The following is a 551,642-nucleotide window of genomic DNA, read 5'->3' as shown; positions in this document are numbered from 1 at the left end:
AGGTTCAGCCACAATTATCGTGAAGTTAATCTCCCATTAGTAGTTCAGTGAGCTAGAAACCCTTTCCAGGGTAGTTGGGGCAGTGTAGGATTGCCTCATTCCAGTTCCAACAACGCCGTTAAGGCTTTCCAGGCTTCAGCTATGAATAATTTGTCATTTCTTTTTCCTGCCAGGTTGCCTGTAACACTTGGCAGCTCTTTGTCCTGCCAGAGCCAGCAGGAGGTTATTAACATGGCACAAAACTATAAAACTTACTTTGGAGCCTGTGCAGTGGCACATACCTGTAATCCCAGCAAGTCAGGAAATGGCTGAGGCAGAAGGATTGGAAGTTTGAGGCCAAATTCAGCAATATAGTGAGACTCTGTCTCAAAGTAAAAAATAAAAAGAACTGGGGATGTAGGTCACTGTTAAAGCACTCCTAGTTTCAATCGAGGGAGGGAGGGAGGGAGGGAGGGAGGGAAGGAAGGAAGGAAGGAAGGAAGGAAGGAAGGAAGGAAGGAAGGAAGGAGAAAGAAAACTTTATTTGAGATAGGAGTAAGCTTTAAAAGATTTAAATTTGAAGAATCTTCTTAGCAGGAACTCTATCTAGAATTACTTTTATATGTTCAGTTACCTATTCTTGCAAAATATAATGAATAATTAACTTAAGGAATCCCATAAATGAGATGCATATAACAAGTAGCTTTATGAAGTTGCAGACTGAAAAAGGAGATAAAATCCTGTCTTAGGGTTCTGTTTTATTTTGTTTTCAGGGTATAGTAATTAATTACTACAGAAAGGACTAGCTTTTAGAAAAAACAATAATAAGCCAGATATGGTAGCTCATGCCTGTAATCCCAGTGGGAAGCTGAAGCAGGATGATCACTAGTTCAAAGCCAGCCTCAGCAATTTAGCAAGGCACTAAGCAACTTAGCAAAACCCTGTCTCAAATAAAATTTAAAAAAAAAAAAAGGACTGGAGATGTGGCTCAATAGTTAAGCACCCCTGGGTTACTCTCCAGTACCAAGAAGAATAAAGTTAATTTAAACCTAGGTGTGGCAAAGTAACTCAAAGATATAAAGACTTAATTTATACACATGTACTTTTTTGTTGGTACTGAGGATTGACCAAGTCACTAGGATTACAGGCATGTATCACCATACCCAACCCACATTTACTTTTTAAAACTTTTTGTTTATTCTGATTATAAAATTGTAGCTCACTTAAGAAAATTTGGAAGGGTGTATACCTATATTCCCAGGTACATTCAGAAGGCCAAGGCATGAGGATTGTTCCAGGAGTTCCCAGCCAGCCTGGGCAACAGAGATCCTTCCTTTAAAAAAAAAAAAGAAGAAAAGAAGGAGAAGGAGAAGAGAAAAGAGAAAGAAAATATGCAATAAACAAGAGTAAAAAGAAAATTAAAATCATCATGAATTTCACTAGTTGTTACTATACATAAATGAAAGAATAGTTCTTTCTTTGGGTTTTTTTCCCATGCGTATGTTTAGGCAAAATTTAAATATACTCTTCTACCTTTTTTTTAACATTGAAAATTATGTTAATGGGGCCAGGGATGTAGTTCAGTGGTAGAGACTTGTATAGTATGGGTTCAATCCTCAGCAGCGTAAGAAAAATTTAAAAAAGAAAGAATGCTAATAATTCTGTGGTATACTATATTGAGAGTGTTCTAACTATATAAATGTATTTCTACTATTCATCTTTCTTTAAAAGGCTGCATCTTATCCTTAAATCTTTTACCACATCTCCAATTATTTTTTATAGATTTCTCAGAAATGAAATTAAAAACATTTTAAGGCTCTCATTGCACATTGCCAAATTCATCTTCAGATAAGCTATGCCAATTTACTTTCCCAACAGTAATAATAAAAAGAACATTTATCTTGTCTGAAATTAGGATATGAAAGATCTGTCAATTATAAGAGATTTTCATTCATTCAGCAAAGATGTAGGAAGTGGTCCTGTATAACCTTAGAACATAGCAAGGAGCAAGACAGAATGGGACTAGGGAGGTAGCTCAGTGGTAGAATGCTTATCTAGCATGTGCTGAGGCTCTGAGCTCAATCCCCAGCATCATCACCACCAAAAAAGAAAAAAGGTATCATGAAGCTAGCGCTCCAGTAAAAGAACAGGAGAAAATATGATAAACTGTAATAAAGAATTTGACAAAGATATAACAAGGTTCAGATAGTTATAGGATCGGTTGAAGGTGGGTAAGCCTGTTTAAAAAGGATGGTCAGGAAAGCCCTTATTCCAGAGGCAAATGAGAATGAGTATAAATGGAAGAGGTTCCCAGAAAGGAAATCGAGACCTCAACTCAGCCATAGAGGGTTATTGACTTACACCACAGAGAGGAATTTCAGGGTGCCTAAGAAGAGGAACAAGAAATTTTTGTTTTGCTTTGTTTTTTAGGAAAGGGAGGAAATTTATTTAGAAAAACAAACAAAAGCAGGATATATACTCAAAAGGAGAGGGAGTGCAGGCACTCCAGAGCTAGATCTGCTTCAGCAGCCTCCGGCTTCTTTTAAAGAAAACAGAGACCAGGAAATTCATAAGGGGTGGCATCAGCCTAATGAACTGGATTCCTTTGATTGTGGTGCACAAAGTAGGCCTACTGGTCTGGTTCTTTTCAAAATCTTCAGGTTAACATTATCTAGTTAATATATAACACTTAGACAATACCCATATCATGGGTTCTCTAGGCTTCTTTTAATCAGTCTAAAAATACATTCTGGCCTGGCTGTGGTGGCACACACCTGTAATCCTAGTGACTTGGGAGGCTGAGGCAGGCAGATTTCAAGTTCAAGGCCAGTGTGGGCAACTTACTGAGACTCTGTCTCAAAATTAAAAGGGCTGGGGATGAAGCTCAAAGGCAGAGCACCCTTGGATTCCATCTCCAGTACCTCAAAAAATAAAATAAATAAAAATACCTCCTGTAAACTAACAAAGTATACAGGCACTAATTAACTGTACTCTAATATTTACTAGACCTTTTAAGGATTCAGGCCTGGAGGGAAACAGGTCTGGGGATTGAAAGCAAAGGCATTCAGAGATGTTTTTAGATTTAAAGCTATGGTCTGTCTTTCCATTTCTGTCTTCTTTCTACCTATCCTTATTTTTTCTATCCAACCTCAGGAGCAGCCACTGCTAAGAGCAGAGAGAATTCTAGGACAAGGAGAGAGCATGCCCCAAAGCTCTGGGAGGACAGAGTATGACCCAGCAGAAACAGGAACAGCAATGGGAAGCTGGAGAAAATAGGAGGCATTTTATAGGTCTCAAAGAACATGTGATTCAGTTGGATTTCATTAGAAATAAGCAATTGAAGATGATTCATAAAGGCAGGGTCCTGATTACAGTTGATTTGTTAAAATTAATTTGGCTTCTGCATAGGATGGAGGAAGAATGGAGGCAAGGGGTGAGTACATCATCCAGGATAGCCATGATTTCACCTAGGTTGTGGTGAAGAATGTGGAACCACTAGGAAAGGCAGCTGGCTATGTGAGCAAGTGTGTGTGTTTGTGTGTACCTTAAACTGTATAAACAGATTCCTATGGAGTAATTTTGTAAGGAAGATCACCTGTAGATGATTCCAGACATATTCAACTCAATTCTCCAAAAGGCTAAGCACTACCCTGACTGACCACATCATGATCAAGATGGGAAAAAGAAGACATTGAAGAAAATACAGAAGTCCCCCTTATCCATGAGGGATGTGTTCCAGAATCTCCAGTGCATGCCTCTGATAAAAGAAAAATTCTGAAATTCCTAAATTTAATTGCAAGGACCTGATAATGGAGGGGAGGAGAGTTGGAAGAGGTTAACCAGTAACCAAGCTACAAACTAAGAACGAAAGACCTTTTCACCTTCTTGAATGTATGTTAAAATCTTAATTCAAATCCCATCAACTCCCCATCTCATCCTGCTTACAACCCCAACCAATCCAGAAGCAACATTACCTCTACTAATGGAAGGCTCTCCTCCTATCTCAAGGTTTCCTTTCATATAACCAGGCCCCTCTTATATCAATGGAGGATCAATTTATGCCTTCCTTCCCCAAATTTTCATTATTTGAAAAAATGCTAACTTAAGTCTTTGTTGGGAACATCTAGTGTTTCTAGATGTTTAAAAGTGCACAACACATGGGAAAAGTAGAGAGCTAAAGCCCTTTAAGTATGTTTTGTTACTACATAGGAATGGTTGCCATTTAGGGGAATGGAATTGTTGAACTTGATGTCTTGGAGGGTAGGTTGAAGGTTCACTGGGTCAGGGGTGGGAGAAGGAGAAAGTATGCATAGAGAAGCAATTGGTGCCCCTTACATTAGTTCAGATTGTCTAGCCATTGTTATATGTGCATTTTAGTTCATCTTGCTGCGTATTAAAGGTTAAGTCCTAATGTCCAAAGTTTGTTAACAGTAGCAAAATAATCCCCATATAAATATCCTTTTGTTAGTTTTAGGAAGAACTGTCTTTTGAGAATGACCCTTGTTAATCCACCTTTTGGAGCTAGGGGTAGTCCTGAATTTAGTCACTGGAATGGTGAAGAGAGAGAAGAGGAAGGGGGGGTTGAAGTGATCTTTGCTAGTATATCTATATTGGAAGACAAGTTTAGATTATAACCATATATCAATATGTGCATTTTTGGTAAATTGTGTTTTTGTGCACAAAGTTCATACTTCATTTCACAACATCTAAGCTTTCTAGATGCCTGAGGTGACAGTGAATCATAAAAAGTAGTGCTAGTGAATTAGCCAACTTGTAAATATCTTTTTGTTACAATTGATAGAAAAGATGCATCTTGGACATGGAATTGCTTTATCTCTGAGCATTGTGTATCAGGACTTGTTCATTAGGCTGGCAGCAGAGGGGCACAGGGAAAGATGGGAGCAAGTGCTCAAAGATTTACATTTTGATGTGAGCCACTGGTGTGTATGTGCATCTTCTTCTGGCTATACTATAATAATATTTTAATTCACTGGGAACATGCATTCTTGCTAATATTTTAGTAGTAGAAATCTGGCAATGAAACAAGCTTGGTGTATTCAGTTGCTGTTTCATTTTAAACTGAGCATTAAGGGAATAAATTGTTTTAGTTGTAACTCTGCCAATATGTCTATCTAGAGGTCTGTTGCCAATTCTGTCTTCAGTAAAATTTTTGTCCCCAAGAAAGGATAACAGATTGAGTTGGTGTTGTATATTCTTGGTTATCAAAAAATACTCATGTAGCTTCAGGATTTTGAATTGGTTAATATTCATGATATGTGTGGAAAAGCATGATATACACCACAACCTCAATCACACAAAATGGGATATTGGGTATATATGCACACAACCTAGAGGGACACATCCAACTAAGCTTCTTGTAACTGGATGACTTTGTTCTTTGCTTGTGTTTTTATTTTTCCTGTAATATACAATTTACTTTTTAAAAAATAAAAATTATTTTTAAAACCTGAAAAAAAATGCTCAAGGGTGTAGTTCAGTGGTGGATCCCTTGCCTGGCACCCATTAGGCCCTGGTTTCCATCCCTAATACTGGAAGAAAATAAGGACAACAGTGTCAGTAGCTGATAATCTATTAAATTCTTATTAGGTGCTGGCCACTGTAGTAACTTAAAAGCATGATCCCATTAATGCTTACAACCACCCTCTTGACTGGTCAGCTGGCAACAGTGTCAGCTTTGCCCCTGGATAAGGAAAATGAGCCCTAGGAGTCAGTGGGTTACCCAGTTTCAAAGAAAGTCCCTACAACTCTACATTCTGTTTTATAACAGGATATAAAGAACTGATAGCACATTTATTCTCTGTAGATATGAAAATGAATCTAGTTCCATGGAGGCCAATCATCGCTCCCCTGGAAAATCCAGTTCTGCTCTCTTTGCACAATCTCCCCACATTCCTTGATTGCAGATAAACATGTTGCTTCTTGGCTTCTTTGAACTGATCAGAACCACTGCTTTAAATAACAAGCTTAAATAAGTCTATCACTTGTTCACTTTATATCTGTTTGAGAGTCATGACTTTACCTTTTCTTTTTTTAAAAAAAGTATCCTTTTACAATGAAAACAGGAAGAAAGCCATCATTCTATCCTCACTTAGGGGCACTCTGAGTCTCTCCATAGAGCTGCTGCCTACTATGTTACTGGCAGCCTAGCCCAGCGACCCTGACTGGATTCTGGCTGGCTAAATTCAGCCACCAGCCTGCATAACAAATAGGCAAAAGATGGAAAAAGGAAAAATAAGTTTTATGCCATTCAATAAAACTGGGGAGAAGCTGCTTCTCTCCATGAGCCTTACAGAAGCAATTTCAACTTATAGAAACAAAAGCAGGTGATATACATACATAGATTTAGTTGGTCTGAAGAGGGGACAAAAGCCTATAAACACATATGCAGATTTAGTTAAGCAGTGCTAGACAGGCTGGGGCAGTGTGCAATCTCTACCTTCTTTTTTAAAAAATATTTCTTTAGTTGTAGATGGACACAATGTCTTTACTTTATTCATTCATTTTTATGTGGTGCTGAGGACAGAACCCAGTGCCTCACATGTGTGAGGCAAGTGCTCTACCACTGAGCTACAACCCCAGCCCCATCCATCTTCTTTGATGCCCCTCAGGTTGGGGGGGCTTGCAGCCCTTCAGCTTCCATTCTCAGCATGAGGAAGTTATTCTTAATTAATTAAGAGAGCGTCCCCCAAATTCACTCTGTTTCAGCTGGACAAGGCCAAGGGTACCCAGCCAGAACCCAATCCCTGAATTGAGATTGTGGTGTATATCACCCTGCTCTACAGTTTATCTACTGTTTGGTACTTTTGCTTCTTATGCTGTTTCTTCCACATCAGACCAGTTCTCAGCAAGCTCCTTTCTCCCCTGATCAATTATCTCTTCCTGACCCTCCCCTCCAATATAATGGAGCCAATCTAGAGGATTTTATTATCTTCATCCAGAGGTTCTAAAGTAAAAGTTTAATAGAAGTTTAAGGCAAAAAAAAGACTGATTCTTTCAAAGGGATAAAAAGTCAGGCACAGTGGTACATGCCTGTAATCTTAGCAATTTGGGAGACTGAGACAGGAAGATTGCAAATTTGAGGCCAGCCCCAGCAATTTAGTGAGACCCTGTCTCAAAAAATAGAAAGGGAAACTAGATGCCCTTCGAGAGATGAATGGATAAAAAACTGTGGTAAAAAACACAATGGAATATTACTTAGCATTAAAAGAGAATAAAATTATGGCATCTGCAGGTAAATTGATGGAGTTGGAGAATACAATGCTAAGTGAAGTAAGCCAATCCCAAAAAACCAAAGGCAGAATGTTCTCTCTGATAAGCGGATGCTGATTCATATATGGGGTCAGGGAGAAGAATGGAGGAACTCTGATTGGAAAAGGGGGAAGAAGGAGATGGAGAATGGGGGCAGGAAAGATGTTGGAATGAGATGGACATCATTACCCTAGGTACATGTATGACTACAATATATGGTGGGACTCTTCATCATGTACAATCAGAGAAGTGAAAAGTTGTGCTCCATTTGTATACAATGAATCAAAATGCATTCTGCTATCATGTATAACTAATTAGAACAAATATAAGTAAGTAAATAAATAAATAAAAAGGGTTGGGGATGTAGCTCAGTGGTAAAGGGACCTGGGTTCAATCCCCAGTACCAAAAGAAAAAGAAGAAGAAAAAAGAGAATTATTTTGAAGATAAATTCATATGTTGTAGAGAAAAAGCATTTCGGTTCTAGAATTTACTTGGGATTTTTGTTGTGGTGGTAGTGGTTGTTTACATTTTGTATTTTTTTTTAAATCTTATTTATTTTTTGCTGTGCCAGGAATTGAACCCAGGGCCTCACACATCCGAAGCACACCTTCCACTGAGCTACATTCCCAGCCCAATTTTAAATATATATTGTTAAAATCCCAAATGTGTTAAAAGACAGTTTTTAAAATTGACATTTCGATCAGAGAATTTTGAACAAAGCAGATTCCTTCCATGTCAATGGGTTTCATCCCATCAATTGAAAGCCTGAATAGAATAAAAAGACCAGCCTCCCCTAAGCGAGAGTTTTCTAGTCGACTACCTAGGAATGGAACTGTGCCACTAGCTCTCCTAGGTCTCCAGCCAGCTCCCTCATGCTGCACATTTTGGACTTTTCAACCTTAATAATCATGTGTGTCAATCTTATCTTTCTTTATATACATATCCTATTGGTTCTGCCTCTCTGGAAGACCCTAGATATGGAAATGCACTAAGGCTTACCATCCAGTTTTGTTCATACTTTGGCAGAAACCTTCTTGCTTACCAGTCCTTCAGAGTTTGAGGTGCAATGCCAAGGCCTAATGCACCAGCTACATATCAGCCCTGGCCTTGGGCAAACCAGGAACCTTTCCATCATTGATTGGGATATACCCACACACTCATGGGGAAGTAAAGACCCTTGCAAGGGTGGTCTTACATTGTGTACTCTCGGTCTTAGGGTACTCTCTTTCAGTGTACTAAGTGTTCTTTTATTCTCACTTGTTAATTCTATTACCAATTCAATTAATGACAGGGCTTCCGTCTCCTGACTAATATGGTAACTACTGTCATATTTCTATTTTATATTTTAAGTTTTTTCAAAATAGAGTTAAAGAAACTTTTCGATTAAATATTAAAATATTTAATTTTAAGGATCTTACAGAAACAAATGAGTTCATCTGTTTCTTGTACAGAAGAGCACAAGATTTACAGCAATCATTATGTTTTACTAATGCACTGAGATCTACATTAATTATGCATTACAAATATGTATATTGCTTACCATTGTAAAAACTTTTTTTAAAGAGAATACTCATGAGTATGCACAATTGATGTGCTATAGTATTTTCCTGAGCGCATGAAATACTTTAATAACAAACCAACCTAAGCTTTTTTGGAAATAATTTCTAGTAAATATTCATAATCAGCATAGTCCTTCAGTGACTGTATAAGTTCATCCAGTAGATAATCTCCTTGCATAAAAGTCTCAAGACCATGCAGTGATTTGTTTATTCTGTGATCTGTGACCCGGTTCTGTGGAAAATTGTATGTTCTTATTTTCTCTGATCTTTCTTTAGTTCCAACCTGGATCTTCCTAGCACTGTACCTTTTACTTGTTTCTTCCTCGAGATGCATATCGTACAGCTTTGCACGCAACTTTTTCATAGCCATCTATTTTTCAGTTGAGACCTCTCTTGTTGGCATTCAGAAACAACACCTGTTGGAAGAAGAACAATCCTCACAGCACTGTCCGTGGTATTTACATGCTGACCCCCAGCTCCACTAGCTCGCTTAGTATCGATTCTCAAATCTTTAGGATTAATCACCAGATTAATCTCAATGGGCTGGGGTAATATTGCCACTGTCATGGTGCTAGTATGGATGCGGCCTTGCTTCTCTGACTTTGGTACTCGCTGTACTCTATGCACTCCCCCTTCAAATTTCATGTGTTTACAGGCTTCTGAACCGCCAACGCTGGCAGATGCATGTCTAAGGCCACGTATTTCACTTGGAAAGTATTCCAGGGTTTCAAAATGCCATCTTTTAAATGCAGCGTATTGCTGATACATATCAAACATCTCAGAAGTAAACAACATGGCCTCCTGACCCCCAACTCCTGCAGTTACCTGCAGGATCAAATCACTTTCATCAGTTTCTTCTGATGTTTCAACTGAGTTATTTCTTTTTGACACAAAATTATTTCATTCTCTGCAAGTTTCCTTAAATCTTCATTCTCATCGTGCAGCAAGTGCTCGGTCTCCCGCAGCTCCCGCTCCTTCTAGCTCAGGAGTTTGGTGACCGCTACCAACTCTGGCCCCTTGACTGGTAACTGGGCTTCCGACCCTGCCTGGCGCTCGAGGAAGGTCCGTAAAGGCCCGCCGCGGGCGAATGGCTCCTCCAGCGGCGGGCTACTGCAGCTCAGGGGCCGGCGGGCTGCGCAACAGCTCGGCCCGCCCACAGAACACGGGCAGCGCCCTACAGAAGCCCGCCCCGCATGGCCGGCCCAAAGAGCTAGGCCCATCAGAACCGGAAGTTCCGGACAGAGTAGGTCTCCCGACGCTGCACAGAGCTTGGAAATAGGGGCGAGAGCTAGCCACACCCCCGTGGAGCGCACGCGCGGGATTTAAAAGACCTCTCGGAAGCGTTGGCGAGAACTTCCCTACATTTTGAATTTTTTAAGTGGAATTTCTGCTGGGTGCAATGGCACACACCTGTAATCCCAGCAACAGGGAGGCTGAGGAAGGATATAGTTCAATGGTAGAGCATTCCTGGGTTCAATCCCCAGTACCAAAACAGTTAAAAATAAAATTTAATAATAAAATAAAAATGAGGTTTCTTCCTTCTACTTTCATCCTTTTGACTAATTATATACCTGCCATGTACACAACACTATGCTTACCAGTGCTGTGCCAGCCTCAAGAGAAAATAATGAAATGGGGAAGACAAGTTCATCAAGAAACTGTCAATCAAGAGCAGGGCAGAGTGCAGTCAACAAGAGGTACACACTTCTGTGGGTGTTCAGGGATACCTCGCCCAACAGATGACAGCAGAATACATGCCAGGGAGCCAGGCATGAGAAGGTGGGATTTCAACGGAAGGGATAAGGAAGAGGAAGGGCAGAAGGTAGGCAATCCTTGTAAGCCAACTCCCTCCAAGGCAAAGTCACAAGAGGGCAGAAAAACCCATGGCCTAGATCCAGCATGCCACCTTGGGGGTGGAGAAGAGCTACAGTATCTGTTGACTAAACCCAATAAAGTCAGAAATAAATTGTCCACAGCAAAGATGTGCAGAAAGTCACCTCACATAAGGAGATGGTGATGCTCAAGAACATGTCAGTTAGAAGAGGCTGTCAGCAACAGAGACAAAGGAAAGGAATAGACCCCTTTTCAGTGTGTATCCACATAAGCCCTGTGAAAGGGAGGGGCCTGGTCCCACTGAGTCATGAAAATGGCATCTCCAGAAGGCCTCATCTTCATTTGTGGACAGATATGTCAGGCCCACTACTGAGTCACATAGACACATCTGCCTACTCTAATTCCACACATGATAGTCAACATTCTGATATGTTTTGCAACCAAGAGAAGAAGGCCCGGCTGGGGGATGTAAGGAACTTGTATGCTCTTGGCAATAACCTCATATTGTAACTAATTAAGCTGGCCTCTGGTTTGTACACCTGAGCCTCTATGAGCCCAGTGGTGGTGGAATCAGCCTCTGTGAAACCATCAACTCCTCAGAGAAACTGCCCTAAGAGGACCCTGCTCCTTCCCTCAAAGTTCAAGATTTGCAAACTAAGCTGGTTCAGGCTCCCCAGTGCCACTTGTGGGGGTGTGTTGGAAGTATGTAAGGATGACATTCAGGAGGAAATAAAAGCAAGAAGTACCAAGCCCTTGGGACCCATGATGATGAAGCTTGGATATATCAAGTGCCTAGAAGATTCCCAGGACCCTCCTGCAGCTCAGAAGGTGTTTTCTGGCATTGTGGGAACATCTTATGTCATCACATTTTCCCACAAAGGCCCTTCACCATGTAACCTAACCCATTGACACAAGCCTGGAATCTGCTTCTCAGGAGGCTGAAGCAGCCTTCAGCTAAGACTTTGGTGCTTACTGCTGGCTTGCTGGAAATGCTTCTCCCAAATGTCTCTGGGCTTCTTTCTCACTTGCTTTTCTCAGATCTGCCAACCACTACACACACCCAAATACCCTTCACCCCAACATTCCCTTCTCTCTTCCCTTTTGCCTTTCCCCACGGCATTCTCAGAATCTGACATGCTCCATGTTTTGTGTGCTGATCTATCTGATTACCTAGTTTCCATCTATAAACCCTGAACACAAACTTTAGCAGGAACTGGTCTCCTGCTAAAGCTGCACAGTGAAGGAAGAACTAGAGAAAGTGGAACAGACAGCAATGAGAAGATTAGTCAAGAAAAAAAAAACTTAGAATGGTGGAAAAACCTGTGTTCAGGAGGTAGAAGGGAAGGGAATGGGCCAAGTCTGGAATCTGTGATAAAGCTATCCCCAGTGGAAAAGTGTCCTGGGCTTTAGAGTCAGACAGAGCTAAGTTGATATATTTTCTGTTGTTTATTTCTCATGGTTTTCATTATGTTGTTCTTAAAATAGAGATGATACCTACTTCATGAACAGTTGAACCAGCTGTGAAGCATAGTACACCCAAAACCTTTTAGTTCCCACTCCTTTCTTTTTTTTTCACTCTAAATCAGCAAGTGCAGATCTATCCCCCTCCCCAATTTTTTATTAACACTTGTAGACACATATAATAATTTTAATAAATGGGGTCATATTATACTATGTATTTTCACATGCAATCTTTTTTTTTTTTTTTTGTACCAGGGATTGAACCCAGGGGCATTTAACAACTAAGCCACATACCCAGTGGCCCTTTTTTATATTTTATTTATAGACAAGGCCTTGCTGAGTTGCTTAGGGCCTCATGAAGTTGCCAAGGCTAGCTTTGAACTTGTGATCCTCCTGCCTCAGCACTCTGAGCCATTGGGATTACAGGCATGAGCCACTGGGCCCAACTTCACATACAATCTTTTTTTTTTTTTCTCTCTCTCTCTTTCTATCCCACTCGCCCCCAGTACTGGGGATTGAACCTGGGAATGCTTTACCAATGAGCCGCATACTCATCCCTTTTTTCTTTTTCTTTGTATTTTTTTTCTAATTTTGATACAGGGATTCATTAAGTTGCCCAGGCTGGCCTCAAACTTGTGAACCTCCTGAGTTGAGATTATATGAATGTGTAACAGGCCCTAGTTTATTATTATTATTATTATTATTTTTGGATTGCTTCTTCCTACCTCTCCTCCAGCCTGCATCACCCCAACTGTGGGTAACCTATATTAGCAAATTAGCATGTAATCTTCCTCACTTTTCCCCATGTTCCAATAATCACAAAGAAATAAAAATCCCCAGGGCAGTAATAATGCAGTATAATCTGAAAGCACTGAGAATAAAGCAAATGTTACTCATGCAAATATGTAGAAAGTAGTTTGACAAATACATGTGATGCTCTAATGTCTGCATTCACCAGAGTCATTTCAGAAAATCCTACTGTTGATTATTACAGAGGTAGCAGCCTCTACACACTTTTCCTCAAGAGGAAATAGAACACATTTAGTCAATGACCAGACTAACAGGAATAGTATCCTCTGGTTCTTGTATATTCCTCACACAGACTAATATAGTTTTAGGCAAATAATGGATTCTCAATTCAGATGCTCCTGGACTTAAAATAGGAACCCCTGCCAATAAACCCATGGTAAATTGAAAATATTGTAAGTTTAAAATGCATTTAAAGCGCCTGGGATGTGGCTCAGTGGTAGAGCGCTTGCCTAGCATATATGAGGCATTGGGTTCGATTCTCAGAACCACATAAAAAAATATATTGTGTCCACATACAGCTAAAAATATATTTTAAAATGCAATCAAAATCCCAATGATTCAGGAGGGTGAGGCAGAAGCCCACCTGGGTAACTTAGTGAGACCCTGTCTCAAAATGAACAAAGTAGAAAAGGCTGAGGTTACAGCTCAGTATAGCATAGTACCCCTGAGTTCAATCCCCAGTAATACCCCCTGCCAAAAAAATGCATTTAATATACCTAATCAATAGAACATTATGGCTTAGGCTAACCTATCTTAAATGTGCTCAATACATTCCTATTAGCCTGCACATGGGCAAAATTATGTAACACAAAGTCTATTTTATACCACAGTGTTGAATAGCTCATATAATTTATTGAATACTGTACTGAAAATGAAAAATAGAATGTTTTATAGGTACTTACCATTAGCATGCAAAGCAGGAGACACACATGGGTATTTCATAGACATTTTCTGGGATGCAAAAACAAAAAACAGAACATCCAAAAAATTCTGTCAATACTGCCACTGTCCAGCATCATGAGACAGATCGGACCATGTACATATCACTAGCTGGTGAAATATCAAAATTCAAAATATAATGTATGGTTTCCACTGAATGTGTATTGCTTTTGTGTCATTATAAAGTCAAAAAAATAAGCTGAACCCCTGCAAATTGATTTCATATTCATCAAAGGAGTGAACAAATAAGAAAGTAAGCTGAGCCATCTTTGGCTCTATTAATGACCAAAGATACATTAATAAGCAGTCACAATGAAAATTATAGTTTGTAGTTTGAGCACACAGATAAATTATCTCTGTCCTTTGTATTTTCAAACTTCATTGGCAAAGTAGGGCCTCCTTTCCTTCCCCTACTGCCCTGTCCTTCAGATTGACTCAGTTTCCCCCCCCCCCACTGTATCTCCTTTCACCAGTCTGGCCGCCCCTCCTCATCTTTGTCATGCTTGGTCTCTCAACAACCTTTTAGATCATATTCTAGAAATGTCTTTCACCTTGTCTTTCAAAGCCAGCCTCAGCAAAAGCAAGGTGCTAAGCAACTCAGTGAGACCCTGTCTCTATATAAATACAGAATAGGGCTGGGAATGTGGCTCAGTGGTCGAGTGCCCCTTCATTCAATCCCCAGTACCCCGTCCCTGCAAAAGAGAGTCTTTAATCATCCTTGGCAAGAAAGTTGCATTACAGATAAAGTGCAAAACCTGAAGAGAAAAATGCCAAGTTCCTGGTTTCTGTTCTCACGACTAAAAGGCTCAGGGGTCACTCCAGTTAAACTGGGCTAATTGGGCTGCACGAAATAACCACACAAGAGACACAAATACCTTTTTCTTTGCGGTCGCTGTGACAGCTCCTCTGACCTTAAGAATCCACAGAAAGAGAGAGTGAGAGCATGCGTTGACCCCTTTTATTGAGGAGAAGCTATTCAAATGAGGCAAGGGGTCAGGTTTTAGGGGGCTAAGTCTGTCTTCATGATGTCCACTGTCAGCAGGTTGACTGACACCTGGGTAGGCCACACCCAAGGGCACAGTAAGAGAAAGGGACACACACAAGGCACTTCCATGGAAGATTCTATCCTAAACAGGGCAAGGGGTTACATTACAAAGGAATGTATAGCTAGCTTCACCCATGGGGCTGTAGCAAGACACTCCCATGCACGAGACACTGATCATAGAACCCAAGAAGGTTAGGGAAAGCTCTGCCACATTTCTGTGACTGAGTACCTCAGCACCCAGCTGGGGAGTGTGACACAATCATGTGCAAGGTTGGTCTCCCACAGCCAAGGAGGTCTTTCTGACTCTTGAAATCCCCCAAGGATCTTTCCAAGTGCCTGTTTTCCCAACCTAAATACCATTAGTCTGATAAGAAAATTAAACACTAATGAAAATCATGACAGACTGTTAGTTAACCAAAAATATTCTAGAATCTTCTGTATTAGAAGATGACTATACCATTTGAAAATTAAAAAAAAAAAAAGATGCTATTAGTAATTATGCCCAGAGAAGAAACATAAACCAGTGTGTTCTGGGCCAATTAGTATGCAGACCATCCTATGTATTAGGAAGCATGACCTGGCAGGAAAATCTCAGTCCTGCAGGCAGAACTTCCTGTTTAAACTTATTTATGGATAAGTCATTGAATCATTCTGTGCCTCAGTTTCCTCACATGTAAGATAGAACAGACACAAAACAAAGGAAACAAGGCTACTTTCAAATTTATTACTGTTTGATGTTTACCAGGAGATCTGGTTCCACCTCCTGCAGTCTTTACCAATCAGATGTTTAATACCTCCTTCATGTTAGTAGGGGAGTTTTTGACCCTATTTTAATCCTCTCAGGACCTATCACAGTAATCATCCTATTCAGGGTGGCTTCATCTTCAAGTAAATTTATGTTAATGCAAGTTCTGAGGTCAGTCACCAGGCAGACTTCATCTTAGTGCACACGCACTGTCAATGAAATTTTCATTATGAAATACATTGACAAACCTATGGCCATAAATCCTAACTGTACAAGGATCCCAGTTAACCCTGTCACTGGTCTTTCCTTCTTGACATATCTCTTAATCTGCTCCTTTGTTTCTCCCTGTTTATTCTCACAGTTAGTACACCTGATGTTTTTCTATAAGTTATTTGATTATTCATTAGCCTTAAAAGAATTTAAAGAAAACCTGTTATCCTGCCATGGTATTGGTTTGTATTTCACTACTCATTACTAACTACAACCTAACACCAACTACTTGAGAGGCTGGACAATGTAGCAAGATATTATCTCAAAATCAAATTTTAAAATGGGCTAGGGAGATATGCCCAAGGCCCTGGGTTCTAAGCCCAGTATAAGAAGAAAGAAGGAAGGAAGAAAGAAAGAGAAGGAGGGAGGGAGTAAGAAAGAAAGAAGAAAGGAATAAAACAATGGTACATCATCAACACAGGTACAGGTACCATATGCCAAGAACTGTGCTAGGCACTCATAGTATGGTTTTATTTGGTGTTTATTATAAACCCATTGCACACAAATGACATCAGTGGGAGACGGAAGCAAACCTCAGATCAGTAAGATTTCCTTTATTCTGCAGCAAAGTCAATCTATCAGGCATGGGAGGGCTTCATTTTTGGGGTATGGAAATGGCCCCAGGGTTACAGAAAGAGTCTGAGTTTTATAGTTTACAATGAGTGTGAATTAATCATTAGAGACTGTAGACATGCTGTTTGGACAATCAGGGACCTAGTTGTCTAGGTTAAAATTTTAACTCAGGAAGGCAGTTGTAAAATGTTTGAAACTCATTGTCACTGGGAAAAGCTCACAACCCAGTATTCACTGCTTATCTTCCTTCCACTGGTACTCATTTTTACCTAGAGCTTCACTATTTGCTTTTCTCCTTTCAGGACACATCTATAATACTAAAGGGTAGATAGAAGTCCAGGGCCCAACATTTCAGTATTCACCTCCTTCTTTCAGGACCCATTGTGATTGGTTTGCTTTTGGTGGAGATGCTGGGTATGAACCGGGGAAGTGTTGAAAGTTTGCTTTTTCCCTCGGTGCCCACTGTGACTGGGAAAGGAGGTACTGGGGGAGGTTTAACGGTTGGCTAATTTCCCTCCCTCCTCTTGAGCCACACCATTATTCCATATTTCCTGGGGAATTGCCTTATAGGAATATTATTTTCCATAGCCTTTCACTTATTATTTGCCAGGCACAGTTCTAAGTACTCATATATGTTAATTCATTAATCTTTGCAACAATCTCAAGAAATAGAAATATTATTATTGTTATTTTATTATTATTATTCCATTTTTTTAAAAATTTTTTGCAGTACTAGAGATTGAACCCAGGGTTGCTATACTACTGTGATACATATCCAGCCCCCATCTTTTTTGAGATAGGGTCTCACTAAATTCAAATGAATGGTTTTATATAGTTGATTTTTTTTTCCCCCTTGGGGCAGGGTTCCTAGAGGTTAAATCCAAGGAGTCATGTAGGCTATGGCATGTATACTACCAGTGGGGTACAACCCCAGCAGGTCTTTTTTTTAAATATTTTTATTTCTTTTTTAGTTGTAGTTGGACACAATACCTTAATTTGATTTACTTATTTTTATGTTGTGCTGAAGATTGAACCCAGGGCCTCACACATGCTAGACAAGTACTCTTCCAGCCGCCCCCCAGGAGGTTTTACATAAGATTTTTAAATCCCATTTAGTTTTACAAGAATTAAAGGAAAATGGAAATTAAAAGAAAAGGCAGGCTTACCTTCCATTTTGTAGGAAGGAAAGCCAAGACCTGAGAAATTAGCTCCAAAGTTCTGCACCCAGACCTCTTTGAGACCCCTCATGCTTCACACTGATCAACTCCTGTAAGGTAATTCTACATTCCACCAAAAAGCAGAGTTGGTGACACTGTGGCTTGATGGGGAGCTTCATTTCCATGACTCACCTACGTAATGTGAGTGCTGATGCAGTCTGTGAGCAGGCCTAGGAAACAAAGTCCAGGGAGTAGCTGCCTCAGTTGCCATGGCCCTTTTCATCCTGTTCATCTTTGCAAGTGAATGCTGCCCCTGGCCATAGCCCTGAATTCTTTCCACTCATTAACATTTTTTTGAAACATGGAAGGTCAAATGTCAGTTGAGAATAACTCTAAAATTTTATGTTTGTTAACAATGGATGTTCACAAAGCCCTTTCACATTTCAGCTTCATAATAAGATCATGCCCTGAGATATGGTCAGGGCGGTTTACAGATGAAAATGAATCCTGGAAAGATTGATTTGTCTAATGTCACACAGATAATCAGTGACAGAATTATGTTTATCTGCCTATTAAAACAGTCTTTCTTTCGTATGACCCCAGTGAATACCTCCTTCAAAATTCTTTAAAGATGGGGTGACTAGGGCTAGGAATATAGCTCAGTGGTAAAGCGACCATGTACAAAGCCCTGAGTTCAATTCCTCTTACCACCAAAAGAAGACAGGGAAACTAAACCAGAAACGGAGTAGGTTGTGAAGTCAGTGAGCCCTCATCTTTGTTCACATGTCCACTGGATCCTCCATGACTATTTGCTATAGTCTGAGCAGTGGTTCAAGGTAGGACCCCATTTTGCAGATGAGGAACAAAGGCTCAGAGAAGTGTTTCTAACTTGCTCCAAGGTCACATTTGTCAAACCCCAAGGCTTCCTATTATACTGCCCTGTCCTTGTGGCCCTGTATTTCCTTTCCCAATAAGCAATATTCCTGGGAAAGTGAGTCCCCAGGCTATGAGGATAATATCACCTTATCCTGGAGCTAAACAACCCAAAACTGAAGCTCTTCTACTCATTGCTACTAACTGCTTTTTACAGCATAGACAAAAAGTAATTAGATTATGCAGTTTCCCATTTGACAAAATCCAGAATTTTAGCATTTCTACAACACAGAGATGTGCCTTTGACCACATCTCCAGCTTTATGGTTCCTATAAAGCTTTTTCTTACCTACCTGCTTCCACATCTAACCTCCTGAGGGAAAAAGGTCAGTATGATGTTGTAAGGGGAGCAATAGGTTGGAATTATTACTGGCAGCCTAACCCAGCTACCCTGGCTGTATCCAGCTGGCTGAATTTGGCAACCAGCCTACATAAGAAATATGCGAAAGATGGAAAAAGGAAAATGAACTTTATAAAAACTGTGAAGAAGCATTCATTTTTATTTTTCCATCTTTTGCCTACTTATACAGGGCAGCAGAAATCCAGACATCTGGGATCTAGCCAAGGTCCCTAGGCTAGGTGGCAGGTAACAGAATAGACCATGTACTGAGACTAAAATGCCACCTGTGGCTAGCCAATCCTGTAAAATGGAACTTTTGAAACAATAAGCTTATTCTACGTGCCTTCAAAGCTGACTTTGAATAAGACCTATTTTCTACCTATGTGACTTTGAATATTTCTGGAGCAGCAAGCCAAGCCTAGACTCTTCCCCATCCCTACCTCCACCTTGGGCAGTACTGGTACTATCCAGTAACAGTATAATATGATGGTCATCTCTGGGAACATGCAGTCTCAAAAGATACAACTAACCCATGAGAAACAAGGATCAATAAAAGAGAGTTTCACTAAGTGCTGAAAAGAACTTGCAGATAAGGACAGAGATGGCTGTTAGGGACTTGAGGGCATCTAGTAGTTACTGAGTACAGTGGTGAAAGTACATGAAAGACACTACTTTCACTAAAATGAGGCTAGTAAGTGCAGGAATGAGTGTTTTCATGAAATTCTTTTGATTAGGTAAGATGTTGTGGAAGTCAGAAAACATAGGACTCTAACTTGGCCTCACGAAAATCAGAGGGTAGGGATGGAGGTATAGCTCAGTGGCAGAGTGCTTAACCAGCATGTTAGGCCCCAGGAAGACTTAAGAACTTCTAAGAAGGAAAAGAAGTCTAAGAATCCCATTTCCCCAGCTGAGGATATAGCTCAGTGGTAGAAAATGTGCCTAGCATGTGTGAGGCCTGAGGTTTCATCCCCAGCACCAGAAGAAAAAAAAAACATTTTCCTCAAGGGCAGGGTAGTGAGCCTGAACATATTGCCCCTTAGGCCATCCCGCCCCACCTTGTTTCCATAATTCTCAAACCTCTCTTCACCCTAACAGGTTTAAACATTCCTTCTTTCATTTCTTCATGAAGTTATCATCAAAGCTGATGTCATCTCTATCAGAATCATAACCCAGGCTGGTGAACCATGTGTAATGGCCTATCTGACTACATTCAGAGCAAAACATGATCACCACAAAATACCTCAAAGAGAGGAGGATGGACACTCTTTGCACCACAGAGGAGGGTATGTCAGTATTTGGCAAGGAGAGATGATCAGTACCCTGTGTACATCTCCCCACCAGGTGCAAGTATGCAGCTCCAGCGACACCTGTGGGCAGAAATTCCTGGCATCCAAAGATTGAGCCGTCAGGGACAGTATGGAAGAATTCTGGGTCTATCTGAAACAAGAGACCATATTTTTCTATTAAAAGTCTACCTTATAACAAAGCAGGCAGAGGCTGTGCTTGGACTGATGCTGCCCTTCTGAGATTTCATAAGGGTATTAACTTGCCTCACTGCAACAATCTCTGTTTAGGCAGAGTGAATGAAAACCTTGTAATAGAAAGGACTAGAAAAATGGATGTGGGCCACAGAAGAATGAGATGACAAAACTTCTGTTCTATAAGGCAAGTACAGTACAAAGACCAGTGACTTTCAGTAGCAGGACAGCTGTTCCTTGGGATTCTCTCAAAGAATAAATAATGGAAGAGTCAATGAGGACTGGAGCATTGGAGTCCAGAAGGAACATGAATGAGACCATGCATGGATTTCAACACCCTGCTGCCCTCTAGGGAGACTCACATGCATCATGTCCTCGGTCCCTGCTTCAACTATCAGAATTTGGAAGATCTCAAAGTGGGTCTGTTTATCAAGAAAGGACACTGCAGCCTCATTCAGTCCCCTAACTCCTTATAGCAGCAAAGGTAAAGTGATTATTATTACTACAAAAAGCCCCTAAATATCTCTTGAAGCAGAAATGTTATTTCTTTTCTTAGAAATTTCATGTTGATACAGTCCATTTCTGTTGTGATTCCCAAAGTACAGTATTCTACATGTAAACATACAAATTGGTGTGGTAAATTGTGGTCTGTATATGTTGTGGAAGTCAGAATATACAGGACTCTAACTTGGCCTCAAGAGAATCATAGTGGTAGGGCTGGAGGTATAGCTCAGTGGCAGAGTGTTTGACCAGCATGTTAGGCTCCAGGTTAAATCCCTAACACTAAAATTCTTTTGATTTTAGAGGGTGGGGTTGGGGGGGTGGGAGTGGGGTTGGGGCGAGGAAGGAAGGAAGAAAGGGAGGGAGGAGCTATATCCTAAACAAGGAGGACAAACACAGGATAAGGAGTAAGAATGCAGGATATTCCACTGTCCTTTGGATTCTAAGAGGGAAGAAAAGTCAGTCAGCTCTTTAAATAGTTGGGAATCAGGCCTCCTTTGGAATATATATGGAAAACAGCAACTAATAAAGAAACCCAACTCCAAATGTCATATGGGTCTGGCGCCATCTGGTGAATTTTGAGAGCATGGCATGCTGACTGGTGCTGTCGGTGCATTCTCCTTACTGCCAAGACATGGCATGTAGTCAGACAACATGTGAGCATTACTTTAGCACTACATGCTACTGGAAACATGCTGTGTATGCTGCAAATGTTAGATAATAAAATATTTTAATTATTACCAGATACTTTTGAAACACTGAATCTTCCCACTTCCAATATTTTAGGAAGATATAAATGTTGGCTCTGGGAGGTCCTGGCTCCTTTCACAGTGTTAAGAAAGTTCTAGGAACACAAGAGGAAGGAAAATTTGGAATTCTTTTTGGCCATAAAGACTCTGAAATTACTGACTTTTATTCTAATGTTAGGTAGGAGATACTTTATGGAGAAAGGATAGATAGAAAAGGAATGAGTTAATGCCCCTAGGCTTCAGTTCACTTAAGACTCTGCCTGAAGCCCCTTCTTGTGAGAGGAATCTGGGCTAGATTGGCCAAAAGAGAAATTCAAGCTAGATGGCCAAAAGGGAAATTCAAGATCAGGGAAAATCCCTCATCTTGGACATATGCAATAGCCCAAGGGACTGACCTAAAGTTAAGTTGTTGGTAGTTAACATATTATTACCAATGTGGTTTGCTCTCCCTCTGTGCATTTTCATGGAGGTGGGGAAGAAACTTATATATGGACAGTAGAGAAGAAACTATGGTGAATCAAGCTGTCAATCAAGGAGCCATTCAATCCCAGATCCACCCAGAGAATGGGAGGACTAGTACAGCCCAATAAAAGTGAGTTCCACTGTGTATGTTACCAAAAGCTCATCCTTGTCCCTGATACCAATCCAAAAATGGTGACATGGTTTTCAGGAAAAGGAAAAACTATTGCTTTGCTAGCAAAGGAGAAACACACTCCTGTCCCAGAGGCTGCAACTCTGCCCATCAGGATGAACAGAGGGCTTTTTAAAAGGTGATTCAAAGGCTACATTTGAGGCATGCTTTGACTGGAGGGGTGCCAGGTGTTCCCTGACAGGAGTGTGGGGGGTGTGAAATTCAATTACTATTTGAGAGAGGGAGAGGAGGAAAAAACATTCAAAGCATGATGTGGAGCACTGTTACATTTCCCTACTGTTGATTTCTCTCTTGCACTTTGATGGAAAAATGAGCACCAACATCTCTAAGCTGCTTCCTGCTGAGAGAGGGTGAAGTTGCGGGGAAGTGACCTTGTTCTGTATCAAGTGGGGCATGGACATCAAGGACATTTAGCATCAGGCAGTCCAGAGGTCTATGGTGGCAATTGATGGGTGATTAAACAAGGCATACATAGGGCAGGAATCATGCTAGGAAAAAAATAAACAAGACAGCAAAGCATTGGTTTAGGGGGTTTGTTTGTTTGTTTGTAAACAAGTAGCACAAAAGCATTTAGCATTTCAGCTAGTTTCTGAAACTTAAGGTGGAGCTGGGCGAGTGGTGCATGCTATAATCCTAATGCTCAGGAGTCTGAGACATGAGGATCATGAGTTCAAAACCAGCCTCAACAATGGTGAAGTGCTTAGCAACTCAGTGAGATCCTGTTTCTAAATAAAATATAAAATAGGACTGGGGATGTGGCTCAGTGGTTCAGTACCCCTGAGTTCAGTCCCTGGAACAACAACAAAAAAAAATTTAATGTGGGATCCAACATGCAATTGATTTGTGAGTAGGAACCATTTAAGGCTTTAGAAACATTAGCAGAGTTTTTAGAACCATATATACAACATTTAGTTTTTATGATAGCACAGGAGTCCCCTTCAGATGTAGTTAAAATATCTAATGTCTTATTTCTATAAAATAGCTTTCTCATTAGCATTACCTCTGTGTTTAGTAGAGGGATCTCTTTAATTGTGTCATTTAGGGCTCTCTTGGTAAAGTTGCTTAGGGCTTTTGTGTGCCACATTGCATCTTTTAGACCAATCTGAGGGATACATATTGGGGCTAGATAATCATACCAGTGAAAAGCAGATCAATTTTATCTATGTAGGAGGTTAGGAAGATTTATAGATCTATAAGATCAAACTCAGATTAACTCAGTACAAATTTGTGACTCTGGAGTCCTTTGTGATAGTTATTACTAAGCATTCCCATATGAGAATCTTTTCTTTATATCCTCCAGATTTACTTACTTTTGGTAGGGCTGATGTAAGTGTACATCTCAAGTTACATTAAAAGAACCATTGTCTTTTCTTTTAAATGTCCATGTATGACTGTGCTTTGGTTATACTTCTCCTGCCAGGTGTTTAAGATCAAGTTGGTCAAAATTGACTTCTTTTTTTTTTTTTTTTAATTCTTAGGATCAGCTGAGATTACTCAGTGATCACTCTTGGGAACATGTAAGAAGCCTCTTCACTATACTTTAGTCTTCCTCTACCTGTTGCCAGGATGGGTCAGTGTCTTGCTGACCATATAAGGCTTCCTTTGGAAGCATCAGGGACATTTCCCTCTCTAATGACCTTCCTCTTTGCAGAATGTGCACTTGTTGGCTTCCTATTCTCTAGAGTCCTCTCAATCCCCCTGGTTAGGTGGTTGGGTGATTTACTGAAGTTGCTGGGTTCTTAGAGGGGTCCCGTTGTTCCCTGGATCCTGGCTGACCTTAGAGGGAGAAAATCAAAGAATTTGTTGCTTTTTCCTTGGTCCTTTTACTTCTATGACTTTAGTCTCCAATTTTTGGGTTTTTAACATCCAGCAGGCCAGTTTTACCAATCTTAAAGTGGGAGAAATGGGTTATAATTCCATGTCTATAATTTTACAATTATTCCTTTAATTTAATTGGGGTATTAGTGCTGGAAGTCAGCATTGTATCTTATCTGTCCTCTAGGTGATGACTTATTGTCTTAAATTAACTCAGGTTGTTCTGTTATACGTAGTACTTTTGCAAAACACTAACAGGCAACAGTTATAAAATTTTACAAGGGAAAATACAAAATGAACACTAATGTATTTTTGTTATCTATTCAGCCTCTACAAAGACCCACATATTTATCAAGTCAATTACACACAAGTTTTACTTTCTTTTAAAATCTTTTACAAACCTAAATCTACCTTTTAAAACTTATTCAAACCTTTGTTTTATATTTTGGCCCCATTTATTTTGAGATCATAGTAATTTTTATATTTAAAAAAATCTAACTTTTGAACACAACTTTAAATAAGCTTAATTGTAGCCTATTTTGGAGCCATCTTACCATGGAGAAGAACAAGAGGCAGAGCCTTAAGACAGGTGAGCTTAGCCTATTAATAAATCTTAAGTGTTTTATTTCTGAAACTAGTCTTTGCCTCTTTTGTTAAGTACCATTCTACAAAGTTCTTATACACTGTTTCCTGAGTCTATCTGAATATCAGTTAACATAAGACAACATTACTTCTGAAACACAAATCAAACAGAATGGCTAAGAGAGTTCTTAACTTCCTTTTTATGGAAAAAGTGGCAAAATGTCTTCATGTTCCACATTGTAAACCTTTGAACAAATCAGGCTCTCCTTATTTTCTTCAAAAAATACATTTAAATCCTCATCCCAGTATAAAGACTGAGATCAAATTTTATGTATAACCTATTAATAACAGGTTACCTTTATTCAGTTACAAAACACTAAATGGCATAAATAAATATCAACCAAATGTATTATTCTATATAAATCTGAAGGAGATTGTTGATACAATTTTAGTTTGAGAATTCCAATTTAGTTATGTGCTTTCCTAAGTTTTACATTTTAAAAGAATTTACACAGGTATCCTTATATAAACTTTTTTTTTTTGGTTGTTGGTTTTTGTTTTGTTTTTGTTTTTTTGGCTCTAGGGATTGAACCCAGGGGTGCTTAACCACTGAGCCATATTTCCAGACCTTTTAATTTATTTTTTTTTTGAGACATGGCCTTGCTAAGTTTCTTGAGGCCTCAATAAATTGCTGAAGCTGGCCTCAAACTTGCAATCCTCCTGCCTCAGCCTCCTGAGTTGCTGGGATTATAGGCATGTGCCACCATGCCCAGCTTATCTAAGTTTGACTTTTAAAGTAAAATTCAGAATCCAAAGTGAAGGATATGGAAAACAACAACCCCCAGAGGAAAAGGGAAACAATAACCCCCAAAGAGAAAGGAGGACAATGGGTCCCTGTGGAGAGAAAGAAAACAATGGGCTCTAAAATTTCACAAATTCCCATTCTACAATTATTTTCTTGACTGCCCAATCAACACATTCCGCTATAATTAAGTCTCTAATGATTAAGTCACACTAAACATTCTGGTATGATTAATTCTCATTTAAACCCTATAAAAATAAAACCCCCTCTCGTAACCAGTTGCCATTTTCTCTCCTGAAAAATGTGCCATTCTACTGCTTAATAAAGAAAGCTTGCCAGGCATAGCAGTGCACATATGTAATTTTAGCAGCTTGGGAGGCTGAGACAGAAGGATCATGAGTTCAAAACCAGCCTCAGCAAAAATGAGGTGCGAAGCAACTCAGTGAGACCCTGACTCTAAGTAAAATACAAAAAAAGGGCTGGGGATGTGGCTCAGTAGTCAAGTGCCCCTCTGAAGTTCAATCCCAAGAAAGAAAAGAAAGAAAAAGAAAGAAAGAAAGAAAGAAAGAAAGAAAGAAAGAAAGAAAGAAAGAAAGAAAGAAAGAAAGAAAGAAAGAAAGAAAGAAAGATTGCTGATCTATTGAGGTCTGTTGCCCCCTTTTCAGTTATTTTTGCTTTCACACAACAAATATAATTATAGGTCTCCATAGCACTAACAAAAAACAAATGATAGCCTTAACTTTCTTATATATTTAGCAAAGTATTAATGATGAGAAACAGTCAAAACAAACAGATGTAAGCCAGGTTTTTAAAATGGCAATGTGGCCCTTATGTGTCAGATACAATGTATAAAGGCAAGTATTTATTGGTTACCTTGCCTGCAAATCTACATAAACATTTATTTTATAAACTTTTATGTAACATTTAGATAAGACTCAGATAAACATATTTAGTTTCAGATGTACACATATCTGTAGTCACATATACATAGGGTGTCAACTATATTGTAATAACCAAAAATAACAGCTGTTTATGTGAGAAATAGAAAGTTCAGTGGTCCATTTTACAAATATAGTATTTAGCTTTAATTGTAGCCATTTTGAACTTCCCAACTTGTATATATTCATAGCCATTTTAACTAGAGCCCTTTTCTTTGCCCTCTCCAACTTTGAAATTAGCCAATTGTGCATAGATTTTAACCCTGAGACCTCCTATCAGAGCAAGGGGTAGTGCTGCATTTGGATAAAAACAGGCAGATAACCACTGAAGTGTACTTGCTTGCCAGACTTTGTTTGGTAGCACACCATTCTGCAGAAGTAAAGTTTGCCTTAACAAGCTACTTTTGAGGACATGTTTTATTCCTTGCAGCACCCTAGCATTTCCAACAACTAATCAGTTATATAGTAATCATTTTAAAAAAACTTTAAAACATGTATAAACTCTAATTCCTTTAAGACTTAGTTTCCCTAAGTAATAAAACCTAACAGACACATGAAAAATATCTTGATACATAAGAGATCAATGTTTTAGACTTTGCTTCATATTCATGCATTAAAATTGATTGTTAGAAAAACCCTTACATAACTTTGACTGTGCTAAATTATAGCTAACTTAATCATATACACAAACTTTTTGAGATCTACCTTCCACAAACCTTCTGAAACTTAGACATTCTACAACTTTACATCCTTAGTTTTTCCTTTCTTTCATCTTGGACTTTAGCACAAAAATATTACTTGGCCATACAAAGTACTTTCTCATCCAGAAACATTTCTTTTCCTTCTAAATTTCCACATTCAAATATATTTTCAAACCTATAATTTTCTTTACTAGTTTTCAGACCCTTTCTTTAATTCATATTCTGAAACAACCTTTATGAATGCTAATTTACACAACAAATTTTATTCCAGGAGAGGGATTGAACAATCTGACATATACAAAAAATTGTACCTTAATCTTTTTCTTCCCCCAAGTTGCATTCAAAGTGTTGGAGCACAGGATATTATTGAATCTAACCTGTCTCCCTTATCATTATTACAATATCATCAACTTTGAGTTTCCCACTGTCAATTGTATGCAGAAGTTCTTTGGAGACCTTTTTCTTATAATAGGCATACTGATGTACAATAGAAGAGGCTCTTTCCAGTGTTTTTTTTTTTTTGAAGATCCATTTGTAAAGGCTAACAACAAAACACGGGTTGATTTAATTTATGTTCCTCCCAGGCATTACATATTGTAAAGGCATCATCAACTAGCTGTGAAAAGTTCATGTCAATTTGTCCCCTCTGTCCATTGAAGCTTTCTTTTTTTTTTTTTAAATGTCCATGGCACTGTCCAATGAAGGTCACACTGACCATATTGAGACTGTTAGGGATCTCTCTCTGCAGAAACTAACAGGGACAAGACTCCAGGAGAACCTTATACTCCCACTCTGTGTGCAACAGTCAGGCTCCACCCAGAGCCTAGCCAAATGGGGTGTCCTGTTAAATCTTAAAAGAGGAGATCATTCCTGTCCCCAGGACATAATCCAACTGTGCTAGAACCCATTTCTGTGTTCTTTGTGACCAGCAGCTTGTAAGAATGGCCTTAGGCCTTAGCCTAAAAACCTCCATTTTAAAACTCTGTCATGTTGCCCTTGCCCCATAAGGCTAGAGGCAAGAAAATCAGGGTGGGGACCACCAGACCAGATGTGTTAACCCCAGGGCAAATGACATCACTGAGAAATCTGGTGGCAGCTGATAGGGATTGAAAGGGTGGTCAGAGGCCTCAAAATTTAGTATAAATAATGGAGCAAATGAACAGACATTCAGCCAGCCAACACTGATGCCTTCATGCCAGAGAGCCTGATGAGGACTTGGACTGACATCCTAACATTTCTAATCATTTGCCTGATGCTCTGTATCTTCTTAATGGCTCTCAAACTCTACAGCCACATCTTGACCCTGGTGATAACGGCAACTTCTCCCTATGACCCTCTCTTCAACTGGCTGTCAACTCCACCCTAGGAGAAGCCTGCCTCAGTCCCTGACCTGATCACCGAGGTCTAAGTGAGTGTGCATCTGCTGGACCTAGAGCCTAAGGCTTGAGATTTTAGACATGGCACTTGAGCTTAGCATACAGAGGGATGTCTGTCATGGACTGTCATGATTAAGAGTGTTTGCAGTGTTTAGAATTAAGCTAGAATTGTTTGCTGTAAATTGATTATGTCTTTGCAGTGGCTAGCATTAAGGATTGTCATTTTTCTTGATTAAGAAACTATGGAGTGGGGCTGGGGTTGTGGCTCAGTGGTAGAACATTCACCTAGCACATATGAGGCCCTGGGTTCAATCGTTAGCATCACATAAAAATAAATAAGTAAAATAAAGGTATTATGTCCAACTACAACTATAAAAAAAAAAAAAAAAGAACCTGGATGGAAGGCTTGGCGCTCACTTGGCACAGTCAGAAGGCAGCACAGAACACAGAGGCTTTGCTTGCGGGTCACCAGACTGAGCTCTGGACATAGCACAAGGTTACCCCAGCACCTCCACCTCACCAAACACCTTGCAAGGGTAACAGACAGAATCCATCTTGGAAAACCTTACTTGCCATCTATTGGTGGGCGTGGCTACCAGCGCAGTTCTGTAGGCCGATCAGGTACCCGGTTTGCAACTCCCCCACCTCCAGCTGTGATAACTCAAAATTTTTCCCACAAGCTTTTGGGGGGTGTAGCTATCAATGCAGAACAGCAACTATACAGGCACCTGGTTTCCAACTCAGAGACTAAGAGTAGGGAGGCTCCAGTTAGAAGCTCAAGCCCTCTCACACTGGCTACTTCCACCACCCTGAATGCAGAGACTCAAGCCAGGAATAGACAACTTCACCTACTGGAAGAAAAGAAAATGAGTTCTGAGAGACTTTTTTCTTTCTTTCTTTCTTTTCTCGCTCTTCTCATCCATTCTCCTTTACCTTTCCCCCTCTGGTCCTCACAACCTTAACATACATGACTCCAAGAGCTTTGCATAAAATTGAACTTTAAGAACTGAATCACTAGAATAATATAATATAGAGGAATTGCATAGGCCCCACCTCACCCCCTCTTTATTTTTTCTTATTTTCTTTCTTCCCCTCTTTCTTTCTTTCCTTGTTATTTTTTTCATTTTTTTCTATTTTCTTCTCTTTTTCTTCTTTTTTCTTCCTCCCTCTATCCCACTTTCAACCTCCTAACTTTTACTATTTATACATAGGGTAATTTTCTAAATACAGATAAGAAGTTTGAATTTATATATTCTTCTTTAATTACCCCTGTCTATTCATTAGAGTTCTCCTCCAAATTTGCTAAGTTAGATTAATCCCATACCCTCACTCCTTTCCCCCTTAACATTATGTCCTATGCCTGACCCTCAGTTCTCTGTAAACCACTAGAAATGGTATGCCTTTTATGAAACTAAATAATAATTGAAGCCAACATCTGTAGACATAGAGTCTAATTATAAATGTATTAATAATGAAAACTTGCTCATAGATGATTTGTCATTGATATTGGGAACTGTTAACATTGTTTTTCTCCATAAAAGAGAGATTTTTGGAACTATATAAGAGCAATATAAATATATAGGGGGGAAAATAATAACACAACAGTCACACAGAGCTGGAAAGAAACATGAGCATATGAAAAGTCAAGAAAAGAAAGGACCACAAACAATGCAGGACAAGTCAACATTAGAAGAGGTAACATCTGCAGCAGAGGAATGTCAGATAAAGATTTCAGGATATACATGGTTCAGATGATCTAGAGACATAAGAAAGACATTAGACAGCAAATGCAGACAATGAAAGATCACTTTGACAATGAATTACATAAACAAATCCAAGAAGCAAAAGATCAACTCTACAGGGAGATAGAGGTTATACCAAAAAAAAAAAAAAAACAGAAATCCTGGAATGAAGGAATTATAAACCAAATTAAAAACTCAAATGAGAGTATCACCAATAGAGTAGACCAATTAGAAGTCAGAACATCAGACAACAAAGACAAAATATATCATCTCAAAAAGAGCCTAAACAACTCAGAAAAGCTGATAAGAAACCATGAGCAGAACATCCAAGAAATCTGGGATACTATAAAAAGACCAAATTTAAGAGTTATTGGGATAGAGGAAGATATAGAGGTCCAAACCAAAGGAATGAGCAATCTGTTCAATGAAATAATTTTAGAAAACTTTCCAGACATGAAGAATGAAACGGAAATCCAAATCCTAGAAGCCAACAGGACACCGAATATACAAAACAACAATAGACCCACACCAAGACACATTATAATGAAAATGTCCAACATACAGAACAAGGAGAGAATTTTAAGAGCTACAAGAGAAAGGAGGTAGATTATATTTAGGGGTAAACCAATTAGGTTAACAGCTGATTTTTCATCACAGATGCTGAAGAAAGATCCTGGGAACAATGTATATCAAATGCTGAAAAATAATGAGTTCCAACAAAGAATCTTGTATCCAGCAAAATTAAGCTTCAGGTTTGACAATGAAATAAAAACTTTCCACGATAAACAAAAGTTAAAAGAATTTGCAGCTAGAAAACCAGCTCTGCAAATCATCTTGGGCAAAACATTACACGAAGAGGAAATGAAAAACAACAACTAAAATCAACAGTGGGAAGTAGTACAGTAAGGAGAAAAAATTAATCCAAGAGGAAGAACAAATCAAGTTAAATAACAAAAATAAATAAACATGGGTGGAAGTACAAACCATATCTCAATAGTAACCCTAAATGTTAATGGCTTAAACTTACCAATCAAAAGTCATAGGCTAGTAGACTGGGTTAAAAAAAAAGATCCAACAATATGCTGCCTACAGGAGACTCATCTGATAGGAAAGGACATACACAGACTGAAAGTGAAAGGTTGAGAAAAATCATACCACACACATGGACCTCAGAAATAAGCAGGGGTGTCCATACTCATATCAAAAAAAATAGACTTCAAGCCAAAGTTAATCAAAAGGGATAAAGAAGGACACTACATACTGCTAAAGGGAACCATTCACCAAAAAGACATAACAATTATTAATATATATGCCCCAAACAATGGTGCAGCTATGTTCATTAAACAAACTCTTCTCAAGTTCAAGAGACAACAAATAAATGACCTCACACTACACCTTGGAGCCTTAGAAAAAGAAGAACAAATCAGCAGCAAATATAGTAGAAGGCAAGAAATAATTAAAATCAGGGCTGAAATCAATGAAATTGAAACAAAAGAAACAATTGAAAAAACTAAAATGGTTCTTTGAAAAAATAAATATGATTGATAGGCCACATGCTAACAAAGAGAAGAAGAGAGAGAACCCAAATTACTAGCTTATGGGATGAAAAAGGCAACATCACAACAGACAATTCAGAAATATAGAAGATAATTAGAAGTTATTTTGAAACCCTATACTCTAATAAAATAGAAGATAGTGAAGGCATCAATAAATTCCTTAAGACATATGAGCTACCCAGATTGAGTCAAGATGATATAAACAACCTAAACTGACCAGTATCAAGTGAGGAAAATAAAGAAGCCATCAAAAGACTACCAACCATGAAAAATGAAGAATGAAACGGAAGGACCAGACGGATATAGAGCAGAGTTTTACAAGAACTTTAAAGAAGAACTAATACCAATACTCTACAATCTATTTCAGGAGATAGAAAAAGAGGGAGAACTTCCAAATTCATTCTATGAGGCCAACATCACCCTGATTCCCAAACCAGATAAAGACACCTCAAAGAAAGAAAACTACGGACCAATATCCCTAATGAATTTAGATGCAAAAATCCTCAATAAAATTCTGGCAAATCGGATACAAAAACATATCAAAAAGATCGTGCACCATGATCAAGTAGGATTCATCCCTAGGATGCAAGGCTGGTTCAATATACGGAAATCAATAAACGTTATTCACCACATCAATAGACTTAAAGATAAGAACCATATGATCATCTCGATAGACGCAGAAAAAGCATTCAACAAAGTACAGCATCCCTTTATGTTCAAAACACTAGAAAAACTAGAGATAACAGGAACTTACCTCAACATTGTAAAAGCTATCTATGCTAAGCCTCAGGCTAGCATCATTCTCAATGGAGAAAAATGGAAGGCATTCCCTATAAAATCTGGAACAAGACAGGGATGCCCCTCTATCACCACTTCTATTCAATATAGTTCTCGAAATACTGGCCAGAGCAATTAGACAAACAAAAAAAATTAAAGGCATTAAGATAGGAAAAGAAGAACTTAAATTATCACTATTTGCGGATGATATGATCCTATACCTAGAAGACCCAAAAGGGTCTACAAAGAAACTACTAGAGCTAATAAATGAATTCAGCAAAGTGGCAGGATATAAAATCAACATGCATAAATCAAAGGCATTCCTGTATATTAGCGACAAATCTTCTGAAATGGAAATGAGGAAAACCACCCCATTCACAATATCCTCAAAAAAAATAAAATACTTGGGAATCAACCTAACAAAAGAGGTGAAAGATTTATACAATGGAAACTACAGAACCCTAAAGAGAGAAATAGAAGAATATCTTAGAAGATGGAAAAATATACCCTGTTCATGGATAGGCAGAACTAACATCATCAAAATGGCGATATTACCAAAAGTTCTCTATAGGTTCAATGCAATGCCAATCAAAATCCCAATGGCATTTCTTGTAGAAATAGAGAAAGCAATCATGAAATTCATATAGAAAAATAAAAGACCCAGAATAGCAAAAGTAATTCTAAGCAGGAAGTGTGAATCAGGAGGTATAGCGATACCAGATTTCAAATAGTACTTCAGAGCAATAGTAACAAAAACAGCATGGTACTGGTACCAAAACAGGCGGGTGGACCAATGGTACAGAATAGAGGACACAGAGACCAATCCACAAAATTACAACTATCTTATATTCAATAAAGGGGCTAAAAGCATGCAATGGAGGAAGGATAGCATCTTCAACAAATGGTGCTGGGAAAACTGGAAATCCATATGCAACAAAATGAAACTGAATCCCTTTCTCTCACCATGCACAAAAGTTAACTCAAAATGGATCAAGAAGCTTGATATCAAATCAGAAACTCTGCATCTGTTAGAAGAAAAGTTGGCTCCGATCTACATATTGTGGGGTTGGGCTCCAAATTCCTTAATAGGACACCCATAGCACAAGAGTTAAAAATAAGAATCAACAAATGCGACTTACTCAAACTAAAAAGTTTTTTTCTCAGCAAGAGAAACAATAAGAGAGGTAAATAGGGAGCCTACATCCTGGGAACAAATCTTTACTCCTCACACTTCAGATAGAGCCCTAATATCCAGAGTATACAAAGAACTCAAAAAGTTAAACAATAAGATAACAAATAACCCAATCAACAAATGGGCCAAGGACCTGAACAGACACTTCTCAGAGGAGGACATACAATCAATCAACAAGTACATGAAAAACTGCTCACCATATCTAGCAGTCAGAGAAATGCAAATCAAAACCACCCTAAGATATCATCTCACTCCAGTAAGATTGGCAGCCATTATGAAGTCAAACAACAACAAGTGCTGGCGAGGATGTGGGGAAAAGGGTATACTTGTACATTGCTGGTGGGACTGCAAATTGGTGTGGCCAATTTGGAAAGCAGTATGGAGATTTCTTGGAAAGCTGGGAATGGAACCACCATTTGACCCAGCTATTGCCCTCCTTGGACTATTCCCTGAATACCTTAAAAGAGTGTACTATAGGGATACTGCTACATCGATGTTCATAGCAGCACAATTCACAATAGCTAGACTGTGGAACCAACCTAGATGCCCTTCAATAGATGAATGGATTAAAAAATGTGGCATTTATACACAATGGAGTATTACTCAGCACTAAAAAATGACAAAATCATGGAATTTGCAGGGAAATTGATGGCATTGGTGCAGATTATGCTAAGTGAAGCTAGCCAATCCCTAAAAAACAAATGCCAAATGTCTTCTTTGATATAAGGAGAGCAACTAAGAACAGAGCAGGGAGGAAGAACATGAGAAAAAGATTAACATTAAACAGGGACAAGAGGTGGGAGGGAAAGGGAGAGACTAGGGAAATTGCACGGAAATGGAAGCAGACCCTCTTTGTTATACAATATTATATAAAAGAGGATTGAGGGGAAAGGGAAAAAATAAGGGAGAGAAATGAATTATAGTAGATGGAGTAGAGAGAGAAGATGGGAGGGGAGGGGAGTGGGGATAGTAGAGGATAGGAAAAATAGCAGAATACAACAGTCACTAGTATGGCAATATGTAAAAAAATGTGTAACCGTATTTTTACCCCGTATACAGATTCTGCAATCTGTATGCGGGGTAAAAATGGGAGTTCATAACCCACTTGAATCAAATGTATGAAATATGATATGTCAAGAGCTTTTTAATGTTTTGAACAACCAATTAAAAAAGGATAAAAAAAAACAAATGCCAAATGTCTTCTCTGATATAAGGGAGGTGACTCAAAATGGGGTAGGGAGGAAGAGCATGAGAAGAAAATTACCTCTAGATAGGGAAGAAAAGTGGGAGGGAAAAGGAGGGAGAAGGGGAATTGCATGGAAGAGGGAAGGAGACCCCTTTTGCTATACAGAATACAGGTATGACGATGTGAGGGAAAAGAAAAAAAGAAGTGGATCACTTTAGATTGGGTAGAGAGAAGTGATGGGAGGGGAGGGGAGGGGAAGGGGGAATGAAAGGCAGCAGAATAAAATAGACATTATTATTGCTGTGGGAATATATGTAACTGCATGACCAATGTGATTCTGCAACCTGTACACTCAGAAAAATGAGAAATTATATTCCATCTGATTAAAATATATAATCTGTCAAGATCATTGTACTGTCATATGTAACTAATTAAAATAAATTTTAAAAATGGATAAAAAAGAACCTATAGAGTGAAATTACATTGAGTGAGTTGTGTGAATAAAGCATTATAAAGGGCAGAAGGACATGGACATTCTTTATTTCTCCCCCTTGACTTCTCCCCCTCACCTTTGCCCATCACAACAAATCTTCAACCCCTGAATAAGATAGGATTGTTAATAACTAAGCAATCAGGGTAATGGACCCGAGAGAAGTTTTTTTTTTCCCTAGATGTAAAGATTACCCCATAAGGTTAACCTGTAGAAACATTCTAAACATTCCAGACAACTCCTTTGTCTAGGAGCAGTGGTAAAATAAAAGTGGGAGTGGACCCAAATGGAGGCTACAGAAAAGTTCAGTCTCAAGGATGAAAAGGCACAGCCAATTAGAAGGTCATGGGCCAAACTTTACTACAGTGATACATGCATACCCATGTTTATAGCAGCACAATTCACAATAGCCAATATGTGGAACCGGCCTAGGTATTCATTGATGGATGAATGGCTAAAGAAAATGTCATACACACATACACACACACACACACACACACACACACAATAGAGTTTTACTCAACCATAAGGAAAAACGAAATTATGGCATTTGCAGAAAAATCAATAGAACTAGAGATCATAATGTTAAGTGAAATAAGTCACTAGCTTCTGCATATAAAACATAAGTCATATGTTTTATATGCAGAAGCTAGAGAGGAAAAAGGAAAACAAAGGTGGAAGTGGATATCTCCTAAAAATCAAAGGGAGAACAGTAGAGGAAAGGGACCAAAAGATGGGAAGGAGTGGGGAATGCTGGGGAATAATAGTGACCAAACTATACTGTGTGCATGTACAAATATGTAACAACAAATCCCATCAATATGTTCAACTATAATACACGAAAAAAAATGAAAGGAAAAAAGTCATGGACCAAGCCAAGAGTCCCTATATCCTCACAATACCTGTACAACATAGATCCCAAACAGTAACCCCAACACTTTTTCCATACCTGCTCAACATGGATTCTGATTGATGCTTTAACCCAGAAGTCATTTAGTCCCCAGACTAGTACACCCAAGTGGAAAAATTCTCTGCCAGGTTTCCCTTCACATCATGGGCGCTCCATCTTTTCTACTCTTATTAAAACAAATCATATTCCTTTCAATTTCAAGCCTCTGCTACCATCTGTGGATTTCATTACTTGATTTAGCCCATGAGACAAGAACCCAGAAAGAAATCAGGGAGGCCTGCAGCCCACAAAGATCCCATCAGCCAGCAGAAGTGCAAAGAGAGCACCATTCTCAATCCCATGGGCAAAAAGAGGCTGGAATACAGGGCAGAAACCAGGTTCTCTTTGCCCACTTTTTTTTTTTTTTTTAATATTCCAAGTAGTGGTTTCCTGGGACTTTTTCCTCTAGTGCAGGGCTGGTGTCCATGACCCACAGTGGGATAATCTGCAACTGCTTAGGGCCAGGTTAAGAAGTAGAGCCTTTCTGTACCATTGACTTAGTTTTTAGCTGTTTGGAGTCCTTATCATGTAACTGCCAAAAAAACCTGCATATACATAATGTCTTCCACTTACCTTACCTCTGATAGACTAAGTTCAACTGCAAGATTGTACAATAATTCAGTAAAACATAATTTTTTTCTTAGGCTTTTAGGAATAAGGTGGCCCTTTCAGGCAAGATCTTTCCCAAGATGTTACTGGTAGGATCAACATAGTACTGCCTCCTCAGAAAACACTCTAAGGCCTAATTCAAACAAAAGAGAGCTTTATTTACCTGGACAGGGACTGTCTCCCACCTGTAGAGACTTTGTGGGAGAACGGCAATTTCCTGGCCTGTCTCTTGGGAAATTAAGGATGAAAAACAACCACATAGTGCCTTCTGTAATAGCCTCAGCAGCTATTAGTAATGATAATCACTCCTTAGCTTGAAACTATTAATTCAATCTCCCTCAACAATAGCTACTGGTTTCTCCACTACAGCTAATATTAGCCAAGCCCTGGACATGGCTAGTACACAAGTTTAGGGCTTCTAGCCTTGACATAGAGTAAAGAAGGCAGATCATTTCCGTACAAAGCATTGTTTGCTACTTGTGAAGTCACTCATACTGTAAGTTATAATATGCAGAATTTGAGGAGTTGATTAAGCAAGTACTGATGCTTAGGGTAAAGACTTAAAAAGTAAGCAGTCCTTCCCCACCCCGGGCCCTTTCCAGAACACAGGTGCTCCCGCTAAAACTGAAAGCAGCTCAGCCCCATAAAGGCCACACCCACTCAGGCGCAACCTCAGGAGCGTGCTCTGATCTCCTGGCCCACTGATTGGCTATCTGGGGCTGTGGGCCTCCTGTGATTGGTCATTGCCACTAGAGCCTAGGGAACCTGCACGCTGCGCAAGTCCTCGCCTCAAAACGAGGCAGAGATGGCGGCAGAAGCCTCGAGGACGCGATTGGCTTTGTCTTCCTACCGGCAGGTGGGGAGTAAGAGTCAGACTTGGGGCGCCACCGATTTCCAGTGCACTCGGTGTGAAAAAAGAGTGTCTAGAGCTTCTGGTGAGGAATTGTCCTGTGTCCAGGCTGTGGGAAGGCAGCATCTGAAGCGTGGGAGTTAGATGGCGGAGTAAGGACCGTTGGCGGGGCTGCGGGGCCTACTGAATCCACGCACGCGGGGCCTTGGTCAGCAGTATCTAGGTGTCAGAGAAAACCAAACCAGGGAACTAGGGGACACAGCAATGCCCAGGGTCAGGTTGGGGTGGTGTCCCACCTTTCCATGACTTTCTCCCCTTCCCGCACCTGTCAGCACCCACCTTCTACCCAGGGGGCTGGAGGCCGAGATGGCTTTCATCTACCCTTTATAGGGCAGTGCGAAGACTTCCCCTCTCCCCAGGGCTGGAGATCAAATCTAGGGCTTCCTGCGTGCTAGGCAAACACTTTAGCGCCGCGCTGTATCCCTAGCCAACTGCGAAGTCTCCTTGGCCCCAGTTTCTCAAACTTCCCCAAGTTGGCCGTTGATGAAAGAGTAGATATAAGAACGTTTCAGATCCTATTTAGCTGTTTTGAAATGTACAAGGGGTATAGTCACTCTGCTGTTCAGGAGAACACCAGAACTTATCTTCATTTCTGTCAATCAAAAATAAAAATCAAACAGTAGAAATTTAGCATTGTCTTGTGTTCAGGAATAAATGAAACTTGATTTTCTTGGATTGTGTTTTGTTGTAGGAGTAACTAGAAGACCATTGTGAAAAATTTTGTATTGAAAACACCCTAAAACACAAAAACAGCCCTCCATCCCCGTTTGGTTTAAAGTACTGTGGGGGGGAGGGATAAAAAAAATAGTTCTTTTGTGTATCTCTTTTGTTGTTTGGTATTTTTGTGTGGTTGGGGATCAAACCCAGGGCTTGCTGCACATGCTAGGCAACATTTCTTTCCTCTGAACTTCTGTCAACCGGCCTTGGTTTTATGCTTGTTTTTATTTTATACATTGAGTGGAAATTATATGGCACTCCTGTTGATCTGCTAAATTTACGGTTTAATTGAGTGAACACATATGTATTTTAATGTAGCCTAAAATACATGAGTGCTGTGTTGGACAGGAATGATTTGTTCAATCTAAACTGGAGGTACTGAAAATTCTTATACTTGACAGTAACTGTTTAATGTTTATACCTTCAAAGTGAAGGTCATTACAGCTGTTTTGTCAGTTCTTTCATGATGAACTTCATTGGGGGCATAATAAGCCTTTGTAGGGAGTTTGTTGCATTTTCAGTGGAGAGCCAAGTTTCTCCTTTTTGGAATTTTGATCACTGCCACTGTTGTATAGAAAATGTTCAGTTTTAAAATGAAATAATAATTAAGGAATAAAGTTCTTAAAATTAACATTTTAAAACCAGTTGTTTTTTTCCATATACTTGTATTACAGTACTTAAACTATCATTTGGAAAAATTTAAATGACTTGAAAATTGGAAAGTTCTTTGTAAGCTGTGGTGCAACACCAGTTTTGTTTTTTCTTTTTTTAACTTGTATACTATCAGAAATTTTATCAAAACAGTTAAGAATTTTGATTTCTTTGTTAATATCTCTCAAGTTTAAGTAGGATTATAGCATTATTGTAAGCAAGTTTCACATATTTCAGTGGGCTGAAAAAGTTGTAAAACTTAAAAAATAAAATTAAAAGAATTAATTTTTTTGCTAGTAAAAAATGATAGTTATGTAGTTTTATTTTCCCTTTTTGTTTTCTTACCAAAATGTCTTTAAGTGCAGTTTTTTGAAGTTAAACTAAAATATATTATGACAAACTTCAAATTTAGTGCATTTAAATCTTGATACTGGGTTTTCAGCCAAGGTTATGGTATTTCCTTTCATAAATGCTGGGTTAGTGAACATGGTCTTTAGATGGGAAATATATGTGACGATTCGATTTCTGTCATGTTTTAACATCTTAAATTACTATAAGAGAGCAGCCTTGCCAATGTCTCATTTCAGCCATCCTTGACCCTTTCACAGGATACGAATTATAAACTAGTCAAGGGTGGTATAATTGAATAGGAGGAACTTTGAATTTAAGAGTTGGGCGTGGTCACATACACCTGTAATCCCAGTGATTCAGGAAGCTGGGGCAATGGGATTGCAAGTTCCAGGCCAGCCTCAGCAATTTTAGTGAGTTCCTATCTCAAAATTGAAAAATAGAAAGCTCTAGAGAGGTAGTTCACGATCCCCATATGGCAAAAATAAATAAAATTAGAACATTGGACTTGGAAACAGAAGGTTGGAGTCTGGATTGTAGCATTTATTTGTCTGGTTTATTCCTGATTTAGCCAAATCACCAATGTGCGTTTTCATTTCTATGTTGGATATAGTATTTTCATCTTACTTAAAGCCATCATACTTATAGAGATCAAATGAAATTTCTTACAGCTCTTTGTATGATTAAAATATATGGCAAATGGGCTAGGTTGTGTCTCAGAGATAGAGCACTTGCCTAGCATGCATGAGGTCCTGAGTTCAATCCTCAGCACCACATAAAAATAAAGATATTGTGTCCACGTGTAACTAAAAAAATAAGTATTTTTTTAAAAATATATGGCAAATTTGTAAAGTTAGAGGTGTAAAATAACTATTTGAATTAATGCAGACATTACTATATGGCTCTGCCTGATTTTGCTTTTTGCTTTTTCTTCTTTCTTCTGACCTGGCTTAGTTTCTCCTAAATTTTATTGCATAGGTCACCCATTTCTCAGTACACTTGATATCTTCCCTGTATAATAGAATCATTTTTAAATTTAACATCATATTACTATTGTCCATTCAACATTAAAAAACTACAAAGATTAGTTAATGATAGAATTTTATCAATAGGTCACCACCATGAACTTCAATGTGGACATGCATTTTGTGAACTGTGCTTGTCAGTAACTGAAGAATACAACACAATTATATGCCCTGATTGTGAGGTAAGTTTTATGATTTTTTTCATATACATTAAAGTCTAATGTTAAAGGTAAAAATGTCAGTTGGGAACAGTGTGTATGCCTATAATCCCAGCAATTTGGGAGGCGGAGGCAGCGGAATCACAAGTTTGAGGTCAATGTGGGTAATGTAGTGAGACCCTGTCTTTCAAAATAAAAAAAAATTTAAAGGGCTGGGGATGTAGCTTAGTGACAGAGCACCCATGAGTTCAGTCCCCAGTACTGCCCTCCCACCCCCCAAAATGTCAGACAAGCTCTAGCTATAAACTAAAGTCTTTGTAAGCAAGAAGGCCCAACAAAAGAAAATTTTTCCCATCCATTTTATTAATTGTTCAAGCTATAGAGAAAAATTAAAAAGTGAAAGTCATTGCCTACATGTTTTGACTCTTTGGAGACTTCTGGGAAATTATCTCTATTTTTTAGTAGAATGTATTCCTTTCAAAACCCTACCCCTGCCACTGTTTTCCTCATTAATAACCATGCAAGCAAATTTGAAACTCTCTCTACCTCTCAATCTTGTGTGTCATCAGATTTACATTTGTGAAGATGCTATACTATAAAAAGGCAAGGAAGCAAAACAACTGTCTAACTTTGATACTTACTTCAAAAGTAATAAATATAAAACAATTCTACTAGAACTAGAATCTGTTGACCCATAATAATAACAAATTAGGGTTTAAAAATAAAGCTTACTAGACATCTTTTGCATTTACTACAAATCCAAATGTTCAATTTATATATGTTCCTGGAAAACTGACAATCTGTAATTGGGGGTACTGGGAGTTGAACCCAGTGCTTTACCACTGAGCTACATCCCCATTCTACTTTATTTTACTTTTAAAATATTGAGACAGGTTTTTGCTAAGTTGCTGAGGGTCTTGGTAAATTGCCAGGCTCACTTCAAACTTGAAATCCTCCTCCATCAGCCTCCTGAATTACTGGAACTACAGGCATGCACCACTGTTCCTGGCTTTAATCTGTATTTTTGTAACAGGAGAAATTGTTTCTATAAAATGTGGCAGACAATTAATATGGGGGCACAGGACCTAAAATGCAGTTTTTGTTTTGTGAGCCTAGCTCTGTCTTTCTTATTTGTGAGAATGAAATAAAACTTGCTTTGTCTTCCATCTTAGAATTGTAAGAATCAAATCTGAATAATGTGAAAGTCCTGTGCAAGCTTCCAGACCATTAAAATAACCTTTTATTAATTAGGTGTAGATTAACTGGCTTGCAGGTTAAACATAATACAAATACATGTAGTATTAATTTGTAAAAAAGTTTTAATTCTAGAAAAAAACATACACATTAGAAACTTTCTGTTTTGGAATTAAATCTTTAAAAGTTATGACCTTTATTGTGGTAAATTCCTGTCTCTGATTCCCCTCCCTCCTTTTTTTGACATGGGGTTCCTCAAACATGGAGGGCTAAGTAGTTAAGACAAAGGAGATCTCCCCTCTTATGGTTATGATGGTGGATCCTGACAGTTTCAGCCTTGTGGGGGAAGAAGGGAAAAGGAAGGAGCAGGCAGCTAGAACAATCTAACCATGTCTGTTCTCTTTTAACATTCAAAAAACAAAAATTAAGGGTTGGGGGTGGAGCGCTGTGGTAAAGTGCATACCTAGCACACACAAGGCCCTGAATTCGCTCTCCAGCACAGGAATAAAAAAATTTGACCATAAACTTTTGTCTTTTTTACCAAGTGATTTTATGTTTACTAATCTTAAATTATTATTGTATTTATATTATTCTTTGGAATTTGGATAACATCTATAGGAATATTTATAATGTATTTACGAATAATGGATTTGATTTTAGTGTTTTAATAATCTATATCATTTTGACTAGTTTTATTCTAGCTCTTTTTTTTGGAAGATATGTGGCCTGCCTGGTTTACCCTCCTGCCTGCCAGCCTAGGTGATAGGCAAGTGACTACATTCAGATTCGTTTGTGTTTTTATTTTGGTACCAGGGATTAAACCCAGGCACGCTTAACCACTGAGCTACATCCCCAGCACCCCCCCTTTAAAAAAAATATTTTTATTTGTTATTGATGGACCTTTATTTGTCTATTTTTTTATATGTAGTGCTGAGAATCGAACCCAGTGCCTCACACATACTAGGCAAGTGCTCTACCACTGAGCCACAAACCCAGCCCATCCCTAGCCCTTTTAATTTTTATTTTCAGACAGGGCTTCACTAAGTTGCTGAGGCTGGCCTCAAACTTGAGGTTCTCCTGCCTTAGCCTCCTGAGTACTCCACCATGCACTGCTATAGTCAGATTCTTAATTGATACATATTAAAATCACATGTGGTTAGAAATTGGTAAGAGTCACAGTTGTAAACAAAGATAATTATATGATCTTGACTGGGAAGTCTTGTTTTAGTCAGTTTTTTTTTTTGTTTTATTTTGTTTTTTTGCTGCTGTGACTAAAAGACCTGATGAGCAATTTAGAGGAAGAAAAGTTTATTTGAGGGCTCACAGTTTCAGAAGTCTCAGTCCATAAATAATAGCCAGCTCCATTTCTCAGAGCTTGAGGTGAGGTAGAACATCATTGTGGAAGAGAGTGGTGGAAGAAAGCAGCTCAAGACATTATAACAGGAACCAGAGAGAAACTCCACTTACCAGATACAAAATATATACCCCAAAGCCCATCTCTTCCAGCCACCCACCTTCATTTACTAGTTAATCCCTTAGGGAATTACTTCACTAATTGGGTTAAGGCTTATAATCATTTTACCTCTGAATCTTCTGAAATTGTCTCTCACATGGCCTTTTGGAGGATAACTAATATCTCTAAAACTTAACACTTGTTAAGGATATCTTTGAAGTCAGAAATCATAGAAGAAACATTTGATAAATTTGATAACAGTTTTTTATAGGCAACAAAAACATAAGTAAAATTTAAAAGACAAGATATGGGAGCAAAAGAAAACTTTTGTTATATATGTTGCAAATTAAGAATCCTTATACAGTTTTAACTGAAAAAAATTTTATTTTTTTTTTGTACTGAGGATTGAATTCAGGGACTTCACCTAAAGGTCTTGCTAAATTGCCACCATTGCACATGCGTGCGCACGTGTACACACACACACACACACACACACACACACACACACACACACACACCTTTTTATAGTAATGGGGATTGAATCCAGGGATACTTATCACTGACTGACATGCCCAGTTCTTTTTTTTTTTTAATTTTGAGACAAGCTGTCTCTCAGTTCATGAAAATCTTACTGAATTGCTGAGACTAGCCTCAAATTGGTGATGATCCTACCTCATCCTCCCAATTTGCTGGGATTACATATTTATGCCATTGTGCCCAGCTTAATTGAAATTTTTAAATCATTGTGCTTAATATTTTCTTAAACTTTATGGAGGAAATGTCCTGTATCAATCAGATCTGCTAACATTAACCTCTTACTCAAATACCAAGCCAAAAGGTGATCAACTAGGAGGTGAAATTGAGCAACTTTTCATTGACTTAATTTCTCTTCTGTGAGGAGCTTTAACAGATCCTTTGCTTGTTTTCTTTTTAAATTTTTTTCCTCACTCTAGAATACCTTATTCTAAATTATAGGGGTTATTATTCTAAAGATAGGGGTATTAGTAACACTTTGTCCTCTGTAATTAATTTCTTCTAGTCTCTCACTTTTGATGTTATTACATTTAGTCATTCAGAATTGTTTCCTTCTTAAGTTGCTTTTTTTCCCCCTTCATGGCTTCTATGTTTTCTTTGATTAAGCAGACCTTACGTCAAAGTCATATATATACATACATATTTTCAAATATTTGTATCATATTTTTAAAAGGTTTTTATTAACCACTTTACAAAATGTTTTGTATGATAGAAAATGGATATATCACTTTATGCTTCAGAATGATTACCTTGCTCAAAACATTTGTTGAATGATCTTTCTTCCATTTTAATTGAAATACCACCTGTATTTTGCATCAGGTTCCCGTAGATATTTGAATCTGTTTCAAGGCTCTTTTCTGCTCATTAATTGTGCCAGTATCATAGTGTTTTAATTATAATAGCTTCATCATAGACTTATATGGTAGGATAATCTCTACTGAACCATATATTAAATATTTTCTAATAGTAACAATATTTATTTTTCCATATGAAACTCAGAATTATATTAATTTTACATTAGATAGATTCTAGGTGGTTTTTTTTTTTTTTTTGGTCTCTAGGAACCTGGTATGATTCTCTATTTAGTGGTAATAAATTTTTTAGCTTATTTTTTTATTTTTCTTGTTACATTTATTCCTAAATATTTTTTACTTTTGAACATATTTTAAGATATCACTGTAAATTTTTCAAAGCAATTTTTCAAAGTATTGTTGTACATGTTTCCTTTAGAATCATAATAGAATGAGGTGCTTTGGTTATTGTTCTGTTTAATTAATAGTTATCAGATTATAGATTTATTTTCAAAAACTCAGAGTAAAAACATCACATAGTACTCTTTTCTTCTTGATTTAAAGGGAATTTTAGGATCTCTAATGTTATCAGCAGATTTTTCTATGAATGGCATATTTACTAGTTGGATCCTAGTTAAATTGAATTTATTGAATGACTTTGTGCTTTTTCCCCCCCTCTGTTTTATCTTATTTTGTCCTAAGGTTGTTACAACTGTTAATATGAAAGAAGGATACTACCCAATAGATGGATGTATTAAAGAAGATTCTTTTATGGAAAATTTGCATCCTAAAACGTATGTTGTATGTGCACTTATTTTAGCATTTTAAGTTATATGTATTAAAATGAAACAATTTTTAGAATTATTGATAAAATATTCTTAGAACTGTGTTTCTAACCTTTTGTTTATAGAATGATCTTTGAGTTTATAATTTGTCATCACTGTTAGTAGAATGCAGAGTCCAGCTCCTAAAAAGCAGCATTATTTTGTCAAATAAGAAAATAATTCAAGGATTACCACATCAAAGTGAGACACTGAGACAAGCTAAAGTTATTGCTATTGGATGAGAGGAAGTTACAGAGAAAAAAATGTATATAGTCTCTGCTGTTCTTAAAAGTAGCATGAATATAGTATGATAGAGGACATTGGGAAGAAATGGTTTAGAAGTAATTTATAAAAAATAATAATTTGGGGTTTATTCATTTTTCCTTTCTTCCATAAGACTTGGCACATGTGTTCTCTTTGAGTTAGTATTACATAGATTTTTAAAAACAGATTTGAGCTAGAGAGAGGCATTATATACTTTTTATTACATTTATTAAGATTCATGTTATCTGCTAGTCTGTAAGCCCCTCTTAGGGTATCCCATTTTATTTCTCACTATGTCCTTAGTGAAAGACACAGAGTAAACATGTAGTAAATGTTTATTAGATTTTAAAAAACTAATATTTTTACATTTGCTATATTTTCTGAAGTCATATCTCAATCCCAGCTCATCTAGATTGGTTATGTGCTAGATCATGGGAAAAACTTTTTAAGATATAAAGAATTTTTTTTTCAGTTTTCTGGGGTTCTACTTAGATGGTAATTATACTCTTATATGACTTCTTTTTTTTAAAGAGAGAGAGAGGAGAGAGAGAATTTTTTAAATATTTTTCAGTTGTCAGTGGACACAACATCTTTATTTTTATGTGGTGCTGAGGATCGAACCCAGTGCCCCACACATGCCAGGCGAGCACATTACCGCTTGAGCCACATCCCTAGCCCATGACTTCTTAAACATATTTAATATGATAGTAGACTGTGCTAGACATAAAGAGAAATACAGGGTACTGTCAGGGAACAGTCTCATTTTGGAACTTTCTAATCTTGTAAATGGTAACTAGTCAATCATCCCAGTTTCTCATATTGCAATTCATTTTACCTCCTGCAGATTCTAACTTTCACAATATCTCCTATATCCATAACATGTCTTCTGTTGCTACTACCCTATGTAATTCTCTTGTTCTCTTTTGTCTACTTCTTACCTCTTCCAGGCTCTTTCTTGTGCTATCCAGTTAAAATCTCTTTAAAGATTTAAAGATTTTAAAGATTCTTTAAAGTAGTATTCTTAAATTTTCACATTACACCGCAGCATGTCTTTTCAGACTTAAGAGTGCTTCCAAAGGCACCAAAAGAGTGGGTATAGTTATTTTGGGGATAGAAAATCATTTAGCTGCTGGGCTCTGTGGTGCACAACTGTAATCCCAGCAGTTTGGGAGGCTGAATCAAAAATTCAAAGCCAGCCTCAGTGAAAGTGAGGCACTAAGCAACTCCGTGAGACCCTATGTCTAAATAAAATACAAGATAGGGCTGGGGATGTGACTCAGTGGTCAAGTGCCCCAAAGTTCAATCCCAGGTACAAAAAAAAAATTAGCTAAAACCTGGTAGCTGATTTCAACTGAAACATATTGAATGCCAGTACTTTTCCCAGCTCCTACAAATGTAGCTCACCAGTCACTTCCTCCTTGAGCTCTGTGTAGAGTGATTAAAGTAAATATTTAGGAATCCTTCTGGCTTATAGTGACTTAGTGGCCATAAGTCTTACCTCCATGAAGTAGTCATTTTATCAGAGTTAGGGCTTCCAGATTTGAATACCTATGAGAGTTGAACAGAGCCAAGCATACTGGCACATCATAATCCCAGAGACTTGGGAGACTGAAGCAGGAGGATTGCCAGTTGGAGGCCAGCCTGAATAATTTAGCAAGTCTCTGTCTCAATATGAAAAGAACTGGGAGTGCACAGTGTTATAGTATCCCTGGGTTCAAATTCTAGCAACACACACTTACATAGTCAAGCAGGTGACTTAAAAAGTGAGATAGGCTGAGTTTAAACGGTGGGTAGTAATGATTGTGGTACATAAGAGGGCTCACCTCTGACAAAGAAGGCAGACCCTGCAAGACCAACCAAATGTTGCCATATCCTTTCCCCAAAGACAAACTGAAGATCTGTACTTCTCTATAAAATTTTGTGACTTAAAACACCATGCAAGTCAAATCAGATTGTACTCTTGTCTAGATATGTGTAATATCTAGTAGGTTTGCAAAATGAAAAGTTACTTACAGAGGTAGATTAATCCAGAAAGTTCCCAAATTTTTCCAAAATACCATTTTAAGTTGAATTTCCCATATGTATTTACGTCAGAAACTCTTTAATTAAGTTTCTAATTTAAGTACGATATAAAGTAATTGTAAATTTTTAAATTGTAATATTTGTTGACTCATTTTTATGTATATTTTATCTGTTTTATCTATATATTTTGAAGCAAGAATTGAGAAACTTACTCTTTAGGACTATGTACTCATATATTATTTTTAAAACATGAATATTTACATTTCACAATAATAGAATGTTTATAAATTATTTGGTTTTATATTTCTTTCTGTAAAAGTAACATTTGAATACCATAGTTTCTTCCATAAACTATAAGCTTATGGTTAATTTGGCAAACATGTAAATGCTTACTATGTGCTAGCCAATATAGAAAAAAAACTATAAAGATAAAAATTAGTAAAAAAGAAATTCATAGACAAGAGAAAGCAACTAATATTTTTGTTTCAATTACTTAATTAAATTTATTACCTTTCTTTAAATTTTCTAAGCTTATCGATGTAATTTTAAATAGCATTTTTGTGTATATGTGCTTCTAATTTGGGGGTACAAGTACTTATTTTAATTCATGAATTTAAAACATTTCATTATCAACATCTCTACCAAAAACACCAGGTAAGGAGAGGTGACTTAAGAAATGAAAACACAGGGCTGGGGATATAGCTCAGTTGGTACATTGCTTACCTAGCATGTATAAGGCCCTGGGTTCAAACCCCAGCATCACCAAAAAAAAAAAAAAAAAAAGAAAAGAAAAGAAAGAAAATTCAATATATACTTTGAGATATACTTTTCAGGGATGTGTTAAGAAATTGAATTTTATTTATTTATTTATTTATTTTTTATTTTGTTTATTTATTTTGGGGGGTGCCATACTGGGAATTAAACCCAGGGGTATTCTACTACTAAGCTACATCCCCAGTTCCTTTTTAATCTACTTTCTGTTTATTTTTCAGTACCAAGGACTGAACCCAGGAATACTCTACCACTGAATGACTCCCATATCCTTTTTTTATTTTTTATTTTGTGATGGAGTCTCACGAAGTTGCCCAAGCTCACCTCAAATTTGGGATCATCCTACCTGAGATTCCCAAATAGATGTTATTGCAGGTGTGCACAACTTCACTCAGGAAGAAATTGTAATTTTTATTTTTATTTTTTATACCAGGGATTTAATTCAGAGGCATTTCACCACTGAGCTACATTCCTAGGCGTTTTTATTTTTCATTTTAAGACAGGGTATTACTAAGTTTCTGAGGCTGGCCTCCAACTTATGATCCTCCTGCCTCAGCCTCCCAAACTGCTAGGATTACAAGCATGCAGCACTGTACCCAGCAAGCAATTGGATTCTTGATTAAGTTTCTATGAGAGCATATTTACTCATGTTTTTTTCTCTTTTTTTTTTTTTTTTTTTGAGAGAGAGAATTTTTTCATATTTATAGTTTTTGGTGGACACAACATCTTTATTTTTATGTGATGTTGAGGCTCGAACCCAGCACCCCGCGCATGCCAGGCCAGCGCGCTACCTCTTGAGCCACATCCCCAGCCCTTTCTCTTATCTTTTAGAGGTAATTGAGAACCCACTGCACATGTTCTTATGAATCATATAAATGATTTTCAACGAGATAAAAATCAAAATAGAAGTTTAAAACCCTTATATTCATGTTAACATTTAAAATAATGTACTTCATATTTTCTAGGATAAAGAATTGTTCTCCAAACTTTAAAAAGCCAGCTGATCGGCTAACTGTTGGTTTAGAACATTCAACCTCCATTCACAGGACTGTTTCAAGCTCATCAGCTGCTATGTCGGTATGAGAAATACTAGTCATGAAGTAAAATAAAACTAAACATTTGGCTTTTTCTCTGGTAGCTTACCTTTCTTCTCACAAAGTTCCCATAATTTCAGATTCTTTTGGAAACAAAGGTAACAGATAAACCCACTTTCCTTACTTGAATTTCCTATTTACTCTGGGCATGAATAAGTCTAAACTATTCTTGAACAATTCTCTTTTCTTCCTATTTGTACGTAGCTTCTTCCCTTTGAACCTAATTACTGAAACCAGATTCTATGAAATACATACAAAGTACAAGTTTCTAAATTCTGTATGTGGTTTTTCCAGTTACTTTAATGGCAACCAAAATGCCTAACTGAATTTGTGATTGAAGAGAATGATGTTATTGTTGAAGATTGAACTTTTTTTTTTTTTTTTTTTGCAGTACTAGAGATCATTAATGGGCTAGGAGAGGGGAACAAGTACTTAAATCTTCGTTCTTTGCTTCAAGTTGAAATCTTGTTTTTTTGGTTTTGGGGGGGTTTTTGTTTGTTTGTTCGTTTGTTTGTTTTAGTATTTTTTCTAGTTGTAGATGGACACTGTATCTTTATTTATTTATTTTTATGTGGTGCTGAGGACCGAACCCAGTGCTTCATCTGTGCGAGGCAAGCTCTACCACTGAGCTACAGCCCTAGACCTCAAGTTGAAATCTTAATAAATAATCTTATTTTCCTTAAAAACTGTTTATAATTTTTGTGTGCCATGATAAATTATGTATGATAGTTGAAAAATGGTAACAGCATCATCCTGGTTTATAAAAATATATCTATGGGAAAAAACTAGAATGCTTATTGCCAGAAGTCTGAAATGGTGTTTATCTCTGGATAAGCAAGAGTAAAAGTGTTACTTTTGTTTTGTAATCAAAATGATATTTTGAAGTTTTTGCAATTATAATATAATGTATCTAAGCATCTAATTTTATATATGTATGTGGTTCCCCACCCTCCTTAGGAGACTAAAACTACAGAAGAAATTGATGAAGCATTGAAGATAGCAGGCTATAATTTTGAACAATTAAATATTGCTGTAAAAGTAAGCATTTTTATATGATTAAATTCTATCAAGAAGTGAAGCATGTCCTCTTTAAATGTGTACCTTTAGGTGTGTTATCACAGAGCTTTGAGTTTAGCAATGAGTTATTAAGCTGATAATCTAATAATAGAGAATCACAAAAGAAGGGAAAATTTCTCCCATGGCCTGCCAGGATTGGACTTGTAGCAGTCTTGTTATGCTAGGAACTTGCTGTGAGCTATATTTGTCTCATAAGTATCCCTGATCATCTTTTCGACATTTGCATATTGTTTGGCAATATCCCCCAAATGAGAGAAGTTTATTTTCTTTTCTCCCTGCTCTTCTGGCAAAGGAGAGACTTACTCATTTGATGTCCATAAAGAAGTTCTTAAGCACCCAGAAACAACCAAATTACAAGTAGGGAGTTAGATTATGCTGTGGATGCTTCTTTGCATAGAAGATAGGACATTTTTAATTGGCAAACAGCCAAATTTCTCAAAAGTAATGAGAACTATGATAAAAGTAGTGAGATAAAGAATTGTAAAACCATTGAGAAAAGAAAGCAAAAAAGAATGATATCTGAGAAACAGTTATAAAATCAGTATCAGATTAATAAGAAAAGCAAATCTATAATAAACTGGGGCTAGAAGTTCACCATCTGAACTTAGGAGGGGGAACACTTCAACCCCAAACAGGCAACAGGTGGCTTTCTGCTCCCTCTACTGAATATTCCTGTCTTATACAATGCAAAATATATTTGCACCATCTCAACATCCCCAGAATCTTGATACCCATTTCAACATCAATTCTTAAATACAAAATCTCATCTAAATATCCTCTAAGTTATAGGTGAGACTCGTCTTGATACCCATTTCAACATCAATTCTTAAATACAAAATCTCATCTAAATATCTTCTAAGTTATAGGTGAGACTCGATATGATTCATACTGGGGTAAAATTCCTTTCCACCTGTAATCTACACAAGAAAGCACTAAAAGCACTTTGGTGGACAGGCATAAGGATAGACATTCTCATTCCGGAATGTTGAAATTAGAAGAAAAAGAGAGGGTCATGGATCCTATCAACAGTTTTAAAAGCAATTCAAAAATGCAAAGAAGCACCAGGCATAGGGACACATACGTAATCTCGGTGACTTGGGAGGTCGAGATAGGAAGATTTCAAGTTTGAGGCCAAGCCAGCCTCTCAACTAATGAGACCAAGTCTCAGAGTTAAAAAAAAAAAAAAAAAAGAAATGGGGATGCAGCTCAGTGTAAAGCATTTCTGAGTTTAATCCCCAATACCAAAAAACAAAAATAATAAAAATAAATTTATGGAAAAGCTAACTTCAAGTGTGATTTTGGTTTTTTGGTTTTGTTGTTTTTGTTTTTATTTAGGGAATCATGCCATAGAGAAATGCAACTACCTAAAATGACTTGTGTCCTGTAATTATAAAAGAATTAAGGAAAAAAATTAGAAAACTTACCAATAAAATTTTTTTAGGTCTTTTTGCCAGATTATTAGTACAAAATGTCAACAAGGGGTGGTCTTACTCACAAGTACCAGGACTTAAAATTGAACTTTGTTTCAATTTTACTGTTTATTATCATCTAATCACCTCTTGCACTATTTTGAAAAGTTTAGAAAGTACCTGTTACTTTCAAAATTATATTGACAGTTCTACTTGGGCAAAGTAAATATACCAAATTAGATCTTTGAATTGTTTTTCCCAGATGCTTGAACGCATAGAGAATCAAACAAAAGAGGAAACACATAATCTTATAGAAGTTGTGGAGAAACAATTTGATAAACTTGTTGCTTCTCTTGATTCCAGGTAATAAAGTACAAACACAATGAAACCGAAGTTTTTAATACTAACGTCATTTTTTTCTTTTGTTTAGATGAAGTAATGAATAACTTTCAAACAAGTTTGGAATGTGTGGTCTCTGTAGGCTGATTTTTAAAAATATATATAGTTTTAGTTGAAGATGGACACAATAGCTTCATTTTATTTAGTTTTCAGTGGTGCTGAGGATAGAACCCAGTGCCTCACACATTCCTGGCAAGCACTCTACCACTGAGCCACAACCTCAGCCCCTATAGACTGATTTTGAGAACTTAAAAATGAAATTGGTACTTTTTTCTTTTTTGACAGTGTCAGGGATTCAACCAGGAGTTCTGTGCCACCGAGCTATATCTCCAGCCCCATTTTTTAAAACTCTGAGACAGTTTCACTAAATTGCTGAGACTGACCTGTAACTTCTGATCATCCTGCCTCTGCCATTGTGCCTAGCTTGTACTTTTTTTTTTTTAATTTTAGCTATTTACTTCTGGTCCCGAAGCTAATTTAAAATTAACAAGCTTTTTACTTAAAGCATTTTGCACAGAAAAATAAAAGCTTATGCCTGTAATCTCAGCAACTCAGGAAACTGAGGCTAAAGGATAGAAAATTCCAGGCCAGCTTCAGCAATTCAGCAAGACCCTGTGTCAAAATTAAAAGGGTTGGAGATGTAGCTTAGTGCTAGAATGCTAGAGTAGCCTCATGGTAGAATGCTTCTGGGCTCAATCCCCAGTACAAGAAAAAAAAAATCACACCAAAACCCTCACATTATTGACTTACTCAGGCTTTTCTCCAGCTTGTGATCCTTCTGCTTCATTCTCCCAAGTCGTTTGGATTACACACATGCTAGGCAAGTACTTTACCATTGAGCAACATCCCCAGATCTCTGTATTTTGAGATGGTCTCCCTGAGTTAATTAATTTTCACTATCTTGACAGTGTCTATGTATGTATATTTACTGGTGATTGAGTCCAGGGCCTATGCATGCTAGTAGGCAGGTGCTATATCATGAGGTATGTCCCTTGCCCTTGTTAGAGTCTTTTAATTTTGATTAATTTTTTTTTTTTTGGTACCAGGGATTGAACTCAGGGGCACTCAACCACTGAGCCTCATCTCCAGCTCTATTTTGTATTTTATTTAGAGACAGGGTCTCACTGAGTTGCTTAGTGCCTCACTTTTGTTGAGGCTAGTTTTGAACTCATGATCCTCCTGTCTCAGCTTCCCTAAACTCTGGGATTACAGGCATGCACCACCGCACCCAGCAATAAAAGTCCGGTTTATTATTCTTTTTTGCTTGTGCTTTTGGTGTCATATTCAAAAAAAAAACCATTGCCAGGTCCAACATCATGGTGCTATGTTTTCTTCAAGAATTTTGTAGTTGTAATTCTTATATTTTGATCTTTGATGTGTTTTGTAATTTTTGTTTATAGTATAAGGGTCCAACTTCATTCTTTTGAATTGCACATTCAATTTTCCCAGCACCATTTCTTGAACAGACTGTCTTTTCCACATTGAATGGTCTTGGCACCTTTATAAAAAATTAGGTCGAACTATATGTTAAGATTTAGTTTAGTTTCTGTTTTATGCTATTGATCTGTGTCTTTGTGTCAATACCATACTATTTCCATTACTGTATCTTAAATCTGAATGTGCATCTTCTATATTTGTTTGAAATTGTTTTGATTATTCAGGAACTCATTAAGACAACCTTTAGGATGGGATTTTCTATTACTGCAAGAAAGTCATTTGGATTTTATAGGGATTATATTTATTGGTAGATCACTTTGGATAGTATTGACTTGTGTGTGGTGGGGGGTGTGTACTAGGGATTGAATTCAAGGGTGCTCTACCACTGAGCTACATCCCCAGCCCTTTTATTTATTTATTTTAATTAATTAATTTGTCTTTTGTTTTGGGGGGGGTTTTTTTTGAAACTGAATCTCACTAAATTGCCAGTGCTGGCCTCAAACTTGCAATCCTTCTGTCTCTGCCTCCAGAGTCACTGGGATTACAAGTGTGCACCACTGCACATGGCTCTGATTTACTTTTAACTTAACTTTAGCACACATTTATCAGGTTCCTTCTATCTGCCAGGCATGGTGCTAGGAAGTGGAGAATATACAAATATCTTCCAGGAACTTCACAGCTTGATAGTATGAATCTGAAAATGAAATGCCACTAATAATGAGATAAATCTTGGGATTATAGGCATGTCCCATCATACTGCCCATTTAGTTATATTCTTAATTTCTTTAAGCAATTTTGTGTAGTATATGGTATACAAGTCTTTTTCTTCTTGGTTGTTTAGTAAGTAATTTTGATCTTTTTGTTTTATTTCATGTTTGAGACATAATATTTGTACATTCATGAGTGGTGGTCAATTTATGATAATTAGCATATCATCACTTTATCACTTCTTTTGGCAACTATATTAAAATTACTCTCTTCTAGCTATTTTCTAGCTTCTATTCAGATCTTTAGACCAGTTTTTTAAGTGGGTTTTTGTTTTGCTATTGAGGTATTAAAGTTCCTTATTTATTCTGTATATTAACTCTTATCAAATGTATGTTTATAAATACTTTCTCCTGTTCTATAGGCTGTCTCTTTGTTCTGTTGATTGTATCCTTTACCATATTCACTCTACTGTGCCACATATGAATGATAACATTGTACATGTTGATTCATACTTTCTTTTCTCTCCCCTTTTATTTTCACTGGTCACTAGGAACCACTATTCTGCTCTCAACTTCTGTGGGATCTGTTTTTTTTTAATATTCTCATTATGAGTAATTCTTGAGTAAGATCATTTGATATTTGTCTTTATGTAATTGATTTTTTTCACTTAACATAAGGTCCTCCAGGTCCATCCGTATCGCCAGAAATAACAAAATATTTTGCTTTGTATAGTTGAATAGTATTCTATTGTGTGTGTGTGTGTGTGTGTGTATCTATATCGATATATTCTAGTCTCTGGAATTATTTGTGCTAAATTATTTGTGCTCAGCTTCTATTCAGATACATATCACATTTTCTTTAGCCTTTCTTCCATTGATGAACATTTAGGTTGATTCTATATTCTGGCTATTGTGAATAGTGCTATGGTAAACACAGGTGAACAGGTAGTTGATTAGTTGGTGGTTGTTTTCAGTACTGGGGGTTGAGCTCCAGAGCACTCTAACCACTGAAATATATTCCCATCCCTTTTTATTTTTTATTTTGAAACAGGATCTTGTTAAAGTGCCAAGGCTGGCCTTGAACTTGTGATCCTCTTGCCTTAGCTTCCCAGAGTCACTGGGAATGTGATGTGCTACTGTGTCCAGTTTTAGGTGTTTTTGTTTTTGTTTTTGTTTTGAGACAGTGTCTCACTGAGTTATTTAGGCTAGCCTCAAACTTTTGGTCCTCCTCCTTCACCCTCCCAAATTGCTGGGATTACAGGCATGCTCTACTGAGCCTGGTTTACAGGTGGTTTTTGGTTTGGTTTTGGTTTTTTTGGTACCAGGGATTGAACCCAGAGTCTTTTTTATTCCTGAGCCATATCCTCAGCCCTTTTTATTTTTAACTTTGAGGCAGTCTTGCTAGATTGCTGAGGATGGTCTTAAACTTTTGATCCTCCTGCTTCAGCCTCTCAAGTCTCTAGGATTACAGATTTGTGCTACTGTGCCCAGATTCTATTTAGATATTTAGCCCATTTTTTAATAGGGTTATTTGTTTTGTTTTGCTATTGAGTTTGAGTTCCCTATTTATTCTGGATGTTAACCCTTGTCAAGCATGTTTATAAATATGTTCTTCTATTCTGTAGGCTGTTTCTTTGTTGATTATATTCTTTCCTGTACAGAAGCCCTTTAGATTATTAGAGTTGTATTTGTCAATTTTTTGTTTTTGTTGCCTGTACATTTTAAATTATATTTTTAAAAAAATCATTACCCAGGCCACTGTCCTGAAGTATTTCCCTTGTGTTTTTTTCCTAGTAGTTTTATAGTTTGAGGTTTTACATCATCTATTTTCAGTTGATTTTTATTACTGGTGAGAAATGTGGTCTACTTCCATTCTTCTGCTTGTGAATATCCCCATTTATTAAAGAGATCTTTCTTTCCCTACATGTGTTCTTGGCTCCTACAACAAAAATTAGTTGTAAGGTGAGGGAGTGTTTTGGCTCTGTATTCTTACACATTGGTTTGTGCATCTTTTGTTTGTTTTAAATGTCAGTACTATACTGTTTGATTCTGTATGCTTTGAGGTATATTTTGAGGTCTGTACTGTGATAGCTCCAGCTTTTTTTTTTTTTGGCTCAGGATTGCTTTGGCTAGTCAGTCTTCTGCAATTTCATATGAATTTTATGATTTTTTCTAATTCTATGAAAAATGGCATTGATATTTTCATGGGAGTTCAATTGAATTTGTAGATCACTTTCAGTTATATAAGCTTTTTTTAACAATATTGTCAATCCATATGTAGGATATTTTTCTATTTATTTATCCTCTTCAGTTTATTTCATCAGTTTTGTATAATTTTCATTATTGAGATCTTTCACTTCTTTAGTTGAATTTATCCCTGGGGTTTTGTTTGGTTTTTAAAAGTTTGGGGGTTTCTTTCCTCCTTCCTTCTTTCCTTCACTGGGGATTGAACCCAGGGACTAAGGGGCACTTGACATTGAACTATATCCCAGTCCTTTTTATTTTTTATTTTGAGATAGGGTCTCACTAAGTTGCTGAGGCTGGTCTCAAATCCTCTTGCCTCAGACCTCCAAGTCACTGTGATTAAAGGTATGTGCCAATATACCCCGCTTTGGGCTTTTTTTGTTATTGTTGGAATTGAACCCAGAGTCTTTTTATTGCTGAGCCTTATCCTCAGCCCTTTTTATTTTTAATAAAAAGGGTGGTGGTGGTGGTAGTGGGTTTTTGTTTGTTTGGGGTAGCTATTATAAATGGGATTATTCTTTTAATTTTTCAAATAACTGAATGTTAGAGGATAGAAATGTTTGTGATTTTTTTGTGTTGGTTTTGTATCCTACAGCGTTATTGAATTTATTAGTTCCAACAGTTTTTTAGTGGAGTCTTTTAAGTTTTGTCACCTGAAAACAAGGACAGTTTGACTTCCTACTTTTCCATTTGGGATGTCCTCCCTCCCTCCCTCCCTCCCTCTCTCCTTTCTTTCTTGTACTAGGGATCGAACCCAGGTGTACTTTACCACTGAGTGGTATCCCCAATCCTTTTCATTTTTTATTTTGAGTCCTCACTGAGTTGCTGAGGCTGACCTTGAAGTTGAATCTTCTTCCCATAGCCTCCCAAGCTAATGGGATTACAGGCATGACACTGTGCCCAGTGCCCTTTATTTTTCTCTTGCCTAATCAATCTGTCTAGGATTTCCAGTACCATGTTCAATAAAAGTCATGAAAATGGACACCCTTGTCTTGTTCCACATCTTAGGAATAAGTTTTTAATTTTTCTCTATTCAATATGATACCAGCTGTGGGTTGTCATATGTGGCCTTTACTGTGTTGAGGTATATTCCTTCTATACCTGCTATGGTCTTTTGATCTTGAATGCCCCCCAAGGATCCATGTGTTGAAGGCTTGGTCCCCAACCAGTGATTTTTTGTTTTGTTTTTGTACTAGGGATTGAACTTTAAACTGAAGGGCACTTTACCCCTGAACTGCATCCCCAGTCCTATTTGTGTGTCTGTCTGTCTGTATATACTAAGGATTGAACCTAGGAGTACTTTACCAATGAGTTACATCCCCAGACCTTTTTCTTTTTTAATTTTGATAAAGGTCTCACTAGGTTGTTGAGGTTTGCCTCAAATTTGCAATCCTCCTTCCTTGGCCTCCTGAGTTGCTGGGAGTAGAGGTATGCATCCCCACGCCGGCCTCAGCCAGCATTATTGAGAGGTGGTAGAACCTTGAGAAGATGTGGAAGGAAGTTTGGTCACTGAGGTTGTGCCCATGAAAGGGATACTGACGTCTTGGTCCCTTCTATTCCTTTCTCTATGCTTCCCAGTGGCCACCATGAGAACTGTTTCCTCTGCCACACATTCCTGCCATTATGTATTGTCTTGCCACAGGCTCAAAAGCAATGGAACTAATCAAACATGAACTGAAATTTCCAAAACTAAGCCACAGTAAATCTTTCCTCATTTTAAGTGATGATATAGTATTTGTCACCATAATGGAAAGCTAACACAGTATCTAATTTGTTGATACCATAAAGGGATGTTGAATTTTATCAAATGTTTTTCTGTATCTCTTGCTTGATTCTGAAAGTATCACATTTATTCAAACATCCTTGCATCGAGGGGATGAATCCTGGTTGATACTAATAAATAATCTTTTTAATGCAGCTTTGAATTGTTGGTACTTTTTGTTGATGTTTTTGCCTATATGTCCATCAGGGATATTGGCCTGTATTTTTTTTTTTTTTGTCAAGTCCTTATCTGGTTTTGATACCAGGATAACACTGACCTCATAGAAAGAGTTTGGAAGGATTTCTTACTCTTTAATTTTTTTTAATAGAATAATTGATACTAATTCCTCTTTAAATGTTTTATAGAATTCTGAGCTTTTCTTTGCTAGAGATTTTTGTTGTTGTACCAGGGATTTGAAAGGGTGCTTAACCATTGAGCCACATCCACAGATCTCTTTTTTTTTTTTTTTTCCCTTTCCCCTGAGTTGGCTTTGAATTCGCAATCCTACCTTTTTTGAGGACTTAATTTTGGTAGTTTTTAATGTGTTAAGGAATTTATCCATTTCTTACAGGTTTTCCAATTTGTTTATAATAACTTCTATTGATCTTTTATATTGTTGTGGTATCAGTTGTAATGTCTTCATTTTCATATCTGATCCTATTTATTTTGAATCTTCTCTCTATTATTCTTAGTCTAGCTAAAGATTTGTCAACTGTGTTTATTTTTTGAAAAAAATATTTTTGTTTCATTGATTTTTTTGTACTTTTTTGTCTCTATTTTGTTGATTTCTATTCTTATCTTTATTTCTATACTTCTGCTAATTTGGGTTTGGAGTTCTTGTTTTTCTAGTTGCTTAAGATACATTGTTCAGGGGCTGGGGTTGTGGCTCAGTGGTAGAGCACTTGCCTCAAATGCATGAGGCATTAGGTTCGATCCTCAGCACCACATAAAAATAAATAAAGATTGCATCCATATACAACTAAAAAAATTTATAAAAAAATACATTGTTCAGTTGTTAACTTGAAAGATTTTTTCTTTTTTAATTTAAGCATTTGTTACTTATGAACTTCTCTTTTAGAACTGTGTTAGCTATAGTCCAGACATTTTGATGTATTGTGTTTCTATTTTCATTTGTGTCAGGAAATTTATATTTATATTTAATTTATTTTTTTTAAATATATTTTAGTTGTAGATGGACACAATACCTTTATTTATCTATCTTTATGTGGTGCTGAGGATTGAACCCAGGACCTCACACATGCTAGGCTAGCACTCCACTACTGAGCCACAACCCTAATCCCTATATTTAATTTCTTTAATGACTCTTGTTGTTCAGGAGCATGTTGTTTAATCTCCATGTATTTATATTGTTTCCAGAGTCATTGACTTTCAGTTTCATTCTTTTGTGTTCAGAAAAAAAAAAAAAAAAAAAAACTTGCATATTCTTTTTTGTTGTTGTTGTTAAGACTTGTTTAATTGCCTAACACATGAGCTCTCCTGCAGTTGAAAAGAATATGTATTGCATAACTATTGGATACAATGTTCTATAAATATCTATTAAGTCTCTTTGGTCTAACATATAGTTTACTTATTTATTTATTTATTTTATATGGTGGTGAGGATTGAACCCAGGGCCTTGCACATGCTAGATGAGCACTCTATCGCTGAGCCACAACTCCAGCCCCAAACATATAGTTTAAATCCCATGTTTCTTTGTTAATTTTCTTTCTGGATGATCTATTCACTGATGTAAGCAGGGTGTTGAGCCCCCCTACTGTTACTTTGTACTGCAGTCTGTCCCTTAAGATTTGTTAATGTTTGTTTTACATATTTAGGTGCTCCAGTGTTAGGTGCTTATATTTTATAATTGTTTTTATTTTCTTGTTATATTGGCTCTTTTATCATTGTTTGCCTGTTTCTATAGTTTTTTACTTTAAAGTCTATTTTCTCTGAAAGAAATACAACTACTCTTGATCCTTTTTGGTTTCCATTTCCTTGGACTATCTTTTCTCTCCATTCCCTTTTGGTCTGTGTATGTCCTTACTAAAGAAACAAATATCTCTTTTAGGTGGCATAGTTGGATCTTTGTTTTTAAATCTGTTCTGTCACTTTGTGCCATTTAGTTGGAGAATTTTAATCCATTCACATCCAAACTAATTATTGATAGGTAAGGACTTCCTGCTTCCATTTTGTTGCTTATTGCTTGATTTATAGTTGTTTTGTAGACCCTTTGTTCTTTTCCTTTTTTTTATCACTTGATTTTTCGCTTTTTAATTTTAGTGTACTACTTATATGTTTTAGTTTGGAGGTTACAATGGGGCTTATTAGAAACATAGTTATAACACATTATTTGAACAAATGTCTACTTGACATTGATCACAGAAACAAAGGAAAAACTGTATATTATAACTCCTTTTCTCCCCACATTTTGAATTTTTAATATTTTCAGTTTACATCTTTTTATATTGCCTATCCATTGACATTCTGTGATTATTATTTTCATTTTTATTTTTTGTCTTTTTATCTTCCTATGTGGGGTATAAGTGGTTTATTCCTTGGGATTGTGGTATTACACAGTTTTTTAAAAATTTTATGTGAATGTTTACTATTACCTATGAATTTTATATTTTCATAAGCTTTGTGTTACATATTAATGCTCCTTTCAGTTTTAAGTACTTCCTTAAGCATTACTCATAAGACAGGTCTGATGTTAATGAATTTCCTCAGCTTTTGTTTGTCTGGGAATGTCTTTATCTCTCTTATATTTCTAAAGGATAGCTTTGTCAGTATTCTTGGTTGACTTTTTTTCCTCAAGTACTTTGAATATATCATCCATTCTCCTGGCCTACAGGATTTCTGCTGAGAAATCTGTTGTTATTTGTGTTGAGAATCCTTTATAAGTAATGTATGTCTTTCCTCTTGCTGCTCTTAAAATTTTGATAGTTTAATTATTATGTGTCTTGGTGAACTCCTCTCTGGATTGTATTCAGTTAGCAATCTCTGTGCTTCCTGTACCTGGATGTTGGCTTCTTTCCTCAAATTAGGGAAATTGTCATCTAATATTTCCTTAAGTATGCTTTCTGGCCCTATTTTTTCTTCATCTACTTTAATTCCTGTTTTTGTAAGTTTGGTCTCTTGATGGTGTCTCATAATTCCCATAAACTTTTTTCATTATTTATAGTTCTTTTTTCTTTCTTTTTGTTCCTATGATTGAGTAATTTCAAATATTCTGCCTTCAAGCTCACTGATTCTTGAGTTTGATCAAGCTGGCTAGTAAAGTTTTCTTTTCTTTTTCCCTGTACGGGGGATTTAGCCCACGAGTGCTCTACCACTGATCTATATGACCAGTCTTTTTAAAATTTTGAGATGAGTTTTGGTAAGTTGTCTAGACTTCTTCGAAATTGCAATCCTCCTGCCTCAGCCCCCCCCCCACAAGTAGCAGGGGGGTGCTGAGCTATCACATGCTGGCTTGTTGAAGCTCCCTATTGCATTTTTAAGTTTGGCCATTGTATTCATTTTAGGATTTGTATTTGGTTTTTAAAAATTGTTTTTATTTCTTTGCCAAATTTCTCATTCTGTTAATGTATTGTTTTCCAAATTTCATTCAATTTCTTATCTATAAAGTCTTGGAATTCACTCCACTTTTAAAAGAGAATTATTCTGAATTCTTTTTCTGACATTTCATAAGTCTTACCTTCTTTTTTTAAAAAATTTTTTAGTTGTTTATAGACCTTTATTTTATTTATTTATATGGAGTGCTGAGAATGAACCCAGTGCCTCACACACCTCGGGCCAGTGCGCTACTGCTGAGCCACAATCTTACCTCCTATAAAAGGACCACTGTTTGAGCTTTGGAGAGTCTTTTGGTGGTATCATGATTTCCTATGTCTTTGTAATCCTGTGTCCTTACATTGCTTTTTACAGATTTTTCAGAGTTAAACACCTTCTCTAGCTTTTTCTAGCTTTGTAAGTGATAGAATTTTGCTGTTTATACCAACCTCTAATCTGGCTCGGCCAGATAGTAATGTCCCTTGGGCTGTCAGAGCTCTCCTTCAGGTTCTTGATGTATCTGGGCTGCTGCTGTGAATTCAGGTGTAGCAATGGCTTTGTTTGGCTGTTTCACAAGACAGCTGATTGTGATATGCAATTAAGTTGAGCTGCTGAGTGTGTGCTGCAATTGCCACTCATCTGGTGGCTCACAGGGTATATTTCTTAGTACTTTTGTGATCTTCTTCCTCCTTCAGAGTCTTCAGTGGTGCTTGAGGCTTTGGGAGCACAGTTGAAGTTCCTCGGTGGGTAAGAACTAGCACAGTGAACAATGTTGATATTCATAACAGTCTTATTCCACCCAGAGGTATGCAGGTGGACTTTAGGACTGCTTAAATTATCAGCTCAATGAAGACTGGTGCATATTGTTATTCTCAGCTTTGGTCTTACTACACTCTGGTCAGGATCAGGTAGTCTTTTTGTTTTTATTAGTATATTATGATTATACATAATAGTGGGATTCATGATGACATATTTGAACATAATGTAATTTGATCAATTTCATTCCCCTTTCTTTTCCCTCTCCACCCACTTGAACTACTTTTTTTATGTATTTATTTTTTTTTATTGGTTGTTCACAACATTACATAGCTCTTGACATATCATATTACATACATTAGATTGAAGTGGGTTATGAACTCCCAATTTTTACCCCAAATGCAGATTGCAGAATCACATCAGTTACACATCCACATTTTTACATAATGCCCTATTAGTAATTGTTGTATTCTGCTACCTTTCCTATCCTCTACTATCCCCCCTCCCCTCCCCTCCCACCTTCTCTCTCTATCCCATCTACTGTAATTCATTTCTCTCCTTGTTTATTTTCCCATTCCCCTCAAAACCTCTTATATGTAATTTTGTATAGCAATGAGGGTCTCCCTTCATTTCCATGCATTTTCCCTTTTCTCTCCATTTACCTCACATCTCATGTCTCTGTTTAAAGTTAATCTTTTTTTTCCTGCTCTTCCTCCCTACTCTGTTCATAGTTGCTCTCATTATATCAAAGAGGACATTTGGTATTTGTTTTTTAGGGCTTGGCTAGCTTCGCTTAGCATAATCTGCTCTAGTGCCATCCATTTCCCACCAAATTCTATGATTTTGTCATTTTTTAATGCAGAGTAATACTCCATTGTGTATAAATGCCACATTTTTTTTATCCATTCGTCTATTGAAGGGCATCTAGGTTGGTTCCACAGTCTTGCTATTGTGAATTGTGCTGCTATGAACATCGATGTAGCAGTGTCCCTGTAGCATGCTCTTTTTAGGTCTTTAGGGAAGAGACCGAGAAGGGGGATAGCTAGGTCAAATGGTGGTTCCATTCCCAGCTTTCCAAGAAATCTCCATACTGCTTTCCAAATTGGCTGCACCAATTTGCAGTCCCACCAACAATGTACAAGTGTACCCTTTTCCCCACATCCTCGCCAGCACTTATTGTTGTTTGACTTCATAATGGCTGCCAATCTTACTGGAGTGAGATGGTATCTTAGGGTGGTTTTGATTCGCATTTCTCTGACTGCTAGAGATGGTGAGCATTTTTTCATGTACTTGTTGATTGATTGTATATCCTCCTCTGAGAAGTGTCTGTTCAGGTCCTTGGCCCATTTGTTGATTGGGTTATTTGTTATCTTATTGTCTAATTTTTTTGAGTTCTTTGTATATTCTGGATATTAGGGCTCTATCTGAAGTGTGAGGAATAAAAATTTGTTCCCAGGATGTAGGCTCCCTATTTACCTCTCTTATTGTTTCTCTTGCTGAGAAAAAACTTTTTAGTTTAAGTAAAGTCCCATATGTTGATTCTTGTTATTAACTCTTGTGCTATGGGTGTCCTATTAAGGAATTTGGAGCCTGACCCCACAATATGTAGATCAGAGCCAACTTTTTCTTCTATCAGACGCAGAGTCTCTGATTTAATATCTAGCTCCTTGATCCACTTTGAGTTAACTTTTGTGCATGGCGAGAGGAGGGGATTCAGTTTCATTTTGTTGCATATGGATTTCCAGTTTTCCCAACACCATTTGTTGAAGATGCTATCCTTCCTCCATTGCATGCTTTCAGCCCCTTTATCAAATATTGAACTACTTTAATATACAATTAGTACATTATATATTATCAGTTTATTGTGGTATATTCATACATGGATGTAGCATAATTTTGTAGATTTCATTTCTCAGTATATGCATATGTTCTTTCCTCTCTCCCTCTATATCCCCTTCCTCTAATCTATTGGTCTCCCTCTGGTTTTGTGAGATCCTTTTTTTTTTTCCTGGTACCAGGGATTGAACCCAGGGCACTTAGCCACTGAGCTACATCCCCAGCACTTTCCATTTTTTTATTTTGAGACAGGATCTCGCCATGTTGCTTAGGGCATCACTAAGTTACTGAGGCTGGCTTTGAACTTGCAATTCTTCTGCCTCAGCTTCCCAAGGCCCTGGGATTACAAGTGTGCACCAAAAGGCCCTGGGATTACAGGTGTGTACCACTGTTCCCAGCTATGAGATCTTTTTTTAAATTCCTTTTCTTTTTTTTTCTCTCTAGCTTCTACTGGAGATAGTCTTTATAGTCACAAGGGAGTGCTATTTAATCTTCCAAGTGTGACCTATTAGCTTTCAGAATTTGCTAGGGAGTCTTCTCCCTTCCTGAAGGACCCCAGGTTATGAAGTGATGTTAGATTAGAAGGCAGGCTACCTGGAGATTCTAGCCAAGTAGCAATTCCAACCTCTTCTGGAAGTGACCAGATTAGCTTTTCCAGTGGGCTATTGTTAGCTGGTCAAACAAAACTGCTGACAGGCATGCTGTGCTTTCACAAAAAATTGTATGTGTTCTCTGTAGGCTCCATCTTCTTTCTTTCTTCCTATCTGTCCTTGTATGGTCTAGCACATTCAGTTTTTTTTTCCTAGGTTCTGGGTGAGTTGAGAATCAAACAGATTTTCTAAAAAGCTTCTAGAATGCCAAGGAAGTTGCATGTTTGCTATCCCTATTCTCTTTTCCCTGTCATGAGGCTGTGGACCCTGAGGATTTTTCTCTGTGTGACAGTGTGTCACCTTGAAGGAGCAGTGACATAACTAAGTAAGACCCTTTTTCTTATCATATCACTGCAGATTTTTATTCAGTCCCGTGCAGCACACAGGTGGCTCAGTCTTTCATTCACACTTTGTGGGTTTTACCAAGGTATTTTCCTTGGGTAGTTACTCCTCCACAAGGATTTATCCTTATTCCTCCTCAAGGAGTAAGGTGAAGGCTGGGCTCTCCTACTCAGCTATCTTGGTGATGTAAGCTCCAGTATTTTCTTATCAGTAAAAGGAATTATTCTCCTAATTTTTTTCCTATTCATTGTTTCTGCATAGAAACAGAGCTTTATTTGTGTGTGTTGATTTTATAGGCTCCATTTTTGCAAAATACATTTATTTGCCTTTTTGGCTTCTTTAGGGTTTTCTTTAGGTTTAAGATCAGGTTATCTATAAAAAGAATTTTTACTTCCTCCCTTCCAATTTGAATTTCCTGATGTCTTTGACTACTACTTCCAATATGTTGTGGCATAGAAGTGACAAAAATGAATATCCTTGTCTTGTTCCTAGTCTTACAAGAGAAGCTTTCAGTCTTTACTACTGAGTATGGCATTCATTGTAAGTTTTTCATATGTGGTCTTTATAATATTAAGGTAGTTTCTTTTTTCTAGCTTTTTGGGTAATTTTATCATGAAAAGGTGTTGAACATCAATTGATAACAACCAAGTAGGGTTTTCTGTTTATGTCTGTTAATGTGCATATCAATTCAAGCATATATATAGAACCATCCTTGCAGTCCAGGAATAAATCCCACTTGGTCATAGAGTATAATCCTTTCATTGTGTTGCTGAATTTGGTCTGCAAGTTTCTTTTTTATATATTTATTTTTTAGTTATAGGTGGACACAGTATCTTTGTATTTATGGTGCTGAGGATCGAACCCAGTGCCTCACACATGCTAGGTAAGCGCTGTACCTCTGAGCCACAATCCCAGCCCTGCTAGTTTTTTTATGCTTTTTTTTTTTTTTAAGATGGTGCACACCTGTAATCCCAGCAATTCAGGAGGCTGAAGCAGAAGGATTGCAAATTCAAGACCAGCCTTAGCAATTTAGGGAGACTCCAGTAATTTAGCAAATGCTGCCTCAAAAGGACTGGGATATGACTCAGTGTTTTGTTGTTGTTGTTTTTGTACCGGGGATTAAACTCAAGGGCACTAAACCACTGAGCCATATCCCCAGCCCCATTTTGTATATTATTTAGAGACAGGGTCTCACTGAGTTGCTCAGTGTCTCACCATTGCTGAGGCTGGCTTTAAACTCACGATCCTCCTGCCTCAGCCTTCTGAGCCTCTGGGATTATAGGCATGTGCCACTTTGCCTGGCTCCTATGGAATTTTAACAGGTGGGACGTATGAGGAAGTCCTTAAGTCATTGAAGATAAAGGGGATGTGGAAGTCTGGCACACACCTGTGATCCCAGCTACTCAGGAGGCTGAGGCAGGAAGACTACAAGGTCAAGGCCAGCCTCAGCAATTCAGTGAGACTGTGTCTCAAAATAAAAAGGGCTCAGGGTGTAACTCAGCAGTAGAGTATCCTTGAGTTGAATCCCCAGTACTGCCAAAAAAAAAAAAAAAAAGCAAAACCAAAAAAATCAGAGGATTACAGAACCCCAAACCTATTTTCTACCCATCCTCTGCCCGTCCCATTCGAGATATGACTATTCACTCCCACTATGATGTGCAGCCCTCACCAAAGACCCAAATACAGTAGAGCCTCCCAATCTTGGGCTTGAACCTCCATAATTGTTGACCAAAATAAACCCTCTTTATTTCATAAGTAGCCTTTGTCAGGTATTTCATTATAGCATGAAGCTAATATAATAATGATGCCATCTGGCACAAGGCTTTTATTTCTGGGGAAATTTTTGATTACTGATTCTCTCTTTGTTAGTCTGTTCATATTTTGTAATTCTTTATGAGTGAGTCTTGATAGGTTATGTTTCTAGGAATTTGTCAACTTCATTAGTAATAGTCTCATAATCCTTTTTATTTCTGTAAAATTGGTAGTAAGTGCTCATTTTCTTTCTGATTTTAGTAATTTGATACTTCTCTTTTTTTAGAAGAGCTAGATTTGTCACTTTTAATTTTTAGAATCATATTTTTAGTTCATTTTCTCTGTTATTTGCTCTTTTATTTTTCTCTTTCCTTTTTTTTTTGTTTGTTTTATTTTTGTTTTGTGTGGGGCTAGGGATTAAAACGAGGGCTTCACACTTAAGCACTCTACCAGTTGGCTACATCTCCAGCCTTTAAAAAATATATTTATTTTGAAACAGGACCTCACTAAGTTGTCCACACTACCCTCAAACTTGTAATCCTCCTGTGTCAGCCTCATGATTAGTTGGGATTGCAGGTGTGTTCCACCATGACTGGCAGTTCTTCATTTTATCTCTGCTTTGTAATCTTTATTTCCCTCCTCCTACCATCTTTGAGTTTAGTTTGTTCTTTTTGTAGTTCTTTATAGAATATAAAGTTTAGATTGTGCTTTTCAAAGTTTTTTTTTTTTTTTTGCAAGGTACTGGGAGTTGAACAGAGTGGAACTCTATCACTGAATTACATCCTAACCCTTTTTATTTTCTTTTTGAGAATGGATCTCCCTAAATTGCCAACCCTCAAATTTGTGGTTCCTCAGCCTCTTCAGTAGCTGGGATTACAGGCATGTGCCATCAGGACCAATTTGAAAGCTCTTTTTAATTTAATTTTTAATTATTTTTTATGATTCTGGGGATTGAATCCAGGGCCATGCACATGCTAGGTAAGGCAGTGTACTTTGAACTATATCCTTAGACTTTGAAAATATAATTATTTATAGCTATAAATGTCCATCTCAAAACTATGAATATTTTGTGTTTTTACTTCATTTGTTTCAGCATTATTTCCTAATTTCCCGTGGAATTTCTTCTTTTACCCATTGAGGTTTAGAAGCATATTCTGTAATATTTACATATCTGTGGTGGTCTTCCTGTTTAATTGTTTCTAGTTTCATTAGTAATAATCAGAAAAGATTTTTGTATGATTTTAATCTTTTAAGTATAGTAAGACTTGTGATATAGCCTAACAGAATCTATCTTGGAAAATGTTACACGTACACTTAAAAATGTGTTTCTCATCCAGGTGCAATGGCACATCCTTATAATCCCAGCAACACAGTAGGTTGAAGCAAGAGGAGACCAACCTCTGCAACTTAGGCTCCGTCTCAAAATTAAAAATGAACAGGGGGCTTGGGAATAAAGCTCAATTGGTAGAGTGCATGCCTCACGTACACAAGGCCCTGGGTTCAATCCCCAGCAACACAAAATAAATAAATAAATAAATAATGAACAGGACTGGGGATGTAGCTTAGTGGTAGAGTTTGAAAGGAAGGAAGGAAGGAAGGAGTTTCTCCTATTGCTGGATGAAGTGTTCTGAATATCTGTTAGGTCCAATTGGTTTACATCTTTGCTGAAATGATCTATTTCTTTACTGATTCTGTTTGGATTTTTTTATGCATTATTGAAGTTGGGGTATTGAAGTCTCCAATTATTATTATTTGTCTATAATCTGCCAGTTTATGAAAAGAAAATAAGTTTATAATTCTGTAATCTTTCTTTATATATTTAGGGTTCTGATGTTTGGGGTGTGTATGTTTATAATTGTAATATTAAAGTATGTTTTGTCTGATGTTAGTATACATAACCCAGCTCTTTTGGTTACTCTCTGAATGAGATATCTTTCTGTCTTCACTTTCAACCTACGTGTGTCTTTAGATCTAAAATGAGTTTCTAGCTGTGTGGGGGAACACACCTGTAATCCCAGCAATTTGGGAGGCTGAGGCAGGAGGATTGCAAATTTGAAGCCAGCCTGGGCAGTTGTGAGACCCTGTCTAAAAAAGGACCAAGGATATGTAGCTCAGTGGTCAAGTGCCTCCAGGTTCAATCCCCAGTACCAAATAACTAACTGGTTATTTGCAACAGTATACACTTGTGTCATGGTTTTTAAAAAAAAAAAGAGAGAGAGAGAGAGAATTTTTTAATATTTATTTTTTAGTTTTTTGGCGGACACACATCTTTGTTTGTATGTAGTGCTGAGGATTGAACCCGGGCCGCCCGCATGCCAGGCGAGCGCACTACCGCTTGAGCCATATTCCCAGCCCATTGTGTCATGGTTTTTACACTTAAAATCTATAACTTTTGATTGGGAAGTCATTCTAGTTACATTTAAAGTAATAACTAATAACAATTTTTGCTGTTTTACTTGTTTTCTGATTTATAGCTTTTTATTGTCTTTAATTTCCTCCATCACTGCCTGCCTTGTGTTTACTTGATTTTTTTTTTTTTTGGTAGTGATGCATTTTAATTGCCTTCTCACTTCTTTTTGTGCGTATTATATAGTTTCTTGTGGTTACCCATTAGAATATATATAAATACTATTATTAACCATATATTTTGAGTTGATAGCTTCACTTGCATAGAAAAATTCTGCTTTGTATGTTCACTCCCTTTATTTATTCTTTTATGTTGTAAATTATGTATTTATGTATTAGGAACCTATCAACATAGTTCTGTTCACTTTTATTCTTTTTTTTTCTGTTCTTCAGACAGTATTTTTTTAATTGTCCTATCTTCAAGTTTGCTGATTAAATCTATATAGTGAATTTTTTTGTTCTTCAGTAATTGTACTTTTTAGAACAGAATTTTGGTTTGGATTCTTTTTATACTCTATTATCATTTTATTATTGTGTCATTTTCCTCTCTAGTTCTTTGTTTATGGTTTCCTTTAATGCTTCAAGCATATTTAAGACATTTGTTTCAGATTTGAGTCCAGTAACTGTTCTTTTTTTTTTAACCTTTATTTTATTTATTTATTTATTTTTATGTGATGCTGAGGATCAAACCCAGTGCCTCATGCATGCTAGGCAAGCACTCTACCACTGAGCCCATTGTCTCCTCTTCTTTACAAATAGTTTTCACCACTCTGTTTTCTTCCTTTGAATGGGCCTTATTTTTATGGTTGTTCCATTGTATGTCTAGTGATGTTTTTGTTGAAATTTGGGCATTTGAAAAAATAGCTACCTCTCCCAATCTTTGCTCCCACCTAGTCCTTCTCCCCTAAGATCTCAGGCAAAACATACCAGTTCTCCAAGTAACATCGAACAGGCTAGACCTTTACAAAAAGGTCTGCTGTCCTCCCTCCAGTCGGCTTCTATATTGAGATGATGATCAAAGGAAAGTAAAAATGCCACAGAATTTCCTACCATTTTGAATGTGACTTTTTCTTAATTAGGCATTCTCTTGGTTGCTGTAGACCTTTGACTGTTTTCTAGAGTTCCTGTTAGATTATTTTAGCCAGTTTTTGTTTTTTGGGTTGTTTTTGTTGTTGTTTTATATTTTTTTTAGTTGTCAGTGGAACTTGACTTTACTTATTTATATGTGGTGCTGAGAATCAAATCCAGTGCCTCACACATGCTAGGCACAACTCCAGCCCTTTTTGTTGTTTTTATTTTCCATATTTCCTTGGGGTAATGAGGGCTTCCTAGTATACCATTTTGCTGATGTCATTCCATGTGCATGAATTTTTAGAAACATACTGTAATTTAGCTAAATGATCATTTTTCCTCTAAGAAAATTACTTAAAAAGATTAGATATACAATTACCAAAAGGTTTTTGAAATATCTCTTTACCTTCTAAGCCTTTATTAGATAGATTCTGTTTGGTGCTGGCCAACTGTTTTGTTAGGGGCCAGATTTGATTTGGGGGGAAATAATGAGAAGTTATTTTATGTTTAATGAATGAAATGATTGATAGGTTAAGCACTACAATTTTCAATGATCTTTTTAGCCACAATAAGATAATTATACCATAAGTACAGACGTGGGTTTGAGTAATGAGTTATAAGTAATGAAGAATTAACTATATAATCTTCCTGATTATTTTTGGACATTATAGTTGATTGATAACTAAATTCTACTTTGGTGATATCTGTTTTAAAGCTGTATTTTATATTCATGTAATTTGTATCTTTTGTTGGAAATTTTTAAATGTGCGGAATATCCTTGTGAAAAGTGAGTATAGATAATCTTTGTAAGGGCCCAACAGACTACAGGATAGATTCAGTGAGGATTTCTCTTAGTGTTAGGTAGAGGGTCCTAGAGTTTCTTATATCTCTAATTCTGTGACAGATCCATTTGTGACATAATAATTATATTCTTTTAAAAACCCTCCTTTTTTTCTCTACATGTCCATATTGTTCAACTAGAATACATTTCAGTTGATTTAAGTCCCTTATTTGATCATGCTATTATATTGTTTTATCAATAAAATTACCCTTTTAGACACTGTTCAGTTATTATATGCCTCATTTAACCATGTTATTTTATTTAAATTCATCACCTAGTGAAATTACCCTTTCAAATGCTGTTTAGTCTTTATAAAATTCACTTTTAATTTTTATGAAATATTGTGAAATAACTCTGGTGTCTTAAATGAAGGAAAAAGAACTGGTGTGAAGAACTTGTAAGAAGTACAGATGATTATTTATCAAATTTAATAATGGCTAAAAGCTACATTGAAGAGAAAAAAAATGATTTGGATGCAGCTATGAAGATAGCAAAAGAGTTAAAATCAGCACCTTCTCTGAGGACATACTGTGACCTGAATCAGGTAATTTTAATAATTTAGAATCTGAATTAGTTCTGTGCAACTTACTTTACATGCTTTGGAATATGGTGTTTAAGATTTAAATTTGTTTTCCTGATTATCCTAGCCTATACAGATGCTCCTCAATTTATGATGGGATTATTTACAATGGGGTTACATCCTAATAAACTCATCCTAAATTGAAAATATGAATCATAAGTCAAAAATGTTTTTAAATTAACCTGACTGAACAGTGCAGCTAAACAACACAGTACACTATAGAATGTTGATTGTTTATTCTCATCACTGCGGGACTTTCTGTCACTGCCCCACATTGTGAGAGAGAATCTGATCACATATTGTTAGCCTAGGGAAAAGATCCAAATTTTAAAAATCAAAGTATGGTTTTTATTGAATGTATATTGTCTTTCACACTAAAGTTGAAAATTCACAAGTCAAACTGTCCAAAGTCAAGGACCGTCTATATTGTCATGGATTTAGAATTCTTAGATATTTGAACTCTTAAGATAAACAATTAACCTTTTATTTTTTTAGCATTTTATTATTATTTTTTAATCACTTAGGAAAATAGGACAATAAGGTCTTCATAGCAAATGATCTGAGAGCAAGTTAGCATAACACTGAGATGCAAGTCAAGGTTTGTGTTAACTTTCTGTCACTATGATAATAACTGAGTTAATCAAACTTATAAAGAAAAAAGTTGTATTTTGGCTCAGAGTTCTGAAGATTTAAGTCCATGATTGGTTGGTGTCATTGCTTTTGGACCTATGGTGGCAGATCACCATGAGAACACATGGCAAATCAAAACCTTACTCATTGCATGGCCAGGAAGGAAAAGAGAGAAAGCGGTTAAGCTGTTTCCTTTGACTGCACACCCCCAATGACCTAAAATCTCCCTTTAGGTTCTCCTTACTAGTGCTACACTGGGGATCAATCCTTTATCACATGGACCTTTGGGAGACACTTAAGGTCAAAACTGTAGCGAGATTTCTAGGACACCTGAATAAAAAATAAGAATAAATAGGATAAGTAAACTAAATGAAACTCTATTTTCTTTTCATAAACATTATAGGGATGGATGTACTCTTAAATTTTTTTTAGTTGTAGATGGACACAATACTTTTATTTACGCTCTACCACTAAGCTACACCCTCAGCCCAGATTGTAGTCTTATCTTAAAATTTATCTAAAAATCATATTAATTTTTTTCCCTTAATTCTCCCAGAATGTGTAAGTCAGGAGACAAGTTGCATCAGCTATCTTCTGTCATCTAATCTTGTGCCTAGGGGGCAGAATTGGACAAAAATAGAAACATCTTCTTTTAAGATATTTTGACAGAAAAAGATTCACCATATATCCTCTTTGCTGATTTCTGCATCATTCTCTAAGGGTATAGATCCTGCTCTATCAATCTTTGAGTCATCACGTCTCATTTCCCATATATAATCAAATATTTTGACTCAATTGAGGTATAGAATAGAAGCCATTTGTTTACCTGCCTCCAACGTCTCTAACTTTAAAAGAAAGTTGAAGAGTTTGCCACCATCTAATTTGGCCTGGCCCTTCCTCCAGCTATAATTCTGAAAACAACAATAGTAATTTCCTGTGTGTTACACATGAGGCATTAGGTGGTGAAAAAAGTGATAAAATTTGGTCTTTCCTCTTAGTTTAGTTAGGAAGATGAAGGAAAGAAGAGAGAGAGAATGTTTGAAAATAACAACACAAATACAAAACAAGTCTGAGCAGAAATTGTATAGCTGTATCCCATTTATTAGCCAGCATCTGGTATTGTTATCTTTTAGTAAATACTTTCAAAAAAATTTAAATTTCTTTAGGGTAGAAGTGAAAAACATTTTCTTGCATTCTTTCCTTCAAGTGCCCAAAATCAAGCCTTGAATACATTTAAGAAATAACTAAGTTTTCCTTCTAAAATCTTACTCTTTAAGCAGTATTTGTGACAAAAGAAAGTTCACACATAAATAACAACACTTCTTTTTTGATTGTAGATTATCCGGACTTTGAAGTTAACATCTGAGAGTGAATTGTCACAAGTTAGTTCTTTAAAACCAAGGAATCCTCCCAGGTGAATAAGTCATGGTTCAGGAGACTATAATAAGTGTAAAAATGCATTAGAGACTGAATTTACCAAAATAGCAAATAATTATAATTTGAAATTTTGGGTCAGAATATGATTCCCAAGTTAGCAACCAAATTAAAATAATTATAACTTTAAATATTAAAACATTATTTAAATGTTATTTTTTTCCTTTTTTGTGGTACTGGGGATTGAACCCCCTGAGGTATTCTAGGTAAGCACTCTACCACTGAGCTACATCCCTAGCCCATTTTTATTTTATCTTGAGATAGTGCTTCCATAAATTGCAGACTGGCTTCAAACTTGTGATCCTCCTACCTCAGCCTTCTGAGTAGCTGAGATTATAGGCATGTGCCACTACACTTTGGTGTTTTAGTCAGCTTTTTTGTTGCTGTGACTAAAAGATCTAACTAGAACAATTTTAAGGGGAGAAAAGTTTATTTTAGGGCTCACAATTTCTGAGGTCTCAGTCCGTAAGCATAAGTTCCATTCCTCGGGGTTTGGGGTTTGGGGTGAGGCAGGACATCATGGTAGAAGAGTATGGCAGAGGGAAAGAGCTCACATGATGATCAGAAAGCAGAGAGAGAGGGCGACTCCACTAGCCAGCTACAAAATATAGACCCTAAAAGTACGTCCCACAATGCCTACCTCCTCCAGCAACATCCTTAATCTACCACCCAATTAATCCCATCAGGGGATTGATTCACTGATTGGGTTAAGGCTTTCCTAACCCAATCATTTCTCCTCTAAACTTTCTTACTTTGTCTCACACATGGGCTTTTGGGGAACACCTCACATCTAAACCCTAACACTTGACTTGAGTGTTTTCTTTGAAATTAGTTATTTTAATGTCAGCAATGGACTTCTGTTTAGGAAACGTAATAAACTTGGAAGAGATCATTTATTTATATGCTAATGTTTTATTTTAGGTTGAATATGAATTGTAGTGAGATTATGTGCATGTTCAACAATATGGGAAAGTTTGACTTTGAGGACTCAACAAAGTAAGTATTTTTTAAGAATGGCAACATGTCATTACTGTCTAATAGTACCTGTGTTATCTAAGAGGAAAATTGATGTTTAGAGTAGTATGATTTTAAAAAGCTGCAAAATAAAGAGCTAAGATAGTTTCTACAATTAACTTATATGTATAATATTTTTTAAAGACCTAGACCTAGAAAGGATCAGTATTCAATGATATATGTGTTTAAGTTTTATTTGTAAGATTCATTATTAATGTCAGTAAGCATTGAACATTGATTTTTGTGCTAGGTGCTAACATCCCAAATATTGAGATAAATGTTGGATAAATTATAGTGCATAAAGCAGACATGTAAAAGATCAAATTGTGATTTCTTTGACAGTGTATGCAAAAGCTAGTGGGTTGCAAAGGAAGGGGTAACAGAGGACTTAGAGATTTTATTTTCTCTTATCTGTGGAAAAAAAATGAACAGCAAGTAGAAATGACAAAAGGAGGTAAACATAAAAGAAGAAATCCTACTTTGAGACAAGTGCACACAATTTCATTCTATATATCCCCAGATACATAGGAACTGAATTCTAAGGACTTTGTATGCTATATGATAGCATTTGAACTTTATTTTTCAGATCTCTGCATACATAGCGTGATTGCCACTAACCATATGAGCTACTTAAATTTAAGCATAAATTAATTAAAACTATAAACTCAGTTCCTTGGTTGTACAAGCCAGATTCTAAGTGTTTGCTGGCCACATGTACTAATGGTTACCTGTCTTCACCCATTCATGCTGAAATTACAAAATACTTGAGAGTAGGTAATTTATAAAGAATAGAAATTTATTTTCTCATATTTATGGAGGCTAGGAAGTTCAAACTCAAGGCACTGGTCGATTTAGACTCTAGTTCAGAGTCTTGGGGGGCTGGGATTATGGCTCAGCAGTAGAGTGCTTGCCTCACATGTGTGAGGCCCTGGGATTGATCCTCAGCACCACATAAAAATAAATAAATAAATAAATAAAATTAAGGTATTGTGTCCAACTACAACTAAAAAAAATAAATATTAAACAAAAGAGAGAGCGTCTTGGTCTCTGCCTCCAAGATGGTACCTTTTTTTTTTCTTTTTTTTTTTATTGGTTGTTCAAAACATTACAAAGCTCTTGACGTATCGTATTTCATACATTAGATTCAAGTTGGCTATAAACTCCCAATTTTACCCCAAATACAGATTGCAGAATCACGTCAGTTACACATCCACATTTTTACGTAATGCCCTATTAGTAACTATTGTATTCTGCTACCTTTCCTATCCTCTATTATCCCCCCTCCCCTCCCCTCCCATCTTCTCTCTCTACCCCATCTATTGTAATTCATTATCTCCTTGTTTATTTTCCCATTCCCCTCACAACCTCTTATGTGTAATTTTGTATAACAATGAGGGTCTCCCTCCATTACCATGCAATTTCCCTTTTCTCTCCCTTTCCCTCCCACCTAATGTATCTGTTTAATGTTGATCTTGTCTTCCTGCTCTTCCTCCCTGCTCTGTTCTTAGTTGTTATCATTATATCAAAGAAGACATTTGGTATTTGTTTTTTAGGGATTGGCTAGCTTCACTAAGCATAATCTGCTCTAGTGCCATCCATTTCCCTGCAAATTCCATGATTTTGTCATTTTTTAGTGCTGCATAATACTCCATGGTGTATAAATGCCACATTTTTTTATCCATTCATCTATTGAAGGGCATCTGGGTTTGTTCCACAGTCTAGCAATTGTGAATTGTACTGCTATGAACATCGATGTGGCAGTATCCCTGTAGTACGCTCTTTTAAGGTCTTCAAGGAATAGTCCGAGAAGGGCAATAACTGGGTCAAATGGTGGTTCCATTCCCAGCTTTCCCAGGAATCTCCATACTGCTTTCCAAATTGGCTGCACCAATTTGCAGTCCCACCAGCAATGTACAAGAGTACCCTTTTCCCCACATCCTTGCCAGCACTTGTTGTTGTTTGATATCATAGTGGCTGCCAATCTTACTGGAGTGAGATGGTATCTTAGGGTGGTTTTGATTCGCATTTCTCTGACTGCTAGAGATGGTGAGCATTTTTTCATGTACTTGTTGATTGATTGTATATCCTCCTCTGAGAAGTGTCTGTTCAGGTCTTTGGCCCATTTGTTGATTGGGTTATTTATTTTCTTATTATTTAATTTTTTGAGTTCTTTGTATACTCTGGATATTAAGGCTCTATCTGAAGTGTGAGGAGTAAAGATTTGTTCCCAGGATGTAGGCTCCCTATTTACCTCTCTTATTGTTTCTCTTGCTGAGAAAAACTTTTCAGTTTAAGTAAGTCCCATTTGTTGATTCTTGTTATTAACTCTTGTGCTATGGGTGTCCTATTGTGAGCCTGACCCCACAATATGTAGATCAGAGCCAACTTTTTCTTCTATTAGACGCAGAGTCTCTGGTTTGATATCTAGCTCCTTGATCCACTTTGAGTTAACTTTTGTGCATGGCGAGAGGAGGGGATTCAGTTTCATTTTGTTGCATATGGATTTCCAGTTTTCCCAACACCATTTGTTGAAGATGCTATCCTTCCTCCATTGCATGCTTTTAGCTCCTTTATCAAATATAAGATAGTTGTAGCTTTGTGGATTAGTCTCAAGTGTCCTCTATTCTGTACCATTGGTCCACCCGCCTGTTTTGGTACCAGTTACCAAAACAGGCGGGTGGACCATGCTGTTTTTGTTACTATTGCTCTGTAATATAGTTTGGATTCTGGTATCACTATACCGCCTGATTCACACTTCCTGCTTAGAATTGCTTTTGCTATTCTGGGTATTTTATTTTTCCATATGAATTTCATGATTGCTTTCTCTATTTCTACAAGAAATGCCGTTGGGATTTTGATTGGCATTGCATTAAACCTACAGAGAATTTTTGGTAATATTGCCATTTTGATGATGTTTGTTCTGCCTATCCATGAACAGTATATATTTTTCCATCTTCTAAGATCTTCTTCTACTTCTCTTTTTAGGGTTTTGTAGTTTTCATTGTATAAATCTTTCACCTCTTTTGTTAGGTTGATTCCCAAGTATTTTTTTTTTTGAGGATATTGTGAATGGAGTGTTTTTCCTCATTTCTGTTTCAGAAGTTTTGTCGCTGATATACAGAAATGCCTTTGATTTATGCGTGTTGATTTTATATCCTGCCACTTTGCTGAATTCATTTATTAGTTCTAGTAGTTTTTTTTGTAGACCCTTTTGGGTCTTCTAGGTATAGAATCATGTCATCTGCAAATAGTGATAATTTAAGTTCTTCTTTTCCTATTTTTATGCCTTTAATTTGTCTAATTGCTGTGGCCAGTGTTTCGAGAACTATATTGAATAGAAGTGGTGAGAGAGGGCATCCCTGTCTTGTTCCAGGTTTTAGGGGGAATGCCTTCAATTTTTCTCCATTGAGAATGATGCTAGCCTGAGTCTTGGCATAGATAACTTTTAGAATGTCGAGGAAAGTTCCTGTTATCCCTAGTTTTTCTAGTGTTTTGAACATAAAGGGATGCTGCACTTTGTCGAATGCTTTTTCTGTGTCTATTGAGATGATCATATGGTTCTTATCTTTAAGTCTATTGATGTGGTGAATAACATTTATTGATTTCTGTATATTGAACCATCCTTGCATCCCAGGGATGAATCCTACTTGATCATGGTGCACAATTTTTTTGATGTGCCTTTGTATCTGATTCACCAGAATTTTATTGAGGATTTTTGCATCTAGGTTCATCAGCGATATTGGTCTGTAGTTTTCTTTCTTTGAGGTGTCTTTGTCTGGTTTTGGAATCAGGGTGATGTTGGCCTCATAGAATGAATTTGGCAGAGCTCCCTCTTTTTCTATTTCCTGAAATAACTTGAAAAGTATTGGTATTAATTCTTCATTAAAGGTTTTGTAAAACTCCGCTGTATACCCATCCGGTCCTGGGCATTTCTTGGTTGGAAGTTTTTTGATTGCTTCTTCTATTTCATCTATTGATATTGGTCTGTTTAAGTTGTGAGTATCCTCCTGACTCAGTCTGGGAAAATCATATGACTTACGGAATTTATCGATGTCTTCACTATCTTCTGTTTTATTGGAATATAGGTTTTCAAAATAATTTCTAATTGTATTCTTTATTTCTGTAGCATCTGTTGTGATATTGCCTTTTTCATCCCGTATGTTAGTAATTTGAGTTCTCTCTCTCCATCTCTTCATTAGCATGGCTAAGGGTCTGTCGATCTTATTTATTTTTTCAAAGAACCAACTTTTAGTTTTGTTAATTTTTCCAGTAGTTTCTTTTGTTTCAATTTCGTTGATTTCCGCTCTGATTTTAATTATTTCTTGCCTTCTGCTACATTTGCTGTTGTTTTGCTCTTTTCTAGGGCTTTGAGATGAAGTGTGAGCTCATTTATTTGTTGGTTTTTTCCTTTTTTTTGAGGACTGACCTCCAGGCGATGAATTTCCCTCTTAAGACTGCTTTCATTGTGTCCCATAGATTCCGATATGTTGTGTCTGTATTTTCATTTATCTCTAAGAATTTTTTGATTTCCTCCTTTATGTCTTCTGTAACCCATTGATCAGTCAGTAACATATTGTTCATTTTCCATGTGATGTAGGATTTTTCCTTCCTTCTTTTATCATTGATTTCCAGTTTCATTCCATTATGATCAGATAAAATGCATGGTATTATCTCCACCCCTGTATATTTACTGAGGGTTGCCCTATGGCATAATATATGGCCTATTTTTGAGAAGGATCCATGTGCTGCTGAGAAAAAAGTATATCCACTTGATGTTGGTTGATATATTCTATATATGTCGGTTAAGTCTAGGTTGTTGATTGTGATATTGAGTTCTATAGTTTCTTTATTCAACTTTTGTTTGGAGGATCTGTCCAATGGTGACAGAGATGTGTTGAAGTCACCATAATTATTGTGTTGTGGTCTGATTCTTGAACTTGAGGAGAATTTGTTTTGTGAACGCCGCAGCACCATTATTTGGTGCATAAATATTGATAATTGTTATGTCTTGTTGGTGAATGGTTCCTTTTAACAGTATATAATGTCCTTCCTTGTCCCTTTTGATTAATTTAGTCTTGAAGTCGATTTTATTCGATATGAGGATGGCCGCCCCTGCTTGCTTACGAGGACCGTGTGCGTGGTATATTTTTTCCCAACCTTTCACCTTCAGCCTGTGTATGTCTTTTCCAATCAGATGTGTCTCCTGGAGGCAGCATATTGTTGGATTTGTTTTTTTAATCCATGTTACCAGCCTATGTCGCTTTATTGGAGAGTTTAAGCCATTAACGTTTAGAGTTACTATTGATGTATGGTTTGTACTTCCAGCCATGTTTGATTATTTATCTTCTTTTAGTTTGTTTCTCCATGGTTAGCTTTCCCCCCGCCCTCTGTCTTTATAGAGGCACTTCCCACTGATGGTTTTGGTTATTGTTTTTCATTTCTTCCTCGTAGAGTGTTTTGCTCAAAATGCTTTGCAATGCTGGTTTTCTGGCTGCAAATTCTTTTAGCTTTTATTTATCATGAAAGATTATTATTTCGTTGTTGTATCTGAAGCTTAATTTTGCTGGATACAGAATTCTTGGTTGGCATCCATTGTCTTTCAGTGTTTGAAATACATTGTTCCAGGATCTTCTCGCTTTCAGCGTCTGTGATGAAAAATCCATTGTTAACCTTATTGGTTTACCCCTGAATGTGATCTGCCACCTTTCTCTTGTAGCTTTTAATATTTTCTCTTTGTTGTGTATATTGGATATCTTTATAACAATGTGTCTTGGCGTTGGTCTACTGTGATTTTGTGTGCTCAGTGTCCTTTATGCATCTACAATTTGTATATCCATTTCCTTTTTTATTTCTGGAAAGTTTTCTATAATTATTTCATTCAGCAGGTTACTCATTCCCCTGGTTTGAATCTCTGTACCTTCCTCTATCCCGATGACTCGTAGATTTGGTTTTTTTATGTTATCCCATATCTCTTGGATGTTTTTCTCATGATTTTTACCAGCCTATCTGAGTTGGCTAGGCTCTTTTCAAGATGATATATTTTGTCTTCATTATCTGACGTTCTGGCTTCTACTTGCTCCACTCTGTTAGTGATACTCTCAATTGAGTTTTTAATTTGGTTTATTGTTTCCTTCATTTCTAGAATTATTGTTTGTTTTTTTTTTATACTCTCTATCTCCTAATAAAGATGCTTAACTTCTTTTATCTGTTTATGTAATTCATTTTCAATGTGTTCTTTCACTGTTTGGATTTGCTGTCTCATATCCTCTTTAAGGTTCCATTCCATCTGTCTAAGGTTTTCCTTGAGTTCTTTATGTGACCATTTTTCTGCTGACTCTAGGTCCTCCTGAATATTTAGGCTGTCCTTCATTGTTTGTAGTCCTTTTCTTCCTTGCTTTTTTATGCTGCTCATGTTACTTCTTGTTCTGTTTGACTGCTGAGTTACTGTTTACTCTTATAAATTTATTTGATGCTTGGGGGGAAAGATATTAGAAGAGCAGGGAAGAAGTCACTAAAGAGAATGAGAGTAGGCAGGTAGAATTCAAGGAAGGGGGAATAAGAAAATTGAAAAGAAATGAAAAGACAAAAGAAACAAAAACAAACAAACAAATTAGAAATTATAGAAAGAAAAGAAATTTTTTTTACAAAAATAATAATGATAATAAAAAATGAAAATTAAAATTAAAAAAATAATAATAAAATAAAAAATTTAAAAAAAAATTAAAAACATTAAAAAAGTTAAAGAACAACAAAAACAAAATTGAAAATGAAAGAAAAAAGGAAAGAAAAAAAAGAAAAAGGAAAAAAAATGATAATAATAATAAATGTAGTCCTAGAATCCGATTAACTTCTCTTCCAGTAGGTGGAGCTGTGCCCACTGGGTCAATCTTCTCCTCTCAATAGGTGGAGACCAATCACTGTGCAGCAGCTCTTCCTCCCAGACTGGGCGGGTCTCCAATCCTGAGTGCCTAGGGCCTTCTCTTGTGGTTCCTCAAGCCAGGCTGTGCTCACCTGTGATGCTCACCACAATACTGGCTACATGCCAGGTCTGCTGTTCCTGGGAGCCCTGTTTTCATGAATGCCTGGGCTCACTCTCCCTATTTGCCTCCCTCAGACCCTAAGTTTGTAGAGCTTGGGGCTGAGAACCCCCAGTGAATTTGCTTGCCCTCCGGTAGCCACGCCCCCAGTAGCTGGTGCAAGGGACCTCAGCTGTCAGCACTGGTGGGAGTGGTAGCAGGGAGTTCCGTGCCGCGAGTCCCGCACCCCTCCTGATTCCCTCGGTCTGGCTATCATGCTCACAGGAGAGCTGAGAGGGGCCCTTAAGGTTTCCCCCGCTGTGTGGAGAGAGATGGCTAGGGGATTACACACCTGTCTCGCTGGTTTCAATGCAGTTATCTCCTCTACCGGTGACGTCAGTTCTCTGCCAAGGTGGTATCCCATGGAAATTGTAACCATTCGTTCCCTTTGCCGGGTGACCAATGCAACGGGTGGGTCCTGACTGTCTCTCCCAATCCCCGTTTCAAACCTGTGGCCACTGCCTGTGAAGGCTCAGTTGGCTTTTGCCTCTAAGTTCAGAAGGGCCCACCAGTTATTTCAGCGGGATCGTTAGTGCTGAGTCACGAGAAGCAGGCGAACCGGAGCTTGAATGCATCCGATCCGGGCTCAGTGTGTGTTTTCTGATGGGCCCAGACTGCACGCCCCAGATCCACGTCAGCTCAGCATTGCCTAGTGATCCTGAGCAAACAGCCTTTAGATAATTTACGGCTCCCTATGCCCAGCAGTTGAAGAGGTCAGAGACTTGATCTCTCCGTGCCTGCTACCATGTTAGATCTCCTCAATGATATTCATGTTACCCTTGCAGCTTCCTGGCATAAGCAAGATCTTGGGATTATACAAACTGCTGCTTCTGTTTCCAGTCCAGATTTCTAGAAATGAAACCCTGCCGCCATAGCCTCCGCCTCTGGGCCGTGCTCACGGGGGCCGCGCTCACGGGCGCCGCACTCGTCCGCGACCTTAGCAGCGCCACCCTGGCCTCCGCCGCTCCTCGGCAGGTGCCCGGCCCCCAGGGCCCAAGTGGCTGCCACCACGGCTCTCTGGCCCCCTCCTCCGGAGCACGGGGTCCCCTCACAGGGGGATGCAGAACGACCCCAGAGCAGGCTCTGCCCGAAGGTGCAGCGGCAAACAGGCGACCGAGGCGTTCGAGGCCGTGGTCCACCCTTCGGAGGACAGGGCTCTGCACGCAGCCCAGTTCCAACCTCTTGATGCGGCTGCTGGACAATGTAGACAGAGCCATCAAGACAGCAAGCAGAAAGCAAATGGCGGCTCCCTCGTAGTGGATTTTCGGCATCGAAACCACAGTCCAGCCAACAATCCCAATCCACAAACTCTCCCTGTATAGAAAGTATTCAAAAAAAAAAAAAAAAAAAAAGGCGGGGCGCACTGAGCTTTCTTTGCCTCGGGTACGTACTGCTGATTACACATTCAGCTTCTCTACCCGGAGCGTACTGCTGATTACACTTTCAGCTTCTCTGCCCGGAGCGAAGTGAAAGAGGAAGCAGATGGGAGCAAAGCACCCGCGGCTCTGAGCAGCAAAGTGTCCGGGAGCCAAGCGTCTCTTTCTGAATCTCTTTGTTCTTCCTGCTGCTTGGCAAAGTGGTCCACTACAGATTAATGGTGAAAGGAGCTCTAACAAGCTGCGCGAAATTTTGATTAAAGCTGCTGCTCTGAGCACCATGCTCAGCACTTCAGCAACCCCGTACGCAATGGCCATCTTTTTCTCTGATGACCCCAAGATGGTACCTTGAATGTTGTGTCCTCACAAGGCAGAAAGGACAGGAGGCCAAAAAGGGAACAAATGCTGTGTCTGTGCATGGCAAGAAAGGAAAAAGGGGGCAGGGCAGGAGCTAAGCTGGTTCCCTCTAGTCCTTTAATAAGGCACAATTTCATTCAAGAGGGCGGAGATTTAATGATTTAATCACTTCCCCAACCATAGTGAGGATTAAGTTTCAACACAAATTTTGGAGCTGACCTTCACACCATAGCACTACCATATTAAGCACTGCAGCACATTTCCACTATTACCAAAAGTACTGTTGGAAAGTAGAAAACCTTTAGAAGATTTTAAGCATGAAAGTAAAAATAATTAGATTATATTTGTGAAAAATAACTGTGGTAGCCATTTAGGGGATTATTTGGGAGAATATGAAGTGCAGAGAAAGATCGGTTATGCAGTTGCATCAGTAGATTCAGCAGATAATGAGGACCCACACTTAAGTTGTAGCACCGGATCAGGATTGAGAATAGATTATTAAAGTGCTAAATAGAGATTATTTGTAAAACATTAATGTTTGAATGTGAGGAACAAGGGAAAAGGAAGCCTCACCAATAGTTCATAGGTTTGGCCCTGGTGACTAAATTGATGGATTGTAATTTTATTCACCAAGATTAAGAATACAGGAACAAAAGTAAGTAGGAAGGGGATAAACAGTAGATAAACGTTGAGTTTCTATTCACCAAACTTCTAAGGAGAAAAGTTTAGAAGGCATTTGGGTACATGTGCTGAAATCTAAGAAGAGATGTTGGTTTGATTCTGGGTTTAGTAACAGTCAAACTATTAGAAACTCCCTAAAAGAAAATAAATTTAATCATTTGTAGGTGGTTTGTCTTCAAGGAAGATGTTCCCCTAAAAAGCATCATAATAGCCAGGCGTGGTGGTGCACCCCTATAATTTTAGAGGCTCAGGAGGCTAAGGCAGGAGGATCACAAGTTGAAAGCCAGCTTCAGCAAGGGCAAGGTGCTAAGCAACTTGTTAGATCCTGCCTCTAAATAAAATACAAAATAGGGCTGGGGGTGTGGCTCAGTGGTAGAGTGCCCCTGAGTTCAATCCCCTCACCCCGCCAAAAAAAGTATTACATTCACTACTGAGGGAACATAAATATCTGGTCCACAGTCCTGGAGGCTGGGAAAACAAGCATATCTAACACTAAATCTGATGAATTTACATTAGTGAAGTTCACAAAACTGACATATAGTCAGACTGCCAGTTTGTTAATTTAATGAGCAAATGTAATTACCAATACAAACTAGAATATTTATGTTGACTTTTTTTTACAACACCAAGACAGAAGTGAGAAACCAAATTATCAGAAGTTTTATTGTTTGCAATTTCCTTTGAAATAAAAGGAAAAAAAGATTAATGAAGTAGTTCAACAGCATTAGGTTGAGATAGCCTACCACAGTCCTCTACATCAGAGGAGGGTTCTCTATACCTTGGAAGAGGAACTGGAACATCAGTCCTTTGACCAATAGCATCTTCCCCCAAACAGTGCTTGGGTGACCCTGAAACAGACCCCTTTGAAATTAAAAACAACTTCCTGATAACTTTTTCTGCATCCCCTACTTCTTTCTGATGAGAACAGACATCAAGAAAGCTGAGCTGACATATTTGCTGGTTAGTTAAATCTGTGTGTGTGTGTGTGTATGTGTGTATTCCTGCCTTTTGCCCCACTCTGCCTTATAAAATATTTCCATGCCCCTGAGCCCACCAACTCTGCCCTGCAAAATGTAGAATTGAGACAGAAAGGTCTCCTTTATCTCCCTCAAGACTGGCTTTGAGCAAACGTAGCTCCTGGCCTGCCTGTCTTCCAAGATTTTAGTGGAGTGAGGAGCTACAAAGCTGTTCCCTGCCCCTTATTTGCCTCTTTTTCTGCTCCCATGGATAATCATCAACTTTAACATTCAATAGTTCCTTAGATATTTATGTACCTTGAATGTGGTTACTTCAAATATTTTTTTACAACTTAAAAACTAGTTGATGGGGCCGGGTTGTAGCTCAGTAATAGAGCACTTGCCTTGCATGTGTGAGGTACTGGGTTCTATCTTCAGCACCACATAAAAATGAAGGTATTTTTAAAAACTAGGTGATCTTGAATTGATTTTATACCACTGTAAGTTATCTCCTAATTATTGGTGGTAACTCAGCCATGGGTTTGCCCAGTGAGAGCAGGTATTAAAATAAGTTGGGAAATATATTAAAAATTTAAAGCAGTACAAAAAACTAAAGTGAGGTGGCATAGGCACAGGTTGAAAGAGAATAAAACAAAGTGGTGTTCTATAAGCTATAGTTAGTGTTAAAAAATCTCAAGGTCTGAAAAGGGGTGTTGTTTACATATAGGTGTTTCTCAAAAGGTGTACCTTTATTCATTGTATAATAATTATACCTTTCATGTTAAATTCATGCCCTTTTTTGGAAGAGACAGATAAGTGTGTCATAGCTAAATCAGAGTGGATTTTTTGGTCCTTATGTTCTATGAAGAAGTTAGAACCATCATGGATTAACTAAATACAAGTTTTATGAGACTCAGTCTCATCTCATTTTAAAATTTTTATAGTAATAGATTTGATAGCCTTAAATCATCTGAATATGTTGGAGAATATAGAAAAATACTGAATAGTATGGATAATCAGCTGTGGGTTAGTGGCGAGAAATAATTATACCCATAGGATTCAGAGTAATAGTAATTACTAGCCTTGGAGGAAGTTTCTGGTAATTTGCTCAGGTTTGTATCCTGCATGCTTTCTTACACTTTGTTTTTAAGCCCATTAATCTAAAAGAAGAAATCATCTTAACATAATTTATATCAAACATTTGAGCTAAATCAAAACAACTTCTTTTAAAACTGTAAAAAAAACACTGTTCTTGAGGAATCAGATTATTATGACATAACTATATAGTTTTTTTCAGCTTCTCAATAATTATATATATCTCTTCTTGACCTTTTAAAACTCTGGAGCTTGGTTGAGGCTTGGAACAAGCAAAGGTTTCTTTTTGGGTGATGAAGTGTTCTAACATTAGTTTGTGGCAGTGGTTGTATAACTCAATAAATTTACTAAAAATCACTAAATTTTTTTTGTATCTTAGAATCAGTTGTCATGTGGAAAGGAAATGGCTTGAAGGTGAATATTAAAGTAGCCATCCTCTGTATTTTTGTACAGATATTATCCCCAAGAAAATGAAGTTGGACAGAGTGTTCAAAAGAAATATAATAGTAAAAAGGAACTTTCTTATGTTACAAACTCATCACTGGAAAACAAAAAGATTGATGTGTCTGTCCTAACCAGTGAAGCGCCAGCACCTCCTTTACAACTGGAGACCAGTGGTGTCCATTCAGAAGAGATTGTCCAGCCACAGAAAGAGGTCATTGCAGTCACATCCTCTAAAACCATTGCTGTGCTCCCTCAAATGGGATCTAGTCCTGATGTGATAATTGAAGAAATTATTGAAGAAAACCCAGAACGTGAGTTGAGAATATAACAAACCTCGGGGGGCGGGGAGGGATCTTTTCTCTAAAATTAGAAACAATTTAATATACTTAGCAGGAAAGGTATTTGTGTATATGGGGGTAGGGGGTAACTGGGGAATGGACTCAGTGCTTTTGCACATGCCCGGCAAGTGCTCTACCATTGAGTTACACCTCCAGCCCTTTTTGTTTGATTTTGAGATGGGTCTTGGTAAGTTGCCCAGGATATCCTCAAACTTGTGAACCTCTTGCCTAAGCTTCTTCTGTAGCTAGATTGCAGGTGCATGCCACTACGCCCGGCCACCATAATCTTTTTCCTCATATGCTCATTATGAGTTAAACCTATTGATTCCACATTTTCCAAAGTTAGGGTAATTTTTATTTTTAATAAAATAATATAGCTAATCTCTGGGATGCAAATTTAATATTTGATCAGGTTAGGATATTTGACCTTTTCAGTGTTCCACATATAAACTTTATATGAATGATATAAATATAAATGAATAAGAGGGGTAAATTGGGGGCATAGTTTCATTACTTTGTCCTTGAATTAAGATCAGCTCCTCTCAAATCTTGGAATCTAATCTGTTTAGGATGAGCAATGATGAGTGTCATGCCATCTATTTTATATTTTATTCTATTATTTATTTATTAATTTATGCTAGGGATCAAACCCAGGGCCTCTCAAATGCTAGGCAACCAACCACCCTACTACTGAGCTAGATATGCAGCTTATGTCAACTCTTTTATAACTTAAATCTATCACAATTGATTAGATTTCAGTGTTGGTATTCGCCCATTAACATGGAAGCAAAATGCTACTCCATGTACTTCTGTGTAAAACATTTTTTTAAACATTGGTTTTATTGGGTGACTCTCCAGAATGACATTTTCAATGCAAAAATTTTTTAAATAAATAAAACAAGAGGCTGGGGCTGTATCTCATTGGTAGAGCACTTGCCTCATATGTGTGAGGTGCTGGGTTTGATCCTCAGAACCACATGTAAGAAAATAAATAAATAGTGTCCATATACAACTAAAAAAAAAATTTTTGTTTTTAAAACCTCAATAGTACGGTCTGGGGTTGTGGCTCAGGGGTGGAGCACTTGCCTGGCATGTGTGAGGCCCTGGGTTCAATCCTCAGTACCACATAAATATAAAATAAAGGTATTATGTCCACCTACAACTAGGAAAAAATAAATATAAAAAAAAACAGTGCACACATTCTTCTTTCTGCTGTATTATTATCACTGAATTATCAGTGAATTCTAAAAGCGTATCATGGTTTTATTTACTTATACAAGGGATTCAAGTATTTAGCCAATTTAATTACAGCTTTTTAAACACTAGCAGGTCACTGTTAACAAAATTAGTACAATTGTCTTTACCTATTTTGATAAAGCTTGCTTCACAGATGATCTTACAGAGACTCCTAGATATCCCAAAAAAACTCTTCAGAAAGAGTCAACTGTTTCTTTTGGATCAAAAACAGGTATTGTAACAAGTCTGAGCTTAATGGAGTAGTTTGCTCTTTGTGTGGTAACTCTTATTTTACAGCTGTCACCCCAGTTATACATACATACATATATATATATATATATATATATATATATCTTTTATTCTATCCTTAATATGTGTATTGTTCTTGGTAAGCTATGTTACAAAGTTAAAATTTATATATTTTTTAATTTCTGTTATATATATGTTGTAAGTTAAGCATAAAAGTTTAGGAATTACTTAACATAAATTATTTAGGTAAGTTAGCCAAGGATTAAAATGTAGTTACCTCTCTTCAATTCCATGCCTTCTAGTCTGTTTTAAAAAATCATACATTAATTCATTCCAAAAAAATAATCCTTATAAATAAAACTATTTTTGTGACACTTTGCCATACCTTATTCCTATTTTATTCAGTTCCTCTTTTCCTTCTGTCGTTTTTTAATGCATACAAAAGTAGTGCACACAAGACATAGCATACTATACATACTGTTTTGGGTATTGCTCCCTTAACATTACACTTTAGAGATATTTTTTCTTGCTTTTCTTCTCTTTTTTCCAATACTGGTGAGTGAACCCAAGGCCTTAACACATGCTAGACAAATATTTTATTACTGAGAAATATCTCCATCCTTTTTATTTTGAGACAGAGTCTTGCTAAATTGCCTAGGCTGGCTTCTAACTTTCAATCCTCCTCCCTTATACTCTTCCAAATAGCTGGGATTACAGGCATGTGCAACCACACCCAGCTCCTTCAGAGATCTTTTTGTATCAGTAGAAACACTTGATTTAATTGCTTCTATTTATAGAAAAATGTGTTCAGTGTCATTACCTTTATCTGTTTAACCTTTACCAAAGCTCTCCTATAGTTCCCTAAATGCTGCTCAGTACTTTGACCAGACATTATTACATCTCTCTCTAACCTATTTCATATGATTTAGGATTCAGGGTGCTGTGAGCTATATTGGTGTTTTAGGTATGGTATGGATTGATCTGGCTTTTGTAGGCTAGCCTAGTAATCTAATCATTATTAATAAGGTTCTAAGTTTCAGGTAGGTTCATAAATAAACTATGAAGTTTTATAATAAAGTGAATTTACAGAACAGGTTATGATTTTAGAATCAGCCTACCATATGAACTATGATTTCACTTAAAGCACATATTTTGCAAGTTGAATAAAGTATTTGCAGTTCAGGTTGCTAAAGAATTCATTGTTGAAAGTGATCCATTTGTTCTGTGAGGCATTTTGGATTTAGACTCTCTAATGGGGCCCAAGTATTCTAGATTTTCAGTGCCTGTAAACACATCGTCCTTTAGCGGACATGGCAGTTGTTTACATTTTATGAATTCTCTTCCAGCTTCATGTTTTAATAATGTTTTTTAAATATTGATTTGTATTCAGGTTGTCCAGAGCTAGTTTTTGTAAGCCATGTAATACATCCTTGCCACTTCTATATTCGAAAATATTCACAAATAAAAGATGCAACAGTATTGGAGAAGAAGGTGAATCAAATTTGCAATAAGAATTTACATCTTGATCCTTCAGACATTTTGGAGCTAGGTAATCAAATATCACTATAAGTTAAAATATTAAGTTTATGTAAATATTGTCATATTTGCTCAACCCACACTGACCTGCTATAAAAGATTTGAGCTTCAAGTTAAGCATAAAAGTTTGGGAATTGCTTAACATAAATTATTTAGGTAAGTTAGCCAAAGATTTAAATTGGATGTTGGCACATTTGTAGAGTGAGATATATATAAAACCTCTATTGTGTAATTGAATGAATTGCTTTTTAATTTACAAGATGCACAACAGGTTATGTAGGTTGCCCTTTTAGTTTAAGTTGATTCTTTGTTGTTTTAGTTCCTTGCTCTGTATGCATGCATGTTGGAGTTAACATTGAACACTTCAGTAGGATTCAAGAGGCCTGTGTGGCATCCATTCCTAGGGCCCTTCAGAGGGTAATTAGTAAACACAGTTTATTTAATTCTAAGCATAGTTGAATTTGCCATGCTTTAGGCTTCTCTTACAAGTATTTTCCTAGTAACATTGATGATTGAATTTGTTTATTATACTCTTCTGATTTCTTTAATATATTACTGGACCATTTTTTTCAATGCCTATAGGTGACCAATATCAAAAAAAAGTATTTTCTGTGTAGCCTTATAATGGTTCTTTTAAATGGTCACTACTTCTCAGCTTGTTTCTATACCTTTCAGAATATCAGAAATATAGTATCATCATATACTTCTCTGGCAAAAATGAATACTTTTAAAACTTAAAAATCCCTTCATTTTTGGTATCTAAGAGAAAGGAAATATAGTATTAAGCTTAGCTTTCATAATTATATATAATTCTCTAAAATTTCATACATTTCCAAAAGAATGCAGTTTAGATTAAAAAAAAATTCTAAGAAAACCAAAACCTTCATCTTTAAGGTATTAATGATAATTATTTGCAAAATATATATAGTTGACTTGAGTCCTTGTTTATGCTTGGAGAAATTAGTGAAAAGGAAATAAATGTGGTGGGGCTTTAGCAAGTAAGAATATCTTTTGGTCTACATGTGAACCTTATGATGAAGAATAGCAAACATTTTCTTGACGTTTTATCTGTTGCAAAAATAGTTTCATAAAATATATTTTCAAACTAAAAGAATATTGATTGCATAGTATAAAATATATTTTCAAACTAAAAGAATATTGATTGCATCAAAATAAGAGAAGGATCACTAACAATCTGAAGGCCAAAAAAATGTTTTAGGAAAACTTAAATAAAATTACATGGATACCCCAATGTGCTTTTCAACCATCCTGTTTTTATAACATATATAGAGAGGAAAACAGCATTCTTCTGTATATAATGAATGACCAAGGCTTATCAATTTGTAGCTTAGTTGTTAAGAGACTGGGATTCAGGACTACTAGGTTTCTGTTTGCTACCTTGTATAAATAACCAAGTGGTTGCTATGTTTGGATAGCAACCACTCTGCCTCTAGATAGGTAGAAAAGGGGGCAGTTCCTTTCCTGTCTGTCATAAATGATGATGGCCAATACCCTTAAGATGAAAGACAGATTAGCTGGGCATGGTGATACATGCCTGTAATTCCAGCAACTTGGGAGGCTGAGGCTGAAGGCTAGTTTGGGCAACTTCTGAGACCTTTTCTTAAAAAGTGGTAGAGCATCCTGGATTTAATTCCCAACACCTCAAAAAACAAAAGAACCAAAGACAGGTTTACTAGAGAAAAGCATAACAAATTTATTAATATGCATATGTACAAGGTAGCTGTGCAAAACATGAAGCTCAATGAAAGGACCAAATGAGGAACAGTTGCAACAAAGGTTGTTTTATTATGCAAAGTCTCCCAGTTAATCTTTGGGACCTGTCCTCCAAACAATAATGAAAAGCCTGGCTGGGCAAGGTGATGACTTAATCTCCTCTCTTTTCTGCTGATTAATCTTTCCTGATTATCTGACAAGATTACAAAGAGAAATTTTCTCAAATCAGATAAGGGAATTTTAGAGAGAGAGTCCCTTCCAGCACTTGAGGGGAAAATAAGGGAAAGTTAGAGACCTTGATTTATTTTTATTTTTATTTTTTAGGTATTATGGATTTTTAGGTATTAGGGGTGCCTTACCACTGAGCTACATCCCCAGCCTTTGGAGTAGCTGGGATTATATTGGTGCACCACTGCACCTGCCTAAGACACCTTGATTCTGTTTCTTAGCTCAGCTTGTCCGAGTTGAAGATATTTTTGAGCCCCCAAACCACACTGTGGTGGAAGTACTGCCTTCAGAGGGTTATTGTGGGGAATGAGTGGATTCAAACATGAAAGAATGAGAACATTGTCGACCCATACTAAGCATTCATATTCAGACCTTTTTCCTTCTCCATCTTCTGTTTTTTCAGATTATTAATTTGTGACCCATCCTTAGTTCATCCTCCCCTTCTCTAAATGACATTGGGTATTAATTAATTTGAGCATTTTATATGTTGCCTTTTCATTGTTTCCTTTCACTATCCTATACTAAGAAAAGGTAATTGTTTTTTCCTTATTACAAACCTTACTATCTATATATCTATAGGTGTACATATGTGTACGTGCAAGACAGTTTCATTTATTCATATTAATGTAGTTCATGAAACAGTTCCTCATCTGTTGACTACTGACTTGGTATTCTTCTCATTTAGCTTGTAAGTTACATAATAAACTATTTTATATTCTTCTCAGCATTTGACACAATACTATACCATCAGTAAATAAATGAGTTAAGACTTCTTAGTTGTAGAACTAAGCTATATTTCTAAATTAGAGCTCTTTGAGATATGTGTCTTAACACTGGTAATAATTTGTCTCCCACATTACTTAGGTGCAAGAATATTTGTCAACAGTATTGAAAATGGAATGTGGTGTCGAGGAACTATCACTGAATTAATTCCGATAGAAAGTAAAAATATTAGAAAACCCTGTAGTCCAACCAAATTCTCAGTTCGTGAAGTTGCATTAATACAAATATTCATGGTAGATTTTGGAAATTCTGAAGTCCTAACCGTCACAGGGTAAGATATTTTGTGATTATTATGTGTTTCTTGCCGGTTTAGGCATATTTGTTGGGTGCAGATTAAAGAATGAAGGAGATTAGAAAAGGGTAAAGAGAAGTAACTTATCATTCTTCTCTTCCAAATCATATTCTTAATATTTTGCTTATTAAATTTGTTACTAAATGAATAAAATTGTATTGTTTTATCAACATTACTAGATGAGGAGCTTGGGAAAAGAACTCTTTGATGTACTCCCAAGTTTGTGTGTTACAATTTTTAAATGCTTTTATTATTGCATTACAGTTGTAATAGTGGGGTTCATTTTGACAAAATCATACATGCATAGAATTTAATTTGTTCCGTTTCAGTCCTCAGTGCTTCCTCTTCCCTTCCCTCCTCCTATCCTGATTCCCTTTCCTGACTCTACTGGTCTTCCTTCTATTTATTTATTTTTTAAATATTTTTTTTTTAGTTGTAGATGGACACAGTAACTTTATTTACTTATTTTTATGTGGTGCTGAGGGTCAAACCCAGTGCCTCATGCATTCGAGACAAGTGGCTCTACCACTGAGCTACAACCCCAGTGCTTGCTTTATTTTTTAAGTGGTGCTTTATAATATACATAAAAGTGGAATTCACTATGATATATTTACTCACGTGATGTACTCCAAATTTAAGTACTTTTCTAACGTTACTTCACAGCAGAAAATAATGCTCAGAGCTTATCCTTTAAAGTGTTATGGTTTTCCACAGGATGGTTGAGTAAAATTTTAATCATATTTTTGTAATCTGATTAAATGATGTTAAAAAACCATACTGTCTAATGTACTCACATTAGATGTTCAAAAATGTTTTCTAGATCTTCTAGGAAAAGAAAATGAAATGGTTCTGTGTTAAGGACCAGCATGAACTATAATATTTTTACTTTTTTAAATGGTCATAGCTTTAAAAATGAATAGATCTATATGTGGGAATACAGGGTCATTTTCCTTTTTAAACTGAATGAGTATCTGAAAGTTCAAATAAAAGTAACTGGGATTTAATTCTGTAGATAAAAATAGTCTCTGTGCTTAGAAGCTAAATTAATTCTGTATAGTAAGAAAGCACAAATTTGGAATATAACTTTCTATGAGATTTACCTGAAGGAAATTATTCTTAGAAATGCATACCTTAAAAAGGGAGAAAGCAAGTGCAAGATTAAAGCATACTTTCAGTGAATATTACTTGAATTCCTTCTAGAGTTGGTGATACCCACATAAGACCAGAACACATTGCTGAGCAGCATGTTGTACTAAATGATTTATGTCCGGTTCTGAGGAAGTCTGAACCATATATTGAAGGGCTGGTGAAAGATATCCCACCATTAGCATACCCATGTTCCTTAAAAGACATTGTTCCACATAATTCAGTAAGTGAGACTTAAATTATTTCTTCTTCAGAGGCTAAATGTTTGTTTTAGTTATGTATTACCAATGATATTGCTGAGGATGGGCTTAAGGAATCGGTTATCTTGATATTATTTTGCATAATAAGCTATAGTGCAGTGCCAATAAAACAGAAAATGAACTTCAGCTTTCATAATTGGAAGTATTCTTGGGTGAGGATGTAGCTCAGTGGTAGAACACTTGTGTAGCATGCTCTAGGCACACACGCATACACGCACACATACATACACACATATTTATCCACACATGTATATATATTTTTGTACTAGGAATTGAACCCAGGAGTATTTATCTGCTGAGCCACATCCTCAGCCCTTTAAATTTTTTTGCAGTTGTAGATGGGCAGCATACTTTTCTTTTTTCTTTTCTTTTTTTTTTTTTTTTTTTTTTTTGGTACTGGGGATTAAACTCAGTGGCTGTCAACCACTTAGCTACATCCCCAGCCCTATTTTGTATTTTATTTAGAGACAGGGTCTCACTGAATTGCTCATTGCCTTGCCATTGCTGAGGCTGGCTTTGAACTCTCCATTCTCCTGTTTCAGCCTCAAGAGCTGCTGGGATTACAGGCATGTGCCACCATGCCCGGCAGTATGTCTTCATTTTATTTATTTTTACTTTTATGTGGTGCTAAGGATCAAACCCTATACCTCATGTGTGCTAGGCAAGTGTTCTGCTACTGAGCTACAGTCCAGCCCCCTTTTTATTGTTTATTTTGAGACAGGGTCTGGCTAAATTGATTAAGGCCTCATTAAATTGCTGAGATGGGCTTCAAAATTGGAATCTTCCTGCTTCAGCCTGCTGAGCTACTGGGATTTCAGGTGTATATCACCATGGCTGGCAAATAATATTCTTAATGAGAATTTAATTGAATAAGTGTATATGAGTGAATAAATGATAGATGAAGTATCCAAGTACCACTATATTTTGGAGTCAATTATACAGAGATAAATATGTTTAAAATATAGTATGGTGTGTATTTTTATACATTATTTCCTATTTCCACAGCACTTTGTTCATTACTTGCAGCTCATATTGTATTCTGCTTTGAATTACTTATGAATATCTGTTCCCCTAGAAAGATTGAAAACTCCTAGGAGACTGGAATTGTGTTTAACCATATATGTTCAGCAGTTCTATGCTGTAAGGTCTGTGAAAGCAAGAGTGTGTGTCTTTGCTCATTATTATGTTTTCAACACTTAGCAGATCTGCCACAGAATAGACCTTCAACAAATATTTAAAATAATAAAAAATGAATAAAAAAAAGGAAACACAGAAATATTAGCATTGGTGGTTTCCTCAAGATAATGACATTATTAATTTTCTTTTATGCCTTTTACATTTCCTGGGTTTTGTTTTTAAGAAATTTTTGGTCTTGATCCTTGGAAATTTATATTAGGTATGGATAATTAAATGTTTAATATCAACTTAAAACTTTTTTAGAATGGGTGAATATTTCCCTTATCATTTAAATAGCATATACCTCATATGTTGCTGATAATAGAAGCTAAATTAAATTGATAATGATTGTAAATATTTTATCACAATCTTATACATTCAAAATTATACATTATATATCAAAATTATTTTTGAAATTTTCATCACTTTAGTAGAAAATTCACAAGCAGTATTTATTTTATTTTAAAATCATTATAATAATTTTCATATTAATATCCAAAAGCTAAACATATTCTCCAGTGAAACTGCTTATAAACACCATAAGAATACATTCGTAAAATCACAATGCACATATTTTACATACCTCAGCTGTTTTTTCATGTGTATGGTTGGTTCATTGCTTTTCCTCAGAGTTACAGACTCTGATTGATACAAAGTTAATCCAGACATAACATTAGAGCTAATTATAATCACTTTGGAATTTTACTTTTTTTTCATAGAGTGAAGGCTGGGAAGAGGAAGCTAAACTGGAATTTTTGAAAATGGTGAATAACAAGGCTGTTTTAATGAAAGTTTTTAGAGAAGAAAATGGTGTGCTTATTGTAGATCTGCAGAAACCACCAACAAATAAAATAAGCAGTGATATGCCTGTGTCTCTCAGAGATGCATTAGTTTTTATGGAACTAGCACGGTAAGTAGATTGTTAAAACTTAAATATTTTTCATGATTATAGTTGTATATAGAAATAGCATTTTTACCTTTAAAAACATGGGCTCTAATGTGAACCTTAACATACTCTTAGAGGTTAAAAATATTGCTAAAAGCATTTTTTTAAGTATAGTAGTTGTCTGAAAACTGCATTTAATTAATTTGGTTTGAAGAAAAAAGAAAATTAAGGTAGCTCAAAATAGAAAAATATGTATATACCAACGTTTTTTTTTAAACTCTTGATAACTTCGCAAGCAGGCCTTCAAGTATTTCAAGAATTATTGTTTTAACTTTTCCTAACTTAAATTTTCTAGCTTTTGGAATGAGTTCATGATCACTAATCCTGATTTAATTTCTGAATCTAGATTAGATACTTAATTTTCCTTTATCTCTGATGAGCAAAGAGTAAGATGATTTAATAACCATGGAGATAGTAGATATTCTGACTTTCTGTGTTGGGTGATTAAATGACTTCTAGAAATGACCCAAGTGGATTCCATTCTAGAAAAACCAAAGTAAAGGGCTGAGATTGTCAAGGACCACAGAGACCCCTTAGTTGGCCTCACTAAGCACTTCCACAGACCACAGCTATCAAAGCAATTGTAGAAACAGCATTAAATGTGACTACAGCATGCTATCCCAGCTCTGAAATGTCTGACCTGAATTTGAAGGTTAAACCTCTAAGTTCTTATTTAACCTTGTTCAGTAATTGGAGACAATATCAAGAATTATAATAACTCAGAAGAGAGAAATTGGAAATGGAATACTTTGGGTAAATAAATTGCTATATGTAGAAGCCCTTTTTTTCAGATCAGGTCGTTGAGAAAAAAAGAGATTTTAAGAAAATGCTTCTTTATGTTTTTAATTAGGTTTAGGTCACAATCACCAAGAAGTCACACTGAAGAAAATATGACTTTACGCTATCATCCACCTATTTTGCCTAAAGAAATGACAGATGTTTCAGTTATGGTTTGTCATATAAATAGTCCTACTGATTTCTACCTTCAGTTGGTAAGTAAATAATGTATGAGTTTTCTTAAAAATTAAGTAGAAATATGTAACAGGAATGAGTGTCCATGTGCAGTATAAATATTAGAGCAAACAAACCATTGTCAACTTATTATATATTTCTATATTCTTTAAACAAGAAGTCCATAGTAAATTGAAAGAACTCTTAATCCTGTGAGTTAGTGGAAGATGGAGGGAAAAGACAATGAATCAAACCTAATATGTAAGTATTTCTTGTTTCCTTCTGAAATCTGGAGACTAAGAAAGCACATAAAGCTAGCAGATCATTAAAATGATAAACCTTCTAACCATATGTATCTAGGTATTATTACTAGGTAATTTTCTGATTTAAACATCAACATAGATTAAACACCAAAATAGGATTAAGTTCTGGATATGTAACTAATATATTTGTTTGGATAGCTACAGTGTTAGGTCATCCTTATTTACCTCTCATTGCTTTATAAGAATTAACTCATGTTAAGGACCTTAAGAGTTTTATGGAAATTAACTCACTCACTGATTATCACAAAAATTCCATGAGAAAGATGCTACCGTCTCCATTTGGATTACCTGAGGTTACATATCTGTGAAAGAATAGAGCCAGGATTAAACCTAGCTATGTAGCCTGAGAATCTATCATCTCCAATACTGCACCACACTTTCTGGCTTCCTAGATGATTTGTGAAAGCTGTTTATCTGAACTAAGTTAAGATATGCATTTTTTCCCTTTCTTTCCCTTCTTTCCCCTTCCCTTCCTTTCATTTTTAAATGCCTTTTAAAAAATTATGATAAAGTATACTTAACATAAATTTATAATTTTAACCATTTTAAATATTCAGTGCAGTGCCACTAAGTACTTAATTTTATTCAGCCATCACCACCATCCATTTCCAGAAAACTTTCATTATCCCAAACAGAAACTCCATACCCATGAAACACTGACATCCCTTTTTCTTACTTATAGCCCCTGATAACTTCTTTTCTACTTTCTGTCTCTAAGAATAAGGTATTGTCTATTCTAGGTAAATGGAGTTGTATAATATTTTCCTTTTTGTGTCTGGCATACTTCACTTAAGCATGTTTTCAGTGTTCCATCTATCAGAATTTACATTAGAATTGGGTTTTAGGAGTGCTTTATATATTCTAGATATTAAATCCTTATCAGATTTTTATACTTAAAATATTTTCTCCCATCTTGTGGGTTGTCTTTTCACTCTTGATATTTCCTTTGAGCCACAAAAAGTTTTTTTTTTATTTAAGACCTTTATTAATAGGTGCTTGCAGTTTGTTGACTTTTTTTTGAAAAAATCAAGTTGTAAACTTTTATTACAAATTAAAAATGAAGTTCTTAAAAATCTCAACTTTGAGTGCCTGCAAGGTAGGCGAACGGGCGACCCACGGGCAGGTCAGGCCCAACAACCTGCCGAGTGGCAGAGCTGCCACATGCGCCTGCAGGGAACGCGGATCTGTGACCCACCAGCAGGACAGGTCCAGCGGCCTGCTGAGGGGCAGGCCCGTCCCCTCCCCCAGTGCCTGCAAGGTAGGCGGGACTGTGACCACCGGCAGATCAGGCCCAGCGGCCTGCTGAGGGGCGGAGCCGGCCCCTCCCCCAGTGCCTGCAAGGTAGGCGAACCTGCGATCCACGGGATGGTCAGGCCCAGCAACCTGCTGAGTGACAGAGCTGCCACACGCGCCGGCAGGGAACGGGGACCTGCGACCCACCAGCAGGACAGGTCCAGCGGCCTGCTGAGGGGCAGGCCCATCCCCTCCCGCAGTGCCTGCAAGGTAGGCGGGACTGTGACCACCTGCAGATCAAGCCCAGCGGCCTGCTGAGGGGCGGAGCTGCCCCCTCCCCCCGCACCTGCAAGGTAGGCGGACTTGCGACCCATCTAGAGGTTAGGCCCAGCAACCTGCGGAGTGACAGAGGTGCCCCTCGCGCCTGCTGGGTAGGCGGACCTTCGACCGGCCAGCAGAGCAGACCTAGGGCCCGCCAGCGTGGTAGACGGATCACACCAATTGGAGGAGGATCACAGCCACTACCTGCCCTGCAAGGGAGATTTTTCAACTATACAAGAGCAATATAAATAAATAGAGGGAAAATTTCGTGTTTCACCAAGCAGAAAGAAATGCCAGCAGTATGAAAAGACAAGGAAAGAAAGGACCACAGGCAATGCAGGTCAACTCAACTTTAGAAGAGGTAATAGCTGCAACAGATGGAATGTCAGATAGAGAGGTCAGGATATACATGCTTCAGATGATCTGGAGTCTCAAGGAAGACATGAGACAGCAAAATCAGACAATGAAAGATCACATTGAGAAGGAACTACATAAACAAATCCAGGAAGTAAAAGATCAATTTCACAGGGAGATAGAGGAAATAAAAAACAAACAAATAGAAATCCTAGAAATGCAGGAAGCAATAAACCAACTTAAAAACTCAATTGAGAATACTACCAGCAGAGTGGATCACTTAGAAGATAGAACATCAGACAATGAAGACAGAGTATTTCAACTTGAAAAGAACATAGACAGCTCAGCAAGTCTGCTAAGAAACCATGAGCAGAACATCCAAGAAATATGGGATAATATCAAAAGACCAAACTTAAGAGTCATTGGGATACAGGAAGGCACAGAGCTCCAAACCAAAGGAATAAACAATCTATTCAGTGAAATAATACGAGAAAACTTCCCAGACTTGAAGAATGAGACAGAATCCCAAATCCTAGAAGCCTACAGGACGCCGAATGTGCAAAATCATAAGAGATCCACACCTAGACACATTATAATGAAGATGCCCAACATACAGAATAAGGAGAGAATTTTAAAAGCTACAAGAGAAAGGAAGCAGATTACATTTAGGGGTAAACCAATCAGGATAACAGCTGATCTCTCAACACAGACTCTGAAAGCTAGAAGATCCTGGAATAACATATTTCAAACACTAAAAGAAAATGGGTTCCAACCAAGAATCGTGTATCCGGCGAAATTAAGCTTCAGGATGGAAGATGAAATTAAAACATTCCATGATAAACAAAAGTTAAAAGAATTTGCAGCTAGAAAACCATCTCTTCAAAAAATCTTTGGCAAAACACTACAGGAAGAGGAAATGGAAAACAACAATGAAAACCAACAGTGCAAGGTAGGACAGTAAAGGGGGGAAAATAATCAAAGAGGAAAACAAATCAGGTTTAGTAGCATTAATAAACAAATATGGCTGGAAGAACAAACCATATCTCAATAATAACCCTAAATGTTAATGGCTTAAACTCACCAATTAAGAGACACAGGCTAGTTGAATGGATCACAAAACAAGACCCAACAATATGCTGCCTACAGGAGACGCATTTGATAGAAAAAGATATACATAGACTGAAGGTGAAAGGTTGGGAAAAATCATATCACTCATATGGACTGCGGAAACAAGCAGGAGTGTCCATACTCATATCAAATAAAATAGATTTCAAGCCAACGTTAATCAAAAGGGATAAAGAGGGACACTACATACTGCTCAAGGGAACCATACACCAACAAGACATAACAATCATAAATATATATGCCCCAAACAACGGTGCTGCTATGTTCATCAAGCAAACTCTTCTCAAGTTCAAGAGTCTAATAGACCACCATACAATAATCATGGGAGACTTCAACACACCTCTCTCACCACTGGACAGATCTTCCAAACAAAAGTTGAATAAGGAAACTATAGAACTCAATAACACAATTAACAACCTAGACTTAATTGACATATATAGAATATACCACCCAACATCAAGCAGCTACACTTTTTTCTCAGCAGCACATGGATTCTTCTCAAAAATAGATCATATATTATGTCACAGGGCAACTCTTAGACAATATAAAGGAGCAGAGATAATACCATGCATCTTATCTGATCATAATGGAATGAAACTGAAAATCAACGATAAAAGAAGGAAGGAAAAATCATGCATCACTTGGAGAATGAACAATAGGTTACTGAATGATCAATGGGTTTTAGAAGACATCAAGGAGGAAATTAAAAAATTCTTAGAGTTAAATGAAAACACAGACACAACATATCGGAATCTATGGGACACATTGAAAGCAGTTCTAAGAGGAAAATTCATTGCTTGGAGTTCATTCCTTAAAAAAAGAAAAAACAAATAAATGATCTCATACTTCATCTCAAAATCCTAGAAAAAGAAGAGCAAAACAACAGCAAAAGAAGTAGAAGGCAAGAAATAATTAAAATCAGAGCTGAAATTAATGAAATCGAAACAAAAGAAACAATTGAAAAAATTGACAAAACGAAAAGTTGGTTCTTTGAAAAAATAAATAAAATTGACAGACCCTTAGACATGTTAGCGAAGAGAAGGAGAGAGAGAACTCAAATTACTAGCATACGGGATGAAAAAGGCAAGATCACAACAGACACTTCAGAAATACAGAAGATAATCAGAAATTATTTTGAATCCTTATACTCCAATAAAATAGAAGATAGTGAAGGCATCGATAAATTTCTTAAGTCATATAATCTGCCCAGATTGAGTCAGGAGGATATAGACAACCTAAACAGACCAATATCAATTGAGGAAATAGAAGAAACCATCAAAAGTTTACCATCTAAGAAAAGCCCAGGACCGGATGGGTATACAGCAGAGTTTTACAAAACCTTTAAAGAGGAACTAATACCAATACTTTTCAAGCTATTTCAGGAAATAGAAAAAGAGGGAGAACTTCCAAATTCATTCTACGAGGCCAACATCACCCTGATTCCGAAACCAGACAAAGACACTTCAAAGAAAGAAAACTACAGACCAATACCTCTAATGAACCTAGATGCAAAAATCCTCAATAAAATTCTGGCGAATCGGATACAAAAACATATCAAAAAAAGTGTGCACCATGATCAAGTAGGATTCATCCCTGGTATGCAAGGCTGGTTCAATATACAGAAATCAATAAACGTTATTCACCACATCAATAGACTTAAAAATAAGAACCATATGATCATCTCGATAGATGCGGAAAAAGCATTCGACAAAGTACAGCATCCCTTTATGTTCAAAACACTAGAAAAACTAGGGATAACAGGAACATACCTCAACATTGTAAAAGCAATTTATGCTAAGCCTCAGGCTAGCATCATTCTGAATGGAGAAAAATTGAAGGCATTCCCTCTAAAATCTGGAACAAGACAGGGATGCCCTCTCTCATCACTTCTGTTCAACATAGTTCTCGAAACACTGGCCAGAGCAATTAGACAGACGAAAGAAATTAAAGGCATAAAAATAGGAAAAGAAGAACTTAAATTATCACTATTTGCAGATGACATGATTCTATACCTAGCAGACCCAAAAGGGTCTACAAAGAAACTATTAGAGCTAATAAATGAATTCAGCAAAGTGGCAGGTTATAAAATCAACACGCATAAATCAAAGGCATTCCTGTATATCAGTGACAAATCCTCTGAAATGGAAACGAGGACAACCACTCCGTTCACAATATCCTCAAAAAGAATAAAATACTTGGGAATCAACCTAACAAAAGAGGTGAAAGACTTATACAATGAAAACTACAGAACCCTAAAGAGAGAAATTGAAGAAGACCTTAGAAGATGGAAAAATATATACTGTTCATGGATAGGCAGAACTAACATCATCAAAATGGCGATATTACCAAAAGTTCTCTGTAGGTTTAATGCAATGCCAATCAAAATCCCAACGGCATTTCTTGTAGAAATAGAGAAAGCAATCATGAAATTCATATGGAAGAATAAAAGACCCAGAATAGCAAAAACAATACTAAGCAGGAAGTGTGAATCAGGTGGTATAGCGATTCCAGATTTCAAACTATACTACAGAGCAATAGTAACAAAAACAGCATGGTACTGGTACCAAAACAGGCAGGTGGACCAATGGTACAGAACAGAGGACACAGAAGCCAACCCACAAAACTACAACTTTCTTATATTTGATAAAGGGGCTAAAGGCATGCAATGGAGGAAGGATAGCATCTTCAACAAATGGTGCTGGGAAAACTGGAAATCCATATGCAACAAAATGAAACTGAATCCCTTTCTCTCGCCATGCACAAAAGTTAACTCAAAATGGATCAAGGAGCTTGATATCAAATCAGAGACACGGCATCTGATAGAAGAGAAAGTTGGCTACGACCTACATGCTGTGGGGTCGGGCTCCAAATTCCTCAATAGGACACCCATAGCACAAGAGTTAACATCTAGAATCAACAAATGGGACTTACTTAAACTAAAAAGTTTTTTCTCAGCAAAAGAAACAACAAGAGAGGTAAATAGGGAGCCTACATCATGGGAACAAATCTTTACTCCTCACACTTCAGATAGAGCCCTAATATCCAGAGTATATAAAGAACTCAGAAAATTAGACAATAAGATAACAAATAACCCAATCAACAAATGGGCCAAGGACTTGAACAGACACTTCTCAGAGGAGGACATACAATCAATCAACAAGTACATGAAAAACTGCTCACCATATCTAGCAGTCAGAGAAATGCAAATCAAAACCACCCTAAGATACCATCTCACTCCAGTAAGATTGGCAGCCATTATGAAGTCAAACAACAATAAGTGCTGGCGAGGATGTGGGGAAAAGGGTACACTTGTACATTGTTGGTAGGACTGCAAATTGGTGCAGCCAATTTGGAAAGCAGTATGGAGATTTCTTGGAAAGCTGGGAATGGAACCACCATTTGACCTAGCTATCCCCCTTCTCGGTCTCTTCCCTAAAGACCTAAAAAGAGCATGCTACAGGGACACTGCTATATCGATGTTCATAGCAGCACAATTCACAATAGCAAGACTGTGGAACCAACCTAGATGTCCTTCAATAGATGAATGGATAAAAAAAATGTGGCATTTATACACAATGGAGTATTACTCCAAGCCCTAATAAACAAATGCCAAATGTCTTCTTTGGTATAAGGAGAGTAAGAACAGACTAGGGAAGAAGAGCACGAGAAGAAGACCAACATTAAACAAGGAGGAGAGGTGGGAGGGAAAGGGAGAGAGAAGGGAAATTGCATGGAAATGGAAGGAGACCCTCAGGGTTATACAAAATTACATACAAGAGGAAGTGAGGGGAAAGGGAAAAATAATACAAGGGGGAGGAATGAATTACAGTAGTGGGGGTAGAGAGAGAAGAGGGGAGGGGGGATAGTAGAGGATAGGAAAGGCAGTAGAATACAACAGACATGAGTATATCAATATGTAAATCAATGGAAGTGTAACTGATGTGATTCTGCAAGCTGTATACGGGGTAAAATGGGAGTTCATAACCCACTTGAATCAAAATGTGTAATATGATATATCAAGAACTATGTAATGTTTTGAACAACCAACAATAAAAAAAAAAAATCTCAACTTGACCAGATATGAAACAATTTAAAAAACTTTAAAGGTGTATTGAGAAAAACCAGGCTTTTTTAAAAAACACATTTGTCATTACCAAAAAGAGACATCTTTAGGTAAAAATAATAAAAACCCCATGCTGCATAGATAATGCAGCTAGTTCTAGCTATCTGGTCAACGGGCAAAAAGTAAGCACTTAAGGTCTTCAGCTCCAATCTTTTGTTCATTTCTTATTGCTGGAATTTCATATTCATTTCTTCTTGTTGGATGTCTAAACCGGATGATGGTAGAGATGGTAAGCCGGAATTTACTCAGCCCCGCCCTGCAGGCCTCAGGAGTGGATGAATTCTCAGCTGGTGGATTGGCTGCATTTGTCTCTTTACCATCTTGTGGTTTAGGGTTTTCTGGGCGTCTGCGTCTGTGATTGAAGTTGCGGAGGTACCGACGTTGAGATGGCTGCTGATCTTGGGTCTCATCACCTTGATTTTCCTTATCCTCTTTATTGCCGTCCTCTCTAGGCTGTCTTTGGCGAGGAGGGCCCCTGCGGAATCGTGGTCTATAACCCTGATACATATTCTGTCTCACTGGTCTACCTTGTTCTCCTGCACCCTGGTTGTCAGCACCCTCCATTACTTCTCCCTGCACAGGAGGGTTGGAATACTGTGGTCGATGCCCATAGGATCTCTGCATGTAGTAAGGTGGGAACGTTTGCCTGCGGTAGGGCCGGCGTTGTTGGGCCTGGCCTTCGGGAGCACTCTCCGATCCTTCATTCTTTTCCCCCCTCTCACTGTTCTGATAATTCTGCTGGTAATTGCGTGGAGGACCCCTTCGACGTGGATAGTGTCTATAATGGTTATGGTCTGCTGCATATTTACTGCCTTGAACTGGAACTCCACCAGGGCCTGTAACATTTGCTGCCTCCGCACCCTTTTCTCCTTCAACAACATCAAACTCCACAGTCTCTCCATCTCCTACACTGCGAAGGTACTTCCTGGGGTTATTCTTCTTTATGGCAGTCTGGTGTACAAATACATCTTCCTTGGTGTCATTCCTGTTGATGAAACCATATCCGTTTCTTATATTGAACCATTTTACTGTTCCCAAAACCTTCGTTGCGATGACCTTCTTGTCCCCGCAGGCCGGCGCCGCTGATGTAAGGCCGCCTGGGCCGCCGCTCCCTGTGCCGCTGCGTGGTGCCGGGCTGGGCTGGATGTCGGCAGCGCTGAGGGGAAGGGGGGGCCGCTGCTGGGTCTCGGCCTCGCTGCTCATGGTTGCTGTGATGGTGACTGGGGCTGGCTGCGGCAGCTGCGGCTCCTCCTGGTGTGTGATGGTAACTAGGCCGGCAGCGGCGGTGGGGCTGCTCAGGGCTCTCTGGGGTCCACTCCCTGCTCCCCGTACCGATCGAACTCCACAAAAAGGTTTTAATTTTATAAAGTTCAGTTTATTATTTCTTTCATTGCTTGTGCTTTTGGTGTCATATCCAAGAAGTCATTGCCAAATCTAATTATCATGCCTTTTCCCTGGTTTCTTGTGAAGGTTTTGTAGTCACAGTTTTGGGTTTTTGTTAGCATTCCTGGGGGTTGAACCTAGGCTCTCATCAGGCACTCTAGGCAAGCACTGTACCACTGAACCATAGTTGCCTATAGTTGTAGTTCTTACCCTCATCCAAAATAAAACGTTTATTTCTGGGATATTCCATTGATCTGTGTGTCTGTCTTTGACTAGTGCATCTTTGTACTAAGTTTTGAAATCAGAATGTGTGGATCTTCCAGCTTTGTTCTTTTATATGTGCATGTGGTGCTAGGGGTAAAACCAAGGGCCTCATACATTCTATGAAAGTACTTTATCACTGAGCTATAACTCTGGCCCTGGATTTGTTCTTTTTCAAAATGATTTTGCTATTCAATTACTCTTAGATTCTCTATGAATTTTAGGATAAATTTTTCTATTTGTGCAAGAAATGTCATTGGTATTTTGATAGGGATTACATTACATTGTAGATCACTTTGGATAGAATTAACATCTTAACATTTTTAAATCTTCTTATCCATGAACACAGGTTGTGTCTTTGTTCCCATTTATTTAGATCTTACTTAATATACTTTAGTGATTTTGTTTTCAGTGCAAAAGTCTTTCATTTCCTTGGTTAGATCTACTCTTAATTTTATCTTTTAGATGCTATTGTGAATGGAAGCACTTTCTTAATTTTCTCTTCGGAATACTCTTTGCTGACATTTTGAAATATGGGTGATTTTTTTAAAAATATTTTTTAGTTGTCAATTGATCTCTTATTTTATTTATTTATATGCAATGCTGAGGATTGAACTCAGGGCCTCACACATGCCAGGAGTACTCTACCCCTGAGCCACAAGTTCAGCCCCCTGATTTTTGTCTTTGTTTTTGTATGTGGATTTTGTGCCCATCAACTTTGTTAAATTTGTTCTAACGGGTTTGGTGTTTTTTTGTTTTGTTTTTGTGGAGTATATGGGGTTTTCTTATAAGATCACATTATCTGTGAATAGAGATAATTTTACTACTACTTCTCCAATTTGAATGACTTCTGTCATTTTCTTGCCTAATATCTCTGGCTAGAACTTCCGATACCATGTTGAATACAAGATGCAAAGCTGTCATCCTTATCTTATTTCTGTCTTGGGAAAGAAGCTTTTGTCTTTCACCAAGCATGTGATATGCTCTGAGTTTTTCTTATATGACCTTTGTGACGTACATTAAATTTCTTTCTTAGTTTATTCTGAATATCTTTTTCATAAGAGTGTTCAGCTTTTTAAATGCTCTTTTGCAGTATTTGAGATTGTCATATTTTGTTCTTTTTTCCCTTCATTCTGTCAGTGTGGTTTATTTCATTGCTTTTCATATGTTGGGTCATCTTTGTGTTCCAGGAATAAATCCCACTAGATTTTTATGTATAATCCTTTTGTCATAAATTTATGCCTTGGCATTCATATTTAGGCCTGACACAAATTATTTCAAACCTACTTGTTCCATTATCACCTTTGGCCTATTTAAAAGTTTCTGTCCACATGTAATTGTTTCCAGTATGGCTCACCTATTCCTCATCTGACTTTCAATATCTCAAGGTATTTTTTTAGTATTTTTTTAGTTGTAGATGGACACAATATCTTTATTTTATGTATTTATTTTTATGTGGTGCTGAGGATCAAACCCAGTGCATCATGCATGCTCTACCACTGAGCCACAATCCCAGCCCTCGAGGTCTTTTTTAAAAGAGGACTGACTGTGCTAGATTATAAGAGTCATGGAGGGCTAGGGATATAGCTCCTTTGTAGAGCACTCATTTGGTATGCATGAAGCCCTGGTTTCAATCCCCAGTACCACAAAAACAAAGGAGTTACAGAGATAAATAAAAGCAATGTGTAATCTTGAGATTGGATACTGATTTGATCAGTTACAAAATACTGAATATGGTCTAGAAGTACTAATAGGCACACTTAGTGAAACAGAATTGATAGAAAAGTGTAGGTTACTGAATTGTATGTATTGTATGGTCTAGTTTTGGTAGAAACAAAAGTTTGGAGAGAGTGTAAGTGTCCAAAAAACCTAGAATATACATTAAGTTATCGAGCAGAATGTGATTTTATTTTTTGTTATGTTTACTTTGGAGAATTTCATGGTGCATCTACAAAAAACAGTTCCTAAAGTAAATTATATAACACATAATTGATTTATAACTAAAGCCAGTTTTAATGTTTTATAATTTTATAAACAATACCTAAAACATACTTAAAATTTTAAGTTTCTAGCCAACTACAGTGCTTTATCCCTTTATTTCTTAGATAGAAAACCTGGATTTTTTATTTCTTTTAAAAACTATTGAGGAATTCTACAAAAGTGACGATGGAGAAAATCTGGAAATTGTCTGTCCAGTTCAAGATCAAGCATGTGTAGCTAAATTTGAAGATGGAGTTTGGTACCGAGCTAAAGTCACTGGTAGGAAAGTATATACTGTTTCCACAAAGGAAGGTTACACATTAAGACTAGTATTGTTTTGAGTTGATACAAATTAAATCTTGGAGATAGTATTATTTGATTTGACCATTTACTCTTCTATCTATTAAATAATCCAAGAACTCACTTTGACAGCAAAGGCATTCATCTGCAACAAAATTCAGCAGTGTTGAGAAGTGGGGCTAGTGAGAAGTATGGGGTCATGGGGGTGAGCATTCATGAACAGATAAATGCCTTTTTATAGAGCAGTTCTTGCTGTCAGGACTGGATTACTATTTTTAGCAGATTGTTATGAAGTGAGGCTGCCCCCAAGTTTTGTCTCTCACCTTTGCCCACCTGCCTTTCTACTTTCCACCATCAGTTGAAGGAAGTAGCACAAAGTCCTTACCAGAAACTGAAAAGAGGCTGGTGCCAGAATCTAAGGTTTCCAAGTCTCTAGAACTGTGAACCAAAATATACCACTTTCCTCTGTAAATTACCCAGCATCAAGTATTCTGCCATAGCAACTGACAGTGGACTAAGTCCTGTTCCTTTTACATGCTTCCTAATTTGTAGACATGTAGCTTTTTATTTACAAGGTGAAGTTTAGTTTGATACTGTTTAAAATTTTTCCCATTATTAAAGTTCCAGATCTTTTTTCAAAACTATTTAAACTTCCAACCTAAGTTTTCTATCTTAATTATTTGTCATTGATTTTAATTCCTTAGGGGTGAGTGTCAAACTAGCTAAAGTTTTTTTCAAATATAGTTTTCATAAACATCTTAGTCTGTTTGTGCTGATCTACCAAAATACTACAGGCTGGTATATTCTATTTAAAACAGTAGAAAATTATTCTCACAGTTCTGGAAGCTAGGAAGTCCAAGTTAAGGGCACTGGTAAAGGCCTGGTCTTTCTGCTTCCAGAATGCTGCATCATCCAGAAAAACAAATGCCATGCACTCATATGGCATAAGGGCACAAAAGGAGTAAACTTTCCTCTGTTGAGCCTTTTTACATGGGCACTGAATCCTGTGTATGGGTAGGGAGAGCTCTCATAACTTGGTCACCTCTAAGAGGCCACATCTCTTAATAAAATGTTGTATTAAGGATTAAATTTCAATGAATTTTGAAGAGGACAAAAACATTAAAACATAGCAAGATAGTAATATATACCAGTACATCCCCTGTCCATTTTTATTTTTTGAGACAGAGTATTGCTAAGTTGCTGATGAGCTTGCTAGGTTGCCAAGGCTGGCCTCAAACTTGTGATTTTCTGCTTCAGCCTCCCAGTACTGGGATTGCAAGTGTGCACCACTGCAGCAGACAAGCAGTGCATCTTTTGATAAATGTCAATGGAAGAGATAAAGCCATTTTTCATGTCACTTAAGGACTTTGCAACTACTTTTCAAATTAGAATTATTGGCTTTAAAACATGCATTTGATGAACAATAAGGCTTCTGAATTATTTGAGTAGTAACATTTGGTACAGTTTCCAAGGTGTGTAAAGGAAACACATGTGTGACTCAGTTGGCCTATCTTCCTGTATCTTCAGTAGCCCTATAGAACTCCATCATGAAGATCATACTTGGTAGTTTTTTGTTGGTTTGTTTTGTTTTCTAAAGTCAGCCTCATTTAAAAACTAAACAATACTAAAAGATTTAGTCATCTCCATCTCCTCTGTTGCAGTTACTTTTCATATTTTCAGGTATTCTTTTGGTATGTACCTGTACTGTTAATTCTAATAATATGTAATATTCAGTTGATGCTTCAGGTTTAGATATTATCTATTTACTTGTTATTCTGTGAGATAAAAGTTTCAAATCTCTTCATAGCCCTTTTGTTCCTTCTTTCCCTTTCCCTATACTTGTACCACAATTATTAGTTAAATCCATATTGTGTAAATACGTTCACTGCTGAACCATAAAGTATACTTTAACACTATTTAGAGTTAATAATTGTGTTAATTTTTCACTTGTGTTATTGTCTTAATTTGTGGCCACATTTTTCTAATACTTCAAAACAATTTATCACATGATTAGACTTTTCAGATAGTCTTAGTTGGATTTTTTTTTTTTTTGAACCATGGAAGCATACTGTTTCCTTCAAATGGAGTGCTTACTATACATTTGCTATTCTGGAAAATTTTTTTCACTTAGCAATACACAATACACTTCATTGTTCTGTCTTTGTTCCTTGTTTTCTGAATCCCATGTTTACCTCTTCAGTTTATTCATTTATTTTGATGGAGCCACCTTCTATAGTTTCCTCAGAAAGAATAAAAATGTAAATTTGAGACCTTCCATTGTCTATTTGATCTGTTCTCATATGTGACTGATAATTTGGGTAAGAAAAAAAAATAAGTTTCTTTAAATTCTATTCCATATTCATCTGCTTGTTTAAAATCACATCTCCATTGAGGAAAGGTTGGCTTTGGTACAGCTGAGCATATTCTTCTAGCCTGAAGATTGCAATGGAAACAGGGAGAAATTCCTCCACATTTCATTGGCCTTATACTTTTACTAGCCTGTGCTTTCTCAGTTATCACAGATATCCACAACCATAGGTTCCAAGTTGTGTGAAGTGTTATTTTGAGTACCAATACTACTATGCCACCTGCTTCCACTTGTTTGGAGCAGAGAATGCTGGACTAGTTTCCATATTGAAATGACATATACTTGTATTTGTCCTTAAATTTGAAAATGATAAAAAGTTTAATACCACTCTACATAATGTGCTGAGAAAGACTAAAGTCAACCATATATTTTGAATGATTTCACAAAGGTCAGTGTGCAATAGGGCTTTATTTAAACTTCTGTTTGAACCTTCCAAAAATTTCTTTAAAGCTTAGTGACTTAGATTGACATAGAAGTCTGTGAGTTTGCAATTTCTGATTTCATAACTTTTAAAGGATTGCCTGGCCGTCGGGAAGTTGAAGTTAAATATGTGGACTTTGGTAATACTGCAAAAATAACACTTAAGGAAATGCGTAAAATAAAAGATGAGTTTCTGAATCACCCAGAGAAGGTAATCTACTTGTTATGAACTCTAGGGTTGGAATGTTAACACAAATATGAAAGTATTTTTGAAGTCATTTTTAACAGAAATGCTCTGGTAATAACTATTTTGTCTATAAATGGTTTCTGATATAAGAACTATAAATAAGTATTGCTACAATAACTGATTGTAGTAACTGATGTCTAGAAAAGGATAAGAAGGATTATTTCTTATTTGTTTGTTTGGTACCAGGGATTGAACACTGAGCCGCATCCCCAGCCCTATTTTTTGTATTTTATTTAGAGACATGGTCTCACTGAGTTGCTTAGCCCCACGCTGTTGCTGAGGCTGGCTTTGAACTCATGTTCCTTCTGCCTCAGTCTCCCTAGCTGCTGGAATTACAGGCGTGCACCTCCAAAACCAGCTGAATTATTTCTAAATTTATATTCTTCTATGTTAATTAAATTGTTAGCTGTATTTTTCATTTTGAATAATGGGCACTATTATAGAAAAATAAACTTGAAAATACAGATAAGCAAAAGAAGTTAATCACTAAAAAATATTGTTCAACATTTTTGGTATATGTACTAGTAAGATGCATCTTTTTTTTTTTCAGTTGTAGACAGAAAAATACCTTTATTTTTATGTGGTGCTGAGGATTGAACCCAGTGCCTCACATGTGCTACGCAAGTTCTCTACCACTGCCCATCATCTTTTGTTGTTTTAAGAATTATAGAATTAGACTATAAATAGTCTAGAAAGCTTGCTTTTCTCACTTACAAAATGTATCATGACTATTTAACTTTTTAAATAGATGCTTATTATTCAAGTACATGGATAACTAATGTCCAAATTCCAATTATTTCAATTTATGAAGTACTTTATAGAGGGCTAGGATTGCGGTAGAGCACTCACCTAGCACATGCGAGACCATGGGTTTGATCCTCAGCACCATATATAAATAAATTAAATAAAGGTATTGTGTCCAACTACAACTAAAAAATATTTATTTTTTAAAAAGTACTTTTATAGATACCTTTATTTTATTATTTATAAATTCAGACAAAGATTGTTTTTTGTTTTGTGGGGGGGGGTTGTTTTTTTGTTTTTTTGTTTTTTGCAGTGTTGGTATCAAACCCAGGGCCTCAAACATACTTTCATCAACTGCACTGAGCTACATAAACATTAGTTTTCTACATATAAATAAAACTTTATTTTAACTATAAAATAACCAGAAATTAAGTTTATTTTCTTAATGGCGGAATTTTGTTTGGCACAGGCAATTAAATGTAAACTGGCACGTATTGAGCCATGCAAAAGGATGATGCAGTGGTCCAAAAAAGCTAAAGAAAAATTTGAAGAAAAGGCTCAAGATAAATTTATGACATGTTCAGTTATTAGTAAGTTATTTCCATTTTTATTTACTATATAATCATAAATTTTTTTAAATAAGATTAACATTACATAACTTTTGTCATATCTTAGGGTAAATTCAATGTGCCGTGAGGAGGAGGAGGAGTAGTGAGAAGTAGCATTGAGACTGTATAATGAGATTATATTTTCTGCATGCTTTAGAGTCTAAAATTGGCCCTTGAGGTAAAAATTACCACTAAAGACCAAGTCACTTTTCTGATGAGTGTGGTGGTGCATACCTGTAGTCTCAGCTACTTGGAGGGTTGAAGCAGGAGTATCACTTGAGCCTAGTAGTTCAAGGCCTGCCTGGGAAACATAGCAAGACCTCATCTTAAAAAACAAGACACCCTTGACATGACCCCTTCAAAGCCCCAGAGCTATTAGTCTACTATTTTATAACATTAGTTCTGGCAGAATCTGGTCCTGAGTTTATATGAGATATAGTCTTTATCTCTTTTGCAGTAAATATTTGTACATTCTGTTTCAAGGTAGTAATATCAGTGGGCTTCTGCCTCATACTCCATTGGTAGGTATTGACTGAGTATGAAGTTTGTGTACTATGTAGCTTTTCTCAGACTGAGGAACTTTGAATTCTGAAACAATCTAGCCCCAAGAGTTTTGAACGGGAGTATTGGGGATGTGTTTTGATAATTCCAAAACTACAATAAACACTATTTCAGTGAGTCCTTATAGGGGATACACAAGACCATATTTACTTAGGATTGATTATAGCACTTTCAAGGATAGTTTTATTACACCTGCTTTTCATTTTTATCACACTGCCATTAAATGATCCCTCCATTATAAGATGATTAGCCTGTTCTAGTGAGAAAATTGAAGCTCAAAAATGAACTGCTAAAGTTTATATAACTTATAAATGATGGAGTTTCTCTGATAATTTATTCACTGTATTAATTCAAGAAATTGTTTAGAATAAATAGTTGAGTTTAAGAGGAATATGATTATAGAAATTGTATCCTTAGTCTATAGGATTTTTATATCTGGCTTCTCTGAAATGAACAAACTAAAAGGCCTGCTAGTCCTTCAGCAGCCTCCATTCATTTTGAGCCGGATAACTTTCCAACTTTCTTTTGACATTGTGTTCTATTGGTTTTTAGCTCCCTCCTTGAGAATCTTCCCATGGATAATACATCAAAACATAGTATTTGTTCTGGATTCCTCTTGTTTACTTATTTGGTATGCCAATTACATCTAGCACTAGTTGTAACATAATTATTAATCTAGATAATCTGATTTAAGGAGTGTCTTTCCCCATTCACCTGCACAATGATAAGATTGGGACTTTGAATGTATCTAATAAAGTAAATTACCACAGATGAAAATGGGATAGATAGATAGATAGATAGATAGATAGATAGATAGATAGATAGATAGACAGATAGATATATCATCACTTTCTAAGGAAAGGGACATTCAAATTAAATTTGGAGGAAAGCAGGGAAGATGGTAAAGGTACAGAACACAGAGAAAGTTGCCCCTATTGGAACAAAGAACTTCATGAATGAGAAGTATCCCCAAAAAACTAAAGGGACGTAAGAGATAGAAAGTAAAAGGATCAAAGTTTACTTTGCATTGCTTAGCCTTTTGTTTCTAGGTAACTCATCTGGGCCACTGAAGAGTAGCCAGGATTGTTTTTTTCAGTTCTTGAAACAATTTTTCTATTATGCATGTACTCTTATAACTGGGTAATGTAGGATATTATTGCTGATATGGGTTTTTTTAGACTTTGTTTTTATACTAGGGATTGAATGCAGGGGCACTGTACCACTGCACTACATCTCTTTTGTTTTCTATTTTGAGACAAGGTCTTGCTTAGTTGTTAAGGATTTTACTGAGTTGCTGAGAGTGTCCTCAAACTTGCAATCCTCCTGCTTCAGCCTTCCCAGTAACTAAGATTACAGGCATGTGCCCCCATGCCCAGCAATGATTGTCTTTTTTTGGAATCATCATTCTGACCAGCTTCTACTAGCAACTGTTATATAAAAACTGTAGACATACATTGATCTCGGTGCATATTTTAGAGATGTGTGTTTCCTAAATAAATTCCTCTTTATCAAGTTCCCTTTTCTGCGACCATAAATAAAGAAAATAGGCATATAAGATGTAAATTATATCCTCAGTTCCCACTGTAGTTTAAGAATCAGATCGATCAAGTAATAAATTTTAGTTTTCTAAAAGAAAAATTAAATGGTTTGTCCTAATACATGAAGAGATAAGAAAAATATTCCAGTTAATTGAGAGTTCTAGATTGAGTTTTTGTCATTTTAAACTTTGTACCATACTTATAAAAGCTATAAACCTTAGGTGTGGTGGTGCAGGCCTATAATTCCAGGTATTTATCAAGAAGCTGAGGCAGGAAGATCACCTGGTCAACACAATAAGACTCAAAACAAAGAAAGAAAGAAAAGCTGTAAACCTTCACAAATAATGACTCACTGGCCTGAGTTAAATTTCATTCACTTGTGTGCTTTTGGAACTTGATTGAATTACACAAAACAGTATAAATATACTACTGAATATTTCTGTTGAGTAAATATTAATTTGTGTTATTCTGAATCCAAAAGGGTTAAGCTTATTTGGTTTTGTTATAGAATCAGTGGCATACAATAACCTAAAATAGAATTTTTACTAATTTATATATGCTCCAGGTAACATTGACAATTCATTATGACTGCAAAATACTACTACAATTTCTAGACAGAGGCTGTGACATATTCAGCAAGAAATCTCATGTATGCCCAAAAAAGAAAGAAATTGTTTCCAGTTAAAAAAAATTCTCATTTAGTCTATTTTGCAATATATATCTTTCTTTCCCCAAATTAGTTTTTGTGTTTTTACAGAAATTTTAGAAGATAATGTGCTCTTAGTTGAGCTTTTTGATTCTTTTGCTGCTCCTGGAATGACTCCTACTAGTATTAATGACCAGCTTGTGAAAGAAGGCTTAGCATCTTATGAAGTAGGGTAAGTACACAGGTAAACTTTTACTATTAGTTTATATGTAAAATTTCAAACACAAGAAGGGAAACTGGAATTTCCTGTTCCTACATCAGAAAAAAATAGTGGGAAAATAATCGAGTTGTTAGTCTAAGGAAGTAGAATGACTTTTTACCCTCATTCCTAAGGAACTTTAAAACCAAAAGAAAAGCTTCTCAAGATCAAAGTTGTTTCTTAGAAAAAGAGACTGGCATTTTATTTCTAAATGGAATGTCTGCTTAGGCAGCCCCCTTTACCTATTTTAGAAAGGGAATTGGGAAAAGATATGGCAAAATAGAGAAAAAGCATTGTGGTATTCCCACTTGGAGAAACGTGAGTTTTCCTAGGTTTAGGTTTAAAGTAACTAAGCTTAAACCATTTTGTTCATAACCATCAAAGACTAACCAGTGGTATAGGTGACCCAAGAAGCAGAAGAACAGAGTACTGGTAAGGTTGAATATAAAGGTTTGGCAGTCAAGACCAAGAATTCTTCCACAACAGAAACTTTTGCAAAAGGAATGGACTCTGCAGAGTCTTCTAAAGAATTTCCATATGTAGCCCTTAAGAAACCCAATATTTTGATATCACCCACACATAATTTCTATTGGCATAACAAGGACACCTAACAGAGACCTGCTATGACTCCTGTTAGTATTATGATCTGTGGTCTTGCTCTCCCTACCTACCTTAACGCTGGAGGAACTAGAAGCAGAAGAAGAAAGGCCTGTCCTTTTAGCAGTCTAATTGCAAGTGAAGGAGGAAAAGAAAGGAGAGTAAACATTTAAACTGTATTGAACTAAGTTTTTTTTCTTTTTGAAGTCAGAATTATTAAGGCATAGTAGTAAAGGTATGTAGTAAAATGTCACTGTTTAGGTACGCAGTTAAATGATTTTGACCAACATATAGAGTCATATAAATGTTATCCCAGTCAAGATACAGAATGTCACTGGGTGCAGTGGTGCATGCCTATAATCCCAGTGACTTGGGAGTCTAAAGTAGGAGGATTGTCAATTTGAGACTAGCGTTGGCAACTTAATAAGGCCCTAAGCAACTTAGTGATATCCTATCCCCCAAATATAGAAAGTGCTAGGGATGTAGTTGAAGCACCCTGGGTTTAATCCCCAGGACCAAAAAAGAAAAAATTAAAGACACAGAATGTCACATGTTCCCTTATGCCCCCTGTAGTCAGTAACCTTTAGCAACCACCTAATTTCTGTCTCTATAATTCTGACTTTCCGCAACTTCATTAAACAGAATAATATAGTATATTGCCTTTTGTGTTGGCTTCTTTCATTTAGCATAATACTTTTGAGATTCTTCCATGCTGTTGCATGTGCATATATATATATTGCATATACCAGTAGTTTGTTTCTTTTTATTGCTAGCTAGTATTCCATTATACAGATGCACCAGATTTATTCATTTACCAACTAATGAGCTTTTAGATTATTTCTAGTTTGGGGCAGTTCCACAAATGAAGCTAATATAAACATTTGGGCACAGATCTTTGTGTCAACATATGTATTATTTTCTTTTGGACTGCTGGTTGTAAGATAAGTGTAGTTTTAACTTTGTAACACCAGCCAAATGATGGTTTATGATGTTTATGCTCAGAAAATATATATAAAAAATCAGAATAATTGTTACATGCTATTAGTCATATAGTTTGAAACACATAAAAGCTATTGACTGAATTAGATTTTTATGGAAGTCCTATTATCAAGGGACTTGTTTTTAATTCTTTATATTATTTAAGTTATGAAGTTATTAAAGATTGGTAATAACTTCCTAATGAAAAATGGTAGGGGAATTGTTCTTAAATGCTTTCTGTGAGTACAAACACACTCCTGCACACTAGTGGGTCAAAGTAGAAATCAAAAAGGAAATTAAAAAAATATCCTGAGACAAATGAAAATGGAAACACAACATACTAAAACTTATAAAACAAAGCAAAACAGTTCTAAGAGGGAAGTTTCGGAAGATCTCATAACAACTTAACTGTTTACCTCAGTGAACCTGAAAAAGAACAAACTAAGCCCAAAATCAGCAGAAATAATAACAATTAGAGCAGAAATAAATGAAAAGAGACTAGTAAAACAGTAGAAAAAAAAGCAGTTGCTATTATTAGGATGTTTAATGTCTCTAAAAGTCCCATTTGTTAAAGGTTTCGGTCCCCAAGGTGGCACTATTGAGAGATGCTGTGGAAATTTAGAAGGTGGTGCCTTGTGGGAAGTTAAAAGGTCATTGGGGTGTGCCCTTGAAGAGGATTATGAGACTCCAACCCCTTCCTATCTCTTTTTTGCTTCTTGACTATGAAATGAATGGTTTTTCTCTATCATATACTCTTGCCATCATGTACTGCTTTGCCACAGGCCCAAAGCACTATGACGTACTGAAACCTTCAAGAGAGTGAGCCAAAATAAATCTTTACTCTTTATAAGTTAATTTGTTCTCAGACATTCCCATATAGTGATAGAAAGCTGACTAAAACAGCAGTGAAAGTAAGAAGTGATTTTTTTAAAAGACAAGCAAAATGAACAAATTTTTATCCAGACTAACCAGACTCACCAAAAAGAAAACTCAATAAAGGAAAGAACATTATAACTGTATCACAGAAATACAAAGGATCATAAAGCAACTTACATGTTATACTTACTATGCCAACAAATTGGATAATCTAGAAGTAGATAAATTCCTAAAACATATAACCTTCCAAGTTTGAATCATGAGGAAAGAGTCCAAAGAGTTCAATAATGAAGAGATCGGATTAGCTTTTTTAAAAAAGTCTCCCATCAAATGAAAGCCCAGAATATTTTGGCTTCATTACTGAATTCTATCAAATATTTAAAGAAGAATTAATGCCAGTCCTTCTCAAATTCTCCTAAAAAAAAATTAAAGGGAACACTTCCAAAATTGTGAAGCCAGCATTATCCTGACACCAGAGCTGGAAAAGAAGAGAACAAGAAAAGAAAATTACAGGCCAGTATCCCTTATGAACGTAGATTATGAATAATCAAAAAGTTAGGCAAGAAAAAAATGTGGCATCTAATGTGGAAAGGAAGAGATGCAGATGGTATGAGCTTATATTAGAAAACCTAAGAGACTTTACAAACTATTAGAATTAATAAGTGAATTGATCAAAATAGGAGGATACAAAGTCACAAAATTAGTTTAATTTTTACATCCTGACAGTAAGCAGTCTAAAAGGAAAATTAAGAAAAAATTTATATTTATACAATAGCACCTATAAGAATGAAGTACTTTAAGAATTAAGCAAGAAAGTGAAAGATTTATACATTGAAAACTAGAAAACATTTTTGAAAGACATTAAAGTAGACAAATGAATGGAAAGACATTCTATATTTATAGATTAGAAGACTTGATATTGTTAAGATTTCATTCCCACCTAAGTAATCAGAAGATTAGTAGTGTTCCCCATCAGAATTCCAATGACATTTTTTACAGAAATAGAAAAACCCATTCTAAAATTCATATGAAATTTCCAGGGGTCCTAAGTAGCCACAACAATCCTGAAATAAGATAACATGGAGTATTTTACACATTGTGATTTCAAAACTGACTGTAAACTACTATAATCAAAACAATGTCAAACCAATAGAATGATAGACATACAGACCAACAGAGTAGAATCTAGAATCCAGAAACAAACACTATCATATAGGTAAGTTTATCTTTAACCAAAGTGTCAGGATCATTTAGTAAGGGAAGAACAATTTTTAACAAAAGGTGCTGGGGAAACATACACATCCATATGCGAAAGAATGAAGTTGAACCCTCACCTAACACCACATACAAAAACTAACTAAAAATGGATCTGTGGCCTCAATGTAAGACCTAAAACAATAAAAGATAATGTTGGACAAAAAGCTTCATACACTGGATTCGGCAGTGATTTTGTTGATATCAAGTGCCCAACCAGGCAGAGTGGCACACACCTGTAATCCCAGCAACCTGGGAGACTGAGGCAGGGAACTCGCCATGTTCAAGACCAGCCTTAACAATTTAGCAAGGCCCTAAGCAACTTTCAAAGCCCTATTTAAAAAAATAAAAAGTAATAATTTGTAATGCATTCTGCTGTCATATATAACAAAAAAAATTTTAAATACAAAGAAGTACACAAATTAATAGGATCAGGGACATAACTCAGTGGGAAAGTATCCCTGAGCTCAGTCCCTAGTACATAAATTAAAAAAAAAAAGAAAATCAAGTGCATAGGCAGTTTAAAAAACACAAACTAAACTTCGTGAAAATGTAAAACTTGTGTACATCTGAAGGTATTCTCTACAGAATATAAAGGCAACCCACAGAATAAGAGAAAACATTTTCAAAGCATATATTGTTAAAGTATTAATATCTAGAATATGTAGAAGACTACTGAATCTCAAATAACAGAACACTCAATACAAAAAGGGGCAAAGGAGTTGAATAGACATTATCTAAAGAAGATTTACAATAGGCCAATAAGCACATGAAAAAAATATTCAACATCACTATTAGAGAAATGTGTATTAAAACTATTGTAAAATACTACTTCATATCCATTAGGATGGCTACTAGGAAAAAAATGTTAAGGATGTAGAGAAATTGTATCTGTTGGTGATGATGTAAAAAGGTATAGCCACTATGGAAAACAGTATGGCAGTTCCTAAAAAAATTAAAAATAGAATTCCCATTTATCCAGCGTATCTACTTCTGGGTATATACTCAAAAGAATTGAAATCAGAGTGTCAAAGAGATATTTGTACATTCATTTTTATAATCGCACTATTTTCATTAGATAAAACATGGAAGTGACCCAGATGTCCTTGTAAATGAATAGATAAGCAAAATGTACTTTGTAATAAAATAGAATATTATTCAGCAATTAAAAAGAGCCAGGAGCTGGGGCTGTAGCTCAGTGGTAGAGCATTTGCCTGACATGTGTGAGGCATTGGGTTTGATCCTCAGCACCACATAAAAATAAATAAATAAGATACTATATGTATTTACAACTAAATAAATAAATAAATAAAAGAGAACCAGGTGTAATCCCAACAACTCAGGAGGCTGAGGCAGGAGGATCACAAGTTTGAGGCCAGCCTCAGCAATGTAGCAAGACCATGTCTCAAAATAAAAATTAAAACAGATTGGGGATATAGCTCAGTGGTAAAGCTCCCAAGGTTCAATCCTATTACCACAAAAAAGAAAAAAAATTCTGATATATGGTACCATAATGGATGAAACTTTGTTATATTAAAATAAGCCATCACGTAAAAGACAAATACTATATGTTGCCATTTATAAGGAATGATTATAGTAGTTTAAGACGGAAATAATGGTGGTTGACAGTGACTGTGGAGGTAGGAAGAAATGGGAAGTGAGTTAGTGTTTAGTGAGTATAAATAGAGGAGTTTCAGCTTTGCAAGGTAAAAAGAGAGATGGTGGTGATGGATGCAAAACAATACACCTACTTAATGACCTGAAATGTACATTTAAAATGGTTATGATAGTAAATTTTAGATTTTACGCATTTAGAACAGTTTTAAAAATTGGAAAGATAATTAAATTTTTATTCTTTGGTAAATTTTTCAAAAAAAAAAAAATCGTTGCTTTGGCCCGTCCCAGGGCACTCATGGTCCAGAAGCTTAAATTCCATTTGAGTAAATCTACCTCTGGTGCTCCAGCAACCCCAACAAATCCCGGTGCCCTCACAAACCCAGATTTCTGTTATCTGACCCACTGTTTTTACTGTGTCTATTGCCCATGCTCAAATTAAAACATGAGTTTCCCTTGATGAGTGACTTTCCTGATAGCCTGAGGACTGAGAAGAAAAGAAAAAGAATTTCCACAACCTACTACTCTTTCTTCCTTTCAATTGAACTTAGGGGTGCTCAGCCATGGAGCTACATCCCTGGTCCTTTTTATTTTTTGAGAGTCTTGCAAATTGCTGAAGTTGGCCTTGAATTTGGCAATACTCCTGCCTTAGCCTCCCTACACTTAACCATATCATGCCCACCATCCTTTATAAAATAAAAGTAATGTTCCCTAAATAGTCTGACCCCTGCCTACTACAAATCCCATACCATTTTTTTTTTACTTACTATATCAAAACTACATGTTTTCTTTCAGTTCCTGGAATACCTAGCTACCTCCTACTTATTTTAAGTCTCAACTGATATATCAGACAATTAGCCCCAACTTTTACACTACATTAGATTTTGTTGGCCTGTGTTCTTGTTCTTTTCCTTTGTAACTCATTTGTATTATATAAAATTTCTTATTTACTTAATTTTTTAGTAACACCATACAGTAGTCCCCCCATCCATGGTTTTGCTTTCCATGGTTTGTTAACCTGTGGTTAACTGCAGTCTGAAAGTATTAAACAGAAACTTTGAGAAATAATATGTTTTAAATAAATTTATTATATTATATTGTTAAAATTCTATTTTGTTATTTAAATTTATAAATTATAATTCAGTATATATTTGGCTTGGTACCATCCATTGGGGACTTGAAACATTTCCACCTAGGATAAGGCATGACAACTATAATCTTCTGAGGATAAGAACCCTATCTATTTTCTTCACTGCCATACCTAGCACTATGCTTGCTGGCTCACAGTACATATCCAATAAATGTTAGCTGAATGAAGGAAATAAATCTGTCAATCTGGAGTTCAGAAGACAAACCTGGTTATGTAATTTAAGTGGAGGAGTGCAGCATGTAAATAATCACTTATGGGAAAGAAAGGTCCAAAAGAGCTTGAAGCTGAAGTACAACAAGGAACCAAAAGAAAATAATATTTAAAGAAGGGAAAGAGTAGCTAGTGCTGAGAGTTCAAGAAAGAACTGAAAACTGTCCATTGGATTTAACAACAAACATTGTTAGTAACCTTGGTGAGTGTAATCTTAGCTTATGGTGAAAAAAATTCAATGTTTATTCAGGTAAAAATAACATCTAGTCATCTACATTTAGTCTAATCTTTTAAACATTACTTCAAAATCACTTTATTCAGTGATTTTGCTTCTTAGTACTTTGATAATAGTAATTATTTTCCAACTTGTATTCTTCATGGTAAATGGATTGATATATTTTAGTCAAAGATAAATATTCAAATTGTCAAAGTATGAATTCTTCTGTTCCGTTGGAGTGTAGAATATCAGTGCCAAGCATTGAACTTATAAGCAAAGTTGTTATTTATAACTGTGTGTTTAAAAATAGAAAATTTAATTTTTAGTTTTTGTTTTCTTCTTGTACTTACTTTGGTGTTGGTTCAGAACATTTTTTAAATGACTAAATTTAGTTATTATTAATATCAAAACTGGAAGTTGCTAAAACTTATTCATCTCTAAGCCTAAGCAAATGCAAACATGAATGTTTTGCTATATTCTTTTTGCTGACATTTGTTATTTTTCAGATATACCCTCAAAGATAATTCTAAAAAGCATATAGAAGTATGGGATCCTTCTCCAGAAGAAATTATTTCAAATGAAGTAAACAACTTAAGTCCTATGTCTGTAAAATCTCTACCTAATGAGAATTTCCAGTCACTTTATAATAAGGAATTGCCTGTGCATATCTGTAATGTAATATCTCCTGAGAAGATTTATGTTCAGTGGTTGTTAACAGAAAACTTACTTAATAGGTATACTATTATATGGAAAACATTCTTCTTATACTGTTTCAAAGATAACAGAAGTTTTAAATGTAGAATTTTTAAAATAGCAAAATTTTTTATCTACTTAATTTTTTCCACATTTTTTATTGGTGCACTACAGTTGTATTAATGATGGAATTTGTTGTTACATGTTTGTACATGCACACAGTATAACAGTATAATTTGTTTGGTATCATTTTCCAGTACTTGCCTGCCCACTCTACACCCCTTGGTCCTTTTCCTCTATTGAGCTCCCTTTGATTTTAATGAGATCATCCCCACCACCTCCTTTTTCTTTTTCCTCTCTAGCTTCCACATATAAGAGGAAATAATTGAACATTGATCTTCTGAGTTTGACTTATTTCACTTAACATAATGGTCTCTAGTTCTGTCCATTTTTCTGCAAATGACATGGTTTCATTAAAATAGCAAAATTATTTGAACTAAACTAAACTAAAAATTTTAATAGTATATTTGTTAATTATTTTTACTATATTAGGATTTATTTACCCCACAAATTATTGAGCACCTACTCATGGCAGTGTGCATATAGATGTTGGGGATAACAGTGGTAAAGAATATAGGTCTTTGCTGTCATGGAGCTTAAATTATAACAGAGGGAGAGATGATGAACAAATAAAACTTAGTATTGCAAGTATGTTACAGGTGATAGAGAAAATAAAGCATTTGGGGAGCAAGGTAATTTTTAAAAGGAAAACCTCAAAGATGCATGAAATTCACTTTTGAAATGGGCCTTGAAAGAGGTAGGAGGGAATAACCCCCTAAGAATCTAAGGAAAGTTTATCTCAGGCAAAGGGAAGAGCTAGTTACGTGGCCTGAGATGGAAATATGCTTGGTATATTTAGGGAAGAACAGTTTGGCTGAAGTGGAATGACCAAGTGGGACAGTAGAAAACATGTTGTCAGAGAAAAAAAAATGTTTTTAACTTTTGAAAGTCAAACATTTTTAATTCTTACATAGTTTAGAAGAAAAGATGATAACTGCTTATGAAAACAAAGAATGGGAACCTATTAAATGGGAAAATGATATGCACTGTGCTGTTAAGGTCCCAGATAAAAATCAGTGGCGAAGAGGCCAGATCATCAGGATGATCACAGACACACTAGTAGAGGTAAATGCAATTATAAATAAATTGTGAAAATGAATGCATTTTTGGACTTTTACTGCAGTTATTTAATCCAGTTTTTGTTATGCTTTCAATATTTGCAAAAATGTTTTTGAAATGTTGCTTTCCATATTAAAATTGCTGTTTTCATAGGTATTGCTGTATGACGTGGGTGTTGAACTAGTAGTGAATATTAACTGTTTAAGAGAACTTCAAGAAAATCTAAAGACAATGGGAAGATTATCTTTGGAATGCTCTCTTGTCGATATAAGGTAGTTTTTAGCTGAATAAATTCATTTTATCCATTGAATGTTATCATTTTAAATATTTCTTCTCAGTTGGTAGGGTGCTTGTCTTGCATGCATAAGGCCCTGGGACCAATCCCCAGTACCACAAAAATAAATAAATAAATATTTCTCTTTTTTGAATGGGTTCTTATCAGTATTAAATTAGTTAACATGTCCTGAAATTTTTATAAAATCTAGCTAACTCAGATGTCAACAGGAGGAAAGATAACTATTTGGAGCACATAAATTTAGTGACATTAAGGAAATATATTATAGGTGAGTATGAATGGTATCTAGGTAGAAATCAAACTGCAAATATAAAAAGCTTTGAGGAACAACAAAAGCAAATAGAAATAAATATACTTTGTAAATTTAGAATTGCAAGGAAAGCTAAAAATATATTACCAAAAAAGTAGATTATAGAAGATTCTGGAAAAATGTCATAGTATAATTTTTTAATCTAGAATCCTACAGTACAAGTAGTGCAGCTTGGACAGTAAAACTAAATACTGTGCATACTGATTATCTGAAAAAAAAAAAAGTTGGTGACAAATGACTCCTATGACCTCCCAAATATCAGCAGGTGGGAAATTCTATGCACCAAGACCCTCAGTAATCAGTTTGTTTGGGAGGAAATAGAGGAAAGGCAGACTGGGATTCTGAAGGTTCTGAGAATAGAAATCTGCAAGAATATTTAATGGGAGCATGCAAGCTAATCTGAGAAGGGAAGTAATACAGGGTGGAATTCATAACTAAAATCAAGAAGTCTATGATGTGTCATAGTTCCCTTTTTTAACCGTATAACTCTTCAGAGTAAACTGACATTTCTTTCCATACCATACACTGAGGAGAAGCTGCTGGGCATAGAGTTTAATTTGAGCAAGACAGCAGCAAAGGAAAGAAAAGATCCAGATTGAATCACGGAGCAAAGGGACAACATCTCACATTGAACTCCCATTAAGCTTCTGCACTTTATAAAGTTAAAAAAAAAATACAGTGAATCTCAGCTCTTAATGCCATTGAATTTTCAGTTTACTAAAGGATAATTCTTTTTTTATTTTTAGAGAGAGAGGGAGAGAACTTTAATATTTATTTTTCAGTTTTCAGCGGACACAACATCTTTGTTTGTATGTGGTGCTGAGAATCAAACCCGGGCCACATGCATGCCAGGCTAGCACAATACCACTTGAGCCACATCCCCAGCCCTAAAGGATAATTCTTTAAAAGAGCCCAAGCATATCAGTCCACTTGTTGACTGTACTAGAATTATCTTGCCTCATGTACCCCCAGAGAGGAAGGTATTGTCAGGTGAAACAGATTAGCATTTGCAGCCAAAGCTCCAGCCCTGAACTGGAGGAACAATGTAAGCCCAGTGTCCTTCCTAAGCATTTTTACTTAGAAGGGCTTCCACTCAGTGGCGTTTGCTATTTTTCATTTGAACCTATTTTATGTACACAGATAATTGATTTTTTTACCTAAATATAGAATTTATAGTTCTTCTTGTCATGTTTCATCTAATTGGTTTTGAAATTCAAATACTGATATTATTCAACACCTAGGTAGTACTCTAATAATGTAAAAAATTGTATTTGTAAATTTGAAAGCATACTTCTGTGTCATAGGTTATATTCCACTATGTGTAGGCTAAATCCAACCATATATTTGGCTGATAGTATAGTTTTTAAATTTTGAAATATTTACATTTTTTAAACCATAGATGTCACATTAAAACTTGAATTTCTGACTTTTGGCAAAAATCACAGTAACTAATCACTGAAGAAATAGTGCTGCCAAAAACAATTGGCCTTTCCTCTGGAAGTTCAAAATAGTCTACAACCTGTATTAAATAAATCTTAGCTCCTATTCACTTTGGAATACTGGATATCATTTTACATATGAGTAGCAGCTTCATCATTAATGAAACCTACTAATATCAATTCCTGTGATTTTTTTTGTGCTACTCAAAATTAACCAAATCATTTAAAACAGCTTATAATTTTGTACTGTATTGAATTTACTCCCTAATTTGAAGCCACTTGCTTACTATTTGGCTAAAAGATGTGTATATACATATAAGCACATGTATGTGTATAGGTTTTACAGACATTGATATAAATAGGAATAATAAAAATTTGTTCACAAAACTAAAAAAAACTAAAGATCCTTTTAGCATTACTATAAAAACTTCAATGAACTCTGTGATATTTAATTTTTTTATTTTTTATTTTGAAACAAGGTTTCACTATGTTGCTTAGGGTCTCACTAAGTTGCTGAGGCTGGCCTTGAACTTGCAGTCCTCCTGCCTCAGCCTCCCAAGTCACTGGGATCATAGGCATGTCCACTGTACCTATCTGATTTTTTTTAATGAATAAATTATATTGGTTTCCTTTGCCTATGATCTTACCCACAAGGACCTCATGCAAAAACCTCGGATATTAGATAGATAGATACATACATACATACATATATAGATATATTATAGATATATGTGAAGTATAGTTACTATACATCAGCATTGTCTACATTTATAATGTGCTTTACAACAACATACTGGTTCATTTAGTTCTCACAAAACTGACATGGGAACTATTATTATTCCTATATTATAATTGAAGCAACTGATACCAAGAAATTAAATTACTTGTCCAAAGTTAATCTATAAGTCTAAATTGGTTTAGTATGTTTTAAAACCTGATATTTAAAATTGAGATTAGAATAGGGTACCCTAGTGACCCTTTCTGTTCTAATTACTCATGGACCATCATGTTTAATATTCTTGAAGAGTTTATTAGTAGTAGTTTCTCTAGTCCACCTGTTTGCACAGAGTATTTCTTCAATCTTATGAGCACTTCTATTTTATGTATTTACTGGTAGCAGCTATACAATTATATGTCTACAAGTTTTTTCAATATCCTGGATTGGAAAACTCAAGACTACATAGTATATAAATCCTATTACTAGTTTTCACTTCTCCCTTAAATTAGGTTCAATTAGAATATTGTTATTGAACAGAATTCTAGCAATTTCCTGATTGTACCTAATCTTATAGACAGTTCCTGACATACCTTTTAATAATATCTTATGGACTTGGATAGAATAATGTTATCATTGAGAATTCTAATGATTGTTAACCCTAATCTTAATGTTCACAACATACCTTAAACTATAGATAAGGTGTTAGAGATAAGGAAATTGAATCTTCAAGAGGTTAAATATTTTATTATCCAATTAAAACATCAATTCAATTGTTGAGCTAGAATTATAAACAGGATCTGAATTTAGAACTGAAACTCTGGCCCCACTATGTTTTGCTGCTATTCCAAGAAATATTTTTTCTGTAGTTTTTTTTTAATTGTAATAAAATGGCATCACATAAAATTTGCCCTTTTTACCATTTTTAAGTGTACAGTTTTCTGATCTTAAAATTCACATTGCTGTATAACTTTTATCACCATCCATCTCCTGAAAATTTTTGTCTTCCCTAAATAAAATTCCACATCCCTAATTTTTTAAAGTATTATAGTAAATACCTTCAGATGTTCAAAAGCTAATATTTATGTGTATCAATAATAAATAATAGGGCTGGGTTGTGGCTCGGTGGTAGAGTACTTGTGAGACACTGGTTTCAATCCCCAGCACCACATAAAAATAAAGGTGTTGTGGGCTGGGGTTATGACTCAGTGGTAGGGTGCTTGCCTAGCACATGTGAGGCACTGGGCTCAATCCTCAGCACATAAAAATTAATAAATAAATAAAGGTATTGTGTCTATCTACAACTAAAAAATACATTAAAATAATAATAATAATAATAGGGGCTGGGGTTGTGGCTCAGAGGTAGAGCCTAGCATTCGTGAGGCACTGGGTTTGATCCTCAGCACCACATAAATATAAAGATATTGTGTCCGCCTATAACTAAAAAATTAACATTAAAAAAAAATAGGAAAATCTTAATAATACACTGATTTTATATATATATATATATATATATATATATATATATATATATATATATATATATATATATATATATATATATAATCATAATAGAGTTGGCCCTGCATATCTGCAGGTTCTACAACTTCAGATTGAAATGTTATAAAAAAATAGTATCTATACAGAACATGTACAGATTTTTTTCTTTTCATTCCCTAAACAATACAGTCTAACAGCTGCATAACATTTACATTATACATGCTATTTTAAGTCATCTTGAGATGTTTAAAGTAAATATGGGGGTATGTTAGATAATATACCATTTGACATAAGAGGCTTGTGCATACTATTCATCTTGCCACTGCCACTGGAGATAGAATTACTGTCAGATTTACTACAAAACACAGAATTGATTTTTAATTAGGGTTTCTAGAACCAGAGGTTAAAAGATGGCATAAAGAAGTGGAGCTGTGGTCTCTAAGGTTTTGGTTTCTGCAGGAGTCCTGGAATCAACACCCCATGAATAGCAAGGGGCAGTACTTGGGATTGATTGAACCCAGGGGTGCTTTTATCATTGAGCGACATCCCCAGCCCTTATTATTTTTTGAGACAAAATCTTGCTAAATTGCTGAGGCTGGCCACAAACGTGATCCTCCTGCCTAAGCCTACCAATTCACCAGGCTTACAGGCATGCACCACTGTTCCTGGCAGTGCAATTATAAATATTAAAACATAACTAATTCTGGGAGTTACTAATAGTTTAAGCTTCTTAGCTCATAACACTGGTTGGTCTTAATAAATTAAGTGTTGGCATACTTACCAACTCCAATTTGATAAAGCCCCATGTCCAGTTGACGGGTGAGTTCACTTTTATAAACCATTTACCATGATAAAACTGACCATGTTATTTACTCAATTCATTAACTAAGTTCAGTTCATTGAGATTCTGGATTTAGAAACTATGTTTAGGATCCTGCCTGATTTACATATAATCTCTTCCTTATTCTTGGGGGTAGACTTGATGGTTAGAAACTTCTAAAGTCACTCAGTTTTAATTCTGCAAACTAAAATAAATAATGATGTTATATACCCTGCTTTTCATTTATTTGCTAAAACTTTATTGAGCATATTTTAGTATACATTATTTTGCCATTTAGTTTTTGTCCAAAATTATGTTATTTCTAGTCATTCAAAATTGCATGACTATATCAATTTGAGTAATTTTTGTTGAATCAATAAGTCAACAATTAAAAATTGCGATTAAAAGTAAAATTTTATAAACTGTTGAGGCTCATATTTATGGATAGTGATTCAAACTGAATTACAGAATACTTCCCAAAGTGGACAGCATAATCATTATTGCAAAGTAATGTTTTTGTTTTTGTTTTGTTAAATATTTCCAGAGCACTTTCTGTGTGCCAGGCACTGTGCTAGATGTTAGGGAATATGATGATGGAAGAGTACACCATCCCTGATGTCTCATCTAGTTCACACACCTGAATATTTAATGATGAAGAATATTTAAAATGTTATCAACTTTTAGATATCTTCAGTTAAACTGTAGAACCAGGTATACATAAATAAGTTAGCATGTAGCATGGATTCTAAGTAGAGTGATGAACAAAAGACTATGAAAATAGGGAAAAGAATTGTGAAGATAACATGAATCCATGTCCAAATTTATTTCTCACTACATATTCAGTTGGTTCAAACTATGTGCTTATGTATAATATTTCTTGTATATATCAATATTGTATACTATTTGTTATAAAACAAGTTGTCATTAATTTTTGTTTTAGACCAACTGGTGGGAGTGACAAGTGGACAGCAACAGCTTGTGACTGTCTTTCATTGTACCTCACTGGAGCGATAGCAACCATAACTTTACAGGTGGGTAGTAAGGTTAACAGTTACAATGGATATATATTGATTAATCATTTCATTAATGTTTTCATCAATTTTCTTGAGAAAATGCTTTTTTGGATTTTGTAGTGAACTTTGTCTTATTTCAAGGTACAATGCCTATTTGATAGTAGATATACACAAATGATTATATAAATAAATCAAGATATTTCTAAAGTAATATTAAGTTGATAATTTGCATGATAAAATATAACATGTTTTTGCTAGAGCATATTTCTGAAGTCTTCTAATATTTTATTAAAGTGGAAAATCGGGCTTCTAGATAAGTCAAAATTCACTGTAAGTCATAAAATATATATTTTTGAGTATGGAATTGAGAATAAGCACTTATTTTTCAGAATACTTAAAAATATTCTTTGTATTACCTACTTTTTTCTAATTTAAATGTTTTGCTGCATTAATTATCAGAATTTTATCATTTTTCCATGTTAACTTTTTCTGTGTATAATTTTTTGTGGAGTACCAGGGATTGACAGACCACTGAGCCCTATCCCCAGCCCTATTTTGTATTTTATTTAGAGACAGAGTCCGAGTTGCTTAGCACCTTGCTTTTGCTGAGCCTGGCTTTGAACCTGTGATCCTACTGCCTCAGCCTACCAAACTGCTGGAATTACAGAGCTCCTAATTCCCTCATTTTTATAACTTTTTCCATATGAAACAGAATTTATGGCTTGTAGATATTTTGCTTTCTGTAGGAAAAAAGGCACACCTTGGAAAGTATATTTTAATTCTATAATTGACAAAGAATTTAGGGGAATATAAAAACACATTAAGTGGTGGTGTCTTTCCCCCTCGTTTGGGTTGGAAAAATTTTTTTTCATTTTGTTTCTCTTTTTTTTCGTTTCTTTAGTTAAATTTTACCTTGGAAGTAAAATTTATATTCCTCATATATTTCATAAAACAAATATCTGTCCCTATTGATCTTTCCCATGCTATTTTTCCTCGATATATTTAGATATCAACATATCTTTACTCAGTTGGGAAACTTCTTTGGCTTGCTTAGAGAAATATAGAAGAAATGCCTGAGAAAAGTACACTATTTATCAAAATATTTTTCTTTTGTGTCTTTTATTTACTGTACTCTTAAATCACTACAGGAAAGCAACACAACATGGCCATTACCTGTGAAAATTTTCTGCAGAGATGAAAAAGGAGAGCGTGTCGATGTTTCTAAATATCTGATTAAAAAAGGTTTGGCTTTGAGAGAAAGAAGGTACAGACTTTTTCAAATTTTTTATATCAGTTTGTGATAGATACTTCTTATTTACCTGTTTAAGTTTTTATATAGGTGTGCTTTCAAATATGAATTGCAGGGCTGTGGATGTAACTCAGTAGTAGAGCACTAGCCTAGCATGTGCAAGGGCCTGGGTTCAATCCCTAGTTCAGAAAAATAGAAATCTAAATTGTATCTTATTTGCTCTTAAAGATAATTTAAAAATTAATCTCTGAGGAGACAACAATTTCTTCAGAATTATTTATTTCTCTATTCAGGTCAAACAGCTTGCATATGTTCTGGCTTTTGTACTTTCTCTTTTTCTTTGATATTTACATTCTAAACCAAAGGAAAAGGGAACAAAAATATAGTAGGTACCAGATCTGACTGAGCCCCTTGGCATGCTTTAGTTAGACAGAAATCTTTGAGTTTTGTGTTAGAAGTGGTAGTAGGTATATACAATATATATTTATGTAAAATAGAAACAAATAGCAAAAAAGTAATTGAACAACATTTACATTTACATCCTTTGGGGTCTAAGTTTGAGGTTTAAGCAACTTTGGGTCGCAGGGAGAAGGATTGGGATATTACTACAACCCTAGCTTATTCCTTTATCTTCCTTCCAGTTGTGGAAGTAGGTTGAAATTGCAGATATGTTTCAAGCAGCCACTTTTGTGCCATACACAAAATGGCACAAAATGTATGTGGTTACCTGATGAAATAGAAAGAGAAAACAAGAAATCAAAAATAAAATGGGGCCTGCAGTAGCTGGCCAGGTGCAGTAGATTCAACCTAAGTTGCCCGAACCCTGGCGCACAGACTCCACATATTTTTTTGGAGGGGGAGCGGAAGGTGTACCAGGGATTGAACTCACGGACACTCAACCACTGAGCCACATCCTCATCCCTATTTTGTATTTTATTTGGAGACAGGGTCTCACTGAGTTGCTCAGTGCCTCACTTTTTACTGAGGCTGGCTTTGAACTCACAATCCTCCTATCTCAACCGCCCGAGCCGCTGGGATTATAGGCACGTGCCACTGCATCAGGCTCAGGCTCTATATCTTTAATGTGCTTCTCTTGGGGGTTCGTTCATATACTTTAGGTTTAAGTAACTCCTTGGCAAAAGAAATGAACTGAAATGAAAACTTCTAGACAAGTTAATACTATCGGCATTGTCTGTCACCAATTTTGAGGTTTTTTTTTTTTTAATTATTGTTGTTTGATTGTTTTTTACTGCCGTAGCAGCAATGAAACTACTAGCTATCTTAAGACAGAGGGAGAAGTTAGTTAGTTGAGGGCATTAAGTAATAACTTTATGAATACTGTTAAAGGAAAAGTACAGGAAACTAGAAGGAACAAAATTTTGACTGCAATTCTACTAAAACACAACCAATGTTAATACTGCCTCCGTGATTTTAGTTTTTTGTATGGTAGCATGCTTTTCCTTTAAATGGAAGAGATATCATGAAGTAAACAAAATTGAAAATAGCATATTGCTACCAATACCTAGTATCTGAGTCATTATTTTAAGAGATCTGTATTTATATTTTATGTGTGTTCTACTATGTGTGTTCTACTATGGACTAAACTAGAATCAACTTGGAGGTATTATGGATTGATTGATTGATTGATTGGGTACTGGGGATTGAACTTAGGGGCACTCAACCACTGAGCCACATCCCCAACCCTATTTTGTATTTTATTTCGAGACAGGGTCTCACTGAGATGCTTATTTAGCACCTTGTTTCTTTGCTGAGGTTGGCTTTGAACTCCCAATCCACCATTTAGCTCCATTGTACAATACTGAGGATATACTTCTTAGGAGATTTTATGAAAGAATAGTGTATAAGTATCAGATAGTACTTTAAAACATTAAAGTGAAATTATACTGCTTTTTTCCTCATTAGTCTCATTTATAACTTAAAATAATTTTCACTGTAACTTAAATAATGCTCATTTCCATGTAACAAATTAGACTAGTATACCCTAGACAAGAGCAAATATTTTCTTTAAATGTTAAATATATTTGAAAGATTATTTTTATATTGTTTTCCCCAGATTTTTATACTTGCTCCTGTTTAGATATGTTCTTTTTTGGATGTTACAGAATTAATAAATCAAATAACAGCCATTCATCTGAGAAGTCTCTGCAGATCCCCCTGGGACAAGAAGATTTAATAGTTACCACTAAGTGTATTAAAATTAACTTTGACTCTGAGAAAAAAGCTACTGATTCAATCAGTGAACACAAGGTATCTGAATTTAAGGAGCAGATTTCAGAGCCAAGAGCCATTGGGTGTTATAAACCACCAGTTATTCCTAATATGAAAGTATTTGAGGCAGTAGTCAGCTGCATTGGTGATGATGGAACTATATTCGTAGTACCTAAATTATCAGGTAAGCTCTTTTATGTTATAAAGGATTCATCAGTAACAGTGGTCCTAGCAGCTCAAGTTCTCCAGTGAGATAGTGACAACCAGAATACATAGTCAAGTAATTAACCTCTTTTTATAGGGCTGTTAGGAGGATTAAATTATTTCGTAGAAAATATGGCAAAGTGCTTTTTATGCCTAGCACATAAAACTTATTTGAGTTTTTTAATTATTATTTTAAAATAGCAATGTCATGTGTTATAATTAGGGCTATTCTCAGTATAAGAAAGTAATTTAGAATTTCCATTAAGGCAGATTGCACAATGCTTCCAAATACATTAAAATGCATGTATAATTCTTTTTAAATTAACATTTACTGTGTTGATACGAAAATAAAAAATACATCAAGCTCTAATCAGAATTTGAGAAGATACGATGTGCCAACGAAGGTGTTCAAGATGTAAAACCTTGAACTTCTCATCTGATAACAGAGTTCAAGAAAAAGGAAGTAAAGAACAAAGCCCCTTCACTGCAAGTGGGAAATCTAACAGGAAGCTCTCATATAAAGATGGGATCCCAAAGGATTTCTCCCAAGCTTAGTGTTAGGGACAATGTGCTGATCATATTAACAATGACTATAAGTAGATACCCCCAGTTTTTTTGTCCTGGGGATTGAATCCCAGGAGCATTTTACCACTGCCCTTTTTACATCCCTATCCCTTTTTATTTTTTATTTTAAGACAGGGTCTCACTAAGTTACTGAGGTGAGCCTCAGCTGGGCATGGTGGAGCATGCCTGTCACCCCAACAGCTTGAGAGGCTGAGGCAAGAGGATCACAAGTTCATAGCCAGCCTCAGCAACTTCGTGAAGCCCAAAACAACTCAGCAAGACCCTGTCTCCAAGTAAAATATAAAAACGGGCTGGGAATATGGCTCAGTGATTAAGCACCCCTCCCTGGTACCAAAAGAAAAAATTAAAACCTCACAAATATAGGCATTTATACACAAAGGAGTCCAGCCTGGTTATAAGAATAGGAATAATGAAATTTAATAACAATAAAGGAGTTAGGATGTGATTAAATATTTGACAGAAGACCAGTGGGTTTTTAGAATCATGGTATATCAGGACTGTCACTGAATTTTCCCTCCTTCCATGGTGCCAAAATTTTTGTGCATCTGTAAATGTTTTAGTCAACTTTGCATTTCTGTGACCAAAAGACCTGAGATGAACAGTGTAACAAAGTTTATTTTGGCTCATAGTTTCAGAAGGTCAGTTCATAATCAGCCACCCTCCATAGTATGGGCCTTTAAGGTGTGAGGCAGAGCATCATAAGTGGAAGGGTACAGAAGAAAGTAGCTCAGGACCTGGCAATCAGGAGCACCGAGAAAGCTTCATTCACCAGGAACAAAATATAAACCTCAAGGAATGCCCACAGTGACCTACTTCTGCATCCAACCCTATGTACCTACAATTACCACACAGTTAATCCACATCAGTGGATTGATCTGCTGATTAGGTTACATCTCTCATAATCTAATTAGTTCACCTCTGAGCATTCTTGGATTTCTCACACATGAACCACAATGATAAACCACAGGTCAGCAGTGGTACGAGTAATTGGCAGAATTTAAGACTTAGAAACTTGAGTGATTTTCTGAACATCCAAAGTACTGTCCCAGCATGAAAGAAGAACAAGGCCAGATAGCTTCTAAAGGTTTCTGGTAGATCAAAATCAGCATAAAGTGATGTAGCCTACTACATCTCCTTTATTTTCCCATATTGGGACTTAACCAAGTGAGGATGGTTCCAAGTTTAAAAAGACCTGACATTTATATAAGTTTGGAGATTCTATGAAAAAAGAATACTAAAGTTTGTATTTATTTGAAATAAAAAAAGAAACCATAAGGAATAACTGAAAATTGAGGTCCTTTCTGAAATCTTCTTAGTTTAAAAGCAAATAAATGCTTCTTAATTACAACCTGGGCTCATCTGGAATATTCTGTAACTCTTAAGACTCCAGCACTCAACAGGTTTAGACACCATTAATTCAACTCGTGGGCCCACCTGCCAATAGGGTGTGGTAGCTATGAATTTATTGACATTTTCCTCTAGTTTGTTGATCTTTATAAATACTATTTTTAACTGGAAAATAGAATAAATCTGTGCAACTGGCTGTTCTAAAATAAATGAACAGTGTTTGAGACCTGTAGTAAAAATAGTACTTAATCCAGAAGCTTTGCTTGACATGTTAGTCATTGCTAAAACTGGTTGACTATTACTAGATGCTTTACATCTGGTCCTGCTGCAATGCTGATAATGTAGGTAGGTGCTATCATAATTAGTTTACAGAGAATAAACCGAGGTGTATGGAGAGGTAAAGGAACTACTCAAGATCACACAAATAAAATGTAGAACTGGGATAGAACCTGATTCCAGCCCTTGCCTTCTATGGTACCACTTATAAGGATATATAGTCACTGTGGAACTAGTGGGACAATCTGTAGGAAAAATAAAATTAGAATTTTCACTATTATATTGTATCTAAGTAACTTGTGTTATGTTTTATTAGCTGTGCTGTCAAAATGTCATCTTCAGTTGATAGTTCTTTTATATTAGCCTACCTGACATGGGTTTAGAGCTCTTTATGATGTTTGTACTCTCAAAATATTATTTAAAAAATCAGAATAATTATTTATATGGTCTTAGTACATTTTAAAACAAATAGAAGATACTGACCAAGTTAGATTTTATGAAAGTTTTATTATGAGCCTGGTTTTCAATTCCTTATATTACCTAAGTAAGATTCTTGATGACTTTTTTTGAACAGTGTAGGAAATTTTTCCTAAATGCTTTCTATTTTTAATAATTTCTTCAGAATTTGAGCTGGTAAAAATGATGAATGAAATTCAAAGTAATTTAAAATACCTTGGTCTTTTGGAACCTTATTTCTGGAAAAAGGGAGAACCCTGTGCAGTGAGAGGATCAGATACAATGTGGTATCGAGGCAAAGTAATGGAAGTTGTAGGTGGCACTATCAGGGTAAGTTTAATATTCTTTTGTAACTGTTCTGGCTAAATGCTATAGCATTAAGTAGCCTTTTGATATGTGAAAATTTGATTAAAGCACGTTTTGTTGAATTCAGTCATTAGAAACTAATTACACTTGTATTTGTTGAGTACAGTTATTAGATGCATTACACTTTTATTTGTATTATTATGCTTTTATTTGTAATAAGGATTTCTTTTCAAATATATTTAATAACCTGAATAATGGAAGAATAGAAGCAGGTAGGGATTTGACCTCTTGTGCCTTGGACCACTTAGTTGTAATCTGTGGCCCTGTGTTCACACAAGGAATTAAGTAAAACTTGCTTTCCAATATGTTCAGTATCTCCTTGCAAATTTGTTTGTGGCCCAACTAGTCCTTTCAGGATAAGGATTAATTCACCTTTACATAATAGCGAGGTAGCACTCAAGTTTCATTCAAAATCTTCAAAAACAGCTTCATGCATTGAATACTGAATGTATAAAAATATAGATTAAAATACCTTCAAAGGGGCTGGGATTGTGGCTCAGCAGTAGAGCACATGCCTAGCACATTCGAGGCCCTGAGTTCGATCCTCAACACCACATAAAAATTAATAAAGGTATTGGGTCCAACTACAACTAAAAATATCTTTAAAAAAAATACCTTCAAAGACATGCACACCTATAATCCCCAGCAATTTAAGAGGCTGAGATGGGAGGATCACAAGTTTGAGGCCAACTTTGGCAACTTAGCAAGACCTTGTCTCAAAATAAAATTTTAAAAGAGCTGGGAATGTGGCTTAGGGGTAGAGCACCCTTGGGTTCAATTCTCAGTACCACAAAAAAATAAAATGGAGAGAAGGAATATAAGTAAGGAAATAAAATTGATGAAGATACTTCACACTTGAAATGTGTACTTTTAATTCAAGTGAGGGGGAAAAAATAAGTCTTTTGTTTCTACTTGGTCAGATATTTATTTTGTTAGATATTTAATAATTATATAGCATTTTAAGGTTTTTTAGCTTTTTCACATCTGTAATTCATATTTTATAATTTTTTACAACTGTCCTGGACTAAGTTATTACTCCTATTTTAATAAAAAAATTGAAGTTTAAGTTCATTGACTTTCCAAGGTTGCCCTGTCAGTGAGTAGTCATATTGGAGTCTATATTCTAATCTGGACTAATTTCTAAATTTCTGTCTTGTGCTTTTTCTGCTGAACTACAAATTTGTAATGGTTTTGATGGAAATAAAATGGTTTCAAATTTTGGGTGAATACTTAAACAACTGGATACCCACAGTTTCAATGTGTTTATAATCATGTGAGTCACTTTTTACATACTTTTGAGTTATTCAGATAACCCCTACTTTTTCTTCTTTATTACAAAAGTGAATTGAAATTCAGTTTTTATCAAGTTATCACACGTCATGAGCTTTACATATATGGAATCTAAATAAATAAGATGGTGAACTATTTATTTAAATTTCTCATAATGTCATAATACCTTAGTTTTATTTTAAATGTATTCAATAGTATTTTGATAGTTTAATCATTAGGTTTTTTCCCTTGTGGTCATTTTACATTTCAGGTATACACAATGAATTTTTCATTACTTAATCTGATACCTTGCAAGTTTATCCTATGGTCAACATTAAATAAACATTTCATTAAGTCAGTCATGGAAAGATAATGCTATGTGTTCTCTCTCATGTGGAAGTTTTTTTTAAAAGTTGATCTGAATGCAGAATAGTAGAATGTAAAATAGAGGCTGGAAGGGTAAGGAGAAATATGATACCTTCATTTTGCTGAGTTGAGACAGAATAAGGAATGCTTTATTGGCATTCCTTATTTTTAAATCAGAAACTGAATTAACATTTTTAAAAAGAGTTGCTCTTAATTAAGGAAGGCCTAATAAGGCCAGTTTCTTAAAAAGAGTTTTGTTTTATAGGTTATGTGTAAGAAAACCTTTGTACAATGAGATTTGATAGGCTACAGAATAAGGGAATATAATGTTCTTTTTTTCCTACAAATTTTTCAAATCCAAATTTAACTATCTAAACTTAGTCATTTTGTTGTTGTGGTGGTTGTTAATATTAGGAAATCCCTTCTGTCCTCTAGCTTTTAGTAACAAATTTTAACTATAAATTTTATTTGACCTGTTTCAGGTACAATATTTAGATCATGGATTCACTGAGAAAATTCCACAGTGTCATCTTTACCCTATTTTACTATATCCTGATACACCACAGTTTTGTATTCCTTGTCAGCTGTATCATACTATACCAGTGAGTATATAGTAATTTGTAATAAGTAATGCTTAATAATTTTAAATATTTTAAAATATTTTTTAGAAATTAGAATGTATTATTAAATCCCTTTCAGTTGTAACAAAATTAATAAAATACCTACAAATAAGTTTAATAGGACAGCTAAAAGGTCTTTATATATAAAATTATACTTAAGAATATAAAACATCTGAGTAAATGAAAACATAGTATGTTCATAGATGGAAAATTGTAAAATTGTAAAAATGTAGTTATTTCTTTATTGAATAAAATTACAACAAATTAGCTGGAAGTCAGATTTTAAAATAATGTATTAATGATCTCTTGCTTCATAACAAAGTTAAAACTTAATGATCTAAAACCGTAACTTATACATTAGTTTTTGTGGCTTCAGAATTAGGAGTGGTTTAGCTGGGTGGTTTGAACTTCGGGTCCCTCATGATACTGCAGTCAAGATGTTCACTATAACATAGCTGTCAAGAAAATCTGCAGGGGACAGAGGAGCCACGTGTATGTAGATGGCTCATTACTTGCCTCTTGGCAGGAAGTCCTACTGCCTTGCCACATGAATCTCTTAACAAATGAAAATATGACAAATTCTGCTCCCTAATGAATAATGTATTGTAGCCCTATATTAGTATTGCATTGATATATGGGTCTTTTAAGTTTTTTTTAATTGTGATACTTTGTTTTTAATGTAAACTCATTTTAAAAATGTTATGCTTTAAAAGCATAAGTACTGTAGGGAGAATCTCAAACTATTATTTTTTAAAGGTCATTTTATCTCAAACCAATGATATTTTCTGAAAATGGCTTATGTGTTTTATATTGCTATCTAGTATTACCTGTTGATAGCTACTTCTTTTTGTATTTATTTGCTCTATGCTTTGTCTCACTTTGTAAAACTGTGAAAGAATCTGAGTGTATTAATCCCACATAGGTTGGGAATGTCTGGCAGCCAGATGCAATAGAGCTTCTTCAGGAGCTGCTTTCAAAGAGAGAGGTGGATGTTCACATTATGGTAATGTGTCTAAAGCATATATGGTTGGTTTAAATTATCTGCCATAAAATGTTATAATTAGCATCATTTGAGCAATATTTTTATGATAAGCCATCTTATTATGTGTTCAAATGTGCATATTAATCATCCTTTAACATCAGAGAAGTTACTACTTTGGTTCCTAGGCTTGTTTTAAATAAGCTTAATTTTGAGCAAGTACCTGAGACTTTCATAACCAATAAAGTCAGAAATTTGAAAGAGTATTTATTAACATCTCACTTATTTGGATACAGGAAGCAATATCTCATTGTTGAAGATGTTCATAAATATATGCAGCAGTTTTCAGAATACTGCTGTGTTTACAGTGCTGTGTTAGGTAATCTAAGAAAGCCTGTCATTGACAAGCCCTATCCCCAAAGACCTTCTCTAGTTAATGAAACAAGACATAAACCTAAAAATCTCACACCACAGAGCAGTGTACTGAGAGCCAAAAGAAGGGTAAAAAGGGCAAGTACAATAGAAATTCAGAGGTGGTGAGAATGGAGGTATCCCTTAAAAAAAAAAAAAATGGTAGAGTTCTCCTGACCATGAAAGTGAGTGCACGAAGGCACAGTGAGTTGTTTTTCAGAAATATACAACTGACAGGATGGTGGAGGCTTTTGTGAGGAGGAGTAGTGGTGATTTGGATTCAGCAGACTGAGGTAATAGTTGCTGGGCCCCAGTAGAGGTTTCTGAGCCATGAAGTATAAGAAGGTTAACCTGTAGTTGTTTGAGGAAAGTATTTTTGTATTAAAGTGATGAAGACCTAAAAAGAGCCACAGACCCTTAATTAAATAATAAAATGGCTTATGTCAGTACTAAGAGCCCCTCTCTTAGTTGCTCTTAGACCACATGGCAGGTCACTGAAGTAAGGTACAGATTGAAATTTTTAAGTTGGTCAGGGTGACTTTCTTTGCTGTTTAGCTTAACATAATCAGAAGAACCATTGTAGTATAGCAAAGACTGCTGTGTATGAACATGCCTATATGTGCTCCTTGTCCATATATACTAAAGGAGATACAGTCCTACATTTGTAATTACTTCAAGTATAGAGCATTCCAGAAATGCCTGCTTTGTGGGGCTTCCATTTTAGTGGTGGGAACCAGAAATCAAGAAGAAAACAAACTGGGCTGGGGATGTGGCTCAAGCGGTAGTGCGCTCGCCTGGCATGCATGCGGCCCGGGTTCGATCCTCAGCACCACATACAAACAAAGATGTTGGGTCCACCGAAAACTAAAAAATAAATATTAAAAAAAATTTTTTTCTCTCTCTCTCTCTCTCTCTCTCAAAAAAAAAAGAAAAAACAAACTATAAAATCTATTGGGTTATGATAAGCGCTTGGAAGAAAAAGCAGAAAATGCTGATAGAAAGAAGTGTGTTGCTGAGGAGAAGGTTCCTCATTAAAAACAGTGGTCAGGTGACATTTGAGTCTAGATCTTAAAATGGTGAGAAGACAAACCGTCCCGGTTCTTGGAGAAGGTGCCAAGGGCTCTGAGGTTGGAGCAGTAGCCTGTGAAAGGAATAGCAGAGCTGCTGCATTGAGGGCCTGTGTTGCCTATATATACACTGTAGGCTCTGATGTGAAATATATCTAGTATTTCTCTCAGGATATTATGATGATAGGAGACAGGGTCTTAGGAAAAGATCGAAGCAGGGAGATCAGCTGGAAAACAATTTTTGTAACTTAGTGAGAAGATGAATTGAGAAGATGAATTGAATTTAGACAAGGATGAGACCAGTGGAAATTTAAGCTTACCTATTACGGTTACAATCAATACCTAATAATTGTGAATGGACTTTATGCAAAGTTACTTTTTTTTTTCTTTTTTGCTTGGTGGGGGAAGTGGTGGGGGCAGGGTTGGTGATGCTGGGGATTAAACCTCAGATCTCATGCCTAAGGCAAAAGCTGTGCCACTGAGCTATATCCCCAACCTTTAGTCAGAGTTTTAAAAAGTCATTGTAATGAATCCTGCTTTTAAACTGTTTTAATTCTTTCTCAGGTGTGTGTATTTTTGTTTTATTGTTTTATTTGTATATATTTTTTGTATATTGGTAAATATATTTTGTATATTTTGTATTTTGTTTGTTTTACTGGGGATTGAAGCCAGGAGCAATGTGCCACTGAGCTACATTCCCAGCATTTTTCTATTATTTATTTTGAGACAGGTTCTCACTAAGTTGCTGAGGCTTACCTTGGTGATCCTCCTGCTTCAGCCTCCAGAGTTGCTGGGATTATAGGCATGCTTCACCAGGCCCAGCTAGACTTAATGTCTTATGATTCCTGCCATTTTTATATTTTTTCACTGAACTTTATTTCTTCACCTCTACACCTTTTCTCCCCTCTACTAAGTATAAATTATTATTGTTGTCTGAAGTTGACATAAATAGTAAATTATATATGGCTTCTAATAAATAACTAGAAAACATTATACTATTATGGCATGTAAATATATTTTACAGAAATCAAAGTCAAATACCAGGAAGAAAATTCTATGAAATGAGCATTAGTCAGGCTATCTGTTCATACTGTTATTGTTGGAAGCCTGATTTCATATTTGTTGACTATAACACATCAAATAAATCTTTATTTTTTAGAATAATAATCTTCCTTTTTTGAACTTAACATAGGAATTGCCTGAAAATCCATGGGGGAAATTGTCTGTTCATCTCTATTTTGATGGAATGTCACTTTCCTATTTTATGACACACCATAAATACTGCACTTTTGAACACTGTGAAGAGATATTTAAAGAAGTAAGTGACTTTCTATAAGAATCTACACAATAGAAAATATCTGATTAAATTGTTACATTTTATACCTCAGGTCTTAAATATGATTCTACATATCTGACCTAAGAATGAGATTCTACATATCTGACCTAATTTCTTTGTTGAGAAAGCAATATACTGCATCATGCTTGTCCTGAAAAACTCTTTATTTACATTAAGATTTAATTAATGTTTCTGTACCTTCAAAATTAATGAGATGCCATGTTATCCAGTATTGTTTGAACAAGGGAAGCATGTTATAAAAACTCTGTAGAATTCAGTGATAGAAAAAAATGCTCCTCAGACAAAATGGTTTTTTCCTTTGATTTGACAGGAAGGGATAATACAAAACTCTAAAATCTGAAGTGCTCCATAATTCTAAACCTTTGAGTGCCAGCATCATACTCAAAAAGTTTTCAGATTTTGGAGCATTTTGAGTTTTTGGATTAAAGTCTGTGTAAGTAATCCAAAAATCTCCAAGATCTGAATTGTTTTGGTCTAAGTATGGGGGATATTCAAACTTTATGAAGTTTTTGCTGTATATCTTCTTATGGAAAACTTAGAGCCATATTTTCAGCATAACATATTAAAGAAATAGCCTATTCTGTAGCCTACTGCTTCCATTTTTAATATTTTAGATACATTTTCACATTTCAAGCTGCTTAAAATCCTTGAGAGGAGTAGTATATACATAATAATATTTTATATCCAAGATGTTTTTATTTCTAGAAAAACAGTTTGCTTGTTAGGTGTTTAAACATTCATTTTAGTGATAGTATACAACCAAGCAAAATTTACTTTCTTCTCTCAGTCATAAAACTGCAATGTCAATTTGTATCTGTAATCCTCACACCAGCTTTTTTTTTAAGCAAAGACGCATATGTGTGCATGCATGTGCAGACATGTATTATCTAAAAGTTTCTCCATGTATTAAGCTCAGTTGATAAAAATTACTTAGCCTCTTTTCCAGTTGTACTCTTCACTGTGCATATTTTAAAAGGAAAAGTATTAGGTACCACTGTCTCCTAATAAACTAATTATCATTGATACATATTTAGCATAACATAATGCCTCCATATCTGTGGGGATGAAATATGAAAGTGCTTTAAAACAATATTATGTAGATAAAAATTGTTTTATTTATTAATGGTATTATATTGTTTTAGAAACCAGCAGATTACAATAAAAAGTATGAGGAAGAAAGTTGGGAAATAAAATTCGAGGTAAGTTACAATCCAGATACTTTGGAAACTTTGCATGCTTCATAAAGGATCTGATACAGGATGAGGAAGTAAGAACTTTCTTTATAACTGCTTTACTGATATATTATTTATATACTGTATGTCACCTTTTTAAAATGTACAGTTCAGTGGTTCTTAGAATTATTCACTGAGTTATGCAACTATTACCACTAATTCCAAAACTTTGCAAAAAGAAACCCTGTAAAAACAGTACTCATTCCCCATTATTCCCCAGTTTTATGGTAACCACTTAATCTTCTGTCTCTCTGGATATGCCTGTTCTAGACTTTTCATATAAATGGAATCATACAATATGTGATCCTTTTTTCCTTTCTTGTTCCTTAGTATGTTTTTAAGGTCCTTGCGTGTTGTTGTACATAAAAGTATTTCTGTTGACAAATAAAATTCCATTGTATGGATATATTCTGTCTATCCATTCATCTGTCGATGAACACTTTGCTTGTTTCCACATTTTGGTGATTGTAAATAATATTGCTATGGACATTCATGTACAAGCTTTTATGTGAACATGTGTTTTCCTTTTCTTGGGTGTATACCTAGGAGAATTACTGAGTCTCATGGTAACTATGTTTGACATTTTAGGGAACTATAAAACTCTTTCCCAGAGGGGCTGTACCATTTTGCATTCACACTATTTTCTCTATGTCCACACCATTTTTGGTAAATTTTTTTTATCCATCCTGATTTTGATATACATTTCACTGATGATAATATTGAGCATATTTTCATGGGTTTATTGGCCATTTATATTTTTTCTTTGGAGAAATATCTATTCAAATCCACTGCCTATTTTTAGTTGGATTATCTTATTATCTTTTTATTGTTGAGTTATAAGAGTTCTTTATATATTCTGTATACAATCTCTTCTCAGGTACAGATTTGCAGATATTTTCTCCATTCTGTGGGTTATCACTTCACTTTCTTAATAATGTCCTTTAAGCACTATAACTTTTAATTTTGGTTAAGTCAAATTTATGTGGTTTTTTTAGTCACTTGTGTATTTTGGTGTAAGGAGAGTTTTAATAAATTAAGCTTTATTAGTAGAATTTTATTTATTTGATATAAACATAACATGCTTGTAGTAAAAGTAGGTACTTTGTAACAAATCAGTAAAATTCAGCTATAGTCACTTTTGCTGAACTTCCCTAGATATAATATTTGCTTTAGTTTTGTCCAGAATTTGAAAATGTTTAATAGTAATGAACTAACCTACAAATAGGTGATGATTTTATTTGCTTATGTTATTTATCATATTCTTTAAGAATAAAAATTAATTTTTCTATATTTTATGGGTGCATTATAGTTGTACATAATGGTGGGATTTGTTGTTACATATTCATACATACATACAATGTAACAATATAATAGGCTAATATCATTCCCCAGTATTTCCTCCTTCCCTCTTCTCCTGTATCCCCCTGATCCCTTTCCTCTACTTATTCCCCACCACTTTTCATTTTTCCTCTCTAGTTTCCACATATGAGAGAAAACATATAAGAAAACATGAGAGAAAACCCTTGACTTTGAGTTTTGCTTATTTAATTTAATGGTCTCAAGTTCCATCCTTTTCTTGCAAATAACATAATTTCAGTCTTCTTTATGACTTAATAAAATTCCATTGTGTGTGTGTGTGTATATATAATTTTATTTATCTATTTTTATTCTTTTATCCATTGATGGACAAGGAGTAAAAAGTACGTTTTAAAAAGATGTGAGAATGGGGGTGTAGCTCAGTGGTAGATCACTTGCCTAACATGTGCAAGGCCTTGTGTTCAATCCCCAGCACTGCAGAACAGAAGAGGTGGATAAGATACTCACCTTTTTTGATGATTTTAACTAATCTTTTAGCATTTCATATATAATTTTAGTTTTATTAGAAAATAATTATTCTAAAAATAAGTGAAATACTACAGAAGAAAGTAAAGGCAAAAGGAAATTGCTCCTGTTCTGCACCTCAGATACCCAATTCCTATTCATTAGTGCCAATTATTGTTGATGGAGGACAAAAGAAAGCTAAACATCTTACAACATTTTGTTTCTACTACCTCAAAACTATTGTCATTTTTAATATCAAGGATAACTTGCTTTCTGCTAATTGAAAGTAAATTAACACCAGAATGAATTTCTATAGTCAATTTTTGTGATTGTCATTCTGAAATTTGAAATTTTTGTGGTGTTTCAGGAATTGCTTTTGTCTGAAACGGAGACTCCTATTTTACCACCATACTTGTCTTCATCTCTACCTCCCCCAGAAGAACTGTATGCTGTTCAAGTGAAACACGTTGTCTCACCTAACGAAGTATGTCATCTGGGTGATTTGGTAGTGGTTAAAAACATAGCAGCAATCTTCGTTTTAAATATTAGAATTGCTTCTTCACTTCTCCAGCTTCCTGACTGTAAATATTGTAAAACTGGTGATCTCTAATTGGCCTCACCATGTAATATCCTCCTCAGACATTTATTATTTGTCATGAAGCAGATGTTTGGTAACACCTTCTAGGTTCAGTGTCTTGTGCCTTTACTCACTGTTGTGTTTATATTGATTTTTTTAGATATTTAAGGTAGAACTATTTCCTCCTATAAAATCACAAACATCTCACTAGCGGTGGTTTTTCCTATACCAAAATCCCTGATTGCTGTGGGTTAGTAAGTTGTTAGATGATAAGTGATACGGGGAAAAAAAAAAACCTGTTTCTATTTATGATGTTTGTCTACTTTCCTCACTGGAAAGTAACTCCATGAAAATAGGACTCTTAATCCATGTTATTCATTGATATATTCTCCAGAATTTAGAATAGTGAGAGACACACACACACACACACACACACACATATGTGTGTGTGTGTGTGTGTGTGTGTGTGTGTGTGTATTAGTAGCCACTAGGTGAATGTTGACTGACTGAATAATGCAATAAAGAAAATTCACTTATAAAGCCCAGCACAGGTATACCACCTGTAATCCCAGCTACTCAGTAGGCTAAGGCAGGAAGATTGCAATTTTGAGGACAGCTTGAGCAACTGAGGGGAGACCCTGTCTCAAAAATAAAAAAGGGCTGGGGTTGTAGCTCAGTGAAGGAGTTACAGCCTTGAATAAGAGCCTAAACAAGCGCTGCAGAGGTTTAATAAGAATGCAGAGACATTCCAGCCAGGTATGGTGGGGCATGCCTGTAACCCCAGTAGCTCGGGAGGCTGAAGCAGGAAGATCATGAATTCAAAGCCAGCCTCAGCAACTTAGTGAGGCTCTAAGCAATCCTGTGAGACCCTGTCCTAAATACAGTTCAAGAAAAGGCTGGGTATGAAGATGTGAATTTGGTGTCAACATACGTTATATATAATCAGAGATATGATAAATTATTGTATAATATATTAAGAATTGTAATGCAAAATAAATAAATAAATCATTAAAAAAGAAAGTTAAAAAAAAAAAAAGAAAAGGCTGGGAATGTGGCTTAGTGGGTAAGCAGCCCTGAGTTCAATTCCCAGTACCAAAAAAAAAAAAAAAAATGTACAGACATTCCCCTCCTCTATCAGAGTTTAGAACAGGTATACTTATTTTTTGAAGGAAATAGATTTTTTTAATATTTTTTTTTTTTTAGTTTTAGATGAACACAGTATCTTTATTTATTTTTATGTGGTGTCATTGGCGAGGCAAGCACTCTACCACCGATATACAGCCTCAGCCCAGGAAATAGATTCTTAACAAAACTTGAGTTTTGTTATAACAGGCTGGGGAAGCAGGGTTTTGTTTTTGTTTTTGTTTTTTGGTACAGGGGTTGAACTCAGGGGCACCCAATCACTGAACCACATCCCCAGTCCTATTTTGTATTTTATTTAGAGACAGAGTCTCACTGAGTTGCTTAGCACCTCACTTTTGCTGAGACTGGTTTGAACTCAAGATCCTCTTGTTTCAGCCCCCTGAGCCACTGGTATTATAGGCATGCACCACCGCTCCCAGAAAGTTAGCTTATTTCTAATGTTATTTCTTGCCTATCATGTGCAAGGCCCTGGTTTCAATCCCCAGTACCGCAAAAAGAAAAAATAAATTCAAACTTACATGTCCTTAGCCAAAAAGGAGAAAGGAAAGATAAGTAGCAGAAGTAGCTCATTCAACCTTTTACATAGTAAACCATTGTCTCACAGGAAGGAAAGGACTTGTTGTCTACTTTCATCAGAGACCATAGTAGTGTACAACTATTGCTGGGTTTTATAATAATTTTTGTATTATTTATTGCTATATAATGAATTGCCCCAAATTAGCAGCTCACAGCAACACACCTGAGAGTAAGGAATCTAGAAACTGCTTAATTAGGCCAAGCATGGTGGCACACACCTGTAATCTCAGCGGTTCAGGAGGCTGAGACAGGAGGATCACGAGTTCAAAGCCAGCCTCAGCAACTTAGCAAGGCACTAAGCAATTCAATGAGACCCTGTTTGTAAATAAAATACAAAAAAGGGCTCGAGATGTGGGTCAGTGGTTGAGTGCCCCTTAGTTCAATACCCAGTACCCCCCCAAAAAACTGCTTAATTGGGCTGAGGTTGTGGCTCAGTGGTAGAGCACTTGCCTGGCACATGTGAGGTACTGGGTTTGACCATAAGCACCACATAAAAATAAACAAAAAAAGGTTAAAAAACACTGCTTAATTAAGTCTAGGTCAGGATTAGTCTAGGTTGTAATCAAGATGTTGATGAGGACTATAGAATTCACTTTTTAAAAAGATGCGACATTACCTAGAGAGATCAGTTCTGCATCCTTGAGGCCCTTCCAGGGCCCTGCTTAGGCTGTGGCTTCAGACTTCCTGGAGCTTGCATTCCCCAACAAGAGCACCAGAGAACAAAGCCACATGTCTCTTATCCAGCCTCAATAGTCACACCCTACTTCAAATGGTGGTGTTTTGGCTACAAAATCAGGGTAGTAGAATATGGGAGGGAACTACAGTGAGGTAAGCAGCAGGAGGCAAGGATCATTGGGGCTTTGAGACCACTTGCCACAATAATTCATCCACATAAGTGAATACTAGAAATTACAAAACTTGAAAGTTCTTTTCCTTCCCTTCCATCCATTTAGGTGTACATTTGCCTTGATTCTGTAGAAAACCGTAGTCAGTATAACCATCATAGTAACACAGATGACATCAGCTGGGAATCGGAATCCGAGAGTCTTGAAGAAGCACTGCAGAGGTTTAATAAGAATGTAGAGACATTCCCTCCTCTGACAGATTTTAGAACAGGTATACTTTTTTTTTTTTTAAACAAAATAAGGTTTCTAGCAAAACTTGATTTTTGTAATGGACAGGAGTTTGGGTTATTGCTAATGCTAACTGTATTTTCTTATACTCATTTTACATGCATGAAATCTTCAAATTCCAAAGATAACTTGGATATAATCTCTCCTCCATTTTCTAGAGTAGGAAGGTAAACTAAAAGAGGAGTTAAGCAAATCCTCTGGGATATTTCTACTTCCCCAAAAATCTATATGTTGGGAAATTGACAGCATAAAGTATAAAAGATCATTTTCTAAGTATGAAGTTTTACCACTAGCTCAAATAGTGAAAGTTGCCATTTAGACTTTAATTGCAGTGATTCAATTATAAACCACCTACACTGATAATTTTGAGATGGGGGGACTCAAGACTGTCCTGGTTCATCAGGATTGGTTAAATTCCTTTTTTCTGTCCAGTCTGTTCTTTCAGGCTTTATTAAATATGCTTGATTCTCCTGTAAGGGAAATCTATTTAGTTTGTGGTTTGACAGTTCGTGAATACCAAGAGTGCCTATACATTTATATCAATATGTGATAGAGGTATATTTATTCATCAGAAGATACTTTATTTAGCAAAGGAAAAAGTATATCAACCTAATTCATGTCTTACCTTATTTTAATTTTTTTTTTTTAATTTTGAGACAGAGTCTCATTTAAGTTTATAAGGCTGGTCCTCAAACTTGTAATCCTTCTGCCTCAGCCTCTCCAGGGAGATTTTACTTTATTTATTTTATATTTTTTTCAGAGTGCAATGCTTATTTTGTTCTGTGACTACAAAAATATTGTCACAAATATCTATGATTATTAAGTACATAAGGTTATTAAAATACATTCTCTTACTGAAGTAGCACAAAAATATTACATAAACAAAATGAGAACAAGCATATTTCATTTGCTTAAATAACACTGAGAAAGCCACTGGAAAGCAGAGCTTCTGATGGGTTGGCAGGCAGCATGGAGTCCAGGGAGATTTTAATAGGTCATGCTCTACTTTTGGCTGATGAATATTGCTTGCAATTGCCTCCACCTGAAATGTTCTTCCCCAGACTGTAGGTGACAGTTTAAGTCTCTGTTCAAATGTTCCTTTATTGCAAGTCTTTCCTGACTTCTCAATATAAAACAGTCTCTACCTTCAGATGCCCCCAAATCTCCATCCTTCTTCTCACCTCTTTTAAATAGCACTGGAGTAGGTGACTCAGGGTCACCAGCAATTAGAGAAATACCTGACACAAGTAGGTGCTTATAAAATTATAAATATCAAATGAGTAAATAAAACTCATAGGTTTTTTTTTCATATATTCCCTGTTTACAGTCCAGAGGGAACAATTCCTTCTTCATTTTGTTCATATCTCAAGGGAAGTCACATGGAGTTCATGGAATTAAACATACATTATTTGTGCATTTTTGATGAATATTTTATACTTCAATAAAAATTTATTTAAAGTATGAAAGTTAAAGTAATGCATAGGTATGTTCAATAAGGAATTTATATCAAAGGAGGGTTTTTTGTGTTAAAATGACAAATAGGAGTTTCAGGGTTTTTTAAGTTCTATTTTAAAAAGCCATGTTTTTAAGGCTAGCAAGGTAAAGTTGGACTGTTAACAATATTTTCAGTTATTAACTATGCAGGACAGAACAGATAGATGAGATTCTTTATTTATTGATGATTTTATACCTTCAGGAATAACTAATAAAAAATTATTTGAGGGGGTAGGAATATATAGGTCAGTGGTAGAGTACTTGCCTAGCATGTACAAGGTACAGGGTTCAAGGCTCAGCACAGCAAAAATACATAATTGAAAAAATTTTAGATTACTTAAAATAAAGATCTTTGTACTTTAGAGTTGTGTAGTATTTCAATGTCATTTGTTCACAACTCTATTTTTCCTTGTGGAATTATCTAGAGAGCATGATATAGGAAGTAGAATAAGACAGGATATTGAGGCATATTCTACCTACTTTAAAATTTAGAAGAGTGTAAATACTATGCTGATGTTCCCAGTTTTATTCAAGCCTGCCATTCATTAACACACTTTATATTGAGAATTTGCACCAGATACCATATTAGGAATGTAAACTCTAATTCTGAACTCCAAAGAACAGGTAGATAGACATGTAATCTTAGTATAAAGTAACAGCTCATATTAAAGGCTGAGTATAATGCCACAGAATCACAGAGAAGGCTTTGATCAGTTATAGTCAGAACTTTTTAAGTCATGTTGAAAGAAGACTAGATATAAAAAGAAGAGCTCAGGATGGCCAGACATGGTAGCACACTGCTGTTTTTAGAGACTCAGGAGGCTGAGACAGGAGGATCACAAGTTCAAGACCAGCCTCAACAACTTGGCAAGACTCTGTCTCAAATAAAAAGGGGTGGAGATACAGCTCAGTGGCAGAGCACCCCTGAGTTCAGTACCCAATATCCACCCTCAAAAAGGGGGGACCTCAGGAGTGTGTTTGGTTTTTCTTTGTTTTTTTTCAGTCTATAGTTAATTTATTTTACAAATAGATAAAAGAACCAAGACAATACACAGTAGTGGCTTAGGAAAGATTATTGATATATAAACAAATGACATTGAAATACTACACACCTCTAAAGTACAAGGCAGAAAATAAATATCCAATATCTACTCACTAACCAACCAAAGAAATAATCACTTGTTGACACATATATGCTTACTACATGATGAAGACAGTTTTATAAGAAAGGGATTTATAGGGATCCAGCATTAAATGACTATAGCCACCTTGGTGGTAAACATCATCTCACTACCAGGTGACTCTGGCATATATTCCAAACTCTGTACGATAAGCAAATCCATTAACATAGTCAGCTGAGCATTTGTGATAGACACTGACATCTGAACTGTCTCTTAACTGACTTTTGACATGTTAACAGTATTTGAGAAAGCCCAGGTGCATTTTGGTCAGCTGTGGGATACCTTTGTCTAGCTTCCTCCTGCTGTAGGGTGAAGGGATTCTTTTGTCTTGCTGCCACACAAGACACTCCATAGTCTCCACTAAACTGCATTTTATATAATCCTGAATTTATCTGCTGCCTTCTTTGGTTTAAGTTACCTTTTGCCTTTGGCAGCCAGTTCTTGAACACTGTTTTCGGTTGATTTTTGTTTTAACAACTAAAGGTGCTTAAGTTCCTTTTTAATAATTTTTTAAAATAAGAATATGATTTAATGAAGGCATAAAATAAATATCCAATATCTACTCAATAACCAACCAAAGAAATAAAATGTTGATGGTACTTTAAAATTAAAGATACCTAAGGGTTTGGGTTGTGGCTCAGCGGTAGAGCACTTGCCTAGCATCTGCGAGGCCCTGGGTTCAATCCTCAGCACCACATAAAAATAAATAAATAAAACAAAGGTACTGTGTCCAACTAAACTAAAAAATAAATATTTAAAAAAAAAGTTTAAGATACCTGGCAAATCTTAATGACTCCCCAAAAGACTGAGTTAGGTAAGAGTAAAGGCACCTGAGAATTTCTCAGTTCCAGGTGACTAGACAGAAAAATGCAAGCTATCAGCTAAAGCAAATACTTATTTCATTATTCATTAGGCACTATACATAAACACTTTACATATATGAAGTCTCAATGTAACAATTCTTCCATGCTAACCAATAAATGAGCTTCATTCTGCCATTATAAATCATTAGATCATGGGTATTCTTATGTTATGGGTTTAGGCAAATAAATGCAAGACAACAATATAAATATTGATTTTCTAGATTTAGCAACTGCTCTACACAGACTTTTCAGGACTACATACTAATTTTAAAGTGCAGGCCAGGCGCAGTGGCGCACACCTCTGATCCTAGGCTAAGACAGGAAGATTGCAAGTTCAAAGCCAGCCTTATCAACAGCGAGGCGCTAAAGCAACTTCGTGAGACCCTGTCTCTAAATAAAATACAGAATAGGGCTGGGGATGTGACTTAGTGGTCAAGTGCCCCTGAGCTCAATCCCCAGTACCCCAAAAAGAATAAAGTGCATATTAGGCTTTGGCCTTTCTAATATCGTAAACATTAAATTAATATGAAATAACCTATAAACTCTTAAAAGAGATCTAATTTCTTACAGGCTTCTTTGATAAACATCAAGTTCTTCATCTGGTACGAATTGTAAAGAACATCTAAGAGTACCCCACTAAAATCCATTTGAAGCATGTTTTACCTTCTCCTTTTCTTCCTCATGTACCACAATTTGAATTTTGTTCTTAAGTCTCTGAATATTTTAAGTCATTGATTCTGTGGTCTCTTCTTAGTAATGTCAGACCTCCTCCTTCATTAGCTCTATCTCATGCCTTCTCCATTTTCTGTAGATCTGAAACATTAAATATTTCAGCTTTCTGGGAGGAACTTTCATGGTTTCACACAATTATAGCAATCTTATTTTCAGGTAGTTGATACTGAATTTGTTCTTTTTCCTTAATAGTATTACTCAGAATTGCTATTATTATTGATTGTATCATAGTTTGCAAATGCTGTCTGGTACTCTTGAAAGAGACTGCCAGGTTTTTCTCTGTTGGATACTGTCTTTATCTGTTTTATATTAGTATGTTTTACTTGTAAAAAAATTTGAAGAAGATAAGTACTTTGGATGATTTTTTTTTCCTGTTCTTCTAACCTGTTTCTCTGACAACTCCAGTTCCTCATTATTGAATTTTCTTTTTGAATTTCTTTTCAACTGTTAAGACTTTTTCTCAGAAGGATTTGCTTTACCAGGCATTTTGATCACTGATTCTTCTTCAGTCTCTCAGGGACTTGCACTCCTAAAAGAAAATTCTTGATAGAGGAACAGACATGAATATGATGAAGTACAGTCATTAAGATTTTAAATTAAGTAATCATGTTGAGGTGACTAATTGAGTACATGATGTAGGAATTGCTTGCAAGGCTCTGAAGAAGCCCATAAATTGCAGTGTTACGGACTATATGCAGGCAGTTAAGATTCCATTGAAAATTTTAAAATAAGAGCAGTGTAATTGAACTTATAAAATTTAATTAATATGGTTGTTTAACACAGAAGGATTGGATGACAGCATTGAAAACAGGAACTATAGAAACTATTTCTTTTCCCTTGCAAAACATAACCCAAACTATGAGAGGTTTGGAAGAAGTGGACTGGTAGCAAGGTGATCTAAGCCATGAAAATAAAATTAGGAATTCTAAGGATGTGAAAGTGGCTTTGTTCAAAGCTTAATGTTAAGGAATTAGTAAGGCAAGTTTATAAAATATGAACAGTAGAGGCTAACATAAAGCAATTCTCTATTCTGGGTAGTGAGCATATGGTTGTTATATTTACATCTTTGTACTTTTTTAGATTAAAATATTTTTAAGAAAATCAGAGTCAGGGCTGGAGTTGTAGTGCTTACCTAGCATTGTGAGGCCCTGGATTTGATTCTCAGCACCACATATAAATAAATAAGGTCCACTGACAATAAAAAAAAATATTCAGAAAAAAAGAATCATAGACAATTTTATGATTTTCCCCTTTTCCTGCCTTTCCAGAAATGCCTTGCCTTGCAGAATATGCTGATGGCTTATGGTATAGAGCAAAGATTGTATCCATTAAAGAGTTTAATCCTTTATCTGTCCTGGTACAGTTTGTTGATTATGGATCAACTGAAAAGCTGACAGTAAACAGGTAAAAAAAAAAAAAAAGTCAAATAATGATTCCTTTTTGTTTTGGGAGAAGATCTTACCTCTGCTTTTAAAAGAAAAAAAACTAAAGCTGATTATGTATTAATGATTTTTAGTCTAGATTTTTATTGTGATAAGATATACATAAATTTATTAACGGTTTTTAAATATATAATTAATTGGCTTTAAATACTTACACAGTGCTACACAACTAGCACCACTTTTCATTTCCAGAACTTTTTCATCAAACAGAAGCTCTGTTATCAAACAACCCATTTGACACCCCCCGCAAGCCTCTAATAACTCATCTACTTTGAAAGACTCAAAGTACTTTATATAAGTAAAATCATACAGTATTCATCCTTTTGTCTTATTTACTTAGCATTATTCCCAGGATTCATCCATGTTGTAGCATGTGCCAGAATTTCATTTTTTTTCTTTTTGAATTTTTTTTATTGGTTGTTCACAACATTACAAAGCTCTTGACATATCATATTTCATACATTAGATTGAAGTGGGTTATGAACTCCCAATTTTACCCCAAATGCAGATTGCAGAATCACGTCGGTTACACATCCACAATTTTACATAATGCCCAATTAGTAATTGTTGTATTCTGCTACCTTTCCTATCCCCTACTATCCCCCCTCCCCTCCCCTCCCATCTTCTCTCTCTACCCCATCTACTGTAATTCGTTACTCTCCTTGTTTATTTTTCCATTCCCCTCACAACCTTATATGTAATTTTGTATAGCAATGAGGGTCTCCCTTCATTTCCATGCAATTTCCCTTTTCTCTCCCTTTCCCTCCCATCTCATGTCTCTGTTTAATGTTAGTCTTTTTTTCCTGTTCTTCCTCCCTGCTCTGTTCATAGTTGCTCTAGATGAATGGATAAAAAAAATGTGGCATCTATACACAATGGAGTACTATGCAGCAATAAAAAATGACAAAATCATAGAATTTGCAGGGAAATGGATGGCACTAGAGCAGATTATGCTTAGTGAAGCTAGCCAATCCCTAAAAAAACAAATACCAAATGTCAGAATTTCGTTTTTTAAGGCTGAATAATACACACCACATCTTATTTATCCATTTGTCCATCAGTGGATGCTTGTGTTGCTTCCACCTTTTTACCTGTTGTGAATATTGTTCGTATCAACGTGTATACAAATATCTGAAATCCTGTTATCAATTATTTTAGATATATATTCAGAAATGGAATTATTAGATCAAATATTCTAAGTTTATTTTTTGAGGAACTGTCATAAACTGGTTTCTATAACAGGTACACCACTTTATATTCCCATTAGCAGTTCCCCCAGGGATTCTAGTTTTTCACCAACAGTGGTTTCCTATTTGAGGGGTTTGTCTCTCTCCCACCTCTGTTCCTTCCTTTCCTGCCCTCCCACCTTGCCCTCCTTCCCTTCACATCCTAATGGGTGCAAGTTAGGAACACCTTGTGAATTGTATTTGCCTTTCCCTAATCATCAGTGATGTTGAACATCTTTTCATGTGCTTTTTTATCATTTGTATATCTCTTTGGAGAAATGTCCATTTTTATTTATAGTTTCCTCCATTCCATGGGCTGCCTTAACACTATAATTATGTTCTTTAATTCACAGAAGTTTTTACTTTTGAGATCCATTTTATTTGGTTTTTCTTTTCTTGGTTATGCTTTTAGTTTCATAGCAAAATCCAGCATCATGAAGCTTTTCCCTTGTATTTTCTCCTAAGAGTTTTATAGTTTCAACTGTAAAGAGAATTTGAATTGCAACATTCTAAACATTTAAAAAATTTCTTTTGTGACAGACTGCGTCAAATTCCTCTTCATCTTATGCAGTACCCAGCCCGAGCCATAAAAGTTCTCTTGGCTGGTTTTAAACCTCCTATAAGAGACTCAGGAAAGACAAGAATACCATATTGTCCCAAGTGGAGCATGGAGGCATTGTGGGCCATGATAGATTGTCTTCAAGGAAAACAGCTCTATGCTTCCTCCATGGTAAATATCTATCTTTATTAGCCAAAATTCTCTTAAAAACTATTTCCAGCAGTTCCTATTAATTTTGTAGTGTTTTGTTTCTATGTAAATCTACATGCAGAAATGTAATAGTTAAGGCATAAAAAGCTGTGCATACTACAAGAAAAAAAAGATTTGTTAAATGGTATTTTAGCTTATATATAACAAAATTTATTATCTCTATCATGATAGGTAATGAGTAAGATTTAAATAATCAAGCTATATAACTTGTAATTAAAGAACTTGTAAATTAATGAGGGGAAACAAACATGCAAACCACTACTTAATCTGAGTTAGAATGCAATAAGTATTACCACAGAGGTATGGGTTAGGTTAATTTGCAGGGATGAGGATTATCATAGAAACATATCTGTATTATAGAAATCCCCAATCTCCTTCCCAGTAAGGCAGTCAGCTAGACTGGTGCTAGATGGAAAGTTGACCTTCAGAAGTTGTCCTCATCCTTATTACTGGTATTGACCCTGCCTGCCTCCCTCCTTCCTTTATGTTACCTGCCTGGTCCCATCCATGACTTTGGAATTTACACATAAGGTATGATGAGTTCATGAGACAGTAATGTTACTAGAAAGTGCTGTTTAAAAAACCCCTATGCATGTCACAGTGGTGTGTGTGTAGAGTTCATGTAGGATTTCGCTCAAGAAGCCAGGGCAAGTATTTTTACAAATAAGTATTTTTTTCACCTTTGTGAATAACAATCAGATATACTCCGTTTATGCAAACAGGGGACTTTGAGTGTGGAGCGCAGATCAACTTTAACATGGATACTGGTAATTAATTAAAGTCCATCTAGGAAAACATTGAGACTTAATTACAGTTTAGATAGAGCAGAAGAATGGATTTAGCAGGAAACATTGCTGATGCCCTTTGGAAATACAAAGTATAAATTAGAAATAAGTCTAGAGAATGACTTTTCCCTCCTATGTATTGAATGGCCAGAGTAGGAAGGAAAGGGCAGCAAAGACATGGTTTTGTTGAAAGCTGTATCTTTCAATTTTAGGCTCAGGCACCAGAACAAATAGTGACATTATATGAAGATGAACAGTATCCAGTTCATATGTCGTTAGTAGAAATGGGGCTGGCAGACAGAGATGAATGATGTAAGTGTACTTTCTCATCCACTCTTCCAATTGACATGAAGCATGTGACTGCCATAGCATAAATAATGCTGAATTGCTTATAAAAGCACCCTTTGATTTTCCTTGATTCTCAAAGAAATGACAACAAAATTCTACAAGAATCTCTCCTCCAAATTTCTTCTTAGGCCCTTCTTACCTCTTGAGCATCAGCATCAGAGGCCCCATATTTATGAGAACACTGGAATGGCTGTTGTGACTGTCCTAGTACTAGATGGGTATGGGGCAAGCAGGACAGTGAGCACCATAAGTAATTCAGGGCATATGACTGTGGTGTGCATATGGCATGACTGAACAGTTAGCTCCTGATAGCACTGGGTTAACAGATACCTCTTATTTTATTCATTCACATAACTCTTGTGATTCAACAACTATATGTGAACAATTTACATAAAGCAGAGGTTTAAAGTAACACATATTTTGTTTTTTAGGTATAGACAGTGCAGAACATCTACAAGAGACCAGAGGGAAGTTTTCTGTTTTATTTCAGGCTTAGTTTTCTTCATTTGTTCTGCAAGTAGTGCTGTTCTTTTTTTCTCCCCCTTATTCTTACATGTTGAACTGATAAAAATGGCGTGAAAAAGTCAATAAACATATTTGCTTTCAAATGTTTTCATGTTTTGTTTTACTATAAATTTAAATAGTTTAAGAAAAATGAACTTTTTAAACATTTTTAGATGTTGATGAACCTTTATTTTATTCATTTATATGTGGTACTGAGAATTGAACCCAGTGCTTCACACATGATAGGCAAGTAAGTGCTCTGCCACTGAGCCACAACCCCAGCTCATATAAACTTAATGATTGTGCTTAAGACAGACATCATGTGATTTGACATTTAGACTTCTCACATGGGTCTTTATGATTTCACTGTATATGAATGTATTCATAAATCAGACACACTGTTGCTCTGTGTATTTTTTAATGATGTGGAATCACACTGTTAACTTTTATTTTCTATTTTATTTGCACTAGTAGCTATATTGGTGTGTGTAGATTTATTTTACTCACTTTCACTGCTATACCCATTTTGTGCATGATTTATTAGGTATCAGATATCTGATTACCAGTTTTTTCTTAAAGGCCTCATGTGAGAGGTTTTCTAGTATATATACGTATAATAGTGGGATTTGCTGGGTCATAGGGTAATTACTTTCTAAAAAAAATGGTTATCTAAAGTTTACCAGAGTATAGCCAGACCTTTGTATGCCAGAATATGACATGAGTATAAAAAGGTGTATCATTGTTTTAATGTGCATTTAATATGCATTTTCTAGTTTATTAACAGAATTATATTCATAGCCTTGGTTCAATTTTCTGTTGAGTTATAATTTTACTGATTTACTATAGTAATCTTTTGTCAGGCTTATGTATCATCTAGTCTTCTAGCCTATGGCTTTTGGTGGGGTGGGTATGGGTTGCTGGGTATTGAAACTAGAACATCTCTATGTGAGGAAAGGGCTTTACCACTGAGCTGAGCCCTTTTCATTTTAAGACAGGGTCTTGCCACCAAGTTGCCCATGCTGGCCTCAATCATGCATTTCTTTGCCTCTGCCTCCTGAGTAGCTGGGATTATAGATGTGCACCACCACAACCAGCATCCTTTTCCCTTTCTTGTACTAGCTTTTGACATTTTTTCACTCTATTTATAACCTTTAAGATTTGTGTGGGTTTGTGTGTGTGTGTGTGTGTGTGTGTGTCTTATTTAAAAATTCTTCTTTTCATGAAAAAGTTGTGAACTTTTGTTTTCATATTCAGTTTTTAAATCACCTGGAATTGATTTTTTCTTCTTCTTCTTCTTCTTCTTTTTTTTTTTTTTTTGCTACCAAGGATCGAACTCAGGGGTACTCAAGATAGATCTCACCGAGTTGCTGAATCTGGTTTTGAACTCACAATGCTCCTCTCTCAGTCTCCCCTGCAATTGGGATTACAGGAATGCACCACAGCACGGGCTGATACATTCTTTTTTTAAAATGAGTCATTATCAACTTACTTTCCTACCCTGGGGAGGTGGCATACACCAGCTACTCAGAGGCTAAGGCAGGAGGATTGCAAGTTCCAAGCCAGCAATGTAGTGAGACCCTATCCAAAGTAAAATTTTTAAAAGATGAGGAGGATATAGCTTAGTGGTAGAGCACCCCCGAGTGCAAATACAAAAAAAATCTATTTTTTTAAACCAAGGTATGATCAAAATTTATTGTCCTATTTATGATATAGAGTAGGTGACTGACTTGCCCTTCTTCAAGACACCTCGCTTCTGTCAGCCTACAGCATCACTGGTGATAACAAAGGTGCGGTCCATCAGTACCAGGCTAGTTACTTATTCACAGCCACCTCTCTTTCAGGTGTCCTATTTTTTCAGCCTTGTTATAACTAATTAGTATAAGATTATATACCACTACCTGTAATACTGTTGGAAATATATGTAACTTCCCTCTGTTGATCATTGTAACTAATACCAATTGAACACTAATATTCTGGCTAGAGAGAGAGAGACATCCGAGTATGCACTCTGTGCAAGTCCATGTTCTATGGCTGCTGTGCCTGGGAGGCATTTATGTGACATACATCTTGTACTTCCTGGTTTTTACAACCATCTCCAATGCAAAACATTATTTAGAAACTTGTACATAGACTAAGGAAAACATCATAACGTATGAACTAACAGTAGAAAGACAGAATAGGTGACTTATAAATGAAAGCTGTCGTTGTGCATTTCAAATATAAAATGAAGAAACTATGCATTCCTGCAAACAATCTTTTTACATTTATTCACACACATACATACAGAATCTATAATAAATTAAACAGAATTCACAAGAAATATACATTTTTGACAGGAAAATCAGTATTCATGATTATAGTCACACAAGGATCATTACAAGTCTGTGTCCATTAGGACATTACCATCCTTGTCCTTAACTCGTACTCGACCAGATGTATACTTGGTTTCTTGATGACCATTTGTATAGACAGTTTTAACAGTGCCATCTGGATATTCCCTTCTCTTGAACTGGGAGGTATGGAGTTCTCTTTGGCCATTATTAAACTCTATGATTTTGTTGCCGTCACTGTAAAAATTAAAATAGAATTTCTTTAAAAATATGTAATAGGGCTGAGGCGTAACTCGGTGGCAGAGCACTAGCCTAGCATGCCTAGCCTGGGTTCAATCCCAGCACCACTAAAAAAAGAAAAAGAAAAATGTGCACACAAAGGGAAAGAAAACTCCTTAAAAGTAACCTTTTGATTCTGCAGTTATTTTTCTTGTGGACAATACCTTTAGTCCTTATTACAGCTCCATGTTCTTTCTGTAGAATTTCTGCTGCAGGCTAACAGCTTCAGTTATCAGATAAAGTTTGCTTTAATAAACATTTTTAGTACAAAAATGCCTGTTTTTTTTTTAATGTTATATGTGTTCTGCTTCTAAAAAGTTGATCATTATATTAAAATCTAGCTATTTGGGAGTTTTTGTGGTTTTGTTTTGACCCTCCTTTCACTAAGTTAAAAGCATCCAAGTGCTTGTTCTGTATCAGGTAGGGAAGAAAGCTGTACTTGGGAAGGGCATGATTAGACTTAGGACAGCCTATTTTGAAACAATGAAAAAGGCCAATAGGCCATGATAGCACACATTTGTAATCCCAGTTACTTGGGAGACTAAGGCAGCAGGCTCTCCAGTTCAGGCCAGCCTCAACAACTGAAATCCTGCCTCAAAAAAGGGGGGCTGAGGGCTAGGGTTGTGGTTCAGCAGTGGAGCGCTGGCACGAAGCCCTGGGTTTGGTCCTCAGCACCCCATACAGGGGTAAACGGGTGAAGTAGGGGTGTTGTGTCCAACTACAACTAAAAAATACATCTTCAGCCCCCGGGCCCCCTTTTCATTTAATAACTCATGATAGCCTCAGGGCTCAATCCCTACTACCACAATAAAATCCCTAGTACCACAATAAAATTTTTTTAAAGCAGAGAATGAAAAAATTAACACCAAGTTGATTGCCTGATGTGTGGACATTCAAACTGAACTCTGACACAAGTCTAATGAGAAGTATAGGCTGGGGTAGAAGACTAGGAATCACCACTTCTGAACAAAGACTGGTACTAGTACTGTGTGGTTTCTTCTTTTCCTACAAATGTAATGGCTGCATGAGGAGTACATGTATGGGGACTCCAAAGCCATTCTGAGAAGCTACTGCTTACCCAGGAGATTCCTGCCCTCCACAGTGTCAGCAGCATTTAAAAACTGATCAGAAACATAAATTACTGGAGTAGGGGACTCATCAAGATAACCCGAACAATCCAGTTAATTTTAATGTACACTAAATTTTGAGAACCACTGCTATAAATTAGAAATGTCAAAATAATCCTGGGATTTGTCTGTGAAAAAATGGAAAAAGACTGGTTGTGAGTTAGTACTTGGATAAACAGGTATATAAATTTTTTTGTATCATATTCTCTACATTTTATTACACAAAATTTCAAATATAAGAAAAACTTAATTTTCTGATAGCATTTGAAGTATATACTATATATGTTTTTCCTCTAATTTTAAAACAGACTGCTACTTATTTACTTGAATACCAGATGAAGTTTCCAGTCAGGGTAAGGGCCTAAATGACCATAAGAAGTGTCTATGTTATCTATATGAGTGATTTTTTTTTTAATTTTGTAAATACAGGGGTTCAAACTCAGAGCCTCATATATACAAGGCAAGCAAGCAGTCTACCACTGAGCTATAGCCCCAGTTATTAAGTGTTTTTACCTTGTTTTTTGCCAAGTTTACATCAGAGAATTCAGTTAGTTTAAATATAACTAACATTTAAGATAATAGGTACTTTCAATCTCTAAGAAAGGGAGACAAACAGAAAACAGGATTTGGTAGTTTCATTATGGTCGCAATTAAAATGGTGAGGATAATAAACTATTATGGATTGGGCAGGCAAGGCCATGAAACATTATCTTTGAGAAAGGTGACACTCATGGGGTGAGGGGGGGAGGTAACCAGGGACTGAACTCAGGGGCACTTGCCCACTGAGCCACATCCCCAGCCCTATTGTATTTAGAGACAGGGTCTCACTAAGTTGCTTAATGCCTCGCTTTTGCTGAAACTGGCTTTGAACTTGTGATCCTCCTGTCTCAGGCCTCCCCAGCTGCTGTGATTACAGATGAGGTTGTGATTTTTAAAGAACTTAAAAGAACTTGATCAGAGAGGCCACTTAAACAGACTTAAAGGTGCAGAAATTCAGAACACAAGCAAGAGAGAAAAGAGGGTTGAATTTACATACTGCTGCCATAGTTTAGTTTGTGATTCTTAAAATTTTACCGGGTACTGCCTGCCTTCTTTGTGTCTCATTTCAATGTTTTCAAATTTTAACTTACTTTTTTTTAAAATTCATTTTTCACTTCTTAATTTTTTAAAATATTTTTTTTAGTTGTTGTTGGACCTTTATTTACTTATATTGCGGTGCAGAGAATTGAACCCACACGTGCTAGGCAAGTGCTCTCCTACTGGAGCAACAACCCCAGCCCTATTTTGTATTTTATTTAGAGATAGCATCTCTCCAAGTTGCTTAGCACCTCATTTTTGCTGAGGCTGGCTTTGAACTTGCGATCCTCCCTCCCGTTTCAGCCTCCCAAGTCACTGGGATTACAGGTGTGCGCCATGGTTCCCAGCACAAAAACTTACTTTTAAACAACTATTTGTCATTCCCCTTTCCTGAAATATTGTGTAGACTCAACTCTAAACTTGACAACATGTTACCTCACACTATTTCTTGGGTTTTGTTTTTTTGGTATCAGGGACTGAACCAAAGGACACTTAACCACTAAGCCACATCCCCAGCCTTTTTCTTATTTTGAGCCAGGTTGGCTTTCAACTCCCAAACCTCTTGCCTCAGTCTCCCGAACTGCTGGGATACAGAAAGGTATCTATTTATTTCTCACTATTTTTAACTTCAAAATGCTAACACTGTGTTTCACCTGCTCTCTAAGTCTTTAACTTTGTTCTCTGATCTCACTGAAATTTTGCATGACATAAGTAAATGTTTCAGATTTTTAAAAATCCTATGGTAGTAAAAGTTGAACCATGTAAACAGAATCTGGAAACAAATTTAACAGATGCCATACCGTTGTACTCTGACAACTGTACCATCTGGGAAGATGCTTTCTTCTTGTCCATCAGCAAATAAGTTTTTAATAGTCTGGTCGGGAAAAGTGATTTCTTTTCTTCCATCTGGGAAATGTTTTTCTGTTTTAAAAAGGTTACCATGAATCTTTTATTTTATTTTTAAAGAAAGGGAAGAATTTAATAAAGGAGGATAGAGCAAGTTTGTACCTATTTGTCCACTTGAAAAATGTAAGACCTCAAGTCCTTCTGGGTATGTAGTGTGAGTTGTCTGGGCAGCAGCATAGTAGTAGATCTGTGAAGACATAAGGTCAGGAAGCCCTTTCTCCCAAGATGGTTCAAATGGTTGAGCTTAAAGAAAACAACCCTGGGAAAACATACCACTCTTTCATCTGGCATGACCTGCTTCACATCACCATTAAAGAAATTGACAGTAACACTCTTGCCATCAGCGCTTACTTCTTTCCGAGTCCCATTGGGAAATAGTATAAGTCGGCACCCATTCTTATAAACCTTTTCCACCTAAAAGAACACAAGATTATCTGTAGGTAAGATTTCCTCCTGAGACCACATAACCATAATATGCCAAATTCTAAGTGCCTGCTTTGAAATCTTTCATAATAAAAAGTAAAACATTGTCTGAAAAGTATAAAGATTTGGGGCTGGGGTTGTGGCTCAGTGGTAGAGTGCTCGCCTAGCATGCATGAGGCACTGGGTTCAATCCTCATCACCACATAAATGAAAAATAAAGATATTGCGTCCACTTAAAACTAAAAAATATTTTTTTAAAAAGGTAAAGAAGATCCATTATTTCATTAGAGGGTTCAAACTGGTGATTTTTCAATTTGTTTATTCCTTTTCCATTTATTAGCTGGAATTCTCTAATAAAATAGAAAACCTTTCCTTATATCAGTGATTTGTTATTTTCTGGAAAATCAAAATCTTTTGACTGTATTCTTTGTTGTCCTCTTGTTCAAGTTGAACACTGACTAAACTTTGGTCTTATAATTTCAATTCAAATGTATCAGATTTGATTATCTGAAAAAGCAGGTTTTGCATAAAACTAAAGGGGGGGAAAAAGCCCTCACACCTCTCTACAATATGCAGACCTTGTTTATAACCCTTTTTCATTTCCTCATTCAGTGGGCATACCCAGCTGGGTATATCCAGTCAACTTTCCTAAGCACAAGACTCAAACTATGTAGGCTAGAATGAAGAGAGAGACCCCTGTGTCAGGACCAACATAAGAAAGGCTGCAAAAGATGAGGTCTAGAATGAACTACAAAGGCTTAGCTCTGGCACAGGTTATAAAAGGGACTGTGTATTCCCTTCTTTTGCTATATCACTAAACTAGAAATGGCAACTAAATGCATATGACACACTGAGCATTTTTTACAGTCCAAATGTTCAAGCCCCTACAGTCCTGAAGTTAAACCACTAATCCCAGCTACCTAGGAGACTGAGGCAGGAATATCACAAGGTCAAGACCAGTCTAGCAACTTAGTGAAACCCAGTCTCAAAATAAATTTTTTTTTTAAATGGCTAAGTATAACTCAGTGGATCAGCAGCACTCGTCTAGCATGCATAGAGGCCCTGAGTCCAACTCCCACTATTGAGGGGATGGAAAAAAAAAATCAACTACAGTCAAGTACCACATGATAATATTCCCATCAATGATGAGTGACACATAGGACAGTGTTCTCCCATAATGATAATGCAACAGGAAAATCCTATCACCTAGCAATGTAGAGGTGGTAACAGTGCAATGGCATTACATGTTAGTGGTGATGCTGGTGTAAACAAACCTGCACTGATGGTTGTACAGAAAATTAAACATATATGATTATGGAAAATATGTAATACTTGATAACTATTTTACCAGTTTATATACTTTCTCTACATTTTTTACTGTTATTTTAGCATATACTCCTACTTATAAATTTACTGTGAGCAATGTACATGTTCCACCAAGAACAGCCTCATAAATCTGCTTAATGTATCTTTTGATTGCATCATTTTCTCTTGTGCTTCATTTAATCTTGAGTAAACGTTCTGTTCATCACAGCCCTAAAATTATATGCCCCCGGAGGTTTATATAAGTACATTCTAATGTTCACATTATGATACAATCACTTAACAACACAGATGAATGGATCCCTGTTATTATGCAACACATGACCATATTTTATAATCTAAGCATTCCACTCTATTTTAGCCAATGTTTATTTTTTAAATCATTCAGTATCTTTTTTTTAACCTTTCCATCAGGATGATTGATTTCTCCCTGAATTTCTTCTTTTTCTTCCTTCTTTTTATATTCAGAATCTGGCAAGTTTACCAGTTCAAGTGGCTCCCTGGGCAAGGCAGCCTGTAAGACAAGACATTTCAAGCAGCTTAAACATACACTTATTTCCAAAAGACAGATTTCTACCATTATAGGGTTCTAGGACTAGTACTCGGTGCTAAATATACAATGATAAATAAAAGCCTCCCTTATACTAGTTTAGAAACTTAACATCACTATCAAGCCTGAGTAATCTATTTGAATATACAAAAATTAAAAAAGATTTACTTGTCCTTTATCCGAGCTGCCTAAATCACGAACAGGTACAGACTTGGATCTTTGAGATGGATTCCCTGCTAGGATAAAATTGAAGGGTTAGTTTCAAAATTTAAAATGTTAAAACAGAGGCTGGGGCTGTAGCTCAGTGGCATATGTGAGGCACTGGGTTCGATCCTCAGCATCACATAAAAATAAACAAAGGCAATATGTCCATCTACAATTTAAAAAATTTTTTTAATGTTAAAACTTACAAATACAGTCAAACATTTCTTTAATTTGTATCCTTTTGTGAACTATTGTCCTTTATCCTTTAATTAAGGAAATCTTAGTATTTTTCTCTACTGATTTGTAGGAGTTTACCATTATATGAATTCCAATATTTATACAAGTACTTATGGCTTCAGTGACCAACAAAAACAATGACAATATCTGTTTTCAGAGGATACACAGTGCAGAGGAAGAAACAAGGGCTCAAATAACAGACTCATGGTATTCTAAAGACAATCAACAAGGACTGTTAAGAGACTGGTGTGGGGTACAGATAAAAGAGGCATTCAAGAATAAAGAGAATTTGGCTTGACCAGTGTGTTCAAGTGGCAGCAGCCTAAGCTTTTTAGGTCATCGCCAGCACAGTAAATCATGTAACCCATACATTATAAAAATAAGTGCACACACTCTTAACATGACCCAGCATCCTCCTCCTGATACATACCCTGGAAAAGCCATATCAACAGGACCCACTCTGTAGCCCTGTATATCATTCTGCAAACCTGGGGGAACCTAAATGCTCAGCAACAGGGGACACTTAACTGTGGAAATATGCAGTGGGATCTGTAGAGCTCTTATAATCAGTCACCCAGAGTTTTTAAGTATCAATGTACTTAAATCTTAAAATACTAAGAGAAAAAAAGCAAATTGCAGAATATAAAATATGCTATATCAATTTATGAACACAATGTAGCAAAATAATAAAAAGAAAAGTACAGAATATTATCAGGAACTACTACCTGTAGATGATGTACAGGGGCTTCAATTATATCTATAATGTTTTATTTCTTAAAGTGGTTATAAATTCTCCATTCTTTAAATTCTGAAATATTTTATTAAAAAACCATGCATCCTCTTACCTCGGGTTGGCAAATAATTTTTCTTACATTTTTCTACCTGGGTTCCTGAAGAAATGTAGCTCTTTTGAAATCGAATAGATGGGTTCTAAAGTATTAGAGATAATTGAATATAAAAGGAGTGTTAGTCTATACATCAGTAAACTGAGTGAAACTAGCAAAACTCAAGTTAGTGATAAGAACACTATAAGTCTGTTTATTCTTGTTTTCATTTTTTTATTATCACAGTAGGCTGAAGTGACCTACCTATCATCTAGGAATGAACTATACACATACATTCCTTTTATATATATTCATTCTTCAAAATATCATATCAGAGAGCATAATTAGTGAGGTGAGCACAGGCCTCATGATCAGCCTCTTCCAGGAGCTGTCATGCCCTCAAAGGCTAAACCTAGCTCTCCCTGAGAATTCACTCTTGAACTTGGAGCTCCTACCACTAGAATGAGACCTCCCTGCTCTGTCTTGACCTTACTCTCTGAATCTATATTTTGTCCTGCCTTAGCTAGAAATCCCAATGAGCAAACCCTAGAATCTGACATTATCAATATCATCAATACCCACAATTACCAGCTAAGTGCAAAAATCAGAATTTCAAAGCATTCCACTTACAAAGATCCATAAGGTGGGGCATTCCACCTACAAAGATCCACAAGGTGGGGCATTCCACCAACTAATTAGTCTTTAAAAACTCAATGCCATTTAATAAAATGCTATTATATTTAAGGATTAGACGCCTTGATTACTACAATTACCTTCAAATTACCTTAGCAAAACATATACAAAAGTACAACAAAGTGTTCACAGTGGTTAACTCTAAGTGAGTTTTCAGGTGTTTAATGTTATGATTTAGATCTTAAATGTCCCCCCCCAAAATTTATGTGTTGAAGGCCTGGTCCCCAGATAAGAGAAATACTGGGAAGTTGTAGAAACTACTTAAGGATGGGGCCTATTGGGGGAAGTAGGTCCATGAAGGGAATATTGGGACCTGGGACCCATCCTTCTACCCTTTCACTTCTCTGCTACCACGCGGTAAGCAGCTCTGCTCAACTCATACTCTCCACCATAATGTCTGGCTTCACCACAGGCCCAAAACAATGGGGTCAAATGACCATGGAATAAAGCTGTGAGCTAAAATAAACTTTTCTTCCTTTTAATTGTTTATCTCAGGTATTTTGTAACAGCGACAGAAAGCTGACTAACAATCATATTAGTCTTCATTTATTTTCTATTTTGGTGCAGTTCCATAATAAAGTGTTAGTGGAGTAAAGGAGAATGCCACTTCCTTACCACCCATCTATCGTTCTATAAAACTGACACTGACAATGCAGAGCCTAACAGTTCATTAACTCATATATTTTTGTGATGTCCTCAGTACCTTGTAGCCTTATGCCTTCTAATACAGTTTAAATTCATGGTTCACTGTAGTCACTCTTGTCTTGCCAACTTCCACATACCTCTCTCATTTTGGCTTTCACTTGTGTGACCATGTGTTTGCTAAAATATAATTTTCTGCCACCTTACACCCAAAAAACTGAAGGAAAAAAAATTGTCTTTTCACTTATAGTCTCTAACCCAGGTAGGCCCCAGTAAAGCCCTGAATCAGCCTCCCTACCTCCACAATCCACCTGCTTTCCACTCAGACAACTACTTTTCACTTTCTCCACAACCTCCTACAACTCCTCCTCCACCCCCCTCAGCTAATGAGCATGCTTCAGCTTCCCTGAGAAAGTTAAAGCTTTAGAGGGGACCTACTACCAGCTGCCACCAGCATTAGCCTGTCATCAGGTACAGCAGCCTATACCTGGCCAGGACCAACCCTCCATTCATTCCCAGACCTACTCCTCATCTGTCCCAAGATGCCACTCTGGACATTCCCCTACTTTCTCCTGTATCAGCGTCTTCCTCTCCACTGAATCAATACTATAAACATACACATTTGTCCTCATCTGTTCATTTTCCTATCTTAAAAAACACAAAAATCCTTCTCTTCAGCCTCTACACACCTCACCACAGAGCTCTTGGGCTTTGTCAGTAACTGTATTGCATTCTCTCTCGTCAGGCTTTCACCTTCACTACTCCAAGACAACAGATTTATTGCCCACCACAGTTATCTCAGATTGGTAAATCATATGGCTGGTCTCAGTCCTTACTCTGCAACAACAACCTATATAGTAAGGAACTCTCCTCTTCAAGGTACTTTCTTCATTTGCCTCAGGACACCACACTGGCCTCCATTCTACCTGCTGTCAGGCTGTTCACTCTCTTCATCCCTTGTTTCAGAGCTAGCTCTTCCCCATCCATTCACAGCCCCAGTGGTCTCCCCTGGCCTAATGCTTCAGCACACATTCAGAAGACCCCAAGGGCAACCCACAGCATCTGTATAAATGCCACAGCAGCATCTCCACATAATGGCTAGACAGTATTTCCTACTTCCTTGACAACATCTGAGCTCCTAGTAGCCATACTCCCTGAAAATACTTGCTTTTCTTCAGGTTTCTTTTGGGCTCCATTAGGCCAAAAGCAAACTAAACAGTGATGGGAAGTTATTCTTAACTCCTCTTTTGCTGTCACATCCCTGTACCAGTTCATCAACAAATCTAGTCCACTTCAGATCTTCCAGTGCCGCTAACCAACCATCAAAACAATCCCTAACTGTGTTCCTGACAAGGCCCATTTTGCCCTCCCATCTATTCCTTCAGTCTGCAGCAGACAGTGTAAGCTTACTAAAATAAAGGGGCAGGCCACCCTGAGCCCCCAGGGGCTTGTAACTCACTCAAGAAAAGCCCAAGTGCTCATATGAACCTGTTAGGGCCTAGTGAACCCAACATGCTCCATCTCCCTCCAGTTCTGTCCCCAGCAGCTCTCCCACTCAGTTCCAATGCCTTATCCTTGCAGCATGCCCTTGCTTCCTCCTGCAAGCCATTCTTCTTTAGTAAGGAATCCTATCCAGCTATCCTATCCAAATGGTAGTACCCCATGCTCCACACCCCAACAGCTATCTCCTCCAGTCTTGCTTTTTTCCCCTTAGTCCCAACACTATCTCATACCACACATTTACTTATCTATTCTATTTAAAATCTTTCTGCTGCTACTAGAATAAATTCCATGAAGGCAAGGAATTTTGTCTGTTTTGCTCACTGCTGTACCCCCATATGCCTGCCACAGCCTGGTTATTCACATAGATAAATGAAAGACTAGTACCCTGATTAGAAAGAAGCCTATGGGGCTGGGGATGTGGCTCAAGCCGTAGCGCGCTCGCCTGGCATGCATGCGGCCCGAGTTTGATCCTCAGCACCACATACAAAAACAAAGACGTTGTGTCTGCCAAAAACTAAAAAAATAAATATTAAAAAATTCTCTCTCTCTCTTTTAAAAAAAAAAAAGAAAGAAGCCTATGTATGTGACTGCAAAAACTTGACATACATTTGGATCTTTTAAACTTATTGTAGAATACCTCCTTCCTCCTTTGTAAGAAGTATAAAAATAAATATGAAGGGCTGGGGTTATGACTCAGTGATAGAGCACTCGCCTAGCACATGTGAGGCACTGGGTTCAATCCTCAGCACCCCATAAATAAAGGAATTATGCCCATCTACAACTAAAAAATATTTTTTAAAAAATTAAAATAAGTAAATACATAAATTTGAGCTGGGCGCACTGCCTGTAATTTTAGTGACTTGTAATTCTAGTGACTTCAGGCTGAGGCTGAAGGATTACAAGTTCTAGACCAGCCTCAGCAACTTAGTGAGACTCTGTCTCAAAAAATAAAAAGGGCTAGAAATGCAGCTCAATGGTAAAGCACCCTTTGGTTAAATCTCCCGTTCAAAAAATAAAATAAGATAAATTTGTCAAGTAACTGTATAGCAAAGCATATAGGACTGGAACCCAGGGCCTTGCACTGCTAGGCAACTGCTCTACAAACTAAGCTACATCCCCAGCCCCCAAAAGAATTTTAATTATGGTAAAATACACATAACCTAAAAATCCACGAATCTTTTGTTTTTGTACTAGGAATTGAACAAAAGGGTGTTTTACCACTGAGCTAAATTTTTGATTTTGAGAATGTGCCTTACTAAGTTGCTGAGGCTGGCCTCAGGCTCCAAGTGGCTGGTATTACAGGCATGCACCATGTCCATCCAGCTAAAATTCATCATCTTAACCATTGTTAAAGGTACACTTCAGTGTACATTTACACTGTTGTTGTATAACATCACTTGTCCAACCATCTCTATAACCTTGTGATCTTATAAATCTATAATTTTTAACCCACTAAATACTAACTCCTTGTCCCCCAGTCCCTGGCATCTACCATTCCACTTTGTCTTTATGAATTTGAATGCTTGAATATTTACCATCACCCTCTGACCTCACAAAACCAGCTAGACTCCAAAACCTACCACAGACTCATCATTTTTTGTGGCAGTCATATACTGGTAGGCCTTAGGGCTGCTCTCAATTGCTTCTGCTTTCTTCCAGGCATCAATTCGGAATCTTTCCATCACTTTTATCTCTTCCCGGAGATCCGTGTTCTCTTTGACTAACATTTCTATCTGGCTTCTGAGACGACCGTGTGTGCTTGACCATTTTGCTTCCTTTCTTTTCAAATCTTCTTGTAAATCTGCTACTTGCTGTTTCAAAGCCTCTCCCCAGCAAAAAAAAAAAAAAAAATTAGATTTAAAAGTAAAAGGACCAAAGAGACACATCAATGAAACAATAGCCCAAAACCAACATCAGAAAAGGCTTAGTCAATAAATGACTGGATTTTTGGAGAAAGGAATAGGGAATCAGGTGAGACTTTCACTTTATATCATTAACAATTCTAGAAAGCAGAGACCACACCTCTTAGAAGCTGACTGTAATAACACGGCATGAGATAATAAAGGCCTAACCAAAGACAGTAATTGAAAGAAAAAGAAAGGGATCTATGAGCAATACCTGGTAAAGAAAAAATTACAAGAATTCATAAACAGAAGGAAAATTTTTGATAAAGGGTATATTGATTCCAAAGTCAAAACCTGAGCTGAAAATTGATTTTATATGGAATTCATTGGAAGACATGGGTGTTAACAGTGTTTTCAATGGCCTAACTAAATAAGTAAAGAAACTACTGAAATGTGTAGAAGCAATGTGCAAGTAGACAAATAGAAATCAAGACTAATGTCGGGCAGCTGGGGTTGTGGCTCAGTGGTAGAGAGCTTGCCTACTAGCTTGTGTGAGGCACTTGGTTCAATTCTTAGCACTGCTAAGAAAAAATGCTCATCATCTCTAGCAGTCAGAGAAATGCAAATTAAAACTACTCCAAGATACCATCTCACTCCAGTAAGAATGGCAGCCATGATGAAGACAAACAACAACAAGTGCTGGCAAGGATGGGGGGGGGCACACTCATACATTGCTGGTGGGACTGCAAATTGGTGTAGCCAATTTGGAAAGCAGTATGGGGATTCCTTGCAAAGTTGGGAATGGAACCACCATTTGACCCATTCCTCTTCTCAGACTATACCCAAAAGACCTAAAAAGAGCATACTACAGGGACACAGCCACATCAATGTTTATAGCAGCACAATTCACAATGCTAGACTGTGGAGGTGCCCTTCAATGAATGAATGGATAAAAAAAATGTGGCATATATACACAATAGACTATTGCTCAGCACTAAAAAATAATAAGATCATGGAATTTGCAGGGAAATGGATGGCATTAGAGCAGATTATGCTAAGTGAAGTTAGCCAATCCCCCCCAAAAAAAACAAATGCCGAATATCTTCTCTGATATAAGGGGGGTGACTCAAATGGGGAAGAGAGGAAGAGCATGGGAAGATTACCTCTACATAGGGAAGAGGGGTGGGAGGGAAAGGGAGGGAGAAAGGGAATTGCATGGATGGTAGAAGGAGACCCTCATTGTTATACAAAATACATGTATGAAGATGTGAGGGAAAAAAAAGAATAATGTTACCCTAGATTAGGTAGAGAGAAGTGATGGGAGGGGAGGGAAGGGGCTGGGGAGATAGGAAGGATAGTAGAATAAAATAGACATTATTATTACTGTGTGTATGTATGTGAATGCATAACCAATGTGATTCTGCAACCTGTATACTCAGAAAAATGAGATATTATATCCCAGCTGCTTCGAATGTATGTGTCAAGGTCATTGTACTGTCATGTGTAACTAATTAAAACAAATTAAAAAATAAAAATAAAATAAAAGTCCATCAACAACTAAAAAAAAAAATTCCAAAAAAAAAAAAGACTGATGTCAGAACAAGGTAAGATCAGTCACCTATGGAGCACAAGCAATTTGCTGGAAGTGACCAAGCACTGAGAGAAAGGAGCACTGGCAGAAACAAGAGATCCCTCAGCAAGGGAACTGAGTCATCAAAAGCCCTGACCACCTCAGAAACATGTGCACAAACACTCAGAAATTTGGCCCCATCTATTGCCTAGGCCACACAACAGCCAATAAAGAAAGTAGCCTGTAGAAGAGAGAATGACACAAGGGCTCAAAGCTCTCTCCTTCAAGAGTGCTATACCATCAACAGCACAGAATTGGACTTATTAAGGTCAAAGCTTTAATCCCAGTTGAATGCCTCAAAAGCTCCTGAACATCAAATTCCTTATGTAAAAAATTATAGAATATAACCAACAAGTGAGAAATTTCTCAAAAGCATTTTTATTATACAGGAAAATAGACTTTTAATACTAAAATGATAACAAGTCTAAATGGGTTAAGATTTCAAAAGCAATTGATATTTACAAAATATCTACTTTCAGAGACCATTAAAGGTCTTTGGAATATTAAGAGTAACACATCCCAGCCACTTAAGAGGTTGAGGCAGGAGGATCCAAGTTTGAGGCCAACCTCAGCAATTTCATAAGACCATCAGCAAATTAACAAGACAGTCTCAAAATTTAAAAGAAAAAAAAGGACTGAGGATGTAGCTCAGTGGCAAATCACCCTCTGATTCAATTCCCAGTACACACAAACAAACATACACACACACACACACACAAACACACACACACACACACAACAAATGCTTAGGCCCTCATGATAAACTATCTCAAGGGGAATATTAGCATAGGTGAAGGTAATGGGATATGCATGTGCAGAGCAGGAAAGCACAGTTGTGAATATGATGTGTATTCCCAACACAAGCCTGCAATAGATGGAGGATAAGCCTCTCTGCTCCCAGATTATCAAAAGGAGGGTGCCAGGCTAGGTGTGGTGGCACACACCTATAATCCCAGTGGCTCGGGAGGCTAAGGCAGAAGGATCTCAAGTTCAAAACCAGCCTCAGCAAAACCAAGGTGCTAAGCAATTCAGTAGTGAGACCCTATGTCTAAATGCAAAATAGGGCTGGGGATGTGGCTCAGTGTTCAAGTGCCCCTGAGTTCAATCCCCGGTATCGCCCCCAAGAAAAGGAGGATGCCAGGCAAAAGTCACAGGGCAATAAGGGGGATAAATGAACAAGGACAAGAAGGAGGACAAGAAGGAGGACAAGAAGGTTCAGAAGAAGAGAGGCCAGGACATGTAAGAAGTTGAGGCTTTTATAGTAAGAAAGAAGCAGAGGCATCAAAAAGTCTGAGCACAGAGAAGACATGGCCTCCTTCCTTAAGGAAAGAAGCCACATGAACAGGGCAAGAGTTGAGGCCAGGCACTTAGTAAATCTATTAACTCAGAGATAGCAACTTGAATTGGGGTAGACTTTACTGACAGAAGAGTATGGAGTAAAAGAGAACGAGAAGCCTGGAGAAAGATTCTAGGTCTCTGACTTAAGCACAGGGAAGGACAGTTGGGAGGCGACTTGTGAACATGCTGAGCCTGAAGTGTCCGGCAGCCAGTTGGACAAACTTAACCAGTCACAGCAGTTGAGGCCAGGATGCAAGTTGGACCTTCAACAGATAAATGTTAACATAAACCTGGAAAATAAACTGAACACATTAGGAAAGGCCAAGCCTCTGGTTGACACTTCTACTGCCTCTGCTGTTGCCATATGCACCCCTCAATTCAAGAGAGGAAAAAGCAATAGAATCTGAGCCTTGCAGTAATCTATGTTATAAGAAACCCATAGCTTCAGGTATCACAGGAGGCAAACAGTGATGAGGCTTACGGATGAGAAGGCAAAGGATGCTGGTAAGCCACATCTCAGAGGAACTTCACCATGAGGTTTACACTGGAGCAGTCACAGAATCCTCAAAAGGTGCAATTTCAGAGTAGATGGCCAGGAAGCCAGATTTAATTGTATAGGAAGAAAACAGGAGGTTCAGCAGAGACATGGCTATTTATCAGTGGTGACTTATTGACAAAATCTCATACTCCATGAAAATGAGATAAAAGCTACATGGGTCAGTGGGTGAACTGCTGACTTGAGAAAGGCACCTCTCCACTGCCAGTCATCAGACACCCCTAATGTGCAGATGATAGGATGCCAAAGCAGGAGAAGATTTAAAACAAAAAAAAAAGCCAAGACCAGACAGTGTGAAATAACCAGTTGTTACAAAAAGCAGGCAGACTTCTAAAACTTCAGGGGTATATTAAAGGGCAGAGAAGCCATTACAATCAAAAGGGCTCCCACTGGTCAATTTGGGACCACTTGATTATCAGACAAGAAACTTTATAATTGATTAGAGCAACTTGGTTTTGTGAGAGGTTAAGAAACAACAATGATGAATGTAAATTCCAAGAAGACAGAGATATCTTATATTACCAATCCCCAGTGCTTAGAAGTGTTCAGTGAATTGGTACTTACTATAAATAAGCCAAATAGTGTAAGAAAAACAAGGAACCATCCAAAAGCAGAAAAAAATAATGAATATACACAGTCATACATGATTAATCCAGTATGAAAAGGACCCAATGCTTAATTAACACCAGAAGTCAGACATGCTAAAAAAAGCAGAAAAGGGTTCAAGAATGAGTACCAAAATTGTAAATATCTAAAAAGGAAAAATACCCAACCCAACCCCTTGTCTCCAAACACAGCTTTGATGAACAATGCCCATCGCTTCCTGCAGTGATGGCAGGCCCAGTCCTATACTGTCCAATATGGTTTTTAAGTCTTGAAATGTAGCTAAGACACTGAACTTTTAATTTTTCTTTTTTTTTCCTTTTTAAGATGGGAGCCTCACAATGCTGCCCAGGCTGGTCTTAAACTCCTGGGCTCAAGTGATCCTTCTGCCTCAACCTCCCAAATAACTGGGACTACCTGACTAATTTTATTTTTAATTTATTTAAATCTAAATAGCCACACATAGCTAAGTAAAGCAGAACTACAAAAACATGATTTGAATCAACTCAGAAGAGGTGATTAGGTCCTAAGCTGATCTGTCTTGAAACTTTAGTGGTCTGAGAGATGTTTTTTCTTCTTTTTGGGCCTGTTAAGATTTATTTGATATAACAAGTATCAAAATAACTATGGCGGGGGCTGGGGATGTGGCTCAAGCGGTAGCGCGCTCGCCTGGCATGTGTGCGGCCCAGGTTCGATCCTCAGCACCACATACCAACAAAGATGTTGTGTCCGCCGAGAACTAAAATAAATAAATAAATAAATAAATATTAAAAATTCTCTCTCTCTCTCTCTCTCCCCTCTCTTACTCTCTCTTTAAAAAAAAAAAGTTTAAAAAAAATAACTATGGCGGGCTGGGATTGTGGCTCAGTGGTAGAGCGCTTGCTTAGCACCTTTGAGGCACTGAGTTCAATCCTCAGTACCACATAAAAATATAAAGGTATTGTGTCCACCTACACCAAAACATTTTTTTTAATAATAACTATTGCTTTAATCCCAGGAGATTTAGAAACAAGAAAAATGAAATGACAAATTCATTGTGCAAGTATTTTAGAATTGGTTATAGTTTTCAATTTTATAATAGAAGTTTTCTATATTTGATTATGTTTTAACTATTTAAGTATTTTAAATGTTTACAAAAAAAGCCATAATAAATGTGTGACTGTAAGACTGTCTAAAAGAAATTAAGTTTAATATCAATTTTTAATCTTTATTATGCAAAGAGCAAAAACACACCCTTAAGAATTGACAGTGGAATCTAAAATTGGCATATGTATAGAAGAAGAATTAGATAATATATTTTGTGCTCACACCATTTAACATGGATATTGCACTTCTAGGAAACTGCCCACAGTGAGCTACATGGGCACAAGGATAGGGATTGAAGTATTTCATTCACTACTATGTTCCTGATATGTGACTGCTACACAATGGGTACTCAATAACCAAGTGTTGAATGAGCAAATAGAAGAATGATATATGTACAAGGTTACTTAGTATAGTACTTCTTTAAATAGAAAAGGAACAAAAATAACATAAAAGTTCAGTAACATAAGTCATGGCACTTACATTGCAATTCTACACAATGGTAAAATAAAGATGATGCTCTTTTGAATACAGAAAGATGTCAATATTCTACCATTAATATAAAAGAAAAAAAACCAGGGGCAACAGTCATCATTGATATTAAGGCTGTTAGGTATGATAAAGGCATGTAATTATATTTTTTTAAAAGGGTCTTTTCTCAGAGATACATACTTGAGTATTCACAGATGAAATGACTGAATGGGGAATTCACTTTAAATATTACACATTAAAAAACAAAAAAAGAATGGAGAAGGGTGAGAGGGATAAAATATGTACTATTTGAAATTTTCTACAATAAAAAATGTTATAAAGAGGCATATTCAAAAAACAAAACAAATAATCCAATTAATAAGGGCAAAGGAACTGAACAGGTACTTCAAAGAAGAAGAAATACAAATGGTTAATAAATACATGAAGAAAAAAAGTTCAACATCACTAGCAATTAGAGGATTGAAAATTAAAACTACACTGAGATTTCATCTCACTCCAGTCAGAATGGCAATTATCAAGTATATAAGCAACAAAAAATGTTGGCAAGGATGTGGGGGAAAAGGTACACTCACTCACACATTGCTGGGGGGACTGCAAACTAGTACAACCACTCTTGAAAGCACTATGGAGATTTCTCAGAAAAATTGGAATGAAAACACCCTTTGACCCAGTTATCCCACTTCTCAGCATATACCCAAAGGCTTAAAATCAGTATGCTATAGTGACATGGCCACATCAATGTTCATAGCTCAATTCACAATAGCTAAGCTATGGAACCAACCTAGGTTCCCTTCAACAGATGAATGGATAAAGAAAATGTGGTACATATGCACAGTGAATATTACTCAGCCATAAAGAACAAAAAAATATGGCATTTGCCAGTAAATGGATGGAACTGGAGACTATCATGCTAAGTGAAATAAGACAATCCCAAAAAACCAAAGGCTGAATGATGTCTCTAATAGGTGGATGCTGAGTCTCGATGGAGGTGCATGGGTGGGTGGTGGTAGTGGAGATTCTTCAGATTGGACAGAAAGGAATGGGAGGAAGGGAGGGGAGTGGGAATGGGAAAGACGGTAGAATGAAGTGGACATAACTTTCCTATATTCACATATGAATACACAGCCAGTGTAACTCCATATTATGCACAACTACAAGAATGGGAAGTTATATTCTGTGTATATGTCAAAATACATTCTACTTGGGCTGGGGTTATGGCTCAGCAGTAGAGTGTCTGCCTACCATGTGCAAGCCCCTGGATTCAATCCTCAGCACCTCATAACAATAAAATAAATAAAATAAAAGGTATTGTCCAACTACAATTAAAAAATAGATATTTTTAAAAAACACATTCTACTGTTATATATAACTAAAAAGAATAAAAAAGAGGTGTATCAGGTGGCTAAGGCCAAAATAAGAGAGAAAGATTTCACTATACATCTTTTTGTATCTACTGAATGGGATTTGTTTATATTATCTTTTAAAATAAAAAATTTTACTAGCATGTCAAAACCTAATAAACCAAGTATTAATCAAAACATATTAGCAACTGTTTTTCCCTACAAAAATAAACTAATAGAATTAAAGACCCTGAACACCATTGTATGCAGTAACTAAAGCTGTAGGTGTACAGAGATTAATCAAGGATGCCACACAACATTAGAAAGAAAAGAAAGAAAAAAACTCAAAACTACTAGTGTTTAGGAGCTGGAGCTGGGGCTCAGTGGTAGAGTGCTTGCCAGGCACGCATGAGGCACTGGGTTCGATCCTCAGCACTACATAAAAAATAAAGGTATAGTGTCCCCCTACAACTAAAATAAAATATATATATTTATTTTTTTTTTAATAAAATCTACTAGTGTTTAAAATAAGGAGCCAGGGCTGGAGTTGTGGCTCAATGGTAGAACGCTTGCCTAGCATGCATTAGGCACTGGGTTGGACTCCCAGTACTATATAAAAAAACTAATTAGGAGGCAGAGCCCACCTGCCCACCCCACACTCACAGCCGGGGAGGCAGAGCCACCCCTTTACTACATGGAGAGTCAACCCGCGCTGGGGTTCTTTATTCACCAAAGCGTGGCTCCATGGCCCAATATCAGGAAACATACAGGCTTGAGGTTGCCACTGCCACAAAACTAGCATATGGCCACTTCTACCAAGAACCAACAATAAAGACCTCGTAAGATGTCATCAAGGCCCCTGTGGCCGGGCTGCACCAAAGGTTTCTCTACTAGGGGTGCAGACAGTTATCCTGTTGCTGAGGTAACAGAGAGTCTTGCATGGGGTTGCCTATCTCTTGTTTCTCCTACTAACAGCCAACTTCCTTTGATTATCCTCTCACTAGTCATATAATCTATACATCCATATTCTCACATCCTACCTCATAAACATCTCAGCCAGCCCCCCAGACCTCCCCTTCCACCATCAGAAACTGTAAACCATTATACACAAACCTATTAATTATATGGCTGAAGATAACCAAACTCATCATTTCTGTTTATAGTGAAAAATTGTAAATGTAAAAAGAGAAGCTGATATATGGCTGCACATTGGGTATACTGAATGCTAAAATATTGACCTCTCCCTTAAAAGTGAAGTATTGATAACCTGTAGGCACACTATAAGACAATAGGGCAGAAGCTGTAATACCTCAGATCTATACTGCAAGAGAGGAAGGCACACAGAAATAACATGGGAGGAAATAACAAGGGAGGAAAGTGTCCAAAACAAACCAAGATACTACAACAATAGAGTCCATAGATAAGAAGTATCAGAGGAGGAGTTCAGAATATACATAACTAAAATGATTTGGGAATTAAAAAATGACCTAAGTGAGCAGACAACAGGCAAAAATCAGTTACTCTAACAAAGAAATAGGAGAGCAAATACAGGTAACCATTGATCACACCAACAAAGAGATAAGAAAGCAAATAGGTTGCAAGAGATTACTTCAAGAAAAAGAGATACTGAAAAAAAAGAAAAACAGAAATCCTTGAAATGAAAGAAACAATAAGCCAATTTAAAAACTCAATAGATAGCATCACCAACAGACTAGACCACTTGGAAGACAGAACCTTAGACAATGAAGACAAAATACACAATCTTGAAAATAAAGTTGACCTCACAGTGAAGATGGTAAAAAACCACGAACAGAACATCTAAGAATTATAGGATACCATCAAAAGACCAAATTTAAGATTTATTGGGATAGAGGAAAATTCAAAGATTCAAACCAAAGGAATGCACAATATCTTCAATGAAATAATATCAGAAAATTTCCCAAGCATGAAGAATGAATTGGAAAATCAAATAAGAGGACACCAAATGTACAAAATCACAACAGCTCTACAAACAAGACACATTATAATGAAAATGCCTAGCATACAGAATAAGGAAGGGAAACCAATTTGAATCTCAGGTTTTTCAACCCAGACTCTCAAAGCTAGGAGATCCTGGAACAATATATACCAAAGCTCTAAAAGATAATGGATGCCAACCAAGAATCTCATATCCAGCAAAATTAAGTTTCAAATTTGACGATGAAATAAAAACCTTCCATGATAAGCAAAAGCTAAAAGAATTTACAGCAAGAGGGCTGAGGTTCTGGCTCAGTGGTAGAGCACTTGCCTGGCATGTGTGAGGCACTGGGTCCTATCCTCAGCACCACATAAATATAAATAAATAAAATAAATGTCTATCAACAACTTAAAAAAAAAGAATTTACAGTAAGAAAGCCTGCACTACAAAACATTCTTGGCAAAATATTCCACGAGGAGGAAATGAAAAACAACAATAAAAATCTGCAAAGGGAAGAACTACAATAAAAGAAAAGCCAAAGCAGAAACCATGTCAAGCTAAATACCAAAAATAAACAAAAATGACCGTTAATACAAATCATATCTCAATAATAATCCTAAATGTTAATGGCTTAAACTCACCATCAAAAGACACAGGCTGGTAGATTAGATTAAAAAAACCCACAATATGCTGCTTTCAAGAGACTCATAGAAAAAGATGCCCACAGACTGAAGGTGAAAGGTTGGGATAAAATATACCATTCACATGTCCTACATAAGCAAGCAGGGGGTTCCATCCTCAGGTCAAATAAACTAGACTTCAAGCCAAAGTTAATCAAAAGGGATAAAGATAGACATTTCATACTGCTTAAGGAACCATACATCAACAAGCATAACAAACAATGGAGCATCTATGTTCATCAATCAAACTCTTCTCAAGTTCAAGAGTCAAATAGATCACAACACGATAATTCTGGGTAACTTTAACACACCTCTTTCACCACTAGATAGATCTACCAAACAAAAGCTAAACAAAGAAACTATAGAACTCAATAATATAATCAATAACTTATACTTAACCGACATATATAGAGTACATTATCCACCAACGAACAAATACACTTTCTTCTCAGCAGCACAAGGATCCTTCTCTAAAACAGACCACATGTTATGCCACAAAGCAAATCTTAGTAAATACAGAAAAGTAGAGATATCACCCTGCATTCTATCAGACCACAATGGAATAAAATTAGAAATCAACGATAAAATAAAAAATAAAAGCTTTTCCAACACCTGGAGACTAAATAATACACTATTGAATGAACAATGTGTTGCAAAAGATATCAAGGAAGAGATTAAAAAATTCTTAGAAGGGCTGGGGATGTGGCTCAAGAGGTTGCGCGCTCGCCTGGCATGCGTGCGGCCCGGGTTCGATCCTCAGCACCACATACAAAGATGTTGTGTCCACTGAAAACTAAAAAATAAACAATAAAATTTAAAAAAAAATTCTTAGAAGTAAATGAGAACATCGATACAACATCAAAATCTCTGGGATACTATGAAGGCAGTTCTAAAGTTCATTGCATGGAGTTCATTCCATCAAAAAAGAAAAAGTCAATAAATAAATGACCTAACAATACATCTCAAAACCCTAGAAAGAGAAGAACAAATCAACCCCAAAAGCAGTAAAAGACAGGAAACTGCCTAAAATTAGAGCTGATATCAATGAAATTGAACCAAAAGAAACAATTGAAAAATTTGACAAAACAAAAAGTTGGTTCTTTGAAAAAACAAATAAAATTGATAAACCATTAGCCATGCTAATAAAGAGAAAGAGAGAGAAAACTCAAATTACTACCATGAGTGACAAAAATGAAAATATTACAATGGACACTACAGAAATATAAATGATAATTACAAATTATTTTGAAAATTTGTATTCCAATAAAATAAAAAATATCAAAGACATTGACAAATTTCTAGAGGCATATGATATGCCCAAAATAAATCAGGATGATATACACAATTTAAACAGATCAATTTCAAGCAAGGAAATAGAAGACACCATCAGAAATCTACCAACCAAGAAAAGCCCAGGACCAGATGGATATACAACTGAGTTCTACAAGACTTTCAAAGAAGAACTAACACCAATACTTCTCAAACTATTTCATGAAATAGAAAAAGAGGGAACATGTCCAAACACATTCTATGAGGTCAATATCACCCTGACTCCAGAACAAAAGACACTTCAAAGAAAGAAAACTTCAGACCAATATCTCTAATAGATGCAAAAATTCTCAATAAAATTCTAGCAAATCAAATACAAAAAAAAATATCAAAAAGATAGTATATCATGATCAAGTAGGGTTCATTCCAGGAATGCAAGGTTGATTCAACATATAGAAATCAAAAATGTAATTCATCACATCAATAAACTCAGAGATAAAAATTCTATGATCATCTCAATAGGTGCAGAGAAAGCATTTGATAAAATAAGCACCCCTTCACGTTCCAAACACTTGAAAAACTAGGGATAACAGGAACATACCTCAACATGTGAAGGCTCTCTATGCTAAGCCCCAGGCCAACATCATTCTAAAAGCAGAAAAATTGAAAGCATTCCCTCTAAAAACTGGAACAAGATGGATGCCCTCTGTCACCACTTCTATTTAACAGAGTAATCAGACAGATGAAAGAAATTAAAGGGATACAGATAGGAAAAGAAGAACTCAAATTAACACTATTTGCAGACGATATGATTCTATACCTAGAAGACCCAAAACATTCCACCAGAAATCTCCTAGAACTAATAAAGGAATTCAGCAAAGTAGTTGGATATAAAATCAACACCCATAAATCAAAGGCATTTCTGTACATCAGTGATAAATCCACTGAAAGCAAAACTAGAAACCAGGAAAACCACCCCATTTACAATAGCCTCAAAAAAAAAAAAAAACACTTGGGGATAAATTTAACAAAAGAGGTGAAAGACCTCTACAATGAAAACTACAACACGCTAAAGAAAGAAATTAAAGAAGACCTTAGAATATGAAAAGATTTACCTTGTTCTTGGGTAGGCAGAATTAATATTGTCAAAATGACCATACTACCAAAAGCACTATACAGATTCAATGCAATTCCAATCAAAATCTCAGTGTCATTCCTTATACAAATGGAGAAAGCAATCATGAAATTCATCTGGAAAAATAAGAGACCCAGAATAGCCAAAGAAATCCTTAGCAAGAATAATGAAGCTGGCATTATTATTACTATTCCAGACCTAAAATTATACTGGCATTACTATTCCAGACCTAAAACTATACTACAGAGCAACAGTAACTAAAACAGCATGGTACTAGCATCAAAATACACCTGTAGACCATTGGTACCGAATAGAGGAAACAGAGTCTAACCCACATAACTTCAGTTATATTAGACAAAGGCACCAAAAACATACATTGGAGAAAAGATAGCCTCTTCAACAAATGGTGCTGGGAAAACTAGAAATCCATGAAATTAAACCTCTACCTCTCACCATGCACAAAACTCAACTCAAAGTCAATCAAGGACCTAAGAATTAAACCAGAGACCTTGCACCTAATGGAAGAAAAAGTAGGTCCAAATCTCCATCATGTTTCAGGCCCCAACTTTCTTCATAAAACTCCTATAGCACAAGATTAAAACCAATTGGGATGGGGGCTCCTTCTCAACAAAAGAAACAATCAGTGAGGTGAATAGAGAACCTATAGAATGGGAGCAAATCTTTACCACATGCACATCAGATAGAGCACTAATCTCTAAGATATATAAATTACTCAAAAACCTTAACACCAAAAAAAACAAATAATCCAATCAATAAATGGGCCAAGGAAAAATTTCTAAGAGGATATATAATCAATCGACAAACATGAAAAATTGTTCAACATCTCTAGCAATTAGAGAAATACAAATCAAAACTACTCTAAGATTTCATCTCACTCTAGTCAGAATGGCAGCTATTATGCATACAAACAACAGGGCTGGGGTGGTGGCTCAGTGGTAGAGCACTTGCCTATGTGTGAGACACCGGGTTCGATCCTCAGCAACACGTATCAATAAATAAAATAAAGATCCATTGACAACTAAAAAGATTTTTTAAAAAAAGAATACGAACAACAATAAGTGTTGGCGAGGATATGGAGAAAAAAAAGCACACTCATATATTCCTGGAGGAACTGCAAAATTGGTACAGCCAATCTGGAAAGCAGTATGGAGATTCCTTGGAAATCTGGGAATGGAACCACCATTTGACCCAGTTACCCCACTCCTGGGTACATACCCAAAGGACTTAAAAACAGCATACTACAGGGACACAGCCATATCAATGTTTACAGCAGCACAATTCACAATAGCTAAATTATGGAACCAACCTAGACACTCTTCAGTAAATGAATGGACAGGGAAATGAATAGGTACACAATGGAACATTACTCAGCATTAAAAGAGAATAAAATCATGCCATTTGCAGGTAAATGGATGTAGTTGGAGAATGCAATGCTAAGTGAAGCAAGCCAATCCTAAAAAACCAAAAGCTGAATGTTTTCTTTGATATGAGGATACAGACACATAATGGCGATTGGTGGGGAGCATCGGAGGAATGGAGGAACTTTAGATAGGGCAAAGGGGAGGGAGGGGAAAGGAGGGGGCAAAGGGGTAGGAATGATGGGGGAATGAGCTAGACATCATTACCCTAAGAGTACATAAATAAGACACAAATGTTGTGAAAATATTCTGTGTACAATCAGTGTCTTGAAAAATTGTGCTCTATAATATGAAATGATTTGCATTCTGCCAACATGTATAACAAATCAGAAGAAAGAAAGGAAGGAAGGAAGGAAGGAAGGAAGGAAGGAAGGAAGGAAGGAAGGAAGGAAGGAAGGAAGGAAAGAAAGAAGTTTCATTATTTAAAAAAAAATAATAAAATAAGGAGCCAGTTGCAGTGGCACACACCTGTATTCCCAGCAACTTGGAGGCTGAGGTAAGAGAATCACAAGTTTGCGGCCAGCTTCAGTAATTTATTAAGGCCCTATGCAACTTAACAAAAACCTGTCTCAAATAAAAAATAGAAAAAAAAGGGGCTGGAGACTAAAGTGCCCTGGGCTTAATCCCCAGTATCACAAAAGTAGAGTTTCCAGCTTACGTGACATATAATGAATGGTTAGCCATGTCAATTTATTATTATTATTTTTTTTTGGCTAAATTTTAACTTCAAATCCAATATATCAATTTTTGTTCTTTTATAGTTTGTTTGTGTTTTTTCCTAGAAATCTTTGCATATGCCAATGTCAAAAATATATTCACCCATTTGTTTCTAGGTTTATAATTTTTTTTCTTTCTTTCTTTCTTTTTTGATTGAACTCAGGGACACTTGACCATGAGCCACATACTCAGCCCTATTTTATTTATAGACAGGGTCTCACTGAGTTGCTTAGCACCTCAGTTTCACTGAGGTTGGCTATGAACTCAAGATCCTCCTACCTCAGCCTCTCAAGCCACTGGGATTACAGGCATGTGCTACCACACTGGCTAGGTTTATAATTTTAATAAGAAATGCAATCATTCTTTTTAACTGCTACATTCCTCTCATCATATCTATTTCTAACTCTGAAATAAAAGGACTGATAATTTGTCCTATTAGTTTATAAATTTTAGAATTACACACCAAGTCAGTATATAAACATCAAGTCATTATACATATACAAAACTATGCTCTGTAGTGGATTTAAAAAACCTAACACAACATTGTGCTGATCTGTGGTCTTTTTGGAGAAGCCTTATGGTATTATCTTTATTAGTAAGAAAAGAACAAATATACTTTTTAAAAAAAAATTTGTAATTGTAGATGGACAGAAAGCCTTTGTTTATTTTTATATGGTGCTAAGGATCGACTGAACCCAGTGCCTCACAGATGCTAGGCAAGTGCTCTGCCACTGGGCTAAAGCTCCAGCCTTGATATAATGTACTTTTTAAAAGTCAAACTACAAAAGATGTTCCTGATTCGATATCTCAGAAATTATTTACTGAATGAGTAAATAATGAATTGATACTCAATTTCTCTTTCACATATCAAATAACTCTAGAGAGACTCTTACAAGATTTACAAGTCTTTAATTTACAAGTATAAACTAAAGAACTGACACACCTGGATTTCTTCACGTTCCTTTTTATCTGGAAAAGTTCTTGCAGCTGTAGTATACTTTTCAAAAACTTTACGCTCCTTTTGTAGTTTCCTCATTTCCTCCTTTTTAAACTCTTCTATTCGAGCCAATTCTTTTGCTTTCTGTTGCTCAAAGTCTGCAATTTCTTTCCTAAAATGACCAAACCATGTTATCATCTCAGAGGACCATCACAATATAGTAATTCATATCTAGCACCAAATGGAACCTGGTGCCAACCTAGGAAGTGCTGGTTCTAACGAGTCCATCTTCAATGCATAGGCCTGAAATATCAGCCAATTCACTCACTCAACCATTTATCCAACAAGCTTCACTGGGTGCTCACTATGAGTCACATATTCTACTAAGAAGTGGGAAACCAGAGTGAAAACAATAAAAATCCTTAAGTTTCTTGAAGGATTGGAAACACAGAAAATAATAAGATAAATCAACTATTGGAAGAATTAAGGGAAAAAAATAAAGAGGTCAGGAAATATGAGGATGAGAAGTTGATATTTTGGATGGGAGCACATCTTGTTGCAAAAATATATGAAGTAAAACCTAAAGAAGTGAGAGAACAAGCTATGAGGATATCTGAACAGAACAGTACAGGGAGTGGGAGGAAATATCATGGGCTTACTTTTTAATTTTTTTTAGATGTTGATGAACATTTATTTTATTCATTTATTTATATGCAGTGCTGAGGATCAAACCCAGTGTCTCACACATGCTAGGCAATCGCTCTACCTCTGAGTTACAACCCCAGCCCTGGCTTATTTTTTATAAATGATCAATCTGACATACTTCCACCTCTCCCAGTAGAGAGATTTGACTAGACAAGACAATATGAGATATAGGTTACAGATCTCAGTTGAGACATGGTTGGATCAGATGATATTTAAAGCCTGAGGACTAGACGAACACAATAGAAGAGTAGAGAGAAAAGATAAAAAGATATTCACATTTGGCTCGGAGTGAAGCTTAGCAGTATATACTTAGCACCAATTCCCAGCATACACACACACAAAAAAAAAAAATTACATTTGACTGAATGTTCAGAATTTCTACAACATACAGAGGCAAAAATTAAGGGAAGACAAAAAAAACAAAGGACAAATGTTTTCTCTGATATGTGATGCTAAATCACACTGGGGGCAGAGGCTAGAGAGGAATAGTTACTTTAGATTAGGTAGAGGGGAATGAAGGGAGAGGAGGAGATAGGGGGATAGGAAGAATAGTAGAATGAATCAGACATCATTACCCTACAATGTATATGACTGCATGACCAGAGTGATTCTACATCATGTACAACCAGAAAAATAAGAAATTATACTCCAGTTATAATGATGTATCAAAGTGTATAAATGCATTCTACTGTCATGTATAACTAATTAGAACAAATAAAAAATAATAATTTTTTTTTTTTAGAGAGAGAATTTTTTAATATTTATTTTTTAGTTATTGGCGGACACAACATCTTTGTTGGTATGTGGTGCTGAGGATCGAACCCAGGCCGCACGCATGCCAGACGAGCGCGCTACGGCTTGAGCCACATCCCCAGCCCAAAAAAATAATAATAAATTAAAGGAAGAATACTTGCAGCACTTTTGACAAACTTTAACATATTTATTAGATTTATATAAAACTTCCTACAATCAGTGCAACAAAACTCCCACTAGAAAAATAAGCAAAGGTTACAAAGAAATTGACAAAATACAACACAAATGACCATAAATATTAAAATATGCTCAAAATTGTCAATAACCAGAGAAATGCAAATTTCAACAGATGAAAGATGATATAATTATGAGGTTGGAAAGATTTTTAAAAGACTGCTTAATACTCAACTATGGTGATGAGGAAAGAGGCCAAGAAGGAGCCTCAGATATGGATTAGGGAAGAGGAAGTTTTTGAAATTCATCATGAGAAAGAATATTCTTTATTTATTATTAATTTTTATCCAAAGTAGTAGGTAATTTATAACAGTTAAGACTGTAAACAAGCTAATTTCCACACAGATTGGTTGAATAAGTTATAGTGGCACCCATACAACAGTCATTTCAAGGATGCAAAAGATTAAACTAATGTGGTAAGAAGTCTATTATGGCTGGGTGTGGTGGCATACACCTATGATCCCAGCAGCTCAGGAGACTGAGGCAGGAGGATCATAAGTTCAAAGCCAGCCTTAGCAACTCAGCAAGGCCTTAAGCAACTCAGTGAGACCCTGTCTCTAAATAAAACATTTTAAAAAAGGTGAGAGAGCTGGGGTTGTGGCTCAGTGGTAAAGAGCTTACCTAGCATGTGAGAGGCACTGGGTTTGATTCTCCATGCTGCATACAAATAAATGAATAAAATAAAAGTCCATCAACATCTAAAAAATATATATATAATTTTTTAAAAAGCTGGAGGGGCGATGTGGCTCAGTGATTAAGCAGCTCTGGGTTCAATGCCCAGTACCACCCCCCCCCAAAAAAAGTCTATTATACAGTTGAATTTAAAAAATTAAAGAACAAAACATATAAATAGAGCCAGGGGCTCAGTATCAAACTGCCTGGGCTGACATTGTGGCTGTCACTTTCTTTCTTTCTTTTTTTTTTTTTTAAAAGAGAGAGGGAGAGAGAGAGAGAGAATTTTTTTTTTAATATTTATTTTTTAGTTATCGGCGGACACAACATCTTTGTTTTGTATGTGGTGCTGAGGATCGAACCCGGGCCGCACGCATGCCAGGCCAGCGCACTACTGCTTGAGCCATATCCCCAGCCCGTGGCTGTCACTTTCTAAAATGGTAAACTTGGATAAATGTCTTAACTTCTCAGTGCCTCAGCTTCCTCATCTATAAAATAGGAAGACTAACGTAATTCCTAAATTACGAGGGCTGGAGTTGTGGATCAGTGGTAGAGCACTTGCCTGGCATGCGTGAGGCCCTGGGTTCAATCCTCAGCACCGCATATAAATAAATAAAGATCCATTTACAACTAAAAAATATAAAAAAAAAAAAAAAAAAAGAACTGAATGTTGCTTAGAACAGACCTTGGACTGGGGAGATAGCTCAGTTGGTAGAGTGCTCGCTTTGCATGCATAAGGCCCTGGGTTCGATCCCCAGCACCACAAAAAAAAAGAACAGAACAGACTTTGGCATGGTGGAAACTGTGAAAAAAAAAAATAGTCTTTATTTTATGATTTAAATGTTCTTTAAATAGAAAAATACAATTTTAAATAAAGTAAAGGGGGCTGGGGTTGTGGTTCAGCAGTAGAGCACTCCCTAGCATGTTCAAGGCCCTGGGTTCAATCCTCAGCACCACATAAAAATAAAATAAAATAAAGATATTGTGTCCAACTACAGATAAAAATATATATTTAAAATAAATAAATAAATAAATAAAGCATTAAAAAGTTATTTGGGGGCCAGGATGGGGGCACATACCTGTAAATCCCAGATCCTGAGGAAGCTGAGGCAGAAGGATCACAAGTTCAAGGCCAGCCTGTACAACTAGACAAAAGCCTGTCTCAAAATTTAAAAAAAAGTTTGGGAGGCCAGGTGCAGTGGTGTACACCTGTAATCCCAGAGATCCAGGAGACTGAGACAGGAGGATCCCAAATTTAAGGATAGCTTCAGCAACTTAACAAGATCCTATCTCAAAATAAAAAATAAAAAGTTCTGGGGATGCCCCTGGGATCAAGCCCCAGGGCAAAAAAAGTTTTAAAAATAGAGGCAACAAAGTACAGCCAGGTGTGGCAGCATGTACCTATAATACCAGCTACTCAGAAAGCTAAGGCAGATTAATGAGTTCAAGAGCAGCCTAGGTAACATAGCAAGACCATATTTCAAAAACAAGAGGGAAGGGGTGGGGCTATGTGGGTGGGAAGGATGGCAAAATAAGATAGACATTATTACTTTATATACATGTATGATTACATTATTGGTGTGACTCAGCACCATGTATAGCCAGAGGAAGGAGAAGCTGTGCTCTATTTGTGTACAATGTGTCAATGCATTCTACTGTCATGTATAACTAATTAGAACAAATTTTGAAAAATAAATAAACAATTATATATTTAAAAAAGCAATTAAGGGGTTAGAATTGTAGCTCTGTGGAAGAGCACTAGCCTTCCATGTGTTAGGGAGGCACTGGGTTCCATCCTCAGCACCACATAAAAATAAAGGTATGGTGTCCATGTACAACTAAAAATATATTTTTTAAAAAGCAATTAAGGCGCTGGGGTTGTGGCTCAGTGGTAGAGTGCTTGCCTAGCACATATGAAGCCCTGCGGTCAATCCTCAGCACCACATAAAAAATAAATGCATACAATAAACCTATAAGAGGCTAATGTTGTGGCTCAGCAGTAGGGCACTCGCCTAACTCGTGTGAGGCACTGGGTTCAATCCTCAGCATCACATAAAAATAAATACAAAAATAAAGGAATTGTGTCCACCTATGACTAAAAAAATTTTTTAATAAAAATAAAAAAATAAACCTATTAAAAAAGTTATCTCATTAAAAAAATCAATTTAAGTACTAAAACATGGGTGAACCTTGAATATCTTATGCTAAGTGAAAGAAACCAGACACAAAAATTTTTGTTTTCTTTTTCAGTGCTTGGGATTGAACACAGGGCCTCATAACATGCTAGACAAGCGCTCTACCATCAAGTCACATCTGCGGCCCTGTACGACTCATTTTGAATGAAATATCCAGAATATGTAAATGAATACTGACAGAAGGCAAATTAATAGTTGCCAGGAAATGGGAGAAGGAAGAAAATGGGAAGCAATTAGTTAATGGGTATGGAGTGTCTTTCTGGAGTAACATATATTTTGAAAATAGAGACAAATGGTGGTTGCATAAAACTGTCAATGCATTAAATGCCACTGAACCATACACTTTAAAATGCTTAATCGAAGCAGTATGAATTTCACCTCAATTAAACATTAACATATTCAGGCTCTGTGACACATGCATGTAATCCTGCAACACAGGAGGCTAAGGCAAGAGGATCTCAAATTCAAAGACAGCCTCAGCAACTTAGGACCTAAGCAATTTAGCGAGACTTTGTCTCAAAATTGAAAAAAAGCGCGGGGGTGGGGGGCAGTTGGAGAGTAGCTCAATGGTAAAGTACCCTTGGGTTTAATCCCCATAACCCCAACTCAAAACAAGAGATATGTACATGTTCAGTTGAGGTTTTGCTGCCCAATAAAAACAGGTCAAATAATGACCTAGGGTAGAAAACTGCATTTGTCATACCACTGACTACAGTGAATAAAGTTGTGGCCTTCCAATACAGTATGGTGAAGCTCTAACCCTATGAGTATGACTTTATTGGAAATAAGGTCTTTGCAGATATAATTAACATATGTGTTAAAATGAAGTCATACTGGAGTAGGGTGGACCACATTATAATGTCCTTATAAGAAGAGAAGAAACACAGAGAGGAAAATGTCATGGGAAGACACTAACACAAAGTAGGAAGATGGCCATGTAACTGTGGGGTAGAAATTAGAATGATGCTGCTGTAAAAGCCAAAGAACACCAAGGATTGCCAGCCATCCCAGAAGCTAGAAGAAACAATATGGCCTGGCAGATGCTTTGATGTTGGACTCTTTAAAATCTTCAAAAACATAAGAAAATAAGTTTCAGTTGTTTTAAACTACCCAGTTATTTATGGACATACCACCCTGAATGCTCCCAATCTCATCTAAATCTAAACTATGCAGTTTTCGGAATTTGTTTCAGCAACCCTAGGAAACTAATACACTAAGCAAGTTACTACTTGAATTCATGGCCCCAAACTGCTTTTCAAATTTCAATTTATGATCTCACCACCACGAGAATATCCCTTTTAACACATCTGACAATGTTGGGTCACTTTATTTAATAAAATAAATCTTATAAAACACAGACTTCACCTCCTTTCCATTTAGATTTCTTTGTTGTTTTTTTTTTTTTGAGAATTTTAATATTTATTTTTTAGTTATTGGCGGACACAACATCTTTGTTTGTATGTGGTGCTGAGGATCAAACCCAGGCCGCACGCATGCCAGGCGAGCGCGCTAACGCTTGAGCCACATCCCCAGCCCTCCATTTAGATTTCTTGAACTGATTTAAAATGTTTCAAATATTTTAGATACAATTGTAAATATATGATTACATCAATGCACATTTTTTTTTCCTCAACTCATAAAGGCAACTTACCTGAGTTTTTCCAAGGCACTTTCTCGTTCAATGCGAAGTTTAGCTAAAGATGTGTTCTCTGCTTTAAATTTTTCTATTTCTGTTTCCAATTCAATAACTTTCTCTCTCAACATCTGGGATCGAGCATTGTCACCTAAAAAACAGGCCATAAATACTGACTTCTACATAAGGCTTAAAGCAGGAAAAAATCGATATAGCTACTAATACTAAAAAACCAAGAATATATAAACCCATGTGCCATTAAAATGCATTTGAAACAAAGCTTGCCTAACTTTCCAAAGAAAATCAGTCTGAATTTAAGAATTAATCTAACTTAAGAATATTGTCTTTAAAAGTATTTGTCTTAAATTATTCCTGAGATCTAAAAAGCTAATCATTCCATTCTAACCCTAACCCTAACCCCACTACTAAAGAAATGCAAATTAAGACACTTTTCCCCTTATCAAATTTGCAACTTATTAAAAAAAAAAGTACTTCTGTTCTTCATTTGAAACAAGCATTTTAATATTTGGTACTACCCTTTCAGAAAATACTTTTGATCTAAATCATAGACTAGAAGGATGAGCAAATTAAAATATATGTCTTTTCGCATTAAAAATACATAGGAACCACACTGGTGCATGCCTGTAAATCCCAGCAGCTTGGGAGCCTGAGGCAGGAGGATCACAAGTTTTTGAAGCCAGCCTGAGCAACTTAGTGAGACTCTGTTTCAAAATAAAAAATAAAAAGGACTGGGGATGTGCCTAACTGGTTAAGCACCCCTGAGTTCAATCCCTGGTACCAAATAAGAAATTAAAAAAAAAAAATAGGAAAAATGACTAGAAGCAAATATCCCAAAATGGCAGAGTAGTTACTCTTGAGAGTATAGTTATGGATATTTTTATTTCTTTTTAACTTTCAAACTTCCTCCAAAAAGTGTTACATTTAAAATGAGAATAATTTTTACAAATAATTTAGCTATAATTTATATTTAAAGAACCAAATGCTCTGCTAGGTATTCATAGGTTATGTGACAATATAATGGAAAGAAAAGTTTTTCAATGTTAAGTTTGAAAACCCCATCACATTAACACAGCCATTAAACAGAATGAGGCAGATATGCATATGTTAGAATAATCAACATTTATCATAAAAATCCTTGTCCAGAGTACACAGTATACTCTGCCCACCCATTAGTCATGTAGTAGCCATCTAGGTTAGGGGATTTATTTTCCTTAATAATGGCCCCAAAACACTACAGTAATGAGGAAAATTTGGATATGCCAAAGAGAAGCCACAAAGTATTTACTTTAAGTGAAAATTATGTGTTATAAGAAAAAACAGTATATAGAGTTCAACACTATCCAATTTCAGGCATCCACTAGAAGTCTAATGGGGGGGAACTACTATACTTTATTCCTTCCTGGTCATGTTTGACAAGTCAATGCAAGTGGTTAAAAAGAAAACAATTATAAAAGGAGAGTCATGGGAGCCAGGCATGGTGGCACATCTGTTATCCCAACAACTTGGGAGGCTGAGGCAGGAAGACTGCAAGTTCGAGGACTTAGCAAGACCTGGACTCAAAATAAAAATGGACGGGAGGATGTAGCTCAGTAGAGTGCCCCTGGGTTCAATCCCCCATTACCTAAAAAATAAGGGGGGTGGGGGGCAAGGGTGTAGTTCAGTGGGTGGTAGAGTACTTGCATGGCATGGGCAAGGGTCTAGGATCAATCCCCAGATCAAAAAAGAAAGAAAGAAAGAAAAAGAAATCCAAAAGAACAGTTCATCTGAATCTCTTATCCTAGAGATTATGTTAGGTTATTTAGAACCACAAAATTTTTAATTTCATTTTTAAAAATCACCCAGTAATTAAACTTCCCCATTAATGTTAACTTTAACATTCTAATACATATTTTATAAGTTTTGACTCACCAGGTGGCTGATCTTGATTCATGTTTAATTTGGGTTCATTTCCTAAATGTGAATCTGATTTTGTTTTAGGTTTCAAAGACGGGAAGAATTTCATCATCAGATCTGAGGTAGGAGGAGGACTTCTACTCCTACGAGACTTGCTTAAGTCTTCTCCCTTCTTGACTGGTGCAACCTTCCTTTTAATTGTTTTGTCCATAACACATATTTCACTTTTATTAGGGTAGCATGTCTTTGTCATTCCATAAATGGCTTCATCCCCAAGATTAATGGCATGTTTACATGAATTCTCTTCAAGGTCGGTCCAAGATCTTTCATCGTCAAAATCAATTTTATTCATACTTAGAAATGAGGGTCTTCTTGAGGGCTCAGGCACTTTATTCATGTTTTCTATTACAATAGACTCATCACTGCTATAATCTTTGTCAGACAAATCCAAATCAACATCTCTCCTTTTATCTTCTTGAGTCCTGGTATCCCTAATAGGCCCCTTGTCATTACAGACTTGTGGACTATCCTCTCTGTTGTTGAAACTTCTTTCTCCAGCCTCACTAGATGGTTTTATGGCAACATTAAGCTGCTCCTCAGAGTCAATGCTACTGTCACTATTTGTAACACCTTCATCATCACTTGCATCCCATTGCATTTGATTTTCAGAAGTGATCATTTGGAAGGCCTTCCTACTGATTTTACAAGATGGTTCCCTCAATCCATCAGGCAAGGATGCTGAACCAAGAGATTTAGGTGTGACCTCACACTCCCTTTTACTTTCATGGAGAGGGTTATGGCCTGGATCTTCACCATGGTTATTCTGACTACTGGGATCCATCAGGTGTGACTTTTCCTGCTGCACAGCTTTGACAGGGGTTGAAGACATCCGATGACCTTTGCTGATCTGTTGGTCCCTTTCTAAAATTTTCAGTACGAATGAAGAATTACTAGAAAATGATATTTCATCAGCAGCTTGCTCTAAAAATAAAAATTCATCCAATTCCAAATTTTCCTTTTCCTTTTCTCTTTCCCAATTCTCTAATTTTTTCTGAAGAGAAACATCAAGAGAAGATTCTGACTCCTTCACAATCTCATTTACTGGGCTCTTAGAAGCCATGCAGCTGACAGGTCCTGTTAAAAGACGCTGTCTGTCTTTCTCTTGTATCTTATTCCACATTTTGCAACCAGCATCACAGGGTTTTGTATACTCAGGTGCATTTTCTTTGTTATTAGATTGGACCTTTTTTTCTAATTTAATCTGGTCTTTAATTTGCCCATCACATTTCTTCCCCATCTGTATTTTCAATACTGATGAAGAGAGATTTTTCCTATTATTGCTTTTAGGCACTTTTGGTTTTTGAGTGAGTGTAACAGAAACAGTTTTGTTTCTAGCTTTATTTTCCTTTTTAAAAGTAGTATTCTCTGCACATAGTTCTTTATTTATAAGAGCAGTTTTCCGCTGGAATTGTTGTTTGTCTATTTTAAACACAGGGTGGTCCTCTGACATGCTCTGGTTAGGCACTAGTTTACTTTCTTTCCCTTTTTGAATCTTAGATTTAGCATTAGTAAACCTAGCTAAACCTTCTCCTCGTTTTAAGAATGGTTGTTTGGGTTTTGCTTTTATTAGAAAAGGTTCTTCTGCCTCCTAAAATGAGAATATCTGAATTAATAATGATATATCCAAGTAATCTTAAAGTTACTATATAAATAACTATTGCCTTAGAATAACAATCAAAATAGTATAAATGCGAACCCTTAGCTGGTTGTTTTTCAGTTCTTGTTCTTCCAACCGAATTTGTTCTTCTAAATAGTCTTCAAATGTCTGCTTCCTTTCTCTAATGGCAGCTTTAATAGGCCTAATCATAAAAACAAAGTTAACACTCAAATCACAATGTATGGATATTTTACACTCAGTGTGCCTCAACTACACTGAGAACTAATCTTTTTCAAAGTCAAGGACCAAGAGTTAGGAGTAAGCCCAGCAGTACAGCACACACTTAGTTCAAACAAGACCCCTGGTTCCATCCCCAGCACCCAAGCAAACAAACACAAAACCCCCAAATTAGGACCTTCTTGAATTCTCCTTTGAGAATTTAATGAAAGCTACAATGCCTCACAACCCTGAAAAAAAAACAAAAATATACAATATTCTGCACATGATTTGGGAGATTCGAGAACACTTCTAAACTCCATCTACTGATTATAAAGTAACATTTAATGTACTCATTATATAACTTTAAAATGGATTTTTAAAGAGCTCATTAAATATGTATGTTTTGAATTAAGAAAAGTCCTTAACAATGTGAGTAAAGTCAAAGTCATTTTTCCCATATTATATAACATACTAAAATATTTCAAATATAAGAATAAACCTAAACTGCCTTAACATTTTAATTCTATGACTTAAATTGTGCAATTATAATTCATAAGTGACACCAAATGTGAGATTCCAATATCTAATTTTCCTCATCTCTAAAAAAGGATCTAACTATTTCAGAGAAAATTAATTTCTTCCAGCTATTTCTCCTAAGGGAGGATATTTGATCAGTTCTTCCAACACAATGTCAAAGCTACTTGAACTAATGTATCTCCCAATTCCATCTGTTGTTGACAGTATGTGATAAGTTTAGCCATCAACCTTATACTTATAAGCATATTCAAATGAAAACAAGCATAGAATATTTAAAGAAAGTACTCAATAACAAAGGTTGTTATATTAAGCTGCGACATTTATTATTACTTTTCACATGAATAATACCTTTCTTCCATATTAACCACTTCTGAGGAATCATCAATCTTTTTTAAGTTCATATCATTCCCTTCCTGAATCTGTTCTGTTCTTTTCTCCCAGCAAGGTGAAATACCTTCTCCTAGGATAAAAATTAGGAATAATTTAGTTTAAAAAAAAGTAAAGTCTTAAAACATGAGAACTTTATAAGGTACTATGCTAAAAAATATTTATTTGAAAGTAACATATGCTGAAAATGTTATGACACTCTAGGAATTCTTCAATATGATAAAGAGAAACTACAAACCAGACATGTAACCGCACACCTGTTAACTCAGCTACTCAAAAATGTAAAGCAAGAAGATCAGAAGTTCAAGGTCAGCCTAGGCAAGTTAACAAGACTTTCTCAAAATAATAAAAAGGGTGTGGATAGAGCTCAATGGTAGAATATCTGGGTTTAATCCCTAGTACCAGAAGGAAGAAAAAGTGGTGGCAGAATAAAAAAGATTAAAAAAATTCTAATAACCAAATATATTAATTTGATTGGATCCTGGTTTAAAAAATTTTTTTTGAAAGACATTTTTGGGAAAATAGAAGGAATTCAAAAATGAATTTAGATACTAAGGAATTACTGGGGGTTTTGGGGGGGATACCAAGTGATTGAACTCAGGGTGCCTGACCACTGAGCCACATCCCCAGCCCTATTTTGTATTTTATGTAGAAAGAGGGTTTCACTGAGTTGCTAGGCACCTCTCCATTGCTGAGGCTGGCTTTGAACTCGAGATCTTTCTGCCTCAGCCTCCGAGCAGCTGGGATTACAAGCGTGCACCACCACGCCTGGCCTAAGGAATTACTGTTAATTTCCTTAGGTATAATAATGGTATTATGAATGTAGAGAGGAATGTTCTAATTTTTACTTGATACACATTGAAGGAATAAAGTACATATTACTTTCAGTGAAATGGCTCAGTAATTTTCATTTATAGCTACAGATTAAAGATATACACATATCACATATATATTTACAAAGTAAGTATGGCAAAATATTAACCACCTAATCAATGCAATGGTCTTTGAACTTTTCTGGGTGTTTGAGGGGGGGGGGGAAAAGGAAGTATGTTATGTAAAAGAAAAGACAAAGACATTTGAGATTTCCATATTGATAGAGTACTCTAGGAATAAGGCAATATATACAAAGGTAGGTAATCCTAAATGGTAGCCATAGACACCTTTATTGTGTTATTTGTATTTTTCTAATAACTTAATAGTACATTCACAAAAACACATTAAAATTAAAAAGTTTACAGGCTGGGATTGTGGCTCACTGATGGAGTGCTTGCTTAGCATGTGTGAGGCCCTGGGTTCGATCCTCAGCATCGCAAATAAATATATAAAATAAAGGTCCATCTACAACTAAAAATTTTTTTTTAAATATTTAAAAGTTTAGAAATACAGAAAACTTTTGACTTGCCACAAAGAATATTCAATAGATATATTATTTGATGACTAGCATAATGTTGACAATTATTACACTATGTTTATTGAGATTACAGGACATACTATAACACAAGAATAGTATACAATATTCATGATTGTAACAATACAAAAAAGGAGAGGAGAAAGGAGGCAGGAGCAGGGCTTTAAAAAAAAAAAAAAAAGACTATGGCTGGGGTTGTGGCTCAGTGGTAGAGTGCTAGCCTAGCACATGTGAGGCCCTGGGCTCAATCCTTAGCACCACATAAAAATAAACAAATAAAATAAATGTATTGTGACCAACTACAACTAAAAAATAAATATAAAAAAAAAAAAAAAAGACTAGCTTGGGATGTAACTCAGTGATGGAGTTCTTCCATGTACAAGGCACTGGGTTTTATCCCCTGCATTGCTCACACACACACACACACACACACAGAAAAAAAAAAAAAAAATACAGCAAAAATGCCAAGAGATCACCGTGAGTTTACATTATCAAACAATGAGTGCCAGTTTTCTGGCACAAATGTGCTAGGTGCTTCGAATATAGAGGCATAGTGAAAACAACCGCCTAGGTTAGAAGAAACCTCTTTTATAAGTAACTCCCAACACCAGGTACTCCTGTGTGTGTTTCTGTGTATGTGTGCACATGTGTACACGCACAAAGGATTAAACCTAGTGGCAATGTACCACTGATTTATATCCCTACTCCTTTTTGAGCTTCAAGGCCCAAGCTGGCCTTGAACTTTTGATCCTCCTGCCTCAGCCTCCCAAGTAGCTCAAATTATAGACATTACTACCACCTCATTCAGTACCACCAACCTTATTCTCATGTGTCATATATTTCAAGGCAATCAAAAAAAAAAATGGTACATGCAGAACTCACTGCCTCCCTCTGAAAACCCTATGCTACCTACAGAGTCTGAAGTCAGCATGAGTGTCAACAATTACTCTTGGAAAGTCAGATTCCAGCCTGGCTGTTTGTCTCAATGGCTATGTAGCATGTGGAACCTTACAATTAGAGCCACAGAGGATAGAAAAAAATGCAAACAAGCCTGCTCTTAGTTTAAGACAACTTGATAATTCTGTTAAGTTTTTACAAAAGTAATTCACCTGTAGGATGGCTATGGTTTTCTTCCTTCAAATCATTTTTCTTCACAGCTGGTTCTTGATACTGTGACTCATAAAACAAATTTGGAGAAGCACTTTTTGAAGGTAAGACAAAATCTTGATGAGTAGCTCTACAGAAGTTGTTTTGTTCATCAGATAAAATTCTGCAAACATGTGCTTTTTCTTGGGTTTGGTTAGAGTAGATACATGATGGCAAGAAGGATGTGGCTTTCTCTCCAGCAGCTGAATTTACTGGAGATCTGTACTTCTGGTTCTGATCGTCAGGCAGTAAAGTCAAACCTTACAATTAAGAAAATCAACAAAGCTAATGCCTTCCAGCAATATTTTCTTTTCTGCCTAACAGTAACCCCTACTCCAGAAAATGATAAAGCAGCCAGGTATGGTGGCATATGCTTATAATCCCAGCAGCTCAGTGGGGGCTGAGGCAGGAGGATCAAGTTCAAAGCCAGCCTCAGCCAAAGTGAGGCTCTAAGCAACTCAGTGAGATTCTGTCTCTAATCTAAATTCAAAAAAGGTCTGGGGATGTGGCTCAGTGGTTGAATGCCCCTGAGTTCAATCCCCTGTACCCCCATCCTGAAAAAAATGAAAAAAGCATTTTTTTCTCCTTATTAAGAAATAGCGTTTAACAAAAATCACAAAACCTTTCATTCCAACATGATCTTCACATAATTTGATGAGAACACTATGCTTTCTGTGCATATGCATGTACATGTGCACGTCAAAGGTGGGAGCACCAAATAACTCTGGAATGCATCACTGCAGCTGCCAACTCTGCAAACCTGTGACAGACACAGTTCAATACCAGTGCAGAGTTATGATCTGAGTCATTTCCTAATTAACAATAACTGCCTATAGTTTCTCCCCTTAGGCAACCCTTGAAATCTTATATCCTTGGGTGGTGGGTTTAAGATAGGAAAGAAATAAAGATAAAGGAGACAAACAGAGAAGGAACTTTAAAAACTCCAAGAACACTTTCCCCTTCACCCTCAAACCTGTTTTCCTCCAGGCCGGAATTCTTAAAGGGTCCAATAAATCTTAGAGTACTGTAAATCCCATTAATTAATGCCTATATACCTTCTGTGCTTGCAGAATATATTTTTATACTAATTAAAGAGATACTATAGAGAAAGATACTGTAAAAACCATGACATAGGTAGTCTAAGCACTACCAATTAGATAATGTCAATCTAAAGATTCTGAAAACAAGACCATCATGACCCACTCTGAACTCCACAATCAAAAGAAATGAGCTCATGTCATCCTACATTCTTTCAAACTCAGCTTATAGTTTTCTTCCTTCCTCCCTTCCTTCCTTCTCCCTTACTCCCTCCCTCCCTCCCTTCCTTCCTCCCTTCCTTTCTTTCTTTCCCTCCAATACTAGGGATTGAATCTAGGGATGCTCTACCACTGAGCTACACCCTATACCTACACCCTTTGTACATTTTAAGACAGGGCCTTGCTAAGTTGCTTAGGGCCTTCCTAAATTGCTGAGGCTGGCCTTGAACTCGCAATCCTCCTGCCTCAGCCTCCTGAGTCACTAAGATTACACCACACCTTGCTACAAAATTTCCTTTAAAAGAAGTCTGAAATCTCCAAAACACATCTCACTCTCAAGCCTCAGCACTCCCTCTTCCCTTGAACGTGTATTCTCCTGTTACTTGCTTTTTCTGCTGTGTCTCTTTTGACACATCCTAAAATTCCTTTCTGCAGTGTAAGTCAAGAACCTGCCAGGGCAGAGGTGAAGTCCCTTTTCCTTTCTGGAGCACTTCCTTGGACCCTCACATTCAGTGACAGATTCACAGGTGACTTTTTCCTCATTTTCTAAATTTCTTGGACTATTTGTTTTGTTTTGTTTTGTTCTGTAAGTCTCTGCTTTTGAAGTAACCCAATAAACAGAGTCTGCTATATATCTCTAACCTTCACTTCTTAAAGAAGTCATACCAACCATCCTACCTACTGCACCAACCCCTGAAATTCTGCTGCCAGATCTGTGTTCTCCTGGACTGCCTCACCTAAATTTGGGAGTGAAGACATAATGGGAAGTGTTTTATACAACAGTGGATACCATTTATCACTTATCTACCTCAACTTCAGTCCACAAATAAAACTAGAAATCAGGTAGGCCCCACAAAGTATCAGCTTCAACCTTTCTTCCTTGATAGCAAATATTCCTCACCCCATTCTAAATATTTTTGACCAACGAACATCTCACTGCAATCTGAAGAGGTTTTTGGCAAAATACTGCTCTAAAGCAATAAATTCTCTATGTGTGGTCTGTTAACTCCCTAGAGGTCTCTAAGACTATTTCAGGGTACTCGCCAAATCAATATTTTTTTCATAAAATATCCATTGATGGAACAAAAGCAAAATGAAAAATTGCTGGCACATCATTCAAGGCAAGACAGTACCACCCAACTATGCCAGTTGTAGAGTCACTGTTATTTGCTCCCCCCTTGTGTAATCACAATCTTTAAAAAAAAATAAGTTTTTACTTAAGAATGCCCTAAGCAAAGCAGACATGGTGGCACACCCCCATAATCCCAGTAACTCAAGAGGCTGAGGCACGAGGATCATAAGTTTGAGGGCAGCCTCTGCAATTTAGGAAGATTCTGTCTCAAAATACAAAACAAAAAAGGGATGAGGATATAGCTGAGTGGTAGAACTCCATGCTTTATGAACACTGTATGAGACAAAACGGGAAATACATATAAATCAAGTCTGCTGCAAACCATCAAGTGACTTAAATTGAGCTGCAAGCTCAACCAGCCACTTCTTCCAAGGAACACACTTTTACTTGAAAGAATGAATGAGACAATCTATGGTTATTTAAACCTGGATATTTAGCAGATATTTTCTCAAAAAGAAACAAGGTACATATAAATAGCTTACATTATTTATTGCCAATAATAAAATTTGACCTCTCAAATAAAAAACAGAATTCTGGAAAACATATCCACCATCATGAGTTTGAAGGATATTTTATAATACTTCAAGACTTTGAAGATGAAACTGGCAGTGATATAATTTTTTGTATTGTGTACTGAGATGTCAACATTTTGAAAACCAACATAATTCAGTGAATCATTATTTTCCAAAATGATCAATGCCCTAAATCATGCATGATTAAAAAAAACTAATCAAAATGTCAAGATATTCAATTTACTTAACAGTATATTTTAAAATAATAGGATACAACAAATTGATTAATATGGTTTCAGATTCCTACTGGGAATAACCACTAAGAAATGACCATTTTTTAACATGCAATATCAATGAAGAATATCCAGAATTATCTGAAAAGACTATTAAAATACTCCTCTTTTTCCAATTAGTTATCCACATGAAGTTGAAATTTTTTCAAATATTTCAACCAAAACAACATAATTCAACAAACTAAGTTGCAAAATTAGGTAAGAAAATCAGCTGAGTTCTATTAAGCCAGAAGTTAATGATACTTTCTAAAATAGAAAATAATAATAATGCCTTTCTTCTCACATTATTGTCTTAGAAAATAATTTTCATTTTAAAAATGCTATTTTTAGTAAAATGCAACTAGTTTATTATTTCCAAGTTAGTTTAAAATGTCTTAGTATTTCTAATATAACTACTTATTGTTTGAATGGTTAATGTCCCCCTAATGGCTCATAAACTAAAACCTTAGCAGCCTGTGGTTCTGTTGGGAGGTGCTAGAACCTTTAGGAAGTGGGACCTAATGAAAGAAAGTTAGGTCACCGGGTGCATGCATTCAAGAGGATATTGGGTCTAGGGCCCCTTCCCCACTTCCACTCACACTCTCTCTTCCCTCCCTTCCCACTCCTGTCTGGCCACTATTAGATGAGCAACTCTTCCAGTATATAGGCTCAGAGCAATACAATCAAGTCATCATGGCCTTGAAAAATACCAAGAGGAGGAAAGAGGTTTTGGATTGCAAGAGACCTCAGTTTGATCACCACATCTACTATTTATTAGGTATGTGTCCAGGGGCAAGTAATTTAACTTCTCTCAGGCAAAGCTCCTCCTCCAAAACCTCTGAAACAGTAAGCCAAAATTAACATTTTTACCTTTAAGTTGTTTATCTCAGATATTTTGTCATGATAACAGAATACTAACACAGTAACTTATTAATAAATATAGCCCATAAGGCTAGGATTGAGGCGCAGTGGTAAAGCACTGGGTTCAATCCTCAGCACCACATAAAAATAAATAAAGGTATTGTATCCATCTACAACTGAAAATAAAATATAATAAATAAATAAATAAATAAAGCCCATAGAGCAAAAATTCTTTAGGATCTTCAATAATTTAAGAGTATTAAGAGGTTCTGAAACTAGAAAAGTTTGAAAATCACTGCCCTGCGTAGCTCAGTTGTAGAACATGTACTTGACATGCACAAGACCCTGGGTTCAATCCCTAGCACCAAACATACAAAAGAAAACATTGCCTGCCTCAAAGCAAATTGTTCAATAACTGAATGGGGCCAGTTCTGATACCAGTAACTATGACATGTGCTTCCCTATTACTCCATAGCACTAGTCTGCAATAAAAGTACCACAGTCTATTATTTATATGATCCTATTATTTTCTTATATTCCATAAAGCCCCCTAAAACCTTCTTCACTTGTTATAGTTTTTCATCATCACTCACCCCACTCCCACCCAGCCACACTCATTTGCCAATGTCTTTTCTTCTCCATATTCTCAATGTCCAATTCAGTCTCTGTACAGAACAGGCTCTTTCCTGAACCAGTAAAATGTGTACCTTTGAAGACAGCAGCAAGAAGCATACACACTTTTCAAACTGTGGAAGACAATTCATTAACAATTTTATCATCAGACACAATAAGTTACTGCTGACTTATTTTTTTAAATGACACAGAATTAGAATAAACAAAATAGAAAATATAACTCTATATCACCAGGCACACCAAAAAAGATTGATAATATAAAATTTACTTGTCATTATGAGTCCTGACTGAAATGTTTTTGCTACTATAGAATGTGGTCAAAAACTTTTAAAAACACTATTCCAGATCACATTTTAACAGTTATTTTCCCTCATAAGCTCATGATGCTTTCTGTTAACAACAGAATATTATCATCTTTAACCACATAACAAATATTTTGGGTATGGTTCTTCATTTGAACAGAGTGGCTTCTATTGTTTACTGACCATTCTATATGTTTAACTTTACTGGCCTCTAATAGTTTTCATTCATTAGGCAGGGAATGCATACCAGTAGCTCTAGCCAAACTGGGCTCTTTTTTTTTTTTAGTTGTTGGGGTTGGACCTTTATTTATTTATATGTGGTGCTGAGAATTGAACCCAGGGCCCCACACATGCTAGGCAAGTGCTCTACCTCTGAGCTACAGCCCCAGCCCTTTTTTCTTAATAAATTGGCTGATAGGTGTGGTTCAGTAGTAGAGGGCATACTTGACATACACAAGGCGCTGTGTTTAACCCCCAGCACCCAAATAAACAAATATGAAGGCCGTTGAGCAGGCCACATGCACCCCAGAATGCCAGTTCCTACTAATTTCATTCATATACACTACTCCCATATTTCCCTCTGATCTGTCTGACCCCTAAAGAAACTGGAGTTTGTAACATATGATAGGAATGGTAGAAATCACCTGTCAGACTACTAAAAGAAAGAACTGTGTGAAACTGTTTCTCATCCTATTAACTAAAGGCCCTGTGTAAGCAAAACATACCTGGAAGCATGTGCTGCCCAGACACTATAGTAAGCAGCTTTTCTTGTTCTTCCATGAGCCTTTGTAGTTGCTCTAACTGTTGCCTCTTCAGTTGTTCTTGCTTCTTCTGTTGTACTTCCTTCAGCTTTTTAAACATAAAATTAACTATTAAAGAAGCAAAACTTTCTTCGTGGACACTTGCTCCTTACATTTATCTCACTCCTTCCCATTTCCCTTCTCCTGTATTCCCTCATAGGGAATTTCAGAGGGATCCCCTCAGTAAATAAGTCTGCCACCAAAACTCTAAAATCCAATTTCTTCTGAGCAAGTTATGTCAGCTATCTCACCTAAGAAACAAAAAAAGTCACATGAATCCTCCAAGTCTTACAATAGGATGGGTATTCAGGGCATCATCAACTTTTTTCTCCTAGTATTTGAACAACCATTTCTAATTTAGCTCTCATTATAAGATACAACTTAAAGAAATAGAGTTTTATATCTTACATATTAAATAATATTTAATGTTGCACATTAGACAAAAGGCAAAATCTGGTATTTTGAGGATTTCAGAATAAAAGGGAAAAATAAGAGGATCTGGAACAAATAACTCATAATCATATAATACCTGTAATAACACAAACACATATAAGGCCAAATTCTATTATACCTGTTCGAGTTTTTTAAAAAGTGGGTCTTTATAAGCCACTTGTTGTAATTCACTCACAAGATTGGGAATAAAGTCATTTTTATTATCTTCCTGGTGTTCAGAAGCATCCTGGCATGCTACTATTTGTGGTTCCTTTTTAACTAAAGGAAAGATTGTATGGACTTCAGATTTTTCTGACTGTAGTTTAAAAAGGCCATCAGACTCCAATTTCTGTTCTTCATGAAGTGAATCTTCTTCACTAATAAAACTGAAGCTATTTGAAAAATATGCAGCTTTAACAGGAAAGCTGGTAGAAGCATTTGTAGCTGTTTGCTTATCTTCATCTGTTTCCAGAATAGGAAATCCACGATTTAATATGACCCCAGCCCGAGAAGGATTGGTCATCCATTGGGTTAGGAAGTTCTGCCCACTGTTTAACTCTGAAGAGGCTGGCATCAGGAACATTTTAGTCAAATGACACTATTATATTTAAATAATGGAAAAGTCAGAAGAGCTCTTGATTTTCAATACCTATAGACAAAGACAAGCAACAAAAAGTATTAGTTAAACCTACTAGAGTTCTACCCAAAACTAGCCCAAATCTCAACCCACCACAAAAGGCTTAAGTCAACAGAGCAACTGGGCATTAAGTTACATGGGTTTTTTTGTTTGTTTATTTTTGTCTTCAAAATATCCAAATTGTATAAGAAAACCTGAGATCCCTCTGCTCTAAAAATTCAATTACTAATGACATTATTATACAAGTGCTAGATCAGTTGACCTTTGGAAGCTAAGAGACCCTGTTTAAAAAAAAATAAAATAAATAAATATATATATATATATATATATATATATATATATATATATAGTGAAATCATTTTTAAATGATTTCTTATATATATTGCCTTAAAAAAAAACTTTTTTTTTTTTTAATGTGGTGCTGAGGATCAAACCCAGTGCCTCACACATGCTAGGCAAGCACTCTACCCGAGCCACAACCCCAGCCAAGAAGCTAAAACACTTTTAAGTTACTCATTAAAAAAAAAAAGAAAAAAAAATCACTACCACTGTCATGTATTACCCACCCTAAGCATTTTCTTGCTTCTTTGCCCAGCTGTTTTCTCCCTAGTTCCAGAAGGAAAGTTGTCACCACTACTACCATCAACACCACTACTCATAGCTTTACCTGGTACTGTTTCCCCAACTTTTCCTCCCCCATATCTCCCCAAAATCCCTTGCCCACTAGGCTGTCCCTCATTTGTATTCCTTCGTGACTTGACTGTTTCAGCATTTATCTCAGTATTAGTAACATTTTGCTTTCAAGTTCATACTCTACCAAACTGCGGAGCTCCTCCTAAAAAATATCTGTATATTCTCCCTCCGCCTAACACTATGCCTGGCAGACAGAAGGAACCTGATAAAAGTTTGCTAAAAATAAGTTTAAAATAAATCATAACTCAGCACAGTGACACAGGCCTGTAATCCCACCAACTCAGGAGGCTGAGACAAGAGAATCTCAAGTTCAAGTCCAGGCTCAACATTATTACTTTTCTAGTTGGAAAAAAAATAAGCACAATCTTTAATTTCCAAACATGAACACTATTGAAGAACTGGAGATACAGAAGTTAGTACTATGACCAGAATAGTGAAGGAAAAAAGACTAGAAAGTATGTCACAAGTTTCACACCAAATGACAACTGTAATTTTCCATGGTATAACAGATTTAAAAAGCTATCTATTGCCAGGCGTGGTGGCACACACCTGTAATCCCAGCAGCTTAGGAGGCAGAGGCAGGAGGATCGCAAGTTCAAAGCCAGCCTCAACAACAGAGAGGCACTAAGCAACTCAGTGAGACCATTTCTAAATAAAATACAAAATAGGGCTGGGGATGTGGCTCAGTGGCCAAGTGCCCCTGAGTTTAATCCCCAATACCCCCCTTCAAAAAAAAAAAAAAATAGGGCTGAGGGCATAGCTCTTGGTATAGTGAGCTATGGAACCCTAAAAAATAAAAATTGAAAAAATAAAGAAATAATGTTGAGATACTTTCAGCAAAAACAATAACTCCTGATCTGTTTATTCTTAATTATAAAAAATTGATGAAATTAGCTATATGCATCAGAAATAAATATCCAACAAACAATTTAAAATAATTCTGAACAGGATCTAAACTTATAGCTTTGGCCAGGCATTAAAAACAACTGTACCAAAAGAAAGACGGCTGAAAATGTGATTCAGTGGTGGTGGATAGGGCACATGCCTAGTATGTGCCAATGCCCTGGGTTCAATCTCTAGCACTGCCAAAAAACAAAAACAAACTCGCATCAACAGAAAAAAGTAGGAAGAAAACATTTTTAGATGGTGAAAAGATAAATAAATTCATAAATTTATAAAGATAAATGAGTTCATTTGTCTGAAAATTATGAGATTTAAGAAGATATTTTAATTATAAGATTAAAGAAGACATTTTATTTATAGTTAAGTAACCAAAGAATTGTTCACGAACCCTTCTAATATGAACTGATTCAAAACTGAAAAAATTACTTTTCTTTAGTTTTATGAGGGTGGTGCAATAAGAGAAAGTGACCAAGTTAGATACATCTTTTCTCAAAGATCATCTACATTTACAAAGAAATGTTATCTATTCATAGCCTCAAAAATTGAATTTGTGGGACATACATCTTTTCTCAAAGATCATCTACATTTACAAAGAATGTTATCTATTCATAGCCTCAAAAATTGAATTTGTGGGGCTGAGGCTGTAGCTCAGTGGTAGAGCACTTGCCTAGTATGTGTGCAATACTGGGTTTGATTCTCAGCACCACATTAAAATAAATAAAAATATTTATAGGTATTGTGTCCTTCTACAACTAAAAAAAATTGTATTTAAATAAAACAAACTGAACCTGTGAATAGATATTTTAATATTCTAACAAAGAATTCCAGCAAGACATGAAATTGGATTTAACTAGACACAATGGCACACACCTGTAATCCTAGCTACTTAGGAAGCCAAAGCAGAAGAATCATAAATTCGAAGCCAGCCTCCACAATTTAGAGACCCTGCCTCAAAGTAAAAAAATAAAAAGGACTAGTCAGTCATAGAGCACCTCTGGGTTCAACCCTCATTACCACATACACACAAAGAAAAAGAAGGGAAAAAATGCTGGATTTATGGATTTAATGAAATTTTTAAACAAGAGACTGCTTTGTAGCTTCATTCCACTGTATGATACACACTGTGCTGTTTTCTGAAGCAGAATCCATGAACAGTATCGTGGACAGAGATGTTTAAACTTTTCAGTACATTTAAATGCTATGAATCACCAGTTTATAGAACAGTTAAAAGAAATGGAAGACAGTGAATTTAATAATATTGGTTTGGTTTGGTACTGAGGTTTGAACTCAAGGGTGCTTAATCAATAAGTCACATTCTCAGCCTTTATTTTTTGAGGCAGGGTCTCACTAAATTGCTTAGGGACTTGCTAAATTGCTGAGGCTGGCTTTGATCCTCCTGCCTCAGCCTCCCAAATTGCTAGGATTACAGGTATATGCCAATGGGTTGGCCAATGATACTGTTTTGATTTTTTGTTTTGTTTTGGCCACTGCTCCCTGGTTGAGTTGTGAGAGGGCTTTTACAAGATTTAGTGCATTATTAATTCCTACTATCAACTAAAGGTTTTCTTAAAACAAAAGGAATGCTTGCCAATCATTCAATTGTCAAAGACAAAAATGTCTGTGGTTTATGTTTCCTTACATTGATACCACACTTTGATAACCACAGCTATTTAAGCATTGCAATAAATAAAAAAACAACTAGCTAGGCTTTGTGGGGCCAGGCCTGATATAATCACAGTGACTCAGGAGGGCTGAAGTAGGAGAAACTCCAGTGCAAGGTCAGCCTCAGCAACCTAGCAAGGCTCTTAAAAAAGACTGGGGATGCAGCTCAGTGGTAAAGAGCCCCATGGTTCAATGCCCAGCACACACACACCCCAAAAAAAAAAAAAAAAAAAGAAAGAAAAGAAAAAGAAATAAAAACTGCTGAGGGCAACAATATGGATGAGTAATGATGAATAAAAATTAGACACAAATATATAGTGTAAGTTTCCAACTACATGAAGTTCATAAAGAGGCAAAAAAAAAAAAACTTCAGTTATAGAAGTCAGGATGTTGGTTATCCAGAAATATGGAGCTGGTATTGACTGCCAAAGGACTCCTGCCTTCAGGGAATATACACACTGGGCGGTACCCTTACCAATAGCACACTTTCCTGGATATCTATTACTCCTATTTAGTGACTTCTAAAAACCTGTTCTAAGCAAACTAATTTTAATTATTTTTAGGTTGGAAACTAATCTTAAAAAAAGAACTTTTCATCAAAATCAGCCAGATAATCTTGGTTAAACTTCAATGACCTTAGCGGGAAATCTTTTGAAATCCAAATTTAGAAGACAAACTATAATGTCATTTTGTAACGTGGAAAATGTCAAAAATTCCCTACTAGACGACAGGTGGAATACAGATATGGGGCATCTTGACCCCATTTAAAAATACTGATTCACCTGAATATTCTATTACTGATACCTAAAAATCAATAAAGCATACATAGCAAAACATTTTTAAAGGGTTAGAACGTGTACTCAGACTTTCCACACATTAAAGTCTAAGGGACAAACTCATCAAACTGTTGAGCATCAGACATGCTATTTTTACTGTATCAATTACACCTCAGTAAAGCCGTTAAAAAAAAAAAAAACTGACAAATCGACAGCCTTGAAGCCTCCAAAGAGTGCTATGTGAACTTTCTTTAAAACAGTGGGGGATAAAATAAATTCTCTACACTAGTAAGCGGGAAAACTGGTTAGAAACAGCATATTAAAATCCACCCTCAGACCCATGAAAAGCAAGTAGCTGGACTGAGGAGGTGTTTTTGTCCCTATAAAATACAACACTTCCTTGAAGGCCACGAATTCACACAAAGCTTTCAAAGAGACGCCCTGACAAGGCTGAGCGAGACGGACCCGATGGAGTGAAGCCACTCCACAGCCCAGGCCAGAGCGGACGCAACTCCTGCGCGTGTAACAGGAGCCTCAAGTCAGCCCCAGTCCACGACCGAGACCCACCTAACCAAAAGGGAAGGCTCCCCAGGCTCTCGGAAGAACAAAGCAGCGCTAACCGAAGAAGCCTCTGAACTGCCACCGCTTGCCAGCGCCCGGTTCCCTACGCGCCCCAGCGATACAGTGCCAAGGCCCAAGTCCAGCCCTTCGGTGCACCTAGGCCCTCTTAAGGACTCGAGCAGCGAACAAAAGCTCCTCCGCTCCTGTCGCCCACGAATTACCGATCAGCGAAGCTTCTTTGATTCAGTCCACTCGAATTAACGACAGAATTAGCCCGGCATTTACGAAAGAGCCGCCACAATTACCGCGGCGGCCGGAGCCACGCCCCCGGACAGGTCCCGTCCCACCCGACCCGAGGGCTCCTGGGAAGTGTAGTTCCCACCGACCCCTTCGGGCTTTTGTACGGGTATCACTGCACCCACACAAACTACAGCTCCCAGTGACGCCACGCGACAGACGTTGCCTAGGGAATGGACTGCGAGCCGCCTTCCGCTCCGCGGAAGTTTGATTGGGGAGGGGGTCCGGAGCGGAGTGAGAAAGACGTTTCGGAGAAAGACTGCGGAGGTCTGCGCTCTAGCCCAAAGCCTTTGAAAATTAGAGCGAGCACACGCGAGAGCTCCGAATTCCCTGCTGAGCAGGAAAGCCCAGGAGACCAAAGCTTATCTAGAAATCCACGATTTTTTTTTTAACCTTTGCTTTCCGTTTTGGCAGGATTTGACTTAATGAAGACCCGGTTTAGCCGGGCGTCGCGGCGCATGTGTGTAATCCCAGCAGCGTGGGAGGCTGAGGCAAGAAAATCAATAGTTCAAAGCCACCCTAAGCAGTTTAGCGAGACCTGATTTCTAAATTTCTAAAGTATTTAAAGGCGGAGGGGGGGGGTGCTGGAGATGTGCTCGCCTTGGTTGGCCGCCCCTGGGTTCAGTCCCCCGGCATCACGCCCCACACACCAAAAAAATAAAACGTTTAAAAAGGATCTGAGCTGAGTGTGGTTGCGCACCCTTGTAAACCCCACAGCTCCGGAGGCAGAGGCAGGAGAATAGCAAATATGAGACCAGCCTCAGCAATTTAGTGAGTCCCTGTCTCAAAAAAAAAAAAAAAAAAAAAATTAAAAGGGGTTGGGGATATAACTCAGTGGTAAAGCACACCTGGGTTCATCCCCAGTACCACTAAATAAATAAAAAGGGGCAAGGGAGGGCCTTGTGTCTGCCACACTATTTCATTAAAAAAAAAAAAAAAAAATTCCCTGTGAGAATTCACTCCAAAAATAGTCGTTGGCCATCTATCCTTAATGTGGCTAATAGGTAATTTGGCAATGTATGTCAATTAGGTATGAAAACTTTCTTTTGAACGCTAAAAGCACAAAACAAGATTATATATATATATATATTATTTTATTTTAAAGAGAGTGAGAGAGAGAGAATTTTTTATTTGTTTTTTAGTTATTGGTGGTCACAACATCTTTGTTGGTATGTGATGCTGAGGATCCAACCGGCCTGCACGCATGCCAGGCCAGCGCGCCACAGCTTGAGCCACATCCCCAACCCTTATTTATTTATTTTTATTGCCAACAGAGTGCTTCATGGGTGCAGACAAGACACTTTAGGACAGTACAGCAGGTCAGGTTACCACAGTTTACATACCTGGCTTCGTGTGTAACAGTAGGGCTAGGGCTGTAGCTCAATGGTAGAATGCTTACCTAGCATGCATGAGGCGCTGGGTTCTATCCTTAGACTACATAAAAATAAACAAATAAAATAAAGGCATTCTGAATATCTACAACTACAAAAAAATAAATTTTAAAAAATCAAATGAGGTGTTATTTACAAGAATAAATATATGAAACAAAATACCACTGGTTAAAGATAACATTTCACGGAGCCACCCCAATGGCTCATGCCTGTAATCCCAACTACTCCAAAGGCTGAGGCAGGGCTGCAAGTTAGAGAGCAGCAAGGACAATTTACTGAGACCCTGTCTCAAAATAAAAAACTAAGCAGGGTTGGGTTGTAATTCAGTGTTAAGAGTGTCCCTGGTTTCAATACCAGGTATAGTGGAGTGGGAAAAGTCCTTCTTTCCTAAATCAAGATTTCCCTGCTTATCCCTCTGCCCTTCTTCTTCCTCTTATAACCAAAGCCCAAGAATTCCAAGATTACACACTTGTTTCAGATGCTGGATAAGGACCAAAATTATCTTCATCTTCATTTCATTTGAAAGCATACCCCAAAATCATCTTTGTTAAAATATGTATTATTGAGGGCTTGGGTTGTAGCTCAGTGGAGAGTACTTGCCTAGCATGTGTGAGGCACTGGGTTCAATTCTCAGCACCACCTATAAATAAATAAAATAAAGGTCCATTGACAACTAAAATGTATTTTAAAAAAAATAGTATCATTGAGGGAGTCACAACATCCTCTACTTTTTGTGCCTATTTTACTCATATGTTTATCCTAATATAGCAAATAGTACCACATTGCTTGTTAATTTGATAAATAAATGTATTCTTTTATCACACTCAAGTCTTAATTGTTAAGGTTCTAATATATGTTACCATCGTATTTAAAATTACCATATATTTTCAAAACTACTAAGCTTGAAGGGTCCTCCAAATCCATGACAGGATGGAAGGGAAAGAAAGGATTTCATTTTTAGTTGTAGTTGGACACGATATCTTTATTTTCTAAATTGCTGATGCTGGCTCTGAATTTGCAATCTTCATGCATCGGAGCCCTGAGGGCATTATCTCTGAATTGTTGAGAGCCCAGGTTGGCCCAGTTACCAGGTGGCTCACACCTGGTAATCCCAGCTACTTTGAAGGTGGAGGCAGGAGGATTGCGTGTCAGAGGCCAGCCTGGACAATTAATTGAGACCCTTTCTTAGAAAAAAATAGGAGGAGGTGCTGTGTATATAGCTCTGTAATAGAGTATTTGCCTAGAATATGTGAGTCTCTGGGCTCAATCTCTAGTACTACAAAAAAAGGAGGAAAAAAAAAAGATTCCAGACTTCGAAGATAAGCAATCTTGGGATCAAATTCTAGTTTGACAACTTACAAAGAGCTTTGTAGTCTTCAAGACTCAATCTTTCTGAAACTAGTCTTCTCATTTGCAAAACAGGGTTGATAATAAAGTAATCTACTTCATAAAATTGTCATGAAGATTACATTAAAAGTATATATAAAGAGCACACAGTTCTAACTGTTGGCTGTTTGACTCAGCTGTAGAGGAACTGAATTTGAGTGCCAAAGCCCAGCTATACAGTTCATGTTAAATGGTGTACAAGATACAGAACATGCCTTATGATAGTACCAAATTAGTTGGTAATAATTTTAATTTTTAATTGACACATAGTAATGTGTACATTATGTTAATATATACATTTACGCAGAGTAATTGGCATATATGTTATCTGACATTGTCATTTCTCTTTTTTAAAGATTTTTTAAAAATGTGTAGTTGTAGATGCACACAATACCTTTCTTTTATATATTTATGTGGTGCTGAGGATCGAACCCAGTGCCTCATGCATGCAAGGCAAGTGCTTTACCACTGAGCCACAACCCCAGCCCAGACATTGTCATTTCTTTGTATCAGAACATTTGAAATCTTCTCTACAGGTGTTCTGAAATATTCAATTAATTATTGTCAATCATAGTTATCCTACTGTGCTACTGAACATTAACAGTTATCCCTCCTAACCAGATGCACCTCTGTACCTATTAATCAACCTCTCACCACCCATCCCTCCCTCAACTGGACTGGTTGTTAGCACAAAAGGCCCAGGGCCAGATACAAACATCATGGATCAGTCAAAGTCTTTATTCAGGAACAGAATTACACCTCTGATGAACCCATTCTCCTGATAGAAAATGAACCATCAGCCCAAGGGGGAATCTATGCTTATATAGTTTACACTGAGAGATGACTTAATTGATGAGCTTGTCAGTTTGGTTACTTTGGAATTTGAGGTCTATTTCATTGGGCAAAATGAGGCAATCTAGGGTCGGTGGTCAGTTTGGGCACTCAAGAAACAGGGATGTGAGGGCCGGGGTTGTGTCTCAATGGTAGAATACTTGCCTAGCATGCATGAAGCACTGAGTTCGATCCCCAGTACCTCATAAAAATAAACAAATAAAGGTATTGTGTCCATCTACAATTAAAAAAAAATATTAAAGGGGCTGGGAGTGTGGCTCAGTGGTAGAGTGCTTGCCTAGCACATGCGAGACCTTGGGTTGGATTCTCAGCACCACATTAAATAAATAAAATAAAGATATTGTGTCCAACTACAACTAAAAAATAAATATTAAAAAAATAAAAAATATTTAAAAAACAGGGATGTGAGAATTTGAAAATTTGTTTTTATTGGGCAGTATTTTTATTTGGAGAAGAATGGAGGGTCTGGGGTCAGTGTTTAGTGTTTATCTCTTTCCCTTCAGGGTCCATTGTACTGTCACTGGGAAAAGATTTATTTGGGGAAGGATCAATCCTTCAGCTCCCCTTCTAGAGATTGTTCTGTCACTGGGAAAGAATGAACTAGGAAAGGATCAATGCCATCAATGTGCTGCTTTCCTCTTCCCTACATCTTCTTCCCAGGCCACACTATTTGGGGGTTTGTCATTTTCCATACCCAACACTGGTGTTACCAGCAATTGCTCTACCAAAAGATGACAGAAGTGCAGGCCTGCCCTAGAAATGATCTCCAAACCCAGATCACCCAGGATGGAAAGAGTAACTCTAGCAGTTGGGCGGGAAGCACTAAGAGATGCAAGTATCTAGCTCCTAGGCAAAGTCAAGAAAACCCATATGCCACTTCACCTGTGAGATGAGAGAGAAGGAGTTTCTCACCAAGGTCCCAAACCTCAGATTTCCAGAATTTTCCATCAGTAAAAAAGTTTCTAACAATGTTGGATGCTAGAAGATGTCCTTTTTGATATTTTTACATTTAAATGCAGATAAAACTCATGCATTGAACTTGGACCAAAAAACTATGGAAACCTATGAGTCTACACAACAAAGGAATTATCATATTCACCACATTCTAGAATGTCTAACCCATAATTCAATTACAATAAAGGAGAATTCTGGCATGAATCTGCTGTGATAACATAATAACATAATGTTGATATACGTGAATTTTTAGTTTTTCCTTGAAAATAACAATTTAGGGGTTGGTTTATTTCATTTTCTTGGGTTTTTTTTTTATGTTAGAAATCAAATCAAAGGCCCACTGCATGTTAAGCAGGTGTTCTACAACTAAGCTATATCCCACATCCTCAATAATTTAGATCTTTTTGTAATGTCTTATGGTTCCTTATATTTTCTTTATTTTTTTATTTTGTTTTGTTTTTTGTTTTGGGTACTGGAGATAGAACTCAGGGCCTCAGGCATGCTATGCCAGCACTCTACCACTGACCTATATCACCAGCCCTTTTATTATTTTTTTAGATAGGGTCTTGCTAAGTAACCCAAACTGGCCTTGAAATTGAGAACCTCCTTCATCAGCTTCCTGAGTACCTAGGGTTATACTGTACCTCTGCATCTGACTTTGACAGGGTATTACAGTTTTTTAAACAATGTTACTTTCCACAAAAATGAAAATTGTCAGTGATTTTCATATTCTAAAATTACAATAATTGCAAGAGTTGAGATGTCCAAAAAACTTTCAACTTGTTCCATTGCTTATTCTTTAAAATTTCAAGTGAAATTGACAATTTTTATGTGTCAGGTACATTTTTCTTTGAAGATTTGGTAGAATTCACTAGTGAAGCCATCTGATCCTGCGCTTTCCTTTCCTCAGTTGTTTCTTTCTTTCTTTCTTTTTTCAAATCACTGTCTCTACTTGTATATAGTTTTTATACTTTCTGCCCGGTTTCTGTTCCAGACTAAAAGGCTCAAGGTTTACTCCAGTTGAACTGGGCTGACTGGGCTGTGCAAAATAACCACACAAGGGACACAAATACCTTTTTCTTTGGGGTCGCTGTGACCTTAAGGGTCCACAGGAAGAGAGAGCTAGAGCTGTCCTTTTTTTGAGGAGAAGCTATTCAAATGAGGCAAGGGGTCAAGTTTCAGGGGGCTGAGTCTATCTTCATGATGTCCACTATCAGCAGTTTGACTGACTCCTGGGTAGGCCACATCCAAGGGCACAGTAAGAGAAGGGGACACACACAAGGCACTTCCATGGAAGATTCTATCCTAAACAGGAAAAGGGGTTATATTTCAAAGGAACAGGTGAGCATAGCTCCACCCATGGGCTGTAGCAAGACACACCCATGCACAAGACACCGGCCCTGGAACCCAAGAAGGGTGGGGGAAAGCTCTGCCACATTTCTGTGACTGAGTGCCTCAGCACCCAGCCGGGGAGTGTGACTCAGTCACGTATAAGGTTGGTCTCCCACAACTTTCCATTTCTTCCTCAATAAATTGTAGTTATTTGTATGTTTCTAGGAATGTGTTTATTTTAATTAGGTTATCTAAATTTATTGATGTATAGTTTTCACAGAGGACTCTTTTTAAACCCTTATTATTTTTGACAGCTCAGTAGTAATATTCTTACTTTCATTTCTGATTTTAGTATTTGAGTCATCTCTCTCTCTCTCTCTCTCTCTCTCTCTCCTCTCTCTCTTTCTCCATCCCTCTCCCTCTCCCTCTCCCTCTCTCTTTTTCTTGACAATGTAAACTTTTGTGGATCTCTCTCTCTCTCTCTCTCTCTCTCTCTCTCTCTCTCTCTCTCAGATGGAGTCTTGCTAGGTGCCCAAGCTGTCTTCAGTCTCCTGGGCTCAAGCAATTCTCCTGCCTGAGCCCCTTGAGCAACTGTGACTACAGAGGTGTGTGCCACCACTCTACTTTTCACATCCTCTATTTCATTGTCTCTGCTCTAATTGTTATTTCCTTCTTCCCACTGACTCAGAGTTTAGTTTGTTTTTTTTTCCCTTGCGGTTCTGGGGTTTGGCCCCACAGCCTCTAAATTTTTAGCCATGGTGTTCTACCACTGAGCTACATCCCCACCCCTTTTATTTAATTTTGAGACAGTCTTACTAGATTGTTCAGGCTGACCTCAAATTGTGATCCTTTTGCTTGTGCCTCCCAAGTAGCTGAAATTATAAGCATGTGCTCTTTTTATTTTTTATTTTTTTCCTTTTCCTACCTCCTTAAGGTAGATTGTTGATTTGGGTTCTTCCTCCTCCTCCTCCTTCTATACCTTTATTTTATTTGTTTTTATTGTTATGCAGTGCTGGGGATCGAACCCAGTGCCTGCCGCATGCTAGGCAAGCGCTCTACCACTGAACCACAACCCTGGCCCTCTTTCTTCTTTTTTAAAAGTAAGTATTTACATATATAAATTTCCCCTCTGAGCATTTTTTGCTACAATCTATATGTTTTGTTATAATGTTTTCTGTTTTGGGTAGTGGGGATTGAACCCAAGGGCTCTTTATCACTGAATACATCGCCAGACCTTTTATTTTTTACTTTTTACTTTGAAACAGGGTTTCACTAAGTTGCTGAGGGTCTTGGTAAATTGCTGAGGCTGCCCATGAACTTGTGATCCTCCTGCCTCAGCCTCCTGGTTTACTGAGATTACAGATGAATACCACAACACCCGGCTTAGTATGTTGTGTTTTTCTTTTTATTCTCTCAAAATATTTTCTTTTTTTGGAGGGGGGGGCAGGTAACAGGAATTGAACTCAGGGTCACTCGACCACTGAGACACATCCCTAGCACTATTTTGTATTTTATTAGAGACAGGGTCTCGCTGAGTTGCTTAGCACCTCACTAAATTCCTGAGGCTCGCTTTGAACTCTCCATCCTCCTGCCTCAGCCTCCAAAGCCACTGGAATTACTGGCCTGCGCCACTACACCCGGCCTCTCTCAGAATATTTTCTAATTTCTCTTATTATTTCTTCTTTGAAATAAGTTAAGTGTGCTTATTTAATTTCCACATATTTACTATTTCCAACAGTAAATGTCTGTTATTGATTTCTAGCTTCATTCAAGTATGGTCAAAGATAGTACTTTCTATGACTTTAATCATTTTAAATTTTCTGATAATTGTTTTAACAAGGTCTAGCATATGACTATCCATATAAAAGCATACAAAAATTGTGCTCCATTCCTCCCTTTTTATGGGTTATCATCACAAATTACACGTTAATACATTGTATGCCCATTAACATAGCTTTGTAATTATTGTTTTATGTGTTTGAATATGTTTATTAAATTGTATGAAAAAAAAGAGGAGTTACAAATCACAAATATGGTATTGTTGACTTTTATATTTATTTAATTATCTTTTCCAGTGTTCTTTATTTCCTCATTTGGCTGAGAAGAAGAACTTAAGTCACCCTAAAGGAGGGAGCTTCTATGTATTATTATAGCAGTTGGGTCTTCCAGGAAACTCAGGCAGTGCAAAGGCTCCCCTTTAAACCCCAATTCTTGCTATGGAGTCAGAAGGATTTCAGGAATGTTGCTCAGAATAATAGGCATGAGTTTATTAGACGTGATAGGAAAGAGAAAAGGGGAACACTCTCAAAGAAGGAAGTGGGTCCTCTCAAACAAGAGAAGGACAGCACACCTCTGCCTCCAGTTTTATTGGGGGTCCCAAGGAAGTTTCCAGGGAGTCCCACCCAGGTCCACCTCTTGACTTTTGACTGACAACAGGATAATCTCAGACTTTCAAGTTCCCATTGTCATGATAACTCTAGGTCATTTGGCCCATACTGACCACTTCTAATTGGAACCTGTTCTTATAGATTTTATGTAGTGAGGATTATGCTTGTCTCCCTGAGTTCCATGATCTGGTCTTGAGAAACTAATGTGACTCCTTTTTTTGAGAAATCAGCCTGTACCTCAGAGCAAAGCCTGTCCAAGGAAGGGGGAGTGACCCTTGTCCTTGGAAAAACCTACAGAGCACTCCTAAGCACATACCCATCCTGCTGAGTTGTTTGTCTGTAAATAACAGGAGAGGTCTGAGGCGACAGGTGTCCCTGATTCAGTTAGGCTAGGTGAGGACCCATAGCAACCCCCCTAGCAACTTCCAATCAGCATGAGACAGGGAAAATACCTGGAATGCAAGATGACCCCCAAGTAGTTTATGGTGGTTGATAACATGTTGGGAAACCATGTAGTTTAGCATGTACAACCCTCATGGCCTAAACCAATCAGTTCAAAGGAATCCCCCTCTTGACCAATCACCCCTACCCAACTTGTTCCCGCCAGTGAATGTGCTAATCAATGTTAAGACTTGTTGTTTGACTTTCCGGCGGTATGGTATGTGTGATGTTGTGACACAGAGAGTAACCCCCAAATAACCTATAAAATCTCACTGAACAAAGGACCGGGATTCACTCCCTGTGAGTCCAGGCTCGAGCTTGCAATAAAGACTCTTGTGTGATTGCATCGGATTCAGCTCCTGGAAGTCTATTGGGGTCCCACGAATCTGGCATAACAGTCTGTAAGGGTCACAGTATAAAGGTAAAATTTCTAAGCTGACTCTAAGCTGCAAGAGTCTGAGTTAAAGTGTAAGAGAGTGGGCATTGTAAAGTTTCTAAATTGAAAGGCTTGGGCTAAAAAAAGAAAATAATAGACCAGGTATTGTTAAAATTCCTCTGCAACCCCAGGAACCTGTAATCTCTGTAGCTGTTCGGACAATACCTGAACTGCCCAGTAAATATTTCCATTGATTCCCTGGTTGTTTATTAGCTAAGGGCTCCAAATAGCTCAGTAGGAAAGCATCCAGGCTACAAAACCAATCAGTTTAAATGTGTACCCCGCTTAGTAGTGACCAATCACCCCTGCCCAGACTGTTCCCGCCAATGAATGTACTAATCATGGCTCAGAGTTGTTGTTCAATTTTCCCAGACCTCATGATGATTTGTTCTGATGTATGCAAAGCCCCCCACCCTCTCCAAAAAGTGTACTTAAGCTCTGCTTGACCTCTGCTCTGGGCTCTGGGCTGCTCTCCCTTCCTGAGTGAGCCTTGAGCCTCAGCATGCTGGTTCAATAAAACTTCCCCCTGCAATTGCATGAAGCTGGTCTCTTGTGTGGTCTCTCCCTCCCTCCGACGCTCCGCCGGACCCTTACAACAGAAGCCCCCTCCTTCAGGGTGACTTAAGTTCTTCTTCTTTTTTTTTTTTTTTATTGGTTGTTCAAAACATTACAAAGCTCATGACATATCATCTTCCATACATTTGATTCAAGTGGGTTATGAACTCCCATTTTTTACCCCAAATACAAGTTGCAGAATCACATCGGTTACACATCCACATTTTTACATAATACCATATTAATGACTGTTGTATTCTGCTACCTTTCCTATCCCCTACTATCCCCCCTCCCCTTCTTCTTAATCAGCATTTCTCCTGCAGATAACAGGTAGTTTGCTGAGGAATGTAACATGTATTGTCAACTTAAGCCAGACGGGGCTTCAGGTAAATTGCTTTTTAAAAGTGAAAGCATGTGCTGGGGCTGAGGCAGGAGAATTAGAAGTTCAAGGTGAGCCTCAGCAATTTAGCAACTTAGAGAGACCCTCTCTCAAAATAAAAAGTAAAATGGGCTGGGGATGTAGCTCAGTGGTATTGCACCCTGGGTTCAATTCCCAGTACCAAAACAAACAAACTAAAATAAATAAATAAATAGGCCAGGGTTTTGGCTCAGTGGTAAAGTGCTTGCCTTGCATGTATGAAGCACTGAGTTCGATCCTCAGCACCACATAAAAATAAGCAAATAAAATAAAAGTATTATGTCCATCTACAACTAAAAACATATTTAAAAATAAATAAATAAAAAGGCAAAAGCATGTGAGGGTCAGCACAATGGGCCCATTTTATAGAATTATTCATGTTCCTATCACATCTGTCCCCTATCAGTATCCTTTCGTTTCAAGGAAAAGGACTACCTATATTATTTCCCATAGGGCACATCTACTAGCAATGAACTCCTTCAGCTTTTGTTTACCTAGGCATATCTTAATTTCTCATTTTTAGGGGATAGTTTGGTTTTGCTAGGGTTTTTTTTTCCTTTTTTTTTAATATCCAGGGAAGGATTTCTTTCTCTCTCCCTCTCTCCCTCTCTCTCTTTCTTTCTGTACTGGGGATTGAACCAAGGAGCACGCTACCACTGAGCTACATTCCCAGCACTATTTTATTTTGAGACAAGAATCTCACTAACTCACTAAATTGTCCAAGCTGGCCTTTAATTTGCAGTCCTCCTGCCTCAGCCTCCCAGGTAGCTGGGATTATAGATGAGCACCACCATACCCAGCTAAACTTATTCTTACACAACTTTATAAGGTAAGTCATACATGATGAAATTGGAACTCCAGGTAAAGTATTATCCACAACTCCTGGATAATATTCAGTGAAGTCAGAGTTCAACTCCAATCCTTTCCAGCCTATTCTCTATTCTATCCTACCCATTCTCATTTTATTCCACATCTTGGGAATCTGATTCTTTCACATTACTTCCTACTCAGTGAATCTCAGAGTTATCTCCAGCATCCAACACCTACCTCTCTTGAGTGTCTCCAATTACTTTCAAGCCCTACTTTACAAGCATTCCTTCTCCTGTTTCCCTGACCCCAAACTTTCTTGAAACTAGCTTCCCTCTGCACCGCCCCGGCCCCGACCCCATCCCCCACCCCACCCCGGCCCCGACCCCATCCCCCACCCCACCCCACCTTGTTTCTCAGTTAAATGACAGCACCATTCGTTCACCCTCTCCCAAACTTTAACTTTGGATCTATCCTAATTGGCAAAGTCCCGCCTGAAAAATGAAACTGTAACAAAGTGCTGAACGCCTCGAAATGGAAACAGGGACCCAAACAGGGACCCTCTTTGCACGCAGCGGGACCTGATTCCCGGGGTTGCCTGGTGGTTGTCCCCGCTAGGGGCGCTCTGTCGGCCGGGTGCAGGGCGGAAGTACTGGTGGTGCTGTCACTCGCCCTGCCCAGCCTGGCCGCGCCCAAAGTCAGCGCCTGGAACCCCAGGGTGCCGGGAATCCGGAAGCACCCGAAGTGGAGCTCAGGGGAAGCCAGAATTAGGCACCACAGCGAGCGGGAAGCCCCTGAGGGGAGGACCCGAGACCCAAGCGCCCAGAATCCCGGGCACCCGGAGCTGGGCGGGTCTTCTGACAGGTGGGTGGGCGCCGCCGGTCACCAGCTGAGAGTCCCCGCGGGGATCCCCAAAATCCTAGTCCGGAGGTATCGCGTGCGCTTTCGCTGACCGGGTTGCACCACTGCCTTTTGCAGTGGCGAAGGGTTTGACTGTGTCAGGTCGGGGACCTGCGCTGGGCTGCCCGAGGCCTCTGGGTCGTCGCAGAGTTGTCCAGCGGCCCTGCTCCGCGAGGCAGGTGACAGGACACAGCGGACGGAAGCGCTCACCGGGAGCCAGCGCCCGGACCTGGGTCTTCGGACTCCTCCAGTGCTGGGGTGGGGGAAAATCACAGTAGGTCACAGTGTTTCTTGATTCCACTATGCCAAACGGCCCTTCTGGATTTCGGAGGAAACCTGTGCAAAAGCATGGTAGTTTGGTGAATCATCAAGAAATATAATCTGATCTTGTAATCAGGGTGCTGGGATAAAAACAGTGTGCGAGTTAAGGTCCAGCGTTGAAAACCTGCAATCAATAAAATTATTCCCTTGGGGAACGACAAATGATTCTTCCAAAGGGATAAAGTGAGTAAATGTCAGCTTCCTTTTCGATTCTGGACTGCTACATTACATTGCATATGTAGCATGGTATTAGGTATGATCAGGGAGAAAGTCACTCTGAATATGTGCGTGTTGCAGATTCTTTTGTTACATTTGACTCCATCTTTTATTCAATAAACGTTTATCAGGTCCTGTGTGCTTAGAGCTGCTTACTCCATAAAGATTATGTGTGGAACTAAATAGTGCCTTTGCTTTTTAAAGGTTTAAGGGTTTAATAGTCTACTTAGGGAAGTGCATTATTGGTGTCATTTGAGTCCGACTATGCAAATAGTGGCAGGCTTTTCTGTAATTCTGGGCTTTAATTGTTGTGTGAGTTTTTTGATAAGTAAGCATCTATCTATGCCTGCTGCAAATCAAAAGTGATATGCATTCTAGGCACATTAAAGATAAATATAGTATTGGCCCTCCTGGAGAAACTGACATTAAAAGTGGAGAACAGGGAATGATTGTGGTGTGTTGTGTGATTAAAGCTGGGAGGGGTCGCTACTAGGAGGCCCAAAATAGGCAGCCACTCAGAGGAGAAGGGTTACCAGAAGACTTTCTAGATTGGGAGAACCCTGATGCCTTCTAAGAGAAGGAAATGCTCATGGTAAAGACTAAATCTGTGTGGCTGTAAGTCCTTTGCTCCCTGCTGGGCCAAAGGTTTATGGATAGCCAGGAATTTGTGAAAGAGAGTGCTGAGACTGAGCTGAGTGGAGCACAGACTTGGAAGGACCTGTGCACATTTGCCTGTGAGGATAATCAGCAACTTATCCCTATCTGTCGAATCTCATATGCACCTAAGCAGCACTGGTGAGAACATGAATGATTGTGTTTAGAGAAAGCTTTGAAGTAAGGAAGAGGCTAGTGGCACATGTCTTAGGAAATTGTTAAACCAGAAGAGGCCAGATAGAAGTCAAACCCTTCCTTGAGATTTCACTAAACTAGAAGGTTGGTTTCTCTGTTCCTGCTCAGCCTCAGGTGCTAAGCACAGGGCAGATACTTGCCAGAAATGTTAGAATTTGGATTTGCAAAAATGTGAATGTACTTAATGCCACTAAACTATACACCTAAAAATGTCTAAGACAGGGCTGGGGTGGTGGCTTATTGGTAGAGAGCTTGCCAAGTATGTGTGAGACATTTGAGTTCGATTCTCAGCACCGCATATGAATAAATAAAATAAAGATCCATTGACAACTAAAAACAATTTTAAAAATGAATAAGACATAAATTTATGTTAGGTATATTATACCACAGTTTTTTAAAAGATTGAAAAATGTTTATATTTTTGAATTCAGTAATTCCATTTCTGGCCATCTATTCTAAGGAAACAGGTAGCCCAAAATGTATGTATGAACATTTCCCTTAAAGTATATTTATAATAGTGAATAACTTTATTTTATTTATTTTATAGTACTAGGGATTTAAAGCATGGGTGCTCTACCACTGAGCTATATCTCCAGCCCTTTTTATCTTTAAATTTTGAGACAGGATCTCACTAAATTGCCCAGGCTGGCCTCAAACTCACAATCCTCCTACCTTAGCCTCCCAGATCTCTGAGATTACAGGAATGCGCCACCATACCTGGCCAATATCGAACAATTTTAAATAACCAAGTATCAGATGACTTGGAAAAGAATGAAATAAACACAGATCTTATGTAGTCACTACAAATACATTCAAATAATATTTAGTGACATGAAAATTTCTCATTAGAAGTTAAATAGTGGGCTGGGGATGTGGCTCAAGCGGTAGCGTGCTCGCCTGGCATGCGTGCGGCCCGGGTTCAATCCTCAGCACCACATACCAACAAAGATGTTGTGTCCGCCAAGAACTGAAAAATAAATGTTAAAAATTCTCTCTCTCTCACTCTCTCTCTCCTCTCTCACTTTCTCTTTAAAAAAAAAAAAAAAAAAGAAGTTAAATAGTGGGCTGGGGATGTAACTCAGTGGGTAGAGTGCTTGCTTAGCAAGTGTGAGACCCTGGGTTTGATTCCCAGTACCACACACACACACATACACACACAAAAAAAATAAGGGAAACTGGATATAAAATTTAAGTTGTGCATCATCACTACAATGATGTTTGGAACATTTCCTTCACTTTAGGGGCTTTTAAAATTTTCTTTATATTAACTTTTAATATAAATAAAATAATTTGAAACTCTTTTATTCAATAGTTCTACTTATTCTAAGATGATCATCAAAGATACAAAGTTTTAGACATAAAAATGTTCATCACAACTATGTATAGTTTTTGTTTTTTACCCCAGGTACTGGGGATTGAACCCAGGGGTAATGCCACTAAACTATACACCTCTGAGTTGCATTACCAGAACTTTTTATTTTTATTTTTAATTTTTTTAATATTTATTTTTCAGTTGTAGTTGGACATAATACCTTTATATATTTTTATGTGGTGCTGAGGATCGAATGCAGGGCCTTGCATGTGCTAGGTGAGTACTCTACCACTGAGCCACAGCGCCAGCCCCAGAACTTTTTATTTTTTATTTTGAGACAGTCTTGCAAAATTGCCAAGACTGAACTGGAATTGTGATCCTTTTGCCTCAGGCTCCAGAGTAACGGGGGAATACCGGATCATGCCACTGGGTTTAGCTCATCATAGCTTCTTATAATAACAAAAAGTGGAAAAAAATAGTTTATTTATGGTACATATCTAAGATGTGTGAGAACTGGGTTCAATTCTCAGCACTGCATATATATAAATAAAATAAAGGTCCATTGACAACTAAATAAGTTTTTTTAAAAATTATTTTCTAAGAATGTTTAATGACAAAATACTCAAGATGTTGTCTGATAGTAGGATTAGCATTTTGTATTTGCTATAATTTTAATTTTCATAATATTATAGTCCGTAGACATGGGGATGTAGCTGATGGAAGACGTTTGTGGGGAAGGGAATAAAGGCTAGTATTAAGCAGCTTCAGAGGACAGCACAATCACTTGCCAAGAGGGGACAGGGAGGCCCAAGTTGGGGACCTGATGCATCTGGGATGTGAGTGAGCCATAGAGGTGTGTCCAGGAAGCATAACATTGCATCCTCAATCTGGAGCCTCTGGGATTGAATGTCACTGCCCATCACCTATAGGGCAAAGGGACTAGGTAGGGTAGAGACTGGTCTGAGGATGCTGGATGTGCAGATATGCAGGTACAGGCAGAGATAAGGAAAAATCAACATCTCTGAAGTAACTAGACTTCACTCTGTGCTTAGCTCTAAGGGTCTTCAGAGCTATGTCCTCAGGTACCCCAAGATGACTGGTGACAGACAGCTGTGGGGAGCAGAGCATCCAGACCATCCATATCGATCCTGCCCAGTCTCTGTAGCAGCATTCAGTCAGGAATTGCCTTTACAAAGGGTGGCTTACTTTTTTTGTTTATCAGTACGGGGAATTGAACCTAGGGCCTCACATAGCAAGTGTTCTACACTGAGTTACATCCTCAGCTCTAGGGGCAGCTCAGCATCTCACCATTTATTTGTTTATTATTAAATACACATTTCAATTAAAAATGTGGTGTGTGTGTGTGTGTGTGTGTGTGTGTGTTTTGCTGGGAATGTAGCCCAGAGTCTGATGTACTCCATCACTGAGCTACACCCTCAGTCCTACTTATTTTTCTTAGAAGTAATTCTTTCTTATATTGTGAGTGAAAGGACACTTGCAGAGTCCACGCAAAGTCCAAAGACCACACCACACACCAGAATCCTACACAAGAGATTTATTGTCGTTAACAGGAGGCACACCAACAAGGCTGTCCCTCTGAGGAGAGCAACAGCCTGTCGGCACTCACAGAGCAGCTTTATAGCTCACAAGAGGAATCTCATAAGCTGCTGAGGAGTTAAGCTGGGGTGGGGTTGATAGCAGGCATGTGTTCTTATGGGAAGTTAAGCAGCTTTACTTCAGAATTGAAACTTTGGAACCTCTAGATAAAATGGCTCCTGACCTAAAATGGTGAATCTGATGCCAACAGTGAGCAAGTATGGCACAGTGAAAGAATTAAAATAACCTCAAATGCATACTAATATTTATTTATGTATATATACACGTATATTCCATTTATTTAAATAGAATAAACAACTGTATATTTTTTATTAGCAATTGTTCAATTTTTCTGCAGAATGGCTTAATAGAAACCCACATAACTGGGCTGGGGATATAGCTCAGTTGGTAGAGTGCTTGCCTTGCATGCAGAAGGCCCTGGGTTCTCTACCCTACCTAGTCCCTTTGCCCTATAGGTGATGGGCAGTGTCATTCAATCCCAGAGGCTCCAGATTGAGGATGTAATGTTACTGTTTCCTGGACACACCTTAGTATCAACAACAACAACAACAACAAAAAAGAAACCCATATAACTAATAAAAGTTTCTTTGAATTCATAGAGTAATTATCTGTAAAAACCCATGGTTTTACTATTACATAATGTTAATTTTTTAAACATTTATTTTTTTTATCGTAGGTAGACACGATACCTTTATTTTATTTTTATGTGGTGCTGAAGATCTAACCCAGTGCCTCACGCATGCTAGGCGAGTCCTTTTCCTCTAAGCCACAACTCCAACCCCCAAATGTTAATTTTTTAATTGAGAAATAAAGGCTTCTAGACTGGGGATGGAGCTCAGTATTTGAGTGTGTTTTAGTCAGTTTGTTTCATTGCAGTGACCAAAAAATCTGACAAGAACAATTTAGAGGGCTAGGATTCTGTGCTCAAAGGTAGAGCTATTGCTTGCCTCGCACATGTAAGGCACTGAGTTTGATCCTCAGCACCATATTAAAAAAAAAATAAAAAGAACAGCTCTAGAAGAGGAAAAAGTTCCAGAGGTCTCAGTCAATAGATGGCCAACTCCATTTCTCTATGACCAAGGTGAGACAGAACGTCATGAAAGAAAGGTGTGGAAGAGGAAAGCAGTTCAGGACCTGACAATCAGGAAGAAAAGAGAACTAAATTTGGCTCATCGAGTACAAAGGCATGCCCGCAGTGACCTACCTCCTCCAGCCACAACCTACCTGCCTAGAGTTACCACCCAGTTAATCCATTCAAGTGGATTATTGCACTGGTTAGGTTAAGGCTCTCATAAACCAATCATGTTACCTATAAACTTTCTGGCATTGTCTCACACATGAGCCTTTGGAGGATACCTCATATCTAAACCATAACAAAATGTTTTATGCACAATGCCCTAGGTGCAATCCTCAGTACTGCAAAAAGAAAAAAGGTAAGGGAGGAGGGAAAGAGTGGGAGAGAGGGGGATTTCTGTGTTCTGAGCCACATTCCTGATGTGCAACTGAAATCTCATTTTTTAAATTGAGATGCATATTATGAACCTATACAAATATTATTTGTACATAATGTTAGCCATAAAAGCTAGGAATAATTCTTTTTCTTTTCTTTTTTTGGTACTGGGATTGAATCTAAGGATACTATTACCACTGAGCTATGTTCCCATGTTATTTTACTTTTTTTTTTTTTTTTTTAATGCTGAGGTTTGAACCTGGGGCCTTGCACATGCTAGGCAAGCACTCTACCACATCTCCAGCCCAATTTTTATACTTTTGGGACAGGGTCTCTCTAAGTTGCTAAGGGTCTTATTAAGTTACTGAGACTGGCCCCAAACTTCTGAATCCCCCAGTCTCAAACTTCCCAGGTTGCTGGAATTATAGGCATGCACCATCATGCCTGGCACAAAGCTAAAAATGATTCTAAAACCAACCCATATACTGCAAACTAAGATAGTTATGTTAGCCAGTTTTCTGTCATTGTGACAAATATCTGAGATAAATCAATTTGAAGGAAAGGTTTGTGGTTTCAGAGGCTTCAATTCATAGTTGCTTGGCCTGGGGTGGCACAATACATTATGACTAGAGTATGTGACAAAGAAGGCCTATTCATTTTATGGCAAAGGGAGGGAGTGTCCCAATATCTCCTTCAAAAGCAAAGGCACTTCTCTAATAACCTTTCTTCCATTGATCCAATCTTCTAAAGATTCCACCATTTCCCAAGAGCAACACCAGGCTGGTGACCAAGTCTTTAAAGGATCATGTCTCCCATGATCCTTTGGGGGACCACTAAGATCCAAACCATAATAACAATGTTCAGTTTTTGTATTTATAACTTGATTGCAGTGTCTTTTAAAAAATGTCTAGTTTTCTCTCAGTTTACATGTAGAATGATTCTAAATGCATTTTCAGTTATATTCACTAAAAAGAGATTCCTTAAAATATATGTCTTGAAACTTTTTTCTTTCAGGATGACTGTGGGAATCTTTGTAAATTGTACCTTCTGTTTGAAAGTCAAATACTTACCTCATCAGCAGAAGAAAAAGCTACAAACTGACATTAAGGAAAATGGTGGAAAATTTTCCTTGTTGTTAAATCCTCAGGTATTTCCAAATTACTGTATGATTAACATGATACCTTCAGGGAACATGGGTCATGGTTACGAAGACTAAGCAAAGAATATTGGCAGCAGGAGAACATACAGAGAAGGCAGAAGAAACTGTAATATCACCCACTGGGAGTTGGGCCAGGAGGATCAAATGAGGCCAGATGGTCCAGCCTTTTCTTCTCCATGCTCTGGGAGCTACAAAACAATCCCACATGCTCTGTAAATCTGATATTATTGGAGCACAACCTAAGACATAAATAGAAAGAATTTCATACTAGCCAGATCTATTCTTGAAGGAAAAAGTCATAGTGCACAGCATTTGCAAAACACACACCACAGTCACTTATCAGTAAGAAGTAGGGCAACACAAGGGTGACAATATAAGAGTGGTTCCTGATGGCAGAAAGAAAACTTACATTATAAACTGATCCTTTTGGTGTTGTTTGTTTTATGGCTGAAGGAAACTATTTCTGTCTCTGCCTCTCTTTCTCCCTCTCTCTCTCTCTCTCTCTCTCTCTCTCTCTCTCAGAGGGTATTGGGAATTGAACCAGGAATGCTTTATCATTGAGCTACATCCCCAGACCTTTTATTTTGAGACAGGGTATCACTAAGTTGCTTATGCTGGCCTAGAATTTGTCATCCCCTTGCCTCAACCTCCCGATTTGCTGGGGTTATAGGCAGGCGCCACCATGCTCAACTAACTTCTGTTTTTGAAATGAAATTTAGGCTGAAAATTTAGTTGCAGAATTTTATATCTGGAAAATTTTTTAAATAACTAAGGTTAACCTCTTTTAACCACCTCAAAAGTAAGAAGTAAAATCAAAGTCTAGGGCTGGGGTTAAAGCTCAATGGTACAGCACTTGCCTAGTATATGGGAGGCACTGGGGTCGATCCTCAGCACCTCACAAAAATAAATAAATAAAATAAAGCTATTGTGTCCATCCACAACTAATATATATATACATATATATATATGTATATATTTTTATCCATATATGTATATTTATACACACATATGTATATATACATATGTGTGTGTATATTATATATATAATTTTTTATGTATAAAACACACACTAGAGTCACTTATCAATAAGTAGAAGGGCAATGCTATATATATAAAATTTTAAAAATCAGTCTGAAGGGGTTAGGTCTCAGACCTGACTGCCCCTGTCATTTGCTCCCCTATTAATGAGTGGATAGAGCAACCTGTCTTTCCCTGGATACATCCCTGGTATTGGCCACATTGAACCTCTATCTGTTCTGGGAAGCAAGCTAAACTCCAACAGAATACCACAGATGGAATGTCCCCATTTACCTCCAGTTTACACAGAATTGTGTCTGTTTCCCTCATTTACCTGCCTCACCATTTCTGTGGGTAACTGAATAATACATACCTAATTTGTCTTCTGGGTATGGAACTGCCAAAATAGTTTATACTTTTTAGAAACTCAAATACTATGCATGAAACATTTTATAATTTTTTTGCCAATGTATATAAATTTGTAATGTGCATGCCAATTTATAATAAAGGAAGAGACAACCCTTTGTATAATGATGAGGAATGAACTCTAAAATAAATTTGTCACATGGAAAAGCAAGCACAACAGATGGGATAGCATACTGTTATCTGTGCACTTACATGTGTGTTGTCTATACATAGAATTGCTCTAGAAAGATAGATGAGAGACAAGTTATAATAGGTATCTCTGAGGAAAGAAAGTTATATATTATTAGAATTTTTTAGATATGCTGCAAAGTGCACATACTATTGAAAATTAAATAAAATTATCAATTAACAAAATAAATAAATGACAAATATCTTTTGAATCTCCCTTTCCATTCCTAAGGAAATAATTAAACAAATGCACAAAGAGGTATACATGAGGTTGTTCATCTCAGCATTATATACAATAATGAAAATTTGAAAGCAACCTCTAGTGCTGGTTAATCAATTATGGCACATCTATATCCATACTCTTTAATAACTTTTGGTTTTTGGAGTGGGGAATGTAGCTTGGTTGTAGAGTGCTTGCCTAGGTCCTGTGTTTGATCCTCAAAATCACACACACACACACACACACACACACACACACACACACACACACGCCTGCTGACTGTTTTTAAAAATTTTTTTTAGTTGTAGATGGACACAGTATCTTTTTAAAAAATATATATTTATGTTTTAGTTATAGGCGGACATGGTGTCTTTATTTTACTCTACGTGGTGCTGAGGATTGAACCCAGTGCCTCATGCATGCTAGCTCTGAGCCACAATCCCAGCCACACAATATCTTTTTTTTTTTTAAAGAGAGAGAGAATTTTTTAATATTCATTTTTTAGTTTTTGGCAGACACCACATCTTTATTTTATTTTTATGTGGTGCTGAGGATCGAACCCAGGGCCTCACGTGTGTGAGGCAAGCACTTCTACCACTGAGCTACAACCCAGCCCTAAAAACCTGCTGATTTTTCAAACATTTTTATGTAACTATAAATTATATTATTTGCAAAATTTTTCAAGTTCTGAGGAAAAATATTACAGACATCATTAAAACAAGATTTTTGTAAGGGTGAAAACTGCAGAGACAAAAATGTACATAAATTTTGTTTTTACTAATACATAATGGATTAACTCTTTTTTTCTTTAGTGCACACATATAATCTTAGATAATGCTGATGTTCTTAGTCAGTATCAACTGAATGCCATCCGAAAGAACCATGTCCATATTACAAGCCCAGATTTTATATGGGACTCAGTCAAAGAAAGGAGACTCTTGGATGTGAAAAATTATGATCCTAGTAAGTCATGTGACATCAAACCACCTCCTGAGGAAAAGGCAAGCAGTTCTGGTAAGTATTTCATAGTAAGCATTTAATATTTTATATTAATATATTTAATTAATTATTAATATATTAATAAATTATATTTAATATTTTTAGATGCTATTGTAGGTCTTTGGTTTCTCAAAGAGATAGACAAAGGGGCTGGGGATTTAGCTCAATTAGTAGAGTGCTTTTCTTGAACACACAAGGCCATGGGTTCAATCCCCAGGAACACACACACACACACACACACACACACACACAAAAAAAAAAAAAAACAGCAAAGAGATAGAGAATTATCCAGAGAAACTATAAAAACAATTAGGCTTCTTATTACCTCAGAAAACAGTAGTGGAGGATGAAAGACTAATTTAGCAAGATAAATAGATTTCTCAGTATCCAGTCTAGTTTGTTCAGATTCAAAATGACTGCATAATTACTGATAATCTCAGAAAACTTGCAGTGTAATTTTAACTGAGAAGGGGAAAAGGCTTTTTGTTAAAAAGTTATCCCCACACCTTAATGACTGGAAATTTTATGATGAGCATAAAGAACTTTCTTACAAAAGATGATCTCCCCAAAGGAAACATATCTCATTTGTAAAATTAGATTTTATTTTGTAGTCTGGCCAAGAAGAAAGCTTTTGAATATAGAGAAATGCACATCTCATGAGTTACATCAAAAAATCAAGCAGTTCTGCTAAGAATGGTAGCCAGTGCCTGTAATTGCAGCTCCTCAGTGTGCTAAAGCAGGAGGATCACTTAAACCCAGAGACAAGCCTGGAAAGCATAGCAAGATTCTGTCTCAAAAACAAACCAGCCAGGTGAGATGGCACAAGCCTGTATTCCTAGCATCTTGAGGCTGAGGCAAGGAGAATTGAAAGTTCAAGGTCAGCCAAGGCAATTTAGCAAACCCTGTCTCAAAATCAAGAATAAAAAAGGGTGGTATAGCTCAGTGGTAGTGCATTCCTGGGTTCAATTCCCAGTATTGCAAACAAAATAAATAAAACAAAACAAATAAACAAAACCTCAAATCAGTCAGTTCTGATAAATGTTAATTTACAATAAACACATGAGCCAGGCATACTCCTGTCATCCCGGTGGCTCACAAATTCAAAGCCAGCCTCAGCAATTTAGCAGGCCCTAAGCAACTTAGCAAGAACCTGTCTCAAAACAAAAAATAACAAAGGGCTGGGGATGTAGCTCAGTGGTTAAGCATCCCTGGATTCAATCCCCACTACCTAAAAACAAAAAAAGAAAACAGATATATATTAGATATCACAATAAATGTTTTGGGCATTGAGGGTGTAGCTCAGTGGTAGAGTGTGTGCCTAACTTACATAAGACTGTGGGTTTAATCGCAGCAAAAAAACAAAACAAAATAATTTTGGCAGGGAAAAACCTCTTTAGACAAGCATTTTGTCCAGAAATGCTGCTACACTCACCAGTCTTTCTACTGTCTCAGAAAATGATAGCTAAAACAGAAATAGGGTAGGAAACTCCTTTTACAGTAAAAACATATCATTCAATATACATAATTATCTGTTTAGATTCAGAGTTACTATAAATTCACTAATGGATGATCTTTTTCATTCTTTTTCTTTTTTGAGACAGGGTCTTGCTGTGTGATCCTGGGTAACCTTGAACTCAGGGCTCAAGTGATCCTCACCCTCAGTCTCCTGAGTGGTTGAGACTACAGGAATGCATCACCATTCCTGACTGGGATTGGGAGTAGAGCTCAGTGGTAGAGCACTTACTTAGCATTCCTGAGGCCCTGGGTTCAATTCCTAGCAATGGGAAAAAAAATGTTATTCCTATTTATCATAGTTCTAAAGACAATGTTATGATTCCTCTATAAGAAAAATAAGAAGCAAAAATTCACATGAAGACCTTGAATTTCCCTATTGTAAACTAATACATTCCCAACCCCTTCATTTGTGCCATTATGACACTGGAAATCATTTTGATCTTGAAGTATATTAGAAATATATTTTGGGGGGCTCTCAGCAGTAGAGTGCTCATCTAGCACATGAGAGGTGCTAGGTTAATCCTCAGCACCACATAAAAATAAGTAAATAAAATAAAAGTATTGTGTCTAACTACAACTAAAAAAATATTTTAAAAAAAGAAATATATTTTGCCGCAGTCTGGCTGGGCACAATTCAGGAGCCACTTGTCAAAAGAAACTAACTTTATTTTTAGTACTACAAATGCCAAACAAAACAGCTCCTCAGGAAAAAACCCTCAGAGCCCAACTGCCACCACCAGCTTCCACAAGCCTCTCACCCCCACACCAGCCTCTCTACCTCCCACAATCCTCCTGCTCTTGAGGCCGATTGGCTGGGTTGTGTGGGTGGAGCCAAAGAAGTCCCCCAATGAGCAGCTCCGTGGAGAAGCCAATCAGATGTTGCTGGGGCCACTGTGAGCCAATCATCAGCTGGCAGTCTGAAGGGCAGGGAAACAGCCCAATGAACATCACCACAGAGGAGCCAATCAGCTAGATGTTGCTGGGGCCACTGTGAGCCAATCATCAGCTGGCAGTCTGAAGGGCAGGGAAACAGCCCAATGAACATCATCGCAGAGGAGCCAATCAGCTAGATGCTGCTGGGGCCGCTGTGAGCCAATCATCAGCTGGCAGTCTGAAGTTTGCTGGCAACTGGAAGTTTGCTGGGGCCCCTTTGGCTGTGGCTCTCAACAATATTTCTTAACTATGCTTTCCGGGATCCTCAGAAAAGTGCTATGTGAAAATTGCATGACTATCAGTGAGTTTCAATAATATAAATCATATTAGACCTCATATACCCACTATGTTTTCAGTATTTTACATGTTTCCCTTTTCCCCACTTGTATAGTTATAACTATATATATTTAAGGACAACTAAAAAATAGAATTTCATAGCAAGTATGCCCCATATATAAGAATCTTAACAGTTTCAGCAGTTAGGTTAATAGTTGATTACAATAAACCTTTGAGTAGTAAACAAATGTTTTGTTTTAATTCTAGAAGTGAAAACAGATGATCTATCCCTGGACAATTCCTTGGAGAAGAAAAATGTGGAAGACATTGAGTAAACCAAATATTTTGTAAACTTCAAGCATAGTATTGAAATACTACTTGTAGCCTTCTGTATTATTTTATATTCCTTATCTAACTCCTTAATAAGTTCATATTTGACTTTTTACTTCAACTTATATAGTGATAATTATTTTTATCTTCTCAGTATTATATAATATTTGATATAAGTATTAAGTTTACTGATTTAAAAAAAAAAGTCCTCAACTGGTAGTTAGATTAGCACAGCCTATTCAATATGTTACCTTTCTAAATAGCCTTTAGAATAAAAAATGGAAATAACAATGACCTTATTTAAGTGGAATACGTGGCTTCTTAAAGCATACTCAAAATAGCAGTGTTAATTAGCCATCACCTTTGGTTAGATTGTATGTATCAATAATAGTGTTAAAAGAGAACAAAATTTAAAGTGAAAAGTCTAGATGATAAGAATTTATTTTCTCATCCTTTATTTTAAAGAGGAGTTGACAGTGGTCCTGAGAGGAAAGATTCCATTGCTGAGGGTTAGAATGCCAACCAAATACAGTGGCCTATCTCCAGACTAGTCTTTTCTTCTCTACTTCTGGAGCATACCCCTGCCTTCCAGTGCAGGTGCATGCATTCCTCAACATCAGAGCTCAAGAATCACGCAGATGAAACCTGTCATCCCAACAATTCAGGAGACTGGGGCAAGATCATAAGTTCTAGACCAGCCTAGGCAATTTAGTAAGATCTTGTCCAAAATAGACCTTAAAAAGGTCTAGGGGTGTAGCTCAGTGGTAGAGCACCCTCAGGTTCAATTCTGAGCATCGGGGGGAAAATTGTGCAGAGAAAGATGGAAATGCTAATTACGCCAATTTGATTATTACATATTGTATACAAGTCTTGAATTATCATATAGTATCCCTAAAAATGCACCATTCCCTTTCCTCTTCCCCCCCTCCTCCTCCTCGTCGTCCTCTTCCTCCTCCTCTTTTTTTTTTTTTTTTTTTTAACTGAAGATTGCACTCAGGTCGCTTTACCACAACTTCAGTCCCTTTTATTTTTTTTATTTTGAGACAGTTTCACTAAGTTGCTTTAGGGCCTTTCTAAGTTGCTGAGGCTGGCTTTGAATTTGTGACCCTCCTGCCTAAGTCTCTTGAGTACAATTCCCTTTCATTGATCCACTGGTCTTCTATTTATTTATTGCTTTTTAAATTGGTGCATTACAAGTACACATAAAAGTAGAATTCATTGTGATGTATTCATATATTCATGTGATATAAATTGGTCAATTCATTCTGCAGTCATTCCTCTTACCCATTCCTCCTCACTTCTTCTCTGTCCCCTTCCTCTACCCCACTGTTCTCCTTTTCATTTTCATGATATTATCCTCCCACCTTTTTCTTCCCTTTTTTTCTTTTTAGCTTCCTATGATATTTTAACAATTTCTAGAATACCAAATTCTAGAATAACAATTTATAGAATACCAAAGAGTGCATTAGAGATTTGTATTTCATATAGAATTAGGACATTTATTTTAAATTTTTGTTTAACCTAAAAATCCATTTTAATATTAAAATTCTAATTTTTACAAATTTCAGGTTTTATGAAGAAAATGATGAAATTCCTTATTTTTCTCAAGATTTTGAAGTTGCAAAATATAACACATTAGAAAAAGTAAGAGTCTGATTTCTATTTAGAAAAAAGAAATTGCTTATCTTCTGAGTGACTTTACTATTCAGTTATTTTCTCATTGCTTTGAAAATTTTTTCACACCTCTGTGTACCATATATTCCCAAATATGTGAGTTGTTTTTTTTACCCATCCAAAAAAAAAAGAATGTTTAAAAATTTTAGTGTTTTATTATAAAAGTAATGCATGCTCATACTACAGATTTTAAGAATATAAAATATTAATAATGGCCTTAAAAATAAAAGTCCTCCTTTATGTCATTAATACTTTCCAAGGCTAGATTGATACCAGGTATTTATGCTATATTGAATTGCTGTTCCTTTTATATTTAAAAGAAAAAAAATTGACAAAATCACACAAATGAAAATCAATACTTGCCTTCAAATTAATACATCTGTTTTTTTTTTTTAGATATCTTAGTAAAATATAAATTGAAAGTAACATTCCCCCCTGTGGTAAGGAAAATATGAAGAGTGGTGTAGTATAAACTATGTAGAAAAAAATAGAAGAGGAAATAATATTAATAGTGATTTTATCTCTATAGTTAGATTTCAGATGATTTTTATTTTTTTCTTGATTCTTTTCTGTACTTTTCTAAATTACATCTCTAACTGAGCATGTATTATATCATAATTTTAATCAACATTTTCATATGTGGTATGTGGCTGCTTGTTTCTCTAGGGCAGTTTCTGAAAGTGTGCCCTGTTTTCCAGGTAGGAGTGGATGGAGGCCAAGAAACAGCTGTGGTGGAGCTGCAGTGCACCCTGGAGCCTGGAGATTGTCCTTTTATGGTATCTGCACATTTCCTCCTGGCTGATGGTGTGCAGGTAAAATTCTTTATGTTGATTCCTAACTAGTTTCCTTGAAACTCATTAAGAAACCAGCCAGCTGCTAAACTTTTTCTGCTTAAAAAGAGCTTCTCTTCAGAAGAGGATTTTCCAGCTTGCCTGTCTTGATAAAAGCATTTATCCCAAAATTCTGTTAAATTCCATCACTATAAAAAAATACCTGAGATAATTAACTTATGAAAAGGTTGGGATGTAGCTCAGTGATAGAGTGCCTGCCTAGTATCATAAAGCCCTGAGTTCAATCCCAAACACTGTGCGCTCTCTCTCTCTCTCTCTCTCTCTCTCTCTCTCTCTCTCTCTCTCTCTCTCTCTCACACACACACACACACACACACACACACACAGTTATTTTGGCTCACAGTTCTGGAGATTCCAGTCCATAATATATGGACCCTGTTGCTTTGGGCCTGTGGTGAGGCAGCACATCTTGGCAGGAGAGTGTGGCAGAGCACAAATGTTCGCCTTATGACCAAGAAGCAATAAAGGAAAGGAAGAGACCAGGGTTCTACAATCTCTTTTCAAGAACTCCCTCAGTTACCTAAGGACCTCCTATTAGGCTCCATCCTATTAACTTCCCACTACTCTGAGGACCAAACCTTTATACATGGGCTTTTGAAGGACATTCAAGATCCAAACTGTAGCATCTACCTTTTTAAATGGAGTGATTTGAACACACACTTCTTTTTTGCAAGTTTCAGAGGTGTCCTGCAGCCACCTATCTGGGAAGATAGCTTACCAGTGTCATGCGTAGTGTGACTTCCCTCTGGGGTTGCACACCCCCAGTCAGACTTGCCCAGTACCTATGATGACACCAGGACTCCCATGTGAGGCAAACTCTTCTGTGTTCTCTGGGGTTAATGTTAGGATAACTCGTCACAACGGGGCAGGGATTTCTCTTCTTTTTTAGGGGGTGGTATCGGGGATTGAACTCAGGGACACTCGGCCACTGAGCTACATCCCCAGCCATATTATGTATTTTATTTAGAGACAGGGTTTCACTGAGTTGCTTAGCCCCTTGCTTTTGCTGAGGCTATCTTTGAACACTCGATTCTCCTACCTCAGCCTCCTGAGCCACTGGGATTAGTGTGTGTCACTGTGCCCAGCAAGGGGCAGGGGTTTCTAAGAAAAGCAGAAAAATGCCATGTTTATAGGCAGTTAAGAATGAGGGCAGAATCTGTGCCCTTCCTAAGGATCCCTTGTTCTGAGCCTTTAACATTTGTTTATACAACCTAATAGCTTCTCTGATTTTTTCCTTGCTGCAAACTATCATTACATTTTCACTATATTTCTGTCACTAACAAGATTCCTTCATGAGGTATTTTTTTCTTTCCTTCTCCCAATTTATATTTCTCATTTTTAAAAAGCTGGAAAGTCACACTTGAAGGTTCATTGGAATAGTAAGTATGTAAAACAAGAGTCTACAGACTTTGAATGAGTGCTTAATTAAAAGAATCCAATGGGTCCCTTCTCTCTGTTGTGCCTGCTCAGGCTTTTTTCTCCCTTACCTCCAGGTTTTAGGCTGTTTGGTGAAAAACAAAAGATAAGATTTAAGTAATTCTTTCAGAAAAAGAGTTTTTAAATTCCTTAATGGCAGGGACATAAATTAAAAAAAAAAGATGGTGTGTTAATGGAATATTATTCAGCATTGAAAGAGAATAAAATCATAGCATTTTCAGGTAAATAGATGGAGTTGGAGATTATAATGCTAAGCGAAGTAAGCCAAAACCAAAAAAACAAATGCGGAATGTTTTCTCTGATATAAGGATGTTGATTCATGAGGGGGTTGGGGGTTGGGATTAGACAGACACTAGATAGGACAAAGGAGTGGGAGGAGAAGGGAGGGGGTATGGGGGTAGGAAAGATGGTGGAATGAGATGGACATCATTACCCTAAGTACATGTATGAAGACATGAATGATGTGACTCTACTTTGTGTACAACCAGAGATATGAAACATTGTGCTCTATATGTGTAATATGAATTGTAATGTGTTCTGTCATATACAAGTTAGAATTAAAATACTAATAAAAAAATGGGTGTGTTAATAAGTTACTGTACCTTTGCTATCTACTTAATTCACAGACTAGAAGACACTATAAAGACACTGTAAAGAAAACCTCTGCAGATGCAAGTGAATATTATGAAAATTACATCGAAGAGCTAAAGAATCAAGGATTTCTGCTCAGAGAACATTTTACACCTGAAGCAACTCAATTAGCATCTGAAAAACTGCAAGCAGTAAGACTGAATGATACTTTTTTAATGTTATTGATTGGATCGTGTATGCAGAAAATGAGGGGATTACACCCAGGATTTTGTGCATGCTAGCCAAGCACTTTATCACTGAGCTATATCCCCAGCCTGATTTAATATTTTTAATATGAAATGTTTTCTTTATTGTGAATAAACTGGCAGGAGCAAAGATGAAGGATGAAGATTTAAGAAAAGGAATGGTCAGTTCACAGAAAGGCACAAAATCTGATGGGCGGGGCTGGGGATGTGGCTCAAGCGGAAATGCGCTCACCTGGCATGCGCGGGGCACTGGGCTCAATCCTCAGCACCACATAAAAATAAAATAAAGATGTTATGTCCACCGAAAACTGAAAAATAAATATTAAAAAATCTCTCTCTCTCTCTCTCTCTCTCTCTCTCTCTCTCTCTCTCTCTCCCTCCCTCCCTCTCCCCCTCCCTCCCCCCCCCTCTCTCTCTCTTAAAAATAAGCTGATGGGGAAATGAGTTCCAGGACAAGCCATGAGATTGATTGCTTGCTTCATACTTATTTCAACAATGAACCCTCATGGCTTTTAAAAGATTTATTTCTAGCCTAAACTATGAGTCAAGGACCCTTAAACCTGACTACATAGGGGATATTTGTTTGTTTTCTTGTTTTGTGATACTGGGAATTGAACCTTGAGGTGCTCTACTGCTGAGCTACATCCTCAGTCCCCCAATTTCTCTTTTCTTTTTTGAGACAAGGTCTTGCTAAGTTGCTGGCCTCAAACTTGTGGTCCACTTGATTCAGCCTCCCAAGTTACTTAGTATTGCATGCCACTGACAAACCCAAAGCTTATAGTATAAAGGGAAAGATACAAGGAAAAATAAAATGGGAAGAAAGAGATGGGGATGAGGACAGACTCACAGAAGAACACATGGAGGAGATGGAGAGAGGGGACTTGGAGTATAAGCATTACCTGGTGTCTTTGTCTGTTATCACAAAAAAACCTGAATTGGGTACTTTATAGATAAAGAGGTGTATTTGGCTTACAATTCTGGTGGCCAGAAGGTTCAAACAGTGTGACATCAGCATCCTGGCAAGGGACCCCTTGGTTACATCACAGCTTGGTAGAAAAGTAGAAAGGAAAACAGGACTCCTTTCCCTGAGAAAATTAAAAATCTCTACTTGCCCTTGAATACAATCACCTCCCACCAGGCCCCACCTCCTAAAATTTCCACCACCTCAACACTGTAACTGGGGACTAGGTTTTCAGCACATCAGCTTTCATGGAAACATGCTCAAACCATAACATCTGGCTGAGCATGCTCAATTATTTCTTCTAACACCTTTGTCAGCTTTGTTAGTTTTTTGCCTTTTGTCTTGTTTTGGGGTCCAGGAATTGAACTCTGAGCCCCATTCCCTTTGTTATTTTGTTGTTGCAGTTGCTTTTGGAGGAGACTATTAGTTCAAGCACCCTGAGCCAGGAGGTGAGTGATTTGGTGGAGATGATTTGGGCAGAAGCTCTGGGCCATCTGGAACACACACTTCTCAAGCCAGTGAACAGGATTAGCCTCAATGATGTAAGTAAAGTATGTTTTTGAAACAGAACATGATGAACCGGCTTTCTGGTTTCTTAGTTTAAATGATCACCCTCAAATTTTGTGCTAATGGCATGCTCGGGGCTCTGAGTTCGATCCACAGAACCACATAAAAATAAAATAAAGATGTTGTGTCTGCCGAGAACTAAAAAATAAATATTGAAAAATTCTCTCTCTCTCTCTTTGAATAAAGTCTGTCTTTAAAAACAAATTTGTGTGCTGATTAGATTGTTCTGGAATTCATTCCTGGCTGTTCTTTCTTCATATTCTGAGGAAAGGGAATGCTAAGAGAAGCACTAAGCTTCCCAGGAAACCAGACATCCCTGTCTGTACAGTTTCAGGCTATTGGTGCTGGCTAATTAAGGAGCCTGATCCTTTGTGCCAAGAGATTTATAGCAGGCTGAGGCATTTGGAAAGTCTTGGCCTCCAGTTAGATGCCTCAACCCCCACCTTTTGACTGTCTTAGGAAAAGCAAGCATGCTCCCAAAACAAACAGAAAATGTAAATATCTTCTTGATTATATGTAATTGAAATTCAAAGAACAATGAAATAAGATATCCCCAATGGTGCAACTTGTGTAACTGTGTTCTTATATGAAAATAATACAGATATTCCCATGTGGAATTGAACTAATTTATTTTAGAGAGAAAAGAGTTTCCTGGGATAAAGTTGATAATGCTCTTGTATAATTAGGAATGTGATCTGGTGGGTTTTGTTCCTGGTTTTATGCTGACATCTTTCAACATTTCTCAAATGAAAAGCAAGTCTCCCACAGTTGTATTAGTATTCCTATCTATATGTACATATGTGAATACATGTGCATATAGATATAGAAATACAAGACTCTGGTTCTTTCTTCTAGTTAGGCTGAGTCAAGTTTTGGAAGAGTCCCCATAACATCATTGTCACAACTGAGTTACACATTGAGTTAGCATTTGTTTTATGGTGACAGAGTTAGCTTTCCATCACCTCAGTGAAATATCTGAGATAATTGACTTATAAAGAGAAAATGTTTCTTTTGGCTATTTCAGTCCATGATTGATTGTCCCTTCATTTGGATTTATGGTGAGGTAGCACATCATGTCAGGAATTCCTATCAAAGCAAAACCACTTACCTCATGTCCAGAATGCAGAAAAGAACGAGGAAGATGCTGGGGTCATACAATCCCTTTCAAAGGCATTTCCCTAATAACTTAAACACTTCCCACTAAGCCCCCATCTCTTTAAGATTTCACTGTCTCTCAATAACACCTCCTAGGAACAAAGCTTTAACACCTGGGCCTTTGAGGGACATTTAAGATCCAAATTAACAGCAGCTGTCCAGTAGAAAACTGATAGTGGTAATGTGTTCAAGTATTACTTTAGATATTTTTTATGTTCCCTCACTTCTATGATTATCAAGATTTAATTTTAATAAGTATATATTACTTTCTATTTATAGGTGAGCAAGGCAGAGGGTATCCTCCTTCTAGTAAAGACAGCACTGAAAAATGGAGAAACAGCAGAACAATTGCAAAAGATGATGACTGAGTTCTACAGATTAATACCTCACAAACATCCAGTCACTGAAGAAGTTAACCTGAGACTACTAACTAAGAAAGAGGATCTCTGTCAGGTAAACCTCCGAAATAAACTATTTAAAATATGTTGGGGAAAAAAAATAAAATAAAATGTGCTAGGGGAACTTCTTTAAAAATATGATGATTAAGCCTGGCGTGGTGGCTCACGCCTGTAATCCCAGTGGCTGGGAAGCTGGAGGCAGGAGGCACTAAGCAACTCAGTGGTAGAAATTTGTCAGCTCCATTATGATCTTCTGGGACTACTATTAAGTGGTCCATCATTGAATGAAACATCATTATGTACGACTACACAGCACTTGCATTTGGAACACAAAATGAATTTTTAAAACAGCATTGGACTTGAAGTCTAATGATCTGGGATTCCCTTTAATGACTGTCACCTTCTTGCTGTGGGATCTTTTTCTTTTCTGATGGTACTGGGGATTGAACCTTGCGGCACTCTACCTCTGAGCTACACCCCCATCCCTTTTATTTTTATTTTGAGAGAAGGCCTTGCTAAATTGCCCAGGATGGTCTTAAACTCATGATCCTCCTACCTAAGCATCCTAAACTGGGATTGCAGGCATGCACCACCACACCCAGCTTCCCTTTGAGATCTCTAATAACTGATTTAACTTCTCAGAGCCTCGAGTTCCTCATCTATACAATGAGGACAACTATCTCAGTGATGTAATGAGGACTAAATTAATAATGTATCTAAAACAACTTATTAACAATGACGTTATATTAATGTATATTTACATTTTATTATCAGTAAGGCAATTTTATTAATTTTCACTTTATTTTATATATTTTTGAAATGGGGTCTTGCTGTGTTGCTCAGGCTTACCTTGAACTCCTTCTGGGCTCAAGTGATCTTCCTTCCTCAGCATTCCTAGTAGCTGGGACTATAGATGTGCACCACCATAACTGACTTTTATTAACTGTAATACACTACTAACAGTGAATATTAATGAAAAGCTTTGGGGAGAAAATTGATTTTCCCCAATCTTTTTGACAAAGTGTTGATGTAATATAAATACTAACTTTGATATCTGGTGATTCTTATATCTGTGTGTCATTTCTGCCTATAGCTAATAAGAGACATGGTTAATGTCTGTGAAACTCATTTGTCCAAACCCAACCCACCTTGTCTTGCCAAATACCGAGCTCTGAGATGTAAGATTGAATATGTTGAACCAAATACTGAAGAATTTTCCTGGGTTAGAAAAGAGATATTACAGAATAATCACAGGTAAGCATGAAGGACTATCTTTGGATTTTTGTGTATGTACGTGTGGTCCTGGGAATCCAATCCAGAGCCTTGCTCATGGCAGGCAAGTGCTGCATCATTGAGCTACACACCCAGTCTGTATTTTGCTATTTGGGGATCTATTTATGATGTAATACTCTTTGAGAGTCTGTTAATGAGCTGATCAGGATAACTACCTAGAGGATTTAATCCTTAGTAACAAGATAGCTATAGTGTGATGATAGATTACTTTCTTCTGTATTTATTTATGTTTTTTACATAAATATTTATTTAATTCACCAAAAAACTTCTGGTTTCTTTTTTCTTCTTTCTTTCTTTCTTTCTTCTCTTTTTAAATATGAGTACAGATTCACAGGAAGTTGTGAAAATAATATAGAAACTTCTGAGTCCCTCACCCAGTTTTCCCTATGGTTGCATCTTATATAATTATAGTACAATGTCAAAACCAGGAAATTAATATTAGTACAATATGTATAAATAAATACTCATAATTTTTTAAAAATTATTGTCCGGGACAGCCCAGTTTAAAAAAAAAAAAAGAAAATGATGACAAGGAAGCAGAAACAGAGAATATGCAAGGCACCAAGGAAATATAAACTTTAAAGGCATGCCCCCAGTGACATTCTTCCTCTGTCATGCCCTGTCTGCCTACTTTATCACCCAGTTAGTTCAGCATTATTAATCCATTAAATGAATTAATTCACTGATTAGTTTACAACTCTTATTATCTAATCATTATACCTCTCAACATTCCTATATTGACTCAGAATGTTTGGGGGACACCTCATATCCAAACCATAACACACACCAGGATCCATTGCAGACTCACCTTGTCCCTCATTTCCATATCATCACATTCTCTCCATTCTGTCTCCAAAGTGTCTTTTATCCATTAGCTTGTTTTCATTTACTCTGTACCATCTTTGGTCTAGATCACATTATACTATCCACTCTGTTGCCACACCCTTCCAGATGTTATTTCCCAATTTTTTTTTTTTTGTACCAGGGATTGAACCCAGGGACACTTAATCACTGAGCCAACATCTCCAGCCCTTTATTTATTTATTTTTTTAATTTTGAGACAGAGTCTTGCTAAATTGCTTAGGGCCTCACTAAGTTGCTGAGGCTGACTTTAAACTTGCAATCCTCCTGCCTCAGCCTCCCACATCTCTAATATTACAGGTGTGCAGCACCACACCTGTCTTCTATTCTTTTCTACTCTTAAACCATCCACCCATTTTCCTATAACAATGCAGTTAGATCTTAAAATACACATTGTATTATGTCATATTCCAATAAATGTCATCTCCAATGGGTAACTTTTCTAATTATTCTTTCTCTAAATCTGATTGCTTTCTTTAGTCACTTGTTAAATAAGGTATTTGGTAACACTTAATCTTTGTCTCTCTAATTAAAATGTAAACTCTGTGAAGCCAGAGACCATATTATCTTATTTTCAATACCTGGAAGAATATTATTCTTTCTTTTAGGCACTGGAAATAATATTCATCACAGATTATGTTTATTAAATGAGTGAATGTTTTCATAGAAAACAGATTACATGGGTTCATTCATTCATGTATTCATGTACATATACACCTATGTATATGTACATGAATGAAACTATATATACTGTATATTGTTTAATTGAAAAAATTTGGGATCATACTGTCATAAAGTTTTGTGATCTTTTAGATTTTCTACTTTATTATAGGGACATTTTTCCAGCTGCTACACGTCCTTGTTGGCTGGTAGTTTTGGGAACTTTCCCAGGACCCAGTCATTTCTTTTTCTGGCTAGAATCTGTCATGGCTCAATAAACCCTTTTATTCTGGAAGAAAAATATGTATTTTTCTGTAAACTTTGCAACATATCGTTATCTATTTTCTAAGAATGTGATTTTATAATGGCTGCATAGTATTTCCAAAATATGTTGTGTTGTGATTCATTAAATCAATTCCTTGACAATGGATATTTGAGTTGTTTCAGGATTTCTTCAGTTAATAATGATTTTTTGTGTGTTTTGCTTTTTTTTTATACAATTGTGTGATCTCAAGGTTTTTCTTTTAATTCTTACAGTAAAAGTTCAGTAGATATCTTGCAGATATTTAGAGTTGGCAGAGTGAATGAAGCCACAGAATTTTTGAGCAAACTTGGCAACGTGAGGTCCTTGTTGCATGGATCTCCTGTACAAAACATTGTAGGAATCTTGTCCAGGTAAGGGTACACCATCTTTATTTTTCAAAAATTTCAGACTGACAAATGTGAAGTGTTTTACTTCCTTTTCTACTTTTTTCTAGCTATATGGGTCTTTGATTCCCAGCTCCAACAAAATAAATAAACTATGTGGATCTTTAAAGTTAAAAGCACGGACAGGTGCAGTGGTACACTCCTGTAATCCTAGTGGCTCAAAGGCAGAGGCAGGAAGATCACAAGTTCAAAGCCAGTCTCAGCAAGTTAGTGAGGTGCTAAGTAACTCTGAGACCCTGTCTCTAATAAAATACAAAATAGGACTAGGGATGTGGCTCAGTGGTTAAGTGCACCTGAGTTCAATCCCTGGTACCCAAATAAGTAAGTAAATAAATAAATAAAATTAATTGAATCATTTTCTTGACAATGGATATTTGAGTTGTTTTCAGGATTTCTTCAGTTAATAATGATTTTTTTGTTTTGTTTTGCTTTTTTTAAAATATAATTTTGTAATCTCAAGGTTTTTCTTTTAATTCTTACAATAAAAGTTCAGTAGATATCTAGCAGATATTTAGAGTTGGCAGAGTAAATAAATAAATAAAGTTAAAAACAGCAAACTTACTATATTCTAGAGAAACATTAAACACTTAATAATTAAGTATGTAATTTAAATTATGTATTTAAAGAAATGTGTTAGAAAGGTATGTGTTGCTCCCTCAAGATCACATCATATGAGGAAAAATAATTCTACATCCCCTAACTTTTCCATGTGTATCAAGTCTCAGTATAGCCCAATACTTAAAAAAAGAAGAAGGTCTAGAAATTAGAGTGCCGAGATAGTGTGAATTATTGATCCAAAGCATAACTCTAATTTTCTATTTTCTTTGAATAACCACTTAATATTAGGGCTGAAACTGAAGTTATAGGGGCAAGGAGAATTATGAGTAGATTTAGATCTTTTAATTAAGTACTTAAGAAGAAACTTAAGGACTACAGATGTATCTCAGAGATAGAGTATGTGCCAAGAATATACAAGGCCCTGGGTTTGATTCCATAGAACTGCAAAAAAAAAAAAAAACTAAATTAAAAAATTGAAGAATTTAAAAAATGTTAGTCTTTGTACATCTAGTAATATATGACAGCAAATTCCACCATTATGTATAGTTATAATGTGCCAATTAAAAATATGGGGAAAAAAATCATCTGAGTAGAAATAGCCTTTCTATACAGGACCCAAAACCAAAAGCTATTTTATAAAATTAATTCAATTTCCTAATATATAGTTCAATAGATGTATATATAATGAAAGACAGAAGTCTTCCTTTACCTTCCTTTGTAGAGATAACTATGGTTTAACTTTCATTACAGAGGATTCTCTGAATATGTAAGTCCAGAAGCAAGGGAAAGAGGCAGCTGGCACTTTACACTGGAGACCCACCTGGAGGAAGCAGGAGCTGTAGCTAGCAGCCCAGCACTGATCAAGATAGTGATGAGAAACCAGCCATAGCTTGTGACAGTTTAATGGCATGGGGAACTCCTCTGGGGAATTACAGTCACCCCTTTGTATCCTCAGGAAATTACTTTTAGGACCCTTTTAGATACCAAAATCTTAGGATGCTAAAGGGCCCTGTATAAAATGACATATTTGTGTAGCACCTATGTAACTCCTCCTATATACTTTAAATCAGATGACATGTCAAACATAATATAAGTGTTATGTTTTAAAAATATTTTTTAGTTGTAGATGGACTTATGTAGTGCTGAAGATTGAACCTAGTGCTTCACACCTGCAAGGCAAGCACTCTACTACTGAGCTATAGCCAGAGCCCTATAAATGTTATATTAATTGATGTACTAGCCAGGCACAGTGGTACATGTCTATAATCCCAGCAACTCGGGAGGCTAAGGCAGGAGAATCATGAGTTCAAAGCTAGTCTCAGCAAAAGTGAGGAACTAAGCAACTTAGACCCTGTCTCTAAATAAAATACAAAATAGGTCTGGAAATATGGCTTAATGGTCGAGTTCCCCCAAGTTCAATCCCCAGTACCAATAAATAAATAAATAGATAGATAGATAAATAAATAAATGGTCATTGTACTATACTGTTTAAGGAATAATGACAAGAAGAAAAGCCTGCTCATGTTCAGTCAGATTAAATTATATTTTTTTCAGAATATTTTCAATCTGTGGCTGGTTGATCTGTCGATATAAAGGGCAAACTATACTTTTCCATTTTTAAAAAATGCATGTCATGTTTTTTAATTAGTACCTATCTCTGCTGAATTGATGAAGGTATAATAAATTTTTTTTCTAGTAAGTCATTATAATGAGCTTTCCTTTTCAGAGGGTTACTTTTACCCAAAGTAGTTGAAGATCATGGTGTGCAAAGAACAGACATTGGAAATCTTGGCAGTGGGATTTATTTCAGTGATTCTCTCAGGTTAGTATGCTCTATCCTGAATCGTGTAACTCACTCTCATTCCCCAGGAATCTTTTCACCCACAAAACCAAGCATTGAAAACAACCAGTTTTTTCAGTGTAATGTAGAAGCAAGGTTTTTATGATAAATGTTTGAGGAAATTATATCTGAAATAATCTTAGTGATTTTTACTCTCCAAAGAGTTTTTACATATATTTTCTCACTGAATCCTCACAATAGTGCCTTGGAGTAACTCTTCTTATTATCCTGTAACAGATGAGGAGATCACATAGGAGATCTTGCCACAGGACATGCAGCTAAAATAGGATGCAGGCAGGACACTGTTAGGTCGATGGTGGTGACTTGGTGGTGACTTAGTGGTGACTTAGAACAAAGCAGCACGCGCAGGAAAGGAACATCAATCAGGTGCCAGTGGAAATGCCTGTCCATCAGCCAGATCTCCTGACTAACGCCTGTCAATCAGCATGACCCCCTGGCCAATTCTGGAGTTCAGCCAACTCCCCTGACCAACTCCAATGGGACAAAGGACCCTAAAAACACCGTTTCCTGTCCCAAGCCCTTCCCTTCCTGCCGTGAGCCCCATAAAAGTCCAGTCCGGTCGAGCTTCCACTCAGTTTCTCCTCAGACCCTTCTCCTGTCCATTCTGTGGGTCTGATCGAATTCCGCCAGGGAGTGATATCTCAATAAAGCCTCCTTCGGCGGCATTTTTAAATCTGCCTCCTTTGGTTGATGCCCACCTTGCCTGATCTGACAGACACTTCCTTTCTAGTCTCTTTCCTCAGAGCAGGCAATCTTTATATCTGAAGCTCCTGACCTCCTCTCATTCTTAAGCTGAGCAATCACTATATGGAGCTTCTCAGTATTATTCTTTAAACATTTATATTATAAATTTGCATATATACAGTATTACAAAGTAATATTTTTTTAGATGTTACCATGTTTTTCTGGGCATTTCATTGATTTAACAAAATTGAAGTCCTCAGTGACTTTCAGTAGAATGGCTTCAGTGAGGAAGTCTAAATAAAGAAGTCTAATACTCTTATCCCCCTGCCTTAGACATGTAATGATTTGTGTGTATATGTGTTCTTTCTCCTATTTAAAAAGAATTATTTTGAATAGAATAAATTGCAGTGGGTAGAGGAATGGTCAGTTGATAGGTGAAAACAGATGGCCATTGGACTCATCTGTCAAGAAGGTGGTGAGAAGGAAGGAGATAGTGAGAGAGCAAAGCAAAGGTCAGGTTTGATGGGCATGTTCGTAAATTACAAGGGAAAGTGCCCACAGAAGTGGAGAAGTTCATAGGAAGAGTGGGGAAAACTGTTTTTGTTTGTTTGTTTGTTTGTTTGTTTTTTAGTACAAGTCTTAGGAAGTAGAACAAAGAAGAGTCCTCCAGCAATACTGACAGTTTGGTCTTGCTCTTTTTAAAAAAAAAAAAAAAAAAAAGTTGTGTCCTGTTCTGTTGGAATGGTTCAACATTGCTGAATCTAAAATCTGAAATGCTCCAAAAAGCAAAGTTTTTTGAGAATCAACACGATGCCACAAATAAAAAATTCTATACCTTATGTCATGTGATGAGTCAAAATGTTAGAGCACTAAAAATACATAAATCACCTGTAATCCCAGCAGCTTGGGAAGTTGAGGAAGAAGAATCGAAGGTTCGAGGCTAGCCTCAGCAATTTAACAAGACCTTGCCTCAAAGTAAAAAATAACAAGGCTGGGAGTGTAGTTCAGTGGCAGAGCACCTGGATTCAATCCCTAGTATCCCCCCAAAATGGTGTGTCCTGAAGTTTTATTGCCCCCAAATACATCCTAGTCTGTATTTCTAATAGTAAGCCTTATTTTATTAATTCCCAAAGGGAAACAGAATCAATCTCTCTTTCAGGTGTCTTTTGAAATTTTTATGTCTCATTTAATCAGAGGCATTCTGAGAATACAAGAAGGCATTGGAAGGATACAATGTCTGTCTTTCCCTTTGACCAGTTTTTATTCACTTAGTATTTAATGTTCTTTCTGAGTTTTAGTGTGGATAATTCAGTCTAATCTTTCCTAATTAATAAGGTGAAGTTTTTTCTTCTTATTCACCAGTCTGGCATTTATTATAGTAGAATGTGTATATTTTGTGGCTAGCAAAGATTTGGAGGAACAATAAAATTCGTTCTCTCACTTGGAACAAAGTACTTTGAGCACTACGTGGCATAACTAAGGATAATATACATATTTGTTACATTATACTTTTAAATAAATAAGTGCACAATAAAGTTCTAACTTGAATCTTTGAAGAGATAACAATAAAATTCGGAGTAGTCTATCAGGAAAGTTTTTTCAACAACACAGGTTGAATATTGTTTATTGGAGATGCTTGGGACCAGAAGTGTTTTTTTCTTAATTTTTTTTTTTTTTTTAGTTTTTGATGGACCTTTATTTTATTTATTTATTTTTATGTGGTGCTGAGGCTCGAATCCAAGTACTCCACCACTGAGCTACAACTCCAGCCCCAGAAGTGTTTTGAATTTTTTTTTCTGATTTGGGGATATGTGCACATTTATAATGAGATGTCTTAGAAATGGTACCCAAGCCTAAACATGGATTACATATGTGTATCTTGTACACATAGCCCAAAGGTAATTCTATGTATTTTTAGTGCTCTAACATTTTGACTCATCACATGACATAAGGTATAGAATTTTCTATTTGTGGCATCATGTTAAATTCTCAGAAAGCTTTGATTTTTAGAGCATTTCAGATTTTAGATTCATGTTTTTGGATTAGGGATGCCCAACCTCTACTTTCTGTTTATGCAAAGTGTTGTTGATATTTAGCTCTAAATTATAAATATATGCTTATTTCCTTTTACATGCAGCACAAGCATAAAATACTCACACCCAGGAGAGGTAGATGGCTCCAGACTCCTGGTCATCTGTGATGTAGCCCTTGGAAAATGTATGGACTTATTCAAGAAGGACTTTTCCTTAACAGAAGCACCACCTGGCTATGACAGCGTGCATGGAGTTTCAGACACAGCCTCTATCCCCACAGATTTTAAGGTATTTTTATTCAAGAAACAGGCAGGGTTGGAGGTATAGCTCACTTGTATAGTACTGGTCTAATGTGTGAGGCCCTGGGTTCAATCCCCAGCCCAGCAAAAAATAAACACAAAGCCCCAAAACAATCAAAGAAAAGCTTGAGTGCCAATATATAGCCTTATTACCTTTGCTCCTATTTTTATTAAATATGCTTTCATTTAAATAATTATTGTTTACTACCTGGATTCCATATTTTCTAATTAGCAAATGTGAAATTCTACTTTTATGAGAACATCTGCATATCAATTGCTTTTGTTTTTATCACCCATTAATTTCTTTTTACTCTAGGATGATGAATTTGTTATATATAAAACCAATCAGGTTAAAATGAAATATATTGTTAAATTTTGCATGCCTGGAGATCAAATAAAGGACTTTCATCCTTGTCAAAATACTGAATTAGAGGAATACAGACCCAAATTTTTTAATTTTTCAAAGGTTGAAGGTAAGACAATTTTCTTTTTCTTTTTCTTTTTTTTTTTTAAGTGTTTATTCAGGGGAGAAAACAGGATACAAGTGCGGAGTACCTCCCTGATTGGCTGTGAAGGAGGAAGGGAAGGGAAGATGGCCCCCCCCTTTTTTTTTTAAAGAGAGAGTGAGAGAGAGAGAGAGAGAGAATTTTAATATTTATTTTTTAGTTCTCGGCGGACACAACATCTTTGTTGGTATGTGGTGCTGAGGATCGAACCCGGGCCGCACGCATGCCAGGCGAGCGCGCTACGGCTTGAGCCACATCCCCAGCCCAAGACAATTTTCTTGAATGCTGTTTTATGTGATAATATTTATAGAACTAAAACATTATAATTATCATTATCATTATTATTATTATAATAGGGGTTGAACCCAACGGTGCTTAACCACTGAACCACATCCCCAGACCTTTTTATTTTTTATTTTGAGACCGGTCTCACTAAGTTGCTTAGAACCTCACTAAGTTGCCAAGGCTACCTACATACTTGACTTTATATCCTCTTGTCTCAACCCCCCGAGTTGTTGGGATACAGGCTTGCACCACCACACCCAGAGTGATTGATTGATTGATTGATTGATTGATTTTTGAGGCACTAGTGATTGAACCCAATGATGTTCTATCTCTGAACTACATATCTAGTCCTTTTTATTTTTTATTTTGAGACAGGGTCTCACTAAGTTGCCAAGGTTGGCCCCGAACTTGGGGATCTTCCTGACTCAGCCTTCCTAGTCTCTGGAGTTATAGGCATACACCACTGAGCCTGGCAGGATGTGAGCTTTTTTCAATATGCTGTAGTAGGAGTTTGATTTAGCCTTCCTTGGGTTGAAAAATCTAGATAGTTTCATATTGCTCCAAAAAAATGCTTTGCCTGACCAATTCACCATGACAACCAGGGAATGCAGATATCAAGATTCGTGTTTCAGCTGTGTTTATTGAGATGTTTAAAGGCCTCTGGGTACATGTATGCTGATATATAAATCTTTCAAATAATAGCATAATTCTAGATTTTCAGTATGATGCCCAAACACTCTAGTTTAGAAAGGGAAAGTGGGGGCGGGGTGGGTATTAACAACACTTGCCTTTCACATGTGAGGCCCTGGGTTTGATTCTGCAACAGTACAAAATAAATAAAAAAGTTTAAAACATAAAATAAAAAGTCAGAAGTATCTTTGAGAATGTTTCCCCCATTTTTCTTACTTGGGCTTGCTTACTTTTAGAATTGGCTGTTGAAAATCATAAAATGCTATTTGTCCATTTTTCTAAACTAATAAAGATTAGGATAACAAAAATAAACAGTGTGGGCTGGGGTTGTGGCTCAGTGGTAGAGCATTTGCCTAATATGTGTGAGGCACTGGGTTCTATTCTCAGCATCGCATATAAATAAATTAAATAATAAAATAAAGGTCCATCAACAACTAAAAAAAAATTTGTTTTAAATAAATTGTGCAAGGATGGTCTTAAGAGCTAGCATTGGCCAGCTGTGGTGGCACATACCTGTAATCCCAGCAACTTAGGAGGCTGAGGAAGAAAGATTGCAAGTTCAAAGCCAGCCTCAGCAATTTAGCAAGACCCTGTATCAAAATAAAATAGAAAAAGGACTGACGATGAGGTTCAAATGTAGATCCCCAGTACTGAAAAAAAAAAAAAGGCCAATATTTACATTTTTAATATGTAGATTACCAGTTACCAGACACCAAACCTTCCAGCAATGTCAAGGCCGGCCTTCAGGATATCTCTGGGAATTTGATTCCTCTTGAGGATGTTCACATCAAAGGGAGAATAATGGACTTTGTAGCCCAGGTATGTTATCTGTGGTTTTGTGATAGCTAAATGGATACAAATCATAAATGAGTATTTGACTGCAATTGTATGAACTAAACAAAATATGCCTGTTATATTGCTTGTTTAGGGAATAATGACAGGGAAAAAATAGTCCATAAGTGTATAGATAATTTTTTTCCAAATATTTTTGATCCACATTTGGTTAAATCATGGATATAGAAACCATGATACAGAGGGCCAATTACATATCATTTCTAACACTGAATATATTTTCAATTTAAGATATTTTCAGGGGCTGGGGTTATGGATCAGTGGTAGAGTGCTTGCCTGGCATGTTTGAGGTTTGATCCTCAGCACCACATATAAATAAAAGTATTGTCACCATCTAAAAAATTTTTTTAAAAAGATATTTTTAGGGCTGAGGTTGTAGCTCAGTGGTAGAGCGCTTGCCTTGCACACTTGAGGCCCTGGATTCAATCTTCAGCACCACATTAAAAAATAAATAAATAAAAATAAAGATATTGTGTTCATCTACAACTAATATATATATATATTAAAAAAAGATATTTTCAGTTTACCTTGGGTCTTTTGGTCCCATTTTTTTAAATATTTTTTTTTAGTTATAAATGGACACAATATATTTGTTTATTTTTATGTGATGCAGAGGATCAAATCCAGTGCCTCACAAGTATGAGGCAAGTGCCCTGCCACTGAGCCACAACCCTAGCCCTCATGGTCCCATCTTAAGATCAGGAACATGTATATTCTATAAGTTTCTAGCCCATGTGACACTTAGAAGGCATCATAATCTACAACATGAAAGGGACTTTTTCCCCAGCCATCTTAATAAGAAATATATTGCCTCTGCTAAGTCAGTATTTCTATGACTTCAGATGATTTCTACTCCAGTCAGGTATATAAGAACTAATTAAATATGTGCATTTTTATCATGAGGCATGGTAATGGTAGAACTCACTAACTCTGGAAACCAGGGTTGTGATTTGAAGGACAAGATCAAAATTCAAAAAATCTAAAATGAATATGCATAATTATTTTCATTATTTGTTGTTCCTGCAAATATTGTTCCATGTAGTTTAATCAAATATACTGATTTTTCTTTTTCTTCAGGTCATTGTTTTTCAGACATACACAAATCAAAGTCATGTGCCCATTGAAGCAAAATATGTCTTTCCTCTGGATGATAAGGCAGCTGTATGTGGCTTTGAGGCATTTATCAATGGGAAGCACATAGTGGGTGAGGTAAGAGAAGAAAATGCATTGGGACTACTCTTTGATTTCAAAGTCAGTTACCCAGATCTGCACTGGATCCCTGTGGCTGTAAGGTTGAGCCTTTTCAAAAACCAGAAATATTCTTTGAAAAATGAACTCACTCATACGATTAGCCTCCATTTGAATATCCCTCCCTGATGAACTGACTTCTACCTGTCCAGACTTAATAACCATAGTCTTGCAAATTCTTTGCTCTTGCAATTTTTCAAGTCATATCTGAAAATGACAAAGCCCTCATATGTTTTCACAAAAACTAGTCCTCTGTGCCCTGCTAGGAAAGTCAAGCTAAAGTGAAGGCTATTGTAACTTTCAAGAAAAATTATACTCACAGAAACAGTTGGGGTTGTAGCCAGGTGTGGTAGCATATGCATGTAATCCCAGTAACTTTAGAAACTAAGGAAGGAGGATTCCAAGTTTGAGGCCAACCTTGTCAACTTAGTGCAAACCTGTCTCAAAATAAAAAATATAAAAGACAGAGGATGTGACTCAGTGTTACAGATTGTTTTGGTTCAGTCCCTAGGACCAAAAAAGAATGAAAAGAAATTATAGTTAATAGTTGCTGGAGATGTAGTTCAGTGGAAGAGTGCTCACCTATCATATGTGAAGCCCTGGATTCAATCCCTAGCACTTAAAAAAAAATTAAAAAGAGGGGGAAATAAGAGCTGATTCATTCTATGTCTATTCTAAGGATAAGCCCAAAATTGTAATTATAATCCACAATTGTTAAGTTTAATGTAAACTTCCCCAGGCACAGTGGCACATACCACATTGAAAGTTCAAAGCTAGCCTCAGAAACTTAGCCAGGCCCTATGTAACTTAGTGAGACCATGTCTCAAAAAAAAAAAAAAAAAAAGTGTTATATTTTGTCACATGCTTTTTCTGCATTAATTGAGAAGATCATGTGAGGTTTTCTTCATTTTCTTCATTCTATTAACATGGAATACTGCATTGATTTTGAGTTTTCATATGTTGAACCATTCTTATATTCCAGGAACCAATCCTTTTTTTAATATTTATTTTTCAGTTATAGGTAGACACATATCTTTATTTTATTTTTATGTGGTGCTGAGGATCAAACCCAGTGCCTCATGTGTGCTCTACCAGGCGAGTGCTCTACCTCTGAGCCACAATCCCAACCCCTCTGTCTTAAACTTTTTTTTAAATATTTATTTTTTAGTTGTAGTTGGACACAATACCTTTATTTTATTTATTTATTTTTATGTGGTGCTGAGGATCAAACCCAGGGCCTCGCATGTAGTAGGCGAGCACTCTACCACTGAGCCACAACCATAGCCCTCTGTCTCAAAATTTAAAAAAATTAATAAAAAGGGTTGGAGATGTGGCTCAGAGGTTAAGCACCCACTGGTTAAGCACTGGATTCAGTCTCTGATACTAGAAACAATAAACAAACTTTTTCTTTTGTTCAGTATAAAGTTCTAAACAAACTTTTATTTTCAACCATTGACTCTGAAACATTTTGGTCCCAACTTAAAAAGAATTCTCTTTGGTGGCCTTTTCCAGTTTAAATTTTTATCTGACAAGTACATTTTAATGATCGCTTTATGTAAGTTTTCATTCATCTTAGACTCTTATTTTTTGTCTTTGTTCAGATTTTAATACATTAACAATAATTTTCCTTATTAAAGTCTAAAGTCACTCTTCCTATAATGGGTGATTTAAAAATTATCTTTTCCAGATTAAAGAGAAGGAAGAAGCCCAGCGAGAATACCGGGAAGCTGTCAGCCAAGGCCATGGTGCTTACCTGATGGATCAGGATGCTCCGGTATGGCTTGATAGTCAGCATTTTTATGGGAAAGGATTTGAAATATGAAATTCATAGTAGAAGCCAAGACAATTGTTGGGAGTAGTGATGTATGCCTGTAATCCCAGCTACTCTGGAGGCTGAGGCAGGAGGGTCACAGGTTGAAGGACGGGCCTAGGAAATTTAGTGAGACCCTGACTCAAAATAAAATTTTAAAAAGATCTGGAAGGTGTAGCTCAGTAGTAGAGTACTTGCATAACATGTCCAGGGCCTTGGGTGGAATCCCCAGTACCACATGCGCGCGTACACACACACACACACACACACACACACACACACACACACACAGATAATTTGCATTATTCTAGGTTTGTAAGATCCTTTTGTAAGGAAAAGTGGCCAAGTCTGTCAGACCCATTTGACTTATTTAAATAAAGAAGGAAATGATGATATTATTCGACAAACAAGAAAAGGTATTGGGAACTGAGTTTCCCAGAATCCATAGCAAAAAGAAAACATTTGGGTTACTTCATATTCACCTTCTGATATAGGAGTGTAATATATTTTCCCTAGAACTAAGTTCACCTCATAATTTGTCCAGTTTTCACCAAATCATAACCCAGGGAGGCATTTCTGCCTGAGAAGGTCCTGAGAAGGTTCAGCTTCTTTCTTTCTGATCATTAGCTTTAAACAGGTATATAATGTGGAAAGTCTGGAAGAAGGAACAACTATTATACCTTAAATATAAGATGTTTTAAATGTGCCTTTAGCAGGTGCTAGATGCCGGTAGTCAATGTCCAACCTGCATCTTCACGGTTCGTGTTTTAGCAATTTGTGCAGATAAGGCCATAAGCTTCAGATACCACTGCTGAGCATGATATGTTGCCTTAAGATTGTAAAAATTTTCGGCTGGGTCTTTAGCTCAGTAGTAAAGCACGTATGTGAGGCACATGTGTGAGGCTCTGCGTTTGATCCTCAGCACCAGATAAAAATAGATACTGTGTGTTCATCTACAACTAATATATATATTTTAATTATAAAACTTCAATGTTTGGTAAGGGGAATGGCATATTAAAGATTCATATGGGTTTTAAGAGTAAATTACTTTTGATATGTAAGATATCCATTTGCAGGACATGAATAAGCAATAAAGAAATAATTATTAAACAACTAATAATGCTGGCCTATAATTTAAGAGACTCCCAGTAATAGTGTAGGTTCTCAATCATAAATGTATGGTCAACATATTTCCTCCTTGATGCTAAGAAATTTGCTGGGGAATGTGAGGTTCAATCCTCAGCACCACATAAAAATAAATAAATAAAATAAAGATAAAAATATATTTAAAACAAAGAAAGAAGAAGACAAAACATAATACCTATAGGTAGAGTTTGGTCAGAAATGTTGTTAACCTGAGCCTTTTGGATTTCATCCTTCTGATCTTCCAAATTGTATTTTGATATCTATAATGATCTCGTACTATATGATATTAATAATAAAGTTTATTTATTTAAGTATTATATATTTATTATATATTAATAATGTTTATATTATATAAATTCATTTTGTATATGTTAATCTGATAGTTGAGAATTTATATATAAAACATATAGCATATATGCACATGCACATTATATATGTTTAATATAGTAATATGTATTATAGTTATATATAATTACTATATTATGTATTACTATATAATGGTCCCATAGATTTTACACACACACACACACACACACACACACACACACACACACAAATACACACAATGGTGCAAAAGAAATGTGTATTCAGTTGAAACTGTACTTTGGAACTTGAATTTTGTTCTTTCCCAGGTTAGTGCTATGCAGTGCCATACTATGCCCATTCTTCCACCTTGGAAGCCACAAATTCTGCTTTGTGTCTATTGAGAGCTGTTTGAGGAATAGTTTCCTGCCTTTCCTCTAGTTGTAGCAAACCCCTGCTTTGTTTTGGTGTGGGGTCCTGGGCCTAGGAAGGTTTCATCCCCTCCTCCATGGGAGATAGCTTTTGCTTCTGTTTCTTTAAAGCAACAGAGATTCACCTGGTTGCTGGGAGTAAAAAGGAAGGTTTCTTATTCTTATATTGCTTCTGCTCCTTCCCCAGCAGCTTCAGGCTTTTGTTTCAAACAGGGGAAGGATCTAGGGAAGTAGACAGTGTTTCATGCCTGTCCCCAGCAGCAACCAGTCCCTTCTCATACTTGTTTTGCTAAGAGGGTCTTTCCTTGGTCTCTTGGTCTGTCCCAGTCTTTTTAGTGGACCCAGTAGAAGACTGTGGAGAAAAGCTTGTGAAAAAAATACAAGCTCCCCTTGGGGTAGGGGGTCTCAGTCATTCTAAACCCACAAGTAAACTAACCCCCTTTCAGCCTGTAAGAATTCAAATAGTGGGGCTGGGGTTGTGGCTCAGAGGTAGAGCGCTCACCTTGCATATGCAGGACCCTGGGTTTGATCCTCAGCACCGCATAAAAATAAATAAATAAAAATAAAGGTATTGTATCCAACTACAACTAAAAAATAAATATTAAAAAAAAGGAATTCAAATAGTGCCCATGGCCCCTCCATTCTTAGTGGGGCTTTTCACTCTTCAGAATTCAGTTTACTCAGTTGATGGTGGGTTCAAGACAGTTTATAATTTTGCAGATTATCCAGTGTGTTATAACAGAAATTAGGTCATCTTTTATCTACCTTTTATCCTACCTGGAAATGGAACTGCAATTTCACACTATTAAGTGAAAGTCTCTCAAATGAACCCTAGGTGCATGTGGAAGCATACATGTGCATAAACACTTACACATGCGTGCATGCGCACGCACACATGCACACACACGCACACACACACTTCTGTTAAAGAATGGCAATATTTACACTTTAATAATTGTCCTTCATTGTTAATTTCCATTCTACAAATGGATATCCTTGATGCATCCTTGATATCATAATTTAACTTTTAAGGCTATGTTAATCATTAATACTCTATTTCCTAAATATACTAAATTTTCATACTAGTATAATAGCCTGGTTGATCGGAATGGCAATTGGAGATGTTGAGATGATCTCTGTGTAGGTGTCAGAAAAAAATATATCTAACCCCTCTTTTCTGCCGAACATAGTCATGAGGTTATAGTCTTCTACTGCAATGATCATATCCCATTCAAAGAAATCTAAATACTTTTTCTTAAAAATAAAAGAAAATATACTCTAGGGTAAAAGAATTAAGTGAAGTCCAAATTTAGAAAAGCTACTTTAGTTTTGCAGCCACTGGGGAATGGAGAAGCATGCCATAGAGGTTGGAGCAACCACAGGTTCTTCAAGGAAGGGGCTTTGTGGAAGCCTCCACAGAGCAGAGCCCACAAGTTCATGATGACTGATGTAGGGTCCACTGTGTGACTCTCCACAGTTCAGCACCAATGGCCTCCTTTCCTCCACCTCCCATAGATGTCAATTTATCTTTACCAAGGTGAATGGTTTTGGATTCTCCTTTAGCACCACTAATAAGTCTTTTAGCTCCTATTACCATTTTCTGGGGAAGAATTTGGCAGATTGTAATTAAAGTCATTTAAGTAATAGGAGGAATTAACTGGCATAGAGTGGATATGCTTTTGAGTAGGCTAAGTCATATGTTTGTATTTTAGGATGTTTTCACCGTAAGTGTTGGAAACTTACCCGCTCAGGCCAAGGTTCTCATCAAAATTACCTACATTACGGAACTTAGTATCCAAGGCTCTGTTGCTGTCTTCTTCATGCCTGCCACTGTGGCACCCTGGCAACAGGACAAGGCTTTAAATGAAAACCTTCAGGTTTGTACATTTAATATTTTAAAGGAGCATTTGGCAGGTGGTATTTACACATAGAGAAATAGGGCTGTGGACATAGCTCAGTGGTAGATTGTTTGCCTTACATGTCCAGCTCTAGCACCAGAATAAAAAAGAAAAACTGCAAAGGGAAAGAAAATAATCTAAATATCTAAAATAATCTTTTTGGCATAAACTCAATATCATTGACATTTATGCATTTAGTGCTTATAATGTTTATACAATGAGAAGAATAATGATACAGATATGCTCAATAGACATAATATTTTTATTCTATTTAGTCAATGAAATGTTTGTATTTGTACTGTATTTTCATTTTGAAGAATTTTGATAACCATTACAGAATGCAAATAAGCCAAAAGTAGAAAATTAAAACCATCTTTAATTTCTTTTCGAAGAGATAACTACTAATTAACACTTTGGTAGATATCATTCCAGATGTCTTACTTTATATTTACATATGTAAAAAAATATAATGAATATATTTATTTACATATATATATGTATATACACACATATGTGTATATATAGAATTCAAATTTTCTGGGGCTGGGAATATAGCTCAGTGGTAGAGCACTTGTCTAGCATGTGCAGGCCTTGGGGTTCATTCCCAGTACTAGAAAAAAAAGAAAGAAAGAAAGAAAATCTCTGTCATCAGAATGGTCAGAGGTAACCCCTGTATCTGTTGTATTTTAGAAGTTACTGTCATTTCATGAGCAAAAAACTCTGTGCTTCATTACTTAGGAGTAAAACCATCTGTCCTGTTGTGCTGTCAGCTGTGGCCTTGCTGAGATCACCTTCAGTTTAGAGTCTCATAGTGAAGCTTAATGAATTCTGAGTTATCACATATGTTTTTTTGTTTGTTTGTTTGTTAACAGGATACAGTAGAGAAGATTTGTGTAAAGGAAATAGGAAAAAAGCAAAGGTTAGTACCTAAAATATAAAACATGTCAATTACTCATTTAGTAGACATTAGTTTTATGGTTTAAATTTTTATTTAAAATTGGCAAATTGCAGTGACCCATGCCTTTAATCCCAGCAACTCCTGAGGCTGAAGAAAGAGAATCATAAGTTCAAAGACAACCTGGGTATCTTAATGAGACCCTGTCACAAAATAAAAAATAAGAAGGACTAGGGATGTAGCTCAGTGGTTGAGCATCCCTGGGTTCAATGCCCATACAGCATTGTGCTTATAGTGTTTATAAAATGAGAAGGATAACGATACAGATGTGCTCATTTTATAAACATTATAAGCACATATTTCTACAGGAAAAGAAAATTTAAGGCTGGGGAATAGCTCAATGGTAAAATGCATGCTTCTCATGTGCCAAGCCCTGAGTTCCATCCTCAGCTCTATAAATTACTTGTGTGTTGTATGTGTGTGTGTATGTATGTGTGCATTTAAAACAATGTGTGTGTGTGTGCGCGCGCGCGTGTATTTGAAACAACTGTAGGTAGAAACTTAAGATACTAGATTAAGACAACCTTCTCTTTATTTTGATAGCTTCTCCTTGACCATGTCTATTGAAATGCCATACATGATTGAATTCATTTCCAGTGATACACATGAACTGAGAAAAAAGGTCAGTGAATCTTTGGTTTCTTAAGAGCTCTTATTTTAACATTAATTTATTGTCTCAATAAAATACATGCAGACAGGCACAGTTATGCACACCTGTAATCCCAGCAACTTCAAAGGCTAAGCAAGTTTGAAGCCAGCCTAGGCACCTTAGTGAGACCCTGTCTTCAAATAAAAAATAAAAAGGACTGGGGATGTAGCTTAGAGGTAGAATTCTACTGGGTTCACTCCCCAGTATCAAAAAGAGAAAGAAAAAAAAAGATAAAATATGCATGTGGTTTAAAAATGAAGTGATGCTAATAGCAGTTTATGACAAGCAGCAGCAGCCAGTCCTAACCTATTGCTCCTCTAGACCAACTTCTAAAGCCAGTGAATTGCTCTGAGTATTTGAGCTATTTCTCTGTCGTCAGAATGGTCAGAAGTAACCCCTTTATCTGTTGTATTTTTGCCCAGAGTTTTAAATAGTAATTCTTTGCTATTGTTTCTTGATTCATCTGTTTCACAAACTACCTTTTAGGCCAGGAGTGTAGCTCAGTGGCAGAGCACTTGCCTAACATGCACAAGGCCTGGGTTCAACCCCAAGCACTAAAAAAGAGAAGAAATTATTACCTTTTGACATTCTGTTATGGTGGGTGAACATTTCCCTCTTCCACCTAACTCATCCCCTACTTTTCCTGTCTTCATTATTCCAAAAGAGTTTTATCACAGTGGTAAGGTCCATAGTCAGTGTTTAAATGATTATGACTAAGTAAATAGTGTTGACCATTTAGTTTAAAAACTGGGTTATGATGCCATTATCTTTTTAAAATATTTTTTTTACTTTTACATGGATACAATACCTTTTTTTTATTTATTGACTTTTATTTGATGCTGAGGATCGAACCCAATGCATCACACATGCTGGCACTGCAGGTAGAAACTTAAGATACTAGACTAAGCCACAACCCCAGCCCTGCCAGTATCTTTTTTAACCTCTACATGGCATTTTCTTTTTTAAAAAAGTTATCCTTTTCACTTATTTGATTTCTAGCCTCTCTCAATATTATTTTTCACACTGGCAAATACTAAAGATAATCCATTTGCTTTCTTTTTTCTTCACCTTCCCTCCCTCTAGTCTCCCACTCCTACTGTAGCCCAGCTTGACTAATGCTAGGAATGTGCATCCCTTTATTGTTCTCCGTTGGTGTGTGTGTGTGGGATATTTATTTATTTAGTTATTTTTTTAAATTTTTGTTAAATTTTCTTTTCTTTTCTTACCAGAGATGGAATCCAGGGCCTTATATGCTAGGCAAGCATTTGATCACTGAACTATATCCCCAACCCTAGCAGGGGGCTTTTAATTTTTATCTTTCTTCTTCTTTTTTTTTTTTTTTTTTTTGCAGTGCTGAAAATTGAATCCAAGGCCTTGGGTTCATCCACTGAGCTTCATCCTCAAATCCTACCTTTATCCTTTTTCTTCCCTCAGTTTGGCAGAGCTCACCATCCACTTACTTTCTGTACACTCTTACTTTCCTGAGTAAGAGTGTACAGAATAGTATACATGCTTTCAGGAAATAGATATTCTATGCTGCAATTGATCCTTTAGTGAGATGTAAAATACTGAGTTAGAAATCGTTTTCTCCCAGAATACAGCTGGACATGATGGTGCATGCATATAATCCCAGCAATTTGGGAGGCTGAGGCAGGAGGGTCACAAGTTCAAAGCCAGCCTCAAAAATTTAGCAAGTCCCTGAGCAACTTAGTTTGACTCTACTCAAAATAAAACATAAAAAGGGCTAGGCTCTCTATTCACTTCATAAATTGTTTCTTTTGCTGAGAAGAAATTTTTTAGTTTGATTTCATGCCATTTATTGATTCTTGTTTTTTTTCAATGTTATTGATGGACCTTTTATTTATTTATTTTGTTTTTTTTTTAATATGTGGGGCTGAGAATCAAACCCAGTGCCTCATACATGCTAGGCAAGCACTCTACCACAGAACCATATCCTCAGCCCCATGATTCTTGGTTTTAAATCTTTCACTATAGGAGTCTTATTAAGGAGGTTAGGGCCTAATCCCACATGATGAAGATTAGAGCCTACTTTTTCTTCCTGGGAGCAAATTTTTACCACTCACATATCAGATAGAGCACTAATATCTAATATCAAAAAGCTAACAAATAACCCTATCAATAAATGGGCCAAGGACCTAAAAAGATACTTCTCAGAAGAGGATATACAATCAATCAACAAATATATGAAAAAATGTTCATCACCTCTAGCAATTAGAGAAATACAAATAAAAACTAATCTAAGATATCATCTCACTCCAGTCAGAATGGTAGCTATTATGAAGACAAACAACAATAAATGTGGGGAAAAAGGTACACCATATATTGCTGTCCCAATATTGACTGCAAATTGCAAATTAGTGCAGCCAATATGAAAAGCAGTATGAAGATTCTTTGGAAATCTGGGAATGGAACCACCATTTGACCCAGCTATCCCTCTCCTCGGTCTATACCCAAAAGACTTAAAAGCAGCATACTACAGGGACACAGCCACATCAATGTTTATAGCAGCACAATTCACAATAGCTAAACTGTGGAATCAACCTAGATGCCCTTCAGTGGATGAATGGATTTTTTAAAATGTGGCATTTATCCGCAATGGAATTTTACTCAACATTAAAAGAGAATAAAATCATGGCATTTGCAGGTGAATGGATGACTTTGGAGAAGATAATGCTAAGTAAAGTTAGATAATCCAAAAAACAAACAAACAAACAAATGCTGAGTGTTTTCTCTGATATAAGGAGGCTGAATCATAGTGGAGTAGGGAGCGCGGGAGCATGGGAGGAATAGATGAATTCTCTAGATAGGGCAGAGAGGTGGGAGGGAAAGGAAGGGGGCAGGGAATTAGCAAGGATGGTGGAATGTGATAGACATCATTATCCAAAGTACACGTATGAAGACATGAATTGGTGTCAACATACTTTATATACAACCAGAGATATGAAAAATTGTGCTGTATATATGTAATAGAATTGTAATGTATTCCACTATCATTTTTTTAAATCAATTTTAAAAATAAAAAAAAAGGGCTAGGGATGGGCTGGGGTTGTGTCTCAGTGGTAGAGCACTTGCCTCACATATGCAAGGCCCTGGGTTCAATCCTCAGCACCACATAAAAAGGAATAAATAAAAGTATTGTTTCCAATTGAAAAAAGGGGGGTGGCTAGGGATGTAGCCCAGTGATTAAGTGCCCCAGAGTTCAATCCCTGGTACCAAAACTTAACAAATAAACAAACAAAAAAGATATATAGCTAGCTAGATAGATATGGCTACATACACACACAGATGCATATTTTTTTTTCTATAAGAATTTCAGATCTTCTCTCTATCCCTGGAATTCTGAAATTTCATATTAATATGATCCTGTACTTGTGGCCTCTAGATTATATATATATATATCCCACTTTTTTTTTATATTGAACTGGGGGGCTTTAACCACTGAACCACATCCTCAGCCCTATTTTATATTTTATTTAGAGACAGGGTCTTGCTAGGTGCCTTGTGCTTAGTGCCTTGCTTTTGCTGAGTCTGGTTTTGAACTCACGATCCTCCTACCTCAGACTCTTCCGTCACTAGGATTATAGGCTTACACCACCATGCCTAAGTCTACTAAAATTTTTAATCTTAGTTCTCTTATCTTTTATTTGTCAGAGCTTTTTTGTGATCTATAAGCATTTCTTTTTTATAGCAACTTTGTATATTTCATGGATGTACTATCCTCTTTTGTTTCCCTAAAAACATTTCTAATTTTTTTCCTGATTTTTTTTGTGTCTCTTTTCTTTGAATTCCTTTTTCCTTTCTTCCTTTTGGCTTGTTTGCTTACCTCCATATTTCATGCTAGAGGCTTTTTCCCAAATGTGTGAGTGACCCTCTGTTTTCATCCTTAGGACTGAGAAATGAGAAATTCTAGGATGTTCATGGAATATGGTGGTTGAGAGTGACTCTAAGGGGCCATTTAGGATACTGGTTTGCACTTCATTCCCCTAAATGAAGCAGTCTGTACTCCTATGCCCCATTAGACCTACCATTTCCTTGTTTGGGTTCTATTTAGTTGGATTTCTCTAGGTAATAAATCTCCAATTTCCTTTAGTGAGAGATCAAATAATAATTGGAACCCAGTGTTTATGATAATCCCCTCTATAGGCTCTCTGGTAGAAGCATCCCTCATTCTGGATAAGTCATTTATCACACATTCACCAATTTTCTATCTTCCTAAAATTTGCTGACATCTTTAATCTGCTATCATCTTTTTTCCTGATCTAAATATCTTCATGGATTTATGCCTTTTTTATTGCTTCCTTTCAATTTCAGGGAAGCTTAGCATTTTGATAGGGAGTAGAATTAAACTCATACATTCCATCCTGAACAAGAAGCCCTTCACAGCAGTTAGCTTTGCTGTATGTAACAAATTGTTCCTGAACTTTGTGGCTTCAAACAGCATACATTTCCAGACATAGTGGTACACATGTATAGTCTCAGCTAATTAAATGATGAGGCAAGAGAATCATTTGAGCCTAAAAGTTTGGGATCAGCTTGAGTAATACAACAAAACCTTATCTCTAGCATTTATTATTCTCACAGTTCTGTGACTTGAACAGTATGGTATACAACAGCCTCACACACACAACTGCTGGTCCAGTGTCAGCTAGGATGGTGACCATTGTAGCCCATTATCCTATCCAGCAAGGTGGCTTAGGGTTATTTACCTAGTGGTAGAAGAGTCCCAGTAGAAACAAAAAGGGCCAGTCCCATTGCACAAACACTTTTCAAGTGCCTGCTTACATCATATTTGCCAGTGTCTCATTGAACAAAGCAAGTCATATGTCCAACTCCATTAGCCAATTCAAAGGTGGAGAAATAGATGTCACCTCCAGGTAGGAGGAGCTTCCACGTTACATTGCAGAGGGGTAAGTATACAAGAGTGAAGACACTTTATGGCATTTTTCAATTTACCCATGTTGTCTTCATTATTTTAAAGCTTATCATGTATATTTTCATATTCTTGAAAATATAATTTACAAATAAGATACAATCCTAAGACTTCTATTGAATGTTCTATTTTACTGTTCTAGGCTCTGATTATCTGCTATATCCAGAAAGATCCAACTGAATTACAGATCTATAATCTTTGGATCCAGAGTTAAGATGATCTCACACTTAACTAAATTAACTCTAGGATTTCAGGAGGGTAACTGATATGATAATGGTCCTAGGTCTAAAACCTACATTTTATAATTTTGGAATTTATCACCACATTGTTGATTGTTTAATGGAGTTATATAAATTTTGGAAGGGCTTGCTACTTGACAGGTAAATGCAAATTGGTAATATGGTATTATTCCATTATTTACTTTATCATATGGCTCTTTGCTTTGTAGAGCACAGACTGTAAAGCTGTGGTTAGCACCCTGGAAGGCAGCTCCTTAGATAGCAATGGATTTTCTCTTCACATCAGTTTGTCTGCTGCATATCTCCCAAGAATGTGGGTTGAAAAACATCCAGAGAAAGAAAGTGAGGTAAGATACTTCTTACTTTCAAGAGACATTGTTGGAAAAATATTTCAGAATAAATAGGATATTTTAATTTGGAAATTATTGTTAATCCTAAAAAACTAGCATTGCAAAATGAATTCTCACACTCCAAGATTCTGCAACTAAAAATAAATTATATCAAGAATGATCAACTTCTGAGGCTTCTACCAAAACCATCATGTGGCTTATTTCCCTACAAAGATTATAGTTTTTGTTATTATTGTCATTTTGTTTTTGTTTTTGTTTATTTATTTATTTTTTGGGTACTGGGGATTAAACTCAGAGGCACTTTACACTGAGTTACATCCCTAATACTTTCTGTTTTTTTAGACTGAATCTCACTAAGTTGCTTAAGGCCTTACTAAGTTGCTGAGGCTGGCCTTGAACTTGTGATCCTCTTATCTCAGCCTCTTGTACCACTGGAATTTCAGGCATGTGTCACTGTACCACCATACCCAGCAAGATTGTTTTGTTGTTGTTGTTGTTGTTGTCGTTTTGGGGGGTTAGGGGGTGGTGGTACCAGGGACTAAACCCAGGGATGCTCAGCCACTAAGCCACATTCCCAGCACTTTTTATTTTTCATTTTGAGGCAGGGTCTCACTAGGTTTATAGCTTTACTGAATTGCTGAGGCTGGCTTTGAACCTGTGATCCACCTCCTTAGCCTCCTGAGCGGCTGGGATTACAAGCATGCACCACCACACCTGGCCAAGATTGTAGTTTTTACTTAAATCCCCACCAAAAACTAAATCCATCATCAGATATTACATCGGTTAATCTATGTACTTTTTATGTGTTTTAAAATTTGATACTAGAAGAACAAATAAAAAATTATTTATGACCATAAGACCATTTTGTGTAGCTTTAACAAAGAATTGCTCTTCACTTAAAAAGTTGTAATAGTAGTTGTACTTTAAATATTGGTTCATTAATAAAAGTTATCTGTACATATTTTAGTAATCATAATATCATCTAAATTCCTTTTAGAATAGTGTGTGTATGAGAAGAGCATATTATTTATTTATTTTACGAATAACATTAATACTATAGGATGTTTTTTCAGGTATTCTTTATTGATTCTTGACTTCTCAAGAGTCCTATATGTTGGAATCTTCAGCTTTAACATTTTAGTCTTAATTTGAGCTCCTAGTAGGTCATCTTGTTGTTAAATACATCTTATTGTTTTTATTTTCATACCATTTGTTTACCTTACTACAAAGTTTTAGAGTTTGGCAAGTAGATCTTTTCCTATTTAAGATACGAGAAGCTCCCATCCAAGATCTTTTTTTCTTCTTTCAGGCTTGTATGCTTGTCTTTCAACCCAATCTTGATGCTACCCTCCCTGACCTGGCTAACAAGAACGAAGTAATTATTTGTCTTGATTGTTCCAATTCCATGGAGGGTGTGACATTTATGCAAGCCAAGCAAATTGCTTTGTATGCACTATCCTTGGTGAGTGAGAAGCAAAAAGTGAACATTATACAATTTGGCACAGGTAAGTGTACTTTGTCCCCAGTCCAATGTGTTCTTCTTCCTTAATGTGAACATCCTCTGTGGAGCAAGAGATAACCTAACACAAAGCTTAAGCCCAAGAATTCTGAAGCCGAGGAATAGAGTTGTAACTCAGTGGTAAAGCACTTGTCTGGCACATGTGAGGCCTTGGATTTGATTTACACCACCATAAAAACAAACAAACACTGGGTGTAAAGGTGCGTGCCTATAATCCCAGCAATTTAGGAAGCTGAGTCAGGAGGATCGCAAGTTCACAGCCAACTCGGCAACTTAGCAAAGCGCTAAGTAACTTAGCAAGATCTTGTTTCAAAATAAAAGATAAAAAAGGTCTGGGGATGTAGCTCAGTGGTTAAGTGCTCCAGGATTCAATCCATGGTACCTACCAACAAATAAACAAACAAAAAGAACTTTGGAACCAGGTCTCCTGGGTCCAGAACTAAAGTGTACCATGACACTTACAAATTCTATGTGTCATGCTGAACAAGATGTTTGAACTCTGGTGCCGAAGTTTCCTCATCTGCAATCTGAGGGTAATAATTACTATCTCATAGTGTTGTTGTAAGGCCTGAGCTAATGTATGTAAAACATTTAAAACAGGACTTGATCTATGCTAGATGAAGTATAAATATTACTTTTGTTTTTTAATACCAACTCAACTGAGTGCAAGATCTTTACTCTGTTGAGTAAGATGGTCCCAAGGTTAAGGACAGACATTTAGAATCAGTAGGTCATAGAAAACCTGTGAGGAATGATCTCAGGGAGTCAGGACAACACACTTTGGCACTGCAGGGATGAAAGAAAGAGCATAGAATGGAGTGAGGGGATAATCGTATCCCATTAATTCTTATCTTCTGTGTCACTCAGCAGAAGGTCCTTTACAATGGAGCTAGGGTCTGTTCTGCTGGGGTCAAGTAGGCATGCAAAAGGCATGGATGGAGGTTGTATCCTTCCAGGATTAAGCTGCTAGTACCATTGCAACACACCCATACCTTGCTTTGCAAAGGCAACACAGAAATCTACACATGGAATTTGACTTAGAACATTTTGCAAACTATAGTGCATAGTTTGCTTTGGAATATATTATGTAGAGGAACACTGTGGTGGGTTTTTAAAATTTATATATTTTAGTTGTAGATTGACACAATACCTTTATTTTACTTATTTATTTTTATGTGGTGCTAAGGATCGAACCAAGTACCTCACACAGATTAGGCAAGCACTCTACCACAGAGCCACAACCCCAGCCCTGGGTTTGTTTCTGGGTTTTTTTGTTTTTTGTTTTTTGGTTTTTTGTACATTGACACTGTCATACACAAAAAGAAACTATTACACATAGTACTCTCCAAAGTATGCACATAAAGACATAACATTTTTTGTGATAGCAGCAGTGATATAAAGTAGGATTACTGTTTGTTAATAGTCAATCCAGTAAATATTTAATGGTAACACCTCACACTAATCTTATTACACAGGTTACAAGGAGTTATTTTCATATCCTAAGTACATCATGAGCAATGATGTGTCAACAGAGTTCATTATGGTGAGTAAGAGAAACTTCCTCAGTTTTCTGAGCTTTTGTCTATGAAACTTTTAGTTGTATTATCCAGAACTTATTCCCCCTGAAGTTTTTCTATGTTGGCAGATGTGTTAGCCAGCTTTTGATTTCTGTAATGAATGATTTCTGAGATAAATCAATTCTCAGTATTTATTTTGTCTTGTTGTTTCACAGCTTTTAGTCCATGGACTCCTGGCCCTCTTGTTTTACGTCTGTGGTGGGATAGTTCATCCTGGCAGGAGCTCATGGCATAGGGGGCCTATTTACCTCATGACTGCCAGAAACAAATATATCCTTCCAAGGGCACACCCCCAGTGACTTTCCACTAGGCCACACCTCCTAAAGGTTCTATTACCTCCCAGTAATGCCACAGGCTGGCAACCAAGCCTTTAACCCATGGCAGTGGAGGGGGTGAGGGCAGAGGTATGCTCATTCAAACCATAACAATGTATTCCTATAATAATGATAAAATAAATAAAAGTATATAAACTAACTAAAGAAAATTGGAAATTAAAAAGAACATAAAGAGAAAAATTGCCCATAGTCCCACCATGCAATGCAGCTAGCATTAACATTTCAGAAAGTTATCTTCTGTCCCTTGTTTTCATTCATTTAAAATGATACAAGCTGAGAATGACATTTCACCACCTCAATCAAGGCTGGCAAACCCAGGGGTGCTTTGATGAGATGTTTCTTTGCATATATGTAATAGTTCTTTGAAAACTTTAAAAAAATTTTTTTAGTTGTAGATGGACACAATACATCTATTTTATTTATTTTTTTGTTTTTTTATTTTTTTTATGTGGTGCCGAGGATAAAACCCAGTGCCTCACATGTGCTAGGCAGGCACTCTACCAATGAGCCACAACTCCAGCCCCTAAAAACTATTTTTAAAAAGCAAATAAATGCCAAGTGATAATATTTTCATTTATGCATGCCACAATTATAAACCAAAAGGACATAATTATAGTTATTTCACAAATATAGAATTAGGAAGAAGACCTTTTTTTTTAATATTTATTTTTTAGTATTTGGCGGACACAACATCTTTGTTGGTATGTGGTGCTGAGGATCGAACCCGGGCCGCACGCATGCCAGGCGAGCATGCTACCGCTTGAGCCACATCCCCAGCCCCAAGAAGATCTTTTCGATAATGGTATATCTCTAAACCCTCCCAGGAGATGGTTTTCAGCCAGGCATGGAAGTGGCATGTCTATAATTCCAGTGACTCCAGAGGCTGAAGCAGGAGGATCGCAAATTCAAGAATAGCCTCAGCAATTTAGTGAGGCCCTAAGCAACTTAGTGAGACCCTGTGTCAAGGGCTGGAGATTTGGCTCAGTGGTTAAGCAACTCTTACCAAAAAAAAAAAAAAAAAAAAAAAAAAAGGAGATGTGCTTCAGTGAATGATTGCAGTTAATGGTGAGTATAATCCAAAAAGGAGTAAATGATCTTTTGTTTCAACTCCTACAGTCTGCTACACCTACTATGGGGAACACAGACTTCTGGAAAATGCTCCGGTATTTAAGTTTACTGTACCCTTCTCAAGGGTTACGAAATATTCTCCTCATATCTGATGGCCACCTCCAGAATGAGAGTCTAACATTGCAGCTTGTGAAAAGAAACGTCCACCATACCAGATTGTTCACCTGTGGGGTGGGGTAAGTCTCAGAGATCTGGTTGCTATGGTAAAAGACAGCTAACAGGCAGGTCTTTTAGTTGGCCTGAACAGGATTTTTGAAAGTCTAGAAATTGATAGTAATATATAGAAGCTATATAGGGCACAGGGCAGTGCTCCGGGCTCTGGGCCAGATTGCGTGGATCTCAAAACTCCAGTAGGCCACTCATTCATTAGCTGTGATCTCAGGCAAGTTATTTAACCTTGCCTTTGTAAAATGAAGGTGAAAGTGAAAATACCTGCCTCGTTGGATTATTTCACACAACAACCCAGATGTCCAGCTTGTCCTGAGCCTGGGCACAGTTCCCTCTGGCGAATTGGACTAGTTGGAGGTTGTCTGCCCTTTTGTCCATGCCCCCATTTCCTGTTGCCTTGCTCCCTCTTTTATGGCTCTATATTTGCATTTTCAAACCTCTAATATACTTTTCCTAAGAAATTACCCCCCCACACACAAATATAGTTAGTTCCATGGGATTGTACTAAGGTATGTGGCATCCATGTAAGGAAATGACAGAGCAAAGTGGGCTTCCTGGTAATCATACAGAGCTCCCATCCCATGCCAGGTGGGGAGTTGTGGAGGGTGGGTGGGGAAACCTGGGTTCTTCCTGAAACAACCCCACAAATGGTTGTTAGGTACCTCTATTCTGAGATAATGCATAGAGCAGGCCCTCCCCTCAGCACATTGTTCAGGTAGAGGAAGGGCTGTTTCTTTGGAAAACAGATGTGAAGAATTTCTACTTTTTTCTTTTCAAAATTTTTTGGTGGTGTGGGAAATGAAACCCAGGGCCTAGGCATGCCAGGCAAGCACCACTGACACATCCCCAACACAGGAATTCCTCCCTTTCTTCCTTCCTTTTCCTTCCTTCCTTCCTTTTCCTTCCTTCCTTCCTTTTCTTTCCTTCCTTCCTTTTCTTTCCTTTCTTTCTTGTTGTAGATGGACAGCATGCCTTTACTTTATTTGTTTATTTTTTTATGTGGTGCTAAGGATTGAACCCGTACCTCACATGTGCTGGGCAAGCTCTCAGCACTCAGCTGTTATAGCTCCAGCCCAGGAATTTCATTTTTTTTTTTTACTACTGTAAAAAATAAATAAGTCCTCTATACATGAAAGCTTAAATTAAGCAAACCTTCAGATATTTCCTTCTGTCTGTTATCATTTATTTCCTCCCTCCCTCTCTCCCTCCCCCCTTTCCCCCCTCTTTCTCTCTCTTTTTCTTTCAAGCACTGGGGATGGAACCCAGGCTTTGTGCATGCTAGGCAAGCACTTTATAGCTGAGCTTTGCCCTGACCCCATTTTATCTCTTTAACTTTAGCTATAGAAAAGTAACTTCTTTTTCATATAATGTCTCTTCTATTAAGCTTTGTCAACATTGTTAACATGTACTTTAAAATGTGTGCAAGATTTCTTGAAACTAAAACATGTGAAATGTGATCAGTTCTACAGCAAATCGCCATATCCTAAGGACTTTGTCTCAGTGTGGTGCTGGAGTTTTTGAATATTTTAACTCAAAATCCAAACATAGTTGGAAAAAACAGGTATGTTTTTTAAACATCTTATCTCTAGTCTTATGTTTACATGCAGAAACATTATATTCTTACATGACTGACAGTATCTTCCATGTTTTCATGGGGAGCTGTAAAAAAGCAAAAGCTACCAAGTGAGCCCCAATCTTCAGATAGTACTCATTTTGTAACTAGCAAGAACAGAGTGATCACTTAATCATACCTTCCTCCTAATTGCTGGATTTCTCCTTTTTATTTTTTATTTTTGTAGTTGTAGATGGACAGAATGCCTTTATGTTATTTCTTAATTTTTAGGTGGTGTTGAGGATTGAACCCAGTGCCTCACGCATGCTAGGCAAGCGCTTTGCCACTGAGCTACAGAGCCAGCCCTCCTTTTTTTTTTTTTTTGTACTGGGAATTGAACCCAGGGACACTTTATAGCTAGGCTATATCCCCAGCCCTTTTTGTTTTTTATTTGAGATAGTGTCTGGCTAAATTGCTAAGGCTGGCCTGGAATGTACCATATAATCCTGTAATCCTATAATTACACAAAACCCTGTAATCCCAGCAACTCAAGAGGCTGAGGCAGGAGAATCAGAAGTTCCAGGCCAGCTTTATTGAAACTGGAGTTTTGAGATGAGACAAGAGTCCCTGCTTCACCAATTTCCTTCTGGGTTCTTGTCTCACAAATTTGAAGAATAAAATCCACGGACAATAGCAGAAAGGAAGAGTAAACAGAGTAGGATTTTAAGTGAGAAGAAAGAGAACTCACAAGATGTGGGAGGGGCCCAAATATCAGAAAAACCTACTTTGGTGTGCTAGCTTAGGGGTATATATGGTTTTGGGTAGACTATGGAGCAAAATCTGGTAACCAGGCATTGAAAAGTGTCAAGGCTATTGGTTGTTTCCTTTAGCCTGAATTTTAATCCTTCTCTGCAAGACCTCAGTTGGAGCCCAACACTTCTGATTACTGACCATTGACTATTCTTACTCATTAGCAACTTAGTGAGACCCTGTTGAAAAATAAAAAAATGTCATCTAGAGATTATTTAAAGTATATTGAGAATATGTGAATGTACTATAAAAATACTACAACATTTTATATAAGATTTTGGTGTCCTAGGAGATTTTGGTGTCCTAGGAGATCCTTGAACCAATTCCCAATAGACATGTTTTTCTGGGATTTCTTTTCTTTTTTTTTTTTTTTTTTTTCAGCTCTGGGGATCAAACCCAAGGCCTCACACATGGTATGCAAGTGTTCTACCACTAAGCTATATCCCCAGCCCCTGGTTTACTTTTTAATGTGGCAAAATATTACATAAAGTTTATCACTTTAACCCCCCCTTCTCTCCTCCTTTTCTTCCTCTGGCTGGGGATGGAACCCAGGGTCTCACACATGCTAAGTAAGCACTCTACCACTGACCTACATCCTCAGTCCTTTAGGCATTTTTAAGTGTATAGTTCACTGGCATTAAGTACATTCACAGTGCTGTGCAGTCATCACCATTTATCCACCTCCAGAACTTTTTCATCATCTCAAACAGAAATAATTCCACATTGTCTCCTCTGCTGTTCCTACTAACCTCTCTTCTACTTTCTGTATCTTATATAACTGTAAGACATTTGTCCATTTGTATATGGTATATTTCATTTAGCATTATGTTTTAAAAATTCATCTATATTATAGCATGTGAAGAATTTCTTTCCTTTTTAAGGCTTAATAATATTCCTTATACACCACATTTTGTTTTTCCATCAATGGACATGTTATTTCTCCTCTTTGGTGTTGTGAATTTTTCCACAGTGAGCATTGGCATTTGAGTCCCTGTATTCAATTTGGAGTATATACTCAGAAATGAAATTACTTCATCATATGGTAACTCTGTTTAATTTTTTTAAGATCTTCCATTCTGTCCTCTACAGCAGATATCATTTCACATTCCCAGAAACAATGTACCAGGATTTCAATTCTCCAGTACTTAATGGGGAGGGGAGGCATTGAAATACTGAGAACCAAACCCAGGGCTTTGTCTATGCCAGGCATAGACAGTGAGCTATATACCCCTGACCCTCAAATAGTCATTATTTTGTTTTGGGGGGATTTTAAAAGCCCTGCTGATGAGTGTGAAATTATATCACATTGTGGTTTTGATTAGCATTTTCTTTCTTTCTTTCTTTTTTTTTTTTTTGTGTGTGTGTATGCTAGGGATTAACGCCAGGGGCGCTTAATCACTGAACCATATCCCCTGCCCTTTCTTTTTTTATTTCTTTGGTTTTTTTTTTTTTAAGAGAGAGAGAGAGAGAGGGAGGGAAGAAGGAGAGAGAGAATTTTCTTTAATATTCATTTTTTAGTTTTCGGTGGACACAGCATCTTTATTTTATTTTACGTGGTGCTGAGGATCGAACCCAGTGCCCTGAACATGCCAGGCGCTACCACTTGAGCCACATCCCCAGCACCCCTGCCCTTTCTTATATTTTTATTTAAAGACAGGGTTTTGCTGAGTTGCTTAGGGCCTCACTAAGTTGCTGAGGCTGGCTTTGAACAAACAATCCTCCTGCTTCAGCCTCCCAGATCACTGGAATTAATTACAGGCATGCACCATCATGCCTAGCCAGTATTTTCTTGATGTTTAGTTATGTTGAGCATCTTTTTATGTGCTTACTGGCAAATTACATATCTTTTTTGGAAAAATGCCTTTCAAGTCTTTTGTAGAACTAGTTTTTATCTATTCTTACCAAAACTGTGTATTTGTAGTTAGCTAATGGAATAATTTTAATGATGTAAATTTAAATGATGCAATTATGCTATTATTAAAAATTCTATATAAAATCTCTTTGGAAAAGTACTTTATATCAGGAAAAAGGAAGAAAAAAAAAACAAAAAAAAACTACAAAATCTCCAAGGAAGAAAAAGTAAACTTTAAGTGTTACATTATAATTAAAAGAGAAATAATTCTTCTTTTATTAAAGGTAAAAGACCAAATGACCAGGATATGTTCCCCAAGTTGCCACTCTGTCTCTGTTAAATGGCAGCAACTTAGTACAAATGCACCCAAGGCCCTGCAGGCTCCAGCCCAAGTGCCATCCTTGTTCCATAATGATAGACTTCTTGTCTATGGATTTATTCCTCATTGTACACAGGTAAGAATAAGCACATTTTGTTATACCAGGGATAAAACAATGTATTTTGCGCATATATATATATCTTATATCTCTCTCTCACTGGCAGATTTTTCCCTTTTGGGATCATAGTTGGGAGGATTTTCATTTCCATTGAGAGGAGAGAGGATGTCACTAATCACATTATAGTAACCAAGATACTGTGACATAGAAAAGCTAATGAAGAACTAATGTTCTTCCCTTTTCAGGCAACTCTGAATGCACTAATTCAAGAGAAGGAATTTTGTACAATGGTATCAACTACAGAGCTTCAGAAAACAACTGGGACGGTAAGGTTTACAACCTGAACTATGGGGCTGGGGTGTAGCTCAGGACTAAAGTGCATGTCTAGCATGTGTGAGGCCCTGGGTTCAATCCCCAGCACCACAAACAAAACAAAACAAACTTTTAAAAAAACCTCTATAGTTAAAAAAAGAAAGAAGAAAAACCCTCTATAGTTATAATATTATATTTTCATATACAAGCTCCACATACTTTCTTTGTTATAGTTTTGGGTTGATACATCAGCACACGATTTGGAGGGTGGATATCTGTATAAATGGGATCACTTCTCTTCAGTGGCTCTTCATCTGGGATTCTGGAGTCTGGATATATCCTATGGGTGTATATCCCTATGGCTATGAATAACGGCAACTGAATATGGCATTTTATGTGAAAATTTTTATAGGGAGATTGTCAAACATGTTCATGACTCAATAAAAGTTCAGTGCTACTGGTCCCTTAAGTTACTTAAAATGTTAATTATAACAGTGCTAGACTGAGAGTAAACCACATCATATATTGAAGATTTTTTTTTACATTTTTATATTAAAAGCAAAGGAGTTATGAAAGAAATAGCTCCTGTTTCCTCTCTACTCAATACTTCTAGTCTCCAGATGTGGGTTTTCCCCACACACACACACTGACTAGTTCCTTAGTACCAGCTGTATGACTTTAAATTCAATTCAATTCTGACATCATCTGCTCAGGCCAAAAGAGTAAGGTCTTAGTCTCACAAGACTGCCCCAGTTCAAATGCCAATCACAAGTGGTGGGTTCTCATGTTACCTAATGTCTGAGTTGGATTCAAGTTAGAGGTTCCCACAGTCCTTCCTAGGCTCAGTAATTTGCCATAACAGTTCACAGAAGTGTTCATGAAACAGAAAAGTTTAATTTTATAGACAGATAAGGGCTAAAGAAAGCAGAAATGAACAAAGATAGAGGGGGAAAGAAATAAAGGGGAAGGTTAGTAAAGGAGTAGAATATTCATATCTTCATATCTTTTCCTGGAACAGGCAGAGATTTTCTGGAACTCAGGTCTGGTGTTTCCTGTTATGGCATTGGTCGAATGTCACTATGGGAATTAGATTATAATGAAGTTAAAGGTTGTCTGGTGGTTACTCGACAGCCATCTTTGATCCCTCAGTTTTAACTGTCCACTGACAAGGAAATTCCTCTCCTCTAATATAAACAAGATTAGGTAGGGATAGATAAACAATATCAGGCAGGTAATCAATCTTCGTCCTTGTCCTCAATGCCAATCCAATAACAAGGACATGGTTTTGAGCAAAAGGAAAAAGGTTTATTGCTTTGCTAGCAAAGAAGAAGCATGGAGGTCTTCTGTCCAGAGGCTGTATGATTCTGCCTATCTAGGAAACCAGAGGGCTTTTAAAGAGGTGATTCAAAGACTATATTCCATGTTTTCTCTGTTGAAGTTGTAATTCACTTTGGGAGATAGTCATTTCTGAGATCTACTGGTGTCTTCCCCAAAGTCTAGATTACTTCCTTCTTATGGTGGGTGTTTGCTCAAGGACAGATAACTGCCTAGGATGAGGAAGAAAGGCAATCCTGTTTCCCCTGAGATCAGGGAAGGGGAGAGATTAGGGAGGAGCCAGGAGAAAGGAGGAGAAAGAAACAGGTCTCTTTTTAAAAAAATAAATGCAGTGGCTAGGTGCAATGGCGCTTGCTTGTAATCTCAGTAGCTTGGGAGGCTGAGGCAGGAGGAGGTCAAGTTCAAAGCCATCCTCAGCAAAAACGAGGTGCTAAGCAACTCGGTGAGAACCTGTCTCTAAATAAAATACAAAATAGGGCTAGGGATGTGGCTCAGTGGTCGAGTGCTCCTGAGTTCAGTCCCCAGTACCCCCCTCAAAAATAATGATAATAATGTAAGGGTCCGGTGGAACGTCGGAGAAAGAGACCACACAAGAGACTGGCTCCATGCAATTGGCAAAAGGGGATTTATTGGTGATCCATTCCAGTGCGCTGGGGCTCCGTGCTTACTCAAGAAGGGAGAGCAGCCCAGAGCCCAGAGTAAAGGTCAAGCAGAGCTTAAGTACACTTTTTGGAGAGGGCGGTGGGCTTTGCATACATCAGAACAAATCATCATGAGGTGCGGGAAAACTGAACAACAACTCTGAGACATGATTGGCACATTCATTGGCGGGAACAGGTTGGGCGGGGGTGATTGGTCATTCCTAAGCGGGTTACACATTCAAACTGATTGGTTCGGCCCCGTGACAAACTGCTAAATGGCTAAATGGCCAGTAGGGCGTTGTTTTAACTATCTCAGGAATTCCAGGTTCTGGGTGTAACAGAGGAACTTAATAATACCTAATCTTTTACATTCAAGCTTTCCAGCTTAGAAACTTTACCCTTTCATTAAGTGCACTGGTAGAGCAGCAAAGGCTATATTCAAAGCTTAAAGTGGACCACTGTTATATTACTAGAGGTAGTACACTGGGTAACAATTTCAAATTTTCTTTCCTGGGGCTAGGTATACAGCTCAGGGTTTAGAGTATACATGCTTAACATGTGTAAAACCCTCAGTTCAATCCTAACACCCAAATGAAAAGTTAAATTTCTTATATGTCTGGAACAGGGAGACAAAACAATAGAAAATAACTAATTAGTTCACTTGTGTTTATTTGTGTATAGATTAAGACAGAGAACTTCATTATTATGCTGATTGAAACTGGCCTGTTTGGGAAATTTGATTATTATCTCTCATTTCTCCTAGTTTCCTGGAAGGTTATTTAACAGTTTAGCTTCCATTAGAAATGGAACTTTAGCATGAGTGATCCCATTTTTATTTTTAATCTGGCCTGTAGGGGCCCAGTGCAAGAGCACAGTCCAAAACAATATATTCCTATAAATTATATTTAACATTAAAGAAGGGTTTTATAAATGATAAAAACGAAGGCTAAAAGATCCATTGACAACTAAAAAAATTTTTTAAAATGATAAAATGAAGCAAGAGAAAGAGGAACATAGGGCAGTAACTGTAAGAATCCCAAGCACAGAGCCAGATACCGTGGCCCACATCTGTAATCCCAGTGACTCTGAAGGCTGAGGCAGGAGAATCACAAGTTCAAAGTCAGCCTCAGCAATTTAGCAAGGCCCTAAGCAACTTGGTGAGACCCTGTCTCAAAATAAAAAATAAAAATAGATGGGATGTGGTTCAGAGGTTAAGCACCCCTGGATTCAATTCCTGCTATATTTAAAAAAAAAAAATCCCAAGCACAGGAGCTTCTGATTCCATGAAGTTGAGGGTGTACCCTTCCTACATGTGAATGTGAACCTGGTTGGAAGTTTTCTGAACCCCTTCAGTTGGAGTTTTTGATTCAGGCTTTATTGCAATGGCATGATTGATTAAATCATTAAATCATTAACTCTTCTTACCTAGAGGTTATAAAGTGGGATTTAAAGTTCCAACCCTCTAATTACAGTTTGGGTAACCAGGCCCCATTCTTAGGAATTTCCCCAAAATCACCTAGTTAACTAAAAATCAGTTGTTATAAATAACAAAAAAGCCAGAGATCCTGCACCTACTAGAAGAAAATGTAGGCCCAACTTTCCATCATGTAGGTTTAGGAATTTATTTCCTAAAAAAGACTCCTAAAGGGCTGGGGTTGTAGCTCAGTGGTACAGCACTCGCCTCGCACGTGGAAGGCACTGAGTTCGATCCTCAACACCATATAAAAATAAAATAAAGGTAATGTGTCCATTTACAACGAAAAAAAATATTTTTAAAAAAATGACTCCTGGGCTGGGGACATGGCTCAAGCAGTAGCGCGCTCGCCTGGCATGCGTGTGGCCCGGGTTCGATCCTCAGCACCACATACAAACAAAGATGTTGTGTCCGCCAAAAACTAAAAAAAATATATATATATATATATATATATATATATATATATATATATATTTAAAAATTCTCTCTCTCTCTCACCTCTCTCTCTAAAAAGATAAATAAGTAAAATAAAGTCTGTCAAAAACTAAAAGAAAATATTTTAAAAAATAAAATTAGAAAAGGACTGGGGAGGTAGTTCAGAGGTAGACAGCTCCTGTGTTCAATCCCCAGTACTAAAAACAAATGAGCAACAACATCAACAAATGAAGCTCCTTTTACCTTTATCGCTCTGGAGCTATGTAAGGAGCCAACAAGAAACCCAAATGTAACAATGAATGCTCCTATGCTCTTATAAGGATTTTATTACAAGGGTTTGAAAAAATATATTGCATCCATGGGGTCAAGGAGATCCTCAGAAGAGGGGAACCATAATGTGGCCTTGGCAATTTCTTGACTTACACTTCAGAAGGGAATTTCAGGACACCTCAGGAGGAACAAGCAGATATTTATTTAGGAAAATTAAGAGATTTATTCAAGCAAGGAAGCAATAGAGTAGGATTTGCATTCAAAGGAGGACAGAGTTTGGGTGCCTCAGAGTGAAACACGATTTTGAGGTCTCAGCTTTCTTTTTTTTAAAAGGACACTTTAATAAATGCTGGACATGAGATGCATACAAGGGTGGAACACAGAGCAGATCACAGTGATCTGGGTTCTTCTCAAAATCTTTAGGTTAATTTATCTACTTAATAGCCCTTGGACTGTATAACTATCACAAGTTTCTAACAATGTCAAGAATTAAAAGGTTTCAAAAGAGAATAAACCAAAAAAGAATTAAAATGCTTCTCTGAATTAGTCTAAAAAATGTATTTTATAAGCACAAGGTATATAGGCACTAACTAACTGACTTAAAATACTCAAAGATTTATTAGACCTTTTAAGTATATTTTTAGTTGTAGATGGACATAATACCTTTATTTATTTATTTATTTTTATGTGGTGCTGAGGATTGAACCCAGTGCCTCACAGGTGTTAGGCAAATGCTCTGCCATTGAGGTACAAGCAAGCCTCCATTTATTGGACCTTTTAAGAATTGAGGCCTGGGGCTGAGGATGTGGCTCAGTCTTTAAGAGCCCTTGGGTTCAATCCCCAGTACCAAAAAAAAAAAAAAAAAAGAAAAAAAGAATTGAGGCCTAGGGGTAGAAGGTGAGGATATCCATGGAGTTTTTAGATTTAAAGCTATGAACCTTCTTTCATGTTTGTCTTCTTTCTGCCTATCCTTATTTCTTCTGTCCTACCTCACCCAGAACCAGGGACATGACCAAGATATGTATTTCTTATTATGCTACAATATTATAAATTATCACTGAAAATTTTGCATTATGTGTATTAGTACTGAGTCCACTATAGTTCCACCTTGAAAATTTTAAACTATATATGCTATTTATGTTGTTTGTTATTCATGGGAGAATTTGTATAATGAGATACATTATACAAATGTTGGGAGCATCAATGTCTACAAATAAATGTTTGAACTGGGCTGTATATGTTCCCACCCTGGGTACAAGTTGACCTTTGAAAAATTGCTAACTTCTGTAGACCTTCTGTACAATGGACCACTTCCCCCAAACTACCCAGAGATTAAGACCACACTTTGTCCCTTTATTACAAAACAGCTTAATTTTTGCCAGTCACCATTATAATTCCTAACTAACAAGTGATTACCAACCTTCTTGCAGTTTAAGCCAATAAGACAGCCATCATTTTGTAAAATCTCTTTGAATCTGTGTTTAGTCTTTGTTCTAGACTAGACTGACTTTATTTTAGATTGATAGGAATAAGAGGTCCATTGCACATGTTAGCAAAGTCAATGAGCAATGGTGATACACACTTGTAATTCCAGCTACTCGGGAGGCTAAAGTAAGAGGATCATAAATTAGAAGCCAGCCTCAGCAATTTAGTGAGACCCCATTTCAAAACAATAAAAAGAGCCAGGGATGTGGCTCAGTGGTGGGGACCTCTGAGTCCAATCCTCAATACATTGTTGGGGAGCAACAATGTTTCAGAAAACTGTAGTCCAGATTCAGCTGTGGATGGATCTGAGACCTGATTTAACAGTGGCTTTCAATTATCTTTTAAGTGCCCTGAACCAATGCTACTTCATTTTTATTTTATTCCATGACAATAGAAAAATAACTGATTGGTTAACATCAGATTACTTCAAGTCACAATGTTTGGAAGGATTAAAACAGGGAACTTCGTTATCATGCCAATTGAAACTGTCCTATTTGTAGAACTGGCCATCTTTGATTTTTCATGGTGTCATATCTTGAAAGGTCAGATGATGACTTAATTTCAGTTTGCTGACATAGACCTTTAGCATGAATGATTGTGTTTTGATTTTTTATCTGGTCTTTTGGGGCCTAACATAAGGGCTTAGCCCAAAATAATAGACTCATAAACTTTATTTGATAGAACTTGGGGAAATCTCTATATTGCTTTAAAAATTGGATCTAAGAGTGAAATTAGGTAAAAGAATCTTACTTGGGAAGAAGTCTTCTTCCCTAAAATCACAGTATTTAAAGTTGTTCTTCCTCTGTGAATGGTGACCTTATCAATAACAAAGTCATAAGAGTTGGAATTATGGAGAGCAGACATTGCCGTTTAAGATCAGTTCCACTTCACTGTGAATATCCCAGGGCCTCCAGTCTGGTGGAGACTGTTTGCAGGTAGACATTCCGGCACCTGGCTGGCTCTTCCTGTAGAAGAAGAGTAGTTTTAAAGTTTTGAAATAGATTGGCATGATGGTCATACCTATAATCCTGGCAATTTGGGATTCTGAAGCAGGAGGGATTGTAAATTCAAGGCCAGCCTGGGCAATTTAAAAAGACTGTGTCTCACAATAAAAACAGATTGGGATCTAGCTCAATGGTAAGGTTCCCTGCATTCCATCCCCAATACAATAAATAAATAAACAAACAAACAAATAAAATTTTGAAATAAGTTACATTAGCAAAATGACCTTGTACAGGAAAAGCAAACACTAGGGACAGAAATCAGATGGGTGGTTGGCAGAGCTGGGGGTGACTGCAAAGGGGCCCAAGGAAACTTCCTAGAGGGAAGGGAATATTCTGTATCTTCATTTTGGTGCTGGTCACCTAGCTGTATTCATTTGATAAAACTCGTAAGATTGTATAGTTAAAAGGAGTGAATTTGCTGAATGTAAATTATTATTCTGAAGTTTTTTATATGGTAGTCTATGTAAGTATTCAATTACAAATCATTTGTATCTTTTTTTTCCCCCCATGGCTGTGTAAACACAGATGATTCACAAGCTGGCAGCAAGAGCTGTGATCAGAGATTATGAAGATGGCATTCTCCACGAGAATGAAACCAGCCATGAGGTTTGTTCTTTTCCTAGTAAAAATCTTTATGCATTGTTTTAGATCATTCTTAAATTGATTTATCCATGGAAATGTAAAGTGAGGATAGCTGGATAGAGAAGAATGTGGTGTCAGGGACATTCATCACAGTACTTGTAACATCTATGCCTAGAACGGATGTAGGTTGCTCCATGAATGTTTGTTGAGTGAATTAATGAAAGAACTAATGTAAGTCATTTCCTGAGAATTCTGTGATCTTCTGCCTGTGAGAAAGAATTTGGAGAAGGGCTTAGAGAACACTAAGTGCCCTTAATAGATGTCATTTTGGATCTCATTTGTTGCGTTACTATTTCCATTTTAATGAAGAAGCCCAGGGGCAGGATGGTGGGTAAGCCACCTAAAGATGCAAGGCAGAGCAAAAGCCCACCTGGCCCTCTCCTTGCTGTACAGATGAGGTCCCTGGCTGAAGGTTCCTCCCAGGGAGCCACCATGACAGACTGCTGGTCCCTCAGAGACCATGATCTTATATGGGCATTAATATTGAACACATCCCAAAAGAAGATGCCAGTGTATCATTCAGGACCTGGATAGTCTTGCTGACAGTCACAGAAGGTGGCAAATTGTCTTCTGTTGCCATTGTTTTTGACTGCTTTGCATCCTACTTGACTTTGATCTCCGAGGGCAACCAACCAGCCCTGCCTTGAACAATTCTGAACAAGTCACTCTGCCTCTGCAATTCCTCAGCTTTACAATAGGAGCTACAGACTGCTTGTGAGAGAATGAGGAAGCTCTCTATATGAGAGCTTTTTGTAAATTATGGAGAGCTATATAAATGTGAATTGGTTTTACTGTAACTTTGCTAAGTCACTTGATCCCATTTCACAGGAAATGTTGAGTTACCTACCTAACATATTTAGACAGGATCCTGACTTGATATTTACTTTGAATACTAATTATAAAATGATTTACTTGTCATAGAAAAACACCTTTTTCAGATTATTTAATACTCTTTTAATTGTATATAGCTAAAAGAAATAAAACAGGGTGTGGTTTTATTTGTTTTATTCTATTCTAGATGAAGAAACAAATTTTGAAATCTCTGATTATTAAACTCAGTAAAGAAAACTCTCTTATAACACAATATACAAGCTTTGTGGCAGTTGAGAAAAGGGTATGTACTATTGTTAATTGAAGGCTAAACTGTTTTATTTGCACACATTAATAAAGACTTTCTTGTTCTTATTCTTGGTGACGATGCCAGTGGGCCTCAGAGCCAATGCCTCCAGTAGGAGATGCTGCAGTCTAGGACTTATGGTGATCTCTCATAAACAGCATATCTCTAAATAAACAGAATATCTCAGCATTTTTAATGTTATAGTTATTAATTAGCTACTTGTAAACTTTAAAAATATACTACAGTTTTATTACGTTTTGGCATTTGTCATCTTTTATTAATCTAAAGTAAGACTCTAAAAAAATAGAAAAAACCTAGGTTTCCCTTACCCTTGGGAGGCCCTTTCTCTTTCATAAGAGGAAAATATGTAAAGCACAGCACTCAGTGAATGCTCTATAAAGAGGAAACCTTCTTGCATGAGCCTGTCAGCTGTCTCTTTTTCTTGCTTCGTACCCCCATATGTTCCAAACCCAATGTCTGCAGGTATTTACAATGTGTGATAATCATTTAATTTGATAATATCCTTTTAAATTTAACCCAATTGTGATTCAATATAGGATGGTAACGATTCACCTTTTCCTAATATTCCAAATATTCCTGAACTTATTGCCAAAGAAGATGTAGACTTTTTGCCGTATGTGAGTTGGCAGGAGGAACAACCAGAGGCTAACATGCCACAGGTAAATGATAATTACCAAATACAATCATTTATTGCATAAGAACAGAGATATCTAAGGCAGCGTGTTATTAGGTGATTTCATGGTTGTATGAACTCTTTAAGTCTAGGTCCCAGTCACTGAATGCAGCCTTTAGATGCAGCCCAGAGATGTAAACAGATGTATAAGGCTGCTGCTGGTCAAACACAGAATACTATTTCACAACAGTCTTTTTTTTTTTTTTTACTTTTTGGTCCTGGGGATTGAACCCAAGGATGATCTACCACTGAGCTTTGTCCCTAGTGCTTTTTGTTTATTTTTTACTTTGAGACAGGGCCTTGCTAAGTTTCCAGGCTGACCTCAAACTTGTGATCCTCTTGCCTCAGCCTCCAGAGTTGCTGGGATTATAGGTGTGCACCAGTGCACACAGCTATAGTAGTCTGTTCTTTACTTTTGTATTATTTTTAATTTTGGGTATTAGATATTGAATCCAGAGGTGCTTTACCACTGAACTGCATCCCCAGTTTTAATTTTTTATTTTGAGTCAGGGTCTCACTAAATTGCTAGCCTGGCCTAGAATTTGTGATCCTCTTGCCTGACTGCCCAGTCATGGAGATTATAGACATATGCCCCCATGGCCTGTGGTAGTCTTTTTAAAAAAATTGTTTTAATTAATTCTTTTTTTTTTTTTGTATGTATACTAGGGATTGAATCAGGGAGCTTTACCACTGAGCTAAGTCCCCAGCCCTTTTTTGGGACAGGGTCCCACTAAGTTGCTTAGGGCCTTGCTAAATTACACAGGCTTGCCTCAAACTTGCAATCCTCCTGCTTCAGCCTCCTGGAATTACAGGCATGAGCCACCATGCCCAACTCAGCAGTTTGTTTGTTTGTTTTAAATAAGTAGCAGTACAGTCTAAAGTAATTATGAAGTACAAACATAATCAATAACATAGTCATTTATTATTATTATCATCATCAAACATGTTATAATAGGATTCTTAAACATGAAAAGGTACTTAACTTCATTTGTTGCAAAGAGAAATGTAAATTAAAACTACCATGATATTTCATTTCAATTTGGAAAAGATCAAAAAGGTAGATAATTAAAGCAGGGCATAGTGGTATATACCTTTAATATATATAAATAACTGGGGAGCTGTAATATATCTAAATAACTGGGGATGCTGAGGCAGGAGAGTCAAAAGTTCCAGGCCAGTCATGGCAATTTGGTGACACCCTGTGTCAAAATTAAAAAATAAAAAGGTTTAGGAATGTAGCTCAAGTGGAAGAGTGACATTGGGTCCAATCCCCAGTACCACCCCTCCTCTCCCACAAAAACCCTAGGTAATTGAAGTAAAATCTAGCGGTTAATACCATAGATAGTATTGGCCAGAATGCTCGAATCCCAGCACCTGTGTGACCTAAACTTCTCTTAAATGCCCTAATTTTAGGAAATGGGCATTATACAGGTTAAACATTCCCAATCTGGAAAAATGAAATGCTTCAAAAATCCAAAAAAATTTTAGTCCCAACATGGCTCCACAAGTTGATAATGTCACACCTAACCTCATGTGCCAAGTCACAGTAAAAACACAGGTGCACTAAAAATATTATATAAAATTACCTTCAGGCCATGTATAAGGTGAACATAAACATAAATGAATTTTGTGTTCAGATTTGGTTCCCAAATATATATATATATACATATATATATATAATGCAAATATATATATGCAAATATTCTAAAATGAGAGAAAAATATATAAATATGACACATTTCACATAAGAGCTTTTCAAACTAATAAAACTTATCTCAGGACTGTTGTGGAATGCAGAAAAATGACACCATAATGCATTTTCTTTTTCTTTCTTTTTTTCTTCTTCTTCTTTTTTTTTTTTTTAAGTCATGGCAATTGAAAACCCAGGAACACTTTACCACTGAGCTACATTCCCCAGCTCCCCCACCCCCCACCCCTTTTTTTGCTTAGGACATCACTAAATTGCTGAGGCTAGTCTTGCATTTGTGATCCTCATGTCTCAGCTTCCTGAGTTAGTGGGATTATAGGCAGCTCCATAACATTTCTGGCCCATAACAGGTATTTAGTACATGTTAGCTATAATTATTAAAAGGGGTCTTTGAGAAGCCAGGCATGGTAGCACATGTCTGTAATCCCAGATACTTGGGAGGCTGAGGCAGGAAGGTCTCGAGTTTGAGACCAGCCTGAGCAATGTGGAGAGATCCTCAAGAACTTAATGAAACCCTCCCTCAAAATTAAAAAATAAAGGGCTGGGGATGTGGCTCAAGCGGTAGCGCACTGGACTGGCATGCGTGCGGCCCGGGTTCGATCCTCAGCACCACATACAAACAAAGATGTTGTGTAGTTCTGAGAACTAGAAAATAAATATTAAAAAATTCTCTCTCTCTCTCTTAAAAAAAATTAAAAAATAAAAAGGACACAACAAACTAGAACTGGTTAAACCAGAAAAAATAAAAATAAAAAATAAATAAAAAGGACTTGTGATGTAGCTTTTGAGGTAAAACACCCAAGTCCAATTCCTAGCACCAAAAAAGAAAACTAGAGTAACTTATTTCAAATTTTAGCTTATTTTAAAGCTAATTTACAGACCACAATTACTACTTATTGTAAAATCTTGGGCAAGTCACTTCTGTGGTTCTTAGTTTCTCATCTGTAAAATGAGGAGTATTTAAATTTTGTGATTCTAAGAACAGAAAGAGAAACATCTTTCTGTGTATTGACTGCTGATATTCTCTCCAGGTCTCAGATTCCAAATTTATAAATTGCAGTGTTTAAAGCCGGGTGTCGTGGTACATGCCTGTAATCCCAGTGGCTCTAAAGGATGAGGCAGGAAGATTGTGAGTTCAAAGCTAGCCTCAGCAACAGTGAGATGCTAAGCAACTCAGTGAGACCCTATCTCTAAATAAAACACAAAATAGGGCCAGGGTGTGGCTCAGTGGTTGAGTGCCCACGAGCTCAATCCCTGGTACCCCCGCCCCCCGCAAAAAATTACAGTGTTTTGCATAAATGATTTTGAATATATTGAATATGTTGGTGATCCTGATTCTGGAATCATGCTTTGAGACAACAATTGATTGACTACTGGAAAGAATGTTTTCTTCTTTGTTCATTTTATTCTGTTTTTCTTTTACATGAATAATTCTCCCATCTGTTCAGCCTTTTTCAGCATCCTCTGAATGGAATGAAGAAACATCACATAAACGTTTGGCTAAAAAAAAAAAAATTAAGATGCCTAAATTGGAAGTTTCTGAAGATTTTGAAGTGGAAAGTCTGGGAAAGCCATTGATGAATTCACTTTTACAAGCAGGATTTGAAATATCATCCATGAAAGCTATACCACAAAGCCTGTCTGTTTCCACGTTTGCTTCTGGTTCACTCCCTTTCCAGGCTGCTTCCCTCTCTACTCCCACCATACCTCCTCAAAGCAGTTGTCTTTTTGGTTCTCTTGCATCTGCCAAACAGTTTGGCCTACAGCTTGGCCAAGAAACCAAAATTTCCTTTGAGCCGGGGTCTCTTCCCAGATTTCCTCTTCAGGACCCACCTTTGAGTGCATCTAGGAGATTCCTTAGCTCACAGAAGGTTTGTCTAGATAAACCTCATGAAGATAATATGAGCTTTTTATCTGACATCTCCCCTAGACTGGATTCTTCTCTGCAGCAGATTTCCTCTCCTCCTACACTTCTTTCTTCTTTTCATCCCACTGAAGGTTTTGGTATTCATCCTCCCTGTCCTCCCTCTTTTCATCAGTTTCAAAATTCCCTAGTACCTCAAAGCATCAATTACAGGCTGACACTGGAAACACCTGTGCTGGCTTCTTTACCATCAGATGCATCTGAATTTGAATTTTCTGAAGATTTTCAAATTTTGGCAAGTTCAATTTTGCAAGAAGAAGCACAGTCTGTGGGTCTTGCATCATCAGATTATTTGGAAGCACATTTTTTGACTCCCTCGAGTTGTGAAAAATTTTTTGAAACATTAGATGATGAAATACCAGTACCTCTACAGTGTAGATTTTTGAAAAAGGAGGAGAAATCTGATGTAACAAGTGATTTTTGCTTAAGCTTTCATTCACAGGAAGATGAGGATGATGTAGATGGCAAACAAAGCTGGCAGAATTTTGTGCCGTGGGCTGAACTATTCAGTCTACAGACTGAGGTATTGTCTTATTTGTTCGTTTGTGTATACTAGTACTAGGGATAGAACCCAAGGGCACTTTACCATTGAGCTACATCCCCAGCCATTTTTTGAGATAGGGTCTCACTAAGTTGCTTAGGGCCTTGCCAAATTGCTGAGGTTGGCCATGAACTTGAGATCCTTCTGCTTCAGCCTCCAGAGTCACTGGGTTACGGACATGTCCTACGACATCTGGCTAGCTCCGTAGTTTAGCACAATGCTACTCAAGTCTGTTGGTGTTAGAACTATTTATTACCAGTCTATTGTGAAGTGAAGGGCTTGTGCCAGCTTGAAAGAAAATCTTGCTTAAAAAACCCAGTCAGCTTAATGAAAGTGTCCTTGGTGATGAACAGTATTTATTATTAACTATTAGACCATATATCATGCTAGTCAATGTTAATATTTCTCAACTAAAAATTAGCATCCCTGAAAAGATCATGGGGTAAGACCTTAATTTCCTTGATTCTAGCATTGATGAGTTGCAATTCATAGAAATTTCTTGTCATGAAGTAAAGCAAAGGTGCCATGAATAGACTAAACATTTTCACATAAGGTATTGGGAATATAGATATTATTCAAAATGTAATATTGTAGTAAAGCTCATCATTATATTTGCTAACCTAAGGAACATGCTGTTTTAGCTACTACTCTAAGACCCAGTCTTACATTCACATTTATTTGTTTCAGTGTAAATTAATTTAGTAAAGTGGAAACGACTCAGTTTAGTATACAACTATAGTACTAGTCCCAGCCCTACCACTTTGTGATTTGGGGCAAGGCAGATAACCTGAGTCTTGCTTTCCTCATTCACATTATGGGGATAATAATGGCGTCTACCTCATAGTGTGCTTTTGAAGTTTAAACAGGACAATAATAGCCTCCCAACTTCCCTTGTTGAGATAAAACACACAGAGGCCTGTGGGGAGCAGTATAGCAAATAATTGTCCAGAGCATGGGGTTCTTTTTTTTTTTTTTTTAATCTTTTTTTGGAACTGGGGATCAAGCTCAGGTCTTAGTGAATGTGAGGTAGACACTTTGCCACATCCCTACCTGATACTGTTATTTCTATACTTGTTGGATGTGGTGGCACATGTTTGTAAAATCTAGAAACACAGGACACTGAGGCAGAAGGATCACAAGTTCAAGGCCAGCCTTGGCAATTTAGGGAGACCCTATCTTTTAAAAAAAGGAGCGGGGGATTTAAGATATTGCTCAATGATAGAACACCCCTCAATTAAATCCCTAGTACCATTAAAAAAGAAAAAGAGGGGTTGGGGTTGTGGCTCAGTGGTAGAGCACTTGCCTAGGACATGTGAGGCCCTGGGTTTAATCCTCAGCACCACATAAAAATAAATAAAATTTAAAATAAAAGTAAAAAAAAAGGCATTGTGTCCAACTACAACTAAAAATATATTTTTTAAAAAAAGAAAAGAAAATACAAGAAAACTCCAGGTCTATATTTTTATATTTAAAAATTTGCTAAGAAAGGACTGGGAGTGGAGCTCAGTGAAGAGCCTAGGCTTATGAGGCCCCGAGTCCCATCCTTAAGCATTGAAAAAAAAATTGCTAGGTACATTTTTATATTAAGTGTTCTTTCCACAAATAGAGATAGAACAAAAGAAAAGTGTATGGAAGGAAACTTTTGAAAGTTGATAAATAAGTATATAGCATTGATAGTCATTATGATTTGATGGTTTCACTGGTATATGCTTATCTCCAAACACATCAAATTGTATACATGAATATTTGTAGTTTTTCTGTATTTTGATCACACCTCAACAAAGTGTTTGTTGATGTTGTTTGTTTTGTTTGGGTTATTGAGAAGTAAACCCAAAGATGTTTTATCAGTGAGCTACATTCCCAGCCCTTTTTATTTTTTATTTTATATTTTCATGTGGCACTGAGGCTCAAACTCAGTGCCTCACATGTACCAGTATACTCTACCACTGAACCTCAACCCAAGCCCCAGTTTGTTTTGTTTTTGTTTTTTGAGACAGGGTCTTGCTAAGTTGCTTAGGGTATCACTAAGTTGCTGAGGCTGGCCTCAAATTTAGCAATCCTCTTGACTCAGCCTCCCAAGTCTCTAGGATTATAAGTATGCATCACCATGCCCAGCGAAGTGGGGTTTTTTGTTGTGGTGGTGGTTTTTATTTTATTTTACTTTATTTGTACCAGGAATTGAGCCCAGCACCGAGCCACATCCCCAGCCCTTTTTAATATTTTGTTAGAGACAAGGTCTCACTGAGTTGCTTAGGGCTTGGCTAAATTCCTGAGGCTGAGTTTGAACTCTTGTTCCTCTTGCCTTAGCCTCCTGAACCCCTGGGATTACAGGCATGCATCACTGTGCCCAGCTAGGAATCATGCTGTTTAAAAGTTGAGAAACATTGATTCAAAGCATTACTAGAGCCTGGCATAGTGGAGCACCCCTGTAATCCCAGCTATTTGGGAAGCCAAGACAGGAGGATCACAAGTTCAAGGCCAGCCTGGGCAACTTTATCAGACCCTGTATCAACATAAAAAAATAAAAAGAGCCATAGCTCCATGGTAAAGTATCCTGAGTTCCATTCCCAGTATCACCAAAAAAAAAAGTGTTTCTAGAAGAAAAAAATGTATAACAACATTTTTTTTAAAGAAAGAGGAGAGGGAGAGAGAAATTTTTTTTTTTAATATTTATTTTTCAGTTCTCCGCAGACACATCTTCGTATGTGGTGCTGAGGATCGAACCTGGGCCGCACGCTCGCCAGGCGAGGGCGCTACCGCTTGAGCCACATCCCCAGCTCTCTATAACACCATTTTTAAAAGTCTATATACATGAGCCTCATTCTAGCCTTTTTATAAATGTCACCAGATACTTATTCTCCATAGTACTTATAAGATTCTAGACAATATTGTCACTAGTCTATGAAAAACTTTTATAGTAAACTTTTACAGTAAACTTTTGATTTTACAGTAATAAAAATTTCAAAAATGTCTTAATTGACTGAATAAAAATAAATGGAAACCCCAGCCCTCAAATAACTTCTTAGGTGATGAAATTCCAATAATATGACTTAAATTTGTTTTCTTAAATTTCACAGGATGGATTCTGGAAACTTACATTAGAACTAGGACTTATATTAAACCTTAATACAAATGTTTTACATGACTTTCTTGAGCAAAAAGGCATTCGGTCTCTAGGTAAGTTGTTTTTCAATTTATTAAGTCACCATTTTCATTCATTTTTCCATTCATTCAGAGAATGCTCCTAATTATAATAACTTATTTTGTAAACTAGTACATTCATATAATAATTATGAAAGTTATATATGAATTGTCAGCCATCAAAGGAAACAGAAGATGGCTTCTAGTCATATCTTTAGTTCTAATTAGGGAATAACTTATGCCAATTTATTAGCATATGTAGCACTAACTACTGAGGAAAAATAACCCTAAAATCTCAGTTGAACACAATCCAAAATCACTTTCTTGCCCAACCTCAGACAAATATTGGTCAGCAGGGAAGGAAGTTCCACTCCACATAGTCATTTAGAGATCCTGGCACCTTCTTTATTGTAAGTATTCCATATTCAGCATGTGGCTTTAAATTAAGCTAGTGAGAAATCACCAGGCTCTTGACGGTTTTGCATTTCTAGATAAAGAATTGCAATGTCCTTAGGATGCCTAATGAAAGCTGGAAGCACATCTCCTATGTGCTCTCCACCCTGTGCCCAGAAGGGACCCTCAAATCAAAGCTGTGCCCAATGCCCTCAGCCACCAGCGATAGTCCTACCATCTGCAAATGGCTCACTTGCTGCTACAGCCTTGTAGCCAGATCTTATGGCCCAGATGGCAACCACGCAGCTAGTGTGGTTGGGCTCTGCAGTCTGGCACACGCTCATCACTGGGGGATTCAGTGGAGGAAGTAATTCTGAGCCCTCAAAGCCTGATATCACTTACCAGGCGCCTCAGGGAACCCAGCCAGCATAGCAGCAGCAGCTTGGTGGCCCTTGCTTTTATGAGATAAAACAATTTTTGGAGTGTGCCCACAACCAGAGTAATGAAACTGGTTCTGAAATAGTGTAGAATAGCAAATGGATTAGTCTAATCAAGAAGTTCAAATTGAATAAATAGAAAATTGGCTCTAATGAACAAGTTACTTTAGCATAAAAATGTAATTGATAGTGAAAATATGAAATGTAAAACCACACATAGCTTCATTATTTCTGAATGGCAATGGAAGATACTATTATTTTTTATTATTTCAGTTGTCAAAGGACATTTATTTATTTATTTATTTACTTATATGTGGTGCTGAGAATTGAATCCAGTACCTCACACATGCAAGGGCTCAACCACTGAACACAACAACAGCCTGGAAGATAGTATTCTAACTGTTTAGAAGTTCACTGAGGGGCTAGGGATGTGGCTCAAGCGGTAGCGCACTCTCCTGGCATGTGTGCGGCCCGGGTTCGATCCTCAGCACCACATACAAACAAAGATGTTGTGTCCGCCGAAAACTAAAAAATAAATATTAAAATTCTCAAAAAAAAAAAAAAAAGAAGAAGTTCACTGAGTTGGTACATAATTTGGTTCTGGACAAATGTTTGTGTGGCCGCCTCAAATCAGCAATCTTGATGATATTCTTTGTGAATTACTTAGAATAAAGTGATCTTCCAAAACAAAAAAATAAAATAAACTTAAGCTAGTAGGGCTGGGAGTATAGCTCAGTGGTCGAATGTGTGCTTACCATGCTCAAGGCCTTGGGTTCAATCCCTAGCACTGAATGAATAAATGAATAAAAATTTAAATAAGATATTACCTTTTATAGAGAGTGCTAGGGATTGAACTCAGTGCCTTTTACATGCTAGGCACATGCTCTATCACTTAGCTATAGATACCCCCAGCTTAAAAAACAAAAGTAACCTAGTAAAAGGGAAAAAGAAAAAAGATTACCCTGGTATCATTCACTAATCAACAGGACGAAGAGAGAGAAAATGTGGCAAGATGTACTCATATAGCCCCACCCATGTACAAAGTTTCTGGGAAATAGTTCTTTGTGTACAGTGAAAAGCTTTATTTTTTTCCCCCCAATACTGGGGCTCTACCACTGAGCTACGGAATCCCCAGAAGTTTTTTTTTTTTTTTTTTTTTTTTTTAGAGAGGGTCTCACTGAATTGCCAGTCTGTCCTCAAACTTGTGGTCCTCCTGTCTCAGCCTCCCAAATCACTGGGATTTCAGGCATGTGCAACCATACCAAGCTGCAAAATAGCTTTAAAGAAGATCTAACCAGTCTCTGCCATCTGCCATATCTGGTTGTTCAACCTCTGAATCTGTTTCTTATTAGAATAATGAAGGTGATGGATGAAGAGGTTCTGGACATTACTAAACCAGCAGGTGGTTTGAAGATCAAATACTAGCCTTGGGGCAAGAGGGGTGTTTTATTTCATTTTATTCATTTTATTTTTCTTTTACTTTATTTTATATTTCATTTGCACTGGATATTAAACCCAAGGGCACTTAACCACTGAGCTACCTCCTCAGCCCTTTTTATTTTTTATTTTGAGACATGATCTCATTAAGTTGCTTAGGGCCTCTCTAAGTTGTTGAGATTGGCCTCAGACTTGTGATCATCTTGCCTCAGCCTCCCAAATTGCAGGGACTGCAGGTTGTGCCACTGTACTGGGCTGTCTTATGTTCTGAGATGTTGTCCAGGCTGGCATTGAACTCCTGGACTCAAGAAATCCTCTCACTTCAGTCTCCTTAGCAGCTGGAACTACAGGTGAGCAGCTAGAACTACCGGTGTGCACCTGGCAATAAATTTTCTTTAAAATAAAATAAGCATTATTAAATTACTAGCTAGTATTCATATACATAGAACAGCAGTGTCTAACTACCTGCCATCACCTCTAAAATGTTAAGGTTTCATATTCCAGGCCAGATGGTCTGGCAGATGTATAGCCTGTTTGACTTGCACTAATAAAATTTTTATCAGACCAACTCTCTTGCCAATAACAGTTATTAAATCTAAAATATTGAAAACCCCCTCCTCAAAGGTCTGGAGAGCAACAAAAAACAGGAGAAACTAAAGGGGACACAATCCTTCAAAGAAGGAAAACACACTGGATGAACTCCACATCTATCTAGCTTTTCATCTAGAGAGAGGCACTTTGCAGCTCATGAGGCTCAGGACAGGTTAGAATTAAAACAGAAAGTTTTTGTGGGTCAGAGTTTGAGACTGACAGAATGTCTGGAATTAAGGGAGAAAGGAGCGGCCACAGAGTGGGGAGCTCTGAAATCTGCATACAAGTTCCCCTCAGATCCTGGGCTCTCCCCTAATCTACCCATATACAAGGTATGAATTCAAAGAATCCAGGAAAAACGAAACAACTGGTTGGCTACAGAGCTGAGCAGAGATTTCAGCTGTTGCCCAGTGCTGGGGAGACCAAGTTTGGAGTTCAAGTTAGATGTGATAAATGTCTCAAACTTTCCATTTGAAACACTAAAAAGGTCATAAAGACCGTATCTCACCAGGTGCGGTGGCGCAGGCTGTAATCCCAGTTTGGGAGGCTAAAACAGGAGGATCACAAGTTCAAAGCCAGCCTTAGCAATTTAGCAAGGCCCTAAGCAACTCAGCAAGATCTCATCTCTAATAAAATACAAAAAAAGGTTGGGGATGTTCCCTGGTACAAAAAGAGAGAGAGAAAGAGAGAGAGAAAAAAAAGGAAGGGGAAGGGAAAGAGGAAAAAGAAAAAGGAAGGAAGAAGGGAAAGAAGGAAGGGAAGGAGGAGAAAGGAAGACTACCTCTCATGATCAAAACTATATCACAGAACAAAGTGGAAAGCAAAAGCAAAATAGGCCCACCGAAACAAAGCTGGAAACTAAGTCTTCACAAGATTCACTAGAACAAAACTGAACGCTAGAGTAAGATATAATTCAGAGTCTCTATCAAGTATCATCTTTAATGTTCAGGATAGGATTAAAGTTTAATAACATAGGAAGAAGCAGGAGAATATGACTTATCATCAAGGGTTTTTAAAAATGGTCTTTAAATGCTGATCCACACATAACACAAATGTTAAATTAACAGACATAGAATTTAAAACTGATATATAAATATAATGAAGGATTTACCAAAAAACAAGAAGGATAATAAAATGTGTGAATAAATGTAACAATCTCAGCAAATAGCTGAAACTAAAAAATAGACACAAATGAAAATTCTGAAACTAGAAAATCCAGTATCTGTAATAAAAAGGTCATTGGGTTGGTTTATCAATAGACTACATCAAACTCAAATTATAATGATGTAAAAATTATTCAAACTGAAGGATAGGAAGGATAAAAATTAAGAGTTAATGATCTAACTCAGTGATAGAACACTTGAATACCATGTGTTTGATACCTAGCACCATAAAAAAATAATAAAAATTATAATTAAAAAAGAACAGAGAATTTAAGACTGGGGAGAAGATAGCCCAAGGTTTAATATTTGTGTAATTGGTTGTCCATATCATATGATGGAAGGGTAGAAAAAAGTATTTGAATAATGACAAAAATTTTCCTAAAATTGATGAAAAATATCAACTTACACATTCTAAAAACTCACCAGAATTCCAAGCAGGATAAATACAAAATGATCACATTTAGATAGACCATAGTCAAACTACTGAAAACCAAAGATAAATCTTTTTTTTAAGATAAAATCTTAAAATTGTGAAAGAAAAAGGAATCATTATATTCAAGAGAACATCTGTGGAACACTCACTGAATATTATGGAGTGTTACCTGATTTTTTTTAACATTTTATTTTTTTTTACCATATTCTCCATTTTTTTTCACATCTTTATACATGTATTTTGGTGTTACCTGATTTTTAGAAGCAAAAATTAAGTCAATTAAAATATTTAAATTAACGAAAAAAGAAATCATCTTTAATAATATTATATAATTCACATCAGTATTAATGAAAGCTGAAAAATAATAAAATTGTTCTTTTTTTTTTTTGAGATGAGGTTTCATTTTAATCAGGCTGGCCCCTAACACTTGGGCTCAAGTGATTCTGCTGCCTCAGCCTTCCCAGTATCTGGGTGTATGCCACCACTCCTTAATGCGATATCTCTAAGGTACTAAAAGGAAAATAACCTGCAAACTCAGAATTCTATATCCAGCAAAAAAATGTTCTTTTAAAAATAAAGGAAGGCAGGACTGGGCTCAGTGGTATAGCACTTGCCTAGCACATGTGAGGTACTGGTTCCATCTTAGCTCTGCATTAAGATAAATAAATAAATAAAGGTATTGTGTCCATCTACAACTAAAATAAATAAATAAATAAATATTATATATATGTATGTACGTATGTGTGTGTGTGTGTGTGTATATATATATATATATATTTTTTTTTTTTAATGTAGGAAGCGGCTAGGAGTATAACTTAAGTTTGCAATCATTCTGTCTCAGCCTTCTAAATAGCTGGGATTATAGGTGTGCAGCACTGTGCCCAGCTCCTAAGAAAATATTTATATTAGTTTGAGATGGGCAAGATCTTTTTAGACAGCACATGAAAGGCCTGAAACTATAAGGGAAAAATAGATCAATCAAATTTCATCAAAATTAAAATCTGTTCATCAAAAGGCATCATTTAGAAAATTAATGGATAAACCTCTGACTGGGAGAAGATATTCAGAGAGCATATGTCTGGCCAAGCTCTGATAATCAGGACATTACACAGTCTCACAAAAAGACAAAATATGAGCAAAAAACATGAATAGACAATTCACAAAAAGAATTACCTATAACCACAAGCCGGGTGCAATGGCACACACCTGTAATTCCAGGGGTTCAGGAGGTTGAGGCAGGAGGGTCAAGAGTTCAAGGCCAGTCTCAGCAAAAGCAAGGTGCTAAGCAACTCAGTGAGCCCTGTCTCTAAATAAAATACAAAATAGGGCTGGGGATATGGCTCAGTGGTTGAATGCCCCTGAGTTCAATCCCCGGTACCAACAACAACAACAAAAAGAATTAACTGTAACCAATAAGTACATAAAAACATGTTCATCTACATTAGTAATCAGAAGGCTACAAACAAAAATCACAGTATGATTCTATTAAAAATCAATTAGAATGCTGAAAATTTAAAAGATTGACAATACCAAGTGATGATTATTGGCAGAAAAGTAAATTACATTGTATTTATAAAATTAAATTTAAGCATGCCCTTTAACTCAGCAATCCTAGATATTATGGACTGAATGTTTATGTCCCTCCAAAATTCATATTTTGAAGCCCTAACCCCCAAAGTGGTGGTATTGGGAGATGGGACATTTGGGAAGCGATCAGGGTTACATGAGGTCACAGGGTATAATAAGACAGTAATATAAAAACAAATAGTAGGGCTGGGGATGTGGCTCAAGCTGTAGCGCGCTTGCCTGGCATGCGTGCAGCCCGGGTTTGATCCTCAGCACCACATACAAACAAAAAGATGTTGTGTCCGCCAAAAACTAAAAAATAAATATTAAAAAATTCTCTCTCTCTCTCACACACTCTCTCTTTAAAAAAAAAACAAACAGTATATGATTCTACTTACATGAAGTACTTAAAAGTAGTCAAATTCATAGAGACAATAGATTGGTGTTTGCCAAGGATAGGAAAGAATAGGAAATAAGAAATTGTTATTTAGTACCGCAAAGATCCAGTTCTATAAGCTGAAAAGAGTTCTGGAGATGAATGGTGGTGATGGTAGCACAAGTGATGGTAATCACAGTATGAATGTGAATAATAACACTGAACACTTAAAAATGAGGGCTAAGGTTGTAGCTCAGTGGTAGAGCATGCTTGCCTTGCATGCATGGGGCCCTGGGTTTGATCCTCAGCACCACATAAAAAATAAATAAAAATAAATATATTGTGTCCATCTACAACTAAATATATATATAAAATGATAAAATGAACTAGGCACAGTGGTATATTCAGTAATCCCAGTGACTCAGGAGGCTAAAGCAGGAGGATTACAAATTCAAGGCCAACCTCAGCGATTTTGCAATCTAGGTCCTCAGCAATTTACCAAGACCCTGTCTCAAAATAAAAAGTAAAAAGGGTTGGGGATGAGCTGGGGTTGTGGCTCACTGGTAGAGCGCTCACCTTGCATGTGAGCTTTTTACATGTGAAGCAGTGTATTCGATCCTCAGCACCACATAAAAATAAATAAAATAAAGGTAAATAAAATAAAGGTACTGTGTCCATCTACAACTAAAAGAAATATTTTTAAAAAAGTATTGAGGATGTAGCTCAGTGATAAGTACCCCTGCATTTAATTCTCAGTAGCAAAGAAAAAAAGGGGGGGCTGAGGAATGCAACTAACTTAGTAGTAGAGTGTTTGTCTAGTATGGAACAAGACGCTGGGTTCAATCCCCAGCATTGAAAAAAAGAAGATGAAGAAAAAGAAAACACCAACAGAATTGTTTGATTTGGTGGTGGGGGGGTGGGGGGGTGGGTGGAACCAGGATTGAACTCATGGGCACTCAACCACTAAGCCACATCCCCAGCCCTATTTTGTATTTTATTTAGAGACAGTGTCTCACTGAATTGCTTAGCACCACACTGTTGCTGAGACTTGCTTTGAACTCACAATCCTCCTGCCTCAGCCTCCCAAGCCAGTGATAATCACAGGCATGAGCCACCACGCCCAGCAACAGAGTTGTTTTTGACTTTTAAAATCAGAGCTGCCTTTTAGACATTCAAGACAGATGTATAATTTGTTATATGAGGCAAGAGCTCAGGGGAGAGTTAGAACTGAAAAAGACTTTGGGGAATGTCAATGTTATTTAAAGATCTGCTTCTGGTGGGCACAGTGATGCACAATTACAATCCCAGCTACTCAGGAGGCTGAGACAGGAAGATCTCAAGTTTGAGGTCAGCCTCATCAACTTAGTGAGACCTTGTTTCAAAAAATAAAAAAGGCTGGAGATGTGGCTCAGTGGAATAGTGCCCCTAGATTCAATCCCCAGTACTGGAATGAATGAATGAATAAATGAATGAACGAACTAACGAATGAACGAACAAATAAGCAAGCAATCAAGCAAGCAAACCAGCCCTGGTTGTAAATGAGATTATCCAAAGAAAGAGGGTAGCCAAAGCACAGAAGATAGCTTAGGACCGTCCTTGGGTACACCAAAATTTAGTGGTCAGACAGAATAGCAGAGAAACTGAGAAGAAACAGCCAGAGAACTAAGAGGAAACCTAGGGAGAACGGAGTCACAGACACCTAGAGATTAGATTTCTTTTGAGAACTGTGTACTCAGATCATTTACCCACTCTGATTTGTTTTCATCTGTTTTGCAACCAACTTTCTGCATCCCCTGCCTAACCACTTCCCTCTCCATCAAAACCAGGGCCTCACACATGCTAGGCAAGTGCTTTACCACTGATTTACATCCCCAGCCCGGTAAGCAGTTTCTCTTTTATCCTTTATTTAGGTATTGGGAATTTAATCCAGAGGTAATTTACCCCTGAGATACACCTCCAGCTCTTTTTGTTTAATTTTGTTTATTTGCTATGGCTGGCTTTCAAATTTGCAACCCTCCTGCCTCAGCCTCCTCTATTACTGGGATTACAGGTGTGCACCATTTCACATAGTATGATTTTGTTCTTTAATTGATGATTAGGCAGTATTTAAGTATTTTATCATTTTATTATTTCAATTCATATTCTTGAATAGGATAATATATTGTTTATTATTAATATCACTTAAAATTAAGATTTTTTATATAATTTTTTTGAAGAGAGAGATTTTTTAATATATATATATATATATATATATATATATATATATATATATATATATATTTTTTTTTTTTTTTTAGTTTTTGGCAGACACAATATCTTTGTTTTGTATGTGGTGCTGAGGATCGAACCCGGGCCGCACACATGCCAGGCGAGCGCGCTACCACTTGAGCCACATCCCCAGCCCTTTTTATATAATATTTTTTAAAATTAAAAACCCCATTAAATTGAACTGCTTTTGACTCCTTTGATTTTCTTTTGTGGGACAACATATTTTTTAATTAAATTTTCTTCTCCTGTATTAAGAAAATTATGCCATTAATAAAAGCCCTCTAATTTTCTGAGGAGTCTTGGCTATCTCATTGACTTTAAATTAATGGTATTTATGCAAAATGTATGTATTATGCACAGGACCTTTTAGCTTAACCCAAAAAAAATATATTTTTAAAACCATTTTTTCCCCAAAAAACATCACCCAGAAAAGGAAATATATTTGAGTCTTTACAACATTTGATATTGTAAGTGTGCTCTCAATTACTTTGGTTTGAATAACAAAGTACCAATCTAGGAAGGCACTCAACCTAAACTGGCCTTAATTAGCTTGGGTTTAGAACTTCTCATTTGTTGTTGTGGTGGTGGTGGTTAGCAGGGATAAAACCTAGGGCACTTAACCACTGAGTTAACATCCCTAGTCCTTTTTATTTTTAATTTTGAGACAGGTCTTTCACTAAGTTGCTTAGGGCCTTGTTAAATTACTGAGGCTAGCCTTAAACTTCAGATCCTTCTGCCTTGGCCTCTCTAGACATTAGGATTACAGGTATGATTCACTGAATTCTGCAGAAATTAATCTAATACAAGTTTATTAAGTATCCCTGGGAGAATTAATTGAAAATCTCAAAGGATTTTCAATTAATGCGTATATGGATTCATTTTGACATGATTTAAATCATAACTACCATGATTGTCCCAGAATAAAACTAGCCAGTTTTTCCTGTATAGTTTCCCAGCAAACTATAAATAGATAAAACCATTAGAGTGGCATGTAGAATTTTACAACATGACCCTGAATCCAGAGATATGCCCTGCTCTTTTATATCAGCTTACGATAAACCAAGTACATTCCAGCTAGATTGAAGTCACTTTTGTCCTAACCCATAAATATTACCCTTTCTGACCTAAATTGCAGGGATTCAACTATACTGTCTAGGACCATCCTTCCATCAGTAAATCCTTCTATAAATTGCATAATCCTAGATCTGTCTGCCTCTCTTTCTTTGATTGCAAGGCATCTTCAGGCTGGTCCTCACACACTGAACTGGGTTGTTCTGGAACAATTGAATATTCTTTAATGGACCTTTTGAAGATGACTTTCAAAAACAACATATATCAGGGAAATGTAACTTGCAAAATTATAAAGTATTTTCCTTTGAAAAGATGTGGGTTTGGGATGAATTGGAGTACATACAAGGAGTAGGGGCCTGTGGATATAGGTCAGTGGTAGAGCACTTGCCTAGCATGCGCAAGGCCCTTATTCGGTCTCAAACAGTGCTAATTGAAAAAGGGTGGGGCTTTAACTTTATAATATCTTGTTTCTTTTTTTAAATATTATTTTTAGTTGTTGATAGACCTTTATTTTTTATTTTTTAAAGAGAGAGAGAGAGAGAGAGAGAGAGGAGAGAAAGAATTTTAATATTTATTTTTTTAGTTTTCGGCAGACACAACATCTTTGTTTGTATGTGGTACTGAGGATCGAACCCGGGCCGCACGCATGCCAGGCAAGCACAATACCGCTTGAGCCACATCCCCAGCCCAATAGACCTTTATTTTATTTATTTACATGCGGTGCTGAGAATCGAATCCAGTGCCTCACTCACGCCAGGCAAGTGCTCTACTGCTGAGCCCCAGCCCCAGCCCCATATTTTGTTTCTTTTAAAGAACAGAAATTTAGATGGTGATTCTTAAAATCGATCTTTCAGAGTTGTTGGATTATGTGATGTTAAATAAGAAAGTACCTGACTCTTTAAAAATATTCATTAAACAATGTGTCGAGATGCATTCTACTGCCATGTGTAACTGATTGGAAAAAATTTTTTTAAAAATAGAAGGGAGACTTAGAAGAGAAGAAGGGGAACAGGGGGAGGAAGGGGAGGGAAAGGGGAAGGACTAGGAATGAAACTGATCAAATTATACTGTTCTATTGTGTGAGTGTATGTGTATATTATAACAAATAAAAATAGAAACAAAAAATAAAATATTAAATGTTTGCTGTTATTACTAGCGTTGGGTTAAGGGTAAAAAACAAAGTTACTATTTTTAAATATCTCTAAAAAGGATAACTTAATTTTTTTTTTAAATAGTCTTATAGGTGGGTATGGTGGCTCATACCTTTATTCCCAGATACTTGGAAGGTTAAGGCAGTACAATCACATGATCACAAATTTGAGGTTATCGAGGACAACACAGTGAGACCCTGTCTCAAAAAGGGCTAGAGATGTAACTCAGAGGTATCGTGCTCCTGGTTTCAATCCCCAGGAGCTCAGTGATAGGGTGCCCTTGGGTTCAATCTCCAAAAAGGAAGGAAGGAAAGGACGGAGAGAGGGAAGAGGGAGGGAGGGAGGGAGGGGGAAGAAAGAGGGAAAAGAAAGAAAAGAAAAACATCAAGTGGCTATGTTGCAATGATACAAAAATCTTAGATGGAAATAAAAATGATTTACCTGGGAAACTATTAGATCACTTGCTGTAGCTTTGATGATAACAGATATGGAAAGATTACATAAAATTAGTTTTGTGAAATGTATGATTCAAAAAATGGGAATATTCTGCCAAGTGTAGTGGCAAACACCTATAATCCCAGCAATTTAGCAAGACTATGTCTCAAGGGCTGGGGATGTGGCTCAAGCGGTAGTGCGCTCGCCTGGCATGCGTGCAGCCCAGGTTCGATTCTCAGCACCACATACAAACAAAGATGTTGATAACTGAAAAATAAATATTAAAAAATTCTCTCTCTTAAAAAAAAAAGACTATGTCTCAAGAAATTAAAAAGAATTAGGAATGTGGCTCAGAGGTAACGCACCCCAGGGTTCAGTCCCCAATACTTCCCAGACACCCACCCAGAGAAAGGATATTTCAAAATTCTTTTGTTTGCTTTTGCAATGCTAGGGATTAAACTGGGGCCTCACATACTAGGGAAGCATGCTACACTTCTGAGCTATGCCCTCCAACCCCAAAGTCATCTGGGGATGTGTACCAGGGATTGAACTCAGGGGCATTCAACCACTGAGCCACATCCCCAGCCCTATTTTGTATTTTATTTAGAGACGGGGTCTCACTGAGTTGCTTAGTGCTTCACTTTTGCTGAGACTGGCTTTGAACTCTATATCCTCCTGTCTCAGCCTCCTGAGCTGCTGGGGTTACAGGTGTGGGCCACCATGCCTGGCCCAAAGTCATTTTTTATATAAAGTCATTGCAAAGACATGACTTGTGTTAAAAGACAAAATTATGCCAGTCACAGTGGCACACACCTGTAATCAAAGCAGCCTGGGAGGCTGAGGCAGAAGAATCCCAAGTTTAAAGCCAGCCTCAGCAATTCAGTGAGGCCCTATGCAACTTAGGGAGACTCTGTCTAAAAATAAAAATAAAAAGGATAGGGATGTTGCTCAGTGGTTAAGCGCCCCCCGAGTTCAATCCCTGGTACCAAAAGAAAAATAAATGACAAAATAAAAATAAATCTATTTTTGTAGATAGAGATAGCCCAGTTGGATTAGCTCCCATCTGCCTAATTTGAACATAGTTTGAACAATTGATAACTTGTGATTGGCTTAGACCTAGGTACTTGTTGCAAGAGTAGATTATATCATTAGGTTATAATTCATTATGTATAGAGAAACCAGGCCAAACTTAAAATATGACAGAGAGACACCCAGGGGTGCTTAACCACTGAGCAACATCCCCAGCCTTTTTTCATATTTTATTTAGAGACAGGGTCTCACTGAGCTGCCCAGGGCCTCTCTAAATTGATGAGGCTGACTTTTTTTTTTTTTTTTAAAGAGAGTGAGAGAGAGAGAATTTTAATATTTATTTTTTAGTATTTGGCGGACACAACATCTTTGTTGGTATGTGGTGCTGAGGATCCAACCCGGGCCCCATGCATGCCAGGCGAGCACGCTACCGCTTGAGCCACATCCCCAGCCCCTGAGGCTGACTTTGAACTCCAGATCCTCCTGTCTCAGCCTCTCCAGCTGCTAAGATTATAGGCGTGTGCCACCCCACCCAACAGAGACAGCTTTTTTTTAAATATTTTTTTTTTAGTCGTAGATGGGCACAATACCTTTATTTTTTAATTTATGTTTATGTGGTGCTGAGGATCGATCAAATCCAGTGCCCCACACGTGCCAGATGACTGTGCTACCACTGGGCCACAAACCCAGGCCCCAGAGACAGCTTTTGACCATAGTTTTTTTGTTCTTTCCCTCCTTCTTTCCCTCCCTTTTTTACTTTCCTTCATTTCTTTCTTTCCTACTAGGGATTGAAAATCCAAGGGTGCTCTACCATCTACATCCCCAGCCCTTTGTATGTATTTATTTATTTTTTTAATTTTTAAAATTTTTTTAAATATTTATTTATTTATTTTTTAGTTTTCGGCAGACACAACATCTTTCTTTGTATGTGGTGCTGAGGATCGAACCCAGGCCACACACATGCCAGGCGAGCGAGCTACCGCTTGAGCCACATCCCTAGCCCCATATGTATTTATTTCTGAAACAAGTATTGCTAAGTTTCCCAGGCTGACCTTGAATTTGTAGTCCTCCTACCTCAGCCTTCTAAGTTGCTGAGGATGTAGGCATGCAGTATTGCACCTAGCTAACACACACTACTTTTTTTTCTTTTGTACTGGGATTGAACCCAAGGGGTATTTTACCACTGAGCTTCATCCCCAAGCCTTTTTATTTTTCATTTTGAGACAGGGTCTCACTAAGTTACTGAGGGCCTCACTAAATTGCTGAGGCCAGCCTCAAACTTGTGATCCTCCTGCCTCAGCCTCCTGAGTCACTGAGATTACAGGTGTACACCACTGCCCCCAGTGAACACTTGCATTTTTAAAAAACACATATGAAAGGGATGAGGATATGGCTTGCCTAGTATGTATAAGGCTATGGGCTCAATCCTTAGTACTGCAAAATAAATAAATATGTAAATAAAAAATAAATGAACCAAAGCTGGAGTTTTGGCTCAGTGGAGGACCGCTTGCCTAGCGTGTGAGGCACTGGGTTCGATCCTTAGCACCACATAAAAATAAACTAATAAAATAAAGGCATGCTTTCCATCTGTAAGTACAAAAAAATTTTTAATGAATGAATGTTAATTTTTGAGTTTAACATATGTAAACATTTATTTTAAATTTTGATGATTCATTATATAGTAAAATATCTTGATTTGAATATATTATACTAATTAGCTATAGTTACTGATCCCTATAAATAATTTGATACATAGGTATAATTGGTTAATAACCATTAGGACAATATGATAGGACAGATTCTAATTGTCCTCATTTTTTATTTAAATATTAGGCTAATTAAAGACCTTGAAGAGCATTAAAGAGTTTTATAATCTGCTAATATACTATGGTTGAATAGTAGTATAATCCTCTAATGGAACTTTTTAAATTAAATAGGCATAATTTAAGTAACAGAGTATCCAATAGGAATAAAAAAGTGTTTTGCTTTCAGGTATAAAAGGAAGAGAATATCTCCTGGACCTGATTGCCACATTGCTGGTACTACAGTTTCTTCGCACCAGGTTGGAACAAGAGGGAATAGTTTTCAAATCTCTGATGAAGCTGGATGATCCTTCCATTTCCAGGTGTGTGTTAGTCAGCTTTCTGTCACTGTGACATATAACTGAAAAATTCAACTTAAGGGAGGAAAGATGTACTTTGGCTTATGAGTTCAGAGGTTTCAGTCCATGATCACTTGACTCTTTTGTTTCTGGGGCCTGTGCTGAAGCAGAGCACCATGGCAGGGAACATGTAGTAGAACAAAGATACTCACCTCATGGTGGCCAGGACACAGAGGAAGTAGCCAGGTACAACATATTCCCTTTAAGGGCATATCCCTGGTTAGGTACTTTCTCCAACTAGGCCCCACCTCCTTGTTTCTATGACTTCCTAATGTCCCATTAGGTAACGAATCCATAAATGGGTCAATCCATTCATAAAGTCAGAGCTCTCATGATCTAGTCACCTGTCAAAGGCTGTACCTTTGAACATTGCTGCATAGGGGATCATTCCTTCACATGAGTTTTGGGGGATATTTAAGATCCAAACTATAAACACTGATGGTTTTTACTATAGTAATAAGCAACTCACTTGTATTTTCAACCATTTTTTAGATAAACCTTACAAAAAACTACATGGAATTATCTTATATGTATGTACTACTTTGTAAGTATAAAGAGAATTTGTTCACAGGTGACAGCTTGCCCACAAGTTCCTGTGGTAGGCAGGGCTGACATGGTATTTTGCCTTAGGCTGCACAGGAAAAAGTCTCAGAGAGTATAGCTTAAACTGGAACTCAGATCTTCTGGATTCTGATTTGGTACTCTTAACTTAGTATGTTGATCCTGTATGCCTTTGGAATATCATAAATGATTGTTGGAACCAGGTCCAGTTGGTTCTTCTATTTAGGTCTTTTCCAACAATTGACAGATATTAGTTAATAACTTGAACTTTTTTTTTTTAGTTGAGGATTTTGCTGTATGCCCAGGCCAATCTTTATGTATGATGTATGTATGTGTGTGTGTGTATATATATATATATATATTTTTTTTAGTTGTTGATGAATGTTTACTTTATTCATTTATTTATATGTAGTGCTAAGAATCGACCCAGTGCCTTGCACATAAGAGGCAAGCACTTTACCAGTGAGCCACAACCCCAGCTCTGCCCGGGCTAATCTTGTACTCCCAGGCTCAAGAGATCCTACTACCTCAGTCTCCTGAGTAGCTTGGGACCACAGGCACACACACCATCATAGCCAACTCTGAACCAACTTTTGAATTGTAATATCAATTTTCAAAATTGATGAAATGTATTCCATCACATTATGCTTTACTATATCATATTGTGAAAGCAAGATGTTTTATTGGCACTTTAATAAATAAAACTATTGTAAATAGTTAAAATATTTGTTTATTGCATATTGTAAACTTTTTTCCTACTTTTCTAGTTCAGACATACCTAACATTAATGTACTAGTACATTACATGGGAGGATATCAACAAGATTTTCTTACTAATGGAATGGCTGATTAAAAAAAAGTTTAGAGGCCATGGGCTGGGGATGTAGCTTAACATAGAATGTGTGCTTAACACATGCGAGACCCTGAGTCCAGTTGCCAGCACACACACAAAATTTGCCAGTTTGGTTTCCTAAAGAACTCAGAATGTCATAATACCTTTCTCAGCTCTGGCAGGAAACATTTGTTTGTTTCTTGCCTGATAGAGGTGGTGCAGGGGTGGACTGTCTTAAAATTTCTGATTGAAATCATCCAGCTCTCACTCTGCCTGGCTATGTAAATAGACCATACTAAATTGAAAAGGGGGAATAAGAGTTATTACTGCTGTTTGGAAATACCTGCCTCTTGTAGATCCAGATTTAAGTTTTTCTGGCATCCTAGTAAAAGCAGACCTTGCAAAAAATGAATATCATAGTTAATGCTGTGAGGAGCATTTCATAACAATGAAAATGGTTTTAACAAAAAAAATATCATAATGTCTGCATTTTACCATTGATTTGAGAAAACTGAATATAACAGGAAATTTTTGGAACTTATGTGCTCTTTGGCAACTTCGGATGATTTTTTTTTTTTTAAGTGCTTGGGATTGAACCCAGGTCCTTGAGTATGCTAATGTGCTGTACTACTAAACTAATCCCCAGCTCATTTGTTTGTTTGTTGCACTAGGGTTTGAACTGAGGGGTGCTTTACCACTGAGATACATCCTCAGTACAAAAAAAAAAGAATGAAACAGAACAAATATAGAGAGGCTAGAAGAAGCAGCTTGAGTGGGCAGCAAAAACTCCTGAAGGACACAGTGGGAGTTGGGGAGTGATGGGAGCAGTAGATTTGAAAATGTACTGAATTACCTCAAATCCCCATGTCATTACTGGGAGAAGAACTCTCCTAAGATCTCAAAGAGAAATGCTTTTATTAAATATCTTAAATTTTGACAGAATCATTTTGTTTGATATAAGGTGAAGGATTTATTACCACATTATATTTCACTTGTAATTATGTTCTGAAATTGATGGAAACATTTACTATTTTTTTAATCTAGGAATATTCCCTGGGATTTTGAGAAAATAAGAAAAGCAAGTGAATGGGTCAGAAGAATGGAAGGACAGTATTCATCTATCTGCCAACGGCTTGAACTGGGAAAAGACTGGGACTCAGCCACTAAGCAACTCCTGGGAATTCAACTACCAGCTACCACTTCTCTTAACACAGTTCTTTATTACAGTCAAGGCTGAATCCAATGAAATTGTATTTTTTTTTTAACTTTACTCACATTTCTATGTCAAAAATAATCAAATATTAACAGGTACCTGTTAGGACATTTAATTATGACTTTATTCAGTATAGCAATCAATCCCTTTTAAGTAAATGGAAGCAAAATTGATCATTTTAACCAACTAACAAGCAATAATAAAATGAAAATTACAATGTTAGAATTGTATTTGTTTCAATGTTTTAAGGTGATGAAAGATGTTTTTTGTTTGATTTGGTTTGGATTTTTTTGGGGGGGCGGTGTTCAGGAGTAACCAGGGATTGAACCAAGGGGCACTTAACCACCAAGCCACATCCTCAGCCCTTTTTATTTTTTATTTTGAGACAGGGTCTCGTCAAGTTGCTTAGGACTTCACTATTTTGCTCAGGCTGATCTTGAACTTGTGTCTCAAGCAATTTTTCCATGGATGATTTTCTTTTTGGTGTTGCATCCTAAAAACCCATTGCCAACTCCAAGATCATCTAGATTTCTGCTATTTTCTAGAAGTTTTCTGGTTTGCATTTTTTAAATTTTATTTTACCTTATCTTATGGTACTTGAGTTTAAACACAGGGGTGCTTTACCACTGAACTATATCTCTGACCTTTTAATGTTTTATTTTGAAACAGGGTCTCAATAAATTGTCCAGGCTGGCCTTGAACTTTTGATTCTTTTGCCTCAAAATCCTCCCCTGTCTCAGCCTCCAGAGTAGCTAGAATTATAGGCAGTGCCATCATGCCAAGCTATGATTTATTTTGAGTTATATTTTATGAAAGGAAGAAGGTTACTTTCCACCTTCTTCCATTCTAGGCCATACTTGTCTCCCTCTATGTAAAACACCAGTTCATCTGAAATTTTTTTGGCTAGCCTCATTGCTGCCATTCACCAAATACTCAGGACTTGCCCCTCATATGTGGTTCAAGATTTTCTTTTCACTTTAAGTCCTGCCTTCACTTTCATGACCTCTAATATCCTGATTATAACCAAATCTAATTTCCTGGGCCATCACTAATAACCTTTTTTAAAGTTTTGTTTATAGTAATCTAAATATAAGTATTAATTTTAAAAAGAAAAAGCAAACAGTTTTTGCTTATATTTGGAAACTTTCCTTTCTTTTTTTAAATTTAATTTTATTTTTTGGTACTGGTGATTGAACCAAGGGGTGCTCAATCACGGGGCACATCCCCAGCCCTTTTTTGTATTTTATTTAGAGACAGGGTCTCACTGAGTTGCTTAGAGCCTCACTAAGTTGCTGAGGCTGGCTTTGAACTCAGGATCCTCCTGTCTGTCTCAGCCTTCCAAGCCACTGGGATTATAGGCATGCGCCACCAAGCCCAGTGGAAACTTTCCTTTCAACACATAAAATCCAGAGAGTTAAAGAGACTGCCTAACGAAGGAAGATATAAAACCAATGAAGGAGAAGATGTCCCTATTTTATGTATAGTTATTATAGTCATAAAGAAAAACAAACTAAGAAAAAACTGCTTCAGGGGCTGGAAGTATAGCTCAGGGTTAATATATATGCCTAGCATACACAAGGTCCTGAGTTTGATCCCCATCACTGCAAAAGAAAAAGAAAAAACTGCTCCTGTCTTGCCAGATATGGGTGGAAGCAAGATGATGTTATGTTTTCTCACAATAGCTACAGCAAGGGCCTGACCATTAAATAGATGTTGACCCAATAGCTGTGAACAACTGATTTGCTCATACCAATGTGTATCTGCCAAGTATTTGCTCAACATGCCAGAACAGTGAAAAGTCTCAGTTCTGAAACATTCCTGAAGTTGGTGTTGGAGTTTGAAATAGCTAATTGTCCTGTGTCAACTGGCAGGATTTCATTCTGGCTGGCCATCCAGCTAGAGTACTTTAAAGATAAGGAATTTAAACCAAACTCTCCGTTTCTTGCTGTGATACCAAATGTGGGAGGTCCTTCCCTCCCTACCAAGCAAGCAATGCTGGTGCCTGCCAGATGTCCCCTAATTCAATTAGGTTCTGACATTATCTACCTGGAGACAGTATCAGATCCACCCACAGTTTAAAGACTCAGTAAGGCATGGCCACCCATGTTACTGGAATAGTAGGCCAGCAATCTAACCCAGGGAATCCCAACAAATCAAGTCTGATTTCTTACCAAGGAAACAAAAAGAAAGAGTACTAGTGAAAACCAGGAAATGAATATAGTCATATTGGGGAAGATAAATGAAAGAAAGCTTTTCAGCCCTGTCTTTGGGGGTAATGACATGAGCTTTAGGGTTAAATAGAGAAAGAATTGGGATGGGGGTGAGAAATATGCTCCTATTTGGTGTGTGTTTGTGTTGAGGGGGTTAGGGAAGGAGGTATCATCTTTGGATAATCTGCCTTCAAGACTTAGCTGTTTTAGAAGATATAGGGCAATGATTGGAGACTTCTAGGGGGTCTGAAACAAGACATTGTCAAAGCTGACAGTTGAATAGCCCTCCAAATCTTGAAAATACCTTAGTTAGTCTTGGTGTCTTCAGCATTGAAGGGATAGAGTACCAATTTTGGATGAACACTCCTTAAGTGATTAACATGTCTATGTGCTAAGCTGATCAGGAATCTAACCCAAAGTTTAAGGCAATAAGGGATACATACAAAATGAAGATAGGGATGTCAAGTCTTATCCTGCTTTAAGGTACCCATTGAGCATTTGCAGGCTGAAGCAAAGAGTCAGTGCTTTTTAGCAAAAGCAGTCATGTTAAGTTCCTGTTATAATTTTCTGTTATAATTTTCTGTTAGGATGCTGGGGATCAAGCCCAGTCCTTAAAAAAAAAAGAAAGAAAGAAAGAAAAGATAAAAAGAAAAAAGAAAGAAAAGAAAAGAAAAGATAAAAAGAAAAAAGAAACCCAGGTTCTCATTCTCATGCATCCTAGGCAAGTGCTCTGTGCTGCAGTCTGGCTGGGCACGAATAACTGAGCCGCCACAAAGCCATGTAGGTTCAAACAGCAACTACTTTATTTCAACTCTCACTGGCACTGCACGCGCGCTTTTCCGACACCGCCACCCATGCGGCCCTTCCAGAACCCCCACACACACCGGAAATCCCTCCTCCGGCACTTCCCCATCCAATTGGAACTCTCCAGGAATCCCCTTGAGAACTCCAAAGTAGCACGAGAACTCCAAAGTAGTGAGCACCCGAGGCAGCAAGAGCGGCCCCCATTGCCCGACAGTAAAGGTCAAATATACAATACAATCAATCCAACATCACAGCAATTATATATAGCTTAACTCAAATAATCATCTCAATGGTTCACTGGCATCACCTTTCAAACATTCCCTCTAGCAAATGCCAGGCTTCGACCGGCAGTGACTCTCAACAGCTCTGCCACTGATACACACTCCCAGTCCCATTTATGCCTTTTTAAAAAATTTTCAGTTGAAGCATAACACACACAGAAGAGCATATACATGATATAAGTATACAAACTGATGATTTTTCACAAATTGAACACATGTAACTGGCATGTATTTCAGGAAACAGAACCCTATACTCCAGAAGCCCCCTTGTTGATTCCTTCCAACCAAATCCTCCCACCTCCTGCCCCAAGTTTACTTTGGCCTGTTTTGGCATTTGATATTGGTGGACACATTCAGGTATGATGTGATACTTGAAAGCCAATACTTGAAGAGAAGGTGTTAGGGCAAGGAAAAAAATTTGGAAAATTAGCAAATCAAAGAAAATGGCAGGTTATTATCAGCACAGACCATTTTAGGGAACTCATAGATACAAAGTACTCTTTATTTTCTATTTATTATTATTAATTATTATAAGGATTTGACCTCAAGGCCTCACGTATGGTAGGCAAGTGTTCTACCACTGAGCTGCAGCCCTAAGCATTTTTTAAATGTTTTATTTTGAGACAAGGTCTCACTAAATTACTCAGGCTCACTTAGAACATGTAATCCTCCTATTTCAGCCTCTTGAGTAGCTGAAATCATAAGTGGACACCAATATTCACAGCCACAAAGGGCTTTTAAAAGGAAGGAAAGGAAGAGCAGGGGTTTAATGGGCAGGAAGGCTACATGCTGAGCAGGATCTTCATCATTCAGAGCCTGTTTTCTTTTCTGCCAGAATATTCTTGAGATATCAACTTTCATCTCCTAGGCCTGTCCTTAAAATTTCTTAGTAAGTACATTATTTCCCTGTAATTTAAACATTTTTTTCTCTTTCTTTTTCCCATTTATTTACTGGTGCATTATAATTTACATACTGGGATCTGTTGTTACATATTTATACTTGCACACAATGACTAATGTTGTCAGTTTAATTCCCCAGAACCTTCCTTTTCCCTCCTCCTCCTTCCCCCTGGACACTTACCCTGTTCTACTGGTCTCCCTTCTATTTTTATGATATTCTTTCATACCCAGAATCATTTTTTAATGAGTTATTCACCAATATCTCTATTTACACACAATCCCTCAGAGATCACTTTGTAAGGGTAAAATTTCTAAGCTGTTTCTAAACTGCAAAGCCTGAGTTAAAGTGTAAAAGACCGGGCATTGTAAAGTTTCTAAGCTGCAAGGCCTGAGTTAAAAAGTAAAGGACCAGGTATTGTTAAAATTCCTCTGCTACCTCTAAAACCTGAAATTCCTGTAGCTGTTAGGACAATACCTGAACTGCCCAGTAAATATTTCCACTGACTCCCTGGTTGTCTAATAACCTGGGACTCTGTGTAGTTTGTCACATAGTCCTTTAGGCCCTAAAACCAATCAGTTTGAATGTGTACCCCGCTTAGAAGTGACCAATCACCTCTGCCCAGCCTGTTCCTGCCAATGAATGTACTAATCATGTCTCAGAGTTCTTGTTCAATTTTCCCGTGCCTCATGATGATTTGTTCTGATGTATGCAAAGCCCCCCCCCCTTCCCAAAAAGTGTACTTAAGTTCTGCTTGACCTCTGCTCGGGGCTCTGGGCCGCTCTCCCTTCCTGAGTGAGCCTTGAGCCTCAGCGCGCTGAATTGGATCCTAAATAAACTCCCTCCTGCTTATTGCATGAAGCCAGTCTCTTCTGGTCTCTTCCTCCGACGCTTCACTGGACCCTTACAACTTAACACATGTAGTGGTGACAAGGTTTTTTAAATAAATAAAGAAATAAAATCCTTGTCCCAAGCCAACTTTTGTGCTGAATTCTTCCAGAACTTTCTCCCACACCCCTAGTGTCATCTTCAGAACACAGGCTGTTATGCTCGAATTCGGGACCCCCCAAAGACCACCAGAGACCCAAGATCGATGTAAGCAGCAAAGAGGTGTTTATTGCAAGCTAGCTCGGTCCTCCGCGTGCACACACACAGCAAGTGGTGATGCTGAGAGGCCCAGGGTTTGCAGCAGTTTTATCATTCTTTGGAGAAGGCAGGGACTTCACTTACATTATAGCATCTCTTAGCAAATCATCACACATCGCGGGAAAATCAAATAACAACTCTAAAATATGATTAGCACATTCATTGGCGGGAACAAGTTGGGTAGGGGTGATTGGTCAGTACCAAAGGGGTATTCATTTGAACTGATTGGTTTGAGCCAAGAGGGGTGTACGTGCTGAACTACATGGTTTCCCAACATGTTATCAACCACCATAAACCACTGGGAGGGTTATCTGGCATCCCAGGTATTTCCCTGTCTCATGCTGATTGGTGGTTGCTAGGGGGTTGCTATGGATCCCTACCTAGCCTGACTGAGTCAGGGACACCTGGTGCAGCAGATCTTTCCTGTTATTTGTAGATAAACAACTTAGCAGGGTGGGAATGTGCCTAGGAGTGCTCTATGGGTTTTTCCTAAGACAAAGGTCATGTCCCTTCCTTGGACAGGCTTTGCTCTGAGATAGAGGCTGGTTTTTCAAGGCAGGGTGAGAAATGACAAGTTTTTAGCACTTTTCCCAGCACAGAAGTACTTAGCATGCATCTCTATTCACATTTCCCTTGGAAAGGTCTTGGGATTCTCTTCACTGATACTGAAGCCTCTGAAGACTGTCTTTGAAAGCTTCAAAGACTTCTCCCTGCTTCCTTCCTGTTGACCATGCTGGAGCTTCTGGCCATCATCATGGACCCCTTTTTCCAAATTCAATGGTCCTGATCTCAGCAGCAGCTATACAGTGCCACAGCTGAGTTTAGAGACAATGGTCAACCTTGTTCCAGTGAGCAGGGAGAGACGCATTTTGGGAAATCCTGGAACTTAAAGGATCTAGCGAAAGGGAGGAGGTGTTGAACTCCTTCCCCTCACCTTTTATTCATGCTTAATTGAGTCCAGGAGGACTACATAACTGTGAGGAGTCTAGCAGATGGAAGAGTTGCTAGTCAGCTAGGGAATCTGCATGAGTTTTCACGTATTCTTTGATGAGTTCATTAGATGACACTGTTCTCCCAAAGTTCCTTAGTTCCTTGGTGACTTGGAGTAAAACAGGGGCAATGGGATGGAAAACAGACTTGAGAGTTGATGAAATATAGAGGCTGCTCAGGATAAAGGAGAGCATGGAGTCAGGGATTTTCCGGATTTCTGGCTTGATGGCTGTCGCCAGCGGGCAAAATTGCGATGTATGCAGTCAAGGGAAGAAATAAAGAATGTCCATACACTTCTGCCCCTTTCAATGCTTTATTCTCTCAAATTACTCAATACAGTTTCATTCTATAGGTTCTTAATCAAGAAAACAACAATCCTTAATGCTAGGCACTGCAATAGACATAATCAATTCACAGCAAACAATTCTAGATTAATTAATTTACAGCAAACAATTCTAGATTAAATCTAAGCACTGCTAAACACACTTAATCATGATAGGCTGAGTTGATCCAACATGGCGGCCGGCGAGGAAGCAGCGATTCTAACGTCTCCACTTTAACCGGATAAGAAAGACCCATCGGAACAGCGGCAGCCTACCTACGGAGGAACTTCTAGCATAATTCCCTTAAGAAGAGAGCTGCCATGAACTGATAGGTTTATTGGGAGTGACAGTTTGTCCCAGAGAAGTGGATCTTGGACGGCCACGCGGGCACAGAGATCTAGTCCCGCAGCCATCAGCCGCTCCGGCAAGCGGCTCCCCCGGGAGGCTTAGCTCTCGCTCTGGGAGGGGCCACCTCACCCGCCTGGTTCCTAACCACGCGGCCACAGCTACCCGGCTCTACAGGTAGCCCCGCGGCGGGTGCAGAAATCAAGTTCTGCAACCAGCAGCCGCTTTTGCAAGCAGCAGACACCCGGAGCGACTTGGCACGCCCCGCCCGAACCGGAACTTGGCCTCCGCCATCCGGGCTCCCCTGGGAGGCCTAGTGCTTGCTCTGGGAGCAGCCGCTTCACCCACCCGGTCCCTAACCACGCGGCCACAGCTACCCGGCTCTACAGGTAGCCCCGCGGCGGGTGCAGAAATCAAGTTCTGCAACCAGCAGCCGCTTTTGCAAGCAGCGGACACCCGGAGCGACTTGGCCCGCCCCTCCCGAACCGGAATTCGGCCTCCGCCATCCGGGCTCCCCTGGGAGGCCTAGTGCTCGCTCTGGGAACAGCCGCCTCACCTGCCCGGTTCCTAACCAAGCGGTCGCAGCTACCCGGCTCTACAGGTGGCCCCCCTGGCGGGCGCAGAGGTCCAATTCCACAACCACCAGCAGCTTCTGAAAGCGGCGGCGGCCCAGAGCGGAGTGGCAGCCCAAACCGGCAGACGCCTCTGCCATATCGGCTATCCCGGGAGGCCCTGGTCTCGCTCGGCGAACAGCCAAACCACCCACCCGGATCTTAACCACGCAGACACAGCTACCCTGCTCTTCACGTGGCTCCCGGTGGCCCGACTCAGCTAGAAGGGTCCCCGCATGGCCCCGCACATGGCCATGCCCTCTGGGCTCTGCTAATAGCCCCGCCCATCTGGCAAACAACCGGGAAACTTCAAAATCTCTCTGTGGCCGTGACCGCAAGGACCAAAGGACTCTCGACACCCAACTCCCCTTACTGCCAGAGTCAGGCAGACCTGAGACCCACCAACGGAACAGGCCTAGAGGCCTGCCAGCATGGTAGATACGCCACTCCAATTGGAGTAGGGGAGCAGAGCAGAGCAGCCGCCCGCATCCGGATCAGGCCCAACGACCCGAGGGGGTGATAGTCATATCGCCACAATTGGAGGAGGGGCAGAGCAGAGCCGCCACCCGCTCCTGCAGGGTGGGCAGACCTGCGAACAACCGGCAGAGCAGGCCTAGCGGCCTGCCAGCGCGGTATTGAGATCACCCCAACTAGAGAAGGAGCACAGCCACTACCCGCCCTGCAAGGGAGATTTTTCAACTATACAAGAGCAATATAAATAATTAGGGGGAAAAACTCATAAACACAACAGTTTCACCAAGCAGAAAGAAACGTGAGCAGCATGAAAAGACAAGGAAAGAAAGGATCACAAGCAATGCAGGTCAACTCAACTTTAGAAGAGGTAATAGATGCAACAGATGGAATGTCAGATAAAGAGTTCAGGATATATATGCTTCAGATGATCTGGAGTCTCAAGGAAGACATGAGACAGCAAAATAAGACAATGAAAGATCACATTGACAAACAAATCCAGGAAGTAAAAGATCAATTTCACAGGGAGATAGAAGTAATAAAAAACAAACAAATAGAAATCCTAGAAATGTAGGAAACAATAAACCAACTTAAAAACTCAATTGAGAATACTACCAGCAGAGTAGATCACTTAGAAGAGAGAACATCAGACAATGAAGACAAAGTATTTCAACTGGAAAAGAACATAGACAGCTCAACAAGTCTGCTAAGAAACCATGAGCAGAACATCCAAGAATTATGGGACAATATCAAAAGACCAAATTTAAGAGTCATTGGGATACAGGAAGGCACAGAGCTCCATACCAAAGGAATAAACAGTCTATTCAGTGAAATAATACGAGAAAACTTCCCAGACTTGAAGAATGAGACAGAATCCCAAATCCTAGAAGCCTACAGGACGCCGAATGTGCAAAATCATAAGAGATCCACACCTAGACACATTATAATGAAGATGTCCAACATACAGAATAAGGAGAGAATTTTAAAAGCTGCAAGAGAAAGAAAGCAGATTACATTTAGGGGCAAACAAATCAGGATAACAGCTGATCTCTCAACACAGACTCTGAAAGCTAGAAGATCCTGGAATAACATATTTCAAACACTGAAAGAAAATGGGTTCCAACCAAGAATCGTGTATCCGGCGAAATTAAGCTTCAGGATGGAAGATGAAATTGAAACCTTCCACGATAAACAAAAGTTAAAAGAATTTGCAGCTAGAAAACCATCTCTTCAAAACATCCTTTGCAAAACATTACAGGAAGAGGAAATGGACAATAACATTGAAAACCAACAATGGGAGGTAGGACAGTAAAGGGGGGAAAGTAGTCAAAGAGAATAACAAATCAGGTTTAGTAACATCAATAAACAAATATGGCTAGAAGAACAAACCAGATCTCAATAATAACCCTAAATGTTAATGGCTTAAACTCACCAATTAAGAGACACAGGCTAGTAGAATGGATCACAAAACAAGACCCAACAATATGCTGCCTACAGGAGACGCATCTGATAGGAAAAGATATTCATAGACTGAAGGTGAAAAGTTGGGAAAAATCATACCACTCATATGGACTGCGGAAACAAGCAGGAGTGTCCATACTCATATCTAATAAAATAGATTTCAAGCCAAAGTTAATCAAAAGGGATAAAGAAGGACACTTCATACTGCTCAAGGGAACCATACACCAACAAGACATAACAATCATAAATATATATGCCCCAAATAATGGTGCAGCTGTGTTCATCAAGCAAACTCTTCTCAAGTTCAAGAGTAATAGACCACCATACAATAATCATGGGAGACTTCAACACACCTCTCTCACCACTGGACAGATCTTCCAAACAAAATTAAATAAGGAAACTATAGAACTCAATAACACAATTAACAACCTAGACTTAATTGACATATATAGACTATACCACCCAACATCAAGTAGTTACACCTTTTTCTCAGCAGCACATGGAACCTTCTCAAAAATAGACCATATATTATGTCACAGGGCAACTCTTAGACAATATAAAGGGGTAGAGATAATACCATGCATCTTATCTGATCATAATGGAATAAAACTGAAAATCAATGATAAAAGAAGGAAGGAAACATCAAGCATCACTTGGAGAATGAACAATAGGATGCTGAATGATCAATGGGTTTTAGAAGACATCAAGGAGGAAATTAAAAACTTCCTAGAGTTAAATGAAAACACAGACACAACATATCGGAATCTATGGGACACATTGAAAGCAGTTCTAAGAGGAAAATTCATCGCTTGGAGTTCATTCCTCAAAAAAAGAAAAAACCAACAAATAAATGATCTCTTACTTCATCTCAAAATCCTAGAAAAAGAAGAGCAAAACAACAGCAAAAGAAGTAGAAGGCAAGAAATAATTAAAATCAGAGCTGAAATTAATGAAATTGAAACAAAAGAAACAATTGAAAAAATTGACAAAACTAAAAGTTGGTTCTTTGAAAAAATAAATAAAATCGACAGGCCCTTAGCCATGCTAACGAAGAGAAGAAGAGAGAGAACTCAAATTACTAACATACGGGATGAAAAAGGCAATATCACAACAGACACTTCAGAAATACAGAAGATAATCAGAAATTATTTTGAATCCTTATACTCCAATAAAATAGAAGATAGTGAAGGCATAGATAAATTCCTTAAGTCTTATGATCTGCCCAGATTGAGTCAGGAGGATATAGACAACCTAAACAGACCAATAACAATAGAGGAAATAGAAGAAACCATCAAAAGATTACCATCTAAGAAAAGCCCAGGACCAGATGGGTACACAGCAGAGTTTTACAAAACCTTTAAAGAGGAACTAACACCAATACTTTTCAAGCTATTTCAGGAAATAGAAAAAGAGGGAGAACTTCCAAATTCATTCTACGAGGCCAACATCACCCTGATTCCGAAACCAGACAAAGACACTTCAAAGAAAGAAAACTACAGACCAATATCTCTAATGAACCTTGACGCAAAAATCCTCAATAAAATTCTGGCGAATCGAATTCAAATACATATCAAAAAAATTATACACCATGACCAAGTAGGATTCATCCCTGGGATGCAAAGCTGGTTCAATATACGGGAATCAATAAATGTTATTCACCACATCAATAGACTTAAAAATAAGAACCATATGATCATCTCGATAGATGCAGAAAAAGCATTTGACAAAGTTCAGCATCCCTTTATGTTCAAAACTCTAGAAAAATTAGGGATAACCGGAACATACGTCAACATTGTAAAAGCAATCTATGATAAGCCACAGGCCAGCATCATTCTGAATGGAGAAAAATTGATGGCATTCTCTCTAAGATCTGGTACAAGACAGGGATGCCCTCTCTCACCACTTCTGTTCAACATAGTCCTTGAAACACTGGCCAGAGCAATTAGACAGACGAAAGAAATTAAAGGCATAAAAATAGGAAAAGAAGAACTTAAATTATCACTATTTGCAGATGATATGATCCTATACCTAGCAGACCCAAAAGGGTCTACAAAGAAGCTATTAGAGCTAATAAATGAATTCAGCAAAGTGGCAGGATATAAGATCAACACGCATAAATCAAAGGCATTCCTGTATATCAGCGACAAATCCTCTGAAACGGAAATGAGGACAACTACTGAATTCACGATATCCCCCCCAAAAATAAAATACTTGGGAATCAACCTAACAAGAGAGGTGAAAGATTTATATAATGAAAATTACAGAACCCTAAAGAAAGACATAGAAGAAGACTTTAGAAGATGGAGAAATATACCCCGCTCATGGATAGGCAGAACTAACATCATCAAAATGGCGATATTACCAAAAGTTCTCTATAAGTTCAATGCAATACCAATCAAAATCCCAACAGCATTTCTTGTAGAAATAGATAAAAGAATCATGAAATTCATATGGAATAATAAAAGACCCAGAATAGCAAAAACAATGCTAAGCAGGAAGTGTGAATCAGGCGGTATAGCGATACCAGACTTCAAACTATACTACAGAGCAATAGTAACAAAAACAGCATGGTACTGGTACCAAAATAGGCGCGTGGACCAATGATACAGAATAGAGGACACAGAAACCAATCCACAAAACTACAACTACCTTATATTTGATAAAGGGGCTAAAAGCATGCAATGGAGGAAGGATAGCATCTTCAACAAATGGTGCTGGGAAAACTGGAAATCCATTTGCATCAAAATGAATCTGAATCCCTATCTCTCGCCATGCACAAAAGTTAACTCAAAATGCATCAAGGAGCTTGATATTAAATCAGAGACACGGCATCTGATAGAAGAAAAAGTTGGCTATGATCTACATACTGTGGGATCGGGCCCCAAATTCCTCAATAGGACACCCATAGCACAAGAGTTAACAACTAGAATCAACAAATGGGACTTACTCAAACTAAAAAGTTTTTTCTCAGCAAAAGAAACAATAAGAGAGATAAATAGGGAGCCTACATCCTGGGAACAAATCTTTAATCCACACACTTCAGATAGAGCCCTAATAACCAGAATATACAAAGAACTCAAAAAATTAGACAATAAGATAACAAATAACCCAATCAATAAATGGGCCAAGGACCTGAATAGACACTTCTCAGAGGAGGACATACAATCAGTCAATAAGTACATGAAGAAATGCTCACCATCTCTAGCAGAGAAATGCAAATCAAAACCACCCTAAGATACCATCTCACTCCAGTAAGATTGGCAGCCATTAGGAAGTCAAACAACAATAAGTGCTGGAGAGGATGCGGGGAAAAGGGCACTCTTGTTCATTGCTGGTGGGACTGCAAATTGGTGCAGCCAATTTGGAAAGCAGTATGGAGATTTCTTGGAAAGCTGGGAATGGAACCACCATTTGACCCAGCTATTCCCCTTCTCGGTCTATTCCCTAAAGACTTAAAAAGAGCATGCTACAGGGACACTGCTGCATTGATGTTCATAGCAGCACAATTCACGATAGCAAGATTGTGGAACCAACCTAGATGCCCTTCAATAGATGAATGGATAAAAAAAAATGTGGCATTTATACACAATGGAGTATTACTCTGCATTAAGAAACGACAAAATCATAGAATTTGGAGGGAAATGGATGGCATTAGAGCAGATTATGCTAAGTGAAGCTAGTCAATCGTTAAAAAACAAATACCAAATGACCCCTTTGATATAAGGGGAGTAAACAAGGACAGGGTAGGGACGAAGAGCTTGAGAAGAAGATTTACATTAAACAGAGATGAGAGGTGGGAGGGAAAGGGAGTGAGAATGATATATAAGAGGAAAGGAGGGGTAAGACAAGATAATACAAATGGAAGAAATGATTTACAGTAGAAGGGGTAGAGACGGAAAAGGGGAGGGGAGGGGAGGGGAGGGGGGATAGTAGAGAATAGGACTGACAGCAGAATACATCAGACACTAGAAAAGCAATATGTCAATCAATGGAAGGGTAACTGATGTGATACAGTAATCTGTATACGGGGTAAAGTTGGGAGTTCATAACCCACTTGAATCAAACTGTGAAAGATGATGTATTAAGAACTGTGTAATGCTTTGAACGACCAACAATAAAAAAAAAATCATGATAGGCTAATGACATACATTCCCTCTGCATGCTAAGTTCAAATGTCTTAAGCCTTAGGTTTTATGTACAGCAGATGCACACTCACTGAGACCGCAGTGATCAGGTCCAGAACTAAGGCAGGCTTTTCCTGGTATGGCGTGGATGACCAGTTGAGGAGAGGGTCATAGGGAAAAGTTGCAGCTCTCACCAAGGTCCAGACCAGGTGGTAGAGTTTGAGAGCGGTGAGGATCACACAGAGGAACGATGAAGAGTGATGGGATGTCAGGTCCTCATCAAGCTCTCCAGCTTGAGGGCATCCTTGTTTCAGCTGGCTTAATCTCTGTTCATTTGCACTATTATTTATACTAAATTTTGGGGTTTTTTTACCCCCCCTTTCAATCCTTATCAGCTACCATCGGATTTCTCAATGACATCATTTACCCTGGGGTCAGAAACATCTGATCTGGTGGTCTCCACCCTGATCTTCTCAACTTTCCCTACCAGGGGCTCTGTTTACCAAGGTGGGGGGAAGTAACTTGTTTGAGGCCATATTGGAGGGCTCTGTTGGATGTGCCTGGTGAGACTGCAGGTTTCAAACTGGAGTTTTTTAAAAATGGAATTGCTTAGGCTCAGGCCTAAGGCCATTCTAACAATGGTGTCACAGACTTCATTCCAGAGGCCCTTCAGAAACCTCTTCTGAAGTCACAGCATCACAAGAATAACTTCCCAGTTTCTTAAAATGGTAGAGAGGAGGTTATAATATGTTATTCTGTTCCCTCTGTCCTGAAAAAATGATGTGAGGAAAATGGCTGTGCTTTCTTCTCTTCACCCTAACTGCAGCAATCCATCTCACCAGTCCTCTCATTATCAGCAAAGCCTCAGACCAAAGAGGATCCGGTGTCAGCAATCCATTCTCCTCAGTTCAGGGAAATATACATCCCTCTAAGTATCCTCTTGTGTCTCTTGCAGCTCACCTGGTGCCTAATGCCCCAGGTTAGGCTTGATTAATACAGTTTCAGAGGGTTTAGTCCATAGATAGCTTGCTCCATTCCTCGGGACTCAAGGTGGTGCAGAACATCATGGAGGAAGAATGTGGCAGAGGGAAGCAGCTTAGATAATGATCAGAAGGCAGAGATCAATTTTTTTTGAAGAATTAAGGTTTTTTTTTAATAACTTTATTTTATTTATTTATTTCCTTTATGTGGTACTAAGGATTGAACCCAGGGCCTTGCACGTGCAAGGCGAGCACTCTACAGCTGAGCCACGACCCCAGCCCACAGGGATCAATTTAAATGTTATTTTCCTGTGTGTGTGTGTCAGGGGTAGAGGTACTGGAGATTTAACCCAGGGGTGCCCCATAGTAGGCAAGTAAAGACTTTACCACCAGCGTTTTAAAATTTTTGTTTAATTTTTTGTTGTTGTGTTTCCAGTATTAGGACTTGAACCCAGGGGTGCCTTACCAATAAGCTACATTCCCATACCTTTTTGTTTTTGATTTTGAGACAGGGTCTCTTTAAATTGCTAAGGCTGGCCTTGAACTTGCAATCTTTCTGCCTCAGCCTCCCCAGTCATTGGGATTACATGCATGCACCAGCACACCAACCTATTTTACTTTTAAAGAAGAAGATTAACCTACATTTTGATGTTGTCTGAAGGCCATCTAATGTCCTGGATTTTGTAAATCTAGAGAAAAGTTACAACTTGTATTTTTTCAATTGCTTTTACCAGGAATAACTAACCTCATACTTAATCATTAAGATAAAAAAGGGTATGTTGGCTAGCACAGTGACACACACCTGTAATCCCAGCAACTCGGGAGGCTAAGGCAGGAAGATCTCGAGTTCAAAATTAACCTCAACAATTTAGCAAGGCCCCAAGTAACAGTGAGATCCTGTCTCAAAATAAAATTTTTAAAATGGTTGGGGATGTGACTCAGTGGTTAAGCGACCCTGGGTTCAACGGTCAATCACTCGTACCAATCAATCAATCAATCAATCAATCAATATCTGGGGACGTAGCTCAATGGTATATGGTACTGGGATTATAGTGTTGCCACTCCTGGCCATGTATGTCTTTTTTTGTTTGTTTGTTTTTTGGTTGTTGTTTGTTTTTGTTGTTTTGTTTGAGCACCCCTGGATCCAACTCTCAGTACAAAAAAAATACAAAAGGCAACATTTGCTGGAAAACAGGGGGATAGTAAAAGACAACAGTTTTAACCCATTCAGTGACTTCAACCAGAGGTATCATCTACAGCCAAGCTAGTGGGAAACAAATATCCTCCAAAATTAATGATTTTTTTAAGCAAGTAAATCTGGGGTAGGGGGTCCCTTTGGGTTTTCCCTTGATTTTTCTGTCATATCATACATATATATACATACAAAATGTCATATGTGTATATACATGTACTTTTGTTATTCTTGTGGTGCCAGGGATTGAACCCAGGACTCACAGATGCTAGGCAAGTGTTCTGCCACTGAGCTACACCGGAGCCTATATTTACATCTTATGCTTAACATTATATTTGTCATTCAACCATATTGTTGTTATTGATCACTCACAAAATTTATTTATTCTGTGGATTTAATATTTAATTATTGATTTATTGATTCTATGAATGGGTGCAGTTGTAGCTTCCATTTTGGGGGTATTGTGAATAGTGCTACTCTGAGCATTCTTGTAAGAAGAATGGCTGTCTTTTGAAAATTATTCATATATATATTTTTTGGAGTACTGGAGTTTGAACCCAGAGTCTTGCACATGCTAGGCAAGCACTCTCACTGAACTGTATCTCCAGCCTTTTTATTTTGACAGGGTCTCACTGCAAGTTAGGAAGGCTGGCTTTGAATTTGTGATCTTCCTGCCTCTGCCTCCCAGGTAGCTGGGATAATAATGGCGCCACACCTGGCCATGTATGTCTTTGTTTGTTTGTTTTTTGTTTGTTGTTTTGTTCGAGGGATTGAACCCAGGGGCACTTAATCCCTAAATCACATCCCCAGCCCTTTTTTTTATTTTTTATTTGAGACAGGGTCTCACTCATTTGCTGAGGCTGGCCTCAAACTGGGATTCTTCTTCCCAACCCTGCCAAATTGCTGGGATTACAGGTGCATGCCTGGCTTCAATTTTTAAATATTTTTAAAATTTTTAATTAATATTTTGCAGTGCCAGGGATTAAGCTCAGGGCCTTATACTTTCTAGGCTAATGCTCTACCATTGAGACATAACTCTAGCCCTATAGTTATTTTTTATATCTTTTGAATAATATGATAGAATTAATGATTTATTTACATACCAGTATTATACGTCTACATTATTCTCTATTTCTCCATATATGCACCTTTACCAGAGAGCTTTATAGTTTCATTGCTTTCATGTTTTCTCTAGCATCCTTTTATTTCAATTTGAAGGACTCTTTTTAGTATTTATTGTTGGGCAGATCTAGTGATGATGGACTTAGCTGTTGTTTATCTTGGGAAAATCTTGAATTTGTGATCTTCCTGCCTCTGCCTTCCTGCCTTTTCCTCCTCCTTCTTTTCCTTCTCCTCTTTTTCTTCTTCTCCTTCCCCTTTTACTCCTCTTCTTCCTCCTTCTTCCTCTCCACCCCTTCTCTTCCTCCTCCTCCTCCTTCTTTTTTTGGAACTAGGGATTTATCCAGGGGCACTTTACCAGTGAGCTATATCATATCTCCAGCCATTTTTATTTTTAAATTTTGAGACAGGATCTTGCTAAATTGGTTAGTGCCTCACTAAATTGCTGAAACTCTCTTTGAGCTTGCGATCCTCCTGCCTCAGCTTCCCAGCTGGGATTGTTATATGCCACCACACCCAACTACCTTCTTCATTTTTGAGTGACAGTTTTGACATATATAATATTCTTGGAAGGCAGATTTATTGAATTTTTTGTTCTCAATAAAATATTGTTGAATATGTTATTCTGTACTCTCTCTGGTGTGTAAGTTTTTTTTCTTAAAAAATCTGTCGATAATCTTGCAGGATTTTCTTTCATATGAATTCTCATAACATTGAGTCACTTTTTTTCTCGCTGCTTTCAATATTCTCCTTTAACTTTTTGACAGTTTAATTATAATATACCTCTGTATGAATATTTTTGAACTTACCAGAATTGGATTTTACTGAGCTTCTTGAATTTCTATGCCCATTTCTATCCTCATATTTGGAAAGGTTTGGCTTTTATTTATTTTAGTATGCCATGCTTTCTTTCATTCTTCTCCTTCTGATTCTTCCATAATGCACATATTGTTCCAATTGATGGTGTCCCATAAACTTTGGCTCTGTTCACTTGCTTCATTTGTTTTATTTTTATTCCTCTCACTCAGAAATTTCTTTTTTCCTTTTTCTTTCCTTCCTTCCCTTCTTTTTGTGGTACTGGGGTGTTATAAGTTTAAATATGAGATGTTCCCTAAAATTTGTGTATATGACAATGGAAGAGAGTTCAGAGGTGAAATGACTAGATGATGAGAGCTGTAACCCAATCAGTGGATTGATCACCTGATATGGATTAGCTGGGTGATAACTGAAGACAGTTAGGGTGTGGATGGAGGAGATAACACTCTCTTCCTCTCCTTCCTTCCCCTCCCCCCTCCTTCCTAATTGTCATCTCCTGAGCTGCCTTCCTCCTCCACACCTTCTGCCTCACCTCCAGACCAAAACAATGGAGTCAGCCATCTATGGACTGATACCTCTGAAACTGTAAGCCCCAAATAAACTTTCCCTCCTCTATGTTGTTCTTATTGGATCTTTTGGTCATAGTGATGAGAAGCTGATTTAAAAACAGAAATTGGTATTGAGAGTGGGATCATTGCTGTGACTTACCTGACCATGTGGTTCAAAAGCCTTTGGAGCTAATTTGAGAGAGGAAGAATTTTGAAAGGTTTAGAGATGTGAGGTGGGAAGATTTAAAATGTTGTAAGTGGAGTTTAATGGAAAATTCTGGTGGGAGCTCAGACAAAAATGCCACTAGGACTGTGGACAGTAAAGACTGGGATCATGAGGTTTCAAAGGAGGACTCTTTTGGAAATTGGACTAGAAGCTATTTTTGTTAGACTGGCAAAGAAATTGTCTACATTTTGGCCATGTCCTGAGACTTTCTGTGAGGCCAAATTTAAGGATGATGAACTAATTAAGCTGGTGGAGGCAATTTCAAGGCAGTCTGAATTTAGGCAATGCCATGGATAGACCACTCTCTTCTCAGGCTTAAGGGTATAAAAAAACACTTGGTTTACACAGGGGTTCTAGGAAGTTGTTTCACTGTGCTCAGCTACACAGGCATTTAAGTGCTGCAGCTGTAGTTCCAGGTGACTTGGCTACTGCTTAATATGGTGGAAGACCGATAATTACAGCCTTTGAGACAGGAGTCCCCTGTGTTTCTGCTTTGCTAGAATAAACCTTCTTTTTCCTTTTTCTCAAAAAAAAAAAAAAAATAGTGGAAGACCAACCTTGGTATCAAATATGTGGTGATAATTATGAAGGATTGCAGGATGCTAGAGTTAGGAGGTCATGAAGGCTTTCACAGATTTCAAAGGAAGGCTTGAGAGGTCAGGCAAAGTGCAGCAGGGTTGGAATCCCTGAAAGCTGCCCCTGAGAGGGTGATGCAATGAAGATGTGAGAAGGAAGCTGAAGTTGCAGTGACTTGAGACTAAAATATGTCAGTAATGTGGGGCATCAGTCAAGGAAAACTTAAAGAATCAAGCAGAAAAAAAGGCAAAACACAGGTTATGTGGGCTGTAACAAGCAAGACCATAGGGCAGAGCTACAAAAACTCCAGAAAGCATTGTGATGCCATGTGCTCCACATGCTTGACATAGAACTATAGAGCTTGTTTGCCTAGATGAAGTTTGGTATTGCTTGATACCATCCCTTCTTTCTATGCCCCTATTTCTTTCCTGTGGAATACAAATGTTTACTCTACGCCATTATTTATTAGATATAGGTAACTTGGTTTTGATTTTTACAGGGGTTCATGCTGAGAGTTTGCCTTCAGTATCAAAGGAGATTTTGGACTTTACTTTTGGGTAATGCTTGGACTCTTAAAAATGTACTTGGCATGAGGTTTTGGGGGCCAGGGGTGGAATGTTACAGATATGAAGTGTCTTCCAAAAGTTCATGTGTGAGATGATGAAAGAAGGTTGGGATGAAATGATGATGAGAGTTATTACCTAATCAGTGAATTAATCCCCTAATAAGAATTAACTGGGTGGTAGCTGAAGGCAGGTAGGTAGAGTGTGAATGGAGGAGAAAGGTCACTGGTGGCATGCACCTTTGGGAGTTATACTTTGAATGGAGCGCAAGCTTGAGCTCTCGTGCTCTTGCGCTCTCTCTCTCTCTCTCTCCTTCCTGATTGCCATCTTCTGAACTGCTTTACTCCTCCACACCCCCTGCTATGATGTTCTGCCTCACCTCCAGATCAGAACAATGGAGTCAACCATCTATGGACTAACACCTCTGAAACTGTGAGCACCAAATAAACTTTCCCTCCTCTATGTTGTTCTCGTCAGATGTTTTGGTCATAGCAATGAGAAAGCTGACTAAAACATGGGGATTAAACCCAGGGTGTTGTATCTCTGTTTTGTTTGTTTGTTTTGAGGCTGGTCTTGTACTTGTGATCTTTCTGCTCAAACTTCCAAGTAGCTGGGATTATTGGTATATACCACTGCATCTGGCTTACTCAATAATTTCAATTATTCAAATTATTTCAATTATTCAAAAATTAAATTACTCAATTCTGTCTTTAGGTTCACTGAGTCTTTTGCTTGGTCAGGCCTTTTTTTGAACCACTTTAGTGAATTTTTCCATTCAGTTATTGTATTCTTCTGCTCCAGAATTTGTTTAGTTCTTTCTTTTTTTTTTTAGAGAGAGAGAGAGAGAGAGATTTTTTTAATATTTATTTTTTAGTTTTTGGTGGACACAACATCTTTGTTTGTATGTGGTGCTGAGGATTGAACCCGGGCCACACACATGCCAGGGGAGCGCGCTACCGCTTGAGCCACATCCCTAGCCCTGTTTAGTTCTTTCTTATAGTTTGTTCCTTTATTGATATTTTGATTTTGCACAAACATTGTTTTCTAATTTTGTTTAGTTATCTGGTTCTCTTTTTAGCTCACTAAACATATTGAAGATGGTTATTATGGAGTCTTTGTCAGATAATTCATGGATCTGCATTTCTTTGGACTAGTTTCTGGAAATTTATGTAAGTATGTTATGTACTGGGGATTCAACTCAGGGCCTCACACATAGTAGTCAAGCGCTCTACTTTTGAGCTACATCCCCATCTCTGAGATTTATTTTGTTCCTTTTATGGGGCCATGTCTCCCTAGTTTTTTTAAAGCCTACTAATCATTTAAGATTTAGAAATCTGGAAAAATAGTCACTTCTCCCAGTCTTTTTAGGATGGTTTTGCAAAGGGGATATCTTTGCCAATTAACCCAGGTAGAGATTCTGTAGTTCTTTTCCAGGTTACTCAGGGGATGCACCTCTCTGGGATTGTGTGTATAGTTTCCTAAAGAGATTTATTTGCTTGGTTCTTTTCTAGTGCTCATAATCTCTTGTTCCTCTGGTATCTTGCTAAGGTTCTACAGACCATAAAAAGCCATGCTGCTGCCAGGTGTGGTGGCATATGCCTATAATCCCAGCAGTTTGGGATTCTGAGGCAGGAAGATTGTAAGTTCAAAGCCAGCCTCAGCAATTTAGTTGAGGCCCTAAGCAACTCAGTGAGGGCTGGGGATATGGCTCAGTGGTTAAGTTTGAGCAACCCTGGGTTCAGTCTCTGGATGAAAAAAAAAAAAAAAAAAAAAAGCAGGGCTACTCACCTTTGTTCTCAGTGACCCCAAGCTGGCCTCCAAATCCCTATTCCCATCAGCACTTCAAGTCCAGAAAGACTGAAACCTACTCTTCAGACAAACCCTGGTACCCAAAACAGCATAAACATTGGATGCATGTTTCCCTCTTCTCCTACTCTGCCAAAGGAAAAGACATCAGACAAGACAGGAATCTGGAAATTTCTCTCAGTTACACTGAAGCAGGTTCCTCTCACTGACTTAACTAAATTCATTTTGTTTCTCTGATCCATTTGGTCTCTCTGACCCCGTTTTGAGTTTTGACTTGTTTCCTTTTTTTTTTTTGAGTTCTTCTGAGTCATATTTTCCTGTACTTACCTTGGATTCCAAGACCAGTGCACCTGGATTGTTGAAAATCTTATGACAAAAGACTAAAACTACTTTTCAAGCAACAGCAACCTTCTTAGTGCCAATAAAGCACCTCATGTCTAATCCTGACTGCTTGATCAAGATTGCACGTTTTGTCAGTTCTACAAACACCCAACCTTTGCCTTTGTTTTCCTCTTCCATAAAGCCTCAAAGTTAGTTCCTTGAAGACATTAGGTAATTAGACCTCTCTGTTCTTCTCAGTGCAGGCACACTAAAGAATAAAGCTTCTTTCTTGTCTTTACCACCACTTGACTCTTCAACTGGTTTTCTGGGATGGGTGGCTGAGCCTGGTCTGTTGCCCTAACTCCAGGAAAAACACCAGAGTGCTGGGAAGTGGTTAGAGTAACAAAGAATCTCTGTCAATCACTTGTCAGGTTCTTCTGAACCCTTTTCTCAACTAAGCCTTGTCCTTTGGGCTTCTGTGTTCATCTTTGAATCCCCAGCCTTTGTGTGTTTGTGTGGCGCTAGGGATTGAACCCCGGGGCACTTAACCACTGAGCTACATCCCCAGATTTTTTTTTTTTTTTAAGACAGGGTCTCACTAAGTTGCTGAGGCTTGAGTTCAACTCTATCTTCCTGCCTCAGCCTCCTTAGTCTCCTGGATACTAGGCATGCACCACTGCACATTGCACATTGTGCTACCCCACATTCTGGATTTGTCTGATTGTATTTCCTTTTCCTTTTTCTATTTTATCACATAAACTCATAATCAGTAGTAAAGGTTTGAGTAGATCAGGATCAACATTATTTTGAACAGAAGTTATGTAATCTAGTTCAACTTTTACTAATGCTAATAGTCAATAGGTTTTCCATGAGGAGTTAGGTTTCTCTTACAACTAACACGTAATCTGTGGAGATGCTGAGGTACTCCACAAATATTCAGTTCCTCAACAACCACTCACCTACAAGTTTGGTTCCCTGGATTTTTGCTCTCAATGCTGGGGATCAAGCCAGTGAATTACACCCTCCAGTCCCCCTATTTTTTCATGCAATATTGTGATTTCCTAATTCGAACTTTTCTTCTACTCTTATTTACTGGAATTATTCTGTAAAAACTAGTTTTCTCACAACAATTAATTTTTATTTGGTTATATTTTTTAAATAATCTAAATGTTGGAATTGTGAGGGTCCTGGGAATGCAGAATCAATGCTTTGTTGATTTTAAAAAAAAAAACGTTTTTTAAGTTATAGATGGACACAATACCTTTATTTATTTATTTATTTTCATGTGGTGCTGAAGATCAAATCCAGCGCCTTACATATGCCAGCTAAGTATTCTACCACTAAGCTACAACCACAACCCTGTTCTGTTGATCTTTGTATTTCTATTTCTAATGCCTAGTCTTGGTACATAGTATGTGTTTATTAGTTAAACAAATAATAACTAACTCAAAGAGCTAGTGATTCTTTCCAGTGGGTTTCGGCTTCAGAGACTTGTCAGTGAGGCCTATATTGTAAAATTAAGTCCACTGTTCAAAGAAATATAAATTAAAAGGCAAAAATTAAAAAGCAAACAACAATAATAAAAACTTGCTACCATAAAGACTTCAATTATTTGAATTTCAAAGTGATAAGAATATTTTATCCATATGTGGATTTTCCTAGCAGTGTTTTGCTTTGGGTGGCTACCAATTATTCATATTCTGAACATATCCTTTTAGTTTTCATTTAATTAAATTGTTTTTTTGGTACTGGGGATTAAACCCAGGGGTGCTTAATCACTGAATCATATCCCCATCCCCTTTTATAATTTTTTATTTTGAGACAGAGTCTAAGTTGCTCAGAGTCTCGCTAATTTGCTAAGGCTGGCTTTGAACTCCTCCAGTCTCAGTCTCAGATTCATGAGCATTTGGGATTACAGGCGAGCGCCACTGTGCAGGGCTATTTTATTTTCAATAATAATAAGAAGCACTAGAACTTGGGAAATAAATGCTCTTTACTTTTAAATAATACTCATTAGAAGTGAAAAAACAATACTCACTGAAACATACCAGCTCTATGAGTTACAGTTGATAGGCTTACTGACACCTTGTAAACCAATCCAAAACCATATATATTTATCTATATATGTGCTTGTGTATATATGTATGTGTATATACATATAATGTACACACACACACACACACGCACACACACGTACCGGCATCCGTTCGGTCCTACTGGGGTCTGACATCAGGCTGGGTCCAAGAAAGGGTCAGCGACTTCCAAACGTCGGCGCCTGGGACGTCCTTTCCGACAAGTCTGTACCGCTGGGTCTCCCCCGCAAATCCACACCCTCTCACCTCCTTCTCTAACCCCCGCAAGCCCGCGCGCTGTCGCAGTCCCTCGCAGTCCCTCCCAATCCCCTCCCAATCCCCTCCCCCAAACAGCGTTTTTCCGCCCCGGGCGCCCAGCCACCCGCCCACCAGCTTCCCGTAGGCTGTGCCGGCCTCTGGAGCGCCCGCCTTTACCCGATTGGTTACTGCATGTGTCACTCCGGGGCTTGGAGTCCACCATTGGCTGGTTTTCCTCACGGCCGCGTCACGCCGCCTAGGTGGATTAGGGCCGAGTGCGGGGCGCTAGGATCTGTAAGGGTGTATGTCGCAGTCGGTTTTCCACCGCGGTTTACAGGGGTCCTAGGATGGCGGCGCTACCGCCCATGCCGGTTGCAGAGGGTGCGATTGTGACCGTAGTACCTGTGTCGGGTGCCGACAGCTATGGTGAGTCACCTGAAGTCGAAGGAGAAGGAGTTGGAGTAGCGGGCGAAGAGAAGGATTCATCCACGAGAGGAGCGGAGGCCTTTGGGGACAGCGAGGAGGACGGGGAAGATGTGTTCGAGGTGGAGAAGATCCTGGACATGAAGACCGAGGGGGTATGTGGTAGGGGGCACGTGGAGGGGAAAATAGGCGTGAGGATCTGCACTGGGAGAAGCGTCGTGGCGTGAGGGTTTGGGCGAGGAAGATGGGGAGGGGTCCTGCATGAGGCTCTGGTTGCAGGGAGGACTCGAAAGTGGGTCCCGACCTGAAGGGAAGGGTAGTGAGGATCGAGAAGGGAGTCCTGGCTTGAGGTTTGGTTAGAGAGGATGGGACTTGTATGGAGAGGGAGTCCTGGTGTGTGGAGCCGTTTGGGGAAGACTGGGAGGGATCCTGACCTGGTGGACAGTGCGGGAGAGTAGAAAGGGAGGATGGGGAGCTCCGGGGACCGGCAGGGGAGGACTACAGCTGGAAACACCAGCTGTGCGGACACAAAACAGGAGGAGAGGAGGAACAAGTCCGTCTGAGCTAAACACAAGCATGAAATATCATGATAGAAAGCAGAATGATATCCCCGGACTATTCGGGCCACGTTGGTGAAGGATGCTTCAGGAAGTTTTAAGTGTTCTTTTGGCAGAAGAGTTAATGCAGTTTGGGATGTGATGGGTGAGGATCACAAGGGTGCAGATGACTGGTAGGACTTAATGTTGTCATCAGTATTCCGGTTCATGGGGCTGCTGCTGTGTGCTACAAAGGAGTGATAGTAAAAAATAATGCTGCTTTTCTTAGCCCATTATACATTCCATCGTCCCCGTGTTTTCTGAAACCAGAATCTATTCTCTGGCTTAAAATCTTAGGGAATTCCCAGTTGTCCTCGAATAAAACCCCAGTGTCACCAAGAGGGTGACATTGCAAACACCTTTTGTGCCCTGAAGTTCTCCTAGCCTGGACTGTTATTTTTCATCTCTTGGTGATCCTTCTCATTCTTTCAAAGTTCATTTCTATTTAAAAGCCTTTTTTGACTGGGATTCCTGCAGAGTGAGGTGCTTTCTCATCTCTGCCTTTGTTCTTCCTTGTTTGGACCTCTGTTAAGGCATTTAAGGTATTATCCTTTATATGTTTTGTCTGTCCTGCTCTAGATTTTGGGCTTTTTAAATCTGGGGGATAGCCAGGCACAGTGGTGTTGCATGCCTGTAATCCCAGTGGCTAAGAAGCTGAGGCAGGAAGATCATTAGTTCAAAGCCAGCTTCAGCAACTCAGAAGTGCTAAGCACCTCAGCAGAGACTCTGTCTCTAAATAAAATACAAAATAGGACTGGGGATGTGGCTCAGTGGTTGAATACCCCTGAGTTCAATCCCAGGTACCACCCCCCGCCCCTCAAAAAAATCTGGGGGATAGCCAGCCTGCCAGTGTGTAATCCCAGCATCTCAGGAGCCTGAGGCAGGAGGATTGCAAATTCAAAGTCAGCCTCAGCAATTTAGTGAGGCCCTTAGCAACTTAGGGAGACCCTGTTTCAAAATGAAAAATTAAAAGTGCTGGATATGTGGCTCAGTAGTTAAGCTCCCCTCTGTTCAATTCATGGCACACACACACATCCCATAAAGAAATTTGGGGAATATATGATTTTTATTAATCTTTGCTAGTTCATTGTCTAGCATGTAAGTAACACACAGTATCTGCTTTGTGTGTATCAGATTTTTAAATGAGTGAATGAACTGTGGGCTTGGGGGAAGAAACACACTGGACAGAGTAAAGCATAGATAATAGGGAAATAACCTGTTTTAGTAGGTAGGTATGAGATGTCCAAACACCTTACAATCTTATTCATCTTCTTGTCTGATATCTCCCATTTGTCATATGTTGCCTTGTGTTATTTTTTTTTATCCATTCAGTCAGCATACATTTTCTATCAACTACTGTGTGCCATGTTGTCCTGATGATATAGATATTATTTGGAGCATGCACAGTTGCTGACATTGGAAAGTTCTGTCCAGAGAATTGAAATCTAATATTATTAATATTATCATTGGTTGCAGTGAGTAAAGGTAGGGGTTTTTTTTCTTTTTCTCTTATTTTAGTGCTGGGAATTGAACCCGGGGCCTTGGTGCGGTAAGCCTGTGCTTTACCACTGAGATACTCCCAACCAAGATAGAAATATTTTTATGTATAATTTCCCCCAAACTATTGTGAGCACCTTAAGATGAGAGGAGGAGCCAATCTGAGACTGTTTTGGCTAATATTTGATATTAGGAGGGTAATATTTTCAGAAGTAAGATGACACATAGTTTTTTTAAAAAAGAGATAGAGAGAGACAGAGAGAATTTTTTAATATTTATTTTTCAGTTTTCGGCGGACACTACATCTTTATATTTATGTGGTGCTGAGGATCGAACCCAGCCCCCGCGCATGCCAGGCGAGCACATTACCGCTTGAGCCATATCCCCAGCCCAACACATAGTTTTTAATTTTGCCAATGTCAAAGAATTGTAGGCACTGTATTTTAAGTTTCATCTTTTAGTCTAAAGTAGATGAAACAAAGAAATGTAAAGGTGTAAGGTGGTGGAGGAGAGTTAGACTTTTCTTTTTTTTTTTTAATATTTTTTTAGTTGTCAATGAACCTTTATTTTATTTATTATATGTGATGCTGAGAATTGAACCCATTGTCTCACACATGCTAGGCAAGTGCTCTACCACTGAGCTAGAACCTCAGTCCCGAGAGAGACTTTAAAATGTAAAGTTGAGTTAAAATTCTAGTTCTTAAGACCTTGGATTTTTGGTGCTCTTGTGAATGAGTGGTGTATAAATTGAAAGGTATTAGTTCAACAGAACAGGAAGGTGGCAGTTTTATTTATTATTGCTAAGTGAGCTGGACCATTGGTCAGCCATCTACCTGTTGACAAACTTAAGGGTCCTGAAAGTGGTTCATTAGGCCTTCTTATGGTCTAGATATTCGAATTTAATCAGAAACCCAACTGAGTCACTTTTTGCTAATTTATACATTTTATATGTGTATGTGTATGTGTGAGTGAGTCTAAACATGTGCATGCATACTAGGGATCAAATCTAGGGCTTCATACATTCTAAGCAAGCATTGTACCACTGAACCAGACCCTCTATCCCTATGTGTAATTTTTTTGATTTTTATGTCTTAGCCTCCCAAGTTACTAGGATTATAGGTGTGTACCACCATGGCCAGTTTATATGTATTATTTTTTTGATTGCTAACTGAATGTTTGAATAACCAATCTGAAAACTGGCCATATTCTCAGGAGGCAGAGGCAGGATGATTGGAAGTGGGAAGGCAGCCTGAGCAATTTAGTGAAACCCTGTCTCATTGGTAGCTCAATGATAAAACACCCCTGGGTACAATCCCCCAGGCCAAAAAGAAAAAAAAAGTTCCAATATGTTTATATGTATACTTCATTGTCACCTGTATGTTATTTATAATTTACTTAGAGTAATAGAGTAAACAAAGAATAAAAATTCTAATGTAAGAGCAGGAACAGATGTCACTAAACATTTTAAATTGAGTTGGCATATTCTGTGAATTTATACACAGGATTTATCTATACAATTAAAATTGTATAGATAATTGTGGTACTGTATAAAGTGATGGAAGCAGATTGGGCACTCACGGGAAATTAGGGATTGACTGAGCAGAGGGGTTGTAATTCCAGGAGAATGGAATAAGGTAAACTAGGGGTCCCATTTGTCACTTTATTGGCCTGCAGACTTGTTTTATTTGACACACTGTTTTTTATTGTTTTCTGAGATTGAAATTAGCTGCTAACATTTACATTTAAGGAATTTTCACATTAAAAAAATTATGTGAGGCTTTTCTTAAAAATTGCAAATGGATGGGGCTGGGGTTGTGGCTCAGTGGTAGAGTGCTCACCTCACACGTGAGAGGCCCTGGGTTCAATCCTCAGCACCACATCAAAGAGTAAAATAGAGATATTGTGTTCAATTACAACTAAAAAATAAATATTTTTTTTAAAAAATTGCAAATGGTAACCATTGGACTCTTACCCTCTACTTCATCTTGCTCTCCACAGTTCTACAATGCACTGTTACTGCCTTCCAGACTTTCTAATCCCTGCCAATTTCATTCATTTATTTAACTTCTGGAGAACATAGAGAAGCTCTTGGGAAAAGGGAATGGTAAGAGATTGGAACAGTGCCAGACCACATGTAAAGCTTAATATGGACAACATTTTATGGATAAAATGGTTCTTCTTTTTAAAACTTGCCCACATTCTGTGTGCCCACATTTTCTAATAAAAAATTTTAAACGAGGGCTGGGGTTGTGGCTTAATGGTAGAGCATTTGCCTCCCTTGTGTGAGGCACTGGGTTCGATCCTCAGCACCTCATAAAAACAAAAATAAAGATATTGTTTCCATCTACAACTAAAACAATATATTTTTTTAAAAATTTCTTTTTCTTTTTAGAGAGAGAATTTTTTAATATTTATTTATTTTTTAGTTTTCGGGGGACACAACATCTTTGTTTGTATGTGGTGCTGAGGATCAAACCTGGGCCGCACGCATGCCAGGCAAGCGCGCTATCGCTTGAGCCACATCCCCAGCTTCCTAAAACAATATTTTTTTTAAAAAGTTTTAAATGAGAATAAAGCACCTAAAATTTAAAGAATATATGTAATATAATTAAAAAATACCTTGGCTGATTTTTCTCTCAAGGAAATGGCTTGTTGAAATCCTTGTGATGAAAACTGGCTTGGAGGAATGGTATTAACACTGAATTTTGGGCTGGGGTTGTAGCTCAGTGGTAGAGCGCTCATCTGGCGCGTGCAGGGCCCTGGGTTCAATCTTCAGCATCACATTTAAAAAAAAAATTAATTAAAGGTATTGTTAACTACAACTAAAAAATTAAAAAAATAAACACTGAATTTATATATTTAGCCATATCCTTTCCTTTAGTTTATTGTCACCTGTACTTTTTGAGTTTTTAGAAAAATTGAATCTGACATGTTGTGACATGTGTCATGTTCTAGGTTCAGTTAAATTGAAATCATTTTTGCATAATAAACTGATACTTTTTCTGATATTTGTGGTATTTTTATATTATTTAGTAGATAAGGATTATTTTTTAAAATTTTACAACTAGTTCTAGAAATGCCTATTTTTTGGGCTATCCTAGACATCCAGTCTATTGCAACACTTTATAACTAAATCATATTCCCAGCTCTGTCTGCATTTTTGTTCAATAATATGTTAGTGAGATTAATCTAAATTGTGTGAGTTATTGTTTCTTTCATTTTCATTAGTGAACAGAATTCTAGTATATGAATGTATTAAAATCTGTCTTTCGGGGGGCACTAGGAATTGAACTCGAGCTTTCTACCACTGAGCCACATCCATAGCCTTTTTTATTTTTTTATTTTGAGACAGGATCTCACTAAATTGCTGAGGCTGGCCTGGAACTTTAAATCCTCCTGCCTCAGTTTCCCAACTTTCTGGGATTACAGATGTTTGCCACTGTGCCCAGCAAGATCTCTTTTCTACTACTATGGGTGGGCATTTGGACAATAGCTTTATTTTTATTGTTTTTTGCTTTTTAATTTTTTTTATACCTTTATATTTACTTTTTTTTTTTAACATGATGTTGAGGATCAAACCCAGGGCCTCACACATGCCTTGCAAGTGCACTACCACTGAGCTACAATTCCAGCCCCTGGGCAATGGTTTTTGACTGTTGTAATGCTAATCATTGAACATGTCTCCTAGTATATTGTGCATGTACATTTCTCTTGGTATACAAACCTAGGAGTGGAATTTCTTGGTCATAGGTATATGTTTATCTTCAGCTTTTGTAAAGGTCGGGCAAACGTCGGAGGAAAAGACCACCAAGAGACCGTCTCATGCAACAGCAAAGGGTTTTATTGGGGATCCAGCATGCTGGGGCTCAGAGCTCACTCCAGAGGAGCGGAGAACAAAGAGCCCCGGGAACAACTTGAGCAGGGTTTATATACATTTTTTAGAGAGGGCAGGGACTTTATATATACATCATAGCCTCCTTTAACAAATCATCATAGGGGCTGGGGATGTGGCTCAAGCGGTAGTGCGCTCGCCTAGTGTGTGTGCGGCCCGGGTTCGATCCTCAGCCCCACATACAAATGAAGATGTTGTGTCTCGCCGAGAACTAAGAAAAAATAAATAAATATTAAATTTCTAAAAAAAAAAAAAAAAACCAAATCATCATACACCGCGGGAAAATCAAACAACAACTCTCAAACATGATTAGCACATTCATTGGCAGGAACAGGTCGGGCAGGGGTGATAGGTCAGTCCTAAGGAGGGGTATACATTCAAACTGATTGGTTTAAGCCCTGAGGTGTCCGGGTTGTTAAGCAACTAGGTGGGGGGGGGATTTCGACACACATCTAACGGGCAGTTCCGGGAATTGTCTTAACTGCCACAGGAATTTCAGGTTCTGAGTGCAGCTTAGGAACTTTACAAAACCTGGTCCTTCATATTTTAATTTCAATTTCTTTTATCCTTTCATTTTAAGTGGAAACTGTTTTTGAATATGGTTGTACCAATTTACACTACCACCAGTGGTTGATGAAAATTTTAATTGTATAGTTATATTTTTAACTAGTAGCGGTGGGTATGTAATGGTATTTTCTAGTTTTTGTTTGTATTTTTATAGATCTTAACATTAGTAATCAATGTTGAAAATATTGAACATCTTCTCTTACATTTATTGTTCAGTTGATTTTCTTTTATGGAGTACTTTTTCAAATTCCTTTTTTACCTGTTTCTTTTTTATTAATTTATTGGAGACTTTTACATACTCTGAATTCAGTTCTTCCGTATGTTAAAAATCTTGTGTGTGTGTGTGTGTTGGGGGGTACAAAAGGGATTGAACCCAGGGCCTTGAGCATGCCAGGAAAGTGCTGTGTTGTTCAGCTATATTCCCAACCCCTAAATAGCTGGAATTACAGGAATGTACCACCTTTTCTTTAAAAATAATAATAATTAGGAATGGGGTTGTGGCTCAGTGGTAGAGTGCTTGCGTAGCATGTGTGAGGCACTGGGTTTGATTCTCAGCACCATATATACATAAATAAATAAATAAATGTCCACTGATAACTAAAATATATTTTTAAAAACATTTTTTAGTTGTAGATGGACGATACCTTTATTTTATTTATTTACTTTTATGTGATGCTGAGATCGAATCCAGTGCTTCACGCTTGCTAAGCAAATGCACTACCACTGAGCTACAACCCCAGCCCCTATATATATATTTTTTAAAAAATAATTAATTTACTTTGTAGTGCTAGGGATGGAAACCTAGACCTTCCAGCTTCGTAGACAAGAGTTTTACCATGGAACCATACTACCCACCCCAAATCTTTCTTGTAGTAATATTTAATCTTTTTTTTTTTTTTTTTTTTTTAAGAGAGAGAGTGAGAGAGAGAGGGGGACAGAGCGGTAGAATTTTAACATTTATTTATTTTTTCTTAGTTCTCGGCGGACACAACATCTTTGTTGGTATGTGCTGCTGAGGATCAAACCCGGGCCGCACGCATGCCAGGCGAGCGCGCTACCGCTTGAGCCACATCCCCAGCCCCGTAATATTTAATCTTAAGGCTTGATGTTGAGTACTTTTGTGTCTTATTGAGAAATCTTTCTGTATCCTACATATTTTCTATTGTTTTCTTTTTTTTTTTTTTGAATTTTTAATATTTATTTTATTTAGTTCTCGGCGGACACAACATCATTGTTGGTATATGGTGCTGAGGACCGAACCCGGGCCACACGCATGCCAGGCGAGCGCACTACCGCTTAAGCCACATCCCCAGCCCTATGGTTTTCTTTTCTAGGAGCTCTATTTTGCCTTTCACATTTTGTTTTTATACTTAACTTAGAAATGATATTCTACATAGTATAATACAGGGGTCAGGTTTTATGAGGAAGTCCTTATTGTTGATTTTTAATAATGCCTTGGAAGTTGTAGGGTAAACATGTCAGTTTCCTTCCAGGGTGTTGTGGTTTGAATATGAGGGATCTGCCAAATGTTCCCATGCTGAGGCAGGAGGTGAAATGATTATGAGACCTGTGAGCTGATCAGTGGATTAATCCATTTAGTCCATTATCTGGATTAATAATTTTATGGACTGACTGGGTGATAACTGTAGGCAGGTAGGATGTAGCTGGAGGAAGTAGGTTTCAGGGAGCATCCTTAGAAGGGTTTATCTTCTCTGAAACCCATTCCCCACCTTCCTCTGCTTCCTGGTTGCCTTGAGATGAGGCAGCTTTCCTCTGATCTACTCTTGCTCCAAAATGTTTTGCCTCATCACAGTCCCAGAGTGATAGAATCAGCTAACCATGGACTGAATCCATGATCCCCAAATAAACTTTTTATTTTTTAAGTTATTCTTGTCAGGTATTGGTTACAGGGATGAAAAATGGATTAATACATGTGTTAAAAACTTTTGGGATTTTTATTAGGATTTGCATTGAATCTCGATATATTTAAGGTCAGTTTCTTTCAATAATCTTATACCTTTCTAGATAGAAGTCTTTATAACTTTTTAAAAATTTATTTTTAGTTGTTTGAGAAAGTATTCTTGTGTTGCTCAGGCTGGCCTAAAATTCTCTGTCCTCCTTCCCCAGCCTGTGGAGTAACTGGGATTATACAGGTGTGTTCTGCTATATCTACCTCATATCATTTTGCTTTTTTTCCATTCTGGGAATTGAACCCAGGGGCTTTCTACCTCTGCATCACATCTCCAGCCCTTTCTATTGTTTATTTTGAGGCAGGATCTTGCTAAGTTTTTGATACTGGCCTCCAGCTTACCATTTTCCTGGCTACTGAGTGTGCGCCACCACTCCTCGCTTCTGTTTATTTTCATATATATATTTTTTTTTTGATAGATGGACACAAAACCTTTATTTTATTTATTTATATGTGGTGTTGAGGATTGAACCCAGTGCCTCACATACCTAGGCAAGCAATCCACCACTGAGCTACCACCCCAACCCAACTTCTGTTTATCTTTTAAGATTAATTTCAGTTTACTTGAATTTTGGTCAGAGAATTCTCTATGTTATACTCTTTGAAATTTATTCAAACTTTTTTCTCCCCACTACTGAGGAGTGAACTGAGGGCCTTGCCCACCCTAGGCACATGCTCTACTGCTCTAGCATTGTTCTATATCCCCAGGCCTTTTTTTTTTAATATTTTTTTTTTTTTAGTTGTAGGTAGACACAGCACCTTTTTATTTTATTTATGTGGTGCTGAGGATGAAGCCTAAGGCCTTACACATGTGAGATACATGCTTTACCGCTGAGCCACAGCCCCAGCTCTCCCCAGGCCTTTTTATTTTTATTTTGAGACAGGGTCTTACTAAGTTGTCCAAACTTGGAATCTTACTGAGGTAGCTGGGTTATAGGCATGTGCCACCAAGCCTGGTTGAGATTCCCTTCCTTCTTTCCTTTTCATTTCTTCTTTCCATCCTTCTGTGCTGGGAACCTAGGGCCTTATGTATGCTGGGCAAGTGGTCCACCACTGAGAGCTACATCCCCAGACCTTCCTTTCTTCCTTTTTTTTTTTTTTTTTTTTTTGAGATGGGGTTTTGCAGTGTTGCCCACGGTGGCCTTAAACTACTAAACTCAAGTGATCCTCCTCCTTCCACTTAACAGAGTAGCTGGGCATGCCCCAATGTGCCAGGCTTAAGCATTACATTTATGACTGTATTCATAGTAAAGTTTACTAGTTTTTTGGCTACTTTATTTTAATTATCAGAAAAATTGTAAGAATTATATAGGATCTCTTATATATCTTCACCCAGATTTCCCAGTTATTAATAATATATCAGGACTGGGGTTGTGGGTGACTCAGTGGTAGAACATTTGCCTAGCATGCATAAGGCACTAATTTTTCAGCACCACATAAAAATAAATAAAGATTAAAAATAATTTATCATATTTGCTTTATTTTTTCTGGCCCACTTGATATTAAGTATTGTTTTTAAAAACTACATTGAATGACAAATTTGCATTTTATTTTATTTTATTTTGCTGGGGATAAAATCCAGGACCTTGCACATGCTATGCAAGTGTGAGCTACATCCCCAGTGCCAGAATTTTTACTCACATACACGCAAACAATATCATACATTCCTGTGACCTGTTATTGGTAAATTAGCATATTTCTATACTCTACAATAACAATATACTTCTTCCATATTGCTTTCTTTTAGGCAGTATTTCATACTACTAATATTACTTTTCTTCCCCATTCCCTTATAATTTAAGTTTCTTAAACAAAAATACTGTCTAATCTGTTTTAGTTCTTCAATTTTAACCTTCATAAATGCTCTTACATTCTCATCTGATGTAACATTGTTCTCCCCCCACTTAGTTATTGTTGCTAAATTATAAAACATTATTGATGTTCCACAGGTGACAGAATGATTGAAGGAGTGAGTGTGACTGTTATGGGTTGCATTCGAGGTGTCCCCCAAAAGCTCATTTGTGAGACAATGCAAGAAGGTTTAGAGGAAAAATGATTGGGTTATAAGAACCTTAATTGAATCAGTGAATTAATTCCCTGATGGGCATTGAGTGGTACTTGAAGGCAGGTGGGATGTGGCTGGAGGAGGAAGGTTCTATAGATTTGGTGGCTTTGGTACTATATATTTGTATTTGGCAAGTATAGGTGTCTCCTTGCTTTCATCATGTGAGCCTCCTCCTTCCACCATACTCTTCCATCATGTTGTTCTGCCTCACTTTGAGCTCCAAGGAATGGAGCCTGCTGCTGTGGATTGAAACCTCTGAAACCATGAGCCCCCAAATATACTTTTTCTCCTCTACAGTTGCTCTGGTCTGGTTCTTTAGTCACAGCAGCAAAAAAACTGACTAAAACAATGACTGAACTGGACGCCTACCTGTAATCCTAGCAATTCAGGAGGCTGAGGCAGGAGGATCATGAGTTTAAAGCCAGCCTCAGCAAAGTCAAGGTGCTAAGCAATTCAGTGAGACCCTGTCTCTAAATAAAATACAAAATGGGGCTGGTTTTGTGGCTCAGTGGTCAAGTGCCCCTGAGTTCAGTCCCCAATATCTGCTCCCCCAAAAGACTGAAAGGTAAAGTGACATATCAGGGTAGCACAGAGCATGGAGTTGGGTTCTTTGTCTCATGAATTTGAAGAATAAAATCCACAAAGGGGAGAGCAAAGTAACAGGATTTATTAGAGTAATAGAAAGCAGATCTCCCAAAAAGAGGTACTCAAGAGCAGCTGTTGTCTAATAGTTTATATAGAATTGTAAGTTTAAGAAGTTACCCCCCTGCCCAACCCTGGGTAAGGCATTCTGTGTCCATGAGGTATTCATGCAGCCTTTAGTATAATCAAAATATTAATCAGGCATTTTTCTTTCTTTGAAGAGTCATGGACTGGGGCTGGGGATGTGGCTCAAGCGGTAGCGCGCTCACCTGGCATGCGTGAGGCCCGGGTTCGACCCTTAGCACCACATACAAACAAAGATGTATGTCCGCCGAGAACTGAAAAATAAATATTAAAAAAATTCTCTCAATTAAAAAAAAAAAAAAGAATAAAGAGGCATGGACTTCCTCAAATGTCCTGATTTAAAAATAAGTTTTTTGGGGGCTGGGGATGTGGCTCAAGCGGTAGCGCGCTCGCCTGGTATGCGTGCGACCCGGGTTCGATCCTCAGCACCACATACCAACAAAGATGTTGTGTCCGCCGAGAACTGAAAAATAAATATTAAAAAAAAAAATTCTCTCTGTCTCTCTCTCCTCTCTCACTCTCTCTTTAAAAAAAATAATAATAATAAAAATAAGTTTTTTGTAAGTTTCTTAGCAAATAACTGCAGGTGCCCTTTGTGTTCTACTGCCCTAGAAGTTACCCAGGGGTCCATCTCCCTATCCTCCCAGCCTTCTCTCTTCCTCTTAATGTCATCAGTTCTTGGCAGTCAGCTTGGAACGTTATTTAGTTATTTGTTTGTTTGTTTTTTCCATTTTTTTTATTGATTGTTCAAAACATTACAGAGCTCATGATATATCATCTTTCATACATTTGACTCAATTGGGTTTTGAACTCCCCAAATACATAATGCAGACTCACTTCTGTTACATACTCACATTTTTACATAATGGCATATTAGTGACTGTTGTATTCTGCTACCTTTCCTATCCCCTACTATCCCTATTTAGTTATTTATTTTTGAGATAGTGTCTTAACTGTGTTGTCCAGGCTGGTCTTGAACTTCTGGACTCAAGGGATCTTCCTGCCTTGGCTTTCTGAATAGCTAGGACTATAGATGTGTGCTGCCATATCCAGCTTGTGAAGTTTATTGCTTTAATGGTAGTATGAATAAAAACAGGCTCCTGTTAAATATATGCTATATGGTGTTCTGCAGTTCATTTGGACAACTGTGTTGTATGTTCTTGCTTCTCAGTGAGATTGCGAATTGAGCAGAAAAGATACACCAGAATCTGGAGAAGCAAACATTTGGAATATGACAAAGATTTAATAACCATGAAGTATTAGAAAGAAATTCTCATCATGCATACCTGTAACCCCAGCAACTCAGGAGGCTGAGGCAGAATGATTTTTGCAAGTTGAAGACCAGCCTGAACAATTTAGTGAGCCCTTCAGCAACTTAGCAAGAACCTTTCTCAAAAAATTAAAAGGACTGGGGATGTGGTTAAGTGATAAAAGACTCCTAAGTTCAATCTTTAATGCATAAAAAAAGAAAAAAGAAATTCTTAAAAATGAGCAAGAAAAATGGGCAAAAGATACAACAGGTAAATAAAGGTCTTTTTTAAAAATTGTGGTTATATCACAAAATTAGCCATTTAGACACTTTTAAGTATACAATTCAGTGACATTAATTACATTCCCTGTGTTGTGTAACCATCACCTTTATTTCCCAAGCCCAGACACCCATTATCCTAGAGACTCTTACCATTAAACAGTAACTTCCCATTCTTTCTCCTCCCTTCCCCTATTCTCCAGTAACCTCTACTTTCTTTCTTAGTGAATTTGCCTATTGTAGGTACTTCATGTGTGAAATAATAAATATTTGTCTTCTTGTATCTAGCTTATGCTTAGTTCACTTAGCATATTTTCAAGGTTCATTTATGTTGTAGTATATAACAGGATTTCCTTACATTTTAAGACTGAATAATATTCCATTGTATGTATTGCATTTTTTAAAAAATTTTTTTATTGTTGGTTGTTCAAAACATTACATAGTTCTTGATATATCATATTTCACACGTTGATTCAAGTGGGTTATGAACTCCCATTTTTACCCCATATACAGATTGCAGAATCACATCAATTACACTTCCATTGATTTACATATTGCCATACTCGTGTCTGTTGTATTCTGCTGCCTTTCCTATCCTCTACTATCCCCCCTCCCCTCTTCTCTCTCTACTGTAATTCATTTCTCCCCCTTGTATTATTTTTCTCTTTCCCCTCACTTCCTCTTGTATGGAATTTTGTATAACCCTGAGGGTCTCCTTCCATTTCCATGCAGTTTCCCTTCTCTCTCCCTTTCCCTCCCACCTCTCATCCCTGTTTAATGTTAATCTTCTTCTCATGCTCTTCGTCCCTACTCTGTTCTTAGTTACTCTCCTTATATCAAAGAAGACATTTGGCATTTGTTTTTTAGGGATTGGCTAGCTTCACTTAGCATAATCTGCTCTAATGCCATCCATTTCCCTCCAAATTCTATGGTTTTGTCATTTTTTAATGCAGAGTAATACTCCGTTATGTATAAATGCCACATTTTTTTTTATCCATTCGTCTATTGAAGGGCATCTAGGTTGCTTCCACAGTCTTACTATTGTGAATTGTGCTGCTATGAACATCGATGTAGCAGTATCCCTGTAGTACGCTCTTTTAAGGTCTTTAGGGAATAGTCTGAGAAGGGGAATAGCTGGGTCAAATGGTGGTTCCATTCCCAGCTTTCCCAGAAATCTCCAAACTGCTTTCCAAATTGGCTGCACCAATTTGCAGTCCCACCTACAATGTACAAGTGTACCCTTTTCCCCACATCCTCGCCAGCACTTGTTGTTTGACTTCATAATGGCTGCCAATCTTACTGAAGTGAGATGATATCTTAGGCTGGTTTTGATTTGCATTTCTCTGACTGCTAGAGATGGTGAGCATTTTTTCATGTACTTGTTGATTGATTGTATGTCTTCCTCTGAGAAGTGTCTGTTCAGGTCGTTGGCCCATTTGTTGATTGGGTTATTTGTTATCTTATTGTCTAATTTTTTGAGTTCTTTGTATACCCTGTATATTAGGGCTCTATCTGAAGTGTGAGGAGTAAAGATTTGTTTCCAGTTTGTAGGCTTCCTATTTACCTCTCTTGTTGTTTCTTTTGCTGAGAAAAAACTTTTTAGTTTGAGTAAGTCCCATTTGTTGATTCTAGTTATTAACTCTTGTGCTATGGATGTCCCATTGAAGAATTTGGAGCCCGACCCCACAGTATGTAGATCGTAGCCAACTTTTTCTTCTATCAGACGCCGTGTCTCTGATTTGATATCAAACTCCTTGATCCATTTTGAGTTAACTTTTGTGCATGGCAAGAGAAAGGGATTCAGTTTCATTTTGTTGCATATGGATTTTCAGTTTTCCCAACACCATTTGTTGAAGATGCTATCCTTCCTCCATTGCATGCTTTTAGCCCCTTTATCAAATATAAGATAGTTGTAGTTTTGTGGATTGGTTTCTGTGTCCTCTATTCTGTACCATTGGTCCACCCGCCTGTTTTGGTACCAGTACCATGCTGTTTTTGTTACTATTGCTCTGTAGTATAGTTTGAAGTCTGGTATCGCTATACCACCTGATTCACACTTCCTGCTTAGCATTGTTTTTGCTATTCTGGGTCTTTTATTTTTCCATATGAATTTCATGATTGCTTTCTCTATTTCTACAAGAAATGCCCTTGGGATTTTGATAGGCATTGCATTAAACCTATAGAGAACTTCTGGTAATATCGTCATTTTGATGATGTTAGTTCTGCCTATCCATGAACAGGGTATATTTTTCCATCTTCTAAGATTTTCTGTTTCTCTCTTTAGGGTTCTGTAGTTTTCATTGTATAAGTCTTTCACCTTTTTTGTTAGGTTGATTCCCAAGTATTTTATTTTTTTTGAGGATATTGTGAATGGAGTGGTTGTCCTCATTTCCATTTCAGAGGATTTGTCTATGATAAACAGGAATGCCTTTGATTTATGCGTGTTGATTTTATAACCTGCCACTTTGCTGAATTCATTTATTAGCTCTAATAGTTTCTTTGTAGACCCTTTTGGGTCTGCTAGGTATAGAATCATGTCAGCTGCAAATAGTGATAATTTAAGTTCTTCTTTTCCTATTTTTATGCCTTTAATTTCTTTTGTCTGTCTAATTGCTCTGGCCAGTGTTTCAAGAACTATGTTGAACAGAAGTGTTGAGAGAGGGCATCCCTGTCTTGTTGCAGATTTTAGAGGGAATGCCTTCAATTTTTCTCCATTCAGAATGATGCTAGCCTGAGGCTTAGCATAAATTGCTTTTACAATGTTGAGGTATGTTCCTGTTATCCCTAGTTTTTCTAGAGTTTTGAACATAAAGGGATGCTGTACTTTGTCGAATACTTTTTCTGCATCTATCGAGATGATCATATGGTTCTTATTTTTAAGTCTATTGATGTGGTGAATCACATTTATTGATTTCCGTATATTGAACCAGCCTTGCATCCCAGGGATGAATCCTACTTGATCATGGTGCACAATTTTTTTGATATGTTTTTGAATCCGATTCGCCAGAATTTTATTGAGGATTTTTGCATCTAGGTTCATTAGAGGTATTGGTCTGTAGTTTTCTTTCTTTGAAATGTCTTTGTCTGGTTTAGGAATCAGGGTGATGTTGGCCTCGTAGAATGAATTTGGAAGTTCTCCTTCTTTTTCTATTTCCTGAAATAGTTTGAAAAGTATTGGTATTAGTTCCTCTTGAAAGGTTTTGTAAAACTCTGCTGTGTATCCGGTCCTGGGCTTTTCTTAGTTGGTAGTCTTTTGATGGTTTCTTCTATTTCCTCAATTGAAATTGGTCTGTTTAGGTTGTCTATATCCTCCTGACTCAATCTGAGCAGATCATATTACTTAAGAAGTTTCTTGATGCCTTCACTATCTTCTATTTTATTGGAGTATAAGGATTCAAAATAATTTCTGATTATCTTCTGTATTTCTGAAGTGTCTGTTGTGATATTGCCTTTTTCATCCCGTATGCTAGTAATTTGAGTTCCCTCTCTTCTTCTCTTCGTTAGCATGGCTAAGGGTCTGTCGATTTTATTTATTTTTTCAAAGAACCAACTTTTAGTTTTGTCAATTTTTTCAATTGTTTCTTTTGTTTTGATTTCATTAATTTCAGCCCTGATTTTAATTACTTCTTGCCTTTACTTCTTTTGCAGTTGTTTTGCTCTTCTTTTTCTAGGATTTTGAGATGAAGTATGAGATCATTTATTTGTTGGTTTTTTCTTTTTTTAAGGAATGAACTCCAAGCAATGAATTTTCCTCTTAGAACTGCTTTCAATGTGTCCCATAGATTCCGATATGTTGTGTCTGTGTTTTCATTTATCTCTAAGAATTTTTAAATTTCCTCCTTGATGTCTTCTATAACCCATTGATTATTCAGTAACCTATTGTTCATTCTCCAAGTGATGCATGATTTTTCCTTCCTTCTCTTATCGTTGATTTTCAGTTTCATTCCATTGTGATCAGATAAGATGCATGGTATTATCTCTGCTCCTTTATATTGTCCAAGAGTTGCCCTGTGACATAGTATATGATCTATTTTTGAGAAGGATCCATGTGCTGCTGAGAAAAAAAGTGCAACTGCTTGATGTTGGGTGGTATATTCTATATATGTCAATTAAGTCTAGGTTATTAATTGTGTTATTGAGTTCTATAGTTTCCTTATTCAACTTTTGTTTGGAAGATCTGTCCAGTGGTGAGAGAGGTGTGTTGAAGTCTCCCATGATTATTGTATGGTGGTTTATTAGACTCTTGAACTTGAGAAGAGTTTGCTTGATGAACATAGCTGCACCATTGTTTGGGGCATATATATTTATGTCTTGTTGGTGTATGGTTCCCTTGAGCAGTATGTAGTGTCCCTCTTTATCCCTTTTGATTAACTTTGGCTTGAAATCTATTTTATTAGATATGAGTATGGACACTCCTGCTTGTTTCCAAAGTCCATATGAGTGATATGATTTTTCCCAACCTTTCACCTTCATTCTATGTATGTCTTTTCCTATCAAATGCGTCTCCTGTAGGCAGCATATAATTGGGTCTTGTTTTGTGATCCATTCTACTAGCCTGTGTCTCTTAATTGGTGAGTTGAATCCATTAACATTTAGGGTTATTATTGAGATATGGGTTGTTTTTCCAGCCATATTTGTTTATTTATGTTACTAAACATGGTTTGTTTTCCTCTTTGATTATTTTCCCCTCCTTTAGTGTCTTACCTCCCACTGTTGGTTTTCATTGTTATTTTCCGTTTCCTCCTCTTGTAATGTTTTGCCGAGGATGTTTTGAAGAGATGGTTTTCTAGCTGCAAATTCTTTTAACTTTTGTTTATCGTGGAAGGTTTCAATTTCATCTTCCATCCTGAAGCTTAATTTCGCCGGATACACGATTCTTGGTTGGAACCCATTTTCTTTCAGTGTTTGAAATATGTTATTCCAGGATCTTCTAGCTTTCAGAGTCTGTGTTGAAAGATCAGCTGTTATCCTGATTGGTTTACCCCTAAATGTAATCTGCTTCCCTTCTCTTGTAGCTTTTAAAATTCTCTCCTTATTCTGTATGTTGGGCATCTTCATTATAATGTGTCTAGGTGTGGATCTCTTATGATTTTGCACATTCGGCGTCCTGTAGGCTTCTAGGATTTGGGATTCTGTCTTATTCTTCAAGTCTGGGAAATTTTCTCGTACTATTTCGTTCAATAGATTGCTCATTCCTTTGGTTTGGACCTGTATACCTTCCTGTATCCCAATGACTCTTAAGTTTGGTCTCTTTTTGTTATCCTACATTTCTTGGATGTTCTGCTCATGGTTTCTTAACAGTCTTGCTGAGCTGTCTATGTTCTTTTCAAGTTGAAATACTTTGTCTTCATTGTCTGATGTTCTATCTTCTAAGTGTTCTACTCTGCTGGTAGTATTCTCAATTGAGTTTTTAAGTTGGTTTATTGCTTCCTGCATTTCTAGGATTTCTGTTTGTTTGTTTTTTATTACCTCTATCTCCCTGTATAGTTGATCTTTTGCTTCTTGGATTTGTTTATGTAATTCATTGTCAAAGTGATCTTTCATTGTCTTATTTTGCTGTCTAATGGCTTCCTTGAGAATCCAGATCATCTGAAGCATGTATATCCTGAATTCTTTATCTGACATTCCATCTGCTGCAGCTATTACCTCTTCTAAAGTTGAGTTGACCTGCATTGCTTGTGTTCCTTTCTTTCCTTGTCTTTTCATACTGCTCGCGTTTCTTTCTGCTTGGTGAAACTGTTGTGTTTTTGAAATTTTCCCCCTATATATTTATATTGCTCTTGTATAGTGAAAAGTCTCCCTTGCGGGGGCGGGTGGCGGCTGTGCTCCTCCTCCAGTTGGGGTGATCTGTCTACCAGGCTGACGGGCCGCTGGGTCTGTTCTGCTGGTCAGTCGCAGGTCTGCCTACCTTGTAGGCGCGGGCAGCGGCTCTGCTCTGCCCCTCCTCCAATTGGTGTGACGTGTCTACCACGCCTGCGGACCCCTGGGCCTGTTCTGCCGGTCGGTCGCAGGTCTGTCTACCTTGCAGGCACGGGCAGAGGCTCTGCTCTGCCCTTACTCCAATTGGGGTGATGTGTCTACCACTCCGGTGGGTCGCTGGGCCTGTTCTGGGTGCGGGAGGCAGCTCTGCTCTGCCCCTACTCCAATTGGGGTGACATGTCTACCACGCCGGTGGGTCACTGGGCCTGTTCTGGGCGCGGGAGGCGGCTCTGCTCTGCCCCTACTCCAATTGGGGTGACGTGACTACCACGCTGGCGGGCTGCTGGGCCTGTTCCTCAGGTCAGTCGCAGGTCTGCCTACCTTGCGAGCACGGGTGGCGGCTCTGCTCTGCCCTTACTTCAAATGGGGTGATGTGTCTGCCGCGCCAGCAGGCCGCTGGCCCTGTTCTGCTGGTTGTCACAGACTGGCGTACCTGCGGGCGCGGGTGGTGGCTCTGCTCTGCCCCTACTCCAATTGGGGTGTCGGGAGTACCATGCCAGCAGGTCGCTGAGCCTGTTCCGGGCGCGGGCCAAGGCTCTGCTCTGCCCCTACTCCAATTGGAGTGACGTGTCTACCACGTCGCCAGGCCGCTGGGCCTGTTCCGCCGGTCAGTCGCAGGTCTGCCTACCTTGCGCGAGCAGGCGGCGGCTCTGCTCTGCCCCTCTGGCTTGATGACAAAGTGAGAGAGACTCTGGTGTATGTGACTCACTTTCTTTACCAGGAGACCAACTGTTTCTGTCGCCGCTGGTATCAATGAAGTTATCTCCTCCGCCGCTTTCTGATGACCTCAGATCTCTGCCATGTTGGTATCCCATGCAAATGGCAGCATTTCGTTCCCTTTGCCGGGTGACCAAAGCAATGGGTGAGTCCTGACCGACCCTCACAAGCCCCATCTCAATCCTGTTGCCACTGCCTATGAAGGCTCGGTTGGTATTTACCTCCACATTATTCAGCAGGACCCCGACCGAGAAGCAGTTTCTGTGGATTCTTTAGCCCTGGGCCAGAGCAGTTCCAGGAGCCGGAATTTGGCCGCTCCAGGGTCGGTGTATGTTCTGATAGGAGCAGGCTCCAAGAAGCAGTTTCCACGGGTTCTTCAGCACTGAGCCTGAGTAATTTGTCTGCAAGACGCAGGCGAATGGCAGCCTGAAATTACCTGTTCTATAGCTGAGTGAGCTGCGATCAGTCGAAAACAGGGATGGTGACGTCAGCTCTCCAAGATGGTGGCCGCTGGCTTCCTCTGTGGTCTGACCGGTGTGGAGAACTGAATTGGACCGCTTCCTTCCTTCCCCCGTCTCAAACCCAGAATTCAGCACTGAGTACAGTGATTGCACAGCTGGCAGGATCCCACAGAATCTGCAGCACTGTAATCTTTGCGTTTCTCAGCGCACACCGCAGACTCTAGCTGCGGGGCGATTTGCTGAATAAGCAGCGTGACCCTCCGTGCGGACAAATCGCTCACGTTTGAGCCCCCGTAATTGATCCTCGTGTGATGAAAATCCTTCCTCTAGGTTTTGGAGCACCCCAATTTTGCTGGAAATTCCTAACAAGATAGCTTTTAGCTGTTCTAACTCGTCATTCTCCTGCACAGTGACGCGGTACATGGGGGTGATGCACTCCCTTCACCGCCATCTTCCTTCTTCCTGTATTGCATTTTTTTAGGGTTTTTTTTTTTTTGGAGCGGGGGCAGGGGCACCGGAGATTAAACTCAGGGGCACTCAACCACTGATCAAAATCCCCAGCCCTGTTTTGCATTTTATTTAGAGACAAGGTCTCACTGAGTTGCATAGTGCCTTACAGAGGCTGAGGTTGGCTTTGAACTTTTAGATCCTCCTGTCTCAGGCCTCCAGTGCTGCTGGGATTACAGCGCCCGACTATGTATTGCATTTTTTTTTTAATATTTTACTTTATTTTTTTAGTATTTGGCGGACACGACATCTTTGTCTGTATGTGGTGCTGAGGATCGAACCTGGGCCGCACGCATGCCAGGCAAGCACGCTACCGCTTGAGCCGCATTCCCAGCCCGTATTGCACTTTTTTTAATCCATTTATTCACTTATGGACACTTGAGTTGCTTCCATCTTATTTTGGCTTTGTGAATAATGCTGTAGTGAACACTGGTGTAAAATATCTGTTTGAGTCCCTGTCAGTTTTTTTGGGTATATACCTTTGTGTGAGGTTGCTGAGTCATAGGGTGACTCTTTAACTTTGTGAGGAACTGTTTTCTGCAGTAACTGTACTATTTTACATTTTCAACACCCATGTTTGGAGCTTCCATTTTCTCTGTGTCTTTTCCAACACTGGTTATTTTGTTATTTTCTGTTGTTGTTTCAGTAATTTTCTGGGTGTGGAATGGTATCTCATTTTGTGTTATGATTTGCATTTCCCTAAGGACTCATGAGGTTGAACGTCTTTACTTGTTGCTGGTTTGTATATCTTTGGAGAAGTAATTATTAGTCCTTTGCTATCCTCTGCCCCCTGTCCAGTATTAGGGATTGAACCCAAGGGTGTTTTACAACTGAGCTACACCCTCAGCCCTTTTATTTTTTTATTTTGATACAGGGTCTCAGGTGCTGAGGCTGGCCTGTAACTTGTGATCTCTTTCCTTAGCCTTCCCAGTAGCTTAGATTATAGACATGTGCCACCATGCCCAGCCTTCCTTTGTCTATTTTTTTGAATTACGTTTTTTATCTGGCTTGTAAATTAAAGAGTTGTATATATATCTTATCTCATCCTGTGGATCTTTTCATTCTATTGGTCTTTTTGTCTATTGGGCACTGGGGACTGAATCTAGGGTTTCACACATTCGAGGCAATTGTTTACCATTGAACTACATTCCAGCCTGTTAATGTCCTTTGATAGGAGAAAGATTTAATTTTGAGGAAGTACAAAGCATCTGCTTTATTTTATTTATTTTTCTTTTGTTTTGGATGCTCAGGAATTCCTGCAGTTCCATATAAATTTGAGAATTGGCTTTTCCATTTCTACAAACAAGGCAGTAGGAATTTTGATAATGGTTGCATTGAATCTGTAGATTGCTTTAGGTGGTAATAATCTTAAAATATTAAGTCTTTCTACCTAATAATACGGGATGCTTTTCTACTTATTTTAGGCCATCTTTAGTTTTTTAGCAGTACTTTGTAATTTTTAGTGCAGAAGTCTTCAATCTCCTTGCTTAAATTTATTCCTAAGTATTCCTTTAGATGCTATTGTATAAAATGGAATTGCTTTCTTAATTTCCTTTTTGAATTGGTTCATTGTGGATAAATGATTTGTGTTCTTTTGTACTCTACATGTTTTTTGAATTTGTTTCTTCTTTTAGGTAACTTGCTTTTTTTTTTTCCAAGTAACTTTCTTGTGGAACTTTTTGGGACGTTTTATATGTAGTATCATCATCTGTGAATACAGAGAGTTTTACTTTTTCCTTTCCAATTTGGATTTTTTTCCTATCTTTCTTTCTTTTTGGGTGGGGGACTGTTAAACCCAGGGTCTCACACGTGCTAGGAAAGTACTTTACCACTTCACCTGTATCCCCAACTTGTTTTGCTTTTTTTTTTTTTTTTTAAACTTAATTGATCTGTTGGGATTTATTTCATCAACCTATCAGGAATATACAAGGATGTTACAACTTTTTATATAAAAACAAATTTTGAAACAATCACAACAATACTTGGGTTTTTTTTTTTCCGTAGAAAGAATATTCTTTAATTTTGTTCTTTGCTTTTGTTTCATCTTTTTTTAGTACTTGGTTTATAAAAGGACAGTTTTGTTGTATTTATGTGATGAAACAGTCTTCAGTCACTAAAAATCATGTCTTTCAAAAATATTTTAAGGGGCTGGGGATGTGGCTCAAGCGGTAGTGCGCTCGCCTGGCATGCGTGCGGCCCGGGTTCAATCCTCAGCACCACAGACAAAGATGTTGTGTCCGCTGAAAACTAAAAAATTTTAAAAAAAATTTAAAAAATATTTTAAAAACAGATTGATATGTGAGTGAAAGCAAGATTAATCTTTTTTTGGCGGGGGCTATACTGGGGATTGAACCTCAGGGGCACTCAAACACTGAGCCACATCTCCAGCCCTATTTAGTATTTTTACTTAGAGACAGGGTGTTGAGGGTGGCTTCCGACTCAATCTTCCTATCTTAGCCTCCTAAACTGCTGGGATTATAGGTGTGCATACCACACCTGACCAAGATTAACCATTTTAGTATTATATTTTTAATATCTTAAAAAGCACTATAATGCAGTAAGTAAAGAAATGAGATAAAATTTTTATCCTTGGGTGACTTTTACTTGGTTCTTCCTATTTTTCATTGCTTTTCCAATATTATACATTGACTTTTTTTGCATAATCAGAAAATTAGTTTTTGGTTTGTAAAAAGTAGATCAATAGTATTATTCTTTCTTAACCCATTTGCCTCAGGAGATGAATATATATAGTTTATAATATGATGTTAACTTCTATTTGAAAGTAGTTTTCAAGTTCTTTCATGTATTCTGAGCAGTTGTATTGTTTTTAGAAATGTAATCAGCTAATGGTATGCTTTGTTTGCCTGCTTTTAATTTATATCACAGGGTAAAATCCTTTATAAAGTTCGATGGAAGGGATATACATCAGATGATGATACATGGGAGCCTGAGATTCATTTGGAGGACTGTAAAGAAGTTCTTCTTGAATTTAGGAAGAAAGTTGCAGAAAACAAAACTAAAACAGTCAAGAAGGATATTCAGGTATCATGTTTCTCTTTTGGCTTTTTGTATTTAAGTTTATGATGAATTTTACTGACATTAACTGTATAAAAATATCTTACTAGTAATTAAATATGCAGTAGTTTATTGTAAATTTCATATAGTTAATTTATTATCACAGACTGCTTTCAGTAATTTTTGCAGTACTTTTCTGTCTGTAACCAATCTGTAAATTGCATTTCACAAACTAGTTTAGTCATTGTGTTAGTCAACTAACACTATAATGAAGTACCAGAGATAAATAACTTATAATAAACAGAAAAGATTTTTGTTTACTGATCTGAAGGTTCCAGTTCAATATCACACAGACCATTCCTGTGGGAGTGTTGGATGGCAAAGGTGGGAAATGTGGAGGTGCCATCTGTTTGCCTTCATAAGCCAGGAATCAGGAAGAAACCAGGGTCTGCAGTCCTTTTTGAGGGCATACCCTCAGTGACATAAGGACTTCCTACTAGGCCCCCACCTTCTTCCAGTGGCACCACCCTGAGGACCGGGCATCAACATATAGTTTTGGGAGAGATAGAAGACTTGAATGTTGGTTAATATTTTCTTTTAAGAGTGGGATAGACCTGTAACTCAGTGATAAGAGTGTTTGCATCAAGGCCCTGGGTTCAGTCTCCAAGCACCTCAAAAGATAAAAGAAAAGAAAAGAAAGAGTAACCTAAAAGAGAAGAAAACAAAGCCATATCATAATTTAACTATTTCATTGGCTATACGCAGCTCTTCCTGATGATAGTCAAGAGTAATTAGACGAACTCAGATGAGTCAAACTTCTGTACTTAGAAGTTTGGAAAAAGATTAGAAGGTGGACTGAAGTGGGATAATGTTAAACTCATGCACAAATTTTGTTATTTTTGCTGTATTAATTTTCCTCGTTGTTTTATCCTTTATTCTGTCATTCCATGAATAATTGAGTTAGTATAATCTTATATGGGTTTTTTCATTAACCTTTTACAAATTTCATTTATAATTTCTCTTTACAAATTGAAGCAATTTGTACTCAACTTCTCATTTTTGCCATTAATTTTCTTTTTCTTCTTAGAAGTAATTGTCCTGGGCTGGGGTTGTGGCTCAGTGTTAGAGCACTTGCCTGGCATGTGTGAGGCACTATGTTCGGTTCTCAGCACCACATATAAGTAAATAAAGTCCACTGACAACTAAAAAAATATTTTAAAAAAAGAAGTAATTGTACATCCCTTCCTCCTTCTATCTTATATGCTAGGCAGCAGTCTACCACTAAGCTACATCCTTAGCCTTTTAAAAATTTTTATTTTGATACAGAGTCTTGCTGAGTTTCCTACAACAGCCTCAAACTAGCAGTCTTCCTGTCTCAGCCTCCCAGTCATTAGGATTATAGGATCCTGTGTGCCACCATGCCCTGCCTGCCAAATATAGTCATTTCTTAGAATATTGGCAAGGACTCTTGAACATATTAGTTAGTAACTAACTTATTGTTAGTAAATACTTGATATTATTAGTAAAAACTTATTAGCAAATACAGTGAAGGCACACCGTATTTCTCACATAGGCAGCTGATTCTGGCTATAATTTATTTTATTTTAGTGTTAGGTATCGAACTCACTGCCTTTACACACAGTAGACAAGTGATCTACCATTGAGCATCTCTAGCCCACTTATAATTTATTGTAAGGACTGAACATTGATTCCCTTTCTCCCTACAGTTAGAGATTTTTAAGAATACCTAGTGCAGGGCTGGGGTTGTGGCTCAGAGGTGGAGCACTCAACTAGCATGCGTGAGGCACTGGGTTCGATCCTCAGCACCACATAAAAATATTTAAAAAAAAAAAGAATACGTAGTGTTTTTTTGAATGGCCAAAGCTACATTAGGACCCAGTTCTGATTATGTGCAATGCTTGCTAATGGTAATAATAGTACTAACAGAAGCAACTGGTATTTGCTGAACAGTAACTTAGATATGTACTACACACTGGGTTAGCATTCTGTATGGATTCAGGTTAGAAACTGAAGTTTACCTAAGTTAACTAGCCCAAGTTCACCCACTTTCATAGAACTAGGCAACTACACTCTTAACCATTATGCTAGGTTGTCTTTTAGTTTGGGCTTGTAGCTTGAAATCCAGTTAGAAGAGTGGAATTGCCGATTTTTAAAATTTATGCTATGGTGGCAGGACTTTTAATAGTATTTTTTTTAAGTGAATGCATGTCCAAACATTTTTTACTTTTTTTAGTTGTAGATGGACACAATACCTTCATTTATTTATTTACTTAGTTATATCATACTGAGGATTGAACCCAGTGCTTCACGTGCTAGATAAGTGCTCTACAACTGAGCTACAACCCCAGCTCCATAGTATAGTTTTTAAATTACCAACCAAAATGCTCAGTTTTATAATTTTTATAACAGAAACTCTTTAAAAATGAGTTCAGATTAGATTGTTATTTCCCCCCAATTTTTTCCTTATGTTGTATTTCATTTTTCTAGAATAGATACTACTCCTACCTTCCCTGTTTCTTTCTGTTAAAGCGTATACATGTACCCACATGTCTGCTTTATTAAGCAGTTGGTTTTATATATAAAACTCAAAATTTAGGCTTTTGTTCAAAATCTTTCTATAATATATTTCTTCCCTGTCTTTGTAAGAAATCTTTTAAAACTCTCAAGAAACGCTCAGTGGTAGAGCAGTAGTGTAGCATGTGTGAGACACTAGGTTTGATCTGAGCACCATATAAAGCTAAATAAATAAAGGTTTGTGTCCAACTACCACTAAAAATATTTTTAATGTAAAAAAATAATAATAATAATTCCCAAGTAGTCTTGTCATATGGAATATTAACTTTATGCTCCCTTTACATATGGTGGTGTTTAAATTTTCATTCATTAATTACTTTTTGAACTTCTGGTTAAAGCCAACTTGTGGTTCCTTTCTTTCTTTTTTTTAGTACTGAGGAGGATTTGGGGTGCTTTACCATTGAAGTATATCCCACCACCCTTTTTTAAATTTTTTTTATTTTGTGACAGGATCTCATAAAGTTGCCCAGGTTGGCCTCAAACTTGGAATTCTCCTGTCTCTACCCTGAGTTCCTGGGATTGTAGGTGGGAGCCACCACACCCAACCTCCTCTTATTTTTAAATTATTGATAGACAAGTGTGTTTGAAGCTCATTCTTGAGCTTAAAAAGGATAAGAATATCCTAATTTTAGGAAAATACTTCTTTATTTGAAAGTTTCTTTTCCAAAGCTATCTTTATTTTATAAATAATTGAAACTTCCAGGCATTAATAACATTCTGAATTTTTAATTTATCTGACTGAAATATCTGTTTTCTTTATCAGCCTGTGAACTCTTTCATTTCCAAAGTATTCAATTATTTACTGTATGACACTTGGGCCTAATAATTGAGGTCTTATAAGTGAATGGGCATGTGGCAAGAAATACATCTGGTCACTGGGCTTTTCCCTCTTTAGCAGAATCATTTGGCCATTTACAAACTTTGTTATTCTTTCATTGTAAATGTAGAAATTGAGTCAGTAAAAGAAAAATTGCATCATTCAATATCTCTTCATCTGTGTTCATGCGTGCCACAAATATGTACTACCTATTGCTCTCCAACATCTGATCCCGATTTCTTCCTCTTACAAATGACTGATGCTTCAGAGTTTTTTGTTTGTTTGTTTGAATGTTTTAGAGGCATGTCTTTCTGGCACGTTTTTTTTTTTTTTCTTCTTTTTTATTGTACTGGGAATTGAACCTGGGGCCTCATACTTGCTAAGAAAGTGTTCTACCACTGAGCTATATATATCCCAAGCCTTCTGGCATGTTTTTGTTGTTTTTAGGATTTTGTTGTTTTTGAACTCCAGTTCTATAACTTTCTTTTTTTATATATATATATTTTTAGTTTTAGTTGGTACGTTGGTACAATATCTTTATTTATTTATTTTTATGTGGTACTGAGGATCAAACGCAGTACCTCTCATGTGCAAGGCAAGTGCTCTACCACTGAGCTAAGCCCCAGCCCCATAACTTTCTTTTCTTTTTCTTTTTTTTTTTTTTTTTTTTAAGAGATAGTCTCATGTTAAGCAGGCTGGCTCAAATTCTTGGACTCAAATGAACCTCTTGACTCAGCCTCCCAAGTAGCTGGAATTACAAGGATCACACTACCACCATGCCTGACTTGTGACTGTGTTCCTTAGTCTTCTTTTTTCCTTAACAATTTAACAAAATAGTCTATCCAAATCATTTAGTACTATTTATTTTTATATGAAATGACTTTTCCTCAAGTTTTAGAAGGCAGAAGAAAATAGGTTCTTTTTAGTTCCATGGCTCCTGAGCAGCTGCCTTTATTATGTATTGAAGGGTTCAAAAATATGGCATTATTTTATAAGGGTTTTTTAAGATTCTGTTTCACCCTACCCCACCACCACTGACTTCTGAATTTTCCTTTTTTTTTTGGTACCATGGATTGAACCCAGGGGCACTTAACAACTGAGCTGCATCCCAATTCCTTTTTATGTTTTGAGACAGTCCTCACTAAGTTGCTGAGGCTGGCTTTGAACTTGAAATTCTTCTGCCTTAGCCTCTCATGTTGCTTGGATTACAGGCATGCACCACCATGCCCAGCTGATTTCTGGATCTTTTCTTTGTTTCTGTGCAGCTTTATCTGGAATCCAGTCATAGCAGTTTCTCCTCATTATGGCTTTGTGCAAGTGATGGGAGTGAGCTTGCTCTGGTTACTTTTTTTTTCTTAAAAAAAACCATAGCTGGGGATTGAGCCCAGGGCTTCATGTGTACAAGGCAAGTACGTTACCGCTGAGCTACACCCCCAATCCCACCTCCCTTTTCTGCGACTCTGATTATTTTTAGGAGTTCATAGTGCATAATTCACTTATGCATAATTCACCTGTGTGAGGTGTTCTTCTCAAAGAACCTGTTATTTCTCACACCACAATCTCCTAGTGTTTGCTGTTTTCCCTTACTCCTATATAGGTATGTATAACTGTGTATATCTTAAAGTTCTTAATAGTTTGTCCCTACCTATTTATATTCTGGAGATAATTTACCACTTAATTTGTGAGTGTGTGTGTGTGTGTGTCTATCCAACACAGTATATTCTATACCACTGAACTACAATTCTGACCCCAACCACCTAATTTTGTTATAAATGGTGTCTGTGGGATTTTGTTTTGCAATTGTAGTTGCCTTGTTTTTTTTTTTTTTTTTTTTAATTTTTTAAAAATTGTTGATGGGGCTGGGGATGTGGCTCAAGCGGTAGCGCGCTCGCCTGGCATGCGTGCAGCCCGGGTTCGATCCTCAGCACCACATACAACAAAGATGTTGTGTCCGCCGAGAACTAAAAAATAAATATTAAAAAAATAAAATAAAAAAATAAAATTGTTGATGGACCTTTATTTTATTTTTTTTATTTATACGCAGTGCTGAGAATCAAACCCAGTGCCTCACAAATGCTAGGCAAGTGCTCTATCATTAGACCACAACCCCAGCCCAGTTGCTTTGTTTTTTATGGAATGATTCAGGGAGATTTAAAAATTTAAGCCAGGCTGGAGATTTAAAAATGTTAAGCAGTTCCCTCTATCTTTTTAACCTTGGTGGCATCCATTTCTTAGGCACTATACGTAAAACATTTTAAGTTTACGTGTCTTTTTTTCCCCTACTTTCCATTCTCCAGTTATTTAAGATAAGACAGTTTTGGGAAATGGGAACTTAAAATAGTTTTCACAACACTTTGTGTCTATACAAATACCTTATTCTTAATTACTTTTTAAATTTTTGGAATTGGAAAATATAATTTAATAGGAAATATTTAACATTTAACAATTAATCAGGGAAGTAAGATTTCTGTACAGCTTGCTTAGTCCATATAAAACTGTGAAATGTAACAGCAAATTTAAGAACATTCTGTATTTCGAAGTATTTAAAAATTTTTGTCTTTGGATTATAACTGCTTATAACAAAATGTGAAAATTACTTTCTTATATGTTGGGGAAGTTTGAAGTTAAAGTCATATACATGGGGCCTCCAGGGATTTGACATTTCCTATTTCTCTGTTCATCTGTCCCATCCCTCTCAGAGTCTTACATGTGCCAAGCAAACACTCTCGCTGTGAACTATATCTCCAGCTCTTTTTAAACTTCTGTTTTGAACTTAAATCTCACTAAATTGTCCATCCTGGCTTCAAACTTAAGATCGTCCTGCCTCAGCCTCCTAATAGATAGGATTATGGGCATATACCTCCACATCCAGCTTGTATTTTATCATTTTTTTTAGTTGATGCTTATTATTACTATCAGGACCTATTTGCTAAATGAGATATAAGTAGTATCTTTTTTTTAAATTGGTGCATTATGGTTGTACATAATGGTGGGATTTGTTATATATTTATACATGCATACAATATAATATAATTTGGGCAATATTATTTCCAAGTATTTTTCCCCAGTAGGTAATTTTTATACAACTTCAGTGTAGGTAATGTTAAGAAGTTGAATATGCTTTAAAAAATTTCTCCCAGATTTTATTAGTACCATTTTTTTTTTTAAGGTACTGGGGATTGAACTCAGGGGCACTCGACCATTGAGCCACAGCCCTATCCCTATTTTGTATTTTATTTAGAGACAGGGTGCTTAGCACCTTGTGGCTGAGGCTGGCTTTGAACTCCTGATCCTCCTGTCTTAGCCTCCCAAGCTGCTAGGATTACAGGTGTGCGCCACTGCTCCTGGAGTACCACTTTTTTAAACTTTTAAAATTATTATTAGTTTTTCAAAATCTTTAAAATTATGTTAGTGTTCTATCCTTTTTTGTATTTTATAGAGACTATCTTTAAATAACGACATATTTGAAGCAAACTCTGATAGTGATCAGCAAAGTGAGACAAAAGAAGATACTTCCCCAAGGAAGAAAAAGAAAAAAATAAGGCACAAAGAAGAGAAAAGCCCGGATGATTTAAAAAAGAAAAAAACAAAGACTGGGAAACTAAAAGATAAAACCAGGCCAGAGCTAGAGAGCTCCTCTGAAAATTTTGTATTTGATTTAAGGACAAAGAAAAGAATTTTGGAAGCCAAAGAAGAATTAAAGGACTCTAAGAAGCCCAAAAAGGATGAAATCAGAGAAGCTAAGGAATTAAAGAAAGTTAAAAAGGTTGAAATAAGAGATTTAAAGACTAAAATGAGAGAAGATCCCAAAGAAAACAGAAAAACAAAAAAAGAGAAATGTATTGAATCTCAGCTAGAGTCTGAATCAAGTGTGCTTGATGATTCTTTTCAGGAGGATGACAGTGAAGAGTTACTTCATGACAACAGAGAAGAGAAACAAAAAATTAAAAGTATAAAAGATAAAACATGTCAGGAGACACTTCAAGAGTGTAGTTTAGAGAAACAGTTGGATGAAACTGTAAGTGCTGATGAGGATGCTGATGTCAAAGCCAAGAGGAAAAAAAAGAAGCTGAGGAAGACTGAAGAACCAAAAGAGACCAAAAGGCTAGAAAACAAGAACATCATCTTCTCAGAGAAAAAAACTATACCTAAAAAACAAAGGAATCAAGACAAGGGTAGAAGTAACACAGAATTAGATAAACTGAGCCCACCTTCATCTGCTCAAACACAGAAGGATTCCAGGACTGGTGGGGAAGAGAGAGTCCTCAGGTCCCCTGACTCAACTGAGGAGGTAAGGGTAGTAGGGATGATCTTAGAGTACATAAGTACCCAAAGCAGACCAAGGCATGTCAAGTGATCGGGAGTTTTCACAAATAATGAAAAGAAAATGGTAGAACTATGAAGTATTTCTGTCATTAGGGAATTGTTGTATACTCAGACTGTAGCTTCATGAACTTAATTTATTAGCTTTTTCCATCCTACTTGGTATTTTGCTCTATTGTCTTAAGAATATAAAACTTAAATACAGGGTACATTAACATTATAAGTTTTAATTCTTACAAAATTATTTATAATAAAAATTGTTATAATAAAAATTTTTGTAGGATCTTTCATACAAGTGAAAATATTTTCCAAGTTATTAAAGTATCCATATGTAGTATTTATCAAGTGCTATGAGAAAGACTACTTTCTTTATGTCCATTATTCCCAGTTTTAGGAGTTTATCTTAAGGCAGTCATTTTAAAGTGGGGAAATGCTATCTACCCAACGATATTTATGACTGTATTATCAGCAGTGAAAAAACAATAAAATACTGTCTAGATATGGGGAAAATGTTTAAGAAACTGTATCAATTTGAGAACTGTGGTATCCACTGAAATATTGAGGTCAATGTAATAAAAACGGAAAACTTTAGAAAATATGGAAAAGAAACCATACATACATGTGAAAAATGAATTATATATAAGGATGAAGGGAAAGTATGGAGAAATAAAAATAGTCATGTTTGATGAGACTAGGTGAAATATTCTTGGAATTTTATTTTTTATAACATTTTATTTTTTTATTTTTTGAATATTTTTAGTTGTCAATAGACATGTATGCAGAGCTGAGGATTGAACCCAGTGCCTCACACATGCTAGGCAAGTGCTCTATCACTGAGCTATAACCCACTCAATATTTTATTTTATTTTATTTTTTAACATTTTTTTTATTTGTAGATTGACACAATACCTTTATTTTATTTATTTATTTTTAGTGGTGCTGAGGATGGAACCCAGTGCCTCATATGTGCTCTGCCACTGAGCCACCATCCAGCCCCCAGCATTGTATTTTTTAACAATAAAATTCCCAAAGAAGAGTTGAGAAGCTGGCATTAGGTTTTTTGAATTTGATATTGTGTAAGTTATCAAATAGTTGAAGGATAATCTTGATTGAGGAAGCAGTGTGAAAAAGATTAAATGATCAGTGATCATGTACCCTATTAACATATAGGTAGATAATAGCACCATGTACCTATCTACATTTTTCAGTCTTCAAATCTACACTATCAGCTCTTTATCCATTCTTGTTTTGAGTTTTAAATATTTTTTCAGGAGAAAGAGACCAAAAAAATTGAACCTAAAGAAAAATACCAGAAAAGACATGATTTAGACAAGGAAGAAAAAGGTCGAAAAGAGCCAAAGGGACTGAAGAGTAAGTGTAAATAAAAACATTTTGCCAATTTTGTTGCCATCTTTTTATACAAAGAATTTAATTTCCTGTAAAGATAATCTCTTTTTTTAGCCTGCAGTGTTATAAATCAGAAAATTTTATTCACTGGGGAAGAGTGAATATTCAATTAGAGCCTTCTACTACTTTTATTTAACCAGTTACCTAAGTTTATTACACAGGTGAAATGTGCTTATCTGAAATGTTTGAGACCAAAAGTATTTCAGATTTAGAATTTTTCCCCCTGATTTTGGGATATTTGCCTATATGTATAATGAACTGTCTTGTGGATAGGACCCAAGTCTAAACATAATTTATTTATATTTCATATAATCATTTATGTGTGTGTGTGTGTGTGTATACATATAACTTGAGGGCAATTTTATACAGTATTTTTAGTGTATCTGTGTGTTTTTTTGTTTGTTTGATTTTTTTTTAGTTGTTGACAGACCTTTATTTTATTTGCTTACTTATATGTGGTGCTGGGAACTAAACCCAGTGCCTCATACATACAAGGGAAGTGCTCTAATGCTGAGCTAGGACTCCAGCCCCTGTACTTGTATTTTGACTGTGACATGAGGTCACCTGTGGAATTTTTCTCTTTTGGCATTGGTGGTGCTTAGAAAGTTTCAGAATTTGGAACACTTCAGATTTCGGATTTTTGGTGAGGGAGGCTTAACATGTGTAACAGTTTTATGTGTCTGTGTTATTTTCTTTCTGTTCACTCTGTTCTTCCTACCTTTCAGAAGTATGATGGTAGAATGTTAGAATTACACAGAGACAGGAAATTCATTGTGGCAAGAAAGTAAAGGTGTCTTTTAGTGGATGCTAAATGAAGCAAACTTTTTTGTTTACTATGTTAATTGTATCTAACTCTCATTTATATATATAAATATATTGAATACACATTTGGATCCATTCAAGATACTTAATAATAGAGCAGGGTGCATTGTTGCATATCTGTAGTTCCAGTGACTTGGGAAGCTGAGGCAGAAGGATTATAAGTTTGAGACTAGTTTTGGCAACTTGCAAGACTCAAAAATTTTTAATAAAAGGTATGGGAATGTAGCTCAGTGGCAGATTGCCCCTAGATTCTTTTCTCAGTACCACATGCAAAAGACAATGTGTAATAATTGCAAATCCATAACATAAGTCACTATTGGAACCAAATACTTTAGTTTTAAAAAATCACCATTGCTGTATTTAAATAAATCCTACCAAAAGTACTTAGAAAATATGTTCACTTAGAAATCTGTTGCACACCTGTAATCCCAGCATCTGAGGAGGCTGAGGCAGGAGGATCGCAATTTCAAAGCCAGCCTCAGCAACTTAGCAAGGCCCTAAGCAACTTAGTGAGATCCTGTCTCAGAATAAAAAATAAATAGAGCTGGGGATATGGTTCCCCTGGGTTCAATCCCAGGTTAAAAAAAAAAAAAAGAAAGTGATTCTAAATAGTAATTCTAACCTTTTCTCTGTTGTAATGTTAAAAATTAAATGTTAACTGAAGTAATGTTAAAAGTAGATTTTTTTTTTTCTCTTTTTATTTATGGTGCTAGAGATGAATCCCAGGTCTTTTGTCTAGTAAGCACTCTACCACTGAGCTATATCTCTAGTCCTAAAAGTAGATTTTGTTCTAAGCCTAGGCTGGAGTTTGGCAGTGGTAGCAGGTAATTAAAACCAGACAGGTACATAGCTATTTTGGAGGATCACACATAAAGTGACTATATCTTATTTACTATCTCTTCAAAGAATAATTAGAGATTTAAAAATATTTTATAATTAGCTTTATTAACATTTTTCTTTGTGTGTATTTATGTGTGTGTATGCATGTGTGTTTCTGTCTGCATGTGCTTGATTGCTAGAGACAAAACCCAGGGCCTTGTGATTGCTAGGCAAGTGCTCTACCACTGAGCTATAGCTCCAGCTCCCCTCCTTATAACTTGTATATCAATTTCAGGCACATTTTTTTGCTGTGAACTTAAACCTCAAATGAAACTAATGTTCATCCCATTTATAATGGTATTTACTGATGGGTCCAATTTTCAGTATCCCTGTTAGTAAAACCTGTGTACCCTGAGTTTATAATAGAGTCCTTTCCAATTGTGAAGTACTTTGCCAATTTTCTTATCTCATATATGCTGAGCACATGTTGTATCACTGAACTATACCTCCAGCTTTTCTTCTCACTTAAAAGTGAGAATTCAAAGCTGGTAGTATCCAGTCATTTTATTGAGTGCAGATTCAGGGCTCTGGCAGCCTGCTATTTCTTCATTCACCACCAGAAACCATTTCTGTCCTAATTACAGGATTCATTTTTAAAAAACATTTTTCATACCTTTATTTGGCTTATTTATTTTTATGTGGTGCTGAGGATCGAACCCAGGGTCTCACACGTGAGAAGCGAGCACTCTATCACTAAGCCCCAGCCCCAGCCCCAGGATGCATTTTTTTTAGGCTGATTTCTCTGGCAGTAGGAAAGTTGTCACATACACATTTTTTTTTAACATTTAACTTTAACACCAAATAAAATTATATTGGCCTGATGTGGTGGTAAACACATAATACCAGCTGCTCAAGTTAACTAGACCTTTGTCACAACTTTAGGGGAATAGTTCAGAATACCTGAACTTCTGGACAGCTATTCACCCCAGACATCCTTTTGATAAAAGCTGCTAATAGAAAAACCAGTTGAAATCTCTTTGTGACTTTGATAGTAAATCTGATCTCGCTTTATAACCAAGAGAAATATTAGTAAAAATTAAGAAAATACTTTATAACTAATAAGAACAAATAAAAAAATATTTTAAAAATTTAAAAATCCCAAGGTTGGGGAAAAAATACGTTTATTCTTTAATACTAAACCCAGATTTTCTTTTGATTGCAAAAGAAGTTTACGACTCATACTTAACATCAGTTTAATTTTTGAACTAGCATTTAAGGAAATCAGAAATGCATTCGATTTATTTAAAAAAACTACAGAAGAGAAAAATGATGTTCCTGAGAATAATCGGAAAAGAGAAGAGACACCACTTGATTGTAAAACCACAGAAGATCATAAAACCAAGGAAAACAAATATTCACTTAAAGAGAGGAGGAATACCAGAGATGAAACTGACACTTGGGCATATATTGCTGCAGAAGGTGATCAGGAGATTTTGGACAGTATGTGCCACATGGATGAGAATTCAGGTGAATTTGTTTGGCATTGTTTTGTAGAATTTCTGGGTAATGTACTGTATTATTTACTCTTTTCTGACTATAATTCTGATCTCATATCAGAAAATAACAAGATTTTATTTGCATCACTGGATAAGTCTTTTGTATATTGAAGATCAAGTCATTCTTTGACTTTTAAATGAGGTAACATATTTTCTAAGTTTCTGCTCATATACTTAGTGCATTTAGAAATCATAAAGTTTTCTGATTTTCTAGCCCAGTCGTGCACCGTTAGATTTCTTTTTGAAAATTGTCACATACACATTTATTTTTAACTTTTAACTTTGCAGTAAATAAGACCAAATAAAATTATATTGGCCTGATGTGGTGGTAAACACATATAATACCAGCTGCTCAAGCTGAGACAGGAGGATTGCAACCTTAAGTCTGGCTTTTCTCAAAATAAAAAGTAAAAGGGGCTGGGAATGTAGCTCAGGAGTAGAGCACTTGCCTACCATGTGCATAAGGAAGTTTAATCTCATAAGTAGGAGGTTATCATTTGTAAGTCTTGATAAGTAGATTGAGAATTTTTTATTTTATTATTTTTTGTTGTGCTACGGATTTAACTCAGGGGTTCTCTCTCTGAGCTATACCCAGTCCTGTTTTTTATTTGAAACAGAGCCTTACTAAGCTACCAGGTGGACCTCAAATTATTGGATTATCCTGCCTCAGCCTCTTGAGTAGCTGGGATTTCAGCTGACAATAATAATTTGAATGCATGACAGACAAGATATTCTGGGAGATCCTCTTTTAGTGCAAAGCAACTAGATCTTAGATACTATATAAAACATATTTCTGGATGCATTGCTGAGCTTATAGGAAATTGGGTTAATTTCCAGGACCAGTAGGCAAGGTGGAGGAAGGTGGTTGCTCAGAGCGCAAATGCTAGAGATAGCACTACTGTTAGGACACCAAACAATAAAGAGCAGATGCAAGCTGTCTGAGAGCACTCCCATAAACCCAGTTACTTGAGAGCCCAAGGCAGGAGGATCACAAGTTTGAGGCCAGCCTGGGTAACTTAGTGAGACACTGTCTCAAAATAAAAATGGGCTTGGAATGTTTTTAGCTCAGTAGTAAAGTGCCTCTTGGTTTAATTCTTAGAATTGCCCAAACAAAACAAAACAAAAACAGTGGGGAACATCAGTAAATTTAAAAATTGGTTCCTTGAAAAGACAAGCCTCTGATATTGTTGAAAAGGGGAAAAGAAAGGAATGGAATCATAATGTTTCAAGTGAAAAAAAGTTACAGATTATGTACAGATTAAAAGATAAAGGGATTTGGGGCTGGGGATATGGCTCAAGTAGTAGCGCGCTCACCTGGCATGTGTGAGGCTCTGGGTTCGATCCTTAGCACCACATTAAAATAAAATAAAGATATTGTGTCCACCTAAAGCTAAAAAATAAATATTAAAAAAAAAGATAAAGGGATTCTATGTGCAGTTTCTTAGGGTAGATTTGAAAGCTGAATGACATGGGAAATTTCCTGGAAAATTATAGTTTAACAAAACTGACCCAAGAAAAAATAGACTGAATAGTCATAATTATTAATATGAAATAATTTTTATTTTATGGGTTTATATTCAAGGGCTTTACTGATCTTACGTGGAAGGGTTACCATGCAGGATTAAAAAAGCTCTGTTATTTTGTCAGAATAATTGGTTACTCATGCAAACAAAACCTCATGGATGAACATGAAATCTTGATGGAATGAAGCCTTGACTATACAGATAATATTTAGATATTAGGTATTTAGATGATTAAGAAGGGCAATAACTTTGTGACCCTTGGTGTAGAGAAATGTTTAAGACAAATTTGTAAAAGAAGAGTGATAAAGTTCACTATAAAATCTATTCACTATAGCTACTATTTAAAAGATGAAAAGACAAAGCATTGGTATCCAGAATATTTGAAGAACTATAATTTTGTAAAGCTCAGAAACAAAAACTTTTTTTTTTTAAGGGTATATATTGTTTGTGGCAAAATTGTTTTAAGAAAGGGCCTGACCAAATCAGTCTAAACTAGATTCTGAATGGAAATAACACTGTGGAGGGGCAGCCAAGGGCGAAGGTACAGGTTCTCTGAAAGACTGGTTACAGATGCATACTTTGATTGTTTTGCTTCACAACACGCATTCTTTGTTATACATCTAATTTTTATTAAAAATAGAGAAAGATAAGCCTATCATATCCAAAAGTAACATTACAGAACATAGTATGAATGAACATAGATTTTTAAAATCACTTTGCTTCATTAGAGAACAGAATCTGAACTGTAGCTAAAGTCTTTTCAATAGTTCTAGTCTATATTTGTTCTCTCTTACAGTAGTCCTGTGAATTGATGGTATTATCTCAATTAGTATGAATCTTCATCTGTCCTGTTCACATCGTTGCCTGGTGCTGTGATGTTGGCTTCTTCTGTGACTGGAGTGGGGGGGGGCGGGGGGGGGACTCTGATCTGTGTGAAAACCAGACCTATCATTTTCTGAAGTGCTTGACAAATCTCAGAGCTATTCTAAGCTTCTCTCATCTTTTTTTTTTTTTTTTTTGGTAGTTGTAGATGAACAGCATGCCTTTATTTTGTTTATTTTAATGTGGTGCTAAGGATTGAACCCAGTGCCTCACAAGTGCTAGGCAAGTGCTCTGCCACTGAGAGCATCCCCAGCCCCTCTCTCATCTTTATTATTGGGTCCTTTAACAGGTTATTGGGTTTGAAATAAATAGATTCTTATGAATAAATTAATGCTCCTTATGAGTGTTAGCTTTTTTTACTGTTGTTATTCAGAAAGTCGGGTACTTCTTTAAAGCCACACAACTCATAGGCACCTGGGATACAGAGCCAGAGTATGTAGTGCCAATTCTGTGCAATTTCTGTAATGTCATGTTCTCAGAGTTAGCAGAGAGAAGTTGACATCTGCCTAACATCTGTATAGTTTGAAGAATTAGTGTTAGGTGAAGATTTTTTAACTCATCAAACATTTATTTTTAGTCATTTGGAATTACTCTAAATGAACTCTGCTGAGATCTCAGTGATGGTGTTGCATGGGTAATGAGGGATCAACATATCCATCCCCAGTGTTAATGTGCCTGCAGATTTGCAACATTAGGGAGGAAATCAGCAGCACGAGGAGATTAAGATGATCATAGCACAGCTGCAGGTATAGATCAGTGATAGAACACTTGTCTAGCATGTTTTGAGGCCCTGGGTTCAAATCCCAGTATCACAGAGGGAAAAAAAAAATACTAGAAGGATCATAGGCAATGATTTTTGTTTACATGCAGATCTTGTTTACACATTTAGAATTACTTTACCTGTGTAAATGATTGGAAGCAACATATATCTAAGAATAGCTAAAGACAGAAAATATCATGTTGTTGAGCTGGAGATGTGGCTCAGGCGGTGGCGCGCTCGCCTGGCATGCATGCGGCCCCAGTTCGATCCTCAGCACCACATATAGAGATGTTGTGTCCGCCGAGAGCTGAAAAATAAATATTAAAATTCTCATTCTCCTCTCTTTCTCTCTCTCTCAAAAAAAAAAAAAATATGTTGGATAGAATTACTCATTGTTCTCGTACTAAATTTTCATGATTGCTCCTTCCTTTGAGCCACTTAATCCTGTACTTAAAATTCGTATTTCATGGGGCTGGGGTTTTGGCTCAGTGGTAGAGTGCTCGCCTAGCATGCACGAAGCACTGGATTCAATCCTCAGCACCACATAATGTAAAATAAAGATATTGTGTCCACCTAAAACTTAAGAATAAATGTTTTAGGGCTGGAGATGTGGCTCAAGCGGTAGCGCGCTCACCTGGCATGCGTGCGGCTCCGGTTCGATCCTCAGCACCACATACCAACAAAGATGTTGTGTCCACCGAGAACTAAAAAAAAATAAATATTAAAAATTATCTCTCTCTCTCTCTCTCTCTCTCTCTTTCTCTCTCTCACTCTCTTTAAAAAAAAGAATAAATGTTTTAAAAAATTTCATATTTCACCGTTTTACAGTTACAAGTTACCCATTTATCTTTATTTTTATTTTTTATTTTTTTAAAGAGAGAGTGAGAGAGGATAGAGAGAGAGAGAGAGAATTTTTAATATTTATTTTTTAGTTCTCGGCAGACACAACATCTTTGTTGGTATGTGGTGCTGAGGATCGAACCCGGGCCGCACGCATGCCAGGCGAGCGTGCTACCGCTTGAGCCACATCCCCAGCCTCCCATTTATCTTTATATCTTTGGAATACCTAAATGTAGATAGTTTTTATTATAAAATTCCTCAAGAGTCAGGAATTTTATCAGTTAAAGATGGAATTATTTATTAACCTATGTTAAAAGTATACATAAAGTTTTGGTTAAAACACCACAAAACATTATGGGTTTTTAAAATACTTCGGAAAAGTGTATGTTAATAAGGAAGGCCCTTGTATATTCCAGATGGTAGGCAACAGATTTTGAGTTTGGGCATGGACCTGCAGCTGGAATGGATGAAATTAGAAGATTTTCAAAAGCATCTTGATGGAGAAGATGAGACTTTTGTCACAACAGATACAATTCCAAGTAGTGAGTGGTTTTGGAATTATTCAATTCCCTTTCACAAATATATATATATGAAAAAATCTAATTCACCTTTCCTTTCATTTTAGACTTGTTGAGGGAAGCTGTGAAAAATGGAGATTATGTTACTGTAAAGGTTGCACTTAACTCAAATGAAGAGTACAACCTGGACCAAGAGGTAATATGTCTTTGAAAAACCTCAAGGAACATGGAAAATAGCTCTTTTGATATAAATTGATATTTGAGTAGTACATGTCTGTAATTCTATTGACTTGGAAGGCGAGGTAGGAGGATTGTAAGTTTGAGGCCAGCCTCAGCAATTTAGTTGACACCTTGTCTGTAAATTTAATAAGGGCTGGGGATGTAGCTCAGTGGAAAGTTCCCTTGAGTTCAATCCTTCTTGCCAAAAAACAAACAAAAATTTGATATTAGTTTTTATCTTTTTTTTTTTGAGATGCAAAAACATTTTATTTGTTGAATAATTATATAGCTTGACAGCTTCACTCAGTGTCATCAGCTATTGAATTCACACAACATGTTTGTCTTTTCTGTCTAGGTGGGTTTAGCAGGTTACATCTGACAACAGTCCTGTGTAAACTGCTGCTTTAAAAACTGTTCTCTTCCCAGTATCCTTTTCATTCTCTCAACCTGCCACTCTCAAAAACTCATTTTTCTTCTCTATTTTCTTCTACATTTTAAAACTTGCTTTCAAAATAACACCCAAGGTGGATCTGGAGTGTTTCAGGGTATGGTCCTGGACAAAATGACTAGCAATAGAGCCCTTAGTTAAGAACAATAATCATGAATAACAAGAATCTTAAAACATGTTTTAAACTCTAATATTCATAACTTCACAGTAATAGAGACTTTTTTCTAAAACTTTTCATCAGTAAAGGATTCAGCTCATATAAACATACTCTAAGGATTCTTCTTTTATTTACTGGCAACATAATCCTTGCTGAGCTTTCTCATCACATCCCCATGGCTGATCCCAGCTGTCCCTTGAAACACCACTCGGTAATTCTCCTGCACGTATTTGGCAAATGGTCTCACATTGGGCTCAATGGGGGTTCCATCTTTACGAGTTAATGGCAGCATGACCAGATAAAGCGTTCTGTGTTCAACAATTTGGTGTAGCGGCCAACCCTGGTTTTGCACTGAGTACATTCATAATTAATCTTGTAGTTAATTGTATAGTTATGGCACCGAGTGACCCTGGGCAGCTCGGGGTGCACCGCATTGGATTTTCTCGCATAATACTTCCATGCATCACCATGAGAATCTCGGACACCATCAAGCAGCCAGGAAGCTGCATGGCATATTTCATGGATCAAAGTGCCACAGAGGTGGTCTGCAGAGTCACAGACTTTCAGAGAAATCTTGATCTTGGCATAGCACTCCCTTTTGGGGTGTCGTGTCTCACTAGTGGTACATAAGCCAGCAGTTCTCAGCATCATTTTATTCCAGATGATTTCTATTTTCTCTGGCATCTGACCCGCTTCTTCTGTGCTTTTGTTTTGACCTTAAGGGACTCAGGTTTTTCACTGCTGCTTGAGTCCAGAGAAAGAACACAAACAAATCTGGCCCCCAATGAGTTTTCCACTAAATGCGCCCCAAACCCTATATCAACCCACACCTCTACTAGTGCTTACAACGACCTCACCCAGTTTTTTCTTAATAACAAAAGTAATGCATATTCATTTTGTAAAATTCACATATTGTATAGAGCTGTATAAACATATAGAACTTGTAAATCCAGTCTCTCAAAATGACGATTTCTTTTGGTTTCCTCTGTCTGGGCTTCGCTCTGGCTTACCCTCTGCCTCTGTGAAAAAGGAAAAAGTACTGTTTTCATGTGGCCATTGTGTGTGTCCTTTTGGTGGTGGCCCATTTATAGCAGTTGCCCATCTTTTCTTTGTTGCTGGGGTTTTTTTCACACTAGTGTATATGTGTATTTTTATGTAGAAGCATATCAGCCCTTTCTTCTTAGTTTTTTCTGTTTGAAGTCTTATATTGCTTAAAGAATTCTTACTTTAGGATAGTCACATCTGTCAGTGTCTAGTCTTACATTGAAAAGATGATATCTTCTGTTTTGTTTTTGCTTTTGTTGTATATTTTTAAGGTTTAATCCTTTGGGATAATACTTCGGGAAAAAATGTTAGAATTTTGATTAAAACTGCATAAAATATGTAGATTAACTTGGCAGAGAACTGTTTTTTATTTGTATCTTGAGTCTTCCATCTATGAATACAGTAACTTTGTACATTTGACTCTTCATTTATATACTTAAGTTACTTGCTTTGGATTTTCTAGGTAGAGAATTTGATCCATTTGCCCCAAAATAATTCACCATTCATTTTTATATCATGCAAACTGTTGTTGATGTATTTTTAGAATTTAATACACTAATGTTGTAAAGTTTTAAAAATTATGCCAACAGTCATGTGTAAAAATAGTTCTAAAGGTTATGGTTTCTAATTATTTTTTAGCATATTGTGGTGAAAAATAGATGCTTTAAATCAGTACCTTTAGTGATTTCACATTGAAACATCTTGGGTGGAGAGACTTGGTACCAGAAATTTTCTGATTAAAGACTAATAAGCTTTTTTGTTAATAAACCAACAAAGGATTCCAGTGGGATGACACTGGTGATGCTTGCTGCAGCAGGCGGGCAGGATGACCTCTTAAGACTTCTTATCACCAAAGGTGCAAAAGTGAACGGACGACAGAAGAATGGAACCACAGCCCTCATCCATGCCGCTGAGAAGGTTTGTAACTTCACTCTATCAGGGATTCAGTCTGTTTCTGTAGTGAAATAAATATAATGGTTATATGATAACATAACCTTATACTTTGATATTTCAGTTGACCTGTGATATATTATGAATGGATTTTGTTATCATCACTAGTACTTAGTAATTAATTTTTCAAAATGTGATTTATCTAGCTGGAAGTAATTTATATTAAACTTGGTTTCTAAAGTACCAGTCCTGATTTCAACATTATTTTTCAAACTGAAATTAAGTTCTACTTTTGGCTATTAATTAAAATGTTCTCATGTATTAACTTTTTAAAGGATTTATATGCAGAGGTTCTTTTTAAAAAAAAAACATTTATTTTTTAGTTGTAGTTAGACACTATGTTTATTTCACTTATTTATTTTTATGTGGTACTGAGGATCTAACCCAGGGTCTCGCACGTGTGAGGCGAGCGCTCTACCGCTGAGCCACAACACCAGCCCCTGCAGAGGTTCTTATATAGAAACCAATGACTAAACGTCAGATAGCACTTGCTGGCATAGGAAGCACATGATTATGAGCAGGTGCCTAAGCAGGTGCCACCCTCAACATTCAACACTATGCTGCTGTGAGCCTTTGTAGTGAAGAAACACGGCAAAGTAGTAGCCACCCAACACTTGGAATGAAATCTGCCCAGTGGTTTTCCTGATGACTTAATATTTCATAATTTCTAAAAACTGTGTAAAGAATTTTGGAAATTAAACCTTTTTTTTTTTTTTTTAACTAGAACTTTTTAACCACAGTGGCTATTCTTTTGGAAGCTGGAGCTTTTGTAAATGTCCAGCAGAGCAATGGTGAGACAGCACTTATGAAAGTAAGTTCCTCAGTCTCTGCAGGTATTCATGTTGGTGCCTACCACTGTCAGACCCTGTGCTGGGGATGGGGAGAACATGGGTACAGAATAGTTCCTGGACTCTAGCAGCTTACAGATGACTAGAAGTGGCCCAGCAGAGCAGCAGAGTGTGGCGTGGTTAGTAATGTGATTGGAGCAAACATAGGAAAGTGCTCCCAAGCTTGGCCTTGTGGACCCAGGGTGAATCTTAGGCTAGATGTGATAAGCATAAAGCTGTGTGAAAGGATATAAAATAACAGGAGTGCATCAGTGGAAACTGAAATGTTGTTTTAGAAATGCTACAGTCCCATTGTATGAGAATTCTCTGCCAAAAGTAAAAGGAGCTGAAGAGTCATACAGGTCCTGAATGGCATAAAGGGTAATTTATTCGGGACTTTCTGGCAGAAGCATATCTTGAGTAGCAGACAGGTAGATTCCCCATACCCTAAGACAAGAAGAAGGGGTGTATATGATAAGCTAAGTTTTTCCCTTTCTCAAAACTATTAACATGTTTAATGGCAGGTAAGCTGAGACCATATACTTGGCTTTAAAAAAACAAAACAAAACAAAAAAAAAACCCTGCTAGGAATGGAACCCCAGGCCTTACACATGCTAGGCAAGTACTCTATCACTAAGATATACCCCTAGCCTGCCAACTTTATTTAGTAGGGTTTGAGATGTGTGCTGGAGTCACATAGTGACATAATGGCAACTACAAACAAGGTGGCAGTAATCATGTTGGATCAATGTTCAGAGACATGGGACTAGGAAAGCATGATGTGCTGTCAGCTTGCTATTATTTCGTATTTCCTTTGTAATTGCAGTTTGCAGATGTATTTTGAGTGGCAGGTGGTTGGAGGCCCCCAGTATTGCTCCCAATGTAGCAGGTTTGATTTGCCTCTCAGAGCCCAACCCAGTATGGTTCATTCCTCTCTGACAGTTCCATATTCATGACCTAGCATGGTGTTAGGACATAACAGGTCCAGACATCAAACTGTAGATGGCTCTTGTCTTCCCATCTCCTAACTGGGAGATGCAACTTTATGTAAATTGTGACCCAAGGAGGGATCTGACACCTGGTTCTAAACTTGTCAAGTATGACCAGATCACAGTGTGACTCCTGGCTCTGCAGCAGGCCTGGCACTGAGTTTTGTTCTGAGCCTGCTGCTCTAAGGACACAGGCTACTATCCCTTTCTGATCTTTGACCACAGTTGGGGTCTAAACTTTGTAGGGTTTTTGTTTCTTTTTCATTTTTGGTTCATGAAAATGTCATTTTGTTCAACAGCCTGAGCTTTTGAGTCTTTATTCTTCCTTTATGTATGTTATTGCCATACATGTAAACCAGAGATGGTACCTCAAAGAATCATCTCATTGACAAACCACTGAGTGCATCTGAACAACAGGCACTGATACCTCCATAGCAGGGAGGGGAGAGGAGGAGTGGACACCAGCACTTAATACAGCTTGAGGAGGAACTGGGAATGAATCTTGAGAGGACTTTGGAGCTACTGAAAGGTAGATGGAGAAAGAGATCATCAGATCAATTGGATGTTTTAATAGTCCTTAGTGATGAGGGAGAATGGATTGCTGAAAAGACTGGCAGTTTTTAGGCAGGCTTCTAAAATTAAGTGAAAAAATGGTGGTCTATACCTAAATAGTGACAGGGGTAAAAGTAGATTCGTTCTACAACTTTATAGGATTCACAGATTATGGTAACAGGTGAGGCCTTGTTCTAAGTTGGGAATGTAAGCAGCACAGAGGCAAGCAGGAGATAGGACAGGCATTTCACTTAGGATGAGGAACCCACAGCCTAGGAGAGAGGTGTGGGTAGAGATTCATCTGTGTGAATAATCATTCTTAGTGACAGTAACTGTAGCCTAGCCACAGGTTGAAAATAAGAGAGAGAAATATAAGAAAAGCCAAAGTGTGGGAAAGACCAGGGGAGTGAAAGGAGGATGGCAGGTGGGAGTCTGGAGAGCCTGGGCAAAGTGTTGGCAGACAAGTACACCCTGGTGAGTGTGTGCCTGGTCAGGGAGGCCTAGTGGTACATGCAGTATGCCGCACAAGTTGCTAACACTTGTTGAGACCTGGCCCCCTGTTGTCTTGCCCCTTCTCCATTATGTCCTACCCTTTTCCCAAAGAACTCCTAAGCATGTGTGAGAGACTGACACTAATTTGTAGTTACAGTTTACAAGTGGGTAAATTATTACTCTTTTCCTGACATAGGCCTGTAAAAGAGGAAATTCAGACATTGTACGGCTTGTAATTGAATGTGGAGCTGACTGCAATATTTTGTCAAAGCACCAAAATAGTGCGCTGCATTTTGCAAAGCAGTGTAACAACGTGCTTGTGTATGACTTGCTGAAGAGCCATTTAGAGACGTAAGTATGAAGTGATGGTACCATGGTTAAGTCTCATAGTATTATGTATCTATTTGGACACTTCATAATTGAAATGTGAGACAACTGCTTAGAAAAAGGTTAAGTATGTGTCCCAATGGGTTTCTTTTATCAATAGATGAATTATGAAAGTCTTAGAAAATTTGAACATAACATTGGCATATCTGAGAGTATTGCCTTAAAATCTTAAGTATGAACTTAATTTGGCTGACATTTTCTCAAAGTTATTTTTTAAAGCAATTTTAGGTTTATTGCTGCCCTGCTATTTCCACAGCCTCCCACACTATCACCATCCCCTTTAGAGTGGCACATTTGTTAAAATCCATATATTCACATCACTACTTTATTATTTATCATTCAGAGTTCAGTTTATATTAGGGTTCAGTCTTGGTATTATACACTCTATGGGGTTTAGACAGATGTCTCCACCATATTGTAGTATGATACAGAGTAGTTTCACTGACCTAAAATTCCTGTTTTCACCTTTATATTTCCCTTCCCTAAACCTCTGGCAAGAACTGATCTTGAACTGTTCCCCTAGTTTGCTTACAGTAGATGGAATCACATATTACCTTTTCAGATTTCTGTGAGAAATGTAATTTCTTCCATGTCTTTATGTGGCTCATTTTGATTAATATTCTGTGGTCTGTTTACCAGTTAGATTCAGATTCATTCCCTACCAAGTGAATTCTAAATTTTTTTTAGTATTTATTTTTTTGTAGTTGTACACAGTAACTGTTATTTATTTTTATGTGGTGCTGAGGATCGAACCCAGGGCCTTGCACATGCGAGGCAAGCGCTCTACGCTGAGCCATAACCCCAGCCCCCAAATTCTAAATTTTATATTATTCAAAGTTCATACTTTATAATGCAATTTTTTTTTAATCACTTAAGAATTTTCTTGGTGGGCTGGGGGTGTGTAACCCCTCCAAGGTGCGCTGGGCGTGCGTTGAGCTCCTGCCAAGCATGTGTAAGTACCCTGGGTTCCATCCCAGGCACTGCAAAAACAACAAAAACAAAAATTCTTTTGTTAAGACTTGCCAGAAATTCTAGAAATAGAAGCTAATAACTGCAGAAAGTAAAGTGCTTATTTTCCATACAAGAAGTATCTTAGGGTAGGCAGCCCCAGGAGGATGAGCCATTCTTCTCACCACCTGATCTCACTGTATTAAGAAATCACTAGGTTCTTGGTCTCTGCAAGAGGGCTGCTGTAATTCCAGGCATAGCGTCTGTGTTCTAAACAGAAAATACATCTTAGACAAGAAACCAAAGGCCAAAAAGGCCCTGTGCTGGCATCTCCAACTGCCTGCTCCACAGCGTGCCTTATATGGCTGCTGGGAATCCCAGAAAGCCAGTTCATCTCTTCTGTCTACATGGGATAGCTGCAAGGATCCAGCCACTGGCCAGTGTTCCTGTTTTCCAGGATTGAGGGGCTCTCAATTTTGATTTTTCATTTGTCATTAGGCAAGTATTTATTTAAGCACAGTCTTTCTTTGTACCAGGAATATAGAGGCAGCAGTAGGGAAAACAATTCCCATCTTGGAACTTAAATTCCAGTGAGACGGATTCACAGTACATTATGTCAGTACCCAGTGCAAGAGGAAAAGAGCAGAGGAGCAAGATGAAGATCCAGTTGCTGTTCTTTCAAAAATAAAACGTTCAATCTGGGCAGGCAGATTGTTGTTCTAAATTATAAATTGTCTTGTTCTTTTCTGTGTTGATATATATTTTCTGAAATTTTAATTGTACAAATTATGGGATACCTTTGTAATAATTTGATTCATGTATACCATGTGTAATTATCAAATCAGACTAACGTTCCACTAAACATTTTTTAAAAGTTCATTAACATTCTTGTTTATGCAGTACAATGCAATATTTAAACTCATCTACATTAACAGCTCTAGTCCTATCCTCTTACTAGGCTTTCAAGAGTGGCAGAAGAGACAATCAAGGATTACTTTGAAGCTCGTCTTGCTCTACTGGAACCTGTATTCCCAATAGCATGCCATCGACTCTGTGAGGGGCCAGATTTCTCAACAGATTTCAATTATAAACCTCCACAAAACATACCTGAAGGTAAACCTATACTTATCCTCATGCTTCTTTCAGTTTGAAGTGTCACAATTATCAACCGATTTTCACAACTCTTTCTTTGAACAAAACCTGAAGGAAGTGCCATTATGTTTAATAATTACGTAAAATAAAATTAGCAGCAGAGCTGCTGTGGCAGAAGAGACCCCACTGAGCCATAATCCCAGGCAATGTTGAAGGGTCCTTAGAATACTGTTAACCCTGTTTAAAGTGTATGGGAGTTAAGTCTTAATAATTATAACTGTTTTTAGAGCATTACTAAAAATAGTTTAAATATTCTAAGCTAGAATTGTTACTACTAATAATTTTTGCCCCTTTAAAAAGAAAAGTCTTTCCCCGTAAATTTTAGTAAACAGAAATGTAAACTACAGCTTTCTAGCCACTGCTTAAAAGCTCCTGTTTAGGAAGACCATGACCCTTCTTTAGGACAAAGAGGCTTCATACAGAAGGTACAGATAATGCTGTCTCTTGACTATAGATAAGAAGCAGGGCTCTGGCTTTTTGTCAAGTCTCCAACCTCTATTTAAAAAGTGTGTATTCATCAGTGAAAAATGTATTAAAGAAAATTAAGTCCAGTTACACCAATTAAAGATAGCCAATTATAACGTTAGTGTTAGCATTGAAGTCATACTTTGTAGATTTGACTATTCACCCAGACATTATTGGGATGGGCTATTTGGTGGAACTGACATGACTAGACTGATGGGCCTACCAAGTTTGTTTTTGTTTTGCTAATTCCTGCAAGTTTACAATGTCTGAATCCTATGAAATTCTTATTATTCATCTGAAATCCTACAAAGATGCTCTGTCATCCTTAAATTAATACCCTGATAGATTTTTCTAAACCCTGATCCTTGAATGTGGTCTAAAGACAAGCAGTAGGCTCACAGGCCCAGACTGGCCCTTCTGTCTTGTGATTTGTAAGCACATTAAAAGTTTTAGATATTTAAATTCATCTACATTATAGATGAGTTTATTTAGATAGACCAACCATGGCTTCTTAAGAGCTACTCTTACCTCAGTAGAATTAATGAACAACACTTCTTCCTCTAAGACACTTATGTAGTCATTTTGTTTGGCAGAAACAGAAATCTGTCCTTAAAGCAAGAGTTGTGATTCTTCTGCCAGTCATTCACTGCAGGCCCTAGCGAGGGCTGTCTGTGCACCCTGCCCCAAAGTTACAAAACAACCTCACATCCTGATTGCTACTTGATAGTGGTGCTAAAAGTAAAGACTGCCCCTACGTTCTCTGCAGGCCTTTGATCCTCTGTGCTTTAGGCAAGGGAAAGTTTCATTATGAAGCTAGAGAGCTAAATCTGTGTCATACTTCCAGTAGCTTGAAAAGGCAAGTAGAAGAGTGAGGGTCTTCCATAAATTTTGGGTGGAGTCTCACTGAGACTCCCATCTTGCAGGGGTGCCTTGCCTTAGGGTCTGAAAGTTAATAACTCGCTTGTCCTTCCTTCCCTCAGGTTCTGGCATCCTCCTCTTTATTTTTCATGCAAACTTTTTGGGTAAAGAAGTTATTGCTCGGCTCTGTGGACCATGCAGTGTACAAGCTGTAGTTTTAAATGATAAATTTCAACTTCCTGTTTTTCTGGTAAGAATTTCTATAGTCCAATACTGAAAGTTCTTCTAACCAAAAGCTCATATTACTTAAATTTATATCTATATACCACTTGTTGGGAATGAGCAAATTCACATACTCATCCTAAGTTTTTGTCAATGTTACCATATTGTCTTAGAACCAACATTATTCTGAATGTAAATTCTTAGGACATAAGAATACCATAAAGTACCAATTTCAAATATCAGATCTCTTACCATCATAATTCCAAAAAAATATTTACTTAAAATTTAGGAAACTTTAATGCCTCAAATTCCTAAATACAACCATTGTATATACTAGTTGTATTTATGCTCATTTTAGTCATAATCTTTCAGTGGCTATAAATTTTTGGACATCATAAGCAAAAGTTCTTGAAGAATCTTTATATACTTCTTTTGCCACTTCAAAAATTGTTTCCTTGGGCTGAATGAGACATGTTTTCTGGGTATTGTTTCTATGATTTGTATCTTTTTAAATCAAAGGAAAAGAAATTGTAGCACACTGATTTATACATGATTCTCTTTGACTCCATTGGAATGGAGAAGCCGAGGGATGAGGATTACTCAAGGCCAGTCTGGGCTACTTAGTGAGACCCTGTTTCAAAATTGAAATACATAAGGGTTGGGGGTGTAGCTGAGCAGTAGAGTGCTTATCTAACCATTGTGAGAATCCCTAGTACTAAAGTTATAATTTGTAGATGTTGAGGTTTGTCTGAAAAAATGCTAACTTTGTTTCCTTGTCTCCTTCTACTCTAGGATAGTCATTTTGTTTACTCCTTCAGCCCTGTTGCAGGCCCCAATAAGCTCTTTATAAGGTTGACAGAAGCACCCTCTGCCAAGGTAAGAGTCCTTGTTTCATGTTTAGCATTACTACTCAGGTTGCTGTCCCATGATATTGGGTGATCTTTTAGAAAAAAATTATCTTAGTCTCTGGAAATTTCAGTGTGCCTATCGTGGAGAGGAGTACTCCTTATGGTTAAGAGTACTGGATGCATGGGGGTCTGACTTGAAAAATTTGTAAGACAATGTGGCAGGAATGGGATGAAGGTTAAATCTGAGAACATCTCTGTCTAGCAGTTGTAACCCCTGTTTTAGGCATTGGTACTGTATTGCCATTGTTATGTCTAGACCATCACCTCTCCATGTGAAAGGAAGCTGGATTAAAACAGATCTGATAATATAATGAAGTAACAAACAAATTATAAACACTTAGAATTTTTTAAGTCTTGGCAATGTTGTTCTTTCTTGTGAGAAAGGGAAATTGTAGTTCTATACTAATGCATGCATTTTTCCTTTCCCTAGGTTAAGCTGCTGATAGGTGCATACAGAGTGCAGCTGCAGTGATCAAACAGAACTGGGATGGAGTTACTTTCAGACCTAGTCCTATGTACTCTTTTTGGAGCAGTTTGGAATTCTGGCACATCTAAAACTTTCAAATGTAAAGTTTCATCTGTAAACTTCTTGCAGTGTAAGCTTGTCATCTGTTAGTGTCAGACTATAATACATACAAAATACAGATGTGTGCCAGTATTCTGCAATCTTAGCATTATATCCAGACTGCATATTTCTTTTTTTCCACAATGTGGAAAGATACATGAGGATTATTTAAGAAAATTAAAGAACAAGACTTTTTCGACTCAATTTTCTACTGTCCTTGGTGAATCTCTGTGTTGTTAAGGGGGAAAAAAAATAGATGCAAAACATTTACTTACAGAAAAGGAGGCATCTGTATTCAAATCATCCAAGCACTGAATAAAGTGAATTTTCTGGCTGTGAAGGATGACTGATATAATGTGGTAATGGGGTAATTAATATAGAGGTTCCCCCATCAGAAAGGATGGAGGTGACAATACTTTTGTAAAGGTGCAGTGCCTGCTTAACCTATCAAATGCAGCAAGAATTTAAACCAAGACTTTGTGAGGCCTATGAGCATAAAATGTGAACTTCTATCAAGTAATTTTGAAAAGCCGTTTCCTGTGCCCTTTTTGAACATGACTAGGAAGATTGGCATTGGGTCTCAGGTGAGCCTTGTTATGCCACTACATTATTGGATGCCACATTGTCCCTTGCAGGAAGGGACCGCCACAGACCTCATGACCTCTTCAAGCAATTGTTGAGTTCATTAGTTTCTCATTATGTGAAATAAAAGTTTCACACAGTACACGTTGTGTAAATATTCAGAAGATCATTTTGAGTTTATATCCTATAACTATTTTTCTTTTTCCTCAATAAAACATGATCTTGAGCTGTTTCCTATTTCTTAGTTGTATATGGACACAGTATCTTTTATTTTTATGTGGTGCTGACAATTGAACCCAGTAAGAGTCAAGCGCTTTGCCTCTGAGCTACATAGCCCCAGCCCCTCCTTTATATCTTAAATATATAAAGTCTCAGGACTTCAAAACAAGGTATTATCAAAAATATGATTTTCTAGCTAACTGATGGCTGGGATTGAACCTTTTCACCTCAGCATTCTAGTATTCTGATTTCACAGCTTTCTGGGGGGAAATTAGGAGGTCTATGTTAGTAATGGTGCAGGTACAATAAGGGATTAATAATCAATGACATAAAAAAGAATCTCGAAGTAAAATTTGCCTCAAAATTATCCCTAAGTTGAATAGCCTTATAGGAAAACATTACAAAGTGATCCGTTTCATCAAGGAGATAGGGCTGTCTAACCTGCAAACAAAGTAGAAAATCTGTATAGTTCCTCTAGAGTTTACTTAGTAAAGTCAACAGGCAAAACTTGACTAGGAATGTGGACAAGTTAATTTGACCAAAACATGAAACTTAATGTACTAACAGCTTTCCCCAGATGTGACAGTTGTCCATTTAGTAGAAACAGAATATGAACCCACACAATTTAACGCAGTTATTTTGCTCTAACCCATAGTTTTTCAATAGATGGACAAAAACCCCACTTGTGTTTGTGGGTAAGTAAAAATAATTAAATGCTGAAGTTCTGCATAAAGAGGACTTCAATCAACTAAAAATTCCCTGGAAAGCTATTTATTGCTCATAAGCAAGTTCTCTAGTGAGGTAGCAATCCTTTGATAATGCTGCTATTAAGACTTACATGGCCAAAGTAATGTCCATGTATATTTCAACTATGTACAATAATGGGAACTCTGAAGACTAGATAACCACAACAAATGGAATGCATCACTTTTGCCATGTTTCACTAAAAAAAAAAAAAAAAAAAAAAAAAAAAAAAGATTTTTTTTTCTTTATTACCCTAACTTTAAAAAAAAAAAAAAAAGCATCATTTTCCTCTGTGACATTATTTTCCAGTGTATATAGAGGGAAGGACAAAGGTAACTGGGTTACTTTAAGACCTGTTTTACTAGTGACTGCAGTAGAAAGTATATCACACATTCTCTGCAATACCTAGTACCCAAAAGAGTGAATTTATAAATGTTGAACAATAATGATAGGGAGCTAGTTTTCAGTTCAGGAACAAATTTATTTATCTATTTTTACCCTAATCCCATTTTTTTTTTTTTTAATTATGGGGAGTACCGTGGATTGAACCCAGGGGCACTAATCTGAGACCTCCCAGCCCATTTATATAATTTATTTAGCCTTGCTAAATTACTGAGGCTGGCTTTGAACTCACTCCTCCTGAGCTATTGGGATTACAGGTGTGCACCACTGTGCCTAGCTTCATCTTGATATTCTAAATTGGTAGAATCTGATTTGGCATGATGATCAGGTTGCTTCAATTTGAAGTTCAGATGTTACCTTTTGAGTACTAGTTTATATATCACCTTTATACAAGGAGCTATTTATACACTTGGTCATGGATGTTAACATGTCAGTGCTAGCAAGGTACAGAACAATCAAATGACTAAGAAAGCACTTAGAAAAGAGAAACTGGCATATAAACTGGGAGAAGCAAAAACGCTCAAGGAGACCAATCAGCAAAATATAGAGAACGAGCAGGATGACAAAAATCAAAAATCCAATTCATGAAATAACAAGATGAAGAATTTTGAAAATGCTCAATACTGATGAAATTAACATAAACTCCCAAAAATTTAAAGTATATAAATAAATACAGGTGTCAATCTTAATAAGTAGAGTTAAACAAAGGCTCATTGATGAAATCCACATTCTGATTGGCAGATTATGCTCCTTACAGAACACAGCTGGGATTCCTAACCCTAATTTTCCCTCAAGGTATGAAAGAAACCTTACCAGTCAACTGAAATCTAAGCATTACATAATTCACTACACACCTTTGCTCATAGCCCTGAGTTAAATGCATGCCCTGAGTTAAATCATCTGCTTTATTTTGGTGCAGATGATTGAACCCACGACTTTGCGCACACCAGATAAAATTTAAAAATTTTAATATTTATTTCTTTTTTTAGTTTTCGGCACACACAACATCTTTGTTTGTATGTGGTGCTGAGGATTGAACCCAGGCCGCACACATGCCAGGTGAACGCGCTACTGCTTGAGCCACATCCCCAGCCCAAGGCCTATACTATTGAGCTTGCCTCCACCCCAATGCAGAAAATTTCTTCAGTCTAAAATTTCATGACAGAGAGGATGATCATAGTCTTCTAGTGGTTTCAGTAAGGAAGTTTGAAAAGGAGGTTTATTCATAATTTTTGAGTTTGTGAGCTGTACCATAATATTTTTCAAAATCAGCCAGTAAGACCACCACCACACCCAGTAGTAGGTAACACCTAGATTTAATTTGGAAACTTAAGTTTATGATCTAGATAACCACTTTTAACTGCAGAAAATGTTGCCCTGGGACACAGAGTGTTATGATTACTCATTCATCTATAAATTGTTCATGTGGAAGAATCCATAGTGTTTTCTGGCTTGTTTCTCCAGTGATTTGACCTGAAAAAGAAATTGTTTGGTTAGCAAGAAGTAATATCCATAGTATATTTTTATTACAGAAGGTTTTATTTAAATAAAAAAATTTAAAAGGTTTTTGTTCTTAGTACTGAAGATTTAACCCACTTTAAACCCATTCAGCGCTTTACCCCTGAGACACATCCTCAGCCCTTTTTTATTTTGAGACAGAGTCTTGCTAAATTGCCTCACTTACTTGCAATCTTCCTGTCCCAGGTTCCTGAGTCAGACTACAAGCACACAACACCATATCCAGCTCTAAAAATAATTTGCTGGACTAGAATCATGGAACAGCAGATATAAAAAATATTCACAATTTAAATTAGTACATTTGACCTATAAAATTGTTCTTTAATCCAGTGGCTCAGGCCACTGGTTTTACCTAAAGTGAGCTGATACATTATCTAAATACCTAGAGATATACTATAAAAGAAAATGTCCCAGTGCAAGGTTGCATCACTTGGGAGCTAAAATGTACATTCTTAGGCTTATGTCTCAGAGAGCCCAGGAGCACTTTCTAACAAACCCTTCAGGGGATTCTGTAATACAAAGTGAATATTTCTTGAGTCATGCCTCTATGTGTGTGTGTCTCTCTCACACACACACCCTTCACTGTGGTGCTGGGGCTTAACCTTATCCTTGAACATACTGAGCAAGCACTCTGTCACAAAGCTCATACCTAGTCTTGGGTGTGCTTCCAAAAACCTAAAGAAGAAACTGCTTTAGGAGCACATGGCATTGGGTCTGATCTTGGGGTAGGGTATTTCTTAACTTCTTATAATAAAAGCAGTGTCTATAGCCTTCACTAGAATTATACATTGTCTTTTTTCTTTTTCTTTTTCTTTTTTTCTTTTTGGTACCAGCTACTGAACCCAGGCACTCAACCACAGAGAAACATCCCCCACCCCACCCTATTTTATATTTTATTCAGAGACAAGGTCTCACTGAGTTGCTTAACACCTTGCCATTGCTGAGGCTGGCTTTGAACTAGTGATCCTCCCTCCTCAGTTTCCTAAGGAGGATTACAGGTGTGTGCCACCAAGCCCAGCAATATATTTGACATTTTGATTTCCACTAACATTCTTAGAAAATGAAATCTATAACAAATGGCAGTTATTTTAACCAACCAATGACAAAGTCATTTGATAAACATAAAATTTCTTTCTCTACCTTTCTTTAAAGGCCACTTAATGCCACAGCTTTGATGTGTGGCAAAGATACCTCTGTACATTAGATTTTCCATTATCTATATATTTTGAGATTGCTTCACATTTTATTTAAGGAAGGGTATATACATATATAACCATTTGAAAATTTAATCCCAACAAAATGCCCATATGTATATCAAGTTATTCTCTACAAACATTTGAAAGGGCAATTCTATAAACATATTTGATAGGGCAATTATTTTTTTTTTAAGGGACCATTGCTTTTATTTTGTTTATTTACTTTTTTTATGTGGTGCTGAGGATCGAACCCAGGGCCTCACACAGAGATGTGCTAGCGAGCACTCTACCGCTGAGCCACAACCTCTGCCCCAGAGGCAATTCTTTTAAATTAGTAATTCCCTGATTGATAGTTCAACCACCAATCACCTAAAGGCTTTAAGCAAACATCCCCAAAGTGTTCTGGGGATGGGGTCTAAGAATGTATATTCTTAATAAGTTTCTCAATGATGTTGCAGAGCCACATTTCATAACCAAAGCCCAAGATTAATCTAGAGTTGGAAAACAATAAGCAAAACAGCTGTCAATTTTGTGGTGCATGAGGTGATATTCAATACCTTAGAAAGGTTATGGGACCCATCAGTGCTTCTCAATGTGCTCACACCTTCTGGGGCCTTGTTAAAATGGACATTCTGATTCAGGAGATCATTCTGAGTCTGGCTGCAGATCCTGAATTTCTAATAAGCTCTCAGGCAATGCCATCACTTGTCTCCAGCACCACACCTACAGAAGCTAAAACAGGACAAAATGTTTGCCATCACCAGGTAAAGTGGCTAGGAAAGAAATATATTTACAGTAATATTTGCTGAAGGTATTAGGATAAAATTAGCCTATCCCAATTTTGTTATAAAGATTACATTACATGTTTATTAGCATGTATCTGTTTATTATAGTCAACAGAATTAGGAAGAATGGGAAAATTAAAAAAATTAAAAACTTGGCATCAATGTATAGATGCTGACTGACCTGAAATAAAGTATGATTGTAGCATTTTTGGTCTTTAACTCTTCTGAATTATCCTGGAAGCTGGAGTTTCAGAAGCTTCATCCATGTCGTCTTTTATTACCCTAGAAACACAAATCAGATTCAGCCTTTTAAAATTTGACTTCAGAAGTTTTAACTCATCTCTTCAAAGTTCTTAACAATAACCAAGATTCTATTAAGATACCACTTTGCAGTATAATTCCATTATGAAAGGACCTAATTTTCATTAAATGAAGATTTTCCTTCAATTTAAAATATGCCCCATTTCCTCTAAGTATGCAAACTTAAAATTTAGATTAATTTTGTTTTGGCATAAAACACTATTAAATCCTAAATAGTAACTTTTAAATCTGGTAGGATTTTAAAAATATTGTAAGAAAACTTTTTTGCCAAGTCCCAATTTCCACAGGCCCTTGTATAAAATGATTATTGCTCTCTCAATGTAACAAAGATAGATTCCTACTATACCTACAAAATTTTATTCTACTTGTGCCAAAGCAGAACATACCCATATTTTTGTTGTGCTATATCAGAAAAAGACACTTTCTACCTTGGACCAATGTTGTCCAAAAAAGCACACACCCAAGATTTTTCTGTGGAAACAGGTTTAAATTATCTCATCCTTTATATATATCCTCTATAATTATTTTTTATAATTTCTACCAGCAACTGGCATTCTATCTACTATAGAAGGTTTTTATTTATTTTTTATTTATTTTTTATTTTTGGTGGTGCAGAGGACTAAACCCAGGGCCTTGAGCATACTAGGCAAACACTCTATCAATTGAACTCTATCTCCAGCCCTATGCAAGGTATTTGTTGAAGATCTCATAAATTCATCTGTGTTCTTAAGCTGGTTTTATAAATTTTTAACATCTTTCTAACCACCTTTGGTAAAATTAAGGCTGACAATGAAAATAAATGGAAACATAAAACCAAATTGAACAGCATTACTTAATTATTCTTAATAATACAACAACAGTCGAATAAAATGTTAAATTAAGCCTTCTCAACTTTTCAAAACTGAATCTGAAATTTACAAGATATCAAATTTAATGAAACTTGGAAAGGTAATCTTTAGAATTTTTCCAAGTTCTAATTGTCAACATTTAGTCAAAAGTGTGGCTTAATACTTACATTCAATATTCAAAAATAAGCCACTAGAGGCTTGGGACCTGGCTCACAGCACTTTCCTAGCATACACAAACAAGGCCCCAAACCAAAAACATGCACTCTACAGCAATGAGGTTTATAGTACACTGCTTTGTTTTTGTTTTGTTTGGGGGTACTAGAGATTGAATCCAGAGACAAGGTGCTACTAAGCTCCATCCCCAGTTATTTTTATTTTTTGTTTATTTTTAAGACAGGTTCTCACTAAATTGCTCTAACTGGCCTCAAACTTGTGATCTTACTTTCACAGTCCCAAGTCACTAGAATTACAGGCTGTACCACTACAGTACATTGTAATCAAACCTGAAAAAAGTCACAGTGAGCTATTGTACAAGTACATCCATCAGATGATAGTAGTAATTTGAAGGGTTGTTGTTTTTTAATGGGGCCCAGGCTGGCCCCAAACTCAGGGGACTCAAGCAATCTTCCTAAGTCTGCAGAGTCGCTGGGAATACAGGTACATGCCAATGCAGCCAGCTTCTAATTTAATTTTAAAATCTGGAAAATTGATACACAAAGGCAGATGGATTTAGTATTTTCTGATTCTGAAAAACAAGTTATCACCAAGTGACACTGCCAAATAAGGCCAGGGGATGGAACGGGGGTGAGGGTTAACCAATAATTGCCTAGAATAATTAGAATAATTCCTTAACTGAAATTTTAAATAACTGAAATCCTTAAAAAAGAAAAAAAAGTTAATACATAAGACTACATGACAACCACTTTGGATAAAGTAGTGTCTTTAATTTTAGAATTAAAATTCAGGTAATAAGAACTATGGACATGTTAATGTTTGACTATACCTTGTCATTCCAAACCATTTAAATTGTTTAAAGTGGAAAAAAAGGGGAGGGTATTCCACTAACCATATCCTAAGATGAAGTAGAGAAATTTTTCACACAGTCAAAAATGTAGTCAGTACCACATATGCTTTTATGACGACTTAGGAGATAAAACATTAAAGAAGGTATATTTTGGGCTGGGAATGTGGCTCAGGTGGTAGCGCGCTCGTCTGGCATGCTTGCGGCCCGGGTTCGATCCTCAGCACCACATATCAACAAAAGATGTTGTGTCCGCCGAGAACTAAAAACTAAATATTAAAAATTCTCTCTCTCTCTCTTTAAAAAAAAAAAAAAAGAAGGTATATTTTAAAGAGAATAGCCAACCATGTTACAATACCCCTAACATTCTCCCAGTCTTTGAGTGAAAGGAGATAACTTTATTTCTATGAAGTACATAAGCCTACTATTATTTATATATTATATACAATATATTTTATGTAGTGTATAAATTGCTAAAGTAAATTCTAAGGCAGGTATGTATATAATGTAGATAAAATATAATTGAACAGCCAGTAGGTTGAATTGTTCAAATTACAACATATGTATTGTAAAAAATTCAAGAAACAGGATTTTATTAATAATGGGTATTGAACATCTTGCTATACAAATCACTTAAAAGGGAATCATTTCCTCTAAAGTAGGTGCCTGTGGTTTCAAGCCATGAAAAATGGCATTTTCCATTAGCACACTCATTATTCAACAGTAGAATTCCTCCCAAGAAATGGACATTCTGAAATTCGTAGGTTTTGGAGAGATGCTATCAAACATGAGTATGACCCTTAGTCAAAGATGACTAATACTAGACGCTAAAGCAATAAATTAAAAACTGCTACTTACAGTAATTCAGGACAGGGAAAATATGTAAGTGGGCCAGGCATGGTAGCACACACCTGTAATCCCACTTACTTGAGAGGCTTAGACAAGATCATAAGGCCAAGGCCCACATGGGCAACTTAGTAAGACCCTGTCTCAAAAACAAGAGCTGGGGGATGAGGCTGAGTGGTAAAGCGCTCTTTAGGTAAAATCCCCAGTAAATAAGTAAGTAATTAAGTAAATAAGGGTTGGGGGGTTGTATATCAGCAGTAGAGCATTTACTTAGCATGAATGAGGCCCTGGATTCTATCCCCAGTACCACAAACTGAGAGAAAAAAAGAGAAGGACAGGAAAGAAAAGGAAAAAGTGTGCTTTTCACTGGTTATTTTATTCCAGTGTTAATAGATTCTTTCTATTCAATAAAGAATATATCTTTGGGCTGGGGATGTGGCTCAAGCGGTAAAAGCACTTGCCTGGCATGCGCAGGGCACTGGATTCTATCCTCAGCACCACATAAAAATAAAATAAAATGAAGGTGTTGTGTCCACCGAAAACTGAAAAATAAATATTAAAAAAATTCTCTCTCTCTTTAAAAAAAAAAGGGATATATCTTCAAACACTATAGGGAAATAGTGACGGAGTAAATAATAGCCAAAAAAAATTAGAAAGTCAAAAGCCAATATTTTCCAGAGAAACTTGTGAAAATGCCATGAAAACAATTATGAGACAACTGAAAATACATCCATAGTTACATCTTACTTTTTGATATAACTTAAATGAATGAACAAATGAAACATTAGAATACAAGGTCAGTTAACTGAACAACTGGATAACTTTTAAAAAAGAAGTTCCATCTTTTAGTTCATATTTTGCAAGAAAGAAAAGTCCAAATAGGAACATTCTGTATTCCCAACATCTTCTGGCTTTTCAGAGTTCAAAAAAAGCTATCTCTGCATTAACTCATTTGTACACCACAGATTATATTATATATAGTAGTTATTATATTATGTAATTGATTCTACATCAGATGACCATGAAACCACACAACCTAGTTAAACAGCAATAAGGGAAAATCAAAAGTGCTTTCTTCAAAAAAAGGTAATTGAATGCTCCCCCTTACTCCACAAAAGGGGGAGGGGGGTAAATGAAGAGGTATTCCACACCAGAAGATACAAGGAAGTGAAATTGAAACAGCTCTACATATTTACTAGAGTTGCTAAAATTAACATGACGGACAATCCAGAGTATTGACAAGGAGGTACAACAACATAAAATCGCATACATTGTGTGTGGGAATATAAAATAGGACATACACTTTTTTTTTAAATTTTTTTAATATTTATTTTTTAGTTTTCGGTGGACACAACATCTTTGTATGTGGTGCTGAGGATCGAACCCGGGCAACACGCATGCCAGGCGAGCGCGCTACCGCTTGAGCCACATCCCCAGCCTGGACATACACTTTTGAATACTGGCAGTTTCTAAGAAACATACACCTACTCTATACTCAACAATTCTCCTAGATATGTTCACCAAAAAATGAATATATAAATTGTTGGAACATGAGTCTTCATAGCAGCTTTATTCATAATTTCCACAAAACTAGAAACTATCCCAAGAGTCTATATCAAATGAAAACTGAATAGACAAAATGTGGCATATTCATTTAATGGTATACTGTTAAAAATATGGAACCACTTACATTTGATGCATGTAACAATATAGATGAATTTCAAATATTATGTTAAGTGTTAAGAAGCAAAACGGGAAAAAGTATATAGAAATTGAGCTGTCACAGGCTAGTCCAAAGCTTTAAAGAGCAAAATTTTAATTGTTTTAAACTACAGAGGAATAATTTTGAAATTCACATAGCAACTGAAAATTAAGAAACAAGTATGAGTTGGGTGTGATAGCACACAATTATAATTCTTGAGACACTGAAGGCTGAGGGAAGAAGATCTATAGCCTCAACAACTTGGTGAGACCCTACCTCAAAAAATAAAAAGCACTGAGGATGTAGCACAGTAATAAGTAGAGCACCCCTGGGTTCAGTGCCCACCCCCTTCAAAAGAAAAAAGTACCTATGGAACTGCTGGTAGCTCAGTGGTAGAGTACTTTCCTAGCAAGAACTGGGTTAAACCCCAGCTCTAAAACAAACCCCCCAAACAAGGAAATACCTAAAATAAGATCATGTTTGAACATACATACATACATACATACATATATAGTTAGCTGGGTACAATGGTAATCCCAGCAGCTTGGGAGGCTGAGGGAGGAGAATTGCAAATTCAAAGCCAGTGTCAGCAAAAGCTAGGTGCTAAGCAACTCAGTGAGACCCTGTCTCTAAATAAAATACAAAATAGGTCTGGGGATGTGGCTCAGTGGCCATGTGACCCTTAATTCCCTGTTCTCCCCCAAAAAGAATCACTTATATATTCAAAATTTAGAAAAATACTAAAGAAAAATATCAAAGCATTATACCTACAATACTAACACAGAAAATATCTTTTCCTTTGAAGATCATGAGGTAACATTTGCTGTAGTTATAAAAAAAATGTAAGTTCACTTAAAGTCAAATAATATACAAATTGATTATTTTGTCAAACATTAATGACTTTGAAGAAAAAATTAACAGTTCGAGTGTGCAGAGGAGCGTAATAAGGGAAATACTGTACAGTGAAAGATACCAACAAATTTATCAACCTTATTTCCCCAAATTCCTACAAAAGCATTTCAAAAACAAAAGTCCAGCATTATCATCTAGTGATCACACAAGCAAAATACCAAACAAAAAGACATGTAAATTTTTCCCTTATCAGTGCATAATCAGGGTTACAAGCTGGACCACAGTAACAGTAAATTGCATTTTAGTTCAGGATAACACAAACACTATGAACTTACCTGAAGAGCCTCCACTTCTCGTTCGTTCAAAGATCAGTATTTCAAGCAAAATATTTGCCCATCTAAGAACCCCACAGGCACATTTACTTATTACATTAATTTAGCAACCATGTTCATAGGCCACAAAAAGGCACTGACAACAGATTATCCAGTTGATATGCAACATTTTTTACCATATATTTAATACCACCTAAAACAGCACATCTTGGGGCTAGGGTTTTGGCTCAGTGGTAGTGCGCCTGCCTAGCATGAGGCACTGGGTTTGAGTCTCAGCACCACATACAAATAAATAAAGGCCCATCAACAAATAAAAATATATATTATATATATAAAGCACATCTACATTGAAGATAACATGTAAGTCAACTTGTTAAGAAAAACAATTTCTTGCAGAATTTGTCACATATTCATTTATACTAAATAAGTAAATATTTCATTGGGGGAAATTACTTAAACAGCATAAAAGATAATCTGCTGTTATTTATTTAAATATAAGGGTGAAATGGATGTTAAATGTGAAGAGGAAATATGATCACTACCAGTAAGAATTCTCATCGGTGCTCACTGATGTACACAAGACTTCCGAATCACAAGACATCCCAACAATTGTACTTATGTAAAGATACAGTTAAATGTTTTAGCGATTTGGTTTAACACGGAATGCTAACACATCTTCTAAAAAGGGATTGTGAAATCTAAAAAAAAATTTTTAAAGTTTGTCCTATTTTTAAAATGTAATCATTTGTGTTGGTAATGAAAAATTTAGACTGAAATTATATTAATATAAAACACAAAATCAGTAATAGCCAAGTGGAGTTGCTTAAGCCTATAACCTCAGCTACTCCAGAGGATTCTAAATTCAAGGCTGTTTGAGTACCTTAGCAAGGATCAAAATCAAACTTGAGTTTCTCATTTCTCAATGTTTCCTACAATTCTATGGGTTCCATAGGAGATACATACATATACATATATACATAATTTATGATAATTATATAATTTTTTTTTTAGTGGTGCTGGAGATTGAACCCAGGGTCTTGTGCATGCAAGGCAAGCACTCTACCAACTGAGCTATATCCCCAGCCCTCCATAGGCAATTTTTATTGATACCCACTAATACTATTTTCTTTTCTTTGGGTACTAGGGATTGAACTCAGGAGCACTCAACCACTGATCCACATCTCCAACCCTATTTTGTGTTTTATTTAGAGATAGGGTCTCACTTAGCACCTTAGGTTGCTTAGCGTCATTGCTGAGGCTGGCTTTGAACTCTGGATCCTCCTGTCTCAGCCTCCCAAACTGCTGGGTGTACAGGCATGTGTTACCGTCCAGCACTATATCCATATTTTAAAAAAAATTTTTTTTAGTTGCAGATGGACACAATTCCTTCATTTTATTTATGTATTTTTCTGTGGTGCTGAGGGTAGAACCCAGTGCCTCACACATGCCAGGGAAGTGCCCCACCACAACCCCAGCCCACTATATCCATTTTATTCTATCTCCTCTAATGAATATATCTTTAGTAGTGGTTATTAAAGACAAGCCACCATCACCTGTCATCTCTCCTTACTGGTCTAAATGGTCCACTACTTTCATTTGGCTCTCTTTCTGCTCAGTTCTCCATGAGAAGCTAAAACTGTTCTTTTCTAAAACATAAACTAGATCACATTATTATTACCTGGGCCCAAATCTCTACAATGATTTCTCATTTCATTGAAGGAAAATAATCTTAATTACCGTGGCAATGCTCTGAATCTTGCATTCTCAGTGGAGCAATAATCACCCACATATGGGAGAAAGTTAGCTGGGTGGGGGCACAAAGTTCTATGTTTTGTCTTAACACAGATGTAGCATACAGAGTACGTAAGCAGTTAACTGGCTTGTCCATCTCACTGGAGGGAAATCAATTAGAAAAAAAAAATGTCTAAAAAGGCATCTGTGGAGGGAACCATAATGAGGGGGGATAAAAGTTGGAAAAAGCCTCTGCTACAAAACATTTCCTTCTTTTCCCTCATCTTGGACACTTACAGCTTTTGTAAGTCTCTGATCGTTCAGGTACAAGCTAAAGTCCTCTCAGAGGGGCCTTCCATGACTATATGAGATAAGACATGTCTATTTCTCCAACCTATAATAATATGACCAAGAAACAAGCACTTTCATTGCCCCAGCCTTTAAGTATTAAGAGTTTAGGTCTCTTGATTTCTAGAATTCTCACTAGTTAATTTCAGAGCTCTCCCAAGTTCTATTTAAAATTTTTATTTCCAAACTTTTATTTCCATCTGCAATAATCCCATCAGTTTTACCAGTGTCTGATCTTTATTGATTTTATGTATTGGTTGAGACTGCAGGAAACAAAAAATTCTTATCATAGTCAGGATATACAGAAAGATGTATTATATACAGAGACCTAATGAACAAGAAATTCCATGAGGAGTCCTACCCCTGTTCAGACACGTCCCCTGTAATGCATATCCAAAGACATATTACATGTTTTAAGATGGGGGGGCACAAATTATAAACTACCTAATAAAGATCTGGTACATATTGAACAATAAGTGTAAAAAATAATAAAGAATGTCTCGTATGCATATATTTGGAACAGTCTCCAAAATTATTAGGGAAATAATACAGCTGTAGAAGCAAGCATGCTTACATTTGTATATATGCTAAAAATAAATTATTGTCTGAATGCATAGGAACTTCTAGAAAGATACAAAAGAAACCACTAAACAATGGCTGCCCTTGGATAGAGAATCTGGGTACACAGTAGATAGCATAAGGAAACTCACATTTTGTGACACTTTATATTGTGTGTACTGGGTGCATATTATTTTTCAAATTTAAAAATATAGTTTATGCATAAGTAGTATTGGAAGGCTGGTGTGTTTTTTTGTTTTATTTGGGGGGTACTTTACTTCTGAGCTACATTCCAAACCTTTTTTAATTTTTTCACAGTGTCGTGCTTAGTTGCTTTGGCTGGCCTTATATTTGTGATCCTTCTGCCTTAGACGCCTGAGTAGCTCGGATTACAGTCATGCACCACTGTGACCTGCAAAGGTTGGTTGATTTTATTAGATCTAAATGATAAAATTATATAATAAGGAGTTATTTCTAGATCTCAAAGGAGGATTTCAGGAAAAAGAGGGAGCAGGTGTTAGCCCACCTCTGGTTTCCACATTTCCTCATGTCGGCCATTGACAAAGTATAAATAACACCATCTATAATAAATGTCCCCATCTTTAACATGCTTGTTTCAGTACCTAATTAATGCAATTACTGTCTTCTATGAAGTGGGGATTTAGATGTATTGCAGTATGAGTCCCAGTTAATCCACTGCTGCAAGATCTAAATAAACAGTTTAGTTTACAGATGTATAAAAGGATATTTCAGCCACCCTACTCTATATAAATCCTATCCTGCTATTTTCATTTCCCTTACTGATAATCAAAAAATATCCAGCCAAGACCTTTTCCTAAACACCAGGGTTTATATGCTGAACACTTTTTGAAGTGTCAGAAAAGCTTGACCCTCACCCTTCCTAATTATACTTAAAAGTGGGCAATATCAAAATTACCTGACATTCAGGTAAAAAAATTCTAATTGCAGCTTTCTTCCTTTCTTTTTTTAAGAGAGAATTTTTTTAATATTTATTTTTTTAGTTTTCGGTGGACACAATATCTTTATTTTTATGAGGTGCTGAGGATCAAACCCAGCGCCCCGCGCATGCCAAGCAAGCGCGCTACCACTTGAGACACATCCCCAGGCCCTGCAGCCTTCTTTCTTATGAACAAACTCCTCACGCATCCAATTACAATCCCCAAGTCCTGACGGTTTGGTACTAAGTGGTACGTGGCAAGCATTGAACCACGTCCCCCAGGCTCAGTTGGCAATTCTTGATCTCTGCCCTTCTTCCCCAACCCTACTGCCTGTTATTTCAATTGCTTTCCCTGCCTGTAAATGCATCCTGTAAATCCATCTTTCCTCAAATTACCAGTTATTTATCTGAATTTTGTATTTTTTTTTCTTTGAGACAGGATCTTGCTATATTGTCCAGGCTGGTATCAAACTCCTGCTTCTGCCTCTTAAAAGTAGCTAATACTACAAGAATTTACCACAACGTCTGATATAAGTAGTCCTCTATTGCCAAAATTCCCTAATGGCTTCTAAATTGATTAGTTATCCAGTCTCATTTTGGGTTCCTACTAGCTTTGTACATATTTATGAGCTCTCAGCCTTTCTTCATGTAGAAACTCTCTGATCAGTTCCCCCACACACACACTAAAAAAAGATACAACTCATCTCAGATACTTGAGCATTTCCACCTCCCCAAATCCCACAACACACCCTTAAAATTACAACATTTTTGTATTCATTCTTAAATTTTTTTTCTACCTTTCAATGTACATGTAGTAAAAATCTCAAGTTGATTATTAAAAAGTGCTACTATCCCTATTGATGCTTACCATCCTTTCCTATTCTCTCTCAGACCTTTCCTGCATTGTTTTATAACTAATGGTTTGGGGATTGCTAGAAGACAGGATCACATACCATCTACCCCACACTAGTTGCCTTGTTTTTTTTTAAATATTTATTTTTTAGTTTTTTAGGTGGACACAATTTCTTTATTTACATTTATGTGGTGCTAAGGATCAAACCCAGTGCCTCACTAAGCCACAATCCCAGCAACCCTCACACCTTTTAAAAATATTTTTAGTTGTAGCTGGACATAATGACTTTATTTCATTTATTTATTTTCCAATGTGGTGCTGAGAATCGAACCCAGTGCCTCACACATGTTAGGCAAGTGCTCTACCACTGAGCCACAACCCCAGCCCCTGCCTTGGTTTTTCAAAGAGCAAATACTTGTTAAATGAAACTTATATTCCATGTCACCCATACCTACTATAGAACTAGAATTCATATTCTAAGACCACTGCTAGTATCTTCTTAACTAAGCAAAAGCAATCCATGCTTTCTGCAAATGTAATAACAATTTCTTGCAATTCATTCACATCATTCTATACAACTTTGAAAAATCATCTATTTTATTGTTAGCTTATTAGATTATATCTTCATATGTTAGTTTATACCCTATATCATGATTGCAACAAAACTTTCACATTAAATTTGCCTTTTAACATAGGTTGAACATACCCCATCCAAATGCCTGGGACAAAAAGTGTTTTGGATCTGGGATTTTTCAGGGGGTGGGATTCTAGAATATTCACATATATATAATGAGGTATCTTGGGGGGTGGGACCCAAATATAAACATGAAATTAATTTAGGTTTCACATACAACTTATACATATAGATTGAAGACAATTTTCTTTCTTTCTTTTTAAAGACAGAATGTTGCTAAGTTGCTGAGGCTGGTCTTGAACTTAAGTCTCCCCAGTTGCAGGGATTACAAGCATGCACCACCATTCTGGCAATAATATATTTTTTATACCTTTTATTTTATGTATTTATTTTTATGTGATGCTGAGGCTTGAACCCAGTGCCACACACATGCCGCCAAGCACTTCACCACTGAGCCACAACCCCACACCAAGCAATAATATATTTTTAAGGTGACCAATCACATGAGGTCAAGTGTAAAATTTTCCACTGTGGCATCATGTTGGTACTCAAGTTTCAGATTCTGATCCATTATAGATTAGGGATGCTCAACCTGTATTTAAATTACTTTTAATAATGTAATAACACCCAAAGATATACGAGACTGTGCTAGTACCCAGGATGTTTTGTTTATGAATATGCTACCCACAGGAAAATACACATTAAAAGGACAACAGAAAAAAATGGTAGTTAATTGTCATAATGAATTGTCAAATGTTCATTTAATGTTACCCCAGCCAAGCACTTCCATCCCTGAGAAGCACAGCAGTCCCTAGGGAGTGGTATTGCTCCAGTAAACACTTAAGATACAAGCAGAAAAATAAAGGCCTCCACAGGGAAGTCTCAGGGTGGTGAAAGGAGCCAAGATATGATGATAAAAATCATGGAAAGTTAATAGTAAAATACTGAATCCAAGAGTAAAATATATGAAAAATGTATACATAATAGTTCCAACAGCTAATTATTAAGTCTTAAAAACCTGTTCTCCTCCCCCTTTAGTAAAAGGATAGACAATTTTAGTCATGGTTCTATTAAATATATTAAAACATACCTTGCATACTATATTACTTTTATAAAAAATTGTAACAGTTTTGGTTAACTTGACTTGATTCCATTTATTTGTACTTCAAAAGACACAAACCATAGAAGACATATACCATTGTGACATGTTGATTAATACCCACACAAAAAAGCAAAACTCGTTGGATTGCCCAAACTTTAGTAACCAAGCTATTTTGTGTCTGTGAATGTGTTATCCAAAGGAAAGTAAATGCTAAATGACAAACAAGAAAAATGAATTAACAGTCAGTGTTCATTTAATATTAAACCAGTCATATACTTCAAAAATGTGTAATATAATCCTTTTAAAAAATGTTATAGTTATTAATATTTATTTATTTATTTGTTTGTTTGTATCTGGTGCTAAGAGTCGAATCCAGTGCCTCACACATGCTAGGCAAGCACTCCATCACTGAGCCACTGTTATCTTGAAAAAATTTCAAATCCTTTCCAAGTGTTGCATTATATAATTTATCTCCCAACTTTTCATCATCTCTTAGACCAAGAGAAGAAATGGCAAAACTGTAAAACTTATTTATAAAGTCTCCAGACTTGGTGTCATTCCCTTCTTAAAAATCTACAAAGGGGCTGGGATTGTGGCTCAGTGATACAGTGATCGTCTAGCACATGCGAGGCCCTGGGTTAGATCCGTAGCACCACATAAAAATAAAACAAAGGTATTGTGTCCAACTACTTCTAAAAAAAATAAATATTTTTTTAAAAATCTATAAAGGATACTAAAACGAATATACTTGGTTTATTTAGCAAATGAAGATAAAGACCAAAATGCAAGAATGTCTACTATACAATTATGAAAAATGTTAATTTGATGTCTCTTCTGGAAATATTTAAAATCATAATTACAAAAGCAATCCAGAAAAGCAAGCAATGTGTATGCTACAGGTAATTTTTAAAATCCTCAAAGTTCGTCAAACTGGTTAGTAATAAACTCAAAGACTGTGATAAAGGAAGTAAGCAACCGAAAACAGAAGGGAACAGAAGGGAACCTGGTGATCTTTACAAACACTTGAAAATACCTGAATAATTTACTCTTAAATAGGGACTATTAACACAAAAGACCAATTCAGAGAAATGTTTTGAGAACTATGAATTATGTGCTCTCCCCTTATATTTGTAAAAGATAGTTTTTAAATCTGCTTTGGTAACAATACCCAACTAATTTATCCAAACCTGGCAAGAGAATTAGGTACTCCTTCAGAATATACAACTTTTACTGAATTATTTCTTCCAGAAATCTAAACAACTTTGTCATGTTAAAGTTACAAATTGCTAGAAAGTTAACATAATTAGACCACTACTATACACAAAAGTCTGTATAATCCTTGCCTACAAGAAGTCTATATAGATGAACTCATCAATGACTTCAAGTTGCAATTTACTAGAAAGCCTTTCTGAGTATTTACTGGCTAGCTGTTTCAAGAAGCCAACCTTTGCACTTCAGTTGGTTTCAATCTTCTCTTCAATAAGTATCAAGAGAAGATACGAAAGGAAAATGTATAAACTTATAAAACCATTAGCTTTCATTTTATTATCAATTAGAAAAAAAGGCCAGTTTCCTGGAGAGACTTTATGTTAGTCTTTTAAACTTACTTCTAGGTCCTTTGGTCTTCGTATTTGTGGATCCAACACGCACATATCTGGTAGAGTTAATACACAGAACATACGCTATGATTTTGGTTTCACATTTTATTTCAAATGTTAAAAATTTGTCTTCTGCCATATTACCAACCTCACCCAATCTCCATCCTTTGAGCAAGATGTCTTGATTCTCATCTTTCACCCCAATTTTGTATTTTTCTTTCCTTTTTTTGCTAAGACAGCATGGTGGTGGCTCTTCTTTTTAGCCAGATTTTATTCAAAACTTGGTTTACTCACATTCTTGGCTGGCTCTTCTTGCTCTGACCCTCCAAAGCAATAGTGAAGTTGTCTTTATGGACTTTCTTCCCATTTGTCACCCACTAAACTTCAAACTTAAAGTTGAGGCCCAATTCCATTTTCTTAACTATTATACACATAGGCTGAGACAAAAGGGCTCATTAAATATTTGTTGAATAAATAAATAAATGTGGGATTCTCATCCACACAAACTGTTATATTAACTCTACTCATAGGGCTGGGGCTGTGGCTCACCAGTAGAGCTCTCGCCTAGCACATGTGAGGCCCTGGGTTCAAACCTCAGCACCACATAAAAATAAATAAATAAAGGTATTGTGTCCAACTACAACTAAAAAACAAATACAAAAAACAACATCAAAAAACTACTCTTTCAATCTAGGTCATTACTCCATTTTTTTCTCCTGAAAATTTCCTCAGATCAGTTCAAGAAACACAGCCATTCGTGCTCACTTCAGCAGCACACATAATATTGAAACAATACAGAAAAGATTAGCATGGCCCCTGTGCCAGAATGACACAAATTCAGGAAACCTTCCACATTTAAAGAAAAAAGAGAAAAAAAAAAAAAAAAAAAACATTGTGGTGGCACATGCCTTTAAGAGGCTTGGGAGGCTGAGGCAAGAGGATCACAAGTTTAAAGCCGGACTCATCAACTTAGCAAAGAAAATATTTTAAAAGGGCTACAGGTGTTACTCAGAGACTAAGTACTCTTGGGCTCAATCGCCAGTTTAAAAAAAAAGCAAAAAAGCAAGAAATACAGCCATTCTTTGGAATTCTCAGGGGACTGGTTCTAGGAAACCCCTCTGATACCAAAATGGATGGATGGTCAAGTCCCTTAATAAACAGTATAGAATTTCATAAAACCAGGGCTGGGATTGTGGCCCAGCCGTAGAGCGCTTGCCTATCGTGGACGGGACCCAGGTTCGATCCTCAGCACCACATAAAAATAAAGGTATTGTGTTGTGTCCATCTACACCTAAAAAAAATAAATACTTTTTTTAAAAAAGAATTTCATAAAACCTACACATATTCCTCCTATACTTCCATCTTGAGTTACTTATAGTTACTATTAGTGTAAATGCTATATGAACAGCTATTATAGTGTATTGTGTAGGGAACAATAACAAAATATTTATACATGTTCAATATACATTTCAATTTGAGTTTGCTTAAACCCACAACTATGGGTCTCATGGACACAGAGGGCAATCTACTTAATGATAAGCATTGTGTATGAATACTAATGAAGACAAACAAAATATAGGCACAAATAAGTATCATATGCTGATGAAGTGACATGAATGAAAAGAGGTGACATGAAATTCTGTTTGGATGAGACCTATGAAAATAAATGAAAGAGGGCTGGGGTTGTGGATCAGTGGTAGAGCACTTGCCTAGCACATGTGGGGCACTGGGTTGTATCCTCAGCATCACATATAAATAAATTAAAGGTATTGTGTTCACCTACAACTAAAAATATATTTTTAAAATACATTAAAAAGTATCTGGAAGAGGGAGGAATCACCTTAGATTTTGTGAGCAAGGGTCAGGGAATGTAGATAGTGTTAAAAAGGTAGACTTGGGGGGAGGAGGGGTTAAATAAAGCCCTACAATACAATTTGGTTTTAATTCAGATAGAAAGCTACTACATTTGAAAAAGCAAAGGGATAATGGGCAAGATGGTGCATGCCTATAATTCCTAGCGACTTAGAAGTCTGAGGCAGGAGGATCACAAGTTTAAGACCAGCCTGGGCCAATTAGTGAAATATTGTCTCAAAATAAAATCAAAAAGGGTTGGAGACATAATTCAGTGATAGGACCAGGATGTGGTTGTTGTTTTAAAAGGATGCATTAGATATTTTGTGGCAATAAATTGCAAGAGCAAATTTTAAAAAAAAAACAAAAACAGAATGGCTAAGAAGAATTGTAGTTATCACCTTCAGTGATAGATGGTGCCACGAGAATACTATTTATTTACCAGGCAGAGGTTTTCTAGTGTTTATAATCTTAACCACCTAGGAGCACTCAAACCCAAAACATTAATCCATAGATTACACCTTCATTTTTACTTAAGGGCTATATCTCTTTACTACCAATCCTGAAAACACTTACCTTTGCTGTTGTTAATACTCTCTCATCTTTCAAACTAGAAACTACTAGAACACTTGCCTCCTTCATCCCAATAACTAGTCCCAGTTAAATTCGCCCTCTCTTAATTATACATATCTGGAATATGCACAGTCCTCATTGCCTCTAAATATCCTTTCGAATATCATAGAAATGTTGGGAGATAGGTAAGTGATCAATGCAGTCCATTTGCTTTCTACATCATAAATATCTACACTGACTCCCAGTCATCTGAAAGATAAAAACCTAAACGTGGATCAATAACCATCTTATTCCAACTTTCCACGTGCATGTATGTCTGTGTGCGCACACCCTGGCAATTAAACATATAGTCTTATGCATACAAAGCACACATTTCTACCTTTGAACTACATCCTTGGTCCCTAAACTTTACTTCTTGTCTATTCTCTACCACTCCAGCCTCACTTCCTAAGACATCTTCTCATTACCTGGTTCAGGGTCTCTGTTAACTGCCATTAGCTCTTTTGACCACTACCCGTCCAAAAAGCTACAATTGGCAAGTATTTACTCACCTTTAAGAGCTGCTAAAAGGTTATCATCCTGGTGCAGTCTCCCCCAAATAAATGAATATGTGCATCTTAGTTTTCAGAGCATTTTCTATGCGTTTTATTAATATACTGTCTACTTACAAGTCTACTTATGTCCATTAAACTTCAAATTCCAAGAGAGCAGGGGGCCTTATTCTGTACATTTTTACATTATTAATAAACACCATGCCTGTCATACAACTGGTGTTACTCATCCACCAAGCAAACATTTAATAATAACTTGCTACTAAATGAGAATAAATAATAAATATGGTAGGTAAGAATACCTACTCTTTTAGGTCTAATATTCTAAATGAACAGATAACCTCACAGAAGTATTAGAGAAATCTTGACTGTCACAAGTTTTCAGGTATTAAGTTTGCTAGAATATTTTATGGATATTATCAAGTAGATAATAAACACAAAAGAAAAGAATAAAAGTGAAAAGGGAGCCAGAGGTATACTCCGTGGTAGGGCACATGCCCAATATGCTGGAGGCCCTGGGTTTGACCCCCAGCACCAAAAATAAAAAAGTGAAAACTGTAGAGTGTAAACATTAACATATACAACTGACTTCCTAAAACCTGGGAGCTCAAATTCCTTTCCTACAGTAGGGAAAACATCATTTAAATATACTATAGGAAACTGACCTTGCAATAACACTAAGTGGTAAATGTACAACCCAACATTATTCATTTTTAAAGGTAATAATAATAAATGAATTATATAATGACTGTACAATGGGATTCTGGCATTACAATCATGAAAGGAAGCAATAAGACTTTGACAAAGTTACTCCTCTAGACCAACAATGTACTGAAGAAAAATAACTGAAGACACGCAGTTTTAATTTTCCTGGACACCACATTAAAAGGAGATATAAAAAGTAAAAGGTGAAATTAGCTTAATAGCCTATTCCATCAAGCATCAAATATTATCATTTTAACAGGCAAGTATATGAGTTAGAGATCTGTTTTACATTCTAGTCTTTATACTATGCCTTTCCACATCCAATTCAGATGAACTCTCTTCAGAAATACTTATATTTGTATTTGTATTATGTAAAACTGAAAATACAAAAGTAGATTCATATACCCAAAAGTATGTTCAATGCTTGAGATAATACTGGTAAGATTATACGAGGTAAGACATTTCCACTTTATTTGCTCTTCTAGGTCTAGAACACAAATTAGGGCAAAGGACTAGCCCATTGGGTTCACAGTTGTATCCAGCATACCCAGTCTTCAAGAAATATAGCAACTGTCAATATAGCATCTGTGTATTTAAATAAGACTTTCAAATGTTCCTAATACTTAACAAGTGTATCATTGTTCATATAAATAAGACCTGTAAGAAAAAAGGAATTAGAAACTGGTTGTGACAGGTAGTGTTCTTCCAGTCAGTTAATTCCAAAGATCAATCTGCATTTTCACCAATATAAGGAATTTTTCATCAACTCTTAAGTTTAAACAGAATGAACTCCCAAATCTTAGTTTACCTTACCTCTAACCTAAATAATACATACACTAAACACATCATATCTCAAGGCAGAAACTAAAACTGTGAATATCCATTTTCTATATTGTATTTCCCACTTCTAAACTCCCAAGCTTGTCGATTCCCAAAACTGTTGATCTTCCCCATACTATTTTTTAATATAATCGCACAAGATAAAGGTCAATGTGACACAATATACAACTAAAAAAAGTTTTATTTTCCTCAATTTATCATCATGCATAAATCTAAAAACCAGCAACAGATCAAATATAATCTAAAATTCTTACAGCTTTAGAGTGAGATAATAGTGGGGCTGGTAAATATGCAAGGAGGTAGAGGAAGGAACCATATGCGAAATCAAGAGTTCAGTAATTTACAGGATGTCGAGTAGAAAATTCAAGGCAATTTCATTTTTAACATTTACCATTTGTTCCTGCATTCGTGTGCATAAAAGTAAAGGTAAGCACTGAGTTTTGCAGAGCTTTAAATCAATTTAGTGTCAGAGAATTTATAAATGATTTGATTATTCAGTGTGAAAAACATGTTAAGTAATCTACTACCTACATAATTTTTTTAAATGCTTTTTCTCACTTAGCCTGCATGAAAATTACTCATTTGGAAAATAGGTTAATAAGTCACCACCACCCTTCAGTAGAAGTGGCCTAGCATCGTGATCCTGGGCTTGCAAACTGCATGGAATCTGACTACTGAACAGAAAGATAAAACAGGGTGTGTGTTGGCAGAACGTTAATAAATAAAAAGGCAGATGGGATGACTTTCTTGGTCACAGATAAATGATCCTTCACAGTGCTAAACCCATCATTACTTTACAAAATGTTTTATCACCAGATGCAGAGGCTCATGCCTATAATCCCAGCAACTTGGGAAGTTGATGCAGGAGGATTGCGACTTCAAACCCAGCCTCAGCAACTTACTGAGGCTCTAACCAACTCATCAAGAGTCTGTCTCTAATAAAATATTTTTTAAAGGGGCTGGTTAAGTGCCCCCGGGTTCAATCCCTAATACAAAAAAAGAAGAAGTTGTTTTAACAATGTACATTTCCTGGGAAAAAATCAAGAGATGATAAATCTATGCTAAGGTGGCCTTGGACCAGAGAGATACCCAGGTAACATCTGGATCACAATTAGCAATACTTTCTTAGTATTTCCCGTACAGATCTTAAGATTATATTTGCCAAAGTTAATCATCCAATACACTGAAAGGCTCAAAATTGGTTATTGTTTTTATAATTACAATTTTAGGGAAGAAAATATTTTCCATAATAACAACTATGTGTTCTCATTATGGGCTAATTTAATTTTTAAAGATACTACAAAATTTTGAATAAACATTAAAAACACACATAAATGTATATTGCCACAAATTTTTCTCACAGGGCTATAAACTTTTACCATTAAATTATTAATAGATGTCCACCTACTGAACTGTAATGAGGATTACTTTCTAAACCAACTAACAAAGAATGAAGCTACAAAGCAAGTGAAATGTTTGATATGCTTATGATGTAAATATGCTTAAGAAATAATATTTTATCTTTAATCTAGAAAAGTAAAAGAAAAACTCACACAAAGTAAAAGTCAAGCAATCATTTTAATCCATAAAAATGGTATCATTCTAGCACCTTCTCCCATCAGGCATAAGCATGTCCAAAAATACTGGTATAAAAACAAGATTGTTACACTGTCTTGTCTCTGATAATTATATGGACAGATGAAAATCAGCTTAGTGAGAGTCTTTTATTTTATAAAATTTTCAAAATATTTTCTGTATTTCTTAGAATAACTGAGTTTGTAAGCCTAACAATAAAACACTACTTGCAAAAATCGTAAGAAACACACATCATATATTATGGGGCACTTAGTAGCTAGTACATTTCTTAGTCAAAAATAATGAACTTTTGCAGTGTTTTCAGCTGGCAACAAGTGGAAATGTTTGGGTGGTGTTTTAGATTGTCTCAATGACTGGCCAAGGATTCTAACAACCTACAATGTACTAGAACAGTAAAGTATGACAGCAAAACAATACTGTCAAAAAATGTTACTATGCCTTTTCTTTTCTTTTTCTTTCTCAACAAGCATCAACATCTCCTGGGAACTTGTGAAATGCACATGCTTTGGTTCCACCTCTGCCCTACAGAATCAGAAACTTTGGAGTGGAGAGCCCAGAGATTTTTTTTTTTTTTTAAATGGGCCTCCAGGTGGTTCTACAGCATGCTTAAGTTTTGATAACCACCACTTTAGAACAATGTCTGTGGCTGCTTTCCTTAGAGAATGATTTTCTTCCACTATTGTACTGTAAGTCCTATATAAGTGCCCAACACATATAGTACAACCTCTGAATACAAACTACTACAATAAATCAATGCTCATGGCAAAATTCTAAATGGCATGGCTCCCCATAAATCGATATGATTAAGAAAATATGATTTTCTAGATGATTACTCCAGTCATTTTCAGTTTGCTAAACTGACACCAAAGTTATGCCAATGTATAAAATAGTCAAGTCTGGGAATATGCACAAAGTTCTAATTAGCTAAAAAAATTAAAATATGCGAAATACTACAGAGCAAATTACTGGAATTGTCTCTAACACCAGAAAGGACAGAATTTACAGAATGACTATGTGAGATTCCGTTTAGTTTTTCTCATTACATAAAAACACTAACCACCATATTTAACTAAGGAACATCTCAAATTTGATATTGGTTTATGTTATCTAGTAATGTGCAAATACTCTGAAGAAAAAATGAACAAGTACTCTAACAATGTACAATAAGATGTTTTCTGCACTTCCAAACTTGAGATAATTCGCAAAAATAAATTATTTCAATAGTCATATAAAAATAAAAACGCAGGTAACTCATAGTCCAAACATGGCACAAATAATAAGGCAAAGGATTATATTTACATAGTTCTTATAAAATCCAAAAACATACACAAAATCTCATTCATATTCACAAAAGCCTGGTCAGTTGACAAATATTAATGTCTTTTTTTTATAAAAGAACCTAAAACATGAAAAGTATACCTCAGAGATCCAGGGAAAAATACAAAACTTGATTGTGGCTATGAAAATTTTGACAGTAGCTCACATACAAAGAGATGCACAATACAAATATAAAATGAAAATGTGAAGTTGTCTAAGAACTAGAAAAAATACATATAATTATCAATTTTGAAGTCTTCACCACAAACAACAAACCACTTACATATAGTATTTAAGAAATTCAAGGTCCACTTACATTGCTGTCAATATAAGACAGGATCCTGTATTTAAGGAATAACCAAAAAAAAAAAATTCAACTAAATTATTTTAAAATATGGGGAATATTTTTAAAAAGGGAAAAAATTCATATGTTCAAACAAGTAAACTTCCACTTAATTCTTCCAACTTCTACTAATTCTATTTTAACTTTGGGTGTGAAGGGTATAACATGAAATCTGGTTGAATATATACCTCTAAGAGATAAGTAAAATTTTATAGACACTAACAAGCTGAACACCATCACTTCTAAAGCTCATTTCTTTAACCCAGAAAAAGAAACTGAAAAATAATTATGATTTGGACTTCTTTTAGAATCAACAAAATAAAGTATTTGCTTCAGAGGAAGAGTTGGTAACAATAATGGTGCTTCAAGTCATAATACAATATATTTGAATTTTCTCCAAATGTATATACATGAACTCTGGCTACATCATGTTAAGAATTTTAATAACTTCAACCCAGAAATAATAAGCTTTTGTTTCTCCAAAGACAAATCAAAATATAGAAAACACATGCTAAAATAAAAATATAACCAAATAAGTTAAACAAAGAGGTCTTTTATAGGTATTATAAACAGGTACTAAAAAAAGACAAAGAGGGCAAATAAAATGCTTAGATAACACAGCACTATGATAGAGCCTTTAAATATTTTCTTAAGTTTCAAACTTCAATAATATTGTTATTTAGTTACCAGGAAACAACAACAAAAACCTCAAAATGTTTTTTACAACACATAAAATACCACTTTTGATAGTTTTAAAAGGAAATATGTAACATATAAATCCAGATTTTAAAGACTTGACACAGAAATTTCCGCAATTTTTTGTTATTTCAGAGTTAGAATCTAAACTACTTGATCAGAAGGTCAACTGTGAAACAATTGTATGCATGTTTTGTTTTATACAACTTTGGAAAATATGTAAAGGGAACATAAGACAATTATTTCCTATTGTTAAAAATTAAGTCATAAAGGCTTATGAAAATGAGACAATGCTCGTCTATAAAAGTATAAGGGGACTGCTAATTTATTTAATTATATGAGCATTTTATGATAAAATAAACCTATGCTGATATATATAACTTAAGAAATGCACTTTTTGCTTTGATATATGGAGATCAGTATTCTTTGGTATGAAACTGGTCTTAAAAATGTCCTCACTTTCAACAGCTAGGTATTGAAATATTTACAGCAGAAGTAACAGAAACCATGCTTTTGAGGTATTTGTCTTCTCTTCTCCCCCCAAAAGCCCATGACTACAAATAATCTAATCAGAAAGTGAATACAGTAAAATATTTACTACTGGGTCTAATAAACAAGAATTCATCGTTTTATTCTTGAAAGTAAGAGATTCGATTTTTAAAATCACTGCAATCCTCTGAAAATCATATTAGATATTGCGACAAAACTCTTATACAAAAAACATTTAAATATCACTCTCTCCCCACGAAACTATGTCCGCTGTTGTTTTCAAAATGACATGGCCCTTCTATTTTTGACTAGTACCATTTGACACTAAATTTCAATCCTTTTAAATCTTTTACCACACTTCGATCACATTCTTTCAACTGCATTCTTTCACAACTCGTCATTTCAATCACACATTTGTCTTCTTTCTCATTCAGAATGTATATTGTAACTATCAACCACCATGAATTAGTGACTTTTAGTCATTCATAGTGATATTTATCAATTATTACACTTCATGTATAAAGAGAAAGCTACTGAAATATTTTAAAAGTATGTTTTTAATAAACCATAAAAGTATAATTTACTGTTTCCAAAACAAGAGCCAAAGTTTTTGTCCTTGTTGATAATTTCCATTAAACAGCAATTATGGATTATTTCCCCTAATATACTATTGTAGAATTAAAAACAAATATTTAATCTCTTTTGACTTAATGCTCAGCACTGATCTAAGAAAAAAAATTTTAAACTCACAGAATAACAAATTATATCTATGAAATATCAGTAAACCAAACTACTTTAAAAGCTACATCTGTCAAGAACATCAATTCATTTGCTTTCAAAATGAACAAAAATGGGGGAAATTCCAACAAAATACACTGCTAGAATAAAAGAATTAGAAAAATCAAAGTACATTTATTTTACACATTTTAACTACAGAAAGCATATGAAACCTAAATCCCGAAGACTTTAAAATTGGTACTTAAAATCATCACACACACACATACACCCCCCCTCCGAAAAAAACCCCACTGTGATTATTTCATATTAATCTTTTTATGGAAAAAAATTATAGCATATAAGACAACTTCATACTTATTTAGAAAGCTAATACTATTGAATTTTCTCTTCATTTTTATATCTACCACTTTTACGTAAATGACATTCAAAAAAATGTTCCTTGGCATACTAATTCACAAGAAAAAATATTGAATTACCAGCCATGAAGTTATTTAACTATACAAAAACACTAACAACTGAATAACTAAGAGTTCAGAGATGCTCCACTTGACTGTCACTCAGAAGCTGACTGTTCCCAGGATAAACTTGGTAAGTACTGGAACAAGGATTTTCTTGATGCAGGGGAAAAGCTGTGTAGAACTCTGTTCTTGGAGCCAGAGTTGAGCCCGGACACTAGGATGTTCAGGAGATTAAGAAATCTTTGTGCACTGGCTTTCAAATGTTCTTGAATGAATCATACAGAACTTCACAGCCTTGGCAAAAGGTAGCTTGGTATTAACATCAAAGGAACAAGTTTCTCCCAATCTGAATTCAGTTTTGAATGAAATACAATGCTAAAAATTACTGGAGGATTAGATAAATAAAACATGTTATATGAAAGGTAGACTTAAGTGCGATAAATATCACTTAAAACTGTAATTAATTTTAAAAGTCCTCACATCCAAGTTAGTATCACAAATTAAAACAAATTCCACTCTCTGCCACCTTACACTCAAGAAAAATAGTAATAAGTATTTTTACTATTATTTTCTAATTGTTTTCAAAGAACTGCCCAAAAAAAAGCTTGTGAATATTCCAAGTTTTAGACAATAATTCCAAACACACGTTCTGACTACAAAAATATATAATAAGAAATACTGCAGATAAAACATTATCTGGTACAACAGAATAAGCCTTAATTATGCTTTACAACCAACTGCTTTTATGGAAGATTTTAAATTAACTAAGATTATTTCTTTCTAAAATATGCCCTCTACCAAAAACTGACATCATGGGAAAAATAAATGGCATGATTTACATACTGTTTACCTAAAAACAGCAAATTATTTTTCAGAAAGGTGGTAAAAGTCTGATATACATATATACAATGAAATGTTATGTGAGAAACAACTGCTGTCATCAGTGGGTGGTGAATTAGATTTGCAGTTTAAATTAAACAGGAAGTTCCTTAATGTAATTTTAAATAAACATGACCAACATACAAATTTTTAAATATACCTATGAGTTTGTTTTGAGATAAATATTAATGTAATAAAATCAGTTTCTTCCAAATATTGAAAATCAAAATTCAAAATAGGTATATGAAAGATGAGGGAGTTAATCAGAGGCTATCACCACTTTTAAGTTAATTCTTGGTTTTTAAAAATCAACATGTGAAACTATATTCCTTGGAAACACAGAGTCCTGGATGACAAACAAATTTTATAGGAAAGTGAAACTATAGGAAAATATTTTCAACCATTAAGTCATCTTTTTAATATCAATGTTCTCAAGAAACCTAGTCAACCACAAAATCACACAGAAAAAACCCTCATTAATTGCGAATCCAACAGTACTGAATCTTTTTTAAAAATTTAATACTACCTATATAATTGGGTAAGACCTAGATTTGACAGCAAATAGAAGTTGGCAGACAAGATTAAAACTATGTTATTTTATAAGCAGAAGAGATTTACTTTCAAACAGTTTTTTTCAAGATTCAGAAGATTTATTTTTGGGGAAAAAAACCCACAGGACAAAGATACCCTTAAACTTCTCAGAGTATGTGAATATTCAGAATCTGTATGAAATATGGCAACAAGTCCAATTTCACAAAACAGCAATGGTTTATACAAATTAAATGCATGTCCACCATCCCCAGATATACTGCTCCATCTCCCTTTTATTGACATTAACTTCCACTAAGTTTCTCTATCTTCAGGACTATGTGCACAGACAAAAAAGCAAAATCATTTTCACTTTTTAAACGGCTGGGAATAGTTGAAGCAACCAAACTATTACTGTTATAGCAAAGTTTAGTAAAATCATAAGAGAATACCACCAATAACATTTTTAAATGATCCAATATGATTTCTTTATTGAGATTAAGTAACTACATAGATTTCACAGTACTATGGCATAGTTATATTTAGCTAAGTCACAAATACATTTTAACATTCACAATGATGAGCATCATCATTACCATTCTAATCTACAAAGCTTATGAATAAAGAAAAATACAAAAACCTCAAATCTTACAAAAGAAAAAGTTTGTCTACATACATTAACAATAAAACTATTTTAGGTAACAGGTAAAAGTGTAAAGGCATACCACTGAAATTTTTTTTTCTAAATAGCCAGGAATGAAAGAATGTTTAATATCTACGACGCTTATTAGGACCTTCAAAGTTGCTCCCTTGATTTCCTCTACCAAAGCCACCAGGACCACCACTCACAGGACCTACACCACTCATTGGTGCTTGAGGTGTTTCAGAACCTGTTCTATTCCCCATAGGTGAGCCCATTTGGGATGGCGGTCCTTGGGGAAATCTATCATTGTGCTATAATACCACGTAAGAAATATGAAGTCCATTTGGAACACACCAAGAAAAAGTGACAAGAAAAATTGGCAAAATCCCAAGTGGTGGTGTCATGAAGTTCAGCAGAAAGTCCAGCAGAATCAGGATCACACATAGAAGGAAGAAAGGAGCAATTTAATTAGTTACTATGTTTAAAAATAAAAAAGCAGCATCTGAAGACTTACAAACTGCTAATGCTATGCCCCAATTTCATGAAAAAAAAACCTGTTATTATGACATAAGAAAATGACATTTTAGCCTATATTTAGCCAAAATTATATTGCTCAGATTCCTTTATTTAAAAAGTTTATACTGCATGAAACTATGATGTAAAAGAAAAGTACTTCTTAAAAGAAAACCCAGAGAAATAAAACTGGGGAGCAGCATCATATTGTTTTAAAAAATAAACATAAAAACTTCAACATCAATGCTTTTAAGACACAAAGCACTAGACCAAACACACGCAAGGACTTATGATTTCAATATGAAACTTCTGAGATGTTTTCATTAAAAGACTAGCATTGGGAAAATAAATTTTTAAAAATGATTAACTTACTATTAATAACACAATTAAAAATCTGAATCATATCTTTTGAAAAACTTCACAACAATAACTACACATATTAATCTCAAGGGTTGAAAAGAACTCCTTGAAGATAGTAGTAAAACAAATGTAAATAAAACCAAGTGAGTGATATTTAAATAAGGTATACAATTTCAGGGAAAGGGAAGAAAAATAGAACAATTACTTCTTTGTTACTATGATTACATGATAAAGAAAAATTTTAAATAATGAAGTTTCTACTAGGAGCCTTCTTCTTTTTTTTTTTTTTTTTTTTTAAGCCAGAGGCTGAACCCAGAGGTGTTTAACCACTGAGCAACATCCCCAGCCTTTTTTACCCTGAGACAGGGTCTCATTAAGTTGCTTAGAGCCTCCCTAAGTTGCTGAGGCTGGCTTTGCACTGTGACTCTTCTTTCTCAGCCTCTGGAGCCACTGTGACTATAGACGTGTGCCAACGCGTCAGGCTTTACTAGCCGTTTGATATTTAACTCAGCCTCTATTAAAGGAATAAATACTAACTGCATTAGGTGCCATCTGTTCATAGTAGATAAAAAGATACTATCTCCTTATCTGCCTGCACAAACTATCAAGTTTAAAAACTCCCAAATGTTAGCACATCCAATTTTTTCCAAATTCTTAAAAGACTGTATTTAAGGTAAATCTAAAACTAATAAAACACTGCACTCCTCAATTCTAAAATTCAAGAAATTTTTTTTGGCGGGGGGTGGGGGGTGGGGGGTGGGGTGGGGGGTGCTGCTGCTTCTGCTGCTGGGGATGGGATCAAACCCAGGGCATTATAAGTGCCACCAAAAACAAAAACAAAAACTTTACCACCCAAGCATACAATATCTTATTTTTAGAGTCCTCTTGATCACCATGGATTTACACTAATGGAATGTCTGAGTTTAACTGGCAGTGTTTTCTCTTTTATAGCAGCAATGGTACCTTAACATCTGATAGGAAAGTTCAAAAACAAACTGCCTTTTCAAAATATACAATCAACCACTTTTTCTTTCTAGATGTTATTTGAAATCCATGAACAAATACCACATGAGGAAATAATATTTTCTATTATAAAGCCTCATTTAAATAGTGGCATATGGAAAATGATAAGATTATCAGTCTTGTTTACTGATAATATATAATAAAAATTACAATTGAGAAACTGTTTTTATAATATTTAACCCATACAAAGATATCTTCACACTCTCAGATAGACTTTTAAAAGTTTAAATTTAATAAGTATAATTAGTAATTCTGTGAAAAGAATACAGCAGTGTCAGTTTAGAACATACAAAAAAAAAACTTCTAGTGTTTTTAGATTAAAATACTTTACAATGAAAATAAGTACCTTGATATAAATCAAAACAAGTCATTTTTTAAATTAAAAATGCCTAATGAAAACTGCATTTTCATATATATTGGAGTTTTGTCCCCACCAAAGGCAAGGAGTCTACACAGAAAAGGAACACAATCATAAAACACTAAACCAATGCACTGAAAACTGATAAAGGTGAATACAAATAAAAAGCACTGGAAATAATTGTAATTACTATTTTTTTTTTCTATATACTTGGGTACAAAAGCATGCCATGGATGGTAATCTTAATTCAAGCTACTTAAGAAGTGCTTCTCATAAATCAAAATATAACTTCACAAAGTTATTTTTTCTTCAATGACTATTAATCTCTTTGCTGAAACAAATGATGCCAAATTATGTTTAAGTGTGAAGTTATCTTTGGGGCAGAAATGTATATTAGTTGAATATAATCAAAATAATATTTATGATACATTACCACTGCTCCATTATCTGGCATCATTGGAGTTCCCATATTTGCAGCTCCTTCTGGTCCCATGGCAGGACCAGGACCCATTGGTGGGCCAGGTATAGTTCCTCTGTTGTTCATATTCATACCCATCATTGGAGGAGGACCTTGGTTACCAGCAGGTGCTGGGCTAAACGCATCTATGTAAAACAATCTATACTTAGAGCTGTCCTATCTTAGTTTAGTAAACATTAAAAATTTTATAAAACTTATGCAATCTATACACCAAAACTATTGTCAAAATCCTTTCCTTGAAAATAAGACACTCAATTATCTATTCTGTAACAGAACATTACCTACACTCTACAATTTTCAGCCTCAAAATAAACACACATAAATCAAATAAGGTAACTATGAATTTTAGGATACTTAAGATTGCAACAGTTTAAAAAAGCTTCAAAAAGTCAGTAGAACCATTGACTAAATCCTACTTTTAAACCAAACAATCCCTAGCAATTTTGACTACATTTTACCAGTCTTAATGATCAACAAACAATTAGCTCTTAAAATTATAGCTAAAAATATTAACGAGTAAATGACAGTAAGTTGTAAGAGGGAAACCCCATTTTCTGCAAAAATCACTTGAAGTTAAATTCTTGACTTTAATATAGTAATTGAGTATCTCCCCAAATTGCAAACATTAAAAAAATAAAATCCAAACCAAAATAATATAAAATGACTCATCATGATGAAACTTACTTAAAAAAAATTCACCCAAACACAGATAAAATGATTATATGAACATTTTTAACATTAAAAATTCTAGAAATGGGGATAGAGACATATCAAATTTTTTTATAAAACAATCTACTAAAATTAATTACAATAGGGTCTGAGCTATAATATGATACATGACAGTTTCAAAGACAACATTTTTAGGTGTTTTCTTTGAAACATTTTTTCCCTTTTTTATGCTCAGGCTTGTTTATCATTAAAAATTCTTAAGTGACTGATTACAATTTTGAAGTTTTTTTTCCCCTGGTATTTCATTATGTAGGTCAATTTTCTGGTATTCAGAACTCAATTTCGCAAATACTCATTATAAAAGGAGCAGAAGTTTTCATTCACTCTCATTACAGAATACTTAATATAGCTGAACTCTATGAGTTGAGTCAAAGGAGCAGGTAAAAGACAGACAACTTATACCCTATCAATGCCTGGCATCACATACTATTGTTTTGTGAAACCAACCCTAGGAAGCAATTTCAAAGGAAGGACTTATCTCCTTAATCCCAAAATGTTCTTTTTGAAAAATCTACACTTTATCCAAAAATATTTCCATTCCTTCAATATAATAACAAATTGTCATTCTGAATAGGTTTCCACAATCTAAAAATGAAAAAGGGTGGAAGACAGTTCTAGGACATACTGTAACTTAACATTCCCCAAAAAGAAAAAATTAAAGCCTTTCCCCTTCTTTCTTGTTATGTCAGTTTAAGTTGTACAACTATAAACATTGCAAATAGAAAAAAAATATATTCCTACCTACATGTAGTTATATCTTCCACCTATATGGCTATAAATAAACTAAACTTAAGGATCTAAGAATGTTGACATTACCTGGTTACCTGAAAAGCAGTTTTATAATCTATATTTCACCAGTGGCATACCAGAAAATCTGATGCCACATTCAATCAACGATTTATTCATTTTCATTTTTGTGTTAGGAATAAAACCCAGGAACTCCAGCATGCCAAGCACATGATCTAGCACTAACCTATACCCTCCAGCCCTATCAATATAACTTGATGAAATATGACAGTTTCACTTACTCAACACCAACCCAACTAAATTATAACTTGAGTAAACTATTAAGATAAAGTCTCACACTGAATGAAGACTAAAGAAGAGAATATTAAATGAATCACACTTTAGAAGAATAAGTGCTAAAACAAACATGATTCTCTGAAATGTTAAAAAAATTTAAATTGTCTTGAATTTCTAACTAAATAAAGAATATAAAGGCATACTGTCATAAAATTATTAATCAAGCAAAGAGAATGTTTCTCAGTGTCTCTCTGAAACATCAGAAATAGGTTTAAGTTTTATGTTAAAGTTTTGTTCTACCATTAATGACAATCTTTGAAACTGCTTATATTCCATAATGACCTCCTCACTTGTGCAGTTAAAGAACACATGGACTGTCATTGTACCATTCCAGAATTTACTCTGAACCACTCATTATATACAACTGTATTTCATAATTTAGAAATTATATTCTTGCTTCACTGATTTTAACATGTATTCATGAACTAACTTCATCATTAAGTTTTTTATGGGCAAGGGCCTTGTTTTATGCTTTCTTTGTATAACAGAGATGCTCAGTAACCATTTGTTGTCTGATAGGAAAAATGACTAAGTAAATAGCAATTAATGTTTCCAGGTACTCTGATCAGAAATGTGAAAGAACTGGCAAAGGTTTTTTGGGAGGTTGTTTTTATTTTTTTTTAAAAAAGGGGGGGCTAATCATCAAAAATGCTCATTATACACATTCCATGTTTTAAGTCTTATTTCATATACTTCATGTTTTAAGAACCTATCAGATGGGTATGCAAGTTATATAATATTGGATTCCCTAGTAATATGATCTTTAAGACAGTATATTTGAGCTATATAAAGATTTTAACTTCATAACTGCTTCTGTGAGACAATATAATGTGGAAGTGACTATATAAAATTTAATTCATTATCCAATATTAAATTTATGGCATTTTCAAATTTCAAATTTATTAAGATCTATGATATTCCACAACAAATTCTCCCTCAGTTTATTTGCTTGACACTACTTTCTTGACAACCTGGCTCTGCAAGTTAAAATTAAGTTGTTGGGCTGGGGATGTGGCTCAGGCGGTAGCCCGCTCGCCTGGCATGCGTGCTGCCCGGGTTCGATCCTCAGCACCACATACAAACAAAGATGTTGTGCCTGCCGAAAACTGAAAAATAAATATTAAAAAAGATTCTGTCTCTCTTACTCTCTCTTTAAAAAAAAAAAAATTAAGTTGTTAATGAAGATACTTTGTTTTAAGGTTCACACCAATTTTAAATATATGCATTAGCAAGGCATATCTTGTCTCCTTATGTCATAGGTTATCTCCAATCTTCCATGTACAATACATAGTTAAGAGAAAAGGGTTAAATATTCAGTAACATGAATAAAAGCAGCTTCAAAGTTACAAAAAAAGCTAGTTTAAAATAGATTCATAAAATGCTCTCAAAAAAATTTAAAAACACAAATAGAAACTATCCATTTCCAAGGTAAAAAAAAAAAAGCCATTTTGAAGGCATGTAATTTTATTTTTAAAGTATGACAAAAGAACTGTGTTACATCATGTAATAAACGAGCTACTTTGAGGCTACTTCAAATCCAATTTGTAATTTTTGTTCATTTCAGCTACAAAAGTGTATCTTTCAAATTTCCTCCCTAGGCATATATTTTTAATGCAATTGTAGTACTTCACTTTAATAAATATAAGAAATTTCACCTTCAGTGTTGGTTTCATATTTTAGTTTCTTGCTGATATACAGATATCACAAACAACATATACAATCCCCAAAGAATTACAAGTAAGTTACAGAAGGCTTTTGCTTCAAATCCCTACCTCCCATGTTTATTGCTCCACGGGGACCCATATCACCCATTCTCATTTCCTGTTCTCTCTGTAAGTAAACATAGTTGTCACAGTCAACCTATCGATCTTAAGACTTTACATTTCCCATCTAAAATCAAAAAGAAAAGAATGAATTGGGACATCACTTTCCATTAAAATTTTTGAAAATTTCCAACATAAATTACTTAATAAGAACACAGAAAAGAAACTTCTGTCTCCCATGCTTAATACACTACAAGTGCTTAGAACCAGTTTATATTACAAGATTAGATTACAAATGAACCAGATTACATAAAACCTACCATAGATTATTTAAATGTTTTATCCCAACAGATCAAAGACATATGTCCACATTTCAAGCAGAGGAAAATCTAGTAATAATAACTAGGATCAGTTGTTTTTCAACCAAGTTACTTAAGTTTCAAAGTTATAGATGATATTTATTGTTTAAATATTATAATTCATTCTTGCACTTTGTTATTTTTCAACTAATCAAGCATCATTCCACCCAGTTTCTATAAAAGCAGTTACTAAAAGATCCATACAATACTTCTTTCCTGTAACTGGGCAATGCTTTTACTTAAAACCTGAATGAAAGTGTTTCACATTTGGGAAGTTCTGAAACAATGTACTATTCAGGTTACCAGTTAACACAATAGGTCATAGGAATGTTCACAACCTTTCAAATTTCACTATAGAATCTACTTGGTAGAAACTTTATTTACCAATAACAGATTAACTTCAATGAAATATCTAGGAGAAATGATGAAATAACATTTTGAAATTGCAATTTCTAGACTAATGACCATTTCAAATCTCAGACAAATGTGTTCAATGCAATGATCATGAAAAACATTCCGAGACAAAAGCAGGAATGCTTAAATCTAAAGAAAGTGTCATTACTGTTCCTTTAAAATCAATTTTATTAAAATCTAAACATTCACTTTAACTCCTGTTTAATGATATAAAATACTGGTAAAAAGCATATATGAAACTAGAAATAAAGAAAATAAAAACATGATGGAAATGCCATTAAATAGCAAATGGCTCCTTTAAAATTTTTTTTAAAAACACTGCCCATCTAACCTCAATGGAGATGCCAAAGGTAATCTTTAACTAAACTATGATTCAATTAAAGAAGCTATGATACAACAAGTACACCATCGTAAGAAATATTGTCACATTACTTAGAAAATTAAAATGCCAAGGTTCTTATAAGAATTTTTTAAACTTTCCTAAAAATGAGTATTAAACTCTTGCCCATTAATGGATACTACTACTGACGTGCAAAAAAGATAAAACTACACCCAGCATATTCTAGATATTATTTATAATTGACAATAATTATTGAGAAGCTGGTTACATTCTAACATATATATTAAAATACATGATAAATTTCTATGATGACTTTTTTGAGGGAACCAGGATTTATGTATTTGGTGGGGTGAAGGAACAGACAATCTTTTAAAAATTGTATTTTTCAGTTCTAATATATCACTTTGTGGAACAGCAATGCTTAGCTTTATTATTCACAAAGTTAAGTACTTTCTTTTGGTATTATTCAAAATTCGTTTTTATCAAGAGATTTATGGGAAATATTAACATGGAAGAGATTTAGTTTTCAGTCAACTATACAAATAGAGGCACTAACATTCCCCTTCTGATGCTGTTATAAGCTGAATGAAGTTCTAATTATCATTCTTTATCTAAGACAGCATATGAGTATATGAAAATACCAATTCATGTTGCACACTACAGAATTTTTCACTAAATGTACATATACTTTCATTTAGTAATGTTGACAGTATATTAGGGGAAACTATTGAATACTATTTTATACAGCTTTACTCTTTAAGTTTTCAAGATATTAATTTGATACCAGACATTTTCTCACAATTTTAAGAGTAAAACTTTTCAGTTTCCTTTTCAACCTTACAGGTTGCTGTTATTTTCTAAAATCCACTATATTACATACTAGTAGCAAAATGCAAAAGAGGAAGAGATTATATTATTAAGATGCTTTTATAAGCTGAACTTAAGATGGTAATTCTCATCACTTTATATGTGTTGCATATGGAATTAAGAATCACTTTAGGAAATCACTGAATTTTAAACAAATTTTAATAATGCCTTATTACTTTGCCATAAATTGAGACGTGGTTTTAGATTAAATAAGTTATTTATAACACTATAAAAGACTGCAGTGCAAAAACACAAAGCTATTATAATAACTCAGTATTAAAATTATTGATACAACCCTATGGAATGTCTACCATTATCCCATTTTAGAGATCCTAAAAGTGGAGGCACAGAGCTATTAAAATAACTTACTTGAGGTTACACAGATATGAAGTGGTTAAGCTACCCTGTAAAATTCTATGGAGTTCATAAAATTTCCACCTTCACAAAGTACCTTAATTCAAGAATTCTAGCAACCGAGGCCTAAAAAAAGGTAAGTTTTTTGTTCAATTTATAGTATTTCTATAACTGGGTGCACTTCCATAAAAAGAATTATTTCACAGATGTATTCTCAAAAGCTTGTCATTCACATGCATTTAAATAAAGAAATGACATAAAAGGAAGAAATGTACAGGTGATTTCCAGAACCACATATCTAATCACATCCCATGGAAACGGGAGTTTTCGAAGTACAGTTCATGGATCGATCCTTTCAGGAAGTGTAGAGGTGAAAACTATTCCATCTTTTACTAACCCTAAGAGTTAAAACACTATATTGTACAATACTATGATGTTAAGATATTTTTTTTTAAACTCTTATTAACTTCCACTACATTTAAAAGTGCTGAAGCACTGGCTGGCAAAAAAAAAAAGGAGGAGGAGGAGGGGAAGGAGGAGAAGGAAAAAACAACAGCATTTTAGCAAAATCAACGGACTTACATTCATTTTTTAAAAATTTGTAATCACTGTATTTGTCACGTGATATAATTTAAAAGTTTCAATTATGAATACCTTAATGAAATACTAAAAATAACTGCATTAAACCTTTATCCTTGAGCGCATGCTTTAAAATATTCTATGTAACAACAATGTTAAAAATGTAGGCATAGAGCACTGCTTTATGAAGTAGGATGGGTATTTCAAAAAATGCATTTGTATGATTGGGTTGCATCCATAATGAACTACTGTGTTCATGAAACAAAATTTTTTTTTTTTTTGGTATGGGGACTGAACCCAAGTGTGAGCCACAACCCCAACCCTTTTTATTCTGTAAGAGAGGGTCTCACTAAATTGCTGAGGCTGGCCTCAAATTTAAGATCCTCCTGCCTCAATCTCCTGAGTTGCTGGGATAACACGCATGCACCATCACACCCAGCATAATGGAACAAAATTTTTAATTCATATAACACTAACTGACAAACTGATTACTGCCCAGAGAATCTAGTTTATATTTTCTAATGAGGCTGGTGTTAAGAAAGGTGATTTAAAAAACAAAAATCTGTATAATAAAACATATAACCATTTGGACAATCTAAGTCAATGAATTAGTATTTTTCTAATGACATTACAAAACTATACATGAATAAAAGATCCAAAATTCAAGTTACATCAATGGATTTTATTGCAAAACATACTTTTAAGACACTACCACTTAAGTTTTACTGAGGTATCAAAGAATACTAGCTACTATCTAAAAAGGTTATTAAGATAGCCTCTATTATTTATCCATGTAAAGCACATTTTCTTCATGGATTTTCACCAAAAAAGTTTTGCAACAGATGGAATGTGAAAGCAAATATGGGAAGTCAACTATTTCCTATAGAGAAGAACATTAAGCAAATTTACAAAATGTAAAACAATACCATTTTCCTTACTATGTCTAAGCCAAACATGAAAATCATTTGCAAAAAAAGTAAAATAAGGCCACTCTTCCTTCTGAAACACATTTTAAGATTTGTCTTAATTTCTAAAATGGCAAATACTTACATAATCTAAACAAAAGCTCTTTGAAGTTCTCTGTATCTCCCTAGTTTCATTCCCTTTTTTGAGACAAAGTCTCCAAAGTTAGGGCCTCTCTAAGTTGCCGAGGCTGGCCTTGAACTTGTGATTCTCCTGCCTCAGCCTCCCAAGTAGCTGGGATTACAAGCATGTACCACGGTTACTGGTTCCTCTCAGTAATTTTTAATGGAATATTAAGTCAAAAATTTTTGAGAACCACTGTTTTATTTCACAAAAATGTAAACTAGCAAAAAATGTATACTAGTATCAGTTAACCTATTTTCAAATGTATGCTAACCATAACACTACTGGCACTTGAAATGATTTATTTTGTAAAATAAAGATATTGTTCCTTTAATATTTAATACATGGGACAGCAATATTAAATAAGACATTATGTAGGTTTTTTTGGTTGTTGGTTTTGTACCAAAGATTGAATTCAGGGGCCTTAACCACTGAACAAACATCTCCAGTCCCCTTTTTTATATTTTTATTTAGAGATAGCAACGTTGCTTCAGGCCTCCCTATGTTGCTGAGGCTGGCATTACAGGTATGTACCACCACACCCGGCTGCGTAGTATTTTAAGTTAACCTAATTTTAAGAAATTACATGGTATCGGGTAAATTAAAACTAAAGGGTCAGATGAATACCTAAATATTATGATACACTAAACTAAGAAATTGCCTTAAAATGTATCAATACTTTACGGTCAGCTTCATCCAATGTGTCAATCTTTATTCTTCTTTGAGTGAATGAAGTATTAATGAACAAAATATTCATAAAGACCTCTCTCATGCTTACCTCTCAGGAAACTTCTAAATATTGTCTAGAGATCCCCATATACTATTTAAGTTCCACGTTTCAAAAAAGAAAATGCTAAAAATGATGACACAGAATATTTAAATCCACTTTAAAATATAAAATCCTAGAGAAAATAAAAGCAAATTCTGGAAAGCAATAAGATTCAACTTTTTTATCATTAAGTATTAATAGAAGTAAATGTCCTAGGAAAATCTATTACATTTAGCATTTAGAATATTAAGAGTTAGCAAATGGCATTATTTTATTTCTTCCCTGAGGAAATGTATATAAATGAATAAAGGTAACTAATCAAATTTTCTTGAGAAATATTAAATACAAACTGTTAGCATTCAGAAACACTAACAAACACAACACATCAAAACAAAGAATGGAACAAAAATCTATTATATGTAATACTATGAAAATATTTTTTAAAATCTTTGCCAAGAAGTTATTCATTCATGAAAAAGGTGTTGAAAGATATTGAAGACTGTGCATCACAAATTTATCTTTTTAAGATAAAAGTAAATACTCAAACTAAAAAGGAACAGGAGACATGTTTTCCATGGATAAAATTCAAATAGTAGCATAGAAACTTTAGAACCTAACCATTAGAGAAATTTTGGAAAATTTAACACTTTTAATTCAGGTAATTTTTAAAAAATCCAAACATTATAGAGCTCATTGCTAGATAGGAAAAGGAAAAATAGTTTATGAAACTAAGATAATCTTTTAATTTATATATCTTAGATCCCCCCAATTTGAATACATTCAATCCAAAATACCTTCATCCATGAATATTGAAGAAAATGTTCCTTAATTTTATGAACTGTTAAAATGAAACTATATCACATATCTTCAGAAAATTGTGAATTAACATGAGATAGCTCTACAAAACTTTCCAATGGCCAAAATCCAAAACACAACACCAAATACTGACAAGGATATGTAGCAATTGGAATATCATTAATTGCTGGTGGGAATGCAAAATGATAGAGCCATTTTGGAACACAGTTTGACAGTTTCTAATGAAGCTAAACATATTCTTACCATATGATCCAGCAATCACACTCCTTGCTTTTCACTTCAAGGAACTGAAAACTTCTGTCCATTTAAAATCTGCACATGTCTAAAGCAGCTGTATTTGTAACTGCTAAAATTTGGAAGTAATCAAGATGTGCTTTAGTAGATAAATAGATAAACTGTGGAATACTGAGTGCTAAAAAGAAATGAGCTATCAAACCATGAAAAGACATGAAAGAAACTTCACACTGTATGGCTCTAATAACTGACACTTCAGAAAGGGCACAACTATGGAAAAAGACAAAGGAACAGTGATTACCAGGTGTTGGTAGGGAAGGATGAATAAATACCTCTGTATGATACTACAATGGTACATAAAAATCACTGTACATTTGTCAAAACCCTCTGAATGCACATGAGGATTGAATTCTAATGAACTATGGAATTTGGTTGATAATGACATATCAGTGTATGTTCATCAATTTTAACAATTATAATAAATGTACAGCTGTGGTATAGGATATTTAAAATTTTTAAGAATTTTTTATATATTGGAGTGAGTGTGTGTGTGTGTGTGTGTGTGTGTATGTGTGTGTGTGTTTGTCTGTAGGTATGCATGTACTGTGGACTGAACCCAGGGGCAATCTACCACTGAGCCACATCCCAGACCTTTTTTATTTGAGACACAGCCATGCTAAGTTGCTGAGGTTTACATTAAACTTGTGATCCTCCTGCATCTGCCTCCTGAGAAGCTGGGATTATAGGCATACACCATCATGCCCTGATGGTGCCAGATTTTTATAAGAGGGAGTCCATACATAAATTGGACAGAAGTAGATGGAAAAACTCTGTACCTTCCGTTCAATTTTGTTATGAATCTAACACTGCTCTAAAAAAAATTAAAAGTCTGCTTAACAAAAAAAGAAACATGGAGCTAAGAACACAGGTCAGTGGTTGAGCATGTGTTTAGCATGCTTAAGGTCTTAGATTCAATTCCCAGGACACATACACACAAAAGGAAGAAAAAAAAAAATCTTAAGACTATAAGGGATAGTCATGAAACAAAAATATTTGTTCCTTGTTAAATATTCAATCAAAAAAGAGAGGCAATAACAGAAGTAGGATAATGTACTATGCTATTAACTTGAGATATTTTTGGTACCTCTTTCAACAAGATTCATTCAATAACGTATTTTTAAAGGCTGATTCAATTAATGAGTAAAGGAATTATTCTCATGTTACTGTCAAATTCAAGAGTATGTAGGCAAAATTAATGGCTACTTTTTAATACATAGAATACTTTTCTAACTGATATTGAACAAAATGCAATAATGCATAATGGAGTACACATCAAGAAACAAAAGGAAATATATAATTTACAAATTGAATCTTTAAACAAACATTCACCTGAAAATTTTATTTTCAATGTATATACCCCAAAACATTTTCAGTTGTCTTCACAAACTCTCTCTGAAGAAGTGCTTGATTTCAAAACCTAGCATTGATTTGGTAATAATTCATTTTTTTTACCCCAAACTCCTTAAATGAGCAGCAATCTCAGCTATAATCCAATACTAATATTGAGAATCTTACCAAATCTCACATAAAGTCACTAGTGACTAGTTTGCATTTCTTTAATCCATAATCTCTTTCTTTTCTAGTGTATTTTCTTTCTTACCAAAGTTAAACTATCACAACTAGCAAGGTCACAGTATATATAGATGAAACAAAAGAACAAATAAAAACTGTACAAGAAGCGATTCCAAACTGATCCCATCAAAAGAAGAAAGCAGCAGCAAAAGAAAATAAGGAATATAAGGTCCAATGTATAAGGAATTAAGTACACATTTTCATAGAGGAGATTATCCTTTTCTGTTTGTGATATTAGGCATTAGTAAATTATCTTAAAATTTACCAGAAGCTTTCATGTTTACATAAGATATGTTTTCTAAGTACCCAACACAAAGCAAATAATTTGACATACAGTAATTTTTTAAATACTTAAATAGCATCAAAAAAAATCTAAGTTATTTGAAATTTGTAATTGTAGGAAAAACTATAATAACAACTATATCAATTGTTTAAAATCAGAATTTAGAAAACGTATAATATGCCAGATGAAGAAATTATCTTATAAAAAATATGATTAAGGCCTGGGGTTATACAGCTCAGTGGCACAGTGCTTTCCTAGCTATGTGCAAAGTCCAGGGGGTTCAGCATCACACAAAAAAACAGAAAATTAAAATATGGTTAAGTTTACAACCAGAAAATCCAGGATTTAAAACATGGAGCACAATATAGAAGACATCATAAGACCAAAAGAGCAAACTTACCCATATATTTTTTTCAGATATCAGAGGGGTTGCTGGGTATCGAAACATTAGACCTCACAGATGCTAGGCAAGGGCTCTACCAACTGAGCAATATTTCTAGCCCCAGGTATTTAAGAAGTCCTCCAAAGTTTGTAATTATAATTATTAACAGTATATCTTTAATGCATTCCATCAGTGGAGCATGCTTAAAAATCCAAATTCTATGCCTTACCACTGGTAGTTTTAAACATGGATATTAACATTCCCATTTGTCAAGTTTAATTTAGCATAAAATTCTAACATTTCAGATGATACTACCAAGCTTCAATATTTAAGTATAGAAGAGTTCAATATTTAAATATAGAAGATACTGATTGGTTTAGAAATATAGAAGGTACTGACCTAAAAATATTTAAAAATATAATTACCTTGTTAAAAAAACTCCTATAAGGTGGCTCTAAATAGGTTGTCACAAAATGAAAGTAAATTTATGCCTTCTTAGAATATTTTTGTTATTAATTCAACTGAATAATTTTAAAAATTTTAATTAGTTATATCACATGTATTAGGCATTTAAAAAACACATTTAGCTAAACACCTCTAGTTGCCAATCTTGATTCTCCTCCAATTTTTTTTTTTTTAAAAAGGTAAGGGGTGTGGTGGGGAGAACATTAGCTAAAAGTAAGATATTACCATTCAGAACTAAAAATTATTAGAACTTACCATTACATAAGGTATACCTACCACATCGCAGAATAATAAACCAATACTCTAGGTTTAAAAAAACAAACAGAAAACACCCAAAGAAATTTTCATAAATATTTCAATAACACTTAATACTCCCAGGTTTCTTTAAACTCTCAGAACATTTTAGCTTTATTTCTTAACATTCTCTGTGTTAAGCGGTCTGCAACTAAAATTTTCTAACATCTTCTGTATTCTCTATGGTGCTCAGCACTATGTTTTGAACACAGCAAACAATGAACAAACTTTTCTTTCTAAATGGAAACCTCCAAGTCTTCCTGTAAGCCTAAAACTCTGAAGAGATATTCAAGTGGGATCTCAAATTGAAAAGTTAGGTGTGCTGAAAACCAAGCACAAAAAAAAGGTTGGTTATTTGACTTGTTAAAAACTACTCTTCTCTATGTGATTGTTATGAAATCGATAAAAATGCATCAATAATTGTACCTCAACACCACCTTTGTTTTCCAAAATATCGAATGTTAACATCTGAGACTAGCATTCAATAAATACCAACGTATGGTGGCCCATAAAGAATACTGAGCCAGGCACAGTGGCACATCCCTGTAACCCCAATGGCGCAGGAGGCTGAGATAGAAGGATAGAGAGCTCAAAGCCAGTCTCCGCAAAAAGGAGGCGCTAAGCAACTCATTGAGACCTTGTCTCTAAATAAAATACAAAAAAGTGCTGGGGACGTGGTTCAGTGCCTGCTGTGGTCAGTGCCCGCTGACTGAACTCAGTGCCCCTGAGTTCAATCCCTGGAACCTGCCTCCACCCCAATTGGAAACCATGATTGACCTTCACTTCATTTGAAAAACAAGATATGAAGCAAGTAATTCTCTCGACTTACATCTTAAAAAATAAAAAATGACAAATACATTAATTCCTGACCTCAAATACACTCAGCACAATTAGTGTACCACAAAGTAAAAAATTAATAATAATTAAGACTCCAATTTGATCATTACTTTTAAAAAAATTACACTAAAATGAAAAGGTTCAGGGCTGGGGGTGTAGCTCAGTGGTAGAATACTTGCCTCACAGGCATTAGGCCCTGGGTTCAAAAATAAACAAATAAAAATAAAGATTTTTAAAAAAGAGAGAGATAGTTCATAGCAGGCATAATAAGTCAGAGGTAATAATATTAACTGAGTCTATATGGAGGTTCTCCAGAAAGAAAAAAAGAGACATGGAAAATTTTCTGGATTACGAACCTCTCTCAAGATGAGTCTAAAGGAAAAAAAATGCTAAAGTCAAATGAAAATGACATAAAAATAACCCAATAAAATGAAGTGACCTCTGATAAAAGAATGTATGGAGTATAAGAGAATCAGTAATTATTTCCATCTGTATTTGTTTTAAACATGAATGATTGAGAAAAGAAAATATAGAAAGAAAAATCATAAAATATGATTGGGATAAACATACATCCTGGTTCACCCAAAGAAGACCATTTTATGCCTGCTATTAAAAAGTAATTTTAGCCAGGTCTAGTGGCACACACCTGTAATTCCAGCAACTTGGGAGGCTGTCAAGAGCATCACAAGTTCAAAGTCAACCTGAGCAACTTAGTGACACCCTGACTCAAAATAAAAATTTTAAAAGTGTGAGGAACATAGGTTGGTGGTGCAGTACTTGTCCAGATAAAGCCTTAGGTTCAATCCCTAATATCAAAAACAAAACCAAAATACCGGTGATTTGTCAAGAATATTAAATAAATCATTTTACAGAAGTGGTCCAAGAATTCAACACTTAGTTAACACTGATACCTTCAATCAAAATATCCCAAATCACCAAAATCAGTCTTTCCATTTTATTACAAATTATGTGCTATCCCAAGTATTTAGAAAAGTCCTCACTTTATACTAATAATTGTTTCAGTGAATAACTGGTCACAACTAGAAAATAATATGTGAGACCACTATAAATTATTTGTTATTATCCATTTAGATTTTCACCAACATGTTCATATATTAGCAACAGACAACAATCGCCCAGCAGGCTATATCTAAATCTAACAACACTACAGCATATAATTCTTTATTCCTCTAAGCTTATGAGACCATAAAAATCTCTTTTAAAATATGTCCTTTGGGGGCTGGGGTTGTGGCTCAGTGGTAGAGCATTCGTCTAGCACATCTGAGGCCCTGGGTTCGATCTTCAGCACCACACAAAAATAAATAAATAAAATATGTCCTTTGTTTGAATACTTTAGGTATCTCCCATCCTTATACATCTACAAATTACTTATTAGAGCTAAATAGCTTTCAGAAAAAGAGAGATGGTCAGGCAGAGATGACAAAACTGCCACTTCTCTCAAAAATTCATAAGCCATTTCAGAAAATGAATTTGTACCTATTCATTAGTAACAAACAATAGGGATCGTTGCTTTGAATTTTATATATGCCTCACCAGAAGTAAGGCTATAATTAAATCAAGGAATGAATAAGAGAAACAATGCCTATACAGGAAGCAGGAGAAGCTAACAAAACAAAGTGGCCAGTTAAATAACAAGCCCAATTTGACACTACTCATCAAAAGGTGATACATTTTAAAGAATAATGGTTTATATTAAAACCAGAAAGATTTGGAAACTCCCAAGTATCAGTCTGGAACAGTGAAACTTTACCAGTTCTTCCATAACTTTTGCTCTGACTCATAACCACAACTACCAGTAAACCTCAGGAACACTAACTTGGATTCCTTCCTCAGGAATCTTGAATTTAGGATATGAGTTGTCTGCTCAGTGAGCCTTCTAAAAACACTGGAAAAGAACATACAAATTAATTACTTTGCATTAAAATTTTCAAACTCTATGAGTTTGGTTAACATGAGTCCCTTTTGATATTCCACCCGATTCTCATATTGGCTCTAGATCAGAGTCAGCAAACATTTTTTGTTAAAGGCCAGATAGTAAATATTTCAGGCTTTGCAGGCCACATAGTCTTAATCCAGCCTCATAAAGCTGTGTCACAACTATTCGACTCAGGCTGTAAAGCAAAGCAGAAATTAATCAACAAAAAATAATATGATGCTCCAATAAAACTTTATTTTCAAAAATAGATAGCATGTAGATTGACCCTGTCCTACTCTGCTGACCCCTGTCTGGATGAAACAATTAAAAACTTAACCTGTCACTTGAGACAATATTCTCTACATATGTAATCTGAAAGCCCAATTCAAGGTTGTTACACCTAAATCAACATGGCATTATTCAGACAGAATGTTGCACTATTTAAACTGTACTCAATATGAATAACACCCTCCCCTGTGTTACAACAAGCACACTCTCCATTCACATTTCAAGAAGCCCCCTCACCCAAATCTACTACCATCATTCTCATTTTAACATACAATCTGTGATATTTCAACTTTCCCTAATAGAGACAATGAGCAAGGTATAGAACTTTTTAAAATGCTAAGCCCGTGTCTCCAACACAGAACTACTGAATCAAAATATGTAGTGGACCTTGAGTACAAGTTTAGAACTACTAAATTAAAAAAAAAAAAAAAAGCAACTGATACTCAAGATACTTCAGAATCTAATCACACACAAAAAAATTATGATTAGGTATAAGATCTAGGGCTCCACTTATTTTTTCCCCCTTCTCCAGATTGGGAATTGAACCCAGGGGTGCTCTACCACGGAGCTACATCTCAGCCCTTTTTATTTGATATAAGGTATCACCTCAAATTTGTGATGCTCCTGGCTTCAGCCTACCAAGTCACAGAAATTATAGACCTGTGCCACCATTCCACAATGGGATCCACATTTTTAAAAAGTTACCAAGTGTTTGAAAAATACTGTTCTTGGAAGAGACATAAAACCAGCAGCTGCTGGATATAATTCTTTTTCCCTTTCCTTAACCTATAGCCTTGTGGATACTAAAAAGCAAGTACTCTATCACTAAGCTACATAAGAGGTCCCTGGATATATTTTCTTAATGTTTCTGATCTGTATTTCACAGGCCCTAGGTTGCAACAAGGAATACTCTGTCAAAGGAACCCAACTGGAATCAAACTGCTGCCTTGGCATATAATATACCTTTACTTCCAAGTTTATTATGTGCACATCTGAGACCACACACATTACAGTACCAAGACTTAATTTATTGCAGGGTATTTAAACAGATCTTAAATGCCATTCTTTTCTTCACTGAAAAGCAAACTTTTAGTATTTACCAAACCAGAAATAGAAACTTTTCAGGTTTTAAAATTAACTACTAGCATTTTTTTTAATATAACTTAAAAAAAAATAACTACTAGCATTCAATCTAAACATTACCAAAATTTTGTATCACCACATGATACAATTATGATAGCTAGAAAAATACTGACATCTGGATATTTATTAGGACACTAACATTTCCCCCAAAAGCAATATTTACTACAAGAAACTGCAATAACAAAATATTTAAATTAAAATCTACCATTTCCTCTAGTAGAAATTCTTTCCACAAGAAAACACTGCAGTATTTAAGTGTTTAAACTACTTCATCTACAGCAAATGAAGCAACCTAACATGAAAACCATTACAAGACAATCATAAAAAAGCCAACCTCATAAAATTTTCATTATTTCTAAATTGTTATGTTTCCAAAAGCGATAAAATTGGGACAGCAGAAAACTGCAACTTAGTAAATACTAGCTAGAAATGATCATAAAAACTACCTAAAAAATGGTCAAATACACTCCATGCTATAATAAAAGATAAACCTAAAAATAAATGAGATACAGGACAAAAATACATTCTTAAAGTAGTCAAAAGTATGTTATTCTACAAGAGCAAAAATATCATGTTTCATTTATTACAATAGCAATTATCAGTTTGATTTTTCTCTAAAGAAAAATAGACAACATATTCTTAAAAATATATTTCCATGTATGTCATAAAAGTTATCATCAAGTTGAAGGCTGACAAAGAAAAATAAATATGACCAGATGTGTTTTCCTTCATCCCTTGCTACATTATCATCAAGTTGAAGGCTGACAAAGAAAAATAAATATGACCAGATGTGTTTTCCTTCATCCCTTGCTACATTAAAAAACATTAGTATTTAGGATATAAAGTGTAAATCAATTTTTAATACTTCATAGCTCCATGCTCTTAATTATGTTGGAATATATCTAATGGGAATATGATAAAGAAATAAAAGGTGACATATTAAAACTAACCAAGAAAATTCTACTTTCATTACTAGGCAAGCTGAACACTTACCATTTGACTCCTCCCTTTAAACTGAACAGTCAAAAAAGAGAAAGCACATAAGAGGGCCTAATTTCAAAGCTTTAAAACAAAACAACAACAACAAAAATAAATAATAAGAATTAAAACTGTTTAACAATTTTTCCAATGACATTTTATAAAGTAAAGGATGAATATCTCAGAAAACTGCCTTAATATGTTCTTATTAACAAAATGTTTTCCAAATGCAGTCAAGAGAGGTAAAGAGCATTTGTTAATTTTTAGTGCTTGATTAGTTTTACATTAGCAAGAAGCATTATAAAGCTAGGAACTAAATAAAACTAATAACAAAATTATGAAAGCCTTGTGTCTGTTCATACGATTTTTAATCTCAAAAGCGCTTTTAAAAAGAAAAGATGATATTTCCCCTAAACATTTAATTCCTTTGTCACACAAATTATCAGCTTACTTATGTACTATTTATTTATTTATTCATTCATTCATTCATTCATTCATTCATTCATTCATTCATTCTGGTACCTGGGATTGAACTCAGGGGCACTTTGCCACTGAGCCACATCCCCAGCACTATTTTTTATTTTATTTAGAAACAGGGTCTCACTGAATTGCTTAGTGCCTCACCATTGCTGAGGCTGGCTCTGAACTCTTGATCTTCCTGTCTCAGCCTCATGAGTTGCTGGGATTACAGTTGTGTACCACCACAGCCGGCTTTTATGTACTATTTGATATATATTAGCTCTTCAGAAAAGTGAGAGTTCAGTAACTTTATAACCTAACATAAATACTAATTCTAAGAAATCACAAACATTTCACCATAAGATTCAATATACTTTTTCTATAAAGAGGCAAAGAACAAATATTTTAAAATACTGTGGATCAAATTCGTGTAACATTCTCTTTTGAGCTGTAATCTTCTTATGTTGCCCACACTGGCATCAAAACCTGGGCTCAAGCAATTCTTTTCCCTGAGCCAATGGAGTTAACTTGAGTAACTCAGCCTACAGTTGCAAGCCCAGTTTTCTTCTTTTTATGAAAAGATTAATACTATTCTTATCTCTGTGATGAAGTACTATTAAAATGGACATGGTAAAAGACTATAGTTTGATGAATCCTGTTCTAGTCAAATTAATTTTGATTATGACACTTCAAAATATGCAACATGTGCTTCTTCAACTCCCTGAAATATATCATATAAATGAATGTATTATCTTTTAATCCTTTTCTAAGAATATAATCTCATGAAACAATACATGATCTATTTAGAAATGCCAATAAGCCCATCAGAGTATGTTTAATATCTAAAATCTATTTTCAAACTTCTTTGTATGTTTGTAATATTTTATACTTTATACAACATTAAAATGAATTTCAAATACAACACACTTGGCCCCAGCCCCTGGAAGTGGGGATTGAACCCACAGGAGCTACATCCCCAGTTCTTCTTATTTTTATTTTGAGACAGGATCTTGCTAAATTGCTGGGATTACAGGCATGAGCCACTACACCCAGCTTAAAATATTAAAACTAAGAACCTGTAATAATTCAATTTTAAAATGTAGTAATATTTCCAATAGCTTTCTAAAAAAAAGTAAAATTAGCAATATATTTAATTATTTCCTTCTAGTCCCCTAACTTGATTATTTATGCATATGACATACAAATAGCTATACATTCACTCCAAAAATATGAAAGTCATGCCAGACATTAGTATCAGTTTACTATAAGAAAATTCTTTAGTAAATATTCAGGTAAATAAAAATAACAGGAGAATTTTCTAATTCTCAATGAAAGATTCCTTAAGAAATTCATCACATATAGTTTACATGTGATTATATTTAAAGATAATACCAGTAATTGCTATTTTTCAAATATGGGCCTAGAAAACTTAAACATCCCATTTGCTTCAATAATTTAAATTATCCTCAAATAGAAAAATTTAAAAGATTTATGTGCAAATATATCAACTAAAAAACCCAAGATGACAGTTTAAAATATGTCTACTAATTATATAAGGAAGAAAAAAGAATTACAAAATAATGGTAGAAATTACTCAATAAAAACTCAGAATTTTTAATTACTCAATTGATTCAGTAATAGAATTTAAAACTCGATTAAATTAAACCTTTAATATAACACAAAAAGAATGAAAATCTTTTCTGATTATTTAAAGGCCACATAATTTTCATTCAAGGGTATTTACCTGATAGTAAGATAAATATTCTTTGTTATTATACAACTTAAGATTTACTTTTCTATGTATTCTAGTTTAAAAAAAAAAAAGCTAAAAATTTTCAGAAGAATAAGGATAGAAAGTCAGGAAAAAAAGAGTCAATAATTTGAACTGTTAATACTTTTAGCCTCAGAAACTTACTAAAGAAGTCTAAGCTTCTTTTTGAAGTATCATAGCTCCCAACATCAGAGAAGAAAAAAAAAAACAATAAGAGATATTCTTCAGAATAATGGGTTATGTTGGCACTCTTTCAAGATGAAAAATGTAGTAACTCTTCACACATTATCATTAAAAACTTGTAGATTTTAACATATCTGACATAGTTTTGTTTGCTTCACCATTTTGCCCTCCAAAACCAAAACCTGAATCAGATTAAGTTTTTGAATATCTCAGTTTGCAGAAAATTCAGGAACACAGGAATGTGCTAAATCACTGCACTGATGTATTCAGAAAAACTCAGCATTCGAGATACTATGCATAATGAGGCTTTAAAAAAAAAAGGAAAAAAATGAAAGAAAAAATCAGACAATTCAAAACATCAATTGTAAAAAAAAAAATCATTTATAAGACCTATGTAAACCTCAGCTTTAATTGTTTAACAAAAACTAGCCATTTTTAAGATACGATACAGGTATTTAAAAGAAAAATACACATATTTTAGAGATACTAAAAATACATGTGAAACTATATGAAGTTAGATATTTCAAACAAAATAGTTTGGGAAAGAAAATATGTATACAACCATGTGTTTGTAATTGTTATATCTGGAATGATGGGTATATACTAGTCTCCATTTTTATGTATCTAAAATGTTGCAGAATAAAGACTTGCTAGTATCAGTATAAGGTAAAAATCAGCAAGGAGATGATGCATATAGTCAGGATTTCTAATTTAACAGCTTATATTTTTTAGAAGGGCAGTTAAAATAGAAAGGAAAAAAAAAAAGGACCATCCATTTCATAAAACATATTACATTCAGTTACTAATTTTATTATCTGTAAGAGTTAGTTATAAGCATGGCAACTTCAAAGAGATTAGAAAATATACTATTGTATAAATAAAAATCTAAAAAAATTCCAAATACATGTCACCCACCTGATAATATAAAATATTTTTGGTTAACTATATTTTACTTACATTTTCCATATAGTTTGGTTTAAAGCCTTCCTGCTGTCGCCTCAATTCCTCCTGTTCTCTATGTCGGATCATTTCTTCCTCACGCCGACGATGTTCCTCTTCATGTCTGAAATTATTTCAAACAAAAATTTCAGCACTACGACATGTAAGCCACAACCAGGTACTTTATTTCATATAAAAAAATAACTTATACAAATTACAATATGTCAAATTTGTGACTAATGATCGATTGTAGTGCCTAGATTTAAACTTCCTTCTTCTATTTTGTTCCAAGTCTAAAACTCAGCCAAAGAAATAACTGAAATAAAGTAAAGAAACATACACACACAAAAAACCCCAAGGCAATGACACATAACCTCAGTGGTTATATGCTTATGTTCAGGAAATCAAGCTGGGGCTGTATAGCTCAGTGCCATTGTGCTTGCCTTAGCATATATGAGGCACTGGGTTCAATCCTTAGCAACACATAAAAATAAGCAATTAAAATAAAGGCATTCTGTCCATCTACAACTACAAAAGGAGGAGTACAAAAAGAGGAGTACAACAGGAGGGGGAGGGGGGAAGAAAGGGGAAGGAGGTGGGAGGGGGAGGGGGAAGAAAGAAAGAAATCTAGAATCCAAAGAGCCAGGAATGGTAGTGGAGTTCCATGCCAGGCTCAACACATTAGCGAGAGATTATCTCAAAATAAAAAGAACTGGATATATACTTCAGCCATAAAGCACCCCTGGGCTCAACCTCCAAGTACCAGAAAAAGACAGAGGGGAGGGGTGTCTAAAATTTATCAGTGACATGGCAGAGATCTTCAAGATATCCAAAACCTACATAAATTAGCCACCTCAAAGGATGCACTGCCTAGACAAAAAATCTATTGTGTGCAGAAGGAAAAGTTTTATTGATCTCTCTTTGCCCTACTTTTGTTAACCCACTGAGGAACTTTTGAACAGTAGCAGCCTACACTTTTTTTTTTTTTTTGGTAAATTAAGTTATATAGGACAATCATTTACTTTAGCTAGCATAGTTAAGGTGTTAAAACAGAGGTCATATGACCTACAAAGACTAAAATATTTATTATCCTATCCTTTGCCAGAAAAAAAAAAAAATCTGCTGACTCCTGTTCTAGAGCAAGTAAAACTTCAAGCAAAAATCAATATATGTATATGTAGGATTATTATTAAATCAGTAATTAAATTATTATATGATCAAGTCAGAAAACCTACATTAATATTTAAGGAACAGACTCAAAATATTTAATATTCAATCAATGCAAATTCCAAATTATATATGTCCTAAATGCATACGCATGTGCACACACACAAACACACACACACAAAAATAGTAATTGAAATAGTGAAGGCTATATTAAACTCATGTCCCATCAGCAGAAATCAAAGGTTAACTTGGATAAACACCTTTCAATATTCAGAATTAAGCTTCAAAACACTGCATTTTGAATGATGCACAACATTCCCCACAAACACAAAACCATTAACTGAAATATGTGACTTCTTCCACTGCCAGAAGAAAATCTGTTAAGTTACTCAAGAGTAAGGTTTTAGGCTCACAAGAAGTAAAGAAACAATGTTCCTACGTGGATTTCAACCAAAATCTATGCTATTTTTAAAATGTTGCCTAACTCTGCAAAATAAAACTATCACACGCTTTAAAAAACATCTTTAGTAAATGCATTAATCAGTTCATAAATTTTATTGTTAACAAAATACTTTCAAATTCACATACTACTGAAAATGTACACAGGAACAAGTAAAAACTTCTTATCATCACCACCATCATCATTGTGGTATTGAGATTTGAATCCAGAGGCACTCTATCACTTAGCTATATCCCCAGCTCTCCTTGTGCTTTTTTCAAATCTTGCAGGCCTCAAATTTGTGATCTTCCTGCCTCAGCCTCCTGAGTTGCTTGGATTACAGTTATACATCATCACCCCCAGCTAAAAATTACCTTATCAAAAGAATGTTTAAGACAAATGTGTTTTTAAATAGACTTTTTCTGGTTTTTAAAAAAGATCAATATACTAATACTAAATTTCCAATGAGGTTCAGGCTGGCACCTCATAACCAACCACATCAGTATTTTTGCAGTAAGGTGAACATGCATGATCTTTGGAAAACATAAAGATTGACAAGATAACATAATTTCAAGTCAAGCTTCTCCATCCAACATATTCACATCAGATTCTGCCACTAAATGATACATTTTAAAAACTATTCTTGGTTTTAAAGCTTTGCAGACATAATATGATCTTGTTGGCGGTCAACTTCTAACATATAATTTAAAAATGTGCAAAGCAATTTCCAGTAAACTAAACAAATATGTGCACAAATGTGCAAGGATAAAGACACATTAATCAGTATATAGGGAAAAAAAAATCAAGGTTCACTAATCCGAAGGAACATAGCTGTTACAAAAGGGTAGGTATGCATTTACTGATAATAAAAGAATATTTATTGTCAGAAAAAAGGCAAGTAAAAAACAGTGTTCCTGCCAGTGGTGCACACCTGTAATACCAGCTACTTAGGAGGTTGAGGCAGAAGATCACAAATTCAAGCTTAGCCTGAGCAACTTAGAAAAACCCTATCCCAAAATAAAAATTTATAAAAGGATTGTGCTATAGCACAACACTAGAGCACTTCCCTAGTATGTGCGAGGTCCTACGTTCAATTCTTAGTCCCACAAAACAAAACCCAGTATTCTTAATTTGTATGCATAAAGAAAAAGATATGAAAAAGTTAACATGACATGGGAACAATCTGATTAAGAGCAATATCCTTGTGATATATCACACCAGTGATTCCACAATCTAAATATACAAGTGGCATAAATATTCCTGTTGTCCATGTTTGCTTTCTATTTTTCTTATTCTGCAAGGTACTCTTAAGTTATCTCTTCAGGTAAAGGAGCATTCCTATGTTATATTCATAAATGGGACAAAAAAAAGAAAAAGAGGTATGACAAATATATCACCCTTTACATCATACTTAATTTAAAATTAATACAATTTTAATTTTATAATTTGTTTTAAATCGAAATCTCCTCTAACAATCTTCAAATCTCAAATATTTTTACAGGATTCTAAAAACAGAGGATCTAGGCACTAAGCCATGATGCTTACTGAATGAATCTGACTTGCTGCTTTCTGTTTGGGGGAGAGTTTTGTCTGTCTGTTTGATACTGGGGACTAGAGCCAAGGGTGTTTATCACTAAGCTACACACTCCTAGTCCTTTTTGGCTGGTTGGTTTGTAACAGGGTCTAAGTTGCTGAGTCTGGCCTTGAACTCACAATCCTCCTGCCTCAGTCTCCCAATTTGCTGGGATTATAGGAATGTGCCACTGTGCTCAGATCCTTCTGTTATTTTTTCAAATTTATTTATTTTAAATATTTATTTTTTTAGTTTTAGGTGGACACAATATCTTTATTTTACATTCATGTGGTGCTGAGGATTGAACCCAGTGCCTCTTGAATGCTAAGTGAGCACTCTACCACTGAGCTACAACCCCAGCCCGCCTAAGCTTACAGTACATTCTATGGACCCATTATCTCTCTATTATGATTTGAATCTGTAATGTCTCAAAAGGTCATATATTGAAAAGCAAGGTCCCCAATGCAGCAATTAAAAAATAGAGCTTTTGGTCAATGATCAGATCATGGGTGCTCTGACCTTACCAGTAAATTAACTCACTGGATGAATGAATTGATAGCCTAATGAACTAATGGGAGGTAGAACCTACATGGAGTAAGTGGGTTATAGGGGCATGTCCTGAAAAGGTGTACATGTCCCCAGCTCCTTCCTGTCTTTCTCCCTCTTTGCTTCCCTCTGTCAAGTACTGACTTCATGATGTTCTGCCTTACTAATCATGCAGCTAACTGATCATGGACTGAATCCTCTGAAACAGTAAACCAAAATAAAAGATTCTTTTATTTTATTATTTTATTACTACTCTAATTTGTTCTGTCAGGTATTTGGGTTATAGGAAAGAAAAGCTGACCCAACACATCATAAGGACTTTAAAATAATGTGCTGGCTGGGTATAATGGTGTACACCTGTAATCCCAGAGATTCAGAAAGTTGAGGTAGGAAGATTAAAAATTTGAGTCCAATCTCTGCTATTTAACCCTGTCTTGAAATGAAAAAATAAAAATTTAAAAAAAAAAAAGCGTTGGGGGGAAAAAAGTGTTCAGTGGTAGAGTGCCCCTGGCTTTAATCCCCAAAACTGTGAAAAAAATAATGATAATATATTGAAAGATTTAGGAAATAAATGGATAGGCAGGAAAGTGTTGAGAAGAAAAGAAACGAAGCAAAAAGTAAATGATGAAAACTACTAAACAGCCAGGTACAGTGACACGTTACTGTAATATCAGTGACTCAGGAGGCTGAGATAGGAGGATCACAAATTTAAGACCTTGCTGAGATCCTTAAGCAATGTAGTCAGACCCTGTCTCAAAATAAAAAACAAAAAGGTTGAGGATGCAGCTCAGTGATAATTTGCCCCTGGTTAAATCTATAGTAACCCCTTAAAAAAAAAAAAAAAAAACACTAGTAAGTAGACAAGTCACAGGTAGAACTCAGCCTCTGAAGAATTAAGTGGCTCATGAAAATTTACGTAATTTATTATAGCATTTAAAAAGAAACTAAAAACCTTTCTAACTCCAAAGAAATTCTTTAGTTTTCTGAAAACATACTTTTCTAAGCAAGGTTTTTCTATTCCAACTAAGGTAAAAATATAAAGGCAGAGTCCAGGTTATTTGGTTTAACAATTAAAGCTATCTTACTCAGTAGCAGTTTTAGCCAGATGATTTTCTTTTATTTTAAGACAAGTTATCATATTTTTTAAAATCAAAATTCTTATGAGGGGAAATTGGGGCTATTATCAATTGGTAGAGTGCTTGCCTTACCCTGGGTTTAATCCCTGCACCACCAAAAAAATAAATAAAAAAATAAAGAGTTCATTTCAAAAGTGAAATAACTTATGTCATTTGTTCCCTACACTATATCCAAAACCTATAGTACTTTAACAGAAAACTTGCAAAAATAGTACAACACTCCTATGTATACCTCATCTAATTTCCATTAAATAATACATTTACCTTACCAAGATACAATTATTAAAAAATTGGTAAAATATGATAATTACCCACTAATAACTATAAACCTAATTAAATTTTCCCCTCTAATGTTGTTCTGTTCTAGGACCTTATCAGAATCCCAAGATGCTTTTAATTATTATTAGCCTTCTCCAGTCTCTTAACACTTCAGTCTTTCTTTCATGAACCTGACACTTTCTAAAAGAAAAAAATTTTTAGAAGACCCTTCAATTTGGGTTTGCCTGATGTTTTGTCGTAACTGAAATGACAATATGCCTATTTAGCAATAAAACCACAGAAATCATGTTGTATCCTCATTAAATAGTATCAAGGGGTGACTGAAGTCAACTGATTCAATATGAACAATAGGAATTTTAACACAGTTTTCGAGGTGTCTGATGGATTTTATTCTTATTCACTTTGTTTTTTATTTGTACTTAATACAAACTTGAAATTATGCAAAAACCCTGTTTTTCAAATTTTTGCCTACCAATTTTAGCTTCTTTCAATAAATCTTCTCTGTAATAATTATTATTACAGTTTTTGCTGATCAATGACTTTATTGCTTTCATTCTTCCTACATCTATTAATTAGAATCTTACTTTAAAGGGGAGCTGCCCTTTCTAGCCCTCTAATTATTTACTTATTCAATTGCTTTTATCAGTATGGATTCATGGATATTTATTTTATTCTATGGCTTAAAATCAAATGTTTGAAAAAACCTGACAATTACTGTTTACTTTGTTGCTAAAATCATTCTACTGTGAGCATAAGGAACTCCTTCATAAAGCTCCCAGTTCTTTTGATATACTCTATCCTTTTTTGAATGCTTCTATACTCTTTGGCACAAGACATTCTAATCACATCATGGGTTTTCAGTGTTTCTATCAACCCTCATTTTTTATATGAGAGTTCTTAGAAACAAAGATGTGGATACTAAATATACTCATATTTACTAGGATACCACTAATTCTAGGGCCTCTTGGTCAATGGAGTCATGAAATATATGTATATATTAATTCACACATAAAAACATCTGTATTTCTGTATGTGTTCATATTAAACATCACTGAATTCATTATTATATCTGTCTCCAAACCAGTACCACAGATTCACTTTAATTTTAGCCTTTTAGAGAAAATAGGGTCTCATTATCTCTATTTATGTTCATATATCTCTATATATGTTCACCTAAAGGTACATAAACCAGATGCAGTAGCACATACTTGTAATCCCAGCTACTCAGGAACCTGAGGCAGAAGAATTATAAGTTTGAGGCCAGGCTTGGCAATTTAGCAAGAATCTGTTTCAAAATACTGCTGGGTTCAATCCCTAAGATCAAAAAATGATAAAGATAATCTGGGCCAGTCTCAGGGGATCCTTCAAGTACCATAAGATGAAAAACATTTGAGAACCATGGCCCAAAATTAGGAAAAAAAACATATCAAAAACAATGGTCTGAGGAATACATCCTTCAGGCATTCCATCCTACCTGCCCATCTATCTGACCTCAAGTAAACTTCACAAACTTCTAGACAAATGGCAGTATCTGACAGAAATGCCCAATAAATGTTCTTTCTTAATACTTTAAAAAAAAAAAACTTTCAAAATTTAAAGGTGCATGCAATTTATTACGACTAACCTTAGGTTTTTATAAGTTTTAAAAAGTATGTGTTTAATGTACATATAAATACATAAAAATTATTAACTAAATGGAATTCTAGTTTCCTATTTTAGGAAACAGAATCCTGGTGGCCTTCCCAGGCAGTGTGGTAGGGAAGCAGAATTTCCCTGCCATTACTGAGGGACTATTATGGCTGCCATATCTGCTTTATATTCAATCTGTAGTAAATATTGCTTTACATAAAAAAATCATATAAGTGTATGTGTGTGTGTATATATATATATATATATATGCTTATTTTAGTAGCCCATTTGGTTACTGTGGATATTCTCTGATACTTCACCAAAAACTTGACAAGCAGTGTTTTCTTTTTTTTAATTTTGAGACAGGGTGTCACTAAGTTGCAGAGTTATTGGGGCTGACCTTGAACTTGTTATCCTCCTACCTCAGCTTCCCAAGTGGCTGGGATTATAGGCATGTGCCATCACACCTGGCAATTTATTACTTTTTAAAAAGTAATTTTTCTTTCTCTGAATAAGTACACTGCACAAAAACTGAAAAACTAAAATGAAAAATACACACACACTTCAGTATGATTATATTATTCATTTGTAATTGGTTCATTTGTATTTTGGTATCCTACTCTGGGCCACCCCCACCCACTCCACTCCACATGCATGTAATTTGTTTTGATTATTTAGGGTTTTTTCTTTTTCTTTCTTTCTTTCTTTTGAGGGAGGAGGCAGTCAAAAGGTAGGGTACAATTTCAAAAAGTCTAGCTGTCAAGTCAAAATATAAGAGGAAGCTAGATTTCTTATTTTCAGCATATTCCTACTTAAAACCTTAGATAAGGTTTTAAGTTAGGGGAGGTATTTGTGTCCTTTTTGTTTGGTGCTGGGAATTAAACCCAACAGCACTTAACCACTGAGCCATATCCCCAGCCCTTTTTATTTTTTTATTTTGGGACAGGATCTCACTAAGTTGCTTAAGGCCTCCTTAAATTGCTGAGGCAATTTTCACTCATCATCCTCCTGCCTCAGCTTCCAAGAGCTGAGATTATAGGTGTCTGCCATGGTGCTCAGCTAAACATGTTCACATAAAAAGAGAAGCAGCAAAAATAACAAAGTTGAAAAACAATCCCTGAGGTAGGACATTCATGTGAGCAACTGCTGCACTGGAACCGAATGGCTTGACTCTAAAATCAAGTTTAATTCAATAGTTCTGGAGGTTAAGTTTGAGACTTTGCATTTCTAACAATTCTCTGGGTAAGAATGCTGATGCTGCCTATTCATGGACTATAATCTGGAAATGACTTGGGTAAAGTAAAATCATAGTAGTTCCAAAACAGAAACACACATACACACACACAAACACACACACACACAAACACACACACACACACACTACAAATATTGATGTAAACAAGTACAAAGACAAAACTACAAAAATACATCAAAACATACTGAATATCACCTATCTGCAAACTAGAAAAGCTTCAGACTCAGTTTTTCACTTTCTTCTTTACTTTTACTTTTCACAAACAAGTTACTTCTAACTACAAGTACTTGCTATTTTTTTTAAAGAGAGAGTGAGAGGAGAGAGAGAGAGAGAGAGAGAGAGAGAGAGAGAGAGAGAGAGAGAGAGAGAGAGAGAGAGAATTTTTAATATTTATTTTTTTTTAGTTCTCGGCAGACACAACATCTTTGTTGGTATGTGGTGCTGAGGATCGAACCCAGGCCGCACGCATGCCAGGCGAGCGAGCTACCACTTGAGCCACATCCCCAGCCCTTGCTATTTTTATAGATCTTTCAAAACCAAAATTTCTAAGTTTGTTTCAACTATCATAACCTTGTTAAGGACATTTCCTTATTATAATTTATAGAGAGATTATTATAATTTATAAAGAGATTATGTATCCCATTATACTTCACAATAAAATACTGCAGGCACAAGGAAAACTGTCAAATGTAAAAATTATATCTTATGAATCAACCACAGTCTTCCTCCTTCCTTCTTTCCTTCTTCCCTCCCTCCCTCTTTCCTTCCTTCCTTCCTTCCTTCTGGGGGTTGAACACAGGGCCTTGTGCATGAGGGGCAAGCATTCTACCAACTGAGCTACATCACCAGCCCCCAGTTAATCATTATGGTTAACTTATGTACTATGATTTTAACTGCTTTTTACAATGGAGTCCACTTCCATAAATCTTTTCAATAATTATCAGAAGCAAAAAATACATAAGGGACATCTAGTAGTGTCACACATGAAAAAAATAAAAACTAATCGCAATTCAAACATATCCATCTCTGAAAATAATACCTAATAAATCATATGTAACGTAATTACCTAAGCTCATTATTTAACTCCAAAGAATATGCAATCAAAGTACCCTTAACCAGCTAAAAAAAAATCTTAAAAAAATTATTATCCCCTACATGGAGTCAAAAATAAACAATTTTCTTATTTATTTATTTTCAGCATATTCCTACTTGTATAACTTGTTTATAACAGGTAGTAGGACATTTATTTAAAACTCACACAATTACATATTTTCATGTTTATGTTACAGCGATGTTGCTTTACCTCAGCTGTATTTGCTTTCGTTTCTGCAGCTCTTGGTTTCTGAGTTCTTCTAAGCGTCTGAGTTCTTCTTGACGTCTCATCAGATCTAGAAAATATTGACTACACATTAATATTTTTAGTTTCTTTTCTGTGTTTTTATGTCAACAAGAATAAAAAATTCTCTATTAGTGTCAAAATATGTCTACAATTATATTATAAATTTGTATATGGTATAATTAAGTCTGGCACTTAAGAATCAGACCAAACAGATATAATGAACTAGGTTACCACATAAAACCCAAAGAACTCTCTCAACACAATTAGCACTATGTTAATGTCTTATGAAGAAGTGCAACAAGGAGAAAAATCCTGAAAGGGGGCAGAGCAGGGAAGCTCAAAAACAATGTGAACAAGACCACTTTCAATGCCTAGAACCTAAAAAAAAATAAAAAACAAAACAGAGATGCTTTAACATCTCAGGTCATATTTCCTCACTCTTAACAACAGTATAATTAACTCAAAGCCTCTAACAATCAAATTATCAGTTAAGCACAGTTACCTGATACTTAGCAGGGTTACTATGATTTTTAAAATAAAACTAATATTTTACACTTACTAAACTGTATGTTAAAAGTTGCTAACATCCAAGCTGGGCACGGTGGCACATGCCTGCAACCCCAGCACCTTGGGAGGCTGAGGCAAGAGGATCTCATGTTCAAAGCCATCTTCAGCAACAGTGAGGTGCTAAGGAATTCAGTAAGACCCTGTCTCTTAAATGAAATACAAAATAGGTCTTGGGATGTGACTCAATGGTTGAGTGTCCATGAGTTCAATCCTCAGTACCTCCCCTGGCAAAAGAAAAGTCACTAAGATCCAAAGATACTGAGATTTTACTAAAGTTTATACATTTATGCACTAGCATGATAAATATCTTTCTAGGGGAAAATTACTAAAAATAAGTGATGTCGAATTATCTACAATTCTGCTTTCTGTAGTTGCAGTTAATCACAGTGCAAAAATGTTAAATGAAAAATAAACAATTCAAAATTTTAAATAAATGTTGTTACAATATAAGTATAATTATTTTATTGTTGTTAATTTCCTACCGTGCCTGATTCATAAACTCAACTTTATTCACAGGTACTTATGTACAGCAGGAGAAAACAGAGTATACAGAGAGATCAGTACCATCCCCACCAGCAAGATTCCTTGGAAAGTAGTCACCCTCGGGCTGGGGTTGTGGCTCAGCAGTAGAGCACTGGCCTAGCATGGGCAAGGCCCTGGGTTCAATCCTCAGCACCACATAAAAATAAATAAATAAAATAAAGGTCCATTGACAACTAAAAATATTTAAAAAAAAAAAAAAAAAAGTAGAGTGCTTACTTCTCATGTGTGGGGCAATGGGTTTGAATCTCAGAATCACATAAATAAATAATAAAGATATTGTTATTCATCTACCACTAAAAATGAAAAATTAAAAAAAGGGACTCTCAAAATAATTTTTCCTTTAAAAAAAGGATACAACACAGCTCAGTGGCAGAATGCTTGTCTATTATGGTGCAAGGTCCTGGGTTCACTGCCCAGTATTACAAACAAAAATAACAATGTGATAAAGCAATTATAATATAAATTCAGGATTATTTTAGACTCCTTTACAGAAACACAAAATGCTAGAAGATTCTAAAACATGTTACCAAATAAGAAAGAAAGGGTAGGGAAAGATACATGATTTCACACTTATAACAAGGATTATAGATAATATTTCAGCACATGCAAGAGCTCAAGAAATATTGTTTCAGCCAGGCACAGTGGTACACATCTATAATCCCAATAGCTTGGGAGGCCAAGGCAGGAGGATCCCGAGTTTAAAGTCAGCCCCAGCAACAGTGAGTTACTAAAGCAACTCAGTGAGACTCTGTCTCTAAATAAACTACACAATAGGGCTGGGGATGTGGCTCAGTGGTCAAGAGCCCCAGTTCAATCCCCAGCACCCACCCCCAAAAAAGAAATACTGTTTCTATGCCCTTATTACAGAGGATAATTGAGAATAAACAGCAATAAGTAATGAACAGTAGTCAAGTCATGCCTGAACCTATATACAGTAAGGTTAAGATTTAAGCACATATGAGAATTATGATTAAAGATGGGGCTGAGAGTATAGCTCAGAGGTAGAGAAAATGTTCAGCATAATAAGACGTGGATTCCATCCCAGTAAAAGAAAGAGGAAGGGAGGGTACAAAAAAGACAAAGGGAGGGAAGATTAAGTCAATGCCATAAATCCAAAAAAATAAGAGGTAAGATAACAAAAATAACAGGAAAATCAAAAGGATGACCAAATATAGTTATTTCCTTGTCCTTCTTTCTTTGGTGGTTGGGAATCATCATTTAAAGGAAATAAATATACTTTTATTACTTAATTTATAAATACAAAAGCAAAATTTTGTAAAACTATTAAAAGAAAAAAAAAGCAACACAACAAAGAAAAACTCAGTAGTGGAAAGAGAGAAAGTAACTGAAAAATACATGGTGAAGAGTTTATACTATCTGCTTAGAGTTGTATTAAGTTAGGGTAACAAAGATAAGAAAATTCAAGAACTATGCTGATGATCAAAAACAGATGGTAAGGCAGGAGGATCACAAGTTGAAAGCCAGCCTCAGCAAAAGTGAGGCACTAAGCAAGTCAGTGAGACCCTGTCTCTATGTAAAATACAAACCCCACCCCCACGCCCACCTCCCCCAAATGGGCTGGGGAATGGCTCAGCAGTCCGGAGTCCCTGGGTTCAAGCCTCAGTACCAAAAAATTAAAAATAAATAAAAAATAAAAACCCCAGATGGGAGTCAGGTACATGGTAAACACCTGAAGTCCCAACTTATTTGAGAGACCGAGGCAGGAGGATAGTTTGAACCAAGGGTTAGTGGCCAGCCCGAGACTAATTTAAAAAGGGGGGGAGGGCTAGGGATGTGGCTCAAGTGGTACAGCGCTTGCCTAACATGCGTGAGGCACTGGGTTTGATTCTCAGCACCACATTAAAAAAAAATGAAATGAAGATATTGTGTCCACCTAAAAAACTAAAAAAAATTTAAAAATTAAAAAAAAAATGGCTAGGGATGTGGTTCAAGTGGTAACGCGCTTGCCTGGCATGCGCGGGGTGCTGGGTTCGATCCTTAGCACCACATATAAATAAAATAAAGATGTTGTGTCCGCCGAAAACTGAAAAATAAATTTTAAAAAAAATTAAAAAAAAAAAAAAAGGCTGGAAGAGCTGGTACTCCTGTAATTCTAGCAACTCTACAAACCAAGACAGGAGAATTAAAACCCACACCTTATACTTTATCCAAAAAGTAACAGAAATTTACCAAAATGATTTAGAGTTGAAGGAACAAATATTTACCTTTTAAAGAAACAATAACTCTGAAGTATATTGAATGGTTTACAGAAGGCAAACATCAGATAGAAGAAACTCCCATAAACATACTACACATAGGCAGAGATATATCTGTAGTGCCTCAATCTCTGTGGACAGCTAACTGAAGATAAATATTAACTGAAACGCTAACTTAAAAAATAAAAATGAATAAAGTAAAGATCTGGGGCTATAGCTGCTCAGCAGCAAAGAGCTTGCCTAGCATGTGTAAGGCACTAGGTTCAATCCTCAGCACCACATAAAAATAAATTAATAAAATAAAAGCATTGTGTTCATTTACAACTACAAAAAAAATAAAGAATAAAGTAAAGAGCCAGGCTGGGGATGCAGCTCAGTGGTAGAGTATGAGGCCCCGAGTTTGATCCCTAGTACCACTAAAAACAAAAATAAATAAACAAATAAATGACCTGAAGAAGAGAAAGTAATCCTATACTACCAGGCGTAACGGCAAAGAGTGGTGGCAGGAAGGACCAGAAAAAATTATTTGGAAAATTAAAGATCAGAAAAGGGAAGAGAGATATGAACAATAAAGACAGGTATTAAAAAAAAAAAAAAGCTAAAGACAAAAAGGGAAATGAGCTTCTGACACGTTTAAATGGTTTATCATATTATTAGGTATCCGAGTAGGGAATGAGAGAACATTATGGCCCATTAGCAGTGCTCTTAGAAGTTCTGTTAGCATAGTCTCAAGTACCTTCCAGCTCATTACTAGGAATTTACTCTTTCTAAATCCCCATATCCATCAGCGCACATGGATCTTTTATATCTCTTCTAGGTTATCCATCTATATCATTTTGGAATGTAGCAATAATTTATAAATCACCAGTATCTGTCCTAATTTCCAACAAATAATCTTGATATATGGTTTTATGACTTAACTAAAACTATCAAGAATTGCCCACTATACTTCTCTTTTTGCCTATAGAGTATATATTTGCTACTGGCTAAATTTAACACCACTGAAATATCTCTAACAAATTACTCAACATAGGTAGAACTTATATAAGACTGAACAAGCATTGTTAATCCAAAAACCTGAAATCTGAAATATTCCTAGTCCCAAGCATTTTGGGTGCTTACTCAACCTGAAATAATTTCATGTTTTTAATAAAAGAAATTCTCAGAAAAAATAATTTTTTTGCTGTTCTTTTCACATGTTTTTCTTTTTTTAATTTGTTCTAATTAGTTATACGTGACACTAGAATGCATTTTGACAAACTCTACACAATAGAGCATAACTTTTCAATACTCTGCCTATAGATGGTGCTGAGTCACACCAGTACTGTAATCATACTACATGTATACCATACATGTATAATAATGTCTATCTCATTTTACTGTCCTTCTCATCCCCGCCTTCCCAGCCCTCCCCTCACTCCTTTCTGCACAATCCAAAGTTCCTTCATTCTTCCCTACGCACCCCTCAGTCCCTGACTATGGATCAGCATCCACTTATCAAAGAAAAAATTTGGCAGCAAAGGGAAATATTGAGTTCCAACTCTTGTCTTTAGACTCCTCAATAGGAACTTAAGTAGTAATACATGTCAGTGGACACATAAATAAATCTCAAGAAGAAAATACCACACCATATCTATATGAAAATATCACACCATATTTATATGTCTTTACCTTGCCTCATTAGCATTAATTGGTGTTCATGCCTAGCTGCTTCCATTTCTGCCTCCAGTTTTTCTTTGGCTTCTCTGATGTTTCTATCAACCTGCTCACGCTGCTGTTTTTCCATTTCATCAAGAGCCTTCCATCGAGATGCATACTCAAACTCAAATGTTCCAGGTTGAGCAAAACGTGGTGGCTGTTCTCTTTCCCTAAATTTACATTAAAAACATAAAGAAATGTATGCTTAAAAAGTAAACAACAACATCAGAAAATAACTCTACCATTTATTGAGCATTTATAATGTTCAAGGCTCTTCATCACATAGGTAGTACTCTGATTACATGGCAAAATGTAATATTTTAGTAATAAAAGCTGTTAGAAACCATTGTTAATAAATAAACTTTATTTATTAATAAACAGGTTAACTGGCTGAGCCAAAAATCAAAGGCCTAACCCACAACTTGTTTTAAGTGCTAACAAAATATTTTAAATTCAATATGAGCATCAGTCTGTTAACTGTGGTCCCTCAAGTACAGTATCTGGCCCCATCATGTAAATTTAGTATATATATATTTTGAGAGAAATAACATAAATGATGAGCACAAATTACCAATTAAAAAATAATAATAAAGGTCTATGAATGTTATCTAAAATTTTTTTAAAAATCAATTATTACTGGCTATGAGAACTTTAAGAAGTACTCATAGGATCATAGGAACACAATACAATCTTTTTTTTTTTTTAATTTTTTAGTTGTAGATGGACATAATACCTTTATTTATCTATCTTTATGTGATGCTGAGGATTGAACCCAGTACCTTACACATTCTAGGTGAGCACTCTACCACTGAACCATAACCCCAGTCCCCACAATACAATATTCATCCCACCTATAATTTGCAACTATAAATTTTAACTTTTATTTTGAGGTAGAGAAAGAAAGATAAGAGGTGGGACCAATTTCAGAAAGATAAAGCATAAGGTTATCACAGAGGGAAAGATGTAATAACCAGAAAAAGCTTTGAGGACCTTTCACAGGTACATGAGGACATTCAAAGGTTAGTCATGATCTATCTAGATATTCTATACCTGCAAAACAAATTTCCATCTTTTCTTTATAAAGTATTAACTTGGAAGGGTGAAGTAAGATGATATACCTACCACTAATTTACTAAGAACTATATATTAGACAGCAGTCCTAACTCTGAGACTGACTATAAAATAAATATAAGAATTCTTCTCTTTCTCTCTAGGAAAACAACATGGATTTTTGGACCTAGAATTAAATTTTAAACTTGCTTTTTATCCTCTGTGAGTATTTTCTCCTGAACCTGACTCTTTAGTAGTAAATCTAGGAAAATTAACTAGATTTCTTTAAAAAAAAATTGTATTAAATCCCACTTTTGTTTAAGACTCTTATAATTCCAGTTCTTTAATATAATTCCAGTTCACAATCCAAAAGTGTATACGATCTCAAATTTGTAATGGTAAGATATAACAAGAAAATGTCAAGCAAACATTGTTAAGTCTTTGAAGAACAGCATTATGGTTCTGAATTATGATCCATTACTAGTGATACTCTTCCCTTGCTCCAGGACTCAGTTTGCTGCTGGTTGACGCCCCTATTCCAATGACTGACCCCCTTTCTCAGTCTTTTTTGATTCCTTCTGATCTTCCAATCTGCTATATATATGGATTATTTCAAGACTCAGAGTTCAGTCCTTTGGCTTGTTATCACATGTTGGTACTCCTTGCCAGGAGAGATCCTCTAAAATCAGATGCACCCAACTACCTATTTGACTGCACTAGTAACACTCAGAATAGTGCTTGGCACAAAGACAATAAATTGACTGTTTATAAAAACAAAGTATTTACAGACAACTTATGCAAATATAATTGTACCACACTAAATAAAAAAGGCAACTGATAGGGTTGGGGTTGTAGCCCAGTGGTAGAACGCTTGCCTCGCACGCATAAGGCCCTTGGTTCATTCCTCAGCACATTCAATCAATCAATCAATCAATCAATCAATCAATAAATAAATAAATAAATAAATGATATTCTAATACCTTAAAAAATATTTTTTAAAAAAAATATCCATTCAATAGATAAATGGATAAAAAAATGTGGCATCTATATACAATGGAGTATTATGCAGCACTAAGAAATGACAAAATCATAGAATTTGCAGGGAAATGGATGGCATTAGAGCAGATTATGCTAAGTGAAGCTAGCCAAGCCCTAAAAAACAAATGCCAAATGTCTTCTTTGATATAAAGAGAGCAACTAGGAACAGAACAGGAAGGAAGAGCATGAGGAAAAGACTAACAGTAAACAAAGACGAATGGGGGGAGAGAAAGGGAGAGAGAAGGGAAAGCATATGGAAATGGTAGGAGACCTTCAATGATACACAAAATTATAAGAGGTTATGAGGGGCAAGGGGGAGGGGAAAAAAAGGGAGAGAATTGAATAACAGCAGAGGAGGTAGAGAGGGAAGATGGGAGGGGAGGAGAGGGGAGATAGTAGGGGACAGGAAAGGTAGCAGAATACAACAGTCACTAATATGCCATTATGTAAAAATGTGAGTATGTAACAGATGTGATTCTGCAATCTGTATTTGGGGTAGAAATGAGAGTTCAAAACCCAATTGAGTCAAATGTATGAAAGATGATATATCATGAGCTCTGTAATGTTTTGAACAATCAATAAAAAAAAAAAAAAAGGCAGGGTCTGGGATTGTGGCTCAGTGATAGAGCGCTCGCCTAGCATGTGCAAGGCCCTGGGTTTGATCCTCAGCACCACATAAAAATAAAGATTTTATTTTAGTTGTCCAACTATAACTAAAAAATAAAAATATAAAGAAAAAATTATTTCCAAAAAAAAAAAAAAGTGATTCAAAAGGGGGGGGCAACTGACAAAATTTACAGCATTTTGAAAATGGGCTTTTTTTTTAAAACCTGTAAAATAGTTCTTCCTCTGTGCCAGGATATTTGACCTCCCAACACTACTCCCTACCCACCCAAAAGTCTTCTTTCTACTTAAATACACCTGAAGCATACTAACTGAAGATATATTTTCACATTATCTAGATTTCATTTTTCTTTAGCATGTCTCCTCCTAACCACCTACCTCTACCACAGTATAAAAGGAAAGATTATTCTAAGTAAAATTAATGTTTCACACACAAAAAGACAACTAGCATTCAACATAAACCAGATTACTCTATTAACCAGATTGTATGACTACACAGAATATCGTATAACCCAATAGTACTAGACAGTAAATATGATAAAATAAACACCCCTGACAGCACATATCTAAAATATCTTTATTATTAAAATCTTACTTATGATATTGCTGAGTTTTCTGCATTAGCTTCTCTGGCAAGCCATCTTCATCATCAAACTGCTCCATGGGCTCCACAATGACTGGACGAGGAGTACTGGATATATAAAGAATTAATAAATATTAACATAATGCCTACTTTCAACACCATTCTAGAAACTTTTTATAATAAATATATATGCTTGGAGCTGGGCGAGATGTCTCACGCCTGTATTCCCAGTGGCTTGGGAGGCTGAGACAGGAGGATAACGAGTTCAAAGCCAGTCTTAGCAATGGCAAAGCATTAAGCAAATAAATAAAATACAAAATAGGGCAGGGGATGTGACTCAGTGGTTGAGTGCCCTTGAGTTCAATGACCAATACCAAAAAATAAATAAATAAAATAATGATTGGAAAATATCTCAGTTGAGAATATGTCAGAAGTAGCATATCTTGGGCTGGAGTTGTAGCTCAGCAGTAGAGCACTCGCTTAGCACGTGCGAGGCCCTGGGATTGATCCTCAGCACCACATAAAAATAAAGATTTTTTTTTTTAAAGTAGCATATCTTGTCATAAAATCAGTCAATAAATATTTGCTAGCCAGATAAAGGTGAGTGTCAAAGCCAGAAAATACGAGTATATAAATTATCAATTATCAGCAGAACCACTGTAGTTCACTTTTATAAAGCACAATGAAAAATAATGCATACCTGACCTATGTTTTATGTTATGTGGCCCTTATCATTCCCATGTCCCATCACTTCAAACCATGCATCTCTACCCACATCTACCTATATCCCAGTCTACCAGTGTCGTTCAGGGTGAGGAAAAAATCTTTCTTAAAAAACTGCTAAAGCCTGTTGGGCCCAGTGGCACACACCTATAATCCCAGCAGCTCTGGAAACTGAGGCAGGAGGATTACAAATTCAAAACCAGCCTCAGCAACAACAAGGTACTAAGCAACTCAGTGAGACCCTATCTCTAAATAAAATACAAAATAGGGCTAGGGATGTGGCTCAGTGGTTGAGTACCCTGAGTTCAATCTCCTGTACCCCATGCCCCAAATAAAAGCTAAAGCCTAAAATGACACCTAAAGGTATCAAACAAAAGTAGGAGATGCAAAAGACAAGAGACAAGAGTGTAGACTAAAAGATGTGACTAGAAAAACATTCTCTTTTTTAATATTTTTCTAAGTAAGAGGAGGAAGGAAGAGTTATGATGTTATACTGATATTAATTTTTTTTTGCTATCAGCTCACCATGCACACAACAGTAAAATCTACTTACTCTGCCTTCAAAAAATGATGCTTCAGAGAGAAATATGTTTGATTGTTAAAGTGCTACCAGAAGAGCTAGAAATGGGGAAGGGGATTTTTGGAACCCAAAGCTTCTGTTTAACACATAAACAAGATCCTAAACCAGAGAAAAGTATACAAAATTGTTTTTAAAAAATTGTATCTGAGCTAGTGGAAACCTTTTAAGAAAGAATTAAAATCAGGTATGGGATATTATGGAATGTAATTATAGAGACCTCAAATAAGCTAAGTAAGAACACAAAAGAAAAGAGATTTGAATTTTGTTACTTCTAAGAGGACTCAAAGGGGCCCAGGGCCAAAATGAAGATGATGCATTAAGTGGAGAATTTACCCACTGGAAACTAGGGCAGGACAGTAAACATAAGAATAGCAATAAAACCAGAAAAAAAAGAGCTCCAGGTGAGTAAAGGTCAACAAAGATAGAACATGCATATCCCTTCAATAACACAAGGCTATTCCTCAAAATTCAAAAGATACTCAGGAAGGAAAATTACTAAGCAGACCACTTGTCTCAGAAAACATGACAATTACTTGAAAATGACAAGATTTTTACATGAAAACAGGAAAATGGTAAACAAGGTTAGGAGAAAAATAATGACATCTTTATACTCTGAAACATATCAGGTATTTTAACTATAACATGGACCATTAGCTAATTCCTTTTTTTTTTTTTTTTTTTTTGGTGTCAGTGATTGAACTCAGGGGCACTTAACCACTGAACCACACCCCCAGCCATTTTTTATAATTTTTTAGAGACAGGGTTTCACCAAGTGGCTTAAGGCCTCGATAAATTCCTGAGACTGGGTTTGAACTCTCTCATCCTCCTGTCTCAGCCTCCCAAGCCACTGGGATTACAGTTTTGTGAAAACACACCCACTTGCCACTAGATGATTCTTAAAAACATTTGGGGAGAAAGGAAGTAAGAGTCTTCTTGCAAGAAACAAACACAAATGTGTATACTCTCAGAGCCCCTCCTTTTATATTACCTTGTTCCTGCAATTCTACTTCTAAAGAGACATGAACAAGCGTGCAAAAATCAGTCACAATCACCTTTATCCATTATATAACAAAAGTGAGAAATATAGGAATGTGTGGCACACAGAAGGGAAGTACTTAAGGACTGTGTCTTATTTTTGTTAAATTAGGACATATGTGAAAATAGTAACATCTGTGATTTCACTGTACCTACTATTCTTTAGAATCATCCTTTGTCCATTTTCTCATTTTATTTTTTTTGAAGTACTAGGAATCAAACCCACTTATACTCTACCACTAAGCTACATCCATAGACAGACACACACACACTCCCAATACTCTTTATTTTTTAATTTGAGACAGGGCCTCACTAAATTGTCCAGGCTAGCCTCAAACTTGCAATAATCCTTCCTCAGCTTCCCAAGTAGCTGAGATTATAGGTGTGCACCACCCCACTCCACTTTCGCCCATCTTTTTAATTTCACTTTCATCTCTCAGTATTCACAAAGGTTTTAAATCTTAAACTCTAATATTTCCCCCATTTTGTCACTAGAATAATCATCTTGAAAATGTTTCATTTAAATAAGAATTTAAGTTTTGTATAAGAAAATCCCATGAAATACCATCATTTGGAAAGGACCTCTATGTTGTGAGAGTGACTTAAAAGATGATGCAGGGGACTGAGATTGTGGTTCAGTGGTGGACCACTTGCCTACAAAAGCACATGTAAGGCAATGGGTTCAGTCCTCAGCACCACGATAAATAAATAAAGGTGTTGTGTCCTTCTACAACTAAAAAAACCTACTAAAAAGAAAGAAGGATGATACAGGGCTATAGGTGGTCCTCAATGGTATGGTGCTTGGCTAGCATGCCCAAGGCTCTAGGTTCAATAACCAGTACTACCAAGGCCAGTCTTAACAACATACCAAGGCCCCAAATAATGAGCAAGACGGTCTCAAAAAATAAAAACAAAAAGTTTGGGGCTGGGGATGTATGTAGCTCAGTTGGTAGAGGGCTTGCCTCTCGTGCACAAGACCCTGGGTTCTAATCCCCAGCACCACCAAAAAGAAAAAAGAAAAAAGTCTGGGAATGTAGCTCAGTGGTAAAACACCATCAAAAAAGGTGGTAGAGTATTTTGATGATATAATTTTTAAAAAGAGATGTCTTTTACTTTACCATTTTGTGGGGTTTTTTTTCTATATTATTCTTTATTAGCATAGTTGGGAATAACTAAAGAGTTATGATAAAATAAGCTTTAGCAAGACAAAATAACCAAATGTTTGACAAAGGAAAAATAAAAAATATTTTGATAATGTTATCTTAAATTTATATAGTGACCCAATAGACCAATATGGTGATTTTAAAGGGGGGGATTCTTCTAATATTTTTTAATCTTCTTTTTGTTCTTTTGAAGACATTTACAAAATAACTGACCACATACTAAAATTTAACAGATAATTGGGACTGCTAAAAAATATCGGGTCTAACTGAGAATGATAGTATCCCAAAGGTTAAAGCTGCTTTTCTAGAAAGGTTAAGTAGCAATTTACACTTCCACTACCAGCAGGTTTTTCTAAATAATCCTCAAATTTCCAATATACAAGTGAAAGAAATATTACAGCTGAGCACAATGGCACATGCCTATAATCCCAGTGGCTTGAAAGCTGAAGCAGAGGCAGAAGGATGGTAAATCAAGGCCAGTCTTAGCAACTCAGCAAGGCTCTAAACAATGAGCAAGACTGTCTCAAAAAAATTAAAAACAAAAAGGTTGGGAATATAGCTCAGAGGTAAAACACAAGCCAAACAATTGTTGAAAAGAAAAAAATAGGTATCACAATGGTATTTTTATTAAAGGAATTTTAAAATCTAGGAGAAATCTCATTTAACATAGGAAGACATAACAAAGTAATAAAATGATGGAAAAGTAATCTCTTTCAAATGAGTAGTATGCAAAAGCTATTACTGTTGAGAGCCACAGCCCAGTCCGAATGACCCCTGGCATTTTGCCAGAAGTAATGTTTGAGAGGCGAGCTGGAATGAAACAGGCTGTGTATTCAATTGTATATAGACCCCTGCTGTCCGCTACTTTGGAGCTATAGCAGGGATTCCTGGGGAATTTGCTTGGTTGGTGAAGTTCTGGTGGAGGGAGTTCCAGTTGGTGTGTGGGGTTCCTGGAAGGGCCACATGGGTAGCTTTCCGGGGAGTTTCGGGGGAGAAATAAAGTTTGTTCCTGCTTGGGTGATTTGTGCCCAGCCAGACTGCGGCAATTAGTATATCACATGTGTACAGAAATGAGTTAAAAAGGCAAGTCTAACACTGCTAGTCTATCACCCTAATTGATAAGGCTGCTTATCAGTGCCTAAGTTATTAGAACAATAGTTTGTGAACATAAACTTCTGGTAAATTTGATGACTGACCCCACCACCCTACACACACACACAAACACACACACACACACACACACACTCCCCTGCACTCCAAGGCTCAGGTTAATTTTTCTGGTAGATAACACATCATTTCTTGCTTAGATGAGTTAGAAACATCCTGTATGAATCTAATGGAAGGACTCTTGGAAGTATACACTAGTTTCCAACCGACCATACTCCATGCTACTTTTCCCTTTTGCTTATTTGCTTATTTTGTGTACTTTCAGTATAATAAATCTTAAAGTATTGCACAGATGCTACAGCCTCTTGATCCTTACAGTGATCTGCCAAATCTGGAGGTATTCTTGGGAGTCCTCATGATACACCTGTAAACACACTAACCAAATATAACTTCTACTGTCATTTTCACACTTTTATTTCCAGTCTTTTTTCTATTTAGCATAATATTTGAAAACAGCATATATCTAGTCTTATAGATATATGTTATCTATAAGAAATATCTATACACTTCCATTTTTAATTTTTTCTTGATAAATTGCTTTATAGAAAAATAAGCAAAAAATGAACATGCAAGAGTTCTTTGGTTTAATCCCCACACTGCAAAGAGATGAAAAAAAACAAGCAGTTGATAAATAACATCTGTGCATAGTAGAATGCCCTATCATAATCAACTGAGTTGTAATTTGTTTAGTTTTGTTTGAAATTTTGTGGACACACTACAAAACTTAAACACCATTAAAATTCAGAAAAGAATTAAAACAAGTTCAAAATATACTCTTTTAAAGCATACAACTCAGTAATTTATATGCAACCATCACCACAATCTAATTCCGTAAGATTTTCATCACTGAGAAAAGAAAACCTGAACATAATTAGCAGTCATTTCTCTATTTCACTTGCCCTGATCCACTTTCTGTCTGTATGATATATCCTCCCTTTAAAAACACAAACAAGGCTGGGTGCAGTGGCACATGCCTGTAATCCCAGTGGCTCAAGAGACAGAGTTCAAAGCCAGCCTCAGCAATTAGCAAGGCACTAAGCAACTCAGTGAGGACATGTGGCTCAGTGGTTGAGTGCCCCCGAGTTCAATCCAAGGTATCTCCCCCGCCAAAAAAAAGCCAAACAAACAAAAAACTATTTGCCAGGAGTGATGGTAAACACCAATAATCCCAGTGACTAATAAAATTAGTAGAAGCTGACACAGAAGGATCCTAAATTCAAGTAATTTAGTAAAGCCTGTTTCAAAATAAAAAACAAAAAGGACTAGGGATATAGTCAGTGGTAAAGCATCCTTGGGTTCAATTCCCAGTACCAAAATCAACAAAACTCTTATTGGGCCAGTGATGTCGTTCGTGGCAGTAAACTTGCACAGCATACATGAGGCCCCAGGTTTCATGGCCAGCAGCACTAAATCTAAAAATAAATAACAAAAACTATTGAGCATCATAATATATACTTCTACTATTATGTAATAATTCCCTTTGGGAAATAACTACATAACAATCCACAGTAAATGCATTTTAACTGATCTGATCAATTCTCTATTAATTTATATTTGTCCAAAACCATTAGAAGAAGTCAGAACTAAAATGATAGCTGTGCATGGTGGCATGAGCCTGTAATATCAGCTACTCAGGAGGCTGAGTCAAGAGAACTGCAAGTTCAAGGCCAGTCTGGGCAACATAGCATGACCCTGTTTCAAAATTAAAAGGGCTGTATGCCTATAATCCCAGCCAACTCAGGAGGCTCAGGCATGAGAATCACCAAGTTCAAGGCCAGCCTCAGCAATTTAGTGATACCCTGTCTCAAAATAAAAAGTAAAAAGGGCTGGGAATGTGGTTAAGCATCCCTGGGTTCAATCTCTCTACCAGATGAATAGATATATAGACAGACAGACAGCTGCATATATAGCTCAGGAGTAATATGTCCCTGGGTTAAATCTTCAATACCAAAAAATAAAGATGCAGGCATAGCACTATTATATGTAGGTTTTTAATTTTCCCTTTCTCACTTTTTTTTTGCCTCTTTTGTAATTTCAAAATAGCATAAGAATGCAATTTATACATACTTTTGTACAATATATTATGTTGTTTATCCAACACCATGTATAATATGTAGCATTTTATGGCAAATTTAAAGATTTTCCTTTCTTCTTTTTTTTTCTTCTTGATACTAAGAATTGAACCCAGAGACATTCTACCACTAAGCAATATTCCCAGTCCTTTTTATTTTTATTTTGAGACAGGGTCTCACAAAGTTGCCCAGCCTGGCCTCAAACTTGTAATCCTCCTGCCTCAGCCTCCCAAGTAGCTGGAATTACAGGTGTTCAGTATGCCAACTGCCTCTGAAGATAATTTCAAGAAAAATTTTGATCTTACAAGATATTTACAGGGTTGGAGATGTAGCTCAGTAGTAGAACACTTGCCTAGCACATGAAAAGCTCTGGGTTTGATCCCCAGTAATGGGGGGAAAAATATTTAGATTATAAGCCCCTATGGTATCACTCCTGAGCAATTTACTCAAAAGACTTTCAGAAGTAATGCAGCTATCAGTCAATAAACATTTGATTGCCTCATAAGAACCAAGACTACAAACAAAGCTAAACAAAACAGTCCCTAAAATCTTCAGACTAAGAAAAAAGATAATACTACTCAAATTATGAGCTAGAATGGAACAAACTAGAATGCTGTCATAGACAGTAACAGGAAAGGGTCTGGGATTGTGGCTCAGCAGTAGCACTTGTCTAGCACATTCGAGTCACTGGGTTTGATTCTCAGCATCACATAAAAATAAATAAATAAATAAAGGTATTGTGTCTAATTACAAATAAAAAATATATTAAAAAAAAGAAAATAACAGGAGGATTAGAGGTATGCTCAGTAGTAGAGCATTTGCCTATTATGCACAAGAGCTTAGGTTTAATCCTTACCACAAAACTAGAACAAGGCCAGGCACAGTGGCGCACATCTGTAATCACGGTGGCTTCGGAGGCTGAGACAGGAGGACCTTGAGTTCAAAGCCAGCCACAGCAAGGGTGAGGCACTAAGCAACTCAGTGAGACCCTGTCTCTAAATAAAACACAAAATAAGGCCGGAGAAGTGGCTTAGTGGCTGAGTGCTCTCCAGTGTCCAAAAAAAAAAAAAATTTAGAATAAGAATGAGAACAACAGAGGGACTACAGTTTAGACAAGACAGTCAAAAGACTTCCTCTCCACCACATATTTTAGCTGGCACTACCATGCAAACAGCAGAAGAGAAGAGCATTCTGAATTCTCTGAGATGCAAAGCTCCTAAGCAAAGAGAATCTGCAGGCAGCATCAATCACCCCACAACATAAAAAACAAGGGACCTGATACCAGACTAAACTTATTACAGCTATAATTCAACTTACTACAACTAACTGCTATACAACTTTAAGCATATAACTTTACATTTCTGGGTCAATTTGTTCACATGAAAAATAGGACAAATAATAACCAGTATTACAGCAAAAATCCAAGAAACCATGATTATGAAATATCTCTCAGATAATAAAATGTTCAACACCTTGCCAATTCCCTCAAAACCATTCTTCAAGTTGAGTGCGATGGCACACACCTATAATCCCAGCAGCTCAGGAGGCTGAGACACGAGGATCGCAGGCTCAAAGCCAGCCTCAGCAACTGCAAGGCACTAAGCAACTCAGTGAGACCCTTCTAAATAAAATACAAAACAGCTGAAGATGAGGCTCAGTGGCAGAGTGCCCCTGGATTCAATCCCTGGTACCCCGCCTCCCCCCAAAAAAAACTGTTCTTTAAAATATTTAAAAGCTACTTATGAGAACTTGTTAAATATTTACCAGTGTGGCTATCACTTTAAAAAACACCAATTCATCAAAGCTTGCAATAGAAAAAAATACAAATCACATGCTTCTCCCATTTCAAGAAATGTCTTGCCCATTCCTTCATTCATTCATGAAATAATTACCACAAGCCTACTATGTGACCAGGTATCATTAGAGTATAGGTGTTGTTCCCACACTGCAAAATAAAATTAAAATGAAACACAACACAGGTGCTGGGATTACAGAATTGGAACAAAACAAACCCCTGCCTTCATGGAGCTTACATTCTATTTGCAGAGAAAGATATACAAATTAGAGGCTGGCATTGTGGCTTAGCAGTATAGCACTCACACAGCACGTATGAGGCCGAGTTCGATCCTCAGCACCATATAAAAAATATTGTGTCCAGCTACAACTAAAAAATAAATATTAAAAAAGAAAGACATACAAATTAAAGCATGGGCACTATGAAGAGAACTAAAATGAGGAGTGAATCCTAAGTGATGGTACAGAGGATGGTTACTTTAAAATAGGATGAGCTGGCCAGTTTCACATTCCAGTAATCCCAGCAATTTGGGAGGCTGAGACAGGAGAATGTCAATTTCAAGGCCAGCCTCTTCTGTAAAGAGAACTAATTTTTGCAAAGTAGGAAAAAAATGGAGCCAGGCGCAGTGGCACACGTCTCTAATCCCACAGACTTTGAAGGCTGAGGCAGAAGAATCACAAGTTCAAAACCAGCCTCAGCAATTTAGCAAGGCCCTGAGCAACTCTGTGAAACTGTCTTTAAGTATAATACAAAAAAGAGTGGGGATGTGGCTCAGTGATTAAGCGCCCCTGAGTTCAGTTCCCGGTACCAAAAAAAAAAAAAAACGAAAATGAGGTTTATCCTAGTAAGGGAAGAAAGTTCTCTAAGCAAAAACAGTAAGACCAGAGGCTGATACCAGAACAAGCTGGCTGTGCTGTAAAGCAGCAAAACTACTATGAATTTCAATTTTAGCATGAATGCTAAACAGTAAAAAACAGAGTGAAAAATGTTTTACAAATATCCAAACCTCTAAAGACCAAAGAAATATTATTTTAAATTCAATTTCCCACACCCTAAAATATTTGAATATTTCACAACCGATGGCTGACCGCACCACATGATAAAGAAATACAAAAATCTGCCAGGTGTGCACATACCCACAATCCCAGTGGTACAGGAAGCTCTGAGGCAAGAAAATCCCTAATTTGAGGTCACCCTTAGAAATTTAGTGAGGCCCCAAGCAATTTAGTGAGATCTTATCTCAAAATAAAAAACAATTAAGTGCTAGGAATATAGCTCAGTGGTGAAGAGCTTCTGGGTTCAATCCCCAGTACCAAAAAAATTAAAATAAGCTAAATTTAAAAAACAAAGAATCCGTCATAGAACAGTTTTGAAAAAAGAGTGAAGTTGATTGGACACGGGTGGGCTTACATCTGTAATCCCAGTTACTCAAGTGGCTGAATGAGGAGAATCACAAGCTCCAAGCCAGCCTGGGCAATGTAGACAGACCGTGTCTTAAAATAAAATAATAAAAAGGGCTAGGGATGTAGCTCAGCAGCAGAATGCTAAGAGTTCAATCCCCAGTTTCAAAAGAAAAGTTAGATGATTTACACTCTCTAATTTCTCAAAGCTTAAAATAAATTAGGTAATTAACTAAGTAGCTTTAGAGCAGATACAGTGATAAACAGAACAGAAAGGAAAATAGATTCAGGCATGCCAGGTAAGTACTCTACTACTGAGCAACACCCCCAGACCTTTTCTTCCCCCTCCCCCCGCCCCCGATTTCCAATTTTGACAAAAATGCAACTATAACCTTTTCAACTGTACTTCACAAAATACAAAAACTTCTGCTCTTTGGAAATCACGTTAAGAAAATTAAAAAGCAAGCCACAGGGCTCAGGAATGAGGCTCAATGGTAGATCACTTGCCTAGGACACATGAAAGCCTAGATTCAATCTCCAGTACTAAAAAAAAAAGGAAAGCCACAAAGAGACATATTCATAATATAGACATGTGCCGGGTTTCTGTTCTCACGACTAAAAGGCTCAGGGGTCACTCCAGTTAAACTGGGCTAACTGGGACGCACGAAATAACCACACAAGAGACACAAATACCTTTTTCTTTGGGGTCGCTGTGACGGCTCCTCTGACCTTAAGGGTCCTCAGAAAGAGAGAGAGAGAGCACATGCTGACCCCTTTTATTGAGGGAAGCTATTCAAATGAGGCAAGGGGTCAGGTTTCAGGGGGCTGAGTATCTTCATAAAGTCCACTGTCAGCAGGTTGACTGAGCCTCAGTAGGCCACACACAAGGCACTTCCATGGAAGATTCTATCCTAAACAGGGCAAGGGGTTATATTACAAAGGAACAGGTGAGCATAGCTTCACCCATGGGGCTACAGCAAGACACACTCATTTCTGTGACTGAGCGCCTCAGCACCCAGCCGGGGAGTGTAACTCAGTCACCCATAAGGTTGGCCTCCCACAGACATGTACCTAAAATAGATAATTTAGTAAAAAGACAAATCACTCAATTAGAAAATGGCCAAAACATTTCAGATACTTCATGGATATATAACTTGCCAAAAAGCATATAAAAAAGATGCTTATCGTTAGCCATCAGGAAAATAAAATTTTAAACACAATGAGATACTACTATATTCACTAGAATATCTAAGATTAAAAATGCCCAGAGACTGGAGGAGGCAGAAGTATAGCAAGAAGACTCTCAGTAATTTAGCAAGGCTTTGTCTCAAAAATTTTTTAAAGATGTTAAAAAAATTTAAAAAGGACTAGGAATGTAGCTCAATGGTAAAACAACCTTCAATCCCTACTATCAAAAAAAAAAAAAAGAGAGAGAGAGAAAGAGAGAAACTAAAAATGCCAGAGCCTCTCATTTTTGGCTGGTGGGGATTCAAACACCTTAGAAAACAGTTTTGTCAGTTTTTGTTTTTTATTTTGGGGATTCTGGAGGAGTACCAGGGGACTGAACTCAGGGACACTTAACCACTGAGCTATATTCCTCGCCCTTCTTTTATTTTGTGATAGGGTCTCACTAAGTTGCTTAGGGCCTCGCTAAATTGCTGAGGCTGGCTTCAAACTTGAGATCCTCTTGCCTTGGACTCCCAAACCACTGGGATTATAGGCAGGCACCACCACACCCAGTTAGTTTTAACAGTTTTTTTAGGAAAATGAACATATAGCAACTTACCCCAAAGTATATACCTAAGCCACATGAAAGCATAATGTTCAAAAGAAGACTTGTACACAAATATTCATAGTGGCTTTATTCACAACAGTTGGCCAAACACCAACCCATAAGTCACTGGACAACTAGATATAATAATAATTCAGCTATAAAATACTATACACACATTGATAAGGATGAAATCTCACAAACACGCTAAGCAAGAGAAACCAGACACAAAAGAGTACATGCTACATGATTTCTATTAATAAAGACTAAACTTATCTGTGGTAATGAAAAGATTAATATCTACTTAGGGCATGGGTAAGTAGTAGAGAGTAAGTACAAAGGGGCACGATGCAACTTTTGGGGGACAATGGAAATGTTCCATATCTTGATTATAGTGGTAGTTACATGGTTATAAACATTTGTTAAAACTTATTTGGCTCAAATTATACCTCAATAAAAGCTAAAATTTCTTAAAGGATTGTTTTATATGATTCATAAGTCCTAGTGAGCAATACATAAAAATTCCTTTTTCACATTCATCAATAATTCATTCAATACCTACTTACCGTATGCCAAAACAGTATGAATTGTAAAGGAAGACAGAATTCCAGAACAGAGAGAAGACCATATGTAACTGGACAAAAGAAGGACGAGATATTTAAAACTTACGTTGTTAGCAAGAACGCCCCATCACCACATCTTTCCAGAGCCTTTCGTGCAGGAGGTTTTGCTGCAAATTCTACAAAACCTTTTCCTGTAGCTCTACCACGATCATCCACAACCACAACGGCTTTCTCTACTGGACCAAACTGGGAAAATGCTTGTTCTAGAAGCTCATTGGAAACAACTGGAGAAAGGTTCTTGACCGTTAGGGCTGCTCCATGTGTAGCAAAACGAATTCGGAGAGGTCTACTCTTCAAAATGGTGCCATCCAGCTCTGCTTTTGCAATTTCAGCCAATGTTCTGGATTCCTTTATAAGAGGAAAAATCATTTTTAAAGATGATAGTAACAAAAAAATTTAAAACAGTGGCTTGCTTCTAAGGAAAACTAGGTAATTTTAGGAAATGGCTGACAGGGTTACTTTGATTTTCCTTTTACTTTCTTATCACTTGCTTTTTATTAGTTATTCAAAGATCATTGTGCACACTAGGTAAAAAATCCCAACCCACTGTCCTGTTAAAGGTCATTATATAGCCAGGCATGGTGGTACATGCCTATAATTCCAGCAGCTCCAGAAGTGAGGCTGCAGGAGGCTGAGGCAAGAGGATCACAAGTTAAAGGTCAGCCTCAGCAACTTAGCAAGGTCCTAATTAATTGCGGGCTGGGGATGTGGCTCAAGCGGTAGCGCGCTTGCCTAGCATGCGTGCAGCCCGGGTTCGATCCTCAGCACCACATACAAACAACCATGTTGTGTCCATCAAAAACTGAAAAATAAATATTAAAATTCTCTCTCCTCTCTCTCTCTCTCTTTAAAAAAAAAAAAGAATTAATTGCTCATAAATAAATGAATAGTTGTAAAATACTCAAAGCAGTATCTTTTAAATATCTCCTACATAGAGCAAGGGTGTGGCTCAGTGGGAGAGCACTTGCCTAGCATGTGTGAAGCACTGGGTTCAATTCTCAGCACCACATATAAACAAATAAATAAAATAAAGGTTAGTCAACAACTAAAAAGAAAAAAGAAAGAAAGAAAAACTTGCGATCATTGTGCACTGCTGGTAAGAATAAAAAAACGATATTGTTAAAAGCCAGCCTCCCCAATAGCAAGGTGCTGGGCAACTCAGTGAGACCCTGTCTCTGAATAAAATATAAAGAGGGCTGGGGATGTGGCTCAGTGGTCAAGTCCTGAGTTCAATTCCCAGTAACTCCACCATCAAAAAAAAAAGATATTGTTTAAAAAAAAAAAAAAACTTCCTACATATATTAAACAAATAATTACTTTTTGAGACCAAGTGCCATTTACTATGAACTATCATAGAAAGAATAATTCTCTATGCCCTCAGTTTTTTTATTTTTTTAGTTGTTGATGGACCTTTATTTTATTTATTTATTTGCAGTGCAAGGAATCGAACCCAGTGCTTCACACATGCTAGGCAAGTGCTCTACCAGAGACACAACCCCAACCTGTGCCCTCAATGTTTTTGATATTGTTATTTCAAAGCCTCCCACCTCTCCTCGACAAACAAATTCCTTTTCTTTTTATTTCTACTTTTTTATATTATCTGTAAAAGTTACTATTAGGTCTTATTAACTACGCCTCCTTCATCAGCTACACATTTTTCACTATCATACGGAGAGAAGCAAACACACACATTCGTGGGCTGTAATAAATCTATTGTACAAACAAGTGTGCCTAAGCACTTTTTTTATAGGTATTTTTTAACATTTATTTTTTAGTTGTAGGTGGACACAACATACCTTTGTTTTATTTGTATGTGGTGCTGAGGATCGAACCCAGTGCCTCACATATGCAAGGCAAGCACGCTTCCTCTGAGCCACTACCCCAGCTCCCTAAGCACTTTTATTTTTTTATTTTTTATTTTTTAAGAGAGAGGGAGGGGGCTGGGGATGTGGCTCAAGCGGTAGCGCGCTCGCCTAGCATGCGTGCGGCCCGGGTTCGATCCTCAGCAGCACCACATACCAACAAAGATGTTGTGTCCGCCGAGAACTAAGAAAAAATAAATAAATGTTAAAATTCTCTCTCTCTCTCTGTCCCCCCCTCTCTCTCACTCTCTCTTTAAAAAAAAAAAAAAAAAAGAGAGAGGGAGGGAGGGAGGGGGGAGAGAGAGAGGGGGGAGGGGGGGAGAGAAGGGGGAGGGGGAGAGAGAGAGAGAGAGAGATAGAGAGAGAGAGAGAGAGAGAGAGAGTATTTATTTTTTAGTTTTCGGGGGACACAACATCTTTGTTTGTATGTGGTGCTGAGAATCGAACCCGGGCCGCACGCATGCCAGGTGAGCGCCCTACTGCTTGAGCCACATCCCCAGCCCCACTAAGCACTTTTAAATTAGAAAAAAATGCTCATTACTGAAAACACAAGATAACAGAACTTCCTTGATTTGGAGAATTCAAAGTTGGTATAGAATAGGGGTATGGGTGTAATTTAGTGATAGAATGCTTGCCTAATATTAGTGAGAAAGTAGGTTGGATCTACAGGGCCATAAATAAGTAAGTATAGAACACAGGTATCTAAGATAACAGATAACAAACTGGTAAATGTCATAAAGATATGCTTTTTTCATTCAATCTCTAAAATGGTCTCAAAAGCTAGAAGTTACTGTCTTCATAAAATACTTGTATGTTTTTGTTTTTCTTTCCTTCCTCTTTTTTTTTTTTTTTTTTTTTTATGGCACCAGAGATTGAAACCAGGGGCACTTAACTACAAAGCCACAACCCCAAACCTTTTTATATTTTTTAAATTAGAGAAAAGATCTCACTAAGTTGCTTAGGACTTTGCTAAGGTGCTCAGGCTGACATTGAACTAGTGATCCTCTTGCCTCGGCCTCCAAAGTCAGTGGGATTATAGATGTACACGATTGCATCAGGCCACGTTCTATACTTTCTAGCAGACAGAGGGGGTGGCTCAATGGTAGAGCACCTGCCTAGCATATACGAGGTACTAGGTTCGATTCTCAGCACCGCATATAAATAAATAAAATAAAGGTCCATTGGGAACTAACATAATAATACTCATGTTTTTAAAAATACACACACACACACACACACACACACACACACACACATATAAACCAGGGGTATAGCTTAGTGGTAAAGTGCTTGTCTGGCAAGTGTGAGGCCTTGGATTTGATTCCCAGAACCTCCCTGCCACCCCCACAAAGTCAGTCAATCAGTTAGTGTGTGCATGTGTGTATATATGTGTATACATTGCTTTCATTATCCTCAAAAACTTATAAAGTAGGTATTTTTTCTATACCCATTTTACATAGAGAAACAGAACTACAGAGGTTAAGTAACTTGCTCAAGATCACAGGTGCTCATTTGAACCTAAACAGAATTCACAATTTCCACAAATCTACCATATGCTGCTTCCCACCTTTGAATAAACTGAAGGGAGGGAGAGAAAGGAGGGAGAGGGAGAAGTTCCTCTGTTTTTAAATGGAAAGAAAATATTTGCAAAACATTTACATAAAAAAGAAATTTGGGGCTGGGGTTGTGGCTCAAGTGGTAGAGTGCTCCCTTAGCATTTGTGAAGCACTGGGTTCGATCCTCAACACCACATAAAAATAAAGATATAACCACTTAAAACTAAAAAATATAAAAAAAGAAATTGTAACAATGATTTTTAAAACACATTAATAAGAAAATAACTGATTGTCAAATGAGTAAGACTTGAACATTCACTTCACCAAAGAGAATGGATAGGGTTAATAAACAAAAAGATATTCAACATCATCAGGCACTAGAGGAATACAAATTTAAGCCACAATGAGATATCATAATACACTTATTTAACATGACAAATTTTGTAGAAGACAACACCATGTGTTGAGGAGGATGGAGAACAATCAGCAATTGCTGGTGGCATTGAAAAACTGGATAGCAGCTGCTAGAAGGCTTGTAATCCCAGCAGCTCAGGAGGCTGAAGCAGGAGGATCTCAAATTTTAGGCCATCCTCAGCAACTTAGCAAGGTTCTTAGCAATTTAGCAAGACCCTGCCTCAAAAATAAAAAAAACAAGGGGCTAGGGCTGTAATTCAGTGGTGGAGGTACTGTGTTCAATTCTCAGTACCACATATAAATAAAATAAAGGTTGGTCAACAACGAAAAAAACAGAAAACTTTAAAATAAATAAAAATAAAAAAGGGCTGGGATGTGGTTCAGTGGTTAAGGACCCTGGATTCAATCCCCAGTACCAAAAAAAAAAAAGAAAGAAAGAAAAAAGTAGATAGCCACTTTAGTAAAATTTCAATATGAATTTAAAAATACACATAATCATATAACCTGAAATAGCCCACTCACCACCATTTAGTGAAGGGAAATAAAACTGTATGTTCATTGAAAAATCTATGCACAATTTTTATAGTGGCTTTATTCATAATCATGTAAACCCAAAAACAACTCAAATATACTGCAACAGCATGAAAGACAAGGTGCAGTGGTGCATGCCAGTAATGCCAGCAATTAAGAGGCTGAAGAAGGAAGATCACTAGTTCAATGTCATCCTCAGCAACTTAGCAAGGCCCTAAGCAACTAATGAGACCATCTCTCAAAATAAAAAGAGTCAGGGATGTGGTTCAGTGGTTGAGTGCCCACTTAACCCTGATTAAATCCCTGGTACAAAAAAAAATTAGAGGAAGAAAAGAAAAAAGAACAAAAATACAACATTGCAAAGTACCAAGGGCACAATGCTATTTGAAAGAAGATTGAGCCAAGATTACAGACATTCTAAGAAATATGTAAAAACAGAAAACAGATCAAAATCAGGGCATAGGGCATAGACAGTACCTAGGTAGAGATGGTACAACTGCTTTCTAAAACCAAAGGGTCTTGATGGAATAAAAGGAATCACAAAGTTGCAAATGGCTACCAAAAGATTCTAAATGACTGCTCTAGGACTGTTCAAACTATGATCCAATGATTTCTATTTCCAGACTCTTTCCAAAGCACATGAATTTTTCTATTACTATTTACTAGTTGCTTAAAAATCCCCACTGTAGGAGTTTCAAGTTATACAAGTAGAAGGCAATTAATTCATTGGTGCAAACCAGAAATAGACCTCAATCAACAGAAAGTTGATGAAATAACAAGAGCAGTGGTGCATACCAGTTAATTCTAGCAATTTGGGAGGCTGAGGCAGGAAGATCTCAAATTCAAGGCCAGGTTTTATTTTGAGACTGGAGACATCACTCAGTGGTAGAATGCCCCTGGGTTCAATCCCCATTTACCATAGAGAGAAAGAAAATCTAACAACATAAAAAGATGTTAAAGATAACATTAAATTAAAAAATCAAATCACAATGAATGTGTGCCATATAATTTGATTTTTATGGAAAAATTACACAAAGTATACTTTGGAGTCTGAGGCAGGAAGACAAAAATTTGAGACTAGTCTTCGCAATTTAGGGAGACGACCCTATCTCAAAAAAAATTAAAAGGACTGGGAGTAGGCTGGGGATGTGGGTTCAAGCGGTAGCGCGCTCGTACGGGTTCGATCCTCAGCACCACATACAAACAAAGATGTTGTGTCTGCTGAAAACTAAAAAAAATAAATAAATATTAAAATTCTCTCTCTCTAAAAAAAAAAAGGACTGGGGGTGTAATTCAGTAGTAAAGTGCCCCGTACCCCTGGCTTATGCTCCAGTACCAAAAGAAAAATTGCACCAAGTTAATAATAATCATCTTTTTAAAAGTATACTAGAGAGAAAAGATGTTGTACTATCATTACAAGTCTAATGAACAGGCCTGGTGTTGTGGCTCAGCAGTAGAGTGTTTGCCTAGCACATGAGAGGTCCTGGTTCATTCATTCCTCAGCACTACATAAAAATAAATAAAGGTATTGTGTCTAACTACAACTAAAAAATAAATATTAGGAGCTGGGGCTGTGGATCAGTGGTAGCGCACTTGCCAGGTATGTGTGAGACACTGAGTTCAATTCTCAGCACCGTTTATAAATAAATAAAGGTTTATCAACAACTAAAAAAAATTTTAAAAATAAATAAATATTAAAAAAACAACAACAGAAGTCTAACAGACACAGTGGCACACACATATAATGCCAGCTACCTGAAAGGCAGAAACAAGAGGATTTCATGTTTTAGGCCAGCCTAGGCAATTTAGGCAAACCTGTCTCAAAATAACAAATAAAAAGGACTGGAGATATAGCTTAATGGCAGGACACTCCTGAGTTTAATTCCCAGTCCTTGTGTCTTTTCTCTCTCTCTCTCTCTCTCTCTCTCTCTCTCACACACACAGACACACAGAAAAAATAAGAGTTCTCCTGAGCCAGGCACCTTGGCAATGCCTGTAATCCCAGGAACTCCAGAAGATGAGGTAAGAAGATCAAAAGTTTGAGGCAAGCCTCAGCAACTTAGTAAGATCCTCACTAACTTAATGAAACCTTGTCAAAATAAAAAAGGTTGGGGATTCAGCTCAGTGGCAAAGTGCCCCAGGGTTCAATCCCCAATAAAAATAAAAAAATAAATTCAAAGAAAAAGGGCTCGCCTAGCATCACAAGGTCCTGGGTCCAATCCCCAGTACCACCAAAAAAATTAAAAAAAAAAAAAAAAAAGAAAAAGACTACCATTCTCACACTTTCCTGAAATACAATATGACTTAAAATTATACAAAGTACATTCTATATAACAAATCTATAATATTAACATCTATCATTTCATAACTAAAAAAAAAAAAAGAGGCAGATGGGGGCAAAGTACCTAATGACTGACTAAAAGAAAATTCAGTTGATTTTTAACTTTAAGTGGTTTCCTAGAAAAGTTGGCTTCTTAAACTTGACAAGCATCAGAATAACACAGAGGGCTATTTAAAACAAGATATTTGGGCCCCACTCCCAGAACTTCCTGATTCAGTAGATCAGTGTTGGGGCCCTAGTATTCACACATTTAACTGATTCTCAGCTAATAGATACAGTGAGATTACTTGAGGAGGTATAAGGTCACCAAGGCTAGCGCGTATTGCGGGGGAAACAATTTAAGCAGCCTCTGCTTAGTCCAGGAAAAGATCTAAAGATACTAGTCTAGGCTGGGGATGTGGCTCAAGTGGTAGTGTGATCGCCTGGCATGCGCTGGACGCTGGGTTCCATCCTCAGCACCACATACAAACAAAGATGTTGTGTCTGCTGAAAACTAAAAAATAAATTTAAATAAATAAATATACTAGTCAAGAACCACCATTTGATAAATCTGTTTTATTAGGATAAAAACAAAAGTTCAGGCCAAACTAATATCAGTTTTAGGTAAACCAAACTAACTTCAGTTGCCTTCTTCAACCAGGCTGTGTTAGAGCATCACTATAGAGTTTAGGGCGAGGTAATTAAAAAGTCCCAACACTTTATGGAAAAAAAAGAAGCAAAAAATTAACTTTAAAATGTGCAAAAAAAAAAAAAAAAAGAAACAAAAAACTTTAAAATGTATAACTTTAAAAAACAAATGTACAACTTTTCAGATCTATCCAGTTTAAAATTATCAATAAATACCAAAATCTAAAATTCCACAATAAAATATGTCTAAAACAATCTATTTCATCTCTAATGTACCATATGCTAACAATTTGGATTAGGAACATACGTGTAAGAAACAAATTGTTTCTCCACCACTCAATACTAGCAATGCTGACCCTATGCCATATCGGAAAATGTTTTCTTCTACGAATTGGAATACTACAACTACTAGTTTATTTGTAACTTAAAGATCAGTTACTGAATAAATTATTTCAAGAAACAAACCAGTTATTAAACTCTTGGGGATACCAGGATACCAGCTATGGCCCCCTTCTTCCTCCCAGGAAAAGTCTGTTACCCCTTTTTTTAATAAACCTTGCTTTATATGCTTAAAAAAATTACACCCTTATTTTAAAAAGCTACTATGTCACATATGTTTATTCAGATCTAGTATACATTACATGATTTTTCTAAGTAGAAAAAATAATAGTTCAGAAATAAACCTTTTAAATTTACATCTTACAAACAGAATTCACATTAAACTGTAAAGCTATCTATAAAGTCAAATTCTATAAACTAAATCCTGACTTCCAACAGACAAAACTTTACTAATTGTATGCAAAAAAATTTAGTATGCTATGTTTGGAGGAGTATATTCCAAAAGAGCAGTCAACAGCAACCCTTCTCACCTCCTAATCTCAGATTTTTTTAAAAATGAACAGTACTAAAAGTACATTGAATAAACTGTGCTGGCCCATACACTAGCCATACTTGGCTATTTAAATTAAGAGCCAGGACAGTGGAATAGGCCTGTAATCCCAGTAACTGAGGAGGCCGAGGCAGGAAGATCACAAGTTCAAAGCCAGCCTCAACAATTATAGAGAGGCCCTAATCAATTCAGTGAGACCAGATCTCAAAATTAAAAATGGGGGCTGGGGATGTGGCTCAAGGGGTAGCTCGATCGCCTGGCATGCATGCGGCCCAGTGTTCAATCCTTAGCACCACATACAAAGATGTTGTGTCCGCCGAAAACTAAAAAAAATAATAATGATAAAAAATATTAAGTTCATTAAAAAAAATCAAAATTAAAAATGAGATAGGGATATAGCTTAGTGGTAAAGTGCCCCTGGGTTCAATTTCCAGTACCATTCAAACTGCACTACCCAGCCCTCCTAGCCTCATTCAAGTGCTCAACAATCACATGTGGCTAGTGACTACTCTTTTGGACAGTACAGATATATAACAGCCTTTATATCATTGCAGAAAGTTCTACTGGGCAGTGCTGATGGAAGGAAGGAAGGAAGGAATTGTTTATTATTAATAAAAGATAAGCAACAAAAAGAAGGGCTGGGATTGTGACTCAGTTGGTAGTGCACTTGCCTTGCATATGTGGGGCACTGGGTTCAATCCTCAACACTACAAAAATAAAAAATAAAATAAAGATATTGTGTCCATCTACAACTAAAAGTAAAAAAGAAGTTAAAAAAAAGAAACAAAACGATTTTCCAATGTCAAAATATTTATTGGTCCTGTAAAGGCTTTCAAAACAGGGAAATGTAGTCCTTTCCATTCTTCCTCCTCCAAAATATCAACTTCAGAATAAGACACTGCAAGCAAAAGACTAAGGATCACGAGAATATTACATAAAATCCTTTTGGAAAGTTTATCAAAAGTTGCTTACAGTACTTCATTTTTTTATTTTGTGATGCTGGGGATGGAACTCAAGGCCTCTGGCATGCTAGGCAAGTGCTCTACAGAGCTACATCCCCAAACTTCTGCATTTACATTAAGAATTTTACCAAGTGACAGGCTGCTTCTCTACTATACAAAAGATAAATATATGTTCAAAATGTACTGATTATTTACTTGAATTCCAAGGAAATATTGTTTTTTATTAATATCTTGTAACTAATTATCTTCTCTTGGAGCCACTAAAGTATTTAAGAATACAATAAATTTTCTCTACATATTAAGTTTTACTTTGTCCACATATGAAGAGAAATTGATTTTGAAAGTTCAAGTTCCAATAAGACTGCTTCCATAAACTGCAATGAATATTAGAGTGAGGGCCTAACTAGAAAGATAACAGGAAAAAGTCTTATGTGTAAAATGTCTCCTAAAAAAGATTTTGATTGAAGAAAAAACAGTATCTAAATATGAATGACAATAATGCTGTATGACTGCAACTGATGAACTCACCACAAAACAAAGGAAAACCTAATAAAAACAAATACTTTGTCCTGAGTGCAAACTGTCAAAGCTTTTTAGAATAAGAAGGAGGCACAATTTTTGCATGTTATCGGGAAATTTTTCAAAATTTAGATTTAAAGGGGGCAAGACACATAATATCCTACTGCAGGACAAATAAGTCAACTATAATGTAGTATATTGGCCGACCTCCCCCACCAAAACACAGGAACCTCCAAAAGTCGGGTGGAAAAACAATATTAGAATACAATTCAATACTATCCAATCACTGCAGGTGGAACAGTGATACTCGAGTACAGAGTTTAGGCACCTGCAAGGGTAAGGTAAAGAGAGGGCTGCACTGAGGTGAGTATTAACGGGGTTTGCTGTAAAATGCGTGCAGGGCTTGTTGAAAGCAAAGGGATGTTTTGGGTAAGTTTTTTAAGAAGCAAGTCGTTTGTTCCTTCAAACCCAAATTTCTGGCCAAACCGAAGCTTCCGTTCCAAATACATTTTCTTCACAACATGTTTGTGCCTCGAAGAACTGTCACCCGAAAACGCCGTCGGTCCCCGCGACCCCGATCCCCCCAGGTACCGGAGGCTACCCGTTCAGGCAGGGTTGACCGTAATGATCTAGCGCGCGACAGTAGGCCTGCAAAGCCCAACCGGCGCGAAGCAGAGGCCACCACACCGAGCAGGGTACCCGGGCGGTCACAATCCACAGAGAGGCCGTTCTGGACAAGCGAAGCCCCGCGGACATCCCACCACCCTTTTGTTCCCTTGGGCCGGCGGCCCGGGACTCACCAAGCGGATGAAGCCGAAGCCACGGTCCCGGTTGATGAAGACCTCGCTGGGCTCGCCGTAGCGCTCGAAGAGTCTCTTGAAATCCTCCTCGGTGATGTCGGTGGGCAGATTCCCTACAAAGAGGCGGCAACGCTGAGTGTACGTCTTCTCACCCGGCTTTAGGAAACTCTTGATGTCAATGGTGAACCCCATCTCTTCCTCCGGGTGATCCTCCGGGGGCCCTGGGGCAGGCGGTGCCTGCTCTCCCGCCAGCGCCAGCGCCATGGCCGCCGCGGCCACCGGCTCGTTCTCGCCGGCTGCGGATTCAAGCGCGCGTAGACGGGCCGGGTTTTTCTCAATGCGCACTTGCTTCAGGTTTCCTCTTAACATCATCTTAAGGAGTTCGCCTCAAACACCGGATACAGGCCTAGATGTATGTATGTATACGTCTCTACATGTATCTATGGAAACGAAGCAGAGAAAGTAAGGAAACTGCTGGAAGCCGGAGCCCGCAGCCCTGCCTACCGAACTAACGCCCGCGGCAGCCGCACATTCAAAATGGCGCTGCCACAAGCTGCGGTTGGAAGGAAAGACGCCGAATCTAGTCCCGCCCCTCCGCAAAGGCCGGCGTCCAATCAGCCGGCTGCGCATGCCCGGCACCAACTGAACTTTGGCCGTGTCGACGTACAACCTTGCGCGCTGTACCTAGAGCTGCCTTCTAGGATGGGAAAGTGCAGTCGCCCATCCTAGAACACCTGGTACTGTTTGTTGTTTGTATATATGGGACAGATTATATGTACAGCAGCGTGTGAAAATACAGTGATTTGCGGGACATCTTTTTTTTTTTTTAATTGTAGATGGACACGATATCTTTATTTTTATGTGGTGCGGAAAATTGAACCCAGAGCCTCCCATGTGCAAGGCAGGTGCTCTACCACTGAGCTATATAGCCCCAGCCCTTTGGGGGACATCGTTAGCCTTTTTAATGTAGAACTCAATTTTCAATAACTACAACAAAATGAAAACCTGCATGTTTTGTATATTGCATTCATAAAACCGTTTCCAATACACTTAAAACACTTTATTTCTCTCCATTTCAAGAGCAAAATTTTTATGATATGTTTAAATAAACAACCAATCTTATAATTGTGCTGTTGATTATTGACCGCAGAAGACTCCATTAAGTTTCTTATAAAATTAGCACAACCAGATTATGAGTTGCTGTGGGCCACAGGCTTACAAGAACGAACTAAATTTTTCTGTAATAACAGGTATTTAAGATTTGTGAGTCCTACTGTGTCTTATCTGAACTACTCAACCCTACCCGATGCCACTCCTACCCATAGTGAACCCTCAATGCTGTGAAAAAGAAATAAACTCGCACTCTGCAAAACAGTTCAGCAGTTTCTCATGAAGTTAAAAATAAGTTTATAGTATCCATCCCATTCCTAAGTATTTATCCAAGAGAAAGAAAAAATTGTGTTCACGCAAATATTTGTTCATAGAGGTTTTATTAGTAATGGATGAAAAGTGGAAACAACCCAAATATCCTTGACAGTTCAGAGGATAAACAGTAGTACATTCAAGTAATAAAATAATATTCTGCACAGTCGCACATTCATATAATAAAGTACTACTTTGCAATAAAAGGAATAAAATACAGACACAAGCAACACCATTAATCAAAAGGTTACATATTGTATATATGACATTCTGGACAAGGCTGGACTGGATATTCCTGTAGCTAAGGAATATAGGTAAGTGGTTTCCAGGAATTAGGGACTAGGGAGACGTTGACTATGTAGAATCAAGGGGATATTTTGGAATGATGGAACTATATCTTGATTATGACTACACAAGTGTATGTTTATCGAAACCTAGTAGAGAGGCTGGGGATGTGGCTCAAGCGGTAGCGCGCTCCCCTGGCATGCATGCGGCCTGGGTTCGATCCTCAGCACCACATACCAACAAAGATGTTGTAAATTCTCTCTCTCTCTCTCTCTCTCTCTCTTCCTCTCCTCTCTCACTCTGTCTTTAAAAAAAAAAAAAAAAACCTAGTAGAAGCCAGTCACAGTGGCCCACACCTGTAATCCCAGCAGCTGGGGAGGATTGAAAGTTCAAAGCCAGCCTCAGCAATTTAGGAGACTGCTAAGCAACTCAAATACAAAATGGGGCTGGGACATGGCTCAGTGGTCAAATGCCCCTGAGTTCAATAAGCTGTAACAACAACAAAAAAACTTACTAGAACTGTGCACTAAAATGGTAAATGTTACTGTATTTAATTTATACAATGAGCATATTTTAAAACTATCCCAAAAATAAAACATGATTGAAGCTAATTACTATTTACCTCAGTCACCACACAAATTCTAATTCCCCAGTTTCTGATACTCCATATATTCCTCAATCTGACCCAATTCCGTGCATCTCTCCCAGTTGTTCAAAAACCTTCTATTGAGTTTTTGGAAACTCACTTTATCAGCAAAATCTACTAATGATTTTTATCTCATCTTCCCTTTGCCTTCCTTCTTTAATTGGAAGATGGAGAGCGACTTCTCCTACAGCCCTCTCTAAAAGTGGACATGCTTTTCTCTTACATCTCATGTCACAGGATTGACTCATGAAATACAGGACATTAATCTTTGATCTCTTGCAACTGCAAGACTATTTCCCCTCTGTTCTTTGACAGAAATCACACACAAAATCTCATGCCAATGCAAATTCTTACTCTCTCTCTCCCTCCCTCCCTGCCTATGCAATAATATCATTGTGAACGTTCTTTAAATTTATTATCACAGATATCAGGTGGACCTCAGCCCTTAGGTTTTGCTCTCTGTTACTTTCCCAAATAACTGTTTTACACTATTTTCTCTCAGCTCATACCAATGCTCCTCCTCACTCACCATAGCCAATAATATTATTTTTTGGTTTTTTGTAGGAAAAAACATTGTCAGAGTAGAATTGCCTCTTCCTATCAGAACAAAATCTACCCCACTACAGTGGGTAGAAGTTCACCTACATTATCTTCCCTTCCTGTAACAGTGAACAAACTACATGCTCCACTCTAAAGTCAACCCTCTTATTCGTCCACTAGATATCATCTTGTCAAGTACTTTGCTTTAGCAGTTATCAGATCACCTTCCCAAATCGTCATTTTCTTGATCCATACAGGAGTATTCTATTTATGGATGTCAAATAAGCATCTCAAATTTAATGTGTCTAGACCAAGACCATTTCCTTTCCCAGTCCTTTCTATTTCACAAAGTCATTATCTCTCATCCACATTCTCAGGCAATCTGGGAATTATACTTGACTTCTTTTCCACATACTCAATATCCAATCAGAGCCAGGCATGATAGTACATGGCTGTAATACCAGTGATTGCCATGAAGGGGATTGATTGAGACCAGAGTATCACAAGTTTAGGGCCAGCCTCAGATATTTAACAAGGCCCTAAGCAATTTTGTGAGACCTTGTCTCAATTTTTTTAAAAAAAATTTTTTAAAGGGCTGGGGATGTGGCTCAGTGGTAAAGTGCCCCTGGAATTTTTTTAAATCCTTGGTAAAACACACACACACACACACACACACCACAATCCAATCAGCAAATTCTTTTGGTTCTACTTTCAAAATATATCCTGAATACAAACACTCTAAGCTAATCCTTTATCATCTAATAACTATTAATCACTATTAACTACTGAAGTACTCTCAATTATATTCCTGCTTCTTCTCTTGCTCTATTAACATGTACACTCAAAATTCCTTCATCCTCAGTACCTCAGATTAGAGGCTCTAAAGAGGTAAATTACTATTAAATTAGGTCAGCATGGTGGGACTGTTTTTATAAGAAGAGGAAATTACAACATAGAGACACACATAAAGAAGACCATGTGAAGACAGTGGTAGAAGACAGACATTTGTAAGACAAGAAGTCTTGCTGACACCTATTTTTTTTTTTTTTTTTGGTAGTGCTGGTGGTTGAACCCAGGTCCTTGTGCATGCAAGGCAAGCACTGTACCAACTGAGCTGTATCCCCAACCCCATCCTTTTTTTTTTAATCTTTTTTTTATTATTTAGTTGTCAATGGACCTTCATTTTATTCATATGTGGTGCTAAAAATTGAACCCAGTGCCTCACACATGCTAGGCAAGTGCTATACCACTGAACCACAAACCCAGCCCTCTTGCTGAAATCTTGGTTTTGGTCTCCAAGCCTCCAGCACTGTGACAAAATAAATTTTTGTTGTTTAAGCCACTCAGTTTGTGGTGTGTGTGTGTGTGTGTGTGTGTGTGTGTGTGTGTGTGTGTGTGTTGCTGTGGTTGGAACACAGGACCTAGCCCAAGACTCAGATGCATTACAATGGAAGCCCTAAAAGACAATGCAGGAGCCAATAAAAGTCTTCAGGCAGAAGACTGCTTTTTTTTTTTTTTTTTTTTTTTAGGAAAGTAACACTATAAGGATAGAGTGCCTTGGAGGCACACAGATTAGGATGATAGAGCAGGTACAGAAAATAAAGTCAAACGTGTAAAAAAGATATTGTGAGATTGGATCAAAGAAATAGTGGAAACATAGAAGGAAGGCTTAGTTCAGGGGAAAAAAAAAAGTTTTGAGGAAAACTCCATAGGATTTGACTCCTGATTGACTTGGCAGAGGGAAAAGACATATATATATATATATATATATATATATATATATATGTTAAAGCTGAGAAATTAAGCAAGGTGTCAAAACTATGCCTACCAATAATACTCCAAATAAATGATTAAAATTAGAATAGTGTGAATATGGGTACAAATCAGTGGTAGTGGTAGTGGTAGTGATTGCCTACGATGCACAAGGCCCTGAATTCAATCCCTATCACTGCAAAATAAAACAAAATTAGAATAGAGACAGCTGAGGCCTATAAGAGTGAAGAGAGGTAAAATGAGTCAAATCACAGTAGTGTGATTTTGAATAAATCTAGATTATGAAAATCCTTGTCTCAATAAACATTTGTTTTTAAAGTCAGGCACAATGGCATAGGCCTATAATCTCAGCACCTTGGGAAGCTGAGGCAGGAGGATTACAAATTCAAAATCAAATTTAGCAATTTAGCAAGGCCCTAAACAACTTAGCAAGACCCTATCTCAAAATAAAAAATAAAAAGGGCTAGGGATTCGGATCGGTGTTAAGTGCCCTTGAGTTCCAACACTGGTACAAAAAAATATATATTTTGTGTGTGTGTGTGTGTGTGTGTGTGTGTGAGTGTTTATGTGTATGATAAACCACCATATTTTTCAAAAACAGTTTCATAAATGGAATGTCATAGTTTTACATTTGCAATTCTTTTTTAGTAGAAAACTGCAGGGCTGTCATATTGGTTTCTGTATTCAATCAGTAACAAATATTATTTGCTTTATATGAAGAAAATTACATAAGTGTATATAAATATATATTATTTTTCTTTAAAAAGGAGTATTTTAATAGCCTTGTCATATTATTATGGCTATTCTCTGATACTGCACCAAAAATATGACAAGTGGTATTTTCTTAAATATTAGCTGCAAGTAGAATCTGAAATCATATTCATGAACTTTTTATTTTGTTTACATCAAAATTCATTGGTTTAAGCTTGTGGTTTGAATTCATTTTTACCCTGGCATGAATTTGAAACATCTGAAATTATGGATTCATTGAATGATACAATTTTCCAAAATGCTGTCACTTCATTGTATAATAACATATAAAATTACATTTGTTAATGTCATCATTGAGCTCACCAGAAAATTCTTGAAGTTTTAGGAAACTATAAAGTTCAAAACAAAATATAAAAAGGGCTGGGGATGTAGCTCAGTGTAGAGCATTCCAAGGTTTAGTCCCCAATACTGCCAAAAAACCAAAAAAAGTTCCATTTGCAATTCAAACAATCACATGGGTAATTTCCTCAAAACAATCATCATACTTTGGAACTCAGCAGAAGTTCTCCATGTCTATTTCCCATTTGGTATGGTTTGAGTTCATCTTCCAAAGTTCATGTGTTAGAAATTTAATCCCCAATGCAATAGTGTTGAGAGGTGGGACTATTAGGGGATGATTAGGTCATGATGTTTCTGTCTTCATGCATAGATTAACGCTGTTATTAATTATAGTGGGTTAATTATAGTGGGAGTAATTTTTGTTACTATAGTACAACATATATTTCAAATGGACAAAAAAAATAGTATGATTTATAGCATCTTAAGACACATTGCCTTTGAATGGGAGCTTCCTTTCTATTACTTTCAGATCTACAACAGGTATCTAGAAAATTTGCTACTGTAGAAATGAAGGCTACTTTAATTGAATGTGAGGAGGGCCTGTATTTTTTTTAATTAGTTGCTATAACACTGTTCTTCTGGTGGTTGAGAGAGTTTCATATTTTCTTTAGACATCATTAAGCCCAGCAGTTCTTACAGAATAACTTTGAAGCTACATGAATTCTGTCATTTTTCTAGCACTGATATGGCTCTTGGGTTCACCACTTCATTAGGACTGTTAATTCTATTCATATTAATTTTTGTTACAAATCTTATAAAGGAGGGGGGTGCTTCTGGGTATTTAGGTACACATTCTATTTTAAGGCTGTATATTAGGTTTTCATAAATTGTCTGTGCCCATGGTGGCTGCCATATTCCTTTGCTATGGCTCAAAGTCCTGCAGGAATATATTCTTGACAAAAAGGGTGAGTTTGACCCAATTCTCATTCATTCTTGCTCTTTCTTGTCCTTTCTTGTATTCTGCCATGGGATGACATAGTTCAAAGGCTCTTTGCAAGATGCCATCATCATACCTTTGGACTTCAAAGCCTCCAGAACTAGGTGCTAAATAAATATTTGTTCTTTATAAATATCTTAGTTTTACTGGGCAAGGTGGGGCACATCTTGGGAGGTTTAGGAAGAAGAATTGCAAATTCAAGGTCAGTCTCAGCAATTTAGCAAGGCCCTACGCAATCTAGGGAAACAAAAAAAGCTGGGGATTGAATTTGGGTCATAGCTCAGTGGTAGAGTGTTTGCCTAGCATATGTGAGGCACTGGGTTCAATTCTCAAAACAACATATAAATAAATAAAATAAGGGTCCATTAACGACTAAAAATATATTTTTTAAAAAAGGGCGGGGGAGGGTTGGGGATATGGCTCAGTTGGTATAGTGCTTGCCTTGCATGCATTAAGGCCATGGGTTCAATTCCCAGCACCAGCAAAAAAAAATAAATAAAAATAATAATTAATTAAAAGATTTGTGGCAGGGGATCGGTGTTGGGGATGTAGCTCAGTGGTAGAGCGCCCCTGTGTTCAATCCATAGTACTGCAACATACAACCGATAACAAAAACCTCATCTGGCTGGGCGCAGTAGTGCATGACTGTAATTCCATCAACTCACAAGTGTGAGGCCAGCCTCAGCAACTGTCTCAAAAAAAAAAAAAAAAAAAAAAAAAGGGCTGGGAATGTGGCCCAGTAGTAAAGTGTCCCTGGATTCATACCCTGTATCCCTCCAAAAAAGAAAATATGACACTTGTGATACTTTGTGTCATAAAATGGTATCTTAGCCTATTTACTGCTATAACAGAAAACAGAGTATCCAAGACTAGGGGTGTTTGTTTTAGAGGGACAGGGTATTGGGGATTGAACCCAGGAGTGCTTAACCACTGAGTCACACATAGGCAGCTTTTTTTTTTTTTTTTGAGACAGGGTCTCACTAAATTGCTGAGACTGGCCTCACACTTGCAATCCTCCTACCTCAGCCTCCTAAACCACTGGGATTACAGGAGTGTATTGCCCCATCTGGCGCAAAACAGATTTTACCATTAGAAGTAACTACATTGTTGAAGTATTAGCATGATTAAAGTGAAGATTCTTTTATTTGATGCCCTTCCATATATTCTTCATCTTCAAGCCTTTTTTCTTTCTTTTTTTTTTTTCAGTACTGGTGATTGAACCCAGGACCTAGCACATGCAAGGTCAAGTGCTTTACCACTGTCCTATATCCCCCAAACTTTTAAAAAATGTTTTATTTTGAAATGGGGTCTGTCTAAATTGACCAGACTCACCTAGAACTGGAAGTCCTGCTTCAGGCTCCAGAGAAACTGGGATTACAGGTGAGTGCCACCATGCCCCACCTCACCTTCAGGCTTTTTTTTTTTTTCCTTGTGGTACTGGGGATTGAACCTAGAGCCTTATGCATGATAGGCAAGCACTGTACCAACTGAGCTATATCCCCAGTCCTAACCTTCAACCCGTTTGCAAACATCAGCCAGATAGTATAAAACCAGAATCAGTAGTAATTAACAAAGGTTATTTTGTAAGAAATATGAAGATTACAGAACTATGGATCACTTTCCTTTTATATACCTCCATAAATCTCCTTATATTTGTTGTCGCTCTAACAATGGAGAGTAACAAAGACTTAGTTTATTTTTTAGTATTGGGGATTGAACCCAGCAGTGCTTTACCACTACGTCACCTCCCCAGTCCTTTTTTTTTCCTTTTCTTTTCCTTTTTGGTACCGAGAATTGAACTCAAGGGCATTCAGTCATTGAGCCACATCCCCAGCCCTATTTTGTATTTATTTAGAGACAGGGTCTCACTGAATTGCTTATTGCTGAGGCTGGCTTTGAACTCAAGGTCCTCCTGTATCAGCCTTGAAGCCTCCGGGATTACAGATGTGGGGCACCATGACCAGATGAGATTTAGTGATAAGTTTGGATTGGGGATTTCCTATCAAGTTCGCTTCCATTAGAATAAATCTCCATCTCAGAGTTGACACTTGTTTCTAAAAGAAAAATATCCTCTCCACATATTTTAGAAACATCTACTTGTTTTTTCCAGATCTTTATTCAGGTGAGCTTAATCGTGTTAAAGAATCACAAATAGTTTTCCTATATTCTACAATTCTTTTTTTCTGATGTTACTGGGGATCGAACCTGGAATGCTATACCACAAAGTATACGCCCAGCCCAGCCTTATTTATTTATTTATTTATTTATTTATTTATTTATTTATTATTTATGTATGTGGTACTGGGGAAGGATCCCAGTGGTGCATTACAACTGAGATACATCCCACCCCTCCACCATTCAAAAAATATTTTTTAATTGTGGATGGACACAATACTTTCATTTTATTCATTTATTTTCATGTGGTGCTGAGGATCGAATCCAGTACCTCACATATGCTAAGCAAATGCTCTACCACTGAGCTACAACTCCAGCCCCCACAAACCCTTTTAATTTGAGACAGCATCTCCCTAAGTTGCCCAGATGGCCTTGACCTTGAGATCTACAATATCTTTTTAGTTTTCCAAACTTTTAAATATTCATTTTTTTTTTTTTTGGAAAATCTTGGGCTGTGGCTCTGTGCTTCCAATGTTGTATTTATATTATTGTTTTCTTCATTCACTTTCTCTTCCCTGCCTTGGACTCTTCCATTGATTACCTTTTATACATGCTTTTCCAAGGGCACAATCTTTATCAGTTGAAAATAATTTTACAAATCCCTGTATACTTATACCTGTATCTGCTGATGACATGTATCTATACTTGCTTTATCACATATCTATCTACCCATCTATTCATTAATCCATCTTATTTTTTGGTACATTTAAAAGTTTGTAGTATGTACCTTGTTTTGAAGTAACATGTTGCAGTTGTGATGCTTTCTGAGAAATTTTTTGGTGTGATTTCATTTTCTCTTTCTGTTCTTTTATTCTTCCCCTCCCTTTTACCTATCCACCTATCTATCTATCCATCCATCCAAACCAGGAATTGAACCTAGGAGCGCTTAACCACTGAGCCAGATCTCCAGCCCTTTTTATATTTATTTGGAAACAAGGTCTCGCTAAGTTGCAGAGACTGGCTTTGAACTTGAGATCCTCCTGTGTTAGCCTCTGGAGTTGCTGGGATTACAGGTGTGTGCCACTGTGCCTAGCTCTCTCTTTTCTGTGGTCTTGGGGATGGAAGCCAAGGCCTCATACACAATAAACATGCATTCTTGCACTGAGCTATATACCTCAAGCCCCATCTCTTGTGGCTTTTTTTAAGAGTTCGCTTTTTTTTCTTTTCAATACCTTTATTTCTATTTATTTTAACGGTGCTGAGGATCAAACCCAGTGCTTCATACATGCTAGGTAAGCAGTCTACCACTGAACCACAACCTCATCCCTTGTCTTTTAATTTTGCATAGGGTTTGGCCTTGATATTTTTTCTGTTGTTCACTTGAAGGCAAATTTATTTTCCCCAAATTAAGCTGTGTAACTCAAAAGCTATTGTATCTCAGAGTTCTTTTGGTCTGTTTTCACATAGTATTAAAAAAAAATCTTTTGTCAACCTGCTTTCTAAGATAATGTCTATTATCCTTGTAATGTTTTTATCCAAAACCTCTTTGATTGGTTTCTAACCTGCTCAATTTTGATTGCTCTAAATAAGTTCTTGTCCTGAAAGGAACTCTTCACTGTTCAGTTTCAGGACTTTATAAGGTCTTCTTCTGAGTTCCTTATACTAATCAGTTATTGGATAAAGAGAAGATCTTTGTCTCAGCTGTTCTCAAACTGACCTTCTGGACCTTTCAGTGAACATCTATTGCCTCTCTTGGGATTCTTCTATTCTCATATTCATCAAATGCCCTTTGCTTTTGTTTTCTCCTATATAGACAGCTGGTAACACTCAGAACTTGTCCTTGGTGATTGTCTCCATCCCCTTTTGTGGGGACATCTTTTTTTCCTCCTGGTATTAAGGATTGAACCAAGGGCCTTACACTGGTAGAGGTGTATCCATAGTCCTATTTAATTAATTAATTTAGAGAAATGGTCTAATTTGCATTGACTGGCCTCAAACTTGCAGTTCTCCTGCCTTGGCTTTCCAAATTACTGAGAGTATTCGGGATTATAGGTATGGGCCACCACATCTGGCTTGAGGGGAAACCTTGACACCTAGGAAATAGGTGTCTATGTTGTCCAGGCTGACCTCCAACTCCTAGGGATCTTCCTGCCTCAACTCATAAGTAGCTGGGACTACAGATAGGCACATGCCACCATGCACAGCTTCTATTTGCTTTTTTACTGGCAATTAGAGAATATCCAAAACTCTGAAGCCACTGTCACCTTCCAGATATTCTTAAGTTTTAATGAAGGCCAATTTGTCAATCCTCTTAAAAAAATAATTACTGCTTTTTTGGGTCTCCCTTAAGACCTTCTTGCTGATATCAAGATTACGAAAATATTTTCCCGTTTTCTTATAGAACTTTACTTTTCATATCTAGGTCTATAATCAATTGCAGATAAATTTCTTTGTATAGTGTAACATGGGAATCAGCATTTTATTTATTTATTTATTTTTGTGATGCTGGGGATTGAACTCAGGGCCCTGTGTGTGGGAGACAAGCATTCTACCAATTGAGCTAAATCCCTAGCCCAACATTTACTTTTTCATATGGATATTCAATTAATCTAGCACCATTTATTAACAAGATCATCCTTTCATCACTGAAATACAATGATGCCTTTGCTGTTAAGTCAGGTCATTATATATGTATAGTTTTGTTTTGGGGCTTTCTGTTCTCTATTTAATTGATCTATTTGTTTATACTTATATAACAACAGCAGACTTAACTGTAATTTTATGATATGATAGACTAGGGATACAGCCTCTAAATGTATTATTTCAAGAATGTCTTACCTATTATTATTCTAAGATTTTGCATTTCTGATAAATTTCAGAATTAGTTGATCATTTTCCACCCCAAAATTTGATAAATTTCTGTTGTTTTAAATTAAAAAAAAAAAAAAAAGCTGGGCATAGTGGCACACGCCTGTAATCCCAGTGGTTTGGGAGGCTGAGACAGGAGAATTGCAAGTTCAAAGCCAGCCTTAGCAACTTCAAGGAACTAAGCAATTCAGTGAGACCCTGTCTTTAAATAAAACTACAAAATAGGGCTGGGGATGTGGCTTAGTGGTTGAGTGCCCCTGAGTTCAATCCCTGGTACAAAAAATAAATAAATAAATAAATTCGATTTTACTGCAATAGTGTTGAATCTAGACCAGCATTGGACTGATATCTTGATGTTAATATTAAGTCTTCAAAGTTAGGAATATAGTATACTTCTTCCTTTACTTATCCTCACATCCCCACCAGTACTGTTAATGGAACCCAAGTCTTCATGTATGCTACACAAGGGTTGTACCACTGAACTAAATCCCCAGATCCCAGGTTTTCTTTAATCTAGTTTAATAGGCTTTTGTGGAGATTATGCATAAACTCCACAAAGATTATTCCTATATATGATCTTTAGATGCTATTGTAAAAAGTATTTAATTTCCTCTATTCCTAATAAATACAATTAACTTTTTAATATATTGGCGAAATTCCCTATTGATCTTAATCTGCCATAGTCTTTCGGGTTTTCTGTATATACATGTCCAGTGAAAGTAAATTTATTCTATTTTTAATATTTTTTTATTTATCTGTGGAACTGACTAGAATCCCAAGTAATGCTGAACAGAAGTGATAATACTGATCATCTTGGTCTTATTTCTGAGTTCTGAGAAGTGTTAAATATTTCATTGTTAAGCATTTTAGTTGTAATTTGTTTATTGTTGTTTGCAGTGCTGGGGATTGAACAAGACCTCAAGCATACTAGGCAAGCACTCTACCACAACATTCACAGCCTCTAGTTGTAGATTTTTCATTCTTATCTGATTTTTTAATTTATCATCTGGCTATTTCTGGCCTTCTAAAACAAATTGGGGCCAGACATAGTGGTGTGTACCTATAATCCCAGATATTCTGATGGGGCTGAGGTAGGAGGATCACAAGTTCAAGGCAACTTAGGAAGACCCTGTCTCAAAATAAAAAGGGCTGGGGATGTAATTCAGTGGTAGAGTGCCCCTGTGTTCAATGCCCAGCACCACAGGGAGGGGGAAAAAGTAAAGAATGTTATCTTCTTATCAAATACAACTGTTTCACAAGAAAAGTATAAGCCCAAGTATATGTAAGATTTTAATATGATAAAACTGGCATCAGATGGGGCTGGGGATATGGCTCATATGATAGAGAGTGCTTGTCTCACATGCATACGGCCCTGGGTTCAGTCCCCAGCACTACCAACCAACCAAACAACCAACAAAAAACTGGCATGGGGTGGGAGGGAGAAAGAACAGGCACAGTGGCACATGCCTGTAATCCCAGCAGCTTGAGAGGCTGAGGCAGGAGGATCCCAAGTTCAAAGCTGGCCTCAGCAATTTAGCGAGGCCCAGTCTCAAAATAAAAAATAAAAAAGGGATAAGGATGTAGCCTGGGTTCAATTCCTGATTAAAAAAAAAAGAATTACTAAATTCATAGTGATGAGGACACTAGCTGACTGTATCAAAAAAAAATTTAAATCTATTTCAAATTTCATATATATATATATAGCCATCTTTCACAGGAAGAACAAACTACCCCCAATACAGAAAAATTAACTTGGTAGAGATATATTTTTATTTTAATATTTCTTATATTTGAATCAACAAAAAATAGGAATATATTCTTTATGCTTATAGTTCTCATACAACAAAAGCTAAACATTTACAAATTAAATTTTTAACAAAAATATAAAACAAAAATGCAAATTAGTCATCTTAATTTAATATAAGAAATAATGCTCTTTTGCTCAGATAGAAAAATGTTTTGTTCAAAAGAAATAAATCAAATATTTGGTTTAACAGTAAAAAGCTGTAGTTTCAGATTCCATTCTGTTCTTAAACAATGTTTTTACTTTAATGAGAATGCTTGTTCACACAGGTATCTTATTCAAAATGGCATTAATAATTTCAAGTCTTTCCTTTCTTTTTCATAGTAACCAAGAATACTAAACTCCTTGTAAACATGACACTTCTCAAATATCAATTTTAAAAACATGAGAATTGACAGACTGACAATTGAAAACTATGCTTAGTAAATCTGCGATAATAACTACTGAATCCAATTAGTTGTAGATATGGAATAGGAACATTCTTGACTATTTGCTATTATACTTATTGCTAATGAACTGTTGTAAGTTACTCTGTATAGGAGACTCACAACTTAGGGGTACTAACTTATGGTACAGATCTTTTCTGAGTAATGCTAAGACACTGTCATGTCAAAATCCAAATCAGGTATGTTACGTATACAATAGCTGTACACCATCATTCTTCTCATCTTCATAGAATCTATGTTTTCCAGCTTCATTAGTTTTATTTTTTTTCAAATCAGATTTTAATTTTGAATACTTAACACTATTATTGATGTGCATTTCACTTTCTTCATGTTTACTAAGAATATGTGATAAATGCTGCCAATCTTTGCATCCATTCTCATTTTTCAATTGATTTTTTCCTTCTCCAAAGAGTTTGCAATACAGGCAAAACACAGAATCTTTTGAGGTTGAATAAAGTAGCCAGGATCTAGTTGCTTTTTCACCACTTGGAAGAATTCGTGTATAGTAAGTTTCTGAAAACTTTCTCCCTGTATTGTCTTTTGGAAAGTTAAAATTTTTTACTTGAGGTGGATCATTTTCAACAAGAGTATCCCGTTGTTTAATATTCAGAATTCGGGGCCATGTACCTGGATCTGCAGAAAGCACAACTGGTATAATGGAATCTTCTGAAGTTTTGTTTTCCAGTTGCTCTTGAAATTTATCAGCTATGGCTGACATGGAAGAAAGTAAATTCACATTCTGTTTGTTCAGTAATGTATCTGGGGTACATTCTGCTGAAACCTGTAGTTCTAAACTCTTTTCCTTTTTTTCTGGTATTCCTTCTATTTTTTCCAAAAGTGTATTTGATGATCCATATAATTTTCTTTCATTTTCTTCTCTGATGGCATTCCTTTTTCTGTTTTCTAATGCTGATGCTTTTGACTTTGCTTCTGTCATCTGGGAATAAATAAGAGATTACAACTTCATTTTAAATACTTTTTTAAAAAAATATTTTTTAGTTGTTGATGGGCCTTTATTTTACTTATCTGTATATGGTGTTGAGAATCAAACTCAGTGCCTCACGCATGCTAGGCAAGCACACTACCACTGAGACACAATGCCAGCCCCCCATTTTAAATTCTTTTTTTTTTCTTTTTTAGTTGTAGCTGGACACAATATCTTTAATTATTTTTATGTGGTGCTGAGGATCAAACCCAGTGTCTCACACATGCAAGGCGGGCACTCTACACTGAGCTACAGCCTCAGCCCTTAAATTCTTAACATTTCAAAAATTAATGTATATAGGAATGCCCAATAAGCACATGAAATGATACTCATCATTAGCAATCAAAGAAATGCAAATCAAAATAATAAAGCACACCACTTCCCATTTATAAGGATGACTATAATAAATAGAAAATTATAAATGTTGATAAGGATGTAGAGAACTAGATGGGGGAGGTGATCCATACTTATAGTCCCAGATACTATGGAGGCTGAGACAGGAGGATCACAAGTTGGAGGTCAGCCTGGGAAATTTAGCAAGACCTTAACTTAAAAAAAAAAAAAAAAAGGCTGGGGATATAGCTCAGTAGCAGAGCACTTGTATAACCTATGGAAGGCCTGGTACTCAATCCTCAGTACTGGGGAAAATACTCAACTAGAACCTCCCTAAGGTGCTGGTGGGAATATAAAATGATGTATCTGCTGTTGCAGTTTGCCAGGCATGGTGGTGCATGCCTGTAACCCCACGGCTGGGGAAGCTGAGGCAGGAGGATCCCAAGTTCAAAGCCAGCCTTAGCAACTTAGCAAGGCCCTCCGCAACTGGTTACGTGCCCCTGGGTTCAATCCCTGGTACCAAACATACAAAAAAAAGTATGCCAGTTTCTCTGATGTTTAAATAGTCATTACATGACCAAGTAATTCTATTCCAAGTTTTTCACCCAAGGTAAATACAAAAAACATAAGCCCACATAAAAACACATAATGTTCACAGCAATTGTATTCCTAAGAGAAAAAAACTGAAATAATTCTAATGTCTGTCACAAATAATGGGTAGGAATATACAGTGTCAGCCATTCAATGGACAGTATGGCAATAAAAACAAATGAAGTTCTAATATGTATTACAACACAGATGAACCTTGAAAACAGTAGCATACATGAAAGAAGTCTGTGAGAAAATACCTCATTTTAAGTCCACTGATGTCAAATTTCAAGAACAGGCAAATTTATAGACAGAAGGTAAATTTTAGTTGTCTAGGATTTGTGTGTGTTGGTGGGGAGAGAATGGCAATTGATTTTTGGGTAGGAGGTTACTGGGGACTGAATTCAGGGGCATTCAACCACTGATCCACATTCCCAGCCCTATTTTGCTTTTTATTTTAGAGACAGGGTCTCACTGAATTGCTTAGTTCCTCACCAAGGCTGAGTCTGGATTGAACTTGCAATCCTCCGTCTCAGGCCTCCCTTACTGCTGGGATTACAGGCATGTGCCACCACGCCCAGCTTGCAATTGACTTTTAAGAGATGGGGTTTAGTGGTAAGAATGTTTTAAAATTATCTATGGTGGGGGCTGGGGTTGTGGCTCAGTGGTAGAGGGCTCTCCTAGCATGTGCAGGGCCCTGGGTTCGATCCTCAGCACCACATAAAAAATAAATAAATAAAAACAAAGATATTGTGTACAACTACAACTAAAAAAAATAATTAAAAAATATTAAATAAAATTACCTATGGTAAATTGTAGGGTATGTTAATTATATCCCAATAAAATTTGTATAAAATTCATGTAAAGGTCAATAAAATTAAAATTCATTAATTCATTGTGGTACTGGGGATTGATCCTAGGGTGCTCTACCTTTAAGCTATATCCCCAACAATTTTCATTTTCAGTTTGAGACAGTCTTACTAAGTGGCCCGGGCTGGCCTCAATCTTAGGATTCTCCTGCCTCAGCCACCTGAGTTGCTGAGATTACAGGTGTGTGCCACCACACCCCACAAAACAGCAATTACTTGGAGCAGTGAAACTGCCATACATGCACACATGTATGACATGAGAGAACTCTCAATTTTAGAAATACTTTTATTTTGAAACACGGTCTCCCTATGTTGTCCAGGCTAGTCTGGAACTTCTTAGACTCTTAAAAGCACATATATTACTATTTTTTCTTTTAAAAATTTTAATTTTAATTTGTTATTTGACAGAATGCATTACAATTCATACTATACATATAGAGCACAACTTTTTATGTCTCTGGTTGTACACAAAGTAGAGTCACATTCTTCATGTCTTCATACATGTACTTAGGGTACAAATGACCATCGTATTCCACCGTCTTTCCTACCCCTATGTCTCCTCCCTAGCCCATCCTCCCCTTTTCCCCTCTGCCCTATCTAGAGTTCATTTAATCTTCCCACCCACCCACCCCCATAGCATATTATAAATTAGCATCCATAAATCAGAGAAATCATTCAGCATTTTTTTTAGATTTTTCATTATAGATGGACATAATACCTTTATTTTATTTATTTATTTTTAAATGTGGTACTGAGAATCAAACCCAGTGCCTCACATGTGCTAGGCAAGTGCTCTACCACTGAGCCATAACCCAAGCCCACATATTTTTTTAAAATATATTTTTAGTTGTGGACAAAAATGAATAAAGATACTGTGTGTTTATGTGGTGCTGGGGACAGAACCCAGTGCCTCACACATGTGAGGCAGGTGCTCCACCACTGAGCCCCAGCCCCCCAGATTATTTTTTCATATATATACACACACACACACACACACACACACACACACACACACACACACTTTAATACTTTTTTTTTAGTTGTAGTTGGACATAATACCTTTATTTTATTAATTTATATGTGGTGCTGAGGATCGAACCCAAGGCCTCACACTTGCTAAGCAAGCACTTTACCGCTGAGCCACAACCCCAGCCCCTTAATGTTATATTAAACACTATAAATTCAAAGCAGAATGTTATACATTGATACTTTTTCACCAAATTGTCAAGTCTATCAGACAAATTTAATTTTGATTTTTATTTTATTGCCATCAACTGACATCTATAATAAAAACAAACTATTTTGGTGTCAATAAAATAATAATAAAAATATAATAAAATGCAAAAATGGTTCAAAATAACAAAGATGTATGAGATGTAAATGGTATCCTCTTAGCTATATATAACACAAACTGAACACCATTTAATTCTGAAAGCAACATGGAAGCACAGAAGTAAAAAGAAAAGGCAGATAAATGATAGATTTGTATTTCAGAAAGACTACTCTGATTTTGTTATGAATTTCCAACAGTAAGTATGTAAGAATAGAAGTACAGGTCAGTCAAGAAGCCATGGTGATAAGTCTATGGAGAAATGACAGTAACTATGTCAGGATTATAGCAATAGAAATAGGATTGAGTAAAACATGTTTAGGAATAGAATCTGAATTAGTAAGTGATTAAATGGCCATGGGGATCAAGGAAGAAGGAAAAGTAAAGAATGAACATCTGATTGGATCATGGGGTCATTTAGTGATACGGGAAAGAAGGAAATCAGGTTTAAGATAGTGAGTAAGATATATGTAGAATATTCAGAGAAAGAGTATAAAAGGATACATTTGCCTAAACTTAAGAGAGAAATACAAACTGGAAATATGTACTTGGAAATCATCAAAATATGTTTAAAAAAAACCATGGGACTGGAAGGGCTACTGAATGAAACAAAAGCCCAAGTTTAGGTCTTTTCTCTTTCCTTCCTGCATTTCTTGGTAAAGAATTGAGATTTTACAGTTCTCAATGAACAGGCTACTTCCCAAATATATATGATATTTTGCAAGTAACTTAATCTCCTAAATTTCAGATTCCTCAAACTACAATGAGAATATTAATTATACTTATTGTGAAGATTATTTAGATAAATAAATGAGAAAGCGTAGGCATATGGCACCACAGAGAACTCATGTTAGCTATTACTGAAATACACATGGATATTCAATTACTTTTTGTAATTGATAAAAAGACAAGGCTGGATGATCCAGCTACCTGTTGGTACAAAGATTCATGGATCTTTTGCACTATATTCATTCTTTAAGTTGTATATAGATAAAATGCTTTTGTTTATTTTTATGTGGTGCCGAGGATAGAACCCAGTGCCTCATATGTGCTAGGCAAGTGCTCTTCCACTGAGGTGTAACTCCAGCCCCCGACTTTTTTTTTTTTTTAGTACCAGGAATTGTATTCAGGGGCACTCAACCACTGAGCCACATTCCCAGCCCTATTTTGTATTTTATTTAGAGACAGGGTCTCACTGAATTGCTTAGTGCCTCCTCATTGCTAAGGCTGGCTTTGAACTCTCTATCCTTTTGTCTCAAGCCTCCTGAACTGCTGGGATTACAGGTGTGCCCCACCTTTTTTGAGGGTGTGGGTACTGGGGATTGAACCCAGAGGTGCTTTACCACTAAGACACATCCCTAACCCTTTTTGAGTCAGGGACTAAGTTGCTGAGGGCCTTACTAATTTGCTGAAGCTAGCCTTAAACTTGTCACTCTCCTGCCTCAAGCCTCCCAAGTTGCTGGAATTACAAGAACGCACCACTGAGTCTGGCCTGCCCTATACTCTAGGTTCTAAAGTTAAACTGCTCATGTCTTCCCCATTTATATCACTCAGGCACTCTCTTCTAGAAACACCCATGTAAGATTCTTTTGGAAAAAAAAATTTTCAACAATATTTTAGTGTAACTACTTCATTCTTCAGTTACATTTTAATTCAGAACATTTTACTGAATGAAAACTGGAAGAAAATAAAAAGTAGGTAAGGAAGGCACCAACTAAAGCGTCTAGGAAAAACATCAACAATAAAAAGAACTACTAGATCAGAAAGTAATGGTGTACACTTAGCTATGGGGGAGACTGAAGCAGGAGGATCACTTGAGCCCATGAGTTTGAGACTGTGTAGTAAGCTTTTCTTTCTTTTTTTTCATATATACATATTTTATTTTAGTTAAAGACTATCAAACTGATGAGTTTGTAAAAGGGGTAACAGAAAAGATCTTTTATATTTTAATTTATAACTCTTATTTTTGCCTGCCTAGCATCAATTTCCTTCTATTCTGGAAATAGCACCCTAGTTTTCCCTATAGGGTACTTCCCTTTCCTGTTTTGGGTGAGGCTGCCTCCTCTCCATGAATTAGGCTGACCACAGCAGTTGTTCAAGAATGGTTATATGACCCAAATCAGCTCAATGTCATTCAATTCTAAGGCTTTTGTTGTGTTCAATGAAGAAAAGTCATTATGTCTTTACTTGACCTGAAATTGAGTGGATATAAAAGCCATTCTTGTCAACCCCTGGGAAGAACCCATTTGAATGTAGCCAAAGCTAAGATGGAGAAAAAAAAAATTAGTCCTTATGAGAGCACTGAGTCTTTGAATCCAGTTATGCTTCAAGCCAGGTCTATCCTTGGGCTATTCAATTACAAAGGCCAATAAATTCCTTTATTATTGCAATCTGGCCAGTTTGCACTGGGATTCTGTGATCTCTCTTCAAAGAGCTCAGTGGGGAGACCACCTCCACCCACTCAAATGAATTCAGACAGACTGGAGCAGAACAAGGCCACCTGCATGATCATGGCCAAGGAAACTGCCATAATCTAGTCAGCTTTTGCTGCGACCAAAATACCTGATAAGAACAACTTAGAATGGGCTAGGGTTATGGCTCAGTGGTAGAGTGCTTGCCTGGCATGAGTGAGGCACTGGGTTTGATCCTCAGCACCACAAATAAACAAGAGGAAAAATTTATTTTGGTTCATAGTTTCAAAGATCTTACTTAGTCCATTGTTGGCTGACTCCATTGTTCTGGGTGAAGCAGAATACCATGGCAGGTATTCCAATACTGGGGTGTTGAGCTGTTCAGCTCAAGGAAGCTGGGAAGCAGAGGGGTGGGGTGTATGTGTGGAGTGGCAGGGGCCAGGGTCAGATAAAGGTCCAGGGCCATGCCTCCAGTGAACCTACTTCCTCCAGCCATGCCCTACCTATCTACAATTACCACCATTCAAATTATTAATCCATCAAATGGATTATTCCACTGATGATGTTTCAATCAATGCCTAAAATCCCTGCTTCTGAACCTTGCTGCATTGGGGACCACATTTTCAACATAGGAGCTTTTGAGGGGATATTCCAAACCCAAACAATAACAAGAGACCAACCTGGGCAACAGTGAGACCCCCCAACTCAAAAAACAAAAATCTATTAGGTTTGCTACTCATGAGATTACTAAACTGAAAATTTATGACCTTTGGGGATAAGATGTGTATAATTATATATTCCTATTGAAAGCAATAGTACACATTAAAAACAAGTGCTAAGGAACTCAGTGAGACCCTGTCTCTAAATAAAATACAAAGAGACTCAGGAGGCTGAGGCAGAATGCTCACAAATTGGAAGCTAGCCTCAGCAACTTAAGAGAAACTCTGTCTCAAAATAAAAAAAAATTAAAAAGGGCTGGGGATTTCAGTGGTAAAGGCATCCCTTGGGTTCAATCTCCAGTACCAAAAAAATTAAATAAATGAGGGTGATAATTAAAAAAATAAAGACTGGGGATGTGGCTCAAGTGGTAGCACCCCTGGATCAGTTTGTAGCGTGTGCACGCACATGCGCGCACACACACACACACACACACACACACGCACACACACATACCACACAAGAGTTGGATAAAATTATCTTTTGATAAAAAGGGAGTATTGGGTTCTTAGGAAAATGTAAACTAAAACCACAATTAAATCATCGTTTTGCCACTAAAGTGGCTTAAATCAAAACAGACAACGCCAAATTTTGATTAAACTGTAGAGTTACTGGATTAAACTGTTAGTGGGAGTACAAAGTAAAGAGAACAATTACTCTTGAAGAAAAAAACATTTAAAACAAGCTTACCTACAATAATGGATAGATTTCAATATTGTAAGACTGAGAATGCAGCTCAGTGGTAGAGCACTTGCCTAGCATTTGTGAATTCAAAACCCAGCATCACGCAATAAATAAATAAATAAGATTTCAATACATAGCTGAAATAGCTCAATAACAGAATGACAAAATGGAACTAGAGGAGATCCTAAGATAAATTTGATTAATATAAGCTAATAGGGTTAAGCCATTACATACTTAATCATTAAAAAGAATTACCTCTTTATATTCATTAACACAACTTTGGGAGCAAAATCGCTTCTGTTGACCTCCAATCAGGATATTATTTCCAGCATTCTTATTGGGCATATACTCTCCACACTGTTCACAGCAGTTCATTATTAGACCATTGGCCAATCTGTACTTATTAAAGCAATGGTTGCTGCATAGCTTGTGTGTTACATTATTAACACTGACTTCATGGCGAATCTAAAAGAAAAAACAAAATTAACTAAAATATATGAACCAGGTTAGTTAAAAAAAAAAAAAAAAAAGAAAGGCAATGAAACTAGTTTCTGTAAAAGAAACAAAGAACCTCTAGTAATATCTCAGGGAAAAAACCATTCAGAAAAAAAGATTAAAAAGTATTACACTGTTCTTTCACCTTTTCTGTTTGTAAAATCAATATTCACAGAGAAAAAGCAATTCCCAAAGGCATTTAAGACTGACAAAACTGGGGCTGGGGTTGCTCTCACCCAGCATGTGAGAGGCACTGGGTTCAATCCTCAGCACTATATAAAAATAAAGGCACTGTGTCCAACTAAAAAAAAAAAAAAACAAAAACAAAAAAAACCCGACAAAACTGGATTAGGAATTCTTTTTTTTTTTTTGGTGGTGGTGGTGGGGTTACCAGGGATTGAACCCAGGGGTGCTTAATCACTGAGCCACATCCCAGCTTTTTGTGTGTGTGTATGGTGTTAGGGATTGAACTCAGGGCCTGTGCACACGAGGTAAGCACTCTACCAACAAGTTATATCCCCAGCCCTCCATTTTTTTTTTTTTGAGACATTGTCTCACTAAGTTGCTGAGACTGGCTTTGACTTGATCCTCCCTGCCTCAGTCTCCTGAGTTGCTGGGATTAAGGCATTCTTAATGTTATTAAGTTCACTTCCCTAGAACATTCATAGGAGGGGATATGGGAATAAACATTATCCATGGTCAGGATGGTGTGCCAGTGTATCTATAAGTAAGATAGTTCTCAATGTGGTAATAAATAAAATCATACCCTGATTTGCTCAGCTATTAGATCACCTGAACCAAATATAGTTAATAAAAACAGTATGAGGACTTCCCGAATGCATGTTTCTTCCTTTTCAGCAACTTGAAAGATGCTGAATCACTTAATTAGTGTTAAAGGAACAGAATGCATTCTGTTTCACATGTTCTTGTATTAGGATCTGTTGCTTCCCTCATGCTCTGAAACTACACTTTTCTTTAGTGTTATCACTATGAACAGAAATCTACCACACATTGTTAAGTTATTACAATGAGTTCCATAAGAACAAATGTGGGGCTAGGGATGTGGCTCAAGCGGTAGCATGCTTGCCTGGCATGCATGCGGCCTGGGTTCGATCCTCAGCACCACATACAAACAAAGATGTTGTGTCCGCTGAAAACTAAAAAATAAATATTAAAAAAATTCTCTCTCTTAAAAAAAAAAAAAAGAACAAATGTGTACTTTCCATACTACATATTAGTTAATAAGATAGTTCTATTATATCCTTATTCCATCTTTTAATTTCATGATATATATATACAGGATATCTACATTAGACAGCAGAACTTACAAGAGCACTTAAAAGTTACAATTATCCCTGTTAACCTAAATTAACAATTTAGGTATAAAAATCCAGACCTCTGTTAATTTACTACAGATTGTACATCTTGACTTATTAAAAAATCCTTTTCTAAGATTCTGGTTGTCTTCATAGGGAGACAAAGATGTACAACAAAATTCTTGGAAGGATTTGCTTGATTCTACTGGAGTAACAATAGTAGCCTTCTTTGTAGGTGCATCTCTGAAATACAAAGGATAGACAATTTAAGACACTGTTTCCTTTATTATTATTTTTTGTACTGGGGATCAAACCCAGGCCTCACACATGCTAAGCAAGCACTCTTCTACTAAGCTACAGCCCAGCCCCAAGAACACTGTATTTTAACAAAAAGTAAAATATATGATTAATAATTAACATTTTCATTTTATTATTATTTAACCCTAGGAATCAGCTATAACTTTTGGATATAGTAAAATCTAATCTTGGCTTCATTACCATGAGTTCCTAAATAACACAGAAAGAGAAGGTTCAAAGGTAAAAACACCTTTTGTAGCATAAGAACTTCACCAGTTGTTCAGCTTTGTGGAAACATTCAAACATGCTGGTAATACCTTGGCAGAAATAAGGTGTAAGACAGGGAAAGAAAATATACTTCCATACCTATATTTCACTTTCTTGTTAAGCGGAAGCATAATATAAGAATTCACAGCTCTAACATACTCTAGGTTCATAAACTTTTTCAGCCTTCCAACTGCATGCACAACATTTATTTTTATTGCTCATATTCAACCATATGGAGAAATGATACTGCTTACTTTTTACATGTAACATTTCGTGTCTTTCGAGCACGTTTATGAGAGAAGGAAGAAAGGCAGGTGGTAGAACAGAAGAGGTGAGCAGATCCTTTTCGTTGATAAGCTGTCTGTCCCTTCTGTAAAGGTTTTTTGCAGTTTGCACAAGTGATTTTAGCTGGTTTAGTAAGTTTTTGTTGGACTGGAGGCTGGAAATTCTGATTAGAAAGTAAGGCCACTGGATATAAAGAATCCACCCCTGGCTGTTTCTGGTTACGGGGAAATGATGCTGACTGGGAGATCCAAGAATCTTAAAAATGAAAAACAGAAGAAAAAGTTATGGAATAAATAAAATTCACATCAGACAAATATTTGAAATTTTCATTTAAGAATTTAAGAGGCAGCATATAAGCATGTGTTGAGGGTTGAAGGCCTCAATAAACAATCTAGGATAACTATTCACTTCATATTCCAAGGGAATGATATTTAATTGTGCCAACAATTCAATTAATCATGAATACTAGAATTGTGTAATGCTATAGCCATCAGTCAGACTTCCCAGGTTCAAACTAAGTTGTGGGCTGGGCACATAGCTCAGTATTAGAGCACTTGCCCAACATATTTGAGGCCTGAGATTCCACTCCAGTATGGCAAAAGACAAAAATAAAAATGTATCTCCTTAATTTATAAGATTAAACCTAAGGGCAATAGATCACTGAGCCACATCCTCAGGTCTGGTTTTTTTTTTTTTTTTTTTTTTTGAGACAGGGTCTAGCTAAATTGCCAAAGAACAACTTGAACTTGTAATCCTCCTGCCTCAGTCCTGAGTTTATGGGAGTACAAGAGCATAATATCAGGCATGGCTGGCCTTTTTTTTTTCAAAGTGGTCTGGGGATTGAATCCAGGATCTTATGCCCGCTGGGTGAACATTCTACCACTGAGCTATAACCTCAGCCCCCCATATTGTGGTTTCTCTGATATAAACTGCAATTACATTTAATTCATTGAACTATTTTAAGGAATAAATGAGATAATGCATATGATAGTAAAGTGTTGTGTGGCACACTCAAAAAATGCCACTTTTATATACATTTATAGAAAATGGCAAAGGATATGCAAATGCAGAGATAGCTATAGTGAGGCATGACTACCCAGAAACCTTAAGAAATATGATAAGGCTATAAGTTTATCCATTTTCCTAGCCAATATTATGAAAAATTTAAAGCATACAGAAAAGTTGAAAACTTTTACAACTAACACCCATATACTCACCAAATGGATTCAACACTACTTTATTGTTTTTGATTTATCATTTTTCCACCTATTCATTGCTCTAAAAATTAAGCCATCATTTTTGCATATTTCAAGAAAATTGAAGACATTGGTCTACTTTCCTTCAAAACACTTTAGATATAATACTTTAATGCAAATCTTTCTATAATTGTTTCCTAGCTTTCATAGGCATTAATATAGGTTGTAGGTTACTCAGGAAAGATAGCTTTCCTAATCTTACATATATTGTATGTCACTGTTATTATTATTAATAATATATTACTATTAGCTTCAAAATGGTATAGGATTACATAGAGGTGAAATGCTTTAATATGTACATGAAGTCACTTAATCTTTTATTTTTTTCTTTTGTGGTGTTGGGGATCAAATCCAAGGCCTGAGCATGCTAGGCAAATACTCTACCACTGAACTACATCCCCAGCCTAGGAATCTTGTTTAACAGAGATTCTGACTTGGTAGATATGAAAAGGGACCAGAGATTCTGCATTTCTAATGAAAATTAGATGAAGCTTCAAAAAACAGGACCCTATGGTATAAAATTATTTTTTCATATCTGTTTATATCCATCCATTCATCCATCTTCCTAGGGGTGCTTTACCAGTAAACTACATCCTCAGTTCTTTTTGTGAAATTTTTATTTTGAGACAGTCTTACTGAACTTGTAATTCTTCTGCCTCACTGATCACCAGCCTTTTGTGTAGGTCACAGTGGTGCACGCCTGTAATTCCAGTGGCTCAGGAGGCTGAGGCAGGAGGATCATGAATTCAAAGACAACCTTAGAAGACAACCTTAGCAATTTAGCAAGGCCCCAAGCAACTTAGTGAGACCCTGTCTCAAAGAAAAAAAAAAAATGTAAAAACAGCAGGGGATGTGGCTCAGTGGTTAGCACTTGGGTTGAATTCCTGGTACCAAAAAGAAGCTTTTTGTTATTACAAAGACGGGGCCATTGGTTCCCTCTAACTGTTCCAAGGGCCTCTTAACAACATTACTAGCACTAACAACCATACCTATATTCTTTCCTCAATTGCTACCTACTGTTTCTTATTTTGTCTTATTTTCATTTACAGATAAAACTAAACCAGAACAAGCAAGAAAAGAAAATGTGGTATATATATTCACAATGGAATATTACTCAGCATTAAAGAATGAAATGATGGCATTTTCCAGTAAATGGATGGAACTGGAGACTATCATGCTAACTGAAATAAGCCATTCCCAAAAAACCAAAGGCCAAATGTTTTCTCTGATTTGTGGATGCTAATCCAAAACAAGGGAGGCTGGGGAAGGGAATAACAGAAATCCATTGGATTAGACAAAAGGAAATGAAGGAAAGGGAGAGGAGAGGGAAATAGGAAAGACAGTAGAATTAATCAGTCATAACTTTCCTGGCCTTGTATTTGAATACACAACCAGGGTAACTCCATATCATGTACAACCACAAGAGTGGAATCCTAAATAGAATATGTTATACTCTATGTATGTATAATCTGCCAAAATACATTCTTCTGTCATGTATAACTAAAAAGAACAAATAAAAAAATTGCAAGTTTGATTTACAAAATAATTTTTTATGAAAGGTATTCCGATGCTAATGTATCGGGGTTACCAGCACCCCAAGAGAGCAGATTCCTGCTTGGAGGTGTGAAAATAATAAATAAAGAACAAAAGAGGCAGAAAATAGTTTTCAAAGTAGAGGCCTGGCAAGTTTTCTAGCCCTGGCAGGGACTACAGGTGAACAAGGAAAAAGGCCCCAAATCTTTATTTAAGGGGAAATATATCAAAAGGTTTTAGTATGGCAGGCTTCTTGAGGAAAAAGATGAGGAAAGCAGGAAAAGTATGAGAAAAACAAGTTGTTTGGGGCTAGGGAGGTTCTGCCCACCTTCCAAGGCTGCTTTTTAACCTAGAGCTATGAACTAAGGTAAAGTGTCAGCTTTAATTTGAGCAATCTGCAACTGGTGGATTCACACCAGGAGTTCTCAGAAAAGCACAGGACAACCACTCCCCACTCCCCTTACCTTGCCTCAGGATTGCTCAAACAAACCCATAATTCATACACAGCCTCTAACAATAATGTTTTATTATAGGACCTGTTACTTGTTTAATCATATAATATTTTTTTTATTGATTGTTCAAAACATTACAGAGCTCATGATATATCATCTTTCATACATTTGACTCAATTGGGTTTTGAACTCCCATTTCTACCCCAGATACAGATTGTAGAATCACATCTGTTACATACTCACATTTTTACATAATGGCATATTAGTGACTGTTGTATTCTGCTACCTTTCCTATCCCCTACTATCCCCCCTCCCCTCCCCTCCCCTCCCATCTTCCCTCTCTACCTCCTCTGCTGTTGTTCAATTCTCTCCCTTTTTTTCCCCTCCCCCTTGCCCCTCATAACCTCTTATAATTTTAAGAGATTTCATGTTTTAAAATGTTTCATTGTTTTAAAAACCCTAAGATATTTCATTAAAATCTAAGAATCTAAAGTGCAGAAGCTAATTATTTTTTCTAGCATTGTATAAACTTGCACAACTATTATCTAGATAAATATACAGTATATTTCTAATATTCCAAAAGCTTTTCTTTTAGCTCTTGCCTATCAGTTACTCCCTTCACATTTAATAGGTCAAAGATTAACTTCTCTCTTTTTTTGTGTATGTGGTGCTGAACACTGAACTCTGGGCTTCACAAATACTACTAGACAAATGCTCTACCATTAAGCTATATCTCCAGACCTTAAACCCTCCCCCAAGGGCCTAAGTTACCCAGACTGGCCTGGAACTTGCACTTCTCCTGCCTCAGGCTCCTAAGTACCCAGGATTACATGCCCACAACACCAAAAATTAGTTTTGTCTTATTTTAAATTTCACATACACAAAATCACATAGTTCATACTTTTATGTTTAGTTTCCTTAGCTCTATATTTTATCAGTTAAGGCTCACCCCCACTGCATGCAGCAAGATATTCTTTCCCTTTTCTTTTTGCAACACAGAGATCAAACACAAGGCTTCATGCATACTAGGCAAATGTTTTTGCACTGAGTTACATCTTATCCCTAAGATCATTCTTCTAATTATTGTTGACTATTCCTTGCATGACCAATATTACTGTATTATTATTCATTCTTGCTATTGATGAACATTTGAATTTTTTCCCATTTCTTACTATGATATTTGTATTTTTTTTTCCAACTTACTCATTTATTAATTTTAGGTACTCAGGATTGAACCCAGGGGCCCTTTAACATGGAGCTACATTACCAGTCCTTGTTATTTTTTATTTTGAGACAGAATCTCACTAAGTTGTTGAGGCTGGCCTCAAACTTGGGGCTGGGGCTATAGCCTGGTGGTAGAGCATTTGCTTTGCATGTGAGAAGCACTGGTCCTTAGCAATGCATATAAATAAATGAATAAAAAAATTAATTATGACAAAGACAACAATTTAAAAAAACAAAATAAAACAAACTTGTGACCTTCCCACCTCAACTTCCTGAATAATTGGGATTTATAGGCATGTGCCACTGTGGCAGGCTGTTCATGTCTTTTTTTTTTTTTTTTTTAATATGCAGTTTTTAAAAGGGCGGGGGTTATGGCTCAGCAGTAGAATGCTCGTCTAGCATGTGCAAGGCACTGGGTTCGAGCCTTAGCACCACATAAAAATAAATAAACAAATAAAGGTTTAAAATATATATATTTTAATATTTATATATATTTTTAGTTGTAGTTGGACAATACCTTTATTTTCTTTATTTTTTAATATGGTGCTGAGGATTGAACCCAGTGCATCACACTAGGGGAGTACTCTACCACTGAGCCACAACCCCAGCCCCTAAATATATATTTTTTTAAACTTTATTTTTCATATGGTGCTAACCCAGTGCCTCGCCCATGCTAGGCAAGTGCCCAACCACTGAGCTACAGCCCCTGTACATATCTTTTTATAGTTTACTCTAACTGGAATTTGTAAAGGTGCTTGAATTTCTTTTTTTGTGGGGGTGGGGAGGTAAGTACTGGGGATTGAACAAGGAGCACTTGACCTCTGAGCCACATCCCCAGCCCTATTTTTTTTTTTTTTTAATTTTCTTAGTTGTCAGTGGACTTTATTTTATGCACAGGTAAGGTACTTGAATTTTTAAGTTAACGTTTTTTTCATTTTAGAAAATTACCAGGGGCATGCATGCGGCCCGAGTTACATCCTCAGCACCACATACAAAGATGTTGTGACTGCCGAAAACTAAATATTAAAGATTCTCTCTCTCTTAAAAAAAAAAAAAAAAAGAAAAGAAAAGAAAAAAGAAAATTACCAAATTGTATTTTTTTGGCTCCATCTATCCTCTTCTTTTTGGGACACTAATTACTTATTCTTTTAGTCAATTGTGATAGTCCTCTTACATTCTTTTCTGTGTTTTCTACCCTTTGGGTCTCAATAACCTTCAATCTTACAGTTCATTCGTACTCTCTTTAGCTGTGTCCAATCTATAGTTTCTTAAAATTTGTGTTTGTTAGTCCTATTATCTTTTTTGGAGGGTGGGGTGTGAGGTGCTGGAGATTGAAGCCAGGGCTCTGTGCATGACAGCAAGTGCTCTACCACTCAACTATACCCCCAACCCAACCCTATTATCCTGAAACCCTGCGTGCTTACTTCTATTGTCTGCTTTTTTCCCCCTCTTGATATGGCCTAACCTCCTCATATTTCTGGTTACTTCACTAAATTGCTGAGGTTGGCTTTGAACTAGCAATCCTCCTGTCTCAGGTTCCCAAGTTGCTGGGACTACAGGCATGCGTCATGACACCCAGCTCTGGTTACTTTTTAATTATTTTTGTTAATTTTGTGGTGCCAGGTTTTAAACCCAGGACCTTGCAGGTACTATTTATTTTAATATGAAAAACTGCAAAACAAACAAAAAAATGCCTAAGGCTCTGAATATTGTCATCATTCTAATTCAAAAGCTGGAAAGGAATTTCTTTTTTTCTTTTTTTAATTTTTTTTTTTTTAGCTATGGATACAATACTTTTATTTTTATTTATTTATTTTTATGTGGTGCTGAGGATCGAACCCAGTGCCTCATGCATACAAGGCAAGCATTCCACAACTGAGGTACAACCCCCCCTTTTTTAAAAAAATATATATTTATTTTAGTTGTAAATGGACCTTTATTTTATTTATATGCAGTACTGAGACTGGAACCCAGGGCCTCACTAGGCATGTGCACATGCTAGGCAAGTGTTCTACCACTGAGCCACAACCCCAGCCCTGGAAAGAAGTTTCTATAAGCACCTCTCTTTGGGAGTTTCCAGTGAAGTCTATCAAAAAACTACTTAACTCCTCAAGAGCCTTTTCTGGTAATGAACACACATTTATGAAGGAAAAATGGAGTACTAAGTATTAGAATTATTTCTCTGAGGTTTCTTCTCTTAGGTCTTAGAGCTCCAACATTTTTCACTGTATTTGTTAGCTCTATGATGGTCTTCAACAGATATTTTATATACTTTTTCTTTTTCTCCTATTTATTCTCAGTAAGAGGCATAGGAATTACCTAGATATCAGAAATGCAACTCCCTAGAATCAGTATCATGTACAAAATATTTATAATGTAATAAAAACATAATAATGATGTCAAGAGCAATTAAAAAAATTTGTTTTTTAAATGGTGGTACTGGGGACTGAACCCATTGGTACTCTACCAATAAACTATTATATTCTTAGTCCTTTTTTTTCCCAATTTGAGACAGGGCCTTGCTAAATTGCACCTGCTGACTCTGAACTTGTAATTCTCCTGCCTCAGCCTCTTGAGTAGCTGAGATTACATTAGTTTACCACCATGCCATGCCTCGATTCTACTCTTAATTTATACTGTGGATTAGGGATACGTTAAGAAAAACAATATACACTAAGCAAAGTTGTTATTGTTACTTTAAAAGAGTCAGCATTTAGGGCTGAGGATATAGCTTAGCTGGTAGAGTGCTTGCCTCCCATGCATAAGGCCTTGGGTTCAATCCCCAGCACCCCAAAAGAGTCAGCATATATATGTTTATAATGCAATTCTGAAATCATTGAAAGTCACCAAATAGGTAATCTGGTTTTATATAATCTCATATTCACCTCCAAAAGACTTCTGAATTAGCCTAACTTGACAGTCCAGTGACACAGGACAAATGACAAAATCTTTTACTTGAAACATGTCTTTTTGCCAGGTGCAGTGGTTCACACCTGTAATCCCAGAAGCTTGGAAAGCTGAGACAGGAGGATCGAAATTTCAAGGCCAGCCTCAGCAACTTAGTGAGGCCCTAAGCAACTTAGTGAGACCCTGTCTCAAAATAAAGGACTGAGGATGTAGCACAATGGTAAATTTCCCCTTGAGTTAACCCCTGCCCCCCCATATCCCTAATAAACCTTTTCTTTCAACCAATCCTTAAGAAACATAAATGAGGGCTGGGGTTGTGGCTCAATATTTGCCTAGTACATGCAAGGCCCTAGATTCGATCCTCAGCACCACATAAAAATGAATAAATAAAATAAAGGTATTGTGTCCAACTAAAACTAAAAAAATATTAAAATAAAACAAAACAAAAAAAAAAAAAAAAAAAAAAAAAAGAAAAACATAAATGAGACTCCTGACATCTTAAATCACAATTTAGGACTGATTCTTTGTGTTAGCATTTCCAACTCTTAGAAAATTTACTGGAATTAAAAGAAGACATAATCACAAGTGTATCTTCCTTCTCATTACTGCATATTCATATTAATAATGTACTCTGGTTCATGCACAGCATCTGGAAACGATTGGATAGATATGCTGTTACATCATCTCATATTCAGTTGTCTAAAACTGAATGTATCATCTCACTCCATCCCCCACTAAATCACATTTCTTTTCCTGGTTCCTTACTCCACTCCCTACTTGCCTTCTCTTTTTTTCAGTAGTAGGGTTGAACCCAGTTCGAGGCTCTACCACTAAGCTACACCCCAGGCCTTTTTATTTTATTTTTAGACAGGGTCTCGCCAAATTGCCACGGCTGGCTTCAAACTTACAATCCTCCTGCCTTGGCTTCCAAAGTAGATAGGATTACAGGCCTACATTACCATGCCTGCCTTAAATCACATTTTTTTTTTTTTTTTTTAGCAAATTTTCTGTCTATTAGTTATATTGACTTTGCCTTAGAAGTGACTTAATCTCAAAGAAAGCTTCAAATATTAACCATTATCTTCACCTAATAAACTTATGAACATTTTCTTTAGAATTCTAAATTAAATCTTTTTTTTTTTTTTTTTTTTTTTTAGCACCAGGGATTGAACCCAGGGGTGCTTAATCACTGAGCCACATCCCCAGCACTTTTTTTTTTTAAACTTGGAGACAGAGTCTCCCTAAGTTGCTTAGAACCTTGCTAAATTGCTGTGGCTGGCTTGGAATTTGGGTTACTTCTGCCTCAGTCTCCCAAACTGCTGGGATTACAGCCACCATGCCTGCGGCTCTAGATTAAATCTTATTATTTCAAGGATACTGTTCTCTTAAGTTTTGTCTTCAAAAGTAGATCTTTACAGAACTCAGGAATGATGTAAGTTCAGTCCATACTTCATAGAAATTGTCATATATCATAAACAACTACAGTTCAAGTGTAGTTATGGAAACTTTCTGCTTCACTTATTTATGGGTATCAAATGAATCATTTAGTGCTTTTACATTTTAAAAATCAATAATATTTCATGTAATGAGAAAATATTAGAAATACAAAATACAGGTATGAATTAGTAAGATAAAGGGATGACAAGAACAAAATATAAATTTGGGGTCATAGCTCAGTGGTAGAGTGCTTGCCTAATGTGTTCGAGGTCCTGGGTTCGATCCCCAACATTTAAAAAAAAAAAAATTAACATTTTGTCTGCAAAATGTATTTCTAGAAACTTTTCAAGAAAAGAAAAATGCCACTGGTTCCGGTGCTTAGGAGGCTGAGGCAGGAGGATTGAAAGTTCGAGGCTAGCTTCATAAACTTAGTGAGGCTCTAAGCAATTTATTGCTCAGTGGTTAAGTGCCCCTGGGTTCAATCACAAGTACCAAAAATAAATAAATAAATATCTAAACCTAAAAGATTTTCATGAAAAACCTGGTTTACAATTGCAAAGACTAGAAAACCTGCAAATAGCAAACCATTAAATAAATCTTAAACTTATATTTGATACATGCTGATGAAATACTTGGATGAAACATGCCCAATGCTCCCCTGAGGAAGATAAGAACAAGATAAGGTTTTATTTTAATTAATTAACTTGTGGTACTAGGAATAAAACCCACAGCATATTTGCATGCTAGGTAACTGCTTTACCACTGAGCTATATCCCCAGCCAGAGGATTCAAAGTCCAAGGCCAGCATGGACAAATCCGAGAGACCCTGTCTTTAAAAAAAAAAAACAAGAGCAGGGGATATAGCTTAGTAGTAGAGTGTCTTGAGGCCCTGAGTCCAATCCCCCATTCCTGTTCCCCCAAATGAAAAAAAATAAAATTAAAAAATCCAATTCATTAATCACATAGCTATCCTGTATCATCTCATCTCAACATAAATCCAAGAGATCATGAATTAACAACCATACTTGTAATATTCTGGAAACTCCCGGGACTTAAGACTCCCCTTCAGGAATCAGGGACAAAGGCCAATCAAAACCCCCTCATCCCCTAGTGCTAGTGATTGCACCTAGGACCTTGTACATCTTATATGCAGTTAAGCAAGCTTTCTACCTCTCAGTACTACCCCAGCCCCAAATTCTCCATTACACAATAGATATGTTATGAAACAGTAAAAATTACTTGTCTCTTTTAAAAACAAAAAATAAGCAGTTGCACATTTGATGTACTTAAAGTAAACTAAACCATTTTCATGGAATTACTACTGACTTGGAATGATAAACTATGGCTATTGGAAAATACTTTTTAAGAGAGAGAGAGAGAGAGAGAGAGAATTTAAAAAAAAAAATTTTTTTTTAAATAGTTTTCCGCGGACACAACATCTTTATATGTGGTGCTGAGAATGGAACCTGGGCTGCACGCATGCCAGGCGAGCCTACCACTTGAGCCACGTCCCCAGCCCATACTTTTTGTTTTTGTTGTTTGGGTACTTGGGATTGAACTCAGAGGCACTTTACCACTCAATCACATTCCAGCCCTCCCCAAACTTTTTTTCCTGAGACAGGGTCTTACTAAATTGCTGAGGCTGGCCTTCAACTTGTGATCCTCCAGCCTCAGTCTCCTGAGTAGTGGGGATTACATGAGTGTGCCAGAGTGCCTGGCAGGAAACCTTTTCTTAAAATGAATGAAATGAATCTTTCACGTCAAGAAAACTGACAATATTTGTTAATGATGAAAAAATTTGAGTTTTTAAGTGAAAATCGGCATTTTTGAAAATTTCTACCACTGAGATTTTGACAAGGTTTCTGAATTGTCAACATTTAAAACGATCTTGTGCAATTCAAGTGAACCACTGTGTTCCAAATAACCAATACACTAAATCCTACAAAGGTGGGTTTCAAGATAATAGAGTATAAAGCAAGTTCTCTACCATTGAGTCACATCCCCAATCCCAAGATTCCACTTTTTAAGAACCTTTAAAAACTACTAATTATCTAGTATAGATGCTATATCAAAAGAAAACTATGTATAACTCTTTAATGCCGCAGTCTGGCTGGGCACAAAATCATGAGCCACTTAAGCAGGAACAAACTTTATTTCCAAAACTCCCGCGAATGCCACACAGTCTTCTCTCTGGACACACTCCACCAACAGGAAATCCCTCTTCCTGAATTCCCTCCTACTGCACTTCCCCAATCAACGGGAACTCTCCAGGAGTCCCGGGAGAGCTCCAAAGTAGCAGGCCTAGGCAGACAGTAGGGGTCTAATCTCCAATTGAAAGAGCATCTTAACATAATCATTATCATCTCAATGGCTTGTTGGGGTCACCTTTCAACCAAAAATGCCATGCATCATTCCTACTGGCTATGGCTCTCAGCCTCTACAAAGACTAAAACTAGTCCTTTCTCCAACCAGGTTTTTTTCTTTTGTAGTTTTAAAGATTGAAACCAGGTGCTTAACCATGAGGCCCTTTTTGAGATAAGATCTTGCTAAATTGAATCCAGGTGCTTAACCATCTCTAGCCCTTTTTATTTTGAGATAAGATCTTGCTAAATTGCTCAGGCTGACCTCAAATTTGAGATTCTCAAGCCTCAGCCTCCAGAGTTGCTGGGATTACAGGTGTGCGCCACCATGCCTACTCTACTCTTAATTTTTTTGCATTGTCTCACACATGAGCTTTTGGGGGACACCTCATATATAAACCATATAACAAATACTCTATGGAAATAATTAAAAATTATAAATGATAATTTACTCAAGTGTATTGTTTCAAAAGTGACAATTGGGAAACTAAATATAAATGCTAAAAAAAAAAAAGAAAGTAGAGGAATATGTACCTCAGACAAAAGAATAGTCTGTGACCACTAACAATTGTATTTATATTTTAAAAGACACAAAATACTATAATTTAGATTGAGTATACCAATGTGATATAAAACTATCCATGATATACTTTAAATTATATATATTTTTTAAAAATCACAGAAATCTGAAAGTACACAAACCAGAAACTTAATAGAGATCACTTCTAGATGTTGGAATAAGAAGACAGCTATGTCTTTATTTCTAACCATGATTTCTTCCAAATATTCTGTAATAATCACATAGTATTCTCATAACAGAGGAAAAGATTAAAAATATAAAGAAAAAACTGGCATTCCAGTAAAGCAGTAACAGAATTAGGTTCTTAGGTTCTGGTTTCTTTTCAGTTATTTTTAAAAAAATTCAACAGGCTAAAAGGCATTAAAATGGTAAAAAAAAAATCCATTACCAATCCTGCCACCTCCAAACCCCATTTAAGTCATAGAAAAACCACAAAAAGGAATTGCTAATATTTAAAATAACTTGCTATCTCTATCAAAAAAAGACTCTACACATAAAAGATTTTAAAATAAATTTCTCTAAAACATTTCAACTTTTAAAATCAAGCAACTAATAAAATGGTGATTTAAAAACTAAAGTCATAGACAACCAGTCCCAAAGTAAATAATTAAAAAGCAAAACCTAAAACATCAAGTTATATACTTACAAATTAAAATTTGATATTACATATTATTTTGTTCACTATCCATCTTTTTATTCTACAATATTTATTTATTTGTTTATTTATTATTTCTGCTACTGGGGACTGAACCTTGGGCCTTAGATATATTAAGCACATGGTTTATTAAGGTACAGCCTCAACCCTACAATCTTCATATTAAAATAAACAAGGGTAGTAGTAGTTATGAAGGTTTTCAATTAAAACACTTTAGATGTAAATCACATTGGGTAAAATAAGATTAACTTCCTAAAATTTCAGAGATCAAGTAGACTGTAGTTTTATTATGTAAAATATACTGGTTTTTATTTGGGGGGGGTGTACTGGGGATTAAACTCAGGGGCACTCAACCACCAAGCCACATTCCCAACTCTATTTTGTACTTTATTTAGAGACACTTAGCACCTTGCCATTGCTAAGGCTGGCTTTGAACTCATGATCTTCCTCCCTCAGTCTCCTGAGACACTGGGATTACAGGAGTGTGCTACTGCACCTGGCAATATACTGCCTTAATATTAAAGCCAAGAGAAATATTTCATACAGAATGTAAATAGATAGAAATAAGCATTAAATATAGCTAAAAGTTTATTCATTTGATGTAGAAGGTAAATAATATCACCTACTGCTTACCAGGATTATGATGAGTTGGAAATCCTCCATTCTGAAATACATCTACTGCCACATTCATTCTACCAGGATTAAAAGGTCTTACTCCTGTCTTGGTCTGTGAAGTTAAAGATGGGGTGTATGTTTGTATATTAACACCAAAATTACTTGACTGAAGTCCTTTAGCGATATCTCCCAAGTTGGTATGCTACAGTGATGTTATATGTGTAATCATTAAGTTCATATCTCGCCCAGCATTATACTGTTTCTAAGGTTGTAATATTAGTAAAATGTATCTCAGAGTCGATTCTGTTGTGATAACACTATAACCCATTCCTGCATTTACCTTACTTCTTGAAAGACTTGAAGTGGAGAAATCCAAATCTTTGGTATTATTTTTAGTTGCAGGAAGTCCCCACTCAGTAAAGTTGGAAGAATTTTTCTCCTCTCCTCCACTTGTTTCTATGTCCTCTTCATCATCAATAACAATTGTTTCACACATACTTCCCTTCTGAGAAGCCAAATCTTTTGAAGGCGGCAGGAAAATGGAATGATTTCCTTGTGGTTTTTCATATTTTGATGATGCCAATATAAAATTTCTTTGATCGGCTATTGTAGAAATTGAAGGAGGTTGTACAGATTCAATAAACACAACATCATCATCATCTTCCACTGATGAGTTTCTAGATCTATTTACTAAAGAACTAACTGGATCATCACGTGCATTTTCTATGTCCATGAGTTTAGCTGCCATGGCCGTACTCCCTAACAAAGCAGGAATCTGGTTGGTCAATTCTAATCCTCCCACTGAAAAATCATCCATGCCAAAGAACCTGTAGGAGACAGACAAAAGAAAAAAAAAAATCCTATTACCTTTTTTTTGCATTAAAATATATGATTTATTACCTCAACTTTTAGAGAAAAAAACAAATACTCATTCCAATTTTTCCTCTCCTGTTAAAAAAAAAAAAAAATTGGTTAAGTGTTTGATGGAGGGCTGGGGATGTGGCTCAAGCGGTAGCATGCTTGCCTGGCATGCATGCGGCCCAGGTTCGATCCTCAGCACCACATACAAACAAAGACGTTGTATCTGCCGAAAACTAAAAAATAAATATAAAGAGTTTGATGGAAATTAATTCTATAACTTTAGGTCTTTTAAAAAATATCTCTTGGGCTGGGGTTGTGGCTCAGCGGTAGAGCACTCACCTTGCACGAGACCCTGAGTTGGATCCTCAGCAGCACATAAAAATAAATAAATGAAATAAAGGTATTGTGTCCATCTACAATTAAAAAATAAATATCTATAAATAAATAAATGGGATATAGCTCAGTTGGTAGAGTGCTTGCCTAGCATGCACAAGGCCTTGAGTTCAATCCCCAGCACTAACCAAAAAAAGAACCCCCCCCCACATATATATATAAAACACACACACACACACATATATATATGTGTGTGTGTGTGTGTGTGTAAGATATTGTGTCTATTTACAATTAAAAGATATTTAAAATAATCTACTCAATTATAGTATTCACTTAAAGCTATTCATCATGATGATAGGTATAATTTAGGTAAACCTAGCTATTAAGCTCATAAGTTCTTTTCTTCTCTTTTTTTGGGGATACTGGAGATTGAACCCAGACTTTCATGCATGCTAGACAGGCACTGTACCACAGCAATATATCCCTAGCCCAAGGCCACAAATTCTTTCTTATTTATTTATTTGGTGGTGCTCGGGAACCCAGGGCCTTGTGCATGCAAGGCAAGTGCTCTACCATCTGAGCTACATCCCCAGCCCCCACAAATTCTTAACTATTCTTGTTATACTCAACAAACATTTTTGTGTTACTATTACATAATAAGCTATGATGATGAAGGAAAAACAATCCAGCAGACAATAGTTAAAGAATCTACAAAAAATGAGTAACTGAAGGAGCACAGCTCTTAAGCAGATAGGAAAAGAAGATGTGAAATTAACCATATATAAAAATCATCTACATCTTTTTTTTTTAAGAGAGAGTGATTGTGTGTGTGTGTGTGTGTGAGAGAGAGAGAGAGAGAGAGAGAGAGAGAATTTTTAATATTTATTTTTTAGTTATTGGCGGATACAACATCTTTGTATGTGGTGCTGAAGATCGAAACCGGGCCACATGCATGCCAGGCGAGTGCACTACCGCTGGAGCCACATCCCCAGCCTTCATTTACATTTTAATGACAAGGGGCAAAAATAAGTATAACTGGAATGTATATAAGTATGTATCAATGATAGATAGTAAGTCAAAGTAGCTTATACATTGTTAACCTCAATTTTCTGAGAGTAGAAACTCAAAAGAGTGAAAGCCGGTAGAACTATACAGGTATTCAATAATTAGGAAAACTTACTTCACAAGGCAGTATTATTCCATTTAAATGCCTTGTATTGGAATATGCTAACATTTTCATTCTAAAATTTTCTTAATTTTAGTTGATAAGTTACAGTCAATTACGTAATAAGTACTATTTATTCTTAATAAGTGTTACACCATTAAATATATTATCTTAGTTAACACTTTTCTTAGTGAGGTAGGAACTATCATTTTTTTTTCATAAGCAAACTAAGAATCAGAAGACCTGGCCCAAGTCTTCATGGCTAAAAAAAGTAATCAGGGTTCAAATTCAAGAAATCTAACTGTAAAACCTATTTCATAGCCACCATATTATACGCAATTAATGTAAAAACAATGTAAGTATTACTTATCTTTTTTAAGATGAGCAAATTTTGGCTGGGAGTTTATTCTATTTTAAGTTGTAGGACACAATACCTTTATTTTATTTATTTATGTGGTGCTGAGGATCGAACCCAATGCCCCCAGCATGCAAGGCAAGCACACTACCACTGAGCCACAATGCCAGCCCCTTGGTTAGGAGTTTAACTCAAAACATAGAACACTTACCTACATGCTTGAGGCCCAGGGTTCAATCCCCAGCACCAACCCTACCCCAGGTATATAAGCACTAGCACTCTCAAACACAAACTAGCATTCTGCTTGTGCACACACAAGATGAGTCAATTCATTACAATAATAAAATCAAAATTAAAATAAAGCAGTTGGGGAGAGTGCCACAGTGCAAGCCTATAATCCCAGCAGCTTGGGTGGCTGAGGCAGGAGGATTCCAAGTTCAAAGCCAGTCTCAGCAATTTATCGAGATCCTTCTTAAAATAAAAAATAGAAAAATGGGCTGGGGAGGTGGCTCAGTGGTTAAGTGCTGCTGGGTTCAATCCCTAATATCCCAAAATAAATAAGATAAAGCAAAGAAGTAACTGCTAGGAGTATAGGTCAATGGTAAAGTGCCTATGTCAGGTCCTGGGTTGGATGCCCAGCAGTACCAAAAAAAAAAAAAAAGAGAGAGAGAGAGAGAGAAAAAGAAGAGACAAACAAATAAACAAATATAAATAATCAGTTTAAAAGTTTGTAAAAGAGGGGTTGGGGTTCTAGCTTAGTGGTAGAGCGTTTGCCTTGCATGCATGAAGCACTGGGTTCGATCCTCAGTACTACATAAAAACAAATAAATAAACTAAAGGTATTGTGTCCATCTAAGAATTATTTTTTTAAAAAGTCTGTAAAACAAACAAAAACTGAAATCACAGTTCATATTCATCCATTAAGCTTATTGGGAGGTTAATTTTCAAGGAAAGAGATTATAATTATATTAACTATATAAACTTTAAAAGGTGGTAAATACATCAATTCTGTCTGACCTTTTATATTTGAATAAACTTATCCTTCTGGAAAAGGGCTGTATCAACTTCATGGTATCCTATTTTGGTTGTTAGGCCCTATTTTCCTCTTCTCACAGAACAAAAAACTAGAAAGGGCATTCTTTTTAATTTACTTTGCTAAGATATCATCCACACATCTTAAAATCCACTCACTTATAGTATATAATGTTTGTTTTTTATGTTCACAGAATTGTGCAACCATCACAGCAATCAATTTTAGAGAATTCATCACACAAGAAAGAAACTCTATAACCATTGTCCTCTTTCTCCCAGCCCCAATCACTTAATCTACTTTGTGTCTCTATATATTTGCCTATTAGAAAGAGCACTCTTTAATCTTCAGCTTGCTATAGTCATATAGCTCTGAAAAACTAAAAATTGGTGGTTAGTATTAGACCTAGTTTTTTTTTTTTTTTTTTTTTTTTTAATTTTTTTAATGTTTATTTTTTAGTTCTCGGCGGACACAACATCTTTGTTGGTATGTGGTGCTGAGGATCGAACCTGGGCCGCACGCATGCCAGGCGAGCGCGCTACCGCTTGAGCCATATCCCCAGCCCCTAGACCTAGTTTTAAATCAGACTTGGGGTCAGTGCGGGTAACTCAGCAGTAGAGTGCATGCTTAGCATGCTAAAGGTTCAGTACCACATTTACAACATGTTCTTCTTCAGCATCTCTGTAGACTCATCATTTCCTAACATATTTTATCAATATAAAAAAGTTCAACTCCAAAGCCAGCTTCATATAAGTGAGTATATAATCATATATACTCATAATCATTCTCATTTAAAATCAAAGCTGAGGATATAGCTCAGTTGGTAGAGTGTTTGCCTAGCATGCACAAGGCTCTGGGTTCAATCCCCAGCACCACCAAAAACAAAACAAAACCCACAGACATTATGTTTTCATTAAAAAAAAAAAAAAAAAAAAAACCCATAAAATCAGTAATAAAGTACCATGGTTCTGAAGGTTACCAACAAATGCAACAAGGTATGTGAAAGAAGAATCAAATGAAACACCACTACAAAGAGCAAGAGAATTATTACAGTGCCTAGGTATAAAATTACTATCTAGAAATCAATAGCCTGATAGGGATTAAGATGGTGGGATGATAATACAACTAACTTCACTGCCTTCCAAAACCCCTCAAACAGTAAAGATCCTACCCACAAGGAAATAAAGAACAAGAAACCAAAGCAATGAAACCTTACAACCTAAAGAGAAAAGGAATAACTGGTTAATTAAGCTGGTCTGACACAAACTTTTAAATATATGATGGAAAAAAGCTGAGATCATCCTGATTTATACTACAGTTATCAAAGGTCAGATGGGCTAAGATTGTGGCTTAGTGGTAGAACACTTGCCTAGCATGTGTGAGACACTGGGTTCGATTCTCAGCACCACATATAAATTTTTAAAAATCTTAAAAAAAAAAAGTCTTAGAAATTTGTTGTATCAGATTTCCCTGGAAAAGTGTGAGTAAAAGGCTAAAATAAAAAAGCTGGGAGATAGTCCTAGACACTTCCCTCTCATTATGTTGAGAGTGACAACCCTTTTCCCTCTTAGCAAAAGTTCTCAAATTCAATTCTTTAGTGAGAATAGAATGTAAGATATTCAAGGTGCACCAAATACAACAAATGCATATGAAATACTCCCTCTCCCATATGATTCTCAGAGAACTCACATCCAGACTTCTATATTCTAGGAAGTAGGCTCTTCTCTGGAAGACTTCTTTCTCAGACTCTTCCCTGTGGATTTAAGAACAGTAAAAAGCAAAGATCTAAATATGACCTATGTAGTTCCCTATCAAATGGCAAAAATTTTATCCTACACCAAAGCTCTAAATTTAAAGTCCTGCCCTCATGCCTGCAGTCTGGCTGGGCACAATTCAGGAGCCACTTGTGAAGCACGAACCAACTTTATTTTTAGCATGCATGAGGCACCACCCAGCTCTCCAGGAATTCCAGGAGAGCCCAACCGCCACCTTGGCACTCAGCACTCAACCAGAACTCTTAGGTCATTTTAAAATTTTCCCTGCTCTTGAGGCAGATTGGCTGGGTCACGTGGGCGGAGCCAAAAGAGTCCCCCAATGAGCAGCTCCATGGTCTGAAAGGGCGCAAAAACAGCCCAATGAGCTGTCACTGCAGAGGAGTCAATCAGCTGAGCAGGTGAAGCCCGCACCCTCTATCTTGCCTCCTCTGAGTGGTTTGCTCCTTGCTCCGCCACCTGTGGACCAGGCCTGCTGTAGCCTCAGCCTCCGGGAGGAGGCGTGGTGGGCAGCATGGATCCCTGGGTCGCTGGCACCTGGCACCCAGACCAGGGCTAGATGACCGCTGCTGGGGCTGCTGAGGGAGGTGGAGATGGGGTGGGCTACCGCCAGGGAAGGAGGGGACATGGAGGAGAAGGGGGTGGGGGTGGGGTGGGGTGGGGGGTGTGTGTGTGGCGGCCTCAACACCCTCAACACCCTCACCTCTCACTCTTCCAATTGGCTTTGTAGTCCACAAAAAATTTTTTTTCTTGGTATTGGGGATTGAACCCAGGAGCACTTAACCACGGAGCGCCCCCCCACACTTTTTTTAAATTAAAAAAAATTTTGTAAGTTGTAGATGAATACAACATCTTTCTTTAAATTTATTTTCAATGTGGTGCCAAGGAACAAACCCAGTGCCTCATGCATGCTAGGCAAGCATTCTACCATTGAGCCACAACCCCAGCAGCCCCCAGTCCCACCACTACTTTTGAGACCGGTCTTGCTAAGTTGCTTAGTGCCTAACTGAATTGCTGAGGATGGCTTTGAACTTGTGATCCTCCTGCCTCAGTTTCTCAAATTGCTGGGATTACACAAATGAACCACCATGTCTGGGTTGTAGTTCACATTTTTTTTAAGTTATAGGTAGACACAATATCTTTATTTTATTATTATGTGGTAACTAAGGATCAATCCCAGCGCCCCATACACACTGGGTAAGCACTCTACCTCTGAGCCACAACCCCAGCCCCAACAATTCTTAATCATAAGTAGGCTAGCCAAGAATTAGAAGTATTTGGCCTGGGGCTCGGTGGTAGAGAATGTTTGCCTTGCATGTGAGGCACTGGGTTCAATCCTGAGCATCACATATAAATAAATGAAGAAAATAAAGGTCCATCAACATCTAAAAATATATTTAAAAAAATAAGTATTTCAGCCATAAAGAAGAATGAAATTGTGGCAACTGCCAATAAAGACTATCATGGGGGCCTGGGGATGTGGCTCAAGCGGTGGCCCGCTCGCCTGCCGTGCGTGCGGCCCGGGTTCGATCCTCAGCACCACATACAAACAAAGATGTTGTGTCCACCGAAAACTAAGAAATAAATATTGAAAAATTATCTCTCTCTCTCTCTCCTCTCTCTTAAAAAAAAATACTCCAGGTATATATGTCAAAATACATTCTATCGTCATGTATTACTAAAAAGAACTACAACAAAAAATAAACACAGAAATGAAACAAAGAATTAAAAGTATTGGGGAAAGCCTCTAATGTGAAATAAGGAGGAAAAACAAACATGACAGTGCAGAAAAAAGAAAATGAAAAACCACATAACTATCATTAGTACTCTAGATGGATAAGGGATGAGCAAACATCATTAAAAATTTTACATTTCTAATTTTTTAAAATGCCAGGAATTAAACACTTAGTAACAGAATAAATTCAATAAAAGGATTGAAAGATATAACTGAGGAAATCTCAGGAAAAAAAGAAGACACAAATTCTATATACTTACAAGGTTAGGCAGTAGCTCGGGGTCCAGCACATGCTTAGCGCCTACCCATGTGCATGCACACATATAGAATCGTAGGCTGGGCTTGGTGGCACATGCTTGTAATCCCAACTACTCAGGCTAAGGCAGGAAGGTTCAAGGATAGCCTGGGCAACTAAGCAAGATCCTGCCTCAAAATTTAAAAAAATAAAGAGGGCTGGGGATGTAGGTAGGTGATAGCATGCTTGCCTAGGGTTAGGGTTAGGGTTCAATTACCAGAAGGAAAAAATAAAAAGCTATCATTAATTACCATTAACTAAATACATGTGTGTTTATGTATGTGTCCCATAATTTATGACCAGAGAATTTTACAATCTTCATAACAATCTTGGAAGATACTTACTTTATTCATTTGTAAAATGTACATAATAAAGACTCACAGAATAACTGACTTGCCAAAGTAAGAGAGCAGAGATTTGAACCTTACTCTGGCTGGCACAAAAAGCAAATCCTCTGCACAACAGCATGGCATAAATACCTGATGACTTCTGAGAAAAATAGCCTAAGTGCTAATAACTGAGTCAGTGACATATTACCTGGCCAATCTTTTTCTTTTTAGTTCTCATTAATTTCCTTTTCCTACAAGATCCATCATAGCTCTAGAACCACACCCCACATCTCATCATCTCACCAAACTTCTATGGAATCTCCAATGTTACCACTCTAAGAATCCTGTGAAAATTATCCACTTGAAGTAATTTCTGTTCCTAAAAGCTAGACACAAAACTCTATATCCTGACATTGTGTCCTTAAAGAGGTGTGGTTTAGAAGTACTGTGTAAGAAGTTAAACGTAGGGCTGTGAATATAGGTCAGCTATAAGCACGAGTAAGGAAGGCCTTCGCCTCAATTTTCATGAAAGGAAAAAAAAAAAAAACAGAAAGAAAAAAGAAAGAAGAATAAAACAACTGCAATAAGTTTAAATTTGCAGCCAGGCCCAGGAGTTGGGAGACTGAGAAAGGAGGCCAAGTTCAAGGACAACCTCAACAATTTAGTAAGGCCCAAACCAACCCACTGAGAGGGCCTTATCCAACTCAATGAGATACTGTCTCAAAATATAAAAAAAGACAAAAAGGGCGGGAGATGTAACTCAGTGGTAAAGCACCCTTGGGTTAAGACTCCAGTAACAAAACAAAACAATTTTAGTTTGCAGGGAGCAACTCCAGCAAAGAGAAGGCTGTAATACTACTATGAAAGCATGGAGAATAAGTGAATCACAAAGTTCTTTGTGCTGAACAATAGAAAAATAATCAGTGTTGAAAGGATAAAATGCAGCAGACCTAAGACACAACAGAATCCCACATGATAAAAATAGGAGTTTTTTTTTTTTTTTAAATCATCATTGGTGTTAAAATCATTAACTGAATAGATGATGGAGAATGGAGCATCTGCATTGTATCACAAGGAACACATAGTACTTTCTGGTAACAAAGAAAAAGCCCATTAACCATAATGAAGGGACAAGGCAATCACTGCTAATTCAGTAGTAAATGCTACAACTAGATTATGAATTTCCTGATGTGATGCAGCTGGAGTACTGTCAAGGTATATAAATCATCTGGATGTGGTGGCACAGGTCTGTAATCCCAGCAGCTTGGGAGGCCAAGGCAGGAGGGTTGCAAGTTCAAAGTCAGCCTCAGCAACCTAGCAAGGCCCTAGGCAACTCAGGGAGAGCCTGTCACTAAACGGAAAAAAAAAAAAAAAAATACAAAAAAGGGCTCAGTGGTTAAGCACCCATGGGTTCAATCCCAGGTACCAAGAAAACAAAACAAAAAACAAACAACAAATATACATAGATATAGATATAAACCAATCTTCCTCAAATATAATACAAGCAATAGTTTTTTCTTTTAATGTTTTATTTTTAATTATTTAAAAATCCAGAAAGAAAAAAAATCTATCCACTGGAAAGGAAGACAAAAATGTAAAATGCATTCTAAAATATGGAACAAACAGTCCTATTTTGGAATCCCCTGAGAGAGTAGCAGTTGTGTAAATGCCAGCAGTCACTCCAGTGCTTTCCCGGAGATTATCCTTGCTTGGCTCTGGGGACAGAGGCCACTCAAAATAATTACTCTTTGCCTTCAAGATAACAGAGAGGTAATCTCACAGGAAGAACCACCTACTATTTCACTAAATATATTAAACAAGAAAATGGGATAAAATGACTCACAATAGAGATAATTTCTGTATTAATTTCTGCCAAAGCTTCACCAAATTGCCCTGAAGGTGATTCCGGGTCCTAGAGTAGAGGAGATAAAAAATGATTTACAACCAAACTGTGGGGTGCCACCAACTCCTCAACACAAGAGGACGTAAAGGGATAGGTCATGAAGTTACTGCGCGGTTCTGCCAGCCCTGCACGTTGTTGAAAAACTCAAAGAAAACCAAAACCACAGCATAGAGACAAAGCTAAACCTGTTTCTTCAAATTACAGAATTCGGGGTGGGGTTGGGTGAGCTGAGCTAAGGGCACCAGGTCAGCTCCTAGGAAGAGAGGGGGCAGGGCAAACGTTGATTCAGCGCCAGCAAGGAATTCGTATTCCCTCCAAAATTTGCCCACCCAACTTCATCCCTGACACTCGAGAACCAATACGCAGAGGGAAGCTCACGTCACCGTTGAGCAGCATTTGCGGCAAGTAGTGGCCCTGGACCCGAGGTTTGTCTGCGGGCAGTTGGCGACTGGCTCCAGGTCCGCCATTAGGAACTCGCCCAAGAAGCCTCGCAGCGCCGGGCAAGATAAGAGCTAAGAAGGGGAACCAGTGGGACAAAAGCAACAATCCTAGTCCCGAAAAACCTGGGGGACGTAAGGCTCCAACGACAGGTTAGGAGGGCAGACTCGAGAGCAGCAAAGCCGGCCGGGGTTCCCCCGCAGAAAATAAAGAAAAATACCCCGAGACCTCCCAGCCCACCCCTGGCTACCGCCTCACTCGGCTCGCTCGGCCGCCACCGCACTCACGCAGCCCTCGGGCCGCACCTGAGGTGCCTGTGACAGGAGCGCCGCCCCAAAGAGCCGCTGAGGCCCCGACGCGGTAGCGGCTACAGAGGCCGCACCAAAGGGTATGAAGCCCGAAACGGTGGGACGCTCAGGAGACTGCCCTCACCCTTCTCCGCCTCCTCCTTAGGAGGGTGCGTCGCTTCTAGCCACCCCCACTCTCCACGGTCCTCAAAGCGGGGATAAGCCTCGCGGGTTCTGGCTACGGCTCCGCGGAATGAAATCTCCCCTCCCCTGACCCACCCCCTTCGGCAACACGTACTTACAGATTCCAGTCGCGGCTTTAGCGCTGGTAATAAGAAGGCGGAGGCGCAATGCGAACGAACCCCCATATGCTCCGCCCTCCGCATGCTCATTGGCTGCGGTCGGAGACGAGCCTGGGTGCCTCGGGCACGCTCATTGGTTACACTGGCCTTCCTTCATGACACCCCTCGTGGGGAGGTCCGAACGACTGTCCCTCAGTTGCGGGCCACACCTCCTGCTCTGCCGTTCCATTCCCCCACCAAAGGTCTTCCGCGGCTCCCGTCGCATCCCTTCTCCTAGCCGCTCCCGCCTCACCCCGCCCCGCCCCCACCCACCTGGTCCGGCTGGGTTCTGGAGCCCGGGAATTCGCTGCCTGGCTCCGTCGCTGGGCCGCTGACTCTCAGAGCCGGGACAGCCGGGAGCAATTGAAGCGGGGTCACTTGTCCTCGCGCCCGGGCTCTAGGCCGTCGCCTCGGCTCGAGGAGAGATGCGGCCTCGATGCCCCAACGTTCTCTGTCCAGTCCCTGGAAGGCTCCAGCGAGGGAGGACGCCCGGGAATACTAGAGCGAGGAAGAGGGGGAGGTCGGGAACGCAGCTTAAGTAGGTACCTGAGCAACGAGGAGGCCCCTCCTCCCTCGTCTCGCCCCGGTGGGGAACAGTCCCCTCACTTCCCGTCCTGATTGCAGCAAGAGGAGACGACGTCCTCCATTTTGTTGGAACTGCTGGGGGAACCCGGGGCCCATTCAGAACCGAACCCCCCATGGGACTGGGAAACTTGTCCACGAGCAGCCCCGACTGGACTCTGGTTCGGCGGAGGGAACGGCTACCACTTTCGTAGTACGAGTCCGCGTGGCCATGATGGGCCATCATGACCAGGGGGAGACCCGGACGCCGCCGCCCACTTCCATCAGCCAAGATGGAGAGAGCTGTGGGCTCCCCCGAGCGGCGCTTCTTCCCGCCAGAAGGACCAACCTGTCCAGGGGCGTCTCAGTGTCGCTGGCGCGGAAACCTGGGCGTTGGCCCTCCCACAACTCCACCATTGCCTAGTCCTCAAGGATTGATGGAGGCCGCACTCAAACGCCTGCTCCATCGTTTCTCCGCCCACTGAGAACCCTGCGGAGAGACCCGGGCCACCTCCAGGGGGGTCCAATTGCTCCTCGTCTACGCCTTACGCCATGTTGTGGCTTTCCAAGACTCCATGTAAAGATGAAAATGATGACTCTTGCCCTGGCGGTTCTTGGTGGGACTACGACTGACGGTGTTAGGTTGGAATGAATTTGGTGAAATACCAAGTTGCTGTGTAATGTCTGGAAATAGAATTAAAAAAAAAAGAAACATGGTTTCCCCTCTTATTATCCCCTCCAAGGTATGATAAAGACTCAGGTTTATTCAATGACAGTCATACACCAACCACTTAATACATGCTTGTTCATGGATTATTAGCAAGAGTGCAGGTTAAGCCTTCGTATGTTGCTTGATGCTGTATTTCTTGGAGGTTCTCGGGAGAATGTCAGCATTTTTTTTAAGTCTTCAATTAATGGTTGGAAAAATGTACTAAATATGTGTATTAAAGGAAAGGGCAAAATTTTAATGATTGTTAAGCATTTGTAGGTACAAAGCCAGATATACAATGAATTTACAGAGAAAAACTCCATAAAGTCTGCCAGAGATTTTAAATCTTAGGCTTAGTAGCCACAAGTCATGTATTTTCTGAAGTCCTATTTTTGTTGAAGTTCTCTATTCAAAGATTAAAAGTTGATAAAATTTGTTTTCCCTGAAAATGACAAGTTTAGAAATGGCAACTGTCACCTCAGTATGCTGTGCTTTCAGGAAGTTGCCTTAGTTTTTCTAGTGCTATAACAGAATATTACAGTTTCAGATAGTGAATTATAAACTATAGAAGTTCATTTAGCTAATGGTTCTGTAGGCTGTGAAGTCCAAGATCATGGTGCTCCATCTGGTGAAGGTTTTATGACTATCACAGCTGCTTAAGAAAGGACAGGAACAAAAGCACACACCTGCTGGGCATGGTGGCCCACATCTGTAATACCAGTGACTGGGAGGCTGAGGCAAGAGGATTGCAAGTTCAAGGCCAGCCTGGGTAACTTAGTGAGACTCTTTCTCAAAATAAAAATAATTGGGGGGAATGGGGTTGTGGCTCAGTTGTCCAGTGCTTCCTGGCATGTGTGAAGCACTGGGTTTGATTTTCAACACCACATAAAAGTAAATAAAATAAAGCTATTATGTCCATCTATGACTAAAAGTATTTTTTTAAAAAGAGTTGGGGATGTAGCTCAGTGGTAGAGTTCCATCCCCAGTACCACAAAAATAAATAAATAAATTTAATATCATAAAACTATTTTCCACTCTGGTACCTGAACTGACCTGAGCAAACTAAAGAGACATTATGAACCGTGGAATGAGATGGACATCATTATCCTAAGTACATGTATGAAGACACAATTGGCGTGACTCTACTTTGTGTACAACCAGAAATAGGAAAAATTGTGCTCTATATGTGTAATATGAATTGTAATGTATTCTGCTGTCATACATAACAAATTAAAATTTTTTTAAAAAAGGATGTATGTGAACTACATTTTGCTTTCCAGAGAAGACTGGCATTTACATTCTATTTGTGTTAATTATCATGCTGTCGCAGTCTCTTATGTTCTCTCAGCCTCACTTCCTATTTCATAATATAGAATAATAAAGGATGTTGGAAAGTCGAAATTGGAAAACATTTGTGTCTGTGTTAAATAGCAACAAGAACACATGCAATTTGTTATAAATCTCTTGATAATCTCAAGCTAATGTGAAGGCAGAGTAACGCTGTGACCAATAGCACACAATCTTTGGAGCCAGGTGGTCTGCCTTTGAATCTTTATTACCATCTAGGGAGTTTCCCAAATTAATTTCTATGAAAAATACAATGTATATTAAATGATAAGCAGTAAAACATGGTATTTGAAGTTAACAAGATTATTATTATTATTTGGCAAATCACATATTGCTTTATTCACTGTTTCTCTGAATTACAAAGTGTCAGCCCTAGGCTAAGACCCCTAGAGGGCACAGAGGTAACTGACAGCCCCAGTCCTCCAGGGTAGAGAGGAAGCAATAGAAAGAGGTGATGCTCTGTTGCTTCTCCCAAGGTAAGCCCCTACATCCTTGAATTAGGTCCAAAGTGTGTGGAAGCAGGTTGTCATGCTAAGGAATGGACTCAGGCAAAAGTGTTCTTCCCACTTGGTGGCCCCCTGAGTGTGATTGCTGATTAGGGAGCCAGATGTAAGATGATAACCTGTTTTATAGGACTCCTTTTTCCTGGTAGTGGCAGTGAAGTGTCTTGGTTTTGCCCCAATCTGCTGTATAACCTTCCCTTCTATGGGCCTCTGTCTCCAGTTCTGTAACCCCATGGGGCTGGACTAAATGATCTCTCTGAGCCTTCCAAATTTAATAGTTCAAGACTTCTAACAAATTTATTATTAAAACTCAATAATATGGTGCTGGGGTTGTGGTTCAGTGGTAGAGCACTTGCCTAGCATGTGTGAGGCACTGGGTTCGATCCTTGGCACCACATAAAAAATAAATAAAGGTACTGTGTCCATCAATAACTAAATTAAAAAAAAACTCAATAATAACTGCAATAATTGTTTAGAACCTAGAACAACTAAAGTTATTTGGCCGTGGGGACAAGTATTTTACCACTGACATTGTTTAAAATTGTTCCAACATAATGATAATAAAAAGCTCACAAACTCTTAGTATATTTTATCAGTCTTGGGCTGGGGATGTGGCTCAAGCAGTAGCGCGCTGGCCTGGCATGCGTGCGGCCCAGGTTCGATCCTCAGCACCACATACCAACAAAGATGTTGTGTCCGCCGAGAACTAAAAATAAATATTAAAAATTCTCTCTCTCTCTCTCCTCTCTCACTCTCTCTTTAAAAAATAAATAAATAAATAAATAATATTTTATCAGTCTTTAAATTCCCTGCAAACAATGCACCTCCTAATTAACAGCTTCCACATCATTTGTTCTTGGCATTATATATTTATATACATATGTGCACATCTATGTATATAAACATAAACAGATTTTTTAAATTAAATTTTTTAAAATACACGACAGTAGTGGAAAGCATTATAATTCTTATTACACATATAGGGCACAATTTTTCATATCTCTGTATATAAAGTATATTCATACCAATTTATGCCTTTATACATGTACTTTGGTTTTTTTGCATTACAATTCTTAATACACATATATATCACAATTTTTCATATCTCTGTATATAAAATATGTTGACACCCAATTCAAGTCTTCATACATGTACTTTGTATATTGATGTCCATCACATTCCACCATCCTTGCTAATCCCCTGCCCCCTCCCTTTCCCTCTCATCCCTCTTCCCTATCTAGAATTCATCTCTTCCTCCTTCCCTACCACACTATGAGTCAGCCTCCTAATATCAGAGAAAACATTCGGCATTTGTTTTTTTGGGATTGGCTGACTTCACTTAGTATTATCTTCTCCAATGCTATCCATTTACCTGAAAATGCCATGATTTTACCTGCAAATGCCATGATTTTCATAGATTTAAATATGGTAATGTGTACATATAAAATAAAGGACTGTGAGAGGCACATTACAATCAAACAAGGAAGAAGATTAAACTCTCATCACATACATGTACCTAACACATGCTGCTTATGGTGAGTTGATGGGTACCCCCCTCAAAAACATCACCCAGAACCTGTGAAAGAGATCTTTTTTGGGAAAAAAATGTCCTTGCAGATATAATTGTCTTGAGATGAGGCCATCTTGTATTAGGGTGGACCTTAAGACCAATCAATGGTAAGTGTCCTTATAAGAGAACACACAAAGGAGAAGGCCATGTGAAGACAAAAGCAGAGTAGACTTTGATGCTGCCACAAGTCAAGGGATGTCTGAAGCCATCAGAAGTTGAAAGAGGCAAGAAATAATTCTTACCTAGAGCCTGTGGAAGGAGCATGGCTCTGTTGGTAACTTGATTTCAGACTTCTGGCTTCCAGAACTATGAGAGAATAAACAGAAGCCATCAAGTTTGTTGTAGTTTTTATTAGCAACTCTAGGAAACTCACACACCATTATGGTAGAACTATACAGGAAAAGAAAAAAATAGAATAAAAACACTAGGTAAATCAACCAACAGTTTTTTTTTTTTGTTGTTGTTGTTGTTGTTTTGTTTTGTTTTTGTTTTTTTTAACCAGGAATTAAACCCAGGAGTTCTCAATCTCTGAGCCACATCCTCAGCCCTTTTAATTTTTTATTTTGAGACAGGGTCTCATCAAATTGCTTATGTCCTTGCTAAATTGCTAAGGCCTGGTTTGAATCTTCAGTCTTCCTGCCTCAACCTCCTGAGTTGCTGGGATTACAGGCATAAACCACAATACCCAGTTCAACAAACAGTTTTATTTGAAAGTTTTTGTTTGTTTGTTTTTGTTTTTGTGCTAGGGATTAAATTAAACCTATGGCCTTGTGCATGCAAGGCAAGCACTCTACCAAGTGAGCTATATCCCCAGACCTATTTGAAAGTTTTAATATACTCTCCTCATAAACTGATAGACTAAGCAGATTAAAAACCAAGATGAGGCAAAAATCTGAATAATTGAGTTTTTAATATATGTAGATAATTATACAATTAACAAATAGAAAAATATATACACTTATAGTATCCATATTATTAGCTGAGGATGGTTATTTGGTTACTCTAAAACACAGTTCATTAAAAATAACAAGATAGATTTAGTTTTAACAGTAATGGGGATTGAACCCACTACCTCACATATGCTAGGTGAGCACTTTACCACTGAGCTACATCTCTGGCCCTTTATATTTTATTTTTGAGTCTATATTGCTTGCTTAGTCCTTGAACTTGGTATCCTCCTGCCTCAGCCACCTGAGCACCTTGAATTACAGGCATATAAATTCTTAATTTTTTCTTGTCAATTTTTAGAGTAAGAAATTGTTGCCTCAGTTATTTCAATGGTGACTGTTTTGGGTTTCTGTGGTAGTGTTCCCCAAAGGCACACTTTGATTGGAGGCTTGGTTCACAGGGCAACTCTATTGGGAATGGCAGAACCTTTGGAAGGTGGATCCTAATGGAAGATCCTTAGGTCACTGTGTAGAAGGTAGTTTTGGTGAGAGGGTTGTTATAAAAGGAGAAGCCTGGCCCTTGCCTGCTCTTTTCTCTCTGCTCTTGTTTGGGATGTGACTGCTTATTCCTTCATGTGCCTCCACCATTATGTGCCACTACCCAACAACCTCACCAGAGGTAAGAACAATGTCTACCCTCAGTCTTAGACTTTGAATTTCCAAAACCAGGAGCTAAATAAACCTTCTTTTCACTGGGCGTGTTGGCACATACCTGTAATTCAAGCAACTTGGAGGCTGAGGCAAGAGGACAGAAAATTTAAGGCCATCCTCAGCAATTTAGCCAGGCCCTCAGCAACTTAGCAAAATCCTGTCTCAAAAAATAAAAAGGGCTAGAATGTAACTCAGTGGTAAAGGGCCTCTGGGTTTAATCCCCAGTAACAAAAAAAAAAAAAAAAACCTGTCTATTTATCTATATATAATATATATTAAATAGGAACTGGATTCAAAAAGAACTTAGATATACAATGATCAGATTCATTGTGGAGCTCTTATAGAGCCAACAAAGCAAAAAAAAAAAAAAAAAAAAAAGCATGGGGAAATTTGAATACAAGTAGGATATTCATAATATGAAGGCGTTTTTAGAAAATTTGTTATGTATGAGACTAACATAATACATAAGAAAAAGTTATTAATTTTTAGAAATACATTCTGATATATTTCTATTTCAGATACTGAAATCTGAGGTTTATTTTAAAATTCGTCAGAGATAAAAGGAGAGACATAAAATATGGATGCAGCAAGACTAGAAAAATTGTTACCAATTTAGAATCTGGGTAGTAAGTATAGAGATTCATTACACTAATCTCTGTGCTTTTGTGATTAAAACTTTCATGATATAATATTGAAATATTACAATAAAAATTTATATATATAAGGCTGGGGTTGTGACCCAGTGCTTGCCTTGCATGCAGAAGGCACTGGGTTCGATCCTCAACACCACATAAAATAAATAAATAAAGGTATTGTGTTCATTTATAACTTAAACAAAACGAAACAAAACAAAACAAAAAAACTATTAAAACAAGAAACATTGAAATGCTTTTAAAATTTTATATATATATATATATATTAGTGCTGGAAATCAAACATAAGGCCTCATGCATATTAATTACATACTCTACCACAGAGCTATATATCCAGGCCAAAATTTAAAAATTTTAAAGATGGTTAAGACAGATGGAGCATTTAAAGATATATCTATTTAGTCAGGCAGGTGGAACATATCTGTAATCCCAGCAACTCAGGAAGCTGAGGCACAAGATGGTCGGTTCAAACCAGCCTGGGCAACTTAGTGAAAGGGCTGGAAGTGTAGCTCAGTGATAAAGCACCCTGCATTCAATTTTCAGTACTGAAAAAGAAAAGAAAGATACATATATTAAGAGTTCCATAAGGTGAAATGAAACCCCTCTCTTTCACCGTGCACAAAATTCAACTCAAAGTGGATAAAAGACTTAGGCACTAGAACAGAGATTCTGCCCCTAATAAAAGAAAAAGTAGGACCAAATTTTCACCATGTTGGCTTACATACTGACTTACTTAACAAGACTCCTAAAGCACAAGAAGTAAAATCAAGAACAATAAATTCAAACTAAAAAGCTTCTTCACAGCAAAGAAAACAACCAATAATATGAAGAAAGCTTACAGAATAGGAGCAAATCTTTACATATGCACCCCAGATGGAGCATTAATCACCAAGATATATAAAGAACTCAAAAAATTTAACACTGGGCTGGGATTGTGGCTCAGCGGTAGAGCGCTCGCCTAGCACGGGCGAAACCCGGATTCGATCCTCAGCACCACATAAAAATAAAGGCATTGTGTTGTGTGCATCGATACCTAAAAAATAAATATAAAAAAATAAGTAAATTTAACACTAAAAAAACAAATAACCCAATCAATAAATGGGCTAAGGAGCTGAACAGACACTTCACAGAGGAAGAAATACAATCGATCAACATATATATGAAAAAATGTTCAACATCGCTAGCAATTAGAGAAATGCAAATCAAAACCTCTCTAAGATTTCATCTCACTCCAGTCATAATGGCAATTGCCAAGAATACAAGCAAATATAAGTGTTGGCGAGGATGTTCGGGAAAAGGTGCATTTATGCACTGCTGGTGGGAATGCAAATGGGTGCAACCCCTCTGGAAAACAGTATGGAGATCACTCAGAAAACTTTGACTGGAATCATCATTTGTCCCAATTATCCCACTCCTCAGTTTATACTCAGAGGACTTAAAATCAGTATACTACAGTGACACAGCCACATCAATGTTTATAGTAGCTCAACTCAAAGTAGCTAAACTATGAAACCAAACTAGGTGCCTTTCAACAGATGAATGAATAAAGAAAAAGAAAGAAGAATGAAATTATGGCATTTGCCAGTAAATGGATGGAGCTGAAGAATATCATGCTAAAATATCATGCTAGAATATCATGGCAAAATAAGCCAATTCCAAAAACAAAGGCCAAATGTTTTCTCTGATACATGAATGCTAATTCACAATGGGAAGTAGGGAAGAATAGAGGTATTTCGGATTAGGCAGATAGTACTTTGGATCAGGAAAGATAGTAGAATGAATTGGACATTATTACCCTGTATGCATATATGACTACATGACCATTGTGATTCTACATCATGTACAACCAGAAGAATCAGAAATTGTACTCCATTTACGTATACTACGTCAAAATGCATTTTACTGTCATGTATAATTAATTAAAACAAATTTAAAAAAAAAGAGTTCCAGAAGGAAAAATTAGAATTAGAGTGAGGCAAAATGAAAAGGTTATACTTGAAACTTTTCCCCAAGTTTAAAAAAATGAAATGCATCAGGCTGGGATTGTGGCTCAGCGGTAGAGCGCTCGCCTAGCATGGGCAGGATCCAGGTTCGATCCTCAGCACCACATAAAAATAAAGGAATTGTGTTGTGTCCATCTACACCTAAAAAAAAAAAAAAAAAAAAGAAAAGAAAAAAGAAATGCATCAACAGAATAAAAAAAATCACACTTAGTTCTGAACAGAGTAATTAAAACCAAATTATCTTAGACAATCATGGTAAAATGGCAGAATATCTAAGACAAATTATTTTTTTTCAGTGCTGGGGATCAAGTGCAGATCTTCAAACATTCTAGACAAGGGCTCTCATCCCTAGCCTGAGAAAAAATTTTAAGGAGCAAAATTTTTAAAGAAAAAATTTAAGTGTTTATACAAAAAGTTAAATTAGATATAAACTATCAGATATGATACATATCTGGATACAATTCAGTAGAGTGTTTAATGTGCAAAAAGAAAATACTGGTCAATTTTGAATTTTATTCACAGTTAAACGATGCTTTCAAGAAAGGAAGCAGATGAACACTTTTTATGACAAATAGAACTGAGGGGTTTACCTTGAAAAGACCCTCTCTGAAAGAAATGAGATTCATTTGTTCCTCAGTATCTATGATTCCAAGACCCTCCTTCAGTATTAAAATCCACAGATGCTCAAGTCCCTTATATAAAGTTGCATAGTATTTGCATTTTTCATATCTCTCATATACTTTAAATCTTCTCTAGATGATTTATAATACTTGATACAATGTAAATACTGTGTACATAGTCATTATACTGTGTTATTTAGCAAATAATGACACAACAAATGTCTGTACAAGTTTAGTACAGATGCCATCTTTTTAGAAATTTTTTGTTTGTTTTAGTTGTAGATGGACACAATACTTTCATTTTATTTATTTATTTTTATATGGTGTTGAGGATTGAACCCAGTGCCTCACACGTCCTGAGCAAGCACTGAGTCACAACCCCAGCCCCCAGGTGCCATTTATTTCCTGAATATTTTCCACCTGGGTTGGCTGAATCCAGGGATGTGGAGCTAAGGGATATGGAGGGCAGACTGTATTTCAATATCTAGGAATTTTTAATAAGAACAAAGAGTAAGAATTCAGGAAGCAATGGTAAACACAAACATTAGTATATATGTTGGATCATCTAAATAATCATGTTGTCTATATAAAGAAAGTATAATAAGAATAATTTAATTTGAGGAAAGTTAAAATGAAGATAACCTCTATCAAAATAAAGGATCCTGGTAATGACATGGGCAGATTAGTATTAATTGATGCTAAAATCACTAGTTAAAAAGTTGATAGAAAATTTTATAAAGGATGGTTCAGGCTGATACCACTTGTGTTGGTATCAATTTATTGCCTCTTGGTTTCAAATTCCCCCTTTTTGCCAACCGTATGAAAGTGATCTGGGTACTTTATGTATTTCCCTTTCTGCCATGCAATGTTAATTTTTTTTTTTTTTTTTTTTTTTTTGTCAAAAGGAGGGAAGGGAAGAAAGAGAGAGAGAAAACACTGCAGGAAGCAACGTATTGTTTCCTGGTGTATTTACTTGTTTACCAGCACCCCTGAAGTGCTTGTAGCTTGTACAGGACCAAGCTTCAGCAGCTGCAGCTGAGAGGGTTGGCCAGCAGCATCAGGCAGCCAGCAGCTTCCCTGGGAACCCATCTTTTCAAAGAGTTTTGTATTGGAATGCCTCTGGTGAGACACCTCCCCATTAACTTCCCCAGGCACTAAAGAGTAGATTTTCAACAAGTTCCTGATGCTGGATTTTCAGAAGTCCCACTAGTACAACACAGGGTTTCTTTTAAGTCCTGTGAGCGGATTTCTGGAAAGTTTTACTGTTGTAGCACCACAATTATTTCTCTGCCAGTCCATGCCCCGTACAACAAAATTTGACTCTTCTCCCTGTCAGTGAGTTACCTTCCTTGGATACTCTACCTCAGTCCTCATAAAGAGTGTCCACTCTTGGCTGAGTGCAGTGGTGTATGCCTATAATCCCAGAAACTCAGGAGGCTGAGGCAGGAGGATCTGAAGTTCAAAGCCAGCCTCAGCAACTTAATGAGACCCTGTCTCAATAAAACATAAAAAAGGGTTGGAAACATGGCTCAGTGGTTAAGTGCTCCTGGGTTTAATCTCTGGTACAAAAAAAAAAAAAGAGTATCCACTCTTAATATCTCTTATTCCTATGCAGATGATCCCCAACTTAAGATGTTTTGATTTCCTGGTTTTCAACTTTACAATGGTGTAAAATTTATATACATCCCATAGAAATTATATTTTGAATTTTTTTAATAAAAAAATTGTATTTACTTAGAAGCATTCAGAATGTCAACAAAACAGCTGCAACTTTTTTTTTGTAATTAAAGAGTGGTATTCAGTTAATAGAAAAACAATTATTTCGTATAAGCTGCATCAGAGACAATTGAAGATGAAAAACTACCGTCCCCATGTGCACCAACAAGAACCTGCTTTAAATCTCCATGCCAATTTACAACCCCCATACTGTACCAGGAAAGGTTAGTGGCTATTGAAAATACCACCAGGACAGGGATATCTAAAGACACATTCGATAGTGTGTTAACCATACAAAAAAAGACACTGGAAAGTTTCAAAACAAATCTTACACAGCCTTACATTTCAATTTTTTTCTTTAAAAGGAGTAAACTGTGTACAGGGGGGTTAAATGCTTATAGACAAGAAAAAAACAACTGTGCTAGAACCAACTTATTCATCATCATCTTCTTCATATTCATCTTCATCTTCCTCCTCCTCCTCATCCTCTTCATCTTCTTCCTCTTCCTTCTTTTTCTTGCTTTTTTCAACCTTGACAACTCCCTTTTTTTGCTGCATCAGGTTTTCCTTTAGCTCCATAGGCAGCAATATCCTTTTTGTATTTTCCCTTCAGCTTAGCAGCTTTCTTTTCATAAGGCTGCTTACCATCTGCAGCAGTGTCATTCCACATCTCTCCTTGGCAACATCACCAATGGGTAAGCCAGGATGTTCTCCCTTGATTTGGGGGCGCAACTCAGAACAGAACAAGAAGAAGGTCAATGGGGGCCTCTTGGGTGCATTAGGATCCTTGAACTTCTTTTTTGTTTCCCCTTTAGGAGGGATGTAGATTTTCATTTCTCTTTCATAATAGGCCTTGTCTGCCTTTGCCAGGTCTTCAAATTTTCCTTTCTCTTTAATAGACATGGTCTTCCACCTCTCTGAGCACTTCTTAGAAAACGCTGAGAAGTTGACTGATGCATCTGGGTGTTTCTTCTTGTGCTCCTCCCTGCAAGTTTGCACAAAGAATGCATATGATGACATTTTGCCTCTTGGCTTCTTAGGATCTCCTTTGCCCATGTTTAGTTATTTTTCCTCAGCAAGGCACAGAGGCACAGAGTCGCCCAGTGCCCAGTGGCCCCCATCCGGCTCTCACTTGCCCTGGCGCTGTCTCCATGGAGCTCACTGTACTGCAATGGCTGTGAGAGATATATTTTGAATTTTGATCTTTTCCCAGGTGCTATAATTTGGATCTTGAATGTCCCCCAAAGGTCTTTGTATTGAAGACTTGGTCCCCAGCCTGTGCAGTTTTGGGGAGATGGTGAAACATTTATGAGATGGGGCTTACTGGGAAGAAGCTAGGTCACTGGGAGTGTGCCCTTGAAAGGCCTTTTAGGACTCCAGTCTCTCCTCTTTCTGTCTTTGCTTCTTGGCCACTACAAAGTAAACAGACCTCCTCTGCCATGTGCTTTTGCCAAGATGTACTGTGTCACCACAAGCCCCAAACAACAGGACCAACAGTCCATGGACTGCAACTTCTGAAACTGAGCCAAATTAACCTTTTCTCCTTTAAGTTTATTTATCTTGGGTATTTTGACACAGTGGTGGCGACTAGCAATATGTAGCATGATCCTCTCATGATGCTGGGCAATAACAGGATCTGCAGCTCCCAGTCAGCCCTGTGATCCGAAGGTGAAACAACTAACACTGTATATAGTATGCCATGTGGCAAAGCTAGGATGTTTGGGAGGTCAGGTGTATCCAATGCATTTTCCTCTTACAGTGGATTTTTTGGGGAGATAATCTCATTTCAGAAGCATCTAAAATTTTTAGAACTGTCTGTGCACTTCTTACTTGCCAGTCTCTTACTAGCCAGTGTCTTATTACTCCAATCAACTGTTGCAAGGAGTAAGTCAAATTGAAACTCTCCATAAGAATTGTCTTCATTCTGACACCTATTGCAAATGTGGAGTTCCCTTAAATCCCCTTGGGTTCAGTAATCTGCTGAAGAAGGCACAGAACTCACTACAAGCAGTTATACCCATGGTTTATTACAGGGAGAGGATACAGGTAATCAATGGAACAGATTCATGATGCAGAGCTTGGGAAGGATTTAAATGCAGTGGCTGCTGGTATCCTTTCCCTGTAGAGACCTGGGTGGCACTACTTATCCTAGTTACAGTGTATGGCAGTATGTCCCAAGTGTTGCCAACTAGAAAAACTCATCAAACTTTTGATGTTCAGAGCTGCTATTGATAATCAATTACATACTGCTATTTCTGAATGTGGAGCTAACACCTTTAATCTATATTTTCCCAGAGGTTTGAACTGGTATGGTATGGTATAAGCCCCATAACAAATTTTATTTTTAGACTTTTCAGTGGCCAAAGCCTCAGGCAAGCAAAGATTCAGTGTTTAGTAGATTTAGAAATCTCTTTCCAAGCCAGGCACTACCACACCTGCCTGTAATCCCAGCAACTAAAGAGGCTGAGGCAGGAGGATTACAAATTCTAGGCCAACCTCAGCAATTTAGTGAGACAGTCTCAAAATAAAAAATAAAAAGAGCTGGGAATATAGCTCTTTAGCTGGGACTATATACTCCACAGTGGTAGAGTATCCCTGAATTCAATCCTAGTACTGAGGGAAACAAATAAAGGAGAGATCATTTTCCAGAACATACCAGACCTCTCTGGGTAAGTTTAATTCTTTACTATCACTTGTAATAGTTTATTTAATAATAATTTGTTAGCTGAAATATTTATATAAAGAGAAATTTTATGTACAAATAGTGTCAGTAATTTGTTTTTTTCTGAGATATAATTTCTTTTCTTTTGGTTCTAGGGATTGAACCCAGGGGCACTAAACCACCGAGCCACATCCCCAGCCCCTTTAAAATTTTTGCTTAGAGCCTCATTAAGTTGCTGAGTGCTGGATTTGAACTCAGATCTTCCTGCCTCAGCCTCCTTAGCTGCTGGGATTACAAGTGTGCACCACAGTGCCCAGTTAGAGATACAGTTTCTACAGAGGGAGGATTGCAAATTTTAGGCCAGCTTCAATAATTTAGATCCTATCTTGAAAGAAAAAATTAAAAGGGCTGGGAATGTGGCTCAGTAGTATAACTCCCCTGGGCTCAATCCCCAATACTGAAAAACAAAACAAAAACCTTGATTGTTTCTCTTTATTTATCAGATTTGATGATAATGAATTGTTTTACAACTAGCTTTCAAAGGGATTATTTTGTTAGGATAAATACAACTCAGTAGTTAGATAAATTTTAATGTACTCTAGTCATTGTCCTATCAGTTGTCAGAATGTCTTATCTTAAGTTTGCTCCTCAATCCTTTTTTTAATATTTATATTTTAGTTGTAGTTGAACACAATACTTTATTTATTGATTGATTTATTCTTATGTGGTGCTGAGGATGGAACCCAGGACCTTGCATGTGCAAGATGAGTGCTCTACAGCTGAGCCACAACCCCAGCCCCTCCTCAATCCTTTTGATATGATTTGAGTCATCTTTCATATTTCATATTTATTGCCCCTTCCTTCCTTTTTTCTTTCCTTCCTTCCTTTCTCCTCTTCTCCTCCTCCTCCTTCTCCTCCTTTTTCTTAAGTTGGAGATAGTAGCTAGGAACCATAATCAAAGCACTAGGAGAGCTAGAAATAATATCTTATTAATATATGTTAGTAATAACACATATTACATATGTTAGTAATATAAATGTGAGTTCATGGTGAATCACATGATGACTTTTAAAGTCATTGATCCTACACTGTATTTCCAAATGTGCCAGTTTTTAAAGATTCAAACAATTCTTATTTGCTTTATATTACACATAGATGCAACTATCTCATCATAACAATAGAATAATACCATGGCACCAAAACAGGCTGGTAGACCAATGGTACAGAATAGAGGACACAGAGACCATTCAACAAAATTACAACTACCTTATATTAGACAAAGAATGCTATGGAAAAAGGATAGCATCTTCAACAAATGGTGCTTGGAGAACTGGAAATCCATATGCAACAAAATGAAATGGAATCCCTTTCTCTCACCATGCACAAAAGTTAACTCAAAATGGATCAAGGAACTGTATTCTAATAGAAGAAAAAGTTGGTCCTAATCTCCATCACGTGGG

General features: G+C 36.8%; 6 protein-coding genes, 1 long non-coding RNA gene, 3 other non-coding genes and 5 pseudogenes across 51 annotated transcripts; 6 read left to right on the top strand and 9 right to left on the bottom strand.

The window, feature by feature from the left end:
* Positions 1–8,416: 8,416 nt before the first annotated feature.
* On the bottom strand, positions 8,417–10,003 carry LOC101962721 (peptide chain release factor 1-like, mitochondrial pseudogene; annotated as a pseudogene).
* A 27,799-nt stretch (positions 10,004–37,802) lies between these two features.
* Rnf17 (ring finger protein 17) lies at positions 37,803–160,885 on the top strand. 4 transcript variants are annotated; one of them, XM_078015733.1, is made up of 37 exons: positions 37,803–37,943; positions 40,747–40,841; positions 45,492–45,583; positions 49,636–49,747; positions 50,722–50,802; positions 52,513–52,613; positions 72,375–72,546; positions 74,550–74,626; positions 75,568–75,642; positions 87,655–87,956; positions 89,374–89,451; positions 90,859–91,017; positions 93,831–94,020; positions 95,242–95,410; positions 97,343–97,533; positions 98,420–98,561; positions 109,749–109,902; positions 112,807–112,922; positions 114,172–114,292; positions 117,167–117,287; positions 124,717–124,944; positions 125,938–126,088; positions 126,236–126,354; positions 132,102–132,192; positions 133,323–133,438; positions 135,547–135,836; positions 138,687–138,850; positions 141,004–141,123; positions 142,064–142,144; positions 144,791–144,916; positions 146,098–146,154; positions 148,376–148,492; positions 151,258–151,420; positions 156,976–157,111; positions 158,916–159,105; positions 160,142–160,241; positions 160,709–160,885. In XM_078015733.1, the coding sequence occupies exons 1-36, from the start codon at positions 37,814–37,816 to the stop codon at positions 160,238–160,240; spliced, it is 4,926 nt and encodes a 1,641-aa protein (XP_077871859.1). In that variant the 5' UTR covers positions 37,803–37,813; the 3' UTR covers position 160,241; positions 160,709–160,885. The 4 variants fall into 4 exon arrangements, with proteins under 4 accessions (XP_077871859.1, XP_077871858.1, XP_077871860.1 ...); XM_078015732.1 differs by having other exon boundaries at positions 89,362–89,451; XM_078015734.1 differs by lacking the exon at positions 89,374–89,451.
* On the bottom strand, positions 106,108–107,217 carry LOC101961017 (Y-box-binding protein 1 pseudogene; annotated as a pseudogene).
* LOC144365021 (centromere protein Q pseudogene) lies at positions 155,030–156,302 on the bottom strand (annotated as a pseudogene).
* Positions 160,886–163,021: 2,136 nt separating the features above from the next.
* On the bottom strand, positions 163,022–215,169 carry Cpap (centrosome assembly and centriole elongation protein). Of its 8 annotated transcripts, none has more exons than XM_078015736.1 (18): positions 215,033–215,169; positions 209,719–210,228; positions 209,073–209,196; positions 203,343–203,639; positions 200,787–200,898; positions 199,782–199,884; positions 198,041–199,673; positions 196,130–196,262; positions 192,233–192,268; positions 189,926–190,091; positions 174,480–174,722; positions 170,083–170,167; positions 168,965–169,032; positions 168,650–168,760; positions 166,774–166,914; positions 166,603–166,687; positions 166,395–166,515; positions 163,022–163,348 (listed from the first exon to the last, which is right to left on the bottom strand). In XM_078015736.1, exons 2-18 carry the CDS (start codon positions 210,160–210,162, stop codon positions 163,156–163,158), a joined length of 4,095 nt encoding a protein of 1,364 aa, XP_077871862.1. In that variant the 5' UTR covers positions 210,163–210,228; positions 215,033–215,169; the 3' UTR covers positions 163,022–163,155. The 8 variants fall into 8 exon arrangements, with proteins under 8 accessions (XP_077871862.1, XP_077871866.1, XP_077871867.1 ...); XM_078015740.1 differs by having other exon boundaries at positions 168,965–169,029; XM_078015741.1 differs by having other exon boundaries at positions 168,965–169,029; positions 170,110–170,167.
* Positions 215,170–226,797: 11,628 nt separating this feature from the next.
* Parp4 (poly(ADP-ribose) polymerase family member 4) lies at positions 226,798–316,366 on the top strand. Of its 3 annotated transcripts, none has more exons than XM_078015728.1 (34): positions 226,798–226,931; positions 233,747–233,879; positions 236,535–236,736; positions 239,713–239,776; positions 241,344–241,419; positions 242,148–242,261; positions 244,364–244,519; positions 245,939–246,076; positions 247,536–247,709; positions 248,748–248,908; positions 251,006–251,143; positions 253,461–253,556; positions 256,417–256,600; positions 256,928–257,084; positions 258,787–258,911; positions 260,022–260,153; positions 261,880–261,966; positions 265,595–265,759; positions 266,653–266,699; positions 267,279–267,357; positions 272,784–272,921; positions 274,234–274,429; positions 275,919–275,986; positions 277,472–277,659; positions 279,113–279,212; positions 282,150–282,320; positions 282,548–282,628; positions 289,784–289,864; positions 290,919–291,014; positions 291,575–291,697; positions 294,868–295,866; positions 298,962–299,061; positions 313,368–313,500; positions 315,973–316,366. In XM_078015728.1, the coding sequence occupies exons 2-34, from the start codon at positions 233,748–233,750 to the stop codon at positions 316,163–316,165; spliced, it is 5,094 nt and encodes a 1,697-aa protein (XP_077871854.1). In that variant the 5' UTR covers positions 226,798–226,931; position 233,747; the 3' UTR covers positions 316,166–316,366. The 3 variants fall into 3 exon arrangements, with proteins under 3 accessions (XP_077871854.1, XP_077871857.1, XP_077871855.1); XM_078015731.1 differs by lacking the exon at positions 315,973–316,366 and adding an exon at positions 312,161–312,207 and having other exon boundaries at positions 313,368–313,447; XM_078015729.1 differs by lacking the exon at positions 226,798–226,931 and adding an exon at positions 227,092–227,471.
* Positions 227,092–340,349, bottom strand: LOC144365020 (uncharacterized). Of its 2 annotated transcripts, XR_013423284.1 has the most exons (5): positions 340,150–340,349; positions 260,513–260,629; positions 258,772–258,937; positions 258,606–258,682; positions 227,092–227,303 (listed from the first exon to the last, which is right to left on the bottom strand). It is a non-coding gene; the product is annotated as an uncharacterized LOC144365020 (long non-coding RNA). The 2 variants fall into 2 exon arrangements; XR_013423285.1 differs by lacking the exons at positions 227,092–227,303; positions 258,606–258,682; positions 258,772–258,937; positions 260,513–260,629 and adding an exon at positions 284,556–289,219.
* A 172-nt stretch (positions 340,350–340,521) lies between these two features.
* Positions 340,522–393,084, top strand: Mphosph8 (M-phase phosphoprotein 8). Of its 4 annotated transcripts, XM_005338630.5 has the most exons (14): positions 340,522–340,860; positions 364,096–364,251; positions 371,076–371,927; positions 373,231–373,330; positions 376,277–376,534; positions 380,985–381,110; positions 381,194–381,282; positions 383,732–383,872; positions 384,630–384,716; positions 386,962–387,116; positions 389,059–389,213; positions 390,698–390,825; positions 391,590–391,673; positions 392,136–393,084. In XM_005338630.5, the coding sequence occupies exons 1-14, from the start codon at positions 340,630–340,632 to the stop codon at positions 392,175–392,177; spliced, it is 2,604 nt and encodes an 867-aa protein (XP_005338687.1). In that variant the 5' UTR covers positions 340,522–340,629; the 3' UTR covers positions 392,178–393,084. The 4 variants fall into 4 exon arrangements, with proteins under 4 accessions (XP_005338687.1, XP_040137285.2, XP_077871849.1 ...); XM_040281351.2 differs by lacking the exon at positions 392,136–393,084 and having other exon boundaries at positions 376,325–376,534; positions 391,590–391,736; XM_078015723.1 differs by lacking the exon at positions 392,136–393,084 and having other exon boundaries at positions 391,590–391,736.
* Positions 344,606–344,678, top strand: Trnav-cac (transfer RNA valine (anticodon CAC)). The gene has a single exon. It is a non-coding gene; the product is annotated as a tRNA-Val (tRNA).
* Pspc1 (paraspeckle component 1) lies at positions 346,619–488,408 on the bottom strand. 3 transcript variants are annotated; one of them, XM_078015726.1, is made up of 16 exons: positions 487,855–488,408; positions 477,400–477,701; positions 465,037–465,132; positions 461,703–461,899; positions 456,670–456,754; positions 447,361–447,466; positions 429,944–430,001; positions 426,315–426,484; positions 411,430–423,938; positions 397,898–397,998; positions 397,489–397,663; positions 383,631–395,690; positions 380,363–380,432; positions 379,869–380,035; positions 352,203–352,271; positions 346,619–346,901 (listed from the first exon to the last, which is right to left on the bottom strand). In XM_078015726.1, exons 1-9 carry the CDS (start codon positions 488,224–488,226, stop codon positions 423,753–423,755), a joined length of 1,572 nt encoding a protein of 523 aa, XP_077871852.1. In that variant the 5' UTR covers positions 488,227–488,408; the 3' UTR covers positions 346,619–346,901; positions 352,203–352,271; positions 379,869–380,035; positions 380,363–380,432; positions 383,631–395,690; positions 397,489–397,663; positions 397,898–397,998; positions 411,430–423,752. The 3 variants fall into 3 exon arrangements, with proteins under 3 accessions (XP_077871852.1, XP_077871851.1, XP_077871853.1); XM_078015725.1 differs by lacking the exon at positions 352,203–352,271; XM_078015727.1 differs by lacking the exons at positions 346,619–346,901; positions 352,203–352,271; positions 379,869–380,035; positions 380,363–380,432; positions 411,430–423,938 and having other exon boundaries at positions 395,515–395,690.
* Positions 412,178–412,279, top strand: LOC120888715 (U6 spliceosomal RNA). The gene has a single exon (XR_005732413.1). It is a non-coding gene; the product is annotated as a U6 spliceosomal RNA (small nuclear RNA).
* Positions 488,409–493,740: 5,332 nt separating the features above from the next.
* On the bottom strand, positions 493,741–494,834 carry LOC120888412 (ubiquitin-conjugating enzyme E2 variant 1 pseudogene; annotated as a pseudogene).
* Positions 494,835–501,297: 6,463 nt separating this feature from the next.
* Zmym5 (zinc finger MYM-type containing 5) lies at positions 501,298–537,417 on the bottom strand. Of its 24 annotated transcripts, XM_040281346.2 has the most exons (10): positions 537,151–537,415; positions 536,514–536,738; positions 535,115–535,183; positions 530,830–530,893; positions 525,737–526,223; positions 525,415–525,508; positions 512,347–512,632; positions 511,609–511,771; positions 509,973–510,182; positions 501,298–502,737 (listed from the first exon to the last, which is right to left on the bottom strand). In XM_040281346.2, coding segments are annotated over exons 4-10 (1,995 nt in total). In that variant the 5' UTR covers positions 530,832–530,893; positions 535,115–535,183; positions 536,514–536,738; positions 537,151–537,415; the 3' UTR covers positions 501,298–501,984. The 24 variants fall into 24 exon arrangements, with proteins under 24 accessions (XP_040137280.1, XP_021591167.1, XP_013219871.1 ...); XM_021735492.3 differs by lacking the exon at positions 530,830–530,893 and having other exon boundaries at positions 537,151–537,417; XM_013364417.4 differs by lacking the exons at positions 536,514–536,738; positions 537,151–537,415 and adding an exon at positions 536,202–536,447.
* Trnaa-agc (transfer RNA alanine (anticodon AGC)) lies at positions 529,948–530,018 on the top strand. Its single transcript has one exon. It is a non-coding gene; the product is annotated as a tRNA-Ala (tRNA).
* A 10,535-nt stretch (positions 537,418–547,952) lies between the features above and the next one.
* Positions 547,953–548,602, bottom strand: LOC101958720 (high mobility group protein B1 pseudogene; annotated as a pseudogene).
* Between the last annotated feature and the right edge of the window lie 3,040 nt (positions 548,603–551,642).

Source organism: Ictidomys tridecemlineatus, chromosome 6, assembly GCF_052094955.1.
Source record: "Ictidomys tridecemlineatus isolate mIctTri1 chromosome 6, mIctTri1.hap1, whole genome shotgun sequence".
Classification (NCBI taxonomy): domain Eukaryota; kingdom Metazoa; phylum Chordata; class Mammalia; order Rodentia; family Sciuridae; genus Ictidomys; species Ictidomys tridecemlineatus.
This window is presented reverse-complemented; position numbering and strand designations above follow the sequence as displayed.

Excerpts from the sequence above, each read along its gene's own strand:
- Mphosph8 (XM_078015723.1), top strand. The coding sequence starts at position 340,630 with ATGGCGGCGCTACCGCCCATGCCGGTTGCAGAGGGTGCGATTGTGACC. Across the intron at positions 381,111-381,193 it reads AACAGATACAATTCCAAGTA|ACTTGTTGAGGGAAGCTGTG; the intron begins GTGAGTGGTTTT and ends CTTTCATTTTAG. Across the intron at positions 383,873-384,629 it reads TCATCCATGCCGCTGAGAAG|AACTTTTTAACCACAGTGGC; the intron begins GTTTGTAACTTC and ends TTTTTTAACTAG.
- Zmym5 (XM_040281344.2), bottom strand. The coding sequence starts at position 537,218 with ATGGTGGAGTTGTGGGAGGGCCAACGCCCAGGTTTCCGCGCCAGCGAC. Across the intron at positions 526,224-537,150 it reads ACTGAGACGCCCCTGGACAG|GTTCTTTGGCATGGATGATT; the intron begins GTTGGTCCTTCT and ends TGTCTCCTACAG. Across the intron at positions 525,509-525,736 it reads CAAGTCTTTCAAGAAGTAAG|ACCAAGACAGGAGTAAGACC; the intron begins GTAAATGCAGGA and ends TTAACTTCACAG.
- Cpap (XM_078015736.1), bottom strand. The coding sequence starts at position 210,162 with ATGTTCCTGATGCCAGCCTCTTCAGAGTTAAACAGTGGGCAGAACTTC. Across the intron at positions 199,885-200,786 it reads GTGGTTAATATGGAAGAAAG|GCCTATTAAAGCTGCCATTA; the intron begins GTATTATTCATG and ends TTTTATGATTAG. Across the intron at positions 174,723-189,925 it reads AGGAACGTGAAGAAATCCAG|GCTTTGAAACAGCAAGTAGC; the intron begins GTGTGTCAGTTC and ends TGCTGGGGAGAG.
- Rnf17 (XM_078015732.1), top strand. The coding sequence starts at position 37,814 with ATGGCGGCAGAAGCCTCGAGGACGCGATTGGCTTTGTCTTCCTACCGG. Across the intron at positions 40,842-45,491 it reads TTATATGCCCTGATTGTGAG|GTTGTTACAACTGTTAATAT; the intron begins GTAAGTTTTATG and ends TTTTGTCCTAAG. Across the intron at positions 98,562-109,748 it reads CTGATTTCTACCTTCAGTTG|ATAGAAAACCTGGATTTTTT; the intron begins GTAAGTAAATAA and ends TTTATTTCTTAG.
- Pspc1 (XM_078015726.1), bottom strand. The coding sequence starts at position 488,226 with ATGATGTTAAGAGGAAACCTGAAGCAAGTGCGCATTGAGAAAAACCCG. Across the intron at positions 477,702-487,854 it reads GCTTCGGCTTCATCCGCTTG|GAATCCAGAACATTGGCTGA; the intron begins GTGAGTCCCGGG and ends CCTCTTATAAAG. Across the intron at positions 465,133-477,399 it reads GGGGCGTTCTTGCTAACAAC|TACTCCTCGTCCAGTCATTG; the intron begins GTAAGTTTTAAA and ends TTATATATCCAG.
- Parp4 (XM_078015728.1), top strand. The coding sequence starts at position 233,748 with ATGACTGTGGGAATCTTTGTAAATTGTACCTTCTGTTTGAAAGTCAAA. Across the intron at positions 247,710-248,747 it reads AGAAAGAGGATCTCTGTCAG|CTAATAAGAGACATGGTTAA; the intron begins GTAAACCTCCGA and ends TTCTGCCTATAG. Across the intron at positions 313,501-315,972 it reads GATGATCCTTCCATTTCCAG|GAATATTCCCTGGGATTTTG; the intron begins GTGTGTGTTAGT and ends TTTTTAATCTAG.